Genomic DNA, 576,716 nt, shown 5'->3' on the forward strand with positions numbered 1-576,716 from the left:
GAGAATTCATTTCATGAAAGAAATGTCATATGGCATTTAGTTTGTCTATAGTTTAAAGTTCAACTGATTTTCCTTTAGCGTTTTGCATTACAAAATGATGCTTTTTAGTGTTTTATAACTGTCACTGGGGGGAAAAAAGCAGATTTTAGTAATACAAAGTACTTCAGCTCCAAGTTTTTTATTTTCTTTGTCAATAAAAACTATTGTTGTTCATCACAGAAGCAGGATAAATATTCTGGATTTATGTCAGGTGATAAAGCAGCAAGTCTCATAACACGCTCCAATAATCTACCTGCTCTAATTACAACAGCAATCATAAAATGTCAGAATGAAAAGCAATATAAACAAAGCATAACATTCAAGATGACAATATTGCACTGATTAATATAGCAGTGATGATGTTTGAAGTCATTTCTGTATTTAATGTAGATACCCCAGAGTAAAAAACAATGTCAAAACTTTCAAAGGTGATTTTACTTCTTGTGTCAGTTTGTATACAATTTTGCCTGGAATAAGATATTTTGTTAATGACAACAAACAAAAAGTGACAAAGTGCTTAATTAAGACAATGGAACAGATAGTGTCTGATCACAAAAGGAGGAGACAGATATTTTTGTGAGCAGATAGGTTGTTATCTGACAGTCTGGCTGATAAGATCACAGTGAAAGCCTTAAGAAATAATATGTTTTAGGTAGGGTGAATCAAGATCAGCATTAATGTGATCTGTGCCATATGCCAGTATGAATCTAATAGACTGATAATCTTGTGTCTCACTGCTGGCGGAACCAATCTGTGTGCGATAAGCAGCTCACATTTGGGGCTGATCGGCTGCATCGTCACATCGGACCCGAACGTGAAAATATCTGCCATTAAGATCTGAAAACAACAGGGAGAAGCCGGCAAACCGAGGAGAACACGCCGGAGATGTACAGATACACTGCGAGGAGAGATAACATCTACGTCTGCTTTGAGCTGTTAAGTCACCTTATTCATGTCTAACTGACAACACAGTGTTTTTCCCAGCTTAAATTCCCCCCAAAAAAGAAATATTAAATAGTGTATAAAAGTCTCATCATTTCCCAGTAGTGTAATGCTGTGCTCCAATTTAACCTCTTTAAAAACACATAAATCAAATGTGTAGATTTAGTAAACAGTTCTCAGTTGTCTTTCACATTTGGTATGTTTACATTGCTGACCCTTATTTGACATTTTCTTTGATATGATCGAACAGAGCAGTTTCCCCTCTCCCGCTCTCCTTCTCCATTATGGAAAAATTATTAACATCTGCTACACAGACATCAGGAGAAGTCATGCATGCCTTAATGGCCCCTTGTTTAGTCATTTATGGGTAAGCATGTCATTATTTCAGGATTTATGATCAACCAGATAGAGAATGCATTCTCCCGGAGTTTCACCTAGCAATTATTTATTTTGATTTTTATGGCAACAAAGTTTCCTATCCTCCCTCACTATCCAATTAATGCTAATGATCAAGCATGTCTTAGTGCTTTAGCTGTTTTAGCATTTGTTTTTATCTGCGTTTATGTCCTTTGCTGGAATGTAAAACACTGTGATGAGCCTGTTTTGGAAAAAGCTGTGTATTAGTGAAATAACTTTGGAGTGAAATGTACACTACAACCAAGGACAACCAAAGAATTTAAAGTAAGTAAGTAAATTAAAATGCTCTATTTAAAGAGCTCACCCAAATCAATAAAAGGCTTCTTACTCTTAGATGTGTTTATCTATGCACATGGTTTGTTTGGCTTTATGATATCTGCCTCTTAAACTTTATTTATTTCTAATGAAAACTATTTACATCAAGGTCTGTGGATTATTTATGGTAACCAGATTATAAGAAAGATATGTCATTTTTCAGTGCTTTGACCGCCACAGTGCTATCTACATAAATGCTGATAGGCCCTGAGTAAGAACATGCAGTCTTTACCTTAGGTATTTCAACATTCATGCACTCATTTGCTATACAGCTTATCCTCTGAGGGCCACAGGAGGCTGGAACCAATCCCAGCTGACATGGGGCGAGACTAACAACCATTCACGCTCACTCTCAGTTTAGGGGTTCTCACATACATATTCCGTCAAACGTAGTCATCATTTCATTTAATATTTTGTGGAAAATCAGTCACAGTGAATGATTACCTGAAGTTTCTGACCCATAAACATCAATAGATGCTTTGTATCCTCCCTGGCGATGCTGCAGTCACTGCAGCCACCTTCAGTTCTTGCTTGTTTCTCTCTGCTTTTACTCTGGTCTTCAGTAAGTGGAATGCAGCTCTATTGAATTGAGATCAGGCGACTGACTCAGTCAGTTGAGGATATTCCACCTCTTCACCCTAAAAAGCTCTTTGTTTTTTTGGTTTATTTTTTTGGGCCAAAGCGATGTTTTGTCTTGCTGAACATTGAAACGTCGTCCAATGAGTTTTGATGTATTTGGCTGAGTCTGAGTAAACAGTATGCTCCTGTAGACCTCTGCATTCATCCTGTTACTTCTGTCAGTGGTGAAACTATCAATAAATGCCAGTGTTCCAGCTCCAGTGGCAGCCATACATGCTCAGACCATAACAGAACCACTTCACATTTTCCTATTTCCATCATTTTCAGGTTGGTTTGAATTCTGTAGAACTTTGTTCCAGAGCTCTACTGGTTTTCTTTTTGTCTTTGTATTGTTGTGAACTCAAACCTGGCCTCTGTGTTTTTGAGGCTCACCAGAGGTTTGCATCTTGTGGTGAATCTGAAGTTACGGTCATGAAGTCTTCTCTTGAGCGTTGATAAGGAAACATGTCTGCCTACATCCTGGACAGCATTCTTGACTCCCTGTGCAGTTATAAAGCGAGTTTATCTTCACCATGCAAATATTTTTTAGCTCATACACAAGATTTGCTCTCCACAGTCTACGAGTGCATTTAACGTTTTCCTGACCCCTTAAATCTGTGCTGGGTAAGATTCTTATGTATAGTTAACCACTAACTTAACATAAGGGACTCCAATAGAGAGGGATGTCTCATCTCACTTAAATGTGACCCTGTGGATTTAACCTATTAGTCCAAATGAACTTCTGGTGCCTGGTATGTTTCTTATTGTAGCAGGAAAGAAAGACTGCCACAGCAGAGACCAAGTGCTCTGTCAAGAAAAGGTAGAGTGTACTAATGTGTTTGCTTCCTCTTCTCCTTTGGTATCCTACAACCACAAGTGGTGTCCCATTTCCACATTACATACTAACTCCAAGCAGGTCTTGAGTATGCCATGCATTCATGCTGTCATGGTGACAAAATTAAGTACACTCACTAAAAGTCAGTATGCATACAAAACATGCTTGATTTTTGAGTGTGTTGTTGATAAACACTGCACAAAGGAATCAGAGTAGCTCCTGAGCTCACAGCTGCAAAAAAAATTAAATAAAAATTAATTGTGAATGATGTTAAGACAGCCCCAGAAGACCTTGGAAAACTGAATACATGTGATTTAAAAAAAAGACATTTGGCTTATTTGGGAAGTTTAATATAGCCACAGTTTTAATTGAAGTCTGATAGTGGTACATTATTACTAACAATGTATACTAACTAAATATTGCTGTATAGTGAGTATAATTAGTAGTATTAATAGTGTGGACTTGTGTTGACTTGTTCATGTTCTGTCCAGCTGAACATCAAATCAAAGCATTTGTGTGTTTTGTTCTGCCAATTTGCCGGCACTGATGTTCTGAGGTGCCAAGTGTATCTTTAGAAATGACTAAATATGCAGCACGAGGACAGGCCCACAAGTATGAGCAAGTAAAAGCCATGCAGCAAAGGTTATTAATATGTACCTTTCCCCTGACACACCCGTACACCCACTCACACTCGCACACATTCCTGCAGTAACGATGTCTTGCACAAACCTTTCCTGACGTTCTGTCCCTCTGCCCCGGAGCAGCCTCGAGGTGGCTGCCTCAGATCAAGGTCATCACATCACTCAGTCCCTGAAACTGCAGCGAGAGCAGTCGATGCATGTTGTAAGGCCTGAAAACAGCCCTTACTTCTACAGATGACAGGTTTCACTCCAAAACGAGACCTGACATGAAGTACACCTGCTGCTTCAAAATGATTGATAGCACAAACGCTGCAACAAATGACTCCCCCGACGATCTCAGTTGACAAAATAAAACCATTCACACATATTCTGTCTGCCAATTCTGTGGGCACGAAACAGTAAGGTGGTGATTTCTGATTCCAAAATTAATGAATTCCTCAAATCATCTTTGGCAAGTTGATGAGCACAGACGAGGCCTCTCCCTGACTTGAACTGAAATGAGGATGCACAGAGGGTGTGTGGGGGGGTTTCATCGCAAAAGCCACCATCTGGTGTCAGCGCGTGGTGTTGCTCACCATGACCAATTGTGTCATTAGATTATTGAATAATTAGAGGAGGGATCATGTCTACCCAGAGAGCATGCCTTTCAAGTATATTAGCGTGTGTGACTGAGGTCTTGATCACAAAGAGCTACATGATATCTGCAGAAATATGTCTGGGAAATTACAACTCTGTGCAAAGTTTGAGACAAACAAACTCATGTAGCTTTTCATTAACTCAAAATGACAATGAAACATTTTTGTTAGAGTAGGTGTCAGGCTTTTTTAAAACACTATTTAATTTTGAAGTAAAACTCTTAATATGAGTCTAAATCCCAGTTTCCCTGTGTAGTCACCGTATCTCCCTGTGAGTAGAGTGTCCCTGTTGAGCTGAGGGAGGACTTTAAATGAGTCTTACATTGCTCTGGGGGGTGAGGAATCTTTTATTAATGAAGGTTGCACTTTGTCTCAGGTGAAACCGTCTCTAAAACATCAAGGGACTGCCTTTGAAGCCACCCACTGCTACAACACCGAGCTAAGTGGGTTTTCTCCTACTTCAGATCACACATTTACTGTTTAACTGAAGGAAACTGCGGTTTAGGAACTTTCTTTGCGGCCAGGTGGGACAGCAGAATGAAAATAAGGATATATATGAAATCCCAGACTCTTATAAAGGAAATGAGATTAGTGTGGGGAGGTGGATCTCAGATTTAAGTCTGAGTCAGCCACAAGTCTCAGATGAGAGAGAATGATCCCAGAATGAGATATCCACCATTTGAAAAGATTGACACCTACAGTACTCCTACAAAATAGTTGTTGGCATGAAAATAAAGCACATTACTGTCTACTATTGAAGTTACAAGTCATCTTGAGACAACTAATTTCCACGTGGCTTGATTTCTGAGAACTCCAGCCTTTTAAAAAATTGATGCAAATGGTTCTGAATTAAACGGCACTGGAACATCTGGCCTGGAAACATCTGTCACAAGGACATATCACAACTGGACATGAGGCACTGGTAGATACTATACTGAGGTCTATCTCTGAGAAGAATTACCACAATACACCATGAACTGGAATGCAATGCTTTGGCAAGTGAACAAACTTCACTAAGACTTAGTATCTCACCTAAACATCACTTATTTAATTGTGCAAATTACAGGATAAAGAGACAAAACTGCCCCCTAACTTAATTAAGAGAGTGTAAACATCAATACTGTGTCAGTGTACAGTGTCTAATCCCATCAGAGATCATTCAACACAGTTCACACTGGGTTTTAATACATTGTGAGTCCAGGTAAAGCTGTAATGACATAGATGCATTGATCCTAAGTAAATTCAAAGTGAGCACAGTGATTTTGCCGAAATAAATAATGGTTGGTTTCTCTCAATCTTAAGCCATAATAAATATGAAATTAATTGAATCAAATCAGTAATTTAAAAACGTGATATTTATTACAAATACAGCTAAACTGTCATGGGCTCTCCTTGGTCGCTCGTTCTGTGATTATATTTCATGAATGAATTTTTAAAAAATAAAATTAAAAAATGAAGGCTCTTATTTTCCGGGCCACCCTACCGGAAGTGACGAAGTTTGTTTCCTTAACAACATGGCGGACGGAGAGAAGTCGCGGGAGGTCTGTAGTGCTCCCGGGGACCAGGGACTGAAATACAAGATACAGCAACATTTTAGCTTATCGAAGAAAAACAAATAGGACAGGTAGATTTTAGTGGTAGTAAAGGTCAAATACAGCGTGTAAAGTGCGCAAAATCACATTTACACAATCTATAATCGAATTATTTACATTTATTTTTAACCAAAACACCTGCTAAAGTGACAAGACAGACGTTAGCGTACAGTCTTTAATGCTAAAACTATTTCCCGATGTCTGTCTGAAGATTACAAGTACAACCGTATGGCGTAGTAGAAGATTTTGTGCTGTGACACGCTGAAAGAAAACTATCTAGAGTCGTCAGTTTTGCCCTGACAAGTACATCCTAAAAAGATATGAAGATATGAAGAGGAGGCTAACAGTCCCACTGTGAAGCTAACTGGTTGGCTACATGGAGAAGAGATGAGAGAGGTAAATGACCAAAACAGTTCACTTCTTAATTACGTAGATACATTCAAAATAATATATATAATGTTATTGGATCATAATTACTGATGCATTCATGTGTACATTTACACGTACACGTAAATGTTGCATTTACTACTGTTATTTACTTTACATACTGCTAAGGTAGCTTGTGAATATTCACCTCTGAGATGTAGTGGAGTAGAAGTATAAAGTAGCAGAAAATGGAAATACTCAAAGTAGAGGTAACTAAAAATTGTATTTTGTTATTTTCCACCACTGTTATCTCACAATTCGTAGAATAAGACAATATATATAATGTTAAAGGCAGAATACTGTGTTTATTTATGATTCTAAAATATAGGTATCAGCTACTGGATTGAAATGTGGCTATAAAACAGAAATGTAATTGAATCAAAAAGGGGGGGGGAAACCTAATTGCCACTCTGCATTGTGAGTTGTTGATTTAACACAAACAGTTCACACCTCTGTCCCATCACAGTACAGATGTGATGGTGCACTATGCTGGTTTGAAACTCACAGCAATAAGTGCCTACGTTCTTTTCTCACGTTTGGCAGTTTGTGGTTTATGTTGTGATCATTGATGTCTTGTTGCACCTGCAAATCAGGAAATAATGCAGACAGTGCAGTGACCTTTTCATTCATTTTTGATGTGGTTTTGGCAAAAGCAGCGTATGTGACCCTGTTTGTACTATGCCCCAGTGCTAGTTGATCATCTACCTCCATCTTCCCTGTGCGTTCCATTATACATGAGGTCCTGCCCTTTACTATGTGAGTCATTTAAGCTCTGTTTGAAAAGCACAATAATCACTGAAGAAAAAATAAAACAAAAACATTCAAGTTTGAGTTTACGTTGTGGGGTCTCATTCATGTCATGTCTTAATCTCTGTATAGTGACATTCTGGTCATGTGCTCAGCTTGTTTTTTTTTTGTTTGTTTTTTTAAGTCCCACCAGTTTATTTAGAATAGTGAATTAAAGTGGCAGGTCTAATGTCTGTTATCTTGTCATCCACGCTGCCCTGAGATGGGTTTGACAGGCTCTCTGACTCCTAGTCACACGGGTTTTATGGCATTTCAAGCCTCTCGTTGAAATGATTTATGTGGTTGGCACAGATGTTGCTCAGATCCTGATTTTTCATTCAATTACTGAATCTATCTTGCTGTTTTAATTATGGCTATGAAAAGTCCCATATCCCTCCTCTTCAGCTGCACTCCACAGCCCATATTAAGGCCCTGAGATAATGTGGCCCTCCATGCTGCTGTCAGGTACTCCTTCCTCGTTCCCTTTCTTCTTTCTGTTTGTTACTGTAGTTTGGCGGTTGTGCCGTAGCCCGACAAAACCACTAAGAAATTTCTGAGAAGACATACAATGACAGGGAGGATCAGCGTGTAATACATAGTGTAAGCTACTGCCTTTCATACAGACATCATACCGCTGCTTTGAATGTAATCGAGGTCCTGATGTCTCTGTGTGTCAGCTTGTTTCATAAAATTTGGAACGTTTCAGTGCTGCACAAATGTAATTATGACTTTAATTTGCTTAAATGAGGAAAAAAGAAAAGTAATGTCCACTTACTACAGCAGTGCTGCTCTCAAAAAGTTTTCTTAAAAAAAGTGACAGTGACAGTTTATTCAGTTTCTGGTTCATGTTCAGCTCCCGTGCTGAGTATTTTATAAGTAAGTCAACCCTTTTCAAATTTCCCTATAATTAAAGAACCAAATCAGTGCTGTTATTAACAACAGAGGAGTGACTGTACAGTACATGTAAAACAGTAATGATATTTGAAATGCTTGGATATGTTGGAGTTATTGAAATACTGTAGTACCACTCTTTATGCAGGATCCAGGTTGCTATTCATTAATCATATCAGATTAATTTTGTTTTCTATTTGCCTCGTTGTATGTTTAACACATAAGAAGTTTGTTATGTGCTAAACTGGAAAAGTGTATGTATAAATTATAATGTATATACTGTACTCATATGAGTAGCAATATAATTATCCAGTTGAACTCCCATTTACTTGTCCTTCAGTACCTTTAAATATGTGCACAAATATAATGAAAGCAGCTCTGACAATTCAGAAATCTGAATCCAGTTTGTAGTGTGGAGGTTTTAGTTTTTTTTGTCCAGCTAAAACTTATTGTATCAGCCTTTTCCCTGAACTTTATAAAGTGCTAGAATTTTTCTGTCACACATTTTGTTTCAATTAAGGGTGTCACTTTCTTCAAACAGGGGCTAACTTGTTTAGAGTCAAATCTTATTTATTTTGTTCCAAAGTTTGTAACACTGCACCCTGTTCATCATTCTTACTTTGGCCTCGCTGAAATGATATTCAAATATCCGCAGAGCATTACTCTTGACAGTCAAATGCCAGCTTGTGTGGCATAACAAGATGACACATCTTAAGTTGATAAGATAGATAACAAGATGCACATCCTCAGTTCTCGGAAGCGCACACCAGCAGCCGTAGTGGCGCTGCACTCATCTGAAGCTCTCTCCTCAGTCCTTGGAGGATCAGCTTGGCGACACACTCTACCTGTTTTTTTTCTGTCTCTCTGAGGTTTTGTTTTTCCTACTTAAGTGGCTGAGCTCTTCTCCACGGTTCCAGCAGACCTCATGCATTTTTATTGCCATCTGGAGAATACCAACAGGTCTTAACAAGGGGGCTCTCGCTTTTAAAAACTGCTTACCGTGGAGACGGGCTCAGAGTCAACTCGACTCGTTTGACTGGCCGTGACCTAGTGTGTGTTTGCATGTCAGTCATCTGTACACATTCATGTGTGAGTGTGTATTTTGTTTGAGGGTAATATACATAAATATATATGTAGACATGGAGGAGCAGAAAGAGGGCTTGCTCGCATACGCATCAATACATTTTGTCTATGTTTGCATAACAAACAAGCACAAATAATTCTTCTTGTCTCATGCCCCCTCCCTCCTCTCCTTCCCCCCACTGTTTCCCAGGAGCACCAGAGTTTGATGGGCCATCCCAGACGCCAGTTGACACTTTGTCCCCAGTCCGACCGGATGTCACATAAAAAATTCACTCATGCGAGAAGCCAGGAGGAATACCCAGCCCCCCCCCGCCCTTCACCACCACCACCAGCAGTGTGTGCCTCTCAGTGGGGAGTGCAAGGTGAGCAGAACTTGAGCTTGTCATGGCTGCACGCCTCTGACAAACAGAAGTAGATGCTAATGGCAAAATCGTGACAGAGCAGAGTCCCACCACCATATGGCTAATTGCCACAACAATATCCTCTGTGTTATTAATCACGTTTTCATAGTGTGCCATGATAATTGGAATAATTAGGAGGGGAACAGGCACTGGGATGCCTCTGCAACATCCCTTGCTTGGAAAAAAAGAAAATACAAGCCTTGCACAAAATGTGTCACTTTCCCTTCCTTATCTCCCATATTTGGTCCTCCTCTCTGCCCAATGGCATTTTCATTCACCTTTTACCCCTTTCTTCTGCCTCATGCTCCCTTTTTTCTACCTCTGCCCTTACTTTCTCATTCCTTCAGCCTCCTTTCCCTCGCTAATCACTCTCTAGCTCCCCATTTCCCCATCTTGTTTACAGTTTCACGGTGAAAAATGGAGTTGATAATTAATGAATACAGTGACTTGCCTGTCATGGGGACCTTGGCTGTGAGTAGTTTTTGGGGCGTGGTGGGGGCATTTCAGGTAGCTGAATGAGGCCACATGCCCCACTGAGTCTGAACAATGAGTGTTAACCCTTTGTGGGGCCAGGCTCTTGCTTTCTCAGCAGTTTTCGTACAGTAGTAGTGGTGGCTGTAAATTCGTGAACCGGTTTGCTGTAGTGTAGAGGCAGAATTGTTGCTTTTATCTGTGGGAAAAGAGTGGTCAACGAGTCAGAGCTGCTAAAGATGTGGAGATTTACTGATTCTGCAGACGTATGCATAAATACAGTGACAGAATATAACCAGGAGTTTTCATCTTACAAAAAAATAATAGCCTACTGATGTTGATTGTTGATTTTCCAGCCTTGGCTATATTATGTCATGTTATGTCACATTACAACATTGCTTTCTTGCGTGTAATTGTGAGATAACATTAGGCTAATGTTACTTTTAGATACTGGGAGATATGGTGGAGGGAGGCAGAGATCACCAGCAAAAATCTGCAGCAAAGAAATTCAGTACTTTGGTAATACAACAAATTAAAGAAATCATGTTAGCCATTTTCACCCTGAGCTAATGTCTGCAACCATACAGTGTACAGTGGGCCCAGCTAATTCACCAAGAATTGAAGAGGGGTTGTCAACATTGTTGTCCAGCTCTGAGAGAATGAAGAAAACCACCCAATCTGTTGTAGCCTATTCAGTTTTAGAGAACCCCGGGATTTGCCACCTGCTAAAGACCCTGGAGCCACAGTATAATCTCCCGTCCTATTTTATAGAAACAGTTATACCTGCACTCTACAGCAAAACCAAAGCTCAGATAATGGAGTCAGAGAATTGTTATGCAGAGGAATTGTCAACAGTTAAATCATAATTGAACTGAGGCCAATGAAGATTCACACCTCTGATAATAACAGCTGCACGCTTGTTTTCTGTACTCATAACAATCAGCTGGAACTGAGATTAAAAAAAGGATTATAATTTATAAAATCATAGATCTGTATTACAGTTAGGGATATCAGACCTTCGAGATTTAATGAGAACTCCTCAACCACTCCTCTTTATAGCGTCCTGTGGCCTGTGATTTACCATTCAGCAATTTGCTCCGCTGTTTGGCCCATAAATCTCCCTGTTTATCCAGGAGCAACCTTAACATCTCAGTGATAGCCCAGGCATTTTGAAAACCCAACTTTATTGATTCTGACAGCGAGTCAATCAATAGGACATCTGTAGCATTAGAGGGCTATTCCGGTCGTCTGGGCTCCCTCTGCCAAAACAGTCCTAGAGAGAGATCCAACTTTTCTGGGCAAGTCCTAATGAAGATGTCTTTCCTTGAGCTGCGTGACCTCCATCTGAAAAATAATGAGCTGACCGAGGAGATACAGAAATGGAGATTATCAGTGGGATAGCAAAGAGTAATCATAGATAGGCAAAGGGAATAAATAAGGTTTAAGTGTGCTGTGGTGTGTTACTGCATCAGTGGTCATGGCATTGATCTATGATGAAAATAAGCTCCTGTTTCGACCACTGTTCTCTGTTGAATAGAAAAGCAGTGCTCAGATACTTGAAGCTGTATTACCCTTCATTTTCATTCTAATTTCTTTTAATTGCTCCAAAATTCTTATTCTTACACGTTGAAAAATTAACTTATCAATCAATCTGTTAATAGACTAGAGAAAGTAGGGCAAAAAATCCATAAATATACCTGTTAATAGTATATGGTAGTTATTTTTTATTCGTAGTATTCATTTATTATATTTCTGCACATAGGATTCAGTTTTATGTCGCCTCACTTGTCAGAGTCTTCTCTGGTTTTCCAGTGTAAATAAATTGTATTAAAGGTGAATTTCAAAATGAAAGTCCTTCGCCTGTTCCCTTGGTATTTGTATTACCTTACTTGTTTATAAATACTTATTTTTTCCGAGTGCTGTTGAGCAGAGTCTTGAAGTATTTTTTTAAAGTTGGATGAGGTCGGCAGAATCACTATTATCATTTCACTGTTTTCTCTAATCACTCCGAGGGTCTCCATAATGACTAGACTCTCCATTTAAGCAATTAGCCTCTCTAGGGTACCCTGTTAACACCATTCACACCTCCCTCAGTATCGCTTATCAACACTTCAGATGACACAGCCAAAGACCACGCTATTTTTTCACTCCCCCACTTCCCACTCATTCAGTTCTCTTTTTCACAACTCGCTCTCTTTTCCTATCATTCTCTCACTCTGTCATACACAGGCACATAGCCTACATGTATGCAAAGACACTTACACACATGCACATTTGAGCACAGAAGCCCACACACCTCACCAGTCTCAGAGTTTGAATCTTTGTACAAACATCTCTCTGGAGCGAGTTGAGTTAAATATAAACATGTGGAGCTAGGAAAAAAGTGTTTTTTTAAATTATTTTTTTAAGAATGCAGCTGTTCCAAGGTCAGTACGGCTTCGTAATGTTCTTACCATGGCCAATTTAGGACAGTAATCAACCAAGTTTTACTGAGCGAATAACTCATTTGTCTTTTTGTTGATTTGGGCTAGGTCTTTTACTTCTGGTCTTAGTACAGATTTTTGGCATTGGACATAGTTTTGCTTTTCCCTTTCTTTCCTGTTGCTTCCTTCTCTGGACTTAAGTCTGTTAGAAAAATTATGGTTCCTCAGCTCTGCCCACTCAGGTTAACTGAACCATCCTAATTATTTGGGTCTCCTCAGCATCTGCCTGCAAGAAATGTTTATAGCCTGCCTGCAACTCCAATCTGTCACACAGACATCAAATACCTTGTGATGTTATCTGTTTATAGTTGTCTTACTAACGTGTGTGTGATATATGCTGAATAGGCAGAAAAGAATTATGGTTCTTGTATAGGATCAGGAGGAGGGGCACAGGATGCTCCTCTACCCCCCACGTTGTCATTTCAGACAGTTATGGACCCAGAAATGGCAAAAAGCAGCTGCTCCTCTGACCATAAAGCCCTGAGCCGAGCCCTTAATTGTTCCTGTATAGAGAGGGAATTATTTCCTCCCAGGCCCACCCTGGGGACCAGGAGATGAGGAAAGAAGAGCAGGCAGGAAGAGGAGGGGCAGGAGGGGATGTGTGGATGGACAAAATGGCAGGATGGATGGCAAGGTGTGGGCAGATTTTGGCACAGCCACCTGAGGGAGTGGGCGGCAGGTTGAGAAGTCTCCCTCATTCACAGCTCCTCTGAAAGCCAAAGACTTGAGACTGAAACTGGGTCATGACTGAAATCAGGGTGCTCTGTATGGATTTTGAATGTTGTATGTAGGCTGGTACTTTGCAGGTTTATTCTATAGTTTATATTTTAAAACCATAGTTTATTCAGGATAGTGCTATTCAGATTTAGATTAACCTCATGAGACTAGAATAGTTCCATGTATTGGCCATGGGAAAATGCTAGCCTTTGATTGGTTGGCAGGTTGTATAACACAACACCTTAAACAGTAAACTCTGAAACCGACCTCACCACTGGTTAAAGAACAGGTTTGGATTTATTCAAGTTTGTTTAAATACAGTTCACATTGAGTCGCTGTTATAATTTCTCTTTTATGCACTGGCGGTGAGGTGATACTTTTTTGGTTGACTACAATCAGGAGAAAAGTTTATCCCTACAACTGATTATAATCAAGGTGGTGTGTTCTTAATAGATTGAAAGCCTAAAACAATGTATAGACATAAAGAGCAAATAATTTGAAGCAGAAGTCTGACAAATATTTCTTGAGTTATGTTGAGTTATGACCTTTTTTGCTACATAAGGTGAATGTTAGGACATGACCCTGGGCTCATGACTGCCAGTCATTGCCCAACCCAAGTGGTAATTTAATATGATATACTATTATATACTGTGCAGTAGTGTAACCTTTAAAAATCTAGATGAGCAGTCTGTCTTGTTACGTGGAAAATCTGCATTCTGTCAGAGGAGTGCCTGTTTACTTAAATTTACTCACTTCTCACCTGTCCCACAAACACACACAATACTTTTATTTTATCCTAAAACTCGAGGTTCTGATACTTCCATTAACATTTTAGCTAATGTTACTGGAATTTCTACTAGTGATAGTGATGGCGTTACTATTACCACTGACAGTGTTGCTGCCTTAACTGCTACTGCACTTTCAAAGCTGCAACAACCACTGTTCCCTTATCTTTTACAACTTTGTTGAAGCCCTTTCAATCAAAAGGCCCCCTTCAGACGCTGTGTTTTAGTTTGTGTGTGTCTGTGTGTTTCCCCTCTCGCTCTCTCTCTCCCCCTCATCTCTAGAGGTGAGCTCTAGGTTGCTCCCCATATTAGTTTGCTTTCCACTTAATGAGGCGGCAGAGCATGAAGGTCCAAGCACTCCTAAACGCCGCGTTCATTAAACCAATGGTGCTTAATGATGACGGCAAAGGCACCCGCGACCCACCAGCTCCTACTGAGGACGACCATTAGCGTTAGAGCCAAGCAGCTGGGGGGAGACAGTAGCACGCAGGGAGGGAGCTGTCAACTGTCAACAACACTGTCACAAGGACGCTTAGCCCCTGGTAAATGCCTACAGCAGAGCCTTTGAAAGATAAAAAACACGAACAACTTTTTATATGATATGATAAGTTGTAAAAAGCAAAGTATGAGCCAACATGTCCTGATGGACATGTCAAAAATAATGATTCCATTAAAAATGTAATAATTGTAGAGCTGCAATTAATGACTATTTTCATCTTCAGTTAATATTTTAATTATTATCTGGATTTATCAATTAATGCGTTAATCTATAAAATGTCAGAAAACAGGGGAGAGAATCCATCATTAATTCCCAGAGCTCAAGGCACCATCCTTAGATGATTGTGTTTTGTCTGATTAACAGCGCAAAACCCAAATATATGACACTGATGTAAAGCAGAGAAATGCAGCAAATCATTTGAGAAGATGGAACCAGCAAATGTTTAATAAGTGAAGTTTGACAACTTATTATCAAAATTTCTTGTTGATGACTTAACTGGTGATAGACTAGAAGAGAATTTTGATTTCAGCAGCTTCATTAAGGCTTTCAGTCAACACATGTGGAGTAAAATAAAAGGGGCAGCGTCATGCACCTGGTCAGTTTTTTAAAAAATATCTAAACCTTTTTTGGTGAATGCCTACGACACAACCTTTCACCCCTTTGTTCATCATTATTCCAGGACTGAGAATGCAGCAACAGGGCAGTCACTTTGGATATGTGGACTGAGTTTGCATTTAACCAACAAGTGGGAATGGGACATAAGATAACCTTAGACCAGTCGCCAAGCAAACCCTGCATAAATACAATCTGTATGAGTTTTAAAGTGAGTGACTGTGTAACCTGTGTTTAATAAATGTATGTGTATGGGGTCGGGTCCAGATTTGATTGAGGGATAATGCAGGTAAGAGGTTGGTTCCAGTACTGAGTTTTGTGGTTTTTTTGGATCCGTGCAGGACTCTGGTCTGGGGACGTGTTTTCCTTGATTGACTGGGCTTTTAAGCTCATTATTGAAAAGACTAAATAACCACTTTCTTTGACTAACATGGACAGTTTTTATTGTCTAATATTTTGCCTACCCATGCATCAGGAACACCTGCTTTGAGTTTCATTACTGTCAGATACAAGTAGCTCTCCCTCCCTTGTTTTCATAGACAATTAGTCAGAAAGGAGAACATAATGAGTGACAAGACAATTTTCTATTAAAATATAGTGAGTATAGCTGAATTTCTAGACAATCTTAAAAAAAAAAGGAAATGAGAAACAGTTTACATCCACTACTGTTATGCAGATATTACAAGTTTATTGTGATGATATTGTGATGCTAATTCTCCAGTCAGGAGACATTGAACCATCCCAGAAGAAGAGGGCACACAGATAGATAGATAGATAGATAGATAGATAGCTTGCTTTATTGTCACAGTACAAGTACAATGACATATCGTTTTCACAACACCTATAAGCAATAAGTTGAAAATATAATAATAACAAATATAGCAAAATAAATACTGTATCTACACGCACAATAATGAATAGTGTCCAGTGCTAGGCAGCTAGCGAAGCCAGTAGCAGATCATGCAGATATTACACAGAACAGGTTATTGTAGCTTCATATACTGTATGTCTTTCATTCATTATGTCTGTCTCCATTACAGTTTGTAGTGTTTTGCTGTTTTCCACCTCAGTCAAGTGTATTTTGAGTTTCATTTTCTGCATTTTCGTCTCAATACGTAAATTAAAAATGTGCATTAAAAACATGTAGGTGAAGACACGTTTACTGAGCGAATGCGGTGGTGCTTTGTGCTTTTCTTAGGTCGATATTAACACCAGCTCTGTTATCCTTGTTATGTTGCTAATACTGCGGGTATTTCTTTCTGGACAGGCCAGTGTTTTGGGAGCCCAGTTTTCACAAGAGTAATAACAATCAAATTGGGGGGTAATTAAGGTTATACCAAGAGTTTACGGTCATAGATGTAAAAATTTAGCATGTAAAGGTGATCGGGATTAGGAAAGGTTACACTGAAAATGCCAGGGAGTTATCTGTGGTTCGGCCGTTTGTCTAGTGTTGAATATGTGGCCATAATTCTACAGGATTTTCTGTAATGGCCAGTCATAACACAGGCCAAAGAGTGAAACAAATAATCGTTTGGTACAACCTTGTCAACTAACCACTGTGTTACAGATCCATTAGAAGCCTATAACTCAAACATAATGCTTGATTTTTATTTTGTATTTAAACATTGTTACCAAGACAGGTCATAGCTAAAGATATCCCATCACTGAGACCCAGAGTTCATTTATTGACATTTACAGGATGTATTTTAGAAGTGCAGCCAAAAGGATTGAAAATCTTTTGCACTAAATCGTTCCTGCTTGGTGAAGATCATTCCAGGATAGTTTTCATGTCAAAAGCATTGAGCCTTTGTGTTTATATTTATTTTTCATGAACATGTTGGGACTATAATAAGCCACATACTCTCAGTTTCTGCTTCTTTACATTCAGGATCTGACTCCCTTTTTTACCTCTGCAGACAGAAGTTTAATGCTGAAGTACTCCATCAAAGGTACTTCATGAGGTATTTAACAAAAGCCTTCTGGAAAAGAGAAGTCCACTCTTCAGCTCAATGCTCTGTTCTGTCTTTTTGCTTAAAACTGTGTGTGGCCACTTCATTGCATAAATGAAGCACGCATGCACGCACAGAGACACACAGATGAGTGCATGCACACACACATACACACACAGACTGCCTGTGATTTCCATGCAGCCCTCAGAGGACACACTAATGTATCCAAATATATTTACAACAGATGTTGCATTTTATTTTTCATGATAAAAACCCATTTCAGAAAATTTACTTCATAATGGGCAAAGCAAGTTTTTCTCCTCTCTCTCTCTCTTTTTTGTCTTCTCCTGAGGTCTCTCCCATGTACAGTGAGAGAAGTGCACCACCTAATGGTTGCACATGTCTCAAACTTTCACTTTGTAGTGTGCATTTACAGTCGTTAGAGAGTATTCTCTAAAATAGATAGTTGGCAGTTGGACCATATTATTCATATAATAATAATAAGCCTATCTGCCCACAGACTTCTGCAGTGTGTGCATGCTTTGTATACTGAAAGCTGGGGTGAAGTTGTCACAGAGCAGAAAACTAAACATTACAGCTGCAACTAATATTTGGAATATGAAAAATGTTAATCACAAGTATTGATATCTCAAGTTGACATCCTCAGATGTTTTTTTAATTTAAGCAACAGTGCAAATCCCCAATTTAAAATGAATATTAAACAGACAAAAGCTGCAAATCTTCCTATATGAGAAGCTGTGACCTGACACCATTTGAAATGATCAATCGATTATTAATTTTCTCATATTAATGTTGCTACTGTTACTCTCAGAATTGTGTTTCTTCATTAAATAGCTCAACATTTCCAATTTTATATTTTCGTATAGCAGTTGTAGAATTGACAATATTATAAGACCACAAGTTAATATGGATTGATGATACTGTAAGTTAAACACTGAAACAGTTCATTTTCCTGATTTTATTTTAACAACTGTATTTCCTACATAAATGAAGTTATTTGATTATGTTTGATTAAAAGTTTTTTTACTTTTTTGGAAGTTTCCCCCTGAAATATTTTGTTAATCTTTCCAATTAAAGTGAAATGAAGAATTATAAAATAGCCCTCTTACTCACTGTCAACTATGCTGCTTTATAGTTTTGCATCTCTCTGTCATCCGAGTGGGAGGGCGATGAGAGGAGAAGGTGGAGACCTGGAGGGGAAAGAAATAGATGTAACTGTGGAGGAAAGCTAGGGAAAAAACCTGAGAGGGCTTGAGCAGAAGAAAGGAGGGGGGGCAAAGATGAGGAGGATTAGGTGAGGAAGAGGACAAGAGGCACTCTCCCTCTCAGCCAGCCGGATGGGGAGAAAAAGAGTGACGGGAGAGAAAGCAAGAGGAGGAGGGGAGGGCGTAGCAGAAGAGCTGGAGTGACTGTGAGTGTGTGTGAGGGCTAAGTGAGGCCTTTATAAATGAAAGCAGATGCCTGGCATTATGAACTTGTCGGGTCGCAGATGGGGATGGCGGTGATGGAGCACTTGACTCCCCGGATGGTTATCACTCACTCTCCTCCTCTTGCCTCTCAACTGCCTTCCCCAGTGCTCAGAGGGTGAGAGGGAGAAAGAGGGAGAAACAGAATGGGATATAAAGAAAAAAGAGACAGAGAGAATATCCATAGAGTGTAAGACATAAGAGGAGAAAAAGGGTGGACTTTTCAGTGAGTGATTAGTAGCCCTATTTAAATAAAGACCATGAATACAGTATAAAGAGAAAAGCTTCAAGTCTTTTTCTTCCTTCCTTTTCCCCCTTTGATTGATCTCAGCGTCGGTGTGTGGTGATTGATTGGATTGCCTGCGGAACATCATCCCGCTAACTAGTCGCTCCGAGAAGGGTGTTTGTCACTGCCATTGATCTTCTTGTAAATGAAATGTTCCATTTCCAGTGCATTTTATTGTTAAATGCAGTTCATTAGCTACTCTGAGATTTATGGCCGTGTCTCCTCTCTTGGGCTGGAAAAAGAAGAGAGAGGGAAAGGCTTGAAAGATACAAGGGGTGGGGTGGGGTGGGTTGGTGGTGGTGGTGGTGGGGGAGAGAGAGGATGAGATAGAGTAGAATGGGAGCAGGGCAGAGACAAGTGTTGATGGTAAAGAGCTGCTGCAGACTTGATAGATGTGGCCCAAGTTTGCCAAGAGATGAGAGATAATGATGGTGAAGAGGAACTGACACAGAGCTTCCTGATATACTGTAGCTACTCTTCTTATCATCACTGTAGGAACTTCTGCACCACCCTTTATAAATACTCTTAGTTCTAACCTAGAAATTCTGGTGAATATATCCTGGAAATGTGCTAATATTTCCGTCTTTTATGACTGGAATGGATAAAAGAAAGACGGAACGATAGAAAGTGGACATTGTGTTTTTGAAATGAAGTTGCTTTATGGTGGCCAAAATATCTGTGCAGGAATAAATATGTGGTGAATTCTAATTGTTTTAATTCACATAGTAGTGGAGGTGAATATTGTTAGTCTGACCATGTTTCAGAGGGTCTCATCTAAGCTGAAAAATGTTTTGTCATCCGTGTTACCCCACCAGATGACAAAGTGGGGCCTTGTGTGTGGTCTGCACTGAGGATTGCTTTCAGTATTTGGAGTGTGTGTTTATACGCAATAACTGTGATGAACAAGAGAGGTTATTTCTTGATATATAGCAGACTGTGTTTACACCAGTGTTTTTCTAAGCGGACCCAAAAATTATGAAGCTCAAGGAAAATTACAACCCAACTCTCCAAGTTCAGCAGTAATGAGCATTTACAGTATATCAAGTTTATGAAGAATAATAATCTGTCCATATGCCCCTTAATGCTGCCAGGATTCTGTTCTGTCCTTTAAGCCACTGTTAGAAACTCAGCACAGCCCTTTTTCTCTTGAATAGCCCTGAAGATATGTGATCAGTAGCCCGCTGGTTCTGATCCCCTGACCAGCAGCGAAGATCTGAGCGGGGAAAGTAAATGAGCAACTCTCTGCTCTCCCTCAGCAATTATCGCACATGTGCCCTCGATCAAGGCACTTACACGAAGGCTCAAGGCTCCAGTTATTTCAGTGGAGCTGCTGAGTGGCCAGCAGCAGAGGACTGTGTTTGTACTGGGCAGCTCCCAGGTGTGAAGCAGGGCATCTCTGAAAAAGAGCAGGCATACTTAGGTAATCTTTGCTGGTCAGAAAAGGTTAAACAACTTGCTTAAGGCAAGATTTCTTCATAAATAATCCACCAGTTTTATCTGTGTAAGTCAGATAATTGGATATAACTGAGAGCTCAATGTCATTCTCATTTTTTTCAACTAAAGGAAATTTTATCTTTAAGCAACAGATCAGAACTTAAAGCTACATTATGTAGCTATTTTACCTTAAAATAACAGCTGCAAAATCATTTTGATGGTACATTGACATTTAATAGGGAGAATGGTGCCTTAGTCATTCCTGCTCCGTCCCCCATACACCTGTTCTTGCACTGTGTAACTTAAGTGAATGGGTACGATCTCCCTCTAACTGAGTGATAGTCAGTGGCTTAAACTGCCACAGTCAGGCCCAGCAAGTTCAAGAGTGATGCTGAACTGTAGATCAGGTAAAAAGATGCAGAAGTCATAAAAAACAGTGTTCATCTCTGATATCCAACTAGTTGTTAGTGGCATAGAATGAAGCTTGAATCTACGACTGCAAGGCCTATTTTTTTGCATCAGATTTTTCCAGAAAGGCAAAAGTAAGAACTGGAAATCATCCACTGAACAGCCTCCATCAACTAGCCTGTTAAGCCTTGTGCAAACTACAATGAGAGAAGCAAGAATTTTGTCTGGCATTAACCTCTCTCTGTTGCTCAGTTGGTCATTTTCTCTACCCTACCTATCTGTTATCCTCCTTGGCAAAATAAAAGAAAGGTTTTTGTGCTTTGCTCTTGACAGTGAGTTTGCGGTTTGTCACAGCTTTGCCTCTGGTTAATCACTGCTTGTTAAGGAGTTTCTGGCACATTGAAGAGCCAGACCACAGCACTGTTTGCCTGTCAAACAGTCTGCAAGAGCAGGGCAATTACAAGAGCAAAGTTTGCTCACACTCCTCTGTCTTAATGAAAAGGGAGGTGAGTGTGTGCATGTGTGCACTTGTCTGTTTGTTCATATCTATACACTTGTGCACGTCCCGCTGACCAACATGAGTGGAGGAGTCTTATTCTGACAGTGAAATCTGATCCAGTCTCCATGTTGCCGCTAGTTTTTTTTTTTTTTCTCCATCATCACACACATTTCTGAACTTATTTGAACTGGACCTGTGTTGAAAATTGTAGGTAACTGACTGCTAGCATCTGACTTTCCCTAACATGCTGGTTGAACCTCCTGCCTGTGAAGCACCGCACAGGAAACACGCTGCAGGTTGACAGATAGGTCATTATACTTTGTACGTTCATTAACATTCCAGCCGCTACTCAACACATCATTTTCTAATACCAGTGCATGCTGTGACAGTTGGTGTTCCCAATACATGTGACATACAAATATGTTTCTTTACAATGCAACACATGTTGCACAGGATCCCTCAGCTGTTACCTAACTGTTGTGTTGCACTGAGAATAAACCCTCAAACCCAACAGCATGTAGACTACGCACATGTGCCAGTTCATATAAGGCTTTCATTTGATTTAATGCAGCCATTGTCTGCCATATTGGACAACAGAGCCTGTTAATAGAGCACTGACGGAAAACTAAAGCTTCCAGGTTGTGGTTCAGTCGACCTCCTTTAAAATCACTTTGGCATTTGTAATGCAAATATCTAAAAATACAGCGTCAGAGCATAGCCTTATTCATTATTATGTTGTGTTGCTATATAATGACAGTAATTACAAAAAAATATATAAAATTGTTCATTTAATATTTCAGTTTTTAGCTGTCTTTCCCAGTTCAGCTTGTCACGTTAACCACAATTACATTGCCCCAGAAAAAATTGCAATAAATTATATTATTGTGATTTAAGACCTTTTTATGTCACTAATATAATAATATATATAACAATGCAAGTACGTCCTCGCAAAGAGCAATGAACTTTTCATTCTTAATTCTTCAGTAGACACTGGAATTGTCTTAAATAAATCATACGTAAATAAATTAAAAATACACAACCAATAAATGAAATGGACTCTAGGTCTCTGTTAAGAAAAATTGCACTTAAATAAATATTAAACAGAAAGTCATTCACTCCTTAATTGGCAATATACTGGCAAATCTGTTAACAAAAAGTGCAAAGCAACAACAAGAAGTAGAAGAAAAGTAACATGTTGTGACCATAACAAAGTCAGTTTAGGACTCCTCGTTTGATTGTCTTTGGAAATAACAGATGAGCTTTTAGGTTAGTTGTATTGTCATTTTTCATTTCTATTGTTTGTTAACAAAGTCAGCACACCAGCTCATTCACGTTAACAGGCTCTCCTCTCTCATTTGACTACAACCCTAAATGTTCCCACATCAGTACTGTGGAGTGCGGCTTTAAAACTTAGTCCATTTGAATTCCTCCAAACTTTCTGGCTCGAATTATGTAATCGTCAGAACCAGTACACAAGTAACACGTTCTCTTCACCTCGGTTGAATCACTGTGGTTCACTGAAACTCCAACACAGAGAGAATGATATGGACAGTAAGCCCCAGGAACACACTTGATCACTGATCATGATTTAAAAGGCAAAAGTAAAAGGCCTGGAGCAGCAGTGGTTACTAACTTAGCCATCTTGTTGCTTTACCATGATGCCTTTCTGTAAATACAACTGATTTGTTTAGTAGCTAACAATTTTACAGGTAGTATAGCATGGTATTGGTCACAGCAGGCTGCAATTTTTCCTAAAAGTAGTGCCCTAATGAAGACTTTATATAGTCATAGTTTGACATAGTCACAGAAACACCTAGAATTTACTGAATTTATTGCAAATGCCTGGCTACTTTCAGCAGCATCACCTGTACAGGACTCGAAACAGAGGGTTGTTTTTGTCTTTTTAAGAGCTGGTATTAGGCTCAGTGGAGCAGTTTCTCACTGCAAGCTGACACCACTAAGGTTACCCTGGCATTTTCACCAGGTATGATGCTTTTTGTGGGTTGTTGAGAGAACCTGGCGGAGCAATGGATCAGCCAAAGTGGCAGCCATTTCTCAGTAATGATAAGAACAGACTGTGTCTAACTGAGTTGTAACTCAATCGAAACAAATTACATACTGTATATGTGATACTCATAGTGCAGATTTGTATATATACAGTACATATGACTGTCTCTAGGGTGCAAACTTAGTAGGATAAGTCAGAGAAGTCAGTGAAGCTGCAGGGGAAACTGATTTGGACACTGCAGTGAAACCCAGGGGACATTATGGAATATATCTTTACATTTCCTGAAGCAGAATTGCTAACAAGCTCTTGAAATAAAGCAAATGCTGTTGTTCAAGTACAAACACAAGTGAGCAGCATCAGCCTTAGTTCAGTAAGAAATGTGTCTGTCTTGCTGCAGAGGTGCACAGTGTGTACTCATGTTCTCCAGTAATCTCTAATACTGTTTTTATTTTACCTAGGAACAAAGACCAAACTAGCCACATCTGCTGGTGAATAAGTTTTATTCCACCTATCCTTTCTATCCTGCTTATAATTAACACCTGTTGGGACTGTGTTCTTTATTCATTTTCTCCAAAACACAGAGAACAGTGAATATTAGAAAAAAAATATTGTTATTAACACCTTTTGTTAATAATTTCAAAGTGGTAATTCTCACGATTCATGTTTTGTCTCTGGCTTATACGGTGACATGTTAAGTGCTAGGTGTTGATTGCTGTTGTGTTTCCACACCATGCTTCCCTGAGAGATCACTTGTCAATCAAACTGTGAGGTATACTGTTTGACTGACGTGCTGGTTTAGCTGTGACGTTGATTTTCTTTTGATTAAGTTAGGAAAAGACTACAAAGAATGTTAAAAACTGGAACAGACAAATCTGTCATGAACTGGTTAAAGCTTGAAGCAGCAGAAAGTAACAATATGTATAAAAATACAGCAGGTTATATGCTTAAATTAACAATTATTTGGGTTAAAGGATAACTCTGGTATTTTGAACCTGTGCCTCAGTTTCCCATGTTATTGAGAGTAAATGATGGAACAAAATCTTTGGAATTAGTGCAGTTCTGACATTGTGCCCACTAACTGTGATTAGTTACTGCAGTATAATCCAGCAGGCATTTGTCCATGTCAAAGTACGTCCTATAAAAGTGCTTGTTTTGCCACTGACAGGCTCAGATTGTTGTTATAGTGTCTGACAACATTATGGACAGGATTCCTACAGAGATAGACCTTTTTATTAAAGAGTAAGATCCTTTTTGTTTAAGCCAGAAACAGTTGTTTTACTGCTCTGTTCAAAGCCACCAGACTCCATTGACAAAAACAAGTCATTTTACTGAGCAGAACACAGGAGTTGCTTAGTGTGTTTGCGTTATTGAGTGGTATTTTTACTCATGTAAAGGATCTGAATACTTCTTCTACCACTGACCGTCAGACAATAACACAAACAAAGAAACTCAGTGCTGAGTAAAATTACTGTTTTTGCCAATGGAGTCTGGTAGCAATATATAGCAATGTTTCTGATTTAACAAGAATGATCTTGGTCTTTAATAAAAAGGTGTGTCTCTGTCTCTGTAGGAATCCTATCCATAATGTTGTCAGACACTTAAAACTGCATTCTGAGCCTGTCAGTGGCAAAAACAAGGACACAACCTCCATGCAACTTGTATTTCAACACTAAATTTAAAGTGTTGTCATGACTGTAATTAAACATCGTTCACCTGAGACTGCTGTCACAATTTTGGAATCATGGTAACTTGGCACATAGTACAGCTGAAAGAAAGTCAAATGTTGGAGTCAATGAGGTGTTTAGTTTACAAAACTGAAATTAAAACTGAGAGATTTAATGTCTTTTAATCTCTGCAGTCACAAAGCTTTTTGACATTACTATCAAGTTACCCCGTAAAACAAAAATCTGAAATACATATGAGTAATTGTCCAATAAAAGAAGATACAAACTCCAATTCATGCAAATTTTTTTAAGAATGCTTCTTTTTTTTGGTGATCCTCTTGTCCGGAGCAGCCTGTACTGAGAACTACTATGGCAGAGAAACATGAGGGTCAGAGCCACTGAATCAGTTTTATCTTCATTACAGAAAATCTTTGTCAGTTTTGCAGTGCTGGTGTCTACAGCTCCACTTCCTCACTGATAACAAATGAGCGCACACCGTCACAGTCTAAACCTGCTACCGGTGGCGACGCCAGGACCCCGAGTTGTTTCTCATCCATATTCAATCCCTCTGAATTGGGGACGGTGACATATGGTTGGTACTCACGCTACATCTCCCCCTCCTCTGCAAGAGAGATACAAATTCAGAATTGGATTTAACACTTCAATTCCCCACTGACCAACAAGGCTGACACAATTACTATGCTGAAGATGCCACACACATGCGCACACACATACACAAACACACACGTAACTGGTGTAATCCAATTAGAACACAGCCACTGTTTATGCTGGTGTGTGTGAGGCTAGATGTGTGTTTTAGAGAGTTTACCAGAAATTCACAATGCAAAAGTTTTCATCATAAAATAAAAATTAAATTAGACTCAAACATAAGTGTTAAACTGAAATAGAGAAAGCAGTAGATTTAAACCCTTTTTTTGACAGCCCTCTGTCCCTGAGCAAGATACCGAATCCCTGTCACCCCCAGGGTCATTGATCGGTAGCCAAAACCTGACCTCTGACCTTTTTCTCATTCTATTCAGTGCGAATATCTGAGGAAAAGTATCAAAAGCTGTGACAGATCAATAACTTTATATGTTTAGAAGCTGAGATGAGAATTTGCTGGCATTTATTTAGTCCAGTCTTTGTAGATCATGCTTTGTTGATCTGCTAAAATCATTAAAGTTTTAGCAGATTTCTCTGCTGTAGCACAAGTTATCAATAAAAAATTCTCCTCCATGAGAACAAGTGCAAGTCCTGAATGCTAACATGATATATGAGCTACTTTTACACATGAAACAACAACATTCATGTCTTAACTATTAATTATGAATAGAGTCTGTATAGTTTCTGCATTATATTTCTCTTTATTTCCCCAAGTATCGCACTGAAAACGGCTGGAAGTGTCCTCAAGTGTCCCAAGATGATCAATGAGAAACACCAGGAGGTGTGAGGATCGATGTTGTCTTTGAATCGATCAATCTTTGGAAGTTGGTCCACGAGGCAGCAGCTAACAGGGATCCAAATAAACACAGAATGTGCTGATTTAGGGAACTTTACTGCCTGTGCTGTTTATAGTCACTTCAGTTCATCTTCTGTTAATCCCCATGGTGGCAATTGTTTTACAGGAGAATAGAGCACCAAATCTACCAGCAAAGTGCATTTTGACAAACTTCCCATTGCACACACAGTTTAATAGCCCACGCTGTATGATCTATGGCCAGTATGCAGCGCGTCCAACTTCAAAGTTCAGTTCCCCGCTGAGTGATAAAAATCACACTTAATTCCTGTCTTAAAAGTCACTGTGGAGCATCAGCGAGGACGCCGTTTAGAAAATCTGCCACCGAGGCATCAGCTTAGGTTTCACAACATTACATCACCTGTCTAATTGATCCGCTTGTTTGGGCTCATTTCATACTTGCATGGAAGTGCTGATGAAGGGGGTCTGGTTTTTCCTCCCCGGCTGTGTGTGTGTGCGTGCGGGGAGGCAGGTATTAGCCCTGACAGATCGCACTGTTAATTGCTAATTGTGTTTCTCATTAGGCGCAGGGGTGACAGGTGTTGTTAGAGTGTTGTGAGTTCGGTGCTCTCCCGTGAATTGCGTTCGCTCCCTGCGCGCCACATTGCTGATCCGCTCACTAATGGTTCCCCCGAGAACTCCCATCAGCCCCTGGGCTCGGTGCAGCGAGGGGTCGGCTTTAGATACTGTGTAGCAGCAACAGCCGCATTGGGAGGTCTCGAAACAGAGAGCTTTGTCAACTCACACCTCCTTTTATCACAGTCAGTATAGCACTGTGTATGTATATTATGTAAAGTATATTTGTTATGGGTTTTAATAAGGTTCTAAATGAAGTACAGTCACAGGAAGTAACTCAAATAAGGGAAAATGTCACAGATGTTACTGTGAGCACCTGACACTATCTTTGTTTCATGGTTTTGGGTGTGGCCTCGAATCTAGAAAAGTGAGATAAGTCCGTTGAAAGCTGTAATGTTGAGAATTAAAAGATCACAGCTCACAAAATATCCTGACACAATGTTTGCTAACATGTTTATATATGAACCGAGGTTCCTAGACGTTCAGAAGACACCAAAATATGAAATAATACATGAAATAAATGGATTATGATGAAGGAAAGAAGCCTCCAATCTTCAAATGTACTGAACAATAGAATATTAACAGACATTTCATTCAGGATGAATGTCATAGTAAAAAAAAAAAACATCATATCAAGTCAGTCCTTTAAAATTTACTTGGCGACACAAGTTTTTCTTGTCAGAATGTGGAGAAATGAGATTAGAAGATTCAAACAGCTTTTGTGGGATTAAAACACACTTGGAAAAAAAAGACTCGGGGTCAGTTCCCTATCCTGTCTACTTTAGTTTGAAACATGTTTGATGTCCTTAAGACCACATTTACTTCCACATTACAAGACAGAGAGGATTCTAATGTAATGCACGTAAGACGTGTGGCATTCATATTTAAAGCTACACTCAGCCAGTTGAGCATAGCAGGTCAGTAATTCCTCAGCTCATTCTTGTACACACTGGGGACAATGAAATATGAAAATGTGTGCTGCTTTATTGGATGTGGTAATTACATCTTAGACCATCAGTGAGGACACAAATTGTGTCTTGGTAAAGGCCTGATATGTATTTTGAGGAAGGATAATGGGCTTCTACCTCATTTTTGTTAGATTACTGTTAAAACATTTGCAGTTGCCATGCACTCATTTGTGCTGTCATAGCTGGAAAAAAAAAGCTATTTGGTGCAAAATGAACAAACAGTGAGCTGGTTAGACGCCTCATTTCTTTGTAAATTCTGACTAAGGAACTTCCGTAAGTTGCTTTTCTTTATTTTGTCAATTTTTGTTAGATTATTGAATTATTTTATTATTTTTTCACTGTTGGTTTTCTTATATCAGGTGTCATTTTAGCAACACAAGGTTCACTGCCACAATGACTGTAACCACAAACATAAACAATCTATCTTACTTCTCATATTACACTCTGTTATTTGGATTTATGTGCCCATTTCTCATTTCTGCATTGTACCTTTTCATCCTATTACCTATTTAAGCCCTTGTAAAGCAAAGACAACACACAGATTGCAGTATATTTGTTGGATTTGGGTGCTGATATAGCAAATGGCAAAACCCCTCATACCAAAATTACAATCATCTTGAGCTGCTTCTTTTTAATATATCTAAATATAATGAACATATTTAGAATATAAGGAGTCCAACAGCATGTAATAACAGAAGTTATCTGTATGAAGCTTATAATGTGTGATGTTTTACTGAGACTGTCAGTGAGGTGTTGATAAAGTGATAATTTTGAAGTCGATGATAATTATTTGCAGGCTGTTGTTCATAGTGTTGCATTATTGGATTTAATTATATAATAACACCTACCCTTTGGTAGTATACCTTATACTCCTGTTTTGTTCACTTAAAGGATCAGACAGGTAATGTTGCATACTTTATTTATTGTCAACAAATCATATTGAAAGACCAAAAGCAACAATGGGTTAGTGTGCCTTCAGTGCTTTTGACTTTACCTCCTCTGTCTGTAGCACTCAGCACCTAGCTTATTGGTTCCTAATGAAGACTGTTTGTAAGTTTTTGCTATCGCTACACAGCCAATGTTAGCATTAACAGGTGTTTACTTACCAGTCTAGAAGAAACGGTGCCAGTTAAGCATCAAATAACATTTGTTTTCTCACCAAGAGCTGTTCCCAGTAGTGGAAAGAAACAGCAATGTTTCGCTTCTAGTTCTGTTACTTCTTTTCTTTCAGTGAAGTTAGCATGATATCCAACTAGCCCCGGCCTGTCTTGTCATTTTGCCTGAAGTGGCATGAATTCTAACTTCTTGTGTTGTAAACACAACGATGGCTGCAGCGCTTAGCAGACAACTATCACCACCACCTTCTCCCAGCGAGAAACCACAGAGAAAATGTACAAATAGCCCCTTTAAAAAAACATGGAAATAGTTTATTTGTTGGGGACTATTTTTAGCCGTGGATTAATAACATTTGGTGTGCCTGGGAAATATTTACAGCAGCAGAACAGTGTTTGTAATGTGCTGTGTAATGAAGGTACTTGTCACTCAGTGTAGTGTTTTGGCTCATTTGTGTTTTTAGTCATTTTCAGACGACAAAAGAACTCAAATAAGATATATCAGGCTTTGGCTACGTAGATGACACTCATTAGTTGGTTCTATCCATTGTTGGTTTTAGTCTGTTCACAAAATTTGGTAATGATAATAACAAAAAACATATCATCATAAACGTCACGTACAGTTAACTTAACATCTATTTGACATTGTCCCTCCAAAAATGATTGTATAAAGTGGTTTTAGTCCTATTATTAATATACTGGGTTGTATTAAATTGTGCGGTTTGTATATCATTGCAGTTTGAAAGTTTTGTGCTGATTTTAGTTGTCGAACTGGTTGGTTGTCACCATCTGTTAAGTCTACTCAAAAACTTACACAGCCTGTATGTAATAGAATATTCAGCAAAGGGGGTTGATTGTTTTGGTGACTGGTAATTATTATTATTGTACAGACCCTTGTGTACCTGCCTGGCATGCTGCTTTTCCTCTGTTGTCACTGGCTACTAATTACAGTCTGAAGACAAGGCCTCTGGACGGCCAAGTTTGAGTGAGAAGCGTCCCCACGGTGTCGGTTGCCTGTCCCTCACTGCTGCTATTAGCTCAGTGTCAGCTCCACTTCACAGCCATTATTAGCCTGGGTATTAACATCTAGCTGACTCACTCTGATACCTAGATGAGTGCCTGTCACAGCACCCATGTGGATCTTCATTGTTCTGGAGACCTCATGGGGACGTGCTGCAGCTCAGAGTGCTAATAATTATAATTACCCCTCAGAAGACGGTTGGGTCCCTGTTCGTGCAGTCATGTTTACAGTCAACTTCGTCTGGGTCCCTGAACGCTGATAAGTTGTTGCCTCTTTCATTCCCACCCCAAGGCCCAGCAAGCTCAAGAGTAAAGCCGAACTGTAGATCAGTTTAAAAAACTTAGAAGTCATTAAAAACTAGTGTTAATCTCTGATTTCTAGAGAGGAAACATTTAAAATATCAAGAATTATAAACAGAGTTTGGTGCATTTGTTACAGTGACAGCACTTCTGGCTCTGGAAGCTGGGGATCATGGGTAATATACACTATTCGGCCATGTTTCAGTTCAGTGAGTGGGACTACACAGTCGTTGCTGCTGCTGCTCAGCAAAAGTCACATCTTGCTGCTTTAACCTTCACCTTCCCCTTTGACCTTTGCTAATGTGTCTTCCTTTTCGCCTGTCTTCCGCTACATTAGCAACTACACCACTGAGAACACACATCCACCCAACACACACACACACCGCCCCCTCCGCCTTCCCCCACAGGAGGTGAATTCAGGTCTCTGGGGAACTTTTTATTTTCCAGCACACACAGCAGATCCGTCCAGTGCCAATTAGCTCATTATCTACGCTAACAACTTCACCAACAACCTATGCAGTGGATGACTGACTGACTGACGTGCAGCCGAGCTTTTGTTTTTGCACTTAATCCAAGCGGAGGATGCAAGAAATCTCACAGGGGAGTAACTGACTTCTGCAGTATATGGCTTTATTAATGATAACCTGTCAACGTTCAGTCTTGTACACTTACATCAGCCAACATAAAGTCTCTCACCCTTGATTCAAATAGCTTGATTTTGTTCATCTGGGTGTACGTCCTGCCTTTGTTCAGTGAATACCCTGTTCCCAGTATGCTTGCCTTCATTGTTTTGTAATCTCTGCTTCCCTAAATAATAATAAAAATAACCAGACAGTTGAGTTGGTAATGAATCAGAAACAGTTTTAATTTTTTCGGGCCCTTTAAATGATGCAGGATAGAAGTTCACCATGCAGAGCTTGTAGCCGTGACGCTGACACTGATCCCAACACGAGCACCACTGAGCCCCGTATGAGGTTCGCCACCCACTTAGTGAGCCGTCCTACAGCGGCGGCTGGTGTGAATGCACCGCTCCGATGATGGGATGTGACAGCAGATCCCTGAGCAAGGCTGAAGTGTCCACACACATCTTTGTCCCTGTCATACACACAAGAGCGCAGTCAGACTGCACAACCAATCAGCTCGGCTTGGATTTTTGCTTTTGTGCAGGCTTGTGTGCATCTGTGTGTGTGTGTGTGTCTACATGTGCGTCTGCCTTACTAAATGCTTAACGTTTTATGAATTAAATGAAGTTGACATGCATATTATGCACACTAATACCACCATAATCCTAAACAGTTGACAAGGCAACTTGCCCTGTCAACAGCCTGTTAGTCATTTAGTCGATTGATAGAACATTAATTGGCAACAATTTTTGATAACTGATTGATGGTTTAAGTCATTTAGGAAGCAAAATGCTGACGTTTTGCTCGTTCCAGCTTCGCAATTTTTTTGGATTTGATTCTTTTCTGTGTTTTATATGATTGTATATCATCAATGTAAATATCTTTTTTGAACTGTGTCAAACAAAACAATTGATTTGAAGATGATGCGTCTAGAATTGTTTTTTTTGTTTAATAGTTGTGGCCGGACGCTTTATGTTTTCAGGATTTCTGTTCATCCATCCCCTTGTGGTGAACGCAATATCTCAGGAATGCCTCTTCAAATTTAGCACAAATGTCCACCTGGACTCAAAAAGGAACTGATTAGAGTTTGGTTGTCACAAATCAGGGATCAGTCAAAGGATTTGACTTGTGATTGATTTAAATTCACCCTCTCTACTTCATCACTGCAGATGACAACCTGGACAGGGTGCTTTCTGTTGTTGTAGTCTGCCACAAGCTCCCTGCTTTTGCTGATATTGAGCCTCAGGTGATCATGGCTGTACCATGTGACAAAGCTCTCTGTCAGTCCTCTGTACTCCACTGTAAAAATAGTATATAAGTGAGGACAACATGTTTCTCAGTGTAAATTATTTACTGGACTCTTACTGGAATGACGGGCCAGCAGTATTGATAGACATGGCATAATCAGATCAGTATATATGTATTGGATTATTAAGAATGGTTGATCATTATTGACTAGTCATTAACTCATAAATGCTGATATCAAATCACTGATCAGTAGTACTGATAATAAACATAACAAGACAGCAACAATAACTTGGACCCAGTTAAGGACACATTGGACAGCACATTAGATGGTAAGAAGGACTGTTGCACATAGTTTTAATTGTGCTTGTAACATACACTGTAGAAAACATGGATGTAGCATCTGTGATGTCCCAAATGATCTTGGAGGTTTTGAAGTCTGGATTTGGGATCACTGCTTGCTGCCATCTTGGCAGCTACTGAAGCCAAAAAAAATACATTTTGGCAAAAACGGGGGAGCTGTGATAGAGCTGAGGAAGGATGAGCAACTGGCAACCACATAGCTGAGTGTGATAGGCTAAGAGACCTGTCAATCAACCATAATCTCTTAAATAAACCTCTCTTTGACGAAAATATGTGTTGAATATGAAACTTAGGTTTAGATAGCCAACTAACACAACTAGAAGGCTAGAACTGAAATTTAGGACTAAAACTAACAATTGTTTTTACTATTGATTAATTTATTTTGATTGTTTCAGTCATTTTTAAGGAAAAATTCACTTGTAAAACACTCTCAAATGTGAATATTTTCCAGTGTTCTATGATAGTAAACTCAGCATTTTATTAATTTTTGACTATTGCTAAGACAACACAAGGCATTTTACTACTGAATATTAATGAATAATTGTCATATGAATTGATAATGATGATAATTGTTGGTCGTAGCCTTATAGTTCCCCAATGATGGACCTTTTCCAGTTTTTCCACATTGGCAGTGGATCCTGTGGGTCCTGTAGGTTGCAGGGATGGGGCCTTCATTGATCTGGTTTGTTCTGGTGCATCCCACAGATGCTGGATCAGATTGGGATCTGGGGAGTTGGGAGACTGTGAAGCATTAAAACAAGTCTGTGCTTTGAAAAACAAAATTACCTATAAAGTGATAGTTTAGTGATGGTTTAGAGTAGAACCAGTTTCTTGTGTCTGTTTTTACCTGACTTCATGTACCATTCATCATATCAGTCTTCAGCTGAGCTGAGGTCTGCCTCCTCTCCCCACCATCAAAAAATAGTCCATCTAGATTCCACCCTCTCTCCTCCCAGCAAACACTGTTTAAACAACCCGGTAAACATGTCTGTCTTCATTCATTACCCTGCTTCTCATCATGATCAAGCCTCCCGATTTAATGAGGCAAATAGATATTTCTGCGGTGATTGTCTCGCTCTCCCACAAAGTATTAAGACTATTAAATGGACACATCTGTTTTTAATTAGGAGCTAAAGTCACCTCGGCGCTGCCTTCCATGTTAATGGACTCTGATTCCATCAAGGCTCCCTCAGCCTGACAAACAATGCAGCGCAGTGTGGTTTGCAGTAAACAAAGGGCCGAGAATGTGATAAGTGAGGAGGATGGGGGACATCGATACTCAGTCAAGACAGAGATAATCCACATCACCTTAGAAGTCCTTATAAATATCTATACATCATGTTTATCACAAAGGGTTGATAATGAGGATTGAAATTGCTTATTCAAGTATTGATTGTTGCAGTAGCCTAAAGAAATAAGGTTATAAGAGACCCAAGATTTAGCAGATTTGACATTCATGAAATCAGTGAAATCTTCAGTGAAAGTGTCCAATCAGAGTCGAGGGTTGTGGCCCTTTTAAACTCTTTCCATAAATATACTTTACAGCTGAATTACATTATCTGGCCAAGCTGATGATCCAAGCTGTGTGACTGAAAAGATGTACATCAACAAATCCCTCCCCTGTGGATAAAGACTCAAAGAAGGCAAACATCTCATATTTTCTGCTTTAGTCAAATAAATTATAATTACATCAAGCTTTAATGAATTTCAGGTTGTAGCTATAGAATCTCTTTCAGGGGAGTGATGGTTGAAGAGTTTCACGTTTGTTACCGTCACAGTAAAAAGTTTCAAGTCCCAGTTTGCGCCTGTTTGCATATGAAAACAAGCTGCACTGTTATCCTCAAAGGCAAAGTTTGAAACGTTAAAAAAGGTGTCGCCTGATGCCCCCAACGACTTCTACATCCTTCACTCCCCATGAGCCTCAGCGCCTGTCAGCATTTACATACAGCACTTCATAGTAAAGGTTCATTTCTGACTTATTTTGTTGTTTGTTTGTTTGTTTTTTTAAAGAAAGTGCCATATGCTCACAGCACCAGTACAGTGTTTCCTCACAGAGGGGAGCTGCAGTGCATTGTGGGAGCAGGTTACTGCATTCCCCTGGCATGGAGACGAAAAGGAAGTGGGCAGGTGTGATACTCCGGGAGGCAGCTCCCAGCAGAATAAGACATGATTAGATGGAAAAATCTTGAGCAGATTCAGGGGGAAAGAGACGGAGGTGGGTGAGTCTCTGAGCTCGACCTGCCATCTAGTGGAAATCATATTTATGTGCACATTTAGATTCAAATTACAGATTATTTTCTGCTCTGTATTACAAATATTTTCACAATACTGTGTAAATATGAGTAGTAGCAGCGTTGTGTTGGCTCCCTGTGATCTTTGATGTTCATGAAGAATCAGTTTCAGGGCAAACTTTTATAAGATGCAAGATTTACACCAAAACAATTCAGATTGCATTAGAACTAAACATGGTATTAAAAGAGACTACCTTTGCTGCAGACATTTGGCAGCATCTGAAATGTGCTGACAAAGGTCCTTGCTCACCTGCAAAACAGCAAACATTAAACATTAAAACAGGTCATGGCTTTATTTAGAATGGGAAGTGCTGTGTGGACAAGGTGCAGTTGATGTGTGCAGCTGCGCATAAGTGTATGACTCCCCTGTGACTGCACTATATTTACATTACTCCTGCCCAACCACCAGGTGGCAGCAGATGACTACTTTTAAATACATATTTCCCCAGATAACATTCACTCCTCATGTATTAATCCCTGTGTCAGGGGGTGACTTTTCAGGCAATTCTTTATTACAGCTTAAAATAATTATATAATAATATTAATATCTGTGAGAAAATGTGAGCATTAGTTTAAGGGACTGCTCAACTTTTAGGATTGTAACAGCATAAACAAATACACTTGATGCTCTTATCACAGTTCACTTGCTTTATGTCTGACATTCTCAAATTAAAGGATGTGAATGCAAAGCTCAAAGCTGTAATAACCCTGTGATTCTTGAGGAAAGTCAGGAAACCCAATAAAGCCTGGTAAAGTCCTTTAGAAACACTGTCTGAATGGATGTTTCAGATAAAACAACACACAGCTGAAGAAAATTCAGTTAGGAATCCAGTCACTTATGAAAGACCTTGGCAAGGACAGTTGTCAGTGTTCAACCACAGGAGCTCTCAGGTATGATGAGCGCTGACAATTTTCACTAGAGGGGAGACAACAATATTTATCAAAGTATAAAAGGGGACATTTAGTTGTTGAGATAATAGCTAATGGGCCTGCACACTCAGCCACACTGTTTATGTCCGTTGTGCAAACGCAGTTTTGTGGACTTCCTCTTTTTCCTCTCTCTTAACAAATGGTTATTGTACCTTACTGTTTCCCCTCTATTTCTGATTCACCCTCTTTGGTTTTTCCCATGAAACAATGGATCATAACTCAGACAGGAACCAGCTGCTTCAGCAATTACATTAATATCTGTCCCAGAGTTTATTGGTTCGCCGACCACTCTAATCAAGTCAAAGGAAACAAGGCTATCCCTCTTCGTAACGGATAGCTCACCCTCAATCTGCTTTGATTGAGAATGGATGTCATTCCTCCGCCATTAGTGCTGTAGTGTACAATGTTCTTAAACATTACATCCTGGCAAGGCGAGCATGAGTTATGGTGTCAGGCACACAGGCGGCTCCGAGCAGTGGAGTAGAAATCAGCAGCCCAGGCCCTGCCAACGTGCCTCTGAGCAAGCCAGGCGAGATGAATGGCCTTAGTGACCGCAGAGTTACATCAGCCGCTGTCACTTCATGTACTTTAGTGACTGCATTGTACGAGAAGAAGGCGCCATTATGTGGCAGAGAGAGGCAGAGTATAGTCTAGAGTTTGTTTGGGGAGCTGGCAAAATCCTGACAGTGCAGTTATGGCACCAGTCCAAACAGAGCCACAATGTTCAATGGCAAGAACAAGTCGTTATTGTGTCATACACTGAGAAATACTGTGGGCTGCAGTGTGACATTGTCTGCAACAACAGGTCATTCAACACCACTTCCTTCCTGAAACCTCTGCCAGCTCAACATTCTCACTTTTTAAGGAGCAGCGCTGATCAGATGCATGATGATTATTCCAAAACAACAATAACCCAAGAATGGAGTTTGTAGGATTTATTTTTGGACAGATGATGCTATAGGTTCATTTGTTAACATAATAGTTTGACTTTTTTTATTTATTTATTTTTTTATTTATTTTAAGAAATATGTTTAATTTCAGAGCTGGAGATGAGGGACTGTTGGCATAGCTTAGCATAAGGACCGGAAGCAGGGGTAAAAAGCTGGACTGGCTGTGTCCAAAGTACTTTGAATTGGGTTTTTTCAATTCTTACACAAACAGAAATTAAAATTACAGTTTGTGGGTTTACAGGGACGTATGTTCTATAACTATTTGTTGACAATTAGATTAAGAAATATCAGAAACATATACTGGGGTCAGGATCTCAAATATTAGAATTTGCTGCTTTTTATTGCATTTAACATCATTGTTATTTTACTGTCTTTGAATTCTTTAAATGAAAAAAAATGACATCTTTAAATGAAAATATCCATCAGTAGCTTGTTAATACTTTGGATTTAAACTTTTTTCTTAAGTTTATCTAAAATTCTTGAAATTTTAGTTTGATCTCTGAATCTGTATCTACCATAGCTATCACCAAACAGTATTAACCATAAAACATTGGTAGATTACTGCAACCAACTGATGATTTAGTTTTCATAGTGTGAAACTGGTTGGTCAGACCGAACCTGTTCAATGTCCCTATGACAACATAAAAAATAAAACCCTTTGCTTGAGGACATAAATCACTTAATGGTTTAACAAGGCAACTTGTAAAACAGAGCGCCCTGATGGCTATTGGTGATATAAATTTTCCTTCCATTAAGTATCTCTTGAGATAAGCATGCCAGACAATATCTCATCCTTCCAGCTGAAGGAAACAGTGTTATTGGCTGTTGTGTTATCCACGGCAGCTGCCCAATTTGTAGGACATTCCTCGCTGCCTTTGAAAGAAAAGGCCCTAAGATGAGCACTGTGAGCATGTCTGCATTTAGTGAAGCTCCTCTGAAACTTGCTTGTATATGTCTCATCAGTCTCTCCTTTAACTGTGCCTTGGGGCTCATGACTCGGTCATGATCATGGCAACGCTCAATCTGCAGCAAAGGCACTAAGTGCTGCTGAAGAGCAACCACTTGCTTCCCACAAAGGGGAAAGAAGGCGCTCTGGGACAGGCAGTTTAGTGACTAGCAGAGCATGAAATATTTACTAAGAGAAGATATGAAGGGTAGAAAAGGTAACTCTGCTACAGTGTGTTTGTTGTTGATGGGCGCCAGCCCGGGATGCCTCAAGGCAAAGAGATTTTTGAAGAGAGGGCACAGAAGCAAGTACAGATGTAGATAGAAAAACTGAGCAACTTTTGTTTGTGTTCCTTCGCTGATTTGGCACACTGACCCTTTTCAAAGACATGTCGTCATCATTATTGGTGCTTTATTTAATTCTCAGGAGAACACTGAGGGTAAACTTAGCTACGCTTAAAATAATAGGACGCACATATATTGTCAGATTATCTTCTACAATAAGTTGCTTGTCAGTTGTTGCCAGTTTATTACTAAAGTGATTCTGGTCTGTGCTTCTAATTAAACACTAACTGACCTCCTTTTCTTTTCCTTTCTTCTTAGGTAAGTGCAGACTTTCCCGGCCAACAGTGACGAACAAGTGTCCGCCTCATCTGTGACTCAAGCCCCATTTGGACATTAAGGATTAACGGGTGCAGTTGATGTGGCCACATCAAGATATTGTGGGGGTTTTAGTCTTTCTTAGAATCTTGATTCAGTCATGTAGCTTTTAGGTTTTCTTCACTGCAATGGAGCTAGTTTGAAAATATGGTCACACATATATAGACTGTGATTACTACTGCCCAAAAAATCCATTCAGAATAAGTAAAGTCTCAACACAATCTGGTAGAAATACTATGAAAACACATTGATTTATATTATTAAGTGTTAAATTAAGATTAAAAGTAAGATTTTTTTGTTGCTGGAAAATGTCTTTGTATTACACAAAATGAATGTGTGGAGTTTTCATTTTATTTAAGAAACTGTAACGGAAGTTCTGTAGTCTTTTTGTAGTTTTGCTGGTGATTGATCCCTGTGTGCTTTAATGGTATTTGTAGACTTTATATAAAATGTATAATCTTTAGTTACATAATCATACAGCTGTTCTCTGAGCGCTTCTCAGTCTGCACTTTTTCCATTGGTTAGAATCATAGACTGTGTATAAAGAGGTTAGGACTGGTTGAACCCTCGAACAACTTCCGCCATTGCAGTTATTTCGACCAATCAGAAACGGTTGCTAGGCGGCCCAGCCGACCAATCGGCGCTAGCCGAATCGGCTGACCAATCACTCTGTCGATGGTGGATAGCGTGCTGAACGTGGCTGGCGTGTGACGTCATTGGACTGGTCCACGGTGGGGAGAGCGGAACGACAGAGAAACAAAGCCTGAAAAACGAGTGAAAATACGGAAAAAAAACAACGTTTGAGTCGTTGCTTCGGTTTGTTACAACAATGGGAAACTTCACATCTGAAGACATCTGAACTAAAGCAAGCTTTTAAGCTTTTTTTGTCGAACACGAGTGAGGCTGGACGCTGCTAGGCGCTAGGGTAAGGCTAACAAGCTAACCAACTAGCGAAGTTAGCATTAGCATTAGCCTCGTCTTCTAATGATCTCCTCTGGCCGGATTTCCAGCTGTAGTTGTTTTTATTGCTTGTGTTTGTGTTTCTGTGACTAAGGCGTCGTTATGTGCCTTTTGAAGTCATTTGAATTGTTTATTATTGTGGTCGACGTGAGTGTGACCTGTGTCGTCAACGTTTGCGGCAGCTTGCGGCGCAAAGGTTGTGCTAAGGGATTACTGATTAGCTGCTAGCATTATCCTCAGCATTATTTTGTAAAGATACGTTTTGCCATTATTTTCGTTTTCAGTCGTTTGTATTGTGAGTGAATGTGTTTCTATGACTGACGCTTCTTCCACATGAGTTCTGGGTCTAACGTGAACAGATGATAACACCTCTTGATAGTATGTTTACAAGCATTTCATGGTTGTTTTGTGTCTCTGAGGTCATTTGGCATCATCTCGGGTCTCATTTTTTTGTCTCTATTATATGTTTGTAGGTAGTTTTGTGTTTTTGTGGTAATTTGCACAATTTTACGTCTGTGTCTTGCTATTTTACATCTATTATTGGTCAGCTTCTTGTCTCCTTGTGGTTTTTTTGCAGTTTTACCATTACTGGTCATTTTGTGCCTTCTTGTGGTCAGATTGTTTCTGGTAAATATTACAGGTGAATGTTGTGACTATTAATCACAAGTAATTTGTTTAAAGTGACTGGGATACATGATTGAGCACAGTGTTGTGTTAAATACAGGCTTGAAAACTAGGTGTTAACTCTGTGCCCCTCCACAGTGAATGAGTTGAGATTACTGCTAGAAGTCATAACAGTAAAACTAAAATGTTAACAGTTGAATTTAATCTTTGAAAATGAAAATTATGGTTTAAAAATGTAATTTAATTTTCTCTGAGGTCAGCTAAGGTCTTATTTTAAAAAAATAATTAATTTATACATCCAAAACTCCAGGGGTGATTGGAAAGGTTTTCATGTTTCAGTGTCACATTCTTCTACATTGATAAAGTTTTGGTGGTGAAAAGCTTGTGTTACTTGTTTTTTTATTAGTTAGTTAATTTGTGTTGCACTTTTGTTTTCCAGGTCTGCTCTTTCAGCTGCCGCCACCTAGATGGAAATACCAGCTCTCTCCCTACAGATCAAAGAGGTATGTGTCCTAAAGATTTACCCAGTGTAAAAAAGATGTGTTGATGAGCTGAATTACTGATGTCAGAAACAGAGTTACTGCTTAAATCCCAGGTCAAACCTTGGTTTTTAATGACTGTAGTATTTAATATAAAAATAACTGATGAATCATATCTATAGAATGGCAGAAAAGAAGGTGACGTCTTCAGATGTCTTGTTTTGTCCAATCAGCAGTGTTTCATTTACAATCATATGACAAAACTATTACATTTTCACATTTTAGAAGCTTTGGATTGAAGCAAATATTTGGTATTTGGAGTTATTTTTAAATATTAGCCAAGGTAGGATTGAAAAAATATCTTTACCTCAGTTTGATTGTACATTATCAAAAATCCTGGACAAAGTTTTGGTTCTTCATTAGTAAAATATAAAATATAGCAACTGTAGTCTTTTTAACTGTCAGAATACGATGTTAAAATATCATTGCGGTATAAAACAACCAGGCTTACAGTAATTAACTGCTGTTAAAACCTATGTTAACCTTTGTGTATGTGTGTTCATTCTGAGTCCAGAGTGATTCAGGAATGCAGCACAACCTTATTATTGCCTCAAGTGTTTAATTATGGTTTGTTGCTCTCTTTAGGCTTTAAAAGGCCGTGTCTGTAGACTGGGCTCCTACAGTTAACCTCTGTTATTAGAGAGGCCAGCCCATGTTTCCTGGCATCACGTCAGCAAGAGGAGACGATGAAGTCCAGAGACGATCGGCAAAGACAGACAGAAGGTGCAGAGGCCTTTCTTGATCTCCATGAGTCAGCTGAGAACCCAGAGCCAGAGGACATGGCTGAGATGTGCATTGATTGACAAGGTAAATGAATTGTCTTAATAAGTATACCCACAGTGTCTCAGACTACAGCTGGATAAGGCAGACAACAAATAATGTATGTAAACTTTGAATTAGGCTGACACAGTAAGTTCTCAGCTGTGATAGAAGAAGAATCTAGTTCATTGAGAGTCCTGCATAAAAATCCTACTTCAGTAAAAGTACTGGTTCGGTCCCTTTAACTTTTGTCAGTAATTATTGTGATGGTTTGCAATACATGGCTTTGTTACTTTTACCTTGAAATGACAAATCAGCCATGACCTCTTCCCAGGTCATGTTCCTCTAGTTCATGTAACTTCTTACTCCAGACAGATACATTTGAGAAGACACAGAAAATAACTCCAGTGTGTGAGCCAGTGACTTGCCTGGTTTTGTTGCCATGTGTTCGATGGACGTGGCCTTGATTTGCAGAATTTCCCTCTGACTAATCCTATAATCTTTTCAACATGAGTACACACATTAACTATTTTTCTAGTTTACTGTCTTTTCCTTCAGTGAATGCAGGTATTTGTAGTGAAAAACAGTAGAATCCTTCACTGTACCCAGCATTAAGCCAATGGCCTTAATTGTGTACAAATCTAATTTGATTCTTGAGCTTGTTCAGTCCCATCTGATAAGTCCAGTCCACACACTGGTTTCTTTGTGGACTTTGTCTCTTATTTTTCCATCTTTTGATAGTTGGAATTTCAATACTCTACTATGTGTGCTTTTATTTTTTGATGGTTTAAACAGTTGCAGCTTTACATTAATGTTTGTTGTCTCTGATTTTTTCCACAGGACTCAACCTCAGCCAGCAGATCAGAGAGAGAAGAGACAGACATGAGGATTTACAGGTCAGTGTTTATGTCTTTTCAGTCTGCCTCTGTCATTATCTCTGCTGCATTTTGACCATTTAAAAACTTTTGTCTGGAACAAATATCACTAAATTAAAGTTAACTATTAATCAGTTTCTATTGTAGTTGCAAAAATACAAAACCTTTTAATCTGGCTGTATTCCCCAGTTTGTATAAAATAGATTAATTTAGGACAATTTGTCATTTAATCTACATTTGCCTTTTTGTTCAAGTCAATTTAATGTAAAATGCTTCCAATAACAATCATTTAATCTTGTCAATTAAAAAAAAAAATTGGTTAATAATAATCTTAATATGTTGGCTAAAATAATGTAAAATCTAGGGTAGAATATATTGTACATGTCAAATTATTCCAGTAGCAAGCATGCAGCATATTCAGATAATATCTGGCATTTTTGCTTGATAAAATTAGTTTATTAGTTTAGTTCTACAAATTATAATTCATGTGCAAATAAAGAAAAAAGTTTAGTAAGACACTTTTATTGATTTTTGTTCCAGACATTTAACAAACCACAGCAGAGATAATGACAGACGTTTGACCACTAGGGGGTGCTTTGTTTTATTCACTCATTCCTAATACGGTGTAATGTAGCTGTCCTCACGCTCACAGCTAGTCACTTTAGCTTAGCTTGTTTAGATATAAAGGACTGTGGCTCTCATTGGTGACTGGGAATCTTTAACATGTTAAAACAGTCATGATTTTCCTCACAAAGATGGAAGCTCAGCTTTTACCTTAAGAAATAATTCTTGAACCAAAGTTTTAAACTTAAGACACAGATTTTTCTTTTTTTTAAGAATTTAGTGTCGTTTACTTTTCAATCTTTCGGCAGTTTGAACTTCAATACCCAGAAACCCTCTCTGCTTGTAGTTTGCGGATTTAAAAGTTCCACATTTTTATTGTTTGATTTTCTCATCCACAGGATTCGATCAACCAGCAAGTCTCTTTGGGATTTGCTGGTTGATTGAGTCCTGTGGATGAGAAAATCAAACAATAAAAATGTGGAACTTTTAAATCCGCAAACTACAAGCAGAGAGGGTTTCTGGGTATTGAAGTTCAAACTGTCGAAAGATAGAAAAGTAAACGACACTAAATTCTTAAAAAAGAAAAATCTGTGTCTTAAGTTTAAAACTTTGGTTCAAGAATTATTTCTTAAGGTAAAAGCTGAGCTTCCATCTTTGTGAGGAAAATCATGATTGTTTTAACATGTTAAAGATTCACAGTCACCAATGAGAGCCACAGTCCTTTATATCTGTACAAGCTAAGCTAACAGAACTAGTTGTCGGCTTGAGGACCGCTACATTACACTGTCTTAGAAATGAGTGAATAAAACAAAGTGCCTCCTAGTGGAGGGGAGGGTGGTTGGTGGGGGGGGGGGGGGGGGGGGGGGGGGGGAGGGAGGGGAGGGAAGGGAGGGTGGTGGTGGGGGGGTGTGGGTGGAGAGACAGTACACACACACACACAGCTTCATCACGCTGTTGTTTTCTTTCCGCCACTTCAGGTCCAGAACTTCCAGTCCAGAACCTGCTGCTGTTGCCCTTGCCACCTCCTCCTCCTCCTCCTCCTCCTGCAGAGACAGAACACATGTTAATCACTGAACCTGATCAATAAATCTACTGCTCCAGTTCTAAACTGTCCTTATCTCCTTTTAGAACAAATCTGAATCATTGTAATCCGTAATGTTTTAGTAGGAGTGCTGCTACTACTATGTTCTAAATTCAGCAAAACTTTTTAATTAATTACTTTTCTAAACTATTTACATGTCTACAAGTTATCACAGTAGAGACCATGGTTGTGTAACTGTCTTAAGTTTAAAAACAGATCAAGGAACAAAATACTCCTGAAACTTCATATAAACTATTGTAATGTAAAGAGTAATAATTACAGTAAAACAAGACAGAAAATTAATGCTGTAATGATTATCCTGCCATCATGCGATTACCTTAATTAGTATGAATAAAATTAGAGATAATTAAACTTTTTTCCCTAATTCAGTAAATAGTTTTCTTTAAGTGAAGTTTCAGGACTATTTTGTTTCCTGATCTGTTTTTAAACTTAAGACAGTTACACAACCATGGTCTCTACTGTGATAACTTGTAGACATGTAAATAGTTTAGAAAAGTAATTAATTAAAAAGTTTTGCTGAATTTAGAACGTAGTAGTGGTAGCACTCCTACTAAAACATCAGTGATTACACTGATTCAGATTTGTTCTAAAAAGGAATAAGGACAGTCTAGAAGTGGAAGAAGAAGAAATAAAAATATTTTCCTACCTTCACTGGATCCAGTGGTTTCTGTGAATTCACCTGGAAAAACAAAAAGACCAACGTTTAGTAGAAATCCAGAATACATGAAATGAATTAAAAATGACTATTCAAAGCAAGGCATAACTGGTCTTTATCTTTCCTATACTTAACAGGAACATTTTAACCTTAAGATCTTGGAGAAAATTAAACATGAGCTGAGAGAGAACATTACAGATACACTGGTTCTTTCATTTTAGCTGAGGTGTGTAATTCTTTTGACTTTAGACATGATGAATAGCGATTTAAATAAACTTTATTAATGAGTTCAGTCTGGTTTTTGTCAGTAATGCCTCAGATGGACAGTGAATGTAATGCCATTTCTGAATTACCTGATTAAAGTGGTCCTGGAGCCCTCTCCTTGTCTGGTCTCGCCTGGTCTGTGGTCTCTTGACTCATGGAGACACCTGGAGGAAATAAAAGAAATATATTATCAATACATTATTACCAACTCATCATCAACATTATGGGGGTGTTTCAAAAAATGGGCACAACCCTTGACCTTTCAAATATTTATTAATGTACAGGATTTTAACGCTACATGATGCCACTATTGTTTGTGGGAAAAAAAAGTCTGCAGTCTGGATATGTCAATAATTAACAACATTGATTTTGATACATTTTTTGTGTTGTGTCAAATATAAAAGCAAAAATCACAATGAGGACGAAAATGTCAGTGTCAAACACACTAGTCTACAGTCTGCTGTAATTCATGTACAGACATGTTGTGCACTTAAGAGGTAAAATAAATTCTATTGTTTGAAAGCCTGTGCATGTGTGATCTACAGTATAACATAATCTCTGTCTCTAACTGCACACATACGCGCTATTTTTTTAGTTTTAAAGAAGTTTTTTTTAAAGTTTTAAATATTAAAATTAATACTGAGACTTTCTTGTAGTCTTGTATTATGAAGAAAGTGAATTAAAAGCTGTAAGACCTGCAGATGCTGTTGACACAAACTACAAACTATTCAGACTTAACTTCAGTTAATATGTACAACTGTATATACATGGTATCTGTGTGCTAATGTCAGTGCTCTCTGGTGGACAGTTGATGTAATGCTGTTTCTGAATTACCTGATTAAAGTGGCCCTGGATACCTCGGTCTCTTGTTTTCTCTTCTGGTCTGTGGTCTCTGCTCTCGTGGACAAAGTGCTGACACCTGGAGGAAATAAAAGAGAAATACAGAGTGGAAAATCATCAATGCACTATTGCCTATTCCTCAGCAGCAATTTAATCCAAAAACATACATAAATATTACATATGCCCAAGAGCGTCAAAAAGAAATGCTAATTTTTAGCATGAAACTGCTTCATTCTGTGGTCTTACTGATTTTAAACATTTAATCCGTTTGTTTTGAAGAGGAGACGACCTCTGTGGTTGATTCGGCTCACAATAAAAACACCAAAACGATGAACACTGAAGGAACCTTAACCTAAAAAGCTGAGAAACTAGAGACAAGCTAAGCTAACGATAGGGGCAGCTTTGCTAACCCTGCTAACCTGCAGCTGTTCCCTCCTGAACGATGAACACTGACAGAATCTAAACCTACAGATGAAACGCAATGAGTTGTTTGAAACCGTGAAAACAATAACGCCAATCAGAATAAATAAACTACTACCCTCCATAAACGTGGTTAAAATTAAAGCAGGCCATGCTGTCAGACAGGAAATATCTACCAGAATAACCTAAAAGGAAAAATCTACCTCTTCCTAACACATATTTTCTTAAAGAGAGGCAAAATAATCAGGAAGGGACACAAACGAAGAAAGATACACAAGAGCGATCACAAAACAATGCAAAAATACAGCAAAGACACAAACAACTACAATCAGGCCACAAAGAGACAACGAAGCTACAAGATAACACTAAGAGAGAAGGCTAGTGTTAGCTAATTTGTTAGCCTTACCTTCGCGTCGCCATTAAGGCTGCTGGGCGTCCAGCCCCACTCCTACCCAACAAAAACAGCTCTAAAACTTGTTCTAGCATCCAGGCTTATTGAGTGATTAACTTCTTCACCGTACTATCAAACCAAAGGACGACTCAAAGGTTGGCTGCTCTGTTTTTCCGGTTTCTGTCCCACAAGTCATGACCAATAACGCCTCACGTCACAGCAATGATAACAGCCTATGATCACAAAATATGACTCAAAATACAGCAAACTGATCACAAAGACGCAAATTGACCAGGAACTGACACAAACCAAGAAAGACAAACACAAACTGCCGCAAAATGACCCAAATGCACAACAAACGGGCCACTTAAGAAATGCAAAATGACATAAAACAACCATAAATGCACGAACTACCACAAACCAACCACAAAGAGACATCTGCAAAGTCACATAAACACAAATACTCGCACAAATGACCGCAAAGAGAAACAAGAAAAGCCACAGAAAGTTACAAACAGTACCACTGTGTTATCATCCGACCGACGTTCGAAGGATATCATCAATATATAAAGCTAAAGCTAATGCTATGGCTATGGCTATGGCTAAGTAGGCTAAGCTAAGCTAAGGCTAAGGCTAACTTATCACTTAGCTAGCTCGTTAGCCTTACCGTCACGATGCAGGTGTATTCAGCGTCCAGCTTGTATTCGACAAAAACAGGTCCAAAGCTTGTTTTAGCAGCCACGCGTCTTTGGTGATCAAGTTTCTCAGTGCTAACAAACCGAAGCAAGGGTTTAAATGTCGATTTTACTCCCTAGTTTCACTCGTTTTTCTGAGCGTGTTTCTCCGCCATTCTCCTCTCCACGGCAAACACTAGGCCCATGACGTCACTCGCAAGCCACCAGCGTCACGCCATCCACTATCTGCAGACTGATTGGTCGGTTGGTTAGCCTAGTGCTGATTGGTCGGCTTATCCGCTGAGCAACCGCCTCTGATTGGTCGAAATATCTGAAGTCAGAGGAAGTTATTAGAGGGTCTCTTGATAAAAATAAATATGAAATAAATATTTAAATATTAAATATTCTGCCTCAGATTAACACATTAAGCTCTCTGTGTCCCCAGCTTATTTGGAGGAGGTGGTGAATGTTCCCTTTGATGAGCAGGATAATAATCTCCCCAACTGTGGTGAACTTGTGTGCCTCTATAGTTTTAATCAGGCTCTTGAATGGTTACAGAAGGTTATGCCCATTAAGGCACCGAACCTGGAAGCTAAAGACTACCAAAGTCAAACCGCAGCAAATAAAAGGGGAACTGTGTAGCTACATGTTTAGATACAGCTATGGGTAGTGGTAAAGACAACAGTCCACATCACAGTTTGACCTTTGTTCTTTGTATTAATGGAAAACTTTCCAACCATGATGAACTCCTAGATATCACACGTAAGGATCTGTCTCTTTATACCCATAATACCTTGTGTTTTTGTGGTTAACAGAGATAAGAAATAAATAAACAACAATGGACAATAGACCACTGGTACTGTTACAATATCAGTGTTGGGGCAACAGTTTCCACCAGTGTCAGCCAAACCCCCAGCTGTATTTTTTAAATAATTCTGATAATTGGTTAATCTGTTGAGACATTTTTCAAGTAGCAACACCAAACACTCTCTGATATCAGCTTCTTAATTGTGAAGAGGTGTATACAAAAAGATTCCACATTGTTTTTTGAAGTGAAAAGAAGTAAATGCAACCCCTGCAGCAAACAGACATTAAAAATGAGGTTCTTCAACTGTAAATATACTGGAAACATTATAATAATTACAGTAAATGGCATTCATTGTGGTATGTGCAAAAGTCTGGGCACCCTACTACACTATGAGCTGTATGGTTTGCTTTAGATCATCGTCCTGCTGAAGGAACCAGTCTCTTTTCAGTTAGTTTCTTGATGGACTGCGGGACATCCATATCCAGGATTTGCTGATCTTTACTGGGGTCTATTCCTATTCTTCCCCTCATCTGTGAAATGCTTCCTGTGCTACTGCTGAACAACCCCAAAGCAGAATGTTTCCTCCCCCATGCTTAACAGTTGGCAAGGTGTTCCTCATCAAATGCTTCTCCTTTTAAACACTTGTTTCCAAAATTACTCTGACTGATCCAGATGTTGCTTCGCAGGCTTCAGATGTTGACTTCTGTGATGAGGTTGCCGGCAAGGTTTCCTTCTGACGACTCTTCCACTGAGACTGTGTTTGTGCATCAAGGCTGCACCACACCACTCCTCTGTCAGCTAAACCTCCCCACAGCTCCTTTGTAGTCATACAGGGTTCTGCTTTGCCTCTCTGCCCAGCAGACGCGTAGTTTTGTCTGAAAGTTTTCTTGGTCTACCAGATCCCGTCTTCACTTTCACAGTTTGACATTTCAGACAGTGAAAATCTCAACCTGGAAGCGCTTTGATATTCCTTTTACAGCCTCTTCAGTCAGTCAGTATCTGCATGATTGATAGGCTTTGTCTTCTGCTCATGAAAATCGATAAACCGCTCGGACTCGGTTAGTGAGAACTCGTGGCTGTAGAGGGCGCTGTTGCTCAGCAAAGGTACATGTTGAAGTTTTAAGGCCTGAAGACTTAATGAAGCTGTCAGTGTTTACAAGCTGATGGGTGACCAAACATTTACATGTGCCACAGTAACTGTTTAAGTTCATGAAATAAAAAGTGACAGACCTTTAACATTTTTTTAAACTTATGTTGCAGGAGTTGTGATCACTTCTTTTCACTTCAAAAATATCTTGGTTTGGGACTAAAACAAGCAAATGCAGCCTTTGGTTCTAACAAACAAAATGGAGAAACCTAAAAAACAGTCAGAAATTAAAGACTCCATATCAGCCAGAACCTTTTACCATTTGTTTTGGTGATATACCCTACACACTCGCCTCACAGGTCACAGACAGCACTGTACACTCACATGGTCTCCCAGCTGGGCTTAAATGTCACTCCACTCCCGGCTGATGAGGCCACATAAGAGGCTATGGATCTGAGACGGGAACGGAGCTCTCAGTGGAAGGCTCGCAAGATGGATCGATAACCTGAAGGAAGAAGGAAGAAACAGGGTGTTAGAGAGAGGGAGGGAGGGAAGGATGCAGGTTGAGTGTGATGCATTCACTGACCTTTACTCCATTTGGGACCTCATCTGTAAAAGGTATCTGGAGGCTGTCACAGCGTGCCAAACCCCGTTTGGCTGCGGCGAACTCTGCAGACGACCGGCAGCAGCGACACAAACTGTTCTGCCAGCGGCGGTGGAGCCACCACAGGACACAAAGACATCTAACTCAGATCATCTAAACAGAAAGCGTCTTCACTGAGAGCACGAGCTGCACGGCCCTTTGTTTTACACCTTGTCCAAACATTTCCCGCACAGCTCATCTGAGTGCCACCACTCTGCTGTAAACACTCAGGCCATGATTTAAGACTGGGACACAGACGCTTGGGACCAGACACATCCATCCATCCATCCATTCATCTTCACTGTGCTGCTGCTGCTGCTGCTGACTTCTGGGAATGTGTGAGTCCTTAAAGTGGCGGCGAGGCCTTGTCTGCCTGTCTGTGATGCTGCTGATTCATTCCAGGTGATGTCTACTAAACCCTCCACAATGACTCTCATATTGTTCACAAGCCCCAGCTCAAGAACTTAAAGTTTGAATACCCTAGTTTGACACATCAAGGTGTATGTTTTGACATCAAACAGCCTCTTATTATTACATTTCAAGAGATGTGGCTGCTGAACAAAGCACATGTCTCACTTTATGTTTGCTTAAACTAAACCTGCACTTTTGCCATTTCCCCAAGAAGCAGTGTTTGGATAAATCAAGTTTTAAAGCTGCACGAAATTATCTGTTGACAAGCAGCTCAACGGAGAGATATAGTTTGTTTTAAAAAACTCTGTAACAGACAAAAACCTGCTGCAGACATTACAGAACAATGTTTAATGAGTCCCAACGGGAACAGTCTGTGGCTTCAAAAGTGCAAACAGAAACCCTCGATTCTAACTCTCCTATGGCTAATAAAATCCATTTGACTTTATCAACATTCTGTTACACATTAACGCTCATCAAAAAGCTCCTTAAAGGGTGCATTAGTGGGCCATTGTGGTGAGTTTACATGTTCCTCACGCACATTTAGCTGATTGCTGGGCCGTCTGTTGAGGCAGGAGAGCAGCAGGAACAGTCCTGTGTACGAATGTTTGCACGGCTTATCGGTCAGTGATACAACAGGTAGGGCTTTTAACCTGAGATAAGACAGATCATAAAGGTTAACTCCCATTTAAAAAAATAAAAAAATACAGAATCTAAACTGGCTGGCAGCTGATTTTGGTGGTTGTTTTTAAAGCAATAAACTGGGGCAGTTGCAGCTTATATGATTTTTTAAAAATTCTTTTATGTACAAATTCATAATCTCAGATCCACAGGCAAATCTCTTGGCTGTTCCCAGGTCTGGATTAAAGTCGAATGAACATGGGGAGCATTTGCAGTCAGGGGCCCTAAAAGTAATGCTCAACAGTAACTACACAGCTGGCGTGAGTTTGTAAAACGGCGCCTGCTTTTGTATGTTACCTCGGCAAGTGTGTGTGTGTGTGTGTGTGTGTGCTGGAGGCAGATCTATCTGAAGCGAGCTGAAGCTTTATTTCCTCCGGCTCTCTCTGCTCCACTCAATGCACAGGGAGCTAATCGATACTGATGCATGTGCCTCCTCCAGCTTTGGAAAAACAGCTGGGAGAGTCAGGACTAGGTGTCCCTGTCCTTGAAAATAAATAATCCCCGTTCACGTGTGGCCGCGCTGGTACTTAATGGTTTAATTCTTGGAATAAGACTGAGTTTTAACTGCTGGATTAGACGCCAATATTCAGGCCTGCGAGAGTCAAGAGCCACAGAGAAGGGAGGAAAAACAGAGAATATTCCTTTGACCTGAGAGTGACATTTTACACAAGAGTGATTTTCTCATTCTCTCAGTAAGAACAAGTGAAAAGGAAACAGAGTGACTCAGTGAGATGCTGGGATGTGAATTACTTAACATACAATGAGGAAACTGGGGGAGTAACGGCGGTGCTGACCGGAGCGGGAAGGTCAGTCCAACATAGTGCAGCCTGAGGGGAGGGGAGGAGAGGGGAGGAGGGGGCCGAGCGAGGCATCGACTGGGTTCGCTGCAGAGGGGGAGGAAGAGAGGAGGATGATGGGATTTTATAGGTGTAACTATGGCCTGGGAATAAGCTGCTGGTGTGACTGGTGCATGAAAAACAACATTTCTTATTCAGATAGTTGAAATACACAGCACATCACACACACAATCTATCCAACATTGTTTATTTAGAGGGTTTTTGTTGGGGGGGGGCGGGGGTGACAGATAGAGATGAGACTGGCGATACAGTTGTTTTTCATCCTCTCAACAACAATTATAAATACGTTGACCTGGCACAGCACTGAAATTCAGAGACAATGTTTGTTTGTTTGTGGTGGGTCATGTGATCGGCAGGTGATGTGGACAGTATAAACCGAGGGGTGCGACATTGTGAGCACTAGGGGGGTAAAAGAGACAAAAATTACAAAATGCTTAATGCTTCATATAACAGTCCGACTGCCTGGTGACCTGCACAGAAGTATAATAAGAGCGAATCTGCATGTGCAACTGCAAAGGAGGATAACTGAGGTTTCTGCCTGTGATCTTCTCTTTGTTGGAAGTTTATAGCTTCTCTGTAGCTCTGAGCAGTTAATTGTTATCTTATCAAAATAACAGTTACAAAGAGAACAGGTTTCCAGCTGCAAGAGCGCCCATTTTAATTATGACTAACATAACTAACACTGCTTTAACAAGCTGAAACAGAGCAAAGGCGACTGTTGATTTCAGCTGTGATGATGAGTGTGAATGCCTGACAGGAGAACCAGCTCCTCCTTTGAGGCAATGACATTAACATTAGCTCAGGCAGCTAAAAAGAACAGCTGTGAACACAGTGCTCACTAAAGTAGCTGCAGTGTTGGTCAGTAAAAATTGCTGTAAAGATAATTTCCTCAAATTGTTCAACCCCATTTTTGCAAGATTAGTCAATTAATGAATCACAAGACCAGTGATAAGCAACTATTTAAATTTTAAATTTAATTTAATCATTAAGATTATTTTCAGCGAGAATGTGATGCTTTGCCAAGTTTTGCATTTTAGTGAATTCAATATTTTTGGCTTGTCGGTGAGACGAATGCAGCTGCCTGTGCTCTGTGGTGTTGTGATTCATTACCTCCACCAAAGAGATTATGATTTTACCCATGTCTGTTTGTTTGTTTGTTTGTTTGTCAGCACAATTACACAAAAAGTACAGAACCGATTTGCAGTGAACTTGGTGGAAGGATGATGCGAGGGCCAGAGAAGAACCCGATAAATTTTGGTGTGGACCCAGGAATTTTTACCACTTTATTTAGCATTGTGAAACAGGGCTTTGTCGACATTTTCATCAGTCTCTCAGGAAATAATGTCTGGATCGTGATGTAAAAAAAATCAGACACATATATGATCTGTGAGTTTGGTGCAGATACGAGATAAACAGCTGTTTTATAGGCCGAGCAATTAATTGATAAAATATCTGACTCTTTACTTGACAATGAAAACAATCATTAGTTGCAACTTAATCATTTTCAAGTGTCTTTATCCAGTAATAAGAAATCAGGTAAATAGTTTTCTAGAATGAAATTTTAATTAAAGACACAGTAACGGACTGTTAAATGAATATCAAGCTGCAGCACTGTTGAAGCAACATGTGGGAGGAAATGGCATGTTTAAAGACAAAACGTTTTTTTCTCACTTCATACTTGATACAGTAGGTTTTAGTCAGCAGTAATGAGGCACAATCAAATCACAGGGTAAATTGTGAATCAAATACTACTCAGTCACCAGGAATGGTTACGAAGCTATTATTACTCTGAAGTTCAAATCTTCTCGGCCATCTCACCACACCTGAGTTTAAAATTCTTAACAAAGTGTTGAGACTCGTTTGACTCAGACATGATCTGAAAACGCTGTGGGTGGACAGCAGGATGAAACACAAAGCCCAGGAGTACTGGACAGCGAAACATATTTATACGATTAATAGCTTCAGACTGCACAGTTAAAATGAAACCATAGTCTTTGTTTTTGTACATGACCTCCCATTCAAAGTCTGTTCAGACTTATAAAGCTGGTTTTCCTGAGAGATAATATTCAATCATTCTGCTCAGGAAGATAACTGAACCAAATGATTACAGACAAACAAACAAGGGAATGAGTTTTCATCTCATTTCTCGTTGGGGGTATTTTAAATTACCGTGGAAATGGTTGGGAGCACAGCTGGAAAAATAAAAAGACGAAAAATATCTGGCACTTTCAATAACTTAAAAATAAAAGTGAAATGACTTTTTTTTTTTTTGGTAAAAAATACTCGGAGCATGAAGTTGAATGTTCTTTTAGCGCCCTGAAATGGGAGGACCATGCCTTAAAGATAAAGGCCTAACGTACATATTTCCAAATGAAAAATGCTAAAATACGAAAACTTTGTCCAACACTTTCTGAGTGTGAGTTATGAACATCCAGTCAGGGTTTCTTGTCATGCAGTTGCTGGTTGTGATTTTTGAGACTTTGCTGTTGTTTGCACCAAATAAAAGGTATGAATACATTCTCTTATTTGTCTTCCTGTCTCGACGCGTAGGAGCTAAACTCCGAGGTCACTTTATTTTTCTAAAGTGACAACCCTCTAAATCATATCTACAGACAAATAAAATTTGTTGTTTTTCCACAGACATGTTCATATATCTTTTATAAAATAAATCTTATATTTCCAAGTATACAATAATAAAATGATGCACTCTGCAGAAAAAAGGTAACAGGAAACTCCATATATACACATAGTATATTATACTATTTTGGCAGACAAGAACATGGACAAGTTCAGTATTGTAAACAACTCTTTACTCTCATTCATCACGTTTCCTTCTTCTGTTTCCTTCTCGCTCCTTCTGTCCTCTTACATTCATAGCTCCAGAAAATTGTGCTTTAAGAAATCTCTTACAACAATCCAAGGGCTCTTTTTCCTTTCCTTTTTTTTTTTTTCGTTTTGTTTTGTCTCTTCGGGTAACGCTGCTGTCCGCTGAATAGAAGTGTCTCTGAACAGTAGTAATGTCTTTATCGGTCACGTGGCTGGTAGTTTGCTCGGCCCTCCCAGCTCACCCAGGAAATGAGGGACAGGAAAAAGATGGAGGACGAGAAGCCTCTGCAGATGGACAGATTTGAGTTTTAAGACTGGGGGAAGTTATCAGGGTGATTTATCTGGATTAAATTATCTGCCTTTTGCACTTTTCCTAAAGGTTATCTTTGCTTGACTCTGTGAGATAGATTTAGCATTTATGTGACTTGTGGCTCGGCAGCATCAGATGTGCAGCAAATGTTTAAAAGAAAAAAAAAAACAAGACACTTGTCGCACACTTTTTCCAGCCTGAACATTTTAAGACTTTGAAATAATGACAGGAATTTTCCGAAAACTTAAGCTGAGACCTTTCTGTGCTCTGAACTTGAGAGGGATTTGTGTCCTGGAGTAGCGGTGGCATTTTATTGATGATTACAAGGCAGACGTCTGTAAGAGGTTACAGCTGTGCTTGGGGATACAGGAATGTACTTGATGGAATGTGGAAAAACACTGGTGGGTGTAGAGCGGTGATGCCAGGGTGAGGACACAGAGAGAGAGGGAGGTTTGGGTTTTTGAGCTCAGGAGGCAGGAACAGAGTCGAGGTCTGGATGGGGTGCCAGGAGAGCACCAGAGCAGGACTGTGGGTCTTCAGTTGTCCTCGTCAGTGAGCTCCTCCTCCCCGGTGGCCTTCTCGGGAATGGCCTCGAGGCTGCGTCTGCTCTTGGACTCGGAGCCGGAGGAGCCACCCACCGCTCCGCCTTTACTCAGGTTGCAGGTGAGCGCAGCATAGTGGATCTGCTTGAGGTTCTCCTGGACTTCACTCCTGGCATGCTTCAGTAGGTCTGCCTGGCCCTGAGGGGGTGAAGAGAGATCAAAGCGTCAGAGCAATGGAGGTTAGAGGAACGGCAGCAGGATAATACAGGAGACATAAAGGCGAGCCGGGGTTTCTGCAGTGTTCACCAAATTATACCATAACTCTGGTGATGACTGACAGGGATAAAAATCTTTGGAATCGGTGCAGTATTGAGCAAGAATGGTGCACCTGGCAACTGCAAACAGCTGCTGCAGTGTAATTCAATGGGCACTGCCCACATCAAAGTACGTCCACTAAACTGCTTGTTTTTGCCACTGACAGGCTCAGATTGTTATTAATGTTATGAGTTATTAAGAGGAACATAACCAGAAACATTGCTATATATTACTACCAAACTCCACTGACCAAAACAGTGATTTTACCAAGCAGAACACAGGAGCTGCTGCAGTACTAGCTGCCTTAAACGGTTAGTTTGTTTGTGTTATTGTGTGACTTTGACAAGTGGAAGAAGTATTCAGTACTACACAATAGCACAAGCAAACCGATCGATTAAGGCAGCAGTACTGCAGCAGCTCCTGTGTTCCGCTCGGTAGAATTAAGTTTTTTGTCAATGGAGTCTGGTAGTGATGTATAGTGATGTTTCTAGTTTAAAAAAGAGGATTTTACTCTTTAATTAAAAGCTCTATCTCTGTAGGAGTCCTGTCCATAATGTTGTCAGACACTTATAACAAATCTGAGCCTGTCAGTGGCAAAACCAAACATGGGCAATCGTCCACTGAATTGAATTACACTGCAGCATCTATTCACAGTTGCATGATACACTGTTCTTGCTCCATACTGCACCAATTCATAGGATTTTTGTCTCTATCAATCATTTATACTCAGAAATCCCAGAGATATCTTTAAATTCAAGACTTTTTAATATCATATAGAACACTTTGCTCTTCAAGCCTGAACACTTTACCTCTTTTTTCACTCCATAATCTTCTTGATGATCAAAGGCCACAGACCGTGGGTGCTGACTGTGACCAATCAACAGAGCGGAGACGTCAGACGTCAACTGTCTCCACCTCCAAATTCTCAAGGGTCAATCTGACGAGCCAGCGAAGAGTTGTTGCGTGTTGTTGAGTTTTAAGTTGAGTGAGTTAAATCAGATATGGTTTTTCTTTGTTATGGTGCCGTCTCCAACTTGCCTCTAAATTTAGATATAGCATAGTATTTTATCCCTGATCTCTCAGTGGAGGCACATGAGGATCTTTTAAAGGTTGGTATGAGGTGGAGGAATGATTACAGTCATCAAAACCTGTTTCGATGTTTATATAGGCACCTGACTTTTGTTTTAAGACTGGATTGAAAAAATGAGAATCCTCCCTTTATTAAAATGAGGAACTGAGGTGAGTCTATTAAAACTATTTTAACCACATGCCACAATAATTACCAGACCAGCTATCCTTCTTATATTTTCACTTTTCATTTGCAACTGCACAAGTGAAACTATGAATGAAGCATCTTGTCATTCTATGCCTGTGCACTCTCAGATATTAAAAAACAGGCAGTAATTCTGAATCTAAAAGATGATGAGAATTTATCAGGAGGTCCATTAGAGAAGCATCACTCACAGTGATGTTAATTAAAGCTGAAGGGGAAATAAGTTTTAATAACCGTCACTGATGCATCTTTGATATAATTTCTCTCCAACTCTGTTCGGTCTCTCACACCAGGCATCGTGGCTGTTCCTGAATAAAGCAGCAAGCCACGTTATCAGGTAAATGAACGCAGCGATATAATGTATTCCACCTCTGACAAGGGCTTTGGAGAAGTTTTGGTACAGAGCTTAGAGCCTTGTTGGATAGCAGCCATTTTTAATCTTCAAGAGCTTAAGTTGATAACTTGATGTACTTTTAATGACCATCAAAAATCTCAAGTCTGTTTAAGTAGTCAGCCTGCCAACAGTACGATCCATATAAGTGAAGCCCCAGATTAAACACAGGCAGAAACACAATGAATCACACACGCGCTCGCCTGGCTCTACTCAATCGCCTGGGGACAAAGTATAAATTATAACCGAGCTACTCGTGAAGTAATCTTAATTAACACATGCAAATACCACAAATAAAGGACATTCATCAATAATTATCCCTTGTGCTGGCAGTGGAGGTTGAAATGAAAGGTGTGGTGAATACATGAGGTTTGAAGTAGATGAGTGACGAGAAAAATGTTCAACTAGCTGTAATATAACCTCAACCAAACAAACATCTTTGTCATCAGACTCAGTTTAACGTGTTACACAGGAGCTCAGTCAAACTTATATGTCTTCATTTATACAAATTTAACTCAGTGTATTTTAAGACATCATCAGTATTGATTCCCTGGTGATTACAGTAGCTAGGCCTGGACGATACATGTATTTTTGTGATATTTTGTGGACTTGTTCTACAAAACTTCCTATTTGAAATCAACGACTCAAAGTAGAGCTGCAACAATTAGTCAATAAACCAGTTAAAAGATCAACAGAAAATTAATCTGCAGCTATTTTGATGATTGAGTAATCATTTTGAATAATTTTTTAAGCAAAAATGTTGAACATTTGCTGGTTCCAGTTCCAAAGTTTTCATTTTTTTTTTTTTATTGTAAATCATAATAAGGTCAATATCTTTGGATTTTGGACTGTTTTAGTCAAACAAAATAAGACATTTGACAGAATTAATGACGTTTTGGTGTGTGAAAAGGTTTAGTCTATGTAATTAATAATATTAAATAAGAATTTGATTACTTTGATTTAGATCGATAGATAGATAGTTTATTGTATATATCATAAAGTAAATAGTCGTCTTAAAATAAAATAAATAACTGTTAACAGAGTAGAAAAAATATATCATAAAGAGTTATCATTCAGTCAGTCAGTATTACATGAGACTGTCACTGCCAACGAAGAAAATTTTTTGTCTGTTTGTGCGCTCGAATAGTAGATTTTATTATTAGTATTAGTTTTATGTTGAAATCAAAATACTGCAACTGTATATGACTCTCATGTTGAGCGTAGGACGTAAAGAAATGCTCCTCATGAGGATGCTTACGATACTTTGTGCACACGTATCATGTGTCTACGCCTGTTTTTTTATGTGCACAGGTTTTGAGACTAATTAAACGCCACACTCTGCACGCACATCGGTCACACGCCGTGCTACACATGACTACAAGTAAGTGTGTCACATATCAGAGTGGTCACTAACGTCCTGCCTGATGTGACTGAGAATCTCACCTTCAGTATGGTGATGTTCCACGTGAAGCTCTCCACCGCCTTGTGCAACTTCCTGCCCTTCAGCCCCTCCTTCATGGCCAAGTCGTGGAGGTTCTCATGAAATTCCATCGCTGAGAGAGAAAGAGACACAAGAACAAGGGTCGAGTCAGTCTTTATGGTTGGAGTTGGTATGTGAAACAGAAGGGGCAGCTGTGAGGTGACTAGGGAGATGTGACTGGATGTCAGGCCTGCTGTTACTGTGAGGAAACACATTAGAGAAAAGACCCTGGCATGCACTGTCAACAATTCATAGTCTCCTGCTGCAGCTGAGGGGCTGAGTATGTGGAAGTACAGAGACTCTCCGGCTATGGAGGAGGATTCCTCTCGCCTTACTGTACATCTGCAGCGTGACAGAGGATCACAGAAGCTATTGTTGTAGAAATCAGGTGCAAATTTCTTAACAAATTTCAGCTAAGATGTGAAGAAGTGTAGCAGCATCTGCCATCAAACTGTTAATATTTCTCACTATTTTATGGAAAGCAGATTTAGCTTTAGCTTTAATAGTAGAGAAAATGTGACAAAATTGAGCATGTTTTTTTCAGCATGTGTTGGTTATTTAATGGCTAAGAAAGGGAGATGCATCCTGTTTCTCTTGTGTCCCCTATAGAGCGGCAACAAACACTCAGTTAATTACAACAATTATAAAACAATCAATCATTTAAATCATTTTTCAAGCAAAAAATTCCAAATATTTGCTGGTTGAAGCTGTTCCAATGTGGTGATTTGCTGCCTCTCTTTGTCACAACTGACCACAAACTGAATATGTTTGCATTTGAAACTGTTTGATGAATAAAACAAGCAAGCTGAATAAGTCATCATGGACTTAAAGGTACCGGATATAACTTCCCATTTTCTGACAAACTCATTAATCAAGAAATAATCAGCTTTTACGGTCTTAACAGAGTTACATTAATTTTCATTTTGTTGTCTGTCCTTGTCAGCCAGTTACAGTCTGCTGAGCATGTGCTCCCTCCTACAGCAACGCCTTGCTTCATTTTATAAATATGAAATCTATATCCTGGAGTGAAGCGTTTGCGAGTGGAAGGTAAAGCACGGTGAAACATCCCAACGAGTTGTTGATGGGATGTCAAGAGACAGGAGAAGGCAGAACCTGGTGAACTTGTTAAGAAAAAAAGAGAGGGAGGAAGCAAAGAGGAAAGATAAGTCAAAGGAAGATAAGAAAACAAAAAGCAGAGCTGAAGGAAGCAGTGAGGCAGGATGAGAGGGAACAGAAAAAAGCCCCGGAAACAGAGAGAAAGGCAGAGGAGAGTCGCAGTGTAGGCAGACAGACATGACGTTCTTTCACTGTGGATTAGCATCAAGGCATCGAACAGAGAAGGGATTTGTCTCCTGAGGAGGTTTCCCACCTCCTCTCTTCCTCCCTTTTTTTCTCCCTTTGCATGACTGAGTCTGAGTAAGGACATGTTTAATGTTGAGTGTGCTTTAGAGTGCAGCACTGACACTGCAGCAACAGGCAAACCCCCGGCCTGTGAGGTAAATAAAACGAAGAAGAGATAGAGCAGAGTTCCTGCTACTACGCACAAAGCCCATAAACTGCATCCCGCACTGATGCACCGGGAACTACCGAGAACACACACTTTTCCGCTTGGAGCTTTGATAATAGCTAGAGTCGGTCCTGGCCCCTGTTGGTCCTGTTGCCATGGAAACATGGTGTGCACGAGAGAGCGAGGAAGAAAGAGAGAGAGAGAGACCCCCTTCGTGTGAAATCACCATAATAGGTGTGGGGCTAGGCTGTTTTAGAGCCTCTAAGCAGAGGAAACTGTCAAGAGACCTCAGGCAAGACTGTAACCTCAGACAGAATTTACAGACGACCTGACACATTCATCATCTGTGAACCGGAGATCGCACCACTGCATTGAAATCACGCGTACACTTTTATCGTTTCCATTTCCTGAGTTTCAACCGACATGTAAAAACGATTCTCTCTTCAATTTCAGGTCCCCCCCATTCTGCAACTACAGGGCTGCTGCCGCCGAGCATGTGAACCATGACTGTGCTAAAGACGGTGCACAGCTTCCTCTATCTCTCTCTCTCACACACACACTCACACACACAAACACCCAGTTAACCCACACTGGAGGTTGCCTAGCAACATTTCATGGAGTCTGGCAGGCAAGAAACAGGGAAGCTCATTCTTACCAAGGCATTTCAGACTCTGATCTCTGTGAGGTAATGCTGCAAGACGGCAGCTGTACAGTAAAGGCTGATGCTCTCTCGTCTCGCAGCATGAAACAGATACAGTATGGAGTGTCAGATCAGAGGAGCATGACCTGAATTATTCAGTGGATTGATGAGTGATCATTCTGTCAACAAGAGATGATCGTATCTACCCATACCACCGCATTCGAGCACTTTATCAGACAGAATACTTATGGAATTGCTAGAAATCATGACTGATTAACAAACAGGACCGCATTTATCAATTGATCTGATGATTTGTTTTCTCGAAAAAACATTTTCTCAGTATTATATATGACACTGAAAAGCAGGTAATCGTCACATTTGAGATGCTGCAATGAGACGAGGCAAATGTTTTGTTAAAAAAATCTAGTGTTTCACAAAACTGATTTTAGAAAGTAGAAGTAAGTAGAAAAAAAGTTAAGCCAAAAACAAGAGAAAAATGAAAGGTAAAATGTTTTAGGGTTATTTTTTTGACTGGTATCAAACATCAAAAATAAAAAAGCAGCAACAATTTGTTGTTTGTGAGATAATTAATCAGAAGCTATTGATTGAAAGTACACATTTGATGGTTTCAGATTCTCAAATGAGACAATTTGCTTCTTTTCTTTGTCTCACATCACCATAAGATGAATATTTTATGGGTTTGGACTGTTGGTTGGACAAGCCAAGACACTAATGATGTTACCTTGTGCTTTCGGATACAGTGGTTAGTCTATAAAACACCAGAAAAAAGCCACATGATTAATTAAGAAAATACTCATTACTTGCAGCAGTAAAAATATATTAATGTATAATAATGCACTGCCCTACATACTGTATGAACAAAGCCAAAGAACAAAGATCTCGTTAGTCTGTTTGATCTCAGCGAATCCACTTTAAAAAGTATTTTAACATACAACACAAACATTGTCTCTTTGCTTTGTATTTTGTATCTCTGTGCACTGAAGAACACCGTAATTCTACACTTGGCATATAAGAACATCTTGTGCACTGATCTTGTTAGTCTGCAGCAGGTTCAGCCATCGAGCTGCCCTGAATGCTAATTGGAACCTAAGTGAGTGTTGGGTAAGGGAAGTGACATCCCTGTTTGAGCCACAAACACCTGGCTGTGTTCACTGACACTGCCTTTGTGTGGGTTTCTTTTTTTCCTTCTTCTTTGGGGGTGGGGGTTGCTGTCTGAGCTGATGTGATGGATTATTCACAACTTTAATAGCTGTTGCTGCTGGAACGTTCCGCCTGCTGTAAAGGGGGAATTGGGTTTGTACTGACCCAGTTTCTACACAACAGACAAGTGCACGAATCCACATTGCATGCACACATTGAGATACTAACGTACATGAGTGCACCCACATGCACGGATACACACTCACACACACTCACCGCTGGGATGAAATTATGTCAGTTCAGGATGGAAAATAAATCAATGTTCAAGTTCATCAGTTTGCCATCTGTTGTGTCCTACTTTGCAATTGTTGGCTGTTGAATTTTCTCCAGCTGATTTTAGATAATCATATATAATGGTGCTTTGAGACCCAAAAGCCTCACAAAGCTTCTTTGGAAGCTTTTGAAAAAAAAAAAAAAAAGGTTTGGTCTACTTGAACAATTCACTGCTGTTATACATATATCTATTGTTTCATTTAAAGGAATGATTCACTCTAACGAGGGCAGTTATCAATTGCTTGCTGTGCAGCACAAAAAGATGGTTACATCAGATCCTGTTGTGTTCCTAAAGGCATAACTCATGAAATGTCATGAGTGTCATCTGCCCTAGAGCAGAACCTTTCTGATAATGAAATGTCATTTTGCAGAGATGACTAGATAATGGGGTAGAAAAAGATCTAATAATGTCACCTCCTTCAGGCCTAAATACTTTAAATTATGTCAAAAGAGTGATTTATGCCTCAGGGAAGGTGAGCAACAGGTAGAACCCGAGGCACACTTGCACATATGCTCTCTAAATAAAACAAAGTGAAATATTAATGTGTTGAGCCAACATATTTGCAAACTGTATGTACATAGGGTAAATAATTTCACTGTAGATCTGTGAACTGCTAGCAAAACAGCCGGTGGCCCTGAAAATAGAATAAGAAGCTGAGGCTGTACAGATGAAACGGGGTCACTGCAACGAAAGAACGCAGACGCAACTCACTCATGTCACACAGCAGCCATTTTAAATTGCACTTGCTATCCCACTAAGGTCAAGCACGTCTTTATCTCACTAGCTGGTAACTGTTGAGGCCTGGAAGGTGTTCGACCAAAAAACAGGAAAAAAGAAAAACACAGCACCAAGTCTTTGATTAAAAGACACAGTCCTCCTCTTCTCTGATGTGCCAAGACAATAGACAATGAATATTTTATAAGTCATCCATCTGGAAACCAATAAAGCTGAGCCATGGTAATGATGGTCCATCTTTGCTCCCTTCCACTCTCACTTAGCGCTTCCAGCCGCCTCACTCAGTGATAAATTAGCTTTCTATGCTGCTTAGATGGAATTCATTGCCAGAAAGTGCTGCATTATGAAGCACATTAATGTCAAAACTGAATTTCTTCTCATTAACAGCTTTTTATCCATATGTCTGGCAGACTACAATGTGTTTCATAAAACAAGAATTGCCGCAGAATAAAGACTGACCTCTTAAAAACAGGAGCACTAGTAACACTGACCACTGAGATTTGTGCGTCCAATATTTTCCCTCCTGTGTGTATTCTTGAATCCAGCCTTCACTGATGAGCTGCCAATCAAACTATGCTTCACATTAAGTCAACATGTTACAGTAGGTGAGACAGCCAGGGCTGGATAAACACATTAAATGCACATATGAAGGTGTAGCTGGTGTAGTGTGTGTCTGTGGAGAGGGTCTATAGATGGTCTGCCATCTGTTAGCTTTGATGTTGCCTTTCTCCAGCTCATTCATCTCTCTGCACCTTAAACCAAACCTTGTGATTAGAATACAGCACAGAGGCTGTTACTGGTGTGAATTAAACACCTCTGTCTGAACCGCAGCTTTTCAAAGCTGGATCACATACTTGAACATGAATCAAATGGTAATTCCACTTGTAGGTATAATCATATCTATTTCATATTGATTAGTCTGTGTTTTGTGGCTTCAGAGGGACAGTGGAGGCCGCAGGCAGACAAATCGGGGCTGGCTAATAAGTGTCAGGAAACATAACCCTCCGTTGGGTTTTCTCTCACCTGCTTTTTGGGTTTGAAGAATCCTCTCATACACCCCCTCAGAGTTCTCCAGGAGAGTCTTGCTGGTCTGGATTACCTGAAAGGAGACAAACATATTGTTCACATTTGCATTCATTTTCCACATCAGCAAAACAGGCATTCCACATAAAGCGGAGAGCAGTCTCCGTCTGGTGGCTGGATGTTTCTATCCAGGAAAGGCTCTGAAAAACAAGCTGTTATTACAGGATACCAGTGGGCGAGGTTGCTTAATTGCATTTTTGAAAGCCAAAATTAGAAGGTAGGAGACACAAGCAATTAGGCTGTTTAATAAAAGTTACTTTTTTCCTAAATAGTAATAGTGTCTTATCTCCAGGAGAAAAATAAAGATGTCAACCTTGATGCTTGGTTTTTAAAGCATCTCTTAAAGAGAAAAGCCAGATAATTAAGGTCATTTGATTATGATGGGAGTAACACGTAAACATGTCATTTTGAAGCACACCACTACCGTGTTATCTGTGAAAGTGCAGCTGTGAACGATGCTAAGTTTAGCCTCTCTGGTGTTATGCTCAGCCTTAATTGAGTGCACAAACTCTGCTGACCTGCAGTCTGTTAAAACTCTCATGGTGGCCGTTAAGGCAGACTCATAGGCTTTGGGAAACCATTTGCATATTAAATGCAGACACTGCATCCTCTCCATGCCGCCCCTCTGAAAAAATAGTTTTGGTTTCCTAACAGAAGGACAACAGCACAGTGGTGTTTCAGGAGGTTAATGATGCATATGTAGGCTGTCACAGACAGAGGTAAATAAGCACTGAGTGAACAGGGTGTCTCATAGACCATCTGGATCTTTCTGTCTGATTATCTTAGTAATTGTTTCATCTAAAGGAGACTATATATACACAAAAGTTGCTCTGCCTTTGAATTCAATTAGTGCCTGTTGGATACTGGGGCCTTTGTGTAATGCAGCATTGTTGTAATTGACTTGTACATTCACTTGTACACTCCCTAAGTGCTTTAAGTGCACCGCAAGGTCGTGTCACACAGCCAGGCTGCCCTGCTCAGCTGCCAAGACGGAAAGGAAGGAAAGAAAAACACCATTTTATTCAAGCTTGGTGTAACAAAGCCACCTTGTGAAAAAGAGCAGCGACTAACATCGTGCCCCCCGGGATCGATCTCTGGAGCATAACACCTCTGTGGACCACCATCAAGAAAAGAGACGGAGCAGGGAGCGGCATGGAGGCAAATGTGAAAAATGGAAACTTCTTATAGAAATAAAAAACAACATTTCAATTCGTAATATCAACCTCATATTACTCCTGTAGACAATTTAGTTTTATTGAAGAATAAGTCTGGTGATATTCTATATTTTTCTTTTTGTCCACAAATCCCATAAAAAGACCAAAACCAACAATGTATTGATCAGACAAGTACTGCCTGTGCATCCAGGGCTTGAAACCTTTATTTTTTCTCAGTGACTAGTAATAATTTTTTCCAATTTTATTTATCTTTTATTTTGTGTGTGTGCTGATGTGGTTTTTAGTGTTTGTTGTTTTTGTTGAGATGATTTTATAATATGGATCCATTTATATCTATGCTGGTGTTAAGCACCTTGAATTGCCGTTGTGTATAAAATGTGCACTACAAATAAATGGACTTGACTTGATATATTTCATTAATCTGTGCTACTGACCTCAACTGGGTCATGTTTGCACGTTACTATGAACCAAACACTGTGGTTTATTTTGAGTCAAACCCACATCCACTGTCCTGTTACTGGAAATTCACCAGAGCACCAAATGTTCACATGCACTAGTTATTTCTGTTTGAGTACTGTTTGCTAAAAGCTGCAGTGTATAAATTTCTGTGGCTTTTGGTGAGTTGTTTTTCAAGATTAATGTCATCAATAAGAACCATATGGTTTGTGCCGCAGACAGGTTCAAGAGGGCAGACGAACACATGATTGCTTTTGGTCCTTCCTTTAAAAATACACCAGACTCATCATTTAAGAGTGATATGGGAGGAAAACAGGCTGAGCAACATGTCAGTTGTTTGAAAAATTGCTAGATTTTAACTATTTCAGTTTCACACGCTTGACCCACACTTGAAGTCATATGAAGTTTTAGATTTAAATCTGTGAATTTAAACCTGACTGGAAGCTAGATTAGTAAGATAACTCTGTTATTTTCACTGACAGTAGCTGTTTCCTTGCAGCGTCACAGTTCAGTCATGGAAGTGAAATGATTTTCTAAAAACAGCATTTAAAGCATGATTACATAGAGTCCATCTCCTGATGTTGTGTACTTTACGTGGGACAGATACAGTCTCACAAATCCATGTAGTGAATCACCATGTTATGCCACAAGCAGTCATGACTAAGTGATTGTGGCTGTTTGTGTCATTCCGCAGCTGCAGTGGCAGCACTTAGAGCTGTCGCACAGGCGGTGATTACTTCCCTGATGGGTGAAGAAATTATTGTCTTGGTGGCAGACACTGCATCTTAAATGTATTTAAAGGCATATTCTAAGGTAAGTGGGTGGACTGTGCCCCATTTGCACACTAAAGACTACTTCCTGTAAGTGGTATGTTTAGTTCTATTATTATTACCCACATTTAACCAAGACACAAATGCTCATGTATTTTTAAGGTTATGTTACTTTAGTGATACCATCCTAAAGCTAAAAAACTACTACTAAAAACTAAAGGCAAATGTATTTTTAAAGATAAAAGACCTTTACTGTGGATTCAAATCTATTGAAAACACGGAGATGAATACGACTGATGTACATCTATAATTCAGATATTTTCAAATACCACAGGATTTGGAAAATATTGGGTTACTGCCAAGCAAAGAAATGACTAACACATGGGTTTTGAAGTTCCCTTGGATCAGCATTTCAGAGATTTCGTATTTTTGTATTTTCTCTATCTACCAACTGTGCCCTGAGTTCATCTGTTGTGAACAAAAACAGAAATCAGACCATATTATCTAAGACCATAAGCTGGCATCATGCTGATTCTCTCCACCTTTTTTTCTCCAGCACATAAATGAGCAAGAATTGAGACCCAGATTCTATTTTTGCCAATTAGGAAGCAAAAGCCTGGTCACTCCCAGTGGTGGAGATTTTGACACAGTGCCTGAATTTCTGATTCTACTGTTCCATACATTATTTACAGCTCTTTAAGTTTGCCTCTCCTCATTTCATTTATGCCTCTGTGCTTGTCAGCTCTTCAGCTCTGCACCCTCCCGCTCTCCGTCTCCTCTGGCACTCTGCTGATGATCAAGGCCTGTAGCTTCGCACCACTTAAGCCCTTGCTCTTAATTTATTCGACTTTGGTCCCCAAACACCCGTCATTTTCTCCTTTCTTCCCCTCCAACTCAATTTTCCTGGCGCTCTTTCCGTCAGGGCCAATTACCTGGTCCTCTACTCCCCAGTCTGAATAGAGAAGAGGGGTCACCTTAATCTGTTTGTGTCTGAGTCTTTTCAGCATCGTGCCCCTTTTCAGATGTTCATCTTTCAGTCTCAAGGGATGAAGTGCGTCATAAAAATAACACAGTTGGGGGCAGATAGCATTTAATTGTGCTGTTGTTTCCCTTCATACTATTTCTCCAAGCACTGTTTGTCTAACAAGTTACATTACATGTTAAATTTAGATTAACTCTTGGCAGTGCCACTTATATTGTCAGGCTATATTAAAAATGTATCAAACAAAATATTTAATACGATGCTACTAACACCACCCACGTATTCCCTCACTAATATTTTACCATACCATGTGTTCTCCCTCTGTGCTAACTGTAAATGTGTAACACCAAAACAGCTGGGCTAAGACACTGTGGCTAAACAGTGAATATCTTACTGCGTTTAATAAATATTCTAGGGGACACTGTGCTACAGCCAAACGGATGGAGACATCTGATAAAACAAACTCTAATTACTGGATGCAAAATTATTCAAAGTAGTTCACTTGTGGCTCTATTTATACCAGTTGATTTTTGCAGGGGAATTTCTGCCCTCAGCTTGAAATAATGGTGGAAAAGTTGACTTGCTCATGAAGTGCTGAGAATCAATGTAAGAGAACCGGATGTGTTAAGGATAATGGCATTGTCTGGGAATAGCCTCAATGGCATGTTGCATAACATTGATTTCATTATTTAACAGAGCTAGCCCCATTACCTAACGATCTCTGTGTGTCCCCATGAAGACCAGTGAAGCCAAGGTATTGATTTGATTGGAGTCAAAGCTTAGACATATACATAGATGGATAGATAGCACCACTGCCAAATCCCCAGTAAACTACAGTTCATATACTGACAAAGTTTAATGTCTATGTGCACTGTTGCCTGCACAGATCAGTTATTTGTCTCTTTCCTGTATCTGCTTGTATCACTTTAGTTTCAAGTGTTATTACTGTGCAAATAAAGCGAACAACTCCTCCTGACCACGACTCACCATGTCATACGTGGTGACAACTTTCTTGAGGACCTCTGGTAGCAGGCCTTGGGGCTCCAAGTTGGGGTACTGGTCGGTGAGGTTGAACACCACGAGGGGGTTGTTGTCGGGTCCAGTAAGCCGAGGGGAGAGGGCCAAGATGCACTGCTTCAGGTTAGCCACCGCTGAAAGGCCGCACAGCTCTTTAAAGGACACTATGGCATTCTGCAGAGAGAGGAGAGAAATTACAGCTGGGCTTGCATGCAGCTATGCTGGTTTATACTGACATGCCAAGCAAAACAAATGTCTGATGGCATAACCATCAGCAAAAGTCTGACGACAGAGGAACTTAATATTCCATGTTGCTTAAGTCTGGCATTGATCAACGTAAAATATAAAACCACAAGCCCAAAGAGTAACACCCTGTCAAAGGAAGTGGCTGGAAGCTCAGTTATTACCTGTGTGAACTTTCATTTTGGCATTTGTGAGCCACTCACAAATACTCAATCCTTTTGGACTGACACCACATTACATGCAAAGGGAACAAACACACACACACACACACACACACACACACACACACACACACACACACACACACACACACACACACAAATCCTAACCTTCCTGTGAAAGGCCAAATTTAAACCCTACATAAACAACCGGAGGGACAAACTGTGACAGGACGGCCGAGATGTGTTACAGTCTCAAGGCCAGTGGCTTGTTATCACACAATGACTACAAAATAAACAGGGCTACCAAAATAAATTCTGATACAATGCCTGAAGAGAAACAACAAGAGACCAACCACAGAGTGTTGTGACACTCCAGTGCAGCATTTCCTATAAAATTTCATATGTTTCTCTACAGAGACTTACAATGAGGATAGAAGACCACAAGCATGTGATAAATGTGCACATAATAAAAGGCTAAATTGCACTGTTTTCATGATAGCGGACAAAGTTGCTCAATATCAGAAATATCAGAAAAGAAAAACAATTATATTCGTTAGCACTTCCATTCCACTGTAACCTCTTCCAATTTACACATTAGAGGTCATGAGTATCTAATTCATGGATCTACCATTCAAATGGGGCCCTCGTCATAATCTTCCTCATCTTGACTCTGCATCTGTTTTGACTATTGCACAACACATAAGGATTAGATCAAATCTGATGCAGTCAAGCCTGGTGGTTTTGTGTTTCTCTTTCCAGAGAGGGAGCCTTTTTTTTGATACAGAAGATTCTTTGTAGTAAGTCTGGTTATAATCTTATGTTATATATACTTGACTTGGGGGTACATTTTCTTCAGCCTTTCAGAGAAAAACATTCTCATACTGGAAGATGGAAGAAAAAGTCATGCAGTTACCACATATATCACTGATATTGTCGGCTCAACGATGAGGAGACAAGCAAATCAAATCAAAAGTCTTTAATGTAGTTTAACTTGAACGTCTTACCTGCATGTTTTCTCTGAGGTCTGTTGCCTCCCTCAGTGGCAGCATGGCTGTTTTGAAGACATCATCCACAGCCTTGATCAATAGCACTCTCATGCTGGCATACTCTCTACTCCTCTTGCCCTTTCGTACAGACAGTCCCCTTTTGTGTGGTTTTCCGCCTCCTCTTCGATTGGTTATGGCCACATGAACAAACAATAAGGTATGTGGCAGTACCTCTCCTGTCAGAGACTGCAGTGGTATATGGCGGAAGCCTGGCTGGAGACACTCAAAGGGGATTGTGTATTGGCCGATAAACTCATCCCCGATGTAGTCATCGTCTAGCACCACAAAGCGCACCATTGCGAGCTCTGGGAGATTTATCTGAAACTCAAAGCTCTCATCAAACAGAGGGTTGTCCCCATTCTGGTTGACTGTTTTAGTCCTTTGTTCAGCACAGTCAGCAGGAATGCCGTGTATTTCTATGTACACGTAGGGGTCGACTACATCTCCTTTGGCACCTGAGCCTTTGGGTTTGGGGAAGTTTTGTCCACTGATGATCTTAATGTGTAAGAGCTGTGGAGAAACACCAGGCACTGAATCTTTAGTGTTGGCACTAAAATATGAAACTTGCTCCCTCATGATCGCTGGACGCAGCACATAGCCGCAGCTCCCATTCTGACGGAACCAGCCAATGTTTAAATCCATCATCAGTCCTGGAGTCTGGTAGTTCATTGCCACAATCTGGCAACCGCACTTCCAGAAATCTTGTGGATTCATGTTGCTGGAGTCAATCCGCATGGGGCTGGGGTAAACCCGTGCCAGGAACTTCTTGTTATAGTTAACAAAGTCACCTGGGAAGTCGCTGGCACAGCGGCTGGCAAAGACCTCGTTGAAAGAGCAGAGCTCCCAGTGCTTCTGGCTCTGGAAAGATGTCGGGAAGTCTCTGAACTCTACAGACTTACACAAGGTCACCAGATCAGAGAGGTCCTTTGACAGCTGGAATTTTTTGGGTGCGATAGTCTGGTGTTCTGCAGACTCAATGCTCATCCTTTGAGACATCTCTGCCCCCTCGTCCTCGTCTGTCACCTCACCTTCTGAAGCAGTGCAGTTCGTGCTCAGTTTCTTACCCTTCAGCAGGACCTTTCCTTTCAGTTCAGAGGGAGAGGGGAGGTAGCAGTCCTCAGGTTTAGGAGGATCTAGGTACATCTTGTCTCCAAGTATCTTCTTTAGGTGCTGAAACATGACTCTCTGCTGCTTTAAGGAGCAATGGTTTTCTAAACAGAGTATCAGTGGAAACTCAGATGCAACAAAGGCGTACTTGTTGATGACGTCAATGACACTGCGAAAGACTATCTGTGATGTCATTGTGTGGCCAGTGTAAATGACAGGTTCATTATCAGGCCCGTCCCACACGTCCAGCTCTACACTGCGGCAGCCCATCTTGAGGGCACGGATATACCCTGTCACATCTGAGGGACCTCTGAACTGATCTTCTATCAGGTATGTGTTGTGGGACGCATTGATGTAATAGTGGGACAAGGGCTGGTTCATGTCTTGGCATACTGTTTTTTGCTCAGGGTCAAATATATGGCACTCTGGCGACATAATATAGTTGGTGAAGCCATCGAGAGAAAGCCAGCCCTTGAACTGACCCTCTTTAGATGGTTCATACTTCTGAATGACCTCTAAGCTGGTGTCTTCACTTACTTGTGCCATCCCCTGCTCTGCCTCCAGAAATATCATTAAGTCCTTGGTATCCAGAAATTCTTTGTTGCTGGAGAACTGAACAAAGAGAAAATAAATTTCTGGTCTGGTGCAAAGATCATGAAAGACCTCAATGAACTCCTCTTTTGTCACTTCAGAACCTGCTTTGTCTTTAGCTTTGTGAAGCTCCTTGAACTTCAGTTCTATTTTCACATTTTTAAGTCCTGGGTTCAGCTTTTTGACTAGCTGCACAGCAGCACATATCGTTATTTGTTTGCTGTTGGTACTGTCTGCCTCATCAAAAAGTTCACCTAGCCACGATGAGCGCATGTTGTTCTGACTGCTCTCTATCATATTTAATGTATGTTTCCCATAGGATATCAGGTACCTCAGCCCTGTCACCCATATGTTGGCTACATCTGCAGTGTTTGCCACCAAGTCCAGGGACTCATAGTTCTCCCCAAAGATGACTGAGAAAGCACAGTCCTCTGATATCTGATCATAGGTTCCATTAGTTCTAAAAGTGTCTGTATTTTTCCCTGTTCGAACCTCCTTGATGGACTTCACATCAATTTTGGCCTTTTCTGATTCCTTCTTTGAAGGCTCCCATCGCAATGACTGCATGTCAGCATCAAGGAGAAAGTAGCGGTGGTAAATACGCGAGTTGGATCGCACTTTCTTCAGTTCAGTGCCATCCACCATTGCACTGATACAGTCACTTGCACTGCTTATTTTCTTCTCAGTGGGCATGCTGCTGAATGACACAGTCTTCTTTCTTTCTTTGCGCTGTCTTGAGCCATCCTGCACAGAAACAGAAGAAAAATTTCCATAAATAAAACACTGAATGATAACACTGAAGTAATATGATTTATCAGACTAACCCGACTGAAAATCTTTCATGTTTTTCTTTGTTTTTATATATTTATTTAAAGCAATATAAATGCATATCTGTTCAGCTGTATAGATAAGTGAGAAAACAAGACCAACTTGGCTAAAAAAGAAAAATACAGTTCTTTGTGCACACACACATAGGGAAACCTGGTATTGTTCATACAGAAGCAAACCAGTGTCCTTGTTTGACCTATTGACAATAGGTCAAACAAGGACACTTGTTTGTTTTAATCATTGTCTCATCTTTTCCCTGAATCATTCTCTTACACTAACCTCTAGCCAGGTTACTTCTGCAGTAAATTAAATTAAAGTAAATGTAATCAAATAGTCAAGTATTTCCTTCCTTTTTTGGTATTTTAACTCTGACAAATGTCTTTCACAACAGAATTCAGGATTAAACATTCTGTCTTGAAGTTGTCACCACAGAAAGACCAAATTCAGGTAAATGCCTACCCTCCAGAACAATACAACTGAACGCAACATGCTGCCTGCTTTGATACACGGTTTGCATGTTAAGTCTTTCCTTCCCAGTCCCCTTGTTCCCTCTGAGCAGAATCACGGCAGCAACTTTGTTGGGTGACTTAAGGTACCTGTCACTGTATATTATGGAAATACAACAGGGAATCTCCCTCAGGAAGTATCGCCTACACAAATCCAGTCAACTACAGCAGCCATATTTCTGACATTTTCAATGAACCCTGCTCTTTCCACTGCGGCAGGTTCCCTCCACACAAGGACACCATTTTATATTTTGGATTATTCAAAACTCATTTCACAAATTTTGAACCAGCCAAACCCAAACCCTTGTTAATCATCATGTGGCAGCTTAATGGTACCACTTAATCAAAAAGAATGTATCATTTTGTCAACAATATGGTGCTGCCAAGTAAAGAATTCCTTATGCTGCACTCCAGTAGGAAGCCTTGATCTTTATTTTCCTTTGGGGTTTAATGAAATGCTTAAAGGCTTCACAGCCTCTTATGTAATCCAAGTCAAATGTGAATACCTCGCATTCTGGAAAATGGAATGAAAAAAAAAAGTACTCATAAACATCAGTGTGTTAGGGAAAATGATTGCATGAGTTTGGTTTTCCATGTGTTAGTGTCTACATGTCTGTACATGCATATAGGAGCTTTCACACATCCTCTCTGACATTTACATCTTCTGCCTTTTACTTCACCTATTCAGTGATGAAGACCAGCCCTCTCTGCTGACAGTATTTATAAAAATAAATTTGACTACACCAATTGAGATAGATGACAGTGACAGTGTCATTTTTATCAGGATCAGCTTGTTTGTAATTTTTGAAGCTGTTTCATGATAATCACTCACTCCTCTCCCTATGTCTGTCTGCTTACTGTCTCCTCTAAGGCCTAACAGATTACCACGGCACACAGGGATTGGCTGCGCTGTTCTACGTCATATTTGTTTGCAATGGGACAAGACGGAGCAAAAGCAGTGGTTACTGACCACAGTGGAGCCTGCTGCTGACGGCATAGGCTCAGTCAGACTCTTTGTTTATTTGCACAATTAAGACGTCACAGTAGATGACATACAATAATAAAACTAAATGGATATGTACAGAGGAGGATGGAAGCCAAAGAGACTCAAACAAAGTCCTCCCCAACATGAGAAACATCTCAAATACAAATCAAGAACAATAATAAACATCTTATCAAACAGATCCAGGGAGGCCTGTCAGTTTTAAATTCAGAAATTAAACCCAGCCAAATAATATTATGAAATGTTTTTTCAAAATTAATTAATCATTATAAATCCCATCTGTGTGTTGGAGTATTGCAAAAAGCACGGACTGTGAAATGTTTACTCTGATTGGAGGAATTTTACACCTCCCTGTGAACCATGGACGGGCCATGTCAAGTAAAATGGAAACATAATAATCACATTCTTTTACACTTTCTGCAGCTTAACGGGAATCATTATATAAAAGGAGAGCTTAAAACCTAAATGCATGACTGCAGATAATCCTTATGATCTGGGAAAGAATGTAGACTTGTCTTCATGTTAACCTTGTGTTACGGTCACAGCCTGCTGGTATGGTATGTGTTGGGTTCCTGCTGTATGGCCAGAGCTGCAATGCTGGGCATTCACCTCAGGATTTCCCTCTGCTTCCTCTACCAAAACTAGTAAACAATACTGCGCACACACACACCTCTGTTTTAGCATATGTTATTATTTCCTGAGGGGACTAATTCTTATGTAACAGTCCCTTTTCTGCCTCTGATGGAAGTCAGGTGGCCTAGGGTGTTTACTTTTGCAATAAGTACAGTTTTATTAGTCCTTAAATGGTACTTAAAAGACGAGAAGGCCATTATCAGATTCTCTATTTATAGTTATATCAGATACTTGCTGTTTTACAGGGTACATATTCTCCTAGACTTAAATATCACCTATCATCTCTGTTGATCTTTGTTTCTTGGTGTCCAATATTAAACACAAAGTGAACCATGATCAAGTTTTTATGTTGGCCAGGCCAAAGTACATCATCAAAACAAGTCATAAAATGGAAATACCTGAGATGTTCAAGTAATGTCAACACACACAGCCTCAATTAAGACCTTGATCTCTCCCACAAAGATCAGGGTTGCTGTGTTTGAGCACAAAATAGGACAGATTAAAGGATTTATGGACCTTTACTGGTCACACAGGGTCAACAGTTTACCTGCATAATTTGTCCGCAGGGCAGTATGTTTCTTATAAAGCATGAGATGGAAAGTACATTTCATAAGCCAGAAATTACAGCACGAGCAACTACATCCTGACTCACTGGTATTGATCAACAAGCTTATTCACAATCCTAACTGTCACTAAAGAGAACAGTGCTTTTTCAGGGGGAAGGTAAACAAAACACACTGCCATACCATCACTTCTTTGAAATCTGTGAGACAGTATTTCTTTTGTACAATGTCAGGGAAAATAAAAGGTCAAAGTCTGTGTTTCATTGTTGAGAAAATATTATGCATAGCTGTTGCTTAACGGTGCACATTATCCATCACCATCCAAGTTCGTTTTCCTTTTTAGTTCTGTTCAGAGAAGAAATGCCCTAGAACTTTTTGAAAGCAAATCAGTGGAATATAAAAAAGGATATTAGTTTCCATGATGTTTCATAATAACAAGGCTAATCCCGGTAGGCTCACCTTGATAAGGGAAATTACTTTTATGCCTTTACATACTGTTTCAATATGTTTGGTGTGTTTTAGAGTGTGTGTGAGAGTGAAGGAGACAGAGAATGAGTCAGAGGGAGAAGCAAACACAGGAAGAGACGATGAGAAAGCAAGATGGAGAGAGAGTGAGTGACTAAGTAAGACAGAGTATATCCAACTGCTCACAGATCCCATAGGAATCTGAATCCCCTAATGGGCTGAATCCTGCATTTTTTTCTGGCTCAGTGAGCAGTTATGAACTGTCTGTACAACTGAGGACATCACAGGGGACCCATTACTCTCTGCTCTACTGTTCTACCTACATCCCCGGCAACAAGCAATGTGAATCACCTGAATCACACTGCAGCACAAATGGACTTCCAGCTCTGGACCAGGGACTGGTTTCAGCTCACAATAATGTTAATTCAATAGAGAGGAATTTAATCTTAATATAAATGTAACACTGCAACCCAACTGGTGCAAACGTGGACTTTTTGTTAGCCTAAAATACATCTCTGTGGTTTTCATTGTACAGTCAGACACTAGTGATGTTTATGAGCTGACTTATTTAATGGTCAGTTGGTCTTATTCATCACTGCATGCAATATAAACACTATAAACCCACAAGATTCATTTTGATGTGCTGCAAACTTTCTTCTGGTAAGTGGAAACAATCTCTCATTCATGTGGATGCAGTCAATCTCTGATATCCTTTGGTCAACAAACATTTCACCCATGCAGCTGTTTTTAATTCCCTTTTAATTAATTATTATTTTGATTAATTGCACTTATATCTGTTTGTTTTTAAAGTGTGGTTATCTTTGGCAATGTTTGCTCACTCGACAAAGTTGTAAATAAGGACAAACTCAGCAAACCTCTCAAGTACAAATAAAGGTTTGAATGGGGAAAAAAAGAAAAAGATGCTGAATCATTTTCTAACTCTGGATTAGAGCCATGACTGCAATAAAGTCTCCTCCACCACCTACCAAGCAAGCTGAGACAAAAGAATGGTTACCTAAGAAGCTCTTACATATCTCACAGCTGGGGTGGGACACAGACTTTTTTTGGACTCAATAGTCCAACCCAAAAATACATTCTAAGCTGGTTGCCTCTTAGACATCAATTAGCAAAATTACTTCAGAATAAATTATAAATGTATCATGATTTTAATCTCCATAATTAAGTTTCTCTCTGTTGAGATGTGATTTAAAATTTGCTCTGTGTGAATAACTGCAGCTCTTGTCATTCATTTTAAATGGTGGAGGTGCATTTACACAGTGAGGGTGGTATCATGGAGTATAAAGTGTAAAGTATAAAGTGGGCTAATGCAAGGCTGTATGATGTCCCACTGACTGATTATTATTATTTATTCCAGACAAGAACATTTATTCATAGACAGTGACAGTTTTGAGCATCACATGACGCAGTCACGTTACCAGCACTGGCACTGGGACAGGAACACAACAACGCTGACCACATGACAGGCTTTACAAGTTACAACAACACTGGCAAGATGTGGAAAAAGTCAAGCCTCTGGAATAATTTCCAAATTTGAGAAGATGATCCCCAAAAAGTCAACTGCTAGATATGTCAGATATTCCAAGGAAAACTGGCAAAAACATTTGGCAAGTTTGGCAAATCACCTGAAAACTGTGAGTAACATCTGAGGCATCTTGAAACTGCTAAAATGATTTTTTTTTTTTTTTTTTCTGTTATGGCTGACAAACTTTAACACTGAAGTCTGATTGTGGCTCTAAAGTTATGGTGGAAGCGTTGAATATTCACGGATAATTCTCACTGAAGCTTTGAAGGCCCAAAAGGGATTGGGGAAAGCACTACAACATATCCAGTATTGTTCCATCCATAAAACTATGCAGACATAAAGGAGCATTATGGCAAGGCTAAATCACTTTGACTATATTATGCTTAAATCCCATGTTCTCTAAATTAGACTGAGTATTATGGATGTATGATTTACTGTATTCATTTTGAATGATATACTATACCTACCAATGTGCAATCCAATTTGTTGTATAATTCAAGATTTCTGTTACATAATAATTAGTGGGGAGATCTCTTGCATTAAACCAAACACTGTGAATTTCTTTCCAAGCTGCATCATTAAATGTTAAACTGTGTTAACGCCACCTGATAAGTTCAACAGGCAGAGGAGGCTGAGATGAAAACAAATCTAAATGTGTGAAAGAGAAATGGGAGTAACACAGTGACAGAAAAAGCTTTGGAGGAACAACAAAAAACTAGAACAAGATGAGTCACAAGGAAACCTCAGTGGTGACAGCAAGGAAGAGGAAATAAAATGTATCGAAAGGCAGCTCTGATGAGAATGTCGCGCTGGTAAAGTCTGTTGTGTAATCTCTTCAAAAAAGGTGATGACATTCACTTTGCATACACTGCAACCATTTTAAGACCACTAATTCATGCAACCACAATAAATACCACAAAATACAATATAATGAAGCTGTCAAGGCCAAGAAAAACACCATTACATCCCATTCATCTGCACAGTCTGATGTGTTTTAGGCTGGAGGAGGAAAAAAATAGTTTTTAATCTACACTGAAAGTATATTTACACTTTAGATTTGTTTGTTAAATGCACTGTTATGTGTTTTTTAATTTGATCACCTAATTGTGAATATATTATTTTTTCTTATCAAGACAATAAGACATTACAGCTGCTCTATGTGTTCAACATTTTATAACAGATAAACAATCTTGTGGTAAAGAGCTTGTTGTTTGATTACAACAGTGTATGGAGACTTTTTGTTCTCCAGTTGCACTGCAGTCAAATCCCACAGGAGTTTAAACCTGGTGAAGGCCCAGCTGCTGCTGCTGCTGTTCTGTACCATATGATATCAGATGTTGGTCAAATGAAGTGTGAAGAAGGTGACTGCCCTGGGAGTAAACTTTTGAAGCTCTACCATTTCCTGAGCAAACATAGATGAGAGTAGCATGTCTATTTCTGGAACATTGTGGTTGTGACAAAAAGTTATCAGTCACTAGAGCTCAACACATGCAGAAACTAAAAAAGGGACCGGGAATGATAAGATGCACACAGCTCACTTTGTGATTTTATATTGTTTTAGTTTGTTACCTGGTCTTTTATCATTTTATTTTTGACCTTTTTTATTCCTTTGTTCATTATCATCTGGTATACTAAACCTGAGGGTTTTTGGCTGATGTAATGTAACTTGCTGAGCCAAATGAAAAGCACTCTTCAGTCACTGGATTGTCTGACCTCTTAAGAACTATTGCATAACAGTGATGGGTGGATATACACAAGTGACAAGAGCAGGCAACAAAATTAGCATGAGCAGTTAAAAGAGACCAGGAAACTTTGAAATGTACATCAGAAAAGTCTTCCCAAGGCTAGGAACCAAAGACTTGCTGACACCAGAAAATATGCCCTCGAAATTTATACTCAAACGTGCCTCTCTGTGGCAGTTCTGAAAAAAGAAAAATATATTATTAACCAGAGAATAAAGAAATCGCCTTAGGTGTTCTGAGTTAATTGTTCACCGCTATTTTTCTCCAAACTGTTCTTTATGGAGCAGTTCCAGTTTCTACATCATCGGCTCTTAGTTTCTTGGCTCTAGGCTTTGAGAGAAAGCCTCTCATGTCCTTAAATATTGATTGAGCCATTTAGCACAGCTGCAATAAATTCATTTGTTAATTCAGTAAAATTAATAAGTACCTTTACACAGTTATGATGCTTTATTAAGGTGCACACTATGCTCCATGCCTATAGGAGCACACTGAATATATTCTCTGACAACAAAGCCGTCCTTCTCATTTCATGAATTCGTTTGATGTGAAGTTTTCACAAAAAAGGCTAATCTGTTAGGTTTCTTCTAAATACTGTGTGTAGAGGAGGGAAAAACAAGAGTCCATAGTAAGAGTAATTAGCCCATAGCCTCTGGAAAGAATGACTGGTGGTTTCCAATAAGCTACTGATGAAATATTAGCCTGTGAATGCAATCTCTGATCTCCCACCTGCAGATATTAGCTGTATGAAAAGAAAAATAATTGATCTCCTCCTTTATCGCTGTGTGCCGCTAGTTTATTTTATCCTGCAAGCCAGCCTTAACTATGACCATATAACCTTCTATAACTGGTTCCCCTAACATTTTTATGGCTAGTGTGAATTAAATATCTCATAGTGCCTTGAGAGAAATGTCAACCAGCAAGCCAAGCAAAATGGCATTCTGAATCATCACCTGTAGTATTTCTCATTTCACAGCCAGCACACCATTTCCCAATCATGCCTACGATGCAAACACCCACATATAATCTTCCCCAGGACCAGTCTGGGATTATGAACCACTGGCCCACACTGCGAAAGCAAAGCCAATGTGATATTGGAGATGATCACAGTGGAGGCAAATGGGTTTTTAAACCCTTTAAACAGTCAATGTTTTCACTATGTTTGTGGAAAATTTAGGTGCACATACTTGGTGGGGTTAAGACAGGAAAATGTATGTTTTTGAACCATTATTATTACCGTGTCTGTGTACAAGAATTTGGAAAAGCTAGAGCAGATAATATATAAACAACACCCAAAACACTTCAAGACAAAACTTGCTAAAGAAGCTCACAGGGAACCAACCCATGGGATCAGGGAAAAGTCATTTAGTTAGTTTTGATGCTCTCCACAATGACTTCATTCAACTTAGGTGGTGCCCAGAATGGCTTGGGTGCTGCACCTAAGCCTTATATTGGTAGGGAAAACCCTGACAGTATAATTTACCTTTTATTCATTTCTCCATATAACTGTATCATAACAAAATTCTTACGTCTGTGGTTCACAGTTTTTGGGTTCTGTGGGTTTCTTTCTGTGAAAATCTTAAAGAAGTCAAAACAAATACTTTTTGGGAATTGACTGCCAGAATTCATCTGCTATATCACTGAGAGGAAGAAAAGACCAACCTAACAGAAAGTTAGCAAGCATGTAATTGCAATTCAGTTTTGCAGTCAACCTTTAAGTGTTAAGCCTGGATGTCAGAACCTCCCTGTTCCCCTTCTGGGTTCAACCACTACAAATAAACCTCAACGTGTGACAAATACTACTTTAGTGTTGTCAGTGTGGAACTAATGTGGGGACTCTTATTAGAGTGTGGGTGAGCCTTGCACTTTCAAAACACAGAATCAAGGTACGAAACAGCTTTTTATGTGTTGTAGTTCCCCCCTGTAGTTTCATGTTGAGCAAGTAAAACCCAGAGATATCAAACTGCTACACCTGAGAATGCCAGTATGGTTAATACTGATTACTAATGTAAAAGTACTGAAACAAGGGGAAAATGCCTTAAACCGCTTGCTTTCACATTTTTAAAAGTACATGAAGACCATATACAGAGACCTGAGCTGAAAATAGTTAAGACTGACATTTTCCTGAAGATACAATGTTTGCAAATTTTTCCCTTTTAGACCTTTAAACTGTGTAAGCACATTAAAACGGAAATGAAAACATTATCTTGATCAAATTGAGCTTTCACAAACATAACTAGAAAATGCTGAGCCCATTTATTGATAATCAGTGTAACATAACAGTGCACAGTACACTTTTTCAGTCAGGTCAGACTTCAAAGCATTATTCAAGTCAGGTCAAAACACCGCAATTGCTGAAAATGATCTCATTCTGATTCTGATCAGACCTCAGCCAGAGAACGATCAAGCAAAACTGTCATGTCACAGTTCAAATTAAAAAAAGAGAGAGCGCGGCATCAGCACAACTCCGCATCTGATAAGGCCTCCATGATGAGACAGTTTCAGAACACTGGCAGGCTTCAAACACTTTGCCTGCACTCCGAGTTAAATTAACAGTCTATTAGCTGCCAATTTCATAAGATTTCCACAGCCAACATTGTCATTACTGCAACAACAGCTTAACTGATTCATCTATGAAGCCTCCAAAGGCTGAACAGCAATGCAAAACAGTGTTAAGGCTCAGAGAATAACAAATACCTGGTCAATTTAATTCAAATCAAATCAACACAGAATGTTTCTGCAAGGATTAACATTGAAATACGTCATCATCAGCTTTGTTCAGTGTGTCAACCGCTGATTATATGGTTCCAACTACAGATGTAAAGTGCCTATAGAATAGCTGTTACGTGTTAACACGTTCCTTGCAAACAAAAGTAGACTTTGGCAGGATTTCAATTTGTGATTTCCTCAAACAGAGCTTTCCGGTTCATTAAGTCAACAAGAACAAGTTTGTCAATGTGATCAAATTACAATGAGAGAGGATTCACTGTAAACAGTGTTAGAAAAAATATAAACACTAAAATTTTCTCATGGTTGACAATTACATGGATAGTCTTATTAAATATTTGAATATTTAGTGTGCGAGAAATGACGGTTGTTATCCAAACCATTCAGATTTTAGCACTCGTCAAGAGCCTGTCTGTAGTACGGCTGCAACTAGCAATTATTTTCCCAACTGAATAATCAGACGTTTTTGTTTTTTTTTTCATTGAATTGATAAAAAATGTGATCTAAAAATATGAAAACAATGAAAAACACCCATCACAAGTCCTAGAATGATTACTAATGTCACCACACATCTTATTTTGGCCACCCAACAGTCTAAAACAAAGGATATACAGCTTATTACTATGTTAAGACAAGGAAACGCAGCAATTTGTCAAACCTTCTACCAGAGCAGAATTTCTTGAAGGCTCATCCCTCCTAAAAGCACCTCGTCTAACACCCTAACATGCCTAACTAGCACCTACTATGCTCTTCCGGTGCAGAGATTTAGTACTTGATTCTTACTTCAAGGTCTCCTACTGAACTGAAGCTTTACTGTTGTTCCTCATTTAAAAGTTCCTTTGGATAAAAGCATCGGCCAAGTGAATTTTTGCTTGAAAAATGCCTCAAACAATTGAGTGCTGCAGCTCTAGTCTACAGCAGTTACCACTGAAGTAGGCAATATCAAATGACACTTTATGGTCTCGGTTATATTAATTATGCATCCACGCTTTAGAACAGCTAAACCCTGTTAAATCCCTAAACATACATTTTAGGAGTGACAGTCAGCCTTGGGTCTCAAGAGAGAGATTATTAAATGTCTTATTGACATCTGAGTCACAGCCTCGGTTCAGTTTTTTAAATATATGACAGTTGTGTGGAAACATAATTATTTATAATTAAACTCCATGTTTAATGTTTAAATATATATCCTCCTTTCTGTGCTTCGTAGATTATTACTGTAAAATATTAATGCAACTTATCACAAGGGCGTAGAGCCACTTCTGCCATTAAAGTGGCAGAACAGTAATCACTGCCAAGTCATTTGAGCTACCCTTGAAATAACTGGGTGAGGCAGGCAGCACTTGTGTAAATCAGTGACACCTGAGCTGATGAATGAATAGGCAATGATTCAACTAAGTGACTGAGAGCTGCTGTGAGTCGCCTTGAACACACACAGCCATGAAAAGTGAATGCCAGACAGCAGCAGAACCCTGTATCAAGGGTGGCTGTCAAAAGATCTTTAATAAATTGCCCCATCAACTGCCTGTGGCATTGGTTTGGGCAACTGGATTTCACACAAGCATGCAAGCTACATTGCTCAAACATATTATTCAGCAAGCCCCTCTGTGAAGTAAAAACACAAGTTCAGTTTGGGTTAAACAACAATCTGTTCTTGGTAGATTTAGGCTAAATGATGGTGGGGAAGTCAGTCATAACACTTAAGCAGTGGTTTCTCGAAGTATATCATGAATAATTAATTTGACAATGTTCTGCAATATCCACAACATTTGCATCACCACATTGTTAATGGAAAATGATATACCACCCACCTCAGTAAAACACACTGTGCAGCTGACATTTCTTCTATCTTTTTTTTTTTTTTTAATCAAGGGGAATTTAGTGAGCATGGATGTTCAGTGTGAATATTACAAAGTTAGCTTTCTCGCCTAAGGCCACATCAACAGTCATTTAAAGAAAAATGATGTTTCCCCCAATTCATTTTCCTTGCTTCAGTTCGCTCCTTGGTCATACTAAATAGGACGAGCAATGTCTGTAAATTTACACATTCTCGAGAAGGCACTCACATGAACAAATGTATTGTAGCATATGCAACAGTAATCATCTACCACATTCAATTAGACTGCAGAATGGAAACACTTGTGAAGACATTAGCATTAACCATGCAGAGCATAAAATATTTGATATACAGTGCAGATACAGCAGTGCCCTTTTACTTAAAGTGACAGTATAATATTTTATTACAGCAACACTCTGGCTTAAGGAAAGCACTCCTAAAACACTTGCATATTAATAAACACTCACTGAGCATTTTATTAGGAACACAATATGCTATGCTTATTCATGCTATTATCTAGTCAAAAATCATGAAGCTACAGATCAGGAGCTTCAATTAATGATCACATTAAACACCAAGCAAGCAAACAAGCAAGCAAGATGGTCTGAGTGACTCTGACCATGGCAGGACTGTTGGTGCCAGATGGGCTGGTTTGAGTGTTTCTGAAACTCCTGGGGTTTTCATGTACAACAGTCTCTAGAGTTTTTACTCAGAATGGTGCCAAAAACATCCTGTGAGTCAACGCCTTGTTGATGAGAGCAGTCAGAGGCGAATGACCAGAGTGGTTGGAGCTGACAGGAAGGCTACAGTAACTCACAACAACTGTGGTGAGCAGAAAAGCATCCCTGAACACAAAACACATCAAACCTTGAGGCAGATGGGCTACAACACCAGAAGACCACATTGGGTTCCACTCCTGTCAGCCGAGAGCAGAAATCTGAGGCTGCAGTGGGCACAGGCTCACCAAAACTGGACAGTTGAAAACTGGTAAAATGTAGCCTGGTCTGATGAATCTGAATTTCTGCTGAGGCACGCAGATGGCTGGGTCAGAATTTGGCATCAACAACAACCGACCAGCCTTGTGTCATCAGTCCAGGCTGGTGGTGGTGGTGTAATGGTGCTGGGAATGTTTTCTTGGCACAGTGTGGACCTCTTAATGCCAATTAATCATTGTTTGAATCCCACAGTCTGAGTATTGTAGCTGACTATGTGCATCCCTTTACAGCCACAATTTACCATCCCCTAATGGCTACTTCCAGCATGATAATGCACCATGTCGCAAAGCAAAAGTCGTTTCAAACTGGTTTCATGAACATGACAATGAGCTCAGAGTACCTCAGTAGCCTTCCCAGTCACCAGATCTGAATCTAATACGAGACCTTTGGGATGCGGCAGAAAAGGAGATTTGCAGCATGAATGTGCAGCTGACACATCTGCAGAAATGATGTGATGCAATCATGTCAACATGGACCACAATCTCAAAGGAGTATTTCCAACATCTTGTGGAATCCATGCGACAAAGAAGTGAAGCTGTTTTGAGAGCAAAGGGAAACCATACACACCATACACTTTATTAGGAACACCATACAAGTATGGTGTTCCTAATAAAGTGCTCGGTAAGTGCACATATAAGTGAAGGCACAACTTAACAGTGATTTACCTCAGCCAATTCTTAAAGCTATGAGAAATCTGATCTAAACCCATCACTGTCAAATGTAAATATAAGTATGCACGATGTAGAGGGCAAAGATCCACTGTCTGTCATCTGACACTGTTTTTATGGTCGCCCTTTAGCACAAAAAGCAAAAGCTGAACAGGAAGAGTAGGAAAGCACATTAAAGGGAAGATGATGATGATAAGAGTATATAACAACACTACTGACACAACCAACAACTACAATTTATAGTAAATACAAATAAAAGATGCTGAATTTGAAGTTTCTCTCTTCATCACTAGTGCAAGAGTTCACCTTTAAATCATGTGAATTCAAAGGAGAATCTGTCCAAGTCAGACTAATGCAGACTGTACTGATACCTTGTCTGACTGAATAATATGACACAATACCATGATGCCCATGGAGAAACTTGTTTGGACTCACAGCACTGCTGGTCCACCATAATTAATGGCATATTGTTTTCCCTTTCAATGGGGTTATATCACAAGTGAAGACTGTTTTCTTCTCCTACCAGAGCTGTGAAATAAGTGTTATTTACAAGGCAGTGGAAACACCCTCCTTATTCAAGACAATCTGAGGTGAGAAGTGAGGTGGGAAGAAAAGCATAGCTATGGGTTCATTAATTCTCCTGCCACTGGCCACCCACATGCAACATGGTCACAATTTACTGGTGAAGACTTGGTTTAAAATGGACTAATAAACACCTAAGCCATTACTTATACTAAGTACTTCAGTACCACACAGTTGCTATGTAACCTAAACATACAATGCTGCAGTTAAACTAACTCATAAGACCATGAAAAGTTATAATTTAAACTACACTTCAAGTGTTCATACATCTGGCAAGGCGGCACAAATCTGTAAGTTTCGTGTGTTGATATTAGAACAAAGGTAATATACATTTATGGAGTACGTAATCTGATTCAGCAGTTGTAGACTGTGGGTATAAGCCTGCCACCCGGCACCGATTTCAAGCAGCATTATTCTCTTGCTACAAACAATCTTCAAGCTAGCAAACAACAGTGTTCACCTCCCCACATGTAAGTGTTCCACTAAAACAATTTCTGGTAATAAAAGAGGTCATTTTAAAGTGCTACTCCACCTAAAATCTCTCAACTATCAAACCCTGTGTAGGTGGCTGTCAAACGCTGGTAGTTTCATCCTTCATGGAGAGGATGTGGTCATATGTTGTGGTTTGCCTGAAACAATGTCAGTTAAAATGGTTTCCAAAGAATCATAACATCCATAAATAATTCTCTAACCACTGCGGCAGCATAATACTCTTTTCCATTGTATAGTAATTCATATGCTCAGCATGCCCAAAAGACAGCGCCTGTGTTTCATTGGGGGTGACATGGAGGCAATGTATTTGGCAGTATTTATACAAAAACAACAGTGAGTACATGATTTGACAGTTGGATATACTGGTGCTTGAAAATGTGCCCTCATTGCGAAGATGAGTGGGAGGGTAAATGTAGATTTTGGGTTGGGTGTCAATTCAAGTTCAGCGTTTAGCAACGACTAAATTAAAAGCTCTGCAAAGGTGTTACTTTGTGAAGCAACAACTGTGGGTTTCTCTTTTTTCATGCAGTGCACATGCAATTTTGTAAGAAAGGTCTCACGATGCCAGTTTAGGTGTGCCATTAGCTTATGTGCCCTCTCACCACATATATGCATAAACACGCACACCGCCAAATACATTCAACTGAAACCTTTCTAGAAGTGCTGTTAAGCACAGAGTATTACAGCTGTTACTATGAGAATGCGGTTGGTGTTGTCCCAACCACATCCTCCCGTCACTTGAGAAGCTGTATAACAAGAACTGAGGACTCTGACTGACAGAGTGAAACATGCTGCCTTGTTAACACTGGTCCAACCCTTCACAACAACCCACCATCTCAGAGCAATATTCGATCAGTCATAGCTGTCAGAGGCAAAAACAACTGCCTTCACGAAAATACTGGCATGCAGACAAGGGCACAGCTTGCTGAATATTTGATTTGCTTGATGGCTCTCAGATCGGAAATTCTGAGTTTTTCCGACATTGTGAGATTACAACATTATATTTTCACTTTCTCTATCCAAATACTACTTACAATTTTCACGAGTCCAATGTAAAAGTAATATATGTTCACTGTCTCCGTGTTATTAATTGTGTTGTGTAATATGGTTTTATATCAGTGAAGTCCAAATGACTTCCAAGTCAGTAGATTCAGAATATAAACTCTCTTTTTTGGAGGAGCAATAATTCATGACTAGATCTGGCAACATCCCTGTACAAAAAAAAAAGTTTCAAGCTATGAATATCTTTTTTCAGTCTTGATTTAGACCTCCACTTCCTGCATCAACCCGCACCTTGGTAAGAGTCCAATGCTCTCTTAATGCTAACCTAATATGACATTCATTTTGGCTCAAACTTATCGGAAGTCATCATCTCTGCTGTGACTCATTGGATGTTTATTCATCTGTGTGCTGTGTTGCTAAGCAAATGCCACAAAATCATTTCAAACTGACCCGTTGTGCATGTCATATTTCTGGTCATGAAGGCTTTCATTATGTTGTCTGATATGGCATTAGATGAACTTAGGTCACTGAGCATTTCAGAATGATTTCCTGTATGCCTGGATACCCTGGCACTGGACCACCACGTGGAAACCTCTGAACCGGCTCACTAAAAACTAACGTTACATAACATGACACTTCTTTGACAACAGGTTTTGAGTTGAAGCCAAAGTGTCTTTAAAAAAAACAAGTAAAAGAAAATCTATTGATGTTCAAGTTTGCCTCTGCGTGTTTCAACAGACCCTATAGCTCACAGGAGTGGACAACCCACTGAAATAAATCGCGCTCAAATGGCCTGGGAACTGAGACAGATCCTTGTGTAGCAAGAGATTACTTGGAACTTTACATGGCAGAAATGTCAATATTACCCCCATCAATCTCCAGGCAGAGGGCACATCAAAGTTCAACGCCAACAATGTGCCAAGAATGTGTTGCCTGTAAAACCTGCCAGCGAAAAGGTGAGCTGTTGGACTTTGTCCACTGCTGGAGAAAGTATCTAATGCAGAGGAATCTCGCTGAGACATCAAATCATAGACATAATTATAGTATTGATTTCTGCACATGATAATAAATGATTAAGCCACAAAATTCACTCAAACACACCAGACGCTGCCACATCTGAAAAGTGCCTCTCTACAAATTCCTTACAGTAGCTCATGCATTTTAAATCTAGCTGGCCCTGGAGGGAATTAAATCCCTGACTCTGACTATTGATTTACTAATCTCTAAAAGCTAAATGTAAACATCAAAACAAGAGGCACACATTTATGACATCTCTTTCAGGAACCAATTGGATCTAGGATATGATAATGTTCTGTAGGCGTAGAGTACAGTTAATATTAACAATAATGACATTGTAAAGAATAATGATTCCTTTGTTTAGCCATGAAACTCCCCTTTATCATCTTCAAACTTGTTCCTTAACAGTCTTATGACTGACATTATGACAGCTACAGCAACAGAGCCAAGACTTGCATTAAAAAGTTGCTGACATGAGCTACAGAAAATGACTTGCAGGCTTTCAACATACAGTAAATTGATGCAATGTGATGAAGTGTCATGATCTGTGGTGCCCCTTAAGCAATACTTCCAACGCCCATGCTGAGATGACTATTAAAATGCACTGTTTTAGGCTGAAAGTCACAATCACAGTAATTATGAGACCAAACAGCCAAAAGATATTAAGTTAAAGGTATGTTTGTTATTTGAATATCCCTCTGAAACATGTACACGTGTTGTAAGAGCATCTAGGCTCGGCATCTGGAGCATGATGAGACTGAGGGATTTTCTATGACCATCAGGACCATCATAGTGTTTGTTTTCCAGCAATACAAGATATTTCTGTTTCTCACTACTACACCTATTCTAAGTGTAACAATGTACAACACCTTAACAATTTTAAGGCAGACTCTCATTAGTCTGTGCATGTGAGACCAACATACAAAACAATTAGTGGCCCTGCATGCTATATAATTACCACTATCATTCTACATTATCTGCTGTTGTGCTGAACTGACTCAACTCTAATGCTATTCACTTAATGGACACGGTCTCATTCCCATTCATGTGCAATGCTTTATTTCATTCCATTTGCTGCTCTCTATAAAGATATCCCAATCACCTCCATCCACTTTGACCCATGTGCAATCTTTATTTGACATTTTTCAAATCTCTGATGTTACACCAGATACGTTAGCTTCTAAATCAGAATAATGAGCTTAGTACTTTCAACCACATGCTTCTTGCATAAGAGTTTTGTTTGTGTTGTCTCCTTGACATATGATATGTCACAGCTTTGTTCTAGTACTTCTCTGCTCTTGTAACACTTTATTTTCCCCCTGTGAGAACAATGAAGATCTTCTCACCCTGCCTCTACATGCATATACACATTACAGCCAGATTACTGACGTTCAAGAATAAGGAGAAGCTCTGCTATACAAATTCATATGCAGAATATTCAGACCAAGTACAGGATGTGCTTCTGGAGATCCATTTACTGGCCTGTATTGTGACAACCACCTATTTCACTCAAAATGTTAAGTGCACATGTTATAGGCGGGGTTACTGAAAAAAAAAATACAATGAGGGTAGGGTTTTGCATTGTAACTTCCAACACTCTAATGCTCACCAGAATGAATGGCATAAACACGGAGACTTTAACTTTAAGGCTTACCTTGATAATGCTGCTCCTGCGTGGTATTTCATTTTTGGCATCCGATACGACAGAGGTGTTGGCGGATTCCACCCCGGCTTGGCTGCCAGGTGCGACGTGGGATCCTGAACCGACCATATTTTCTGATATCCCACAGTCTCCATTCAAGACCGACACTTCGCAATGCGTCTTGCCAGCTGCCTCGTCGCTGGGCACGGCCGTATCCCCAAGATTCAATGGAGGCAGGCGGCTGCCGTCCTCCCCAAACTCCGCCATAGGCACTTCGAGCACACACACTCTCTCACACACACAAGCCGCTGGGTAGCAAAGCCTTATGTTTCAGCTTTACTCCAATTTCCTGACTGGCCTATTGCCTCGCTGCAACATTTGCCCGAAATTCTGCCATATCATCTCTCGGTGCACATATCTGTCAGGCTCCTACAGACAGAGGGGCTTGCTCCGTGCATTGTGCTCTGTGAATAGAGAGACCACAGCGATTAGCATAATTAGGCAACATGACATTACGTTACAACAGCAGTAACGTTAACAGCAGCAGCCACGTGAAAGAGGAGAAAAAGAAAAAAGAGGAAAGCATGAGGCTGGGGCGTTTAAGTACTCACATTTCGTGTGCACGGAAAGCGGATGTTAACTTACAATCAGTGAAGACTATCACCGTTTATGCAGCATGATGAGAGGCACACAACCGACATGCTTCCCCTATGTATACTGATTTTTTTTCCCTGTCTTATTTTTATTACATTTTTCAGCACATTTCCATCCGTTTTCATCCCACAAACCGCTTCACTATGTTGCATTTTAACATCAATACCAACCCACCCTCCTCAGCTTAGCTGTGATCTGTAACGTTAACTTAATGTTTTTTTGTTTTGTTTTTTTTAAAAAGCATGTTAAGTTTTCGCTTTATGGTTGGTTTAATAGAGGCTTTATTTACTTGCCTTTTGAAGTACCGTTTCTCTCCATGGGAAGGATGGTCTTCCTTTCAAGTTGCAGCTGAAGGGAGCCAGACTACCGTTTGACCGTTTGGTGTCTGGGCTGAGCTGAGCAGAGCTAGTTAGCTAGCAAGCTAACCTCCTCACTCGCTGCTAGCTAGCTGAGTGAAGTTAGTTTTAACAGCCACCTCAAAAGTCCAGCCAACACAAACTTCTGTCGCTCAGCCCGGTCAGCAAACAAAGGGAGGAATTTCCCTAAACCCGCCGCTCAGATTCGACAGTCAGACAGTTAAACTGTTTTAAGTTTTAAATAAAAACCCGTAAACCGTGATTTGCAGTTAGGTGTCTGTCATGAAGTTCTACTTCTTGACACACCGTCGCGCGGAGAAGTCGTTTCCAAGGAACAAACTTGTGTCTGTGTCGTGAACGCGCGACAAGCAAAACAGGCTGTGTTGTCAATCAAACCTAATTATTTTTTCACCGACAGCGAGTCCCGCCTCCTTTTCACGTCTCTACAAAACAAACAAACCTGCGTGCTGCACACAGTTCACAGTCCACCACTCAGAACACCTTTTAGATTACAGTTTATCTTTATATCTCGCTATTTTAAATTCTATAGAGATGTGCATGTACATTTAAAGTTAATTTGCAAAGCCTAGGACGTCTAAAATACACAAAAGTCAACAAGAACACAAAATTCAGCAAAAAAATACATACAAAACACCTCAAATTCAACTAGAAAATACATGAGAACAACACAAAAAACTAAATTTAGACAGAAAATAAATGCAAAACAGCACTAAAGTCAACAGCAAGCAATATGCAAAACAGCAAAACCACAAAACAAAACATGAAAATGCATGCAAAACAGCAGAAACAAAACTCAACGACAAATAAAACAGTAAAAACAATTATTATTTACATGAGTCTTTATTTTTAAATATCTCTGTACATGTTCCACAAATAGGTGTTAAATATAATTGTTAAAAGCTGCAAACTACAGTTCCACATGTAGTAATAAATCTAGGAAACTTAAGGTAGCCTTGAAGATACAAAAGGCTGATCACAGAAAAGAAGACATTCCTCAGGGACTCTTTGGCAGAGCGAGGAGTAAAGTTAAATAAAAATCTTTTATTTAGCAAGGGATTCTGGTTTAAAACGGCAACCTTCACAAGGTCTTCATCAGGGTGGTAGTAGTAGTTTTACACCAACATGCCTGATTATACAAAGGCTTTGAATATAACCTTTCTCCTTCTCTGCCTATGAGTACTTGAAAAACATCATTCTGTGTTCAGCCTTTGTATTCCTCTTCTTCTGTATTATTAACATTGCAGCGTTTGTTGTCAGCTTTATTCAGAAGCTGCATATGACATCTCTCAAGGATAGCACTTATCTTCCAGAGAGGCTCACATGACAATTGTTTGTCTGTTTAGAGTCACATTGTGTGTCCCATCTTCCTCTTTATGAGGACCGTCCATCAAGGCGATGGACTAATCTCAGTGGTGAAGTAACAGCCCTAACAGCCTCTTGCGTTGCGTCAGGTTTCTTGTGAAAATAAACCCTCACAGTATCTTACGTGACCAAACAAAGTCATCACAAGTCATCAATTATTGGATGTGGGCAAATATCAGTCATATGTGGTTCAACACATACCTTACATGTACATCATAAAGCTAAAAATTATAGGCTCTTGCATAAGAGACACAGAGAGTGAGTGATGAGACACATTATTCTACATGATTTAATGTGTTTTATTCATAGGCCAGTGGTTCAGATGAAGGCAGAGAAGGTAAATATTGTGGGGTATAGAAGCAGGTATGGTGAGTTGTACAACAGAGCCATCTGCTGGTATACAAAGGTTATGGATTTGTCTTTATTATGCAGTGAGGATTTGCTTATTCTCCTGAAAATACACTGCTACTCAAAGCTTTAATACCTAGGCCAGTGTTTCCCAGCCTTTCTGACCCATTATAACAAAGCAGTGTCTACCTGTGATCACCCATTACCAGCTGTGTATGTCTCCTGGCTGTGAAAATGCAAACCACACAGTAGTTTTCTACATATGTATTTCATGTTGGAGGGTCTGAAGAGTTTAAATTACCCAAATTCAAGAGGACAAACATAAACACGTTTCTCTGTAGCAGATATCTGCCTGTGTTTTGTTTAGTTTTTTGGTGGTATTACATTTATTTTGTGACCTTGTGACCTGCTAACTACTGATCCAGAGTCAGTGACACACAGTGACATGGCATTGCTGTACAATGATTCAAAGATGATGAGTTTAAGAGATATGTGTTACTTTGCAGTCTTAACAGGAAATAATGCAAACTGATAAAGATGCCAGTGCTGTGATGATGTTGACCCTACTTGCACTCATGCATCATTAACGCCCTTTACATCAGTATGTACAAACATAGCTGTATATGTAGCTCTATGTTGATGGATATACTGTAGGCTATATCACCCTGAGAGAAAACATTAGGGGTCTTTATCGTTTATTAAATTTTACTTGCTACCAGCAGGAAGACTAAGCAGTCCAAGCTTAAAAATGTAGGCTGATGATCAAACATCTCTTATCCTTTCACTTGAAGATGGGACATGGTGGTGTGGTGGTGAGTGTGTGTGCACTCAGGACTTCAGAAAGACTTGGCTCTGCTCTGGTTGTTATAGAGGAGTTGGCACAAGACTTTTGCTGGCAACTGTTATGCAAGTCACTGCACTAAAGCAGTTTCCGATCTAAATCTGTAAGCTGGAGGATGATTTAACATTAGAAAAGGTTGCAACTGTTCTGTGCTTTGTGCTTTGTCATCTTTGCTGGAATATGACTTGAGCAACTTCACCATAAACCACAGATGTCTGTTAGCTGCTGCTCTAGTCAATAAACAGTCATTACCACAGCACTGGTAGTCCTAACTGCTCACCCTGGTTAAGCTGCTGTTGTTCAGGTGATAGTTTGATGGTCATGTTTACAAATAATTGCCTAATTAACATACAAACATCAGCATTCATTTGCAGTCTAAGCTCACTGCCTGAGAAAAATAGCCATCACTTTAGCTGCTAAATGCTCCACTATGTGCCCTTCACCAGTACCTAACTCTGTCCCTCTGCCTGTAGATCAGGTCTATCAGAGCTTGTCGTTGCTGGAGATGAGGTTAAGGGGAGTGGTGACAGAACCAAACCAGTAAATTTTGCAGGCTTTTAAACCAAAGGAATGAGCTGAAAGACATTAACTAGATAGATCTATGGAACTGAGATAAAGGGAAGCAGAGTCAAGTGATCATTCCCTGAGGGTTTGTCAGTGCAAGCAATTCCTTTCACATTACACATAGTCATCTGGCCCGTTGTTAATGTAAAAATATTGATTGGTGCAGCTGTAACACTGGGCATGTTGATAGTCACTCAAAGCAGAAATAGGAATCTTCATCTGGTTCATCTGGTGTTTGAAGCTCATTTATCTTGTTGCCTTCGGTATATAAACACCTTTCTTTACTTTCGACTGACAATCACAGTCAGGTGCAATTTGACAATCCTGGTTTCCCAATATCAGAGTATGGACTCCATGGTAAATGCAGTTTGTTTTTTTTCTTCCATATACTTCACCACACAGATGCTTATAACAGTTTTAGCTTGAAGTTTTAAAGTAGGAAATCTATCTGACTCTATGTATGTATGTTTCATTCATATGGCCAGTGGACATTGCTAAATATCTAAATATTTTAGATGTTTCACTCTTTGGAGTCCAAAATACATTCAAAATCATCCATATTTATGAATTTAAAATCAACCACAGTCAAAATACAGCCACTTTCTTTTTAATGCAGCCTTCACTGTATGATAATGTGTAAAGTTTATATTTGAACAACATTATATGCATGAAACACTGCAAGTATTTTCTCTAGTGAAATGTCCTGAAGGGTTTTGATTAGAGATGCACAGTTTAAAACACTGTCAACACCCTTCCATTATCATAAGACAATTATTTTAAATCTGTTTTTTTTCCAGACATTTGTTTTTTGTATATGCCATTCTTAAAAGCTTACATGCAATCAGGTTATTTCACAGACTGAGAACCATATTGGTTGTACACAGTGTGAAGTACAGCAGGTTCTTTAGCCTATAGGGATGATTTGATTGGTGCATTTGCATGAAGCAGGACACCAGGCGTACACCAGCTCATTGCTGCATCCAATCATGACACTCAAGTTTGGACAGTTGATGAAGCTGTTTATGTAAGGACAAGGGTTGGCTGCAGTGAAAAACAGACAGAGCAATTAGGGGTTAGTCCACTGTCTATTTTCTACCTCAGTAAACAATATTCCTTGTAGTATAACATCCTGTTTGTCATACAGTGTGTGTATTTGTCACATTATCTGTCACTTACTGCAGAGTTTGTCTTCACAGGCATTAGGACAGGAAGCACATGTGGGTCCAGCCTTATAAGGTGGCCATCTCCTGAAGTTTCCTCTGTTACATAAATGACAAGTATGTCAGTTTTTTACGCCCATTATTACCAGATGTACAAGTGTAAAACAAAGTCATAGGGTTTCAAGTGTGTGTGGGGGGGTCACGTACGCTCGATAATAGTGGCAGCCATAGAAATAGATGTTGTTAGGGCACAGTGTCATTCCACAGCCAACTCTGTAGGAGCTGTTCCACACCACCTGACAGCAAAAACAAGAAGTTGTTGTTTTCAGATTAATTTGGAATCTTCTTAACAGTTATGCATATTGACTGTTCAAACACCATCATAACTTATTCAAGCTTTGCTCTGTTTTTAAATATCTCATTTTTCAAACAGGCAATATATTCTCTTGTGCATGTTTATTTGTCAAAAAATCAAAAATGTTCATTTGTTTCCTGCAAAAGACTTAACAGTGTCTCCTCAATAACAATAATGGCTGTTTATGATGGTACAATAACTGCTTTTTGAAAATTGCAATCTCTCCAAAGTTTTGAGAGGGATATGAATTGGCCACGCTCATTTTGTGTGAACAAGACGTCTTGTACAGACAATTCACCATGAAATTGTTATTTAAGAATTCAAAACATTCATTCAGCAGCTACAGAAAGCTATATTACACTTTTATGAACCAGTGGTAAAGCTTGGGGGAGAATACTGGTCCTTCATCTACTGAACTTGCAATAACCTTTCTTGCCATTTGACTGTAGCATGGACAAACAACACTGACACTGACATATCATCTTTTAAGTTGTTAGCTACAGTTGCATATTTATACATCCAGCAGACAGAGCAACATTAACTTTTGTTTTGAGTAATTTTACCTCTGCTTTTGGTCTCCAAAAAGTCCAGAGGGAACAATCTATTATTCTCAGTGGCTAGTGTACAGGTGGCTAGTTTTTGTAGGGCTTTACAGCTGAAAATTGCTGCAAGCTGTGGCTGAAAACAGTGTTATGAGATCAGCAAACCAAAGTAATAATGAGCTGAAAAACACTAACCACTCTATAAGCAACTTCTTTCACATACAAGTAGTCATTTGACCTATTATTATTATAGCTGCTATGTAATAGGGACTATTTATACGTTCTCTCTGCTGCCATACGTAGTTTCTTTCCAGGAGTGGGTGGTGGTGATGGTTGCTTGCCAAGAGCTTCAGCTGTTGTTGCATTTACAGTCAGAGGTTAGAATATGCCTTCTGAGCAGCACCTCTTCTTCATGGTAGTCTACAGTGAGTCACTATCAGTTAGACTAGTTGGTTAGTATGCTAACTTAACCTTCAGTTAAAAAAAATCATTTAGTGTTAAAGCAGCAATGTCAACACATTACTCTCACCCTGACATTAGTGTTACCTGTGTGTAGTGACCGATAGCTTGACTGTTGGTGGATCCATTGGGATACAGGTAGTGTGACACCTCACTGTGCCAGGCATTGATGACGTCCGTCCATGAGTAAGGTGAGGATGAATAGAACAGGTTCTCACCTAATTCATATCCTGCTCGATGGTGAGAAAAACATGGCAGCACTGATTAGTGGGTGTCTGCAAATACACAGTTCTTGTTTTTATGTCCTAGTAGATTACATTATTTATATAAAACAGAGTTCATTAAGATGCCTATTGATAATAATCTCCTTGATGATAACATATCCTACTCCATGTAACTTCCTATTAAAAGAAGGTATTAAGACTGGAGATAAGATAATGTTCACTGCGACTCTGACCGTCAGCCACAAGGTCAGTCAGTTCACAGGGAACCTTTATGTCTCTTAGGTAATATTTAAGGTTATGGCATATGTGGAGCAAGGTGAAAGGGAGACAAAGAGAGAGGAGGAACAAAGGAAGGAGAAATATACCATTGAGCTTGCGGGTGCTGGGTGCTCCATGAGCCAGAATGCATTTGTCAACCCAGGCCTGAGCACTGGCTGCTACCTCCTCGCTGTAGCTCTGTAAAGGGAAAAAAAAAAAATAATATCATAACAAATCACGAGTTTCATTTCAAACTGACATCCATGATGTAGAGAAAGATCCATTCTCTTGCAAGATATTGGTTTTGAAAGCTGGATCATCTGTGATTTGAAAGACTGATGAAATTTCAAAATAGGTTCCACTCCAAACCTTAAAATATGGAAAGGTTTTGACTCAAGTAGCCTTCGGCTTTGAGACCAGCTGGTGTCCTGTCATACAGCCCAAAGCCCAAAACTGAATTCCAATATAAACTTTATTTTTCTTTTTGCTCTTCTACAGAAAGCAAAGACCTCCAGACATCCAGCTCTGTTAGAAAGGAAATGAAATGTCTTTTACTTCTGTTAAATAACAGATTTTCAGCTGTGTACAGATCATTTGCATTTGGTCTCAGTAACCAACATTTTAGAGTCACTATTGTTTTATGACAGACCACGGTCAAAAATGTATTTTCACATTTCAAATGCCATTCATAAATCATTTGCAACATCCTCACGGGCTAAGGTGTTGACATGCTTGAAAAAATAAAGGAGGTTCACTGCATCAGAACAATTAAGGTTGAGTCAGCTCTTAATCATCAAACAAAAAGCTGCTTATGATTTATTTTTTCTATTATTATTTTAAGACCTCACCCGCTTTATTGTTTTTTTCCTTCCCACAAACAAAGGAAAACAAATGCTGAAGATTACTGTCAGATAATATCTTACGGCCAAACTAACCATTTTCAGCATGTTAGAAGCCGTCGGCTGAACTGCTCTCCTGAAGGCATTGTGCACGTCAACGATCTCAGCCTGAACCGTTGTGTTTTCTGGGCAAACATCTGCACACACACACACACACACACACACGCACACAGAGAGACAGGTGCACACACACAGACATGTGTAAACACCAGACTAACGACACAATAAAGAGTGATATTTACTTTGGTGGCTTAAAGTCCATGATATGACTCACAAACATATCCTGGTTTAATTACTCTGAAATTACTTGACATAACAAAAGAACATACAGAGAGGATTGTGGGAAATCCCATAATCTTATTGAGAGACTTTCTGGCATGGTCTCTGAGTTGATGCTGGAAAATAAAACACCTCTGTGAAGTTGGGTTTAACTTTGTGCTTACCTTGCTGTGGACACACCACGGCACGCAGCAAAGCACATTTGAAAATGAGAAGAAATTCAAGTTAAGGTCTCATCAGTGACACATAAAAGTGAAAATGACTCATGTCATCAATAATGTACTAAAAGTACTTGAACATTAGTAGTTTAGAGAGTATTTACAACAAAAAGACTCATTGTACAGAGAGGTTCTTACATAGTGTTACATCAGTCATTGTGGGGCTGGGCAATATATGATATTAATATGTATTTTTTGGAAATTTTAAAATGTAGTATGCAGTAATTTGGTAAAATCTCACAAAACTGAAATACTTAAATGCAATATTAGTTCCTCAAAACTGTTCTCCAGTATTGCACTTGAACAAACACAGTTTCCAGCCCATGAAAAACACCTCAAATGCAAAAAATACATTAAATTGTATAACAATTTTGTAAAATATTAAAAACTTGTTGACCCTCCTACTCACCACAACACAGGCGGAGTGCACTTGGTGCAGCGTCAAGACGCAAATCAGGAGTGCGAACATTTTCTACCTACAGCATGATGAAAACAAGACAAAAATGAAGAATCACTGTAAAATTTTATATACAATATATATAAAATATTTTGACATATCATTCTGACTCCACATCAGTTCAGAAACAAAAAGCATTTTATATGTATCTCATCTTCCCATCTGAAATTTAATGCCCAGCAAACAAAGCAATTAGTGAAAAAATAAATAAAAAAATAAAGTCTTTGGTCTGCTAGACCAAATAAAGTTGCATAAAGAAAATGTTGCTGCCAAGGGACTGAATTTTCCCCCTCGACTGCTAGATATTTCCTTCCATTAATTTTTGAAAGTATTATCAAAGGATTAAAAAAAAACACTTAAAATGAATTTCAGGAAATATATCAGATAGGAGACATACCTGCACCTGGGTCTTCAGGAGGTGGAGGTGAGTTGGCACTTCCCTCTCCTTCCTTTTATAGACCCACTGCTGCTCACTGTAGTCAAAGGATACATCACACCCCCCTCCGGCTGTTTGTGAAGCAGCAGTATCCAGGGCTTTACACAACGGATACTGGGCAAAAACAAGTCCATCAAGCAGCACTGAAGAGGCTATTTCTTAGAAAAAGTACAACTGACAGGGAGTAAACATGGAATTGTTAAGCCCTAGGGTGTAGTGGCTACCTGATGTATTGGCTCGAGTTTATACAGCATAAAATGGAAGGGCCTCTGAGGTCAAGGTAAATAAAAGGAAAGGAGCACTGTTAGATTACAAGATCGAACTGTATGGTCCTGTATGTAAATGGATTAAAGTCATGCAGCTCATGTAAGATGAAGACACGCCCATCACTTGCTATGGCAGAAAAAGCAACACATCATGAATGTGACTCTAATTAACGCGTAGGAGTAAGTAATGAAAAATGTGGTATAGAATTTGTCCAATTTTTGTATTTATAAGTGTATGATTGTGAACAATCAGTGTTGTAGGCTGTGTTTGTGACTATTTGCTTAAATAAAACACAGAAAGATGCAGAACAATTGATCTTTGAAATAGCAGCACAAGCTTAGAGGTGAAATATGAGATAACGTATCTTAAACGTTATATAATCAAAAAATGAAATGTAGGACTTGATGTAAACTTTGGAGGGGTTATAGTGAAGGTCATAATAACAACATTTCAATGTGAAGGTAGGTTATGAAAACTTTTAAATTGTTGCTCTTCCTGGGATAAATCTTACAGGAAATGAGGTTTTTAAAACTACACAGTTATCACTGGTCTCTCACAAAGTTAGCAACTAGCTGGTGAAGTAAGATCTGGCTGCTAATCACGCTATGGTGGAGATCAAAACAGAGCTGAAAGGAGAGTGAATATTAGACTTACATTCATCAGACAAATCAAACAAGATGGAGTCTTAATGTTGCTCTCAGTCTGCTGGATGTGTAAATACACCTAAGCCACAGCTAAGCATGGGCCAGTTACTGGTTTCAAGGTATACTGTGGTTTGAAAAAGTCAAGGGTTCAAAACCACTAATATTTTGCGTCATACTGTTCCTAGGCTGCAGAGCTCAGGATTGTGATGGCAACAACGCAATGCATTATGGGCTCTTTGTTCACGCCAGAGTAGAATAAATCTACTTCACCTCTGAATGACCGTTATTTTCAAAATTCACAGTACAATTTAGTGCAACAACATGCATGCAACTGTGTGAACAACAACATGGCAGCAGCTATTCCAAATGCAATGCAATTTCCTTCTCTAGCCTCTCTAAAAGCCCCCCCACCAATTTCTGAGTATTTTATACCAATTTTTGCCCATTAGCCTGTTTGTAATATTTGTTTTATTTGTAAGTCTAAGTCCAGTATGGTACATGCAGTACTATTATTTATATTTCATTTAATCCAAGCAGTATGAAGAACCGTGTGAAGTAAAGGAACAACTTGCTATTTTAGCTGACACTGTAAGAAGCTTTGTGTGAACTAAGCAGAATTTTATCTTCAAGCGAACTTGCATGGTCTAGACACAGCACATTCCTCTCTGTTGATTCTTGATTATGTGTCTTAATGTACAATAAATTGTGCTGCTATCGCCTCTTTGCTTAATGCACTATTGTGCTATTTGTTATACAGCACAATGGGTAGTTGGAGTCAAACAGTCTTGCAGTCTTGCTGGTCAAAGATAAGTTCTACTTGAGCTGCATGAAGTATGCATAGTCTTGTTTTTCCATGATTTTAATTCTTATGCACTATATTTATTGATTCTTTTGAAAAACATTCTTTTATGTTACAACATCAGAGAAATATAATTTTTTTACACATGCTTTAATGGTCCTTATGGTGAAGAACATTGTCTGACTTCTGCTACAGAAAACCAATTAACAGTTGAATTTTCCCCCTGACAGACAGATGTACCTTGCCACCTCCAGAGCTACACCGCTAGCACAGCTAAAAATTAAGATATCAAGTTTGATGCAAGTCCAGAAAGTGACGTAGCATAATTTTAAATTGTGAGATATCTGATAAAGCTATGATGATGTGTGAATCCGGCTCCATGAACAGTAAACTAGCAGTACAATATGAAGTGCAACCCATGGTTGGTTTGTCCTCCCGTCAACAGTAATAAATGTTCTATGAGGTGATGGATATCATGGGTGTAGTGCTTTATGTACCCATGGCGTTGTATACATTCAGATATGCTTTTCTCAGAACAAAAACTCTTCCCATGTGAATAAAGGCACACACCATTTAAAGTATTAGTAGCCATTACAGAGGAGAATTCCAAACAGCCCTGAGTGCAGCGACAGACTAACACCCCCAGGCAGAAAACTGACAACCTAATGCAACATGGCTCTGTGAAAATTATGTGAAAGGTTAAAGCCTTTTGTTGAGAATCTTTTTCTTGCTCACCCCTGTTGCTGAATTCAGGCAGCTCTAATCATTGGGAAAAAAGAAAAATACCACTGAATACATGCATGCTGCTCAGGAGCTTATACAGCTGACAGATTCTGATTGTGAGGTATATTCATAAATTGACACTAAAATTATGAAGTCAAGTCAATTTTATTTCTATAGCGCCAGGGGTAAGAGAAAGACAACATTGCAGATACACAGACTAAGTCAAAATGTAAATAGTAGTAGTAATAATAATAATAGCTCTTAGGGCATCATGCTGTCATCATATCTAAACAAACTCTGTGTTACAGACAAACTCAGACATAAGCACATACCACAAGCACAGGAATAAGGACTGAATCTCACTGTAGCTTAATTACTCCAGTCTTGTTAAAAGATCTCTTATGCTAGTGCTAATGCTAGTCGTTAGTATTTTTGCACTGAATGCTAATCTGCCTGAGCTTTGTCCAGAACCACTTTCTCATATATTCATCGCATAATTTTCTCTATAGTGAGCAGTAAATACAGATTTCAGACATGCACATATGCATTAATGTCATTTAGTGTCATTACTGTCAGCGTCACATGACTATAATTTCCACATCCTATCAAAGCCAAAGCACTTCATCATGTAGCAATCCTTTTAAGCATAAAGTAGAGTACATGCTATGGACATTTGTCACTGCATTGTGGGATTTCTTTAGCACTTGAATAAAATGGAAGAAAGTAAAATACACTGTAGTGCACTAGGGAGTGATTTAAGACACACACAGCCTTTCTTGAAATCCCTGTTTCATCAGTGTTTTGTATTTGATGTGATTCACCACTTGAGCTTAATCAAAAACCAAAAGAAAGAAAAATCACTTTGGACTGAAAAAGATTTTATGAGATAATTTTACATATTCTCCAGGAAATAGAAACTTCAAATATGAGTTATTATGTATATCATAAAATAAGATGCATAAAAATAAAGATATACAGTAAATCACTCTGGCAATATAAAAACAAGACAGCAGAGACTGTAAGAGATGTTTATAGGCTTACATACTTCACTTCCCATATTAAACACTGGGGGGCACTGTCACATCTCTAGACACAGAGGAGCTGAGGTTCAATGACAAAACACAACTGTGACTCTATGTATGAAACCTAGGGACCCAGTGATTGGACAATGTCATTATTTTACAGCAGAATGAGGAGACTCATTTAGGGTTCCCTCAGTGATGTGTTTCGTTCCACTCGCTCTCTCGTCCTATCAGCTGTCTGCCTGAGTCCTCAGCCACTCATGTAAGACTGATGCTTCCACAAACACCAGCTTGCGCAAACACTATGCTTGGCTGCCCATCTTTATAACTCTCCACACATTGTTACCCGTTTCAGCTGTTCCACAGTTCTCCACCGTGCCCTCTGTGGCCGTTTTAGCAGAAAGGTCAAGTTTCCACCGAGTTACGGGACGTTAAACACCACTAATTTGCGACTAAACAATAAGCCCACTGAGGTGAGGATTTGAAGATGACTTCATGGAAATGTCATGTTGCCCAATACAAATGTTTTTCACTTTTTGGTTTGTTTTTTTTTTAGCTATGACCCAGAGCTAAAGCATGTTGGCAATTACACTGTGGGTGATCATTAGTGTCATTCAGGCCTCAGAGCCAGTCAGGACGGCTTCAGCATTTTGGCATCTGTTTGATTTCATTCAGTTTAAAGGGCTGGAAACCAGTCAAGCATCCACACAGCATTAACAATTTCACTTTCTTTTGTTCTTTTATTCCAACTTCAGGTCTCTCCATGGGTATTTCAAAGATATGACTCCTTTCCCTACAGATTGACTCTTTTCCCTTCCAGCACTGAACGTTTTTCATGTCAAGGTGGTCTAGTGAGAAAAACATCCGTCCAAAAATTGGACGTGCGTTGCCCAGATCTAGATATGTGTTGGCAGTCTCCATTTGTTCTTTCAGGAAGGGTGATTAAAGTCTAATGGGGCTCCTGATGTGACAGCAAACAGGCAGGAAATCTCCATCTTTAAAGTAGACATCATTAATTTGCGGCCTGGAGTTAGATTCTGGTTGCCATGTCTGAGCAACACAATGAGGACTGTCCTTGAAAAGGCTGCTACAACCCTGGCAAATGAGCAGGTGAATCCCCTATTAGGCTAAAAATGACTTTGAGAAGAGCCCAATGTCATGATCACATTGTGTAGGACTGGTAAGCCTAATCCCAGTACGTGGAGCTCTTCACTAATAATTGCAGTTATCAATTTAAATAAGTACTTGCTTGTTTGCTTATAAATGAAAGAAATGAATAAATACATTGCATCATTGTCTTTGTGTTATGATGCAGATTAAGAAGACTAACATGCTAACATGTTTAGCAGGTACAACATGTTCTCATATTTATTTAGCCTGTTAGAATGCAAACATATGCTAAACACAAAGCAGCTAAGGCTGATGGGAATGTTTTGAAAAATATTTGGTCATAAACCAAAAATACAGGACAAAATAAAAAACTGGCCTGATGGTGGCACAAGATGAAAAGTCTTTGGTCTGCTAGACCAAAGCTGTGGTCTGACAGATAGATGATGCTAAACCCTAATATATTCAGTGTAACAGCTGTGCTGTCTAAACACCACCTATTCTCCATCCTTCAGAAACAAATGCCGAGCTCTGTTAAAATAGTCAGCATTGCAAAATACATTTTAAAAAGAAATCCTCATTCTGAATCAGTCGGCCTTGTCATGCTGGAATGGAACCAAATAGTCACAAATGTCACACTGTTGTTTCCAAGGTCGAGAATAAACCTCCATGTTCAATAAAAATACTGTTTTTTACAAGTGAGGATAAAAGCATTTTACAAATAAGAGAGCAGAAAAATTTAGATGAGTTTCTTTCATTCACTGGTTTTGTTCATCCATCTGAAGATGTAACTGAGCCACCGCCAAACTCATTTCACCCACCAGGATCCAGTCCAACACTCGTGCCTCTCTCCAGACACAAGGGTCAGTGGGTCATGTTCTCTCTTTGTAATATAAAAGCATGAAACAACAACAAACCAACCATGCCTACTGAAATATTGTCACCATCTTACCATAGCTGAAAACAATGACATATTATTACCTTTTCTGATGAATGCAAGTCCAATTCTAACTTTCCTTTCAGCTCTGTTTTTGGTCTCTACCAACTCTTGAGAGAAAAATCTGGCTCTTTAGCTGCTAAACACTCCAGTGTGATCACCAGCTAGTCATAAACTTTGTCTGTTGCCTGTTGTACCCAAAAATGATTCTATGAGAAAGACGTAAAAACACTCTATAGAGCTGAGGGGAACTACAGAGTTCGGTGAATGACCCCTCAACAGCTGTTTTAAGTCATTTTAAAATCCAAAACAGTCAACAAATCCTTTACAACACAGTCAGCACAAAACTTTTTCTGTTGACCCAAACAGAATCCAACCACACAGTCCTTTACTGTAACCATCAATGCATTTCAAGTGTTGCAGAGAGTTAATGGTGCAGACAGACAGTGATGGAAACTTCTTCCCTGATGTCAGCAGTGTTGCAGAGTTGTGTTCACCTCCAACAAGGATACTACGTACTGACATGAATCTCTGCTGCTGTTGAGGTAGCAGCAGTAGTAGTAGTAGTAAATGTTGTGGCAGTTGAAAGCACAGTTTATGTATCAGATTCTCCAGAGTGGTGGTCCCTCATACAAACTGGCGTAAATAATAAATACAGAGCTATAAGCGGTCCTGACCTGGATGTATTAAATATGCATAGACACCACAGAGAAGCAAAGTACTGAGGATCACACACACAATCACACACATTCAAAACAAAACAACCATCACACCTTTTTATCATTTTTTAGTCAAAGTTATCACCAGCTCACAAAAACACTACAGTGTGTGCATGTGTATTGACTGTATGGCACAGTATTCTGCTGCTTTCTGTCGACTTCCTTCTCTCATAAAAACTATTGATTACTATTTCTGTCCTCCCATCTTTCTTTAGTGCTTCATTCCCCAAACAACACCCCCCACCCTTCCTCCTCCTCCTCCTCCTTCTCCTCCCTCTCTTTCTCTTTAACTCTGGTATTTCCCAGCGAAGCCCCCTCCCCACCTCCCCTTCTATCAACCCCCCCCCTCCCTCCCTGTTCCTCTTTTCTCCCCCCACCCTCCTCTCCTCAGATGGATTCTTCAGTCAGTCGAGTGGAACTGGTGCGGCTGCCGGAGAGATAGACAGTGAGGCGGAGAGGCTGTGCTGAACAGACGCTGGGTCAGAGCGCTCAGTTGCTTCAGACAATCACAGGGGAGCGAGAGAAAGACACAGGAAAAAGACACAGAAAGAGAGAGAACACCACACACACAGAGACTGAAAACAGAGAAAAGGGAGGGAGAGATAGGGGAGGGAGGTAAATATGTGACAGGATGTGGTTTCCCTGAGCTTGCAGAACATCAGTATACAGGCATACTTTGAGCATGACCTAAACACACCAAGCGTACAAGTGTGTTTGAGGTCCGTTAGGTGGCGAGGGGGAAGACGAAGCAAACCGCTGGAACTGCTGCTGCTGCTGCTGCTGTGCCTGTAGAGCCGACAGACACTCTGGTTTCTCTGCTGCCTGCTGGAGGATTGTGTTTCCTTTGAGACAGCCAGCTCCACAGCAACCTCAGTCAGCTTGTCGGACAGGATCTGAACCCGTCCTCCATCCCCCCCTTTTTTTGTTCTGGTCTCCTTCCAAGTAGAATGCGATTCTCTGCTGGAAGCTCTGGTCCAGTTGCTGCCTTTGCATCCGAGCAGTGAACTTCTCAACTAAGATTGTGAAACAGGTATGTTGTTTGCTTTCTCAGCATGTGTGTGAATTTGAACTTCCAAACAGATGTGTTTGCTGCTCTCACGCCTGGTTCTCTGGGCAGCAGTCACTGTAAACTTGGACTGCGTGGTGGCGATTGTTTACCACAGAGAGTTGATCGATGCCACAAGCCACAAGTTCGGCTTCTGAGCAGCGTGTTCGACAACAAGCTCTAAATCCACTGCTACCACACACACATGTTCGCACATTCATTAACACACTCACACCCACTCTGGCCATTCATCACGCACATCAATAAGTCTGGTTGTTTTGAAGTCACATGTGTGATGGATGGTACCGAGTGGGGCTGAGAATGCCAAAAATGTCAACCTGGATCCAATCTCAGACTGAACCCTGACAGTGTTTCAAGATGTGCTTGGCGTACAGTATCACACCACTCCCACTAGTGAGGAGAAAGACGGTGGAGTGTGTGATTTGCGAGCTACTGTACTGTACTTTTTTTGTGCGGCATGCGTGCTGATATGTCCGTGTCTGTCTGTACAAGTGAATGTTTACATGCTTTAGACTATGTGCTCTGGTGCATGAGTTCACCCAAGCATGCGTGAGTGTATGAGATACAAGAGGAGGAGGTTTAAAGGGAAAAACAAGTTGAGGGATGGCAGGAGGTGAAGGAAGGGCGGGGAGGTGGGGGGTGAGGATGTCAGGGAGGAGGAAGACGAGGGCATGAGAGAAAGGAAAAGCCAAGGGGGGAGGAGGACGAAGAGAAGAGTGTGTATGTGTGTGTGTGAGAGAGAGAGAGAGAAAGTGAGTGAGAGAGCTCAATCTGACTGAACTGTTGTTAATTAGTTTCAGCTGGTGAGATGTGGAGCGTCGAGGCTGCGTTAAGTCTGCATTGTTGGTGGGTCAGGAGTTCTCTCTGTCTCAGTCTGTCTGTCTGGCATGTGCACACACACACACACACACACACACACCACACACACACACACACACACACATATGCATGAAAAACATACGCAGATAAACACACATGCAGAGACATCACCAAAAAAAAATAAAAAATCACCCATGAGGCATAGCGCATGTGGGCTCTAACACTAACACTGAAATATGACACACAGGTACACACAAAGGCAAACACAAACATAAAAGATGACAGGTGCAAAACAAATTGCATACACTTACATATTCACTGACAAAAGCACGCTGTAAATACACACTACACACAAACGCACACATGCAGAGAGGGAAAAAAAACAGCCATGTGCTCTATGTCAAGTGTCTATATCAAAGGGTAAATGTACTGAATGCGTAGGACATGCAGTGAACACATGTGAGCATGCATACATGCTGCGCATACACATGACATGAGCACATAAACATAGCTGCACACACAAACACACACACAGAGGACACACTTCTCCATAGAAATCCCATATGGATGCATTATACAATGGCCACTCCAGAGCTCGGCTGTTGGAAATGTGGAAGTGATTGTGGTTTGGACGTCATTAAGCTATAATATAACATGGAAAATTGAGTCATTACTGAGGGCAAAAGGTGGAGAAACCATTAACTCAAATAGTTAACTCATGCAAATAACCAAAAAAACAACATATTTTACTTATCTCTTCGCAGTATATAGCTATGCAGATAGTTTTGTTTTTATTTATCCAGGTTTTATTTTGAGATAAACATCTCTGAGATTTTTGACTCAGCTCCCAAAACAATGGTAATGAATGACATTTCATTTGTGGTACTCACAGCATTGAAAAATTAGGTACCATTTTCCAATAAGACACACATTGTGTAACTAATGGCTTCATTAACGGTTGATAAATAATTCAGTAATGCTTTATAAATCAGATATAAGACATTAATAGGAGCAGAGTGTGGGTTGCCAGGTTGGTATTTACCCTCTCGCATGATATTTGCTGCAGTTTTGCTCCAATGGACTGAAGTTAAGAAAGAAAAGATTCAGAGTTTTCTTAATATGATACTTCCGTGCCTATCTGCAATCATTCCCCCTATCCAGACTGTGAAGTGATGCCTTTATGTTGAAGGTAATATGAGGCCTCAACAGTCTGAGTTAGACAAATCAAGTTGGTCTTTTTTAGCATGAAATTCCAACTTTTTGCTCCCCTGACAGCATTAGCTTGCTGAGCTGCAGCGGAGAGACAGTAACACAAAGAGGGAATTCTGCACTGTAAAGACTGTAGGACTGTTTGAAAGATGCCCACTTGATCTGGATCGTACACACAGCTGAAGTGCTTCATTTCCATCCTTTGTAGTCAGGCTAAGAATGAATCAATTCATGGCCACTATGGACAGGAGGAATGATTTTAGCATCCAGTAACTTTTAAAATGTTTTTATGTGAGGCCAGTTATTGTATAAAAGCACCAACACTTGATGAATTGTTGTAAAAACCTTTTAGTAATGATTTATTAACGTCCAGAGTTGCAAATCACTCACTAACCTTTGGCAACGGCTTATTAGAAAGTGAACAACTCGCAACTCTTTATTAATGACTTTATTAACATTTGCTCTGCAGAAGTGATGGTTCTTTAGAAAGTTAGATCCATTAACCTTTATTGATGACTTACTAACATTTATGCCTTTGTCAATGACTTATTAGCATTTAACTGAATAAACCTCAAAGCTAAATATGAGAAAATATGTTCCATGTAATGTGGGTAAACAGCCCTTTATAATCAGTCCAGGATGTTTTCTTGTCTGTGCAGCAGTGACACACATAAACCTATCCATTACAACATACAGTAACACTCATTGTGGTTCAGAGTTTTTCGTCTGTTACTCATTGACTGTCTGAATCCTTTCTATCAGCAGTCAGTCTGTGTATTTTCTGAGCCTCTGTTGATTTTCTTTCGCTCCAGTCTTTTAGCAAACATGTATTTTAATCAACTTATGTTTGCTATCTGATCCGGGCACAGTGAATCCCCCTGTGTGGTGTGAAATTTGATTAAGGTAATTGGCAAGCGTTGGCTGGTGTAAACCATTAATGTGTACTCCCCTCCACACAGTATGTATAGACAAACCACCCACAGACAGACACAACACAGTGCTAGAACATTATATATTAGGGTACATCCAACTGAAAGGAAGTTATTTTTAAGCAGTCTTAATTTTATTCTACTCTCATTTCATTCTGGTGGTTGTTGCCAGACAGAAACTCAGAGAAGCTCCAGATTTGGGACATGGTGAAATATAAAATATCCATATTTTAGACGTACAGTGCTAATTCCAGCTATTTTTTGTCATGGTTTGGTGCATTTTGGATACAAACTGGTGTCATTTGTTGAACAGAAATCAGATGTGGCATCGTCATTGGCAGTAATATAAAGTTTGGGCAGCAACATGGCTGAATGACGTGCTGGCAGATAAGGTGTGAGTTTTGCAGCTCTCGTGACAGGGTGTCATCTTGATTTCAGCCTCTGCTGCAAGTCTCACATCTTTTTCCCTCAGAAATGTTTGGTTACAAGATCTCGGGCAAAGATTATTTTCCCTCGTTCCCCTGCGAGGTGACAGTGATCATGCTTTTGAAGTTATTCAAGCCTCTGGCACTGCCCTAGACCTGAAACGGCATATTAGGACAGATCCTCAAGGCGAGACAGAAAACACAAGAGCCAATATTCAGCCAGTTGTTTAATAGCTTAGCCTTGAACTGAAGAAATGGAGAGAAAAAAAAACATCCCCCTTGATATTTCTATAAGGCAAATTGACTCCTGTTGTAATGGGTGGTCAAGAAAATTGCAGCAGTATTGATTGGGTAATGTTGAACACGGACATGTCGATAGGGTGTCTGAAAACCTAAGAACTTGGCTTCGGCTGGCTTTAATAAAAAATGACCTGCCTGGAGCAAGTTCACAGAAAGCAATGAGTCACTCACGGGAAATCTCGTCAAACCCCCTCTGCGTTTTGGAGAAAAATAGCAAAGGGGGCAACCAAAGAATTTTCTATTTTTAACCAAGTATCTTTCTGTCCTTCGTTCCTGAAATGACAAACTATCCGTCTTTAACCGTGTTTCTTTGACTGCAGCTTGAAAACTACTGACAGTGTTATAGCATTTGTGCAGGTTGTGCTGAAATAATGTTTTGCTTTTCACTTGTGAGAACTGTACAAATCCCAGCGTGGATAGATTATGCATAACAAATCAAACTCATGACTGTCAAAGACATGCAGAGAAGAGAGGAGGAGGAACAGGAGGACAGGGGGTGTTTGCTCCTGCATATGGAGAAGAGGAAAGAGGAGGAGGAGGAGAAGGAGAGGAAAAGGGAGGAAGATGAACAGGGGTGGGAGCTTATAGCGACCAGAGAAAGAGAAAAAAGAGAGAAACTGACAATGAAAGAGAGAGAGGTTGAGAAAGATTGGTGCCTATTATTCTCCCGAGAAGGGAATAGTCATAGAGGGGTTGGTTCCCATGGCAATAGCTCCCTCAATGAGCGTGTGTGTGTGGTGTGTGTGTGTGTGTGTGTGTGTGGACGGACTGTAACTGGGCCTTGAGACTGTACGGAGACGAGGTTGGCCGAGGCCGTAGGGAGCCAAGGAGCCACCCAAAGCCTTGAAACGGCGGAAAATCTCAGACAGACACTATTGTTTACTCGCCTGTTCTCTCTGCCTCACTCATCACCTCTCATCTTCCCTTTTTTTTCCTCCTGTGAGCTCGCCATTATGTATCATCCTTGGGCATTCAAAGCAAATATAACAAATTCAGTGAGTTGAAAAAGCAATTCCACCTTTGGCACCCATGGCCTCCTCATTGGGAGTGCATAAGGGTTTCAAATATCCAAAATATCTAAAATTTAAACCTTTTTACAGCATTTTCAATGTAGAAATGTTCCATGGTGCACTCCTTTTATAATGTGCAGGCTCTCAAAACTTCAAGCTTTCTTTGTTTCCTTTTTACAGTAAAATATCCATTTAATTTAATTTTCACCAATAGAGAGCCGAAGCAATGACATTATATCTGTGTTAGCGTCTGCTTCACTAACTTCTGTAACTCGGTGAAATCTCTTATCTCTTAAATGTCAACAATACAACATCGTGGGTACTTAGTTTTGACTGTATCCCCTGGACTTGTTATTGCTCAAGTAATTTTTTCCAACTTCTTAGCTGTAATCCCTGCTGTCTGAAACTTCGTCTCTGTCCTGCTGTTATTAGAAACATGTCTGAACTAACCATGACCCACCCTGTGGACTTCATCTGTTGAGCCGTGACATTTTACCAGCAAACGGTTTAGTGTTTATGAGAACAGGATTGACTTCCTCCTTTAACATTCCTAGAGGATACAATGAAACTTTCCTTTCAACTGAAGACCCTAAAAGCAATTGCCTATTCAGATTGGTGGTGTTACAGACGTAAAACTAGCATGAAATTGTAGTGCAGCAAAGAATGTGGTGCATTTTGATCTTTATAATTAACAGAAATGGACTGATTGTTTTGCATGTGTTTTCTCAGTCTGCATTCGTCTGTGAGCAACAGGCAGTACACGCTTGTTTACTGCAGGAGCCCATCAAAAGTGCAACAGGCTCCAGTTGTAAATTCTGGCCATCTGTCCAGGGCCTCGCTACTGTTGTCACACAGAGCACAGAGGGAAACTTCTGCGGGAGATGACGCTCAGTTTAAATTGATTCCAACAGCGACCCAGTTTCATGGAGAAAATACTGTAAATATTTAAGTGTCAGTAGAAACTTCTTTTCTGTCCATTTAGTTGCCTGTTGTGGCCCGAAAAGTCTTTTTTTTTTTTTTTTTTTTTTTTTTAGCCAAAGAAGTGAGCTAGATAGGTGAGCTTTTTATGTCTTGTCATGATATGATGACAGGTATAGAGTGGGTAAAAAGCTGACTGGTAAGCTAACTTTCTATTGCAGTGGATTGAGTCTGAATAAAAGGGTCCTGTAAATCACATGTAGCTCCCTCTCTTAAAAGGACTGTCTAATCACTAAAGGTTACAGCATTAACATCCTGCCTCAGGGTCCATTGTTTTTTTCCTCTCTTTCTCTCTGCATGGTCCCTCTTTTTTCCATCCTCTCTGTTTTCCAACTTAGCTAAAGATTCAAGGTGATACGTAAGCAAGGAAGGAAGGAGGGAGGAGTGGGGGGTTTCCAGCTGTAGTGCGTTAACATTTTCAAGCATTTAACTGAGGCCATCACCTGAAGCGGCAGAGACTGAGGCAGAGGCTCAAAGAGTTAGTGAAGGACATTTTCACTATTCGAGGTTATAGCCTATTAGACACACTTGTTGTGTGTCCTGTGGCCTTTCCTCCAAATGGGTTGTTTGTAAGTGCCTGTTCCAGAAAAGGTCTGGTAAAAAACAAACAAACCAAAAAATGCTTTCACACCTATTTGCTTCAATTCACGCTCTGCGAGTTTGCTTGTTTAGTTCATTCAGATGATGTTAGTTGAAATCTGGTGCAGACTGAGCACCCGTCTGAAAAGGAAGGGTCTTGCTATGGTTTCAAGTGAACTCTGGTGTGTGTTTGACATGTTTGTGGTCTGAAAGCAAAGCATACCGACCACATGATTTTATGACAGTAGATATTTTATTTTAGCCTGATTTCAGATGCTCAACTACCTTACAAATCCATCTGCTGAACTGTTATACTGTAGGCTACAAACTATATTTATGCAAAGTAATTTGGAAACAATGGCAACACCTACACTTAAGCACACGAGTGCAGGGATATTCCCTGATGCATCAAAAAGAAAAATGATTTAAGTCAGAAGTGTGTTGAGCGTGTGTCCTACTTGCCTGTTTTAGCAGTTCCCCAATAAAAAATGAGTGAAATGTAGCAACCACACAGTAAAGTTTTAATATTACAGTATAAATGTGCATAAAGAAAGAGTTCTTCTCTATTCATCGTTATACACGACATAACATAAGGTCCAGTTACAGTCTCGACAAACAGTACTCATGATCCGTTATTTCTGCATGAGCTCATCAGATGAGAGATGTGCAGCATGACTTGCTCTTCAGTCTCCAGAAGTTTTGATTTCCCCACGCGGGCCCATATAGGATGGATGACAGCTGGCACAACTGTTCAATAAATGAGTTACAACAAACAAAAACTGTATTTTTTTTTCCTCAGTCTGGAGCTGCAGATGTTAAAGGACCCTAAAACATCATGATTAAGCTCAGAGAACGATCGCCTTCATGTATACAAGAAACCAGTGATAACTGTGGGTAGGAAACAGAATGTGAACCACACAGTCTTCTGAGTTTAGTCGCACTGATCCACAGTGATTCCCTCCCTTCACTACTTCCAACTTTATTTCTGGACTTGCAAAGAATAACCAGTTCTGACATTTTTCTCAAGAGGACATGACCACAGTTGGTTGTCAACAACGCAAACAAGGGTCAAATGAAGCATTACAGCCAACAACCAGCACCGCTGTTGTTTTCCACTCTGTGAGGTCAGTCTCTCTCACCACTTTTCCTTGGAGAGCCCCTTGACACTACTCCTCACAATAAACTATAGATGATGCTGGACCCTCAGTACCCACCCACCAAATGCAGCCCAGTGCTCCAATTTACTTGTCAGATTAAAAAGATCAAAAGTCTGGAAAAAAAGGCAGGCAAAGAGACAGTGTGAGGGAGAGAGAGCGGGCTTAAAAGGGAGACTACATGGAGAGGAACACAAGAACACAGTGTCCTAATTAATGTCTTCCTCCATTAATCCACTCTGAAGCTTCCCATGCTGCTGGGTTTGATCTCAGCATCGCTGCTATCAAAGCCTTGTAACGTGGTCTTGTAATATGGAGAAGATCTCAGTCAGACGACATTAAGGAAAACCATTCAGTGCAGTCGCTGCCCTGATATGTGTGTATGATCATCTACCACACTGATGCACCATGAGAGGAAAGACTGTAACGCTCTGATTTCTCATTAGAACAACGGCACAGTTTAAAGCTCCACTAGTCAGTATTTCAATCTGCACAGTGGACTGCTCAATTTTTGGTTTTACGAGTTTTTGCTCTCACCATAAAAACGTTTTGATAAATTAGCTGGACGCTACCTACTGTACACCAAATACCAGACAGACAAGGCTGGTGTCTAACTTTAGCAGTTAAGGATCCAGATATTTTACTCAGAACAACCCTCTCTTAGCATAGTTTTCGGTAACAAGAAGTTAGCAGCTAGTGAGTGGACCTACTGGAGCTTTTAGCATCTAAAGCCAAAACCAAACTAAAAAGAGAATTACTATTGGACCTGTATTAGTTACGATGATTGCTAATGTGTAAGTAAGCAACTGTTTAGCCATAATTACTTTATAAGGTGATAATATGTCAGGGCCTTGTGTTTTTCAGCTTTCAGCAGAGTTCTTCTGCCCCTGAGTGATGGTACAATCAATTATTTTGGCTTTAATAATGTGTCAAATCTCTTGAGAAGCAACAGGCAATGACCCCGGTGATCAATTTGAGCAGAGAAAACAGAGCAAACCTTGAACTGACAAACTGTTGAGTGACGACAAAACGCAGCAGTGGAGACAAGCACGTCTCAGATGTTGTCTCTCACATTCAGCACAATACAAAGTGCTGTGGGATGTTTTGGGCATGAGGGCCAAAGCTAAGTGCATCCCAGCTACAACAAAGCATCTGAACGTCAATCCCGGCTTACGAGGAGGGAATCTTATCGAATAAACCCTCTTATCGAATAAAACCTCAAAATGCCATTAGCAAGAGACAAAAGATAGAACAAAATGGCAAGAGGATCGTTGCTAATTCAGCAAAAGGGAAATCAATGGCCCTCTTCCTGTTTTTTTTTTTCCATAGCTACCCAGTGTCTGTCTACCCCGTCAAGCATCCCTGACTCCCTTCTTGTCAATCTCAGAAAAAAAAAAACCACGATAGATGAGGTGAGGTGGGGCATGGGGGGGGGGGGCTGCAACTGCCCGGAGCTCCTGCCACAGAGGGAAGGTTTGAGGCAAGAAACTGACTCAAAAAAAAAATTATAAATCATAAACATCTCACAATTTCTCTGTCAGTTCAGCTCTAAAAATACTCGCCTTCGCCTCCTATCTGGTCTCAAGGAGCTATGCAAATACAAGCCCCTCCATTTTTTGCTCATCCACTTTGTTTTTCTTCCCCACCCCTCCCTCAACCTCCCCCCTATCCTATTGTTCTGACTACCTCTTCTCCATCTCTTGTAGACTACATGACAGAGCTTCGCCTTCCCTCTTGTTGTTCCTTCTCTCTCCGGGGTAGGCAGAGAAATGATAAAAGCTATTTACAAGTAACTGTAGGCAACAATGAAAATCTAAGACTTGGAAAAATTCAAGCTGTTTTTTTTTAACCCTGTTTTTCTTTGATGCCAGAGTCATTTGTGATGCTGCGTGGTGAACTGCAGCGCAGTGCAACGCAGTCCTGAGTGACAATTTAAGAGGGGACTGAAGCGCTTTTAGGGTCTTTGACTAAACCAGCTCCTGCAGATTGTGTTTGGCTTTTTTGTTCTTGAAAACAGAAGCAAGACATTAGTCCTGCTTGGCACGTGCTGGGAGGCAAAAGACACAACTCCTCAGCACATCTTTGACACGTACAAACCATTTATAAGGCCTTTGAAACATTAAACACACAAACTGAGAGGCCTGCAGCGAGCGGGACTCAGTGTGTTCTATTAGTAATCACAAGTCCATCAGCCCGCGGTCCATTTCAGGGAGCTGTTATGAAGCTTGCAGAGATATGATTGTGGTGCATGTTGAGATTCACAAAGCCAAACAAAGACATTCATGTACGTGACACTGGAAATACTGGCTTTCGTGACAACCGTAATGAATCTCTCGCTTCATCTCTCACTCTCTTTCTCCTTGCTCCCTTGTCATATGTTGATCACTCCCATTTCTATTCAACGGACTCTAATTGCAAGCTTTTTTCCCTCTCCAGACTCTACTTGCCATGCATTACCCACTGCCCCCACCCCTTCCCCCCCACCCCCCCTTTTTCCGACGAACAATCTCCAACCCGGCCACCCCCATTTCCTCTTTCTCCCTTGATTGATTCTCACCTTTTCCATTCTTGCCACTCACCTCATTAACGAAGCACCCGTCTGCTCGTTTCCTACTTTGCCTCCCACTCCTTCCTACATCGCAGCCCTCCGCCCCTCCTCACTTCCTGTCCTGTCGTCTCTGAAGCGACAGCCTGCTCGGATTCGTCGTCTCCGGCCAAGGCCCCGCAACGTACTGTAATTAGAAGGGAGCATAATAGAGAGGGTTCCTCATCAGTCGAGTTGGAAAGGGAGGGGAGGGCACCCCCCGCCATCCATCCATCCATCCAACCATCCATCCTTGAGTTTAATCAGCGGGACACAATAGGATGTCACCTGCTCCCAAACGCAGCCACTGGAGAGAGACAGCGATGCTGTCACAAACCATTTGGGGTGAGGTGGCGTCCATAGCGCCGGCTCTTTAAGGCCTCCTCTTTCTCTATGGTTGTCTCTGTTAATTTGGTCTCCCTGGGAACGAGGGAGAGGGAACCCGTGAAAAATCAAGCTCATTTAGTCGCGTTTATTTATTTATTTACAGACGCTTATCCAGCATGTTCTCCTTTATTGGTTTTCCCTCTGAAATCCCAAAGGAATCACGGAATATCTGAGAGTATGAATGTTTGCTTTCATACATGTGAGTGTTTACATGTCTGTGTGAGTACAGTATGTCACAGTGAGGTTAAACTGACCCTCAACCAGTGATACTCACGGCGAGGAAAGTGTTTTTTGATTTTATGCTACTTTACTCCACTACATATCACTATTTTACTGCATTTATTTGACACCTGCAGGCATTCTTTATATTAAAAATTAAGATTTTACACAAAGGATACATCATCAGTTTCTGAAATGTGATGCATTATGACAGATTACATGGCAAGCTAATGCATCTGTAATGTTAATTAATATACATAATAATTAACATTCTGTGGCCATTCTATATGATGACTGCTTTCGCTTAAGTATAATTTTCTAACACATATTTGTACATATTAAGTGTATGTACTCACTTGTAGTCACTTAACACTCACTAGATTATTTTCGATATACATCAAATCACGATTTCTGTCAAACTTAGAGGTTCCTTTTTACCCCTGAGATGTGAAGATACCGTAAGGTCAGTTTTTGATGCCTCAGTTGGAAAGACCCTGATTCAACTCACAGAATGTCAGTGGACAAATTGTTACACTTTTTTTTTTTTTTTTTAGCTGCCTCACAGTTCACACAGAGCACTGCAGGAGCAACAGAGCAACAGGCTGTAAACTTTACAACCACATCTTACCTTTAAATGACCAAACCACAAAACTAACTGTGGGGTTAGATACTTGATGAAAACGGAGGGCAGAGCGACAGCGCGGCGGAGGCAGTGTGAGTCGCTCTGATTCTCGGCAGTAGCCAAAACATTAGCACATGCGCTAATCCTCTGTTACGCCTGCGCTCTGTGCGTCAACCTAACCTGACGTGTCTGTGTTCCAGCCACATGATTGGTTCAGCGCGGCGCTATTCTCATTATCATTGGCTTTTCATATTTCCGGTCAGAACGCTGGTGGAATGAGTTCTATCGACGTTATTATCAAGCATGTGTTATATGTCTATGAGGAGCGGTTTTATCGCGATTTTTATATATATACACTCTGTAATTTATGTATATATATATACTCTGTACAGAAACATTTTTAAAAGATCAGCAAAAATGCTGAAGAGCTAAAACTTGCCAAACTTGCAACTTACTCACATGCCACACACAGAGTGAATGGAACACTGTCTCAGTCTGTTTTGTCTGGCTGGCAGGATCTGTGCACAGAGTGACTGACAAACTGTGGAGCCATGGGCTGCGGGCTGCGCAAGATGAAACCGACCTCGGAGGAGAACAGTCCAGGGAAGATTTACTCCACCCTGAAGAGACCACAGGTGGAGACCAAGGTGGGCGTGGCCTACACCTACCGCTACCTGGACTTTCTGATCGGCAAAGACGGTAAGGATTTCTACTGTTCTGCTTTTAAGTGACACCAACAAAACTGTGACTGTGACTTTATTGTGAGCCTTCAAGCACAAAGACAAGCCATGTCTCCATCTATAGGTTTCTATCACAATCCCCAAGCCAGAAATCTCATCCTTGCAATTGTTGTTATTGATCAATAATTCCCACAGCCCCCTTTTGCAGATATGTTATAGTCCTTTTGTGCTGTGGGGTCGTAAAATATAAAATATTGCCCCTTCCACAGGCACAGTAGAAATTATATGAATAGCTCAAGGCATTTGCCATTTTGCTGCATCATACCTCTGCATAATAAGACAACAATGTGCCTCACAAGTTTTGCAAGAGCCTGAGCTGCACTGCAATCTACAACTCTATGCTGTGTGTGGTATTTTACAGAATAATGCTACCTTCAGTGTGATTAATCTGTCTACACCCCCTCTGAAAATGCCATTATACCTGCATATCCCCAGCAGAAAAACATTAAGCATTCAGATGCAGAAGAAATATATCACTCATGTTTATGGAATAACCTACACTGGCTGTAATTTTCATCAGGATTTTCTTGAAATGATGGAGCGTTAATTAGCGCTTGTTCCCTATATAGCAGCAGCCATTGTAATTTCTTTTCTCACAATTAGTCAGTCATGCTTTCACATTGTGCTAATGATATAGAATTTTCCTGCCCAATCCATGCCAAATATCCTGCTGGTGGTCATCAATTATGTATGGCACCAAGTCCTAACTGCTAATAGGGGATGCAAACAAAGTAAAGGGTGGCCCGCTGGGTGGAGAGACTGTGTTGTTCAAGGTCACAGAACCATGTTTTGGCTATAGTTTCAGTGCGCTTTCAGTAGGTGAGACGCCGACCTGACTGGGCTCTGTGCTGCAAACCAGTCTGGTGAGCAGTAAACAAGTTAAAGATGTTGCTGACAGTCTAACAGAATCTGCGGCTCCCTGTGCTGTGCATGAAAATATGGAAATGAATCAGTTCCCTTTGCGAAGATAGCATCCCTCCACTGATGCACACACACAGATGCAGAGCAAACACACACATACACAAAGAGAAAAGGCCGGTAGAACCCCCTTCTCTTCTTCCTCTACTCAGGCTGAGGTGTTTATGAGATGGAAGGTGGGCGTTATTTCCTGAGATGCCTAGACCTAAACTAACAGCTCGGGGGCTTCTTTGTCTGTTGATGTGTATAGGAAAGTATGCATGTTTGTGCCGTTGTGTCTGAAACTTAAAAGGACGTAATTTTCCAACAAAAACTGACAGTTTGCCTGAAGAGTTTTGGGGTTTAAGATAAACTTTAAAATTTAGAACAGTTTTAGGGTGGGTACGATATTAGATCAGGTTAGGTTAAATCAGGTTAAATGAAATAAAAATCATTTATCACACAGATTTAGGCAACTTTTTTCAGTCAAATTCTAGAGACTGTGAAAACAAAGTGGGAGAGCTCGCTTGTAGGGATGAATCTACAAAGAATAATCACCTGAATTCTGCAGCTCCACTCAGTTTTAAGGAGCTTCATGGTGAGTTTCAGCTCGCTAAAACTTTACTGCTGTGGTTCACTGTCCCCCCTCTTATAGCGTCACTTTCACCCACAGCAAACAGATGTTTGCACTGATAAACCTCACTGTTCAGCACCAAACATACTAAACATGAACATGGGAGCTGGTAGAGACCAAAACCAGAGCTAAAAGAGAGCGAATATTGGACCTAAATTAATCGGCTGGACAGAAACACGACTTAAAAGGTGATGATATGTCAGTGTTTATCGTCTGAACCAACTTTCAGAAACAAAGTTTATGTATTGACTCCCATTCATTAGCATGGCTGCACGCTGATACGGACACACTCAGTATGTTTACAGGCACTAAAGTTGGTTCTTTACCTGGGATGTACACATTAATGAATTCACAGAGCCTTTCAAACAACCAGTATTACCTTGATGCAGTTCATTTTAACATTTTGTTAATGCATCAGAAAGTAAAGCCCTTTCCTCTTCTTCCACAGCCATTCATTTTTCAGACACAGTGCTTTGCCTCCACTTCACTCCCATGACATTTTGGCTGCAACAGAAACAGAACAAAGAAAGAAAGCAGACTAAAGCCAGAGTTATTTAGGAATAATCTAACTCCATTATTAGACTATTAGTAAAATAACCATGTGTTTAAATGACAGTTGCAATAATCAGAAGTATTGTGCTTGTGCTGATTATAATCAAATTACCAGACTGCCTGTAAACACACTGAGCTCCGTCCTTCCACCAGGGGCAAGAAGCTGTCAAATATATTGATTTACAAAGTAGAGTGCCATGTCATCTGCCAACTTTTAGACTTAAGCAGCTGATAGCTGCTTGAAGACAGACAACAGCACTGGGGTTAAGGTTAAGGTTAGTTTAAGATTAGGTGTAGAACTAGGATTAAATTAAGGTTAAATATATAATAGGGGTCATTAAGGTGAAGGTGAGTGAATGGAAAATTAATGTGCTCAGGGAAGACATTATGTGTGTTTGTGTATGTGTGTGCACCAGGTCAGGGAGGAGTCGGGGAGCTATATATAGCTATCACTCTGTTATTTCTGCTCATGACAGTTATAGCTGAAATGATGGTGGGAGGGGAGTTTGGTGGCGGCACTGGGAGTGGTGGTGGTGGGGGGTTGGAGAAAGGAGGGGGGATGGTACGGGAAGCCGGGAGATGTAGTGTGCACTGTGTTCAGCCTGACAGTTGATTAGTCTCCATTAGTTTGTCAGGCTGACTGGACTGGATGGATGAAGGAGCCGGGGGAACGTGGGTGTCTGCGGGCCAGGCGGGCTTTTCCATCCTCCCTCGTACGGGACCTGACACAAAGGCTGGGGGGGGGGCGAGACTGGTGCCTGCCTTTTGCTGAACTGTGTGTTAGTGTGTGTTTCTTTGGCTTGTGGCCACATTATTATCTACGAGTATGTTCTGTAATGGTGGGGGTTTGTCCTTACTGTAATCAGTTTCCTCTTTCTCTGTCACTCTGTCACTGTCAGTACGCCTTTGTCTGACGTTTTACTGTTGTTCATCCCTTAAAGTATGTGTGTGCATGCGTATGTGTGTGTCTGCCTGTTCTCCATCAGAGCACATCAAGTTTGAATCTGTGGCTGTGGCCCCAGTGGCTGTATCATTTCACTGCATCAGCAGATTTTCAGGTTGAAAGGTTAGTGTCTTACTCATGGCTATAATTACCTTGTACCAGGTGTGTAAGTGTAGGTAATGATTCATGTGTCTGGCCGTATTCTGCAGGAAGCCTTTAAAATATTTAAGACAGATTATGAATATGAAAATAGTCTCTGGCAGAGCTGTAGGGCTCGCACATAAATACAGATTGAGGTGTGAGTTGCAACAAAAATTGGCAATCATTTTTTACTCCATAATTTGAGTCATTACTCATAACTTTTCTCAAAAACAGTCAGCTGTGTGAGTGAGAATTACATTTCTTCTAATAATAATTCTAAAAACATATTCTTGTAACATATGTCAACATTGTCTTACATTCTTATTGCATGCGACTGCAATTGAATGTGGCTTTCACACAATACTGCTGATAAAAGGGAGGAAGACACAGTTTCTCCTCCTCCTTCCTCCTTTCCACAGCATTATGTTAGAGAGAAAAACCAGAAAACAAGATGTAAAATAAAACTGTGAATTTACAGTTCCATAGAACGGTTTGTTTTCAGTTTGTTGTCTTGCAACTAATCCTCTTAAGATAAAAAAAAAAAAAAATAGCAGCAGAAAAGGCTGTTTTTATTTTGTCTGTTTTACAACACATTTAATGTGTGAAAAAGATACAATAACGTAAATCTTCAGTGCTGCAAAAGCGGGGAAGCGAGTTCACATACCAAAAAGCTGTAGCCTAGTTCTCAAACAGTTGTTAAAGTTCCCAGACATTTAAGTAGGTATATATATATTACTGAATATAGGATAATTGGCCAAAACTATAGTACACAACATGCATGCTGTGAATTGGCTGGTCTCAACTTGGTGGGTTGTTTGTTAGCTAGACCTGCTTAGCAAGATAGCTACTATGCTAACAGGCTCATATGTCATCAACTAGCATTTTGGCTAAGTTGTTAGCTTGCTAGGCAGGCAATTTGACCAGCAAGCCTTCAACTAAATATAACTACTTTAGCTGAAAAAAGTAATCTATTGATTTTAAGAATGAAACTGTATTCTGATTTCTACATATTTAACTAAATACAGTTACTCATATTTTGTATTATAGATACATAGCGCTGTTCCTGTATTCTGTTACTCTCCAGCACTGTTGAGTTATAATAAGCATGTTGAACACATTTCCATTTCCAGTTAGCAGCATCAAAAATAATTACATTGTCATATGCAAAACAGGAGCCACTGTGAAAGGATTTTTTCTTTTTCTTTTTTTCTTTTTCTTTTTTGCTAACTTCTAATTCAGGAACCATTATCACTGTCTTTTATAACAAAATTTTGCATAATGAGCAGAAAACCTTTCTTAATAAAATAATGTAGCCACCAGAAACAGCAGAAGCAGCAGGGATGTGTTCTGCACCAGCATGTATAAGATGGGGACAAAATTAAGGCTCACTTTTTGCTTCCCCTTCACCTCTCTCCTCCTGGGAAATACAGTACGTCCTAGTGTTGTTGAGCTCTCTTCACTCTGACTACTGCACTGTGAATAATGTTTGTAATAATTTCTTGCTACAGTGTTAGATCATAGCTCTCTGCAATTGCCACCACAATGGCCCTGCAGGCTACTAACCAGCCACCAAATGTACAAAAATAACACCTTTCACTGCAGAAACAGTGATGAAAGGAAGAGTAAATCGGTGGAAAGCTGTAGGTAATAAACCTCCTCTGCACTAAATATCAGCATTAGCCCACCAATGAGTTGTAGCTTCGTGTTGCCGTATCATTTTTGGAGCGCGCGCTCAGCTTCATGGTCACTCTGGCTCCATTCATTCACCTCTGAAAGAGCTGCAGAAAAACAAAAACGGAGAGTCTGTTTGATATTGAGATCATGACCCCACAGGGAACTGAGAAAGCGCCTCGCTGTTGCTGTGTTACATGGTGTGGAAAGAGGCCATTTCATTCGTAAACACAGGCGCAACAGACTCAGGGGTGTGTGGCGTGAATCTTATTTCCCAAAATGTGATTTTAAAATGTTTAAAATGTCAGGAGGAATGAAAAATTGAAAACATGCTCAATACGTTGCATCCTCATCAGGCATGTTGGGAATGCTGGAAATATAAAGTTGTCGCCCTTGACATCAAAGCCTGGGAACAGACATGTGAGGCCTGCACACACACACACAGGCCCAGACACACACCGCTTGATATCATCTTGGAAACTAGACACATCATTTATATGCAAAACCCCCAGAGCCCCAAGTCCCCTTGTTAATATGAGCTGTAGCAGTGGCGGCAGGTGAGTGACACACAGGAGCAGCCTCCCCCTCCCCCTCCCACCCCCACATCACTTCACTCAGATATAAGGCTGAGCTGCAGGAGAGGTCAGCAGGAACGCTACGCGCCGGAGTGGCTTTCCGAGGGGAGATTAGTCCTTGGATGGCGGGGGAGCCGGGATTTATCCCCTGGCCTCCTCAGCTTGAGAGGTGGAATTGAATCGCAGTCATTGAAGGGGAGAATGACATTGAAGACTGAATTCACGGTCATCTGGTTTTTACATTATATTTCCATTATATTCCTGCTGCCCAGGGTGTGGCTGCGCAGCTCAAATCAAAACATGATTGTAAATTAGATGCAGGCTGAAGTGAGTTGAATGGGGAATGTGTTTCTGATGCTCTGAGAAATCAAAACGGGCAAGCGGTGATTATGTATTGGAAAATACAGAATTAATAACCTGGACCTCCTTCGGAACGGGGCCTGTCACCGCACACTGAGCGCTCCTGATGAAGGTACTCAGTGTGATTACTGCTAAATTGTGGAATCTTCCAGAAATGTGCATGAAATATGCATCAGCCGCCGTCCGAGCTGACAGTACAAATTCAGACTCGTGTCGCTGCCTCTTGTTTCTGCCTCCATCCATAGTTAGTGGCATACTAAGTAGGTGCTACTTGCATTGTTTCGAGCCACTCAGGCAGCAAAATGCCAAGCCATCGTTTGCTGAGACAAAGATGTCAGAGCAGCATTTTAGGCGTGTGACAGAGCCAGAGCTCAGCAGGTTCCATTCGTTAAGCTTCAAACGGCTGCATCTGCTGACAAAGTTTTCAGCAACAGGAAACGCAGATTTCTGCTCGGTTCCTTCCTCTTTCTCCCTCCCTCTCTCCCTCCCTCTCAGCAGTATGTTTAAGATTAGCTTTCCTTGTAATGTTTCGTATTCTGAGCAGACTATTTCCTGTGTCTGAAGGCTTTGTTATTGCAGTTAACTGAACTCAGTTTCCAGTCTGTGTATGCTGTTGCAGTAAATGCAATTTCCCTCGCTCAGAGAAAAATATTCTCCTCATGATTTGATTCAGGTTGTTCAGGCCTGCACAATGAGAGTGTTACAGGTTTCTCAGCTGGTTGCCAGTTCTTATTGTGTGAGATGAGAGGTGATGAGTAAGAGGATGGAGGGTCAGAAGGCCAGCCAATAACAGAAAAATAAAAAAGGAAAGCAGTAAGACTCAGAGAGACATTTTAAAGTTTGGCAAATCTTCAGGGAAATTTGGATTTTAATCTAAAATCCCTGGAGATTTCTGAGATTCCAGTCATGACTCCACTTTAATCGACCTTGTTATCAACCATCCCAGTGCTTCTGGCAAAATAACACATCCTCAGGCTCTGGATTTTATTTTTGAGATATGAATTCTGCATGTGGGAGGAGAAACTGTGTGCGTCATTAGATGAGTAAGTGAGTATGAGTGTCTTGAAGAGAGAGGAAATGAGGGGAGAAAGATAGAAACCAAGATAGAGACTGTGTGTGGTGTGTATGTCTGGTATGTGTGTATGTACACATGTAGTTTGGTGACATGTCTTTTTAGTCTCAGAACCTCCTTGTCTGGGTCTGTGCTGGTTTATCTTGTGTTTAGATGTGTTTGTACACTGCTGTGTTTTTATCCAGCCTGTCTGCTTATTGCCTCTTCTAACGTGGCCTCCGCTGTTTTCCAGCCCGCCTGACAGACAATACGCCTGAGCGCCCCCTCAAAGCTTTATTGGCTCTTATTGCCCTCTCACTCAGATCCAATATGCCAGTATTGATTGTGTTGAAATGCAATCAGGGTCTCCACAGCAGAGGAGCAAACAATCTAAATTTAACAAAACACCTCCGCCGGCCTTCAGCCAGGCCCCCGATAGCACCTCCCAAAGAGGAACAAATGTATTTATGTGTGCGGAGAGAAACAGGGGATCTTTCACGCGGTCACAGCTATTGTTAGACACTCGCCCTAAGAAGCCTGTGAGGCTGCACAAGCAGAGTGTGCAGGAAGTGACCTCAGTCTTGACCTCACTTCCTGCCAAGCACGGTGGCTACAGCATGTTGTCAAAGCAAAAAGATGTTTTTGGGTTCCTCATCAAACCACAGATGTCAGTTAGTGGAAAAACTTTTAGACCATGAAGTATCTAAAATGTAATTCATGTGTGCAATGGTGACCTGAAATATAAACAGGCCTGATTTTAGCTTTAGGCAAATGCATACTTGACATTCCTTCAGGGGGCTGTGTAATGACTTTATGAACTCAAGAGGTCGGATAATTTTCTCAGCTCATAAAAGGAACCATGTGATCACTCAGCTGAACTGAAAAACAAACAATCATCAAAATCTGAGTTATGAGTTTTCTTCCTAACGGCGAGTATTTGCACAATGACATTACAAAGCACACCCTCAGCATTTCCAGTCTTTTTCATGAGAGGAAGAAAATGTTGTGATTTGTCAGCTTTATAATGAAATCCTCAGCTGCTTCCCCACTGTTCAAAGTTATAAACTGTTCCTCCTGTAAAACTCTGTGTCCTTTCCAAATCAATTTACATGCAAGTAGAGAAAGAGGCTGCATTTTTAAATAAAGTGTTAGACATTTGTTTAAAAATGTCATGAATTCATTTTGGGAAACTTGCTGCCACTTGAAATTCAGCAGTTCCCTCCAAAAAATAATATCTTTTTGTTCTCAAAAACACAACAGCTTCGTAAGCAAAGATGACTCATGCCATTAATATTTTTCCTTTTTATGAGGTGCCACCAATCATTTTGTTAGAATAGGTGTCATTTTTCAGTAGCAGTTATTTACAAGTTAAATGAAATTCATTTTTCTAAAGTAATTACCAGTGACAACAAAACAAAGGTTTGCTTAGATGAGGCTTAGAGCACGCACAGGTTTTTTATTATGAATGGAGACAACACAGCACAGCTTATGTGTGGTTTTGGCTGTGCATGTTGTGTCCTCAGTGAGGACAACAACATAATTAACAGGCTTTAGGTTCAGACACTACATCTCCAAAATAGACACGAGATGATAAATCCTGCCAATAAATTATTCTTGCATCGATCAGAAATAGCAGAATCCTCATCTTGATTTTCCTCTTACACCGTAGCTCAGTCTGTTTCTGTGAGTTTTCGATCTCATGCATAGATGAGACACACTGATTTAGAGATATCCAAACTGTCCTTTTGCAGACAGTTGTGGTTGTCTTTTCTCCTTGTGCCAGAACTATTCCCACTCCCATTAACCAGCTCCAGCTGAGACTTCCGAAGCCTCTGAAGTTGTTTGAACCCTTCTCTGTGGACATGTTAGGAGTTGGAAGCCGGACATTTTTTTCAAAAGCATATTTGAAGTTTCCTCTCATTAGAATGAATTGGCAGAAGCAGTGTGCCGCTTTCTGCTGCACCGCCCCTCACTAGACCGTCTTCCCCCAGCTCTCCAGCGAGAGGCCTACAGGACTCACAGCATCAATAAGTGAAAAACACAGCTGTTTTATTTAAGTGTATTTGACAAACGGGGTGAGAAATTCATGGAAAATGTTTGCTGAGCAAAGCCGAATTGACTCTTTGAGAGGAGCATCTTTAGACAGCTCTGTGAGTCATGCTTCAACTAGCTGTGTATACAGTGGCCTCGCAGACCTTTAATGCGATTTTATTCTTGCAACTGTGGACTAACAATTTGCCCGCAGCCATTGTCAAACACTGATGGAGACGCTTCAAACCTGCTTGTGTTTTCAAGCCATCACATCAAGGGGTGGCATTCAAAAATAGGATGCTGATTGGGGTCGATTTGCGTGCACGTTACACTTTGATTGCACTTACACCCACATGAGATGCAGAGAGCAATTTGTTGGCATGATGAATTTGCAGTCATGGAAGAGAGGCGAGGGAGAAGCAATCAGTTCACCGTCCTCAACTGCAACGTGGACGTATAATTCTCTGTTCATCTGTGACGACAGGCGATGGCACCCTGATTAGGCAGAGTTTATACTGCATGATGATATGTGTAAACACACTGTGCAGAAGCTATCACCTGCTGTGGGATTAAAGTGCAGTGGTCACCTATATGCAGTTGTATCAGGAGTGTGTTTCAGGCATTTCTACAGCTTTTCACCATAAGATGATAAAAGGATTTTACATTTTTATCTGGGTTTTATGTCTGAATGCACCCAAAAATAATGTTTCTTGCCACAAAAGAAATAAGCAAAATCACCATAGTTTACAACAATTTGCACTAAACACAACTGAGATAATCTTCTCAGATGAAATGAAAATGAGCTTCTAATTATGCCCCTCAGACTCCTGGAATTTAAAAGAGTTCTAAGTATGCTTTACAAGCCGGTGTTCACCCATTTGCAGGTGCTGTTTTGTTTCTGTCCCACACGTACATGATGACTTGAACTTTCTGAACTATGAAAATGCGAGGCAGCCATTTGTGTGCATCTCTTTTGTTGGTCTATTGTTATAATCACAGACAAAAGACAGAGACAGGTGTCACAGAGGCACAGTAGGTGGTTAATTATGAAATAGATATCGCACACGTACACTCACTCTGTCATAATTACACATCCGTCTCATATTTCACTCGGGGTGTCTGGCTCTTTGGGTCCACCATTGTTTCCGAGGATTCAAATGACAGTGGTGGGATGCAGGTTTGTATGAGGAGAGGCCACCTGTTGCTCAGCAGGGTCCCCATCTGGAGGGAGATTACGGTGCGGGTGCAGGGGGGTGTCTATAATTTAACTTAATTACTTCTGAAGAGACTGGGTGATGGATTAGCACTGTGTTTCTATTAGCATACGCTCGGTCTCTGGTTCCCCGTGGCCCTCCAGTGCAGCCCAGTGAAACTCTCAATTGTCGAAAACCATCCATCCATATTCTTCCAGCACAAAGTCTGAGTTAGGGTTAGATGATATATTGTTTTGTCAGTATTTAGCCATGCTATAGGGGTAGTTTACTCAGTTTGGTTTACACATAAACATCTCAACAACTACCAGATGAATAGGCATGAAATTTTTCCTCTGGACGTTTGAGGTTTTTAAATTTTATTTTCAACCTAATGCTACATTCACACTACCTGATTTTAACCCTGATTTTCCACTCACTAACAGTTTTGGAGGCTGCAGAGAAAAGTCCCAGATCAGAGGCAAATCAGTGCTTGATCGCAATTTGTGACACGATCTGAGAGCCTCACAGACGCCCAAACGATATCTTAACAGGCTGAATATCTGGACCTGGGGGAGTCTAAATACAGTTGTGTTGTGACCTGGTTGTGACTGACGATGAGTGCAGAGACAACCTGCAGCCAATGAGAATGTAAGACACAGAGTGAGGGAAAAACCCTGGGGGGATTCCTGTGTCCCTTCACATGTCTGTTTTCATGACAAAACATAGTTTGGGGACCAGACAGACTTGTTGGGGGTTTGTCCTGGTGAAAAATCTTGCTGTTTGTGACCCCCTCTGTCACTGATAGATCATGGAGTGTGGAAACCACAACGATTTTGAAGTTTTGTAGGGTGAACAGTTCAGCAATCTGACGACTGTGAAAGTCATGCAGTGTGTACATGACATTAAAAGAATTTCAAATGGAGGAGATTTAGCTTAATTTTAAGGTTAAAACAAGACTAAAAGGACAAATAACACATATAATCTTCCTTCCTGGAGCCTTACATGGTCATGTAGGTTATGGTTCTGACTTTGAAAGGACTTTATTCACTCTGAGGTCACGTTAGCACCTGATCAGAGTCCTGTGTACAATGTAAATTTGGTTTCAGATGGACAGACCTGAAATCCTCTGCATCTTTGTGTTTCAGTTGCAATTTGAATACACTATGTGACAGGTGGTGCATTTGTCTGTGCAGTAAACGTCTGGACATATATTCTGGAAATATATTGATGGATTAGGCGTGAAGGTGAAGTCTGAATAACAAGAGACACACCAGATACTTCACAGTCAGACCTTATTCTGAGAACTGGCAGATGTGGAATAAAAAGGATAATCCTGAGTTCAGTCTTGGGATTGTGCTCAGAGACTCCAGGCAGAACAGGCCCAGATACCAACTTTAAACTGCTATGCTCTGCAACAAACAGGTCACCAGAGCCCTTGTACAGTTTCACAGTCAAGAGCAATTTGCAAGCCTGGAACCATTTCACACTTTGTTGTTATTTTTAGGCTGACTCCTCATCTTGTAAGTGTGGAACAGACTAACGGATGGCAGAGTCTTTAAAGGAGAAACATAACTCAGTGTTACACTGAGGGTTAGGGGAAACTTTGATCTGGTTTTTGTTGGCATTTTTTTTTCTTTTTTGCCCTTTTCAGTAAACACTCTGCACCCTGTCCCCAAGCAGCTCAGCCTCGGCGCTCTGATTGCTGAGGTTTTTTACATTATAGGTTTAATTTCTTATTGATGCTATCGTTTATAGCTACCATCCCATGTGGTAAAAGTCAGAGTTAGATGTTAGAGGAAAAGTGAGGGGAATGAGACAAGTACAAGTTCCCAGATGTTTCCTTGAATCTAGATCACAACACATCCAGCAGTGAAACTGTGATGTCCCAGAGCTACCTTTGACACTCACCGATCACACCCACGCTCACCTCCACTCTGCACTGTCACTGAACTTCTCCCAGCCACGTATTTTGGACAAGCTTTCTGCTTACAGAGTATCTGAAGTGACATGTCAGGTTCTTCTCCAGTCAGGACTGTGGTAGTAATTGAGTAGGCACAGCTCAGCTCTCACGGGGGGTGGGGGTGGGGGGGGGCCCAGAGGAATGTCAAGGACTTCAGGCTGAGTGTAAGAGTGTTTTAAAGTAAGTGTGTGTGTGTCCAAGTGTGCATTGCTTGTTTTTTCAGTCCTTTTTCCCTTTGTTGACTTTAAGCACACATCAGATGAGACTAAATCTGTTTATCCAAGTATTTCAGAGTTATGATACTCTTTACTTGTACTCTACTACATTTATTTGCCAGCTGTAGTTACTATTACTTTACAGATGAAGTATTAATCTAAAAAACATATAAATACAGCAAAAAAGCAAATGACAATGATACACAGTAATCATCAGAAATAATCCGGTTACAGTGCTTACAAATCCACCACACAACACTAAGACTCCTGCACAATTCAGGACCGGAAAACCAGACAGGACTGATAACAGACAGTGAAACGTTGCTGTGACAGCCCCCATTGTTTCCAAAGTGAACAAACACAATGGCACCCTCTCCACCATGGTGGGCGGCAGCGTCACGGAGCGGGAGGGTGGCTGCCGCTCTCGTGAACAAGCATGATGCAGCTACTGATTTTGCTGGTTTCGGAGTTTGTACAGCTCTTTAATATATCAGTTAATAAAATCTGGGAAACAGTCTGGTTCAGTGGTTTCTGATGTTGGTTAGGTAGCTTCCAATTTAAATTGCATCATATTACAAAACATTTCCACAATTTTAGCTACAACTTGCTCTATTTGGCTTCATAATGAGACCAGAGTAAGATAGCAGCAACCTGTGGTGCATGCCCATTTAATACAGAACACAGTAAGTGCTCGCTGTCTAAAAGCACTGTCACATTTTACATTGTGGTTTTGCTACTGAAGTAACCACCCTGCAAACATGTACACCTGCCTTAACAGCCGCCACTTCATATAGTCATCTGTGGCATTCGAGTATAAACCGAATGTTTCAGACTCTTTCTGAATTTATAACAACACTCACTAACTAACTTGTGATTTTCTTCCTCTCCAACACTCAACTCAGTTTTTTGCCTGAAAGGTGTCAGTAACAATAACACTGGTTGTTTGCCTTGGTTGTAGTCTTCAGAGTATATAGAGCAAATTATGCACCACAATCAACAGCACAAAGCATCTAATGGCAGACCCACGGTGCCACCAAAACATCCCAGGCCCGTCAGAGAGCTTAATCATCGCAGAACCCCATGTTTTAAAATTCAAATTTGCACTCTTTTGCAATGCTAATGGGAAGAACCCCCCCCCCAATCAAACCAACACGTCTCAGCAGAAAGTGCTTCAAATGTGATTTTCGACGTAAGGCTAATGTCAGGGTGTACTGTACGGAAAAAGCCCGCTCCTTGTACTTAGCGGAGAACAGGAAGTGAGAGTGGTGCGCGGCGCCTGAGTGCCACACCGTTGAAAACGCAGCAGTGGAGCCATCGTGGGCTTTGATCAACAACCTGCTCATTTACCACAGCTTGTCTCTCAAGCGGCGTCTCCAGGCAACTGAAGGCTGTCAGCGGAGGAGGTGGCGTCGAGCGGACAAAACGCACTCTGGAGGCCTCCTGTCAGCCTGAAGACTGGTGATGGAGGCATACTTTAATATCTGAGAGAAAGGGAGAGAGAGAACGACACAGAAGGAAAAGATACAGACCTTTTTCTTTCTATATATAAACCTTTTTACTGGCTGAACAAATTACAGGTAGTTTTCCCCCATCAAGACATCTGGCGCCTTTTCATTTAGCCGTGCGCCTTCAAAATACAGTGTTCTAGTCATTTAGCGAGGGGAACAGTAGATGACTTTGACTTGCTTTTCTCCCCATCTCCAGTAAAAGCTTCCGCAGGAGCTCTGGACACAGATTGAGAGATGCATATGCATTTAGAAATTTTCCAAAGCAGCCTTAAATGCTCTGTCTAGACAAAGAGAAAGCAATTGCATTAGCATTTAGCTGGCCATCAGGGCTATTTGTTTTTATCTTTATATACCCAGAAAAGCTCTGCTGTGTGTTCTCATTCAGCAACGCCCTTCACACTCCCTCAGCTACGGACATGAAAACCTAGGAGCTGCCCAGTCCAGCCGCAGTCTGGTGCCAGTCAGCAGCTCCATCAAAGCAGTCGGCCGTTAAGCACCTTGCTCAAGGGCATCTTAACAGGAGTTGTTGAAGGCGCAGAAAAAGGCATTTCATTCGCCTCCCATGTCCAGATTTTCCTCACTCCTCCGGTCACAGGTTTGCCTTTTGAATTTTTGCCACAGGGCAGATGCTCCACCAGTTGTCTAGTTACCGTTTTCCTCCTGTTTTTTCCTCCCAGTACCTTTTGGTGCCCATTACCCTAATGACAAGATTTCCTGAGCTAGAAATGTGAACGTTTGCGATGTCAACACCACAAACTGCAGCAGTAAAGATCTGTGGACATCCTTCATTTGTGAAGGAGAGTTTTTGTCACTTTTCACACTTCAGAAAATATATATCCAACTCAAATATCAATACTTCAGATCAAACAAGTGTGTTCATGAAAACAAAGGTCATGAGAAAGCTGCCAAACTCACACATCTTAATCTGGCAATGATTTTGATAGAACAGGTGTCCATTTCTCATGAACTACTACTCTGAAAACATGATTCAGTTTAGTTTAATTTTTTTAGTTTAATGTTCATGGTCGAGCTGGTTTAAATAGAGCCCTTCATGGCGGGCGCTGGGATTCAACGCCTGGCAGCGGCTCGGTCCTACATTGATGGCACAGCAAGTGTCATCATGTCCACTCGCAGCATCTGGGAAGTGAACAGGAGCAGACTGTTCTGCTCTACATGCAGGTGTGATCCCATCGCTCTGAGTGTTACTGTGAGAATATGAGGCGGGAGAGCGCAGGAGGTGTGAAGGCACAGGGAGAGAGGGTGTCTCTTGAGTCTGTGCGTGTGCAAGAAATCATGCTCTGTAAGATAATTTCATCTCAATAACTGCACTTTTGTTACCTCTAACCCTCTCTGTGAGCTGTTATTAACATCTATTTACATTAATTTTGACAACTTTATGTTCATAAAATAGTGATTCTCTTGATTTAATATGAGCAGCAGTGCAGGATATATCGTCTGCCTGGTCTATGAGTTGTGATCAAATCACTTTTAATGCTTTTTCCATGTCTGACAACAGAAGAAGAAACATATGTATACGAGGGCGACTACTACCTTGTGAATTGTCTGTATTCAAACAGTTAAAGCGATCACAGAGAGCATGAGGGGATAGAACAAAGGTTTGTTCAGCTGAGCCACAGCTGAGTATCTGGGCAGCGTTTGTCCAGCTCTTTACCATATGTTGGCTGCGATGCAAAGGTTTGTCGTGTGCCAAACGAAAGAGGAAAATATTCTGCTGTTTAGTTTTGCTACAGTAGCTGTTCAGGCGTTTCGGTGTGGATGGAGATCTTTATGAAAACTACCTGGAAAAAAAAGTGCGGACGTGTCATTTTCACACCTAAAAAGCTTTGTCAGATTTAACTGGCTGAGCCGTGCATGAAGTCTGAGGGACTGAACAAGCAACTGAGTGAGTGAATAAATAAATGTGTGTATGTGTGTGTGTAGATCAGGGAGGGAGTGAGCAGGCGGGTGAGTAAGTGAGTGAGTGAGCGAGTGAGTACAACTGCAGTCATTAGGTGGATGTAGCAAGTGCAAGTGTGTGAACGTGTGTGTGCGCGCGCCATTGAGTGAATGAGTGATTAAGCATAGAAGTCAAAGGGGAATGAAGTGAATATACAGTACGTGTGTGTGTGGTGTGTGTGAGAGAGAGAGAGGGGAAGGCACCAGCAGGCCCAGTGACTTTCCCAGTGACTCATTAGGTGGGTAATTAAGGCACAAAGCTTTGGCCCCAGGGCTCCAGCGAGCTGCACTCTGAGCCCTGACTGCTAATGACGCCATCCTGGACCTCAGAGAGAGAGAGAGAGAGGGAGAGAGAGAAACCAAGATAGAGACCAGAGAGACATAGATTGGTTCACACAGTAGGTGCCCCGAATGCGTCTCGCACAGAGAGGTGAAAAGACGGAGGGGTCGATACGTACTGTTCACACCCTGCAGGGAGATAATGGACAGTAAACCCACCTAAACTCTGTTTTTATCCACAGAATACTGTAGAGTTTACTCACCTTTGGAACCTAAACAATGAAATGTAACAAAGTCTTCACGACATGTAATCTACCCAAAAGAATCATGTAGGCTGTGGTATATCTTGAAGAACTTTACAACCTAATCTCCGTCTTCTTCTTGCTCTAATCGACACCCGGTTAATCTTAAGCTGGAATTTCATCCTTATATCCAAAATATCGAACACTTAGAGGAAAAATTACTGTTGTAGTTACAGCAGTGCAGGGCAATAAATCATATCACAAGCTAAGATTTAATATTGTGTGGGATTTGGTTACTGTGATATCAAAATCATTCTTAATCTGTAGAGTAGTCGTATTTCAGTGCTACTCCAAATGGTACTCATAGAATATCCATATAATGTACTATATCACAATAGATATCACCATCATGATATAAAATTACATATACCACAGTAAATCTCCATGCTGCAGTGGCACAGCCTGGGATTTTAGCCACACTAGCATCTGTTGGTCGCCATTTGAAATCTCAGCAACTATCTGATGAACTGCCATGACACTAGGATGTAAAATGATGATTTCATCTCCTGACTTTTCCCTCTCGCTCCATCATCAAGTCAAAAATTCAAAACTTTGAATTATGACCAAATACTTAGTGATAAGCAGAAACGGTTAGCATGCTAACAAGCTAAACCAAGATGAGCATGAGCACCTCAGCATGTGAGCATGCTGACATTTGCACTTTGCTCAAAGCAGCTGTGTATGTAAGTACAGCCCTGAATGCATGATTGCTCTACAACACAAGAGACACTATTATTGTAGAATATGGTTTTGTTCATACTGGTCAACTGTCGAGCAACTGAAGCTCTTGGTTTGCTCGTTTTTTTTTCTTCTTTTTTTCATTTCACCATCACAACACTGCTGCCTTGGCCTGGCTTGCTCTGCTGTCTTGACACAGAGGAGAAGAGATGAGAGAAAAATAGAGAAAATAGACTCTCACGTGTAGAGGCAGAGAAAGAGGTTAAGAGCAGAGAGGACCCTTCAAAGATTTTGCACTTCTCGACGCAGTGTAGGGAATGGATGGAGGGTGGGGGTTGGGGGCTGCAGCAGCAAAAAGCAGTAGAGAAGAGTTGAAGACAGTGGAGCAGATTCCCTGCAGAGAGCGGAGGCAAAAAAAAAAGGGGGGGGAAAGAAAAAGAGAAATAGGTTAAATGTGCAGAGGAGCCAAGCAGAGAAACTTTCCCCTCCTGTGACAGAGGGGTGTGAGAAATTGGAGCTGAGGGAGAGGAGAGGAAAAAAATAAAGGAGGTGGCTGTGGGGAGGACAGAGGAGTTAGTGGCATTTCCATTTTGAGCCTGTATGAAGGCTAATGACTCAAGGCAGGCTGCTGAGACCGAGCGAGGGTTCTGCAGGTGGTCCTCGCAGGAGTGGAGAGCTCCTGAGGAGACTAAGGCCATTTTAATTGGACACTGAATAACGATATTACTACTTCACAGAGAGAATAGTGGGGTGGTGCTTTCTGCTCCAAAAGGCCAATTACAGTATATTCATGTTGTATTGCTTTTATGCAGGTGCACAGATTTGTAACAGGTTGATTCTTGTAGGATTTTATTTCTAATTCCGCTGAGGAAATATACTAACAACTGAAGGGAGTTTAAAATTATGAATAGCCAGCAATGACTGGTTTTGGATTACTAGTGGGCCTTTGGAGCAATGGTTTCTTGTGCTCTACTAGCAGGTGCACGAGGATATACATGTACAAAAAAAGCAGAGAATTATTACTCCACTCTGCAGTTCAGTGTTTTAGCATCTTTCAGCTCCTTGTTTTGATTTGTCAGTAACATAAAGTGGGACTATTTAAACCTGCACAGCTGATTTTCTGGCCACAGTGTTGTTCAGTTTGCTTCTATTACCCCTGGACACACGATCTTCTTTTTATCAAACAGCTCCCGTATTTAACACATCTAACAGAAATGGAGCAGCGTTATCATCTTTCTGGCCAGCTCATGAATGTAAATCCAAAATTCTTAGCTGCGTTTTGGTCTCTACCAACTTCTATGGGAAAGAGCTGGCTACTTTGCTGCTTATCGCTCCACTGTGTACACCAGCTAATCGCTAAAGTGGATCACAACGGTCACCATGTCAGATTAGGCCACAAATTAAGTTTCACCCCGACTAATCATCATTCATGTCCCTGTGTTTCATCAGGGAGGAGGATCAAGAAAATAAAACATGCACTCAAGAGCCAAACCTGAAGGCAGCGATATAACCAAAACATCCTGACATGCTACACTTTCTGGCTAAATTTGTGTAGTTTGAACTGGGGTTTAAGAGTTTTTTCACTGGGAACAACTGCCTGCTGTGGCCTGAAGACATTATAAAGCTGAATGAACCTGCAGAGTCCCGGCAGAGTTTGATAATTCTCTGTGGGTTCATTACTACTGCTCTTACATACAAGTTCTCATGTGATCCACTGTTAATAAAGTGCTAATTATAGCCAGTGGCAACACTGATGTACCTCAAAATTATGTTCAACACCAGAGTAAATCCACTTGTTTCATTCCTGTGTGTTGTCCTTATAAAGGTACTGAAAGTTCTGCCTGTGTCGCACCAGAAATAAATACTTCCTGTCCCCAGTGGCACAGCAGCACTTTCTCAACTTCTTCTCCTCTGAAAGACAATAAAACACTTTGTCCTCTAAAGATGCTGTGCACTAGTATGAACACATCAGCTGCTAATTGAGCCATTACTATTAGAAGAAACAAACAATTCTCTAATCTAATGATGAGACGGAGGCAATATCACAGAGTGAGAGATGTGGCTGATAGGAGCAGCAGGATCAAAAAAATCAGTTGCAGCGGGAGGATAATATATGCTGGGCTATTTTCTCCCCCCATGCTAATGTGGTCGAACCATTTCTCCCAGAGGTGGTGCACGGCGCGTGTGTGCAGAGCCTCTGCGCTCCAATCTTTCAGCTTATTAATTTCATATTTATTCATTTATTTTTAAATGTGTTGAGTGATGGAAATGCAGCAGGCTGCAGCTCAGAGGTGCTTACATGGCAGATGGATTTAAAAAAGGGGAAGTGAGCCAGTGTCAGAGGCAGGATTTCAATTCAAAGTTGAGGGATATTTTTTCTTTTATTATTCATGGAAAGTGAGAAGTTGAGTGAGCATACATGGCGTCTCACTGCGCCGCCTATTCAGTACAAAAGCTACATTTGTCCCGTTTGGGGCTTAAATGCCCTGCTCAAGGGCACACTTTTTTTTTTTTTTAAGAGACAGCAACTAATGTTTCAAATGTATGTCTTTTTCCAGGCATTTTTGAAGGACTCACACTGGCGGCTTTGCAGTGACAAAACCTTTATCTTGCCTGCACGTATTTCATTCACAGCCATTCACAGTGTAAATGCAGCCAAGGAGCATTAGAGGCAGTCTGAGAGCTCAAACGACAGGTGGTGGTTTTGAGATGCATTCGAGCCAGATGTTGAAATGATGTAAACGAATCTCTCTCTTTCTATGTCACATATATGATTCTCCTCCCAGGGGCAGCAATGCCAGTGAGTGGTGTGTAGAAGTGGGCACTTGCAGAGTAAAGGCCTGCCAATAAATTCAGTAGGTGTACCCAGATTTGCATCTAGTGAGGGTAAACTAATGTACACTTGGCTTCCAATCTAAGACACAAATTGACCAAGTGTGAGGCCACAACATGTCATCTGGCAAGGTGGTGCAGAAGCCAGTTAAACACATGTAAACCAGTGGTTTAGCTGTTGCATATGCAGGGAATGCAGCTGCATCAGGGCCTGCAACTCTTCAGGGCATTCATTTCATTTTCTCATGCCATTCATCATCTCAGCAGAGGTTGTGCATTTCTGGCTCAGAGTCTACAGTGTACATGGAGCAGATACACTTTAAAAATGTTATGTAGTAAGTAAGATTCGTGAGCCGAGTCATCTGCTCCATGGTGTCCTTGATATCATTCATTCACCAATCAATTAACAAACAGTTTTACATATATACAAGCAGTTTGTTGAGTCATACCTCAGTTTCACATGTCTAAATTAAGTTATGGATTCATGGATGATTTGAAGTTCAAAAATGTGCAGATGTGCCCAAACATTGATGCAGCATGATGGGAAAGACCCGCTTTGACCATCATGCATTGGGGCTCAGCGCTGACTCATTACACCACTGTTATATTTCAACCATTTATCTCTTGATTGCAGCCACAAAAAGTGAAATAACTTCCCAGAGTTGTTTAAAAAAAAAAAAAAAAAAAAAAAAAAAACTTGTCTCGTATTTTAACCACTTTGCAGTGTTTTAGTGTCTGATAAGTTTTCAGTGTTTCTAACAGGATTGTATTTTCTGTATTTTCAGCCAGCTGTGTGCATTGTTTTAATGTAAAGCAGTTTTAGGTCTGAATCGAGAAGTTTTGAGTTTTAAGATATATGTACAAACACGTCAGTGCCATCATCAACCAGACCACTTACTAAAATACTCATGGTGTAATGTGCTGTTGTATGTAGTGTTCATCTCATCCCTGATCAGGGCAACTACCATGTGTCCACATGGAAACCAGCTCATTCACTGTCCAGTTATGTGAGTTATTGTTGTGGGAGAGTTAAACAGTTTTAGCACAAGTCAGCAAGAAATTTTGCCTTCTGTCCAACTTCTCCTGTTTCTCCATTTTTTAAATCCTCCTTCTGTTACTTCTACTCCTTCTAGTCTTCTTCTTTCTTATGCTTTCTCTCCTCTTCCTCTCATATATTTTCCTCTTTCCTTTTTTGTGTGATTGGACAGACAGCTGTAATTGCGTTTCCACCACCTGGACTAACAGTTTTGGGGTCTAACTATTCTGCAGGGCAGGGAGACACAGACGGATGCAATCAGATTTGTTGGTAAATATAGGTCCATTAAATCATGTCTGGATTTCTTCCAGAAATGAGACACGTGAAATGAGGACCACTGCTAATTCCAAGTGATGAGTCAGTTAAATATGGGTGGCCATGTGTGGAAGGTCAGCATCACAGAAATAAATGGGACGGGTGTTTATTATATATTCTGCTCCTTAGATGAACTCTCTCATGCTTGCATATTTAAAACTGCATGTTTACATCCTCACCGTGAACTGAATGTAGAGACAGAAATGTTCACACACACACACACACACACTCTCTCGTCTCCTCGTCTCCCTCTTTGAACAAACACACACTGCTAAACTGTTTCCCTGCAGTATTTGAGGGCAATATTGTAACTTTATTCCTCTGACATTTGTCATCCTGCTTTTATGGAAACGCTCCATGTTTACACTTACTCAACATTCTTATCCCATCTTCATCTTCTGGCATTTGGATAAGCAAGTGGTTTATGTGAGAGTGTGTTAAGAAAACACAATCACAATCACGGGGTGCATTTAGCAGCTGTTCTGGAGCTTTCGATCATATCCCATGGAGCAGATGGAGTTCAGCAAGTTGTCGTGGAGTTGTAGATGTTCAAATATCCATCTTTTTCTGAGAATTTTTAGGACTTCTCATCCAAAGCTGACCTTGTGGTGAGATTATCTTCTCAACTGCTGCTTCCAACATCAAGAAGGAATCTTAAACCTCAGTCTGAATGTTGATTTGATAAATAAATCCATGAAGGAAGACACTGTGGATGTATCTGAGGCAGAAAAAGACGACAAATATCTCAGACTGTATCAACAGAGAATCCAGAGGACAAAAAAGACATCGCTCCATTTGATCTACCTGACATCTGTGGGAACTGCTTTTTCTACTTTTTCTATTTTGTGTTATACACATTAAATGTCACTAGTGTTTGTCTGTACTGTTCAGGCGGATCACTGTAAATCAGCAGGGCTTTGATATAAACAGCTCATACAACACAGAAGTTACCGTGACCCGTGACATCCACCACAAACACTGAGCAACTGATCATGCATCTTTCTGTTAGCATGAAGACACAGCCATCATTCCCCTCTTCATACATTCAGACAAACATACACATTGCCCCCACTTTGGCTTCCTCCTCTGTGTTTAATGGCAGTGTCTGTTTGATGGCTGTGCGCTAACACAATTTTCCAGAAAACCAATTTGTTGGTTGTCAGCCAGAAGCCCCCTTTTTTCTCATTATTTGTCACGAAGCGATTTGTTCCTGTGAGTTTAGGGCTCTTCTCTGTTGATATGTGCGAGAATTTTCTTCCAGGGTAAACAAAAAGACAAAGTGGAGTAATTGGCTGCCAGTTTGCCATGTAGGGTTTACCAGATTGCCTGTCTGATCGACCACAGACTCCTTCAAAGGCCCAAAGATTTGCAGTATAAAACATCAACACTGACACTCACATACAGCAGTTATACAGCAGCTAATTTGCTCTCATCTACGCAAACAAAGCGATTCTCCTTGGATAACACGATTTTAGGGCAGAGTAAACATCTTTACAACAGCAAGAGATTCAGAGAAACTTAGCACTGGGCATCACTTTGCTCTGGGGGCAGCATGATAAATAAAATCTGGTCTGATAAATAAATGTAGTGCCTGTGTATTTAAAGGCCTCTGGATGAGATTATTAGCAGCTCACACAGCGATTAAAGCCAACTTAAGTCGCCAGCGGCTGTGTTCCCTCTGCCTAATTGAAACCATTCCTTATTTACTCATCTCAACTAAAGGGGATGAGAGAGCAAGCAAAGACGGTTTCATTTTCCACTTAATATCTACCGCGTCGTGAACCGTGCGCACACGCAACAGCATCCTTCTGGGGGAAGGACAGGGTGTTCATGTTGCACCAAAACGAAGAGGGAAGGAAAGAAAAAACAAAAAAAATCACAGATCACAGAAGGATTAATTCCATTTCTAAAGGCAGTCACCGGTGGAGGGAGAGGAGGGGAGGGAGGGAGGGAGGAGCAGAGAGAGGCGGGTGGGGAGGGTGAATACATTTTACCAGTTTGCAATGGCGACCTATTTCTTTGTGTTAATTCCTCCACGCCTTTTAACTTCTAAAGCTCCTGCATTGTGGCAGAGTAGGACAGAGTGTGATTGAGAAATTTGGAGGAGTATTTTTAGCCAAAGCACTCACTTGCCCTGGGGGGGACAGCATATGATCCCCCCCCCTCCCTCCTCCCCTTTTCCTTCTACTCCTTCTTCTTCTGCTTCTTTAGTGGTTTCACAATGAACCTCTGGATTTGTGCCTGGAAGGAAGAGTTAGGATCCAAACTGAATCAGCGCTATATCTGCATCTCAGGAGCTGCTTCCTGATTGGCGCTAACCAGACTAGTTCCAGAAATCCCCTTCTCCTCTGTTACAGTCCTGATGATGCAGTGTAAGCTGAAAGCACGCCACACCATTGTGTTACAACCGGCGCAAAATGACTGAACAATGTCACACATATGAGCTTTAGCTGAATTTTCCTGACAGAGGAAGAGAAACAGTCTAATTCCTAAAGAACTATCATTTGATCAGTTACAGATTTTGAAAAGGACACAAATCAGATTAGCCTTTTTCAGCAGCTCAAAGACATTTAAATGGTGTATTTACCTTGTTTTGTTTGCGCTAATTTGTCAGTTGTTTGTTCCCATGTATGGACCATGCAGCCATAGATATCTAGAAATATACACACTAACAGGTTATATGCAGAGTTGTCCTGCTGTGTTTGTGTAACACCTCAGCCTCAGATCTCAAAACTTCCCCAGGAACCCCATATTTTGTTATTTCCCTCCAGACCCCTCTTGCTTTTCTTCTTATCTCTGAATGTTCATGGAGTTGTTGAGCCTCGAGAGAATTGGAAGTTGAAACATTTTCAACGGATGCGTCATCTGTCTGCGTCCACTTGCATGTAAAAATAAAAACACAACAACAACAACAACAACACAGTCCTCCAGCCTGAACGATCACAGAGGTTGTGTGTCCCTAACCTCTGATACAACCCATATGAGCATCTCCTGAAATAGCAGCCCCAGCAGTGGCAGGCATACTGGACCTTGGTTGTCATGGTTACAGTAATAAACATCACAGTTTATGCTCATGGTTTGATTAGGTTTAGACACAAAAACGACTTGGTTTGGGATAAAATAAGCACCTCCTTAATATTTGAGGACCTTTGTTGTCATGGTTACAATAATATAAATGTGATTAAGGTTGTAGAACGTATGATGAAGTATGAAGCTTAAATTATTTCCAGTAGCAATTTCAATTTGTATTTGTCATGTCCATTTATACCAAGTACAAGTGCAACAGATAAACTGCTTTGATGGATTCTTCTCAGTTGATTGCTTAAATTTATGAAATATGAAGACACAATATAAAAGTAGCAGATGCCACTGTGACTAAAGACATCCAGATCAATCAACAGCTTGTAAGATATATACTATGGCAGCAATAGATTTGTATTAAGAACAACAGATCCATGTTATTATCACAGGAGCTCGTCTGCCAAAAATCTCTGTTTGTACTGGCCACATGTGATAAATTACACAGATGTAATGCAGAACAGCTTTGCAAGTGTGGACACATTAACAAGACTTCGACATTAAACAAACAACAACACTGTGTGTGTGAGAGTTGTTGAGTTGCGTGCCAGTGAGTTTAAATGTGGGACAACTGACTGACTTGACTTCGGCTGCTGATAACCTCATGTTGCACCGTGGGAAAAAAAGGACTTGAAAGTAACTTTTCCAGCCTCATTATGGACTATAAAGCTATTATATTAGCGTTCCTGATGCTACCTCAGACCAAACACACACACACACACACACAAAACAGTGCCATCGTCTTGCCAGTCAGCTCTGCCCACACTCGCCTTCTGTCTGACCTCCCATTGAACTTCTATACTTTGACTTTTCCCATGGATCTGGACCTTTCGTTCTGTAAAGTCTCATTGACTCTAATTAGCCGTAGCTGCATTTCCCACGTCTTGTGACAGCTCATACAGACAGCCAGACCTCCCTTCCCTCTGTCCTCCCCCCTCCCTCTCCTCTCCTCTCCTCTCCTCTCTCCGGTCTCTCGTTCTGCACCCAGCTCTTTGTCTTGGCGCTCTCCCACGCGCCCCAGCTGTTTGGCCTGTAGTAAATGTCGCCTCGTACAGTGTGCTGCTGGGATCCCAGCCGTCATGCATCCGGGGCCAAGCGGCATCTCGATCGTAGCCTCTCTAACTTTCCCTTTCCTCCTCTCTGCTTTGACCTCTTTCTGGCCTCTTCCTCCATCTTTTCCTGTCCATCCTCCTCTCGTCTTCTTCCCGCCATCTTCCTAATCTAATTGCTCCCATTCCTGAACCTGAACCATTCTCCTTTTCTGCTCTCATTGCCATACATCCCGATTGGCTGATGTTGCCTGACAGAAGCTGTGTGTGACTTGTTGTAACACAGCTGGTTGCTCCCTGAACAAGGCCGTCACCAGCAGCTGTCTGCAGCAGGTTTTATCCCCTGAGGTGGGAAAGCTGGGTGAAAATAATGCAGAGAAAAGAGCTCTGCACACTAACTTCCCTACCTAATGTTCCTTTTTTAAAAAACAGCTGGTCACTCACTGATTGCTGCTCATTAATGTCAAGCCCTTGTCCGCTCTACTTGGACAGTTAGGTTGAGCAGAGAGGGAATCAAAGTAAGTGTCAGAATATAGAGAGCTGCTGTGATACAGAGCCTAAGCAATCAACTCTGATTGGATTTTGATCCACTCTTATTAACTCCCAGATTGAGGGGATGGAGTGAAAAGCGTGATGCTAATTGCCAAAACAAACCGGGAGTGACTCTAAAAAATCAGTGTTCGTATCTAAATTGCAAATCGTCACATGGTGCCCCCCAGCAATTTTCTTTGTCCACCAGTTTGGTACCTATTTATCTCTTGTTGTGCTTTTTCGTTAAACAAGAAATGCGCAAAGTTAGGAAGGTCTAGCTGTACCAGAACCTCTCTACAATAATCAAGACCTCAAACATGAATTGAATAGAAGAAATCAAAAAGAGGCTAAGTGCTGTGAAAAAGAACTGTGATTTGCGTCATTTGCACAGTGTGACAGAAACAGTGCAGATAGAAAGAGCTGCAGTGGAAATTATTTCTCATGTGGTTTCTTTATGTCAGTTTACTTTAGAATCACCTGAAACGGTATGCACTGGATATTTCCTGCTGCTCTGTTCAATGAGCTGCAGGAAGACTGCGCCAACTAAATCTGTGCCGAACTATTCTCCCTAACATTTTGTGTAGACTATAAACGCCACATTTTAGTTGCACAGGGGAAAAACAAAATGTAAACAGAGGCAGAAAAGATAGAATTAAAGGGACTTCAAGAGGAGTTCAACATTCAGCAACCAGACAACAGCAGAGTGGCTGGTATATATATAAGCTGGGGTCAAATCAGTGAACAAGGGGCAGGTGTGAGCCAACGAGGTGATGAGGGTCAGGTGTGCAGAGAGGGCTGGAAAATGAAAAGATTGTGATGCTGAATTTCATGCCACTAAACACGAAATTTCCTGTTTTAACAGAAGTTACTGCTTTGGAGACTCAGCAGTGATTTGTTCAGAATAAACAGAAGAATCAGGGCATTATCCATATGAACACCCACCACCACCATGGCTGACAGACGGGCAATACAGAAAACAATAATTTCAAACACAGAGATCCAAACTAATTGTTCTGCTTCATCTGTTTGACAAGAAAATGGTGCTGTAAACTTTCATCAGAACTTTTTCCAGAAGGTTCAGGGCAAAAATGACACATCCATTTGCGCTGAGCAGCAAAACTGTGTCCAAATAAACCCCACAAAATAAGAAGAAATATGAATTCTCAGATTATTATTTAAGTCTCATACACGTTCCCTCCCTGTTTGGTGTCTCTCAGGTGGGACGTCCACGCTGCGTCTCTCGTCGGTGCGGGAGCTGCCAGGTCAGCTGCAGGAACTCTACCAGCAGGGCTTCGTTCTGGCAGCCGTTCACCCGTTCATCCACCCCTGCGGACCGGAGTCCAACAGCCCACAGCACCAGCTCTACCGGGCCATACTGGTCCGACTCAACGATGGGTAAGAGCCAGAGTACATAAATGCTTAACAGGTACCTGGTTTTATAAAAGGAGCAGATACGTTTATTTTTAAACACATTTTGCTCGCAAATGTTCCCCAAACAGTAAAGTCACACATTTTTCAGCATTTTAATGCAAAAACACATTAATAAATATATGCATTTTGACCAGTTTTCCAAGTCGACAAGTCAACACAAAGGTGTTTTTGACAAATAAGCCTCAGAGTCACCAGTGATGCAAAGGCCATGACAATTAAAGGAAGAAGCATTAAAATAAATGTATTTTACTAAACAAAGGTAGGGGGCCCTGAGGCAATCATCGTCCAGGGGCCTCAGACGTCTTAGTTAGACCTCTGGGAAAATCACTAAGTGAAGTAGCCATTATAGTCACTTAAGAAAACATGTTGAGATTACTAATGTACCATAATTGGTGTCATTATGCAGAAAAACACTTGGTGGGAATCAGATCTTGCTTTATTTTCATGTGTTTAATGGTACAAAAATGATATACTGGCTGTCGGTAGGTGACATTAGAGTGTCTGGAATAATAATACATGTTTACAGCCATTACACACACACACACACCACACATATATATAATGCAGAACAGTTTGTACCATGACAACCATCTAAGAAACACAGTGGAGGTTCATGTAGCATTTCATATCAGTGGTTCAACCTTTTAGTGTTGCTTCAGAGCATCACAACATCTGCTTGTGGCTCAGCAAGCTGTCATGTGGGCAGCTGCATTGGATGTGAGTCAGCAGTAACCTCAATCCTCCATCTCCAGCCCTTTTAACGCTCCGGCCAAAACCGGCTGTATGGCCCAAAGTCAACCCCCACCACCACCCCTACATCTGCCCTCCAGCCCTGTGCCCGAGCCCCCCACCCCGACTGTGTCCTGGGAACTGTGGGGGTGGGTGTGCACTTCAGTGAGGGCAGGACGCCAGGGAGCCGCTCCAAGGGTGGTTGAAGGGCATGGAGGAGCAGTGATGGACAGTGGAGGGTGGAGGTTTCGTTTTGTCTCTGAAAAATCACTTTCTCTGGACTTAAGCAGAAAAGCTACTGCAGCTTTTGGAAAAATTCAGAATGCCTTTGATAGCCCCAGGGGTCATGAAACCGGATCAGCTTATTCAGGACCACATACTGTAAAGTCAGTTCCATGACAATCAAAAAGATTGAAGCAACGAGGAGAAGGGTATTTTTCTCTCTTTTTTCCCTGGTAGCAGTGACATGCAGACAGGTGGAGTCGAGCAGCTGAAGCCCCAGTGGCTGCTCTGTCTGGCTCTGAAGCCCAGCGAACATCCAGGCCTGTTTACCAAAACACTGTTCCCTGGCTGCAGGGCACGGGTGTGTGTGTCTGCTGAATGTGTGAGTGTCTCGCCCATTCCTGAAGAGATCCAGCACTTAAAACTTTCACTTCCCCTTTAGAGTTTTTTTTATAAGCTAACTTTTGTTGTGTTTTAATTCGACTTTGTGGGTTTAGTAGGTGGCTTTCTGTGGCTTTTGTGGGTGCTCCTAGACTCTGGTGGAGCCCAGGCAGTACAGTAAAAAAATGAATTTGGTCAGTTGTGCTTGATCAAATGTTAGCGATTCATTAAAAATTAAGACACAACACAAGGAGCAACATGTAAATATGTAACCCAGAGAAATGTTGCAGTGTTTCCCACAGGTTACTTGTGATGGTACGTGGTGCAGCATATGACCGATGCAGTTTAGAGGGGGAGAGTGTCCATCCATCCATCAGCTATACCACTTATCTTTTGAGGGTCATGGGGGGCACTGGAGCCACCCAGAGAGTGTGATTTTCTATAGCTGCAATTTACAGATGTCCTCTAAACGCCTTGCATACAGACAGTAGAGGGTATGTTTTACAGATGTTCCTAAATGCCTCACTAGGAGAGTATCGCTGGATGTCAGCTACAGCACACATCATCTGGAGCTCCACTTGGGGGAATTTTGGAGCAGCGGTGGTGCCCTATATAACCGTATAGTGCCTTTATGGGAGGTTTAAGGAGGTTTAAAGGGTTTAAATCGGCTAATATGAGGGACCATTACCTGATTGTGAGCCCTTGTGTAAAGTGACATTGCTCTGGATAAGTCTCCCAACTTGCTGCTGTTCCTGAGCAGATTTTACCCTCATATTCTTCACACCTTTAAAAAAAAAAACACATAACACATTTCTCAATGCTGACAAACCGTTTCTGTAATTTCTTCACCACTGAGCATAAACACAGCACCACTGTTACTAATCTACACTGACATTTCAGTCATTTAGCTAACGCTCTCACCAACAGCGACAGTACAATAACAAAAAACCAATACCCGATATTACAAGCGACCGAGAGTAAGGAGTGTAATAATCAGAGCCGCTGTGCCCTGACAGCTCTGTTGCAACCAAAGAGTGATCATGTATGAAAAACAACACAGAAGACGTAAAACAGAAACTAAAGACAGACATACTGTAGGGGGGTTTTGTTGTTGCTGTTGTTGTTTTCAGAAAACATAATGAAAGGACGATCAGGGATGTGATTCAGAAGGGAGAAGGACGATGACCAGAGGGAATTCTGATGAATTTAAGATGAAATAAAATAAGATGAAACTTTCTGGATCCTCATGGGAGAGTGCTAAGGGATAATGTAAGGTTTCAAAGTAAAAAGAAGATAGATATAATACAAGCAAAGTGAGCAAAAACAAAAACATAACAAAAGATATGAGCGGTAAAAATACAACAGTCAAAAAGTAATAAATTGGAGAGGAGGCAATTAATTGGTTTGTGCAAATGTATGCTGATGATAATTTAAATTCTTATGGGGAGCGCAGAAATTATGTCCTGAGGAAAAAATTGTTTTCAGGTTAGTGCCAACTGTCGTAACGTGTCACTTTCTTTTCCCTCATTCCTGCTGGTGTTTGTTGGAGATATCAGAGCCTGTTTTCTTCCCTTCAGAAGAAACCGTCCGCTGCTTTTCTTGTCTTACAGTATGAGAAACAACCTCCACAGCGTGAGATAATTCATCACAGCAAACATGACAACTTAATTTGGGTTTGTCAAATTTTCTGTTTTATCATTATTTACTGTAATTTTGCCAGGGTTGAGCGGTGCAAGGCGTTTCGATATGCCCTGCTTACTGTCAATCACCTGACAGCGGTGGGAGGAAATGGAAGACTCTGACGGGACGAAAATAAATCTCTTAAAAACTTGTTGCTGTACAGTCTTACTCCTCACATCCAGGTACTCTCATCTGAGACATCTTTGTTCACCAGGACAGAATTCATTTCAAGCTGACATTCATAATTTAAAACATGAATATCAGTGCTGTCCACAAGGACGTCTAGTCATTAGAAATAAGAGTTTGAGTGTCACTTCTATGGTTAGGGTCTAGTTTAAAGATAACTATTTAAACCAGCGGTGATTGTTATAACAACATCACACTGCCTCCACTTCTGAATGACAAGCCATTACTGGTACACCCACAGGAGGTTGCTTGTCAGGAAAACATAACCATAGGCTGTTAGAGTGTTGGAACAAAAGACCAAAGCTATCTTTTCTGGATGGAGACCAGACTCTTCCATTTAAATGATGGGCAAGTTTTGAGTGAATGCCTAAAACTTGGGTAGAATAAAAATGCAAATCAGTGCATGTTTTCATCAGCTGCCTTTATGCAAGTGTATTCAAGACAGTAGCTAGAGGATATGACAACATTACATAATAAATCAAGCACCAATAACCCTGATACATCGCAGCATTTCATTGATGTGCATTCAGCTGTTTTTCAATGAATGATTTTATCTATTCTGATCCACGTGGATGCTGTGGTGTTTTTATCAGCTGCTATGGTGATAGAAATAGAGAGTGACATGCAACAATGGCCATCGTCTAGACTTCCTTGCCGGCTTCATTCTTTATTTTTTTTAAGCTTTCCGGTGAAGCAGAGGCATTTAATTGTGAGTGACGGCATGCCATGAATATTTTGTCTACAGTAAAAGAAACACCAGGAGGCACAGCAGGTACCACGACGTCTAGGTGCATTAAAAGAAATCTGCTATTTTTCCCTTTTCTTTTTAATTTAACTGTAACTATACTGCAGGTTTTGAACAGTTTTTTACTGAAACATTCAGCGGGAGTTGTACTTATCTTCTCTCCGTGCATTTTTATATACACAGGCCTGTGCCTTTGACTCCTTACCAGATATTCTCTGACTCAGTTGCTACTTTTTTATACTGATAATTCATTTTATCCCCAAGTAAGCTTTGAAACTGCTGCTCACTTACAATTGCCTATGCAGAAAATGAACATGACTTTTACTTCCTGAATGCTGGTTTGCCTAAAATAACTCCTGACTTTGCAGCTTTATTGTAAATACACATAAAAACCGGTGACTGGAACGCACCTATTGAGACCTTGGAAAAACAAGTCAGGCAGCCATGTTTTAGAAGGTCATATAGTTGAAATGCAGGGCACCTTATCTGCCCTCCCCTCCTGCAGATTGTGTCCATTAGTAATCACCTCCCATGCTGTTGTGTAGAACACCTCAGGTTCACTTTCAGCATGTACAGACATTCGTACAAACAGCACAAACCCTCCTTAGCTCTTTGCTCCTGCAACACCGGACAACAGAAATATTGATTCTGTATGAAAAGGGTACAGCTGAATGGACTACATATCTCTCCCTCTCTCTCGCTCCCTTTTTTTAAAGACATGCTTGCCTTGCTTCAGAAAAAAAAGACACCATGAGGGGGAGGGAGAGAGGCAGAAAAGAAAATCACAGCTGGGTAAAGAGAGCTATGAAGACAGAAGGAGGTTGAATGGTATATTTTTTTTTTTTAAAAAAGGAGCGAGGGAGAGATATTGAGTGAAAAGGGCAGAGGAGTCTACCATCCTTTGATGGCCCCGGCCGAAAGCGGAGGCCCAGGCTTTATCTCCAGCGTCTGTCACCGTCTCTGTGGAGACAGCTGCTCACATCAGCACCAGCCCAGGGGAATCCAAAATCTCCTTCAGGGAAAAATGAGGGAAGAGAAACCAAAAAGCAGAGCATCGCCCCTCCCGTTCCCCTTTGCTGTCAGACCCCGGAATCAAAAGAGGAAGACGAGGAGGAGGTTGAGGGCGGGAGGGGTTACAGTGAATGGCACTGAAAGCATGACAGTGAGCTAACATTCATCCGTCCCTCTGAAACAAACTGTTTCTCACAACTGTACAGAAAACAAAAGTCAAGGTAGAGGAGTTTCTTTACTTAACATGCACAGCATGCCTGGACACAGTCCCAGTATAGTCTCTATAGTATTAGCCTCAGAGTAAAAGGCTCAGCCAACAAGACACTTTACATGGCGGGGGTGACGCTGCAGGAGTCGGGAACTACACAGAGGTTGTGTACATACAGCGCAGTGTCATCTGTAAATGTTAAGACACTGTCACCTGACTGACATATCTAGTTAAGTGGGTTATAACTTTAGAAACCTTAGCTGGCAATTTGTCAGTGGTGGCAGCTGCCTCCCTGTTACAGCCCGCTGCGGGAAAGAAGAGGTAAAAAAAAAAAAAAAAAATACAATGCAGACAGAATGGATTGGACCGTTTGAAAATTTAAAATGTCAACTGTCAAATTTCCTAGTGTTCAATTTGGTTGCGATGGAATAGGGTTACAGTTCAGCAGGCAATGTCTGATGGGATATATTCATCATTATTGGGTAATTGCAAGGAGCCCCCGTGAGCGCAGGCAGGGAAAGAGAGGGACTGGAAGTGAGAGATGGGTTGAGAGGGAGGAGAAGAGAGAGAGAGATGGGAGAAGGAGGAAAATAAAGAGGTACAGGCTAAAAACCATTAGAGGGGATTCGCTCCAGGTGAAATTATTCACGAATGTGTGAAAATGTGACATTAGAGGAGGTGTACTATGTTATTAAAGCTCCACGGTGACAGAGTGCTAAACACGGGTTCAGATGCTCCCTGGCTGTGTCGTCATAGCAATGGATGAGCAGTGTGAGATGAAGGTGGGTGAGAGGTCTGACACGACTTCGTTTCTGATGCAAAAGGAACCTGAGCGAATAAACATGTTTCACTGATACTCACCGACTACACCGTAATAATAGTTTTATTCAGCCCTGACTTTGTCTTGGAAAAGAGAAAAGCTTTTATTGAATACATTAAGTGCAATTCAATCCTCTCAAGCAATTTCCTAAAACAGGTGACATTAAAGTAATGATTTAAAACATTTTACTGAGTGCATACTTTGTTACTCTCAAGCAGCGATTACTTTAAACAATATATAACCTGATCTGACTTGTTGTTTCAGGCACGTCTTTCCTGTGAGATATGGTCCTGTGCATAATGCAGCCATGCAACCAGAACATAAACAGTATAAGAGGGAATGGGTCAGTTGTAGAGAGAGTCTCTGGGGGCAAGTCCAAGTAAAAGCACAAGTTCTTGTGAGCAAATCGACAGTTAATCAGGTCTCTGAATATTGATGTAAATGACATGACATTTGAACATTTTCAAGGCTGAGTTAATTGAGCTTCAGCCATGCGAGTGATGTGGCTCTATAAATATGTACGTGGTCTAGACAGAAATGTCTCAACAACCACAGAATGGCTTGTCAGGAATTTTTGTACAGATGTTCATGGTCTGTAAAGGAGACCTGACTTTGATGATACCCTGGTTTTTTATCTTGCACCATTGTGAGGTTGACGTTTTTTTGTGTGTGTGTTAAATACCCTTGACAATTGATGGATAGATTGGTGTAAAAAGTTTTGACAGATTCTCAGAGTCCCTACAGGATAAATTCAAAGATTGCGGTGATGCCCTGACAAGTTTTCACTTATTCAGTGAAATCATTTAATGTCTACCAGATGAATTGGTGCAAAATTGTGTAGAGACATTCTTGATTCTCAGAGGATGTACCTCAATGAGTTTCACGATCTACAGACTCATTTCCAGAAACACCAAAGTGTTTATTTCCACAAACTGACAACTAATAATAAGGAAAGAACGTGACCACTAGCTATTTAAGTTTCTTTTACAAATTAAAATTGAGATGCGGTAAGCTTAAATATTAAGATTAAACAAAGACTAAACTGGTTTTTTTTTTTTTTGCAGTTTGCTGGTTTACACTGAAAAATAGTAATATGACACCACAATCCCTTTTCATACCTCAGTGAACATGATGCACTTGGAAACACGTTTACAGATTATGTAGCCACCGCACGGCTAAAACAAATCCCAAAGCAAGCCATTAACAGGTAATACGCAATTAGTTACCATGTGAACGTTCAGCTCCAGCGGGAGTGATTAGCCCAACACAAGATGTTCAACAGCGAAACAAAGCATGTGACCCATCTGTGGGCAGACGATGGGGGAGGGGGAGTTTAGCAGGTGTACTCACCCAGGGGGGAGCTCCAGGTAGGTGGGCAGGCAGGCAGGCAGGCAGGCAGGCATTTGACACCCGTCTAACCACACGAGGCCTCGGCAGTTGACAGCCGGCGCTGCACACTGCATGAAAAGTCACCGTTTCACACAGAGAAGATGGACTGCAGGTGATGCAGCTGCTATTTTTAACCCAAGGCCCTCCCTCCAGGACTGAGTGCACGGTTTGAATTGTTGTTCTCCGCCACGTCTCTCCTCACTTCCCCCTGACGCTCTGCCTGCAGAAACCACCCTCCATTCATTCCAAAAAGAGCTATTCTCCATTTGAAAAGAAGTGACACCTTCTCTGTGCAAAATATTTGATAGCACAAAATGAAATCAAATTACAGTGCTTAAGTGCCAGCTCTTGATTTAAAGAAATCTCTCAGAAGGCCTGAATCATTTTTATTATATTGGTAGAATCAGAATTATGAACTGGTGTTTCAATTTCTCTTCAAAATGAATTTCTTTCATTGGGAAAAAAAAGGCCTTTTTATTTTATTATTCTTTGAAACCGCCTCTTAATTTGCAGCACACAGTAGCACCTGCAGACCACTCAGGACAGTATCACCAAAATATGCTGCATAAGATCCACAGCGCCAGTGTAATAATTTATAATGTAAGAAAGCAAAAGACAACAAATGGTTTGCACTTTACTGGCTGTCTGTAGCTCTCTCTCTTGTGCCTGGAGCACAACCAAACAGAGAAAGAGGTTGTGATTTATGTCACAACCAATGGGGGATACATGCACCTTTTTGACAGTGCCACCAGGCTTCTGCCATCCTGCCTTTGAATGTTATGACGCTGCAAAAAAAAAAAAAAAAAAAAAAAAAAAAGAGCGCCTGCTCTCAGCTCGTCGTAATGAATGTTTCACAGAGCGTGTGAAGTTTGTACTTACCGAGTCAGTCGGCCCAGTTTCTGTTCTGCTGTGTGCTGCGACATTGATATACCCAAAGCGACGGGTGTCAGTGACAGTCGAGTCGAAGTGTGGTGACTGTGGGGTTTTTTTTTTCCTCTATGGATGGAATGATATGAGTCAGGGCCTCACTCTGCTCTCAGTAGAGAGCAGTAGAATCGTCTTTTGTACTTTCAAACTCAAGTGGTTTGGGCAAACGTTAAAGGGGCTCTCCAAGGGCTTGGAGACTGCATTTTTTAAGTGAAAGCCCATGTGACAAATGAGGGGCTTAAAATTTGAAAGATGGGTGTTTACCAGGCAGGGACGACCTAATGAAAGAGGCTATTGAGTTGCATCATGGGAAGTGCATCTGACTCATTCTAAGGACTAAAAGTCAGGATAGCTCAGTCCCCATGGCACCAATTTGAATCATTTCAGTTTTAAATCTGTCTGTTGTGAGTTGGCTAACTTTACAGAAATCCTGAACAGCTGGAGAGTCACTGTAATCAGCATTTTTCATGTGAACAACAGTTACTCATATAACGGTAAAAGGAGACAAGTTTTCTTTTCCAATAACATAAAATGAGTCGTTTGACATGAGGAAATACATTTATTCATTTTGTTGCCAAGAGTTCAGTTCAGACAATATAAAATACACTAACTGAGCTTAGTGTAAAGACAGAAAAAATGGAGGGGAAACTTATGACCGCAGGTTGAAATATAAATAAATCCAACTACCTCCAAAGCTCATTGACGTGTTTCATTTAATCTGTACAAAAACTAAAATGTAAAGAGAATAAAAAAGTTATTTCTCAGAGCAGGACAGTAAACAAGCAGGTTTCCCAAAAACTACACCTTTAAACTGTTTGTTTTCTTACTAATCTCTCAAATGTTTTTCATAGTTGATACATATATTGTTCAGCCTGTATCCAGTGACAGGAAAATCAGTGTGATAATGCATGAGAAATACACACACACACACGCACAGTGAGGTGGGGATATGCACGTGTACTCTGGGGGAGTCCTTGCGTGAACTGGAAAGCTGCAAGAGCAGTCTTTAATACACACACCAGCATGCACACATGCATCTTTTGCCCTGTCGCACATCAGGTGTTCGTGTAAAGTCAGGGCTCACGCAGAGCGCACACACACACACACACACACACACACACACGTGTACTGTAGATGCACCCAGACTCTGTTGCACACTGAGGAAAAGGGTGTGTGGAGCTTCTTCGCCTTGTCAACAGGATGAGAAGCAGGGAGATGGAAGCTGGGGCATTAGTCTCCTCGGGGCTAGCTCTGGGATTTCCTCCAGAGGACAGAATAGGAAAATACAACACCATATAAATAGATTCTCCCCGCTCAAAATACTGATGGCCTCAGCGGGGAGGAGTGAGGAGGGAAGGGGGGGGGGGCACACAAGACGAGATTTGCATTGAATTTCCTGCTTTCCGTGCTCCCCATGTGTTTGCTTTCATCCATGTGGATCTTTGTCTCACTTAAGTGTTTTATTGTATTTTTCTCCTGCCTCCCACCGGGACACAATAACATTAACAAAGCTTCTTGATGCAGTGTAATTTGTTGATAGGGGGTTATTTTTGCATTATAGATTTTAATGCCTGGGTCTGTGTTTGTGGATGTTTTATGATTGTAATTTTATAATTTGAGGCTGTTTGTGAATGTGTGTTTTGTGTGTGAATGCACGGGTACCCTCGTGTATCCTGAGTGTCTGTCCAGCAGGCTGGCTGGGCTGAAAGGCTGAAACTCATTGTCCTCTCTCCCCCCACTGTGGTGCACGCAGGGTGGAACGGAGCCAGCCAGTCTGCCCACCGTTCAAACTACAGCTGGAAGAGTGTCTGTCTGCCGAGCAGGTGCCCACCCCAGAGCTCATCCAGGGCTACGTCAAGAAGGTAGGGCTGCTTTACAAATGCCAAGCTGAAGGCTTTGTCAGTTTGTGCCCAGCTGGAAGGAAGGGTGCAGGAGGGAAGGAGGCGGGAGGAGATAGAGGGGGTGAATGAAACTCTCATGGCTTTTATTCCGACTTAATGGACAGATACATATTCTAACATCGAATACTGAGTCAGACATAAAGGAGCATGTCACATCTGCCTCGTTTGGTCCACACCTTCTGACTTATCCGTTTGATACGAATCAAAATAGCAGGTGTAAAAGGTGCCTCAGACTAAAATTTGGGCCAACCAAAAAAGGTTTTCTTGGCCCAGGAAGGTCTCGGTTCGTTAGTGGTGCGAAAACACAGACTGTCAGGCCAATTACAGGAAGCTGAAACAGGCTCCTCACCCATTAAACGATAGAAAAAGAAATATAACTGGAGGGAAAAGGGGCCAGCAGCACAATTCAACTTGAAATAAATGTATAAAAATGCCAAAATTTGTAAGTTATTTTCTGAGAGGATGAGTTGAATTGACAACATGCCGACACGCCCATCTATAAACCAATGTCAAAGTGTCAAATGTAGGAAGACGCAGCAGGTGATGATGACAGAGTCCTTTAGTGTGCTTCCAATTGTGCAATGTGAAACCACAACTAACTGGATCAAATGTATATAATACAACAAAAACCTTGGTTCAGTCTTTCAGGCGTGAAAAACACCATTATTCTGCCATTAAACTGAAATCACTTTGTTCAGCTGTGTGTCACCCTGTCTGTATGTTCAGAGAACACAGTGTTTGTTTAAAACTCTATTTTGGTGAATCAACCACATGGCTAAACCTGCTGGCACACTGCTGTCAGGCTGAAGGCTTTTAATAGCAGCTTGTCACAGAATACTTGCAGCACAGTTGTCAGTGAAGTGCAGTATGTTGGAGGAGTGACAATAAAAGTAATGTAATTGCAACTTTAAAAACCTAATAAAGAAAATATAGGGGTGGTGACAAAGTGTGTGTATTTCAGGAGATGTCAGGTATAAATTAGTGGTAACTTTACAACCTTGATTTTGTTGCTACTCCTCTACTATGAGCCATGTTGACAGGCTCCTACTGCTACATTTTCTGATCACTTTCCCATAGAGATTTCACGCTCTTATTTGCTCGAGGCAAAGCAACCAACAGAGTGTCAACTTAGCTGAAAACGTAAATAAATCAGAGTTTTGTCATGCCAGAGATCCTAAATTTGTCAGATTTACCGGCAGCAGTTTATCATTAATTGCATTAATTACATCAAATTGAGACAGGGCTGCAGGAGGCAGTGGAAGGATCAGCAATGGAAAAAGTGTTCAGATTAAAAGTCTTCACCAGATCTGAGACAGACCCGTGGAAAATCATTTTTAAAAGGGAAAGATAGAGTCAGACCAGACTGACATGACCGACTCTGCAGACCCAAACAGAGAGAGAGCAACACTGGCAGCAGCATGTAATTTTTACCTGCACTTCACATCTCACCTCTAAAGAACACATCCTCCCCCTGCTGTAATTATAACACACTGTGAGCAGGTCCACTTGGATCCCTTTGATTATTATACATATTAACACAGAGACATCAGACCCTCAGCAATACAACGGGACCCTATCCGACACGATTACACTAAATGTAAATCTGGCTTCGCTCACTCCTGGGTCAGGTCTCGGGTATTAGGAACTGAGTTGATCTGTGAAGACCTCTAATTCAGAACCTTTATTACAAAGATACATAAAGTAGCAGCGTTAAAATATTCTATAATGAGAAGGTGTGTTGAAGGTATTAGCAGCAAAATGCTAGTAAATAGTAAAATACTAAAAAGAATGGCCTGTTTGTATTCAGGATTTTTAATGTTGCTGATTCAGCTTAAACTAAATCCAGATATTGTACATAGGTTTGGGTATAATAAAAAGTCAGGTTTTACATTTAAAAATGTCAACTTAGACTGATTTGCAGCAGCTAAATAAATGTAGTTGAATAAAAAGTAGATAAAGAAGAAGTATAAAGTTGCACAAAATCAAAGTGAAGTACCTGAAAAAGTGCACTATTAGAAAAAATACACATTTTCCACCCCTTAGTTGAACCAAACTAGGTAATTTATATAATTATGATTTTTGTTTTTAGTCCTGTAATCCAAAAATCTCCTTCAAATCCATAGTAGGTCTCAAAATCTGTCTCACTGTATGGATGAATGTACTTCTGGGTTCATATAGATTTAATATTTGCATGATTTCACATTTTAAAATACGGCATATTGCTCATTTGCAATGCTTCCAAGTACCAGAATGGATGTATGTAATCTGCTAAAAGCTGCATTTCTTTAATGGGTCAAGGCTAATGTTAATTAGCAAACCAAATAACTCAACATTTCTATATTTTTCATAGAGGAGATGAAAGCAGCAAACAGAGGCCAGAGATGTGAAATCACATTCCCTGATCTGATAATGAATTGGCTGTGTAGTGTGTGTCACTGCTATGAATGCATGGCTGTAGAGAGCCTGTTTGAAATGGCACACACAGATGAAATATACCAACACGTCTTCCTCTCTGCGCTGGTTATGCTGCGTCATCATGATTCAAGCCTCCTGCCTAATCTGTATATTACGGGCCGTTGTGTTGGCCTTTGAAGCCTTGCTCCTGGACCTTCCTGTACATTTTGCCCTTCGATTAGTCATGCAACCACAGTCCTGTAGGACCTCATTACTGTTGGTTATCATTTTAATCTACTGAGCTGCTACGGGCCTGCTAGAGGAGGAGGAGGAGGCCATGCTAGAAATCTATTAAAAGGGAAGTGGACATGGATGAGTGGCGGAGGAGTGAGCAGAGAAGTCCATTCCCCTCAGCCCCTCTCTTGGTTTCTGTTTTTCTCTCTCTTCAGTCTCCTTTTTATTCTCATTTTCTTTTCTCTCTCCTCCTCACTGTCTCAATCTCTGTCGTTATCCCTCTGCCTCTCCTTCTGTCGTCTCTTTCCTCCCTCTTTCTCTCTGCCTCGTTCAGTCTCTCTCTCTCCGGGGTTTTCATCTTGACCTTCAGACACCTTCTCCTGGTGCCACTTTAATAACTTGCGGGGGGAAATAGGAAATGTGGTCTCAAGTCAAAATTGAAATGGGTTTTTCACTGCAGGCTGTTGATATTCTGGTGGCAGAATGAGGGAAGCAGCTTCCAGAATATTTTTCATCAAGTCTGTGCTCTGCATCATTTCGGTTAATGAAGAGAAATGATGTGATGCAAAGTTTCCTCTTTGACCTCAAAACCTCATTTTCTTGACCCGAGGTGGTTCCTTCTGAGGCAGAGCAACTTGTGTAAAGCTATTCATTTAGATTGAGGAGTTCAGAAGAATGCTAATTTTTGATTTTATCCTCCATTTATTCTGTTATTCCCAGTTGTGTATATGGGAAAAGAATTATTCTCATTTTCAGTCAGCCCTCCAACATCCACTTTTCCTCTTTAGAGTCCTGTTAGCTAGTAGCTTTATCTTATTCCACACTGTCTTACAGTATATGTACTGTACCATCTTGTTCCAGCTTTAACTGAATCTATATAATGCAGGAAAACTCTCTGTATACTATGTTTTTATGCCTGAATTAACCCATAAAATAGACATATACCAGATGTCTTATGCATCATTCGACACACTAGCAATGTGGCTCTGGGGATGGCCACGTCTGTCCACCACTGTGGTCCAGACTGAAATATCTCAACAACAATTAGATGGATTGCCATGATATTTTCTACAGACATTTGTGTTTCCCAGAGGATGAATTCCTAATGATGTGAGTGCGCTCCTGATTTTTCCTCTAATGTCACAATGAGATTGACATTTTTGTTTTTTTTAGTGGAAATGTCTCAACAGCTATTGGAATGGTTGCTTTGAAATTTGGTGCACACATTTATGTCCCCCTGAGGATGAACTTTATCAGCTTCGATGATCCCTGGATTTTTTCATCTAATACCAGAATCAGGATAAACAATTTAATGTGTCCAATACATTTGTTTATAACCACATAACCTGCAGAACTAATGACATTGAGTGCTAATTAGCAAATGCTAGCATGCTAATCTAAAACCGTTAACTGCTACACATCAGCAGACTTAAATTTATACTTAATCATTTAAATATAAGGATAATGACGCACAGTTTCGGACTTTCCTGGAAATCATTCATAGTGCTGCACTCAGTTGTTCACATGAAAAATGACAGTTGTGTATGAGAATGACAAAAAGAGAAGTCCCTGCTTCCTTTCTCACAGCTTCTCAACCACCGTGTGAATCCCAACATGGCAGAGGTCACAGGGAAAGAGAGTTTCTGATAAAGTACGTTAGAGCCTCTTACTCTGGGCTTCCTCAAACTTCAGCCTTTTCACACCTGTGAAATCTAATGCAATCCAACACAACAGCTCAGCCATTAATTTTACCTTTACAAAGATAATGATGTTCAGTTTTGAGCTGTCACTGTCAGAGAGGTATCACCTCTCTCTGTTTGTTTATCCTTGAGGTTGTAGGCTGCAGCAGTGTGGAAATGAACTAGTTTTTACTGATAGATGTTTCTAATGTCCAGTATAATGCAGGCCAGTACAACACCATCACTGAACAACCTCAGTAGTAAGGATATATTAATTACATTTTGTTAGCTTGTTTTTGAAGCTTGATAAAGGGAGAATATGTGGCAGAGCTGTTTTACTTTATTGCATTGAATTATATAGGCACGCCTAATTAAGTGGCCAGGGAGTGTATTTGGCAGCTTAATATATTCAATTTACACTGATTAATAAATAATTAATCAACAAACTCTTTCCGCACTAGACTCTTGTATTTCACCAGCTACTAACCTATTCACATAGAACCCATCTGAAAGAGAGATTAAATTATTTGCGATTATTGACCATACTGTTGTTTCTACACACACATTTGTGATTTCCCTTTTTTCACATCATGAAGCTGGTGTGTTACAAGAAAAGAAATCAACTTTGTCGTACAAGGGGTTTAATAAAATAATGATGATAATAATAATAATGGCACTAAAAATAAATTCAGTCATTACAGCCCACTGTTTGAATCTCCTGTGCTATCAACTGCACCAACATTAGACAGTCAAAGCCATTCATCTCTCTCTCTCTCTGACTGCCTGCATTACCATTAAATGAGATACAACAGTTTCTTTCTTTTATCTCCGCAATTCCATTTCAGCATATTGGTATGGGGAATATGATGTGGAAGCACCCAGAGAGCGTTCACTGATATTAAACAATATGGCTGGAAACAATGTGACTGTTTTCCAATTTAATTTCATAGTGAATAACCTGCAATTTGATTTGATTTTTATTCTCTTCCCTCACTGTGGTTCGAGATAGAGACGACGGGTGCCGCCTTGCCTTGTAGGGGGTGGGTGGGGGGTGGAGGGGGCAGAAATGGAGGATGGCATCATTAACATTCTCTGACAGTTAACGTTTCAATCTCGCTCCGTGGCAGAATCCCAATATTGACATAAAATGCCGGATGAAAATAAGACGGAGAAAAACAAAAAAGAAAAAAGAAGAAGCCGAGCGCTGGATTTGGGATGCGGCCCAGGCCTGACTGGGGTTGTGGCCGCTCCAATCTAATCAACAGTTGTGTGATTGGAGAAGCTGCTGGGAAGGAACGAAGAGAAACTGAGAAGAAAACTAAACACCAAGATCCAACAGATTGATGTTAAACCAATTCTGAAAGTTTGGTTTCAGTTTGAGATCTCATGGGAAATACTTGTTATGTTCTTGTTGTGTATGTTCTGCTTCACGGGTTCTTATTTTTCACTCTGAATCTAAATTTTCCTGATGCTCTACACCCAAACTACAGAGTGCAACAGCAGCTTCACATCCAAGATATCCAACAGTATATGCAACAGTTATATCTTTTTCTTGATTCGTGGACTTATTGTTTAGTCTGTGAAATGTAAAGCACAAAGTGACATCTTTAAAGAGCGTGTGTGGCCCAAAACTCCAAAAACAAAGCAGCAAATTCCCACATTGGAGAAGCTGGAAACAGAGAATATTTGTCAATTTCCTGACTAAGCACTGTAGCTCAAATTAAATCAAAACTTGTCGGTTTTAATTTATTTATCTTTCTTGCTCCCAACAGCAGATCCAGGATGCTGCTGACCAGGGAGTGATGTTTGTGGGATTTGTCCAGGAACCCTATGGGGCCCCATGCACCACAATCAGAGAACCAGACACCCCCTCCCTTTCCCTGCACTCCAGCCCCAGCTCTGTGCTCGGATCCCTGGGTAGCTGCAGCCCCTCGAACCCCTCCAGCCCCAAAAACCAGGCAGCCGAAGCTGAGGCCAGGGAAGGAGCACCGAGTGGGGAGAACACCGGGAAGCATCCGGGGAGCGGGATGGAGGGCGGTCAGGAGGATGAGGTCTCGCCTGCGACGTCTCCGATATCAGAGCTGGATCTGGAGCACAGTGAGGAGCTGACGGAAGAGAAGTCGCCGTGTCACAATAACAACAAAGACAGCGGCACAGAGACAAAGGAGAGGCCGAGATACCGGCTGCGGAGAGGCGATGGTGAGTGGTCTCCATGGTTACCATCATAAACTCAAACTAGGATGAAAATGATGTGTGAAGCAAAAACATGGAAATTAAGACTGCAAATCTATTCCACACTGCCACAGAAGAATGAATAATAAGTGAAGTATATTTGTTATTTCTTATTAACACTGATGTTTTAGATTCTGCTGGCCCACATTTTATAAAACCTGTAAAGAGGGATTACACATATAGATACTTTAAAGGGCCAGTTCACCCAAAATACAGCCAAAAAAAAAATAAATATATTGCTGGTCTCAAGCCATGCTGATAGTGTTTTCTTTGTCCATTTTTTTAAACATCTGTCTCTCTGCCACCCACATACAACTGAGGGGCAACATTTTCTTTCCAGACACAGATCTGCCAGCCCCTATAGCTAATCCACAAAGCATACTGTCAGGAGTTTTCATTCTGTAATCCCAGTGATCAGGTCATATGGATTTTTGATGACTCCACCACCATTGTGTTGTGCTGGAGGCAGAAATCTCCGAACCTAATTTGATTTTTGTTTTTGGGTTTTTTTTGTAAAGTGGGTTGAAGTGAACCTTTAAAGGAAAACCACACTAATTGGCCCAGTGGGTGGGCTGTAATTAAAGGTCAAAATTTCTAACTTTAAAACTTGACAAGACTCTTAAATCCAAATGACACGAGACCTGCCACTGGTACACAAATCCAGCTATGCCTACAAATTACACAGAAAGGCCTAACGAGGGATGATAATTAAGATAATTAAAGGTCAAAGCTTCAAACTGTGAAAGGCTGTAGCTGCTGCACCACTCAGTGGAACTCAGGCCGGCGCACAGGTCCCTGCACCGTTTACAAACACTGGATTAATATTGTTAAAGCATGTATCAGTTTCAAACAAAGGGGCTGAAAATATGTGCCCTTTGTGCTGCGTGTTTGGAGATATTCACATCTGTGAGCTCCTCCATCAAACCACAATCACCTGCTGGTCCCAGAGCAGTTAACGCAGTCGGGAGTCGAGTCCTGCAGTCAGAAGCGTCCCGTGAACTCCTGCTTCTTGTGTGACATATTCACATGGATTCAAACTGACAGCTTCTAATCTTTAGCCAGTATCTGTCTACATATCTGTGTGACTTTGTTTTTTGGTTTCATTTGAAGCCATACCTTTTGGCTGTTTAACTAAAGAACAGCGTGGCGCCGTAGATCCCTCTTGAAACACTTGGCAACTGCGTAGGTGTCATTTCCTGCTATTGCCTCAATGTTACACAACAATGTGCTGCCTTGGGATATAATCCTCTCTATCCGTTACACAAAAAGAATCATCTTATAGCTGTGGTGCATACAAATTCACACTCACACTTAGCTGATGAAGCGGGGCGTCTGTGAAATTCACCACAACAGTTTTTCGGAAGCTGCACATTTCATGGCTCACTTTCCGTCTTCCCAGAAAGTGAGCCGTTCGTAGCTACACCTCTATGACTTATTCATGATAGCCCTCTTTTCTGTGGGAATGGCGTTGAAATTAGCACAGACATTTATAGTTTCAGCTTTATTTGAGCATTTCGGATTAACAGATGGAGACACCCACCGCCCTCACCCTCCCTCCCACAGTCTCTCGTAGAACCTATTTGTGACATGTTTCAGTGCAGTGTGCAAACTGTGCATTAGAGACACGTCCCAGAGGGAGTGTTAGCGTCTGTGTGTTTGTGTGTGTATACTGTACGAACAGTATGCAATGCGATTAGGTTCAAAGCACCTAATACTAGGTGTTGCATAATGAATGCACTCTCCGGTGTGCATGCTTTGTGGTTTTGTTTGTATGTGTCTCAATGTATATGTGTGTGCAGTAACACACACTTGGCATCACAGCAGACCACAGCCCACTGGTCCATCTGGGCCTCCCTACAGTGCATTTTGCAGCGAGATAATCCCCCACTGCCTCGTCCTCTACCTCCTTCAGCTTCACAGCTCTCGCTCAACCCCCACCTTCACCCCCCCCCGAATCTCTCCGACAATGCCAACAGCGCCAAAGCAGCAGCCAGCCGGGGTGGTAAGGGAGCCTGCCAAGCTCCCATGTCCCTCTCTACTAATGCCCAGTCTGCCGAGGAGGCCCAAGAGTCTCGGCTACTGCTGGCTTGTCCACGCTAATCCTCAGATCTAGAGGTGAACGCTGTGCAAACGCTGGCAGCAGAGCTGGTGAAAGTCTGCAGCTTACAGTTGATAGAGGAACATCATCCCTGAGACTGGAGCTCTGGATAGAAACTGAGCCCTTAAGTTTGGAGACTCAAATGCTTGGATGGTTTGTGGAGAAGGGATTCTGTTGGTGGTGCAAATGAAATGTGACAGCTGTACAAGCACGTCTGGATAAGACTACTCTGCCTCCTAAAAGTTACTTTCAGATACAACTCATTTGCATGAGCAAAGATGTTTTGTAGGAAATTAAATCCCAACTAGATTATATTTAACAGTTAGGGAGAGATCAAACTAAATCACTATCTTTCCCCTAACTATGATTAAGTGTTTTAGCAGCCTAAAACTAACATACCCAGTCATCCAGCCTTTCCTCTTCCTTTCCTCCTCCCAACAGCTTCTTCCCAGTCACCTTTCCAGGATTTGGAGACAATATTATCTATTATGCAAATCAGTTGCAGGAAATTAAGTTGGGAGTAGACGTTGTGCAGAGGATGTCATGAAACCGAGGTGAAAATACACGAGAAGCTCACCCTAAAACACTGAAAATAGAGGATGTAGATGGGCAACTAGCATTTAACAGTTTTAAGTTTTAAGTTTAAGTTTTAAGTGTTTAATGGCCTGAGATATCTGTGCTGTTGTCATGATATAAATTTACCTTCGCTACAAACACATACACCATTCAGCCACAGCATTAAAACTGGTAGCTGGCTTTAATGTTAATGTTAGTAAAGACTTATCCTGTGTGTGTAATCCTGACGCATATCAGCCTGAAATCTGAGCCACTCTGCAGAGGGAGTCTTTTCAACTACTTGGTTTTATCTTTGAGAATCTGTTGTGTTATCTCTGCTCTGATGGGATCAGCGTCCAGCTTCTTAGATTATAGAAACAGACGTCGTCAAGATGATGGCATGTCACGCTAGAGAGCCATGCCACTAAGATCAGGGTTACTGCCTCCGACCTCGTCATTTGGACAGCTGAGCTGCCATCAGATAAGCCTTTGAAGCGAGATGCTTTCAAGGTCCTAACGACACTCATGCGCTCATTTTCTTGTTAGCCGGCCTCGCCAGCGGCACGAGAGTCAGGTTAGCTGCTTGGACTTTGTGCTGAGAGGCTTAGCAGTCCTCTGTTGATGTAATGAATTCATGTGATCAGGCTTAAAGGACTAGATAAGATTTTACTTCCTTAGGCACAAAAATGACCATAATAACTCTGAGACATTCATAAAGTTATTGATCGAGACCAATTACTTTGCCCTAAGGTGACATTTATGGCTTTCATATTTTACTCTTGTTATTAAGCCAAAAAGTGCAGTATTATTACCACTTTTTATTGGTGAAATATCACCTCTACACCAGCTCTTGGCTCTGAAAACATTAAGTTAACATATTTCTCTAAAATGTTTGCTTATGTCATTTAGTCCAGGAGAACAGGGGGAGTGGTGAGCTTGAGCAAGAGGCTTATTTTAGAGATTTATGTAGGTTATTAATGGAGTTTGTTAAAGACTTACAGTACTATTACTTAACCTTGTGTTCTTCCTCGCAATAAAGTATCTGCTCCTCTGCAGTTAACACCAGTTTTCTCACAGGAATTATAAGATGTAGCATCTCAAGCTTGTCATGGTCATAGTGACCCTGTAACTGCTGGGTCACTGGTTTCACACAGGGAGGAAATGATGAGACATGCAACCTATTTGTCATCTTCCACTGAATTATATCATTTTATTTAAGTATGATGCACCGTTTTGTTGTGTAAATTAATGCCACAAAATCAAGGACTAATCCCACGTGCAGGCATCTGATTCACATGACAGGCTGCAAGTCAAAGTAACAACCATCACTGACTCCCATTTGAGATTTATGTGGCGTGGCCTTGCAGTTTTTGTTTTTTTCCCTTTATGATGCACTGCACAGCCCACCCTGAAACAAAACATGTTTTTTGAAATTCAAGTGAAATTCAGTGATGCTTTGACTTGTGCTTTACAGAGCTTTTCTCTGAAATTCGTGAGAGTGTCAGATGAAAGCGTGGCTCCAGTTTGAATTCCTGTTATTTTACAGCCCGGTGTGGCGGACATCAGCCGGACAGATTTTTTTTTATTTTATTTTTTATGCCTAAACATTAATTTCAGAAGGCAGTCCTCTTATTTTATATTGGTAATTTCCCTCCCTGCTTTGCCCTGTTGAAGTTGCCCTTAGGCAAGGCACTTAATCCTCTGTGGCCTCTGTGCAGCATATATCTCCAGTGAACAGTGCGATGCTGGAGAGATGTTTGCAGACAAATAAAAGGTTAGAAAATGAGCAACCTACCCTCTGCCTGAATTACAGTCTCCCTGGTGCCATAATCACAGCATAATTAGACTGTAATGAAATATAATGCATGGAAACCCTCAGCTATTACACAGAAAACAGCTAATATTGTGAGAAAATAGAGGTTGGGCAGCATGTCTCTTGCTAGTGGCTGTTATTTTATGACAAGCTGTTGTAAATCTGACCACTGTCTATAAAAGCCACATCAGTAGAGCAGGAATAATCTGTGTTGAATATGGTTTAATGCTGTTACTTATCTAATTACACCGTGATTACAGAAATTTGGAGCTGTAACCCAAAGCTTTTCTGCATTTCTAAATCAGTTAGTCGACATGACTCAATTTTTCAAAGGCATGCCTTCCTCATGACCTGCCTGCAGCTCACTGAGATACAGAGAGGATTCATCGGACAAACTCTAGTCATATATCATCTCAGACTTGTGCACATAAACTGTAAACCAGTTTAATATGATACAAGGAGCTACAGAAACACTCACAGTGACGAAGTGTGTTGTTTTGGCATGTTGAATGCAGTCATTCTGTTGTCATGTGCTGTCCAAGATTTGTTTACCATATTGTCCTCGTTGTAACATGGGTAACATAGGGAGGGTGAGGGTGAGGGGAGGGTGTGTGAATATTCTGCTGTGATTTGACTTTTCTCAAGAGTGACAAATGACAAGATTTAGGGAATTTGGTGGCCAGCTGTCACATCAGTCAGACGAGCCAGACAAGAAATGGTTATAAATGATTCATTCTTCCTGGGTGTCTGCCGGACGGATGGACGGATGGGAGAACCAAAGCGACTGAGCCATGACTCCCTCACTACCACCTCCACCACCCCACGTCAAAGTGTGTGTGTGTGTGTGTGTGTGTGTGGGTGGACGGGCGAGCGGGTGGCGGTGCTGCACATTCTGCTCATCCATCTGGTTCATTTGGGGAATGACAGTTCGACATTTGCATTCGAAAGAAAGGGGAAAATGTTACCAGGCTCGATTTGAATCGCTTTGTGCCCGGCTCGAACCTCGCTCCCGTCTCACGTTTTGTGTTTTTTTTGTCGTAGCCAAGCATTGCAAATATTTCACTCACTCGCTCACATCATAACAAATAAAACTCTTTCCACTTTGATTTAGTATGATATGAGCGCAGTGAGGTGACATACGTACTGTGGGCAGATTTCCAAGCCCATTCCCTTTCTCCAGAGGCCCACTGCATTATGTATATTTCTGCTTGATGTAAACAACAGTTAGCTGGAGAGCTTTTAATGCATTATTCAAGGTTACACTATTAATTAACTCGGTTACAATGAAATGATCTCTTTTAAGTTCTGCATCAGCAGAGTTACATCACTTCTGAAAAACACTAAAAGCAAGATGAGGATGACTTGTAGCATGAATATGATCAAATTGCTTTTGATTCATGGCACGTTTGTTGTTGAAAAAGAACCAATTGAAAAAAAAAAAAAAAAAAAAAAAAAAAAAGAGACAGCATCCTTGGAAAAGATTTCCAGTGAATTTGTGAGTCCAGCTCGGGGCAACACAAATCTCATCTTGTATTACTTTTTCATTTCTCGTCTATTTTACACCTGCCAGGTGAGAACTTTTGTTCATGATATGATAATGATGCTGAAGGTTTTATTATAGCATCTTGCATACAAATCCGTCCTGCCTGCGTCGACTTACAAGACACCAGAAATCAGTGTAAAACAGATGCAGAATGCAATACATTTTCAATTGCTTCTATAAAACAGATGGAAAAATAAACAACACCAGTGCCCTCAAAGTCACATAGTAAGATTCCTATAAACTAAATGCCCAATGCAAAAATAACACATTTATTGCTGCTTTTTTATATTTTTGCTTTGAGTGCGTCCAATCTCAGTACACTAACTATGTCAATGCTGCACTATTTTTCTACAAGCCATTTCTTGAGCTCAGTTTTTGTAACTGTTCCCAAGGACCCATGCAAACCGTCCTCCTTACCAGGCTGTTTTTTTTTATATATATTACCCATGTTTAAATGGAGACATTTCATCTCTTACAGAAGCAGTTTTTCACAGGAAAAGAAAAATAAACTGATCAGAAAACAAGAAAACACACAAATTGTTATTTGCCTTGATGGCTGATGATTACGAGGAGTGTGGCCAACTTTTCTTGGCCAAGAAGCTTGTTGTTGACTGTCCACACATTGGCTGAGTTTCCCTATTTGCTTATCTCACAGAAAATAAATGTACTTCCAACTGATAATTACCACGTTTTCTCACAGTGTTCGTGTGTGGTTAGTGGTGGAAAGTCACAGACAAATAACTTCTCCAAAAGTAAGAAGTGCTTAAAGAGGATTTGCAGTATTTAAGTTGCATAATATTGCGATTTAAATGCTTTTTGCATTGTAACAAAAGAAATATATTTCAAACAAAAGCTGTCTCTCAGCCAAACGTTTACTGAGCCATTTTTTATAACTTCTGGCAGCTGACAGGAGAAGAGAAGTGCTCCTGCAGATGGAGCCAAATTACACTTTGGACTGTGGCCAATGTACAGCAGTAGTTCAATAATCATGCATTAAAAAGTAGGACTTCCACCAAGGCTACATCTGTATTGTCACAACCTTAAACTGAGTTAAATCAGTAACAATGTTTTTGTTTTTCCGCTGTGTCTTTTCAGGGGTGGAACTGCTTGCTTTGTACAACCATCCACCCGTCAGAGAGGGCCAGGTGAAGTACTACACTGTCAAGGTGCCGCTCCGGGTTCAGAACTGTGACGAGGGCGTGAAAGGCGTGGAGGCCAACTGGCTGGATCACATGACCCAGCACTTCAACAACGGAGCTTCGCTGGTCGATGGATACTTCCACCTTGGCAACGTGAACGGTAAGTCAGCGACGAAGTGTCTCATAAGGAAAAAACCTCACTGCATTTTTAATATCCGACTGTTTATAGGTTACATCTCACACACAGTCAGGAAACATTAGAGTGAGAGGTTTGAAATGTACAAACAATTAAAATAGCTTTCACCTTTGTTCTAGCCTTCTTCTGTAGGTATCCTCATAGCTCAGACTATTACAGTCAAAAAGGTTCCCAAATAGCCTTTTCTTCCCTCTCAGAGTTACCACCACAACTGTCAGCATCAGGTGTATGCAAAATTCACATCAGCCTCTATAAAGTAAAGAGCCCGTGGCAGGTACTGATGCACCTTGCCCTGTGTGGCATTAATAATGCATTAGCTGGCATTCATTCTCCACCAGAAAACAATCAGAGCGTATTTGAATAACACTTACATATGACTGTGATGAGGGTTCCTCTGTCAGTGTCAGGAGGAATTCTGCAGGATGTTTTATTACAAACATACACTAGAAAACTGCAGAAGTTGTAACTATCATGTGTTTAAAATTTCAAGTTATATTAAGCGATTTCTTTTTCCATTACCTTTGAATCAAATTATGTGAGAGGGTTCGATCATGCTGCCAGCAGAGAATCAATACCCAACCCTGCAGCTTTTAACCTCTTTTATCTCATTGTTTTGGTTCTCTTATCGACACAGACTTTAAAATTGGGTCTTACAACACCTGCCAACACCACACAGAAAACTGTGGGCAGCCATTTCCAACAAACAAGAGTGCACCAACTGCCCATCAGAAAAGTAAAATTAGAGAATGAAGTGTATGAGTGAACGGTGACAAAAGTTGAGCATCACCTTACAACCCAGATATTTCTCTCGGGAGTTTGTGAATCAAACTAGAGGCAGAAATCAAGTGGAGAGTGGATGGAAATTCATTAGTTGGTGTGTCTGTCTTTTTAAATTAGCCATCAGTGATGCTATGAGTAGTGCTTTACAGAGCTGAAATCCATGAGTGCCAGATGAAAGCGTGGCTCCAGCTTGACTTCTTTATTTGGTCGTATTTCCCCTAGTGGTTAAAAATGCTTTGTGCAGCTTTCAGTGTTTTAGCCCTAGTAGCAGAATGGCTCTGGCAGTGTTTGTCCATCAGTCCACCACTTTGAGTCAGGCTGAAACATTACAGCAACAGCTGGATTGATTGCTATGAAATGAAATTTTCTACATACACAGTCTGCAGACGATGAATGTTAATGACTGTGGTGATTCCCTGACAAGATGGATCGGTTTTTGAGCCACACTGAGTTTGACATTTGTGGTTCTGAGTGAAATATCTCAACTAGGTCTGGAAGGATTGCCATGAAATGTGGTTTATGAGAAAATACCTGCAACGCTAGTTCCAATCAGCCTCAACTATACCTTGTTTTTAGCAAATGCTAACACACTCCACCACTCCCACAGGTTGGTATTTACACCCATCAAATCATTTCATTGCAGAAGTGAGTGACAGTGGCTTCATGCCGTGTCCACTGTAGACAGAGGCTGTTTAGCAAAATGTCAGAAAATTGCCAGAAGTGTCGTGGAAAACTGAAACACTGCATCTTTTACGAACGACAGAAGAATGGACTCTGTTCCACCGGTGTTGCTGTGTGGCTGACTTGACGATTCTCTGCTTGTCAGGGATTGCTGCAGAAGTTCAAGGAGCTTGTTTGGTTTCCTCCTTTAAACTATTTCCTGTTTGGGTTTTCCTCTTCCATCAGACCCCGGCGGCTCTGTACTTCACTCTGACACTGAAGAAATAAGCCAACCAGAGTCAATAAGAGTCATAATTCATTAATCTAGGAAAGTGAACGCCTCAGCAACTCTGAAACACAGATAATTAACCTGATAACAAATTAGTCCCTCCTTGCATATTTTATGTCCTGAGAATGGAGTAATGAAGTGTATTATTATGATTAAATTTTTTTCTGCCTATTAGAGTCCTCTAACATATTTTGCATTTTTCATGCACTGCTAAGATATGCGTCTCTTGAACAGTGAAATCACTGGGTAGGATGGAAAGCAGATCAGCTGCATTATGAAACTGTCTCGCCTTTCACTGACTTATAGGACTGAATTCAGTGCACAGCTTAAGCTCAGCCACTTTAGAAAACAGACAACTTTACAGAGGTGAATGCTGCACTTTGTGGATTTTGGTCTCTCGAGAGCAGCTGGCAGTATGACATCAAAGCGGCATCCCGTTTGTTGTTAGCTGCTAATTACATCAAACAGCCGTGCAGCTCAGGGCTTTAGAATCAGTATCCATTCCTGCTGTCTCCATATTTAGCAACTTCTTTTGAGACGAGTTTCTGAATTCATGATGAGACGCTCAACACGATGCAAGAGACCATCTCAACCCTATAAACATCAAGGGCATATCTGACAGCAAAACAACACACTAAAAGGACACGAGCTGACAGAGACAGACGCATGCAGTTGGATGGGAGATGGCGGTGACAGTGACAGCCTTGTTTGGAGATCCAGCGTGCTTCAGCTTGTCATGTACTGACAGATACATGTGTGGTCTAATGAGTGTAATTGTGCTTTTTTGCAAGACTGACCTTCCTGGGCTCTATTTATCTTCCTTATCCTGTTCTATTGTTTTTACACTGTTTATCACTTAAAGGAGATGTTGCAGAGCCTGTCTGCTTTTTATTGTTGATGCTGATGTCAGTCGCCCACTTTGATCAAAATGAAATATCTCCACAACACTTGGATGGATTGTCAGAAAATTTGGTGCAGATACATGGAGCCAAGTGGATGGTGTCTTATGGTAATCCCCTGACCTTCCCACAGCAGCATCACCATACTTTTATGTGAAATTTCTCCCCAACTATTGGATGAATTGCCATGAAATTCAGTACAAATATTCATGTTGCCCTTGAGAGGAATTGTAAAATGTTTCGTAGCCGCTTCGCTCCTCATCTAGTGCCATCATCAGGTCAAAATTGAAATTCGTCCCATGGCCAAATACTCAAAACTAATATTCCCAGCAGCCTCAGGACCTCAGCTGGTCCTGGTTTGACCCCCCAAGACTCAGCTCAAAAATCCTGCAAACCTGCCTGATTGGGAAGTTTAGTGTAGTTGTAATGCTGCATAATCTGAGACTGAGTATAAAATCCAGTCTGGCATCTTTGAGAATACAACAGATTACTCATCAGTCCCAAATACAATAAAGATGTATTTCCATGACGACGCTGCTCCGCTGTGACTCAACAGTAACCACTGCAGGTAAACCATTGATTGGCAATTATTCATAATCACACTATTGTTATGCAGAGACCATAATTTAGTAATTGATTGAAATTAATTATCCATGCAGTTCTGAGCTTTTGAAGCCTAATATAGTTTATAATCAAGTGGAAAGCCCTCAAAGAAATGCAGCTTTAATATAAAGCACTTCAGTGTCATGAATTGTGTGCTGCATCTTTATGATCACCCTGCTTACATTTATGTAAAGTTTACTAGAAATAATTAGCATAAATAATAATTTATCTGCTTTTTAAACCTTTTTAAAAACTATTAAACCTGAAATCCATTTTAAGTAGGGGTGTAACAATTCTCCAACGGGTCGAAACAGCGATACAGACGTCCACAATCAAGTGTCGTGATACAGGAAGATGGAGCCACGACACCAGGTGCTGTGATTCTGCCGTTTCCCTAAATGTGCTACCTTTCTTTTGTCTCTGACAGTCAGCTGAGGGATGCACATTTACACACACGCAAAAACACACCCTGTCCTCGTGCTCCTTCTAAAGATGGGTTTCCATGGTGAAGCTGGATGAGAAAGCATTAGGGTGCATTGTTTGCATACGCATGTGTGTGTGTGTGTGTGTGTGATCACTCAGACTGTAAGTCCTGTCTCGTGTGGCGGGCAGTGTTTGCAGTGAGTGGAGACCTCGCCTGTGCCACAGGGTCGGATATTATAGCAATATTGAATTTACAGATCCTAAGCTGCACGGAGGCCCCCACTCATAAGACACACATTAAAGATTCATACACACTGTGGCACTGCCAGCAAACACACACACACACACACAAACAGGCCTATATACAAAGTATCCGTATATATTTACTAAGACCCATTTACACACACATGCATCCACAAAACATTCACTTTACCTTCCATTTGGGAACAGTGTAGGGGGCTGAGTTTGTTTACCAAAGAAGTGACAGTAATGGTGGTGACGGGGAGTTTGCCTTTGTTACTTGTATAGCTTAAGCTATCTCTAGAGCCACAATGAGGATTTGTATCCCGGTTGTGAGACATTGAGCCATTCATATGCATGACAGCCAGCCCTCACTGGTTTCTAAATTTGGGCAAAGCCAGTAGAGGGAGAAAAGAGGGAGAGAGAGAGAGAGAGAGATACAGGGAATATGAAATTCCAATAAGGTGTTTTTTTTGTTCAGGGAAGGGAAGCGATGTGCGAGTGTTTCTCTGAGACAGAAGTTGTCGAGAGGTGGAGGTAGAACTCAGGGCCCTGTGATGTCTGTGCACACCTGTGAGCATGTCTACAGGATGAATGCATGTGTATAGGATTTGACAGCACAGCATGAGAGACAGTCACAAGACAGTTTGAGAGTGTGTTCACTTAATGCTGTTAGTTTTTCAGTGTATTTAGACATATAAGTGTGTATACTCAGGTATACACAAATTCACCCAGGTGGTTGAAATGAAACCTCTCAAAACTCAGCTAAACACCCAAACTTGTAGACTGAAAATAGAGCATGTTCACAGTCGTGGAGTTCAGGTGAATGGCCTGAAAACAACGTTAAAGATGACCCACATATTGTACTGATGGAGGGAGTTTTTGGAGGCACCTGTGGCTCTGGAGGTTTGATCCTCTGCTCCTCCATTCCCAGCGTCAATGTGTCCCTGAGCAATACACTGAAAAGTACTCCCACTGTTTGGACACTGAGTCAGCTGCTCTACTCGCCCACTGATATTACCAAATGGCGTATGAACATCGCTGGTCACCCCTTCTATTTCTCTCTAACCCTGACCCAAAGCAAAATTAAATGACACACGCAAATCCTAAAAATACGTAGACGTGACACATGAAATGTCCTTGAAAGTGTGTGCCATTTGAAACACAATGCCATGAGATCTTGCATGGTCCCACTGCCATCCATGTGTATGAATATATTTATCCTGAACTTTTACCTTCTTAAAGGCTGGATGACAGATAAATCCCTTCTACAGCTGCAAGAGAGCAAGTATCTCATTGTCTTTATCTCTGTGTTAACTTCAAAGTGCACTGAATGCATCAATGAACACCTCCTGGTTCACTCTGGCCTGTCACATGACTGAGCTCATGTAGTATAAGAATATATCAACTGTAACTTAGCAGGAAATGGAAATAAATGAATATGAATAAAGATTAAAAATGCATATTTTGAAGATAAAGATATATGTGTTAATAAAACAGGTGCACCAGTATTTACATGCTCGCCCACTTGGAGATTTCAAACCTGTATCTTCTGAATTCAGACCAAAGCAAATTGACTGTACATTTGCAAACACCCCCCTGGTATCCAATTACCATGCTGTCCATCCTCTGCTCTTTCACTTCCATCTGAAGTCTGCCCGGAAACCCACAGGTACCAGCCTGCAGCTGCCAAATCTCTGGCTCTGCTGGGAAGAGCCACATTCGATCCACACACATTAGACACTCCCATCTCTCTCTCTCTGTCTCTCTGTCCCCCTCTCTGGATGTCCGCTCGTCCTGTTTGAAATATAGATAAGCTGTCAGCAGCCTGTCTCCAGCTCTCTGAGGCAGTTCCTGGCACGCATGTTTAAATCATGTCAGCAGACATGACCTGGGGCAGGGTCACTTTCCAGCTCGGCAGCGGTCAGCTGGACTTGAACACGTAGACGCTGATCTGTGCAAGTGCAACGGACTCGTGGGCACAATCTGCACTTTGTAAATGTTTAAGTGATTCAGTGAGATTAAATTATAGTATACACATTAAAGTAGTAATCCACAGTATTTTAATGATAAGAAATATCTCGTTTATTGCTCCTTTTTCTTGTAGTGTGCTCCTTTGGGGAGGACAGCAGCTTGAACAGATTCACAGCAGTTGCTATGGAGTCCAGCAAAAAACTTCACACCACTCCTGCTGTATAATCCACTTCTCTGCATGTCCAACATGTTCCAAACAATACTGACTTTAACAATAAAATCACTAAATACACTACTTTGTTTTGAATGTTTGGTACTCGAAAAGATGGATTTTTTCATTGCATGTCAGCCATCAGACCCAAAAGACTTAGCACCAGCCAAAATATAAGATTAGAAATAATGCCACTACAGAGGCTCAGCGTAGCTTGAGGGCATTTAAGGACAGAGAGAATCACCTCTGCCTCTCGCCCCAGCTGCCTGTGAGATAAGTGAATCTGCAGACTGAGCTGATTTCTCTTTGTTGTTTGGATAGACCTGCCACCTACATCTTTACATGGTAGACTCAGGCAAATGGCTGGTGACGTTCACTGTCTTTGATTTAAATCCGAAACAGGAACCATCAGCTCTGAATGTGGCAGTAAATGTATGTCACAGTCGTGTGATTCTGTACCTGTCAACAATGATGCAAACGTCAGAAATCCAAATTTAGCACTCAGTGATGTGTTTAGGGTTTATTATATCAGGAGTAGTGAATGAGTGAACAAGCAAGTGATTTCAGACAAACAATATTAGATTTTGTGGATATATATTTTTCCTACTATTGCTTTCTATTCAGTTCTGGAGTTGGGAGAAGTTAAAACAAACTTTCCGATCGAGGCAGCAACTCCCATTTTCTGCTCAGTAAAATTACCATTTTTGTCAGTGGAGTTTGGTAGTGATATATAGCAATGTTTCTGATTAAACAAGAAGGTCTGTCTCTGTAGGAATATAACAACAATCTGAGCCTGTCAGTGGCAAAAACAAGCACTTTAGTGGACAAATGCCAGATGTCAGATTTCACTGCAGCAGCTGTTTCTTTAGGCTGGATTCACCATTCTTGATCAATTCTGGACCACCATCAATCATTTACAGCCCAAAACATGGGAAAATAAAGCCCAGGTCCAAAATACTGGAGAAATCCTCAAAGATAATACTTTCATGAAGGAGGTACCAGTCTTATTTTCTACCAAGGGGCCACAGCTTGGAGGTGATGTAAGCCTGTAAAATTTATCTGGATAGCAACAACCTCTGAAGCCAGACAGACTTTGCAGCAATAGGTGATGAGCAGTTGCAGACAGCTTCATGGGAACAACATCCTGTGTACTTTCTCTGCTGTTTGCTCATTCAAACGCTGTATGTTAGAGATCGATGTACAACAGCAGGCCTGCGAACATGTCCATGAATATTATGAACAAACTGCTTCCAAGCTGAGTTGATATGTGGAGCCAGAGACCTCACACAACCCAACACTTTTAAGTTTCAGACGGTGTGTGTCACTCCCTGGTTGTCTGTTGTTGATCCTCTCCCTCTGTCATTTGGGTGCTGATTTCAACTGCTGCGTGTCACCCGGTGTCACTTGCTGTCACCCTGCCACTCCAGATATCTGCCTCTCCCCCTCCATTTGCCTCTGTGTCTTTCAGTCCCAGTGCTGTCACTCCCTGTTTTTAGTGCGACTGTATTTGCATGCCTCGCCCCGCGACCTTGAGTATGTGAGTCACGGAGGGATGGAGAACAATTTTACTGAGGGCGCACGGTGGTTTTTGCAAGTGTAAACAACTTATTCTCAGTCGGCCCGCTGGCTGCTCAGCTCAGCTCTCAGTCAATAGGCGCAAGATAATGTTTATTCGTGCACGCAACCGGTGCATTCCCCAGACGGACTCGACGCCCCCAGCAACAAACTCCTTCTCCTCCACTTCTCCCTCCTTCATTCTCCTCTGCTCAGCGTCTGTCTGCATTATCACCAGAGACAGGCTTCCCCCTGTGGAGCAGCGACGCAACCCCGTGTCGATCTCACCTGAGTGATCTCTGTTGCGCTGGCAGGGAACCGATGGTGGGCCTCAGCGCCTCACATTCTCTAAAAAGACTTCTTTCCAATTATACGCCAAGCGTGGACGGCTGACGAATGAGGTGGTGGAGCGTTGGACTTGGGGGGGTTGGTGGAGGGAGCTGAGGAGGAGAAAAGGCAAAGGGGCGGGATGGCGGTGAACAACGACAATGTCTGTATTTGAGAGCCAGTAGATGTCTGAGAGATGTCTTCAATTGAGCGTGCATGGGGCCTAAATGGGTTTTCAGGGAGGGGGAAATAAAAGAGCCTGTCATCCCTCCACTCAGTCTCTCACTCTGTCTTGCTCACTCCCTCCTTCTCTTTCTATCTTCCTCTCCCTCCCTCTCTCCGCAGGCTCTCCAGCCGCCTCTCATCCCCCTATTATTAGGGCCCAGTAATGAAATGTGGAGTGTCTCGTATTGGTGCCTGGACCCCAGCAAACTGTATTAGTGTGTAAATGGTGTGGGAGTAATGAGAAAGCACTAAGGCCAGTCGGGAAGACTGGACTGTGGGGTGTGTTTTGCGTCCCTGTGTGTGTGCGCCTGCATGTAATGTGCATGTGCATCAAAGGAATAACAAGAGACACTGGGTGGAAAGGGGTCCCGGCTCATGGGGGCCAGATGCCAATCCTGCGATTGTTAGCCTCCAACAAAATAGGGGCTTAGAAAATCTATTTGGTCAGCAGCACACAATCTCACTAGTGGCCTAAAGCATCAACGTCAATGTCTTTATGTGGCTCACTTAATTCAAGTCTTTTTAAGGTGAATTATGCAGGCTTAGCAAAAGGATTTATGCTTTAATGCCTCACGGACTGACTTCATTAAATCAGCGGCTACATTTTGCCATCACTAAAATCTGTCCATCTTTTCTAAAGCACTGGTTCTCAGTCCCGATCCTCAGGACACAGAGAACTGCCGGTGTTAAATGCTACCAGCCATTGCATTCACCTTGCTTCCCAGCTGTAATTAGCCTCTGTTTAGCTGTCGAGCATGAAAACCAGCAGGGCTCTGGGTCCTGAAAACCACTGATGTACCGCATAATGTCTCTTCCCCTTTTTTAACATCCCAGAAGGGGAATACCTGCTCCCTACTTTTACACTGTCTCCCTGCATAATGAATAAAGTGCACATTGCTCATACAAATGGCCCACACCACTGGCTATGTAATAAAGGGTTGTGTGTGAATGTGGCTGACTGATATCATTCCATTTCCTCTGGCCTGGAGGGCCTAACGCAGCAGCAGAGACAAGACAGACACACTCCATCCAGTGAATACTCTTTTTCACGGCTGGATTTTTTTTTTCCTCCTTCTCTGCAGATTTGCTGCCTAAGTCGGTGGAAAGTGTCTTCATCTTCCAGGAGGCGAGCGAGGGCGAGCCGAACGTGACCACCCCGACATACGACGCCATCGTGGTGGAGCAGTGGACCATCATTGATGTGAGTGGGGGGAGAGAAAAATCTGAGGATCTGTGTTTTTGTCGAAAAGGTTGCATAATTTTTTTCTTCCCCAACTTGAGTGATGATTGGTCAGGGATACGCTTGTAGCGTTGCCAGTCTTGCACCCAGGACATGGCAAAGATTTCTGGCACTGTGGTTGCTTAATCTGACACGGTGGCCATTGTGAAAGACAAAAAGAAAAATTGTGTAGTTCCAGTTTTAGAGAATCTAACCCAAGTAGCACTGAAGCTGCTCTGAAGGTTCATAGTGGGCAAACATTTTACCAAGACTCTTAATGTTGATTCTTTCTTTAACTTGTCTCACCCATCAGTAATGCTCATATCAATACAACAAAAAACTTTTAATCTACATCGCCCAGCCCCATTTAGAGGACAAATCCACTTTAGGAGTCTGGTCCTCTTGTATTGAAGTCAGTTGTCAATCAGATATTGTGCCTTTCCACCCCCTCCTCACTCTTCAGCCAACCATTTTCCCCAACAACCCCAAAGGCAAATCTGGCAAATCTCAATTTATGGGACATGTGTTGCGGTTGCTTGTCTTATCAGGAGCAAACAAGCCCTTATCTGGCTGCCGATTAGTGTCTCTCCTCGGCACAAGTTCCAAGTTGGAAATTGATTTCTGTCTAGAGTTGAAGGGTTTACAGCCATTTCATTGCCTTTCATCTGTACGTATGTGTGTGTGCGTCTACGTGTATACGTTTGTGCATGCAGCTGTATGTGCATGTGTTTGTGTCCACTAAGTGTGTGTGGGTTTGAGTTGAGTTTTGTATGCGTTTGCCGATGCTATCTCAGTAATTGAATTTAGACTTTTTGCGGCCCGTGGCTGTCCAAGTGTGAAAGGAGACTTTTGTCCCCTAAATGTGGTTCTCTGATCGTCCAGCCTGGCGCTGATGGCCACATGTACAACAAAAAAAAAAAAAAAACCCTCCTGCAGCTGTCTGGTGGCAGCAGTAGAACCTCCCCTCCTCTGAGATGAATGGTAATACTGTTACAGTTTAATGGATTTCAAGGCTTCCTCAGAAACGGCAACAGAGAACACCGTACCGGCACCCAGTGTTCCAGGAGATCCAATCAACCGTTCCACTGGGACTTTATCAAAAACGGTTTCACCCGAGCGATCTGCGCCATGCCAAATCAGATTGACAACACTCTCTTTCACAAAGGGCGATCAGGGTCTCACATCATCCCCCATTCATTGTGATAACTGCCGAAAATTGATATGCAAAGTATCCTCACAGCTCATTATTGTTTCAGTGCTGGGATAATTACAATGAAAAATAAGGCTGAATATTGATTGCAGGGTTTTTTTTCTCCCTTCTTCTGTATACATCATCTTCTTTTCTCTCTAATGCTTTACAGTTTTATTTATCCAAAAGTCTGACAGGTGGTTGGATGTATGAAGCTCACAGAAGAAGAGCAAAACAAGCTGTTTCACCGAGGGCATGCAATCATTTACACTGTTGTTGAGTGGGAGTCTATCATCTCGGGGACGGTGTCTGTTCATCACTGAAGGAGAAGAAAGGGGGAGGTTAATTGTTTTATTTATAAGTGTGTTGCACGTGAAAAGTGCAGAGGTTCGAATGGCGTCTGATCTACAGGTGTTTGCAGAGCAGAAGTCACATCAGCACATAGTGAATAGAGAATACTGTCCAACCCAGTCTCACGGCAGTCTGTGTCCATGTGCATGAAACGTAATCTACTGATTTCATGTGCGAGAACACGAATTGACCATTTTCTTCGTGACAGCCAGCACAACCTGCAGGTTGTCAGATAGCCACCGCATTTAATGTGTCGACTCAACTGGCCACATGGACACGAACTGTCCACTTCTTTCGTGCCAGTAAAATACAGTTTGGTGAAAGATTGTGGTCTGGTTTTTTAACAGGAAAAGTCCACAGTGACTTCTTGAGTTAAATTTTACCGAAACCCCCAAACAGCTGCTAGCTAATCCTAAAAAGAGGGGGGACTCTGGATTAGGACAGTTGTGCGTTTTGTAACCCCACCTCTATCCACCCCAAACTACCTCCACCACCACTTCATTCATAGACTATGTTTCCAGTTGAAATACATGAGTTTGAAAGTCGTGCTCAGTTTCACGGGAAAAAAAATGGCAAATGCAGTTCGTTCATGTTCATGTTCATGTTCATCTCTTGACACTGGTCACAAACTGCCATGAGAGTGGGTTGTACTGTCACAAACTAGCTTGAAAAATGGGACAAGGAGGTGGCCCACCTGAGAGTTATATGCAAAAGAAACAGGGTTTATCAAAACCAAAGCTGATGCAAATGAACACTGGGGTGTTTATCAGCAATATATGGATGCGTTTTGTTGTGCTGAGGACAGAGAAACAAAAGGAGATGCTTCAGAGTGAATGTCAAGGTGGAGAGAGACAAGAGTGAGTGCATGGGCCAGCTTTTATAGCCAGAAAGAGCCAGGTGAACATCATCAGCTAACGACCCTGCGTGTCAGCCAATCTCCTGCCGAGGTCGGCCAGGACAGCCTCTGAGAGAGGAGTCACATAAAGTTTAAATCTTTAGAGAAAGGTTTACGCTGGGTTTATCAAACCAAAGCTCAGCTCAGCCCAGCTCAAAACCTTCTCTTATTCTAAGAGCTTTATTACTGGAGAGCCTGCAAGATGTTGCTTTTGTGTTCAGTCAAATTGCTTATAAATTAGGAGACAAGTCACAGGTGTGATATAGTGGATCCAGATCATGTGACTGCAGTTACAATAGGTATTTCACTTTGGATAAAAATACATGTAACCCAAGATCCTACCATATAGAATTATCAAAACAAAAAGTCTTTTATTTATAACCAGATGATAGTTTTGGTTTAATTTAGTTGTACTGTGACAAGCCACAGAAATGTTTTTAAATAATGAAGTACAAAGATAAAACCAGACTGTTGTTACATGTCAGACAAACAAAAGCTCATGGGTCGCAACAATTCTGACTTCAAAACAAATCATATCATAGGAGGAAATTTAGGAGGAAGACAAGCAACAAAAACAAATGTCAAACTGACAAACTAAGATGCAAATGTTATGGAGACTGTTTCTACTAAATGACAGCAGAACACAGCTGGGAGAAAAACAGCAAAATGCATAAAGATTACAAGGAGAGGAAATAAATTAAAAAGCATACATACATACATATATACATACAGGGTGTTCAGCAATTAGAAGGCTGTGTATATTCTGCACAAAAACACCATCAATGCCAGAGATCTCATGCAGATATTTCTTGTAGCTTTTGTTTCTCACAACAACCCAGATTTTGGACAGTTGTCCTAAATACATATGAAGACACCAGCAGTTGCCTGAACATGACTTTTTTTTTTCTTTTCTTTTTTTTTTTCCTGAGCAATGACCTGAATAGGAGCCATATGGATGGTAGTGAAGTGCCTGAAAATGAATAACTCATCAAGGGTCTCTGCTATGAAACTCCAATTAGGACCGGCTTCTCATCTCTTGTGTCCTGTGGGAAAATCAATACAGGAGCTGCCTTGGAACTAATGTACTGAAAGCCCTCTTTCCTATCACTGGGTTTCACAGGAGCAATAAACAAACAAGCATGTTTCTCTTCAGACCTCAGCTAGAGTTGGTCTTAATATGCTTCACACTGAGCTGTTGCAGGAGAATTTATTTATCAAGAGGGACAAAGTGCATTAGCAGGAAGGTGTTGTGTTTCAGTCTCCTCTGTATCAAGATAAAACAGTAAAGGTTCACCAGACAAAAACATCCATGTATGTGTGTTTTATTAAAAGATGAGCTGATATTCACCATAGCCCAGCTGGTGTGTATGAGGAGTCTGATGTTTTTAAGATGCTTTTCAGCTCCTCTTTCATAGCTTCTTAAAATACTGTCTATAGCACCATTATCCACTTCAACTCTGCCAGACACGGCAGTAGGTCCATTATGATGCATCCAGCGCATGTTGTGCAACCTACTCAGCCGTGTTTTAAATTCTCAAGATCATACAAAGATTTTGGCAAACATATCTGACCCATCGTGCTAAGGGGGAAATGTTTACTAGATGGTGTACAAACATATCTGATCTGATGACGCAGCCACAATGTAAGCATTGCAAAGCTTCATAGAACTGAACATAAAAAATATTTGTCAGCTGGATAGATGGATAAAATCTGTGAACAGGAACTGCACATGTGAAGAAAGTTTTATAAAGTCTTTCCGGCTCTGGCGAGAGCTGCATGAGAGGATTGTGAGTTTACCACGTCTCTGCTAGCAGGTCAAGGCTACATTAGTTAATACAACCAAATTTCTGACCTGGCTGTTGTCAGTTGAGTTGCATTGTGGGTAACGTTGGCCTGAGGATTTAAAGAGGCAGTTTAGTAATGTTGGTATTGCACATTTATAGTTGGGGGACTTAAAAAAGATTAAAGTCAGATTTCCTCAACTTTTAGTCCTTTGTATGGATCGAGCTTCAGAAACACTGAATCCTTTATTTCCCAGGATGCAACCAAATTGTTTTAAACCCAAATTGAAAAGGTTCAATATTTACTGTGAAAGATCATCCTATAAAGGTCATTTCACCCAAATCACAATCGAGCATATTTTCCCGCTTTCCCCCCAGTGGTATCCAGCCATGCACATAATCTTGGTTTTATGTACCATGTGTGATGTGCCACCACCCCTATACAAAGAAGGTGAATTGGAATTTGAGCAGCACAAACAAAAGTCCATTCACCTCCATTTTGGGGTGCCAGCACAAATCTCTAAATCCCCAAACCTCAACACATAAAACTGAAATTATGCAGCATGGTCACATATAGTGACTGATACCAGGGGCAATAATACTGCCATGCACATTTGTTACTCTAATTAGGTACAGCAGAGATGCAGCATGGCTCTACTACTGAAATTAAAAAAAAACAAAAAAGATAAATACCTTCAGTAATAACTTCCTTGTTGTCGTTACCAGCGCTTTATACATAACTTAGAAAAATGGTCAGAGCAGAAAACAAGACAGATTGCAAAATAGCTCCCTGGTTACCCCCCAAAAAAGATTGTTTATGGGTTTTATTAGCATTTTTAAAACGGAAATAACTGTAGTTTTATGAGCTTGGTCTTTGCAAAATGATTTAAAGTTAAAAAACAGTTTTCTCTCTCTCTCTGACTTTAAATGGATGCAGATTTAGTAAATGCTTAGGGCTTTATTTTCTCAAGATGTACAGGTTTTTTAGCATATGCTGTCTGCGCAGTGTTTTTGATATTACTCGTGAAGACTATGGATATCATAGCATGATTGTCAGTGAGTAAAATGTTCCCTACACCACTTCAAAAACAGCAGTTTGATGATGTCGCACTCGCTCCTTGATCTTGACAACTCGTAACCCACAAGACAAACCAGAAAAACTGCAGGAGGAGTTTAGAGAAAGTGTCTACTCCTGCAGAAAGACACCCTGAAAGTTAATATCATTGGAGTTCAAATTTAAGGAAATGGCAGTCCAAAGTCAAAGCAAGTGAAAGGAGCTTAACAGAGCTGACATTGTTGTCACTGGGTCCCAGAATTCACAAGCATCCCCGGCTTTGAAGAGCAGCACTTCACAGCCTTCAGAAACTAAATTATGTCTAAAATGGGATTAAGGCCCCACATCACAGCATCAGTATGGCAGGGAGAAATCTTTGAAGAAATAGTTTTAAGACATAGAAAAGGACACCTCAGATCCACACAGGAAGATATCGCGTGTGAGTCAATCGTGTCTTTTTCGAATCAGGTTCACACCAAAGCCTCGTGGTGCAGACTGTCTTTCTCTGGGTTGTTGATGCAACAAACACAGGATGCAGATTTGTAGCTTTTCTTCTAACGTCAGCTCTCATCCATCACATGCAGTACATGTTGTATTGTGGGCTCTGTGTCTGCAGCCTGCATGTTGTGCAGCGAGCAGATCGTTAACGTGTATTGCCTGTCCATGATATCTCTGTCCTCTCTGATGGAGGTGAGAGAAGAGGTGACCTAGATAGAAGGAGAGTAATTTGCACTGTCCGTGCAAGTGAGAGATCACGCCCGCTCTGTCAGACAACGTGACGATGATGCTGATAGCTGTAGGACGGAGGGGCAGGTTTTGGTTTCCAGGGTGCTGTTGTTTAGAAGGTGTAGTAAGATATAAGAAACAAGCAATAACATGCACCTAACAGAATAGACCTAACAGTTTTGTTGTGAATGTTGAAGCCAGAGAGGTGGAACTTTTCAGACTGAAATGTTATAGTTTTTACACTAAAAAAATATGATAAGCTTCTTAAATACATTGCATTCTTGAAGATTTTATTTTTGGTTCTCACACCTCTAGCTGAGGCTTCTTGTCATGTTTCAGATGTCTATAAAATGATAGCAGCTCCACTGAGGTGTGATTTCCCTTTTAGACGTCTACGGTGGTTTCATTAAAATACCTGAGACCAAAGAAGTAAAATCACACAATATTTCACAGAAAACAAAAGCTATGGAAAAGAATTTAGTTTTTCTCAAAATCTGGGAGGATCTAGACCACTGTGCCGCCCATGTAATAATGTGATATATGAAATATATCAGGCACACAGAGCCTTCTCCTGCAGACCTAGTGCTTTTACCGTGAATTATTTGAGTGCATTTTGCTGATAATACTTGCATACTTTAACTAATGGTGTATTTGTACGTTGTTGTACTTAAGCGAAGGATGTGAATACTTCTTTCACCACTGCCTAGATACCATATAATGGAGGTCCAAAGTAAATGGCTAAATATAGGTCCATGATAAACGAACATCTGGAAAGAACCATTGTGGCGTGCTTGCAGTTTACATTATGAGCAAAAGTGAATAGTCAGATCAGGTGGAGTTGAGTCTAAACTGAGGTTAACATGACAAAGAAACTGGCTCTTCCTCTTCTCCAAAGTAGGTTGTGGTTAAAAGAGTCAGCTCGGTTAACCTAAAAAAACATCTGGTTCTTAGCTAACTACCCGGGAGGCTAATTTTAAAAAGCAGTAAACAGACACACAGAGAGGAACCCAGGGCCCCCCCTGTCAAAATTTTGCTCTTGGCCCTCTCCTTTATTTGAATAAAATAATTAGGGCTTCTGCTTTAAAGTTGATGACTTGTCGGATGATCTGTGTCAGAACCCCCCATTTGAACTGTCAGTTTCAAACATCAAATGCTCACATTTTTATTCTCCCTGAAAAGAGCATAATAAAAGCCTTCACTGACACATGATGAACAGTAACAACTCTGTGCACAGGCTGATCCTTTGTTTTCTTAACTACCTCATCATGTGTTATCAGGCTACATAGTTTGGTCTTGACTCAAAAGTAGGCTAATGCCTCATAAAAGTCATAAAAGTTGGATGTACTTTGTTTGCCTTCTATTAAGGTTTATTATTGTTGCAGTTTAAGCCAGGAAAATGTCCTTAGACGGTGCGTAGGTGTCCTTGGGAGGGAAGGAAAACCAAAGTAAATTAAATTTTTGACCTGACTATGATGCTAGATGAAAGGTAAGGGGATCAAAGTTAGAATAATTCATTGTGTGGGAACATCCAGACTTTAGTCTGCACCACATTTTATGGGAAGGGTTGTTGAGATGTTTCACACAAAATGTGTGCAAAAATTCATGGTAATTCATCCAGTAGTTGTTGAGATATTTCAATCTGGACCAACAGACTGACACTGCGATTCCCAGAGCAACTCCACAAGCATGGCTAAAATATAAGTAAACTAACAACATGAATGAAGTTCTGGGACTGTTACTAAATAGACCTTGTGGTGATTCACGTCTGTTTCTGAACTTTCAGTCTCAAATTCAGGCCAACATGGACAGAAATAGCCAGAAAATGTACATTTAAACATCTACAGTTACATGACAAACATATGATTCGACAGAAAGATCCAGGATGTTACTAAATGGACCTTGCACTGAGGGTTTTTTTGTCAGGCTGGTGAGAGGTTTTGGAACATCCATGCTAAGCAATAAACTGATTTCATCTAAACACAAAAGTGAGCACATGTGACAGCGAGGGATGCATCTAAAAATAGCACAAATATCAAATATTTATTCTTAATGTTTTTGAAAGAACCAATTACATTTGGAAATGGTTGTTGTGATGCTTTCATACATAGTGGATGCTGAATTTTCTGTTGCTGTGACAACGCTCCAGGTTGAGCGAGCCTATCAGGAGCAGTATCTGAATGCCCTTTTTTAAAAGTATTTGCTTCATCATTACTGGACTGTGTCTGCAAACCAGCTGACCCCACTAGTCTACAAAAATACAGCTATATTCAGAGCTGGCGAAAAACAGAATTATGGTTTGTTATGGCTATGTTGCAAAGTTGGTGAAGAGGAGAGGGGGGTTTAAAGAAAAACAATAAACCTGTGTTTTTGTTGAGCCAACTCTCAGCGTGCACTGTGAACTTTAAGTTGACCTGCAGCTGCACCCTGCTTTGTCATAAGCCTGAAAATAAACTTTGTCTTAGGTTTGTGTTTCCAAATACTGGATAATATATCTCCATACACATTTTCTTAAAATGAGAGAGAGGAAGTTTAGCAGCAAAAACTTTAACATTTAGATTTGTATTACTCTTGTTTGGCTGTCAACATCAGGTGGGAAAATTGTGAGAGTGAATAACAGATTTTCCCTTCCTGCTGAGATGCCTTTTAGCAGTGTGCTTGCACCAAAGTAAAACAGTGTTTAACTGCATGAAGACATGATCTCAGGAAAAACCCGGACTTACTTTAAAGTAGCTTTGACCCAGGTGGTTAAAATACAGCTCCTCCTCATCTTCTAACCGTGTGGTCCTTCTTTGTAGTCTCACAGATAACATCGCAGACAAAGACAGCGATGTGATTACTTTGTTTTTTAGGCTCGCAGGTTGGTGCCGGAGTGCTGATGCAGCAAGGTGGCCCCGCATAATAAGTCAGGGAGAGTGGGGAACCACACTCCGGGGACTGTGATTAACTCTCACCTACTCCAAAGCACAGCAAGCCATTACGGAAAAATTATTTCTCAATTTACTTTCTGGGAAGGCTCTGAAGAGAGCATGTTTCTGGGAGTGGTTCCAACATAAACCCCCGAAAAATGCAGATGCGTCGCTCCCTGTAGGAACTTAGAAAGTAATGCTTGTGTAAATAATGTCTGGAGCAGTGTCTTGTGTTCTAATGATTAGCTCTGCACAACCTACAGCTTAATGTGTGACTGCTTTAGGTCTGTGTGCGCCTGTTCTGTCATCTTGCTCAATAAAAATCTGTGGAAGAAAAATGAGGCGTTGTGTGGTGGAGTGGTTTTAAGTGTTTTGACTCGAAGTCTGTCTCATGGCACCGCATGCTGATCAGTGTCTTTCTTTCCCAGAAATGTTCTCACTTTGCAATTCTCTCTGTATGACTGAGTTAGACGTGGGGATGATAGTACGAAAGTACTGTAGTTGTAGTAGTAATAATACCTGCAGCAGAGGCTACAATAGAGATAGAAAGTAACTGGAGGGTTAGTAGTAGTGTAGTAGTTGTCTAGATGCTGTAGTAGTACTGTAGTATTGTTGTACTGATAGTAGCGGTTGTAATAAAGTAAAATAGAAGTTAGTTATAAGAAAATTTAGTATAGTCAATGGATAAATAGTTGCTTGGGGATAATTTCCCAGCAGTAGTTTTAATAGTGGTGGAAATAAAACTTGCAGTAGTACAGTAGAAGTGTAGCTGGTGGTTGTTTATCCCACAGTAATTTACCTCCCTTCTCCAAAATGTGTCATTATTATCATCTTAAGAGCGTGTGATTTGAGTGAACTGACCCTTTAAAATGTTATTTACAGTAGCATCAGTACCATAAAAATACAGAAAAACTGTCTTAAAGTAAATGTTTAGTTCTTTGCAGGGGTTAGCAGAGCATTTTTGTGTGTTTTAAAGCATTATATGTGACATAGAAAACTGGTAAGAGCAAAAATTGCCAATGAACCTCCAGATTACCAGAGCTAAAGCTTTCATTACATAGCTTACACTGAACAAGTTGAACAACTGTGTATGTTTTCAGCTCCATAACTGTCTATTAACCTGGCTGGTTTGTGATACTTTAAGCAGAAGGATGTCAGAAGAAAAGAGAGGAGACCAAAGGGGATGGCTCTGTCTTAGTTTTATATTTGACTATTATCTATGGTGGTTCCCTCAGGGACAAAGTTACTCTTGTCTAACGCAGCCTCTCTGTGACAGAGGCAGATGAAGGCTGGTGTACAGTATATCCACATTACACCTTTGGCTGGTGCAGCTTTAATTAGAGAGGATTTTCACACTTTGCAGTACAGCAAAGGCTAATGTGGCGTGTGTAGGTGTGATGTATTCTCAAGTTTCTGTTCTTGAACAGTTGATCAGTGCTCTATGAATAGGCTCTGTGAAGTTCTGCAGTGTTACTTCGCTCATGTTCGCTGCCTTCTTGACTCATATCGGTACTCATACTGCACCGCCGAGCGTAACAGTCTGGAGTTTATGTAAAAAAGGGTACTCACTCAAATCCTGAGACTTTTATTTCACTCTTGTCTTTTCAGATGATTTTCATTTTTGCATGGTCCACACCTTCAGACCAGACAAGCCATTCTTTGAGGTTTCTTTGAGTGTGTGTGTCGGTTTCATGTGTGTGTGTGTGCATGCGAATGCAAATGTCGTAGGTGCGAGCAAAATCCAACTGACACGTGTTGCGGCTTTTTATTTTTCGGCAGTTGTCTAACATGGCAAGAATGGCAAACCACACACACACACACTTCCTCTGAGAAGAGTGTGTTTTTTGTGTGTGTGTGTGTGTCTGTCCTCTGAAAGTACATTACGTGATGATACTTTAAAAGCACAAAGAGCATTAAAATGTTTACCTCAAAGTGAGCAGCTTCACATGAGCAGTCTTATTTACTCAAGGAGTTACTTATCTGACAAATACATGTCATGAATGCAGACGGTTGCCATGTTGACTCATGGCAACCTGGGAGTTTCTGTAGCAGTTGATTTATGTCTCGGTTTTTATTCTTTGCAGTGTACATTGCTGTTGAAAATAACCTCTCAGACAGTGCACGTACATTGCATAAATCTTCTCTCTCATATCTAAGAGATCTGGTTTTTTTTATCTGAGATTTGAGTGATGTTGACAGCTCTTGATTATTTCTCATACTTTGATGCTTCACAGCTGTAATCACAGAAGTGAATGCACTCTGCTACATAACATGCGTGTATACTGGTTCACAGTGCTGCAGGATGAGGGTGGGGGGACAGGTTTAGAGCTGAGTTGATTGTAGGTTGTAACAGACGTCTTGTTTTCATCACAGGGTCTGCAGGTGAAGGCTGATTACGTTCCTCTGCTACAGTCCCTCGCCACATATGGATGGAGACTCACCTGTGTGCTGCCAACTCCTATAATCAAGACGAACAGGTAATCACCCTCAATTGGCTATTAAAGGGGCATTAAGTAATCTATGACCTCCAACGACCTCTGTTGGCAGCAAGCAGGAATTGCAACAACAGCAGCTGTGTTTCTTTTTACTGATTTATGAGTGTCTATAAAAACTATTCACAGCACAAAGTGATCTCTCTTTAACTATTTATGTGAGTTCTAAAACTAATTAGCAGCACTAGTGTTGATTTAAGAGTGTCCTGTTTCCTAAGGAGTCAATACTTACGCACACATTTTTCTGTTTTGCCACAGTGGTGCTAAATCTTAAGCTTACGTCAAGGTCTAACATCAGCCTCAATTCATACCTAACAAGTTGTCTCTGTTGTGTAAAAATATACTAAAACTATGTGAAAATTACAGTTCAGATACATGGATGGATTAGATCAGTCTTTATGAGCTGAGGATTTAATCAAAACATGAAAAACGTCACATCCTCTGATCCTTTACCCTACATTTATTAACATATTATCAGCAAAGATGCACCTAAATTGAAGTGGAAATATGAAGTACTGTAAAGTGAAAACTCAAGGCAAGGCAAGTTATTATACAACACCTTGCATCGACAAGACTTTTTGTGATATACGCAATTGCAAGGCCAATATTATAAGACTCATTTAAATAGGATTAGAGTACAAAACAGAAGGAAAAAAAATACTTGAATAGAGTAAAACTGAAGATAAACAAGAATAAAAAGTCACACTTTTCAACCTGTAACCTGAGGTAACAGCTCTGTATCTGCAATGTTTACAGAGACTACACAGCATATCGATTTTTTTTTTAATTCAAAGTTCTGTGAATAAAAATGAAAATGGAAAATGTCACTGATAACATTTTCAAGTGTAGTTGTGGGGAGGCAACTCTTAAGCTCACACAAGACCTTTAAAGTAGAAAAAAAGAACTGTATATGCTACAGTTTTTCTGTGAAAACTGGAACCTGGTATAATTTATAACACAACTGACCCAAATCTGTGGCAATTTAGGCTGAGCTTTGAGCTGAGCAGCGGCAGCGGCAGCAGCTGCGAAAGTTTAAAAGCAGCAGCTCTGACTGAAGGTGGAAAATCTCCTCACAGAAATGTTATGGTGCCTCAACTAAGCTCATGCTGACTCATCACTCATGGCTGCTATATGAGTGTACATCCGCTTATATGGTTGAAGGCCTCGCATGTTCTCAGTCACACTGAACAGCTTCACTTCAGAACAGAATTTGTCCCTCAACATGCTGATAATGTGCTGTACCAGTCAGATATTTCACTCCAGTACAGCTCTCTGTGACACGTCAAAGAAACCTAAGAAACCACTCATGAAGAGTGTACTAATGAAATAAAACACAATCAAATATAGTCAGAGGCCTTCATGATCAAACAGACCAGAAAACTGCAGTCAGTCAATGCTTCACAATCTGAAGACAGCAGTTGGGCTTTGAAATCTTTACTTAAAGAAATCATGAAACTTCAGTAAAATCTGTAAAAGATGAGACTCCACAAACAAGAGAACAAATACTGTAAATACTGGCACAGTCACAAGGAAACTTCAGTACAGACTAGCTGTCAAATTAGTTCATTGTCCCTCATACCTGGAGGAAACGAAGAATCACTGCATAATATTAACTCCCCTTTTAAAGAGTTTACTGCCTTTAAACAAAACCAAAAATCCTCCACACATCTCATCTTTTGTATGTAACACATGCAAAGAGAGAAAACAAGAAAGGCAGCTCTACAGTTTGGAGGGATTTTCTCTTTGATAGGTTCATGTCTGCCTTAAAACAATACCCACATTCCCAGATGTAAGTTGAAAGTGCTTTTGGTTTCTGTAATTGCCCCTGCTGCCCATACAGGCCACAGAGAGATCCCTTGTAAAAGCAGTCTCAGTGCCTGTGGTGTACTGACTAATCTGTGCAAAAATGGCTGCTAATACGGAGGAACGGGAATAGGTGGAACTAATATTAGAGAAATGAAGTGCAAATCTTCCAAATTTATGGTCATTTTAGTACCAAATTCTCACTTTCTGTCCTTCTGTTGCAGCTCAGAAGGGGAATATTGTCCATGGAGGCACAAAAGGGAATTTCATACTAAAAAAGACTGTGGAGTATCCCCACATGATTTGTCAAAGTCAGACTGCTTAAATCGCTTAAGGGAACTCTTTGTGGCTAGTATGAGCAGGAGGAATGATTATAGCCACCAATAACTCTTTCAGTGTACATACAACAATGTAAATATTGCTTTGAGATAGACTTGAAAAATGTGGAGCTGTCTTTTAATAATATGTTGCGATGTGTCACACTGATGAAGTGTGCATGTAGTATTTCTTTGCTCTGCTCCCACCTCAGCTGGTCATGTTGCTCCTTCAGAACATAGCTGATTAATTACCTCTCTATTTTCATCCTTTGTTTTTTCTAGCATCCTTCCCTCTCTCCTCTCTTTCAAAATGCCACAACGCAACAGCACAACATGGCTAATTAATCAGAGTCGGCCTAGATACAGTACAAGACGGAGCTCATTTCTCTCCCTGCCTGGAAAACATTTTGCGCGCCGAAATAATGGTTGATGATCTATTTCAGATTAGCAATACTCATTACACTTGTTTTTGTGGTGTTGACTCCTCCATTTTTAAACAGCAAATTTGCAAATGCACGCTTTTTGTAGTCTGAGGGCTTACAGGCTGCACTTCATCTGGAGGGGTCGGATGAGTGTCAGTGATCTCAGCGGCGTCTGAAATTAATGCTAACTGGTGCTCAGCGGCTTCTCCACACAACATTAATTCATGTAGTTGTCTCAGAGCATGCATTCATGCTCGGCGCATTCAATTAATGTAGATGGTAATTACATTTTGGAGCCATTTACTACAGTAAATGTGAGTTTCTCTGCATTAACTGTGACACAAGTGAACATACAACAAGGAAGCAAGAAGCTTTAGAAAAATTAGTTAATTATTTCAGGTATCTCACTTTATCGGATACTAAATAGTGATCAGCATAGACATTTCAGAGTCTTAAAAGAAAGATTGAAATTTGGTTGCAGCATTTCATATGTCAGTTATTTTTTATTTCAAGTGGCAGTTTGCAGCAGAGGTGTGTGGATAGGCTTTTTCCCTACAGATGAAGCTGCCAACAGGTACAATCACCCATAAATAGACACAGGTTATTGCCGTTCTATATGGCTTCAAGTTATAATAGTGTGGCTGATACTGACAGCCGAGAGCAGGTCCAGTAAAGGCCTGTAATTTTCTAAGCCATCCACTCCTTTCTAGCTTAATGGGCTGGGGCTTTTGCCGGGAACTCAGGCTAGTTTTCAGCTTTGATTCACCAGGAAGGCGTCCAGCATTCTTGACAGCCCTAGAAAATAGCTCATGGATAAATGGTGGAAGGAAGGAGGTAATGGAGAAAAGAAGTTGTGGTGGGCTTTGGATGGTTTAGATAGTAAGCCTTGTGCTGGATGAGTCTCAAGTCCATTTGATGTTGAGAAAGGGAAGATTTGTAGAAGGCTTTTAGGGTTCTGCAGTGATCATAAACCTGCCATCTTTCCTCATGTGCAAGGTTGAGTGGGCAGCTTAACTTTAGCCAACATGTAACCTTTGTGTGTGTGTGCACAAGTGCATGTGTTGTTGGACTTGTGTCAGATAGCAGCACAGGACAACATATCTCTTTTTAAGCTATGTCCAATAATAGCAAAAGAGAAATAGAAGGAATAAAGCAGAAACAAACAATAAAACTGCCACATATCGGGCTGTCACAAGAGATAAAAGCGGAGAGGTAAAACTCAGCAGGCAGCTAGTTAGTGAGAGCACACTGAGCTAAAAAAAAAAAGGGGGGGGGGTCTGTTTATGACAAAGAGTGAGAGTAAGCGTGAGAGACAGGAAGCCCACTCAGAAATGAATCTGCATTTCGTGCCACGATTAATCTGTCAACGCGAGTACTTGTACAGATTATCCTGCTCAGAACACAGGGGTGTGACATGTGCATGGGTTGAAGGATTATTTTTGGGGAATTTGGGGGGAAAAAAGGAAGAAATGCATGTTCTGAGAAGTAGAGAATGTACACAGACATTCAGGAAAACTTCAAAATCTGACTCTTAGCATGTGAATCATCTGTTTCCCTGAAAGATTCAAAGGACAGGGGTAAAAATGACGCTGACAGATGACAGCAGATGTGAGCCTATATCCTTAAACTGTCAGATAAGAGTGTGAAGCATGAGCAGTGGCCAAGAATCATTTGACTATCTTGATGGAAGGTCAATAAGAGTGTGGATCACTTTGTGTTATCCCAGGATTTAACTCAAATCAGTTTTACACATTTATCTTGGAGTTCTGCAGTATTTTTCAAGCACAAAAAACAACAATAAATTATGAAAAATCTGTGTTTTTTTTAAATAATTTCTAAATGTTTAAAACTTGAAAAGCAAGTGGGAAAAATGTATTTTCATCTCCAATTTAAATCATTTCTAAATAAGTTAGTACCAAAGAAGTGCTTGATTTAAGAAATAAAATAATTTCAGAGTGTTGTTGAATTTCCAAAATTTTCAGCTGATGTTCTCTTCTCTTTGCTTTTCTCTTTCTGTCCTCATCTTTTAGTGATGGAAGTCTGTCCACCAAACAGATTGTTTTCCTGCAAAGACCTGTGTTGGGCCGAAAGAGGAGGGAATCCAAGGTACACGACCTCACATTCCTCTCTGTATTTCTTGGCTAATGTGAGGTCTCCCACCAGTCGTTCTGTCACCTGCTTGCCATATATCCAAAGCTAACATCACCTTTTGCCACCTCCAACTCCACAGCTGTTTTTGTTCTAGGTAGACAAACACACACAGCGCTGGACAAGAGTGAAGAAACTCTTCTCTGTTTGAGATATCGGGAATTCCTCAGCAACAGACAAATGTGTTGTTTGGGGAAGTGTGGTTGTAATGCTTTCTTGGTGACCCTCAATAGTGGTGATAACCTCTAAAGCTAACCTTTGTCCACAGTGGAATGAATCCATGTTGATGCTTTCTGTGACCCGAATTTAAACTGCCATCACAACAACAAATTTAATAGGCCCTAAGACTCAGGGAATTGCTAGCGTTAACAAGATTTCCGTGCCCGTTCCTTTGCAGTTTATCTCAGTATTCCTGCAGTGTGTAGAATGCTGCAGAAGTTGTTCAAGTAATTGAGGACATATTGCATTAAATTTTTGCCCGTTTGTTTGGTCAGACTGAAGGCCTTGAGGGCACCAATATCTCCCCTCAGAATGGCCTCAATTTCCTTCTCTGCATCAATGAAGCTCATTTGAATTAGCTAGTTATCCCAGCACAATATTAGATCCACTGTGATCCATTCTTAATTAAGTCTGCGTGCAATGCTTTTTGCCCAAAAGCATGTTTCAAGAGTTAAAATGTATTCCACTAACATGCTAATGTAAATGTTTCAGAAACTGATCTTCAAGCCCCGAAGCAAGTCCAACAAGAGCTGTATCAAAGACACCGCAAAGAACAAGAAGAAGAAAAAAACAAAAATGGAGAAGGATGCAGAAGATCCCAAGATTCTTGATGATAGAGAAAAAGTTGAGAAAGAGGAAGACAAGAGTAGGGATGAAAGGGCGAACACAACAGATGTAGAGGCAGTGAGAGAAAGTGAGACGCTGGAAGAAAGGGAATCGAGGTGTGAGGAAGATAGAAAGATTAATGATGGGATTGAAATCAGCATAGAGACTGTCAAAAAGGAAGATGGAGGAGCAGAGACAAAAGACAAAGGAGCAGAAAATGGCTCAGAGGAAGGAGGAGAAGAGGAAAAAATAACATTGGATGGAGAGCCTTTAGAGAACGGAGAAATCCAGGAAGTGGTAGAAACCGTTGCGACTGTTGAAACAGAGAACAAGACCAAAGAAAAGGAGGACAAGGGTGTGGCAGAAGTTGTGATCGAAAATGGCGTCGAGACAGATGAGGAAAAAGATGAGGGTGAAGAGAGTGCAATCAAATGCAAGACAGAGGAACCAGCAGGCGTGGAGGTCATTGCCAAGGAGATTGTGGCGGATTCACAGGCCACGCCGACCAATCAAAACCCAGAGGAGCCTAAAGAGTAGCCCCAAGTCACGGTTTTTCCCCACCCTACCTCTGAAAATTCCCCATCTGAAGAACTGGTTCACAGTGTTGTCCCTAATCCAAATTAACGGGGCTTCGGTCCCCATCGCTGCAGCATTGTCCAAACCTGCCATCTTTCATAAACGATTCCCCCCAAACTGCCACAGTGTAGCTACAGAATGATTTCATGTAATTGCAGACATCAGTCCTACTGTATAACCACACATACTGAATGTATATATCCAAAACAGGTGGTGCTGGTGCGTGAAAGTCAAAGTGGAGTCACTGGAATTACTGGATGAGGACCAACAGGGGGGTGAATATTTATAATGTTGCTCCAGGATGACTCTTTGTTTTACTTGAGAGGAATGAGCAACAATTTAAAGACCCGGTCACATCAGCACTTAAAACATTTTGCAGTGAAATCAGTTAATTAAAATGGAACCAGCATAACTTGTGATTAGTTCTTGCAAAGTAATTCTGCGTGCATCACACCCAAGTTTGTGCAACAACACATTAGATTTAATTTAACCCCTTCTGTCAGAATATAGACAAAAGAGGAATAGTCAGCTGATGGTTATGAGTCCAGAGTCAATGGTACAAATATGACTCTTGAACTGTGTGAGCTTATTGTCTCTTCAACAACCAAGCTGGTCAGTAACAAGCTCGCTAGGTCTAAGAGCTTTTTTTCAGTAATTCTTTATTGAATGAAATGGTGTAAAATAATGCTAGCATGTTAGCTGTTAGCTCACCAGACACAGTAGTTTACCAGCTATCCATGTAAAGAGTTTTTGTGTCGCCAAGCATCCAGAACCACAAATTCTGCAGAGATACCCGGATGAATTACATTCTGCCACTCTGGTGTGACCAGGCCTTTAAGAGGGGTGAGGAGCAACATTTTGATGTCAACCTGTCTAATTAGGGTTAATTAGAAGAACAGCAGTGATGTTCCTGAAAGGTCATCGCTTGGCCCCCCCAGCTCTTATCTTGTCTGAGAGTCCCAACCAGATATAGCATCTGCTACAAGAGGTACTTTCACCTGACAGTTCAACAGTCTGAGCTGCTCTTCTCGGTTTCTGAAGCTGTGGAAAAGCAAGTCAAATCCAAGAGACAGAATCCTGACAAGGCACAAGCCTGCCTCAACCACACGACTGACGATACAAAAGGCAGACAGGCTCAGAAAAGTGTCCTATGTGATCACAGACTAGACTGTATCACCATTTCCTGTTCCTTCTCTCTGTGCACCATAGTAAGTTGTGATGTGGAGGAAACTTGGAGGAGAATGCCGGTAGAGGTGATGGGAAAGGCGTTTGTTGCGACAGGCAATCCAAAGTAGGGTGAAGAGATAATTGTTTACGCTGAGCTCTAAGCCGTCAAGTGCTTCAAAAAGAGCCGATAATCACTCTTTGGTGTGGTGTGCTAAGCTCACCTTGCATACAGAATGTTCCATATTCAAAGCCAAGTCAGATAAGGATGTGAAATTCAGCTGAATGTTTGCATCTCAAGGGCAAAACTCATATTTAGATCCACCTAGTTAGTTTTTACATACAGGAGTGAGGATTATTTCTACGCAGAGTTGCATTTTTAATTACATTTCCAGTCAAAGGCCACAAACACAAGCACTTCTCAGTGTGGAGACAAGGTTAAGCTGCGTGGTCAGGGCAGAGGCTTGTTGTTTACTCAGACCCAAAACTAAAGATTGAGAGCTGAAGATTGAGACAATGAACGAGGTTGAGAGGAAAAAAGAGAGACCACAGAGCATAAGAGAGTCAAATAAAAGAAATGAATAGGCTCATTTAAAGTAACGGCCGTTTGCGTCCCACATTCCCCGTTGAGATTTCCTTCATTATTTTACCTCCAGCTCTTTAAGCACCTCTTACCCAGACATCATTTCTGACAATAACCAAGTCATAATGTGCTGTTTCATTGCATCGTGTAGCTCTCCATTTGAGAAAGGGGAACGGGAGGGAGGAAGGAGGCAACGCTCACGGTGTAGAGCTCTCATTAGCTCGCTAATGGATTTTGTCAGTGGGATATCTGTCAGGAATCATGCATTTCTAATGGGGGTCACTTTTTGGGGGGGAGCTATTGACAGCAAAACACCTCAACACGTCAAGAAAATAGCCTTCAGATTTAACGGCGATGTCATTTGCACTGAGGAGAAAGACTTTGTCTTAAAAATGCTTCATCACAAAATATGTCAGAAGACCTATTTATTGAAATGTTAGAATTCACTTAATGAGGAACTTAAAACTACCTGCTGTCTTGCTTTATGTAGACTATAATTTGTCATAATTTGGATCTTTTGTTTTATGAGAATAGATGATACCTTGGTCATGAAAAATGTCTCCTTTTGGAGATGAAAACTCTTCAGTTACACACAAGTAAGATCGATTATGCTGAATAAGTGCTCTCCTTTTGGGGGATTAATCCACCTGCCGCTGAGATTTTTTTCAATGTAAAATGGCAAATGTTTTTGTGTAGAGTAGGATATAAAAACTGTGACCAGTTTAGCCTTATTACTATACTGTAAATGGCCCACAACCTGCTATTAGAAATGTCTTTTAGAGGCACAATGGTGATTTCAGTGTTATATGTTTGTTATAGTCAAACAGGAAAGTTTTGCTACAGTCAGTGTTGGTATTTTGAAGCTGTTGTTCCCTGTTTTATTACTGGAATTCACAGTGAGGGGATAAAAGATTTGAAGTGTTTGTCTATATGAAGGTAATATGTTTTTGATTTATTTTCAAGATGTTTTGAACATGTTTTTTTATTATTATTATTATTGTGAATGTTCTGCTTCTGAGTCGAGAGATTTTTATTGTGGGCTTTGTGTTGCCTCTGCTGTTCCACTAAAGCTTGCTAAAATGTATTTCTGACTGACGCTTCGAGCTACCTCCCGAGGGCTGTTGTTGGTTTTAAACTGAGGGGTCACAGCGTGTACGACCCCCACACCCACCCAAAAAACATATGCTCCTTGTCCTCTCGGCCTCCACTATGACGGAGCCCAGACCTGCGAGTGTGAGTTCATCACTAATGGCAGACGAGGTCGAGGGTCACGTTTGAACCAGAATGGATTTTTCACAGCTGTACACAGGAGTTTGCACGAGCACATGACAAATAACCACTCTGATATTGAATTAAGATATGAAGTCATATCATAATATTCTCTGTGGTATTTTATTTTCTTTTTTAGCTTTCGGCTGTCTGAGCTTTAATAAGCACTTATTGTATTCAAGAAATATTTAATGCTGCCGGGGAGCAAATAAGACTCAGCTGTCACTTTCACGCTTTTGTCAGATGTGACAAATATGAATTATGAAAGGCAACACCAAAATACGCCTTTTGATAGCTGCCGAGATCACTATGAATATTTGAGAAATTTCCCTGATGATTCCTGGTCAGCTTATTTAAATCAGATTTAATCAATTTCTCCATCCTCCCCAGCGTCAAGATAAACATTTTAACTGTCATCTATCTGTTTTATGAATATGAATTTATTTCAGTATTCCCACCTTTCTCCCTTTTTTATTTTTAAATGTGAAACTGTGACATTTATTCCCTGTCGGCATCCTGTGAAAACAGACAGATCATATTCCACTTTATCAAGAAGAGCAGAGTTTGGAACATCATTTAAGCGACAAGGTGATGTCATGTGACATGACTGCGTTTTTCCGACTCCCACTACATTCCGGTTGGATGTCCACAAACATGGATGATTGTAACCTTGACGGAAGTTACATCCGGCCCTGTGTCCGCCCGTCCTACCTGAGGCGGTGGCCTTCATGGCTCTAACACTCCCTGATAAGGGCTGATTGGTTGCAGTGCAGTCTAACCTCTGACATGAGTACACTCCAGGGACTGTGGGTAATTGTGTTTTTTTTTTTTTTTTTCCATGTCTGGTATTACTAAAAAAAAAAAAGAAAAACACAGACAGGGAGAGAAAAGCGAGGCAGGATCTGACACTTCATCAGTTAAATGATGCTGAACCATGTTAACTTATCCATCCGTGAGAAGAAGGAGACCTTTGTCTAATGTTAGACTTAAATATACATTTGCAGCCCTCTACTCATTTGTGTTTTAAAAAAAAAGAAAAGAAAAGAAAAAAAGGTAATATACAGTTTCCTGTCTTTTATCAGCATAATTGTCTCTGAGCCTCAATAGTGGCGCTGGTGCAATCGTTCTTGGTAATGCTGTAAAAAAAAAATAAAATGTTATGGTTCATTTCCTGTGTGCTACTATGACGTGAAATGGGCAGAGTAGAAATGACAGAACATGATACAATAGGATGCCGTCATTTTTTTTCTGTGTTGTCACTTTAGCTTGCTCACAGCCTCTGGAAAGTATTCTTAGGTTTTTGTTTTTTTGGTCTCTGATGTTAGTTTTTTATCACCTCGGCTGCCATCCTGAATGTTGAGTATCTTTGATCATGTGCTGTTGTCACTTGCATAGCAGTGTTTGCTATCGAGGAGGAAAAAGTATTCTTTATCTTTGCTATCCTGAGTATGTCCACATTCCTATTGTTCATGACATCTGTACAATTTGTATATTATAAAATGATTTATATTTAACGTGTACACGTGTCTTTGCTTCTTTTGTGTCAAAGGAAAAACAGTTTCTGTTTGTTGAGACAGCCACTTGATCTCAAGCACAAAAGCTTTTTCTGGAATTATCCTTTAGCTCTCATGAATTGACTAAAGGTTTGCAATTTATCAAGTCTGTACACTGAAACAGTTTTTGCTTGGTATAATCATTCCTCTTATTTTATACAGACCATTAAGAGATTGCTTCCTAATGTTCTTTCCTAATGGAAAGATGGGGGACAACTCAGACTGCTGAAGCCTCATATTAACTTCAGTTGAACTTTGGAATATATTTTTGCGAGGACTAGTAATTACTTTGATCATTGATTAATCTCCTGATTAAAAAAATTGCAGCCTCAATTTCTAGTGGGGATATTTTCAAATCTAAAGTAATATCTCCTATAATTGCTTTTTTTCCTTTTTACCTCTGCCAAGGAGCTTTTGTTTTCATCCATGCCTGTTGATTTGTTTGTCAGCAGGATTATGCAAAAAGTACTGAACTAGTTTGTACCAGACTTGGTGGAGGGAAGGGGCATGGGCTGCCAGGGAACAACCCATTGAATGTTGGTCTGGATCTGGCAGATCCAGGAATTTTTTAATCACTTTCCGTAACACTGCGCAATAGGGCATGTTTATATGCTTTATTTTTCTATTATAAGAGTTAAAAGGACATGTGTAGGATTGTTTGGCCTTGGTGGAGTTATGCACTTTACTGCATGCCTTTCTTTTATTTTTCATTTTTTAAACTGTCCAACCCCAAAGATTTTCAGTCTACAGTGATATTATTCAAGGAAAAGCAAGTAAGCAGTAGAAGTATTAAAACAATACATACATGAGTATTGTTTTAAGATAGACCTTTCTGACTGGAGAAGAAAAATGTACACAGACAAGCAGCAGCACCTGCAGTTAAGTCCACTGAGTCAAGTCTGAAACAAGTCCGTGTCTGAGCAGATCAGGGCCGGTCGCGTCAAAAAAACACTGATCCACGTTTCATACTGACGTCCTAGTTTTGTTCATGGTGAGACACAACTGTGATATAACTTCAAAGACTCAGTAGAACAGTGGTTTGGATTTAGAAATGTCTGAAATGTGGAATTGGAAAAAAAACATAAGGAACAAAAGTATAAGGAACAATTTTATTTGCTAAAATTGTTCACAGTTTTACAAGCTAACAAGTGAAAGTATCATCATATCATCACATTCAAAAGGTAAAAACACCTCTGAAATGAGGATGCTTCGTTACTACATAGCAAAATCTCACTGTGGAACTCACAGAACCATTACCTGCACTTGTGAATAACATTTAAGGATTTATACTCATTTGGCATCTCTAAGGGGAACTACAGCAATCTGCAAAACACTTTGGAGACAGTAAATAAGTCAAGATGAGGGAGAAAAAAAATCATCTCCAGACCAAGGTTCATCTACTACAGCCTTACGTGCAGCCTTGGGAATCGGAGGACACAATGGTCGTCTCTCTTTGGGTGCTTCAGGTAGCTCTGTGTCATTAACCAGCAAAAACAAGTTCTTAGAAATGAGTTCTAGCCCAGTATAAGGACTCTCCTTGCTGCCCTTGGAGGAACTTATAAAGTAACTGAAAGATGAAATGACAACTTCAGTCCACTGAACACAGTGAAAATCTAAAAACGAGGAGAGTGCAGCAGGGAAATGAGACTCACGGACCCAAATCACTTTTTTTTTTTTTTTAACAAATCTGCTCCATCTGGTTATTACCTTCATTACTGTGGGAACCTTAGAATACATCAACTTTATAGTTATTACACCACAACACCACTATTCATTTCGCCCCTTACATCAAAACAATGCCATTCAGCCCCAAAACTGTCCCTCATGCATCAATATTTCACATAAAAACCCAGGCAGGCACACATCATAATAACCCCACAGAATTTATGAACTGAACTATATTTACAGTTGAGTCAACACAGCTGGTGTGATCTATAAGTCATGAGCTCGGAGACCAGGGGAGCATAAGGTCATTAAGAAGAGGGCTTTGCCTTCAACCAAGACCACTAACACCATATCCATTCTGTTCGCTACAGGAGGTGTTAATGGCTCTTGAGGTAGAATGGGGGCTGCTAAGCTGGTCAGAAACACATTGAGCCTGTGGTTTGGATATTAAACTTACGACCTGGGGCGTTACATCCCAGAGGTTCCACTCCAGGACTCAGAGGTAAAGCTACACAACAACTTTGCTGAGGGCAGCGTGTTTTGAATAATGAACTTCCTTTGTTTTCATTATTGCAGCACAGGATGCTGTAACAGCGTTCAGGTCGGGGGTTGAGCTTGATTCAATGCAGATTTTTAGGCCTTTGTGCCCAGAAGGCTTCTTTGGTGCAGTGAGAGGTGGAGCTGCACGGCCGTGCCAGCTGTTGAACATTGCTGAACTGATTGATCTAGGATTCATTGCACTCATAAAATCAGTGTAAGATGTTTAAAGTGGATGTGCCGTGCCATAAATGTCACAGGTTCTGGTGAGATGTGGCTTTTAGCGCCACTTGACACAGCACTGCCATCTAGTGGATGTTCAAGGCTTCTTGTGCAGAGTGCCAGACTTAAAAACACGCAGGACTCCTCTATTGTTCCCGTTGTCAGCTTATAGAGTATTTGATCATTGCTCACATACAATTTCAAGGTTCTTGTATCGCATTTAAGAGGGAAATACTGAATACTATTATTTACCCCTCAGCTGAAGCCTAAAGTAACTCAAGCAGGTGGGAGTGAATCATAACAGCAAAGCTGTGAGCTGAACGGCTGAACAATGAGCTGAAACTCTGAGATACAAAGCTATGAAAAGCTGTGGGGAGCTGCAGAATCATAGAATAACTCTCTCTGCGAGTGACCCCTCTCACATTGTAACAGTGTTTACATATTTGTTCAATATTTGCATTACATGGAAATATAGGACTCAGCATGTTTAAAGCCTGATCCCTACTGAAAGTCAGGATATATATACACATCACACGTCCCCGAACTTTATGGAAGTAGAATAAGGTTGTTAAAAATAATCTTATTCCACACTCTCTGGCAGTGTCATATATATTATGTATCAGTTTGTATCAACTCCTCATTGAGGCTAAATGATGTTTTCACAGAGCGCTGTGTTAGACTGTCCAGGGTATACCCCACCTTCCACCCAGTATTAGCTAGACTTAAACATTTAAAGGATCGGCTGTATAGCTAATGGGAGGATGGATGGAAATATTCAAGACATAGATGTCTTGTGCATTGTTTTTGACACATTTCATGAAGATTTGACTTCAAACTTCTGGAAACTTTAAGAAAATTTAACTGGTTTGGAGAATGTTTGGCTGTACAACATGTGTTGTTCAGACAAAATAAGTACTTTGAAAATGAGCATTTGCCCGCACTTTTTGGACAAAAATAAAAGATGAATAGAGCTGTGTTTACACTGGTACTTTGAAATGAGCTCCCTCCTCTCGCAGCAGTTTTCCTTATTAATCCCTCTCTCCTGCTGTTATTAGTATATCCATATTCCAAGCAGAACAAGAAATTGGAGCATCTAACTCCAATAAGCACACTTTGAACTTAGATATGAGGTCAACGTGAGTGTGTTTATTACCATAGCAGAGAGGAGCTCTGTAGCTGTGTTAAAGACTGTAATCACTTTGCCTTGACTTGCAAAATCTTCTGAAAACCATTACAGCAGTGTTTGATAACGTCCTCGAGTTCCCTCCCCAACCCGCCGCATACACTCTGTGTTTGCAGATTAACTACTCACCGATTAATTAACACAATTACCTCTGTGTGTGCCAATCGGTGTCTTATCAACCTTTGTCAGGCCTTAAACTGTAAATTAATTAATACCCCCTCTCTTGTCATTTCTTAATTACCTTAGTTCCAACAGGAATTCTGGGAAATGCCTGTGTCAGCGGCTCCGTTCTGTGCTCACACTTATTATGACTTAGCTGTGAGCTCATTGGTTCATTAGACAGGATATGAAAACATGCTGCTCTCACGCTGATGAGAGGTGAGGAGAGGATGACATGATGTAGAAAAGTGGCTCTTCAGACGAGGACTTGATTTTGAAGCAGTGCTCTTTAATGTTTTTGTGTTTGCCGCCGAGGGTGACACTCAACTTTGTTTTGAAAGCTCAGTGTTTTGGCAAATAACCGTCAGTTAGTTGTGGGCTGCTGTAAACTCTCATCTTAATGCATGTTTGCGTTATCATAAAAGGAAGGAAGTGAAGCTATATAAGACACTTGAGGCTCTGGGAAAGAATGACAGAGAAAGGAGAAATTCAAATGTGCACTTTTTAATTTTTGCCATCTTTGAGTTCAGGGTGTCAGAGAGGGACTGGACCAAGCTTCTCACTCGCCAGTTACTGTCAATAAAAACATAAGCAGAAATTCACTGACAGAAAAGAACAGTCTCATGTAACCGTGCTATATATACACATTACACATCGTATCTGTTATATTTAAATAATGCCACACACCAACATCCACAAGACGTCCTTAAAGTGCTCAGAAAAAAGGAAATCTGGACTTCTATATTTCCATTAAAGCTTGGCAAACTCCATCTGATGATGAAGATCATGTAACATGGCTGAAAGCTCCAGAACCAAATGGATATTGAGGTGAAAGCGTTTGGTCAACTGCTGATTCCCAGATCATCAGGGCACAATTTTCTGGCCCAGTTTCTCTTTGGGTAAGGTTTTCATTCTATATTCAGAAAGAACTAGATAAACTAAATAAAAACAGAAAATAAAAACTCTGATGGGATTTGATTTCTGTGTTGAAGAGGACCCACTGTGGTTCAGACTTAGAGACTGCAGTCAAACCTGTAATTCATTTTCTTTGATCAGAACCACAGTAAAAAATAAAATAAAAAATCAGTTTTGTTGTATTTTTGGATTTGATTTGGCTTCATAACAAACTGGGGCTTGGAAACAAAAGTCTGAAGTAGCTCCATCATTGGAGAGTGCTTTAATAATCTGTCATCTCTGAGATTTTGTACATAAACTAATGTGATTCCAGTCTAAGTGACTATGATTAAACACTGACTTGACTGTGCTCTCTGCCATAATTCGCCTCTGTTATCAGTTATGAACATACAGCAGGTCGCACTGGCAAGTCAGCCAGGTAAATCTGAAGAGGTGTTACAAAATCTATTTGGAAATGTTATTATTAGCATTCATGACCTCAGGCATGAGTGAATCATGTTTCTAAAACCTGATATTCAGGTCATATTCTCACATTTTAATCACCAGGATGTCTCATAATCTGCTTCTGTGCCTCCTGTCTATCTTTAAAACAGTGATTTGTGAGAGACACCAGAACATTTTCAAACACGAGGAGCAGCTGGTGGTTAGGTTCCTCAAGTAGCCAGGCCCCCATCTTATATCATCTGGGAACATCTGGAGAAAATCTCCAAACATCATCAAAAAAAAAAAATCTCAAGAGAATGAGAAATCCTCGAGCACAGCCATTCAGTCAATCTTACATTCAACCCTTTTGTCAGCGGCAAGTTTACCTGATACTAGTGGAGAAAAGTAACTAATTACATTCATTAAAGTATAGGCCATAGCTGGTAATACTTCACTTTTGAATTAAGGGCTTCTACTTGTAGTGGAGCATTTTTTTTACTGTTGTATTTGTACCCCTTCCACTACTCCTTGTTGGTTTTTCATGTGTCTTCCTGCAGGTTAGAAGTAGGGTAAGAGTTTAGAGTTACAGTTTTGTACCTCCAACACTTTCAGGCAATTTTGTTGCGGCTTGGGGCCCACGCAGTCTGGAATAAAATGATTCTCACTTATTCAAATAAACCAAAATAAAGCCGTTCAGAGTAGACTTGGACTTGGTGTGAGTCAGTTATTTCTGGGTTTTGGTTCCCATCATTGAACCCTTCATGTTACCTGCAGAGGCTTGTTGCAGCAATGGAAGCGGACGTCATTGAGGGTGGAATCATCCAGGCCATACTGGTACTCCTCCATCTTGGTCTCGATGCCACAGATTCCTCCGTCACGACATTCCTGGCTCCAGGAGCCGTACTCTCCCCAGTTCATGCCGGGCGCCTCCAGCATCGGGTTACTGCTGCAGCGGAACTTTATGTTGTTGATGGCCGTGTCGTCACCAAACAGACCCTGATGAGGCTCCACGCGAATCTGGAAAGAGGTGAGCATGCCACTGGGGCAGTACTGAGGCTGGGACCAGTCACCAAAGCTGGACAGGAGAGGAGGATATACAGGAGTGTGAAGGGGAGAAAAAAAATTTTAAAAATCAGGAACAGATCCAAGATCTGGGTTGGAAACACTGGAGGGAAGTCAAGACATTCAACATCTGAACACCTAATTTGCAATCCTGGCAGAAACAGTGTTTTCATTTCCCCTCTGAACATGATGGGGAAGTGTCTGTCTCCAGCTTCCTGCTGATTTCAAAGTACCTCATTTTTTTAAATATCTAATTCTTATTTAACCTTTATAGTGCTGCCAGGTTAGTCCCACTGAGATTGATCACAAGATAGATCTGGCCACAGCAACAAACAGCTGCATATTTAACGACAGCAGTAAAAACATTTCAGTGTAAGTGGCAGACATGCTGAAAGAGGGTGAGGGAAAGTATTTCTACTGATACGTCCATTACGGACCAACATTAGATTTCCTGCTAGCTAAACACCGGCTCACTACAATACAATGGTTGTATTTTCAAATAAAACTCTCCTGTAGAGGAGACAAACAACATGCAGATGTGGCAGGGCATTTTACCCCATTTACTGCTACAAATGAAAAACAAATGAAAAGTAAGAAGATCCAAGCACATTTACATCTGTGTAATATTACATTTTATACATTTCAGAATTGCTTCCCCCTTATTAAAAGACTATGTCAATTGGTTTTATTTAAAGGAGTACAGGTCTCTAATAAAGAACCCATTATTAAGTATTTATGAGTCGTTATAGCGGCTTTATTAATGATTAAGAAGTTATAGACCACTTATAAAGCACTGGACATATGGTGCCAGTGTGAACACTTTTGACTGAGTTAGACATTGAACTTCTCTAAGGATCAGTAAGATCTTTTTAATCACTCATTTTTTTTTTTTTTAATCATTATGTCAGAACTGTTTTATTTTTTTATTGTACTGTTTTTTCATTTTGTTTTCATCAGTATTTTTTTACTTTATTACTGTTTTATATATAGATTTTTGATTTTGTGCTTTTTCTATGTAAACACTCACATATGTCTGGATCTCTTTTCATAAGTGCAGACTTAATTACTTGTTGTATTGTAGTGATAAACCCATGAGAATTAATCAAAGGGTCACCAACAAGTTTAACAATTGCCAATTGGTCTTATTAGAGAGTGGAACTATTGCAGGCTACTTACTAGCCAGTGTGGGACTCAACAGAGTACAGGAAGCTTCGGTTCCCGTCTTTGGCACAGATGAGGCGGATCCCGTTCAGGGCAGTGTCGTCTGCCCCATACTGGTTCGACTCCACCTGAGGAAACAGAAAACAGTTCCCAGGCGTATTAATAGCTCCGATCACCCCAGTGTTTTATCTCATTTGTAAAACAGCTGGCAAACTTGTGTGTGAAGGTTCATATCTGGTTGAAGAGCAGATTGTTTAGAGGAGTTTGTTGTAGTCTCTTCAGAGAAGTGTGGGTTAGTCTCTGAAACAACAAGGAGGTATTTATCTATTCAGTGTGCATCCCTGTTGCTATTGTTCTGCATGCAGGTAAACAAAGATAGATTTTTTTTTTCACATTAAACAAAATACAAGATGGAAAACTGAGTAACTGCAACTTGTTTTAATCTGATATTTGCCCTCTCTGAGACACCTTCAAGGATTTTATAACACTTATCTTAAAACAATATGTGCCTTATGTATATTGAAAGAGTTTCTGGTCACTGTAATTGTTCTACATTGGCTGTAAAGGTCCTGCATCCAAACAGAACTTCAGTATAAACGTGGGAGATAAAATCCATAGTCCTTACTCCATGGAAAATGCTAATGCTAAACTTCAGTTGTCTGAGCAGGTTTCTTTCAAAGGCTTCAAAGTTTAGAACAAATTCCCTCTTTTGTCTCCCTGGACAGTTTTTCCTTGCTGAGCCAGAGGAACAGTAAAACAAAGAGGGGATTTTTGAAATCTAAAGACTGCAACTTTAGAAGATACCCATTTGATTTGACTAATTCAGACTGCTGAGGCCTTATTAGCTCATACACAGAATGTGAATTTCATTCCCCACTTCTTACATTTGAATCACATAAGGAAGGGATCTTTTCACAGTCAGTATAAGAGGGAGGAAAAACTATCACCCACAGGCAAGTGAACAAATGTGAACTTCAACGCAAAGAGTTCTGTGTCTTCATTTTCAAAACCTTTTAACTAAATAAAGCTACGTGGAAAAAGGAAAGCTGTACACTCATAATTCAGATATATTTATGTTTAAACCTTGGCAAATAGCTCTCATCATCTGTTTCCCATTTCATCCTCAGGATAAGAGCAACTGTCATGTGGCCGGCATTTATACTAACCAGGACAGGTGTTACAAATCAGGGCAATCAACCTGAGGCCAACTGAAGGCTCATCACATGTCCACATTAGAGGAAAAGGCACAACCCATGGAGAAACATGACATAAGCCTAAAAAGAAAAACATCCCACATTCAAGCCAGGGAGCAAATTCATGTAACACAAATGTATTCTTACACAAAAAAAGCTGCAATCCTATGTTAAAGATCAAATGAAGAAATATATTTTAAACAAGTCAATGTGAAACAAAAATGAATAAATTACAATATCAAAATTGATTTGATGATGCAAAAACAGTATTAAAATATCACCTACATCATTCTCCCTCTGGACATGTGATGGGCCTCGATTTGGCCTCAGGTTGATTGCGTTGATTTGTAACACCTGCCCAGGTTAGTATAAATACCAGCCACATGACTGCTGCTCTTATCCTGAGGAAAGCTGCTTGCCAATGTGACAGTCATTATAAGTCAAAATAAAAGCTCATTAAAGTTTTTTTAAAAACCTGAAAACTTAACATTGTTAAAAACAGATAAGAGAGATTTTTTTGCCTTGCCTTAGGAGGTTTATATTGAATAAAATATTAGTAAGACATGAAAGAGTTGGTGTCTTTACCCTGACACTGAAGCCAACAGCAAAGAACTTGTCGGGACACATCTCTGGCCAGGTCCAGTTTCCAAACTTCTCTCCGTTGTCAACAGTGAGCAGAGATCTGTACTGTCTGCTGTTAAAGGCCACACCAGCTCTCTGCAGAAAGGTTTTCTCCTCACATAACCCGCTGGAAAACACAGCCAGCAAGGCCACAGCGGCGAACAGACTTGCCATATTGACAGCAGCGAGTCAGTGTTTCACTCTGAAATGCCAACTAACAAGTACCGGGGGTTCAGACTCAAAGCTCTTATAGTCTCCCTGTTGATTCCAAAATAGACCACTCATATCAGCATGAATCATTTACAGAGTCACAGAGTGGCGTGGGAAATTAACAGCTGGTGTTGGAAAAAGAAAAGGTTTTACCTCACTAGCACAGGGTTTCTGCTATGCTGCTCAAACCCTTCATCTTTTACATCAACATGCAGTGGATCTGACATTTCTACATCACCAGAGAGCAGAGAATCCATGTGTCACTTTACATATGAAATTCACTGGACATGTTTGGCAGCAACAGAGCCTTTACAGTTATAACATCTTGTAATCAATGTTGCAGGGATTACTATTGTCTTGTAATACTATATAGATTGAAAAGTGCTGGGCCAATAAAGAGATTAGGAGGAATATTGGAATCAGTTAATTTGTTTTGCCTGGATATGCTCAGACATCACATGCCTGCACTGCTGTCAGATTAAAAACTGAGCGTCACTTTTTACAGAATTAAGGAGGAGAACAGCCTTATCCCCAGATAAGGTTGTCAGTGATTCATGCATTCAGATACATACATTAACAGCTGCCGAGAGCTCTCCCCTCGGCAACTGTGAAACGAGCTTCCTCAGGGTCTGCAGCATCTATCTCCCTGTAAGACTAGCACTCGGAACAGAGCTGAAAGTCTTGTCTGTTTCAGATCCAGCCTTGTTTTCAGATAATCTGAGAGCCTGCTAATCTTCTTGATGTTATAGCCAGGTGTATGGGGAGGTTCTCCTGTGGCTTGTGTTGCACTCAGATCTTTGCTTGTGCATTTCCCTACATGTTAACATTAGTCAACAGTAGTGATATAAATGTAAGTGTAAGCTCAGTCTACTATTGTACCAGAGTCTAACCATAGTTTAACAGATTTCCTTCATGCAGTTAATTCCTTGGTGCTGAGAAGCACCCCCCATAGCACAAAGTAGACTTTTGATCAAAAATTAATTTTGTATTGGATTACTGTGTTTCAAAACACACACAGATGTAATCATGTAAAGAATCTTTTATTCCAAGCTGGGAACCATTGCAAGTGGCAGGTCTGACATTTTAATCTTACAAAATGATCATAACCCAGTGAACAATTTATGGCATACTTGGTTGACAAAAATGATGAAGGAGGAGCTCTGCTATGTGGGGAGTTCCATGGTAAAACAGCTTGTCTCCTTCCCACCATGCTGTTTATCTCCTCCCACTGTAGGTCAGGAAAAGCAGACAGAGGGACTTTTTTTGTTTGTTTGTTTGTTTGTTTGTGGGCTAAAGGGTTTTTGAAGATGGAGGGTTTTTGTGCTGTAGAAAGCTGAGGGGTCACCTGTAATACTTACAACACTATCCAAGTCTTCAGCAGAGCTCAGTGGTTTTTATTTTTATTATTCATATAATCACAGCTGCCCTCTGTTAAAAGAAAAAAAACTAAAACTCGCAAATACATGGAGATGTTTGTCCTTGTCTGCCAACTGGACTGAAGTCAAACCTGAAATGAAAAGAAAGTGTTACTAAAAAAAAAAAACAGATGACCTGTTTCTTTCATAACACCTACTCTCTGCCTGGTCTCTGTCACCATCTCTTCTCTTACAGAACAATGAACAATGCACAAAAGAAACGTGAATAGTTTATATCAACAGTGATGCCAACACACCTCTGTTTCCACCAGTAGTAAACTGATCCGCCAGCAGCTACAGCGAAGCCAATAAATAACATGCTGATCCCCACCGCCATCTTCAGATATTTAACATCCAGAGAAAAGGTGTCTAAGAAAAAAATATTGACAGTGAAATCTTAATCTGCTCACAGATCCTATAATAGATCAGCACGCTTAACTCTTCTCTAGGCAAAAATCAAATTTTGTCAGGTGACATGAAGATAAAGTTAATGCTTTTAATAATCTCTCATTGCTATCAGTATACACACAATTCTCAATATAGATCAATGGTGCTGAGGTAATGCTTAGATGAATGGATTTACTTTATCTTAGGTATGGAATAAGTAAAATCTGTTCCTTTTGCTTGGTGACACTTGCCAACATTTTAATTGTTTTTCTAAAACAGACATCTTCAGACCTTCTCTCTCTTAATCTGCTGGTGAATTTCACCACTGTCAAAGCTTTGCACGTTCACAAATTTCACGTGTCAGTACAGCTGACAAACCAAGAGGTTTGGACCCAGAGGCAGAGCAGGCAAGGTAAAGCGAGAGGCAGTCAATTGGGAAAGACAAGCATATTCTAAATAGGCAGATGAAAAAAAAAACTGGCTGGAAAAGGCTGGAAACATGAAAAGGTAGGCATACAAACAAGAACAGCTGGCTACAGGGGCACAATGGGCAACCTGGCAGGGAGAAGGTGCTGGGTGGCTGGTATCAGGATTAATGAGGGAATGAGAAGCAGGTGAGCAGGTGGGAGAGGAGGTCAGGTAATGTGGAAGCATAGGAACACACCAGGGATAAATGCTAGTCAGGGTGAGAACAACAGGCTAGAAAAATCCATCAAAATGCAGCTAGCATTGGATTCTGATGCTCAGGGGGTAGATTCTGTGGGAAGTAAAATCTGTTTCTCCATCTGTGTTCTCCCTAACCTTAAATTGAACCTAATCTTCACCCCAACCCAACCCAGTGATGTCTTGTGATCCATAACCTTATCCTAACCCTAAGCAGTTATCTCTACCCACTCTCAAGCATTGAAATCTAATGTTTACAATAAAAATGCAGGGGCCTGGGGGTATCGACAGCGTCTGAAGCTGAAGAGAGAATGACTTCATGAGTATTTTTGCACCCCACCACCTCTGTAATCACAGTCTTTTTGGTGTCAGATGACATGACAAATGCTTACCCCAGTCCACCTCCAGGCTCTCCTTCAGACTGCTGTGGTCCACCCTGCAGGTCACCCTCTCCCCTCTCTTAAGTATCAGCTCCAGGTAAGAGTGAAGCTGGAAACTCCAGTCCCCGTTGGCCAGGACATCTGTGGACGACACGTCGGTGGTGACCTCCACACCGTCTCTCAGCCAGCTCACCCTCACTTCTTGAGGAAAAAACCCCACAACGCTGCACTCAAGCATGGACCGTTCCCCGTAGTCAGCTGGCTTGGTCTGACGGACCCTGACAATCGGAGGCACTGGAGTGTAGAAATGATTAGTGCAAAAAGAAAAAAATAGCTAAATGACCTGCTGGAAGGAGAGCTTTCTTTAAGGAGTGCAGTAGTGAGAGTCATGGACTAAACAGTTTTTTTCAAGCCATTTAATTAAAGAATTGGTAGAGAATGACTGTTTCCTTTTTTCAGTGAAACAAATTAAGCCAATGGAGTGGCACTGTTAGGCATGTAATAACCTGCTTCCAAGAGTAGAAATTACAGAACCTAACTTACCTTTTCTATCCAGTGTGCTCCTTCTGAACAGTCTTGCGTTGTATCTGCAAAGAGTCTCCACTTGAGCTTTTCTTAAGGCCATTTTCCAAGCCTGACTGTTAAAGTGGTCTGCATTTTTCATGCCATATTCTCCAAAGCCAACATACCTCCCAACCCGAGAGTCATATAGATTGTTAAGTTTCTGGTTAAATATGTTTTTAACAAAGAAGACCATGTCTGTGATGTTGTCACCGTACTCACAGTCATATATCATCTGATACACATAGCCACCTGTAACGATAAGACAAATGTGACAACAAAACCAATCACTTTTATTGCACATTCACTTTAACAAAGCAGCCCTTTGTTCTGTTTCAAATAGAAGGTATTTGGCCAACAAATTTAACTCTCAAACCTACACTTCCATCCTGGTCTCTGTGAATGTTAAACTAACTAATGAGATATATCACATTCAGAGGATGAGCAAAACCTGCCAATAAAATGATGGTTCTGCTGTAGTTATTAATGAGACTGTTGTGTTTTTGGTAAATGTAAATACATTCCATTTAAAAACACAACTCTCCAGACTGAACTACAACATTTTATGAGCAAAAATACAATACTACACACATGCAAACATGATCTGTATAGACAAATGCTCCACCTTCCACACATCAGTAATTGGCTGATTAGCACCAGGTGTGGAGCACCAATTACAATATTTAAGCCTACCATACATACAGAACTGTAGACAGTGCAGACAACACCAACATAAATTATCACATATATTCTACAGGTTATCAGAAACATGAAAACAGGCTGTTGTTGGTTTATCTTTTTTCTGTTTGTTTTTTTTGTTTTTGTTTTTTTAAATATTAATGGGTTTTCTTTGCCAAATGCCCCATTCTAGAAGAATCCATTTATAGTACTTAGGCTATGTTTGGCACATGTTGTTATCATTTTAGAGAGTGTTCCCCTTGTCGCATTTTTAAATGTTTCTAACTGATGCACTGGTACTTCAGGCAGCAACTATAACAGACAATTATGGAAGCTACACATGTGAATCATGAGGTTGAAACACAGTTACTTCATGTGAATAATTTTATACAGACCTAGCAAATTAAATGATTATTTTCATAACTGAGTGTTGCAGTGAGGCCACAGGCTATAACTTTTACTGTGTAATATAATAAGATAGTGACGAATGGTAAAAATGTAGTATACTGTAACAGTGACATAACTAGAACTAACAAAGTCACATAAGTGATTAAAAACTGTACACAACAAAATCTGAAATCTAACATTAGCTAAACTACCCACCATAAGCTACTGGTCATATAAGACCAAGTAAGACTCTTGCAGCAAAATTCCAAAGTGTATTGAATTGAGCAAAGGTGCATAACAATATGTTATGTCATTATATGGATGTTCAAGTCTTGTTTTACTTGGCAACATAGGGTAATTTACAGAGACACAGATTATTGCTACAGGTCACAAACACAAAATCATGTGGCAATGCAAGAGGTAAAGTCAGTTTTACAGAGTGCAAGGTGTTCCTGTTTTATCAACCTTGCACAACTCATTAAAGGATTAAAAATCATATCATACTCTGCATAAATAAAAGCTAAAATAGGAGAACTTGAAGAAACCTACCTGTTGGTGTAGTGCAGAACAGAACAGCAGAAATTGTGAGACTGCACAGAAAACAAAGTCCAATCATCATCATCCACACGCTGAAAACTACACCGTGAGTTTCGTCACTTGCTGCAAGCAAAAGATTCCAGAGTCAATCACACTCCTAAAATCTCTCACACTCAAAAACTAAACTGCATCCTGGTTATAGAAATGAGAGCACTGAGACCAACAGGTCTTGCAGGTTTCATCAAAGCTCTTTTGTTTTCATGCTTAAAATTATTTAAAGGGGAAGGAATTCACATGTGTGCTACTGCATATCAAGTGAACAAAACAAAGGTGCGGTCAGTCTTCTTTCTCTCTTCCCATGCAATGGCTCACATTACTGAAGTACTCAAAGCACTGCCACTTTTGTAAACTGATGTTATTCAGTATCAGTTCTCTCTATTTTGTAATTTGAGCCCATTGCCATGTTACTGCTACAGATGAATCCATATGAATTATTTCCACACCACTAAATATACAGTATACCATTATTGGAAAATCAAGGCTGCAGTATTTTGGATTTTCAGTGTTTGAGATCTAAAATAAATCCCTCAGAAGCTAAACACACTTCCATATTAAAATGTGGCAGCTATCTCATCCATCACTGCGAAAATAATTAGATTCAGGCCCAGGCCAAATAAATCGGCAGAGAACAGAGGCAGTTTGGAGCATCTGCATTCTGTGCCAGTATTAAAACACAAGCAAGCAGACATGACAAACACTATTTACAGATCATTCATGTCAGGCAGTCACTGCAGGAGTAGCAATTTGCCCAAAAGCTTAGTCGGTGCAGTGATAATTGATGGTGACTTTGTGAACGTGCCAGTGTTCACACGGGCTGCTCTGATGAAGAGTTAATAAAAACACAAGCAAAAATGTCATGGATTTGTTCTCTTTATTTCAGTGTCTTTCGTGTGTACTTTCACATGTGGTATAAAAAACAGAAACAGACATTTTCAACTTCCCTCCTCCATCCTTTATGTGCACATGACAAACAAGCCCAATGCTGTGCTACAATATTGCAATAGATGGGTAACGCCTCTAAATTTTCATTTTTTTTATGTTGCACATCTGACATCGAATTTCAGGTGTTTGTCTTGATGTGTTAAACCCAGTGGTACTTGTTGGCTTTCATGATGAACCAGAGTCCTGTGACAACTCCAATCAGCCCCAGGATTACACCACAAACACACACTGCTGTCGCTACAGTCTGGTGGTCTGTGTGTACTTCAACCTCTATGAAAAAAAGAAATATACACACACAGGTGGATAGAATAAGAGTTTTGGTGATATGAGTTTTTGAAAGGTAATACTACCTGAAGTTAACACCAATTTAATATTCAACAAAAGTCTATTCATCAATTTCTATTTATCATATGAATCTAGTCAACATCATCGAAATCAAAATATAATTTGAATTTTTTGTTTTTTTTATTTTGATGTTATGATCTTAAATATGGGCAGAAACCAGAGGACCTGGAGTAAACCCATGCCAACACGGGAAACATTTAACTCCACACAACAAAGGTCAAGGCTGGGAATCCAACCTGATCAATGAACCTGATCATTGCTGCAAGGCTACAGTTTAAACACTGAGCCACCAGCAGACATGTATGCTGTTATGGGTCAAAATGTCTACTGTGTAGAAGTCTGTTAGTAGATTTTATCTTGAGGAAAACAAGTTTTGCAGGTTCCAGTTCCAACAGTGGAAATCTTTGCCACCATTACTGTCTATTTTATCTGACTTACTACAGGTCAGGTGAGGTGAAAGGCGTGATGGTTTGTGAACCTATCAAATTGTTTCCTTCAAGATGAATGTAGTATGCTCCAAGATGTTGAAAGAAGCTGAGGAGATAAGGTAACTTAGTATCAATCTACTGTTTTTTTACACATTATCTTTTATTAAATAAGCAAGGGGTGTGCTTGCAGGATGGGAAATGACATGTGTAAGAATCACTTGTCTCCAGAAAGCATAAATCATGACCTGAACTATTTAGCTTGCCTGTTTCAAATTAAAAACATCTATTAACCAAATCATAGCTGGGACTAATTATGAATGACCTACCCCAGAATCTGGTGAGAGGCGCCTGCAGGCTGATGTGGCCCACACTGCAGGAGTAGATGTCGTTCTCCTGCGGCGTGAAATTCAAGTATGATGATGTCCGGAAGCTGAAGTCGCTGTTGGAGTAGTACTGAGTTTGGCTGACTTCACTCTGGTCCACAAACTGCCCATTTCTGGTCCAGGTGATGTCAACTACAGGCGGATGGAAGTCGTTGACAAAGCAGATAAGGGTGTTGGGAACTCCAATCTCCATGTCCTGTTTTGGGTAGATCAGGGAGGTAGGAATAACTGTGGACAGTTGATAGACACAGATAGTTACACTACATGGCCGACGTACAATACTGTACAGTATAAAGTATCTTTGTACGTTATTATGCTATCATGTACTACTGGAACAGCTACAGTGCACCTTGGCATAGATTTTATAATTCTCTTAAGTCTACTGGAAAGATGAAACACCATTCTTCCAAAACATTTTGGCTTTCTGATGATGACGATGGAGTTCAACTGGGTCAAGATCTGGTGACCACAAATGCCATGGTATATGATTCACGTCATTTTCATACTCATCAAACTCGTCACATGGCTATTCAAAACCACAACTTTCAAATGAACTGAAATAATAGATAACATCATTTTAGTGATTAGATTTCCAGAGACACTCACATGTCCCAGTAACATGGAATGCATGCTAATTAATAGAAACTCCCCAGTGGAGAGCTACACAATAAACAGTGACAGATGCCTTAACCTGCACTCACAATACAACCATGATTATACACCCAGAGAGGTTAATTGCAGCTCACAGCTCACTTTCCTCGTACTACCTCTTCTTCTCTTAGAAACACACACCAGAACACTCTAATCATTAACTTGTGTTTAATAACACAGCTTACTGTCGCTCCTATTACACTGTAGTAGTTTGACTGACTTTTGTACTTGGGAGTAGGCTGTAATCTAGTTTAAGGTTTGGAAATATACAGTGAGCAGCAATATTCTTGGTTGGTTACTAGGGGTGTAATGAAACTGAAACCAGTCCTGTATCGTGAAACGGGAAGACGGAACTGTGGACTTCCCCAGGCACATTCAGATCAATGGAGTGAGAACATCTTGGTCATCTCAATCCCCCTCACATGCTGGATTTGTATGTTGGACTTGAAATTGGGTATTTTTACACTGCTGTATCACTTAAATAAAAGATCTGAGTAATTATTCCTCCACTGACTTAAGTTGATTTAAATAGTTGTAAAAGTAAACAGCTCTAACTCTCACAGATTCAGCCACATAAATAGAAGTTCAAAAAAGACACTCAGTGTTTTAACTACTTTACCTATGGCCTCTGGAGGACTATTTTCTCCTTTTATGGCACGTGGGATATTGTACTTGCAGGTACCCAGGGACACATATGTGTCTTTGGCCAGTCCAGGGTCTGGGATCCACTGCTCTGCAAACTCGGGGAGGCGTGGAACTGCCCGATAGGTGATAGGATCAACATAGAGGAGCTGATCACTATCATATTCAATGTCATACTGGCCATCACCCGCCACATCCTTTTGACAAAAGGTCAAAAAGCGAAGCAAATGTTTACCTGCAGGAAAAACATTTTGCATGACATTCTGGTGTGTGTAATATGCAACGTTGTTAAGTCACATTTCTGTCTGTGTTCAAGTTAAATATGGCCTGATAACTCAAATAATGTGGAGAACTAAGACCAGACACCATCCAAGTTCTGCCAGAATTTTGGCAGGGTTGTTTTTGCCTTCATCAGCCACAGTGGCGGGAAACCAACTACCATGACTTCTATTGTAAAAATGTAGCTGGCTGAACAAATAGTTAGATGGAATATTGACATTTGAGAATCATGAACCAATTCAATTCAATTTTATTTATATAGCGCTGGATCACAAAAAAAGTTATCTCAAGACACTTTTCATACAGAGCAGGTCTAGACCCTACTCTTTACATTAAGATACAGAAAGAAATAAGGTAAAATATTTACCACAAAGAAAAGAAAAATATCTCCTCATATACTCTATCCCTCTGGTGGTATGTTGACGACACCACCCACTTCTTCATAACTTACTGCATCATCACTGTCGTCATGAATCTAGTTTTCTTCATATTTTATATAATTTTGATCTGATTAATGTATATCTGAAAACACAACCTCTAAATGCCTCCTGACAGTCATGAACAATGTACTTTTGCAATAATTTACCTTGAATGCATTTTGGAAGACAAATAAGCAGCAGTACCAGGAACAGGTCCCTCGTCATGTTGCATTTCAGGTACGACAAACACCAAACTGGGAAGGTTTCACTGCCTGCAGCTCATCTCTACCAAATCACTACATGATTCATATTCCAAGGGGACTTCCGTACAACACAAAGCAATCAAGGCGTGTAACTCAGTGACTACATTCCCACCTTGAAAACACCAACGGAATGTGTAACTCAGATTTTAACGTGACTATCTGCTGCCACTCAATGGACAAAGGTAATAATCACAAGTTGGACACTGTGGCTGTCTTTTTATTGAAAATAACAAGGCTGCAGTTGAACAGTCAAAAAACACCTCTTTGCCAAATTACTTTTCCTTGACCTTGATGGAAAATGTTATGAGGTCAAGGAAAGGTGTGAAGCAGAGAAGGAGATGTGGTTCTTAGAGAATTCAGCTGAATGAATGAATAACTAATTTTTATTTCGGTTATATACATCTTGAAAAACAATTTCCCACAAATTTTAAAAGCCAAAAAAGGAATAGGCTGAAGTCATTGGCTTATTTTATCCAACCCTATACACTCCAAGAAAAATAATAAAATAAAATAAATAACCCAGAACCCAAATTCAAATCCCCAGTAATTTTACATATGAATCAATTAACATTGTAACACCTTAATTATATTAAATTGTAAAGCTTTGTTAGAGCTAAACAGAGGCCTACACAATTTAAATTCATCATCAAGATAATTCCACCATCTGACTCCCAAAACTGAAACACACCTACACTTCATATTTGTTCTCACTTTACATATGAACCCTTAAATGATATTTTCTTACTTTATTTTTGAAAATATTATAAGATCGACTGTCCTAAGATACTACAATGTAATCTCTAATCCTTTTTTAAAAATAACATGTACAATTCATCAAGGGACTTAGTCCACAGCATCAAAATAAAATACAAATAAAATTTTGAATTTTTATTTTTTATTTATTTATTTTTGTTTGTTTTTTGTTTGTTTGTTTTGTTTTGTTTTTTTGATATTATGATTTTAAATGTGGGAAGAAACCGGGGGACCCGGAGTAAACCCTGTTAAGATGGTTTTTGTTTTTTTTTTTAAATGTGGGAAGAAACCGGAGGACCCGGAGTAAACCCTGTTAAGATGTTTTTTGTTTTTTTTTTAAATGTGGGAAGAAACCGGAGGACCCGGAGTAAACCCTGCCAACACTGGAAGCATTTAAACTCAAACCAGCAAAGACCAAGGTTGGGAATCCAACCCTGATCATTGCAAGGCCAGAGTTTCAGGGGCCACCGTGCAGGCATAGAAAATAGGGGGAGATTGGGGGGGGTAATTTAGTTGTTGCGCCGCCTGAAGGGATTGGTTATGGCTCTTCCCACTGCTGAGAAAAACCTGGCAGCTGCAGATTGCCTTGGAGTATGGAGGGCATCAAGGTGAATTTTTAAATACCTTAAAACTGCATCCTCAAAATGTGTATTTTGTGGTGCTATTGCAGCCTCCAGTAATTTTTGTGGCGATCCAAATTCTTTATGAAGGTCTTTAACTATGGCCTTATTGATTTTTTTTATGTCTTTTGTTTGTCTGCTGACAACAAAGCCACAGATATTGAGCTCATCTTGCGCCAAGGCTGACAGGCGCTTAACAATGTGGTCAATATCAAAAGATTCTAGAGATCCCCTGATTTTCCATGGGACTTTTATGATGAGCCTCAGCAGGAGAGCAGTGATGAGGTAATTTGTCATCCTATCTGAGGAGCTATCCATTGAGTCCTCTGGGTCTTTAGAGGTCGCCACACTGGCGCGACATTGTTTAGGACTTTCGCAAAGTTGTTCAGGACTATGGCAACGTCCTTTAGGTGTGGGCTGACGTTCTTTAGTAGGGCCATGTGTCCTAGGACTGGGTTTGTCCTCATTAGGACTGGTGCTAGGGGATGACTTAGGCTCAGGGCATGTTTCAATAGATTTGACTCTAAAAGGAATCTTGCGTGAAATTAATTCACGACTATCAACATGAATCCTGAAATTTAAATGATTACAGGGGGATTCAAATTCTACAGTCTCACTCTGAGGCAATGCAGGACCTGAACTAAAGTGGGTTGTAGTCTGCATGATGCTGGCTTCAGGGGACTCTGGCATGATGCTGGCTTCAGGTGACTCTTCAGGGGGCTCTGGCATGATGCTGGCTTCAGGGGATTCTGGCATGATGCTGGGTCCAGGGGACTCTGGCATGATGCTGGCTTCGGGGGACTCTGGCTCAATGACATTCTTTTCTTTTTTTGGGTTCAGCTGTTTTGTGAATAGGTCTTCTATGTCGGCTAGTGCACCAGATATTCTCTCACTGTGAGGTGTTGATGGTTCTCTCTCCATCCAGACTAGCACCTGCTGCAAGAACTTTCCCACTGCATCCTCTGTCATGACATACAGAACTTCAGGAGAACAGTGGAACTGGGTGGCGTCCACCTTACTCCTGAGTTCAGATATGACAGAGTCAGACAGACATCTATTGCTTGAAACCAGGGGCTTTTGATATGTCTGACCAGTCATCAAATGATCGTATATTTTATCCACTAGTTCCTTTGAAAACTTCTGTATTTCACCACTGAAGTTTTCCAATTTTTTTCTTGCATGTGCTGCAGGTTCCTCTGGCTGGTTTAGCTTGTCAAACAAGCTGTCAATATCACTTCTGATGGTCACAAATCTATCTGAGTTGTTACTCTTTTTCATGCTGATAATTTCACATGAATGTTTGGTGGTTGGTTCAGCTTCTGGCATGTAGCGTGGCTCACTAGCTTCCATGAGTCTCGGCTGAGAGGACTGTGAAGCCTGTTTCAGACTTACCAGGAATTTGGTGTTGTTTCCCTTAAACGCCGTCCTCAGATCTGCCATAATTTTTTCTAATTGGTTTTTAGCAAACCTTGAGAAACTGTTTTTGCGATCTTCTTCCTTTGTGGCGTCATCTGCAGGCCGCGACATTGATGCAAAAAAGTCTCTAACTTTGTTATGTATTAACCCCATATTAAAATGAGGTTTCAGTGGGATGCTTTTGTCACTGCATCCAGCAACACATTCAAAATTAGAATACGGCCTCAAATCTGACGCAATTTCAAACGCTGTTAGATCAGCGCAAAGAGCAATGCTTTCCTGCACAGGAGAATTTTCCTCATCCTCTTCAATGTCCTGTGCATTGTCAGACCAGTCCAGAAGAATATTAGTCACAGCTTTTGTGACTGATGGAACCGAGAGCTTTGATTTGGAGCTCTGGGATGATTTAGAGCGCTCTACTTCCACAATCCAAGGCATTGGTTCATTGCCTCTGAAAGGGACGCAAAGACTGTTGAGGCTACCCAAATGTTTTTTCAAACACTGTGTAGCACGAGACACCATTTGGCGAAGAACTGTTATGCTGGACATTTTACTGCTAACAAAAACCGCAGGCTGTGATGGCAAAACTGGGCTGTTGATGGCAACCGATGCAAGGGAGTTTACCCTTTTATCAACCTCCCTTTCTATGAGCTGTGTTAGCTCTTCAGCACTCTCATGTTTTTCGCTTGGGAGGCGAAGAGCAGCAGCTAAACTATCGGAGACAGAGTCCTCCAAAAATGTATGGATCACTCGTCTCTCAGTCTGGGATGCCGACAGGATCATTTGCAGAACATCTGCAGAGAGTGACTGCACGATGTCGATGCACATGTCCACTAACACAGCTACTGTGGTGGAGTCCTCTGTCCCTGCAGCTAACATGCTCCACTGTGCTGCAGAGATTTTTTCAAGGTACTTGTTTATTATAGGCAAAAGAGCCTGTTGTGAGATCACAACTGTGTTGCTCATTTGTGATACTGACTTTTCCATTTTGTAGAATTCTTGTTTTTTTCTGGATGTATATCTGGTTACTGGTGCGTTCTGTGTATCCTTGCTGTGGTCTTGAAGTCTCTTTTCTGAGATGAATCCAACGTTCCTATCTCCTTAACTCCCAAATCAATCATCTGTAGGTCTATATACAATCTTGCATGCGACGTCATAACGTGACGTCGCATGCAAGGGGAGTGTGTCACAAAGGAATGATCATCAAAGGGATTGCCTAGCGCTCACGCACGCACACACACACATAGACAAACACAAATGCGTGTGTTTGCGCGTGTGTGTGTGTTTGTCTGAGTGCACTCACAGACAAACGTGTGTGTGTGTGTGTGTTTGTCTGAGTGCACTCACAGACCAACACATGCACACACATTTTGGCAGATAGATCCAGCAATAATACAAATAGTTACAGATAATTTATACTTTCCTCTTTAAAATCTGGATTTATTCGATTTATTTTTAATGTGAGAAAGTCATCTCTGTGTGTAAAAGATGGAGATATCTAATATTTTGATCATTCAAAAGCCAAACTGAAAATTATGCTTCTGTATCATATGCAACTGAATTGTTATGATTTATTTTTAAAAGAGACCCCGAAATGTGCTTTCATTCCAATAACATGTATGTTGAGTAGATACATTTAAAGGATGCTTAATAATGAAAATATCCTCTGTGGCTGTTACAAGTGTTTGGCAGGAGTGAGTTTAACAGTAAGTACGAATATTTAGATTTTTAATTTTCAGTTCTTAGTAAAAAAAAAATCACAGAAACTCCTTGTGAGGCAACAAAGAACTTTTGAAATTATTGATTTATTTTTTATTGATTGTTTTGACATATATAACTTCATAAAACAGTTTAAAATTACAGAAATGTCACCTGAGGCACTTTGGTGATATAATTAGTGCGTTAGTTCAGTCACAAGACACACTGATGACTCGTGTTGCCAGCCCTTTCTGCTCGTTACCTTATAAAATTAAAAGATGTCCTATTTTTATGTAAACAAACAAAATTTGTCTTGTCTGTCATCATTTTAGGTTTCATCAGAGAGCTAAGAGCCTCATAATAAGACGGTAAGTTTTTGTTTTAAATGTGGCCTATGTTGTTTAGTTAGATATTCCAGCTGTTGTCCGATAATTATACAATATAAATACATAACACAGAGGAATGTGTAGCTGGAACTGAAATTCTGTTCAGATTTTAGTTCATTGCAAAAAATTCCTTATTTCTTTACACAGTCATTGCCATAAGCTCAGAGAGGTTAACTTTAAGTCATTTTATTTTATGGTATAAGAACGTGTAGCAGGTGGAGAATCGGTTCGTGTGCTGCCACGCCAGGATCACCGAGGCTGCACAGTACAACACAAACCACCATAAAGTCCACCCGTGATGAGACTCACTGTAGAGGCATCCTAATGACATCAAGGACCACCACAACAACCTGTCTAATCCGCAGGCTAGTTGGTCAGCAGCGACTCAACTTTGAAAATCAAATACTTACATGTATCACCTTTAACCATTTCTTGTTATTCACCATCTGGCCATATTCTATCTCTGTTACAGGAGCAGAGTGTGACTGCGCCATTTGCCTTGTTCAGCGGGTGCAGTTTGACAACAGCTGTGGCCACATGGCGGCGTTGCCTCTGCCTTATCGTCTGTAATGCTGGTAACATTTTGCTCACAGACAAACGTGTGCACGCACGCATATGTTTATGAGTGCACTCACAGATGGAGAACTGATAAGGTCAAAGTCAAAGTCAGCTTTATTGTCAATTCTACCATATGTACGCACGTACAGAGGATTGGAACTGCATTGCTCTTAGAGCCACAGTGCAGCACGGTAAACATAAATATAGACAAATGTATACACAAATGAAAATATATTCAAAGTATATATTAAAATAATAATAAGAATGATAAACATAAAAATAGCATACACAAAGTTAAACAATATTTTTAAAAAATATTAAAAAAAAAACATCTATAACACAGGAACAGGTCAATAAGTCCTAACGCACATAATAGGTTAAAGTAGCGAAATGTAATGCAAACAGCAGTACAATAGCAGTCCAGGCTGTAGTTTGTCTCATCTCCGCTGCTGATGAGACCCACAATTGCTGTACTGCTGGTTGGACTCAAACTCTCACCCCTGGTCATGTCTGGAGCAGCTCCTGGTATGTCTCCCCCTGTAGCTTCCCTGAAGGCTGCTTGAGACTCACCAGAAACTTGGCAAACCTGGAGAAACTGTGTTTGTAAACCCTAATCAACTTGTCTGCTGTAACGTTGCCAGTGCAGGTCTTGATGTAAAAAAGTGTCCCTTGTGATGTCGGTGTGACAAGCGAATCCAATGTCCAGCAACTTCGCTTGGGTATATGATATTTTTGTGCCATTCACTCTGTCGTACACAAACATCCACACCACAAACAATCACAAACTGCACAAACAAAAAGCACCGAAGTAGAGAGCTCAGAGCCTCCGCGTACTTGTGTGCCACCATCTTGATATCACAAGATGTATCATGTGATGCTGTTGCAGCCTTCAGTAATTTTCTTGGAGAGACAGACGCTTAACAATGCTGTCCATGTCAACTGTTTGTAGGGATCCACTGGTCTTTTGTGGGACTTGAATGATGAGCCTCATGAGCTGCAGATTGCCTTGGAGTTTGATTATGGAGAGCACCAAGATGAATTTTAGATACTTTACAACAGCATCATCAAAAGATGTATTATGTGGTGCTCTTACAGCCCCCAGTAATTCTCTAGGAGAGCCAAACTCCTTTCAAAGGTCTTTGATTATGGCCTTGTTGATTTTTTATTTTTTTTTAATGTCTTGTTCTTCTAACATGATAGTGACTCGTCTCACTGGGGCAACATTCTTCAGTGTGTGGGGAATGGGGTTACGTTCTTCAGGACTGGTGCAGCTTTGATTTTGAACTTTGGGATGACTTGCAATGCTCTGCATTGTCTATTTCCACAACCCATGGCATTGATTCAGTACCTCTGAGAGGGAATTTTCATTTTGGCACGTCAATCATGGGCCAGGAAAGCGTGCTCCACTCGTTCATCAGCAGTCTTATGGTATTACACACTGCTTGTGTCAACTTTCAACTATCCTCCTCCCCAGAAAATGGCTCAGACTACTGAACATCACGTTTTCAGTTTCTAATGCAGTTTCATTTTTACATTTTTTTTTTCCTCTTGCTACTACAGGACATTTGATTTTCCTTTGACGTAAATAACTTTTGGCTGTTTGCCTGTAGTTTTCACTTGAAATTACTCTGGAAAAACTGCAGATAGAGCCATAAGAAATTAATTAAACTGGTTTCATTTCCTTTATTGTTATTTATTTATTATTTATTGTTTTTATTTCATAATTAATGTTGTTTTATAGGCAATAATCTATAGGCCTTCTTAGTTCCAGGTTCAATATGTGCAAAAAGGTTGTTTCACTAAGTTTTCAATAAACGTTGAATGTTATATGTGTTATATATTATTATTGTTGTATTGTTTTGTATTGTATCGCGAAAACACTGTCTTCACGTCTTTAATGTTAACAATTTCATTTTCTGTTTTTTGTGCTTCACTCATACTGTTGTATTAATATGTGTTCGTCCAAACTCTGTGCTTGTGTCTACAGTAATGATTTATTTGGATAATGTTCAATAATATATGAACTTGTAGGAACAATAAAGACATTTATTCTGAGATGTGCTGAAATGTATTTCTCTTTTTTTAAATGACACATTAGGTGATCTATTGTTAAACAGAAAGGGATGTGTTTGCTGGAGATGGAGGGAAATCACATCACTTATCACCAGAAAACACCGTCACTCTCACTCTTTAGTTTGCCCGTTTCAGACTGAAAACATATTTGACCAGCACACAGCTGAGACTCGTATTATGACTGACCTGCCCCGGGACGTGGTGAGAGGCGCCTGCAGGATGGTGTGGTCCCTGCTGCAGGTGTTCGCCTGCGGAGTGAAGTTCAGGTAGGATGAGCTGTGAAACCTGAAGTTGCGGGTGTTCACTGCTCTGTCGTTTCAGGGAGTCATGGGCCTGATAGGTGATAATATCATACTGACAATCAATAACAATCCACAACCACGTTTCCTGTAATGGAACATGTAACTGAGATTTTAACATGGCTATTTGCTCCCATCTACTGGACAAAGATGATAATTACAAGAAGTTGGACACTGGCTGTCTTCCCGCTGAAAATACCAAGTAATTAATTTCTGCTTTTAACCTACTTATACAATTATACATGTATATAGTCAGAAAAATTAAAAACAATTTGTCTTCCTTATACACATTAAGGCTTGTTTGTTTCAATTAGTTTTTTTCTATAGTCTACAATATCTACTAAGTCTAAAAATGACTTGTCCAAACAAAAGACAAAAACCTATAAAATATTCAGATTACAGAGATGTTATAAGGATAAAAGCCATATCTGAGAGGTTGGAACCAGAAGATCTTTGCCATTTTTAGTTGATATATCTTAAGAATTAATCTAGGGCTGCATTTATACTTATTTTCATTAACAATTAACCTACTGATTTTTTTCTGATATTGAAAAATACCTTTTATAGCTTCCAAAAGACCAAGGATGTCCTTTTTTTGTCTGGCCTACAGTCCAAAATCCAGAGTTACTGTTTACAAAGAAAACAAATCAAATCCTCAGTGCAGATGCTTCAAACAACAAAGGTTATTTTTGCTTAAATGACTAAGATGCTTTTTCGGTGATCAGATATTTTCTGATTAATCTGTTTTACCTCTGCTCAATTAATTGATTAGTCACTGCAGCTCTACTCCGGTCGGCCGAGCCAGTAAAACCTCTGACAGGTGAAGTGAATAACGTTGATTATCTCGTTACAGTGGCACCTGTGAAGGGGTGGGATGTGTTGTGTCGATGTGTTGGAAGCAGGAAAAATGTGCAAGCGTGGGGAAACCTTGGCATAACTCCCACTGTGATCCCAGACAGCCAGACAAAGCTCAAGCTCTTTCTACAGAAGAGAATATTTTAATAAACACAGTTTTCAAATGAAATGTTTGCTTGTGTTCTGAGGCGGCAACCTGCTTGGCCAGAGGCAGCAATGCCGGTGTGAATGCTCTTCAGAAAACAACTGAGACAGTTAACTGGAATGAAAAATAGCATGTAAAAAAGGGGAAACAATGAAACTGAAAAAGAAAGGGGAAAAGAGACTGAACAGCAGAAATACAATAGTTTGTGCAACAGCAAATACAGTTTAAGTATATACAAGCATATCTTCTTTCACTGAACATTCAACAACAGCTGTGACTATGCATGGACTATGAGGACTTTACGGTTTCTTTATGCAAAACTTATTCATCTTCAGTTTATTCAGTCAACTCCATTTGTTCCAGTTAAGCGCTGAGCAGCCAAAAGATTTCTCTTAAGAAACCATCACTGAGTAATCAAGTGCTACAGATGTCTCTGAGATACACTAATGCAATACTTCACGTTAAGGAGATTAATGTGGGGATTAGAAACCTGCGCTGTAATCTGGTAACATTCAACACCCTGTGTTCAGCCTGTTTAAGTAACTGTTTTGATGTGATGAGGAGAAACAATATCAACGCTGAACTGTAACAACAGATTTCAAAATACTGAAGACAGACAGTACTTCAATTAGTGTCATGTTTATAAGACTAGTCAGTCTTAAAATGGCTGGTGGGCTTCTGCAGGTATAGTGCAGCCATTAAATGAATTTTAAAAATATGTAACTTAACTGCAAACTTTGTAATTACAGTATGTCTAACCATTTCTATACTCTACTGTACTATAAACACACATTGTTTTCAGAAAAAACTACAGGCTGTAAAACTGGCTGCAGACTGAAGCTTGATGTTAAACTGAGGAGAACAATGCAAGTAAACAACTCAAGTTGTAACCAACTTTAAATTTTCACCTGAATGTGTCAGAAACCCTTGATTTGTGTAAATTTACTGCTCAATAGCTCTTAGACTTGAACATGAGAAGAAATCTCAGAGCTCCTTAACAACACTGTGTTTTTCTAAATAATCTTAACGGTTATTAACAATCTGGATCATTAAGGCTGAGTCGGGGGGGGGGGTCAGTCTAAAATGAAGAAGGCCGGATGTTAGAAAAGCAAGGCTTGTGACCAAAACGTTGCTGGTTCAAATTCCAGTAACATCTGAGGAAATGTGGGTGAGGAAAACAAATAAATAAAGACTTTTCCATTCCCTCACCACCAGAGGACACAGCATAAGGCCAGCCAAAGCAGATCTGGAGTAAAGGCCGTCTTCCCACATCCTGTTTTTTTTTTTTTTTATTACTCCGTTTCCCTCTTTGGGGGATCACAATAAAATTCTTCTTTATAAAAGAAACATAAATTTGTACAAGTATTTACAAAGGGGAGGAGGGGGGGGGGCCAAGGCATTTAGTGTTTGGGTTCTACGATTATCCACAGAGACATTGTTTCACATCCCTCAGTCCCACATTCAAAACATTTTAGGAGTCCACTTTACATGTTTTTGTTTTTGTTGGTTTTTTGCCATGGTGTCTAATATCTCAGCCAACTACTGTTTCAGGGTGTGTTGTGTCCTGGGCCAGCCCAAGTCCCTGAGTTATTAGTGTTTTCTCTCCTAGCCAGTGCTAAGGATTTCAACCAGAGTCTGAGTCGCTGGTGTCTGAGGATGAGGACGACGAAGACGAGGAAGAAGAGTCGGAGCTGGAGCTGCTGCCGCTGAGGCGTGAGGGCTGGGTTTGAGTCTCTGCAGCACTGGGCTTCTCCACTGAGGAGAGAGGAGCAGGTTAGAGTAAATAAATAACATCTCTGCAGCTGCACCAGGTACAGATGAAAAGGACTATTAATGCAGCAGGTAAAATATTTAATGAAAGTAAAGGTGTGAGAAGACGTACAGACAATGAGGATGTGTGAACTCACCTTTAGGTTTCGTAGGTTTCTTGACAGAATTAAGTTGTCCACTGACATCTTGCAGCCTCCTCTCCAGCTCCCTCCTCTTCTCCAGAGTCAGCTCCTCTTTAGACTTGCCAACACTGCCTTTCTTTGCTGCTGCAAGTGAAAAGATGACGAGGCCGTTACACACCTGACAACCAACTCATGACTCTTACTCATCTGTTGATTATTTTCTTGAGTCATCTATTAACTGTTTGGCCATTAAAATTTTAAATGACTTGTTTTATCAACGAACAGTCTGAGGTATCCAGTTTCCTGACACATAATACAAAGAAAAGCAACAAGTTCTCATATTAAAACATTGGAACTGGGTAAATTTAGTCTTTTTTCAAGCAAAAAATCAAATTAACAAATCATCATTTTCAAATTAGTTTTCTGTGTACAGATTCATCATTTCAGCTCTACTCTCTCCACATTACTTCCTTTAAGCTGAGACCAACAGAGCTGAGGTATAAGTTGCACCTTCATTCTGCAGCTTAGCTTCCTGAGTAGATGACTTGGCTCTTTATAATACAGTGAAGCAAAGATGTTTTTTTCTTCAGGTGCAAAAACAGAAATGATTGCTCATCATATTATAGCTAGCTGGTAGCAGCATTAAATAAACTCACAGAACATTAGTGAGGATAGTAACTGTCATCAGTGTGCGAAACTTAGCTTCCTCACATGACCCAACTACACAAACTCCCACGACATGTCATTGATTAATTGCTTTATGCCACAGACACAGTGCTGTAGCACAACGCACACTGACACAGCAAATTCATAACTCAAAACTTTCCACACTGCTGTATTGATCTGGAGGAGCTTATCCAGCAGTGTTTACCGGGGAGGGAAACCTGGCCCTTCATTCACTCACACCCAGAGATGAATAAGAGATGTGGGAGCAGGAGCAAAGTCATTAACTGGCTGAGAAACAACATTACATGCCTGTCAGTTTGGTGTAATAGTATGGTCACATTTTTCATTTTTAAGCAGTCCAGTCAGATATCAAAGTGTAGAACTGTTCCTCTGTATATAATCTTGAAATGTGATTAAAAAGCAGACAGACTTGCCATCATACACAGTCACTGCATGACTGCCTTGTCATGCTGCTTCATATCTGGCCTGTCTTCCCTGTGTTATAATTTTACATGCAGTTTATTTTATTGTTTCAATGCCTAATTCAGCATCTGTCCAGAGGAAAACTTATCTTTTGGGAACCACTGTCAAAAAAAAGTCTAAATGGTAGCTAGAACTGCCACCTCGCAGCTGTATGCTTCCACCATCCAGTCAAGTTGGAGGAAAAATATTCAAGTGCAAACCACTGCTGACTTATTTGAAACAAAGCAAAACAAAAATAACACACTTCATTTACTGAAATGCATTAAAAAGTTCAGTTGCTCTAAGATGTGTTGCTGCTTGAAGGTGGCAGTGGCAGCTGAGTACTTGTAGTTTGGTGTGTTTTTACTTTAATGTATGTGCTTGCCTCAAACCTCAAACTAAATACGTTTTGATCTACCTTGCTCGGCGTACGGTTTACGGGGCTTCTTCCTCAGGCAGGTCATGACGTAGCGCTCCAGCTCTTTCAGTGTCGATGGCTTGAGTGTTTCAAAGTCGATCTCGATCTCCTCTGGGTTGGTGTCCCTCAGTGAGGGCTCCCTGGACTGGATGATGTGGACCACGCGACCCAGCTTTTCCCCCGGTAACTTGTTGATGTCGAGGCTCAGCTGTCGCTTTTCGTCATACGACATGGGCACGATCTCCTCCTCTTCCTCCGAGTCGTAGTGAGGCAGCATGGAAGGGGCCACTGTTGGGTAGAACGGCTTCTTTGCCGTCCTGAAAAATAGAAAAGAGATGACATCAGGACGGGTAATATTATCAGATACATATTATCATCCAAATTAATGTGAAGATGAAATAAAACTATTTGGTAAGTGCAGGGAATATTATTTTACTACTAACTTGTTGTTCTTGTTACTCTTCTTCCCCTGGCCTTTCTTCGGCTGGGAGCCACCTGCTCTGGCAGATTTGCTCTTCAGGATCTTTCCGGGCATCTTCCATTCCTCAGAGCCAGCTCTGCTTCTGCCACCTCGACTTCTCTTCTCCAGCTTCTTCTTTTTCTTCTTCTCCTTTTTGTCCTTCTTCTCTTTCTTCTTCTTGGGCTTGACGATGGGGCCTTGAGAGAGGGCAGCCAGCTGCTCGTGCATGGCTCGGAGCTGTGAACAAATTACATTTGAAGAAATGATCACTGTGAAAAAACAATTTTGTTTCCACATGAAGTTTGTTGTAATTAAGACACCTGGCTAAATAAAAAGTACTGGACGTCTTACTTGTGTGCACACCTGGTCCTGTAACTCAGCCAAGCGATGTGCTCGCTCTTCCTCGCTGTCTGAACTGGGGCTGCTCTCACTCTCTTCGCTCTCACTGCTGGGCTCACTCTCAGAGGTGGAGGAAGATGAGGACGAGGAGGAGGACGAAGAAGACGAAGAGGATGTTGGGTGGCCACTCATTGACAGGGTTGTGTGATCCATATGTGGTTCGTCTGGCATCTTGGCAAAACGGAACTCAAACACATCCTGGGGCACAAAAAGATGAAAGGAGAATACAATTTAGCAATTAAGAGACTTTCCTTGCAGTTTTTTCTGCATTTTTATTCACTGAATGTTTTGAAAAGCAGAATCAGACAGCTAAACTCACCTGCAGCTTCCGTGCCATGCCCACCACATCATGGTCAGGTGGGTTGTACTTATAGCAGTTGGAGAACATGAGTCTGACATCGCTAGCAAACTGCTGAGCATCCCTGTATTCACGACAGTCCATCTTCCTCTGATGATAAATTGGAAAAGGACAATTTTAGAGCTTTTTTCCATTTTTATCAGTGTTTTTTAAATATATTTATTAATAATCAATGACTTGTATTTTACAGTATATTGAAGGTTTTTAGCCCCAACACCAGCATCTGTGTTTGTCAGGAAGTTGAAAGAGCATCACTTTACTCTGCAATCAGGAGCAACATTCATTGTCTATTACTCTTTCCAAGAGTTAAAAGTATGTAAGTCACCTTGATGGTGCTGAGGTCCATGGGACACTTGATGATATCATGATAGTCATGAAGTCCCAGTGCAGCTGCGTCCACAGGTGTGTAGAAAGGCCAGGCATATGCAGCATGTTTCTTTGATAACATGTCCTTCAGCAGCCCGCTGCAGTACCTCAGCTGAGGGCTGAGTTTGCCCTTCTTCGAGGGCTGAGGCTGGACAGAATCAGGCAAGTCCTTTTTGGGGGGTTTGATGGGCCGTCCGCTGCCGACTCTGCGTCCAGTGCTGGCCATCATGGGCTGGAGCAGGACAGGACCTCCGGGGCTTCTGACCAAGCCCATCCCAGGTGGAGTGTCTAAGCTCATGCTCCCCATGGAGGAGACAGTGTGCATGGAGGTGTCGTGGACTTGACCCCCGTGTCCTCCTTTCCCTAAACCTACCATGTGTGTTGCTCCAGACATGCCCACACCTGACATGCCCACAGTCAAGCCCATGGTGGACGGGGTGGTGGTGTCTGCCTTTCGTTTTACACCTTTCTTCTACACAAAGAAATAAAGGGGTTGGAAATCACTGTAATCACAATATTGTGGCTTTACTGCACTCATTACATTTTTTTTTTCTTAAAACAAAAGCACTGAACATACCAAATATTTTTAAGGTTTCCTGACAAACAGCACTCAAACCTGTGTTGCTTCTGTTTTGTTAAGGCACTTAAATGTTTCACAATTCAAATTTTTATGCACAAATTATGATTATCAGTATCATGTTGTATGTACCTTGGTTGTGGGCTGTGTAGGTGGCAGGCCCATGATGTTGGCTGGAGGCAGGCTTTTGGTCAGCACAGTCTGGGGAGAGTTGGCTAGCATGGATTCCCCAGTGTCCGAGGACGAGGGGGAGTAGGCCGACTGCGACACTGCCGGCACCTGCTGAGCCCTCGATGCTGAGAGGTACAGTAAAGTCGACTTTAGAAACAGAAGCTGAGTTCATAAACTCAGTCTGTAGGTGAGTTCATAAACTCAGCTACAGACTGAGACAAAAGGGAACAGCAAATCATTTGGAAGAAGCCTACTGCCAATGGAGACAATTCAGTAGCAATATATAAAACTGAAAATGTGTCCAGCTGTCACCAACTCACCGTTAGATTTGCGACCTCTTCCCCTGCTGTTTTTGTTCCGAGGAGCTGGAGGAGGAAGCTCAACTTCCTCCTGGGGCATCTGGGCCACCTTCTGGAGAAAGATCTTCTCTAGGGACTGGGCCATCAGCACAATGTCATCTGTGGGCTAACCAAGGAACCAATTTACAAACACGTACGATACAAAGAAGTCCTAAAGAGTTTTTAAAAACATGATTATGAAAATATTCTTTTACTGTTGTTGTAATCATTAGCTGATTAATCGACATGTTAACTGATGAAATCACCATTACATTATCATTCAGTTTTTACTGAATAAAAATATCAAACAAATTCACAAATGCTCGCAACAGATTACTTCTGAAAAAAGTGATTAATGGATAAAATTGATGATGAAAATGACCTTTAGTTGCACTCCCAGTTGGTATCACTGATTTCAACACCTATCAGCTATATTCTGTTGGCTAAGACTCTTGGCACTGCACACTGTTTCTCAACAGCTGGATGCTGTAGTCACTTGTTCCCTCATTAACTTGACATTTTAACTGTCCCCTCTTGCCTCACAGGTTATTCTTAAAGCACATGTACAACATATGCAGGTCAGCACTTGTTCAGTTATTACATAGGTCAGGAGAGTATCCCAGACAAGTTTCTGTTTACAAAGTGTCAGATGAACATCTTCTCATGGGAAATAGATGAAGGGTTTAAAAATTGCTGTCTCTCACAATGTTAGGACCAGGGCCCGTATCATCAGCAAGGAATAAAGCTTTTGTTAAGTCAGTTCAAAGCTGGTGCAAAACTACATTTGCAGACATGCTGTAGTTTGGGAGAAAACCAAACCTCCAACACATATCTTCAAGGTAAACATAGCTGTTTCCTGTGCTGTTCCAATTGCCTTGAGCTTTATATAACCCTGTGTTATCCCCGCTGTGTAAGGTCAACCTGATATTAAATGTAAACATGAGAGTGTGGCATTTTATCAGGAAAGAAGACATTTAAAAAGAAAACAAAAACATGACGGATAAAGACCTGTTTTTTACCTTTTAACCTACCTTGTTGTAAATGTAGCAGTTGGTGAACATTGTGTTGAAGTCCTGTATGCACTCACTTGCACTGCGGTAGAAGTTGTTCTCCAGACGCTTTTTTATGGTCCCCATGTCCATGGGTTGTTTGATTATTTTATGGTAATCCTGAAAAAGAGAGACAAAGTTTTTTCTTTTTTTTTAATGTATGAATTTAGCAAAAACAAACAGTTTTCGAAGGATAACACATTTAAGGGTGAATACTTTTTTCTAACATCTGAGGGAACATCCTATAGGGGGCATTTCCAACAACATCTTAGCCTTGGCACTAACATGAGTTACAAAAACATGCATAGAAATCAAAATAAAAGTGAATGTGGAAAGAGAAAGTCAGCTTGTTTGCGTTATTGTTTAACATTCAAGGAGGTGGAAGAAGTATTCAGATGCTTTACATAAATAAATGTACCACACAATACCACAAACAAACAAAGGCAGCAGTATTTGTACCACTCCTGTGCTCTGCTTGGTAAAATTGCTGTTTTTAAATCAGTGGAGTCTGGTTAGTGACATATATATCTAACCCACCGGTAGATTAAGTCTGTAGGCATCCACAGGCTCTTGGAAAGGCCAGGCAAAGTGGTGCCTCCACAGAGACTTCATCAGGGTCTTCTGGAGGTACTGCAGCTGGTTGGTCATGCGGCCTGCCCGGCTGAGATCCTTGACTGGGGGCTGTGGTGGGGCAGGGGGACCCTGGGGCATAGTGTGGGGCAGAGAGGGGCTCTCAAAGTCCTCATACAGCAGGGAGGGCTTGCGAATGCGTTTGCCTGAGCTGTTGTGTTGGTCCATCCCGCCACTAGACAACCCGACCAGGGAGCTGAAGTCAAGGAGACAGAAAGATCAGAGGATGGGCAAAAAATAACAAGAGATTTGATTTTTTTCCTGTTTGAGTGATAAAGGAAGAGCTCTGCACTCAAACTACAGGAAGAGACATGCTAGAGTTCATTCATGCAAGGATGAAAGTTCAAACAACACACCACTCATTTACATTATATGATAAAAGATTAATGAAAAAGGAGAACAGTGGTCACAGTTTTGTGTGGGAATACAAAGACACACAACGTTCACACACAGAGAGAAAGAGATGCCTGCTAATGACAGAAATGGTCATTTTATGTTCACTGTGCTGCATGACTTTTTCCACCTTCATTGATTCAACCATCGATTTCTCTAATCTGCCATCCACTCACATCAACACACGCACTCATGGAAAATCTGCTGATGTCAAAGCTCCAGCCTATACATGCTTTAGTCACGTAACGCATACGACCAGTGAAACCATGGCTCTGCCTCCTGGTCTGCTAAAAGTCATCTAGGAAACCAGGATTCTATCAACAGGCTGCTACTTTTAGCACAGGCATGAGAACCACCATCACATGGGTCCTCACCAGCTAAAAAACAAACAATAACTTACAGAAAGGCCTGCAAAAGCTAAATAAATGTGATAGATTATCACATGCAACTCACATTTAACAGCTTTATTTTTAATCTATGGCTCATAAATATATCATGAATCATGGGAAAAACAGGCATAGATGTAGCACTAATTCCATACCTTTTACAGGAAGTTAAACTGAATGTGTCATATGCAATAAAGCTGCAATGATTAGTCATTTTAATCTTAGCAGTAAATTTTGTAGCCACTTTTTAATGAAAAACTGATGCAGTTGCAATAATTCTGAATATCTATGAGCCTACACAAGGCCATTGTGCTACCACAACAAAACAGTCAAGTTTCACAGTAAAAGGCCAGTATATTAAGAATGTCTGAAACTTTTGTGTGCTTCAAATGACATATTTCAGTGTCAAAACACAATTACTCACTGGAAAGAAATGTTACAAACACATAAATAAACCAAACAATTACACAAAAGAGAAACATTTTTTTAATTGTTTAAAAATAAAATAATAGGGCCTAATAAAATTTAAACGCTGCACTTTTCTGTGTAAAAACAGTGTGCTCTGGTCTCTTTCCGTACATAAATACGTACAAAAATTTGTCCTATGAAGGACAAATTTAGGATTTAAGAGAGTGAAGTCAAAGACAAAAGAAAGACTTTACAGATCTCAAAGTGCTCTACAATTTTCAGCCTCGTCTGTGGCCGACAACAGTACAAAGACCATGTTCTATATAACAGACGTCTGAGTCCACGTAGTCAAAGGAAGTCCCTCTAAGCAGAGCACATGAACCAGATTTAGAAGAAGTTAAATCTCACCCCCACAGTTCAGGACGCACTCCTGCCCCACTGACACACAATCTGTGGCAAAGCCTGTGAGCTGATTTTCTACATCAATCAGGCTCCAAACAACACAAACAGCTAAACCACATTTGTGTTGAGAAAAACATGAGCTATTGTGTAGTGAATACATCACAACATAAAGTTCCAGACCAGCACCAAATATTATATCTTTTTTATCAAGTAAAATAACTGAAATAGTTGGTGAAAGTGTCTTCAAATGTTTTGTGAATATTCATTTTACTGGAAGGGCACAGTTTATATTTGCCTTTGAAATCATAGACCTTGCCTTGTGCACCTGTGTCCAACAAAATACTGACTTAGGATCTGCTAAATACAAAGTTTTTATATGCTGAACAAAATGCCAGTTCAGCACTGAGAAAATATAAGCGTTGCTTTCTCTGGAGAATCACAGCAAATGAAAGATTTGTTGTAAACATCTGCAGCAATTATGCAACACTACGTTAATCTATGGTCTAGTTATTTAGTAGAAATAAGCTCTTGCTTAGCTCCATGACTCTGACTAATGTTTTGCTATTTAAATCTACATTGAATCAGCTTCTGCTTCCACTAAAATGCACCATTACTCAGACAGCAGAGCCTGCAAACCGTCTTTATTATTTAATCTGTGCGGTGACAGAAAAACCAAGCCCTCACATTTACAATCCAACAGCTGAAGATCGCGTGGTTTGGACGCCCCGCCCTCACTGTTTGTAAACACTGCCTCACAATGACAGAAAAGAAATGACGGACAGCGATTTTCTGCCAAAAAATGAAAATCACGAAGCCTTTAATAAACAGTGCTGCTTTATAAAAAGGTCACAACGTTAACCTGTCCGTCGATTTCGGTCAGTTTGCCACAGCATACACATATTTGTACAACGTCGGCTAGCAAACCGCTAGCTCTGCAACAATACCTGATAAATCAATCTGAGCACTGCCACCTCTTAGTTTATCAAATCCCGCGTGTAGGAGCATACTGGACACAGTGTTTACTACCAGTCGTCCGATGTGATCGTCTCACGAGCTGCGGGATTAGCGTTAGCAGGATGTCCGAGCAATGAATGACTGAGAGCCGGCGGGGAGCAGCCGATCGGGCTGACCCAGCCGGTGGGGCTGCAGCTGTCATTTACCTTCTCTGTGCCAGCTCACTTGTGAAGCTACAAGCTAAAACAGAGGCGAGTCTACACATTTAGGAGCAATTAATTTGTCGTTCATTAAGTCACGGTGAGATGCTCTGCTGTAAAGCTAGCTAAATCAGTTTTAGACAAGCTAGCGTTGTTGTCGAGAGGCTAACGGTAACAGTAACGTAGCAAGGTAACATTACGTTACGACCGTTGGAAAGCCAAACAAACCCCCTGAGTTTGAGGCAAAATACTGCCGACCTTACCTGTCGTGAGGCGGGTTGACGGCCGCTTCCATCGGGCTGTAGGCGGAGTGTTATTATGATCCAATTTTTCCACCGCTGTTGACGCTGCACTTCCACCGAAACACCACTGAGCTCCTCCGCAATGAAATGGCGCCTCTACGCTTCCGTTTGACCCTATATAAACCCACCACGTGGCAGTGTCCCGTATTTCCTGTCACGTTCGGGCCGATTCTGCTTTCCGATTGGCTGTAAGCAGACGTCCGTCAAACTAAACGCACGCCCCTTATTCCCCGGTTGGTACATCTTGTTCTCTGTCATATTTTTATGAATACAAGGCGTCGCACTGCGTTAAACTGCTTATTTTTTAGGTTTACGCTTAAAATTATCCACACATACGGCTTTATTTCTTACAGGCTAACGTCTTTCTGTCTGCAGGGAATGGTGTTATGATGTGTTTATGTTATCTGCAGTATCTGGGTTGCTGATGCAGGTCCTCTCTGCCTATTGAAATACCCCCGGATTACCTGGATTACATAGAAAATATAAAGCGAAGTGGTATTATTTCATCACAGGAGAACTGAGAGGCAGCTAACAGTTAATAATAAACTGACCCTCACATGTGGACTGCTCATTTAAGTGCAAGTAAAATCAAAACGTTGTGTGACTGCCCAAAATTACTTCTGCCAGGGTAGGCATGCTTGAAAAAAAAATCCAATAGAAGCAGAAAGTAGCAACTCTCATCTGCAACAAGTTGTGTGCAAAAATTATTATCTTTCCATAACACGAAAGTGGAAGAGCAGCCATGACTAGAAGTTTTTCTCTTGTAAAGATGATGCTCAAAAAGTGGCAGACAAGAAAAGTTAAATGACTAATTCATTAATTCAAAAGATTTATTGTTGCAACTGCAGGCTGGAAAACAAAGTACAAACAGATTAAATTACAGATGAAGTCCCTTCATGCTATTCAGAAAAATGAGAGTTAGGAATGAGCAAAATAATCACATCATAAAAACTATTGTGGTGGAGTGAGGATGAATTCAGTAGTTTGGTGGAGTCCAGGATGAAGATGTGTGATGACTAATGTCCAGGTTCTCAATCAGTATGGGGAAAAGTACGGAAAAGACAAAACATCTGACAAATACTGTAAAAAAAATAGATACAGCCATGACATTAAAAAACACTCATCTTAAATAGTGCAATATGAAATATCTCTAGCTGCTTCATCTCTTCCACATCTACATTTGCAACACGTATGAAGCAATGGAGCGCACAATTATCATAAATTATCTTCTACACAGTACGTAAAGCTCCTCATGTCAGCATGTCGGAGCCTCCTTGGACAGGAGGAAACCCCAAATATCAAAGGTTAGACCAGCACCTTGTATGGTAGCTCCCTACCATAAGTGCGTGGATGAAAGGCAAACTCTGTTGCTGATATGATGATATATTCAGTGGAACAATTACAATTTTGCCATACCATTTAAAACATGGTAGCTATCCCTTTCATACTGTATCCTCAGTTACATCAGACCATTGTGGGAAATATTGCAAATCAATGCGTAGAACTGCTTTGTGGCTATACTGACTCTATAATTTGTGCACCATGTGTTTAATTGCTGAATTCGTCAGAAACAGACATTCCTGTCTGACGTCTGTTACTGTGTTGTGATATATATCCATATCACAATATAAAGTCAAATGTACTGTGGATGTGTTGAGGATTTTATCCATATCTTGCCTTGTCCAGGTAGGCCTGTTCGTCCTGGAGCAGGTGGGGGTTTGACGCCTTGCTCAGGGGCTGCTGATTCAAGGGCACTTCTATTTTTAAAGTCTGGAATTCTAAAGTAGGAATTTCTGAAACAGTTTCGCCTACTTCCAAGGAGCATGGAAAAGGGAAATGACCTTAAAGGGTCAAAACTCTACCAATACATGTGGTTTAAAGTGTAGTCTCACAGTAAAGTTGTTATAGTAACAATGTGGCAGGAGTTTTGACACTTTAAGTCCAGACTTTTAACCCGCAACCCTACTGTAACTCGACTTCTCCAGCTCGAGAGAAGCCACCGGACATATCACAGTGCATCATTTCCCTCCTCTTCTTTACGACAGAAGCCCATGTTCTGCTTTTTCACCAGTTCAGCATAAAGGCCTTCTTTCTTCAGCAACTCGTCGTGACTGCCCTCCTCCTTTACCATCCCCTCACTGAGGACAATTATATGGTTGGCCTTTTCTATGGCACTCATCTTGTTGGATATGAGCAGCACGGAGCAGTTGTTGGTCTGGTTCAGCAAAGCTTGGTGGACCTGTGAAGTGCAATTGTGACTTGGTGTTACATGTAGAAAATATGAGTAAAATCATGAGCAAAAAACTGAGAAACAAGACTTTTTCCTACCTGGTATTCATTCTCTGTGTCCAAGTCACTGGTGGCATTGTCCAGTATCAGGATTTTGGGACATCTGATTAAAGCTCTAGCGATGGCGATGCGCTGCTTTTGGCCACCAGATACCTGCCCTCCCTTCTCCCCAGCATCTAAGCAACAAAACATACTGTTATTGTACAGTACGTACTGGGAGAAGAGTAACTGTCTTTTGCATTAGACAAGACCACAAAGCCAAAGTGCTGTTGGTTTCAAAAGCACTTAATTAAATTCATCAGCCCCTCCACTACTGTTGGTTTCTGCAGGGTTCACAAAGTTATTAAGACTTTCTTAATACCACATAGAATGCAACTGAGTTACCAGCGGGGACAGTATAGCTCAGAATGATTTACTATTGTACTTGTCAGTAGTATATAACAATTATGTGGGCCTGGGGCGAACCTTTGGGACAACCCTGGCAGAAAACTGATGGATTAACCAATTAAAACTCATTATAGCATTTTATTTTATAGAGTTTTTGCTAAAACTAGTTACAGTAGTTAGCAATAGAGACCGTGCTTGCTGTAGCTGTGTAAGTGCAGACTTAAACCTCCTGTGAACACAATCCACTGTCACAAGCATCCCACTTGTATTTTTGTTTCTAACATCTGCTGACAGCCTGTAGTCTGATACAAAAACATTTTATAACTAATATTACTCTCTCTGCAAGGCAAGAGAAAATATTTAAGACTTTTGTAAATTAAATTCAAGACTAAGTTCTGTACTTTTTAAAACTTTTAAAGACCTGTAGATACCCGACTAAAATTAAATTCTTCCAGAAAGTTAAAAGACCAACCTGTGTCGTATTGATTCGGCAGTTCCAAGATGAACTCGTGGGCACTGGCCAGCTTGGCAGCCCTGAACATCTCCTCATCAGAGGCATCCTTGCAGCCGTACTTGATGTTCTCACGCACAGAGCGAGCAAACAGCACACAATCCTGGCTCACCACGGCAATCTATAAACCAACAGGATGAAGAGGAAGAGACGTCAGCAGCTGCGTAACTGTCACAGCTGACTCTGAGAATGGTTTACAGTGAGAGAGTGGAACATTTCAGTGAACTGTGATTCACCTTCCCTATATTTTCATTCCTCTACAGCTCTGGGCTACTTTAATTTCATTTTCATGTCCTGGCCCCAGCTGCACAATTCACTTACATATTTGCCATTACTCTTGGATTTAAGTCAATTTTTGCAGTGTGACAGTTTAATAAACCCCTCAGGGTGTCTGCACCTCATCCACTCTGGCTGTGGCTTATTATGTCTTTTTTCATCTGTATGTTCAAATAAAGAGAACAGTAGTTAAAGTAGCTAATTCCCAGCTCAGAAAGGTTTGAGAGTGGAATACTGCAAACCATCCTCAGCATCCCAAAGGAAATGTCCTTGTTGTCTTTACTGTTGTTGTTGTTTTCTTGGTAATAAAGGAATTTTTAAAAATAGATCTCTCCTGTGTTATAAATGACACATGTTCAGACATTAACTTGATCACTAGAGAATGAGGAGAGCAGAACCTGCAAAACGTCCTACTATTCTGCTCAGTTTGAGTCAAATTACATGTCAGTGTCAGCTCTTTCCCCATGCAACATGCAAAAATGATCAGTTACACATTGCCAGTGTTAACCACCCACCTTGTCATGCAGGTACTGGTCTTTGTAGTCATTCAGTGGTTTCCCATCCAGTAGGATCTCCCCTGCTAGGGGCTGGTAAAATCTCTCCAGCAGCTTGACACAGGTGGACTTCCCTGATCTGTTAAGCCCCACAAGGGCTGTGATTTGGCCTGGCTTCACCTCCAGAGACACATCCTGGTGGAAGCGAGGAATGTCTTAATGTGATTGAAATCATTTTAATCAGAAATATAATAAATGCACAGGAGATTAACATAAATACATACATACCTTAAGCACAAGACTGTTTTCATCCGTCTTGCCAGAATAGGAAAATCTAACGTTTTTGAACTGAATGTGTCCCTTAAGATTTTCAGGGGCCAAAGTGCCATCTGGGGGTATTTGAGGTTTCCGATCCAAATACTCAAAGATCTTCTCAGAGGCACCGATTGCCTTCTTCACTTCTGGGTAATAGCGCATGACAGCCTGGAAGAGAAGCAGTAGCCTAGTGAAGGTCGAGTAAAACTAGACACTTAATCATTGATATGACTGTGAGATACTGTGAAGGAAACAGCTAGCTGCTTCTTGGCCTGCGGCTCACCTCAACTGCAGAGGCAAACTGCAGCTCATAGAGGACGAATGACACCAGGTCTCCACTGCTAACGGCCCCTCTGGTCACAAGAGTCCCTCCGTAGTACAGAATACACACCTTCAGGGCCAGAGTGGTCATCTGGGGGAACACACAAAGTAGCTTATAGAACATCATACGCCTTATTGTGTTAAAGTACAGACTAGAGAGCACTCTGTATGTTACACAGCTAGCATGCTACCCATATCAGTTTAAGAAATTAATGGACTTGCATACGTACACAGAGCATAAGAGTCTCAAAGGCAAATTTCATCTATACAATGTAGTCAGCAATCTCTAGGTGACACTGCAGACACTACATGCAATTATTCCTTGGCTTAACTCCCACTGTGAAATACAGTGAAAATATAGTAACTGCAGATACTTTATGACACAGCTTAGTATTCAACTCACACTGCTGGCCCAGGTAGAGGCTGCATAGGCTACTGCTTCCTTTTTGTTAAGGGCGTAAGTGTCCTCCAGCCGCCGTCTGTACCTCTCTGTCTCACCGTCCTCGTTGGCAAAACTCCTCACCGTCTTCATGCAGGAGAAGGTCTCTGTTGCCACTTGGTTTGCCTTGGCCAGTGACTCCTGAACCTTTGCAGCCATTGTCTGAAACAGGGATATAATAATATAAGATCTCTCCTTGAAAAATATGGGAAACTTTGGGGGAACCCATCTTTACCTGGTGGAAGTGTCCGGTGAGTTCAGGTATGACCCAGATGATGGGCAGTCCCATGCAAGTGAGCAGGGTCATTTTCCACGACTGGCTCACCATGAAGAACAAGAGGAAGCCAAAACGTGCTGTGTACCACATGACGAGACTTAGTTTCTCGCTCAGCGCCTCGCTCATATCGTTGGTATCCGTGGTAATGCGGGACACCAGTTCACCTGAGGTAAGAGTTGTGCATTAGTCTCCTCAGAGGAATTACAGCTTATGTTCAACATCTGGATAATTAATCTGTGTTTCTTTTTTTATCTGTAACTGCAAGGAAAAATAGGTTTAGGATTTATTCACGGTGACCTATTTTATACGACATGTGTACATGATTTACCTGTTGAAGTGGCATCAAAGAAAGCAATCTCCTGTTTCAGCACAGCCTGGAAAACTTCCCCCTGCACTGAGGTGTGTATGAGGCTCATAGTGACGTTGTATGTGAGGTCACATATAAACTCAAGCACAGCACTGAAACATACAACAGAGGACATATTACAGTGTAAACCTCAGAGAATATCAGTACAAGGATATTACTACACTGCTACCTCCTACTTCAGCTTTTCAAATGGAGAATAGTTTTCATTGAAAGTTATCATTAAAGAGAAACATGTCTACATTTTCTCTCTAAACCCAGAGTTGAGTGATTTGTACGTGTTATTATCTGCAAAACTGAAAATCCATGTGAAAAAAACAAACAAAATATGGCAAAAAGCTCAGTTACTTTTAGGGTTTAAAACTACAAACTGCACCACTAAAGCTGAAGATTACAATATCATTTTACTGTAGGTAAACTTGATCTGAATGCAGTATAAAATACACTTATTAAAACCTTCACCTGAAACAGTAAAAGAAAGGAGCTCAAGATCAGAGACACTGTAATATTTGAAGACTTTAAACATAACAAAAATCTAGTGTCTGCATACAGGTGCAGATAAACATACATCCAAATGTATTTAATTACATTTATTTATTTTTAATTTGCTTACTCGCTTGGGTGTATGTATATGAGTATAGAACCATGAAGGTGGATGTGAGAATTCATGAGTATTGGTGTTTGTTTAATTAATTCATTTGGTTTTCTTTTTGTCTTTGGTATGATGACAGAGACCAGTAGCATGATGACAACATTTATAACCTGTTCTTAAAATAAAAAGTTTAATTAGGAAAAAAACCTTAACAAAAATCTGTATTTTACAATTATATTTCTGATATTTCTTAGAACCAGTGATGCTGGAAGTATTTTGTCACAAAGGCTACATTACCTGCCGATGGTCATTAGCGTCATGACTGTGATGGCCTCTGTGAATGCATCAGGTGCTTCTTCATTTATGATCCAGTCAGCCACACGGCCAGTGTACTGAGGAATCGCCATCTCACCTGAGATCAGAGGATTACATTATCACAATATTGATCTCTGGTGAAGAAAGACTGTTAGTATAATTACTGTTGCATTGACCTAAAGAGTCAGCAGAGTGAGAGGAGTGCAGATATAACTGGATGTTAATAGCCTACAGCTGATGCTCACTCACCATAAGAAGAGAGAACCACGAGAGACAGCACAGCGACAAAACGCCAGACGTAGGGCAGCATGTATCCCATCAGTCTCTTCAGAGAGGCACCGGTGTCCTCTTTGGGCTTCTCAGAGGGCATCGTCCTCGTGAACAGGGATGAGATGTATCGACCCCAGGAGAGCAACAGAGATGACACATAAGCGGCTCCAGTAGAGCCAGGCCACTGCCGTCACAATATAACCCTGCAGCACCTGCAAAACAAGCAGCAGGTTTAATACAGGAATACAGAAAAAACACACACTGCTTCAGACAACTCTGACAAATGTTAGGATTAATAGAAGATGCATTAAAATAACTAATAGCTTTCTGTTTCCAGACACTGGTTTGTGTGTCCACAAAGTACACAACATTTCTCAAACAGGGGATTCCTTGTGCTCTTCAGTACTCGTTTGGTTTTGGTTTCAGTCTTGCTCCTGTCCCAGATTCGGTGCCAATTAAATCTTAACCATAATAAGTAATGTGATCCTCCTGTGCCTGGCTGTAAAATCTTGTTTCACAAAAAACAATGAGACAAATACACAAATCAAGTAACTTAATATCACTTCTCTCTAGAACAAATAACACTGGAGGAAGTCACAGTAGCTTAATACATCTGGATTCACACTAAACATAAGAAACTGAAAAAATGCAAACACGTTATAGCAGATTAACCACGTGTGGAATAATTTTCCAATACTTTTAGTCACTGTTTCACAAATGCAAACATCAGATTCTCTGTTTCATGTCCTATCTAACTGAATACTTCCAGGCTTTGACTACTGACTAGATTAAATAAGAAATCATTGAAGAACACTCACAAGGCATCAATCATTATCTTTTAATGAGATCTACAGATCTAAAAGTGGAAAAGTGGAAAAAGTGAATGTGGAATTAAAAGTGGAATGTAAATGTTACAAGTAAAAGTACTTTAAGTTCAAAATCATACTTTTTGCTTCCTCTTTTGCCTCATCACAGGTTTTTATATGTAAATCTTAATATGCAAAGTAGCTAATAACAGTAGTTGCCTGATAAACATAGAGCAGCAAAAATACAATACTTCTCTCTAAACTGAGTGAGTTAATGTACTTAGCTACTCTCCACCATCTACAGTGCCCACCCACCATCTCTGTTCTTTCACATCATTATCTTTAAGGATATCCATGTTTGTTTATCATTCCTCTCGTTCTTTTGCAGCTGAACAGGAAGTCTAGCATCTCTGACTTTTACGCCAGAGCCACAAAGCATCATGGGCCGCTAACATACCTAAAAACGTGTGTCTTCTACCGTGTTAGTGTGAATTATCCTGCAACAAATTGTGGTTTAAAACACAACCAGCATAAAAACACAGCAACCTACCCTTTCCCATGAGTGCCAGCCCCACACCTGCTCCACTGTGGACTGCCCCAGGACCCAGAGGAGAGTGGTGTACACCGGGAAGTGGAAGCAAAGGACCCCCAAGCTCTGGAGCCCCTCGAAGCTGCTCATCCACGGCACACTTCCGGGGTAGGTGAAGGTGAGGAAGGCGAGGAGGCAGGCCCGGATCAACCCTCCTCCCCACAGGGTGAGGAAGGGATGGGAGAGGAGCAGGGGTGAGAAGTGGGCCAGGCGGATGGCGTGCACCACACACACATCCATGCACATGAAGAGCAGGGGGAAGAAGTAGCTCATTTTCTGCATAGTGCACAGGTTCTGCAGACACAGGTGACAGTCAGGGTCAGAGTCAAATCAACACAGGAGGTCAGGGTTTACATAAGCTCTCAAAACATAACTGTAGAATACAAAGCTACATATTTTCTCCTCTCTATTACTGTAAATATATAAACCAGGCTTATAGTTTGCATTTATATGCCCTTGGTTGTCTCATACTTTCTGTTTGCTGCAGATGGTATTCTGCAATTACTTTCATTTTCGCCTGCACTGCTGATTTCTTTGAAACGGTGTGACTGTAACCCTACCACAATAACACACACACAAACACACACATACACGAAAGAAATAGCGAAACACTCAAAACTACAACATTACTATTCCTAATATAAAGAAACAGTCTATGCTAATTTAGTTAGCTAGCCAAGTTTAACGTCTATCGTTACAGCCGTTTAAATCCAACTTACGTTTCCTCTCGACGCACCAAGTTTGTAACAGCAGATGTTTTATATTCGCCTAGAGCTTGTAAAGACTCCGATATTATCCCTTACTAATTGAATTAACAATTTAGTAACCTAACTCCTGACACCGGCAGCCTGACCAGGCGTCAACCGAGCCTAGACTGAAACCGAAAGTACGTTAACTAATTATATTCGTTTACAACGGACGGAAAGTCCCCTAAATTTCGCCACAATGGCGGCCGAAGAAGAACGAGGGATTTGCTGGAAGTAACGTCGTGTTTATTTAAATCCTGCTTGCATAAACTTATTTTAAAAACACCGATAATGTAAAGTATGTTGCATATAATATAGTACAATGGTAATATGATCTGTGTAGTGACGGTGACCCAAACAGTCCAACAGCGACATCGTGTGGCGAGAAGCTGGAACTGCTACTATCACATGAAACACTACTACTACTACTACTACTACTACTACTAATAATAATAATAATAATAATAATAATCATCATCATCATCATCATCATCATCATGTATGAAGTAAAAATCCGTGGGGGCTTATTATAAAACTTCCACTTTACAATTTATCCTAATACTATGAATATTTTTCTCCTTAACATAACAATTTAGACTGCCAAATAAATAGTAATACTGGCCATACAAATAGTAATAATGGTCATGTTGCAATACATACTCCATTACAAGTTAAAGTCCTGTATTCAGGGCAGTTAGTATGCAAGCATTATGTCATCTTTTGTGTTTTTATGTTGTCATATGGGTTTTACTATATTTTATGAGCTAATATTTGTTCACTTTTAAGATTTATTAACCCTAATAAAGTAATTTGCTAAAGTAATTTTTCTTTTGTTATTTGAATTGCATGTTAAATAAAATTATATCTGTCTGTTTGTCTGGAGGTCTCTGTTTTCTGTATATTATACAAACATTGCTCAAGTTGCAAGTTACTATCAACTGGTAAAATAATAATTAGTGTTCAAATTAAAAAAAACTGACATGCAATATAGATAACTCTACAGGAAAGTTACTGTATTGTAATCACCACCTGAGTACAGGAAATTGGGCTCTGGTGAACTGAATTGAACAGAATCACTCAATAAATAAGTCAGTCCTGCAGAAAATTAATCTGCAATTATTTTGACAATCAAATCATCATTTAAATGTTTTCTTGCAGAAATAGAACAAACGTTTTGTTGTTGTTGTTGTTGTTTTTCTCTGTTTTAAACTGAATATGTTTGGGTTTGGAACTGCTGGTCTGACCAAATGAGAAATTTGGCCATCTTAACTGGTATTTGTTTTAGTATGTTATGACATTAAATAATGAATACATTCATCAATAATGAGGCCCCCAACAGACACTTTGAACTCCATGAAAGCTTCCTTCCTCTCCCCTGCTTTCATGTTCAAAGAATGGGATGAGCACAGCTATAAATGTTCTGACTATTTTAAGCAACCACCATAAATCACTAATACTTAGAACATGTTTTGAAAATTCAATCCGTTGTGAAAGATATCTTTATTCATTAAATGGAAGATTACAATTTTGAGGTCCTTATACTTTACTTGAGTGATAGATCTAAGATTAATACAACAGGTAAAGATTAAACCAGAGAGTCTCTTTAAAAAAAATGAGCCACTTGTCCCATTTCAGATGTCTTATTATTATTATTATTATTATCAGTGGTGGTAGTAGTATTTCTAAATGATTAACCGTAAACTGATTTATACCTCGGTCTCCAGTGCGCATGCTCCGACATGGCAGCTGCCTGTGAGTCTCCCCAGCTCCGACACTTAAAAAAATATTTCTGAAAATAAAAAAGCTGAGGAGCTGAAAACTGAGCTGACAAGATGCCGGGCTTCAGTGCCAGAGCCGTGATGGAGTAAACAACCGGCAGCGGGTAAAACTTGTGATCTGGTCTGGATGGAACCGACGGGTCTACGAGACGTTTTCAAATGTATAACACTATGTAAGCAAACACCTCAAATACTACGTGTCATTTTAAAGGGCTTGTCGTAGTTCAGCCTGCATGAAGAGTGACTAGGAATTAGCCACATATAATGTTAGAGAAATGTCTATGACGACCACCATTGCCGCCTGACCTACCTTTTCGATGAATGCCAGGCCCTGCAACGCCTACTTCTACGTAAGCGACAAAAACATCTGGATTTGGACACATGGTTTTGTTGCCTACTGTTAAAAAGGGATGAACAGTGTGTTTCGCTTCGGTTGAGGGTCTAAATACGAGCCTGAAGTCAGCTAACGATTCAGCATCTATACAGCAAACTCAAATAGCCAAAGTAAGAGAGCAATTCTTATTTGATCCACTGTTGTGAAAGGTGTTAGACATCTTATTCAAAACCTTCACACATCTTATTCAAAAACTTCAACTTTATTTGCGAAAGCTGGAAAAAAAAAGTGTTAATTTTACCTTCTTCCACATCTAGACCACATCAGACCAGTTTTTCCAGATCAAAAACCACTAGATTTACCTGTCAGATCTAGTCTAGATTATCCCAGAGAAGGTAAATGAAAATGAAAAACGAAGATTTCCCTGTGTTTTCCCCCCATTTAGACCACTTCTAGATCAAAAACCACTTATTTAGACTTGTCAAATCTGGACTAGATTAACAGGAAGAGTCTTCAGATCATTTAAACCACTGTTTGTGAAACCTATATTTTGTTTGTGAAAGCAGGAAAAGAGTCATTTTGGTGATTTTTTCTCAGTTTTTCTCAGACCAGGTCTAGACAAAAACCAGTGAGACTGGTCACATCTGGACTAGATAACCATATAGACTCTAAAGACAATTTTTTTGATTTTTTAAAGTTTTACACAATGTTGTAAACATTCTTCTTGCTAATTTAGTTCAGATTTGATAAGTCTAAGCACAGTGGTTTTTAATCTAGACCTGGTCCAGTGTTGTCTGGTTTCTCCAGAACTGTTGAAGCTAACTTTAGCATTATAATCTAAAGAGCCAAACAGCCTGAATGCTAACCATGAATGAAAAGCATACTTGTATTTTACCTGATGCACAAAACATCAATGACCTCTTTCTCATGTTTAGCCATTGCAGCAATGGAGGATATTGGTCTCCATCCCAAACCCGGCAATGACCCCCCTGTCCACAGACCCACAGTCACTGAGACTTTTGGGCTGCACCACATCCCACCAGGTGGGTATGAGCTCAGGGTTTAACTGTTGGGATCTGGGTGCCTGGGGAAATAATGAATCTGCCATGTATAGCTTGAGGGCAATAGGGGACAGGAACCATAATGGTTCACCCTGGGGTATCATCAGGAGGTTAATGTGACCGTGCATAACAAGATGTACTGTATGTGTGCTACTCTGTCTAGATCACCTACATGTCTCTGATGCAAGCAGAAAATCTGACATGGATAAAGATGGACCGTCCAAAAAAAGGTCGCACTCGGTGATCAGAGCAGAGCCGCAGATGTTTTCCCAGTTTCCTTTACAGAGCCCGGTGCCTCTGGGTGCTGACACCAGTAAGTAACAGCGTGGTGAGGGCCTGGTTTTATTGTGACATGTACAAGTAGGGTTAGACTGGATGATTTGAGGAAAAGAATCTGCTCAGAAACTGCTAACTAAAGTTAGCAAATAAATGTACATAGTTACTTCCCACCAGTGCATAAAACTGTAACCATGTGCAGCTTGTAAATTCTAACTCATATCCTGCTCTGGACAGTTTTTTATTTTTAGATGCGTAAATATAAATTCATAATGCATAAATTCAAGCATGAATATCTAATATTAATCCAGTACTCCTTCTATCATTATTTTTGAAAAGCATATAAAAATCAGAATGTGGTTCCTGTTTCCCTCACTTTCTTCCTATTTTATCATGTTTAATATTCACCTAGATTATATACAGTATATATTTAAAAAACAAACTTAACTTTGCTGTAAGTTTATCAAGGTTCAGGCAAAATCAGAGGGTTGTGTTTGTGTAGGAGGTGGCATGTGTCATTAGAGCTGGAAATAACATTGCTCAATCTTCCTCAGAAATGAATCCTGACATTACTGAAATATTCTGTACAAATCAGTTTGCATAACTGCCTCAATTACTCATTTGAAAATGTTGAATTTGTGACGGAGCCTTTGTATTCCAGATCAATAATTAATCCAGCTGTTTCTTGTGTTTTTTGCAGCACTTTTTAATACAGCTGCTAAAAATGGAAGCACTACTTTGGATAAGACAGGGGCCTCCAGAAAAACACCCAAAGCCAAAATCACAGATCCATCAAAGTGGAAGCAAAACAAGCAGAAACAGCTGAGGATGGAGGGAAAGGCATACGTGAGCAAACGAAAAAAAGACGGCGAGATTGTGACAAAGCAGCCGAGAACAATGGGATCAAGGTGCACTTCGAACGCATGCAAAAAGGCATCCAACAGGCTTTGCAATGAGATCGATGAGGAGGCCAGGACGAAGGTGTTTGACTGAGTTCTGGCAGCACATGAACTGGGCTCAGAGGAAACTCTATGTAGCAGGACAAGTTGACCGTGACCCTGTGGAAAGATCTCGAGCGGTGGGATCACAGTCGAGGAGATCGGTTTCACTCCGGTATCACCTGATGGTGGAGGGCAAAAGGAAACAAGTCTGTAAGAACATGTTCTTGTCCACTCTGGGGATAGGAGAGTGGTCTGTGCTCAACTGGGTGCAGAGAGGAGTAACAAAAAAGACTGAATCAAGTGAAAACAAATTAGAAAAGAGGCTGGCTGTCCCTCAGTGCCCACAGCAGAATCCTACTCCCTCTGCAGTCAGTAATACTGTGGAAGTCAATCAGGGTGAGTGTTTTTTCTTTAGTCTTTTTCAGCTTCAGATATTTGAACTCCCTATTTATGACATTTCCCTGTTTTTTGCAGAACAAGTAAATTCCAATGACAAAGACAAAAACAGAGCACCAGAACCGGAGGGGCCAGCCAGAAAGAAATCCAGAGTTGCCAAGCCCCTAACATGGAAGCAAAATCGACAGAAGCAACTGAGGATGGAGGGCAAACCTTACGTTAGCAAACGTAAGAAAGATGGTATGACCATAACCAAAGCTCAGAGGACAATGGGACAGAGATGCACGTCCAGTGCTTGCAAAAGGGCCTCTAACCGCTTCTGTGCTGACTTCAGTGAGGAAACGAGGAGCGACCTGTTCACTAGTTTCTGGCAGTGCATGAACTGGGCTCAGAGGAAGATCTATGTGGCCGGACTAGTCGACTGTGACCCAGTGGAAAGAACCCGAGCGCCGTGGACACAGTCGAGAAGATCTGTCTCGATGCGATACCATTTGATAGCCGACGGGGACAGAAAACAAGTTTGCAAAAAGATGTTCCTGTCCACTTTGGGGATCGGAGAGTGGTCAGTGCTTAACTGGGCACAAAATTCAACCCAGAATGGGAATTCAGAGGAAAACACTAAGAAGCAAACGCAGAGGAAGTCTCGTAAAGCCTTGGAGCATGTTGTCCTGAAGGAGTTTCTGGAGAGTTTACCCAAAGTGCCCTCTTACTGCTGCGGGACGTCCATCTCCAAGTTGTATCTGGAGCCAGTCTTCTCAAACATGTCTGAGGTGTATAGGCACTACTACAACCACTGCTTAGAGAGGAAGACTACACCGCTCTCTCGGCAGGTTTTCTGTGCTGTATTTAAAAAGATGGATTTGGGATTGTGTGACCCCAAAAAGGATCAAGGTTGTACTTTTGGTGCGACGGGAAACTTGTTTAATGAGCTTTGGGAGGAATACTGCATGGAAAGAGGAGCTCCAGGGCCAGAGAAAATGGGTAACCAGTAGGAAAGGATCTATGTTGGAGTTCACCGCTGTGTTAATATGAGTTGTGTATTCCTCCATTACCTTCAATATGATCACATACACGTTGTGGAAAGTTTGATGCCAAGACTTTGCCAAAACTGTACTTAATGATCTTGATAATCTCACACTGTCTGAAGCAATCAAGATGTCTTTATGCAGCTTAACAGTTGTTTCACTTAAGTGGAATTATTTAAGCACTACATACAGGGGTCTTCTTAGGTGATGATCCACCGATGGTCAGCGAAGAGTCCGAATAAGTTGTCTTGTACATCACCTTTTTATCTGGTCTTAGCCAGCTCTCTATCCCTCCCTCTCTGACTTCTTTCACCAAACCATTTTTGGTAGTGCCAGTTCTGGCTATGCTGTGTTACAATCCCTCCGGTCTGGCGATGTCATGTTGCAATCCCTTTTTGGCTTTAAATACTTACCAATAGTGACCGCATCCATCCTCCATACCGCTTCTTACAATCATTCTTATCCTTAGTTACCATTGATACAATTAATCATTACTTTTAGTAATATTATTAGTACAATTATTCTTTAACTTTTATACTTTGAGTCACAATCAACTGTTTAAATCACATTTGATGATTTTCATACTCTCGTGCAAATCTTACAGTGTGCCACCAAACTTCCCTTTTTCTAAGGCTGGCACGGCTCTCTGGTACTTTACAGTCATGTCATAGTCTTACCGTTTTTGCTTAGTCACAGTGTCATATGATTTTTCATGTATTACATTCACACACACACATAGTACAATGATTATAGTGCTCACATTATACTGATTTCTAAATAATTCATTAAAACTGTGCATCTTACATCCTTTCTTTTGGCGCCGGGAGTGGGTAGATCTAAACCTTTCTTGACAAGTCCTATCATAGGAATTCACAGTCAAGTTTTCTGGACTCAGCAGCTGGACAAAACAGATGTGTGTGCACGTGCTTCTACACTTGTTTGAAAAGGTCAAATTCAAACTACACTGTCCCCTCACACACTGAAGCTTTCTGCACACCACAAAGTAACGGCTCTTCCAACAGTTCACAGTAAGAGCCACAAAAGCGCACACACACAGACACACGTACATAGGGTTATCGCCCTCCTATTCTTCTCCACACAGTGGCAGGAAGTTGTCCAGATATCCGCAGGGCCTCTGAAAAAAAAAAAGAAAAACGCGAGTGTACAAAGTAGGCTGGGTGGTGTTAGAAGGTGTTGGTGGTGGCGGTGATGGACTTGGGCGACTTCACTCAGAGTTAACTGTTCGCTGTGAGCAGCAGGGAATCAGACAGTGTGAAAACGCTGTGAGTCACAGCCTGAGCTCCTGCAGATCAGAGGCAGGTTTACCCAAACAGCCGGACTGGACTGCTGAGTGAGAGAAGAAATAAGGCCCCACAGCTGGTGACCTGAACAGCCTGAAGATGTGGGCTCTGAGGATGTTTCTTCTGCTGGGACTGAGCTGGACAAGTCGAGGTGAGTCAGCCACTCTGTTCTCAACAGATTTATTTCTCTTTCACCCACATCATCAAACCGAATCTTACAACCGGTTTGAAAAAAGTGACGTGTTAATGTGGTTTACATTATAAAATTACTTGTTCACACTGACGCCAAGTATTTTCACTGAACAATATGATGCCGAATAATTAATTTCTTGAAAATAACTAACAATATTTTGGAATAGACTTGTTTTTTTATCATAGCGTATGTCTTTTTTATTGTCCTTTTTACTTAACAGTTTATATTAACAGCTTAATTTCCTTACTTACGTTGTTTTAATATTTCTATCTCATACATTTGTATTTATGTAAGTATAAGGATTTATATTTTCATTCCCTCCGCACCAGGAAGTCCCTCTTTGCTGATCAAGTGAAACGAATGTGTAAAACACTTAACATGTCTAATTTCAGCTCTATTGTCCACGCTTTTTTTTCTGCTCTGATTTTATGTTCTCGCACACACCTGCCAACCCCATTGTCCAACTCCATCACATTCCTCATCGCCACGGTGACGACCTTCGACCTTTATCAAGTCCCCAGCCCACTCCATTTCCTGTTGCTATTCGCTTCTCCTGGAAACTTCCTGTTTATGTCAGCCCCGTTTCCTGTTCCCTTTAACGGGCCGTATCAGGACCCACCTTTCATGGCTTGACCTGCATTGTTATGAATAGTTGCTAATGCTCTGAAACAATGAGTGGTTTCAATATGTGGGTGAGCTGGTCTTGCGATAAAACACTTGTGAAAACAGTTTACATGGTCAGTTTAATTACTGTATAATATCAGGCTCAAGGAGTTTGAAAAAAAAACCCACAAGCGCTGCTGAAATAATGCACAGTTTTCTTTATTGGTGTGAAACAACACTTAAATTTGCTTTAATTTAGTTTTTTAGTTTTTGACACCACAAACAAATAATTTATATCACTACATTCAGCAGAGTCTCTAGTCTCTCACAGTATAAAAATTCAGGCAGTAGGAGTTACGGTCTTTGACTGGCAAACCAGTGTCTGGATCCAGGTACACTTGACCCCAAAGTCTCAAGTGAAGGTGGTCTCAAGTACAGTACATGTGTTTTTGTGTACAGTCCACAACAGGTGTGAAAACTTCTGTACCAAAATCTGCCCTTTTTTGCATCGATCTGTGTTTGTCTCCACAGCTGCATCTGGTGATCCGTGGGGTCAGTGTCCAGTCAGCAGAAATTGTAAGGACAAGTTCGGAGACGGGTCTTGTAACACAGAATGTGTGGAGCCTGAGTGTCTCAGAGACGGCTTCGATTGCCTTAAGGACAGGGGCCACTGCAAGTAAAACACCTTTGTTGTCATCTCCATAGGACTAACAAGGAGACTTTAAGTCAAGATTGTTTTGTCTAATAATTTTGTCTTTCTTTATATCCTTCCATCCCTCCCCATCATGACTTTCAGTCCGGACCACATCAAGTACTGTCGCGATCACTACGCCGACTCCCACTGCGGCCAAGGATGCAACAGTGCCCCCTGTGGATGGGACGGCAGCGACTGCTTCACACGCCAGAGCCCTCAATGGGCTAAAGGCACCCTGATCCTTCACACTAACATCCCACTGGAACGTGGCACCTTCTCCAACAGCTCCTTGCTCTGGGCGCTCAGCGTCCTCCTCCAGTCACCACTCAAGCTGAGAGGATCCACCCCCCTCGCCACCAACAGGAAACTGTTTGATTTTGACCCTCAGCAGCTTGCCGACCTGCTGGCTCAGGCAACACCATCTGACTCAAATGGGTACGTGCTGAGTGAAATGGGATTATAATTAGGAGTGTCACAAATACTGAGTGTAGGTGTATCAGAGTTAATTGAGCTGAGATTGTAGTTTATGTTTATAGTTTATATCATTGCACAGTAAAAACCTAAATAATTTATGTAACGTCAAAGTAAAAGTAGGCCAAACACAGCACCCTGGGGAACTCCATTAAGTACAGCAAGCAAGTCTGAATTGAACCCAATAACTAGTAGGTTTTTATTGATTTTTAGAACTTTTTGCTAATGGCAAATGTTTTAATAGGTCTTTTCACATTAGTGCATGTTTCATATTTTAGAAAGATTTTAATTGGCAAGCATCTGACCTCAAAAATGATGTACTTCCTCTTCCATCCTGTTTCCTCCTCTATTGCTTTCCAAGCTCCCTCCTTTTCCTCCAAGTGGACAACAGGCCGTGTTCCCATTCATCCACTACCTGTTTCCCCTACGCCACCATGGCAGCCAGTTTCCTACGTGCTGTAATGTTACTGAAGCCCACCTCGTTCCCCGCACTCCCAGAGCTGAAGGCCGTCATCAGTATTAGAGGTGTCCGAGAGGAAATAGGAAGCAGAGACGAGGAAACGCCGTTAGAGGAAATCAAAGGTAGGCTCACATGTCCTGTCTCCCGTATGGATGCTGAACACACACACATACACACACACACACATCCAGCTTTGAATTTCATCCAAACAAAACACTATAAAACACCTTTCCTTTTCCAGTGTGTGCATGTGTTCGTCACTGCTGCAGTGTCTCGCATTTGTTCACACAATTTATCTCTCAGATGTAGAGAGGAACTGTATGTACAAACCAAAAATGGCAAATAATACATCAATCAGCAAACAGGGATTTAGATGCTGAGAACACAAAGCAACAATATATTTCTAATATGAAATTTGTATATTTGTTCAAAGCTGCACTCATCTGTATTATTTATTTTAGCAATTAGTTTAATCACACAACTCTGAAGTTCCCACATTTCTGTAGAGCTTCTTTCATTCCTCAATTTTACTGTATTGGTTCACTCTCAACTTGCTCATCAGCTTTGTTTCCAGCTGTGCCGGGCAGCTGTTTCCAGTTCAAACTGCTCCAATAAATCCACTGTGTGCTACCTGTCCGACACTAAACCACAGACTGACAACATTAGCTAGTGAACGTCAACACTGAGATATTTCCTTCAGGAGTTTGTGGAAATGAAAACAGAAAATATTGAACTTATATTGCACGACTCCAAATAAATACTAATGTTGCTTTATGCTCCAGTTCAATCACTTCTTTTCTTCTACTGAAGTTAGACCAACAGTGACTCACTGTAGAGTCGATACAATAACATCTTGTACTGTAAACACAACAATGGCTGTATCTCTTGGCAGGCAAGCATCACCACCACCTGCTCCCAGCAAGACACCACATTTGGTGGCAGAGCAAACTTACAGATCCCAAAACAGACGTACAAGAAGATGAATCTCACAGAAATCTATCACAGCATTACAACATAAATAGTTACAATAGTATTTTTTGTAAAAGAATTAGAATTTAGAATTTATATTAACTAAAAAGGAAGTGAGGAAAATGACTTTGTTTCAGATAAATTATGTTTTATTTTATCCATAAAATGTAGCCAAAACAAAAATTATTCAACGTTCTTTTTTTTCTGTCAAAGAGCCGAACCCTGTGTGGTTATGGGCCGTTGTTGCACTAGCAATCAGCCTGCTGCTGCTGCTGCCCCTGGTCGTGTTCCTGGTGGTGAGGAGGGTGAGGCAGCGGCGGGCGGAGAGGGAGAGCAACGGCAGGGTGAGACACCGGCCTACAGTCACTGAGAACGACGGCAAAGCCAAGTCCTGGGCACCACATGCGGCCCACCAAGAACAGCGGGTCAGATCCAGCAGGGAGAAAGACAAGATCAGCCTGAGGAAAAAGAAGAAAGCCAAGGAAGCGGAGAAGAAGAGGAGGAGGGAACCACTGGGCGAGGACGCCATTCGAATGCGGTGAGGGGAGACGGCTTGAGAGGATGTTTTGTCTGCTGGGGGAATGATGTCATGCAGACGAATATGGTTTATTCTAAAACAAGTGAGAGTTCATTCTGTGTAGTTTTTACAACATATGAATATCGCTATTTGTCCTTGAACTCTCCTCTCCAGTTTCACAGCAGCAGGGGAACAGAAGCTGCTGAAAAGTGAAATTATTCATAAACTGTCTTACAACATACAAACAAAAGGCCAAGTCTCAACCCTTTTGTCCATGGCATGTATGATTTAATGTTAATCTTCCTGTCATGGTGAACATTCATGATTTAGTGATTCATTTTGATTCATTACTTAAATGAAAATTCAGCAACAACAGTTGTGGTTATTCATTTATCTTTTGTAAGTCGAGGACACGTATCCTGTAACTGCAACTCCCAGTCTGATTGCAGCAGGAAACCTTTGTTGCATGTCACCACCCTCCTCTTTCTCTACTTGTTTCCTGTCTCTATATACAATGGCATAAACATCTTTTAGGAGATATAACATTTTTGAACCATCTAACTCATTGCTGAAGCAGTAAATATCCCTGGCATGATTCTTAAAGACAAAAAATATTGTTTGGGTATGCTGCACAGCTCTTTGGAGGCTCATAAGTCAAAATAAAAAAGACAGGAAAAGACCACAGGGCCACAGCAGAATCTTAATATGCAACATAAAAAACTGTGCTTCTGTTTTCAGGCCTCTCAAAAGAGACCAGGATATAGGAAGTGACACAGACTTTACCCAGAGTTCAATGGAGGACATCAGTGCGAGATGTTCCAGACGTCAGGAAGACGCCACCATCTGTGACCACAGGACCCAGGAGCAAAAACACTACCGAAATGGACCCCCACCGTCCCGCAGACCCATACAGCGTAAGGGTTTTCAGTCATTAAGTCATCCACTCACTCACTCGCTCACCCCTAACTCCTACAACAACAGATTAATCACCTCAGTTTGAAAGATTTGGTTACACACACGGTGTAAGATACTGTGAGTTACAGTCTGAGACTTGAACGACTGCATGGAAACTGTACATATCCCTCCATACGTAGTATTTGTGCATGTTCATCTTTAAAATGATTTTTGGTCTCCCTTAGCTCCACCTAGAGGATGGGAGAGAAACGCCATGCCTCCTCCTCTGCTCAGTCCTCCTCAGCAGGTCTGTCCTCTCTTCTGATTTTATTTCATCCCTGTTGTGAAGCAGTCAGTGTTACGGAGGACTTATAAATACCATTGATGCTGTATCTATTTTATTTCTCTCCCATGTCTTTATGTAAATTAGGACATGTTCATGTTCTTAGAATTTAGGAACATTTATCTGACTGAGCTGTTTCAGTGTCTGTCCTGATTTTTTTGTTGTTGTTTTCTTGCTTTTGCTTGTTTTAGTTACCTCCATTAGTCTCAAGTCCTGTGTTTGTTAACTGTTTTTGTTTGTATAGACTGTATAATATACATGTATATATATCATAGGAGGTTTACATTCATCATGCATTGATTGTCTTTGCAGTCGGCAGAGTGGTGTGGCCCAGATGGATCAGTGGTTCTGATCCGAGCCGTGCGTAGCGGGCTGGACAGAGTGGTTTTGGAGCTGCTGCGAGCAGGAGTACCAGTTAACAACACTGATCACACTGGTAATGCATCCCTGTCAAAGTTACTCATAAGTAGTTTGATACCTGAAAGTCGGACTCAACCACAAACCTCGAGCAAATAGTATTTGCATGTAATTCTTGGTGCCAAGAACTGTAGTCAATGATATTTAAACTATAGTTCACAACAAGGAATTATGTGCAAATGCAGTTCCATCATTGCCTGTGCAGTTCACAATAAGATCCAACCATTTTCCTGCAAATATTACGTCATCACTGAGGTCAGGAGCAGAGACTGACAAATTCTGCTTTAGCCCCTTCATGCATGAACTGGTTGTAAATGTTCAAATCTACATTCAGTTAATGGCTCTGTGAAGCTACATTAAGCTAAGTGCCAACAGCAACATGCTGATGTTTTAGCTCTCAGAGTATTTGGTCAAAAAATATTGGACCAATTAAAATCTTGACCTGATGATGGCGCTAGAGGAAAGGCTAAGGGATCAGCAAGGTTGCTACAGTTCACCCTGATGGGGACATGAATGTCTGGACTGTATTTCATTATAATCCATCCAAGATTTTTTGAGACAGGTTGCTGAAAACAACAACATAAAAAGTTAGACAAAAAGTTAGATTACCAGAGTTACTGGGCGTCATTTTCATGGCAGTTCATCCAGTTAGTTGCACTGCCATCCGTCGAGCCGCAGCCCCAGCGCTGCTGATGAAAATGACTTAATTTTACCTGCCATGTTTGAATGCCATGCATGAATGGGTTAACGCTCACCTTGGAGAAAAATAACACGTACAGACATTATTTTCTGACACCTGTACACTGAGGGGTTGAGTAACTGGTGTAACTTACCCCGTCTCTCTCACGTCCTCTTTTTGTGTCCCTCCACTCCCGTCCTATCCTCTCCTCTCCTCTCCATGGCTTCCATCTCTGCCTCTCTTTCTCCTTCTCCAGCTCCCCTGCTGCCCTCCTCTGACTCAGAACAAAGTTAATGTGCTGTAGAGCTCAAACTCTGGTCGATGGACATATTAACTTTGTGGCTCATCCCTCTCCTTCTTGCTTTTGCCGTCTCTTAAACCTCTGTCCCTCTAAACCTCCTGTGTTTTCTGCGTTTATGTCCCCTCTCTTCGGCTGAAGCGGTTCATCTCCACTTCCCTTCCCTTCATTCTTCCCTCTCTTCACCACCTGGGCTCGACTCTGTTGTGTAATGGTTGTTCATTGGCTGACTTACTCCCTCCCTTCTTCCCCCTCACCTCCACTCACACTGTCTCTCTCAGGGAGATCAGCCCTGCACTGGGCATGCTCAGTAAACCACCTCTCCTTAACAAGGACCCTCATACGCTATGGGGCCGCTGTGGACCTGCAAGACAACAAGGTGAGCTCTCAAAGTCAGAAGTTGGATTAAATATCCTTAAAACATCTCTGTCGTATGCCATATTTATGATTACCTCTCTGCTAGGGCGAGACACCGCTCTTCCTTTCCGCCCTCCACGGTTGCTATGACACCGCCAGACTTCTCCTCCTTCACGGTGCCAACCTCGAGCTGCACGACCGCAGGGGGCGTCGGCCGATCGACGTGGCCAGAGAGGGCATGCGTCACCAGGTCCTGGAGCTCCTGCTGGCTCACCAGATTCAGAGAGGGCCTGTTCCCGTCGACACGGCCAACGACATGCTGTGGGAGGAGCGCGCTCTGATGTACTCGCCATGGGTCGGATCACAAGGCCTGCCTGGAAGAAGTGCCTCCTTCTCCGGGATCGATAGGGCATCGAGATATGACCCCACCACCACAGAAGTAAGGTTTCACATGTGATAATACTTTATAGTAAGGTCCTTATAATTCAGAAACATTTTGAAGATTTCAGTCTAATATCATGATGACTTTCTTCTCTTGCCAGCGATTGGTCGATGAACAGAGTGCAGTACCCCTCCCCTCAGAACTGGCGGCCGCAGCTCAACCAATCAGCAACAGCGCTGGTCCCTCCAAGAGTTATGGGCCGCTCCCCTCGGCCAATCAGCACCTTACAGGAGGTGACCTCAGAAGACGAGGACCGCGACAGGCATCAGGAAGTCCCCAGAGCTGCGACACCTCACTTCCTGTCGCCCCAGCCGGCCCCTCGGCAGCGTTCCTTCTCCTGCACCCAGCATGCACTGCAGCGCCGCTCCAGCGCTCACCAGCCGGAGCCCAATTATCTTATCGTGACAGACAGAACAGCCAATGAGCCCATAGAAAGAGTCGTTGTTTCACCTCCCACAGATGCCACGGCCCAATCAGATCGCCAGCAAGTTGCTAACGGCGACAATCCCAGCAGAGCCGAACAAGCGGCGATGAGTTTGACGAATACAGAGCAGAAATCTAGAGGTGAGAGGTCAAACAACACTACTGACGCCACACAAACAGCCTTGTAGAGAAGAGGAACGAGGAATGAAATTTCAGCTGCCTCTCCATTCAGCCTGTAAAAGGTAGCACTGAAGAGGATGTGACTATGATGATGGTTTAATAAAGCTGCGCTGACAGAGGGGCACTGAGTTTTAGTTTGGCAACAGACTTATTGTATAAATCTCAATGCAGAGCAGAAGGCTTTGGCCCTCAGCTGGAAGGAGTCCAACCTTGATTTAGTGAAATTCTGGAGATGTCCAGTTTGCATCTGTTGGTCGTCACCTGACCCGTCAGATTACTTACTGTTACATCCACTGTCCAATGAATGCACAGTAGCAGCAAACGGAGATGTTCCAGCCCAAAGCACCCACACACAGTTTTCACTCAGCCTTGCCTAAATTATTCTATTTTTTACTACGGAGGGGGATGATGTTATAACTGTAAATCTTTGTTACATGGCACAGTCAGTAGAACATGTTTGACGTGAATGCCAGTCAAACGAGATGAATGTGGAGACTGAACTACACTGTATTCACGTGGTCTCGTCGTGTAACAGGTTGCATTCTGATTATTGCAGAAATATTGAAGGAGAAATCCTGAGAAGAATCCTGTCGATGCATGCAATAAAGTGACTTTTCATGCAACCAATACAGATTTTTAATTTGTTTTTAAATCTTTTTACATCCTAGTCAACATGAGTGTTAACCCAGTTTACCCTCCGTTATAAATCAGAATGCTGATAGTTACAATTTCATTATATACCAGCTTCTTTTTACCACTATACAAGGATCAAACATCACATCTTAAATACAACAAAATACCTGATAAACTTGACAACTAAATAAAACAAGGGTAAAAAAAAAGACATGACATTTTCAGTTAGGTCTTGGTGAGCTTCACTGGGAGGCAGGGAAGTTTCCAGCAGAGCTTTCATCCACACTGGCGCGTGCAGGTGGGTTTCAGGCACGCGCCAGCGTGGATCAAAGGGTTTCCTGGGTTTATCATTTAGCACCTCAGAATCAAATGTTCGTCTGTTATGACAAAATACAAGTTGCTGTAGGAGAAACGAAGCTGAAAGAAACATTCTGCTCCTTTGCTTTTCAGAAGCGAAAGTATTACTATTTTACTTCAAGAACAATTTGAGCTAAATAGAGAAAAGTAACCAAGCAGCTGGAACAAACAAAATCATTTTCAGCATCATCACATATGCTTCTATAGCTCGGCTGAAATTCAGTCTGTGTTCTTCCTTTAAATTTCACACGCTAAATTTCCTGCCTCAGATAAGGACACGCACTGTTTCGGGGGGAGGTTTCCAATTCTTTCTCGTGGGAAAAGGGGAAATGGTTCTGCATTTACAGCTTTACTACCTGTTAAAACTCATACATCAGTGGAAAGGCTGACGCAGAGGGGGGAGACACTTCCCACGTTCCCACGCGCATTCACCTGCGATTGAGGTGCAAATGAGATAGAGACTGAGAGGAAAGTTCCGCGGTCTGAACAGCTCTTTAAACGGATGCAGTTTAATTATCGGAGAACGTGCAGCGCTTAGTTTTAATTTTTCTGCAGTAAACAGCGACTTTGTCCATAACTGCAATTTCTTATTCTCAAAATAAACCTCTTTTTAAAACGGGTAAAACATTTTATCACTTAGTGCTGATGTCAAAGCAGGACGATGACATTACGCACAAGAATGGCACTTTTTACGCACGGCTTTAAATCTATCTATAATTCTGTTTTTTGACAGTCAGCTACGTGTGTGTGTGTGTGTGTGTGTGTTCAGTTTTGTTGAATGTTTTGGCCACCTGGATGTATGTTATAGTTTCTCAGGATTAGCTTGTGTCAGACTGTGTGAAATGTCACCACCTGGCGCCTTTCATCCTCACGTGTGGCAGCACTTACAGTCCACACTTAACGCTCCTACAGACACGTGCCAGCAAACAATTAATGAACACATACGCTTTGTTTAGTGAATTTTTCCTTATGTTTATTTACAAAATGACAAATAGAATAAATTAAGGTGCAAAAAAATACTTCTTAAATGACACAACTATCACGATTTGGCCTGTAGAGACAGTAGCAGCACATGATGTGATCATAATAAATTTACAGTATCTACAAATGCATCAGAATTTACAGAAAGCAGGAGGCCTGTGATCAATACATTGCACTGAAAATGTCCTTGTAGGAAGACAACGAACAACACACGCTGTTGTATGAATATTAACCAGCGTGTTAGAGTCAGTAAAAGTTCAGTTTCCTGGTGGTGAAACTGTAGAGATCAGGGCCACGGCCTCCACAAAGACTGGCTGAGCGGGTGGCTCTGGGACGGGCTCTGTTTGCTGGCTCTGCTCGCCACTTTGTGGGGCTGTGGGGGAGTTGTGGTGATGTGGTGTTGTGGATGTGATCCTCCTCGGGTCTGAACACAGCGGGACACGTTTAAGGCAGGCGTGCACAGTTTGTGTCCGGACCGGTGTATCAGCATCCGAAGAATAGATCTGGACGACTTCCTGAGAAGCAGAGAGCTGGAGGAGGAACTGGCGGAGTCAGAGTCTGAACGGGCAAAGCGAGAAGCGAGAGACGCGTCCAGCGCTGCTCCGAGCCACAGGCCTTTCCCCTCAGGTCCCAGGAACTGAGCGGCTCTCTGCAGGCAGGTGGAGAAGCCGTCTTGGAAGGAGTGTTTCTGGCCTCCGCCGCCACCTCCAGCTCTCGTCTCGTCTCCTTTGGCAGTGTTCTGGAGGAAGAGGACTGTGTGTTCCAGTATCTCAGCTTTCTCCACTCTGCGCTGAGTCTCCTCCTATAGGACACAAGCAGAGAGTTAGTAAACCGTTTTCACAGTCCCTACTAAGACGCATTTACTCTTGAAAGATGGACCAACTGACCACCAGAGAGCCATGCGGCCTTTACCTGTCGCTGTAGCAGAAGAGTCTTGAGGCTCTCCAGGCTGCGGTTCATTCTCTCTCTTCGACGTCTCTCCACCTGAGGTTTGAGACTCTGCAGGGAAACAGAAACGAGACAATGAGATTAATGAATTTGATCAAACTACAGGTTAAATTTGCTGCAGAGCGGTGTGCATCTCAGGGTAGACAGTGCAGTTACACGTACCTTTCTTTGGGCTTTTGCGTCCTCGGAGTCCTGAAGCAGTTTCATGATTGTAGTCCAAACACGATCCAGCGGTGACTGCAGCTGCACGGGTCTGTCAGTGAGGGCTGAATGTGACCACACAAGCTTCTGTGAGGCGTTTTAAGCCGGAGGTGGGCGTAACTTTAGGCTCCTCCCCCCACCCTGACCGCACACTTCGTTTCACTCCAGTCACTCAACTCAATTTCACAAAGTTGTTAATGTTTGTAAAACATTCAGTGCTGCAAGTGAACCCCCTCCCTGCTGTTAGACTTCTTCTCCTGTAGTTTGACCGTCTTACACAGTTTAAGTTTGGACACATCAGTGGAAAATGTTATTATAATGTTTTAAAATATTATAATAAAATTGTATTGAATTGAATGTAAACAAATAGATTGATTTTCCACTTAAATTTGTTTTTCTTAGTTAATTTAAACACAAATTTGACAGGGATCTGAACATGAATGCAGACTGAATGGCGCGCCAATAGGACCCTTCACTAATCCTGCAGCCGCACGTGCAGCTCCCCCTGAGTATGAGCGGCACGCGCCTGTGTCAAAGGTGTTACCAGCTCGTGTGACGGTCATTAACATATGTGAGGGAAAGCAACAAACATCCGCCAAAACAGCGTGAGGCTCGGACAAAACGACAGTGGGTGACTCGCGCCATCATGTCGGGGTTCAGGCTGCCTCGAGGCGTGTGGAGCAGAAAAAAACAATCAAGAGAAGTCGAAAACATTTTGAATAGATGCTCATTCAGTGATTCACTGATGACTGAGACTCATACATTCTGTAAAATCTGCAAGAAAGGAAATGCTCGGCGTGCGTAAAATCCTCTCTTTTATGCGAAGCTCTGTAAATGGGTTTCTCTTAATTTGTGGATGAAAAACACAACCAACTAGAAAACGACTGCGCTTAAGCCTGAACGATACTTTCACTCAAAGTGTGTCTCTTAATCTACAAAGAATCTGCAGAGTCTGATGAAAATAACAACTATGTGTCGTGCGTAAAATTCCCTTTTACGCACGGCTCTGCAGATACCTGTGAATTAATGATATTTAAACCAAATGGCGACAGTGTGTGTGTGTGTGTGTGTGTGTGTGTGTGTGTGTAAGATGTCGTTTTGAGAGGCCAGGCGCGTGGGAATCCGAGATCCACCTCTCCTCCAAACACTTTGTTAATGATGTATCGATTCTAACAGGTAATAAAGTGTGAACAGAACTGCCTGCTCCGCGTTCCCATGAGAGAGAGCTGGAGGAGCCACTCCAACGTTTGCCTAAACTAGTGCTGAAGGTTTGATCCCAATACGCATCTCACACCCGTTAAACCAATCTGGATCAACCTGTGCTGGGCTCAGATATTCTCTCTCTTTATACTGCCCATTTTCAAGCAGCAAAAAAAACAAAACAGCGTTTAAATGTCAAATGAAAGACGCGCGTAAAATCTACCTTTTACACGTGACTCTTCAAATGAGCGTCTCATTCAGTCTCATTATTAAAACAAAACTTTACCAACTCTCGCCACAACCTGGACCCATTATTCTGAATATCTTGTGTGCGCGTGGGAACCCGAGAGCCACCCCTCGCCCAACAAGCACGCTTTGTAAACGAAGTATCGGTTTTAACAGGTAATAAAGTGAGGATGAAGCCTCCTGCTCCACGTCCCCGCGATGAGAAAGAGCTGGAGGACACTGTCCCACTGTCACACTTACACACGACATTTGTCTGCACGTTGCTGCGTCAGACGGCAAATGTGAGTCCACTAAACCCCACCATTAATTTATTGCCAATCAGTTTGGAAACGCGTGACCATTTGCCTCACGCCCCACAGTAACATCAAAGCTGTCGATGTTCGTGTATGCTTTCTCATGTAACCATTTTGCGATGGGGGGGAAGAAACACTCAGATCATTCTCTTACAGGTAAAAGTACCAAAATAAAAAGCTAAAAATATAACAAATAAAGTCCTGCATTCAAAACACCGCTCACTGGGACAGGTTTACAGTTTTCTATGAACACTGACAGGGTTTGATCCTGTAATTCTTTCCTAAAGCACATTCACTGTCTTCACTTGTGAGGTTTAACATGAGGCTACAGCATGTCTGAGCTAGATACATTAATGGATATAAGTGAAACTGTAAATATAATATAAAAAGTACAGTGTAGACCTGCTCTATATGAGAAGTGCCTTGAGATAACCTTTGATTTGGCCCTGTATAAATAAAACTGAATTGAATTACTACCAGATTCCCTGTTGTTGCTGCAGCTCTGCAGAGAGATGCACTTGGACCATTTGATTGATTAACTCGGACCTGAGGCTTTGATGACTACTGGTCTAAGTTACATTCAATAAACTGTGAGCCTATTTTTTAAGTAAAAGCACATAAGTATTTTGAGCTAAGTAAAGTACTGCAGAAAATTGTCACATATTTTGCTGATATTTCTACATTTTTTAACACAAATACAAACAGCTTTTTACTGTTGTAACTAGTCTTACATACAGCTCAGTTAGGTGGTTCCCAACCTAGGGGTCAGGACCCTCCAAAGTGTCATAAGGAAATTCTAAGGGATTACAAGAGGAAATAATTCGTTTTTTACTCTTTAATGGATTTAAATACTTTCCTCTGATATTTGACTGAACAGTTGTTTAAATTGAACTGTCTGAGAAGTTTAAAGGGGAAATGTCTCTTTGCTGAAACTGCCAACAGCTCAGATAATGTAACATGACAATGGTCCCCAACTAAACACCAAAGGGTCACATGGTTGGGAGACGCTGGTTTAATCTTAATCTTTTTATTTAAATTCTTAATCTGCAAACTAACTGGTAATTTAACCAACAAATGTAGTGGATGGAAAAAGTTCAAACATCTCTGATATGTAGTGAAGTACACAAATATAAACATACAAGTACTTCACATCTCACTGGCAGTTCTTAGTTACTTTCCACCACTTTCTTTCCAAACGTTATTTGTTCATTGTGTGACAGAGAAATCATCACTGCATGCTCTGTGTTCCCCTTACGATCGCTGTAGATTAGATTATGATTTATCCAGATAATGGCTGCTGTCTGTTCACACACTGAGTGCGGGTGGAGACAGACTCTCCGTGTTATCTGACTCTCTTTGATCTCCTCCACAGACACGCGCAGCAGCTCCAGCAGCACGCGACCACTTCACACCTTATTTAAGAAAAGCTTAACAACTGACTGACTTCACCACAACACACAAGTTATGATGGACGTAGAGTGTTTTGAACTAGTTTTATACATTAAAAGAACTCTTACTTGTCCTTTCCGGCGGCAGACTGAGTCAGGAGGCTGCTGGGTTGAAGATGAGCGTTTTTCCTGCACATTTATTGACGAAGAGCTCCTGGACCATAATCATTCCGGCATGCGCCACCTTAGCCTGGATTTAGGAAGACATGACACAAATATTTCAGGAAAAAAAAAAAAAACTTAGAAAAAAATCACTGAAATAAGTCAAAAAATCCAAGAGTAAGAAAACAAACAAATGTTATGTTCACTTACAGCCTGCAGTGGTTCTCAGGGCTCAGACTCCTGCCGAGTTTCATGCTAATCATTTAATCATTTAACACCTGGGCGCCAATTACGCACATTAAACAAACCTGGTGGAGAAATAAAACCACAGCGTTCACAAGAAACCACACAAAAAAACAGCGGAAATCTCAAACCAGCGCGTTCAGAACACAAACATTGCGATGGGACAATAAAGGAAACATTTAGTAGGGGATTTTTCACTAAAACAGTGAGATGAATCTGAGGTAGAGTCCTGATGAGCTCTGCTGCGTAATTTGCACTTGAATAACAAGTGTGTGTAGCTAGTGTGTGTGTGGGAACCTGAAAGCCCACAGTCCTCCACACACACACTTCTTTTCACGATGTACTAATTCTAACAGATAATAAAAGGAGTCTCGCTTTCCTTGTTCCCACGAGAAAGAGCCAGAAAACTGTCTCCCATGATGCTTCACCACAGTTTCACCCACTAATATAAAACCACGAAGGAGAAGAAAAAGTCCAGATATATTAATAAAGTGCAGCCTCCTTTGGTTTAACATCTGAGAGCTACTTTATCCTAACAGAGCAGATAAACTCATAATCTGACTACATCATTTATTCATCATGTTATTTATTGGCTTTTAAAATGAGTATCTCTATTCCAGTTTCACATAATCCGAATATTGTTTTGTTTCTCCTTCAGAAAACTATCAATAATCAAACTTCTATGACAGAACAAATGACTGGACAGTCCAGACAAAACGCAGCATCTGACAGAGGAACTTCAAAGCGCCACAGGAGGTGTTAAAGACACGTTTTGTTTCCTGTAAACTGACACCGGACACGCGTAGAAAACAAATGGCCTGCGAGCAGCTGGAGGCGACGACGGCGAGAGAATGAATACTAATCATAATGAAAACAGAGGCGGACAGGAGCTCGGCTGGTTGTCAGAAAATTCAACTTTTGATGCATCTCTAATGAGAACACATTTCTTCGTTTGACAGAGACTCCGTAGTTGCATATGATTACAGAAGATGGGCTGATAAAGTGAGGAATCAGGCTGCATTCACAGTAATAAGATACTTTTGGTAACTCTGTAAGACCACCATAGGTTAAAGGAGACATGGTGTACCAGAGCTACACTCTGACACTAATTATGGCTCCTGAAATGGTTAAAACAGTTTGTAATTTAACATTTTTTTGCACTGAATCTTCTGCACAGGCTGCTCTGGGCTGTATTATCTCTTTTCCTCCTTTGGTTTAATCTGAAAAGGCTTTCAACCTAAGTGAATAATGTGTGAACAGGGCTATCTTTGATGTCTTTTGAAGTGAGGACTGCCACTGAACTCTTTCACCTCATGGCCAGACTTCACACCTGGAGGATGTAGCTCTGCAGGAAGCCGTGCTTCACACCTCTGACTCCCAACTAAAAAGAGCTGTCAAAGGCAGCTCATACAAAAGACCAGCAGAGTGCATGTAACTTTAAAAAGACTCACTGACACCAGTGTGTTTCCATTTTAAGAAATGTTTTTATTTTTTTTTATAAAAAAGAATACTGCTCACCATAGGGAGTCAGCCAGAATAAATTAGTGTGCAAAATAGACAAGATATATATTCAAAGAGAATACAAGTTATATTGTACACAGAGCCACAGATGTCATTCATGCCAGCAGACATCATGGCACTCAGGTGAACGTGAGGGGCTGCGTGGGGCTCTCCCAGCCTCGAACCCTGAGGTCCCACACCTGGAAATGTGATGGATGGACACTCAATCATTATCCACTTCAGTATCACACTCTGGAATCATGATAGTGGGTGTACCAGAGGGTTTTTCTTAGCAGTATATGAAGGAGGAGGCAGACTCTTCAGCTCCATAATACTCACCTCTAAACTCGCTCTCCAGCACAGCAGCAGTCCCGGGCCGAACGGCTCGGCTCAGCCGCATGGTCCAGCTCCAGTCTGTCCCAGTCTGGGAGAGTCCCTGTGCCTGTCAGCAGAATAGATGGCTGCCCCACTGACTGCGCTCATTCAGAGGCATTAAACAAGAGTAGTGAGTCAACCCTGTCACACATACAGCACATGTACAAATGAGATTTTTACATTATTTACAGGCTTGGAGGTTGTGGGTGAATACCAACACTGTTATGAGTTATCAAAGACCATTGTTCGCAAGACTACAATGCAGATAGGGAACAATACAGGTGGCACCAGTGAATTTTAATCAGTTGTTAGAGTCATTAAAAGTTCAGGTTCAGAGGTCGCTGCCTGACGATCAGGGCCAGGGCCTCCACAAAGTCTGGCTGACCGGGCAGCTCTGGGTCGGGCTCTGTTTGCTTGCTCGACTCGCCACCCTGATCTCAAGCTGACTCTGTTTCTGAGGCTTTCGGGGAACTCTGGGGAACCCTTGCTGGACTGGCTGTCGGTAAGGGTGAGCAAAACCGTTCACGCCGAAGGCTCGCGTATGCAGTCTGTGCTTAGACTTCTGCCTGAGCATCTGAAGAATGGACTTTGTCTGTGGCAGAGAGCTGGAGGAGGAACTGGCCTCGGTTCTCCTTTGGATGCTGGCGGAGTCAGAGTCTGAACGGGCAAAGCGAGAAGCAAAAGATGCGTCCAGCGCTGCTCCGAGCCACAGGCCTTTCCCCTCAGGTCCCAGGAACTGAGCGGCTCTCTGCAGGCAGGTGGAGAAGCCGTCTTGGAAGGAGTGTTTCTGGCCTCCGCCGCCACCTCCAGCTCTCGTTTTGTCTCCTTTGGCAGTGTTCTGGAGGAAGAGGACTGTGTGTTCCAGTATCTCAGCTTTCTCCACTCTTTGCTGAGTCCCACCCTGCAAGAAAGATTCAATATGAGTTCATGGAGTCTCCTGCAGTAAAAGGGATTTTTAATCATATGCATATCCTTAAATGTCATCAGAGTTCTTATATTTGATACCATGCTCCCTCAGTAGGTCAGTATTCTTAATTTCCTCACAAAACAACATAGTAGTCGGTACTTGAGATGTGAGACAGCTCAGGTTTGTACTGCATAAAATCTTCTCAATGTCTACAAATGCACTCAAAGTTTTTTTTTGTTTGTTTTTACCAGTTGTGGTGGTTCCTGCAGCAACATGGATCTGAGACGCTCCAGACTGCGGTTCATCCTCTCCCTTCGACGTTTCTCCACCTGAGATTTTATGAACTAGAAGGAAAAGAAAGAAAACAATGTTAGGATGACCCAAATGTAATTCAGTTTTATTTACTCTGATTAAAAAGTTTCTCTTCCAACACTGAGGTCAATTGATTTTTGGGACATTTAGTGTAGAATGGCTCCTACTTTCATCTCTAAAACAGTGTAATTTCAAAAAAATAATTTTAACAGTTGTGCCTGAGTAAAAACAGCAGTTGTTGTATAATCGTATTTTACCTTTCTGTCGTTTGTTGCATCCTCAGTTTCCTGTAACAGTTTCATAGTAGCTGATGGTCCAATGTTGTCTGTCCTCATCCAGTGGTCAGAGAAGCTCCTTCACAGTTCGCAGCTGATCAGGTAATGAAGGCTCAAGTCCCAGAGTGCTTCTTTTACCTCCTCCCGGCGAGCCCCCCCAGGCTCCTCCTACTGCACCTCCCAGATTTTACGATCCGTCCCCCATCCACCCCAGCCACGCACCAACCCCCTCCTCACTCCCACCGTTTGTTACATCCAGTGCAGTACATTTAAAAATAAATTAAATATATTCATCATCCAATGTATTTATCTGAAGCCTCGTTGTGCTTAAGACACGCAAAAAGACAGAAGTTTATGAAATGAATATTACGCGCAAACCCGTGCGTAAAAACGCGTGCGTAAAATTACAGGAAAGTACAGGGTTTAAAATGTTACCATTTAATCTAGAAAATTTTAGTTTGAATTTGTTTCCTTTTGAATGAAATCAGTCGTACTTAATGTGAAAATGCTGGAAAGTGGTAACCTCTCTAATGAATGAATTTGAACCATCTTTTCCTCTGATACCAGATTAAATTGCAGTTTTACAGACAAAGTGCTCTGTAGTTTAACCTGCATGACTTTACAGGAGATTTATGGGAATTCAGGTATTACTTTTTGTAGTATAAAACTTAATTCTTCACGAATCTTGTCATGGTTAGTTGTCATAGTTAACACGGACCAATTGAAAACTAATTCAGAGTCATAATAATTTTAGTTTGGGGATTTCCTGATGTGCTTTTATTTTTATTTTATTTTATCACGTTAGAGATTTTCAGGTTTTCTGATTGTATGTTTTCAGCAGCCTGGTAAAAGACTGGACAACACAGAGATTTGGATGAGGTGAAATCATGACAAGCTGCACCACTGGGAGCACATGGACCATTTGTGTTGCTGCACCATTTGAGGTGCGAGTTACTGTATGAGTTGACACTTCAATCCATCTGTTTATTAATCCAACAAAACCTGTGACATATCTCCTCCACGGCAAAACCTTCAGAGTTAAAGCCTGCCTACTTCTTACTGCGTCCATCTCATGTGTTAGACTTCGGCCTTTTCTTTTTCTTTTTTTTTCTCTTAAATGCTCCGTCTTTATTTTCTCTCGTTTCTATTAATATAAATCGTGCGCTCACTTACGGCGAGTGCCGACACCTCGCCGTTCACACTTGGCGCCTTTGCATTTGCTAGTCGGTCCGCAGGGTGGAGGTGTAACAGTGGTTAACATTTTGCATTAACACCTCCGTGTCACAATAGGCCACGCGTGCCATTTGGACCGCTGCCTCGTGCTGGCGCCCCGTTTAGTGCCGCAGTTCGTCTGCATTTGCGTGTGAAAACCCTTTGATGCTTGCTGGCGACCGTGGGAAAGACGGGTGACAAGTGACGACGCACACGTGACAATTTTTTTTTTGTTTCAGCATTTGAAGCCAGTTGCGGTTCTCAAACTGGAGACCGCGGACCTTCGGGGGTCCTAAACTGATGCTGATTAATTAACAGTCCTTAATTACATTATGGCAGGAGCACATGGTTTTAATCCTATTGTGTTTAACTCCACGGGTCACAGCAATTTATCTCAGCTTCACCGTTTGGTTTAAGGAGCAACATGTGCGTAAAACAGCCCCATGTAATAAAAAACCAACTCCCTGTAGAGCAAAGAAACATACAAATAAACAAATTTCAAGGAGTTGGTTGTATTTGGTCAAAATGAGTTTGTTTCAATATTTATATTTTCCAGTTATTTGCATTCTGTGCCTGAACAGATGGATGAAAACAGGCTAATATCAGGTGATTAATCCATGTTTGTAACGGTCTGTTTGCAATGACCTCCTCCATACAGACCAATGAGGATCTGCAAGGTCTGGCAATTCAGTTTCAGAATGATTTACAGTACTAAAAAAATGTAGGCACTAAAAGTGAAGTGAGAATGATTCAATGATAGTGCCATGAATACTTTTTATCCATGAGTTCACCTCATACAATCAGTATCTGCCCATTCTCTCTACACCTGCACATAATTTTTCAAGATACCTGACAGGTAGGTTGTTGTTAACATCTTGGAGAAACTGCCACATTTTCCATGGAAAGACTGACTGCATGATGCTGACATCAGGGCTCTGTGGAGACTGTAGCATCTGTTCTTGTCTCTGAAGATAGTAAACCGTCCATTATTATCTGGAAAGACACATTTCTGTTCATTTCAGTACTGCAAAATAAATTCCATTCACCTCCATAGCATTGGGGTGAAGAAAGGAAAAGCATCAAAACCATTCAACAGCTTTTAGGGATTTAACAATTCTGAAACAGAGACCAAAACCTCAACACAAACCTCCACAATCTTGTATCATGATACAGGAAAACAGAACTGAGATCATCACGATGAAGTGATCAAACCTGCGGTAAAAGAAGATTCACATTCAAGTCAGCAATTTTGGAACATTTAAAAGAAGCTGAGGTATGAGCCAAACCCCTAATGACAAACTACCGTTAGTGAAGTGAAATCTTTGGAGTCCCCAGACTCAACATAAACCTGGACTGATCACCAGCTGGTTGTGAATACAGAGAGTCTTTATTGTAAAAGAGGTAGAGAGAATACAGGTGTTTCACTGTACAGAAAAAAGACAGCACTGTTGATATACTCATTCAAACCATTAATATGGACTCAAGCACACCTCATTCATTTTACAGGACATAAGCCCGGTAGAAAAAAAAACAAACAAACAAAACAGAGAAACAAACACACAAAATCTTTGGATTTTTCTCTATTGCCCTCTCATTCACTAAATGCATTCTCTCTTTCTGAGCTGTTAAAATGAAAACAGTTGTAGCACTAATAATAAAACAGCAATAATATTAATCATAATGATATAGTGTGCTAAAAACAATGATAATGCAGTCCCACCCCTCCCCGTCCCCTTCCCAACCACAAACACACCTCTGTAACATGTCAAAAGTAGTGGAAAACAAACCCTACAACCCCAATAATAAAACCACACTTGCATGCACACAACACACACACATTTTCACTCTACCATCCGTGCACTCAGCGAATCATTCAAACATAATAATGACTGACGCTGAGCGATAAGAAAAGAAAAAAACAAACAAACAAAAAAAACAACATCCATTTAAAAATAATCAAACCAAACAAACATACAAAAATAACTGCAGCCAAGTGGGAAGTGTGATATCATTCTTTCTGTCTTTTCCGTCGTCAATCTTTCCGTCGCTGTCGTTCTGTGCCAGTGGGCGGGGCAATCAGTCAGAGTTTTCCGAGTGGTCGCTATGGGGCGAGGTGCCGGGTGGGGGCGAGTTTCGACCCTGCCAGTTCCCGTTCGCCTGAAAGTTCAAAAGAAATACAAATAAATAAACACAAAGGGTGTCAGAGGGCAACGTGTGAAGGATATCTGCAGTAAAACACCTACAATTTCAGCCCCTTGACCAAGAATGGTGGAAAACTCCCAACTATTCTACACAACCTCAAGATGTTTTGGATTAATTTAATGATTTTTGCACAGCCACCAGTGACAGTGATAGATCAACTTGAACAGACATGAAACTAAAGCTACCTCCTCATGAATATGTTTTCATTTAAAACTCTGGGCATGCATACGCTGGAGTTAACAGGAAGCAGATCGTCTTCTCTGCAGCTGTTTGCAAAAAAATCTGTAATGAAGAAGTGACTGATAAGATCCAGTCAGGAAGCGAACATGCTTGTCTGCATCGTCGTTTCCAAAAGTCTGTTTCTGCTCGTCCAGACTGAAACACAACCCCGGAGTTTCCAAACTAAAACGCGGCCAGCAGCGTCACCAAAAGTCTCAATTTTAGGGCCTCAAAAACTGTGGAGTAGTGAGGACACCAGATGTAAACAGTATCTAACCCATCAGATTAGGCTTCATTTTGCCAAACTTATATTACATTTAAAGATAATACCATTGACAGCAACTCGTCTTTGTAGGTGTTCTTTGGAAATTTTAAAACCCACGACCTTGACTTTGGGTTCTGACAAGCAAAATTAGGTTGTTTTGTTTTTGGATCAACAAGTAGCTGTTAAGCAGCTGGGTGTCAAATTCCCGGATGTCTGATTTTCGCGACAGTACTTTAACACATCTACACCAACAGAAAGCTGACGGTCTCTAATTAACAGCTGCATTACAGTGTGATGACAATGCTGAGTTTGACAAACTGTAACAATGACCTCTTTGACACAGGTTTCAAATCTCTCAAGAGTTGATTTTCATAGCTGACTCAAATAAATGGAAACTAAAGCCTGTCTGGAACAAAGCTGATAATATTACAGGACAATAGCTAACAGTAAAAAACAATGTCAGACTAATGCACACAAGATAAAACACATAAGGTGGGTATAAAACAATTAAACATGAATGCAATAACTTAAATAAATAAAAATAACCATGACATGTTTCTGACTCCCCTAGTGAGAGGGAGGCTGCAGAGTGAGGGGGACTCGTTCAGCTAACGACCCCACATTCAGCACCTGCAGCGCCCAGGTGGAGGGGCTGTCACACTACCTCATAACTAAATTACCTGCATGCCCATTTGGTAGGCGGACTGCTCGCCATTCACAGGAGGAACCCCAAGGAACAGGTCAGCTGACCCAGACAGAGAGAAGGACCCAGACCCTGAAGAAAAAAACAAAAAGGCAACATCAGTACTCAGACGTTTCATGCAAAACATTTATAATCCTGTTTTTGTAGCAGTTGGGAGTAATAATGCAGCAGACCTGTTCAAAAACACATCAACATTTAGACGAATATTCTGACACTGTTTCCTCGTCGTCTGCGGCGGCTTTATGAACGCCAGTTACGTCAGCCTCAAGTTATACATTGAGTTCAGAAGGGCAGCTCATCGAGTCTATCAACAAGTGCTGGGTGGAGATGAGCTGAATCAGAGGGTGGAAAATAACAACGTATTTCGCTGCCTCAGGGCATACTGCAGCTTTCGTTCTCTTGTAGTACCTGTGGAGTTGGGAGTGTGCGGGGAATCATCGCCCTGTCTGGCCCCCAAGGCTGTCTTCATCGCATAGAGGTTGGCCTCTTCTTGGAATTTGCCAATGTTTTTCTTGTAGCGGATTCTCTTGTTGCCAAACCAGTTGGAGACCTGGTAGAAAAAAAGGGGGATACTCAATATATAGCCTTGGTTTCTCTTTAAGACTGACTAATACCAGATACTGATTGTTCAATTACACAAAAACCCAATTACACACTCACAACTTCTTGTTCCTACAAGTACAGGTGATTTACCTGAGAGACAGTGATTCCACACTGTTTGGCGAGTTCCTCTTTGGCTTCTTCACTGGGGTAGGGGTTGGACAGGTGGGAGTAGAAATACTCATTCAGCACCTCTGTGGCCTGTTTGCTGAAGTTACGCCTCTTGCGTCTGATGAGAGGAAAAAAAGCAGGTGATGAATGTTGGAAAAAAAACAACAGTGATTTTATTTTGTTAGTGATAATGTTTTTGTCATAGTTGGTATTTGGTTCCCACACCCTTTATGTCCACTCACACATACAGATTTAAATGGCTGTTATGTAAAGAGAATATGCTTCACAAAAATAAATATACATTTCACCTGGAAGTATGTGCGAATGATAAGATGTAAGATGCATTAATATAGCATCATAATTTCACAGTTAACCCACACTAGTTATATACACTGTTAATATTTGGTTGAAACACAAATAGCACTTGTCAAATTAGGAAACGTATCATCATTTTGAATCATTCATCAGTGAGAATCCAAGCTTACTACTTCAAAGACAGACTTTCAGTACAGCATTTCTTTAAGCAAAGAAAACAAAAAAAATCCAACCACACACACCCACCTGGCATCGAGGAAGCGGGACCTCAGGATCATGACTGCCTCACAAGTGCTCTGCTTCAGCTGAGTCTGGATCGAGCTGAACTTGCGGTGGATGATGGCCACCATGCGTTCTATCTCCCGCGGGGTCACGGGCCGCGTACGCGACTGCTCCCTCAGCAGGTTCATCACATGGGTGGTGAACTCAGTGCACGCCTGGGCAGGGCGAGCATAAGAGGACAGGCAGTGAAGGAGTGAAACGTGCAAAGCAAGCGAAGCTATGCATATTATTTTAAATTGGTTTACCATGATTTGGTTTTTATGCGGCATAGTTTTGTTGAAAATTGCTGATGTTATTGTTCTGGTTAATAAGTTAATACACTCTGTAGCCACTTTATTAGGTACAATTATACAACCTAATGTGATTCAATACAACAGCTCCACCAAAAATATAAGTTTATGACGTTCAAGCTTTGTTGATATTGGTACTGTGTAAATTAAATTATAGGTTTATCACTGGGATCGTAGTTAAGGGAGAGGTTGTTAAGGTTTGAACTTATCTGTGCAAAGGGGTAGAATATTAGAAACACCTCTAAATATACAGTATAAACGTGTATAAGCATAATTACTGAAGTGCTTTGCATATTTTGTTTGTCCCACTTGTAAATTCAGCACCTAAAGGCACCATAAAGCACCTTACCCCTATACAACTCTACAGAGGAAGGGTCACTGTTAACACTTGTATTATAATGATACTTGGAAAATGTATAATACAATGCATTTTCCAAGTCTCATTATAATGGAGGATTTCTGGACTGATTTGAGTATTTTGAATAACAGCACACATTAGACCTTTAGAGTAGGCTGAAATTTGTGTTGCTTCTAAAAATGCCTTCTCTCATAACAGATATGGAACTGGTGTGATTTCCTTGGAAAAGAAAAATAATGTGCTGTGAACTCCAGACCTAACATGCCAATGGATTACGCTTCTGGCGAGCGGCTTTAGTGGAAGCAAGCGTGCACAGGCAATGTCAGCGCTCATCTCCTGTTGCGACACGATACCTGCTCATACTTCTCCAGCTCAGTGTGGTAGATACTGCGAATCTGGCTCAACTTGCTTTTGTAGTCAGAGTGCTCGAGCGAGCTGTCAGGTGACATCCCTCCCGAGCTGGTGGCCGCAGACACGGCAGCAGCAGCACCGCCGCCTTTCTCTGGCCCCGCCACACCCTCCGCCAACAACATGTTGTCCAATCGCACCAGCTGAGGGTCCTGAGGCTCCTCCTCCTGGGCGTTCCTCATTGACAGGCCTGTAAAGAAGACAAATGTCAGTGTCTACTGGCTTTGTTTGAGAAATGCTGACAGAAAAATGTAACTATGTAAAGGTACACAATACACTTCCATCCAAATAAATGAAAGTACTAAAAGTACTTAAAGCCTGTAACACTAACAGATTCAACCATACATTCCCTGTGTCAGTGCACCTCCTGGTTCACTTTTTAAACTTTCAACAGAGACACTGATGTGCTGTGTTTATGAGAGGTCGTTAATCTATCTGACATCAGCTTGTTTATTGATACGCTCTCATACACTGTTTACAGCTTGTAATTTCTTTGCTCAATATTTATTTACTACCCATGTCAGAACATCCTGTTTTGCAGCTGAGTGAGGGGCCACTGTGTTGAAGTGAAAGTGACAGCATCTTGTAACAGCATTTCTAGTGGAGTTTTAAAACTTTGAATCAGTTTTAAAGAACGGCTTGACACTGTCTTTTCTAGCATGAATGAAATCCAGGCTTCAGCAGGGTTCACCAAGTTAAATTTTAGATATTTTACAGACCTTTTCAATGATTATATGACCTATAATGAGTTACTTTTTCAAAATGTTTTTTCAGTACTTCCCAGGAGCATATGGGAATAATCTCTCTCTGTCTAGACATGGAAAACCAGAGGAAAATCAATGGATGGATCAATCAAAGGAATTAAGTTAATTTAAGTTTTTGCTGCATTCGACAATTACCCATGAGCCTTGAACTCCCTAATTAGTAACAGTGTTTGCTACAGGTCTGATGGTGCTGACTGAAACTCATTTTAAAAAAAAACTCATAAAAAAGAACTGAGCAACCTCCTGCAGCAAAACCTGTAGTGGAAATTTCACTTTCTTACTTTTTATAAGTGTGTAATGTCTCCGCAAAGCCCACCATATACACAAAAACTAACATTACTGCTTATATTAGGCTTGTGGTCATCTAAAACATTCAATACCTTATAAGGCCTTTACTTATACTAGACCTGTAGAAACCCTGAAAATAATGAACCAACCAGCAACCTGTAATGTGTATTGTATTGCCCTGTAGGCATAGCATGTCTGTTTATGCAGCTGCTGTCTTTTGTCTCTAATTTTATGCCGAATTGAAGCAGTCTAGTGATGTTTATCTTTCTGTCAGTTTGTTTTTGACATTGCAAGTAAGAACATTGAGAGTTACTGACAAACAGAGTTGTTATATATATGTATGTGTATGTGTATGTGTGTATGTGTGTGCGCGCTTGGCCAGTGAACTTGTTTATGATATTATCGGCTACTGATGACACACTGTCAACACAGTCTAATAAAACTGTAATATTCTAGGAGCCCGCTGCACATCAAAACAAAATTAAATGCACGATGACTAACAGTGAGAACATAACAAAACTCGTATTAAATAACATTAACATACCAGTTTTTTCCTTGATCTCGCACAAAACGCTGAACAACGCAGGTTTCATTCGATGACAGTTGAGTGCATGTTTCCTGTACATTAAGAACGAAAAAAGACACAACAGACTGAGTGTAAGCGGCGAAAGAGAGGAAACATTCAAATCGACCAAAACAAAAACACAAATTGAGTGACAGACCAACTACCGTTAGCATGGCTAAGTTAGCAAACGTTAGCTTGTGGCTAGCTATGAGCTAAGCACCTGCTCACTCGTAAGCTGTCTATAAACGGTACTCAGCATGATATGTCATATTGACATTTGTTTGCTATAGATTTAAACCTTAAAATGTGTACGAAAAGTCGTTTTGACGTTTACATGAGCGCTAGCTACTTGTTAGCTACCTATTGTAGCCTTAGCTAGTTAGCCTTGTTAGCGCAGCTTAGCAGGCTAACAATGGCTACGTTTCAAACCAACGCTGCTAAAAGAAATACGTGTTTGTAAATGTGAGAGCAAAGAGACAATAAGCATTGGCTAATATCATATTAATCCGAAGTGGCTGTGACAAAAGCAACTTTGTTTTCGTTAGCAACCGCGAGCTAATTAGTTAGCCGCAGGCTAAATAATCTAAACAATAGATTGAAGTTCAGGAAACTTTGCCTCTACCAGCCGGAGTCGACAAAGCGGCAAAACAAAAAACAGCCGCAGCGTCATTAACCTTAAAAATAAAAATAATAAAATCAAAGTTGTCACTAACTTTGCTTGTGCCTCGTCCAAACTTTGGTCGGTGATGGTCATTATTTGCTGCAGTATGTCACCAATATCTCTGCGGGTTTCATGTCCGTTTTCCGTGCCCTCGAGGCCCGAGTCGCCCCCGTCGGACCGGTGCTGGGAAGGTTGATGAACCGAGTTGAGCGCATGCATCCCGGGGTGGCCGCTCATGCCGAGTCCCCGGCCGTTGGAGGGCCCATTGCCTGTCAGAGGCTGCTGCTGCAACATCTTCAGCGACGCACAGTGGCGACGACTGCTGCCCAACTGTGCTCACAGACACACACCACGACCAGATCCGATGCATCGCACAAAGCAGGGTCCCCTAGCGATTGACAGGAAAAGGTACAAGCCATGTAAACACACAGGCTGCAGCGCGTGATAGACAACGCTTATGTGTGGCGGCAGAGGAGTAAACATTGCAAGGTTGACTGTAACCACAACAACAAAACATCTGCATGCCCTGCATTTTCAGAAAGCTGAAAAGTGTGTGTGTGTGTGTGTGTGTGTGTGTGTCTGCGCGCGCGCTTGTGTCTGTGTATGTGTGTGTGAATGTGTGCATAACATAAGAAATAAGGTCTAACTAAATAACATGTAGATAATGTGCTCTGTTGCCATCCTGCTTGTGCTATAAGCCTGGTTACAAGCACACAGATAGATGAAGATATATTTTAATATATTTTAATTTCTCGGGTTTAAAGTAATAATGTCACTTAGCTTCTCTCACTTGCTGGAGTCTACTTCTCCTTTTAGCTGCAAGTCAACAGGATGTGAGCCAAAACCACAGCCTTGTCAGAAAAACTGTGCGCCTGTTTCAACATGTTGCAGTTGGGTCTGACATAATCAAATGAGCAGCACTTAAAGCAGCAGCTGCTTTGACAGCTTTAACTTAATCTCAAATGCTAAAAAAAAACCTTTGCTTGGGACTAGTGCTTACCCAGACTAACCAAGTGCACAGTGGGGGTTCCTTCTGCTTTTGACAGTAATGTTTCACAATAGGATGACTTGTCAGATGTGGGCCAAGTAAATAGGGGTGGGTTGTGGTAAGAGGAACAGGAAGAGAGTAGTCGAGAGAGAGAAGGTAGAAAGACAGACAGAAAGGGTGAGAGCTTGTCACGTCGGCATGTGAAACTCTTCATAGCAGGTTTTTTTTTCTTCATAAAGATATTGAGAAGACAAGAGTCAAGCCAAAAATGCCGTGCTCAGTCTGTGGCAGCTTCAAGAGATGATGCTTTGAAGGGACAAATAAAAAAAAAAATAAGGTAAGAATTACTTTTATGATTTTACATTATGGTACATAGGGTAACGTTTTTGGGGGTCAAAACAACGAGAGAATATAACTATCAACAAGAATAAGAGGGAAACTCATGGCAATATATACAGGAATCATTAATTAGCATCAAGAATCTCCAATCACGTTGGCACACACTGTTGTTGTCAACAGGAATATATTACTTACGCTTGGATTTTTGGCTTTCATCTGTAGCAAACATGCTAGAACCTGCCAAACTGGTTTCTCATACATTACTTCACAAGCGAAAGACCCAGCTGCTCTGTAGCAGACTTCATGCTTCAGAGTTTCTGTGTGTGGTGTTTGCTGACTATTAACAATGGGGATCTCAAAGTCTTTGACCCTAAGATCTTTGACCTAACCCCTGGCTCTGTGTATCTTCTTGTTAGGGTTTGACAGCGAGATTAATGGACTGTACAGAGATCAAAGTTGAAATGGCTGAAGAGGGGCCACTGGAGCCTCTTGTCATCACTGAAGAGGGAGACATAAATGAGGGTGTCGCTGAAAGAAGAGCAGTGAGCAGTTTGACTGTAATCTTACAGAGCTCCAGGGGAGAGTCGGCTCTGAAAAAGGAAAAGGAGAAGAGCACAGGGGAGGACAAGAATGAAGAAGATATAGTGAGTAAAATGTGCTTAGAAGAGCAGAACCGGGAAAAACTACAAAGCAGCACAGAGGACGACCAGACAGAGGACAAACAGGAGGGTGATAAACCAGAGAAAAATGAGAATGCAAATGATGGACAGAACAGAAGCAAAGAGCAGACAGAGGAGGAGATGAGGATTAATGAAAAACCTGAGAAACCCAGTGACACAGAGGATGATAAGGTCACACAAAATGAGCCTCACGTGGACACAGAGAGGTTAAATTCATCTGAGCAACAACCTGAAGGGACAGAGAGCCAAGCGGAGGATCCAAAAAAGGTTTGTAACGTGTTTTTATTTCATTTTAACCTCGTGCCCTGAGATTACCTCTGTTAGCAACTCAATCGGCAGGTCATGCAGTGAACAAAGTGTTTTTAATGTTGTTGATTTTACCAACCAGTCACCATATACTCTAGGAGAAAAACAATCTCATGATGGAAAAACAGCAGGTATCATTTTGTTACTGAGCATGTGGGAGTACGTAGGAGTCAAGTGAATTCTTTTGCTGTGCCAACAAACAGTCTGTGCCACTCACCAAAAAACCTTTCCTCCCTCCCATATTTTTTTCTCTCTGCCACCTACCCACATTTTCTCAGGCTCACCGGTTAACCCCTGACTTCCCAGAGTCCCTGTACGAGCTGCTCTGCACCCTTCAGGAGGGCAGGCGGCTCAACGACCAGCGCTGCTCCTTCAGGATGGAGAGTGGGATCAGGAGACGGAGGTGCCACTCTGAGCCCAACACAACCAAACCAGCCCACAGAGGTGAGAGCGCTTTGAGAGGCTATAATCTGTTTTTTTAAAGTAGTAAACTGATGAAACTGATGCAGCTGTTGCATTTGCTTCTAGTGCTGCTGACTCATGTTGATCAAGCTGAAACAACATGAAACTACCAGTTCTCTGTGTGACTCAAGAATGTTTTGAAATGTGTGCAACTAGCTCGTTTCCACGGCTTTGCCTGACCACTGACCGCTCAAAGTCTCCTGAGATCCGACCATCAAAGCTCCTTTTGTCCCTCTCGTTTCTCCACAGTCATCTTTTCCTCCATGACTTCACTGCAGAAAGAGGAGTTTTTCGAGCTGGTGGCCACCGCTCAGGCCCGCCGGCTCGATGACCAGAGGGCGCAGCTAGAAAGGTCACCCCCGCCAAAACCAAAAACCAGGAGTTTCAGGGGCAGCATAAAGCAACTCTCATTTGTGAAAAAGCCGCCTGCTCCAGTTCCTGTGCCTAAAGAGGATCTGTATAATATGATTCTCACGACACAAGTAAGCAACCTAAACTAGTTTGTTTAGATTCTTTTATCATGGTATAAGGCAGTTTAGCTTTGTTTCTCAGAAAACATCAAGTTAAGTACAGCTGTAATCAACTTCATACATAACTCCAGACTTTCACATCCACACTTCCCCTTCCACCCACAGGCGCAGGGCAGGCTGGAGGACCAGCGCAGCAGGGCTCCTGGTCCCATGGATGATGAGGACTTCTTCTCCCTGCTCTTGAGGGTCCAGGGGGGACGCATGGACGAGCAGAGGACTGAACTACCGCGCATGCTGGAAACCTGAGATGGGAGATGAGAAACTGGGGGGCTACTGCGGAACCCATCCCAGTTACTGTGGCCTTTTTTTTTTTTAGTCTGATGTCAAGTTAACAGAGGGGTTCTTTGTTGAGCCTTATGATGCTTTGTTTCAGGGAGTTGTTTTCCCTTCTTGATGGTGTTGGTCGGTGTTAAAGCTCTCAAGATTGTAGCAGAAAACGCTAATGTTTGGGCAACAGAGCTTTTAACATGACTTGAGCAACGTTTCTGATGAGATTGTGAAGTTTACTTACTTCTTCCTAGTAAATAGGATCAGTAGATATGCTTTCTTATTGCCAAATTCAGCATGTTATTGAATGTCTGCAGTGGGTGGTTGAATGGTTTTGTGTGTGTTCCTGTTCTTAATGTAGCTGAGGCAGACTACTGATCTCTGTTTTTCTCCTTTTTTGTACAGTAGACATTAAACTCACCAGAGATGGTGTTGAGGACATAACAGCTCCGAGGCCTCACAGTGCTTGACTGTATATGGATAATCCTCCTAGAAAAAATAAACAAAATGTGCATCTGAGCCATTTGCATTTATCCATTTATTCAATTTGTCCAAAATGTTGTCAGGGAGGAAAAAAGATGTGTAACACACTCTCTAATGAGGATATCATTAGAGCATGTATTCCTTCATTTTTATTTTATTTTTGCATATCAAACACAGTGGAGTGTGAGTGCAAGTGGTGACGCTAACAAGGACGTATAAAACCTGTTATTTTCATTGTTAAGCATCACTCCCTCACTAAGTCACATTCCCACAAGCTTGATCGTATCTAATCTCTCTAAAACATCCTGTTGCACTTGAATGAAGACATTCACACAGAAGGAGAAGGAGCTTGTTATATACTGTTTTACAGTGGGGAACAAATAAGGCAAAGGCGTTAATTTTTTACAGAATGTCGGTGTTATATCAAAGTTCCTGAATTTTGTTTTGAAGGTCATGTCAACACAAAGGCTAACAGTGGTTATTTATTCAACAGCACTATATGTACACACAATTTACAACTAGATTTTCACGTGACAGAACAGACAGCTATTTATGCATCTAAAATTAATTGTTAAACGTATTTGAAGTAAAATATTTCATGTTTTGTGTATTTTTATGAATATTAATACAGATAAGAGAACTTAATCAAGCCTGTGTTGACATATAAATGTGAAAGTTCAGTGCCAACAACTATTTGCCGCTAAACAGACCCCATTAAAACCCATGATGAATTACTTGTTTCAAAAGGTTTAATATACTTCACACACACACACACACACACACACACACGCACAATAATAGGGGCCAGTTTATGTCACCAGCCAGACTGGGGCCTCTCCTGCAGGCCTGTGACCTCCTCTGGTCTGGTGGTGGTGTGTTTAGCCGGCTCAGCTCAGAGGAAAACTTTCTGAGGAAGTCCTGGTCGCTCTGCATAAGGGAGGTTAGAGGTGACAAAAGGACACTGTGTCACTTCCTCAAACCGAGCAGAATTATGTGATATGTGTTAGCAACACTTTAACCAACACTGCGTGTTAGAGAGCCACATTAAAAAGAGAAAACACGATGTAAGTCAAAGGTGATTCAATTATAAAGAATTCAGGGAGATCAATTAACTTAAATCATTCATTGTCATCATTATTCTGTCACATGACCTGCTTTTGAATGTCGCTGCTCCAAACTATCAAGTGATATAAAGACATAAACATTTCAAACAAAGAAGAGGAACAGAGCAGAGGAGGAGAAGAAGAAAACAAAAGAGAACACAAAAGAGAAACCACACTTTTTAACTAAAATTGTGAAAGACTCAAACAGGAACAAACAACAGCATGGCAACTATTAAGATTCAAGTTCCACTTTTAAGATGGGCATGTACAGGAAGTGTATACCAGGGTTGGGTCAGTATACTGAGTTTGCTGGTATGGCATTTTAAAGGCCACATATCAACCAGGTCAACATGTGTTTGCCAGTATTATTTTTATACTTGAGATGGCTAATTCTAGTGTGGTGTTGGAGAATTTAAATCAAACAGATTTGCGACCGTAAAACCTTCAGTTAAACCTGCACACTAACTGTACTCAGGAGGTTTTACTTGATAGAGTTGCAGAGGCTTTTCCACACTGCCAGGGCTATATTTAGGCAAATGCTGCGCACGTTTCATTTTGAGGGTTACATCCTGTTTTGTTTTGGTGTTTCCTGTTTATAGCCCTGGCTTGATCAGTTGATTGACAAGCACCTTTGCTGCCATGAAGGTTGGGCTTTGTCTCTCTCTCTCTCTCTCTCTCTCCCTGCTGCAGCACCACCTTCAGAGTGCCTGGTATATGCTTTTCATTTATTTATTCATCTAAACCTCAAGCATGGTTCTGTAACAAAGGGATGAAAATTCATCAGATACTTTTATATATATATATGTATTCCTGATTAATATTGCTGACCTGCCCCTTTAAATGAACATTAAATAATAATAATAACTTAAATTTATAAGATGGTTACTTCTTTTTAAAAGGCTAATGAAAGTAGAGTTGCCAAAATTAGCCGATTAAACGATTAGTAAAAACATTAACTGGTCAAGATTTTGATCAGTTTTAGTTTACCAAGAGCTCCAAACATTTGAAACATTCACTAGTTAACACTTCACACATGTGCTGATTTGCTGCTTTTCTTTGTCACATTTAATTTTAACCAGAATATTTTGTTTTTTTAAAGTAATTACATTTTTTAATCAATTAATTGATTAATCCATCAATCGTGAAAATAATCGACAGCTTAATGATAAAGCCAATAGTTGCAGCCCTAGAAGACAGCATTGTGATTATCTTAAGCCAATTAATATCACTCTACAGTCAAGACTCTGATATTATATTATATTATATTATATTATATTAATGTTTTTAATTTATTTAGCGAAGCTTTTTCTGTGCAGCCCCTTTCACCGGATGACGTCACCGACCACCTGACTGAAACCTAGGACTTTTAAACAAGGTAAAGACAGGCGCGAGGAAGTTACGGGGCATTTAAAAACGAGTTTAAGCATACATTTCCACAGTCGTTGTTTCACACATTAATTACTTTTATAGTAAAAACTACTTAGCTTATGTTTATTATGTGTTTTTATTTGTAATTGTCGTTGTTTACCCGGTTTGTGAGACGTTCCCTGCCGTTGTTAGCTAGCGGGCACCGGTTTTGTAACGTCACTGTCTCATCCCGCTCGTGTAGTCCCAGGCCAAAACAAGGATGTAGCTAAAGATGAAACTTGTTCGGGGTGCAGTTTGCGCACTACAGTAGATCTTCATGCTGGAAAGCAAGATAACAATCTGTTGAGAACATAAATGAGGACAAAGACGCTCTGTCAGAGGTGGGTATAAGCGCATAAATGAAACTTGACCTGTGCTACGGTTGACTTAATTTTCCCATTGTGGTTTTAACAGTTAGTAAACAAGCTAAACGGCTGCGACTACTGTGATTTATCTGGTTAATGTCACTTACAGTTATATTTTGCGAGTATGTTTCGTTTCTTTTATTCATTTTTCGTGAATGTCACAAGGGTTTTAATGTTTCTATGTTCACCGTTGAGAATGGACTGGTAGAATTACAATTACTCAAGTACTGTGTTTAAGTACATATCTGAGGTACTTTGACTTAACTTGAGCACTTTGTGCTACCTTATAATTGTTCTACTCCACTGCACTTCAGAGGGGTATACTGTACTTTACTTTTACGTTACTTCAGTTACTACTTATTCTGCACATCACTAATACTAATAATACTAATACTAATTGATTATATGTGTGTAAAATCCTGAAATGGGTCACTCTGCATAATGAGTACTTATAATTTTGATACTTTAAAACCCTCTATTTTACATTTACTGGCAGTGAAAACAACATTATAGTGTAGAACAGATATAAGAATATTTTAAGGATTATTCTAATTATTACATTTCTTGTGAAGATATATCTTATGTTTTTATTTTTACTATATTGTCAGTCATTATCTGTTTATACAATAGCCTCCACTTGCAGGTGCCAGAGTTAATTTTAAGCTTGTTGGAGACAAATCAAGCGAGTGCTTTCCAAAGTTACAGTCTTTTTACTACCCAGTTCCCTCTTTTTGCCACTGCAAAAAGCAACACTGTCCTCAGAAACCCAAAGAGGCAGTTTGTTGTGAAGGGATCCCTCTGCAGCCAGTATGAGCTCAGAGAGACAGTTACAGGTGACTAAAACCCCTTTCAGTATACAATACTGTATGTGCATGCCAGTGCTGTTTTAAGATATAGATAGGGAAAAATGTGAACATATCCTTTAATTTTCCAATGTCCTGAATACCCTTGTAACTGTAAACCATTAATTTAAGTCTGTCTCCTGTTGCTAGATGGTTCTGTTCCTTTTCCTGCTGATCTCATTGGTGCCACTAGGGGGCAGCACCTCACCAATCACCTGCTACAATGACAATGGAGATGCAGTTGATTGGTAATTCATTAATAAAAGTCCTGGATAAAACAAGCTTTTACAGATATGTTTTATGGTTTTTTTTATATATATATAGTTTTTTTAAGGTGTCATAAGTCCTTTAAAGTCCTATAAAGCTGAAATAGTGATTGCACCGTCTTCCTCTCTCTGTCTCTCTCTGAGCTAGGTTCTATATGTACAAACTGCCTAAAGAACATAGCGGAAGATCTTCCACAGAGGGTGAAATGTACTTACTTTTGGACAAAGGGAGTGAAGGATGGACTGAGGGGAAGGGGACAGTGAACGACACCGCGGGAGCCTTGGGCAGGACAGTCGGACAGCTGTACTCGCAAGGACAGGTCTGCTTCTGCTGTGTGTCTTTTTGTCTGTAACTGGTTCAACAGATTCAGTTTTATTTTGCTGGGAGTTTGAGTTCATTTACTAGGAAATGTGATGCTTGCTGAAATTATTAGGCTGTTTTCAGATCCTTATTTTTCATGTATTGTACTTGGATTGAGGGATGAACTGATTAGAATGTGGTGGTGAAAGGTCAAAGGTGAAGGTCCCTGTGTCCTTGCAAAAAATGTTTTTGCTGTAACTCAAGAATTCATGCATTAATTATGTCAAAATTTCATACAAATGTCTAATAGGATAGAATTATGACATTTTATATGCAAAAGGTCAGAGGTCAACTTCACTGTGATTTCATAATATTCTGCAAAAACACTTTTATTCATCTATTATTCAGCGCCATAACTCAGGAACAGAAGGGGAGATTGTGACCTGTGTCCTGCAGTATGACATAAAGTCCACAAAGATAGGATGGTTTTTAGTAGTATTATTAGTTTATTTATTTTATTTTTAATTTCCATTAGCTTTAGCCACAGAGTGGTGTTTACCTAAGCAACAGCAACAGTAAATACTACAGCTCAAGTAGAATAACAAAAGCAGATGCGATTTATTTTTGCCTGCTTCTGCTTTTTCACTGCAGTCATAAGACTTCTCATTTTGTTGACTGTCTTATTAAATGCAGACACAAGCTTTTTTCCCCCTCTATTAATACGAGTTGTCATTAGATTAGCATAAGAAACTGAGAATGAGAACTGAGAACTTGTTTATTTGTTGCCAGTTTATCTGTCCATCTCACAGCAGCTGAGGAATCCTAACACAACAGTTTCAGTCACAGGATCGTACAAAACATGTGAAACAAATACGACTTGTGCTTGTGTTCTTTGTGTCCAAGTATGATGGTTTTTAATTTCAGCTAAGAAAAACCTCCTCGTTCACAGAACACAGAGGTAGCATACATCCTCTACAATGACCAGAGGCCACCCGAGGACTTTGGTGACAGATGGTTCAACGACAGTGGAAGCAGAGGGGGGCACACGAAAGGTGAACACCAGAACAGTTCTGCTTTAATACTCCCAAAGCTGAGACAGGCTGCAAAAGATTTGACTTGACACTCAATAGCAAAAAATGTCAGTCTGTTGCAGTACTGTATAAAATTAAGTATGTCTTAATCAGGTTTCACTACATACCTATACACTCAGTTGCCAGTTTTTTAGCTTCACCTCACTAAAGTTTAAGACAACAGTCCTGACTTAAACCTCACCTTGATGAAGGTTAATATGTTCAGTTTATGTTAAAACTTTTTCAGAGATTTTGATTCAACTGTGTGGTCATTTACATATAGATATTACATATTAAACAATGTTTTTTCTCCTTCAAAAGAATGCCCTAAGATAACAGTTTGAGATTTTACAGCATAAATCTCACAAATTTGGTATGTATGAGGCAAAAAAGGAAAAGTATCTAAAAGTTATAAAATGATTCAAGAGGAATATGCATGATAAGAAAAGAAAGAATCAGGATGACTAATGTAAAAAAAATCACTGTATATCTGGGGTGTATATAGGGAATAGTTGTGGTAGTGCATTTATCAAGTTCATGAATATAAAATGAATGATCAGAGTGACATGTTGACATTGGCATGGAGGGGATAGTGTAAAATATTGTCTGCTACTTTTTGTGTTTTAATCAACTGGAGCTTCACCCTCCTCTCGCCAGTTTATAGAAAGTTGTGTGTGCTGTGTCGACTGTACAGTTTTGTTGGGAGTAATTACCATTTCCTGTTGTCTGTTTTTTTTTTCTTTCATCCCAAATTGTTTGCGTACTAATTTACAGACTGGAATAACTTTTGATTCTTCTGTAGCAGAGTACTTGACATGAATTTGCCAACATGTTTAACATCTCTGCTCCTCAGGTGTTGTGCTGCTGGATAAGAATCAGGGCTTCTGGTTGGTCCACAGCACCCCTCACTTCCCGCCTGTACAACAGGCAGGAGAGTATTATTACCCCAGCAGCGGTGTGACCAATGGACAAAACTTCATCTGTGTCACCTACCCGCTCGACCGCTTCCAGACCATCGGTAAGACTGGAGTCCTGCCATGTGGCCCGTTTAGCCCGATACGGAGTTGTTCTAAAAATGCAGTCAGCACCTTATGAGGATGTTAGAATGGATAGTGTTATCACATTACAGTTAAGTGAGTCGGGAAGAGAAGGATCAGGCAGCTAATGAAGATTCATACTCTGCCTTGTGTCTGCTATTACATTATATTGCTCAGACTCAGTATGCTTTAATTAAGAGGGAACTGAAGAGTTCATTTTCAAATTCCTATCAATAGTGTTGGGAAAATAGGTCATTTATTGTTCAGTATATTAAAACTTGCAATTGTTACAGCCTCAAGAACGCTGCTGTTTCCTCTATATGATTATAAATAAGAATAAGCAGAATCATCATGCAACCTCCTCCCACACTGCCTCTAAAACCTCTAATAATATGTTGTACATCTTCAGAGTTCCCCTGCTGTTGATTGGTGCATTACTCAACATATTTAAGGAGAGTTTTAGTTTCCCATGCTGTTTCTAAGACGGTTAGATAATTTCTGGAGCTTTCTTGCTTCGAGAGGGATTTCCTCAGTCATTATTGTCTTGTTGTCACCCTGCGCTTAATAATCCAGTCAGGTATTGACACAACAACAACAATCCCTATCCAAGATAATCAGCATAAACAGGTGTCATCACCATGTCACTATGCTGCCTCTGCAGTTCCCTGGCAGATCCCAGCAGTTGGCACAGTTGCTATGGCAGTGCCTGGGGTAATGTAATTAGATTGAGGTTTGTAACCATAGAGATATTGGCCCCTCACACTGTGGCAGGCATTCGCTCCATAAGATTCTCGCCTCTCCAGCTGGGATGTAGAGAGTGTGACAGTGTCCGCCAGGGTGACGTGGATATGTTGTGTCAAACAACAGAAGGTGATCGCAGCTTCGTCACGTTTCATTTCAGAGCACCTTGCAGCGTGAATTAATGAGGCGAAACTGACATTTAACACTACTGAGTTCATAAATACTGCCCCTCATTTATGTGAAGACTAGTATGATGTCACAGTGTTTAATTAACCTTGTTGTGGATTTGATTAGCATAATTATTTGTTTTGTGCATAGAGTTAGTACTGAAACAATACGCTGATTAATTTGGTGGCTCTAAAAGCTCAACACATTGCAACTTTAGACACAAACATACACAGAAATGCAGCACAATGTTTGTCCAAAGTGCTGGAGTCAAAGGCAACTGGACTTCTTTTAGCCTCCTTAAAGATGTTTCATCTCTCATCCAAAAGGCTTCTTCAGTTGTAAAGACTGATGGGTGAGTCCCAGGTATTTCACCTTTAGTGGGGTTGTTACCTTGGAGGTGGTCCTGAGAGTCGTTGACCCACGCTGCCATCATGTGAGTCGTTAGAGTCACATGAGCCAAGGTGTGACTCCTTTGTGAGTCGTTTTCCCAGATATTATTGCAGATATTTGCTGCCCACCTTGTGTTAGCCTTTTCCTGAAAGAAAACTGCTTTTAATTTCTTGCATTATTTCTATTTGCATATGTTTTAAGTCGCAGTGTGTTGAGCCCTCAAGGCCGCCATAGATTAACTGATCAGTCAACCAACATAAGCTTAAGTAACAACAATTTTGGTGGTTGATTCAAAGTCATTTGAGAGGCATAATGAAAAGTAGAGGAATAAAAATGTTATGATAATTTATCCCAAGTGCAACAAGTGACTGTGTGAACCAAGTTTCATGGTTCATGGAGTCAGGAAGGTAGAAGTTAGGTCATCACCAAATTCAGCAGGACCTTTGCCTGAATCATGAATGTTTGTACAACATTTCATTTGCAATGCATCCAGTTATCATGTCTAAAAATGACAAATGGTGGCTCCAGCTTCTTACCGCTTGCTGCTTTTCTCTGTTTTATATAATTTTAAATTAAATATATTTGAGGTTTGGATTGTCTATCACAAAAAGAGCTGTTTGAAGACATTACCTCAGGCTCTGAGAAGCTGCAGTGGGCATTTTTTCCTCTAATAACTAACATTTTATAGAATAAATGATGAGTCAATTCATTAGAAAGCAATGGACTGCTAAATAAATAAGGAAGGTAATCAGTTGCCGCCATAATGGAGCTCATGTAAGTAAGCAGCTGAAGTGTATAATGTGTTGAGGTTACAATTAAGTGTTACACTGTTGTTACTGACAATAGAAAATTGTGTATTGGTTTGTTTTTTGTCCAAAAGAAAAACTGACCAAATGTAGAAACATGGCACTGGCATGAGTTACTCTATAACATGAATATAAAACATCAGGCCATGGTGTTTGTCTCTCAGCTTCTTTCTAGCTCTGCTGTTCTACACTTTGAGAAGAGGCAGAGTGAACACATTTTTTTCCACTTACACGCACTCAGCCAAGACAGGATTCTGAGAAATGTAGGAAATTACCACCTGAAGAAACTGTAGATAAGAAAAAGGTCATAAGATGGGAAGGAAAATTACACATAAGAAAATAACTCCAAAGACACATAGATGGATTTTTAGTTATTTTATCTGTCTGTCATCTGTTGCTGTGCAAGTTGTTCACATGCCTCTAAACCAATGTCACCAAGACTGTGCTATTCATTTACAGTACTTGACAAACTCTGATTCTGGAGTGCCGTTAGCAGCGTTCGCCTTAAATCTAATTTGTTTTGCACCACAGGAGAGCAGCTGCAGATCAATCAGCCTAATGTGTACGACTGCGATGTCCCTGAGTCCTTGGCGACCCTGGTGCCTGCGCTGGCTGCTGTCTGTAAGAAAAAACATCTGTCCGGTCACATCTTTCCACATGCCAAACCTGTATCCAATCGCAGCGTGACTTTGACCTCAAAGGACGGAACCAACTTTATCAGTTTTGCCAAAGGAGCCTCTTTTGACAATGGTATGACTTTGAGGAAATTAAAGTAGTTTAAAGTTTGTTCTGACCATAGTTCACCTTATTCCAGCTTCGCCTTTGTTCTCATTCGTCCTGCCTCTCTTGCTTCATCAGACCTCTACCACTCCTGGGTGGCCCCGACCCTCCAGTCAGATCTCCTGGTCCAGTTCTGGATTCGCTCCACAGGCATCCTCCCCTCCGACTGCTCGCTGGGCTGGAAGGTCCTGGACATCACACTCATCCACCCGGGGCAGGCGTTCACTTTCAAGGCCAGCCAGGACCACTCCAAGTGGGCCGTCAGCCCCAAGGCGGCCAGAGAGGGGCTCGCTGGAGGAGGAGGAGGCTGGGTGTGTGTAGGAGACATAAACCGGAACGAGGCGGAGGAGAAGCGAGGGGGAGGCACGGTGTGTCTGCAGGATCCGGTGGTGTGGAAGGCTTACCGGACGGCAGCGTTAGAGTGTGAGGCTTGTGGAGGAGGAACCATCCAGTGCTAATGACCTGCTGGAACCAGACAGGTCAGTTGGGCTAGGACCAGTATGGTGCATCTCATGTGGGTTTTTAAGAGGAATATTTAACATTTTGGATGATGTTTATATTTCTTTTAATGTCTAGTGAAATCTAATTGAAATGATCCAGTTAACATTTTAAAATTCAGATGATCTTCTCTACAACTATGTACTTCCATGATTGTTTTCAATGACGCATTGATTTCCTTTATACGTGTGGAGAGCTGAAGTCGTGACATTACGTCTGGGCTAGCTTCTGTAACTCAGTGCAATCTCTCATTCAACATTTCTTTAATCGGTACTTGTGAAAAATGAAGCTTATTTCTGGGATTTTCTCCACTACAGCAGCTGCTATGAGAAAATAAAACCTTTGTGACTGTAAGTAAGTTAAACGATTAAACTACAAGCGCAGCAGCACCGCTACTTACATCGTAATCATCATCATTGTCAGTTGGTTTCTATATTCAACACTCTCTTAGAATATTATGTTTCAGTTTTATAATTGTAATCTCTACTGTCTAAAAACTCCTACAGACATGTCATAACTAACCTCGATCCCTTGACTTGCTGATGGACTCATGGATAGCTCAGGGAAATGGTGTCCTTTAAAGGCAGCTAAAAATATAAATATCGATCAATGATATAAAATCATAGTAAATGATGACACCATTCTAATTTAAACACACATGAAGTGAAGGCTGGATTTTTAGTTGTGAGTATAATTACAAATATCATTAGGATTTTAAATCTGGAAGTTACCGTTTCTCTTCAGCTCTCTGTAACACTGCATTTTGCACAATATACTGTAAGAGCAAATGCTGTTTGAATTAAGATTACTCATTTCTCAATAACATTAAGATTACTATTAAGAGTTACACACTTAAATACTGCTTCAGCAGGGCTGTGTGTGTGTGGTTTGATTAGATTTGATTGACAATAACAACATCTAACTGACTGGTGTCCAGAGGTTTGTAGCAACACCTTTCTCCTGCCCACTTCAAACCTGTGGGAAGAGCACAGAGATAAACACAAAAGTCTCATGTAAAATAACCAAAACTAATCCAACTTCAGCAGAAGATAGCGTGTTCGTGTCGGACCCCATTACTCACAATAAAAAGCTGATTGAGAAAATATGTTTTCAGGGCTTTAAGGCACAAAAAACCATTTTACTTGTTGAGAATGATTTTTGGCTGTTATAAAGGGGCTGCTACATCCTCCCCTGAATTTAATGCATACAGAACAATGCTGGAGGAGGACAAGTAGTCAGATATAATGGAAAGCAGAGGAGCTTGTGGGAAATATGATGTTCATCTTGGAAAAAAACACAAAAACCTCAAAGTGCCTCGTTAAATGAAAGCATTGGTTCAAGTGTCTTTACAGCCGCTGGGTACTGTTTTAACTGAAACTGAGGAGACAATGTTGCAGAGTGAATGAGTGCTGCTTCACTGACTCTGACTTTTTCTGTTTAAATCAACATTAGCTGGTTTGTGGGTTCGTTCTCAGGGGGAGCATTAAGCTTTGCTTGTTGAAACCGTATGAAAATGGATTTTATGGGATTTTAAATTTTATGAACAATGTGGGATGAATTGCACTAACATTGAGCACATGCACACATTTCACTGACAATGTCAAATCACAAACACTGACAACATCCAGGTGTGAGGAATGCTTTAATACTTTGTGTTTAATGAATGTTTGTATTATTAACTGGGTTGGTACGAGCATCTTCGTGTTTCAGATGTGCTTTTTCTGACATATCCAGAAATATTTTTTGTTATATCCCTTAGATTTCATACTTGTAACACATTTTCACGTACATTCATTCTGATCTTGATTTTGCTTGAAGATAAAGATGCTGGCTGTCTTGAATCTGAATAAAAAGACTAAAACAGAGGTGTATTATTTTGTCGCTGATGTATAGTCACCTTGCTTTGTTTTCCTTCTCCATGAGAAAAATAGAAATGTCAGTATTTGACATGTGGAGAAAGTTTTAATTCTTTTCATAAGATACTCAGCAGCATGGAAAGTATGTCTGCATTGAACCTGGAATATGTTACAGCACATCAGTCGAAAGCAATGAAATTCATATAAAAGTAAATTTATTACCACAAAAATAGGACATCCTGTATGTAGTGCATAAATAGTTTTGATGTGAGACTACACAGCACTGGAGGTGACTGCATTTCCTCCATGTATACTGTATACATTCTAATGCAAACATGGGAAAGGTGAGCACCCTTTAGAGAAAGGCACTAAAACAATCAGTAGCATAGCATTATGCTAGCACACGTCATCTATTGTTACCCAGAATCCTCTCCCTGGTCCAGCCGTGCTCGTGCCTCGGCCGATAAAGAGACCTCACCAGCACTAAGCAGGCGAATATGACAACCAGAGGTCACAAGACTTGATGTCAAAGTCGAGGTTGTGTGTTTCAAACCTACTCTGAAGTTGATTCAAGACATGAAATCAGAGCTGTGTCTTTGTACTGTAAGTAAACAGCAGTGAAGATGTATCCTGCTGAGCTGCTGGAAAATCTGCATAAATTAAGTTTAGCTTATGCACTGTTGAAAAAAATCAGACCTGGAAAACCTTAACCAAACTGGTGGCATATATATGTATATTATTTGATTTTCCTTGTCGTTGTCATAAGGTTTGAAAGAGCTAAGTTATTTTTAAAGCTGCAATAATCACTTTTTGACCACTAGGTGGCAGAGATACACCAAGCTGTGTTCCAGTTTTTCTGCCATATAAAGTTTTTTTTGGCTAACAGCTGCTTACACACACCAGCTGAAGTAGTATTTTATTTATCTGCAGTTGTGTTTCTGTCCAATCTGTCCATCTAATGAAAGAAGTTCATATCACTTAATTCTAGTTTGGTCCTCAGCAACTTTCTAAGAAAATATCTGACTCTTAAGCTGCAACATGTTTGACTTTTTTCACTGTTTGTTTGCTAGATAGCAGCTTTTTTTCCCCACTGAAAACAGCTGCAGCAGGAAACGTACATTTTAGAGCTGTAAAACCAAAACAATTACTCAAACTAAAAATCTCACTAGAGTTGCAGTTGGTGATATTCAGTTCAAAGCTAATAGAAAAATATAGATTAATGCAGCTTTAAGTTTAAGCCAAAGTTAATATCTGCTTGCATTATATTTGAATTTACCAGTCACTGTAGACAAGTGTTGGCCTGTTTAAAGTGGAAACTTTGCAGGTGTTTGATGCATTTTTCCTTGATGAATTAGTTACTTGACAATTCCAACACATGGACATAGAGCTCCTTGCCAGTGTAAACACAATGTTCACATCGCACAGATGTACAAATATATAAATATATACAAAACATATATATGTCTCATATGACAAGCTCAGTGTTTTGCTACAATTATGCACTTTTGCTGCATCTTCTTCTATCCATGTGTCTTCCTGGCGTGTGGTGTTTATTACTAGAACCAGATCTGACGAGCTGTGTATATGAAGATTTCATTATGCTTCTTCCCCTCCAAAAAACAGTCTCAAATACTTTGATGGCCTCAAACACGTTCTGACCAATTAAATCTTCTTTTTGCATTTGGAAACGTCACTCACAGCTGAGGCACACAACAACAAAGGATTTCTTGGTTGTAATTAAAACAGATCTTATTCATTGAGTTGGAATGAAGAAAGAAAATGCATCAAGTGCTACCTGACGGGGACTCGAGAGCCAGCACCAAAAGCACTCAGTTAAAGGCTTCCATTGCTCTTCCTCTGGGTGTGAAATATTAATGCATATTGTTTGGAAAAAGAGGAAAACTGACACTGTTCTTCAGCAGCAGACGGCTCTGGTGAACGCAGAGGGGCAGCAGGAGGTCTGAATGTCTGACAGACTTGGTCTTGGGTGTTTTGGTAGATCAACCTTTGCAGGAGTGTGGGATAAAGGCATATGCAGATTTTTGTTTTGCACAGAGAAGGCCACATTTACTGTCTGTGAGAGATCACGCTGCGTCCACGTCAGAGCTACGAAAAAAATGTCACACTGTGGACAAAGTTGAAGAAAATGTGATGTCAAAATAGAGTCCTGACCAGTCTCCTCCCCTTGGCTTTGATTCGAGGAAACGTGGCGCTTGTCTCTGTGCTGATCGGCTGTGAGCCAAGAGGAGTGTTCCCGCCTTTCCTTCTCAACAGGAAGTCAACACTAGAAGATGTCATGGCGTAGAAGACGTTTCCTGTAGCAGGGATGACCAGTTCTGTGTCAAGAGAAGCAGAGAGACAAAGAAACGCGTGCAATTCAGTAGAGCTTCTCAAAGGCTGCAGTACCAGCAACATCAGGACTCTAAAGCCTCTTTCACACTGGACAAAAAACCCACTAACATCTGGATTTTGTCTTCAGCTGGAAAGGGTACAATTGCCATTCAGTCCCGGGTCAAATGACTCCGTAATAGTTACGGGTATTTATTGGCTCCAGCTCTGATCAGCAGTGATGGAAACATGACTCCCGGGTGAACATGCTAATTTTCCTTCTCCTAGCACAATGCTATGACGTTCATCGCAGTGCCGGACATTGGCGCGTAAAAAACTAGAGGCATTCACTTGTTTTTACAGTCTGTGGGAACAACGGGCAACAGCAGTTTGTAGGCAAATCTGTGATGCAATGTTGGCTTCTCCTGATTTGAGGGGAAGAGGAGTCACCGACCTCCACTGACCCTGTTTTCCGGCATGTTTGGGAAGTCGAAGGTGATACTCCAGAAGCAAAAAAGAGAGGCAATATTGTCTACTGGGAATGGGAAGGGAGTCAGTTGCCTTTTTAGTGGGTTTATCCGCATTTTAAATGACAGCGACAATGCATGGAGGAGCCCTGGTGGCCAAGAGGTTAAGGCTACAGACTACAAACAAATAGCTATGTGTATCAAATCAGAGAAACTTCACCTGATGTTAACAACCTAAATACTGACACCTGATGTTAATCACAATTTCAGATCAAAACCTTGAGATCACCTGAGTTTTTTTCTCCATTTGGATAACATAAACACACCAACAAATGCTAAAACTGGTTCAAAAACACAATGTACATTTCTGGCAGGTATTTTTTTCTTTTTTTATCAGTGTTGAGTGAAGAGTGGATTATTTTTTCTTCTGCTACACTGGAAATACTATTACCTTTTCCTTCAGGCAGAAGTTGGATCAGCTCATATTTGGACGCCTGTTTGGGATCCTGATTGTGCTTTTCTAAGGCAGAGCTGATCACAGTGGGGGTCTTATCATTGCTCGTAACCTGAGAGGAGAGAGGAGAATAACAATGACACTAGGACAGCTTGATTTGCACTAATGATATCCTGGGTCCATTGTATCCCGAGGATCTCATTCTGATGACTATCATTATGGGATCCTTGCAGATAAGAGGAATGGCTCTAAGTGCAGCATGTCACAGATAATTTGGGACAGAGCATTTTCTACAATGTCAAGGCTGCTGCTGTAAATTAGAATAAAATAATCTGAATTTCTACCAGTATGCTTCGGTATAGGTTTCCATCCTGCAGGTCCATCCGTAACCTGATGATTCGCATGTCGGGCCCAGACCCCTGGATGTTATTGGGGGGGTTGTTGCCGCAGGAGGCCGATCGGCGGTGTGATTTTGTGGGAGTGGTTGGAGTCAGTGTGGCAGGGGTGGAGTCATTGGTAGGAGGGGATGTGTCAACATCCAGACAGGACACAGATGGAGATCTCATATGCTGCAATAGAATAAAAGTAACATTGCTGATGAAGGGGATGATTGTTTTTCTGGAATAAGACAACACTGATTTAGACAAAAACAAAAAGGAGTCACCTCTGCAGACGGCGTCTTTGATACAAGCTGATTTAAATGCACAGTTAGCCCTAAACGTATTAGTGATAGTATATTACCTTTGTGAGTTTTGATAGCAGGTTGTTGACAGGTGAGGGGAAGTCAAAGAGGCTGTCACTGTCACCAGCCAGGCTGGTCCGGGAGGTGCTCAGGCTGTCGACACATGAAAAACAAACACATTCAAAATAAGGCTGCAAATAGTTGTCCTGCTTGTGACATATATATTAAATTTCATCTGGGCTGTTTATGGTAATATTATATGATTCATAGTATTTACTCTGTGTGTTTATGTGTGTGTGTGCACTCAGCATAGCTTACTCTGGGCACTGTGTGATGATGACTGTTGGAGTAAGGCCACGGGGGCTCGGCTCACTGGGCGCTTCAATTTCATTGGACAGTCTGTAACTGTGATAGAGATCATCACCATATACATTTTTTTTAATGACAGCAACAAATTAAAAGAATGAATGCACTCAACATGTTTTTGTGATCAGTAACTGAACCAGACGTATATATGTTTACCTTTCCTCCTCTGTTAGCGTAGGTACACTGTGATACCACTGCATGAAGGACTCGTCAGTGCTGAAGACACAGTTTTTGCAGGAAGACTGCAGGAGCCGGATTTGAGCTAAAACCTCAAATTCCTGTTAACAAAGAGCCGTAAGTTTCATAATAAAAAAAAGCACCCATGTAGGCTGATCTAGTATTCCTGTGCAACTTCTTTTTTTCTCTCATCTTGCTCCTCACAGCACCTTCTACTTAAATCATTTCCTCCCTCAGATATTCTGTTACCTCTGCTTGCTCTAATACGCTCTTATCTTGAGAACTCTCCTTCCTATCTCTCTTCTTACTGTAGCACCTATTTTCTCAGGGTCACAGGAATTCTTACTGTCAGACTCCTTTCTACTTACAGCTTGTTAAAGCTGTTAATGGTGCAGAAAGTGAAGCTTGCTTCACTTGTTGAAAACTGTTCATTATCAGAGTAACAGCTTCGCCTAGCAGTGTTAAAACAGATAATGTAATCAACTTCTAACCTTTTAGCTTTCAAAATATTGCAACACTCACCCTTCTCCTTTTGTCAAAGTTGATGTAGCCATTCTGCAAAGGAAGTGACAGGATGTAAGTTTGATAATTGTAAAACACTGAGCAGCTTCCAGGGGTTGTGACTGGGTTTCCCCCAGATAGAGATGAGATGAACTTACATCCAGCCTGTCTTTGACCGCTGTGTCCAGCATGGTGAGGTCTGTGAGGAAGATACCCAGGTAGGGCACGGTGCCCTGGGCATTGGACTGTGTTAAAAAAAAAAGAAAAAGTGTTTCATCAGTTCCCCAGAGATTTCTATCCACATTGTAAAAAGCCCTCACAGCGAGGGATTTCAGAGCAGCCGCCTGCAGCTATTTTTCAAACGATGGCTCAGGATTCAGCACATCACACACACACACACACACACACAAACACACACACACGACAGCTCTCTGTTCCACATCGCTGCTGCATGCTGGTCGATCCCTCTTACACCTCGCCATCAAACCACTGATACACCCCCCGCTTAGCACAAGTATCACTGCTTGAGTGTAGTGTTTTGTAGTAAAACACATTTTCAAGTAGTTTGAGGATGTAATCCATTATTAATCCTGCTGCAAAACCATAGAGCTTTTTATTAATGTGCTTATTCCACTCACATGTGAATGACATATTAAAACCATGCACAGCAGAGAGAGTACTGTATATATATATAAAATCAGATAAGACTCATGGCCTATATATTCAGATAATTTTCGAAAGACATTACACCATACCTCTGTCCCCTAACTTTTACAATACTAATGACACTTTTGCAGGGTCTTACATCATTCCTAAATTTTCCAAGGTCTCCCACAAAGGCCTGTGGGTGTGTACAATCCTTCAGGCTAAAATGTTTGGTATTCACACCAAACGTGGGCTGTTAAGTTCATGAATTGTTCTTTTTTTTCCATGTGCTTGAAGATCTGAGGTTTTGCCTCAGCGGCTAATGCTGAGGTCGTTTCAAGTTGCTCCTCTGTGACTGAAACTATCTGAAGTGTCTTGGTGATGTAACCCCTCGCCTTGACACTCCAGTGAGAATAATTTACAAATGTTAAACTGCGCAAGTAGCATGTCTGAGCCTTACAAGAGTCTTATTTGTACAATTAAAGCCATTGATACCTGAGTGCTGACCTGTACAACAGCAGTCTTTGGTTTGTTAGGGGACTTCACACCTTCCCTCTACAAACAACCTCACTGAAAGCTAGACCTCCATTCTAAGTCCTGCATCCCCTCTCTCCTTACCTTATTAAGATGTCTGTTGTTGAGCTTGTTGTCAATGTTGGCAAACTTTGACGTGCCTTCCTGCAAGACAAAAGCATAGGAATGTCTGTGCTTCAAAGTTCATTCTTGACCTTGAAAACAGCAGTTGAGAAAACAATCTCACATGACTGTATCACGATGATCCTCACCATCAGGTGGAGTTTACCAATTGTTCGCCGATTTTGGACACACACAGTGATCAGTTAAACATCTACAATTCCATCACAACTGAGCAGACTCTGCTGCAGCTGACTATCAGACAATCAGAAGAGCTGCTAAATGAACCTCTCTATGGGAAATTCTTCTTGATCAGTAAAGACGTCTGTCTGCATTTTATGTCAAATCTCTAACTGTTAGCCATGCTCATTGTTGCTTGCCACAGAGTGTGTTTTAATACTTCCACTAAACCTGCAATAGCTGGTTAGACGCAGTGGAAACAAGATGCAAACACAATGACATACTACCATGTTGATATGGTAAACGTGTTTGCTACCATTTGCTTATTTACACATGACACGGATCATGCAAGTCATGTTTCTGGTCACCTGATGACATTCACCTTTATTAAACTCTGATCTGGTTTCCACCAGCTCCTGAGGTAAAAATATCTGGATCCTACACTAAGTCCACCAGCTGGTCACTAACAGGTAGTGGACAGTGGGTTTATCACAGAGCAGGGACACTGAACCAAAACAGTACAGTTGAGCTGAAAAACATTAAAATGCTCCAAAGAGCAGAGGGCAACATCAGAGTTGGGTGATAGTCATGTGACCCATTATTGACGTAAAGGTCACTTAGTTAGTAATGCCACTTTCCAGGCAAGTTTTTTTTATTTATTTGTAGCTTTTAGAGCCATTTCACTGGGACAAAGAATATTCACTTATGAATATGTGACACGTAACATTTATAGACAAAGCTAACTGATGCTTCACTTTAAATGGGCTTTTATTTTGTAAAAATATTCAAGGTGATAACTAGATAAAACACTATTACGTCATGACAACTATGTTATATGGACATTATTATTCTTTATTATTTTAACTGCATTAATAATATTAACCTTGCTTAACACTGCTCAGTCTTGAGAACATGGCATTAGCCAAAAACACAGCCTGTTGTAAACATGCTAGTGTTATTACACTGTCAAATGCTCCAGTGACAGAACGGTGACTAATTTCTTTTCTTCTATCTTTTATTAGTTTTTCATTAGTCTGAATCATTCATCTTACACACTGTCTGCTAGTCGTAGTCATTTTTAGACAGGCAGTGAGATGAAGGGAAGCGAGTACTTGTGCTGAAAAAAAATCAAAGGGCAGGCAGAAGGCAATGGTGTTTTTCTGGCATCAAAGTCAGGAGTGAAGCTTTCAAAATGAAAGCAACTGTTTGGATGAATTCCTTTGGGGGTATCATGGGTAAAATCGCTGCTAATGCAAAGGTATTGATGCTTGCAAAGCACCATTACAACAAATCAAATCACAGCTAATCCTGCCAATTTCCCAACTCTCTGACACAGTGAAAACTAAATATAATGTACTTCTTCAGATGGGTGTCTCACACTGAAGTGAAAGTGTTGACAGAATAAGGGCATTTCTACTCAACCAGATTAGACTGGTTTATGGTCTTTATAAAGAAGTCCTAAATCTCTAGCAGAGAATGTTGTTTTCTGCAGAGGATAAGGCTTGACAGTCTGTGAAGCCACAAATGTGGTCCAGTAGTGGCACATGACAGTCACATTAATAAATGTTCAGTCAAAGTGCAGAGGGGTCACATGGTTTTTCATAGCTGCAGCCTGAGGCTTAACAGCTATCTCTAGGATAGCGGTATGTTGCTTTTAAAACTGTTAGCAGCGTAGCTCTGGATGGAAATGTCAGTCTGTCAGTTGGCCCCAGTTGGTCCACCATTTTGGTCCTGACTGTTGACATTTGTGGTTTTGAGCAAAATGTCTCAATTATTGGATGGATTTTGTGAAATCATTGTATATTAATTTATGACTAAATATATGCAACATTTCCACGCATGACTTATCTCAGCAACATATAGATATAGTTATTGTGAGCAGGCTGATGTTAGATTTTTCTCAAAGCAGTGCTGTGCCTCACAGAGCTGCTATAGCTGCTGTAGACTCTTGTAATGACCAAATACCTGCAAAACTAAAGACATTTCCATCAGCTGCTGCTAATTAGCAAACGTTAGCATGTTGTTAGGCTGTTTGTGTTCCTGGTGCTCTGTTTGTCACTTCTCTCCTGTCCTCTCTGTGGCTCCGCCCAGGTGGTACCTGATCAGTTATCAATGAGCGGCACCTGGTTATGAATGAGGTGTTTGAAAACTCCTGTCCCAGCATGAGAAGGAAGAGGCTTCCAGTGTGGGGACTGCTGGTCTTGCTGCCTCTCAGCCTGGGCTTGTTTTTTATTTTGTGCTGCTGCTGTGTTTTACTTAGTGTCTTTTGTAGCTTTGCTTGTTTTGGTATGCCTTTCTGTTAATAAAGCCTATGGGTTTAGTTTTTTTAAAGGTGATTTCTATGGTTGATGTGGGGCAGTGGTGGAGTGTTGTGTGCTCCATAGCGCCTCCTATGGTTGAGGCGTAGCACATGCTAACACACTGATCTAAGATGGTTAACCTGGCAAGCTTTATACCTTGTAAGAATCAGCACATTAGCATTGGCACTGCGAGTTAGCACGTTAGCATTTAGCTCAAAGCCCCACAGTGCATAAAACAGCCTCACAGAGCTGCTAGCATGGCTGTAGACTGTTCAGCAATACACTGTTTAATTCCCATGAGGCTGCAACAACCATAGACAATAGAGGCTGGGAGAGTATTTGACTTTTGGTTTTCCTCATGGATTAGCTCATACGGTAAACAGTAATTTTCAAACTCAGTCCCAAAACTATGTTGATAATGGTTTTAAAACTAAGACCTATTGGCGCACAATAATAAGTGTATGACACCAATTTTTAAGGAGTTTAAAATATGTATCCACTGTGCACTGCTATAGAGGGGATAGGTGGGAAAAGAGAAGGAAAAAAAATGCATCTTTGAACATTTTTAACACGGTGGTAACAACACAAGCTGTAAAAGAATCTAACAGCAGCCAAGAGCAACATGGATCTAAGGAAAAATAGGAACAAGTCCAAGACATCAGAAAAGTGCTGAAGTCTGACTTCAAACCAACACTACAACCCTGTGAGTGAGGGTTCAAACTGGCAACTTTCCAGCATAAGAAACTCCCTCTCCAGCCCTTAGGCCACTGGTTAGCTTTATCATTAACCCACACACCAGTGGTCAAATGACAAGTTATCTGGAAAACACGTCACTCAGTTCACTTTTAAGTTTAAAAAACAAAAGTGGTGACATGCTGTGTCATGATCCAAGGAGAAACCGTGTGCGTGCCATAAATAACGGATAGGGTTTCTTACTGAACCTGCTCTGTTCACACAGTATTATTTCATCCAGAGTCTGATGTCTTGTTTTTACCTCAGCTAATTTTGAAAAGGGGCAGAAAATTTCCACCATGTCAATTATGTCCTTTATCCCGAGAACAACTTACCTCCTTCAGGAGTTCTCTACTCTGTGAGTAGTTGTCCTTCTCTGAGAATATTTCCGACAGTTCCTCGTATCTCCTCATTGCCTCCCTGTAAAGTAACAAAATCAATGAGTTGATTTACAGTAAATGCTAATTTCTAATTCATTTTTTTGGAGCTAATGAAATAGAATGAACATATTTTGTAAAAGTGAGGCACTTGGCTTGGATTTATGTTATGGGAGGACAACACTACTGATGTTTTCTAATTTTAATTAAAGGAAAGAAACATTTACTTCTGCTTCTTTATGAGGTAGACAATTATTTGGTCAATAAACAAAGTGTCCTGAGGGTAACGCCTGTTTCCTGTAATGATGTTTGAAAGTGTGAAGAAACACTCTTTCTGGTCCTAACCACACATCATGTTTACATTAATAAAATGCTTTATGTTCTGTTACAGCTTTTAAAATGTTAAATTTTTAAGATATAATGAAATATATAATAGGTTCTAAGCATCTGAAAAGTATTATATCATATAATTCCCTTCCTATAAGGCCTTAGGTCAACTTCTTTTCTATGCACTTTAGAATAAATCTCTGCTCTCATTACCTGTCTTTTATATACCTTTTTCTCAGGAGATGTTTTGACTTGTCATGGCATGAAAAGCACTGGTGAAACTGATAACATTAACAAAGGCTCTGTTTCAATTATAACAGGTGTTAGCCAACATACACAATAACACACTCTTAGTTTAATCAAGTAATTACACCGTGAGAAAGGTCTTTCCTTGTGAAATTTAGACATCCTTGTTCTTGTTTCAGTTTCAAGCCAATATAACCTGAGAGACAACACAGCTGCAATTCCCTAGCAACCAGCAGAGGTCGATAAAAGTCCTTCGATCAGGTAATACAACAATACCTACTGTACTGCACGTCCAAATGTACTGTACAAAATCTTTCAACTATTTCACACCTGAGTAAAGGTACAGATCTGTACAACTGTTGCACATCAGACTTCACCAGCTGAACAACAGCTGCACAACAGACGTTTTGACAGTTTCTATATTTACTTACATCTATACTTGTCTAATTACTTGTTTCCTCTGTGGTGTCATTTACCATCATCTCACCTTCTTCTTCTTCTTTTTTTTTTTTTTTTAACCCTTTTAAGTATTTATAGAAGGAAGACTAAGAATATTTTTCTTCCAGTCTCATTCTGTATTCTTTTATTTTATCACTTTTATTTGTTTTTACTGTAAAGCTTTTTGTAACTATTATTGTTATTATTATAAGCATATTCAGTGTATAGTTAATTGTGTTTGACATTCAATGCCTTTGCAGCTTTTAGAAAGATCTACTTGGCTTGTACATTATATTACAATATATTATTTTATTTGTACAGTGTATATTCAGGACCTACATAGTTTAGTTACATATTTGTCTCTAGTCTCAGGTTTTTATTTTATTACTTTTTAAATGTTAATATTTTTAGATTAGGAAAACATACAAGACCAAGAAAGTACAAGGGAAAGAAAAAACAACACATGTAGTGATTGCGTATAATTTGGCATTTTAATTGTACTTGTTTATTGTCTACCTCTTTTCTTTTTGTGATTTATGTGAAGTTACTGCTGTAAACCAACTGTGATTCATTTTCTCCCTGTATAACAATAACTCTTTGAATCTTAATACCCCTTTAAAAAGCGAGAGCTGTTCAGCCACAGACCTGTCAGTGTCCTGCCACGTCTTCCTCAGCCGGTGGATGGGGTTACTCTGCAGCGCAGACACGATGGCGTACAGCGAGGAGAAGTTCTTTCGAGCTCGGCACTCCTTGAAAGCACATACACAGATGAATGCAGTCATCTACACATCTACATACACACACACACACACTCTGTAACTGAGAACACCTGTGGGTGTGGGTCTGGCTGACATTAAGTTACAGTGTCAGCCTGACATGCTGAATAATGTATACTGCTAAAGAGGTTTGTCCCAAAAGAAACCTGGGTTAAGCCTGGGACAGCATGTTGGCAGAAAACTAGTGATACCTCACTTTGCCAGAGAGGATGTTGGAGTGTGTGTTTTGTGTGTATGTGATGATAAATGCAGTTTCATAATGGAATAAGTGAATGAAGCTGTGTGTATTCACAGTGAAAGGGGCTCAGAAAGAAATAAAACCACTCATGTGACCATAACATCGGAGCACAGGAGCAGATCCAGTCTTTGCTGTGAGCTCCTCAGTATTTAAAAAGAGGGCTGGTTATTGTGCACAATAACCATGACACTGTTTCAGACCTCAGTTAATCCACATTTACTCTTGTATAATACTGTTGTTTTGTAAGCAGATTTAAAATTTTACTGTTTGCCTTGAGGTCATACATCCGATTTTTTGACTCAGCGCATTACTGGTATATACTGTTCATACAGAGTACATTTCCTCTTCATTTTCCTAAAGGCGTACTGGGACTGTAAGTGCACTTCCATCCTTAAAAAATGCTGATTTTGAACAATCTCTCCTTTAATCTTGTGCCAAACTTGGTCGACCACCAAATGCACTCAAACAGAGAGAGTACTGTTTTGTTATTTGCTGCTGCACCATCCAGAAAGGAACCATAAATCAAAACTTCAGTCATTTGTTGTGCATTCAGCTATTGATTAGAGTGAAATTACTAGTTCAGTCACAGCAGAGGCCAAGCAGACTGTGGGTTTGTGATACTATGTGCACAGTCAGAGCTGAGAATAGGATTATGGTTAGGGGATTATAGGGGTTTATTATAGGAAAATACACAGTGGTGGCTTTTGGAAGACTTGAAACCCCATCTGACATACTGTTTTTAATCCTGTATGAACCCTGTTTTTCATTTCTAGACTGTCAATCCTGCATTTTTAGTGCTGTGACCTTGTGATTTTGTCACCACTGACCTCTGCCACACTGATCCATTTCTCCAGCAGTCGAACCCTCTGCTGGCTGCGCAGCTTTGTGGGGCAAAGGCATGATGCTAACACCGCGTTGGCCAACCTGTTGAACTGACGTACAGTGGCCCTGACAGACCAACAAACGCCTTCCCTCCCTTTCTTGTCCCTTTGAGACCACAGTGAGCCAAGGCAGTGGTATGGGACCAGACGCACAAACAGCTCCTGAGAAGTGACAGCATACACATCTATATATAACAGGGTATTTCCTAAAATCACTGAACAAAGAAAGTCAACTGCACTGTGTTGTCAGCCTGCTTGAATTTCCTGTTGACAGAGTTTTAGTTTCTGTGGGTTCTGTTTCTTCTGTAGCTATGATTACTCATCTTATTTCTTTGTATTTTAAACAAACTGCTGTTGCTGGTTTTAACAGCAAAATATGAGTGTTCATATGAAAGATCACTGTGACATATAAGACCATATGTATGTTTTTGCTATCGCTACTTAGCCAGCAGTAGCATTAATGGCTGTTTACTTGCCAGTCTGGAAGAAATGTTGTAAGTTCAGCATCAAACTTCATTAATTTTCAAGACGAGAGGTTAGAATACACCCTCTGAGCAGTGCTACTTCTTCATCCTATAATTTTGGACTGAGGACAGACTGGACACAACAGTGACTCACTATCGCAAAGTGGTATTATGAGCTGATTTGCAAGCTGACTTCAGCAGAAGAATAGTGATAGAAATAGAAGCAAAACAAGAGTTAACACTGGCGTTGTTGTCCACTGCTTGGTGAGTAAAGAAATGAAGTTTGATGCTGAACTTGCAATTTTTCTTCTAGACGGGTTTGTAAACAGCTTTTAATGCTAATATTGGCTACGTAACAATAGCACAGAACAGAGTCTGACTTGACAGGAGGTACAGTAGCATGCAAACATATACTGTCAGTCAAAATAAACCAAATGATAACACATTTAATTGCACTATAATCTAATAAATTTTACTATTACTGGTCAGTATCTTTCCTTCATGCCACCATAAAACGACATTCAGGCTTAGAAATGAGCTCACCGTCTCTATCTTGGTGAGCTGCTCAGCAATTAGTGCTGCAGGGAATCCCAGGATGCTGGTGGGTTCAAACTTGGAGGGGTCAGCAGGAGGGCTGGTGAAACTGCTCTGATCTGCAAAGAGTGAAGTTATTCAGTTTTAACACTAGGTTCAGATTATTAAAAAAATACTTTTGTTTGTAAGCAGCTGTAGTTTCCAGAATATTTCAACATCAAAAACCTTGAGTTCAGAAGAACATTAAAAAACAGTCTGAGAAAGAATCAATCTCAAAGGAAGCTACAATCAGTCCAGGTCATATTTTTTGCCTTTTGTAGCATCCGTTTGTGATTTAAAGTGATAAAACAAGTACATTTCGACATGAAACCTCATCTACTGAGGCCTTAACGGTGTCATTTAAATCCCAGTTAAAATACAGACCTTTACGGGCATCAGGGAGCAGGGCTTTCTCGCTAAGCTCTTCGGCTATCCTGAGGAGGCGAGTGCGGAGGTCGGCTGCAGAGGAGGAGTCCTGAGGGAGCAGGGGAGCCAGGCGCAGCAGGCGAGAGGGCTCCCCCAAACTCTTGAAGTCTTCAGGATACTCAGAGAGCCATGTGCTGAACACTGTGCACACCGCTCTGCAGGGACAGAGAGGTAATGAAAAAATTACAAATTTGAAATTATTCTGATTCACTATTTTTAGGGCCTTGGGCGATGGCACTCCAATTTTTATGGACCACAACATCAAAGACCTGATAATCTTTTGTTTTTTGCCTTTAACCCCACACAGATCAGACCTCTGAGGACAAAAAAGTTCCTGACAGTGCTGTAGGGGTAATCAGGTACCATCTTATACCTTGTAGGTTAAAATAATTATTTTCAATCAATTTTGATGGAGGCCAGTGAAGCGAGATGTAACATGGAACCTGCATCTGTTTCTGGTTTAAATCCTGGTTGTAGCTGTACTGTTAGAAGCAGATAAACAAGCTATTGCAGACTGGAATCGAATGAATATATTGATATTTTTCCAAGACATATATAAGGTTGCCAAGAAATAATGCTTTCAAGGGGTTCAAACAAGAAAAGCAGCTTAGAGATGCATCTATAATTTAGAGGAGGCAAGGGATCAAGATTGTATTCTTTTAACAGAGGTTGAATGCCTGCATACAAGAAGTGATAAAAAAAATTCACATCAGCAAGTAAGTCTGGGATAGTTGCACCAAGAACCTCTTTAAAGAAAGACTGAGTACAGCATGCAAAGCATAGATGACATCTACTCATGTAGATGTCATCTATGCCAGTTCATGGTTTTAGCAGCTTTTCTGTTTTGATTCAGTCTCAGTGCTCTCATCAGCTTCATTCAAACAAAAAACTTACTAAAACAAACAACTAAACAACACTTGACATTCTCTGAAGTCGTGTCTGCATTTACAGAGCTATCTACTAAACCTAGCCTGCTAACCAGCTAGACCTGACCCAATATCATGTTGTCATCCTGTAATATTACTTTGAACAGTAAACGCAACGTTTTAACGAATTAGCTAACTTTCTGACGACATATTTAGCTAACATTGGTAGCATGCTAGCTGTATAACTTATGCAGAGAACAAGAATAGTGGTTTATACGACATTTAACATAATATTTTATAAAACTGGCAAAACACCTGCCAGATCAATTTACTCACACGAATAAAACAGACGGAATTAATATTTAATTTGTGTCTCTACCCGTTCGTAAAGACACGCATTTCCTCGCGTTGAACACTAGGGGGTGCACTCCGCATATTATACCGAATTACGAACACAAAGTAAAACTGAGGAAATGAAACGTGAAGTTCTTGGTCTTGGTAAGCGACCTGTATCACCACCGGCGTCAAAGAAAAGCGGTGTCAGAAAACAAGAAAAAGAAGGGTTAACATTGGCGTTACTTTCCATTGCTGGAGACAGACAGAAAGTAAAGGAGTTAAGCTTGATGTTGAACTCGCAACGTCTCTTCTAGACTGGTGAGTAAACGGCTAATGCTAATGTGACAATGTAGCAATAACCTCATCTTTAACTTCAGTTAGGTGATATTTGGATTGGTTAGCAATGTTTATCTTAAAGCCTAATCAAAATCAAAGAAACAGCTTGTTGAGATGTTCTACATTTCCTGTTGCTGGTGTTTTCTGTTGATGTTCACTTTCATTTTGTTTCCTCGCTAACATTTCTCATCATAATAAAACATTTATCACAGCTTGGTAAATAATAATATTCCCCCCATGACAGAGGCAGGAGGCGAAACAGTTTTTAGAAGATGTACTTATGGCATACAGCTCCTATTTAAGTACAAGTACACACAAACACAGTAAAAGTTCCACAAAGATGTCAGATAACATTTACAAAAACTCACTTGTTGAAAGATTGTCTCATCTGGCTCCTCTCGCTGTCCCCAGGTGGATGCGCCAATCTGTGGACAAAAAAGAAAAAGTTAGTGGAGGAGAGAATAGAAAAACCAAAACACCGGCTTCAAAGTATCATTCAGCTTCAAATATGTGCATCTGCTGTGTCGTAAATAATTCTTACGCTTTGTGAGAAATGCATTTATGGCTTGTTTTTCTAAAGATGCTTTTTTGGAGGTGCTGTCCTAATGTTTACTGAGCACGATGCGAGGAAGTAAGTTCATGAAACCGACTCTCTTTTGTGCCGCATCTTTGAAAAACTTTCCAAACAGGTGTTTCATACAAATACCTCCATTATTTAATAAAGGCTTTATAACAGAACCAGGAGCTTTCACAAGCAAGTTTTTTGCTGAGTTGCTGCTAAGTAAAACACTTTGCTGCAGTTATTTAAAATCTCCACGAAAGGTGCACCTTGCAGTGTGAGGTGTCTCTAAATTAAGTTTGGCCATTAATCTAGAAACAGCTGTTTGAATTAGAAAACAAATTACAAAGCTATACTAGCACCTGTTCTTGTGAAAAGGTAAACATTTAACTGTCTTTAGTATTTTTAGCCATTCTAGCGGTGTGGCTCCAACAAAAGTAAGTTCACTGCTTAGGTGCAGACGGAAATATCTCAACAACTATTTGATAGATGGCCATGAAATTTGGTAGAGATATGAATACTGCCAACAGGATGAACCTGGATGACTTTGGTGATTCCCTGACTTTCCATATAGTGCCACCAGATTGTGAAAGTTTTCATCTAATGAAATATCTACAAGATGAATTGGCACAAAATCTGGTAAAAGACATTTATATCCCCAGATAAGATAATGTGTTGTAATGACTTTGGTGATCACTATAAGTTTTATATTTGTGGTTTAAGTATAATACACTAAAGTCAGAGAGTGAAAATGTTAAACATTGTACCTGTTGGACATCAGCATGGTGGTATTGTCAATGTGAGCATGTTAGCATGCTGATATTAGCATTTAGTTCAAAACACAGCCTAATAGTGCATTTCAGTTTATTTGCTAACATTCAATTTGTAATATGGTTTTAGGTTTTAACTGTTTGTTGCTGTCCATGTAGAGTGACATTGATTAGTTAACAAGTTATTTATTGTCAGTAAACATGTTAAGTTCCTTTACTCTTTGTTGTCACACAGATACTGGAAACAGTTATCAACATGTTGTATAAATACTCTGAGCAATAAAATACAACATATTTTCCTCATAGCATCATTGTTGTTTCCGCACAGACTTAAAAGCATGTGAACAAACACCAAAGTTGGAAGAGCATGTGAATGCAACATTATTACAGCCTCGCAAAGCTGTTAGCATGGCTGTAGACTCATCGTCTTGCTGTATGAGACTTGTTCCTCCACGGTCTCTCTAAAAATATCCATTCACTTTTTGTCTTCCTCCACCCAAACTCCCACAAGACAGGAAGTCTGAGGTTTCACTGATTCAAACTGCACAAACTTAGCCAGACAGGATACTGACAGCTGCTGTGGCTGCTGTGCATCACTGCACCTGGCACTGCTACCACACCAGCTGTTCAAGCTGTTATCTTGGGAGGACTTTTTAAAAGTCCCTCAGAAAACCAAATTCCCTCACCAGATGAAAAACTGCAAATGCAAATATTATACTGATAGGACGTGAAACTCTACCTGTCTGTGAGGATGTCCAGCACTCTCCCTGTAGAGGTGAAGGAGCGATAGGTGGAGAGGAAGATGGTGATGAAGGAGGAGTCTCCCATAGAAAAGGAGTGGAGGAGGTGGAGCACCAGCTTCTCTTCTGTCCCGGCTTTAACACACTGGGAGCGGGAAACTGACGACTGGATGGAGGCAGGAAAGAAAAAGAAAGGAAGCTAATGTTTATGCATATATCAGGATTTTTCAGTCTGCATCCAGTCGGTCACATAGTGTTAGTCTTACTGGACTGGTTGGGCCTCCAGGGTGCTGTCTGACCACCACAGTGTAGATCACTCCATCCTCCTCTTCCTCCACCACTGTGGACTGTAAAGTAGAAAACCCAAGTCAAGACAATTTGTGCTGATTCTTGACATTAGGAGGCATGAAAGATCATTTTGCAGTTTTACTGCTGATAAGAATTCCAAGCACTAAATTTAGAGCAGATATACACTTGACAGTTTCATTAAAATAATGATTGAGATATAATCTGTTTTACTAGAGACACCCAATATCCATATATGCGTTTAAAGAGCCATAAAATCAAGCTGCTTTGAACTCGTTTCTCACATGCTACATGGAGCTCAAATGATCCGGTTTTAGCCTCGAGGAAAGTCCCTGACACAGTTACCCTATTTTCTACTGGTACTGGTTCACACAGGCTCAGTATCACGTGCATCTTGCAATGTGCAACATAGTCTGCCTTACCAGATCCAGAGGACAGTACCAGGTAGTCTTCATAGGTGAGGGCTCTGCCTGAGGAAGAGAGAGACACAAACAAGAATAAATAATGTACCTTGTGTTATCGGAAAAAGGCATTATATCAAATAAGTTAATCAGCAGTAAAGCAAAACATCACATTGTCATTATGAAGGCAAATCCTGACCCACCATTATAGACTCCAGATGCACTTATATCAGGAGTTGCACAGTGAGACAGTGCAACAAATACAAAAAACAAGTGTAATAGGGTTGGTTAATCAGAGTTTAAAATCATAATCAAACAATTTTAGATTGTTGCTCAACTTGGTTTAGTCCTTAAGGATGCAATCCAGCATATAATGTGCATAATTAACCCATAAAACACAGCAGATTAAGAGGAAAGATGGACATTAGACTATAACATACACTCATACATGCTACTGTCCTTGTTTGATATTAGGTTTCGTTGCAGACTAAAAAATCAATGTTTAAGCATTTGTCTTGGCAGCATTTGTGCAGAGTGCTACCAGCAACAACATATTGACACACACACAGTTCTTGAATAGCAGTGTCCCGCAGCCCAAGTCACGTTACAGGCAGCAGATGATGACTCATAGCACTTTAACAGAGAGAGGCAGAGAGCACAGTGACATACAGCAGTGCTCCAGACACATTTGAATACTGTCAAAACAGCCACAGAGAGCTGCTACAGAACTGCTAATATTATAAGACATTTTCAGCGTGTCTTATGATAAGCTTATAAACCAGTGGTTCCACCATTTCTTGGCTTTTGACTTGTTGAAAACAGGCAGCAAGCAACCACTAGTCTACTACTACTAATCTAACATATTATACACTGTATAAAGTAGTTGAAATGAGCTCCATATTGGCCAGCTACAATAGTAAAATGCTGCTTTACACATTGATACATCAGTGTTAACAAAATATATTTGTCACAGAGGCTATTTGTCTGCAGAATGACTACTTGAATGCAGAGCTTTTACTTGTAATTGAGCATTTTCACATTGTAGTATTTGGTACTTTTACTGAAGTAAAGATCTGAGTCCCATTTTAAGGCCCACATTGTTTTGATAAAATAAGTGTATTCCCATTCACACCTGTAGAGTTGATGCAGGCATGTTTCACAGATGAAATGAAATCTTTAACAGCATTAAAAAACATTAATAATGTAGATCTAATTGCTGTCTAATGTTAGTTCTTACAACAAATTTGCTGTCAACCACTTTGAGAATGACAGTTGCTTCCAGTCTTGTGCTATGAATTACTGTTGGTGGGTGGGGCAGCCCTTTTGTTTACATCTACATCACAGATTGAGCATTAAACTATTACACCGATCAATATCACTTTACACTTCGCTTGATACTGACGCTTTCGCAACTCTGACTTTTCCACCATTAAAAATGCATGAGGAAAAACACAGAGTGGAGTCATCTGGGGTGTCTGGTGAATTCTCCAGACCATTTTAGATGGTTCATACTCGTGAGTCAACAGTTTTGATCGTGAGCAACACCTTGGGAACACACTCATAACAAGCACACCGAAACACAACATCCTCTAAACCCTTTTGACTATTAATAAGCTTCACCTAAAAAAATAATAATGAACTAAGGATCTCTGCCTTTCATTTTCATTCATTTTGCATGTACAGACTTGTGAGTTCTCTCACATGCAAATTCAAAGTCACAGTATGAGACATGAAACATATTCACTCGGACAGCAGAGGTGAAGTGAATAGTAGCCAATGCTGCCTGGGGTCTGCTACTCTCCCACTTCAACCTGTGGTGTAATTAGTTGTAATAACCATATGTTAGCCTCTGTTAGCCTCATTCAAATTACCTTGACTTGACTTGATCGAAGGTCAACGCTCCAAGGCAGGTGCTCCTTGCATTCACAAAGGATCCTACTGCACTGAATAATGCTGTCTGTGTATCAAACCTGTTATTCTGCTTACCTGTCTTATCTCTGCTGTTTCTACGCAAATTTGAGAGCGATTCTGACTTTCCTGTAAAATTATCCACTACACATACACACACAGGCAAAAAACACGGTCACAACAGTTACCTTTCCCACAGCAAGTCCAGACAGGTAGCAATCCTTAAGCTTCCTGGAAATTCTCAGGATAAAGGCAGAAATAGCTCTTTCATTTTCCCCATTTTCTCTCATCTGTTGTTCCCTCCTTCGTTCCTTTCTTTCTTGACTTTGCCTCTTATGGCGCTATCAGTTGACCTAGATCTGTATATTTATGTCTTCACTGTTTGCCTCTTCACGTCTTGTGGCTGTATATCACAAAGACACACCTGAAGCAGGAGCTAAGTCCGGCCCCTGCGAGCCTGCATCACCTTGACACACCCATTGTACACAGACACACACACACACAGACACTGCAAACACAGATATGGGGATATGTTGGTGTTGATGGGACAACACTCGCTTATTACACAGTCACTCATTTACACACATAAAATATGCGCATGAAACTCTCACATACAGACACACACACTCAAATGAAGGCCCTCATCAGTGGACACGTGCATGGGCACTGCCTGCACACACACACACACACACAGACACACACACACTGGGAGACAAAGCCCTGAAGCTATTTCCAGAACAATACCCCCTCTCTTTCAATCTCTCCTCTCTCCTGCTCTCTCTTGCTCTGTGGATAACCTTCCCATGCAGATAAACCAGTTTGGCTGAGTATCCTGTTTAATGCAACGTTAAGCAAAACAACATTCAGGTGCGAAGGCTGCAGTCTAAGAACAGGCAGAAGCTGGACAGCCTTCATACTATCTTTTATTCAATAGCCTGACCTGGTGTTTGAGCGCAATGATTCCTGCAGTCTTGTAACAAGTGGTAATAAATGTTCAGACAGCCACTAAACCAGGAAGCAAGCTGTGTTTATTTAAGGGGCTAATGACATCACAGAGTGAAGCCATGTTAACTAGGTGGGGACTTTCACAGCTGTGTGAATGTGTGTGGAGAGCAGTTTGCTTATTAGTCAGCTAACACACAGCCCAGACTGTAGGACAATTTTTAAAGCAGTGTTAATAGATTTTTTTAGCTGCTCAGTAGCAGTGGAACAGGCTGTAAACACAATATTTATCATATCACCTTATGCAACTTGTGATGGTAAATATTTACCTGTTCATAAACTCGGCAGAGACAGATCAACATTAGCCTGAGCATTATCATTAGCATTCATTTGGAGTCATGTTTCTGACCATCTTGTGAATGTAAATCCAATATTCACTCTCCTTTTAGATCTGTTTTTGGTCTCCACCACCTCCTAAAAAAGTGGCAAATTAGCTGCTAACCACTCCAGTACTCTCACCAGCTATTCAATACCTTTGTCTGTCTGTAGGTAGATAATAACTCCATTAATCAGCGCTTTTGTTTGCGCTGCAAAGATGGGTGACACTGACATTGTGGACTGTAACCAGAGCTACACCAAGAAGTCCACATGAATAGATACCGAAAGAGTGCAAAATGAGTCCAAATTCTACATACCAAGTGTGCCATATTATGAACTGGAGTATTGTGAGCAGTCTGTCTCTTATGTGCAAGGAGTATTAGACATCCTAAAAAGCCAGACTCCACACTCAGTAAACTGTATTTACTCTGACTAGATCTATTTGTAAGTCTGACATCACCTGTTTTTAGGCCCTGCTAGAATCAACTTGTAAAAGCTTTGTTTATTTAAGCCCTTACCTTAAACTCTTTATTCATATAATCCATAATTTATGTTCTAAACTCATATTTAGCTGTCAAAAAATGTTGCATCAAAATGTATGTTGTTTTATATTTATGTTATTCTTTGTTTGCACATTAATATTATTATTATAAAGAAGAGGCCTGCAAACCAATACCTGCAAAAACTGTCCTGTAAACCAACAGTTAGGCAAGGAGTTGAAATGAAATGATGCAAGTCTTAATGCAATAAGAGAACAAATAATAGCACAACAACTAAAACCTAAATTGGAGTATTTCATTGTTTCATTTTGCAAAATCCAACTCGGTCTGAAAAGAGAGTGAACATGAAGAAAACATGATAAAATAGAAAAATTAGACGTGTGTCATCTTAGCATGTGCAGGCTAACGAGTCTCTGAGATAAAAGTGTAAATGGGTAAAAAGTGTAAAAACTGTAAATTAGGTTTCAAACATAGCTAGTTTATATATAAGATTTCCCCACAAGGCACAGTCATACTGCGTAGTTATAAAAGAGTGAAAGTGATTTAAAGCTCTTGCTGATCACTAATGGCCCTCAGTACGTTAGTGATCCCGTGGGCCTTTATCACAGACAGAAAGGAAGCTAGCCCTTTGCCCTGTGTCCTTATTCCAGACAGAGCTGATATATTGAGATACCTGAGATAAAAGTATATTCATAAGAGCATCAATTGAGTTTGCCATCTGAAACCAGAATGAAACTGGGTCAGAGGAACCAGCCTTTTCTGTGGAGAAACTTTTCTAAGTGTGTATAATTTGGAGTTCAGCTGCCTTAAAGGCTGGATGGATAAGGATCATGATTATAGGCCACAGTGGTGGGTGGTTTAATAAAAAAGGACTCTGCAGCTGTTATTCATGAATCTCATGTGATTTTTTTTATATCAAAACCAGAGGTGATTTCTCCCATATGTATCTTCTTGTTGCCATATGTAAGACTTTATTTATGTTCTTTGCAAGGTTTTTCAGGACCCTGAGCTCTCCCTTTTCTTAACGTCCCTCCACCCCCCAGCTACATGCAGGAAGTACATAATAAGTAGAGACAAACACGGGAAGCAGGACGTGCTGTCGTGTTGCGAAGTTATTTTTCTTCCCCTCTCCTTCCATCTCAAGTTGAGGCTGAGTCAAGCTCTCCTCCTAAACAACTATATCAGCCATTGGAGGGCACCAGAAGAGGCAGGCAGGAAGCTGACTCTCCATTTTGACCCCCTGGTCTCAAAAAACAACCAGTTCCAACCTTTTTCCTTAAATAAATCCATGCAGTCAGTGCTTCCGCTGTGCCAAAAAGCTTTGACTTTGAACAAATACACACCAGTGACGCCCTTATTTACAACTCAACACAAGTCTTTCACCAAACAGGGGGTCATAAATACATCTTCTGAAGCTTTATTTAAAGATAACCATTGTTTTTTTGAGTAGTCCACAACCCCGACCCCTTCCTTCCTATCTTTCTCTCTGCTCCTCTTCTCACGCTTTGATCTATGTATCCCTTGGTGCCCGTTATCTGCACCCTTTCAAGTAAAACTCTGTGGCATTCAGGTCAAAACTGTTCTGTTTCCCTTAAAGGAAAAAAAAATCCTCCCTTGGATTGCTCTGTTAGATATCATCAGTCTGTAACTTTCTGCAAGTTAGTTTATAGGGGATAGTTGGCTTTGGTGGTGTGCACACTTTGGCCAGATAACAGGCATTAACTTGTTCCCTTTCAGTCAGAGGTGGACTAATGGGTGTAGTAACTAACTAGCCGCTGAGGAAATGTTAAAAGTATGCAGACACCCAAACTTTACACCCCTTTGAGACTGCTGAGCATCTCATTTGAAAACTGTGGACATTAATATTCTGCCAAAGCAGCTTCCACTTTTCTGGGAGGGTTTTCTATCAGCTGTTGGAACATGGCTGCAGGGATTTGCTCCCATTCATCCACAACAACATTAGTGAGGTCAGCCACTGATGCTGGGTGATAATGTGCGCCTATAAACTCTGTCTGAAATGTTTGTCGGAAGATCTTTCTGACATCACAGTTGGTGGATCTGTGTCCAACAACTTTCCGCAAACCAACAATTCAACAGTCACAGCCACTAAGCAAGAGCTGAGCTTGTCTCTCAGGCACTCTCTCTTTTCATGTGAACAACCAAGTGTAGCTCTATGAGCTCCTTCGAGGAGAGAGTGTCTTAAAATATGCACCTTTATTCCCGTGTTTAAACAACATTGCATCTCCCTCCATCTCTGTGAAAACTGCCTTTTCACTCGGCCTTTGAGTGAGAACAGCTTTACTTTCCAGTGTCACAACTCATGCACTCTGACCTCAGAAATTTTTCACTTCTGTGTAGTGGAAACCACATTGAAGGAACCGTTTTATAACATCTGGTCTACTTATTAGCCCTATCTGGTCTTTTGAGTACTGTACCTTGAGTACTGCGTTTCTGCCTGCTCTAGGATGAGTTTATTGCTGTTGAACATTAATAGAAAATGTTGAGCACTAAAGGAAAACCTTCCTCTTTGATTCTGAAGAGCTGGGACCAAAACCTGATAAAAAAAACAACAACAACAATTTTTTCTGCTACCAAATCTATTATAGCTGTACTTGATATGTTTTGATGTAAAACATCTCCTACATTTGGCCAGTTATTGTCTTGAAACTAAACTACACCACCAAACAAGAGAGCAGAGCCAGAAATGCAAAGTACATTGCCAAAAGCTGTTGTTTTTTTTGGCCTGATTTTCATCCCAATCAATAAAACCCATCCTGAAAACACATTTGTTTCTGTCATCTTAAAGCTTCATTCTTCACTTGAGACTGTCACTTCATGACTCACACATCCAAGTTTGCCTCATTAAAGAATGAGCAAGTGGCCATATTGGATTCCACTTGACAGACCATCCTTGGAGACGGCCTGTGATACTGGATACTGTTTATATGGAGAGCAGGTGTACGCTGCATCGACCAGCCAAACCACCACATACATTATTTACTGCGAGGTCCAGCAGCCGTGATGTGCTATCACCACAGAGGAAGACTGCTCATTCTGAGAGAGTCAATGTAACTTCTTTTTTTAGAGGAGTTTCTTGAGGCTTGGTGTGAAGTTAAAAAAAAGAGCCACGTGCAGGTCATGTGTGTGAGAAGTGGTCAGTAGAGCAAAATGACTCAGTGAAAATATTGTGTTATGAATGTGGCTTTTTTTTAACACATGCAAGAGAGAAGATATTAATCTTGTCCTCAGCTCAACAAAACGCTGCAGTAAAAAGCTTCAACGCTCTATAAAGAGCAGCTCAAAACAGACCAAATTTTATGTGAAGCTCCCACAACAAGCACCTGAAAAGGATCTGATAAGGCTCAACAAACCTCACTGACAAGTCACTAAACATTAACAGAGGTGAAAGATCATGAGAAATTCACCTGCACCATGAACCTTTTAACTTCCTCTATTTTAGTTCAACTTCAAGTCCATATTACTCATGTCATCCTTGAATCAGTGACAAACTGCATACAAGCTGAGAAACTTACTGGACAAAAAAAACAGATTTATACAGAGGAGCTGTGCGAAAATGTAAATATAGCTACATGACATTTAAACAAGACTGAGTCTACAGCTATGCCAGTGGCTGTATAAGGCACACATCAACAGTAGCATGCTAATGTGCTCACAGCGACAATGCTAACATGCAGATACTAAGCAGGTATTATGTTTAGCTTGTTAGCATGCTAACATTTGCTATTTAAATGAAATTTTTGACCTATTGACCCTACAGGAAATGTCAGGGAAAAAAAAACTAAATATCAACATCATGGTGGCGGTAGACGAGAAGTCAGAGGATCACCAAAGCCAGAGCCATTTAAGTTTAAAATACTTCTCTTTAACCTTGAATCCTACCTTGAAAATTGGTTTTATTTTTATTTATGCAACTGGTTGAATTAAGTTTATGGAAAATTTTAGCATTTGGGTCCCTGTGTTGGAAAAGCAGAAAACACATTCAAAAAACACCATATTCATCTCTTTCTTTCTGTCTGAATCAGACTGCCTTAATCCCTCACGGCGTTCTGAAAACCAGCCGACCGCATCTGCTGTTTATTCGAGGAACCAGTAGCTGAACACAGCTCGTACAGTTTTCATGCTCTAAATGCTGTTAGCTGTGATGGCCGGGGGAGCCATGACAAATGGAAAATTCTCCTAATTACCTCTCAGCTCCACTCTATTGTGTGAACACAAGAAAAACTAACAACTCTCAAACTACTAAAACAATACAACCGAGATCTTGACAGAGCAAAGCTGTAAGAAATACTACAGCTACATCGCACTCTCTGCAACACCAGAGTCACATCTGTAAACCCAAGTGACAAAATGATGGATGTGTTTCTCAGAGGTGAAAGGAAAAGAAACACTCACCTGTGAAGTTTCCAATTCATCGCTGCCGCTCCCCCTCCCTGATTGGTGGCTCGGGGTGCCGCTGTCAGGTGGTAAAGGCCGGTAGCCAATGAGAGGCACGTTGCTTGACTCCACCCCCGGCAGGTCACAGCCACCTGTTCGCATGTTACGGGGGAGCATGGTGCCAGCTGCCACAGACAGGAAGAACAGAGGAAAATCAGTGTTTAATAGTCTCTTAAGCAGCAGTTCAAGCAAAACATCTTGAGAGTTTATTTTAATATTCTACTGATGGTTTATAAACCACTGAATTGTTAAGGGCTAAAATACATTTCTGATCTGCTATTTGTGGTTATTAATCATCCAGATGTCTTTGATCATCCTCAGGGTCAAAACTAAACATGGAAAAGCACACCACATATCTGGAAGAAACTCCTTTTTCAAAATCTTTATCATGGTGCCTTAAGTTTCTTTTATACAAGCATCTTGTCTGTATGTTTTATATAAAGCACTTTTAATTGCCTCATTGTTGAAAGGCACAAACTTGCATTCTCTAAGAAGACAAATATCTAAACTCTGACACACATTACAGCCCAAAGGGCACAGAAATACATAGAAATAATTAATTAATCTGCCAGTTACTTTCTTGATTAATTGTTTGGACTTCATGACACCAGAACTCACAATGTCTTAGAGCCCATAAATGTCATAAAATTCTGATTTTTTTGCACTTAAAAATGACTTAAACAATAAATCAATTATCAAAATAGCTCCTGAGTAATTTTCTGTCAGTCAACCAGTTAATTAATTGACTAATCAATGCAGCTTCACATTGTACAGCCTCATTAATTTTATTGTTTCAGTGCCTGTTTATAACAGGTAACTACTCTGAACCTGCCAAAGATCAGCTTTACTTTGGAGGTTATTGCTAAAACACAACTTTTAAAAGACATTTTAAATGAAAAGAGACACACTATAATAAGTTAATGGTAACACAGAGCCCATTTCATAGTTGATTTGTTTAACACGTTCATTGTGCCCCACAGCAGGTCAGGATTTGCATAGCAACCCCCCTCCTTCCATTTCCCTTTCCCCTCTTTGGCATTTGGATTGCCATGAAGATAGTCATCTAGTAAACACACTGCTTCAGGAAGAGAAGTAGGAGGGAGAGAGATGGAGAGGTTGATGCGTGAGAAGCCTTATGAACTTGTAAACTCTCACACAGTGAAGCCAGTTTGACTTTGTGAGCAAAATGTGCAGAATGGTTGTCGGGTAGCTGCTGTAAGTAAAAACTCACAGAGTCAATCAATATAACAGCCTCATTCTGACTTCAGTCCAGGTGAAAATGACCTTTGAGCAAGGCCCTGGACCTCTGTCTGCTCTCACAGCTCTGGATGAGAGAGAGAGCAGCAGCTTAAGAGCCTAAAGTGTGATATGAAAATGTGCTGGCACTTCCAACTTTCCATTGTGGGTCTCCTGCAGCTCTGAAGCATTTGTGCTACGTTTACTTTATCTTACATAATCATTTATCTCTGCTGCAGGTTTGTACTTTTGCTCATTATGATGTTCCTGCTCAACATGAGAGGATGAGCGAGGAAAATTCACACGCAGGCCTGCAGCGCAAAACAAGTCATAAACTCTGCATTTTTATCCCCTGACCAACGGCTGTGCAGAGGTCTGAATGCCTGCTATTCAGTGACTCTGACCAGAGCAAACAACCCACATATGACTGAGGTGTACACACACATACAGCTGTAACTAGGTTACAGTTAAGTCACACCCCATAATGCTCCTTTTCTGCTCAATAAATGCAGCCATAGGGTGGTGCTACAGTTATGCTCAGTGCTAATGATCTGTCAGTGTAGGCTGAAGGATGAGAATAAAGCCTGACAGTATGAGGGCTGTAAAAGTTTGTACGTGTTGACACTCCTATTAAAACACACTAGCGTGACAGATGATGACATTTGCTTCCTACTGAGTCACTCAATGACATGTAGGCCTTTGAAATTTACAAAATAAACGACTTAAAATGGACCAAATAGAGGAAGAGAAATGAAGGAAGCAGCAGTTTAACTTACTGAGAGCCAAGTGTCATTCGCAGGGATGTGGGGCTATGCAACTGTGGGCAGCCGGATTCATGCAGCACTGGGTGACCGCTGGAGCTGCTGGAACGGTGGCCGGCTCAGCTGTGGAGAGTCGCACCCATCTGTGCCACCGTCACCGACGACAACGACGAGGGAGTCTCCGTCCTCTGCCTCGCTCCCCCCCCACACCCCTCCACCCCTCTCTCTCCCCTCTATCAGTGCCCCCACGCCGCTCGTCTGTCCAGCCGTCAGCAGCTGATAGCGCACTTTGGTCTGACTGCAAACTCTCTCCCTCCCTCCCTCCCTCTCCTCTCTCTCACCCTCTCTCCTCTCTCTGACGTCGCAGTTCCTGTATGTTGTGCTCTCAGCGCTTTGGCAACAGCCCGTCTCTCTGGCTGGCGGATACTATATACATCAGACCGGCCACAATGCACCGCTCCTCCGGGGGAAATTTCACTTGGGTATCAGCGGGGAGACAGCCCGTCCGCGCTCACAAACGCATTTAGGCACGGCCGGCTCGCGCGCACACTGCACACACGCGCGCGCGCGCGCACACACGCGCTTTTCTGTTGACGGTGATGGTGTAACCTTCTCAGTCGTGACCGTAACCCTGAGTCCAGATCAGCTCTTAAAACAACTTAAAATGTATTTTTAATTTGATAAACTTGTTAATGTTAATGCATACCAAAGGTAAAGCTTTTACTGGCCATAACTTCATACCTAACCCTATCCTAAACTAATCCTAAAACCAAATCCTAAACTAATCTTAACCTAAAACTACTTTAACTTTAGCATATCTAAAGATATGTGATCTTAAGGAAGACTCTGACCTGTCTATCCTTAACTTTGTCCAGCATATTGTCCTTTTTTCTCTGCCTTGAATCTTAATTGTAACCCTAACTTTAATCTCGAGCTAAACTGATCCTAATCCTAATTTTTACTTGTACCAAACTTAATCTCCAGTCAACAGCATTTAGGTGATGCATGTCCATGAAGTCAGGGCATTCATAAGAGATTAAAAAGAAGGTTTTTAAAAGGCCAAGGAAGCAGCAGAGGTCAAAATTTTATGTCCCTAGTCTGGGTCAAGCTCCAGAAATACTGGATCCTACATTTCCCAGAATGCAATTTAATGGCATCTTTCAAATACCCAGTTATCTTGAATTCACATGCAGTTAATAATGCAAGCTGATATAACCCTGATGACGCCCGTAGAGTTATTTTACAACGCTGGAAAGCTCCTGGTAGACTAACAGAAGACATTACACAACTGTTTTCACAAGCTGTACTTTTCAAGATCAGTAAATGGAATTTTTTGGGCTATGGTGATGAAGTACATCCAAAATGATGAGTTATGAGAACATAACCATTCTGTGAGGTACAGACAGGTGACAAATTAGAAAATTAAATGAAAAAAAAAAAACTGAAATAAATATATTTAGGAACATGCAGATGCTTCCATACAGGCCACTGGATAGTTTGATGACTGATGAAATAATTTATATGATTTGATTTGTGTTTGTCTGTACAGTACCTTCTCCAAATAGAGAGAAAAAATATATTTTTCTGTCAGTAGTTCAGGTTAAAAATATGGGATTAAGCAAGTAGTGGTTACTGTTAGTGTAAGTGTGCAGGAAATAATGCAAATCTGTGTAATGTCCTCAACAGCGACCAAGATCAATGTGTGTGTGTGATTTTGTTTCCTCTTTAGGATCTTTTCCTTTATAAACACTGACCATGTCTGAACCAGTAGTCATCATGGGGACCAAAGACTGATCCTAATAAGGCAAAACTTCATTTCTGAGGTCCTGGTTAAGATTAGTGGTAAAAATGTGAATTGAGGTTAGGTTAAGGTTCAGGGTTTTGGGTTAGGGTTTCCACAATGAATGGAAGCCTATATAATGTCTCAGCTAGGATAGTTGTGCAAACTTGTGTGTGTGTGTGTGTGTGTGTGTGTGTGTGTGTGTGTGTGTGTGTGTGCTCCAGAGTCTCATGACATCTCATGACACTGATCTGAACTCTGTCGTGCTTAACTCTCGTAACAATCTTTGATTAATTAGCGGATGCTCTTATCAGTGAGAGGCTGCTGTGCCAGAGGATTGACTGACATGTTGCTGTAGCTGCCTGCCTCCCTAATGTTTTTAACCATAGGGCCTTCCTCTCTCTCACAGATTACTGCAGCCATCATGTCACTGTGATGACCAAGACCATTACACACAGGCTACTTGTCTACAGCACAGGTATAAACAAGAAGCATATCATATCATATCATGTCATGTCATCACTTCTGTGGCTCCTGTCAAGCTTCAGTCTTGTTGTGATGATCCTAATCATCCCTCAGACCTGACAGGTTGATTGCGGCACAGCGCTGTAGTCCTTGTATTTGTTTGCCACCTAGTGGTCGCGGTTGGAAATTGGCACTTTACCACTTTTTAATCTGCCAGGGGCCATTTTGAACCGCACGGCGCTGTTACCACACGGTTGACTGGTGTGAGTAATGTGCAAGACATAAATAAACAAGAAAAGACACAAACAGGGAAAAATAAACAAGCAGAACCTTGAATCGGTTTGGACACATGCACCTGTCGCCAAAACAACCAAACGTGTTATTCTTCTAAAGCAATTCAAGTGTGAGTATAATCTAAATATTCTTAATTTATCATTTACATAATCTAATAATGTCTCCCTGACTCTTTTAAAGCAGTTTTTGCCTGATGTTTCTCTCTGTTTAAAGCAGTAAATGTGTTTTCTGTAACTTGATATGGATTCTAAAATGTGCATTTTTGGTTTATGACTGTGTCTGTATTTGTTGAGACTGTGTTGGTCTGTTTGTGGCAAACATATGTATGACTAAAGTTGTTGTAATCAGAGCCATGCTTCTTTTGTGTGAGCAATATTCTCCATCACACATTAAAATCACATCCCGGATGTCCTGTGAGGAGAGATGACCCTCTGTAGATGTCACATCTGTCCTGCAGATGTGGTATTTGTCCACTTTTGGCTTCCAGTGTTTTCTGCAAAAAGCAATCTGCAATTTTTAGGATTTGTTCAATAAAAAATGATGGACTTGCTCTGATTTTTATCAGTAAAAAACATCTTGCAAGATTTTTGATGCACAATAGTGTGTAATGTGCTGCCATATTTTTATAGTGTCAGTCTAATGTTGGCTCATTTTCATTTTATGGTTAAAAAGCAAACACAACAACGAGAAAAACCAGTTAAGTTTGCACAGGCATCTCAGTTTTCAAACTTTTCTCCACGGGTTTCCTAAACTTGGCTGGTCCCTCTTGTTACAGACCAATTAATGAGGCGGCTAAACTCACTAATTGGCCGCTTAATTGGCCCCTGTAGCTGCGCGCGCTGCTTCCGCTGGCTTTTAGCGCGCCGCCATCCCTCCCCTCCCGCTCTCAGACATCACAATCCCACCTTGTCACAACGATTTAGGGTCACTTCCTCAGACGGGAAGGTGCTCCTCGCCGTGGACCCAGCCACCCAACCCCCGCCACCTCTGGATCCCCCCCCCTCTATCACTATCTCCCTCCCACTCTATCTCGGTGTTTTATGTCTGCGTCACAACAAGTCGGTCGAGAGCGAGAGGCAGGGATGATGGCGTCTCTGGCGGCTTGATTCCGGTGCTGCTCTGACAAACCCCGCGTTAATAGCATCAATAGGTGGTGGCGGAGAGGAGGAGGAGGAGGGGGGGCAGAGAGCAAAAGCGACGGGAACATGACGAAACGGCATCGCGGAGGACGGACAAACTAGGTTGAGAGACGGACGGACAGTCAGTCGCCCCCCCCCCAACACACACACTCACTCCTCCTCCCCCTCCTCCTCGCTGACGGCTTGACTGACACACACAGGCGCTTGGCACAGACAGGGACATACATGCACATCATCCACTTTTTGCAAACACGCAGGCTGCGCATCCGAGCGGGCAGTAATTGGGCAGCGGAGATCCACAGCAGATGAGGGCATTTCATGTCCAGCCTGCCCAGGAATCACTGTGACCCCGACGGAAAGGAGTTCGACTTGACAGGTACCCTTCACCGGCCAGCTTACTGTACAATTTGCCTGATTTCCTTTTGATTCACAAAGGGGCTACACACACTGTTATGCATCCTGCGTCTGTCTTGACTTGAGTGCATGTACTGGAACAAATGCTCAACGTGCAGAGATAATGCCTGCACAGTCATTTCATGCGTCTATTCAAGTTTTTAAGATGTTGGGAGAGAAGAAGACAGCAGCAAAGTGCATGGCAGATGCCTCAAGTAGCTGCACAGTGATCTTTGTTCATTCAATCAAACTGTATTGCAGCAGTCATCATGCAGTGTTGTGAGTGTGTGTGTGTGTTTCATGTGTGCAGTAATCATTTGTCTTGCTCTCTGGTTGTGTACTCACTCTCATCTTTCACAGTGGTGGATACAGGCTGTCGCTATGCTCTGGTCTAAAAGGAGGGAGGGGGGTTGGGGGTGTGGAGGGGTGGTAGAAAAGAGGAGGGGGGTGTGGGGGGGTGTTGAGATTTTAACCCCTTTGCACCGAAGCCCGCCTGTCTGAGAGCCAGCCGAAACGCCGGGGCCATAAACCCCTCTGTCAGCAATGGCAGCAAAGTATTCATCGAATAAATCGGATTTCCATTTCACATGAGCCCTGCTCTCGCTCTCCTTCCTCTCTCTCCTCTCTGTCTCTCTCCTCCTCAGGATGGGGGGAGTAAGTGAAGGAGATGATGTGTTGGCTCGATGGAGTGATGGACTACTGTACCTCGGCAATGTGAAAAGAGTAAGTGCATGTGGGAGCGGGTGTATGTGTGTGTGTGTTTGTGTGTGTATGACAGAGAGACTTGTCAGTGTGTGTGTGTGTGTCTGTGTGTGTGTATGCGTGTGCAGTGTGCGAGCCAGTGAGTGTGTTCACCTGGATTTGAAAAGACTTCCATTTAGTTTTGTCAATCACTCCGTTCATCTGCTATCTCCCTCTCAGGTAGATGGAGTCAAGCAATGCTGTCTGGTGAGATTTGAGGACAACTCGGAGTTCTGGGTACTGAGAAAGGACATTCACTCGTGTAAGAGGAACTCTTTTTTCATCCTTCCCTCTCCACTCAGCTTGAAGAGTAAATCGCTTCCTGTTGGGGGCACTTTGTATTTCTTGGGATTAAAAAATGCACCTGGTTTGAGGTTTCTGAAAGCATGGATGCTCAGCTTAACTCACACTAAAGGTGTTCGTTTCCACTCTGACACTTTGCCTGAGGAGTTTCAGGAACACTTTTCTGATTCTTTCCCCTGATGAGCTTAAAACTTTTAATTTCTCTGCACCTTTTGACTCAGGATCTCGAGATTACGTTCACGTTCAAGGTTATGATGCTGAGTGCTCTTGAGTATTCTGATGGAGGCATGTTGGGATGTAATTAGTATATTAGCGTCTATTTACAAATTTATTAGACTAATGACTCCTCAGGGAAATGGCGCCCCCTCTCCAGCTAACATCAAGCGAAGGGGGAAGTTGGACGCTTGTTAGGACCATGCTGAATATCCACCCGTCAAATGAAGTGAAATCTGAAAGGGTGCAGGAGACATTGAAATCAATGAGGTGGCAAGGATGTGAATCAATATACATAAATTAATGCCGCTGACTGCTCTTTCTCTCTCTCTCTCTCTGTCTTCCTCTCTCACATTTACTTCCTCCCCTCCCCTGCCTGTCTCTGTCTTTCTGTGTTTGCCTCAGTCGCTGCTGGAGTGGAAGAAGTTTGCTGTATTTGTGACGCTCCGCCTCTTAAAGAACCCCTCATAAATTGTCTTAAATGTCGCCACGGTAAGGAAGCACGCCTCATCATACCGCTGTCAAACGGTGGGTCTCCACCGGCTCCTGCACTGACCTTGAAGATTTGACATAGTATGGTAAATAACAGTGTTGCTCTTTTTAGAAAAAACCAACACAGAAAATCACATATCATAAATGATAGATACGGGTTGTTGCACCTGTATCCTGACTAGAATGAAAATGTATGAGATGCAGATATCCATGGAACTTTATTCATAGACTTTAATGCCCCAAATGTTTCTACTTGGGCTTGTTACTAATTTAAAGATCCCCTGCAGACATGTTTTAAGATATCCAAAAAAAAAACCTTTTAGATTTTTACAATAATAATAATTTTTGTTTGATAGAATTTCTCCACAAAAAAAGTTGAATTATCCAGTTAAAAATTGTTTAAATTACATCTGCTCCTTGTCCCTCTGGTGTTGTAGTCTAGTCACTAAGCGTTGAGTCTTAAGTCCAACTCATCAAAGAGTCAGAGCTGAGTCTGGGTCAAAGCTGGTGAACACATGTACCTGCCCAAATAATGAATAATGCTACAGAATTAATATAGCTATCAATATCTTATGTCAAAATAAAAAAGTCTGAGTCCTCGTCTCGTCTCTGAGTCCAAATGCAGTCGAGTCACAAGTCCTGAAAAACAGAACTTGAGTTGGAGCCCTGGGCTACAGCACTGTCTCCCTAATGGAAGAAGTTTAACTGTAAGACACAAGATGTCTCCTACTGCACCGTCCACTCTCAGTGTATGTGTGCTGGCTTCCAGACGGGTTGATCATGCTGTTATGCTCACACCTTAAACTCAGATTGCACAGAGAAAACTTTCCCTCCTCAGCAGGTAAATTTGAAAACAGCTTTCTGCACCTACATCGCTCTGCACGGTGATAGTTAAACATCCAAGTGAAGTAACAATAAGCAGTGTGGGTGGGGGCTTTAAAACTAATCCTCAATTATGATGAAATTTAATACTGAAGTGCAAGTGAGGAAGTTTTAGAAACACGCTCTGCACCAGGATGCACGAGCAGGAAATGGCAGCACATTTTTTACCGTTATGTCTTCACAGCTCTGTCAGGCGGACGGGGGTTGCTGACAGTTTGTTTTGAGGAAAAAGCCGACAAACATACTTCCTGCTCCCTAGATGCAAATAGTATCATAAAGTGTTTTGCATGCTGCTGAAACAAACCAGCAGAGCGCTAAACATGGAGCTGCTTTGCCATTATTGTCACTCTGGCTGTCTGTCTCGTAAACCCGAATTAAACGCTCTGCCTCCTCCTCCCATTACAGGTTATCATCCAGAGTGCCACACGCCAACCATCGAACCGGAAGCTGACAGCGATTCGTGGATATGTCGGCAATGTGTCTTTGCAGTCGCAACCAAGGTCAGACTGCTAATCTCTTCGTCTCACACTCTTGAGGGGGGGGACATTCAATGTGTAATATGGGAGAAATCCAGTCAAATATATCAAGTTCTGTTGCCACTACTCTGTTGTTTATGGCAGGTAATGGGTTTATCTGAGGCAAAAGCACACTAATTCCCTCAGTATTGACTTCAATATTAGATGTTCTACATTGTGTCCGAGAAATCATGAACAATCAATAGTTATGAAGCTGAAAAACTACGCAGAAGTTGAGAGAAGTACATTTAAAGTCAATCAATCACATGTGCTCCAGTTCTGTAGATATGAGATGAGAGAGCACCCAGTTAATTGTCAATCGGTCAATGTCCATATCTCATTGTCCAGACTTCCACTGCCTCTGACACTATCTCTCACAGTTGACCTACAATAAAATGAGACGAACTGCCTTCTCCCCAACGAATATGATCCGTCTCCCTCGCCGCTCCTGACATGACAGTGATTTGAGGGGTCACCGGCCAATCAGTCCTATCCTAAAATTGTGTTTTTCAGAGAGGTGGGGCCCTCAAACGGGGACGCTTCGCCCGGCTCATGCAGTTTATGAAACTCCGGCTCCCTTACCAGCTGTCATCTTTAGACTGGGACCCGCAGCATCTGACCAATCAGCAACAGTGTTACTGCTACTGTGCCGGACCTGGAGAGTGAGTGACACTGCAGAGGCCAGTTTAAGTTTGAATGTACTGTTCAGTTCGTGTGTGCTCTTTAGCTGTAGACATTTTCTCTCAAGGCTTGATCTCATCTGTGTCAGTGTCATCTCGTGGATTATTTCTAAATTGCATGCAGCATATCAGATGTGTCAAACAGAATCAGCAGGATTTCTTAGAGTTTGTTTTGACTTTCATGTACTGATGTATGAGTGATGTTTGCTACATCAATTCACTGTCAGGTAAGTTGTTTGTCAAAAAAGTGCAGCAAACTATCTTGTTTTTCTTTGCATATTGTGCGCTTTTCTGCTAATGTGGCAAACTCCACTCACCTGGCATCTAAAGCAGAGTAAAACAAAGCCTGAACTGCCGCATCTTTTTGAGTCGAAGGACCCAGTGGGAGAAGGCACATTTCAGCTTATGACATGTGAACTGTCAGCTGTGCTCGTCAGCCCCTCAGCCCTCCTTAATTATGCATAAATGCAGACTTGTCAGGTGACAGATGTTAGACACGTTCATCCATTCATGTGTTTAAAGCGTGTTGGTGTTTTTTCTTGTTTTGATCGCAGGTGGAACCTAAAGATGTTACAGTGTGGAAGCTGTGGTCAGTGGTTCCACGAGGCCTGCACACAGTGTCTAACCAAGCCATTGCTGTATGGGGACAGGTGCGTTACTGAGTGTCACTGTACAAACTGTGGATTCTTTATACTCAAAATTACAATTCTGTCATTTAATCATAGTGATAAATGTAAATGTCTGGTTGGTTTTTACCAAAACTTGATTTATCTTGGAGTTTAAGACAATATTTGGTAAAGCCAAACTGATATTTTTGAAGTAGATATTGATTCATTCATTTGACATAAACAGTGAATAAATTATGCTAATTATATATTGGCTGTAATATATAAGTGAACTTAAATATTAAGATTTTTTTTGCTTTTCTAAGCATTGAATTACCAAAGTAAATGCAATTAATACTGCTTAAATATAAGATGTCAGTCACCTTTAAATCATTGATTCATTTTAGCTAGAATGGCACTGAGTGGAGCTCATACCTTTGCTAAGGCCTAACAATCCTATATATCTTTCCTTAAAATGGAAAAATAAAAGGAAAAGGAAGTGGCAATAAATGTCCCATCTCACAATATTAAGGAAAGAAATTTAACCTCCTTTAACTGGATCCACACCAAAATTTATTGGGTTATTCTCTGGCCCCAACAAGTTTGGTGCAACCCCCTAGGTGGAGGTAATGTTACCATTACAAAGAGGTCATTGAAAAATAATTTAAATGAAATGAATTAAGCAAACCCCCCCCCCCCCAAAAAAAAAAAAAAAAAAAAAAAATGAAATGCAGCCTGTAAAACTATTTTTGCTGCACTTTCTGTTTGCATGTCTGTCAATACAAACACCTATACTGGTGTATCTGTGAGCAGCCCATAATATCATGACAACGTATCAGTCAGTATCTAATATTTGGATTGTTATTTCATGTGAGATGTGTGACTCTTCTGTTGACCTGGTTTACATTGATCAGTTTTTTTATTGGTCTACCACTCGCCACATGTTGTTTATGTCTTCGTTGGGGTGCAATATCCAGGACAGACTGAGCAAAAACCCAGTTGTGCAACTGGGTTATATACACTCTAATTTCAAATTATAATAGGCTGGCAATTTATTTTATATTTATTTGATTAACTGGTAAATTATTTGGGTTATAAAGTGTCAGAGTCAGAGGTAGCATCTTCATATGACTTCTTTTATCCAACAGGTATTTCAAACACAAATATATTCAGGTTACAGTCATATAAAACAGCTAATTTAAGAAGCTGGATTCAATGAATGTTTGACATTTTTACTTGATGAATAAACTATTAATTGATTATCAAAACTGTTGCTAATAAATTTTCTGTATAGATTAATGGTCTCAGCGGCAGACCTCACTCTGATTAAGATAATCAGCTCTGACAGCTTCACTTGTCACAGAACTGCTTTAATTGGCTTAAGACTAAATTAATAGTGTGCATGTTAATGTACTCACTGACTCGTGCTACAAGGACAAGAGCTCCTCTCATACTTGGAGCAAAGGGACAGTGACAGACAGTGGAGCAGACACATCACCTCTCTGGTACCGTCGTAGTTCAAATATGATGCTGGGTGGATATGCAAGCTGCTGATCTCAGTGCTGTGTGATCGGCTGCATGCGTGTAATAAAATGTATCCATCCATTAAGTTATTATTGTCATTAACCATCTGTGTTAGCCGACTTGGGTTTTACACCCACCTTGACACCATGTTAGTGCCAAACCTGTCTGAAAGCGTGGGTTAAAAAAAAGGAGGGATTAGATTTAGATTGACAGTCAGGGAGAGTGAGGCCGGATTGGTACAACATCTGCTGAGCAGGTGATGGAGGAAGAGTGAAGACTGAGTTCACAGTTGGAATAGTAAGCATGTGCTGCTGTCATACTGTGTCTGCGCTTCATCTTTCCCAATGACCTTCTGGGAAGACACGCATATAGAAGGACAGATGCACACAATATCGCTGTGATATGAGCTGAGTTTCAGGGTCACCCAGAAAAGAATGTTATTATAGTGGAACAGACACACCTGTCCATTTATTTTCAGCTCAGTTTAATTTTTATGGATAAAATATCTAGACGATAAGAGAGGTTAGGTTGTAATTGTAAATATGTAAAGCTTCTCTAAAGGAAACAAAGAAAGAAATCAACGTACGTGAATGACCTGGACGACATGATGAGAGGTCTGCAGGGTGGAAAATATACTTGTTTTGGTCAGAAATGGCAAAAAAAAAAAAGGCATAATTTAAGATGACCAGCTGTTCTGGAGACTAAATGACAAACAGGTTCATCAAGCTTTTCTTCAGGGTTACACGATACCTGTCTGATTTTCTGTCTTTTTTTCCCCCCATGTATCTGTTTTAGGTTTTATCAGTTCCAGTGCTCTGTATGTACAAAAGGACCAGAGACCATCCAAAGACTACCCATGACCTGGTGATGTTAACAGTGATACCTTTACTGACATGTTTGTAACAAAAAAAAATTACAGTAGTTTTTTGCTGCTGGGATTTTCTTATTTTTCTCCTTTAGATTCTTAAAAAGATCATTTTTTTAGGACATTTCCATGTATAGTTTGAGAGAAAACCTAAAGAATAACACTTTCGAACCTGAGCCTTATTTTTCTTGTTTTTGGGTGTAAATGATAGTTATGGACTAAAATCTTTGCTATCAGTGCAGTATTGAGCAAGAGTGATGTACCACAAACAGCTGCTGCAGTGTAATCCAATGGGCAATTGTGTGCGTCAAAGTGACGCTGACAGGCTCAGATTGTTATTTTGTGTCTGACAATATTATGGATAGGATTCCTGCAGAGATTGACCTTTTTATTAAAGAGTAAGATCCTTTTTGTTTAACCAGAAGCATCATTATATATCACTACCAGATAAAAACTGTAATTTTACTGAGCAGAAAACAGCAGCTGCTGGAATACTGCTGCCTTAATCAAAGTAAGGTCCAGGTTCAGAGCTACCAGAGTTATCCTTTATTTGTATTAGTGATGCTAACTCACATAACACAGCACAGACTGAATGAATGAATAATGAATGAATGAATGTGTATGTATATGAAATGTATTATATGTTACCTGTTTCTAATTATCTAATTCTTCCACTTTTTTAAAATGCAGGGTGGATTTGGCTCATTTAGTGCTCTACCATCTCTCGCTGTGCTGCAAGAGGAAATACTTTGATTTTGACCATGAAATCCTGTCCTTCACCAATGAGAATTGGGACTCGTTGCTCCTAGGCGCTGGTATTGATATTTCCCCGTTTAAGCACCATGATGAAATGATGTGAAATGCTGCCAGCCTTTTTGCATTTGAGACATAAAGCCTATTAACCATTATTAAAGTAAAATTTAAAGTTAAAAAAAAGTTATGACCTCTACGTAAGCTTAAAGGGGAACACCAGAGTTAAAGAATTAGATGATTTTAATCATCTGGGACAGTGTTTGCCGACCTTTTTTTTTCAGCTGATGTGCTTCTGCAGCCTTATCAGATGAGCTCAAGTAACCTCACTACCTGTTATCTTCCAAATGTGTTCATTTCAATTGATTTTACTCACTAACTTATATATAATATTGTGATTAATAGCTTATAAATTTCAGCTTCTGCACTGAAAATGGTACTGTAGTAGTAGGAATGCAAAGGCTAATACTGGCCTTATCACTCTTCAGACCAGACTCAAAGTTGTGATACCATCTGGTTTAAAGTCTGAAGTTGTCCCACAGAGAATAAACAGACAGATAACAGTAGAGATGACAGATATCAGAGGGAAGCTGTTTTTAAAAGACACACTGTTCACCCTGTCTTCACATGTCAGCACACAGAGTTCTTCAGCCATGTAGCCGCAACAAGTAGTTTTCCATATCAACATTTTTGCTGTCAGTGACTGTAATAGAAAATTATTGTATGCATTAAAGGTTTTCTGCGTGATGGCTGCTCACTGTGTAAACACAGCTTTGATTTTTCCTGTCTGTCCTCCAGCTTTCTGACACGCCGAAGCAGGACCGCTGTCACAATCTCCTCAACGCTCTGAACTCCCACAAGGACAGGTAAGTCATCGCATGTGATGAGAAGAATAAACACTGACCACACATGACTGGATTGATGAGTAGCCCTCCATGAATAGAGGGGTCTTCTTAGTGCTTCATGACTTATAATGTTGGACATGCAGGTTGAAATGAGCGAGGTGAAAAATGTGTGACTCTGAATAAAGAGCGAGTTGAATGTAACTGCCAATTAGACCAGATGAAATTTAACACTTTTTGGTGCTTTGTCTTGTTAGACGAGGACACAAGTCTAAGTATTTAATCACAATAACCAGTCTAAAAGTGTAATTGCTTTTAGTTGGTCTTCATTGAAAATTTGCAAAAAAAAAAAAAAAAAAAAACCTTGCAGTTACAAAACCACAAATTTCTCCAGGCAAAGTCTGCTCTAATTACGTATGCTGAATTACACAGTGGCTGCCTTTGAAATGTTCCTGAGTCTACTTTCTTCATTAGGAGAATAAGTACATTTTGTTACACAACTTTATATTCTTTATTAGCATCAAAGAGAAGTAATGAAAAAAACACACTCATGAGGTGATGATAATTTTTATGAAATAACACCACACCAGACTCACCGCCTCTGCTCCGCACCCTGTGTCTCTGATGTCGACCAGGTTCGTCTCGGGGAAGGAGATCAAGAAGAAGAAGTGTCTATTTGGGCTTCAGGTCCGAGCCCCACCTCCGCTGACGTCTGATTCGTCTCCCCTCATCACCGACCCACCTATCAACATCACACACCGGAGAAGGTCAGAGTAAGGACAGCGTCTCCCTTTTCAGCTCTTATCTCAATAAGAGCTTTGGGTTCCCACAGGGCATATAGTCATTACGCATGAACAATTAACTTCAGAATCAAAGGGCTGCAATTTTCTTATGCCAGCAAAAGTATCTGTATCCTAATATTCCCCCTAAAAGAGCATAAACCCCCCCCCCCGTGTGGGTATGTGTATGCATCTGCAAGTGTGTTTGCACATGTGTGCGCACGTGTCCTGTAGTTTGCAGATTTCATAACCACACTTTTCATTTTGAGTCATTTTTAGCATTTAGCTGGAGCTTATTCAGACTGCATTACAATGAAATAATTTGCAGCAGAGCGGTCTTAAACGGAAGAGGTGCGTGGGTGGGTGTGTGGTGGTGGGGCTGGGTGCTTTTATGAAAACAATTTAAACATATTTTCAGTCATTTATCCTCCAATGCCCTTTGCTCAACTAAATAGCTGCAAGCTGCAAGTTTCCAGTAACCAGCAAGAGACAGTGATCAGCTGACGGGAGTGAATTCGGTTTTTCACTTCAACACATGGACAGGGTTTGGGTTATGTTCAAACTACAAACATCCAGTGTCATGTCATTATGTGCCTTTTATTCAGTAAAACATACTTGAAACGATTAAACATTAAGCACTTTACCAAACAGAGAATAGAAAAAGTGCTTTATAACATGCAAACAAGAGAAAAATATTTTTAAAAATCAGCTTGAAAAACAATACAAAAAGCTGTAATACATCAAAAATCAATATAGAGGATATACAAGAGTCACACTGGATAGATTCCTGAGCCAATAGTGGTGATAAGATAAAGTAATTACGGCAGAAAAGGATTTGCTTCCATTGACATCAGTGTTGGTTGGAGACCAATCAATTTGTTACGATGTTTGTTCAGCTATTGGCAAGGTTTCTGTGTAATTTGGTGCTGATATTCATCAATGTCAGAGGATGATTCCTTATGATTTAGAGACCCTGTGTCCATTAATTTAGCATGATTTGAACATTTCCCCTCAGCCAACACTGTGGTCCAAGACAAGGACTAAACTAACTTCTGAAACAAATAGCTTGATCCTCTTTGGATGTAAATGGAGTACAGAATCTTATAACCTTTCTCTTACACCAACAATTGGTGGAACTGCCACTGTTACTTATTGTAATACTTAAATATCAGATTTTCATTCACTGTGCTATCGGAAATCCTAATGTCTTTGATCGTGTAGTGCCGCCATCAGGCCAAAATTACCACACAGAGAATTGCATAAAAAATATCACAATCTAATGGGAAAATTGTGTTAACATTCACCGAGCACATTAATTTTCCTTTGGAGTAGAAACCTAGTTTATATCAGACACTACACAAGCTTTCCTTTTGTGTCACCCTGAGGCCACAATGTCAACATTGTACACAAGATATTTCATAATGAAGTGGCAGTGCAGAGTGCTGTGCAATTTACTGAAAACATTCATGTCAGTGGGAGGGGAAATCCTTTAGATCTTAATGACTCCATGGTCTTTTCTTTAGCATCGCCCTCAAAATTATTATAGCATTATAATGAATATGTTGTCTATTCCATTCAGCATTGTCTAATAGTTGGTTGTAATGGACATATCAGCCTCTAGGGGGGTTTTTAGGGTGCTCCCATTTTCATAAACAAGTCAGGAGACAAGTTTCCAGTAGAACATGATGACAGGGAATGAAGGGAATTGGAGAATGTATAGAGAAGAAGTGTTTTATGTTCATGTTATCTTTTTATACATTTCATATTTTTCCCTGTTGATGATGTTTGGGCTCATACACCGAAAGATTTTCTAATACACCACAATCCTTCAGTATATCATCTCACTGTGCTCATCTTCTTGTATTTTACGCCTCTCAGTAGACCTCCACAGAGACACACTAATAAACTAAACATTGCACTTTGGGACTGTACAGGGTGTGTGTGTTTCTGTATTAATTTATTTGTGTTGTTGTTCACTTCAGCCCGCTGTCACTACCCTGCCAGAGGAGAGTGGGGGGACCCGAGTCACGTAAATCAAAGCGTCGCATCATAGAGACACAGGTCAGTGCCTCTGTCTCCAACTCAGGGGAGGGGGTAGGTCTTGGCCACAAAACCTCTCTGATTATTTTTTTTCATGCAGTCAGGTAAACAGCTCTCTGTGATCCAAATAACCTGTCAGTCAGACTTTGTGATGAAGGTTCATTTCGCAGTCTAAATCAGTCTTCGTGTCTTTTAACACCCAGTGCAGCTCAGTGCCTCAGTATTTTTCCTCTCTGTCTCTCTTCCGCTGTATGTTTTAATGCCTGTCGATGCTTCAGAGTCTACAGTTAGGGTAAAGGTAGCGTGTGAGGGATGAGGTGTCGTGCGTTTAGTTGAGTTAAAATGTATAATTCAAATACAAACTTGGCTGCACGAAAACCTGCTCGAGTATTTCATCAACATCTGCGGCTCAGCGGCGCATTTATCATGATCATCAAACCCAATTCCCAGCGGATCACATTTGAAACAGGCAACATCACATGTGGTGGTTACTATTTTTACACAGCATTCTTAACCGTGAATGCTTATTGTACTGTGTCCTCCTACACATCACTCTGATCCGTGTATGTGCACATACAGTAATCCTGGAACAATACGCTCCACAGAGCACTCGTTTTCATTCTGGCACATCCAGGCCCCATTGTGCCCCCCTGATTGATGCTAATCTCCGTCCTTCTTGGAGGAGCAGGTTCGTTGTAGTGGGGGAAAGTGAGATGGGAAGGAATGCTGATATGCGTAGCCTGGGATCACTTCCAAATGCACTTTGCAGTCGATTACAGTTTGGCCAGGTGGCGCTGGCACCTTGACAGTGCAGCATTGACAGAGCGCATCCATTTAAAGGCACAGACGCCTGCTAAGGCCACTGAATTATAATCTCCCATCCTAATAGTATTGCAAGAGAAGGGAATGATAATGGCCCAAGTGTAATTCCACATGTCAGAGTCCAGCGATGAGGAATGTGGAAAAATTTAAGTGACGTCCCCTCTACGTGGCGTCTCGAGTGATTGATGGCTCTGATGACGCTCTGATGTTTTTACTTTTCATGGGTCGTGAGTCGTGGCAGGAGAACTGCCTCACTAACCAGTCAGCTCCATGAAATGTGCTTTGGAGGTGATACATTTAAGCAGGACATCCCACGGCTGTGTCTGATGAGCCTCAGGATGATGTGACTCCATCCATTAATGCTATTAGTGTGGATTTATAGACGTATCTGCCCATTTCTGCCCACATGCAACACAGGGACATGGAATTCAGGCTCTTGGGAATCTTTTAATAAGACTAAAAAATTAACAAAATGTATAGCAACTCCGATTTTCAATGTGCAAACCTGTATGTAAATGTATTTATTGGAAAACTAGACCTTCCATATGCAGAATGAACTTCACGCATGCGTGAGCGCGGAGGTATCAGAGCTTGATTGACTCCTGTGATGATGTTGGCATCCAGACACAAGCTGATCTGTGTGTGTGTCTCCTGTGCCCAGGCTTGTCCACCTCCAGTTGCTGCCAACCCCATTGAACTACTGCCATGTTGCCATGGTTACATGGGAGGGGCCAGCCTGTACAACTCCAGGAAGTCAGAGGAGGAGCTTAACTTGAGGTAATGGGGTGTTGTGCCATTTTAGTTTCTGTGGTTATTATTAAGGAGGCTATGTTTTCAGGTTTGTTTATTTGTCAGCAGGATTAGACAAAAAGCACTGAACTGATCTGTGCCAAATTCGGTGGAGGGATGGGGTGTGGGCTAGGGAATAACCCATTAAATTTTGGTGCAGATCCAAGATTTTTTACCTTTCTGTAATATCTATTTATATATTTTTTATATATATATATTTTTTTACATTTTAGCCTTGGCAGAGGAATGCGCTCTGCTGAGTCTAGTTGAAGGGTATGAGAAGAGTTCATGAGTCAGTCCACCTGTATTACAAGTAATGCAAGGATACAGAAACATGTTGTGAGTGGGGGACACCGCACTCTTGAATGAACGGCTGACTGTTGGTTGAAAACTGTTTTTGAATTTTTGTATGTGGTGATTCTGGAGACGTCTGTCGACGTTTCTGCTGCAAAAGATCAACACGAGCAAAATACTATAGAACACTATACAAAATATTTTAGAAAACCATTAGGAAAACTTGTGATGTTTGTGACAAAATGTTTTCCATAGCCACGAGAAGGCGAGAAGCATCTCTATTTCCTGTGCTAGGAAGCAACATGATGCCGACAGAACTGTTCTAAGTTCAGAGGTTTGAGTTTTCCACTTCTGCCGCCATCCCAGGACAATGGAGGTGGTATTATTTCCTTGGTAGAAATTATTTCCAATGAAAACTTTTGACAGCAGAGACTTTTTCAAATGTCATTTTTTAATGATGTGACAAACTTTTTCCGCCTCCATTGTATTGGTGTGACAGCAGAAGTCTCTGCAGCAGATGTCTCAAAACTTACATAAATAAACTCAAACTAAACATTCTGCAAGGCTAGACACCTGAAGGGAGTAAGTTGGAGAACTGAACCTTGAAACAACTTTTTTCTGCTGTTTTTAAAACTCAGCTGGATGAAAATGTGATTTCGATAAAAGCTATCGTTGACTTCAACCCCTGTGCATCCCGTCCACAGCTCTCCTCCCAAACGGATGTACGCCCTGTACCACACCACTTACAATGGAAACACTGCGCTCTCCAGGAGTCTCCATCACTACAACAGGTTTTCCACATCTATCTTTATTTCCAGCAACTTTACTAGATTTATATATAGTGACATACAAGGCAGCAACAATAAGATATTGATTATGAAATCCTAGAAATTTGGATATTGGATTTACTTTTTTAATTTAGCTTCTCAACTCAGCCTCTAGTTGGCGCCTTTGAGCCTGAGGTCTTGAGAACGTTGTACACCATGTACAAAATAAGAACTCTACTGAGGATGCTGTAGCTCACCTACATGTTGCTTCAGTTTTTATTTTTTCCACATTAGCTAAAGTGTCCTTGGTTGTAAAAATGAGTAGTGTTTTTTTAAGGAGAGTTAAACACATCTGAGTGTTGAGCCGAATATTTGCGAGCACTAAATCACAGTACATGAAGCGGCATTTGTCAAGTTGCTGCACACTGTATACAAGATAAGATAAGATAAGATAATCCTTTATTAGTCACAGAAAAGTAGATATAAACAAGACAATATCTAAAAAATTATAAACACTATGAACAATATAAACTGGATTATATGGACACTAACCCTGTATATTGTTTGTTGTCCCTGTTGATGAATTTCTACTTGAGATCATGTTCATCGATCAGAATATTTTATCAGAATGTTTCATAACTGCTTTTCCTCACACATTAGATGATTTAGGAGTTTTCCCTGCTGACTTTGGTCCCTTTGAGTTGTCTGCTGATGCAGTCCCATCTTGAAAAGCTGATAACAGATCTCTTTCATGGTTGTCAGATGCTGCTAACTGGCATTCAGGAATATATCTCACATTGGGAGTAGTCTTTATAATCATGATTGAGTTACTTCAGTTTACACCTGCAGTAATGTTGTTTTTTGGGGGGGCATAAACACAACACTGACATGCATTATTATCACCTTATAAAGTTGATATGGGGAACATGTTAGCAAACAGGTGCTAGTTTACACAGCCAGCAGACAGGGAGCAACACTGGCTTTAATTTGGAGTTGTGTTTCTGGCAACTGGACAAACTCAAGTCCAACATTCACTCTCCTTTTAGCTCCGTCCTGGATCTTAAGCTGCTAAATCATCCGTTGTACTCACAAAGTATCCACCAAGCACTAACCATGTCTGTTTAGTGCTTGGTGGATAGAATATAGTGATTTTTTTAGAGCTTTTCTCTGAAAACAGATGTAAATTAGGTTGATGAGAACAGTGAGCGTGATCCGAAATGCTAAAATTGGAGCCGTAAAACCAAAACAATGACCCAAAAGATGCTAAAATGCTCTGTAGTGCTGAGAGGCACTGTACAGTTTATGAATATATTTGGTCCATTGCTCGTTGAAAAAATATTAATCTGCTTTTTCTGCTCTTTGTATTTGGTCTTCTTTATGTTGTTAGTGATGACAAATAGTTACAGCTTTACATGTTTTAAGGAGAGTTTTTAAATCTATGTATATGGTACACTGAGATGAGTTATTGCCTGTTCATGACTCCCGTGTCTCTTTTCATAGCATGGAGGACACCTGCAGGTTACCACCACCGTGCTTCCCATACCCCCTCAACTCCAATGGCAGCCATCACCACCACCACCTCCACCAGCACCATCACACCCACCAACACAACCACCAACACAATCACCAACACAGTCACCAACACAACCACCAACACAACCACCAACACAATCACCAACACAACCACCAACACCAGCCGGGGCAGAAGCAGCTGGAACCGCTCATCCTACGTGATCTGCCCCCTTACCAGGCCAGCGTGGGCGGAGGGGGTGGCATAGGTGGAGGAGGAGGAGGAGGATGCGGCGGAGGGGGAGGAGTTGGCGGCGGTGGAGGAGGAGGAGGAGGAGGTGGAGGAGGAGGGGGTATAGGAGTTGGAGGAGGCGGCGGGACAGTGGCCAGGAGCTGGGGCGGAGGGGAGGCGGTGAGGATCTTGGCGAGACGCGTCACACCAGACGGGAAGGTTCAGTACCTGGTGGAGTGGGAGAACGTGAGTTTGTACTGAGACGAAGAGAGTAAACACGAGACGCAATGACTGTTTTTGCAGTTGCCACAGGAATACTGTGTATGTAATATGTGGCAGTGTTTAAAGTACAAACAAAACAAAAAGAAAAAAAAAATCCCTACACGTTGCAAAATCCAGGTTGCTCTCATAGTATCACCTCTATTCTACATCATTATAACCTCACTACTCGTTACTAAATGTCCCTCTTTGCTAGTGTTTCTCTGATATTTGTACTGTTAACTTTGGAATATGCCTTTGCATTTATCATGTTTTACAGTGATGAGAGAAAGTATTTAAACCTCCTCCTGATTTGTTAAAGGGAAGAACATGTCTCTAACTGTACTCATATCTTAACAGACAGCACTGAAGATGAGCAACAGTATTGTTAAAAAAAAAAGACAAGGTGACTGCTTTTTCATCGGTTGATTTATAATTATTTAATTTTAGTTGTCACAAATAAAACTGTAAACTTCAACATGTTTGTAATTTAAAGGAATAATTTCATATTTTGAGAAATATTAGGTGCTTTCTAAGAAGCATATGATGCCACTCTCATGTTTAAAGATAGAGCCAAGAGACAGTTAGCTTAGCATGAAGACTCATACACATACAGGGGAAACAAGAAGCCTGTCTCTGTCCAAGGTAAAAAAAAAATCTGCCTACCACTGCCTCTAAAGTTGTTTCTTTAATTTGTACAAAGAACAAAATTATGGTTTTATAAGGCGTTCTGTGCCGGAAAAAACTCTAGAAACGTCACTGTGGCTGTTTCCCTCCTGATTCCAGTCTTTATGCTAAGCTAACTGTCTCCTGATCATAGCTTTATATTTAATGCAGTGGTTACAGTGATTATCTGTAACCCAGGTGTACCAAAAACGTCACTTTTCACACTAAATTTAGTCCAATTACAGTCTAGACTTCCAGACACCTAAATGATTCAGATCACCAAATTAGTGCTTTGTGGGTACTTTAAATAAAGAGTTTAAAATTTAACTTGTTCTTTTTATAAAGCCAACAAAATCATTTATATTGAAAAACAAAAGCCTTTTACAGCATTTGGTTTTGGTATCCAAGGGATGAGCAAGCTAAACAACCGGTAGCCAACACCAACACCAACAACATCAGCCAATACTTCCATCAGCCTCTGCTTCCATAACTGCTCATTCATCAACTGACAGTTAGCATTCACGTGGAGTTCAGAGAGAAAATTAGCTCCTGAAAATTAGCAGTGATGAATGGTCCGTCATCAGTGAGAGGCACGATGACAGCTGGGTGGCGGCTACTGGCTGCTCATGAAAAAGCAGTAACCTTTTATCGGCTGGGAAAGGACAAGAGCAGAGATGCCAGCCTGTTATATTTTTGGCCACTCAGACGGTAGTTTATGCCTTGCTTAAGGACTCTGTAACAGTGGCAGTTTATGGATTTCACCTAGATTCTCCCCAGGCCTTTCATCTGCCAGTTTATCTTACTTTGGCTCCATAAACAACAAATTCTCTGGAGGTTTTTATATTTTTTCTCATCGCAGTATGTTAATAAAAGATTGTATACATGTTATTACGAGGTTACTGATTTGTTATGTTAGATTTTGTCATACATAATTTACATTTAGACTATTATATGTATTAGAAATAGGAGCCACAAGAGGGCTTTTGTTTTATAGATAGAATTATATATTCACAATATATTGCTATGATCGAATAACTTCATTTTATTTTTTTGACGTGGTTGCATAGTGCCTATATGGGGTGTGTACCTGCCGATTGGTCAATCAGACGACAGATGAACGAGGCCATATTGCTACTAAACAAGAGGATGGCTCTTTATCAGTAAACAGATACAACCACGTGGGTAAATGATGACCAGTTATAATGTCGACTAGAGTTTTTAATCAGAACAGGACTGTGATCTAACTGTACATTCCAGCTTAACAACAACAACAAAAAAAAGAAATATATATGTTACTGTTTGAGGTCATCAGAATGGGAAATACTTTTGAAAGGATGATTTTGTTTGTTTATTTGTTTTTGATGAGTGTTAAATGTCAGAACGGTCAGCTGAAGGTCCGGCCACTCTGCTGCTGCTGCTGTTCAGTTTCATGTCGCAGGGTTGCGTTCAAAAGTTACAATACAGGCCTGACTGATCATATCCCTTCTTCTCAGATGTGTTTTCAGAGGCAGGTCTCGGGGCGCTGAAGTTGGATTTTAACTTTGTGCAAACAGGTTACATAAATCTTAGAATACTGTGGTGCAAGTTTCAGAGTTTATATTTTATACAGAGGTTTATTTCAACAATCTGTTCGATAAAACTTACACGACGTATACAGTGCATTTGTCAGTTTTATCTTTTAAAGAAAGACTGTATTACAGGTTTAGTTTGAAAAAAAAAAAGACAAATACAGCATTTATACTGTTATAATCAAACCAATGCAAAACTCTCAGATTTTATTTCAATACAGACCTCTCTGTTGAATTATCTCCTGCATTTCAGGCCAGTGAAACGACGCTGCGTTCCAATTTTCATCATCCTCCTCAGTGACTATTTGACTGTAGTTTATTAGGAAGGGGTGTGTTGAACCTTTCTAGGCGATGGTGATGAATGTATCTGTGTGTTTTCTATGGTATGTCTATACCCGTCAAGTGCTTGTTATAGGTTGTACTCTAGGTGGATCTCAACCAGATTAGTTCAAAACAAAAATAGGAGGAAATAAAGACGTCAACATTGAGGAACAAACTTTATTTTGGAGAGAGGTAGTCTTCTTTTTCTGATTAGTAGTCAAGTCCAAGTTCAGTTTGATGTATTTTTGGAGAATTTACGTTTGTACATGTATACTCTGCATTGACACACCTAATATGTAACATGGATAATAAAAAAAAGTTTCACCTCATACAACGTGCTTTTTTTTAATCTATTACTGTACAAAGATAATCCATATGTTATGATTTACTCTCCTGTTTTGTCCCATAAGTAAGCAGCAAGCTCTTCCAAAACCATTTAATCATCTAACAGGCAGTTAGTGCAGCACTGACAAAAGGTGGTTGATGTTTGCTGCATTTTGAGCCAAGCACATCCCATGATCTCAGCAACTCAACTGGAAATAGTGGCAGTTTTATTTTCTAAACATGATGAGATGAGGATCAGAAGAAGACAAAAACACGCTGCTTCATGCAAATAATTTAACTGAATGAAGAAAGACTGAAGCAGCTGCTTCAGTTGAGGCCAAATAGAACAAGTTAAGTCATGAACATGGATGTATATTCTTACATTTGGCATCAAAATAACATATCCACTTACAACCTTTTTCAGAGCTTTCAACTGCATCTCATAGTCTTCATCAGTGAGTGGTACAGGCTCAGGTTCCACTTGTTTTCACCTGGCACAACCCTTCACTGATGAAGATGATGAAATGCAGTCAAAACTAGAGCAGAGAGGATGTGTGCTGTTGGTACATTATACACACTACAGAAATCATAGAAGCAGGAGATTTAGTACCACATTAACAAGTAAAAACAATGAAGATGCCTGGAAAGTTATTGAAAACCCTAGTCTAGTATTCATATTGATTTTCATATCATACCAAAACGTGTGTCAGAAAGTGTGTGTTTATGTCTGGGCTCTGCCTCTGGAGCTCCACCCAAATGTAAGAGCAGTTGTAAAAAATTCAATAACTCATAAGTTTGTGAACAGGAGATAAAGTGAAGGATTTGTCTCTTTATCTTCCACTGAAGTCAAAAATTTCATTTTTAGGAGACTGATAAATATGGGCCCAGCTCGTTAGTCTGCACTATGAAAGGCACTTTCTGAAACACACGTTACAGATTCTATTTTCATACCATAATCATGTAAATCTATAGCACACAATTATATAAAATCAATCACCTGTGAAGACTGGGTGAGCTTTTTACTTCTAAGTAAAAAGCAGGGTTAGTCATTTCTCTTTTGTCATTGATCACTCCCACTGTAGGTGGTAATCAAACAATGTTGCTGAGAATCCCTCTAAATTAGTCTGATGGGGATGATAAATTACATCTCAGCCAGATATGTCCTGTAGGAGGGATTAATGACTTTTTCTTCTTTTTCTTTTTTTTTCTTCTTTTTGGCAGAAAATTTACTACTGCTGCCAACATGAAAGACAGATGTTTATTTTGTATTCGTTCCAGTTAAAATGAGTTTTCAAGATGAATGGAGATGCCAAATAACGACTCAAAAGACTAATACCACATATCTGTCTCTAGGTCCTGCGACACATTTTGTTTCTTTATTTGGATTTGAAAAGTATTACTGTATGTTGCATCTGTTCAGTCAGAATTGTGCTTAATACATGGCTGATGAAAGCTTTTTGCATTTTTGTTAGTATCTTGGGAAACACTTGCTCTTGGTCACATGGTATGCTTCAAGTCTAAGGAAAAACACAGGTGTAAACGCTAAAATTAGGCTGAATTCCATTGAACTACTTTGGTTTCAGGGTCTTTGTCAGACATGGACAGTTCAATAATACAGAACAATTATTAAACACCTGTGCATTTCCTGATGTGTGCTCACTGAAAAAGGCCTATTACTGCACAAGTGTGTCACATTAAGAATTTAACTGAAGCTAAGAGGATGGCAAACTAGTAAAACGTGTACAATTTTATTTATTACTGATGATGTGTTGTCCCTAAACTTCATAAAATATACCTTTCCCTGTCAAATATGTTTCTAATTCTTTACTGAATTACACAGACATTTAACACTTGTGTATTCAGAACTGATTTCCCAGGCTGCACCTGCAGCTCCTGGTTTTGACCACACGGTGGCAGCCACACCTCAACATTTAAACCGAAGGAAGGCGCTGCTCTGTGTGCTGCTTTCAAATGTTCTTCTGAGCCTGTGGAGCTGAGCTGAAGTGATGGTAACTTAAAAATGTGTAGCACTGTTTTGGTTGGAACAGCGCAGCAGCAGAGCAACATGCGTGACAGACGTTAGTACATGTAAATTAGCTAAAATTAGCCAAAATGAGCCCCATAAGTCGCTGTGAAAGTTAGCCTAAGTGCCCCTTTTTCCTTTTTAATAAGCTGAGACAGGGTGTCTGCAGGTCTTAAAATGTGCTGAATCCAGTTTTAGTCGAGTTAATAATTTTTCTGCTACTTATTATTGTTGAATTATAATTTAGAAAGCGAGGAGTACTGACAAAAAAAGTCCGTAACACCCGTAACTAGTTTTCCTTCATAGCTACTTTAGCTAGTATAATAGTGAAAGAGCTATTAAATTAAATTAAATTCCATACGACATTAAAAAGGACTTTTAATATCTTGATTTTAATATGATGAGCCCTGCAGAAACCCAGGGTATGCTTAATATTTACAGCTGCAGCTAGTACAGCTCCATGTTTTCTGATTTTGGTCCCTAAATATCACACTCGACAACTTAAAAATGTCACGTAAACGCTAGCATATACATATCTACTTTTACCAGACAGGTTAATAACGTTAGGTTCCTATTTTATTCAAGCTTAACTTGTAGTTTTTATTTTTCCAATATCACCCAAAGGCAACATACGCCAGCTCATGGCGCCATTTTGGCTCCACAGCTTCTCTCCTTGATGCAGTTCCTGTATTTGGTCATGTGCTTAAATGCAGCGTCGGTCGCGTGATTTTTTTCTTTTAAGGTGCTGAGGAAGTGAGGGGTAGTTGTTGTCTGGTAGAGTCCAACTTTAATGTCAGTGTTTATTTTCGGCTGCCAAGTTGCCGCAGAATGATTAGCTTGTAGTAATTAGCTTGTTTTCAACAGGTCTGTAAGAATTTGAAGAGTCAAAACATTACAGATTTATGGCGACTAACCTCTAGGTCCACTCACCTGTTGTAATTAGTACATGGTAAGTTACAATATGCTACCACTGACACGTGAATCAATGTTCCTCCTGATTCTTAACGGCCTCATTAGCCTGGCTGTGTAAAAACAACTTGCAGGCTCTTTTGTTTCAAAAGTTTGCGTTAAAATAAGGATAAGGGTGTAACGATTCTCTAAATTCACGGTTCGGTTCAGACCTCGATTTTCTCACCACACCGCTGACCTGAATGTGCCCTGATTGTTTGTAGATTCAGTGGTATTCATCTTGAGCTAATTAAGATAGCTTAACTTGTACTGCAGGTGTGATTACTCGATCATGATTGGACCAGAATAGTCACGTGACACACGCAGATGCAAAATAGTTGTATTGTGTAATATTTACTAAATATACTGCTTGCCCTAACTTTAATTAGAGTAATACTCTTCAGCTTTACATGAATACAGTGTTACTTGTGATATTTTTTTGTTACATTAGCAACATTAAAGGGGACAGGGGTGGATGTTTGCTGGTATTTGTATTGTGATTTCACAATCGATACACCCCTACTTTTTTCCTCAATAGTAAGTAAAGTAGTGTAGCCAGTGTGAAAATCAGAGGGTAGCTTTTGGCCAACTGGGCAAAGCAGGAAACTGCCCAGAGGCCCCAAAAGCCCCAGGTTTACACTATATTTGGGTCTACGTAATCTGATTAATCGCACATTTGACATTAGACATTTGCAGACCCTCACTGTTCATATTGAGATCATTTGTTGTTGTGTTTTAGCAGATTTCAGCAAAATTTGCTGTTATCTTCATCATCAATATGTCTGACAATTATTGTCTTTACTGATTCATTGTTCAGTGTATGAAAAATGATAATTTCCCTTAAGTCCAAGTTAACATATTCATATTGTTATCACCTGTCAACAATGCAAAGATGTGAATCAGCAAATATTCACATTTTAGAGGCTGGTGTTTGTGATTTTCTTTTTTTTTTTTTTTTTGGCATTTTTGCTTAAAAATGACTTTTACAATTGATCATTTATCACAATTGCAGCTAATTTATTTTCTGTCTATCGACTAATTGATTAATCAACTGGTCATTTCAGCTGTAGAGTGTTAGTTGGTGTCTGGGGAAAATGTATTGTGGTGGTCATTGGGGCCCCCAACAGCAAATTTGTGCCCCTGTGGAAGTTAATCCGGCCTTGGCATCACTCACTACACACACACACACACACACACACACACACACACACACAGAGAGAGAGAGAGAGTACTGTAGCCTGAAGCAGTACAGTGAATTTACGCTCACTGCAACATTATTAAAATATCTTTTTTTCCGAGCACAAAATGTAAAATGCACAGGCTAAAGATAGGATATAGGTATTGGGAAATGTGCGCACCCACACACACACAGACGCACACACGGAAACACGCACACGCGCGCGTGCCCAGTCCTCCACCCCCTTCTCTCTCTCTCTCTCTCTCTCTCTCTCTCTCTCTCTCTCTCTCTCTCTCTCTCTCACTCACACACACTCACTCACTCACTCGTGTTTCACCCTCACACCTCAACAGCAGCGTGCAAATAAACACACACACACATACACACACGCACACACACTCACAACACACACATACACACATTTCTGCATCCTGTATTTTTTTATGCACCGGGAACCGGGCGCTTTATAAGCGGTCGTGGATTATGATGCCAGTTTTTATAACAGCGGAATATTGGCCTCTCCTTCGGCTCCAACTGTGAACAGCAGTAAAATCGCGTGTTTTTTTAATTTTTATTTTTCAGATTTATTTCTAATTTGGTTCCCTGATACTTCTGAGCGCCGAGAGACCGCCGAGACGCAAAGCCTACGTTCAATGCCGTTGGAACATGTCCTATGTTCCCTTTCAAGGTAAGACACGGCAGATATTTTATATTTTTTCTCATCCACTGCATCTTTCTTTTCTGTCCTCCTCCCCCGTTCCTCACCATCCTCTCTCTCTCTCTCGCTCTCTCTCTCTCCTTCTCTCTCCCTATCTCTCTCTGTCCCTCTCTTCTCCCTCTGTCTCTCTGGCACTATCATATTCAATAGGCATATCTAAACGCACCATAGCCGACAGGTGCATAGACATAGCCCTAGAGTGCCTTCTAGATAGATGCCCACACATGCACACACACACGCACGCACTAACATACTCGGCTCCAGCGCAGCGTGCGTCCGTATGGACCTGTGCATGCGGCAATTATAGTATTGTAATAAGGTATGCATGTGTACTGGTGTCACGGTCTACTCAACGCAAGTGCATTCCTCCGTTTGAGAGCGGCCACACAGCGGCGATGGAGAAAATGCCATAATATTCCTGAAATATTCCTTTAATAATCCTGTGGTGTCACAGCATACATGTGGTACTCATAAGGAGTTTATAGCGACAAGATGATACTTGTCTACTGTTAATACGCTATGGAGTTTATACTGTCCTTATCATACTTAATGGTTTATTGTGTTCTTTGGTGTAATGCTCCTATAATATCCTTTCAGGCACTCTCGGTGGTGTATAAGGAGTTTAGAGGGTCCTTTTATTACTTAATTATGGTTTTTATCTCCTATGCTAGTCATGAAATATTCCTCTAGGGACTTGTAGTTTTTCTGTACTGTAGTATCTTATGGAATGTGTTTAGGATTTTATCTTCAATGGACTGTATCCTGCTTCCTGTGTGTGAAAACTTTGGCCCCACTAAAAAAAAAAAAGAAAATATGCAGATGACCAAAAATGAGAGGCTACTTCATTTCTTGCTGGTCTTTTTATCGCCCCATACTGGAGTGTGAGTGGGTGAAAGGCGCTTCAGTGTACGGTAAAGGCAGATTCCCCTCAGTATCATTGCACTGCAACTGTGACTAATGCTATATGTGAGCAGGCGTGCTGCAGTGAGCTGCCTCACATCCATCCAGTCGAAACGTTCAATTTGCAGCGTGTGTGTGTGTGTGTGTGTGTGAGTGATTGGGGGGGGAGGCAAGCAAACTCCTCAAATGTGATGGCCAGAGTCAGACTGGAGTGAGATGGAACGCCAAAGTTCGGAGGAACTGTGAAGGATTTAGGGTGTCGTGGTTTGTGTGAGTACCTGTTACCAAGGAGGGGTAAGGACGCCAAAAAACTGTAGGGATTGGGGAGGAAGTGGAAGTGTGTGAGCAGATGTGAGTGTGTGTGACAGAGAGAGAGAAGAAGCGAGTGGTGTGTAGTCAGTGTGTGGGTTCAGGAGAGAGTGGAGGTGTGTTGCACGTGACTTCAGGTGAGAGCGGGTGATGGTGGTATGTGTGTGGATGCAAGCACACACTCACACACTAACCCCCCCAACCACATGTAGAACAATGTGTGTGTCTCCAAAATGGAGACGAATCTTGACCTGAAAAAACTGGACTTCACTATGACCCTGGAGTCAACATCTGAGCCGCACATGAAAAGAGACACCAAATTTAACTGTGACGGCCCGCTCGGCTCCTTTTTACTCTGCTTTTTATTCCCTCAGAGCAGAGCAGATAATGGCCAAAATACCCTCTTGTGCAAGTGCAGCTATAGAAGTTGGTTGCATAATGTTGGTGAGATGCTCTGCCACTGTGTGTGTGAGTGAGTGAGTGTGCGTGTGTGCAAGCCCACTCTGGTAGTCATTGCCAGGAAATTGTGAGCACAGTGCTGCACCTTCAAAACCTGCCAGCGATGGCACTGAGTACTCTCTCTCTCTGATCGCACAGTGGTGTTTCATTTTAGACATTGTTTTTGGAGCTGAGCAGTGTTTAGTCTTATACAATTTGGTACAACTGCTGAGGGTTTAACCGTAAGATGGATTATGAAGCGTATCAATGTGGAAATACACCAGTCGACAGTGAGGTTAATAATTGCACCATTAATGTTTGATGACACCTGTAAACCTGTCTATTTTCAAGCATTGTGTACCACACTGTATATTATTTATCTGGTAAAATCCAAAAGTCCTCATATGTCCCCTTAAGAACATGTTTAGTGATAGAAAAATAACTGGCAGCTATTTTGTTAATCAATCAATCATTTTGCATAATTTTTTAGAAAATATGTCAAAATTCTCTCATTTCAGTTTCTCAAATGTGAATATTTTGTGGTTTTTGTAGTTTTCTATGGCTATAAACTCAGTATGTTGTGGTTATATTGATATATATATATATATAAATTGGTAAAACTATTAGAAATTTACCAACTAATGTTTTTTTTTTATCAGTGATTAAATCACACCCCTTGGAAATCATGGAAATATTTTAGCAAGTCGAAACATTCCCTGCTTTTCCCTGTTTTCTATCACTGTTAACTGACTGAACTGTCTTCTAGGGGTTTTGGATTGTGTTTGGGCAAAATGAGCGATTTTGAATGAAGACTACATGTTGAGATTTTGGGAAACTGTTGTGCATTTCTCGCTGTTCTCTGATATTTTATAGACCAAGCAGTTAATCGGAAAAAATAATCAATAGTGAAAATAATCTTTGCGTCAGTATGTTTTTTGGCCAACCAGCTCAGTACACTCAGATACTCCATCTATCTCCCCTGTCTACCTATACATTAGAAGCTCCATGGTTACTCAAAGTGATTATGTAACACTGTGTGATATTTATTGCTGCACAGTGACTCAACATCTAGAGATAAAATATGTGATAAGACGGCTGATATTAGTGTGACATTGATTTGTGATGAGATATAGATCCATGTAACAGGAGAAAGGAGGGAGGGGGGCAAAAAAAAAAAACCTTGACGATCTTGCAGATGTATTTGAGCCCACATTGACGAGTGTGTTAAGCTAATGTACCAGGCAAGCCATTTGCAGTCATGCCAAGTACCGGCTCACATGAACAGGCAGTTAGTGGGAGGCAGGCAGCAGCAGCAGAGATGGGCCTTCCTATCTTGGCTAAATCTTTTTCCTCCCTCATTCGCTCCCTTAAACTCACACCTCCTTTCAGTCTATCTCTTTCTCCTTCTTTTTCTTTCTCTCTCTCCTCCACCGTGGTCGACCCCCCTCATGCTGAACCACCCACCCACACACACAAACACATACATGTACTACACACACGCACACATGCTCCTCTACCCCCACACTGTCTCTTCGCTCTCTCCCTCTTTTCCCTTCTCCACAATGGCTGTATCCATGAGTGCAGATGGACACTATATGGAAGCGAGCAGCCAGCTGCTGAGCTAACCCTGGCCTTGTCGATTTTACAGTAGTTTGATACAGCAGCTCCTGTCAAGAATGGCCATAGTTAAAGAGACAGCACACCACCACCAATGCACTGCAGCACTCCTCTTTTCCCTCCTTCTCTTTCCCTCTCTTTCTCCCATGTGACATAAGGGACTGTCTTACACCCCTCCACTACTCAGGCTGTGCCAAGAACCATCATCTGTTAGGCTATTACTGTACTGCATGCGCGAAATTCATCTAGCCCTGTGCACTAGATGATCTGTCAAAAGAGAGAGCCCATTCATTCTCCAGTGGGGCGCTGAGTGTATTGGAGATGCGTTTGCGGCGGCTTTTTCAAGTGTTGTGTCGAATTAGCTGCGGAGTCGACCAGCGATGAGCATGCGGGAGAAGTGATTTGCTTTTAATCACGCGTGTAGGGCTGAATTCTCCAGCCGGAGAGCTTCTCTGCTGGTGTTGACAGATCTTTATGATCTGATGTTTCGCGAATCAAAGGACCCCCTGTCCAAGTTCAGGGACGTTTTAAATTTGCTGGCCGAATCCCCTCTAGATGTGGGAAGTCAGCACTTCTAAATGTCAAATCAGACTGTGCCTTCAAGCTTTTTCAAGTCTCCCCAAAGCTCTTCCAGTGAAAGACATGCAATGATGTCAAGATATTTGAAGAAATAGAACTCGTGTTATTGTTCTGGCCTGCAGATAGGAAGTCAATCAGAGTTCAGCAGGCTTTAATTTGACTGTATAATATTTTACACATTCATCAGTGTGTGCAAGGGCCCAGTGAATAATCACACAGGGTGGTGCATAGCAGCTGCTTTCCAAGCTTGTTCAAACACATATAATCTGGCATTTCAAGGTCTTTGATACCCTGGAGGTCAATCAATAGCTGACTTCGGCAACATAAAATATGTCTGTACTACAGGGACTGTGACCCATGATTCTGATCTGGAGATCTGGACATGATTTGAATTTGTAGTCTGGTCCTCAAAAATATAGTTTGAGGTAGACCTCAGGCTATAACAATATTAGAAAATATAATGTAATTTGCTCATGGAAGGCTCCATATGGTTTATTTTTGGCAAAGAATAGATGAATCCTCAGTCCAGTTGTGTCTTCACCGTCTTTTTATTCAGTATCAACAGACTGAGTTCAGTCTTCAGCTGATCTGTTGTCCAATGCTAAACTAGCTTCAGTTAAAGAATGTCTGTGCCCTTATCCTCTAAGAGCTTCTAAGAGATCCTCTTGAGTGCTTTAGTGATATTGGGGGAATCTACATGGGGGCTGCTGGAACTGAGTCGCTGGAACTCGGGAGGAGTGGCTTTTTAGATTCAGCTACACTTTGGGTGGGTGGGTAATTCAATTCTGCTGCAAAGCCTGAGTGGAATGACTCAATGGGTTTGTGCAGAGAGAGAGAGAGAGAGAGAGCGTGAGAGATAGAGAGAGAAAATGCCTTGGCTTTTGATTGATCTTGTCAGGATTCACTCACAGCAAAAAGGTCAGGATGAGCTGCCTCCTCTCCCTCCTGAGCCAATCAGAGGGCTGCCAATCCGGGATAATGATCTCCCTCTGGATATGGTTGGCTCATAAGGTTTGCAGGCATGATGTCACCCAATCCCATGGATGCCCTGTGATTCAGAACTGTGAGGTTTAAGCCAAATACCCTAGGCAGTGTGAGAAGTTACTGTACATATGTCAGTAGTATGACTCATTGGGTGACCAGTGGATATGGACTATTTTTTAAAGATGAATTCATGGCATGAAGGCATTTTGTGTAGTGAGTGTTGAGGTTTGCATTACATTATACCTGCAGATGCCTAGTTAGATTATGTAATTATAAGATATTGAATATCTTTGGATGTTTTTTTATACAGATGTATTTCCCACCTTTGCCATTTAAGAAAATGAGACACCTACTGCTCATATGAAAGTAAAAGTTTCAAACTGAGATTACGTCATTAAGTGAAGTTTCTGTCATTAACATAACATTTTAATGAAAAATAATATGGAACCCATATTTTTTATATATATATATATATTATTATATCCTATGTTAAATAATATTATGCATAATTAAAATCTGTACAGTACACTAGGGGGACTTTATCATTTCCTTTGACATGCACACTCAAAGTAGAACATTTCAAGTACCTTTTAATATTCTCCCTGAAGCAGCTTGAGGGCCAGAAAAATAAGGGGCCACTACCACAGGCTGTAAAATAATGGCCTCTGAAATTAATAGGAAAAAACATCTCTGTGCATTGAAGCCTGAAGCTGGATTAAACATCAGTGTCAGGCTATCAGTCTCTGAGTGAGGAATACAGTGCTCTGCTCAGTCTGGTATTCAGCATGCTACACCACACTGAACAAGACTATACTGCACTGTTGAGTTGTTTAATCAGGCACCTGTAGAGCCGTTCATTTCAGGCATTTTTCTATTTTTACCTCTTTTTGTTTGTGTGCGTATGCGTGTATATATTTGCTTGTATTAGTTTTGTGTTTGTGTGTTTTTTCTGTGCATGTCTGGTTGTATGTTTGATGCTGGGATGCTGCAGTCTGCCTCAGTTCAGTGGAGAGAGGCAGTCATATCAGGTCACAAAAATTATTGTACCAGCTCAGCTGAACCAAACATCCATTCAGCTCTGGAATAAGTATGAATCACATGACCTTCACTAAACAATGTTCATGATACAGTACATTTAATGCTTCAAATGAGGTATATTTTATTTTTATAGAATTGGCCGTAGTTGTGCAAGTAAGAAAGTTATCAGCTCTCCTCAACACTGTCACTAACAGCATGTTACATCACCTCTGTCTCCTTAAACATTTCAATTTTTCACTACAAATACACAGATTTGATGAGCCCTTAACTAAAATTACAGCATTTTTTTGTGCAGTGAAGAGGCAATTTTGGGCACAGTGCCATGGCAACGTGTAAAAAATCTGGAATGACTGGTAAAATATCAATGAATATTGTATTTTTACTCGGTAATAATTAGAATGAAAGCATTTCCATGACAAAGCTGTTGAGAATAACCTGAAAATAAAAGGTTTGCCATTTTCAGGAAATGTCACAGTTTTGTGTGCAGGCATGTCCTGTAGAGCTCCAGCAGGAACTTTATTTTTGTGAGATGGGCCTTTTTTGCTCACAAGTTGAAATTTATACTTAGGGTGCTAAATGTAAGTATTTACTATCTCTACACAGCTACATTAGCATTAACAGCTGTTTACATACCAGGCAGAAACATCGCAAGAAAGCAGCGGAAAGCAACGCTAATGTTAACTCTTGTTTTACTTCAATTTCTGTCACTTCTTTTCTTTGCCACCAAATGTGGTTTCTGGCTGGGAGTAGGTGGCCGTGGCTGTGATTTTTGAATTGTCGCTTGCCAAGAGCTGCAGCCATCGTTGTGTTTACTGTTCCAATGCCTGACTAACATGATTGACAAGGGATTTGAGTATGTTCTTTATGCTGCTCTGCTTCTTCATCCTCTCATGTTGCACTGAGAGCAGACTGGACACTCACTATCACCTTTTGAGGTACAAAGTGGTATGACATGATGGGACAGGCCAGGGCTAGCTGGTTAGCATGCTAACTTCAGTAGCTATTTCTGTAACAGTGTATAGGCACCTTTGACATAATGTCCTAAGTGTTATTTCCTCATGTTTTGTTGATAGGTTTAATTAGTCTTTGAATGTTTGAAACTAAAATATGTACATATAGCACACAAGGAGTACACAGAGTATTTATCACTAAAATCTGACACAGTTGGTCAACTAATCAATTAGTTTACTCGACTGACAGGAAACTATTCTTCAGCTACTTTGAAAATCATGTAATTAAATCATTTCAGGCAGAACTTTTGCTCAATGCTGAACATTTGCTGCTTCTACCTCCTTAAATATGAGGATTTGCAGCCTTTCTCAGTTTTATATCACTGTAAATAATGAACATCTTTGGGTTTTGGCCTGACAGAACCAGACAGTTCTCAGTTGGGATCTGGGAAAGTGTGATGAGCATCAGAATTTTTCTGAAAGAAACAGTTAATCAAGAAAATAATTAGTGATTAAACTAAAACTAAAATTGCTTGTGTGAAGTTACTATGTGTAGTGGCAGGTTCATTCCTAAGCCAACATATATTGAATTGGTCATTGTAAAGTCTTACTCATGTTCAGAGCTGTATTCTGCTGCACTTGATGTCATGAAGGTAACCTCACAGGTTTGGTAGCTTAGTGGTTTACACCATCGCCTCACAGCAAGAAGACCCAGGTTTGATCCTTGGCTCTTCCTGTGCGCAGTTTGCACGTTTGTGTGGGTTTTCTCTGGTTCCCTCCCACATTGCAAAGATGTGCAAGTCAGGCAGAGTGGAGACTCTAAATTGCCCGTAGGTATGAATGTGAGCGTGAGTGGATGTCTGCCTATCTGTGTTCAACCTGTGATGGACTGGCGACCTGCCCAGTGTCCTGCCATCCACCCAGTGCATGCTGGGATAGGCTGTAGCCCCAGGTGTGCCAGAAAAGGATTAGGTGGGCAGAGCAATTGAATGAATAAATGATAAACCTGAAGCATCTTGCTTTGCATTAGAATATCAAATAGAGTAGATGGAAAAAAGTAGAATATTTTAGATGTTAACAGTGTGTGAGTTTTTGTGATTCTCTTTTCACTTTCACTTTTCAGACATTTAAGGGTTCAAATCATTTTAGAACCAATGCAATAACTTGATTAACAGGAAATTAACTATTTTTATAATCCCCAGAAAAATGCCAAATATTCCCTTTCAAACATGAGGATTTGCTCCTTGTCTTTGTCCTGTGTGACATTAAACTAAGTTTCGAGTTAAGAGTATCAATCACAGAAGATGATAAAGTACAGTTCAACATTGTGGCAGACAGTACATGGTCAACTGGCTGCTTCTTCATTATCAGCGGTGGCTTTATGGATGCCAGCTGCCTCAGCATCAGGCTCGATTCCATTTTAATGTGCATAACTCATTAAAATAAGTGAAAAGTGTTGGGGTGGGGCCCCTTGATGGGAAGCAGGCAGTTTGATATTAATTTAAAAAGTCACCATTATATGCTCTGTGACTCTGTTTTCATGGTGGCTTTTGGTTGTTTGTAACTTGTGCAGCAACTTTTGGCGTATTTATTTCCAAATGTCTTGTATGGTTATTATGCTGCCCACATCAGTCCTGAAAGAATCACATCTCCAGTAGCTATGATATCTACTGTGGAAAATCAAGTAGCATCATGATTTTTCAATTTTGGCATCAACTGCATCAACATCCCCAACCATTACATGCTTACATCAGAAGGAAGTAACTATAGTGTGTCCAACAGGGACTTTGCTTTTCCTTTGTCCATCATTAGGCACCATACCTGCTTTATTTATTTTACAATTAATACTTTTGTGAGTGTAGATATCATCTTTTTCAGGTGCTGGATATTTGACTTAGGAATCAAACTCTTCTTATGCTGTACTATGAGCAGACCTCACATTTCAAAGTACTGTATTACCATTTGAAAGGTTTTACAACCAGATATGTTTCTTTAATAGATAATGTGGGTTGTGCCTTGATTTCAGATGTAGATTAGAGCAATTTGTTGTTATATTCACTATATTGCATGCATGCCTCTGTGTGTGTGTGTGTGTGTGTGTGTGTGCGTTTGTGTCTCTCTGTGTGTATTCATGTCATTGTGTGTAATATGTGTGTAGTAGAGTTTTACCTCCACTCAAAGGACCTCATAAAGGTTAGCAGGCTCACTCAATAGCTGATGGTAAATTTAGCCTCCTTTTCACACAGTCCCACACACGATTTGAGTATTTTTCTACTGTATCAGACCACATCCAGGCATGTTACTGCACTGAAGAGATGTGCCATTATTTGAAGGTATTAATTATCAGAATGAGGAGTAGTTTTAATGACTGTTTTTTGCAAAAGAATTCCAATTTTATATGTAAGGAAGAAATGTTAATTTTTAATATTGGACGTCGTGTGTGTATATGCTTCATCCAGTCAGAGCAGTGATTGATTGGATTTAATGTAATAGAACAAGAGCATAAGACTCTGTTGTTTTTGATTAACAGCACTGTCAAACAGGTAGGAATGGATGGTGATGAGAAGGGCTTGCAGGATGCCAAAACCACACTTTTAATTTTGTGCTCTCACTTCACTCTCACGTTTAAATTTGGAAATTGCAAGGACTGTGCAAGAGCATCTAATATTTACTAGTGTCATTTAAGAACATAAGGAAACCAATGCTCCTATCCAAAGAGCACTGCATGACAGAAGCCATTTTGGGCAATCTTATATTTTTATGTCATTCAGAAGAGGATTGTTAACCCAGTGTTCCTATTGTTAAACTGTTCAGGGGTGTTAAGATTGCTGTCTTTAAAGACAGAAGAAGTCCTCTCACCTCCTGCTCCTCTTTTGCAAGAGGTCTGAAGTTACATCAAATGATCTCCTCTGGTAAATTTTCCTTGCAGTATTTGCACACACGGTTTTGTGCAAACCACATCACTGACATTTTCTAACTGCTCTCAGCTCTGGCACACGCTGCCATTATTTCTGGGTGAAAGGTTGCTTCGCAGATGCTACAATCCAAGTGGTTTGCCACCACGCCATGACCCCCAGGTCCTGAAGCCTGTCTTTATGTAACACATGCAATTGGACGGAAAATGAACATGTAACACAAGTGCCGTATGCTGAGTTGTTTTCTCTCATGGGTTATAATATGTTTGTACTCAGAAGGGTAGAAGAAAACTGTAAGTGGCAAGTACTGGACTGACAATTTGCATACTGCTGGTGTAAAAGGAGGATATTAGAATTCAGGTATAAATAAGTCATAGATGTTGTAGCGTGTCAAACGGTGGTGGTTTCTGTTCAGTCAGCATTTTCTACCAGGGTTAACACTGCTACAGCCTCATGTGAGGTTTTGTTAATTACCCCTTTTCTTCAAGGTCTGAGAGAGGTCTAATCCACATGACTAGAATTAAAATATGTTAAATTTTGAATGTGGCTGCCCAGGAGGAATTTTAAAAATAACTGCAGGATAAACTGTGGATCTTACCACAGACACCATAAACAGAGGAAAACAAAGGTTTGGTCCACATTGATCTTGGACAGCAAGTATTCCTGGGATGTCAGTTTGTGTCCAGCTCTCGTTCGCCTGTCTGCTCTCATCAGTAGTGTCTGCAGGCCACTGTCACTTTAGCTCGTAGAATCTATCACTGAGGACAAACATCTGATATGATAACAGGACTCTATTATTGGACTGGTTTAATTGAGGAAGGGGTTTCTGATCTTTCAAGTGATGTCATCACCTCACCCGGCAGATAAACTCACGGAGGGAGAAGAGACATGGAGTTGATGTACTGTAGGGAAACAGGAAGAGCTGACTTGCATAAAATAAATGCCAAGCTGTCCCCCCAAAGACAGAGCATGCACTTCATACAAATGCAGCAATCTTTCAGCATATGCTCAGTCTTGGACTGTACCTCTGTTGTAATGCAAAAGAAAGAAGGAAAAGACAAAACAATGTGAGCCAATGAATACATTTTATGGAGTTTCTGACTCAGGGGTTTGGCTCGATCGTTTATGTCTCACAACTGAACTATTTATTTTTTTTAAACCTGTATTTATCCAGGGTAGGTTTGCTGAGCATGACCCGCCTCTCCCTATTAAGCCCCTCATTCTTATAGTTACACATTCAGGCACTATGGAGATGCAACTGCAGTTTTCCTCAGGTGATAACTGAGCAGCCCTGCTGGAGTTTAGCTGCCTTGCCCAGTTGATAATTGTTGAGAGACAGGAGAGCATCTGTCATTTCCGGTACCCAACAAGATGTCTTCTAGCAGGCTCACAGATTTAAATCGGCAAAAGTCTGAGTCACAAGCGCACTTCTCAGACCCTCCAGGGAGGGAAGAGTGTTACACGTTCACTTAACTTGCCATGAATTCGGAGTGAAGATGTGAGGTAATGGCATGTGGCAGGAATGGCTGCTGCGCACTGGAAGCCCGCTGCTTATATCTTGCTTGTAAGGAAGGCGGATGTGCTTCCATTGGAGGTATATGTCTGTTCATATTAGTGGCTGAGCAGAGCGGTTGGAGAGGCCTGAGGTGAGCACTCGGGGAGCTGACAGTGACATCATTTAACGGCGTCTGACATCATCAGTAACAGTAATGGGAGTGAGTGAATGAGTACACAGTGACGCGTCTTTGTGTCCACATAAACAAACTTGTACAGGCTGGACAGCTGATGTCTTACACACACTGGCTAGAACAGTTATGCACGCACATGCTCTTAAGGACATACAGCACATCTCCGAATGAACTTATTTACACTTTTAAGCAGCCAAAATCAATATTTTTTTAAATAAAGAAACAAAAAACAATGTGAAAATACGACATTTTGAAAGGAGCTGCTCATAATCTGCAGCTCCCCTCAGCTTTATGAGGCTTCAGAGCAAATTTCAGCTCAGTGTGTAGCTGTCCAAACCACTACTTTACTGTTCGGTTCACTCTCCCCGCTCTCATAGTGTTGTTTTCTGCTGCAGCAGATAAAAAAAGCTCTAAAAATCCACTGTACGCTCCCTGCTCAGCACCAGACAATAAAAAGACACAGTTAGCAACAAGCTGGTGAATATTGTGGAGCATTTAGCAGCTAATGAGCCAGATGCTCCCCTCAGGAGTTGGTGGAGGCCAAAAACAGAGCTGAAACAGAGTGAATATTGGATCTACTTGCCTGCTGGTTGTTCTGTTTGCTAAGACGTTCACCATATCAACTTAAAAGCTGATTATATGTCAGTGTTCCCAACTTGTTTCTGCTGCTCAACAAGGTGCCACATAAGTCATACTGCAGGTTGAATCACTTTTAATTTAGGTACAGCAACATCTGGACTAAAATGATCAGATGAGAAATTTGATCATATATATTTAATAATATTTTATGTGATTTATTGATTGTCATTTTACGAAGCCATCCAAAACATGTAGATAGATGAAAGCAGTTTAGATATTATCATACTGTTTTTGCAAAATTTGTTTGTCCAAATAGATGGTAAGGATAATTACTTGTTTTACGGTTTTGTTTTACAATGTACAAAGAGTTTTGTGTTACACATAACAGCGGAGCAGAGGTCACTGAACATCATACATTTGCTGTATTGGGATACAAAGGGCTAATAATCTTTCTAATATGATGATATTTATTCCAACCATTCTTTGTGCCCAGTGCTCCTTACTCTGAGAGGGGATTTTTTTGTTTCCTACTGTAACCTGACAGTAACTGGACAAATATATATACACACACACACACACACACACACACACACACAGAAAGACGTGCAAAGAATCTCTTTAATCCTTGGGGCACACACAAACAGACTACTGAAAGGAACAACCGGAAATAAGTACTTTGAGAGTGTGATGAAACAAACACGGGGCTCTTTTTGCAGTGAATATTTCCTCAGATGATACAAATCACCCTCACACTATTTCACTAATTAAAAATAAAAAGTTGTGAATTACTGTACTTATGTAAAGGTGGCTGCAGAGGACCTTCTCTCTTCAGCTTCAGCATTTCTTACGAGCTCAACGTTGTGTTCCGGCAGCTGAACTACTGCTCTTTACCCATTCATGTGACTGTGGACACCTGAGCGTTTGCAAATGTCAGAGTATCTCGTGGTTGTGTGCCTGTGAATGTGTTCTCATGTGTGTTTTCTCCCCTGGTTGTGTGGGAGTGTAAAAAATAGGAACACCTGCTCTTCCTGTACAGTAGACGTACCAGATGAATCATGTGATCCCTTATTAATTTCATCTGCTACAACAAATCTATCTCAACCGTGACAGAGCGTGGATGTGGATGAAGGCGAGGAGACAGGATAAGGAGGTTGAGGCTCGGAATCGGGAAGGTGTTCCTAATATTTCGCATTCTTGGTGTATGTAGTGGCCTTGTGTGTGTGTGTGTGTGTGTACGTGTGTGTGTGTGGGGGGGGGGGTTCACGCACCATGTACTTGCTGAAAAGTGAGCTGTGAAGAATGAGGGAAGGTGTTATTCCTGCTGGCAGATGTGTGCAAGAAAACATATTTTTGTCTCATACACCAATGGGTCTCTGTCGTTAATGGAGTTTGCAAGTGTGTGCGCTGATGAACTTTTATGGGAAGTGACAGTACAGTGATGCTACACCATGTAGTCATGAATATCTAAGAACTGTGGAGTGGAAACTGTCTAAACAGCTGGGTTAATATCTCAGGGAAGTGGCTGAAGTGGCTGCCTTCCTATGATGCCTTCCTGCCCCTTCCTACAAGCTTTGGTGCACCGCAATGGGGACTTAACATCAACACCAGGAACTCCACAAGGCTGCTAGATGGATTAGTCAAACTAGATGGTTCCTCCATGAATGTCTTAACAATTCTGAGATCTATTTATATATATATATATATATATGAAGATATTTTGACCTTTGCTGGTTCCATTTGGATCCTGGATCCCTTGATTAATTTTCTTTTGGTTGTTATTTTGATAGCTGATTGTTGTTGAAGTAATTTTTCCAGCAACATTGCCAAATGTTTCATAGTTTCAGTATCTCAATTGTGAGGATTGTGGTGTTTTTTCTTCATATTATTATTCTTTTCTTTTCCAAATGCCACACAAAGGCAACTGGACGTTCTTGAAGACATTTCATCTTTCATATGAAAAGGTTTCTTCAGGTTTTTAGGTGATAGAATAGATTACATTCTTGCCCACTGAGGCACAATATGCTACAAGAACCCCAAACTCCAGCAAGTAAAATATGAAAGGAATTATGCCTGCCTAAATTGATATCATTATCATTTTCACAGAATAAAGCTGGTCAGATTTATTTAAAAAAATAAATTACAACGCCCGGCAAGCTCTCAGCGCAGCCAGCCAGTCCACCCATAATAATAAGTCCGGACACACTTTATTCAGAATGCTCCCAATAGGTAAATTTAATCAAGTCCATTGATGTTTCAGCTCATGGAATCAAAATGATAGTGAAATGAATGTAATCTACAGTATCTGTCTAAGAAGAGCATGCTGAACACAGTGTGCAGCTCTTATCTGAAGCATCCTGCCAGTGAAGAAATACTGGCTGCTCATTCAGCTGAGAGATGGGCCAGGTGGAACGAACCATGTCGGTCCTGTGGTCTTCAGCTCACCAGGCCAAACAAATGATACTGTAGATATGGGTTTCTGAAAGATGATACTCATATTTTTAGACTGAGGCTGCAGATAAGTGATCGTTTTTTCTACCAATATTCGCTTTTTTGCCCCCCAAAAATCGTAACCTTTCAAGGCCAGATTTGTCTTTCATTCAATCCTTGGCTCACAACCTGTGTTGGGTTAAAGTCTGATTTACTAAGACAGCAGCTAATTATGCAATCAGACTCAGACTGACTTCTAGGCAGACTGTTAGAGTGAAGGAGAGCTTTAAAGGTGCAGTTCAGACGTCTGCAGGCTCAGAATAGAATCAAAATGTAGTTATTTTAATGAAAATACAAATGACTAGTTGACAAATGACAAGACATATTGAAGTACTCACATCTGGGACTTGAGACACAGCAGCTGTATGTAGTCCTGGGGCTCCAAGTGAAACAACTGACTCTGTCAACTCCACAACTTCCTGTCTGCACTTTGTTTGGTTTTCTGCAGCTGTTGCAAAGGCATTTATTACTGCCCCCTTTTGTTTATTTCTTATAAGCTGTTATTTTTTGTTTTTTAACTAATTCGATGCAGCTCCTCTGAACACTTTTTGTGTGCTCACAGTTTGTGTGCTGACATCGAGATTTATATAGTATACAGGTTGAAACTGACAATCTAGGCCGGTTCACCTGTTTGATAAAGAACTTTTTTTCTTTTTTTTTTGGCAGCAGAATATGTTTGAAATTAGATACAAAAGATTTAGTAAATCTGGGCCCCAGTGTTTCTTGCAAAATGATATTCTAAAGGCTAAAACAGCACTTAGACTTGGGGTTGTAATACTCCACTGAACCCAGACTAATGAAATTCTTTTTTTTGTACGTTGGCACTACCTCAAGGCAGAGTGACCCACCTTAGCTTTTCAGATGTAGAACAAATTTTACTTACATACAGTACTACTGTGCAGAGTTAAATTGATTAAGAGGAAATTTACAAGACAAATAGGCCAATTAAATCAGTAAATAAAATAACATCATAGTGATGGCTATCATTACCTGTTGGTTTATCTGCAAACAAATCTATTGGTCTGACCTCAGAGGACACACAATTTTATGAGTTGTCAGACAGCTTTGACTCAAGACAAATGGCAAGTGGATGATGCAAGCATTTTTCTCGAGACATGACACTTGGCTAATGGAACTTTTTCTTCCTCTACTACTTCTCCAGAGTTCTACTACAGTTACTGAGGTCTTCATCATAAAGGTTTCTGAACACCTCCCTGTACTTCATCTTGTACCCTTGAGTTTCTTTGTCTGCCCATCAGCTGTTTGTCAGACGGTGCTGAGGCAACATGAGTTAAGGTGTGTTATGAGTGAGAAGTTTCAGCGACAACCCTTTGGGTAATAAGACAATGACACAGTTCCTAGTCTATCTCTGGATTGAGGACAGATGACTATAATTGCTCTTTATCTCTTAGGGACAGCTTGGCTCGACCCGCTTTCAATCAGCATGGTGACACCAAAGAGAGAAACAAAAACACACAGGGGTCAGGGCACGAGGAGCATGACTTGCAAGTGATGTTACACTAACACAGTTGTGGTTCAGCTCAGTCCAGCTTTGTGTCCTGCTTCAAAAAATGTGCACTACTAGAAAATATAGTATCGGACATGTATCACAGAGATTTATCAGGCAGTGTATACAGTAAGGAATACAACAGGTGTGGGGAAGTGTACTCATAACCTATGAGCACACAGTGACAGTACATGCACAAACACCCAAAAAGAGAATGATATTTGCATGCTTGTAAGGTCAGCAGTCCTGCTTCCTGGCTTCTTTTGATATATTAATAGATAGTATGGGCAATTATGATTCTTCAGTTTGGAAGTTCAGTCATAGAACAGGTAAGAGGACCTCAATAAAATTATTGGGGTCTGTTTTTATGAATGACACAAAGTGATGAAAAGGAAGGCACACATAGAAAGGCAAGTTTTGTTGATTTTTAAGGCCAGAGGCGTGTGTTGCATCTGTGCAGAGGGATTAGAATAAAAACAGTATAACTGGGGGATTAAAATGCATATGTTCTCACTAGCTGTGTAGTTGCAGACATAAGTACGCAAACACACAGGTGCACAAACATTGCTAAAAATCCTTAACTCCCGCTGCAGGTATTTTTCTTGGGAAATGGGAGCACATTTTGGCAAGAACTCCTGTGTAATACCAGGATCTTAACTCCCGGCATTCAACTGGAAAAATTACATGTCTAGATTGCACTTTACGTGTAACAACTATCCCGGGCATCATTATATTAGTTTCTTCCTCTTCTTCATCTTCCTTTCACACTTAAATTGTCCTCCAGTGCAGGACTGTTGCAGAGAAATGGTGATGAACATGCATGGTTGTGTGTTCCTGTGGTGTTACTGCTACAACTACTTTAAATGAGCCATCAGACAGTTGCAGCCTTTTTGTGCTGCCACTGAACATAAAACGGGTGCAAAAGAACTTAGGGTCTTACAGAGCAACCTGGGGAGTTTCCTGTGTAGCCTGTCAAACTGTTTAGAGCAAAATGCAGGAGAGATTGAATGTCAGAGACAGATAAAACATGGTGGACTAGGGGGTTGGGGGGGCATGAGAGTGCGGGAGTGTGAAGCAGAAATCACAGGGTGTCAGATGGAGCAGGTGTATTAGGGACAGACTGGGTTTCAGTGCAACCAGCGTCTGTGAATTGCAACACGCCAAACTGTACCAAAATGTCTTTATGGAAAAAGTTTTTTCCTACTGTTGAAACATAATTTCAACAGATTTCAAAGTTTTTTCCTGTGGAAGTTAAAGATAAAAAGTGAATGATGGCTTGATTACGACATAAACTTGGCATGAGCAACCCACAATGTGTTGTTCAGTGTAGGCGTACAACAGCACAAAAGCAGCCTGGACACTCTAAAGTCTTTCACATACCTGCTCACCATGACCTCACAGGAATATCTGATGCTTCTCCCATGAATGAGGTGCTTATTTTATTTATTTTTATCTTTATTATTTTTTATGACCATTAGGTCTTATATTATTGTATTACATATCATGTATTTTTTCTTCTCGAGTCTGTCATTGGCAGAGACAAATAGATTCCTAAAAAGAATAATTTTTTTCTCATATTTATCGACAGGCAGGAAATACAAGATGTGCTTCAGCCTACATACCCGATGGAAATACACACAAGTCACATTTTATATCTGTGACATTTTAAAAAGTTTGCAAGAAAAGATTTAAGTGACATTTTGATAGAGGTGTTGCTAAAATGAACAAGTTAGAGTTAAAAGACATTAGGTAAGTGAAGGAGAGATGCGAACAGAGAACGAGGGAGAGAGTGCAAGTGAAAGAGAGAGGCAAAGAGAGTTGTGGGAGTGAGTGTAAGCGAGTGGGAGACTGAGAGCGAGAGAGCAGTGGAGATGGAGATTGTGAGAGAAGGCTACTGTACAGCTAAAACAGGCAAATCCAACTTTGCTATTGGCCAAAGCCTGAATGGCCTCAAGCTGTTCCTGTCATTCATCTGTATTTACTTGCAAGTTGACTGTGAGTCCGTCCCATTCACAATCTTGGGGGAGATCCTGACCACGTTGAAGTGTAGAGGAGAAACAGCCTCTTTTAAATTGACTTTTACATTGATTTTATCAATAAGATCAAATATTTGGATGTCTTGTTTTCTTTATTTAAGCGTGTGGCATACCCTTGTCACATGGAATACGGTCAAGATTTTCCTCAAAGGTTTTGAACAAGTTGAAATAACTTATGCAAGTTAATGCAAATGAATGGCACGGACATCTTGAGGCCATTTGCGCTACTACTGGCCACAGTTTTCATGCCACACAAGTGATGAAAATGGAAGAACACCAAAGTACCAAACACAAAACTTGAACAGATGGAGTCATTTGTATTTATTGTGCATTGTATGGTTATTATTAGAAATCTTTTAATCCCTACATGTGTGCCTACATGTGTTTGAGTAAATTAATGCCAATTTGAGTTGAATATTTCAGCAAGAATTTAAATTTGGCAGTGAGATCAAAATGTGTGTTTAGAGAAAGAAGGTAAAGGCCACAAATAAGAAAAGGAGAGTCAGGTAGATACATTTGAATTTAGATTTGGAGAGGCAGAGAAAACATCACAGAGATCTAGAAATAAAAATAGACTAACTGAGTGTGAGAGAAGATGGAGGAGTGAGAGGGAATGGGAGAGAGGTGAATGGTAAAAATGTGATTCTAGGACAGATAATTAAGTTTTTTTAAATCCCAGATAGAGGAATATTGAGGATGAAAAGGTGGAAGAGTGACAGTGTTGAATACAAACGGGGGGGGTAAAGGGATAAAAGATTTACAGGAGGGTAGACACGACAAGGCTGCATCCAGGAAAAGAGATGCCAGAGAGAGGGAGCCAGAGAGCGAAGGGTTGGGGGGCGCTGAGAAACAGATGGGCAGGAGAAGGAGGCAAGAGATGGATGGGGGAAAGGCGAGAGAGGTTGGGGGAGAGGAGGTTGAGAAGAGGCTGGCAGGAGTTAGTGCAGAAAGTTGAACTTCATTGGGATTCATGGCGGGATGATGGCCACATCGATCCCTCCCTCCCCTTTTAGATATATTGCATTTTGGTTTTTATCTCCGAGGTCAGCTCATGCATGGAGCTGACATCGACAGTATATCTGTTCAACCACGGTTTCCCTTCATTGTAAAAGGACAGGTTCGCTTTTTTTTGGCTCATGTACGTTGAAAGAGTTATTGACTGCTGTTATATTTCCTCCTGCAGCTCCACTTAATAAGATTCAGGACAAGACATAATCCCCTTCAAATGTTAAATACAACAATGCATTATAAGGTTCAGCCAAAGCTAAAATGAGGGTTCAACAGTCTGGATTAGCCAAATCAAGTGGATATTCTCCAAAGTTATCGTCTTTTTTAGTATGAAATTCCTTTTTTGTTTCTCCCTGGAGAGTATTTCCTTGCTTAGTAGTGGTGGAGGGATACATCCTTGTAGTTGCATGGAGATTTGGTGCTATGTTATGGAAATTTTCTGACTTGGTAATAAACTCACGACAACACTGGTGTTATTGATTACACCGGACATTTTTCAAGAAAAAGACTTATGTCGGCTCGGTATGTGTGTGTGTGTGTGTGTAGATTAGACATGCTACCTCCAGATGCTGTCACGTTCATCAGACAAAGTTTGCAGATTGCCTCAACGTTATCTCTTTCCCTTTTGGCACTGGGTTTTTAATCAATAATATTGCCAAAAAAGTGCTTTTGCTGTTCACTTTGGCACCAAATCCTCTGCTTGTCTTGTTGGTCAACTTTCCTCTCTCAGGGGATAAGACTCCACTTCTCTGTGACTTTGCTCTGCTGCTGCACAGAGCAGACACTTTCAGTTTATGATTGTAACAACTACTAAATATTGATAACTACTATTTTACAAAATAGAGGTTTTTCATGTGGTGAAAGTAAACGCTACTGCTGATACGTGAAAAATGAACCAAATGGGTTTTATAATAATGAAAAAAGATGGTGGGCAAGTTACGCAATCAGTGTGCACATGAACACCATTTAACACCAGTAACACCTACTGCCACAGCAACCCAAACCAACCAGTCATTTTCTGCAATGTTTAACCTTAACCCTAATTTATGCTAACATCAACTGGTTATTTCTGCAGTGCCTAACCATAACCAAACCCAAGCCCCAACCCCAAAGGGAAGAACTAATTGTCAGGCAACAAACTTTAACACAAGACCAGGACATAGCACTGGTAATAAATCTACACATGGCTACCAGGACAAAGATTAACTCTTAATTTGGATGCAGTTGATTTGATTGATGCAGATTTGATCCCACGTTTCTAGAGGCGTCATTACCCCAACTTTTGTAACTTTCAGACACCGCCAGTGCGAGAATCACACCCACTTGGCCAGGTGCGCGGAGGTGAGGAAGAATGCTGGAATTTAACTCGTTTCATTCTTTTTACTGTTACTTCCATCGCTTTTTGTGCAAACAACCAAGTGCCACACTGTGAAGTCCTTTGAGGATACACTCTCTGAAAGTGTGCACAGTTGTACCCGTTTCATCTCGCCCTCTGTGACAGCAGGCTTTTTGCCCCCAGCTTTGAGGGGTTAAGTGGTCAGACGACATGATGTACGAACTCATTTGTTTCCGGCATATCCCTGTCTTTACAGTGTAGTTGTGCAAGGAAGATATAATTTCGCAGCCAATATGGAGAGGAGGAGTGATTACAATGACCAATAACTCTCTCAACTTACATATGGCATGTGAGTACTGTATTAAGACAGACTCCAAGATACGGCTACTGTGAGTGTAAAAATACAGATTAAGTCTTGCAAAGCGATACACTGATGGTAAATTTGGTACCTTTTGATGTGTTTGACAATGTTGCAGAGCTTGGATTACTGCATACATACTCAGTGCCAACTTACGCTCACGGTGTGTGTGTATATATAGTTAGAGATGGAAAGAGAAAAGGAGAGGGGGAGGGATGGAGAGACAGAAACGGAGAGTAAGAGAGTGAGAGGGAGGTACAAGTCAGTATTTCATGGATGGCTGTGTTGCTATGGGAACAAGATGTGGGCTCCCTATTCCCAAAAAAGTGTCCTCCTTCCTTCCTCCCTTCCTTCCTTCTTTCCCTCTCTCTGTCTCTCATCACTTCATTTCTCTCTCTTCTTCTTCACGGCATCCACAGCATCTACACCTCTCTCTCCTCTTCCCTTTCCCCCCGATCACATCCCACCACATGCCTCCTCTCTCTCTCTACCTTCTCTCTCTCTCTCTCTCTCTCTCTCTCTCTCAATCTCTCAGCCTCTCCTCTGTCATCCATCCTTTCCCCGCCCACTCATTCACCTCTCTCTCTGTCCATTCTCTCCTTCTCTTCTTCTTCACTCTTCCCCATTTTTTCCTCTCTGTCCCTCTCTCTCCTCTGTCTCTCTTCTCTCCATCCCTCTTCTTCCCTGTCTCTCTGATCCCTCTGTCTCTTTAACACTCACTTATATTCTATTCTTTTCTCGGTTGTCATGGCAATAGGCTGGGGGCGTGAGGGAGCGAGCGCGAGCAAGCGAGCGGGAGTGGGTGTTTCGGAAGTGACATCTCTTGGGCAGTAACCTTGTTTCCTGTGTGGTGAAGTTGGGGGCGGATTCAAGGCGCTAGCAGCGCAGCAACAGTGACGCCGTGTGGACGCTTTGGGTGAGCAATGGGGAACCCGGGACGCGCCGCGCGAGGGCTGGGTGAATGATCTGATAGGTGAGAATACTCTCTCTCCATCTCTCCCACTACCCCCCACCCCGTCTCACACACACACACATCTACATACAATATACACACATACTTTTTTTACCCCCTTCCTCCCGTTTTGCCGTCTGACATCTCTCCTTCATGGCTGAAGTGGATTCTTTGCAGTAGGTGAAATTAAAAAGGGATTAAAGCTTTTGCCTGGGTTCACACAGCAGGTTGACTGTTTGGGAAAAACATATTTAATTTGCACTCAGTCTGACACCTTGCGAACACACTTACTTACGGGCACACACACACATATATATACGTACACAAACACGTTGCCTTACATTACCATGCGTTGTACCGTAAATCTACAGTAATTCTACCTTGTGTGCTTAAGAGTACAGTGATTAGGAAAGAGATTTTAGAAGCCTGATGTTTCAGCTCTGTAATAGCCCCTAAAGCAAGGGTATGGGACTCAGAGAAGTGGTGGTATGGAGAGGAGGGAGCCGCATTTTTCAGGGAAGGAGGAAAAGAAGCAGGAAATGCACTGTAACTCCAATGTGCAGAATGTTAAAGTTGTAATCTGCGTAATCTGTTGATCAGTTGATGGTTTCAGCCACTTGGGGGCAGACGAACTGTGCAATGAGCTGAAAAACATTCACCTCAGATAAATAGTTTCACCTTATCATGTTTCTGTACACATACAGCCGACACGGAGTGACATTAGCATTCATTTGGAGTTGTGTCTCCAGCCACCCGAGGAATGTGTAAGTCCAATGTTCACTCTCCTTTTTGCTCTGTTTTGGTCTCAAAGTACTCCTGAGAAAAATACACTATGTTCACCAGCTAGTTACTAACTTTGTCCGTCTGACATTTGGTGCTGGGCAGGCAGTTTTTTTTTTTTCTTCCTGAAAACAGCTGCCTGCTGCTGCTGGAAACAAGATTAATGAGAGGGAACTTGCAGACTGTAAAACCAAAACAATGAGGCTAAAAAGTAGAGATGCAATGATCCAAATTTAGATCGGTATCAGGTCCTGTGCTGACCTTTTTAAATGGATCGGCTGTGACATCTTTACGAATGTCATCATAAAATTCAGCATTTCGTCTCTCGCTCACATTCATGGTTTGCCATCAGCTCGATTTTTAGTGCCACAGCAACCCTGTCCTCATGTGACCTTATACAGAAATGATGATGAGTGAGTTTTAGGCACTGAAATATACAGGTTCTATATTTAGAAAAAAGACAGCACAGGTATGGGCAGATACCCAGAGCTGAGGTATTAGAACTGGGATCAGGAGAGGAAAAGTTGGATGGGTGCATCCCCACTAATAACCTAGCAAAGCTGCAGAGTCAGGTGATAATTCTGTACTGGATTGTCCTTTTGGGTATTAAATGGCCAGGGTAAGAGGTGGATTTAACCTGTATACTTTGGGACACCTATAAGTTAACAGCCTCTCTGTGGTTCAAAGTTGACAAATTCTTACTTAAAGATAAGAAGTGTGTGGCAGGGAAAGTTTAGATCACGCAACACAGCTTCATAAATGTACATCAGAAGGCTAATTCAAATCAAAGACAAATTCAGAAAAGTCACATGAGGTGACACTTAATCTAAACCTTACCAAAAATGTCAGTTTCATATTAGGTGCATTTTAAACCAACACAGTGTAACTTCTGTTGAGCAGCAGCACCCTCTGAAGCTACAAGTGGTAATTAATTCTGTTGGGCATTAAGCCCGAGTTGTTAAAAGGTTTTCGTGAACAAAAACAAAGCCGTCAGTCGCTTGACCACAACAGTGTATTTTCTTCATTATTAGAAGTGCTGTCCCTGGAACAAACACACCAAACTCCATTTAGAATTTGTGATATTTTAAAAGTTTCCACACTAGATATCAGAGATGAATGGTGGTTTTAATGCCCTCTAAGTCTTTTTAAATGATCTATATTTCGGCATTATTCTTGAATTTGCTGTTTTTGATTCTGGCGGTTTAAGCTGCTGACGATCTCTCAGTTACGAACCTCTTTGGAGAGATTGTACTTGATCAACCCAAGTCACATATTCCAAGAACAGGCCTTTGGGGCGCGGGTGGGGTTGAAAGAGGCACCATTATCCTGTTACAAGTCAGCGTACCATCAAAATGATTCTGAAACTGTTATCTTAAGATAAAATGGTTGCATAATGTTACTTTATAACGTTGCATTGCCACAACAGTACACACACAGGACTGTATAATAGTGTCAGTGGACAGACTGCCTATCTAAATGCATTGTTGCTCCTAGTCATAAGTTTGTTCTCGCAGCATGATTGAAAAAGATGTGAAGATGTATCTACCCTCAGGCTTGGATAAAATGAAAAATCGCAGTGTCATTATGTCCCTGCTTTGGATCATCCCGCTCTAATGTCAAGTTAAAGCAGGGGAAGCAATGTTTTTCTGTTTGGGACATCAACAATTTGTACATTTGTGCTTTACCAGATGCATTTGTCTTTTAGTAATTTCGCTCAAGTTCATTGTGGATTCTGGTTTGCTGTTGTGTCATAACACAGGCAGGCTAAACTGTAGAAACTGGTGTGTAAGCATCAAAGTAATCGGTCAAAGTCCACATACACTCAGTATAATGACAAAAAACACAAACTAGCCTTTATAATGTGATCATTAAAATGACATTAAGTAATCTGCTGTAACTGCAACAACACAGGTACAACTTATCTCCTGCTCAAGTCTGACACTGCCTCCAACTCTACCAGTACCCCTGAGTGATGGTAGCCTGTAATTGGCACAAATAAAGTCACATTTTCACAACAGAGGTACCTAATTAAAGTGGAGATCCATCAGAAATGCTGAGGTAGTGTCATGATGCATAATGTTGTAACAACACTGTTGCTGTCATTTTCTTAGCTGAAAAAAATCGGTTGATTGCTTCATCTTAGAGACGCCGGGGGGGTGGGGGGTGGGGGGCAGTTGTGGTGGGGGAGGTGGTGTGATTGTGAGTGCTTCAAATTGCACGGGCTAGATATTGAATTTTGAAAGCCAGAGGTCTCACCACCCTGTGAGGTAATCATTGAGTAATTGGTATTGATCAACGAACCTATCAACCCCCCACAGATATATTTAGGTAATTTTGTGCTATGGAGCAGAAAAATTATACTGATTACCTTTTAATGAAGCAAAGCCGGATTTCTGACGGTAGATTATTGTTATTATTTATCGTGCTGCATGCTCATGCCAATCCACCACCATGGCCAAAACTGATGTAAGTCTAATGAGCTGGAGTTTCTCCTTCGCAGCATATCGCAGGAATTGAGGGCACGAGCAATGTGCTTGTTCAGCGAGAAGCCTCGTACCTCTGGGGCTCTTTGACCCCGTTGCTGACACTTGACATCCCCTCTTGACTCAGCACTGACAGCAGCCTACTGTACTGCACATATGCACCACTCTGACTCACAGCTTGTCAAAGCACAGCACTGCATCTATTCTCACTACCATCTATGTATTCGTTCTCGGGGAAAAATCGCATCTGTATTCCGTCGGAACATTTTCCAGTGATCGGTTCGAAGGCAATAATATGTGGTTCGGTGCAGCTGAGGTCACAGTAATGACATGTGCACTGTGTGGTGCCTTCCTGCCTAGAAAGTAAGATGCTTTGGTTCGCCATGCTTGCAGGAGTACATTATCTGCCCTGGGCGGCCTGGGGATATTGCAAGCTTTATTTTTAGCACTGTTTTGGAGCTCAGCGATGTGTATAAATCAACATTAGGCCTGTCGGGTTCCAGTAATGACAACGTTGACTAAGGCTGACCAGTCATCCGATTGGTGCATGGCCCTCTTCTTTGTAAAGTGCTAAGGATGGCAGAAAAAGGAAAAGAGCCCTCAGAGAGGGAAGGAGAGAGAGGAACAAAGGCAGAGCAAGGAAAATACAGAGGCCGTAGAGAGCGAATGAAAGACAGAGTGAGGTAGAGGAAGATGAGTGGAGAAAAGAAGCATCTCAGCATTTCTGCTTGTGCCAAATCGTTACAGTATATTCATGCAACGTGGAGCCGGGCCTGTGCACCCTGTACGTACGAACGGACAGACAGAAGAATGAGTCTGCTCATTGAAATTCTGTCCACTGCGCTTCACAGGCCCTTAATAGGCAGCCTCGGGGGTGGAGAGGTAGGCCTACAGTAGAGTAGCGCAGATTGGGCTGTGGATGACTCACGCTGCTATCCCCTAGTGAATATCTCAGCATCATGACTTTGCTCTGCACAGTTGCAAAGTTTGGATTCAAGGGCTTAGGTGCTTTTTTGGAGAAAGGGAGAGCGTGCCACATGGTGCTGTATCTCTCTGAAGACGTGTGATAATGATCAATGGTTCATAGTGCATCTACTCAGCATCTATCATATCTGCTTTTACAGTTTGGCTTTAAATCGACACACCCGTCCAGAATAAAAAACAATTCACAAAAAGAGAGGAATACGGCAGTGATAGATCAGCATAACTGCCTCTTCCCTCGTATTCATAAAATATATAGGAAGTGCTAACATCTAGAAAATGATAGCTTTGTTTTATGCTCGCAGTAACATTTTTACAATTTCCCTTTGCAACAAAAATATTTTTGCCACGTAGTCTTTGAAGATAAGATATCCAATAAACCTGCTGTGCAACATAACAGCTCAAAGCATATTAATAGAGTGTAAAACCTTCATCCTTAAATGTTTTTTCAGCTACTAATCCATGAAAATGTTCTGATGAGACCCATCCACCCCAATCATAATCTTGAAAATACATCACATAATAGTCTACAGTTGTTAATTCTTGAATTTTCTCATCATATATTATAGATGGTATTTCAAGCACTTGGATTTTTAGAGGAAATAAAGAAACATTTATGTGTCTGAGAAACACAAATCTGTTATGAAAAAAGTTTGTATTTATTTGTTTATATTGAAAGGGTAAAACTGACATCTATGTAAAATATTGTGGAGTTTAAAGCAGTAATCCGTTAAAAAAAAGACGTGAGAGCAGGTGGGAACAGTAATATAAATTGAATGGTCCCAGGTTCTCAAATGTGAGAATTTTACATTCTAGTAAACTGAATATTTTTTAGTTTTGGCCCATTGGTTAAACAAAACAAGACGTCTGATGATATCATCTTGTGCCCTAGGATATTGCAATGGATATTTTTCACTGTTTTCTGATGTTTTATAGACCAAACAGTTATGTCTCTACTCCTCATGTTGGTTGCGTTTGGTAAAATTGTGCAGACACAAAGGCTTAACAGAGGCTATCAAGAACCTTTAAAGCAGCTCCATTGTATTGGGCCATATTGCTAGCTTCGAGTTTCTGTCCACCCAAATTATTTACATTACATCCTATTATTTTCTTTGCTGCTCTGTGTGTGTGTGTGTGTGTGTCCAACTTTGTAGGGCTGAACAAAGCTGGTAATGGAGCTTTCAACATCAAAAAGGGCCCAGATTTTATTACATTACATCATCCATACTTCTGATTGACATGCCCTTAAGCAAGACCCCAAACCTCTTCCATGCATTGGTGTGATAAAGATTATGTGATCCCTCGGTTTTCATGCTTTTTCACAATCCACTCTCCTTGCTCCATTCCTTCCCATTCCTTGAATCGTCCATATTAATTAGCTGTGCTTGTTTAGGAGCTCATCTATATTTCAGCAGCTCGATTCATAATTCAAACAGGAACCAGAAAGATCAACCGAGTTGTTATTTTGCCACGATTAGATGATTGCCTGTTGTGCTTTTCCAGTTTGACGGAGGATGGAGAAGCACTGTCTGTCTGGAACTGTCTGGCATCAATAGAGGGGGAGAATCTGAGAGAAGTGATGATGCAGTAAAATAATCGGTTATGACATGCTGTAGTGTTGCATTGTGGGATGCAGGTGGCTCTTTCTGGCTCGCTTTCCAAAGGTGAGAGGGCCGAGCCTCAGCCCGACACCTGCATGGTCTATTTCCTTCGTCAAGTATTTGTATGATAAAAAAAGAAGTGTTAAGCAAAGGGTCAGTGGTGACTGCCAGGGAGTGAAGTGTGAACTGGAGGCCACAACTTGGATCTGCTGTTGCAGTGTGTGTTGGATCAGATAAACAACAGTTTTCTCTCTTCTTGTCCTCCTTGAAAATGTGTGTGTGTGTGCTGGCCTTGTTGTACAGCCTGAAGATGTTGTAAGTGTGAACATGGCTTTTCCTCGGTGCAGGAGGAGTAAGCTACTTGGGGAGTCTGTCTTAACTTGTTTACCCCAGGATTTAGTTCGCAATTAGTGCATAACTTAAAAAAATAATGTATCAGCTGACGAGGTCCTTAACTGGACAAGGATATAGGATGTAATCTTGATGCTAGAGGAGAGGTGATTTGCCTCATAGGGAGATACTGTCATCTATTTATTTTGAATATCAAGCAAAGTTTTAAACAAATACAATTGATTCAGCCTGTTGGCAATGTGCGAAGACAGTACATTATGGCTAACTTGTTCCCAGCCATGGTTCACTTGACTATTTCTAAAAGGAGGAGAGAGTCTTTGAATTCCAGCATCAGGCGGGATAAAGTGAGAGAACTGCCTCAAGACGTTTGCTTTTGTATCCGTAGCTGAAAACTATAAAATGCTCAGTGCAGTGGTGTAATCTGAGGGATGTGAGAGATGCTGCTGTTGCCTCTTGCTTCATGGGAAAGAAATAAAAATGTCTGAAGATTAGACAAAGATAATAAAATATGGAGTCCTTAAAGGAAGGAGAAGAAATGTAAGGTCGATACTAAAACAACAGATCCATCAGGAGAGGCCCTTTATAGATGCAGAAAATGAGTGGAGTGAAGTTACAGAGAAAGAGATGAGCATATAAAGATGGAAAAATCTTTGTAATGTATTTTTATTCTATATTACAGAGTATTGTAACTTATAGAAATCTGCACAAAAACTCTGTTTAAATGAGTTAAAGTCTATGAAAAAAACTGATGAAAGCTTTGACAGATTGGAGTTATATTAACGAAGCATGGATACAATATTATTCTGTGCCTATGGTGTTATTTCCCCAAGTTAAAACATAAGTTAAAACAGTGCAATAAGGCTAGAGAACTTAGACAGCAGCAAAGAATGAAAAGACAAAGTGCTTCATTTACCAAAGGTCCTTAGCTGCACATTTTTCACTCAGGACGAAGTCAAACAGCTACCTGGGAAAAATCCATATTAATGTCTCCAATACTGCGTGATCAATTTCTTTAATTATCTGAAGCACAGAGCCCTCAGATATCATTTTCATTTTTTCCCCCCACATCTTCTTAAATGATCCTCGGAATCAGGGATAACGTCAGAGATAATTCGTACCCCCACTGAGGAGATTATAGTTTAGTTTCTCTGTCTGTCTGTCAGCAGGATATCTCAGGAACCTCGGAACAGATTTCTGTTCAATTTGGTGGACAGGACAGCCTCGGGCAGAGGAACAGATGATTAGATTTTGGTGGTGAGCAGGATCTAGGACTTCTTCAATTAGACAATTATCATTTTTAGCTGTGACGTTAAAACTAACAGAGATAGAGACTCTGAAATCCAAAGAGTGTGTTTGCAGAGTCACGATGGAGTGTCTTCTACTCATAAATGAATTTCAAAGAGTGAAGTTTTTGTGTAATGGGAACTGTACCTTCTGTTTTATTCCATTCTGGAGTGGGTCCAAATACCTTTTTTGCTTCACTCAACCTTATTTCACTTTTCATTTGCCTCAGGATCCAAGTTTTAGTCCTTTTCCTTGTCTTGTTTGTGTGAAGGAGATTGAGTTTTGGAAAACAAGGGCAAGGGAAGAACAAGGACATTTTCCTCTGGACCAGTGAATTATAGAAAACTATGAAACATGCACTAGTTTGAGGTATTTTACACTTTCTAGGTGCAGATGACAAAGAAATAAAATGGCTTTGAGTTGGACTAGAGCATTGCTGTAAGTCCAACTCTTATTTGTGACTCATTTCCAGCCCTATTTGACTGATTGCTTCAACCGATGCTTCGTTTTCTTCCTGAGTTTTTCAGCTAACCGTAACTAGCTGTTTAGATTTTTGGGGATTAGCTTGTTTCTGCTGTGCTATATATATATATATATGTGTGTGTGTGTGTGTGCACGTGGGGAAAAGCAAATGCAAAAGCAAAAGGTAAAGTTGGTATTTGTGAATGCAAGACCTTGTCGTTGAACTCACTCATTTTGATTTTGGAATTTTGGGAAATGTGTTTATTTACTTTCTTGCAGAGTTAGATAAAATACTTTCATATCAGTCTCGTATCTGTCAGTTAAATATGAGGCTATGGCCAGAAGGTGGTTAGCTTGGCATAAAGACTGGAGACGGGGGAAACAGCTAGGCTGCCCACTGTCCAAAGGTAAGAAAACCTCTAAATTCACTAACTGAGATGTTACATCTCGTCTTTGGATAAAGCAAGTCTTGCAATTTCCCCATGTTTCTAGGCTTTATGCTAAGAAAAAGCTAACTGTCTTATGGATGCAGCTTTCAGTGTAATAGACAAATATGAGAGTGATATAGATCTTCAAATCAGTAACACTTAAGCCCCCATTTACCATTTTCAAGCTTTATTTTAAACACTTACTAAATGGTTTATAACATGCTCCAATGTATTTCTAAGCAGATACAAGGTCATTTTAAAGTTTGTATTAATGTACAGAAATTGTCAACATTTGTAACATCTCCTATGAAGACATATTTTCTTTTATTGCAAATATGTGTATCTCTATGTATATCTGTTCATACACCAGCCTAATTAACACTTAGATCTTCTTACAACTAGAATATACTATGTTATATCCCATTCATCAACAATATACTGAATACCTGCTTATAAATACAGAATAAGAGGGGTTAAAATATGGTGTTACTTGTCACCTTCCTGCATCTTGAAAGCATCTTGATTGACTAATAGAATCCTTCTCCTTCTTCTTATTGTTATCATTTAACAGGCTGTATTCTTTCTAGCGTTCTCTGCTCATTGGCATTGAGTTTCATCATAAGTAATGTTTGATGACTTCATTCCAAGCAGACCTATCAAACACCCTGTAATGACACCTGACACTGATATTATGGGGACAGTCGTGTCCCAGCATGTCGGCCCTCCTACTGATGATCCTAACTGACCTTCTCTTTCCTCCCTCTCTCCCCTCCTCCCCCTTTCACCCATCTCTCCTCTTTCTCTCCTGTCCAGATGCAAGGTGTGCCGTCCCCCCCTCCTATCATCATCACCATCATCGCACCCACGCCCACTCCTTCCACGCTCCCTCCTACGACCGTCCCGTTCACGAACGTCCCACCTACGATCGCCCCTCCTTCGATCGCCCTTTCTTCGATCGCCCCTCCTTCGACCGTCCCTCCTTCGATCGTCCCTCCTACAACCGCCCCTTGCACGAGCGCCCCATCTACGACCGACCCTCACACGACCGTCCACCCCACGACCGCTGGAACCCCCATCTCCGTGTGAGCTCCGGAAATCAGCTCTACATGTTGGACCAGGAGGAGGTACTGTACCCCACACAGCAGGATTACATTGATACTTTTGCAGGAGATATTGCTGGTTACATGAAATGTGGCGTGAGTATTAGAGTACCACATAAGCATCACAAAACAAGATAAAAGTTACAAGTTTCACCTATTTTGACATTTAATGATATTTTAGTTATGGGTAGGTGAGATGTTTAAAACATAGAAAGTGAAGGAGATTAGTTGTAGACGTTGCAGATTTACTCTCTTTGCAATACGTCGTGCTTTAAGGAAACACAATGTAATGTGTCACAGCTGGGACACTTTGAGCTGCAGGTGCTATATGATTAAAACCCAAATTTAGTTGTTTTCAACAAGCTGTAAACTGGCCACTGATATTCACACACTGAAGTCCAATATTCACTACTAGTCAAGCTCTGTTTTGGTCTCTGCCACCTGAGAAAAATATCCGGCTCATTACCTGTTCAGTGCTCAACTATGCTCACCTGCTAGTCTGCACGAATTCAAAAGAATTCGATCGATATGTGAGGTGTATCCACGCTCAGGCGTGTGAACAAGACATAGGCATGCAAGCGTTTCACAAAGTACTTCCTTGTGTCTTTCTAAGTAAAGCATAGGTTGACAGTTTTCTTAGCACGGCCTGTCAAAAGATAGTTTCACACACTCTTTGTGCTACTTAGAGAATCCTACTTTTCAGCTAATATCTGTTAAAAGGAGGTCAGAGAGAGAGGATGTATCCGAAGTCTATCCCAGACGCTCGAGTTTCCCTGGATCACTGTTGCCCCAGGCTCGCTTTTGGGGGTTCAGTTTCAAGGGCAGTTGTTAATTCTGTGGGAAGCTGTCTGTGCTCGGAAACTTTTGTTAATTCTCTGCGTTGTTGTAACTGCATTGTAACTGGTAACCTCAGAGGAAAAAAACAACTCTTAAACTGTGGGATGTTGGATTATTTTGGAACTCTCTCAACCTGCATGATCCACTCCTACTTGAATATTTTTTTTTTTACGTTATCTCGAGTCCCTGTCAACAACCATCCACAGAGATTGACATAAGCTTAGTTTTTCATGTCAGTGATGTGATAATTTTGTTGTGCGTTGTGCGAGTTCTGCTCCACATCACATCCCCCTGTTTAGCAGCTATGAGCAGCATAGAAACATGTTATAAATGGTTTACAATGCATTTAAAATAGCTGTAAGCAGATATAAGTGTTTATTAATGTATCTGTTGATAACTACACCTCCTCCTGGATCACCCATGACTAAGGCCGGTGTATAAACAGATTGTGAATGACAAAATAAATAAAACACAGTAATAATATAAAAATACGTCTTCATAGGAGAAATGGTTGTCATACATTTATTAAACACTTAAAATGTATTTATATCTGCTTACATCTGCATTATAGAGTATTATAAACCATTTAATGCGCCGTATCTTAATACTAAATAGTAGGACTTACAGTGTTAATGTGTATAGAAGCTACTGTTGGAGAAACTGAGAAATACCTACCATATGAACAAACTCAGAGTAACCTGAGATCAACCTGAGTTTTAGATTTTCAGTTTCATGTTATGTTTGATGAGAAGAAAAACAAACAAGAAGAATAAGAATTGAACCTGTTAATAAGAATTGTCTGTGTGTGTATCCATAACCTTATATATATTATTCCTCTGTGCCTCATAGACCTCCATTAAAAACACATCAATGAGCCACAGCATTGCACTAGGTGACGTGTTCCTTCATTACAATGACCATGGGTATTATAGGTTGTAGTTTATGCTTTGTCTTAGTGCCATAAATACCCACCTGACCACCCAATGTGTGAAAATAGTTCCCAACAATTTGCGCCTTTCCCTCCTCTCTGCTCATAATGTTTGCTAAAAATTACTGTGCCCATCTGTTTTAGGAATGTACAGACCTTTTTTTTTATTTTTTATAAATGAAAGCTTATATACAATATGTGAACCACTTTGTAAGATTTATGTCTTTAGTGGGAACAAATGGGCTTGGTGCTGAGTTCCACAGAACGGGTGGGGGAGTTGAAAACTACTGGGAGACAGACTTACGTTGTTGTTTTTTTTCTTTTTATGGGATATTTTTTTTTGGCAATGAGAAAAAGGTAGAATAACACCAGCCTCATTGTTTAATGGTGCAAAAGCTGAAATCCAAACCTTTTTCCATTCCAGTTCCCTGGCTTAGTTCTGAACACACTTCATTGCCATTGTCAACCAAAACTGCTGTGACCCACTTTTAGTATTGGGAGCATCGCCTACATGGGTAAATGTGACGGTTCTGTGTTGTACGATACTCCACCATGTGGATGAATATGTTAATTAATTAGTTAATTAAAAAAAAATATTATGGATAGCAGGTTTAAAGTGCTTCAGAGCGGATTTTTCCTGTTTCATTTTATAAATATAACTTAACGTTAACATGCCAGTTAAGTGTGACATGTAGCTGGAAATGATGATGGAAATGGAAGCAGAAACTGTAATCATCTGCTGTTAAACCAGCAGGATACAATTGTTGAAGAGGGAGAGAGACTTTTTTTTTCTCTCCTTCTTCAACAGTTGTATCCCCAATTGATTTCCAGATTACTTAAAATAAACATAGCAGTACGTTAGTGGTGATTAATGTGACTGTGATGTACACAGACACAGACAGTGCTTCACTAAACCTGCTGCTGGTTGGGAATGAAATCTCATCTTGCTCTTCATGCCAGGAGAGGGTACTGTTCTTCAACTTTTTTACCTCTGCTTTGTAACTGAAGAATTTCTACACACAAAATTACACAGTAGTTAAGCCAAGACTTCAGATTTATAATACCACTTATAACACCACCCTTAATGGAGCAGAGCCTGGTTAAAATCCATAGGTCACCTCCCCAAACTTTGCAGTCTGTTATTAGACCATATATATGCTTGTATAATTTTTAATTTGCTTTAAAGCCCTTATCTCTGAAACATCAGTACTTTACAGAAGTACAGTGGGTTAGCTGCTTGTGTGGGCATGAGGAAATACATTTGTTTTAATATTTTTTTATTATTAATCTTATTTTTGTGTATTTTATAGTCATCCGCTTCACTGTTTGTGATGATTTATGCAGTCTGTGTATTATACAGTAAGTATTAGTGTATGGCATATGATTTAAGCCCTGTACTGAGGCAGATTTCTATGTTCATCTATGCTGGCATGTCAATAAAGTAATGAATCCTTATGTGGCCAGTCAAAGCGTACGGGTGGCGACTTAACTGTAGTGTGTGTGCACGGTTGCCAATAGTATTTCAACATGTCATCACTCAGAGGAATAGAGCGCACTGTGATCCCGATAAGAGACCTGTACTGCACTGGAGGGATTGAATGGAGAGCCCAGTTCAATTAATCAGAGCCCTATCCCTGTCTAATTGTGCCAATAAGGCAGCAGCTGTGAATGGATTGGAGGCAGGACTGACGTGCTGATAGCCGTCACCTCGGCGACGGCGAGAGGCGTTAAATATTCATGCCTGTCACTCACCTCATGCAGAGCGGGTGTCTCTCTCTTGCTCTCTGTTTTACACACACACACACACTCACCCTTCAATTTATTTCCATTCGTTTTAGATGCCTCTTCAGTGGCTCGGCAAAAAAAGCAATCATACTGTACGTTACCGTAGAGGAGATAGAGAGGATCAGTGGAGGACATCGCTCTTTTTCCTCTCCAGTGTTGCTGCTACCTGCACATTTTCATATCAGCCCATCTTAAATACACACCTCTCACCTCTCTGTTTTTCTGTTTGCTTATATGCTTGGCATCTGAGCTCAGCATCACCTGTCCAATCCCTGTTCTCTCTCTCTCTCATGTATCTCTGCCTCCTCCAGGCTCATTCCTCGTTTTAATTCCCTCCATCGATCATTCACTCTCACCTTTCCTCCTGTTCTCTCCCTCTGTTCCCTCCTATCTCTCACCTCTCTTTATCTAATCCGTCTGTTGTTCCATCTCTTTTCTCCCCCCTCCTACCATGCCCAATCTCTCACTCTCTGCTCTCACTCTCATCCCTCCCTCCGTCTGTCTCCATATTCATCGCTACCACTCTTCCCCTCTCCCTTCTTCCCTCTCCGTCTCCCTTGCCCTCCTTCACAGTTTCTCCCTCTTTTCCGCCCTCACCCTTTCACCTCATCCACTCACCCACTCTGTCCTCCTCCTCCCTCTCTCTCCCTCCCTCCCTCTCCCTCCCTCTCTCTTCCTCTCTCTGGGGTGACTGGCAGGCATCTTTGGCTCTCCTACAGGCCACCTGTTTCTGTGCTCCTCACAGCTCCATTCACTTGCTGCTCTGTTTTCTTTTTCTTTTTCTTTTTTTTTTTTGTTTTGTTGTTGTTTTATGAATGACGGCCATCAGAAAGATGCAAGGGAGAGCTCCTGGAGAGCCGAGGTGTCGCTTTGGGGAACAAGACTGCTCTGTTGTGTCTAAAATGTGTCACTATGGAAATTTGTGCTAATCATGTGCCTGTGTAGCTCTCGACTCCTGGCGTGTTGGGTTCATTGAACTGTTTCCTAGTGATGGAGTGCAGACACTTCATAGGGCTAGAATGGGATTACACTTTAACTGACATGTCAACACCCTTGGCTCATTTTAATTGCCAAGGATAATAGATATGCTGACAAGATGTGTTGTCTGAGTGGCACATTGTGACACTGTGTACCCAGGGCAAAATACTCTTTAAAAGTTTAAAAAACACCTGTAAAATTAAAAATGACGAGGCAAAACATGCCGCTTATAATTACACTACCCTCTTTTGCCGTGTTCTTTTTTCTCAAATTGTCATTCAGTTCTCACATGAGTGAATGTGACTTCTATACTATCTCCCTTGAGCTTCTGTGTGTGATTGGTAGATAATTCTCTCCGGCACAGTCTAAGTAAGAAAAATGGAGCTGTGTTACTTAGAAAACAAGCGGGCATGCAGCCTGAAGCAGCAGAAAATGTCACTTAGTGTTACCCTGTCTCTGTGATCATATATTAGGATTAGAAGAAAAACTTTTTTTTGGTGGTAGAAATGGATGCAGTCCAATATGTCAGAAATTACCACAGAGTTGATTCAACACCTCTGTGATGCAGTTGCAACAGAAATGTAATATTAAAGACTTAAGTTACTCATTAGCATGCATACATCATGCATTAGATTGCATAATATTATGCAGTTGCAAATTAATATTCTGTAAACTGCATTATTCATTCTTTTTTTGCCAGTCTCAGTGCTACAAATGGCACACTGTGTTCAGGTGTCAAAGCATATTTCCATTTACTATTCAGCACTCTTTTGCTACATGTGTTTGAGCATCTTGTTCGCAGCAGAAGGAAGGAGGGGAAGTTTTAACCTGAGCTGAAATAGATATTAGCTTGATTATTACTGATTGATTGAAAATTTATCTGCAGCTTTTTTGGTCGATTATTGCATGAAACAGCAAAAATTCAAAACAGAACTCTTCTGTGAGGATTTTCTGCTTTTCTTTGTCTTATATAAAAGTAAATCTGAATATCTTTAGGTTTCTGACAAAATTAGGAATTTGAAGATGTCACCTTTTAGCTTTATGAAACTATAATAATAAATTGCAATTCACTGGTTTCTGACATTTCGCAGGCCAGAGGTTAAACCATTAATTGAGAGACTAATCATCTGTAATGAAAAATTTAAACAAGTCTTAGATCTAAATAAAATCCATCTGCAGGTGTTTTAATAATCAATTCATCGTCTTAACTGTCACTCCCCCATCAGCTCCAGCTTCTCATATGTAAGGAGCTTCTGCATTTCTTTATCAGTTATTAAAGTAAGGCTTTGGGTTTGAGACTGTTTGGTGGACAAAACAGGTCATTTGAAAATGTCACTTTGGGCTCTGGGCAAATGCGATAAGCACTTTTGTGACTGTTATTGACTAAATGATTAAACAATAAATCAAGAAAAGATTAATTGACAATGACATGAATTGTTAGTTGCAGCCATAGTAGTTTGACTTCGGACCTCTAATGTAATAACTGGATCATCCTTTGATGTGTTTTGCAGTAGTTTAAGAATTTGTAATTTGCTTATGAAGCAGGCTGCTTATAGGTCTCCTCATTAACTGGATCACTTGGTGGTAAAAATCAATACTGAGTTATCTGGGCCAGTATTTTTTTGACTTTTTTAATAATCTGTGAGATCTTGATCTGTGAGTATTGGCTCCCATTTTCCTCACTGCTGAATCTCTGCGCCGGCTGCTCTGCCTCCTTCTGTCCTTTAGGGGGAGTGAGAGGGTTGGCAGTGATGGCTGCCAGACATCCTCTCCTCCTCCTCCTCCTCCTCCTCTCATCTCACATTAATCTGAGGTGACAGAGTTTCATATACTGCCACCACGCACCAGTGCCCTGTCCCCCAAGTCATGTGTCCGGGCCGCTTCCCCAACCGTGCCAGTATTATGCAAGAAAAACCGTCGGGGGTCACAAGCCTTGTTTAGCCTGCAAGTGTTAGAAGGAGCTGGAAAATATCAACACTAAAAAACACAGAGAACTAGATGTAGTACTGTAATAATTTAAAATAAATAGACTGTTGAGTAAATTTTCCCTTTTGGTTAAAGTGTTGTCTTCCTTTGCATGATGTTGGTGGTCCCATTTACAGCTTTGATACTGAATTTGAAAGCATTAATGCATGAACTGGTCTGCAAACAAGCCACAGCACCTCTGTGGCTTTAGCCTGTAGCTGCTGTTGTCACAGTGCATGAATAGTGTCTCAGAGGGGGACAGCATGTTTGCTTATGACCCTGGAGAACACATTGAGGTGGCTGTCGTGTGGGAGTTGGAGGGATTAATTATGTAATAAATGTAGGTGGGCAGACTCTCGCAGAAGAGAGAGGTTGATTGTTTGAGTAAGATGGCTGACCTGAACCCCTGAGGCGATGTTAACAAAAAAGTCTTTGGTATTTGAGTAACTATTACATGCCATTTAAATAAAAATTGTCCCTCACTCAGAAATAAAACATTTTTCAAAAGGTCATCCTGTACATACAAGGGTTTAAATGGCTTTTATCTCAGCATTTTGATTAATCTGCCTATCCCTGTGGATAGTGTACAGATTTTTTTTTCCTCCGGCACCTAGAGAAAGAGGAAAACTAGGCCTAATTTGTCTCCTGCCAACTTACCAGGAGCAACTGCCAGATCCCGATGACCTTAAAAGCAATCCTCTGCCATTTATCATTTTTATTAAGAAGAATTGTACTTGGCCAGGTATCTGGTATCTCTCTGTGGGATGTGGACACTTACGGGTGGTTTTCTGTGCACTTAGCGTTGACAAGCACATGAAACCAACGCAACTATCATTTTATAATTTAAGTATTTATTTGAGCAGCAGCTTACAGTTAGCAGAACAGTACAAAAACTTACTTTGCATGCAACCAGCTAGATGTTTGTTTCTGTTACTTCTCTCTCACTTCTCACTGTTCAACATTTTTCAAACTGTAACCAAGTGACACTTAATCTTGCTCACTGTGCATTTTGCCTGCACAATGTTTTTTTTACAAACAACGCACACTCAGTGTAATGTGAGTTTCCTGCTTCTTTACATCATTTGAGCTGTTCTGATGTTACGCTTAACCCTGCTCTTCACATATCGTGTGTGCAGTACAGTTACAGCTACATTCTCCAAAGGGCTGATATTCAGATAATAGGAAATTATCATTGGTTCTGGGTGTGCAAGACCAAAAGGAGTCAAAATGATCTATTTACTGTGTGTTTGTTTGTGTGTGTGTGTGTGTAATTCTGTGGGTAGGATCACTGTGCGTTTTATGAACACTGTAGCTCAGGGGGAGGAGGAACATCTGTCCGTGAAAGGACTTTACTGATGGTCTGAAGGACAAATCGTGCTTTTGGCCAGCTCAACCGCCTATCACGATGCACGGGACTGTGTGTGTATGTATTTCTGTGTTTGTGTGTGTTCACGCTGAGGTTAAATTTATTTCTGTCTTTGTGCAGGTGCATCATCAAATTTTTGTTATTGCCTGCATGTGTCCTAATGTAGGTTCATGTGTTTTTTTTTTGTGTGTTTTTTGTGTTTTGTGTTTTTTGAGTGTGTGTGTGCACGCACACCTGTGTGTGTGTGTGTGTGAGAGAGAGAGAGAGAGAGAGAGAGAGATTTTGTGTGTTTGATCCAGAGTCAGACAGCCAGCAGTGTTTGATTACTGCCCTGTTAAGAAATAATGGATTGCACAGTTTTCACGCATTACACACTCTATTTCATGCAGTCTCTCTCATACTCACTCACACACACACACAAACACACTCACTCACTTCTCTCACTTTTCTTTCTTTTTCACACAGATATGTACTTTCACTTTCTCTCTTTCTTACACACACACACACACATAATCATTCACAGCGTCCCACCATATTCCCCAGCTCCTCACCGCTGGGCCTGAGGAAACAGTAGTGACATATGGACTAGCCAGCCTGCAGCATCGCTCAACTCAACCTGCCAAGCTGAACAAAAACACCCTCCTCCTCCCTCCTCAGATCAATGGCACTCCCTTCTCTCCTTCTCCCTTCCTTCCCCTACCACCAGCTCTTCCTCCAACACCACCATCCCTTCTATGCAGCCCTTTCTCTCCATGCCAGGACTGTTTTCTGTCTTGTACGATGTGACACAGTTGTTGGGCTCTGACTGAAATCTGACAAGCATGTTCATTTTTAATTGTCAAATTCTCATCAAAAATGTATTAATTTCAGTCCTGCCTATTATAACAGTTGTCACGGATGCTTAAATCCACCAGGCATACAATTTCCATTTCAAATTGGATGAAATTATTTGCTGCACGAAGAGTGTCAACAGTGCCCAAACGTGGTCCAGAACCTTAAATGAAATGTCTAACTTAAGATATTCTCATACTTGTGTTGGACCTATTTTGTGATTAAGTACTGTAATTCCCTGTTAAAGAATGCAGTTTGACAAACTCAAGGCAAGAACTGGTTCTTTAAAGTGAAACTCTGCTGTAGCTGCTGTAAACATAACATGAGATGTAATGTCTGCTACATGTCAGTCAAACTCCAAACTTGATAATAGTTGAATTTTGGTGTCAAGATAATAAGTCCCATTTTAGTAAGTCCCTCACCTTTCATTCCACATTAGTTCAAGTCAAGTTATCTTTGTTGAAGGTGTTAGTCCCCAGGACTGCAGTACTGAGTTAAGTACCCAGTGTCAATGGGTTGTTTTAGAAATTAAAATATGGTTATTTTCACTCAGTGTCAGCCACAACCTGCTCAAGTTTTACCTTAAAATATATTATTAATTGTATAAAACAATGTGCATGTAACATCCCAAATAACAGATATATCCGTACCAATCAGGAACAAATGGTGAAATGTAAGTTTAAAAAGAGCTAGATAAGCAACTATAACAGATTTTAGGTTGGGTTGGCTGCTGATAAGACTGTACATGCACCAGTGTCCTTCAAATAAAGTGCTTTTTTGGTTGTTGGACACACTTCCAAAACACCTTTATTCTCTAACATTCCAACAAGTTCACCCACTTCATGTAGAAAATGGCCACGTGTGTGAAGTTGTTTCTTCGTTCCTCACACAGCTACTTACATCCATCATTGTGAGTTCAACTGAGTGAAAGACAGTGAATGTCTTTGAGGAGATATTGTCCAAAAGCGTCCAAAAGTGTGTTGTTATTGCATTTCTAGAAAATTGTTGTCTCTTGCTCCTCATTGAAGGCTTTTTGCCTGCCTTCAATGTTGCCTTTTTGAACTGGAAAAACAAAATAGTCCATACATGGTTTGTTCTGTCTAGTGGGGTTTAATGGACATTGCAACTTGTAGGTGGCACCTCACCAGGCCTTTTGACAGTAGTTTATTTTAGCAGTGGTATATTGTGCTTTAAATCAAATAGTTCCCCTAGATTTGTATGTGAGGTGTAAGTGCACCATCTGAAGTGGTTAAAAGTCACTGAGCTGGCCTAATGCTGCCTCTCTGTGGATGCTGAGTGCCAGCCTGCCAGCTTCCTGTGCCCACTCATGGCAACCCCCGAGCTGGTGTTATGTCACGTTTCCAGCTGCAGACCCCGTTGACATCTGGCCAATCAAATCCTGCCACACGCAGAGTAAAAATAGCCTCCAGGTGTCTCCCCCCTCCCCCCGACTGGAAGCAGTGGTGGGAAGCTCAATGGTGAACTGACATCTCAGGGTGGGGAAGAAAGGTATTCTGGGTCTTTTCCATGAGTCAAGTTGTCAGTGATGAATTGCACTGGGCAGGGCAGCAGTAGGGGAGAGAATGAGTGGGCTTGTTCTTGTTCAAGTAGATGTGATTGAGGAAAATTACCATATTTAGTTCCGTGTAATTGGGTAGTGTTGACATCAAGATGGCTAGTCAAGAATTTAACTTTTAAGACTCATGGATTTAAGATAATTTTAGCTGTTTGTGCACTTACTCATGTTGTGAAATACATGTTTGCACCCTCTTATTATGAGTATGTAAAAAGAAAGAGTTTAAGGTGTTTATCTGCACAGAAAAGACACAAACCTATGCCTCAGCTTGCCAAACATGTATTTTGTAACCTTCTCACAACGCGTACTGTAGATAGAAGTAAATGCAGCCCATTTGTCTCCTCTGGATTCCATGGCAACAGCTGAAAATCTGGACAGAGAGAGGCATCACTTTAACCCTGCAGAAAATCACTACTATCCCTTCAATAACTGCAAAACCATTCAGTGATATTACCAAGGGTCTGAGTTTGCTACTCCTCCACGCTCCCCTCCTGATTCCTCTGTCGTGGAGTCAGAGCTGGTGCAGCGCTCAGTCAGGCATTATGAAACCACTTTGCTTATAACGTAAATTTAGAAACACTATAAAGCAACACGGTTGCAATAAAGCTACAGTATGAAACTGAGTTTATTTCGCATTTCCGATCAATGAGGAGCTGGTACAATGTGAGGTTAATTCAGGTTTACTGTTACTCATTGCCAGTAAAGCATATTCAATTAGTTGAACAGAGTGCACGGCCATTCTGCTGCCGTTTCTTACATTAATCTGGCAGAGAGAATTAAAAGAGGGTTAGAGAAAAACTGTGCACTGACAAGACTTGGATTTAAATTGAAGCAGGATGGACTAAGAAAGCTTGAATTTAAAATTGAAGCTAGGTGTCTCTTTTTGTTTTTTTTTCTGTGTTCTAATTAAGTCATTCTGGTTATGATGAATATTCTCAGTGCAGCTTTGCAATATGGTGATATAAATATTGTGAGACCATGTTTATATCATTTATACCATGGTTGCTATCTCAAGAAACCGTAAGCAGTGTTGCAAATTAATCAATAGGGCTTCTTTGTGACACTGAATCTTTATATGAACAGTTTTTTAAATTTTACATTAATCCTGTATTTGTATTACATCTGCTGGATTAGCCAAAACAGACTGAGACTCCCACTGAGTGATTTTATCCACTAACAGTTTCTCAGAAGATATTTTTGTATCACTATTTTGTGCAAGAATTCTTTTTTTGTGCAATTAAAAGTACAGAGTGGATGAAGATATTCTATCTATCATACTTCACCTCACAGTGTCTCCATATTTGCAGTGCCATCTTGTTGTTTAGTTCGCCAACATGTTATTTTTGGTGTTGTTGTTTTCTTTAAATCCCTCATTGTGCCCTTGAAGCTGAAATCTATATGGTAACTTTATGCACGTTGTCACAGCCCCCTGTGGCAGTCAGAAGCAGTAGACCAGTCTCACAGCAGACATTTTGACTTGTCATAGCAGAGAAGGCACCGGGGAAATTAATAACATTAACGATGGCTCCGTTCCATCAACTGTCATAGTAGGTTACTCCAATGAGACAGCGTGTAGAATAACAGGAATGCAGCCATTATTAATGTTAATAAGTGCGGTACACATGTGCTGTGCCATGACTTGTCAAAATGTCTGCTGTGAACAAGACGGTTAGACGTCAGATGGTTAGAACTGTCACAGCATGTTTTGCTATTTTTAAAACATTAGTTTTAGAGTTATGTACTGGTTGATGAATTCAAGTGTTAACTTTTAAAGTTAAGCTAAATTTCACTGCATGATATTTTACCCTCAACACTGACTTCTCATTGAGCCCCAGCAGAAGGAGAAGTCAGTAAATGAACATACTATACTCATAAAGAATAGATGCTGCTTAATATATTTTTCATCAAGGAGGTTGTACTGTAATTTAATCACAACAAGCAATATGTTGGTCCCAAGAAAGCACAGCATTACAATGTAGTTTTGTGCACTTTGGTTGCACAAGCAGCAAAGTAGAGAGTAATCACATAGGCTGTTGATTTATGATTCTCGCCCCTGATTAAGTTGGATAAAGAGACTCACATAAACAGGGTTCTGATTCTGTGATGTGAGGCGTCTTCTGCTTGGCTGGTCTAACTAGATTATTGCAGAAGACATGTGCATTTATGGTCTGTGTGTGTGTGTGTGTGTGTGTGTGTGTGTGTGTGTGTGTGTGTGTGTGTGTGTGTGTGTGTGTTCATGTGCCTGATGTGATACAGCTGTAGTGTGGTAGTGGAGAACAGTAGTAGCTTGAAGTGGAGCAATGTCTGCGTTAAATTTTTATGTGCCCTCGCTTTGATGGACACACACGTGCACATACCAAATAGTAGTTTTTATACTCAGTAACAGATTCAGATTCAGGCAACACACACACACACACCAGCCCACCCTGACATTCTTTCATCTTAGCAGAGCTCCTTTAGAGTGAGTGGCACACGGCTGTCTTGTGGGACATATGACTCAGTGTGACCTGCCAGTGTCCTTCACTGTTGTTGGCTTTTCCCCAAAGCCCCCCAGGCTCCACTATCCTGCAGTGCTCTCTGCAGTTAGTACCACCTCCTGACACTACCTCTCTGTGTTCACACTCGATCTTTTATGTCCCAACGTTGCATTTCTGTCAGACGCTAGTCTCAATAGGACACACTCAAAAGCACAACAGAACAACAAACAAGGCTGCGACCATTTCCACAGACTTCTTGATTTAATGTCAGTAAGGATACATAGAGGACACTGTCTGGAATTTACTTTCAAAGGACTGTACCTGCTGTTTGCTTAGTTAGAAACGATCACTTTTAAATTCATAATTTAACATTTCTTGGCCACTTTGATGCAAAGGAACACCTTAACAAGCTCAGAAACACATCTATTACATACACACTGTAAAATCTAATGCAATCCAGTACAATGCTTCAGCCATAGATTACTTTTCCATAAGTTATTTAGCTATATGTTCATTATTGAGATTGTTGTCTGCAGTGGTGTTAAACATTACTACTTGTATTGAGGGTGTTTCTAAAATATTATCAAGGGAAACCCAACAGTTCTCACCATGAACAAGCACTTGGCAACAATGTAGAGAAAAAATCCCTTTTAATAGGAAGAAGCCTTCAACAGATCCGGACTCAGGGTGGGCGGCCGTCTGCCTTGACCAGGGGAGAGAAATGGGGGAGAGAGAAAAAAAAGGGGGCAGAGAGAGAGAGGGGAGAGAGAGACCAGGTACAGCCGTATATACTGTTGTATTCAAGCACTATAAGACTGGTTGTTGTAATGATAATAACAATAGTGATGCTTATAGGTGTATAATAAAAGCAGCAATGATAGCAGCACCAACTGATAACGAATAATGATGATGATGATGAGTGTTGAGTGGCAGATCCAGATCCTGCAGCTCCAGAGTCAGAGATACCTGCAGAATGAGGACATGGAGAGGGAGAACAGATTAGGGGAGAGAGACACAAAGTTAATGACACACAGCAGTGATATGTATAATGAGGTCCAGTACAATACCACCACTAAGTATGACCTCAGTAATAATTAACACCTCTTGGAAAGCTCTAACAAAAAATTGTTAAGGTGCAATGTGGCAGAGCTGCTGTACTAGATTGCATTAGATTTATAATTGGACCTAATAAAGTTGCCAGGGAATGTATTATCACTTTAATTGTTGTTACAGGTAGTGTATTAACATATAACTGACTGTTTACACATCCAGCAGACGTGGAGCAACATCTGCAAGTCATGTTTCTGTCCCGACAAATCCAATATTCACTCTCCTTTTAGCTCTGTTTTTGTCTCCACCAAATCCTGAGAAAAACATCTGGATTTTTACTGAGAGACTCTCTTCATTATCTTGTCTGCTGTGGGTTTATCTGAGCTTGTTCGCTGAAAGCATGGCTGATAAGAGTGACGCTTGAAGGCCATAAAACCAAAAAATGAGCGAAAAGAGACAAACAGTATCCATAGAGCCAAGCAGATCTGCATTTGGGTGATAATTCTCTGTGGGTTTATCACATTTGAACCATTGTTTATATACAAATCTTAGTAGAGCTATAAATATATGTTGGAATCAGTGGAAAATGTACAGATGTCAAACTATCTATGCATCACATAAGTCATATTGAAGTGAAACTCATTGTGTATTTCTTCAGTGACTTTTTATTTCTTTGTGTATTTCTTGGAGTACTGGGGCCCAGTACCAACAAAGTACTAGCTTTGGTGATCAGTCAAGATTTATAGGTCTGTACTTTACACTATATGCTGTATTTTCTGAGTGTAACTGTGATGTTTCAAAAGGAGCAGTGTTTCTGATTAGTGTGGTACATTCGCCCATTTATTTTCCCTCAAGTCTCACTTTTATGAATTCAGGGACTGTGGGGCCCAAATGTGGTGGAGCTGTAGTTTATTTTTTTCTCTATATATATTTTTTTGTCTTTTCTTTCTGTTTTCAATTCTTCTACATCAGATACAATGAACTGCTGTGGAGGATGATAGAATGTTTTTGAATTCTGGCTTTGTCTCACCAGATTAACCATTCTTGCTTTTACTTTTGTCGAACTATGTGCTAAGAGTTTAAAGAATATGACGTAACTGGTAACTGCCTGTGGGTTGAATCTCACCCCACATTAACCTTACATATATTTCTTAGATGAATATTATCTACTTGGTTGCTGGTGGTACTTGCTTTCACCAGATATTGATGTCATTTCTCAAACAGTTTTCTGTCCATAAAACACTAACATCAATTTAACCACAGCTGTTTTCTACAACTGTTAGTTCAGTTGTTTTGCAGTTATTTGTCAGGTACACAGTGGTTCCTCGAATGCAGCAAAGACAAGGACAAAGAGTGCACTGTTGCACCCGTGTGTTCATAATCTGTAGAGAACTTCAGCATGCAGAACTTCAGGAGTTTGTGTTCTGACTTTGTGCTCTTTCTCTCTCTCTCTCTGCAGGTACACCCTTTGCTGATGCGCGAGAGGCGCTCAGAGTCTCACAGGAACAAGCTACTGCGGCGGACAGTCAGCGTTCCTGTTGAGGGAAGGCACCATCCTGAAATGGGTGAGCAGACAGACCTTTAATGTCAAGCTTTAATGCCAAAATGCTCTAACTGGGGTCTGAATCAAGGTCCAAGCAATGGTCTTTTTTTTTTAATGGAATCAAAAGGAATCAATTCCAGTTACTGTAAATATCCCAAAGGGTAGGCTCACATTTTTTCCAATGACTCCATGTATATTGAAAGAGTTATTGCTCTCTTTTCTACTGGCCATGGAGAGATCCATTCCTGAAGTGATTTCAGTGTACATGATGAGGATAAAATCCACATTCTGTGTAAGAATTCTTTCCAAAGTTTTGTTTACCCAGATATGTTTCCCTGCTAAACTGCAGTTGAGAGATGGTAACACAAAGAGGGAATTATGTACTAAATAGACCGTAAATTCAGATAATATCCACTTGATATGACTAACTTAGACTGCTGAAGTCTTGTATAAGCTTCAAATGAACTCTAAAATACATTTAAATGCAGGCGTAACCTCTCTCAGCATTCACGTGGGCATTTGAGTATCTTTTTCCCCATAGACTTGAACAAATGTGAACGTTAAGGACACATTTGGAACATGTCAGTGTTACTAGTCTGACTTTTTGGGTGATGCCCTGAATGCGTCTCAACTTTATTCAGCTTCTCTTCTACTTGTCCATTTTGATTTCCGGAGACATTATCACCTGCATCACTTTAGGTTAGCTTGCTCATAGTAACGGGATAGTTGCATAGCAACGACAATGATGTAAAGCTCTTTGCATTCTTTGAGCCATTACTCTCTGTGTTACTAGCAACGCTCACAGCAGCACTCTGCATCTGAGCGGAGATAAAAGCATCACATCTGATCAGAGCTTGAGGCAGCTGTTTTCTTTCTACCTGATTTTGACTAACTTTTCTTTTGTCAGGTTGAGTGATTTATCAGTTCTCTTACTTTGAAAAGTAATTTATGCATTGGTACCCTAATAATCGGGCATATATTTTTAGTTGTCTGTCCTCAGTGTTTTCAGAAGTTTTATTTTTACACTCATTTCCTTCGCTTCGTTTTTAAAATTTTCCACAGCTTTCTCCACTCTGCTTTTATACTGTTGTATTGTTTGTTGGACTCTGTGAAGCTGACCCTCTGTGTGCTGCCTGACTCAGTCTCTCCGGGCATTTTACAAATGTCCCGCTCAGTTTCTCCCTCTTCCTTCACCCTCCACCTCTCCGTCTCACTCAGCTATTTTAAGGGCCTCCCTTGTGACGTCCTCTGTCTATGATTCTGCATTGTTGCCACCTCTTTGCTCCCAAACAGTTGTGCTGATTCAACTGGATTTCCCTTGGTTTTCATATGAGTGGCTGTCTGACCTCTAGGCGGTCAAGCACTGACACATCAGTTGGCATGGTCCTGCCACGCTTTGACATACAGTTTGCTGACATAGCAATGTCAGTTCATAATGCCCATGTGTGAGCATATTGTAAACACAGTCACATATGTTAGCTTGCAACGCTACAGGACATAACGCACTGACACCATTATGTTCCATCTGTAGTGTCCACGCCCCAAAGAACCAGAAGAAATTAATGGTCCCCAGGCAATTAGTAATTATTAGATCAACAAAAAACCAAATGGAGGTTGTCATAAGGCCACAGTTAGAGACTGCGTCCGCAGGGAGCCGCATGACCTATTTTATAAAGTCCCTGACACATAACACTGAGCTGATGAAGGTTCAGTAATGGTAGTAAGTCACTGGGAATACTTAGTGCACCAGGATTGTTGAGTCATTATAAGAGAATGTATGGCTCAATCTGTTTGCTTTAACTGGAATGGTACAAATTTTTAACTTTGTCACACATTGAAGGTTTAATTGGTAAAGTAAATCAATTAATACATTTCACAATCTCTATGTCTTGTCCCAGTGTACAATTTGGGCTCAGCTGAGATTGATTGATTTTAATTTAAAGGAATTCTTCAACATTTTGTGAAATACCCTAATTTCCTTTATTGTCAACAATTAGATGAGGAGACAGAGACCATTCTCATTTCTATACATGAAAGGTAAAGCTGTTTCCAGCAGCTGATTAGCTTAGTTTAGCTCAGAGACTGGAAAGAGGGGGAAACAGGTTGCCTTGATCTGTTCTAATGTATCAAAATCTGCATGCTTTATGTTGAAGCTATATCTCATCTTTCCAAATCCTGTAATAAAATCCACCGATCAACACCTCTAAAGCTCACTAGTTAACATGTTTTATCTCATTTGTTAAATCATACATAGTGTAAAATTGTCACATAGTGGTTTTTACTTGGGACTATGTGTCGGACCACAGTGGCTGGGCACGGTGACTTCCTGAAGTGAGAGTGACCACACACGCCTTTGTGCTAAGCTAAGCTAACTAGCTGCTAGTGGGAGCTTCATATTTACATGGGAGTGATGTTGATCTTTCCATCTAACTCTCAGGAAAAAAACAGATAACATTTATTTCCCAAAATGTTGAGCTATTCCTGTAATTAACGAACATTTCTGTGGTTTGTGAGGGCAACATTTAGGGTGTCATCTCTGTAATGGTATGACAGACAGGATGGTCGTATACAAAGCATCTGACAATAACAAAATTCCATACATTTCCATCATGGTTGGCCTTATTTTGAAATAAACCCTTAATGATGTCAGTGGCAGTGTTGGCAGTATTATTAGTAGAGCCATGTTGTCACCACTGAGCAACACAGGACCACAGTTGCTATTTATATCAGCTCAAGGGTGTAAACAGGACCCAAACAAAACCTAGGTCAAGTGACATGGAGGGGGTAAGGTGAGGTAGAGTGTCAGACTGCTTTATCTGCCTGCCTTTATATGGGTAATTCAATCCAGTATGTATTTTAGGATGCTATGCATCTACCTCTGTAAGGTGCTGTGCTTACATTGAGCACATAATTAGGACCATTCATGTCCTTCCAAAAAAAAAAAAAAAAAAAAATGAATGAATTGCATCTTTCACAAAATTGAAAGACATGACCTTGCTATCATCAAAGCAGCATTCAAAAAGGACAGATGGTTCAGAATATCTCCATGTGCGGAGCGAAGACTAAAACTGCAGATACTGCAGCTGCTGCCGCCGCCAAACACCCATCAATGTATTTGTGAATTGTGATAACACTAATACGTCAACCTTGATTCATTATTCATCACAGGGGTAAAAGCCTGCATTTTTCACATGATATTGATGAATGGAGACATTTGACAACAATCCCAGCTGGATGCCTGATGTAGTGACACACTCAGATGGAAGATATTGGGCTCCACAGTCGATCTGCGATTAGTCAAACACACAATGCCTCAGTAGGTTTTTTGGCTGCTCTTTTGCTGTCACAACATATCAAGCGATGCAGATGCATCAATTTTCCCTTTTCATTCACTTCCGTGTACCTTTTAAGGTTCCGGAAAACATTTTAAAGTTGAGGAGGTAATTAACGTATAATGAAGACATTAATTTTCCTGGATAATTACAGCACAGCATAAGCATTTTATGCAAATATGGAGTTTAATTAACATTTCATGACTGTGACAGGGGAAAATGACTTCTGTTAACCAGACAAAAAATATTTCTGTCTCTTGTGTTTGTTTTATATTTGGACAAAAACAGCTCACTAATAATTCTATTACTGTATAAAAGGAGAGGTATTAGTACTTCTTTTGTGTGTGCTTATTGTACTTTTGACAGCTCAGTAGATGCTGGATTATTGAGGCTTAATTTAATATTAATTTGATAATGACATCTTCAGTAATTCTCACATGTATTAGCATGAAGACCTAATGTAAACAAAGCTTTTAGCAGGGATCTATCAAAATGTTGGTGACAAAAATGTATTCTACAGTTCAACAACAGATCTCAAAAAAGACATTTGTTGATTTGTAAGAAGGCCAACAGTAAGGGTCGGGACAGCCAGATGTGATTTGAGGACACTGTCTAGTTAATATCCATGGCATTATGAGATTTACAATCCTCCATGCTTTATTCTATGTTGTTGCCACAGCAGGCAAACAAAAATAAAACATTCACTTTCTCCCCCTCTCTCTCATTAACCTCTACAGAATGTGATGCGATAATCCCCATTAATGAATTTGGCCTTTAATGTTTTGTGTTCAAATTGTAAATTGACTTCATCTAAGTCTGCTCGGTTATTGAGAGAAACCTTATTATCTGAATGACTTAGCCGCAGGGAGAAAAAAAAAATTGTGGCTCTAGAAAACTGATTGGTTAACTTCGGCTGAATAGTTTTTCAGCAACAGAGGTCCAAACATACGGCGACTTCTCCTCGGTTTGTCCTTGTAGATCTCACTTTTTTCTTCAGCCATCTCAGTTTAGCAGACCATTGTGATAAAGCAGGCTCAGCTGAGCAATTGTTCCAGTGCTCTTTGCAATCTGTGACCTTCATACAATATCTTAACAGTGTATTTGCTGCATTCTAGGCATACTGCATCTTTTTTTCAAATGTCTGCTCAAACATTTTTCAAGATTTAGATATAAATAATACAGCATCAGTATCGGCATGGATAGCAAGATTTTGAACTTACTCCTACCCTCTACTGTCATTCTCCCCATCCTGCATTTTCTATTCTGTCTCACCACACTAGCCTTTACCCCGTTCACTACCTGCTCCACCATCCCACTCCACTCACCCACTCAACAAGGCCCTCAGGCTATGTGTTCCCTCCCCAAAAAGAAGAGGATGAAACAATGACACCATAAATTAAACACAGAAAACACAAATCGCTTAAGAAAAAAAATAGGTGTTAGACTTTCCACTGTTGTTAGTGTTGAGACAGGCATCATGAGTCATTCCAATCTGTCATGTTAAGGAGACTCAAACAAAAGGATATAGATGGTGTTTCTGTATTTTTTAGTGTCTGAGCTTTAAGGCAAACTTTTCTCTTCTTAAAGTAAACACAACATCTGAGTTTTGTGCACTATTTTGGGTGATTCCACAGACGGAGAATGATTTAATAAGTAAAAAACATTCTCTGCTTATACATAGTTTCACTCCTCTGTTCCTCAGTTGGTATGTAGGCATGGGTCTGAATTTAAATCTATGTTTTAGCACAATGTGTAAAATACCTCAATCATGACAGCCTGCACAAAAAGGTTAAGGTTTAGTTTAAGGTTGCTTTATTGACTATTCAGTCAAAAAATAATGTCTCAACAGTGCTGTAAGCCAATAAATCCAAACTAATAGTCAATATTTGCATGATACATGCACTTGCTGCAGTTTATAGGGCTGCTGGGACTTCAGATCTCTTATAAAAGTTAAAATCTTATAAACATGGTCACATCTACAAAAGGAATAGACTGAATACAATACAAGCTCTGGTTTGTTCCCCTGCCTGCTGAGTAGCTAATGCTAGGTAGTCAGTTGTACAAATATCAGGCTGATGAAAAGAAGCACAAACAGGAAAGGCAGATTAATTAGTTTGTTGACTTGACAGTATATTATAATGATATTGCATAACCTGTACACCTTAAATAACCACAATGATGACAGCTTTGTCCGTGGTGCAGGTCTTTTGTTCTTCTTGCTGTCTTGCATATTAAGATCAAAAATAATAGAATGTTTCCACCATGTTGTAGTCTTCAGGAATTATTACAGAGCTTGGTAAAGAATCAAGCTGTTAATTTTTGTCCATATCCCCCGGCTCTAGTCTGACCACAACATGTGAACACACTGTGCAGTGTTGGTTCTTGATAAGATATTGCATGCAGGGGCTCCATGAGTTGCACCCCACATCTAATCACGCCTAAAACTCACTACTTCTGTCTGAGCTTTGGAGCTTTAAGGAGGGCTATAAAGCTGAAAAGAAGTAATGTTATTGAGCAGATTTTGAAGAACTGTGGACTGTTTGGAGCTGTTTGGATGGATGGCCAGCAGCTAAATGGATTTTGTTGGTTCCTGAGGTTTGCACAGCTGGATCTATGGATGTTTTGGTATGGTTTATTCCTCTTTGATATACTTCATACTTCTTCATTGGAATTCATTGAAAAAGAAAACCACAAACATTTTTGCAAGCCTGCAGAGGGTGAATGTTTGATACTCTAAACATTTTTGAGTATGGGTGTTATGTGTTTGTGTGGTGTGGGAGTGGAAGAAAGGGGTACCATGAAAGTGAAATAACATCAGAATGAAGAGGTGTCACAGTTAAAAAATACAAATAAAAACAGGGACCTCTGTTTTATCTACAACTTGCCTTTCATCATATGTGTTGCTTCTCTTGTGGTTTAATTTACTAGCAAAAATTAGCCCTAAAGAAAAGATGGAGATGACAACCTTCCTACCTACAGAATAAAACAAATGAAACATCAAAGCAGGCATGAAACTTAAAATGCCACTGATCCTGTATCCCATCCGTCAGTGCTCCCAACTCTACTCTGCTAACCTGACAGAAGTCACAGTGCCATATTCTGACTATGAATTTACCCGCACGACATTTCTGCTTTCATAAGATTACATGAGTGAGCCTTGCATGCATGTAGACTCAACTTTGACGTCAGGCGCTTTGCCACAGTTGACCTTTAAATCTGGAACCTTAATGTGCAGTAAAATTACCCCAACCAGCAACCTGCACACTTTCTCTCTTCTTCCATCAACACTGGAAAAAGCTGCCAAACTGAATAGTGCTGGCTGCCGTGGATTTGTGGGCTGACAATCTGTCAGGCTCTCAGTTTAGTTATTGCATTTTTACTCTGATTTTGAACTGAAAAACCTGATTGATTTATTAAGAAGGTCTGAGAAAAGTCACAAAGGGACATTTCGAAAGATATTTTACAGCTTAAATCTGCCTTTTTAAGTGTTAAAGTGTATGATGGGGGAAAAGCTGGATTTAGAAGTGAATTTACAGTCTAGTGCAGTATAATATAGGCCAGCATAATTAGCTGCTTCAGTGTTTCACTCAGTGATAAGAGTTCATTTAGAGTGTTATGACAATAGAAGCGTTCTGCGTCAGTGTGAGCTGGAGTTGGAGAGTTAGTGAGCAGGGTGACAGGGTATAAACCTTGTGATTCAGTCACTGGGAAAAAGTAAAAATTCCCCCCACCCCACCCCTCAAGAAGCCCAGGCTTGTGTTTGTGGAGAGATTTGCTGAATCATCTGGCTGTCTTGCCTTTGGAACTGCGAATGAATACAGATGGTTTGCCACATTGTTGCGTTCGGCTTTTGATGGACATGAACACAGAGGCCTCCTGAAAATGAGTGCAGCACTTTATGAAACTGCATGTCTGCTCGGTTGAATCAGTACACCGTCTGTGTACTGCTACACTTCGCTAAACTGTTTTATATGTATTGAATATTTTACTGAGTTGCATATTTTAGCTTATGCAAACAGCAAGTCATTATCATACTGGAGGTCACGGAGAGTTGGTTCTTGGAAGCTGTTAGAATTTATCCCCAGACTGGAAGTATTTAACCAGGGCTAACTTGAGTTAAATGGAAATGAGTCATCAGGTCTTTGAGACAATGACATTTGAACCTCACAGTACCTTTGTATTGTACAGTTTTTGGTCTTTGCCTGTTGTCAAACTTTGTTCCTCCTTGTCACTACTGACTCGCTTCAGTTAAATGAGAGCAGAAGTTACAAACAGGCTGTTTACATGTGATATGAATCTACCCCTAAGAATTGGCATGCTGTGTTTGTGTTTGTGTATGGCAAAGTGCAAAACAAATTAAAAGTTTGATTTTGGTACTACATTGCAAGTTCAGCATCAAACTTCATTCCTTTACTCACCAAGAGCTGTCTCCAGTAATGGAAAGCAACAGCAGTATTTTGCATCTAGTTCTATCATTTCTTTTTGTCTACTGAAGTTAGCATGCTAACCAGCTAGCCCTGGCCCAGCTGGCCCATCTCGTCCTTTTCTGTCTCACTGTAGCGTCCAGGCTGCCCTGAAGAAGTAGCCCTGCTCTGGGGGCGTATTCTAACCTCTTGTCTTATGAAATGGCTCATCGCCACCGCCCACTCCTGGTAAGCAACCACTTTTGGTGGCAGAGAAAATTTACAAATTGCCCCTTAAGGTGAAATGGATGACACTGAATGGATTGCTGTGAGATTTGGTACACTCATTCATCTTCCACCTCAGTATGAATTGCAGTAACTTTGGTTATCTGCTGTCTTTTCTTTTACACCAAACTTTGGTTCATGACCAAGACCTGCAAAAATAATAATATTCCCATCAGCCTCAGCTGTACTTTGTGCTTAGTGCAAGTTTTTGCATGCTAAAACACACAGCACTTAGCTCAAAGCATATCTGTGCTTAAGCTGACACTTAAACTCAGGTTATTCTAACTACAAACACCTGCAGCTTTGTAGAGTAACTTATCAACTAGCTCAATGTGACCAGGAGTGACTTAATGACTGAAACCACGGATAACCTTTTCTAGGTCTGCGGAGGATAAAAATGATTTACTTTAGATATATTTCTTAGTTGTGGAAAACATGACTGAACAGTTTTAGTCACCAGGGTGTCAAAGCTTAAAACTCAGAACCAGATACAGTTAAACAAGACTGCGAGGGCAGAGCTTTACGTTCCAACATCCAAGGTCTTTCTGAGTTGAGACGAGAGTCAGGTGGACCAGAGGAATCAATCCTCCTCCGGTGTTTGGGTGGGTGGCTACAGTCAGTCAGATGGAGCGATATCAAGTTAGTCTGACATTATTAGAAAACAGGAAAAGAGGAAGTCTGATATTGCCGACTAAACCTTCTCGCCACTTGGCTCACAATCAGCTCTCCTTCACTTCTTTCTTTGAGATAATATGGCTGGGGCACGCTGAACAACACCCTGCGTTAAGATTTTTATGCAAAACGATATGTAAATGGAATGATTATATAACATGAAATGTCTTTCTGAGTGATATACCCCGTGGGCTGGTGTGATATAACGGACAGCTATATTATCATACCTTAACAACATGCGCAAAGGGAAAAAAAGGGAGAGAAAGCCAGTGAGCCCGGCCCCGGTTTGAGTGACAGCTGGCCACCAGCTCAGCATACACAAGGGTCTTCAGCTCTCCAACACTGCAGCTCTTAGTCAGCTTCAGGTGTGGTAGTCAGCTTACGAACACACAGACAGGGCTCCTGTTGGCTCTGTAGTCCATGAGGACTGTCTTTAGCTGCCATGCAGCGATGAGAGGATTTTAAGCTTCTGTGAAAGGTTCTTTCACCACATGTTACTTCCCTTCAGAGTGTTTGAAACTGATGATTTCCAAACCAGTCAACTTGTCTTCCCCAAGTGTTTGATATCTTCAGGCTGGAAACATCATTAGAGTAAAGCATTCATCCATCTATATATTATCATATGTATCATGTGTCATAGGTATTCATTAGTTTTCTATAAATGCCACATGAATACGTTGTGGCATCTTTGGTGCTGAGAGAGTCTGACAGTTTCATTGCAAGACTTCAGCCGTTTATCTTCACAGGAGCTCATTGATCTGAAAGCTCGGTGATCATTGAAAGGCTGATAATCTGCACCAGTGATTCCCAACTAGGGGTACCTGTCACCCATGGGATGCTTCTGCAGATGCCAGGGGGTACATAGAAAACTGTGTGAAAAATTATGGTTTGGTAAAAAACAATACATCAATTAGTGTATGTCGAGGACGGAAATAAACACGAGTAGGATTACAAATTGGAGCGAGCCTGATTTTTAGTATATTTATCATCACAATAACAAATTTACTACCTTCTACGACAGCACACACAGCTCCCACCAACCTGAGTCAGCTGTAACACCTGAACACCACATGCTGCAGCTGAGAGTTTGTGAAAACTAGTTACCAATAATAAATGTAATGGATAAAAAGAAGAAATGTCTTCCACTGCAAGTGATAGCAGCATGAATGATTTTATATGATTAATAGTATTGAATAACATGCTGTAAGGTGGGTTGGGGGATCTTCACTATCTATACTAGACTAATAAACATCTTAAAATGCCCCTCATGCCGACTCATCTACCCACATTACTCAATTCATCTTCTCAGAAAAGAACAACAAAACTGTTTTCTGCAGCAGACATTTTACTCAGCAATGCAGCACTCACTCACAAGTTTGCACTGTCACTGTTTATCTGTGTATGTTTTTCTTTCTCCGCTGTTATGCGCCCCTACAGTGCATTGACACTTCTACCCTTTGCCTATATTGTCTGGCAGCAGCTGGCTCTGCAATACATGCATATACAAATACAACCACAGGAAGGAAATCAGATATTGTGGGGAAAAAAATGTGGTGATAAATTCATATTTTTGACGTTAAATAGTCAGTTTTATTCGTTTCAGCATTGTGGTAAGGCCCAGGATATTTAGCATATTGTGTGCAGGCCTTGACAAGGTCTTGAAATAACTTCAGTAATAATAGGTTTAAAGGGTCTTGATCTTTTGCTTGAGGATGACCAATCTGGTCAACTGTGACCTGTAAAACCAATGGACAGGGCACCATGAATTTCAATGCACAAATTATATTTCACTCTTATAAATATATTGAAATGTCTTACAGACCCTGTTTTCACAATCAGCCTTTTATTATAACCTCAGGTCCAATATGATGCCAATCAGATGACAGGTAGTTTGTCAGTTTAAATCTGATCACCCACACAGTCTAGATGAGGTAGATTAGCTGAGTTTATCAACACTAAATAAATGCTAAGAATTATGTTCCTTAATTTTAAATTTCATTATTGCTTATTTAGTCATGCATGTTTAATGTTATTAAGAAAGACTGAGGATCTGCCATCAAGTTTTAAGGATCTTTAAAGAGCAACTTAACACCAGGCAGTGTTTCACTGCTTTCTCTGGTTGAAAGTAGGGCTGCAACTAACAATTATTTTCATTATCAATTAATCTGCTGATTATTATTTTTTGATTAATTATATCCCAGAGCTCAAGGTTGCTTTGTTGAATGTCTTATCAAGTCTGACAGTTCAAAATATTTAGTCTGATATAATGTTCTCACATTTGAGAACATGGAGCCATCAAATGTTTGGCATCTCTCCTTTAAAAATTACATAAATGAGTATATGATCATCAAAATAATTAATCAATGAATTAATTGATCAAAACAGCTTTTGCTTAAAGTTTTAAGAGTTTAAATTTGCTTCAGCTATAATCACATCCAGTGGTACACTTACATAATCACAGCAACAAGGTGAAAAGTTAAACCACTGGAAGTCAGCAAACACATGGTGTGGGTGTGTTAAATTGTTTTTGAAATATAATTCAAGTTCATCACAACTTTGTTCTTATCTCCATAATTTCATTCCAAAGAAACAAGTAGGTTAAACAGACCAATTTGAAAAATTATTATATTACTATTTTTCTGTGCAATGCAGAATTATTAGACACTTTGAGGACACTCACTTTCAATTTTACTTTAGTAGTTACTTAAGTAGTTTTAAAAAATCTGGCTAAATTGATCATTTACAATCTATTTGATTGTCTGATTGCTCATATTTCTTGACCTGCTGCACTTCGATGTAGTTATGTTCCTAGATCACAGCAGCTACTAAAATTAATTACCAAGACCACAAAAATAAGATCCACTTAACTAGATTCAATTCAATTCACATGTAGATGTAGACAAATCAGTCCTTGTTTTCATTTTCACCATTTGGTTTGGTAATACTTTCCAGTTGTCATCAAAACCACCTTAATGTTTTCATGACACATGCAGTCACGTCGATGGAGATATACATCAAAACAGACACAGACAGACAGACGGTCATCCCTGCACATACGCCACATCAAACCACATCAACACATCAAGTCATTTGACAATTTCCCCTGGGGTGCTATTACAGAGACTTGGCACATCTGCATATATTCATCTGGGAAATAAACTGCTTCATACAGCTGTTTAATACATTCAAACTCCCCCAGGACTCAAACTAGTCAGCATCAAACACTCACCAGCATCACCTCCAGACAAGATGGCAGTCATTTTCTCACTGCAGTCCTCATCTTTTTTCAGTTTTCGTGTTCAGTGAGACCCTGCTTCACACTGAGTTACACACATTCACACCTGGCAGGTGCCCAGTACAACCAGTCTTTTACTGTCGGCACTTCACAGCTCTTCAGGGTTTTGGGGTGAAGTGTTACGTTCAGGCTCGTCTCAACAGTAGCTGCATGTGGGAGTGTTTTTCAGCCACTGCCCTACATTTTACCCAAGATTTCTAGCTTTTCCGCACATTTAAATCTACAGAGTGTGTGTTATCTTATTCTGAGTGAGAGATTTAAGTGCACTACATAAAAAGTATGCGAATAGATGTAAAATATATACATGTAATATTGTAGAGCCTCTCAATTGACGCTGGAGATCACTCCAGCCTGCAAATTTTGCAAACATTGGAAGCCATTAGTTTCTAGTACAGTTTTTTTCTGTCATACAGTAACATTTTGTATGGCATCTGCTGTCAACTAATGTCCATCAACACTTCTCTGTGTTTGAAACATTAGTCCAATTGAACAAAATAAAGTTTGAAACCTGCCACAGTTTCTCAGATTTTGATAAAATGCAGCCAAATAAGCTCTGATGCCAGGCTGTTTTGACATGTTGTATGTTTGGAAAGCAATGGAGAACAAAAGAAAGTGTTTTCTGCTGCTTGACCTTAGATATTGTTGGAACAGAAGATACTTTTGGAACTGCAAGCGTGTTTTCATCCCACAAGAGGAAGGCTCTGTGTTAGTTTAATACCTTGTCATTAGCACTACAAAAAACAAAACAAGATCAACTAATTGAATGATTTTTGACAAATTAAACTTATGTGAAGAAATTATTTCTGTGAACAGAAACAACCAGCTTGGTGGCCTATGTAAGAAGTAGTTAGCTGGGAACCATAACTCTGAGCACCACAGGATACCTCCATCCAAGAGTTGTTATTAGTTAAGATATTTTACTGAAAGCTTAAGATGTCTACCCTAAAGGCAACTCTGCAGGAAAGGTTAGGTGATCACCAAAGTTAGTAGTGGTCATCCTCTGAGGACCATGAAGGTCAATCCATCAGGTAGATGTTGAAGATATTTCACTGGACAAGTGAGAACTTTGACCTGCTGATGGGTAGGGATAAAAGAAGGAGGAACATCAAAGTCAGCAGTATTTGTCCTCTGGGGACCATGAATGTTTGTGCAAAATTTCATGGCGATATATCCAGTTGTTGTTGAAGTATTTGACTCTGGACCACAATAGTAGATCAACTGACCGACTGGCTGGAAATGAGGGAAGCTTGCCCTCATTTTTAGCTGTATCTGAGCAAAACCACCTGATGTAGTAAACTGAGCTCTTGGGGAGACACTTGTTCATCAAAACATCAGTTTCAGTCTGCAGTTGATCCAAGTGGTCCATTATGCAGGCAGATCAAACAGACAAGCACTGGAGACTCATCAAGAAAAGATGGCTGTAAAACATGGTTTTTAATTTGCAAACTTTCTGTCCTCCAGTTTCCACACAAACCAGCAAGCCTCCACAGACAAACCCAAAGCACTGCTGTAACCTTTAGCTACCTGCCAGCTCCCAGCGATGCATCAGCCACCCAGGTGTGAATCATGAATAGCTTGCTAACAGCTGCAATGTTAGCACTGCGGTGGTACAATGAAGTAGATGCAGAGATACACAAGTAAACCAAGGTTCAGCCACCTTGACAGAGATGCTGGCGAGTTTGCAATACATCTGCCTTGACAAAAGAGTAAAAATAGACTTGGGGAAGCAGTGGAAAAGTGGCAAGGACAAGGTGGTCGGCACGACAACAGCAGTTACAGTATGGCTATAGAGAGTTTGTGAATGGAGACATCAGTGCCTCCTCTGTGACAGAAAGATACTGTATAAAAGGGTATTTATTTTCACAGCCAAGCGACACAGCAGTCTGGGGATAAGTGGAATCTCTCTCTTTTTCTCATTTGTTACATTAATGGTGATTTAATGTGAAGTCCTCTGTGCCATTGTTAATGTCACCTCTAAAACGGAGATTATTTACTAATACTCATGATTTAAAATTTCTTAACAGATAGTGAGCAACATCTCCAACATTCCCTTGCATTGAAAACCAGGTCTAACTTTAATTATTTGTTTATTTTTGGCAGATATTGAAATTTGTTATGTCAGTCTGTCACCAAAGGAAACTTTGTTGTTTTAATTACAATGCAATAAAGGGATGTAGATGAAATAATTGCACGGCTCAAAACTTCACCGAGGGATTCTGATGAGGGAATTTTAAATATAGTAAGCTGTTGTTCAAAAGACAGACAGTGACGTGGGAGGTTACTGGAATTTAAAATAAAAGCACACTCAAACACACAACATATCTGCACATGTACTGTATCCTGTGGAGGGCAGAAGGGCTGATTCATACTAAAACTTTTTTGTTAGTCAAATACAAAACTGCCAAAACTGACCAGTATTTAGGAAGTGACTTTATTAGAACATCCTCTTTTCTTGTTTGATCATTTCTAACTATCATACCAGTTTTAAGACATATTATAAACTGTGAGACACTAATCAGTCGCATCATCAATCATGCCCTATGGTGATAGCAAATTTGGAAGTGATAAGTTATGAATTAAAAAAGCGAATAGGACACAGGGAGGCAAAAGTTGTATCGCATATTAGCTCTGCTAGGATTTAATATTTTCCTTGCGGGCAAATCAACTCCTCAAATGAATTATTCTTTATCAAAACAGATGTTTGCAGCCTACAGAGATGGAACCAAACAGCAGGACATAGTAAAGAAAAGTTTACTTCTCACAGAATAGATTTTTTTTTCTCCTGATGATTAGCTATAAATGACTACACATGCATAAGACTTATTGAGCTGTTCTGGTAGCTCATCCTGCAGAATTCTACTTCATTATTCTTCTTTATGCACAACTAAGCCAAAACATTTTGAAGCATAAAAACATGCATATGAGAGAAGAGTATTGCGGCTTGATTTTCATTTATTTCAATGGACCTCCATTGCTTTTATGTACTCACAGGTCTGCATCTTGCTAATAGTGTGCACATTGAATTCAGAATTTATTGATCAGCTACTTTATCAAACCCCATCAGATGAATATTATGATAATTGTAGAGCAGAAAAAGGTTCTTTTCATGTTTTACTTAACACTAAGTAGCACCTTCAAACTAATCACTCTGGGCTTTTGTGAGCTAAACTATCCCTGTGAAGTATTTCAACCAAAATCCCTGAGATCAAAAAGGAGGCGGCTGTTAGGTAACACCTGCCTTTTGCTGCCCTATAGACAATTGACTAACATATAATTCTCAGTCTGCCAGAGAGATAAGTAAACTACCGGTTCTGAAGTAGAGAAATGCATCTTCAGTTTGGTAGTTAAAGGAGGCTGTAGGCTGAGCTGAGAAAGGCGTCTTTAGACGTTTATACTGAAATTGTCTCTGCAAGCTTGTTTAGCGGCGTAGGCACTGCAGGAGAAGGAACTGCCCCTTCTTATTTTCTTCAGATTACTGGGGAAAACAAAGCCATGCACCCTAAAAAGAGAGAATGTTAGGGTTTGCAAGATTAAGCAGTAAATTAAACTGTGATAAATATGATCTCAAGCTTGCCTCCAGATTTTTAAAGGAAAAAAAGATCTTTGATTTCATCCCTGACTCAGCCTAACTCAGGATATATTAAACACTACATTTCGACAACAATATGTCGCTGCCATTTATTCTTTGATTGATTTAAAAATAGTTTTGACATTTATCACAGAGAATTCATCTGAGAGGAAACAAAGAGAGTAAAGTAAAACAGACCATTTGCAAGTGGCATTCTGTGTGTTCACCAAAGAGCAAATTAAAACACCCTGTGGGATGAAAAAATCTGCAGCCATGTACAGTGCTTGCATAAATCCAATTGTATCTCAATGACAAATATCTCAAGATCTCCTCATCCCTTTGCACCTACTGGTGTGTGATATTAGTCTGCATCTCCTTTTCACTCCCTTCCCTGGTGATCTGTGTGTAAGTGTGTGTATTTATGTATGTGTGGTACCATTAGGCTTTTCAGTTTGTACTCAACAGCCTTTTAATTGAATATCTGCACACAGCAGTGTAATGCAGCCTGTGAAGAGAGAGCGAGGCGGTGGAGAGAGGGAGGGCGGAGCTCGAGGAAGAAGAAAAGGAGAAATTAAGGGAGAGAGAGAAAGAGGGACGGAGTATTGTTAGACAGAAAGTGAGGAGGGAGAGTGGAGGCTGGTGTTGTCAGGCCAACACCAGCTCTGTGTCTCGCTGTCACCTCAAGGCTCTGTGCTGTTCTATGCTGATGCACACAGTCTTCTTCACCCTGGAGTAAGATGTGGCTGTGTGTGTGTGTATGTGTATGTGGGTGTGTGTGTTTGCTCAGCCTCAGTCCTTAACACAGGAGTCCAAGTTTAGTGCTCATGCCTGCAAGGATCTTTGCTTCTAGTGTGTCAGCCCCATGTATGTACCTGCCTGATATGCAGTATTTCCCAATGCATCACCTGATTGTGTGTTTGTTTTCTTACCTGGCGTCAGTGTTGTGGTATCAGTGAAATTCTTGTGGCAAAATTGAGAAGGCAACACACAGTTAGTCTGTACCGTACAGCACAGTGTACAGTATGCAGCACGGTATTCCTACAAGTGGTTCTTTTCCTATATGTGAGTAGGTGGATGTGACAAAGCCAGCAATATGCTCACGTTGTCATGCGGATTTAACATATGTGAGTGTGTGTGTTTGTGTGTGTCTTTAGGAAATCTCAAATCCAAGAATGTCTTGTTGTTTGACGCCTCACACCTCACAATGAATCTTCTTTGCAAGTTCTCATGTAGAGAATAAACTTTGTTAGAATCTCAGCATCCTTACTCTTTAAAATTGACTGTGTGGTTGTTTCATTTTGCCATCTGTTTGCATACAGAACAAAAGATTTTGATGCAACATTTCCAAAATTAATTAATTAATCTGTAGTCCTCCTGTTAATTCTCAGCTTCGCTCAATGACCATAAGTTTGGTCGCATTTTCAAAATAAAGGAAAGTCATTGCAGGCTGCATCAAAGATGACTTATCCAACAAAAATGCTCAAGAAGTTGTCAGCATCACATAATGTCCAAACTGCACAGCTGTGTATCTGAACTGATTATGCCTATAATGTCTGATTAACAGTTAATCTCTGACTGTAGAATTACATCACTTCTTTGAGAAGATCATTCTCTCTCACTTTAGGAGATTGCTTCCCACAAGGATGTACCAAAGAATCGACTTGGCATTGCTGGATATGATGGTCACCTCTTCAAATCCTTCCACATCCTCTTGAACAGCAGCAGCTCGCAAGGAATTGATGATTAAAAAATGACTTTGCAATGACTAGCTAGCAGAAAACAAGAGCTGCAGAGATGTGTTTGTGTGGGTGGTCAGTGCACCATTGGCAGGTGGCTGTATTTTAAAGGTTATAAATGTGGGCTTTTATTTGGAAATGCTCTGATTTGAATCTGCAGAATGGCAGGAGAAAAATAAGAAATTCAGGGCAAAATAAGGAAAAACAGTGACTATTGTTGATGTGATCTGGAGGGTGGCATCTAAACCTTAAACTGATTTAGAAATGCAGAAATTTGAAACAGTATGTTGCTTTAAAAATGCACACAAGCTTAATTGTTAGCAGGGATGCACCAATCCATCATAAAGCTGACACCAATCACTGATGTAATATCATTAGAATCAGCTGATGTGATCCTGATCATGAGTGAGTTCCTGTTCCTGTTGCATCTACATAAACACCAACATACTGCATGAGTTTCTTCCCTTGCCCTTCTTTTTGAATAATGGCAGAGCCGCATGAAAGAATGAAAGGTCAAATTATAATAAAAACAGCCATGTTAACGTAAACTGAAAAACAGGAAATGATATTGCAGTCACTACTGATGCCACTGGACTTAATGGTTTTGTGACAGTAACGCAGCTGCACACTTGTTGAATCTTGAGTCTCCTGTTTTTGCAGCTGCAAAACAGGATAGGAAGCTGAAACAAAACACTGCTGTTATGAACTTCAGAGACTTGTTTCCATTTAGAAATAAGACTCACATCTTAGTTTAGTGTGTTAGCATGCTCACATGTACTGCTTAGCACTAAAGAGAAAGTGCATTTGAAACTGATGGGATAATATGTAATACATTTTAAAGACAAAAAGTATTTGACAAATTAAGATTGTGACATGTTGATGGCGCTAGATGAAAGTCAGGAGATCACCAAAAGTTTTACAACTGATCCTGAGGGGATACAAATGTTGGTACCAAAATCCATCCAATATTTCTGAAACATCTCATTCAGAACCACAAATTTCAAACTCATGGCAGAGGAGAATTTAGGGGACCAAAGCCGAGTTGTGGCAGCCATGATGGATTGTGCATTGAAAACGCGCTAAATTACATTTATTCATTTGACTTAAACTTCTGATCAGCAAATTTTATAACAAATGTTCAAGTCATTCGTTTAAATGCTGTCCAGCATCCATTGTCCTCTTATCAGTCAGGGCCACTACTACTGGCTAGATAAAAGTACCTGTGTGAATATGCCAGCCCGTCCCACACAGGCCTACTCATCACATCGTCATCCTGCCTTGGCATTAGGCCCAGCCAGGTGGCCGTGCACACATGTCTAGTTCTGTCCTCCTTGTTCAACCATCCATCATCCAGTCACAAAATACAAGACTTTCTCTGTGGCGCCTCTTACAATGCAACACCCGGCCCCCTCCCAATCTTTCCATTTTCTCCTCCAGCTCTTCAGGGGTCTGGCTGTCACAGTGTGTTTCCTGTTACAACTCTTCTGGTTCCTTCCTGTGCTGTCAGCCCCAAACCTCCCGTTATCTATCCGTCTGAAACATGGATCCTGACACAAGCTGGTGTCTGCTTGCCAGTGGTTCCACTTGAATTGGAGCTGATGGCACTTGGTCAGGTTTGGACTGGCAGGGAGGAGGAGGTGGGGGAGGTCTGGTAGACACGGCAGCGTGGGATCGTTTCCATCACAAGCCATATGACCTGTGGTGAAAGCACTGGTTCCAGGGGAGTTGGGCTCTGGGTTGACTGAGATGACTAATAATGTTTGAAAGAATATACAGTATGTCTTTTCTTGTAAAATGGACTATATGCAGCCATTGTTTTTTCTAAAAACTAAATGAGCTAAATAATTTCACAAATGAGAGTAAAACTCAGCCCATGGCATCACAGCATTCATTAATGCACCAGGGAGTCATAACATGAGAAAGTATGATTTTGTTCTTCAGTAGCAGAGAGTAAAAAGAGCAAGAGACCTCGGGAATCTCGCGCCAAAACAACAAAATGACAGTCTCTTATAATGCTGTCGTTTCTGATATTTCAATTTAAATGCACAAAATAACACAGTTAAATCCTGCTGTTACTGATTTCCACTGGTCTAAATGATGTGATATTTTCATTGGGAAGAAGAAAGCACCCTGCAGCTGTGATTCTACAGGGGGAGAACGGACTCACAGTCTATACAAGAGAATCATATTAACAAGATACTAAACCTTTGAACGTTGTCATAATATAATACGTAATTGAATTTTGGGTTTGAGTGCAGGGTCAGGTTCAGCTAAGCTCATACAGTTTGAATTCAGTTGGAAAATGGGAGAAGTCAACAGCTCTGTAAGTGTTTTTACCACTGTGAATTCCCATTTGAAAGTTTTCTTTTCATAAAAGTCTCAGTGGCCCCTTTACATAGGCACTCTGGAGTCTCCTGGATAATTTAACATTACAACTCAATTTGTAATTTTTTGACCAAAATGCCAGAATTATCAGCAATTGCCTGTGAGTGGGGGTGGGGAATATCATCTAAGAAAGTAAACTAAATATCCTCAGATTTTGGACCAACACAACTGACAAAATCAAGAAACTTCTCGGCAGATTAAGCAGTACTGAAAATAATTTCTAGTTGCAGCCCTAAACAATACTATTGGTTTATATTATAGCCATTAGTTTGAATTATTTCAACTTTGTCTCTGGGGAATCGTGTTTTTCTTCCATGGCACATGGCTCTAAATACTTAGATACCCAGGAGCCCCAGCCATCATTGCCAAGTAGAAGAAGTTAGTCTTGGGCACAAATCAGATCTGTGGCAAAACTTTTTAATTGCAACTGAGAACAAAATGTGGAACAAAAGGCAGCTAACTAGTAGGTAGGTAACTAATAAGCATCATACCTTGTTTGTTTATGTGCTATATATAAGTTTTTGCTATCACTACGTAGCCAACATTAGTAATATCAGCTGTGCTTACCAGTCTAGATAAAATGTTGTGAGTTAGCAAGTGACCAGTAGAGCAATAGCAGATCATATTTACTGACATTAAAGTGGTATTAATCTTCTCATCTAATTTCTGGCAAGAATGCAAATAAGCATTTTTCCTAAAATGTCAAATTGTTCCTTTGAGTTCTTATGTACACAGTTTCATGCCTTTGACTTTGGTATTTTCTAACACAGTTGCTCATCATTTATACTGATGATTCATGCCCAGCAAAGGCTTGGAAGCGTTCCAACTGTCACCTCACATTGTCTATATGCAAAAATCTGAGGGACTTTTATTTCCCGAATCCTGGGGCACAAAAGCAACTTGTAAGCACTGCTTACACACATATCGCAAATGGCAGCGCCACATTTCACATAAGACCGCCGCTCGCAAATAGCAGCTTATCCATGGGACGCAAGTGAGGTGTTTGTTTGGATTAGGCAAACGTGTAAAAATGAACATGAGAGGAAATAATCCCATGTTGCAAATCACAGTTGGCTTGTTTCAAACGGGCCACTGGATACCCAAAATAATCCCTTCCATTTTACTACCATACGTCTTTCTCAAGAACACTTAGGTTGAGTGGATCCTTGAGGGACAGGCTGTTTACTTATTGATACGGAATAAAATAAAGCATTGTGAGGCAGGCTTGAACCCACAACTTACAGCCTACACGTCAATCTACAAGCCTCTTGTACTGGTTTACCATGCACATTGATAATTACAGCAGTATAACATGATAAGATTAATGCTGTATGGGACAAGTTGACTGCCTGACTTGCTTAGATATGGATTACATGGATATGAATTTGCGCATGTTCTGGAGTCGTATAAGCTTCCAAATTAAATGTTGGTTTTAAGCAGATTGCACATGTAGCAACTGAAAAGTGCTGGAAAGGAGTGTTTGAGAGAAGGCTGCAGAGACTCACGTAGCAACGCGGCATAAGAAGAAGAAGAAGCAACGGATGAGAGGAGAGGACAGAGGGAGCAGGCGGAGGAGAGGAAAAGATTACTACCATAGTACATCAGGCTTAGCTTCACATCCTTAATGGTAACCATGGAAATAATTATAGAGCAGACAGACAGACTGTGTTACAGAGAGAGTGAGAGCTACAGAGAAAGAGAGAAAGGGAGGGAGAGAAAAAGACAACAGGGAGAGAAGGAGAGAAAGAAGACTGTGGGGGGTAAAGTAGCTGAAATGTTTGCTGGAATCCCTAAACCCTGTCTCTGCAGTCTCTGATGATTGGGAACTATTTGAAGGTGGCATGAGCAGGGATGTGGCGCAGGTTAAACCCACGTAAAGTCGGTTTAACCACCTTCTTACAGCAGCTGCGGAACAATTTATCATCTTTTCCAGACTGATATGAATCTTCTCTTTGATAAGCTACACAAAGATAGGGTATCTGAGGTGGTGGGGGGAAAAAAGCATGAATGAAGATATCCACCACCTACATTGAGGTCAAATTATTTTTATCCACTTTTATATCTTAGCAGCAGTAAGGGACTGTGGTGCGGTGAGTACAGCAACAGTACAGTGTCATAATACAACAGTGGTTAAAAAAGTTGCTTCAAACCCACAGTTGTCATGGAAACAGATCTAAGATACCCTTTACCCCTCTGGAAGTGCTGATTGCTTGTCACTGCTGAAAGCCCAATCAATGATGATGTCTTTAAGACTAAGATTAAAAAGTACTTGATGTCACTTTGCATCACTTACTGTATCTGGAGTCAGAATCAGCCTACACCGAGACATAGGCGTTTGGTAGATTTACATAATTGGATGTATTGGCTCGGCTCACTGATTATTATATGGATTTCTGAGCAGTGTTTATATATTTCTAAGGAGCAGCATATGAGCTCATGGGAAATTAGCAGGGTTCATGTAAGGCTTTGCTATAGAAATTAATGTTGCAATTTGTAATTTTGATTGGTCATGGTTTGCCTGTGGGTGTGTAACTGTGCATGGGCAGGTGGTGCACTCAGGGCTTTGTGGAGATACTGTATATGCGTGCACGCTTCCCACACGTTTGCCCCTGGCTCTGAAGTTGACACTGTGCTGCGTGTGCATGTGTGCGTGTCAGCGAAAGGTGAGCGGGATACAGAAAAGAATGAGAGTCAAAGGGGGAAAGTAAGAGAGGAGAATGGGGGTGGGGGGTGATTAGGGCTTCTTGCAGGGTTTAAAAATCACTCCAGGTCCCAGTAGGGATCCAGCCAGCCCCACCCCTTCTAAACATCACTCTCTCTTCCTCTCCCTCTCTCGCTCTTCCTCCCTCTCTTTTTCAGTCTCTATCTCTCTACTATTGGAAATACAGAGAGAGGGAGAGGGAGATTGAAGCGCAGGGCATCAGCGCACTGCTGCTCCCTCCCGAAACTGTACTGCTGTCCACCTGTGCGGGATAATCTCCGTCCAAGCAGCAGACAGGAGACACTACAACATCCATCGCTTGCCATGCGGATTACTTGAGGATGAACCGCCGGTTGTGGGAAGAAAGACGAGGGACTAAAGTTGCCGCTATCGCCTCGGTTCTTTTTTTCCCTCTTGTGCTGCCTGTCAGCTGCTGGCACCCGTTCAGTTTTTAGGCATTGCAGTTTTTAGACTACTTTATTCTGTGGCGTTTGCTTGTTTCTTGGCCACTCCGCCGTCTTACTTTGTGTTTTTTTTCTCTCTCTTTCCACGACGGTCTGTGGTTTTTGGTGCTTGCCCACATATCTCCGCCTTCACTGGAAATTAAGGCTTCCGTTTTAATTTCTCCTGCTCGCTCGCTGGCTGCCCTGTCGGAGGGGTCCGAGCAGAAAAAGAAGGCGCAGCCGACAGCAGAGCGGAGCGCGTCTCCTCCGCCTGTACATTAGCGCACATAGAGACCTATTGCGCACCGCATCGCTCCTTCACGCACACACGGGCACGAACATGCACGCCCGAACGCACGTGCACACACATGGATGCACATCTTGGCACGCAGCTCTTTTCCCACTGCGAGCATACTTATCTCTAGATTGCAATTAAACGCCAGAGTTTTCTCCTGAGTCCAAAGCAGTAACGCGCTTACCTTTCACCCATCCATCCTTGGCAAGTTCATTTTTGACATGCACAAGGCGGACATCCACTAAGGAGACAATCGCAGAAACATTCCCATCTAAAAGATGAGAGAAATTGGCCTCAGCGGATCTTCCGTCGGTCACCGGAATTGCGAGTGCAGGGTCGGGGCGGAGGGCACCGGGGAGAGAGGACAGGGAGAGGCCGGGGAGGAGGAGCTCTCAGCTGGACTGCCCGCCGCGGAACCGCCGGTGCTCAACAAGCAGGCTGCTGCTGCCGGGGGGAGGCGGGGGGAGGATGAACAGTGCCTCAGTGTGAAATTATAACACTCAGCTGGCTTTGGGAGTGTTTGTTTTTCTGTCGTTTTACCTCTCACTAATTAGTCTGAAGATGCGATATAACGAACAGTGGCCTACTTAATAACTGTCATCCTGTACTCATATCAGTGTGGCACTTTTGGGTCACCTTAAAGGTAAATTAAGCACTTTGGAGAATTAAAAGCCTGCAGTTGCGATTTTTACCTGTGCAGAACCTTTTAAAAGGACATCCTCCCACCTACAGGCCACCAGTTTAACTTTGTGTAGTAATGATTTTTATCTTATTAGCCTGAAGTGTTTGTAGTTGATGAGATTAACCCAAGATAAAAATCCTAATAATATTCCTATAATCTTTATATAGGGAGTTTTAGTCTGTCTGTGGTGCTCAGTAGTGAGTTTATGGTCACCATATTGCACTTGATGGTATTTTTTATCTCATAAATATCTCATAGGCTATGATATTTCTTTAGAATATTATATATAAATATATAGTTTATAGTTTTAAGTGATATTTGTATTATATTGTACTTAAATTTATTATAAGATCACTATAGTTCTTTTTTCCATTCACATACTAAGATATATCCAGATACATTGAAGGAGCCCTGTTTCCAGGTGCCTTGGAAATGGAGGCAGGTGATTTATCATTTATTCATATACCTATTTGTCTATGAAATATTTAAAGGTCATGGATTGATTTATGGCCAACTTTCATCCATTTTGCAACATGGAAGTGTTTTGCTGTATTGGGCTTGTGTAGTCGAGTTGTTTTCAATGGCTTTGCTTTAGTTTGAGTCCTCTTGACTCCCTTTTTTTCTAGGCTGATTTGAGCGCTGACTATATTTGAGCAATACTTCTCTGTCTGGAACTTGAACACGGCCTTATAAACCCACTAGAGGATGGTCATCTGCTTATCAGACAGTCAGACAAACGCGCGTATGCCATGACATTTGTTGGCAGGTGCCCCAACCCGCTCAGTTATTTATAGACACTAATATCACTGTGTGCTTTTGGAGTATCGATTCAGAACAAGCATCGATGCCCGTCGGAATGTAACACCAACTACGGAGCTGCTGCAGTTTCAAACACACACACAGACTCAGTGGAGTACAGGCGGAGGTCTGTGAACGCATCTCCAGTCTCCAGTGCTGGCATCAGCTTACTGTGGGGTCAGATAGACTGGAAACCCAAAGACACTGTTTCTAGAAGTCTGGACACAAAGCACAACAAGCCCCACCTGATCTAGGTAGGACATATATGTCGTCTTCTTTCACTTCTGTTCTTCACAAAAATCCATGTGAATCCAACTCATTATATCATCTGATGCAGGTTGATGTTTTATTCAAAAAAGCCCCATTTCTTCAAAAAAGAAATGCATATCATTATGTCCTCTAAAACTGCAGTTTTTAATTACAAGATTGAAAATAGATTAAATAGACATTGATAATGTTTAACAGTGAGTGTGTCTTTCATACCAGCATTCATGTTTTCTGAGTGGGTGTATCAATTTTAGCAATGCCTGACATCTAATTTTGGGAATCAAATCTTCAAATTACTTTAAAATAAGACATAAATTGGATGACCGAGTATGCTGTAAATGCAGAGCTAATCTTCACCCGGCTTGCACTCATCTCTTGTACAATGACATCACTTTTTTTCTGTGTGTTTCTGTGGGTTTTGTTGTCGAGCACAAATAGTCCACTGCTTCCCATCTGCTGTCTCCTCACAGGCAATGTAATACTGAAGCAAGAGCTCTGCATAGAACAGTATTTTTGTTGATCCTTTAATGCTGGACGGTTCAGTCGATAACACTGAGCATTAAACAACTCTTTCCCAAAGGTACAGGCTCAATAAAGGAATTCATAAATTCCATATCTTTGAGTACTGCTGAGCAGGTTGAAGACGTGAGAGAGCACTGTTTGGTTTGAGGTGTTGATGTCCTGATGTCCTTGTGTTGCACTGTGGGGAAAAGCACATGTACAGTAAATAATGTGTACCAAGCATTAGCCTGGTAAATCAGATCAGACTGTACTCCCTTCTCTTTGCCCTAAAAATCAAATAAATCCCAATGTGAAAACAGAAGCTCGATCCAAAATTAGACCTTTCATTTCTTTGCGTTAAAGCTGCAGTATATGTGTGCGTGGTATTTGAAGAGGCAGAATGACGCTCGCTCTCCCCTCCCTCCACTTCCCACTGAAGCAAAAGCAATCGACAGGCGGTTGATTGACAGCTCTGAATGAAGCTCTCCTGCTCAAAAGTTTACCTCGGATGCCCAAGATACAACATTAAGGATGACAGCAAATAGCAGAGAAATGGCACTATCAATATTACCAAGATTCTGACATTATCTTACTCATTTCTTTTAACCTGGAATCACAATTACTTTTGCCTGACTCAAACAAAATGTCAGTTTATAAAATCTAACTATGACATCTTTAAATAATAGTAGCAATAAAATTTGTTGAGCTGCAGAAACAGGAAAGACAGAAAAATATCTTGTTTTTCTACTAGTGGCTTGTGGATTCTGAAACTCAAAAACCATTTTGCCAGGCAAATCAGCTTTGAGAATACAAAGGATTGTCCAGAATTCTGGTTATCAGCCAACTTGGCTCATACTGTTCATGTAGAGAAGAGGAACTTGTGATCAGCAGTCAAAATGTATCATGATTGAACTGCTGGCTGGTGCTTTCTTTCTCAATCTGTGTCATTTTTTTTTAGTTCTCAGTTACAGTAACAGATTTTTGAAAGCCTCATCATTTAACTGTACATTTGAGTATTTGATTTTGTACTTTCTAGCTGTTGTGTAACATTCACACTGGAGATGATTTGACTTATTTATGTAACAGTGAGTTTATTTCTATTTTAGACTAGTGATATGGTTTTCAGTCAGGGCTAGGTAGTATAAATTCTACTGTAACCCTATAGGTTATAATTATAAATATATAGTGTTAAAGTAGTTATTTGATCAACAGAAAGTTGATTATAAGCTACAACTGATTAATAATTGAAAGACATATTCCACCAATTTAGTATTGCACTTCCTTGTGGGGTTGTGAGAGACATATTTAAAAAAGATTGCTCAAAATTGAAGCAGTAGAAGAAGACATATCCTGACTTTTAGTCCTTAGTATAGAGAGCAGAAGTCATGTCCTCACGTAGTTAAGCAGACTAGCCTTTTCTCTAATTTAGGGTTTCTTTCTTTTATCAGTCTTTCTGAAAAACTTCTGGATGTTTTACTTTCCATACAGGTAGACAAATTCAAGCCTTCATGATTTTGACAAAGTCAAACAAGGATTACTTTGTGAGCATACAAAAGATCTACAGCTCCCACAGAACTTTCCCAGTGTGGGAACTTGTGTCATTGTGACTTGGTTTTGTCCATATCCATAAAATCCACTCTTTTTACTCTTTTTTAGAGTGTTTTTTTTTAACTTTGTACTTGTAAACTCAGCTGTCTGAAAACTTCTACAGCACTCTCTGTCATCTGAGTTAATTGCAGCCTTTCAGCTCACCCATGAATCACCTCTTCTGTCAAGCAGTGACGTTTCAGCTGCAATGGCCAGTTGCTCAAGAGAAATTATGTAAATTCCAATAAAACAGGAGCATTAAATTAACTTTAAAAAAGAATACCATCTTTAACCAGACATTTGGAATGAACCATACAACATACTGTTTAGAAAGATTCTATTCCAAAGCTGAATTTGTAATTATTAGTATTCAGTCTCAAGCAGAAACAGATTATTTTTTCAGCAGGCAATCGACCATTTTCTGTCAGAGAACCATGGCCTCAGAGTTTGGGGAGCTGATTCTCATCTCAGCTGCTTCACGCTCAGCTGCAGACTACCCCAGCGCATGCTGTAGGTTATGGTCCAGTGACACTAAGAGAACCACATCATCTGCAAAAAACAGAGAGGTGAAGACCTTGGCCCCCAAAAAGGACGCTCTCTTCGTCCCAGCTGCACAAACAGGATAGGTGACAAATGATAAACCTGGCAGAGGCCAACACCAACGTGCTTGACTTCCTGCAGAGAATATAGACACAACGGTCTGGTGTCCCAAACTCCCACAGTGCAGTGGCCCTGCAGTGTCAATCACCACTCAGTTTCAGGTTAGACAGGCCTATCCTCCCAATAACCCCCCCTCCAGGTTACCCATGAGCATTGAAGTCTCCCAAGAGGACTCTGGAGTACCCAGGTGGTGCCCTTTCCAGGACCACACCCAGAGTCTCCAAAAAGGCTGGATACTCTGAACTGCTGTTCGGTGCATGAGCACAAAAAAAAAACAATCAGAGCCTTCCTCTCAGCAACTTAGTGTCATTGCGGCGACCAGCCAGGCCTCATGGGTCAAAGCCCGGCCACCAGATGCTCATCACTGAGCTCTGGTCCCAGGTCTGGCTGTAGTTGGAGCCCCTGTTTTCCCTATTACAGGTGAGGTGACACGACAAAAAACACATCCATCAGGATTGTATGAATTGCTCTCAGTTTGGCCCCTCCTCTGGGACTAATTTGTCTTGGATGACACTACCAGGGGCTGTTGCTCAAGACAATACAGCTCTCAGGGTCACCAGAACACACAAACCCCTCCACCATGTTAAGGTGGTAATTTTCAGAGGAGAATCATTCATCATTATCAAGCAAATTTGCCAAATATTCCAGCTTCTAAAATGTGAGGATTTTGCAGTTTTTCAGTTTTACATGATTGTAGATTGCAGATCTTTTAGTTGTGGACTGTTGGTCGCATAAAATTATCAATCTGAAGATGTCAATGTATTTTATCAACTAAATGATGACACAAAAAAAAAAATAACTGACGGATAAATCAATAATAAAAGTAATCGTCAGCTGCAGCTTTATTTACATGCATCACCATCAAAAGCCTGGCACATTAAGTAATATGGCAGCTCAGTAAATGGATCCTGACGCAGCCAACTTGTAGAGTCTTCAAATCACATATATCATTCATGGCAACGTACTGTAGCTGTTTGTACACTGTCCATTAGCAGTTTGTTTAGTGAGCAGAATGGACACTGACAGAGAGGCAGGTCGAGGTTTGCGAAGAAATGCTGCTGCACTGCTGCTACTTGATGAAAGACTGAAACCTTGCACTTCATCTGTGTTTAACATCAGCTCTCTGCCAGTGTTTATCCACATTAAGCACACATTTAGCTCTTTTAAATCGGATTGAATATGCAGTCATAAGCTCAGCTAGTGACCAAGACCAAGAAGATAAATGTTTCCAAAAATGTTACTGCTGAAGAATGTTCTGTGGACTTAGCTACTGCAGGGAATGTAACCACAAACGCCTTGCAGCACTAGTGCCTTGCTTTAAATGCTGGGCATACTGTACATACATAAGATTATGTAATGAGGGTGCCAGATGTAGCTGCTGCATTGTACTTTAAACACAGGAGAGACTGCCTTGCATTTGTAGTCACAGTTCATGGATCAAAAGCAAACAGGGAGCCAACCAGCGTTCTATCATAACAAAGGCAAACATACAAAAAGCCCTGAGCGTTTCAGCGCTATTAAGACACCCACTCCCTCTCCAGCCTCCATCTCTGCCTCTTGTGCTCCCTCCCTCTTTCCATCCAACTCCCCCATCCTCAGTGCAACTCCCCCTCTCCCTCCCTCTCTTGTTACCACTCCCCCAGATGCATTTCCTCCATTTCACTCTCTTCCTTTTTTTCCTCCATCCAGCTCTCTCTTTCTGTCATCCTGACTTCACTCCATATAGTCTTGCTCTTGCTCTGTCCCTCATACTCCTACGCAAACACTTACCCACCAACATCGCGCCCCATACACACATACACACACATTCTGTTCCTTTTCTGCTTTTTTTTTAACCAACCTCTTACTCATGTGTGTCTACATCCCTCCCTCCCACTCTTTTAACTCTGTCTCTCTCTCTCAGTTCTCTCAGAGGGTCTAAGCTGGAAGCGATTGCCACCCACACGTTCTCTCTTCAGCTTTCAGCTTGACATCAGATTTACATTCACAATGAACAAGCGCAGCATTTCTCATGTCACCCAGCACATGGCCATATACACAAACATGTGAACACACAAATTAATTGTTAAACACGTGAGTGCATGTGCCTGTACTGTACTGGATGTAAGATGTGGGGTTTTGTTCTCCTCGTATGCATGCTGATCTAGTGCAGAAATTATTACACCGAGTATTCGAGTGACAGAAAAGTAACTGACAATTAACAGTTTTGTTTGTCATTTATCAAACAAAAATGCAAAACAGCCGCTGGGCAGTTGCTGCTCTTCTCTGTTTTGTGTGACCGTAGATTGAATATTTGTTATTTTTGTTTCTTTTCCTGTCAAATTGATAAAAAAAGATGAAAAAATTAATCAAAAATGATATTAATCAATAGCTGGAGCGTACACACTGACTCTGTGTATTTCTGATTTTACTTTCTGACTTTCCTGTTATACCTGCATTACAGAAAGAGTTTCATATTTTTGGTAAATATGCTTATTTGCTCAATTTAGATCCAGAGATCAGTACATGTGTAGCATCTGCACAGCACCTATGAAGGTGGAGCAGGGAGGCAGTTAGCTTAGCTTAGCCTAGCTTAGTATAAAGACTGGAAGCAGGGTGAGGAACCAAGACTGTCCAAGATTCAAAAATCTCCCTACAAATACCTTTAGAGGTGACAAAATGACAACCTGTGGTTTCAGAGTGACTTACATGCTGCACCTAACTTCACTGTGACGACTCTGGGAAGTCACTGTATTGTTAATTAATGAGCTTTTGAGAAGTTGGTTGGCTCATTTTTGAATCTTTAGACAACTAGGCTAGCTGTTCCCCCCTGCCGCTAGTCTTTATGCTAAGCTAAGCTAATTGATAGTGATGTAAATTTTTTTGACTGAAGTAAGTGAATGAGTGTATTTCTCAAAATTCCCCAAATTATTTCCTCAACATAGATCTGGATCTGTATCCAGGTGTAAATGTATGCAGGACTGGAGTGTTAGCCTGGATTGTGATCAGATTTTAATCTGGCAATCTTCTTCTTCTTCTTGTTAAATCTATTTAACAAGTTTAAACATCACTCACCTTCTTCAGGTTGCGCTCACGCCACGTTCATGTCATATCAGAGTTTTTGGAATTGCAAGTTTCCGACTTGTAAATAGTACAGCTGGGTAAGAAATATTTGAAGGCGGCAGCATTAACAACTTGGCACTTAATAATACGGAAGTGCCTTAACACCAAACAAACATGCTATCCAGAATTCACAGCTCAATAAAATTAAACCAAAATTTAATGAATCTGAAATTACTCCCTGGCTCACTCATTCATTTGCAGCTATATAATGGACGCTCAATAATTTACACTGGAGTGAGGAGTAAATTGAAATTTTTTATGCTTATGAACCATTGTCATTTTGTGTCATCACTATCAGGTGTAGAGTAATTACACAACTGTCTTTTTTTATCTGTAAAATGTGACACACTGCAGTGTTATCTGACAGTCGAGTACATGCCATGAACGTGAGTTTTTCTCACAATTATGGGAACTTTTACGGGTGCTGTGTAGTACAATTCTCACACTCAAAACTATAGTAATTTTGATTTTTGATACAGACATTATTTAGATACACATCACGTCTCATTTCAGTTGACAGTGATCTGACTCGTGGTTTATTTCACAAGATTTGGCAAGATTTCTTTTTTCCTTTTTCATCATGGACTACAATTTTAATTGGCAAGCACCTGGTCATCTCTCCAAAAGCCAGAATAACATTTCAACACAGTGATAGTAAGAATGAACAATTTGAACGATGTTATTTCAGCACATGGGTGATTTATTAACCAGCTAAATAAAAGAGACAAGCATGTCTACCTTCAGCATGACCCCAGCCAGACTGTATCACAACCTCCGATGATATGACGATGCCTCAGGTTGGCTTTTTCAAGTCTGCTTTTCAAGCCTTTACATCATCTCTAAACAATTGTTACATAATTGGATTTTAAAATAGATACAACAAGTGAGTCAAAACAGGTCTCCAGATGTCTTCACACTTTGCATTTCGACGCTGCTCATAATCAAACTCATTAGCACATCATGTCAGTCATCAGCAGTGATCTCCAGACTAATGTGTAACACATTCTTTTGCTTGGTGTGTGTGTGTGTGTGTGTGTGTGTGTGTGTGTGTGTGTGTGTGTGTGTGTGTGTGTGTGTGTGTGTGTGTGTGTGTGGGGATGGATGCATGGCTATAGCCGATACAGTAGCCCAAAGTGTGCAAAAATTCCCAATCATCCTCTCTATTCTGAGCTTTGTTGTATGGTGTTGTATGTTTGAGACTAAAATGTAAGGTACTTCAGGAAAAAAAAAAAAACATGTTTCCATGGCAACGGAACACAGAGCCTGGGTTGGGATCAGAAAAAGAGAGTGAGTGAGAAATAGATTTAAATGGACCTATCCAGACTTTTTTGTTCCAGACTGATGCTTTTGTTAACACTTTAATAAAAAAGGAATGCTTAATGGCTCAGATTAATTTAGACAGCCATTAAAGTGAGAACACAGGTGTTGAAATAAAAAAAAAAAAAGGACAATGACCATGCTACCTCTCTTGGTTTTAATTTGTCACTGCTCAATACCCCCAGCTAACCCCACCCGTCTCACATCCTTCTATAAAGACTGTGGAATCGGATGATTTATACACTGATTCTGAATGAGTCTTTGCACACGCTGCCGCCCACATTTCTCCACTCTGTGCATGTTAAGTGAAAAAGGGGCAGGTACTGTGTATTATGTTTTAGAAGTGAATTTTGGTCTGTATTCAGGTTGAAGAGTACCATTTTCCAAAATGAGAAATCTGCTCTCGGCGCCTACTCTTACCAAATGATAGATAATGCAGCATGTGGAGTTAACCCAGGTGCATGTTAAATATATAGGAGGCATCCAAACCATGAGTTCTGGGTTCAGATCTTGTCTTAAGGCTTTGTGCAAGTCACCCTCTCATCTATTTCTAACAATCCTGTCAGGGCAAAAGGTGACTATAGACAATTTGCTGTGATTTAAGCCACTTTCTTTCTGGAGTATTTTATTGCTGAAGAAGAGAAAAGGTCAGGAGGTTTAACCAGCAGATAATTCATCATGAAAAAAGGGTGATGGACAGTCCAGCTGTCAAGGAGGAAGTAATGACAGTGTGGTGGCTAAAAGGATTAATGTTTTAATATAGCATAACGTTGACACAAATGTGGTGGAAAGAAACAGGAACTTAACTTTATGTGATTAAAGGTAACAAGATCCATAATTAAAGCAGTGGAGTCAAGTATAAAGGCGCATTCTGACTGGGGTAGATCAGGTTTCTAGATCATCATTATGCAGCTACAGGTGGATTAGTTGGTCGCTTAGCTGTTACTTTACTCCCATAGTAAAATGGCATTTTGAGAGCATCATAGTTCCTTAAAGTTCCTTATCTTATCCTCTGAAGTTTTGATTTATTTCCAGTTGAAGTTGTTACAAATTTGATCTCGAGTAAGCTGTCATATTAAATAGTCTATCTTTACCATTAATATTCCCTGACAACTTTTATCCAGGGACTACAGATGAAGCCAAACATGCATTGTATTAGTTCAAGATACATGGTTAAAAGGATGAATGAGCAGGACATTTACACTCTCTATAAGCCACTGTGTTGCAGGCCTCAGTGCCTTTAAATGGTTATCGTTTATAGAAAGTACACTGTAAGTCAACAGTAATCTGCCCTCTGTGGCCAGTCCTATGAATTACAATAAAGGGATTAGTATACTCCATTCAGATTTCTTCCCCATGTGTGGGGAGCTCCAGAAAAATCAGAATAAAAGCAGACAGTGTGTTTGCGCTGTGGAAGTCTAGAAATACCATGTTTTGGAGGTCAAACTGCATTTAAATCCCAACACTGCTGCAGAGTCTCTTTGGAGATTAACAAAGTAAATGCTTACATGGCGCAGGGGATTCTTGCTCAGCGATTTCTGAATGAAATATAATGTGAACACAAACTGCTGCAAGTGGCTCTCTATAAACATAATGCTTAGTAAGATGGTTGTGAAGAGTTCCGCTTTACTGGTTACAGATCACTTGATCATTTTTACAATATACTGTAATTTTGTTTAACAGTAGTTGAATTGCAGAGTATTTTGTCAGGTGCTTGTAGTTCCTATTTTTTCTTAGTTTTTATAAATACTCAAGATTATTGTTGACATTTTTTGCTTAAGTACAGCTTACCCGTGATAATAAGAAATACATTATGCATGGCTGCACAGTTACATTACAGACCACACACCTGCAGAACAGCCGAGGCTCTAAACTTGTCATCATCTGTGAACTGAAAAATCTGGTTTCCATAGTTTTTTTTTTTTTTTGCGTGGCTGCTGACAGCAAGAGAGTCAGTCATACTGCAGCAGAGGCAGTGAAGCTAGCGTATGGTTCAAAAGTTTCTTAGCTGACTTCACTAATATTCAGCATCGTTACTGAGAGCAAAGAGTCATGCTGCTCTGCATCACACTGCCCTCTGTTTCTGTCATCCCTCTATGTCCTCTGTACAATCAGCTTTGTAGTTTGTAGACTGGATTTTGAGACAAGACTACAGTAGGTGTGTTAATGCTTGCTGTTACCCTGCATTGCTCTGTGGATAATGACAATGACAAAATGACACAGCTAAAAGAAAATGTTCAACTCTGAGGCTTCTCAATTGACTATTCATATAATTTATATTCATAGTTTTGGTCATATCACATTACATCACATAAACGTTCAAATAAAGAAAAGTAAGTGTTTTCATAGTACACACATTCTGTACTTTTGAGGAAAAACAACAACAGCTGCACCTACCTAAAGCAGACAAAGACTCCTGCCTTAATGAATCCCTCCATTGGAGGATGTAATAACACATGCTCTCCCTGAATCTTACAACTCCAAATTGGCATAAAAGGACCAAGGCTACGTTTTTTTTAAATCACCCCAAGGGTTAGGATAGTATACCAGCTCACAGACTGCCTGTTTTTTTATCTCACTGTCTATAGCTAAACCCACAAAAATGGCCCAAACTTTGGTTTTCTTACCATAACACTAATGTCATTTGAATCCTAAATCACCCTTCTCTCCTTGGCACAATCTGCTCCTCCAGGGGGGACAACTAATTAGTTTGGGAAACAATAAATTCTGAAATGGCTCTTGATATCACTGTTCTGATGATTTTTAATTGAGATGGCTGCAGTTATGATGCATACATAATGATGCAATAACCTCCAGCCGTATAGGGCATCACCCATGACAATTGCCGTCAATTAGCACTTCTTGCAGAGTAACAAAAACACCTAAGACACTGTGAACACTGCTGTGAACCAGTGATTATACCCAGATAAGATGAGTGAGGAATATTTGGGGATATCTCTCTGAAAACCTCACTGAGTATCTCTAATCTAAAGATCAATTCCTCAATGTTCAATCAGTAATTTAAAAGTCATGAAAATATAGCAGCTACGAAACTCTTTAATTTTGTGTCAGTCATTCTGTAAGCGTAGGTTTCAATTTTTTGCAAATGTAAAACTTTTCCATTATGCAACTCTCTTACAAAACACAGTTTTGAAGAGATTGAAATTAACTGACTTTTCATACAATTACAGTCAGCTGTCAAACATGCTCTTGACACCTTTTATTGAAACTAGATGTTGAGTTTCCACCTCTCCTGCGATTTGTCAGCAACCTTTTCATGTAAGATCCCTGCTTTCTCAGATTTAATTTAGAAGACTCCTCCACCAGTCAGTCATCCAGCCTAGAGAGTTTCATCTGATAGTTTTGAAGCTGTGAATTTGGGCAAAGAGACTGGCATAGTTTGATGTCTTTGCTGGGTGACAGCACCGCCGTGGTCATCTTTTTTTTTTTTCCTCCTTGCATGATTTGGAGAAAATGTTAGAATTGCAGACAGAAAGATGGGCAGGCTCGCAGTGATTGCCATTTGGACAGGTAAATGAAACAGAGTGGAAGGAGAGGGGCGATGAAGATAAAAGAGGAATACAGATAGAGGTAAGTATGGAGAAAATGGAGGGTTCTAGATGCCACACATATCTGAAGGGGAGGGAACGAGAGACAAGAGGAGGGTGCAAGGAGGAGAAAGAAAATGAGAGAGAGAGAGGAGAGAGATCAGGGGCTGAAGGGAGGTAGAGGGATAAATGCACTATTTGAATTATGTAAAATAGCTGCGTGGGAGAGAGGAGGTGTGTGTCTGTGTGTGTCTGAGTATTAGTGTGACTGTGTGACAGAAGAGGCTGAGAGAGGGAGAGAGCAAAGGAAAAGAGCAGAGATAGATAGCATGATCAACATGAAGAGTCAGAGTGAGGTAGGATGAATACTGGGGAAAAAATAGACAAGAAATAAGAGCAAGCAAACAAATGTAACCAACTTATTCTTTGCGTCAGGGTTATCATGTTGACTATTTTTCTTTGAGAAGGCCATGCATTGAAAGAAAAGGGTAAAAAAGAAGATGAGGGCATGAAAAGAAAACAACAAAGGCACTGAGATGTAAAGTAGGCGTGGGTAACATCCTGCTGTAGTTTGGAGACAATAAAAATGATCATCTAAGCAGGGCATCTACATAGGTGGTCATTCTGGCTTTATTAGAGAAGAGACTGCTTTGTCCTTGCCTGGTGGAAATGTGCGACATGTTGCTGGCTCCTCATAACTCTACATATTCAGTGTGGGTGAAGCTGTCCAGGCAAAAACTAAAGTTGTAGTCCTTTTTTAGCCATGCTAGTGGCATCCAGACTGAAATATTGCCATGACATTTTGTACAAACAACCAGGCTCTGCACAGGCTGAACCCTGGTGATCCACTGACTTTTCCTCTCACACCACTATGAGGTTGACATTTGTGGCTCCGAGTTAAATATCTTAGCGAGTATTGGATGGATTGCAGTAAAATTCACGTTCCCCTGAGAATTAATCTAATCATTCTGGTGATTCCTAACTTCTCAGCTAGGTCATCATCAGGTCAGAATTTTTATTTGTCCTATTCTTTGTTTTTACAACCAAATCAATGTAAAACTAACCACATTTTGATCAGCTTCAACTGTATGTACTGTTTAGTGCTAGTTAGTAAATCTTAGCATGCTAACACGCTAAACTAAAACTACACCTACTAAACATCAGCATGTTTGCACAGTCAGATTTGGTTCTTGTGGTGAGAGGTCATCATTTTGCTGTGTTTTTCACAAAACTTGGACAAAGAAGGATATTAAAAAAAAAAAAAAAAAAAGCAGCAGAAACCGTTTCTCAACCGTTGTGTGATATGACACCTCTTGCTCAAACCCATACAATTACTTCAGTTTTAAAGCCCCCATCCTCAACACTCAACAACAAAATATTATTGAGAAATTGCACAAATAAATAAAATGTGTGAATAAGATGTGATTGCAGGTTTTGCTAACCTAATTGCAGGTTTGTGTTTCCATGGAGCTTCGGTCAGAGAACGGTGTCCATCATTAATGTGCTGAAGTGGGCTGGACATCTGATATTTGATGAAAAGCCAATATGTGAAGCCAATATAGAAAGAAGACCTCTGCAGTCTGCTCCTCCTCTCTGCTTGAGGCCAGTGATTCAAAGTCATATTATCTGCTACTCGCAAAACACACCCAAATCTCTGACCTGCTGTGTTGCATTGTTGGTAATGTAGCAGCCAAATTTTGATAAGAAGAATGTGTGAAATAAATACGACAAACTCTCCCTCTGTTGTTAAATCAGTGAAGTACTCTTTTACTGTAAGCCTACCTTAAAGGTGGTCAGAGTTAGACACGCCTTAGATCCTCTGCTAATTTGCTTCATAAGTGAGTCAAGTGGTATGTAAATAAAGTATCAGTAATCTATGATCTTAGTCAAGGAATCACACACCAGTCAGTTGATCTGAGAGGTCTCACAGTTTCTGTATCGTAGAAGCAAGTCAGAGTTGTGTCTTGTGGCCAAACCGTTTATTGATTTATAGACCTTCAGTGAGATTTGTAACTCTATCCTGTGAAACATGAAGGCATTTCGTGGCCATTTTTTCCTCTGTCGCACAAGTCTGTTTCATAACACAATGCATGTGCAGGAATTTGCCTCAAGGACACTGGTGCAGAGACAGGCATACAAGCGCTGACATTTTCTTGAGTTTCTCGACACTCTGATTTTTTGATGTAAATTGTTGGTGCTGCAGTGGATAGACAGGCCAACCAGGTCAACCAGGCCCCCTGCGTTTTGTTTCCTGTTTTTTAACTGTACATTCACACTCTCTTCGTCATCCATCAAGGGTAGGACAGGAGTTTATTCCCTTACTGACCAATTCAGTGCATTAGGCAGCGACTCGCCGGCAGAAGTCAATAAGTACTTTGTTTGTTTAATGCTCACTCCTCTCTATCCATGCATCTCCCAGTCCCTCCCCTCTCCCTTCCCCTCAACATGCAGACTGTTAACATTCGCCTCATCTGACGTCCAGGCAGAAAGTCTATCTCTTCAATAGTCTCTCGCCCACTTTGTCAATCCCCTCCCCTCCAGGGATGAAGGTGTGTTTGAGTTTTTTGTGTGTGTGTAGCAGAAGAAGCAGTGGCAGTGCCAGTGGATGGGTGTGAACCCGCATGGTTTTATTTCTGCCTTGCTCACCTTTGACCTCTATCTAGCTTTCATATTCTTTCATTCCTCTCTTTCATTCCTTCAGGCCCACTGTCAATAACAGCTCTCCTGTAGCTGTTTATTTCCACAATGGCCCCGTCTTTCTCTCTCCACATCCCCTCGCTCTACCTGTGTCAACGGTTGCAGTTTTTGGTCCTGTCCTCATTTTACCCTTAATGTTTCTGTTCCACTGGATGTGTAACAGCGTCTTACCTGTCGACTTCCTCTCTTTCTCTCGCCTAGATCATCGCGCCCGGCGGAAGAGCATAGCCACCGGGAAGCAGCCCAGCATGGAGGTCCCTCCCACTGCCCCCCTTCAACCCTTCCGACAATCCGTGAGTAACCCTCCCTGTTCCCGACCTCGCTCGCTGCCTCCGTCCCTCTCGCTGTCCCTCTTCCCTCCTCCTGCCCTGGGCCCGCCACACACCTGTGGCCGCCGGGCCAGCGGCACCCCGCCTCACCCTTTCCCCCTCTCCCTGGCTGTCTCCCCTTCCTTCACCTTGTGCCAGCAGCAGCACCAGCAGCAGCAAAAGGGCTCCAAGAAAGGGCCCGGCACGCCCCCCTTGCCCCGCTCGCTGCCCCTCTCCCCCTCCCTGTCCTTCACCCTGCCCCACTCGCCTGCCGCCTCCTCCTCCCCCCCCTTCTCATACTGGGGTGGAGACTGGAGGGCTGCCGGTTCGAGTCGAGTGGCGGGAGGAACGTTTATTGCACCACTGCCCCCTGTTGAGGTATGTGACACAAACATAGTTGAAGCAGAGACACTGGCTACGTTTACATGTGCCGCAAATATTCATATAACCAGGTTTTGGTTCCAGGTGTAAACAGACTTACCAGAGTGAAGAGGCCTTTATATTACCATAGTATGGAAACATGGGAATATCTCACATCTTTCTCTTTTGGTCTCTGAAGTCTGTATGCTACATCTTTAAGGGCCAAACCAGTGTGTTTGCAAGTTTTAGCTCCCTAACGACAATTGTCTGCTGGATTATTTTTCCTGCCTTTTAAGGCAATCATCTGTCTCCATTTATTTCCCAACAGTATGAAAATCAATTAGAGGACTCTTGAAATGTACTTGAGCTGTATAATGGAACACATTAATCTGCATGAATGTTTGCCATTGTGTGATAACACAGTTTAAGTGCAGATTTATTTCAAAATGCAGCACTGCGTTTTGCTAATTTGTTTGTTTGCAGAATTAAAATATCATCATATAGCCCTCAAAAGTGTAAAGAGTGTAAACATAAAGTAGACAAGACAAAACAAAAAAATCAGAGCAGAAATCAGAAAAGTTTAATATACAAACACAGACAAAAAAAGCAAAACAGAAATATATAAATAAAAGGCCAAAATGAAGAATGATGCCTGTTATGTATTATTGTTATGCTAAAAAAACACACTTTTAAAATAGTTTTTCAGTCAATTATTTATTATTTTATGGCTTTGAAAAGCACCTTTTTCTTTTGAAAAGTGCCATTCACAATAAATGAAGTTTATTATTATTATTATCATGATTATTGTTATTATTATGTAATGCAAGAAAGAAACAAAAGTTAATGACTTCTTGTTCACTGTGATGAAACACACAACTCAACCAAGTTTCAAGAGTCTGATAATGGAGTTTCAGAAATGAAAAACAGAAATGAATTAAAACTAATGGACGCCTGGTAGGAAAAATATGTTCAAGTTGGTAAAACAGGAGCACGACTAATGGTTAACTGAAGTGTAAATGTAAATGTGACTTGTGGTAAATGGCCCAAAACACTTTTAACGCATGGTATCATTCTTTAATGTCAACAAACGACAAGCAATACTAAAAAAAAAGTGCTGTCACTTCTGGGATCCTGCCTCTTTTTAAAAGTGGAAATAACCTTAGTCAAAGAGTTAGAGAAGAGCTGGCAGTGAAACACGTTCCGTCTGTGGACAAAAATAATCTGTTTAGTGTTTTATTCATGGTGACTCAATCACAAAGTATCAAACATGCACATAAAAGGGCTTAAAGGATAGGCTGGTGTCTTATTAAGTTTGTGCCAGTGGTCTATGTTGGCCATCTCCTTCCCATTATTTCTGCTGGTGTTTGCACACAGTCACTGCAGCTGGAAATGCAGCATAGCAGGACTTGTTTTCCTCTCTTCACTATTTGCTGCCCATTCACTGTCACAATATGAAAAACAGCATCCACAGTCTTGAAAATTAGGAAGCCAGATAATCCATTAGAGTAATCATGAAGCCTCAATTTGGCTTGGTCGAAGTTTTTGTATTTCATCATTATTTCATAGTGGCTGAGATGAGTGTTTTCATATCAATATTTCAGGTTTTCTGATAGAATGAGTCTGATGCAGGAGGGCGGAGGGTCACAGTGTAAACAGAGACTGCAGACAAACCAGGTTTTGTGGTTTCCTAACAACAAACTGTCAAACACCTGACACATATCGGAAGAAATTGAAAATTTAAGCAAGAATCCCTGAAAAACACAGCAGCCATCACACAGAGATGTATACACACCTGTAGGGAGGGGGATTTACTGCATTCCTCCCAAAAAATAGCTGCAAATACTACTTTCCAATTAAGACTGCAGCCAATCATGTTATAGTCTTTTCATGTGAGCTGCGGTGATAGAGAATTTTGATCCATTTTGCTAGGAAACAAAAGTATTCCTGTAAAATGATTCCAAGCCTGAGGAGAGGGACTTTCTTACACACTTGGGGAACAAATGTCTCCTCACTTGCTGTTGTTTCATAAACTGCAAGCTACTTAAGAAAAAATATGTAAGTAGAATATTATTAGCCAAATGCACTTAAATGATCAAAAATAACCGAATCTGTAATGCAGGAAAATGGTCCTTGAGAGTGTTACACTTATAAGCTGTATTTATAGGCTGTATTATCAGTTAATGGTTTTGTCTATAAATGCCAGGAAATACAGAAAAGATCCAGTTTACTTTCACACAGTCTAAGATGATGTCTTCAAATGTCTTGTTTTGTCCAAGCAACAGACAAAAAGTCAAAGATATTCAGTTTACTTTAATGTTTGACAAAAGAAAAGCATCAAATCTTCGCATTTAAGAAGCTGAAACCAGCAAATGATTCAAGTCATTTTTGGTGAAAAACATAAAGGTAACAGGTTAAAGGTACAATGTGTTCCTCTAAATTATAGTGGAGTAAAAGTATGAAGTAGTCTGAAATACTTAAGCAAAGTACTCTACAAGTACCTGAGTAAATGTATTTTATTACATTCCACCACAGTGTTGATCAGTGCTGCCCAGGAGAAGCCACAGTACACCCACCTAGCACCACACCCCTACACCACTGCTTATTTTGAGCTTCTTTATTAGCCCAGACAGCTGTTCATTTTAAGCCAAGTTTGACAATTAGTGTTTTAAAAATTAATATCTAATTATATACAGCTACTAAATGTGGACAGCAGCAAATGAGACGAAACACTAAATGACAGCAGTAATCTCCTTTAACCTGAAATGAACCCAAAGCCAAGCAGCAGCAGAGTGATTCTGTGCATGCAAACGTAGCCACTGGAGATGAAGTTGATGTTCCCCTCCCTTTATCACCGTTACCTCACTTCCCTGTGCTTTATTGTGATTCAGGCTTTTTTCCCTCTCTCTCTCACTCTCTCCTTGTATTGAATACTTTTACTTTTTGAGACTTAAAGTGTCAGACGGAGCGGCTAATCAAATCAGATTTAGTCATGCAGGCTATTAGCTTGGAACCAGCAGATGGAGCCAAGTCTTTAGTCATATCCTCAAGACAGGCTTCAAAGCCATTTGACTCATGCCAGATGACGAGGTGTCATTTCCCTCCAGTCATTCTCCCACTGAATAATGCTGTTATGCTATAGGTACATAAACGATATTACTGTGAGTCTTCAGGATGCAAATGAAAGCTGAATGGGTAAAGCCTCTTGAGGGCAGAGTGGTAGATAAGAAAGGAGAAACATAAAGTGATATTTCATGCATGTTTCGAGACATTTAAAGTTACTTTCACAGCTAACATTGTAAAGTTTAGTGTGAAAACAGATTTGAAATATTACATTCATGCTTTTCAAATGTAACAGCGCCACTGTTTTAAGTTTTAAAATGCTTAGGTGGGAAATTTCTAGGGCAACTAACAGTTATTTCCATTAGTAATTAATCAGCAGATTATATAGTTGATTATTTGATTAATCGATTGGTCTATAAAATGTCAATAACTGTGAAAAATGCAAGGCACAGTTTCCCTTTACTTTTTTGCATGACCAGCAGGTCAAATGACTGTAATGAATAGTTGCTGATTATTTTCTCTGTAGAATGACTAATCTATTAATCAACTATCATTTCATTTACAGAATCATCACATATATTTAGTTCACTTTATTCCAAGATTTTAGCACAAAGTAAAATATATTTCTTTAAAGAAGTGGAACAAGTGAAAATATCCCACCATTTCTTACTCGTCTTAACACAAATGTCTTTTTTCACCCGGTCCCCCTTTGAATAAGTCGGTTTGCAGAGCGCTGTAGTAATCACAGTTGAGGTAGGTGTGATGGTCCTGCAAACCAAAGGTCTGTCTCAGTACCCACACTTGCACGTTCATGCACAGAAAGGTAATAGATGACTGTGTCCCAGGTCTGTAAAATGTACACACAGGACACTTGACCTGCATTTTTTTCATGTGACTGTAGCTGTAATAGTGTATGGTTGATCCTACTTATTTATTCCAACAAATCATCTGAGCTGGAGCACAAGTGTGGGTATTGGGATGGACTGTGTGTCATGTTCTCCCTTGTCAGTGAACAGTTTCCTGGTCCAGTGTCTTAGATTGTGTGATTTTTGTCCATGTAAGGAAGCTTGTGTAGGACAAACTGTACCGCTGTGTGAGACTTGTACTGCTGCTCTTGTCTTTGGACTGTGTGGCACACCACTGCCCACCACAGGATCTGTTAGGACACTGCAGTCCCCTGTTGGCAAGTGGACATGTGTGGGTGTCATGATTTCTTGTTGATAATAAATTTACCTTGTGCTCTCCCCCATCACGCATCATGTATTTCATTTGTGTGTGTCTTCATCTGATTTTTGGTGGTACTCAAATGCACCTGACACAAACATTCATGGGACTCACCTGTGTTTATTTTCTAATCATACTCAATCTTTCCCTTCAAACCACACCTGACTCTTCTGTCCTCTCGTCACCATTCATCTTTTCTGACTCATGCCGACCACTTGTCCGTCTCTGTAACTCCGCGTCATGCACGTCCTCCTTCTACTTTTCCATCTGTTTGCCCTTGTTGCTGCTCTCCTCCTCCACCCGCTCCAGAGTTTCCTCAGTAGAAGGTTGAAGGGCTCGATCAAGAGGGCTAAGAGTCAGCCCAAACTGGACCGAACCAGCAGTTTCCGCCACATGATCCTCCCCCGCTTCCGCAGTGCCGACCAAGACAGGTCAGTGACTGACTGTGTGTGAGTGATTCCGAGCATTCATATGTGGATTAATCTGCTCTGTCTGGCTGTGTTTGTGTAGCTGCATTTATGTATGAAATCTGTTTTTGCCTGTTCCTCCCAGTCTGTTTGTGTAAATGTTATGACATCTCAAACAATTCACTTTCCCTTCTACTTATACAATCTAAAGCATCTTTCTGATTGAAACAGTATGTTGGGATGGAGTGTAACACAGTTAGTGGTCATTAGAAAGATAGAATCAGTATCAGTTACCAAAAATGCAAGTTTTATTAGATGAGGGGACGGCTGCACAGAAATTTGTTATTGTATTATTGAGTTAGCACCAGGAGTGTGTTTATTGGTACAAGCATTTTACAGTTGACTGTTATATCATGGCCAAGGTCCTATCTATCTATCTATCTATCTATCTATCTCTCTCTCTCTCTCTCTCTCTCTCTCTCTCTCCATGTCTATATGTGTCTAGCTCTGTCTGTCTCTCGCTCTGTATGTGGGCAGGAGGAGGAAGGGCTGATGTGAAACTCTCGATAAAAGTTGAGGTCTGTGGATTTCAGTTTTGACCTGGATGGTTTCCAGTTGGTCTGAGGTTATGGCCCGTGCTGTTCTCTGTCAGACATTTGGACATCTGTATGTAAAAATATGTATTATGCTTTTGCACAGTGCATATAGAGGTAAAATTCATTAAAATTCTGTCTTCATCTGTCTGTCTCTATCTCTCTACCTCTCTATCTCTCTATCTATCTATCTATCTATCTATCTATCTATCTATCTATCTATCTATCTCTATTATAAATTGTTGTTTATTTTACACATTCATGTCCCACTGCAGTGTCACTTACAATTAAAATACTCATCGCCATCGCAGTTTCTCTGCTGGGCGATGAAAAAACATCCCCGCTCTCTCCATGGCAACCAGCAGACAGCCATATGGCGGCTGTACAGACCATAATGAGTCAGTGGGAGATTTGCTTAATTATACCTCCTCTGTATCATGTACATAGTTGTAGCAGCACTGGCATTCTTCAGGCACAGCATAACAAGAAGTATGCAGCAAATTTTTAAGGGAAGTTGCTGGAATACCACTGCCTCGATCATTTACTTTCTGTGTTACTGTGTGGTACTTCTGCTTATGTAAAATATCTGAATACTTCTCCTAACACAGTCACAGTCACACAATAACACAAACAAACTGACTGATCAAGGCAGTGGTGTTCCAGCAGCTTGTGTGTTCTGTTCTGTAAAATTACTGTTTTTGTCAGTGGAGTCTGGTAGTGATGTATAGTCATGTCTCTGGTTAAACAAAAAGGATCTTACTCTTTAATTAAAAGCTCTATCTCTGTAGGAATCCTGTCCATAATGTTGTCAGACACTCATATTAACAATCTGAGCCTGTCAGTGGCAAAAGCACTTTAGTGAACGTACTTTGACGTGGACAAATGCCTATTGGATTACATTGTAGCAGCTGTCCAGTCAATCATTTACATGCAAAAACATGGGGAAATTAGGGTTAAAAAATACCAGAATTATCCCATAAGATGAAGAAAAGCAGCAAATCATCTCAATTAAGAAACTAGAACAAAAGAATGTATTCAGAATATTTGTCTGAAAATTAAAATGCCAAAATAGCTGCTGATTAATTATCTGTCAGTCGATTCATTGGCCAGTAGTTTCAGCTGTAAATTGTCCTTTCAGTTTATTTAGAATCTCTTACTGTAGAGTTGCAGTCAAGACTAACTCAGACTTCAAATGTGAACAAGGTCATGTTGATAATCTAAACACAGGGCAAAAGTGCACTCAGAGGAAGGCTGAAACCTTTTTTCTGAGCCAGATGTCTGCCAAGGAGCGTTTCCACATGATTTATTCATTTGGGAAGGTTGAGGATGTCTATTATCCCCGGTTGGTCTGAGGAGACGCAGAACGGACAAAAAAGTCAAGAGTCTTGTGAAGTTGAGGTTGTTTGCCAAGGCCCTCGTGGCTCATATCCATTCTCACAGCTCCTGGTTTTCTCTGGATATTTTCTGTCAGGGATGTCGGTGAACATCTGCAGCTTTGTTCATTATTATTCTCTTTTTTTATCTTCAGTTATCCAGGGAGGGTTTGTTGAGAGCACATGCCCTTTTTCAGCTTGGATTGAAATTCATGCAGCCATAAAACATGCCTCTGAGCTCCCAAACAGGCTCTAAAACCTGTAATGATATATATTTTTACACATTGTTTTTCAATAAATACTTTTAACGCTTCCCATTCCAGACAATATTGTAGGCCACTCTGTCATACAGCTAGTATATCCTAGCCTGTTTCAGTGTCCTGTGATGATCTTAATGCAATTTCTGTTCCGCAAAGTGCAACATTCTTTATATTTTCATCATTGATGAATAATTTAATTACTTTTTAAATTAATCAATTAATTAGTAAGCCCTGAAAATGTCACAAAATAGTGAAAAAAGCCTGTCACAGTTTCTCAAAGCCCAAGGTGTTTTTTGTCCTGGAATGACCTAAATGCAGTTTTAGAGGGTTGTTTGTCCTACAAAGGATAACCTGTTCAGTGCTTTTTTAACTGATTAATTGTTTAGTCTAAAAAATGCCACAAAATAATGAGAAAGGTCTGTCACAATTTCCCACAGCCAGAGGTGGTGTCTTTAGTAATGATCAATCATTTATCATCAATGTCAAAAAACTGGAGAAAAAAGTCCAAAAAAGTTCTAAAAAGCCCAAAGTGACTTCTTCAGATCCCTCACTTTGTCCAACAGCCCAAAAATCAAAGATATTCCATTTAAAATGATTTAAAACAGAGAGAAGCAGACAGTTCTCATCTTTTAAAAGCTGAAAGCAGCAAATGTTTGACATTTTTGCTCTATGAAATTGCTTCAAAAATTGTTGCCTAATTAATTTTTTCTGTTGATTGTCTGATCCATTAATTGACCTATCATTTCAGCTCGTCTCAGACAGTTGTTTAATCTAGTACCATTTCTTTGGGTAGTGTTTGTTGTCAGACCTGTTCACTGCCATGAAGCACAAAACATGTTCTCAATATCACCACATTTGTTTGGAAGTTTTGTATCTGCTAAATCAGTTCTTGTTTCTTGTCTGTCATCTCTGCAGCTGAGGTCGTTTTCTCAGATGTGAGGTTCATCAGTCGTGACACGTTAAATATAATTTGTACAATGTGTGTGTGTGTTGCTTTTTCATATCTCCACTGAGACCTTGCATAGACCTTCTTTTACCTCCAGCACTCTCTTCTCAATCCCCTCATCCACTCCGACCTATTCACATCCTTCCTTCCTTCCTCCCTCTAATCCGTGCTCTCACTCTCTGCCTCTCCAAAGGATGCACTGTTTACATAATCAATGTGATTTCCTCTGAGAGGTCTTCTCCCTCGATCCTCCGCTCCTCACCTCTTTCTTTATCAGTCTTTCCCTCTCTCACATCCTCTCATGACCTCCTCCACTCTCTCTCTCTTCTTCTCTGTGTTACCCTCAATCTGACTCATTCCTTTGGGTCTATTTTTATCTCTCCCTCTCTCTCTATGTCGCCCCCCCCCCCCGGTCCCCTACATGTAATCAGCACTCTGTTGATGAACGTTATGATTGAACATAGACAAAAGCAGTGCGAGCGTAGGGGAGAAGCTGAGAGTCGGGCGCAGCACAGAGGATAAGCAGTATTTTTTTTTCTATAGCATCTTTCCTCCTTTTCCTCCTTTCTGTCCCCCCTTTTCTTCCCTGGGGGGCTTCATCACACCTGACCATCCCTCCTCGCTCTCTGGTTAGACTAACTGTGTCATCATACGTCTGTCTCAGTGACTCTCTGCTCAGCTGGTCTGTAATTTTACGTACTTCGTGCATGCATGTGTCTGTGGGAGTACGTGTGTAGGTGAACATGATGGATGGGCTTTAATGGAAACCCTGTTCACTTGTTAGAGTCTTTTGCATGTGTGTGCCAAGATTAATGACATTATTAAGATTATTTTAAAATATTGTGTGTAGAGTTTAAAATGTGGAGGTTGATATATCTGCTAAGATATCTGCTTGAGACGTGCTACATTTTGCCACCAGTCCTCTCAAATTTTTGTTTCCAAACTGGCAAAAATAGACAAATCTGTAACGCATTGTGAAAAAAAAAATCCTTTTGATGTTGTATAATTGCAGACATGATACAAGCAATCATTTACATTTCAAGCAAGGTTATAATGAGCTTTTCAGAATAAGTGCACAGCATCAGAGTCACTTTGCTGTCCACTCAATCTACTGGATTTTCTCTCAAATTCAACTAATGAACCTTGTGGCTACAGAGGCTTGATCTGTCTGTTCATCCCACAACTGTCTGTTAAATAATTTGTTCTGGACAGTTCAGAAGGTTTTCTTAATTTTTCAGTGGCTGAAGTGTTTTTCTTCCTTCTCTCTATTTGCCTCTTAAAGATACACGGTCAATATCTTTGACTAATTATTAATTACTTGCTGTCAAAAGCAAAAACAGCTAAAATGTTTTAAAATCAATGAAGGCAACATCTTACGGTTTGTCTTAAAAGAAATATTTATTTTTATATTGCATTTTTCAATTGAAATCAGATTTTTTACTGATTAATACTGCCTCTTGTTGTGTACTACAATATGAATAGTGGATGATTCATTCTTGTTCCAGTATTTTGTGTAATTTCCTGAAAAACACATACTGTCTTACCACTTAAATATATTTTTCCCAGAACTAGATATTCATAACATTTACTGAAGATGTGTTGATGTTGTAGTTCAACACATTGTATATGGCTGGTTGTCAGCACACAAGGATAAACATGAAAAGATCCCTTGTTTTGCTAAATCAGCTTCCATAAATGCAGCTGGGAACCAACATGGAATCACCATATTTGGACAAAAAAACACTTCTTTTATATTCTTGTGCACAGAACTGAAGCATAATGACATCTTAAATAAAAGAGCGCCTCTCTTTCTCCACATCTAACCACAACTGTCACTCCTCCCAGGACCCGTTTGATGCAGAGCTTCAAAGAGTCCCACTCCCATGAGTCCTTGCTGTCTCCCAGCAGCGCTGCCGAGGCGCTGGACCTCACCCTGGACGAGGACGCCATCATCAAACCTGTCCACTCCAGCATCCTGGGACAAGAGTACTGCTTTGAGGTGAGAACTGAGCTGCACAGTGTGGACAAACAACACCACACTCACACTCATGGTGAAGAAGTGTACAGAGCAGTAAATAGCAACAAAACTGTTGTTCCATCCTGACAAGTGACAGTGATGTGAAATGAAAATATTATTTTTTCTTACATTTTAAAAGAAGGAAGAAACAAGGACACTGAAAATGAGCCCTAGTCCCTACATGATTTGCTGCAGGAGTGTGTCAGCTTTTCCATCACATTTCCATTAGTGGAACATGACATGAGGTTGAGAGTGAATGCAAGACATTGTTTTGGCGCCTTAGTTGCAGTCTCCATAGTTACTAATGGCTGTGGTTGTTGAATTTACCATTGGCTATAACCTCAGGTGACTACGGCATCGGGAACCAAGTGCTTTGCGTGTCGCTCAGCTGCAGAGAGAGACAAATGGATCGAGAACCTGCAGAGAGCTGTCAAGCCCAACAAGGTGAGGGGAGAGAAAGGGATGCGGTAGAGGAAGAAAAAAAGGATGATCCCTCTGTCTGTGTGTCTCTCTCTCTCCTCCCCGTCTCCCGTTGTTGTCTGTTTTCAATAAGAGCGCACCGCTTCATTTCTCTGTGTGAACTCCATCCTCGTGTCTGTGTGTGTCTGTGTTGAACAATTTAGTTCGCTTCTCCAAGCAAATATTAAAGCTACACGAGGTAATGTTGCAGGGAGCAGGATCCAAATTGCTGTTTTGAAAAACTTTGATATCCACAAATCAGGTAATGTGATGTCAGTAAATTGCACACAGCAGGTTCGTGTTTACCAGCCCAGCACGTCTGAGATACATGACACTAAGGGATACTGCAGGGAGAAGATGTAAAAGATCTAACAATGTGAGTCCAGGTCCTCTCTCAGACTCATGCAAGAGCTACACACCATAAAATTCACAAGTGGTCATACAAGTCATGTACAGATTTCTAAATTTAAATATGCCTAGCAAAAATAAAATATATATCTAAGTAAATTATCATCATTATGTCTTACCAATTTACTGAGAGGTTTTCTAGATTTTTACTGCCATATTTTGGCACAGTAACTTCCTCTCAGTGTGACATCTGCCTCTGGGTCTTTATTCAGGTCGCTGTCCAGGATCATTGTTCACTGCACCGTACACCTACTGTAGGCTACAATATTCTCTCATCTAATATCTCGGTGACTGTCATATCCATTTGACCACATCTCATTTTAGACGTGGAATTTTTTAGAAAAGTTTTTTTAGCATCTAACTTTATGCCAAACCCTGTCTTCTTTAACAGCATTACATTTAATATTTTCTAATTGTTTCAGGTCCTATTGTGGGAGTTAGAGGTGCATTGATTATATTTATGATCAAATCGCACAAGTGTGCATCTTCTCAGGAAAAGGTGCCTCTCATCAAGCTGAAACACGCAATTTATCACAAGTTTGTCCAGTTATGTGACTGAACAAACCTCACAGGAGGCAGGACATGAAAATGTGCTTGCATGAAGCCTAATGTTCATGTGTGTGCGTATTCAACACGAGATTATAGTTAATTAGAGCACAGATGAGATTCTCTCTCTTTTGCAGCTTCACTGTGTCCTTTAACAAGATAAGACATATTTTCACATGAAATCTTTCCCAGTGCAGCTTTAAGCTGTGATTTTATTTCCATCCTCACGGCTTTAAAAAAAATCTCAGCCCTTTATATCAGCTCAGAGTAAAACCAATATCCTAATTTTCACCTAGATTTCATAGTTCTCTGAAATCATCTCCCCTCTCTGTTATTAAAAAAATGAACAGGCATGCAAGACATGCAGCTTTGATGGCAACCAGGGACTAAAGACTTATTAAGCCAGACTGAGATGAAACATCACCCGAGCTGAATGCCTCGTCCAGATGCTCGGGCTGCGGGGGTCCTGGCTGAGTCATGGTGCTCCAAGGACTCCGTGTGGGGGATCTCTCCAAACCACCCTCCCCCTCCCCAAAACAACTCACACTATGCATATCAGACCAGATGCGTTGACAGAGATAGGACTTACTGCCAAGACAAGGAGTCCTTGTGAGCCTTTTAAATCCCTCTTTGAGCTTTGATTGTTTGTTTTTTCAAAAGCAGAGCAGCCACTCTACCCTGCTTTAGTGTTTTATTAGTTTTTTGATAGTGAAATTGAGATAAGACAGAGACTAGGGAAGATGTAACATGATGTCAAGGCAGAGCACTCGAGCCCATGCTGATGCTGCTGCACTGTATGTGCACTAGCAAACTGAGCCACCAGATGCCCAGCACATTCAAACTCAGAGGTTTGGAATTAATTATGTCTTGTGTGTTTGGCGCTGGTTATCAAAGAGCATACAAATGGAGATCTTAAGAACTGCGGATCTCGCTCGTATTGAGCTGTCTAAATTAGGACTTAAATAGTCTGAAGCAAACAGGGGGCTAACAACAATGGCATTTGAGCCCAGTTGAAATGACTCAGCCCCCATTCGCTGAAACATCACTCTGCAATCAGCACGGCACTCTCTCCTCCCATGGGGGATGTCAAATATAGCTTGGGCTTTGTGATCATGATTAGGAAGTGTAGCTGTCTACAGAAACATTACCACCATTGTTTGTCCCCCGTCTTTGTAGCACATGTGCATTGTGTCATTTGTCTGTACATCTAAGTGGATTATTTTTTTCACCCAGTTAGACCACTCTCCTACTCTTATCCTTCATGTTTTCTTATCTTTCTTTTATGTGTCTCTGTCATGCTGTCTTCTCTTTCTGTGTTCAAGTCCAGAACTGACAGCAATTTATCAAGCACAGCCTAAAATCCACAGTAGATCAACCACCATGTCACCAGCCATTTCTTTCCTGTCATTTACTCTGTTCTCCTGCAGGCTGACCTGCTGTTGCCCTTTATTCACAAACACCATCTCTGCTTCCGGATCTTTTTCCTTTGCTGTTTGTCATGTTTTCCCCTGCATTGCATCCTCTTCTCTCTGTAAAGTTTTTTAATGACTCTATTATTAAATGCACTTGACCTTATTTGACCTGACTTCATCTCCACGCAGGACAACAGCCGGAGGGTGGACAATGTGCTCAAACTGTGGATCATCGAGGCCCGCGAGCTTCCAGCCAAGAAACGCTACTACTGCGAACTTTGTCTGGATGACATGCTGTACGCACGTACCACCAGCAAGCCCCGCACCGACACCGTTTTCTGGGGCGAGCACTTTGAATTCAACAACCTGCCAGCCGTCCGCAACCTACGCCTTCATCTATACAAGGAGACGGACAAGAAGAGACGCAAGGTGACTAAAAGATCTGAGTATCTACTTTGTTATAAATACATAAAGACAGAAGCAGTGTAGTAATATTTTGCTTATTTTAGCTTCCTGTTCCTTAAAGTACTATGACTTTATGGGAATAAAATTATTCACTCAAATATACCTAAAAGAGAAGTGGCTATAAGCTCTCCTTAAGCTCTAAAAATCCATCTTGTACCACCTCTGCAGTGGACAGACGTAGCTTAGAACTAGCTAGTGAACATTTAGCAGCTAAAGATTCAGTACTCAAATACTCCTTAAAGATGGGAGTGTTGTCAAACTGAAGTGAGTCTGTTCAAAATGAAGTGCAGGAAAAAAGGAAGAAACAATCGTAATAATTGATGAAGCAATCACTGAGTTGTGCCAGAGATCAACAACCCTATAAACCTCCTGGAGATTTTTACTTTGGCCATTTTGTGTTATTTGGCAGTAAAATTCTTATTTTTGCCCCTTTAAGTTTTGTCAGTTTTAAAAATTATATGTTTTAGAAGCAAGAATGTGAATAGTGAGACACCAATATGATCTTAATACAAGAGTAGCACTAAAAACAACTAATTTCCAGCTTCAAACAGCACTCCAGGGATCCAGTATTAGTCTTGCTACTCATTATTAATTCAGTGCTAAAGCTTTAAATGAACTTTCTAAGACATTTCAGACTTTAAGATTATTTTTGTAAAATAATTTTTTTTGACTCATGCTTATCACGACAAATATCTTATGTATTTTTCCTCCAAGGAAAAGAGCACATACTTAGGACTTGTAAGCATCCCCATCTCAAGCATCACTGGACGTCAGTTTGTGGAGCAGTGGTACCCGGTCATCCAGCCCAGCGTCCTCACCAAGGGAGCTGGTGTCGGAGGGGGGAAGATCATCAACGCATCCCTACGCCTCAAATCCCGCTTCCAGACCATGAACATCCTGCCTATGGAGCTGTACAAGGAGTTTGCAGAGTATGTCACCAATAACTACCGCACCCTGTGTGCTGTGCTGGAGCCCGTGCTGAGTGTCAAGAGCAAAGAGGAAGTGGCCTGTGCACTGGTGCATATACTACAGAGCACGGGAAAAGCTAAGGTACAGGACGCTGATTCCTCTATTTGACTTTTTGGTATGTGCAAATATGTCAAACTGATCTAAAACAAAGCTTTTCCTATCCTTGTCATCCAAAAATCTAGAGCAGTAATTGAGTTTGTCTTTTCCCCAGGATTTCCTTTCAGACATGGCGATGTGTGAGGTAGACAGATTCATCGACCGAGAACACCTTATCTTCAGAGAGAACACTCTGGCCACCAAAGCCATAGAAGAGTACCTCAAACTGATTGGACATAAGTACCTCAAGGATGCTATAGGTGAGCCAGAACAGTGGATTTATTGCTGTATAAACTAAAGCAGCTGCACAATATTCACATTAGTTCAAATTAATTTCGAAGTCAGGAGATGAACTTTTGGAAGTTTTGGAATGAGAAAACTTATAATTAAAGGGAAAAAAATCCTCCATAAGATACTGTTACCCACTTTCCCTCTGCCTGCCTCATTGTTTTTTGCTTGAAGAGATAGTTTCGTTTGTTTGGGAATTTTATTATTTTCCAACTTGCCCAGAGACAGACGTGTCTGTTTTATTTTCCTATGTGGAGTTTGAATTATGTGATTATCCTTGCTCAGCACAAGTGACTAATGGATATGAAAATAAGAAGCAGCTCTCAAAGGTAGAGGAAAGAAAAGGGCTCAATATTTTGGTATTTGGTACATATAAAATCCTGTCAGTTACATTATAGGGACTACTATTTCCTGCATAATACAATGTCTGCAGATACTTCCAGAACTGGAAAGGAATTAAGATACTCTCATTTCACTGTACAAGTGAAAAGATTTAGTAAATAAATACTTTAACGATTGTTTTACTTTCTAAAATGACTTTCTACCAACTTAGAAATTTGTATGAGTACAAATATAACAGTGAGTGTTTTAGCTGATAAATAAATCATACTACACTGGCTAGAAGGTTTGCTTTGTTGGTTATCGTTGTTGTTCCTTCCTGTATTAACAGCACTGAACTGGTCTTTGTGATACTTTCTGCTGTTTTGCTGTCACTAATGAAATGTCATTTGTAGGGGAGTTCATAAGGGCCTTGTATGAGTCAGAGGAAAATTGCGAAGTGGACCCCATGAGAACACCACCCTCTGTACTCCCAGACCACCAAGCCAATCTCCGAATGTGCTGTGAACTGGCACTCTGCAAAATCGTTAACTCCCATTGGTGAGTCAAAATTTTTTAAAAACCTTTGTATTGAGTGTGTTTATTCCTCTCTGCTATATTAAAGATACATGAGGCTTCAGATTGTTTTTTTTTCTACTGGCAAGTAGAAAAAGTCTGAATCTCCAGTTTGAGTCTCATCCTAACATATTCCCCTTTACAGTGTTTTCCCTCGAGAGCTAAAGGAGGTTTTTGCCTCCTGGAGAGTGCGCTGTGCTGAGAGGGGCCGGGAAGACATCGCCGACCGCCTCATCAGTGGTTCCCTCTTTCTACGCTTCCTGTGTCCAGCCATCATGTCCCCATCGCTCTTCAACCTCACCCAGGAGTATCCCGATGAGCAGACATCACGCACGCTCACCCTCATCGCTAAAGTAGTGCAAAACCTGGCTAACTTCTCCAAGTCAGTTTTATTTCATTTTATTTACAGCCCCAACACTAGCCAGTCACTAACCAGTACACCACCCTATATACATTATCAAATATGCTTAAACGCAGAAACATCAGCCAGCCCCGACAGTCTTCCTTCTCTGCAGTCAGAATGTTTATAATAATATCTGGAGTCATTCTGAAATACATAAACAACATAAGCTTTGTTTATGTCTATTCAAAACTATATTTAGATCACAATAATACATTTTTAAAAAGGTCAAATAGACGCAAGCTTGAAGTACAACAACAATATGGATGGACACAACAATAAATGACCGTGTCATCTGTATATAAACAAAATATTAACCACTTTTGCATTCAGGTATATTCGTGAAAATCATGGCACTTGGCAGTTGGAATGAGGGACATTTTTGTGGGAGAAACAGAGCCTCCTTTCAACTGTTATCATAGATAATGATTTCAGTTGACATTTAATGTGTTTCTCAGTTGTTTTTTGGCTTTTTCTCTGTCACTTTTCCTTCTCTTTCACACCCCCCACCTGCTTCCTCTCCTTCCTGGCCTTGCTCTCCTTCCTGCCTGCAGGTTTGGCAGCAAAGAGGAGTACATGTGTTTCATGAATGAGTTCTTAGAGATGGAGTGGGGCTCCATGCAGCAGTTCCTGTACGAGATCTCCAACCTGGACAGTGTCAGCAATGCAGGCGGCTTTGAGGGATACATCGACCTGGGCAGGGAGCTGTCTATACTGCACAGTCTTCTATGGGAGGTCATGGCTCAGCTCAGCAAGGTAAACCCAAACATGACACACAATATATGCCATTATAAACTGCAACCATTGTGCAGTATTGGTTATACTTTATAATTAAAGAAGTTGACTATATACTGATGGCTTTCTGACAACTAAAGTCATACTTCTTTCAAAGCTGTTGCATTGAATAGCAGTGTATTATATTGTACAGGTGTTCATGTTATTGTGTCCACCCCCTGAGTTGGTCACCTCAGGCTTTATTCTCCTGCTGTCAAATCAAATGCAGACTGGATATATCAGCTAAACATGAATTTCAACAATTCAGTCTCAAAAATGGCTCCGTGTCCCCTCATCTGAAACTTTTTGCTAAATGAGGCTGCAAGTCATTAATCAAACTTGAGCTGTCATTAACTTACAAGCACCATGTGAGCGGAGGTGGCATTTTAATGAAACCGTTGCATTAGATAACAAAAATAAATAAATAGAAAATTTCTGCAGCAAATTTCATTTTTCCCTTTCAACCACAGGATGCCATCATCAAACTGGGTCCTTTGCCTCGCCTCCTGAATGACATCAGTATGGCCTTGCGTAACCCACACCTACAGAGGCAGCCCAGCCATCAGACAGACAGGGTCCAGGAGAGACAGACAGAGAGGCTGCTTTCACGGCCGAGCTTCAACAGGGGCATCTCATCCGAGTTTCAAAATCTCATGATGAGGGACCTTAATAGGTAGGCCACATCTGTCTAATAATTATAATAGCTCCAAGCAGCATTTGGGATTTTACTGTCATTTTATCACCAACCATCCTTTGTTTCAAATAACTTTGATGTCAAAATCTGAAACTTTTATGCAATGGTGGAAAGTAACATTTGAGGTTCTTGTACTTTACTTGAGTATTTCCATTTTATGTTACCTTGTAGTGTAGGACCACATAACCTCATGGTACCTATCTGCAGTTTGTTGCAGTTAATATTCGCCTTACTCACTGCTGTTCTACAGCTCTATAGATATCACTCGCTTGCCTTCCCCTACCTCCACCGGAGGGGTCATGCCATCCCGCTCCCAGATGAGTTTTCAGGACCGAGACCACCCTCATCGAGCATCCTCCAAAGACATGTTTTATGTTTCACGCCCTCCCCTGGCCCGATCCAGCCCAGCCTACTGCACGAGCAGCTCGGACATCACCGAACCAGATCCTAAGGTGAGTTTTATCACACTGACTTGGGGAATCATCATCCCATCCACTAGGTCTATCTTTACCAAAGTGAGGTTAGTATGGCGTGCATGTTAGTCATACTTAATAGAATCTGCCATCGTGTGATCGAGGCTGTAGTATATCATGACATCTGCTTTTTTTCCACTGATTCACCACGCAACTCATCCTAGCGGTATTTCCTGGGAAATACTTTGAGGCATTCCGATATCCAGGCCTCGCGGTAAAAACACCCGCACCACCCTCACCCATATCATCCGTGGCCACCTAACATAACAAAATAACATGGGGCACACTAGCCTCTCATATCCCTTATTATCTAGGTGCTCAGTGTCAATAAAAGCGTATCTATGATGGACCTCCAGGATTCCCGAATGAACAGCGTGTCTAACCTGCAGTCGGTGGACATGCTCAACTCCTCCCAGGCCTCCATCGCCGGTATGGGCAGCTTCGGAGGGCTGAGCAGCGGAGGCGGTGGCGGCCTGGGGTCGGGCCTGAGCAGCCAGCTGCGGGCCGGTGGGAGGTTGTCAGCTGGCTCTGGCGGCTCCAGCATGTCCGGCGGCCTTCGGCTGAGCCAGCTGAGCCAGATGGGCACCACCACCGACTCGCTATCCCAGCAGCAGCAACAGCAGGCCGCCGCCATGCGCTACCCGCTTTCCTTCCAGAATCCCCTCTTTCATCTGGCGACTGCTGATGGGCCCCAACAGCAACAGCTCCATCACCAGCACAGCCGGGCTCAACCCCCAGCACCCCTGCTCCTGGCTCCAGAGCCTGAGCCCTCTCACCAGACCTACATCCCACAGTTCGCCCATGGGGGGTTCTCTCGCAGTGAGGACCTGTCCACCCTCAGGACCAGGGACAGTCACCTGGGCCAACCCAGCATCATCCACTCACACAGCTACAGCGACGACTACAGCAGGGCTGACTATGGACGCAGGCAGATGTCCATGCATGTGCAGGTAAATGCATGTTCACTGTATTCTGATGTCTCTGTGTAGATTTTCTGATGACATAAACGTTAGGACTTCAACTAAAGATTGTTTTCATTTATTAATATAGTAACATACTCTTCTTGTTTTCTTTTTAAGGATAACCTCCAACAGCAGCAACAAATGATGGGCATGACCTCCCAGACAGGAACCTCCCACTCCTCCCTGGCCACCACGCCCCCCTCCACAGTCCAACCTGTGCGCCAGAGTTCTGTTGCCCCGCCTCCCACCCAGCGCGTCAAATCCCAGACCTCCCATCAGCTGTCTGTCAGTGCAGCTGCCGCTCCCACTGCTCCGGCTAAAACGCGACCGCAGAGCGGGAATCTCCTCCAGTCACCAGAGTCCGGCTACGGCGGCAGGCAGCACGGGCCCCGGCAGCTGTCCGTCAAAGACAACACTGCCCCGGGCCTGCCCCACCAGCAGAGCTCTGTCAGGGAAAGCCAGAGTCCACAGGGAACCACCAGTCAGAGCACTCAACAGTCACCACAGCAACAGTCTCAGCAACAGCAACAGCACCTTCTCAAACCCACCATGAGCAAACAGGTAACATCTGCACGCTACAGATTTGTTTTTCTCTCTTTATTCCTCTCTTCAGTGCTCCGGTTTTTTCTATCAGCAGCTGTGCTCATGGCTATTTCTCAACAATGTCTCATCAAAGATTTCAGTTACTGTATATGGCTTTTAACTGTGTGAAAGTGTGTGTGTGTAGCTCACTGAGTAGAGCATGGCACTAACACTGTCAGGATTAAGGGCTTGAGTCCCACCAGGGGCCAGCCACGCTCAGAATGTATGAGCTCATGCAACTCTGAGGCACTTTGGATAAAAGCCTGCACAAAAATCACTTGTTCTGAAAGTGACTTTCATACACTTAAGAACTCATGTTCTCATATTCAGTGTGCTGACCTTTCTTCCTAGGGGTCCCAGTCTCCATCCACCCTCAATCCCCCAACCCCAGCCAATGAGCGAACAGTGGCCTGGGTCTCCAACATGCCTCATCTGTCGGCTGACATTGAAAGTTCGCGGATTGACCGTGAAGATTTCAAACTGAAGGAGTACTCAAAGAGCATGGATGAGTCGCGCATGGACAGGGTATGTATCATTTTTTCAGTTTCACAACCCTGCCCTTAAAAAACCTTTTATTAATGTTTAGTAAAATGCAGGAATGTTGAGTCATGTCTGTCACTGCTCAGCAGATGGCACTCAGATCTGGTCTTAACACAGAAGTCCACAGGTCTCAAATAGTGTGGGAAACAACAACCATCAGCCAAATGTTCATAAATCCTTTGCAATGTTCGGTATATTCACTGCTCCTACTTTTATAGTTTGTATGAATATTCATAAAAACAAATCCAGCAGACACTGTAGCCACTAATCCCACTGAGAAATCAAGGCTTAGAAAAACTTACCCTGTTTCTCTTTATCTCTGCCTCAGGTACGGGAGTACGAGGAGGAGATCAACTCCCTGAAGGAGCGCCTGATGATGTCCCACAAAAAGCTGGAGGAGTACGAGCGGAGGCTCCTCACGCAGGAGCAGCAGACCAATAAGATCCTCCTACAGTACCAGAATCGACTCGAGGACAGCGAGCGGAGGCTACGGCAACAGCAACTGGAGAAAGACTCCCAAATTAAAGGAATAATTAGCAGGTAAATGGAGGCTGTTGTTGGGATGGAGGGCAAAAGACAGCTAAGACATGTGGTCTTTTATAAGGGGGCCATGGGCGGGCCACATGACTTTATTTTTGTTTTAATATGATGCCTTTGGTGAATAGACTATATGAGGTTTCTTCCTAAATATGTGGAAAAAGTGACATTTTCTCTCAGATTAAGATTGCTAGCATTCATTAAAATGAATTATCATACTTCTGAGGAGTAAGTGGAAGCAGAGGTCTTTGGTTGACGCAGTACAACTTTAGCATATTGGATTCTATTTAACAAGATTGAAACATGGAGTTGAAACAGTTCTTTCCAAAAATACATATATTGCATATTGGAATAGGACTCTATTTACCAGAGGTTGTTATCTGGCAAAGAATATTGCAGGGTAGGAGGTTGGTTTCACTTTCATTAAGTACTACAGCCCTGGGAGCATGGCAGGGAGCTGTATATTGAAAGCCAAAGTTGCAGACATGTAATGAGTGACAAATTAAATGAGAGACTATAATACAGAGGACAGAGATCTATATCTTCTTTGATAAGCATGCAGGGCATGTTCCCTTGGCGGTCGGTTCTTTTCAACTGAGTTAAGCTGGACAAAGGAGTCTTTGATTGTCCTCTGAGCTCTTGTTGTAGCAAATCTGCTATCGTAACCTCACAACATGATTTACTTGTTATTCAAGAGCATCATATTCGAATGACCGTGGAGAACTCCAGCTGAGTCGTAATTTATCGAGTGCTTGTGTGAAATTTTAATGGTGCAGTTTTCGAGTGCAGTCTTTAGTTTATATTGATCGACCACAAAATTAAGTAGTTGATGGGAAAAGAGTGGAATATTGATTGTATCTCAGTTGTATTCGGGAACGAAAACCAAATGTTTGCTGTGTTGTGAGGATTTCTTGAGGATTTTAAGTTTGACTGCACATTAGCAGTGCTGCCCAAATTTAGCTTTTTTTTCTTTATTGTTGGAAGAGTTCAGTTAAAAGACTCTGTGAGAGAAAAGAGTACAATATTGTCTTGTTTACATCTTGTATTAGTCTGTGGTCTTCAACTGAAGGGTGGATATCTGTGACAGAGAATATTGCCACTTCTAATCCACTCCAGGAAAGAAGACATGGAATGAAGACAGAGACAGTCCTGCTCGTCTTTTATGGGAAAACATCTTTATCGTCCTAACCTTGTATATAAAACCATCATTAAACACCTTCCCATGTCCTTGTGCTGTTGCACTTATCATCAGCCATTTTTATGAACACAGCTCTTGCTTTTAACTGGATCTCGGGGTCATTTGAGCTGATTCCACTTAGCTTAATTTTCAGTTGACTCTCACGAGATTGCACTGTAAAAGCACAAGAGGATTGAAAATTTGATAACTTCAGAAACATGTCTGCACTTTTTAAAGCAACACAAAGCATTGTCTTGGACCTTCAGGCACAGGACTACGGAAGAACCATGGTTTAATAATAGCTCTTCCATTTTAAATCAAGGTAAACCATGATCACTAATGGACTGCTGATGTATCTTTCTACATAGTGAACATGGGGACCGATACTGCTCTCCCTTTTTTACACTCATACAATGCTATGGTGTAATATGAAGAGGAGAGAAAGTCACAGACACAATCAGTCTGTGAATGATGAAGATTGAAGCATAAAGGCATAGAAGAAATATGCCACCTAATAGAGAAACTTTATCAGAGCACTTAACCTTTGATTTTTACTCCACTGGAGTATGAGCTTAAAGCAAATACAGCAAATCTGCATCACACATAAGGCATCTTTTGTGGGAAACTGATATTTCCAAGGCTTACACTTGTAACTTGTGTGACTTTTATCATTTGACCACACAAAGGTGAATTAAGTAGCAGATCTGGATGCTTCCGAGTCAGTTTTACTCACAGTTCACTGAGCCAGACCATGTCATCAAACGCATTGCAAGATTTGTGCATCGTCTGGACACATTTTACTTTTAATGCACATATAAGAACGATGCAGAGCAGAGAGTGTGGATGCCAAGAGATGTGGTCTCAGGCCATCATATTGGATTGATTGGACTCCAAAATCTTAGTGAAATGGCAAGTGTAACCATAGCCTTATGTTTTTTTTGTCATCATCGATTGACTTTTATTTTAAATTTTCACATTCAGATCCATTATTTGGATGCAAATGCAAGCTCAGGTTCTGCAAAAAGGAGCGATCTTGAATTCACGGCTCCTGTGTAGGCTTGAAAAAATCTCTTTATCTGCAGAACTAAAACACTTAGCGTTGTGTTTCAAGTTTCAGAGATTTTCTTTCAGAGAAGCCTTAATGTTCTGTGCATAAACTTTACTTTAACTCAGAGCAAATCCAATATCTGTCATTAGACCAGATACACTTTTTGTTCTCAACAATCTAATTTAAACCAAAGCCAAATATTAAGTTTTAGGTCATGCTAGGTTAAATCCACTGAAAACACTGAGTCCACTTTACCTGTAGCACTTTTATCTATATTTTTTCTTTTGCATAGAGATCCCATTAGTTGGCTACAGGCTCTCCTATTTTTTTGTCAAAATATTTTAATTCATTTTGGTAATTATAAATATGAATGAAACTATTTATCTTCCCCGAGCTGTTTGCTGTGAACTGAACAACAGATTTACGTTGGAGAGATGCAGCGACTTTTCAGACGGGGGAAAAAAATCTATGGTCTTAACTGTACCTGTCATAGTAATAATCTATTTTTAACTATAATCCATAGCATATTAGAGTATGTGATGCAAGAGCCATAACAATAATAATATATTAAATATATATGAATTCTATTGAGAGTGAGATTATAACTATTTTAACCTTGCAATAGCTACTTTCTAGCAGGAGAAGCGCAATAATAGATACAATATGTTCACATGTGCTGTTTGTGTAAGTGCACATGCAGGATCCTGATGAGGTATATTGTATGCATTTTGTGTACATAAAGAAACAGTAACTTCCTGCCAAAATCCTTTACCAGGTGCCATCCACAGTATCTAAACAGAGAAAATAAAGACCTGGAATACTGTAATGTGCAAAATACCACAGAGACAACATGACAACAATGACGTGACTCTTTGACATCGGTATGTTCTGAAGTGTGTTCTTAAGTTCTTTACTTGTTTTTGGCTTATCTGTATGGTGTTTGTGAATTTATCTGCATTTTAAATGAGACTGCAATGGATATTATTATTTATTAATTAAAGCGCAAAAGATTTTTTTCTTATATCTGTATGATTTTGCTGTAAATGCTTGGTATGACCTTGACCCGCAGTCTGTCATTGGTGGTGTCCAGTGACATGGTGATCAGAATAGTTGTTTAAGAAAGTTAGACAGTCCTGTCATTTAACTTATGCAGTTACAGTATGATTTAAATATTATTATTAAAAGGGCAACCATATTATAATTTTCTTTTTCCCTCTCCAGAGATATAGATAATATTCTGGTGTCAGTATATCTGCCTCTCTTTTGTAGCAAGAATATATTGATAGGCTGTGTAGATTGTACTACGGCAAAACTTATGTTTAAATCTTGCAAATGAATTCATAGTGGTGATGAGTTTTGGCTTGATGTGTGTGTGAATGGCTTGTAGCAACAGCCAAGGGTTTATATTCACTTTATACAGACCTGTGTCAAATGGTTGCAAATAATTCTTAGTTTGTTTTGACCAGATGGGTGGGGGTCGCCTGCATCAACACCAATCAGATGTTGAGAGGTAAGTTTCCAATCAATGACGTGTCCGACGTTGGCAAAAAAAGAAAACAGAAAGTATTTGCAGCTGCTGTTTGATCCAGGTCTGTTGTTTCTTTTCTGTTCTGACTTTACATTAACTTTACATCCTATTTGACACCTTTGTCTCTTGCCTTTTTTCTCTGTAGCAAAATATTCAGACATTGTGACCTCATGTTGGTAGATACACACATTGTTTTTGACTACATGTACGACTTGACCTCAAAAGCACACTACTTGAAGAACAACTGGATATAAACAGCTTAACTTTTTTTTGTAACATATCACCCACATGAATCATTGTCTGCCTTTTGAAGTCATGTCAGAATCTTAATGCTGTATACCCATGTTACATTCCATTGTTTTTTGGGACAGTGCTAATATTTCTGTCTGTGCTTATGATTGATTCTTTTCTTTTCCTATTCTCTTCTTTTGTAAAATAACTCTCAACACTGTACATTATTTATGGAATAAAACATCCAAACACTTATGTTTGAAACTTCACCTGTGGATTTTCGTTCTTTATTGTTGAACATGTGCCTCTCTGTGTTCTGAATAAAATGTGAATGTGCTGAAAAATAGCCTTGAATGACACAGTATGACTTGATTGGTGGTTTATTTATTCTGCTTTGAAACATGGTGGCAATTAAAATGTTCTTGTCAACTATTTGATTGGCTTAGTGGCTTAATGAACACACAAGTGACAACCTCGTTGGTCACTTTACTAAGACAAATTGACGTGAAGTTGGAAAGTTCCTCCTTTGTGCGCGATTATAAAGGCATAATATTCCAGCAAACTTATTTTTGTGTCAGCAAATTGCAAGGATGTTTATTCTGCTGCGGTAAAATGTCAACTGAAAACCTTGTAAAACAGATGGAAAGTCAAGAAAGCAATGCAACAAAATCTATCATGTTTTTTTTTTTTTTTTTTTAAACTCACACTAACTTCTATTTGGCATTTATCACCACCACTACAATACTCACAGCTTAGCCAGTTGGCGGTGTAACTGCAAGATAACCCTGTGTGAGAAATATCCTTGAATGACCCTATCTGGAGTAAATCCCTGGCACTTGGATAATCATGAGAGCTGGGAAACCTGCACTGTCCGCTGGCTCATGAAAACTGCAGCAGTAAGCTCGCTCATATCTGCGAGCGGAGTCTTTGAAATGATTAGTCAAAGGATTTTCCACCAGTGCCTTGGTCAGTCCATGTTACATAAGATGGGCAATTCCCTGGGGATGATTGGGATCTGTTACTGAACTCGTTCACTTCAGATAACCGAGCGTAATTGTCCTGTTGGCCGTAATTGCGCTTTGAAAACACCTTAAATTGGGGAAAAGATGCTTTGATGAATCCCATTGGGGCGAGAAGAAAAAGGGTTCCTCCAGTGAAAATTGGCAGTGCCTCATAGAGCATGGTTTGGGTTAGTGCTGCTCAACATTTGCATGGGCTTAAAAGATTTGAGCTGCCCATCAGATTTGGGATTCAGATTTGAGACACAGGTAACCAGCATCTCATCTCTGTGAGCTGTTGAGCCAGATGTTGGAGATGCATCTGCTCAACTTCTTGTTAAGTATCATCTTGAATTCATAATACTCCCTCTCTTTCTGTCACCCCCCTCTCCCCCTCTCCCTCTCTCTCTCTCTTTCTGCTTCCAAGACTCATGGCTGTGGAGGATGAGTTAAGGGGAGGACCCGTGATTGAGCCAAAAACCAGGATTTTCGCTGATCAGGTCTGTGAGACTGTTTCTTCTCTCGTCGAGTCCGTACAGTGGCCCGTGCTATCTTCTCTCCCCCCTCCTCTGCCTCTCTTTTTTATCCCCCGCTACTGTTATGATTTTGTCTGCTGTGTGTATGTGGTCCCTCTAATTGTCTTGCCCTGTCCCTGACCTGTCTCTGTTTTTGGGTTTGACTGCCATCTGTCCGCCAACATACCTGGGAGCTTTGGAGATCAGAGTGTTGTTGTTTGCATTCCTCAGCTCAAGCTATCAAGATGTCTGACTCTAGCTGGGTTTGTGAGCATATCCGGGCCTGTGATGATGTTGCCAGTTCTGTAGTTGTTTCTGTCAAATGTTTCTGCCGAGCATGTCGGGGTTAAAAGTCCTTAAACCTGGTCCACACATTATGTAGAACCAGACTTACACTCAGGTTATTGAACAGCTGAGCCCCAGATCTTACTGTACTGTATGCTGTGTGGTGGTGATGGTGCTGTGTCTTCAGGAGCTTCTTTTCCTCGGTGCGCTTCATTTCACGCTCTCATCCTGCCCCCTTTCTCCCCTTCTTATCCTGTCAAATTAAACTAGCCCACCTTCAAGCATGAGTCATGCTGTAAATATAGTGTGTGTGTGTGTGTGTGTGTACATGAATGCTAAGAATGAAAGAAATTATGAGAGCAACTACTCTGCTCACATCAGTTTATTTTAATTACAACCCTCTCATATTCTAACTGAAGTAATCCTCTTTTTGTTGATGATTATCACCAGCAATGGTTCCATCTAACACACATGTGCATGGTGGAACCACTGCTGGTGATAATCATGGGAAAACATCCCTTAATGTATATATCGCTTTGGTCATTTTAATTACTTTAAATACTATTGAGTAGCTTTTGAATATCCCCCTAGGGATGAATTAAATCTTACTGTGACCAATAATGTCAAACAATTATATCATAATAATCATAATTTATTTGCTAATAATTCATTGTTAATCTGATTCTGCAAAATAACAAGAAATGAAGTTATCAAATAATGTTGTGGAGTAAAAAGTACAATATTTCCCCCTGAACTGTAAGTGGATTGGAAGTATAAAGTAGTGGAAAATAAAAGTGAAACACAAGGAGATTAAAATTGTACAGTACTTGAGTAAATGTGCTCAGCTACTTTCCACCACTGGTCACCAGAGTTTCCAGATTTCAAATTCACCCAATCATCCATTAGTCCAGTTTTTTGTTTCAGATTTTAGATGGAGTTCTTTTCCATCAGATATATCTATAGGCTAATTACATAGAGTCCTCTACCCTAATATAACTTAACAGGTGGAGTTACATTCATTACAGTTACTGCTCCTTTTTGATAATGTAAACAGGAAGTATAGTTGTCACTAATTCAGTGAGATCTGCTGGAACCCAAGTTTTTATTTGGTGTATATTTGTTTACATTTTGGCAAATTAAAAGTATGCAGATTTGTGGTCTAAACATAAAGGTTTAGCTGCTGCTAATGCTGTATGATTAGAACCAAAAAACATATTTTGTATTTTCAGCTTTTTCAAATCTAAATGCATTCTATATTGAATGAAACAAACAGGAATTCTCCCTTTCTGAACACATGTGGAGTTTTCTAATAAATCGTTTGCTGTGAGTTCATTTGACATTTTTAATGCTAATTCTAGGCTTCAAAAAGCTCATTTCTTTGTCAAAAAGCTCAAACAGTAGCATCTTCAGACGTTCCCTCGTACATTTGGTCATACTTCCTCAATTAATTACATGAAAATCAAAGAAAAGCTAGATTTCAAGTTACCTGTCAGAAGCATAAGGGAAAGGAAAAAATAATGAAACATGTCAAGAGGGGAGAGCTGACAGAGGCTTGACAGCATCACACTGATGTTCATTATTACAACTAATGTTACAATGATAAATTCTGAGAAAGCCCCTCGGGGCTATACTTAGAAACTGATGTGTATCTAGTATTATTTAGTATTTAGCAACACTGGCTTCTGTCCAGATTAGCAATGTAACTTGAGATTTAGCGCTGCAACTCATTATGTTCATGATCGATTCATCTTTCAGTTTTTTTTTTCAATTGGTTGGTTGGTCAGGAAACCATTAAAAATACTTTGGTCTGACCAGGAGTTTCAGTTTATTATAATGTAGGACAAGGAAAATCAGCAATTTGTCAAATTTGAGAAAAAAATTATCAGAAATTTGTCATTTTTGCTTTTAATCCATTCTCAAATCCACCTATTTCAAAATAATATAATTTTATCTCAATCAACTAATCAATTGATCAACAAATTCTAGCAACTCAAGTGTGTGTTTTCAAGTTGGGTGCCAGGTGGATAAAGTTCACACTTTGCAGCGTAGGATGAAGAAGTAAATGGCATTAAAGTGTAGGCAAGGTGCAGTTTTAGTTAATGCAAGTTATTACAAAAACAAACAAATAAAACTCACATTTAAAGAAGGATTCAGGACTTTTAGATGCCCAGTGAATCATGTTGACTCATGATCATTGTCAGCAAATATCACCAGATCTGAACCCAACTGAACTCCTGAAGGAGATTTAAGATCAGCGTTAGATGGAGCATCCCTCCAGTAGAGTTCAGACACTTGTAGAATCAGTGCTAAGGTACATTGAAGCTGTTCTGTTGGTACACAACAGCCCAACTTACTAAAACACTTAATGTTGGTTTTTCCTTAAATTTGTCACCCATCTATAATTCTGCATCACAAAAATAATGTTTGGGATAATGCTGTAGGTCAGTATTGCACTACTGGTACATTACAGGACATTGCAGTTTTGGAATGAGTATTTCCTGTTGCCAGTTGTTGGTTGTTGTGTTTCCCAAAATGCAGCATGCATACCTTAGTTGCAATGGATGTAGTAAACATGATACATTCAATGTTCTGTTTAAGTGGAAGCCAAGATCAGTAGCTGTCATTTAGGCTGATTTAGAGCTTTTATATATGTGTATTCACAACATATCAGGTGGCATCTTTGTCATATCCCCCTCCTTGCTAACAGGTGCTCTACTAAAGATTTGCTTTAGTAAGTGTGAAGGTTTCACTTCACACTTTAACTTTTTTCTTTCTTTTGTTTTGGAAGCACGTTGATGCTTCATTTTATTACACACCAACACCGAAATGCTGTTTTATATTTAAGCACTGTCCTGTGGTACTAAGTCGTGACTTAAGCTGATGGATAAGGTTGTGTCGACTTACATGTCTTAACACTTGGCAGTGCATCTATGATTGAATTAAAGTGAATAATTACAGTGAATTACTGTTATTTAACTCTATACTTCTTCAATTAACAAGTAAAATAATCTACTGGAGTTGAAGACAAGTTCATTAATCTTAGTTTGTATGAAAAAGAAGAGATGTTCTGTTTTTAGAGCCCAAAAAAATAGACTGTTAAACAAGCTTGTAAGTCTGTGAATAATTCTTCAGAAGACTGTTACCAGTCTACCAATGATACCAATTTAAACTCCAATACTGCCTTGACGAAAATGTTTATTGGATTACAGGAGAGCAAGCAGCAACCTGCTTAACATTCACACTGTGCTGGAGGTGATGTGCAAGCTGCAGGGCACCTTCAGTGTGGTGTTTGAAAGAGGAGAGTACAACTCCTAAGTCCTTAATTCCCACAGATCAAACTACAGAAAATGAAATCAGAAGCTTAATCACCACCAGGAGAAGGTTTTATCAAATTATATGCTTTATGTGCTTCCGGCTTGTAAATTATTTTCCTGGACCTAGATATCTGTACCATATTCATATTATATTTAATGTATTTAAGTATCGTATTCTTCTCTTTAAAGAAAGAAATCTCATTCTCATGATAAAGCAGCTGAAAAAATTAGTAACAAATCTTTCAAGTGTTATTTTCAGGATATATAAAATCTTCAACAGAGCACAAAAAGAAACAAAAGTCATTCGTTAAAAAAAGTGAGATCAAAGTTTAAACAAAGACGACCTGAGTGGAAAAATCTCTGGGGTCGAATTTAAAGTACAAACCAGTGTGAGATGCAGTGGGTGGATACACACCTGTACAACATAACGCAGTCTGGCACAAACATGACTGTACTTTGGCACAGTGGTGGTTTGAGTTAAATGCTAATGCCAGCATGCTAACAAGTTCACTAGGAATACACTAACATGCTGATGTTTAGCAGTATCTTAGCATGTTAGCATACTCAACATGCAAGTACATATCATTAGTTTTGCTGGTATTTTGTCCTTAAAGCAACATTATGTAACAATTTCACCTTAAATAACAGCTTTAAAATCATTTTGATGGTACACTGACTTGTAATAACTAAGAATAGGGCTGTTTTCATTCTCACTCGATGCCCTGAACACCTGTAACTTTGAGTGATAGTCAGCGGCTTAAACTGGCTGAATCAGGTCCAGCATGTTCAACTATAATGCCAAACAGTAGATAAATTAATAAAAGACTTAGATATCATTAAAAACCAGTATTCATCTCTGATATTTAGTGAGGAAATAAAAAAGGGTAATAAAATATTAAAAATTCTAAATGGAGTTTGGTGTGTTTGTTACAGCGGCAGCACTTAAGGTTCCAAAAGCCAGAGATCATGAGGAATAAACATCGTTTGAACGTGTTTGAGTTCAGTGAATTGATAGGCTTTGTTTTCTGCAGTGTTTTAAACCGCTTCACCTCAGAGCGCAACACAATAAGTTACCACTCGTGGCTGCAGAGGGCGCTATTGCTCAGCAAAAGTTACACTGTGTTGCTTTAACTAAGTATTCGTCAAATTAAAATTCTGACCTGATGACAGACCTCGAAAAGATGTTATGGGATAGCACAGATAAAAGCTAGACATTTGATTTTACAAGTCTTTGTGTCGTGTTGGGGTATAAACAAATACACAGGAATAAATGTAATGAGACAATAAAAACACTTTTATGCTGAAATGCTCCTTTAATCTACAGTCAGCTCATTGTGCTTGAAGCCAAGGTAGTTGGTGGTTTGAGTAAGAATTTATATGGTGCTCTTTTGTCAGGAATTACTGGTCAGTTTTGTATTCTATCTCCAGGCTCTTGTTTCATCACCACCACACCTAAGATGAGCAGACAGTTCAGTCCAGTGTGATGACACTCAACTTTAATGGGTGAGGATGGTGCTCACGCAGCAGCTGAGAGAAGGAAAAGTAAATTAATAGGGAGTGAGAGGGGAGAGGCATGATGCCATTGTTTCCTGGGGGCACTGCTACCAACTTCCAAAACAACACCCCCTTAATTAGGCCTCACATAATAACACAGGTGCAGGATGCCATAATCCTTCCCACAGCAGTATCCTCACACCTACAAAATAAACAGAAAGTAACTGACCTCCATCCTCATATTTTGAGATTTCAGAACAGCTATTTAGTTACAGCTTTTGTATAAGTAAATAAACGTCAGCGACTGATAGTACTTGAAATAACTGCCACATGTAATGTAACAGGGTATCTGCTGTCTGTTTTGTCCATCCCATTAATATCAATGAAGGTAGGCTAAATAACAGGAACACCTCCCTGAATAATGCAGAGCAGTTCCACCACACCACAAACTATAGCTTCCAGAGACACCAGTTGAATCGATATCTCTCTAAAATAGTTTCACCAAAAACTGAGCATTAAAACCTTCATGAAGGTTGTCTTTATTTCAGCTAGGTGTACCTAATAAACTGGCACCTTAGTGTATATTACTAGGAATTATTGCTATATACAGCTGGGAAATACTGACAAAAAAAATTAATATAAATGTCAGTGACTTCTTATACATAATAATTAAGTCTAGGCCATTTTGTCCCCACTGCTTTTCCATCATCCTTCAACTGATATGACTGTGAGTAAGTATTAAATTACACTCTAAGGCCTTTAAAAGTTAACTTAAATTTAATTTGGTGAACACTGCAGAAACAATGTGTAAAAATTAGGTAGCAAAATGTCCTGGAAAATGGGGTGAAAATATGAAAGAAAAAAACATGTTAATCCAATAAATGACATCAAATTATTACAGTGACAAATTAAGTATTTCTAAATGGTTGTAATGTACTTTTATTTGATGCAATAACCTTGACGAACAATTAACAAAATTCTGTTAATATTGAAGAGCCTTTTTTAAGTAATCAGTGCCAGTTTATTTATTTTATTTTATTTCTAAAGACATTTAAGTGAACTTTTCACAGTGTCTGGCAGTTACTGCACATTATCTGTCGTAAAAATCTGAATCTTTTGAAGCATTTAAGTGTTGAACTGATCATTTTTAGAGCCTTTACCCATAAGATGTTACTGTATTTTTTGAACTTGCATCTATCAGTACGGTGTATTGAATGGTGAAAAGGTTTCTTGAGCTTTTAGTTGCATTAATCATATCAATGTTTCATTCATTTAAGATTTAATCACATTCTTTTATCTGTGCGCATTGTTGCAACTTTTTGAATCTCGGTGGTTTTTGAGTGTGTGTGTGTGTGTGTGTGTTTAAATAGAAAAATTCTAATCTTTGTTGTTTTCCTGTGTCTTTTTGGATAAACTGTGTTGATGTGAATATGATTCCGGGTTTTCCAAGCGTGTATATATTTATCTCTCTAGAGTAGACGATTGCATGTTTGATATAAGCATGTCCTTTACGCTGTCTTTTTACCTCTCTTGAAGCAGGAAACGTGCAAGATTCGGCTTTTCCAAAGTCTGTTGGATTAATTAATCAGCTGCTTTCAGATGCAGATGTCGTTTGGAGTGCACGATTTAACGCCCTTTTCTTTCTTGTCCTCTGAGCATGATATCTGTTAATGATACACAGCATGGCACGCTGCTTTAATGCTTTCAGGCTGTTGGGTTGTCTGATAATGTTGTGTGTGTATGGTTGCCATAATGTACATGTATGTAAATGTGCGTTACTAAGCATTTTTACGTATATTTATGTTCTTATTTTCTGTTCACTTTTTTGTTGTGCATTGTGTATGTACTGTTGTTGGGTGGCTGTTGTTTTCCTCAACCCCCACTGCCCTTCTGAATCCTGCCCACTGCACACAAGCCGTCCCTCCTCCTTTTGCTGTCAGCTTCCTCCTCCTGCCTCCTGCTCTCAACCCTCCTCTCCTCTCCTCTCCTCTCCTCTCCTCCTATGTTGATGAGATACGGTGATTTCTCTTAGGGGAGGCGTCAGTCCATCCTAGTGCAGCCCCGTCTCGCACCTGTCCCACCCCGAGTACCCAGGTAATAAACAAACCGGCAAACTCTCACTCTCCATCCATAACCTGCTGCCTCTTTTTCCACTTCTACTGTTCTCTATGTGCGTCCCTGTCCATATGCAGCACCCTGTGAACTCACTGCAAGCCAACACACTGACAGGCCCACTTTACTTTTCCATTAATCTTTCAGAAAAAAGAGGTCTGTCACTGAATGTTTGGTCCGAGGTTACTCGTGGTTGTGAGGGCCGTACCTCCGTGTTGATGGAGTGACAACAAAACATTTCAGTGATTTAGAGCTGCACTAAACAGCTTGGCAGCAAGAAGTGTTCATCTGAAATATGTCTCAACTGTGGTGCCCATAAATCATGTAATGCGATATCAGAAAACTCTGCCAGGCACCAGGTCGACCTGTGATCACTTTTTACCCAAGGATAGAAATGTACAAGACAGATAAATATTTCCTGTAGGTGAATAAAAGTTTGGATTGAACATTCGTTCCAGATAGAGGGCATTATCACTTGGCAAAAACACAGGAGAGGCTGAGTTTAATTAATTCAAGACAGACTAAAGTAAATCAGGGCTCTCTCTGTCTCTCCCTGACCTAGCTACAGTTTCAGTGAAGACCCACTAAAGATGGTGGCATGAGGAGAAGTGGAAGAATATCAGAAGTAGTCCCATTAATTTTCCCATAGACAATTACATAACTGACAGTAAGACCTTGGGTGGGCATGAAACTCTCTCAGCTGAGTCATCACAGAAGACAAACAACTGTTAGAAAATATATGGCTACAAGGTACAAGACTCAAAGGTACATAAAGTTAACTATTTCCACAAAAAGCATCCAATCACAGAGCTTAAAATAATGCTATGTGCGTCACTAGTAGGCAGAAGCTAAGATTACACTGTTGAGGAAAACTGCAGCTTGAATCAGTTTCCCTTTGGACTGGGTTAATTTTGAATGACTTCAACAAATTTTGTTACATGTTTTCTTCACAATTTCAGTGACAGTGCATTTTAAATTTGCTGCAGCAACAGTGACTCCATTGTACAAACATATTCACACCCATTCACCATGCCAAACAACAAACATTCACTCTGACTCAACTGATAAGAATTTGGCTTATAAAACACAATTTTTGCACACTAATTACCTGCTACCAGATTGACTGGCGGAGGTACACAACCAAAGTGTTGTAGTTTCTCATGTATTTATCATTTTCTCAAGATGAAGAGGCCTTTAACTAAAGATCTGTTGTGATAACATGGAGAAAAATAGGTGAATATGAAGAGAAATACAATGGTATCCAAGGTAACTTAGCTTGGTGGCAAACTTTGCTCACAGCTAGTTAGCAAACAAAGCCTGATTGTCATCATTTACCTGTTTCTGCTCATTCTGCATAATAAAATCAGTCTTAGAAAAGACAGAGATTTGAGAAACATGTTCAATTTGTGTGTATGTACATTTTATATTTTAGTTAGTAGGGATTAGGTGTTTTTCTCTGTTGCAGCTCTATTTTCTGATTCTGAAAAGATGTTTGTATTTTAACGAAGTCTATTTATAATGTGCTTTTAAGTCTCTCCCTCTCTGACAAATGACAAAAATGTGTAATTTATGCACAGTGCCATGATTGGCATTGTGTGAAGTAAGCTTCCTTCTCCTCCACCACACAAAAAAATGACATTTTCTTTGTTTTGTCAGGCAGGAAGAGGTGGTAACCTGCTATGGTTTTATTGTCACTCTCACAACACAAAAGCGTGTCTTCCTGTATCCACTGGTAACTCTGGAAATATTCTGTGACAGACTTCAAATAGGGAGTTTATTTGAATGATTTTTTTCTATTCTACCTTCTCACTTCATGTTGACAAGTTGAGCATATTACATGTCTTGGCAGAAATATACATAAGCACTGCAGTAGCTTAGAGTGTTTTAATGTCTTTTCCAAATCTTTGTGTGTGACTGTTGCAGCTCTCTACTGATGAAAATACCATTGTTTGTTCACACACACAATGCAATCATAACCAGTACAGACATATGCCAACAATATTATTTGCAAATAATTTTCAAGTCATATACGGAGACCTTCCTGTAACTCTTTGCAATCGGTAAATCTCTGAAAAGCAGAGAAATACAAATAAATCAATGGATTTTTGTTGTTGTTGTTTTTTTCTTTTGTTTTCAGATCAGATGTTGGCATTTGCAAATGTTAGAATTCAAGTAAAGTCAGGAATTATGCAATTAAGAAACAGACACTAGAACTTGTTTTTAAACAATTTTGAATGCAAAATTGTTATTTTCTGCCAAGCAACTAAGCAAAAAAATCCAAATTAAAAGAGAATACTCACAATCACATTTTATATTTCCACAGACGTCACTCAGATTTGTGAGCAAGAAATAACATGTTAAATGTCACATTTTGGGCATGTTTCCTGGTTGAAAAAAAGCCCAAACTTTACATTTTTAAGACATTACCCTTCTTGGTGATAAATCTGTCTGAAAGTCTGCAGAGTATTGTGCGAATTCTCTTTTATTGTAGATTTTTTTCCCCCTCAAATACACCATATTTTTTTACCGCTGTGTTTTCCTACACACGTGAACTTACATTTCCATTCAGTTCATCCCTCCCGGCACGCCCTCAGATAAACAACAGGAATTATGGGAAATCTCCGTATCTGACCCAGTCCTTCCCCGAAGAACACTGATTAATGTGCACATGTTTTTTGTGTGTTTTCTGTGTCTTTCAATGAGTCTGTGTCTCTGATATTTATCTGTTTGTGTATGTGTTTGGCACCTGGGTGAATTATTTGGTTGAATGGTGGCGTAGGCCAGTTGTTATTGTGCGTCCGATGATGTGTGACATGCGTACCATGTTGATTTTTTTGTTTTTGCGTTACAAGTTAGGAGCTCCTCACCTGGCGAGATTAGTTGTTTTAAGTCTTACAGGGGTGTTTTTTTGTTTTGTTTTTTTAAACATTTTTAAGTAGAAATACTGATCAAACTAACACTTACAGCAGGTTTTTATTTCAAATGTGGACATGAGAAAGATATCAAAACTGATTGGAGATTGGAGGAGATGGGTAAGAACCTGTGTGTATGGTACTCTATCTGCATCATTTACTATACACCTAACATTTCAGTACTCCACCGAGTGTTTTGTGTTCCTGTCTCCAGTACTGCAGTTTCCATTAGCATAAACAACACTCTCATACCAAGTTGTAATTGAATGCACCAAGTAATCAAACACTACAGCCCTCAGTGAGTGAATCAAGTTTGGTAAGTTAAAAAAGGATGTCAGTAAACATTTTGCCATGTCTTTGTTCAGCTGCCTGATTTCTGAGTTTAATAGACATGTGTTTTGGTCTACACATGGATATTAAATGACACTGTTGGTTGTGTTTGAGAGTAATAAAACAAGTGTTATTGGAGTCATGTTACTGGCATCCTGTAACTGTCTGTACCATAGTAGATAGCTGTTCATAGCACCAGTTAGCAACTGAAAATGTTTTCATTCATTTTGGTTCTGATTGAGAAGAGAAAAGGCCTGCTAATTCACATCAAATTTTGGGGTAACTTTTTTTTCCTTTCTTCTTTTCACTTTTTCTTTAAGTGAAGTGGAAACACCTTCCACTCACAGTGGACACACCCATCAGATACAGTTTATCCAGTGATAATTTGCTTTTGATTCATTTTCTCTACTGGATGCAGACCAAACTATCTCTCCTCCTTCCTGTCTTTCCCCTCTACAGCACTTCATCCCATTCATGTTGCAGTGTCCCATACTTCATATATGTAAGCATTAAAGTGGTATCTAATAGCATACATATTTTCTAATGTTTGGGTAAAGAACAAACCTCAGTTAAATTACTGCACATACTTCCAGTGTGTTTTAGATGGCTCTGCACTCGTTTTACAGTTTCAGTAAAACAGAGTCTCTGTAATTATGTCTAGACACCACACAGCAAATGTGCCAGGCAAGATAAATCAAGTGCAATTATTTCAGGAGGTTTCAACCCAGGTCTGATGGTAAAACTGTGAATTCAGCTTTCAAAATGCTTCTATATTCAAATCATCTTGCAGTAGCTCTTGGATACATTAAGCACCATTATGAATAGAGTCCTCATAGCTGTCTATTGGCACAATAACCCAATTGTTTTCTCTTCCCACTGCTCCTACACAGACGTCAGTGAACAAGACTGGGAGTGAAGGCTTGCAAACAGACCTTGATTTATACTAATAATGAAACTAGTATTTGCATTGCTGTTATTCTGCGCCAATGTAGGTAAGAAAAGATGGCAAAACCAAACTTTAACTTAATCACTGATCAAAAGCTCCAACCCAGGATGTACACCCATGCAGCAGCTCATTGCTACACGATCGATGGGTTTGGGTTAGACTTTTTGGTTGGTGAATTGGACAGAGGTTTGGATTTCCTGCCTGTAGAATGCACCTTTATCTTGCTTTTTTGAATTTGGCGCTGAGCTCTATGTGGCTTGACTTTTTTGCATGTTTTTAATCACAAGCTGATGCTACAGTATGTGCTGTTAAGATGTTTTTGAAGCCATAAATGTAGAGTTCTTCTTCATCTTTAATTCAGGATATTTTCAGCTACGCAAGCACGCACACTGACATAGAAACTTAGTCGTTATTGAACATGATTTGTACTCATTGGCAAAGAATGACTTACTTGACTTCCTGAGTTTTCCTGCCATCTGCCACATGACAAACACCCCTTGCTTCTCATCCCGAGAGGATCAGGACCCTTTGACCTCAAGAGTTTTAATTCCTCCTTCATCCCTTCTTTCCCTGTGTCCCCTTTCCTGTGCGGCCATTTTTATTGGTGTACGTCATGCATCAACTTCGTAACTCATTTGGCTCTCTCTCTCCTCTCTGTCTCTCTCTTTCTTTCCGTGTGGTTCTTCCAATCCCTTATCACTTGTCTTTTATTTTCTAATTCTCCTCCTTACTTTGCTTCTGCCATTGCTTTTACATGTTCTCATTCCAACCGGTTCTTCCTATTTTTCAATGTTGATACTTTCCACTTCAATTCAATCACATCCTTTTCTGGTGATTTTCCTCCTTGTCTTCTCCTCCTCATCTTTATCTCACTATTCTTACTTCCTCCCACACTGTCACACCTCCTCAACATGTGATTTTTTTCCTTCTACATGTCACGTTACCTGCCTTGATTGGACACCTCCTTACAACTCCTCACATCCCTCCCATCGCTCATTGAATGGCCTCTCTTCTACGACCATCTCTCCCTGCTCCCACTCCTCTTTCCCCTCCCCTCTCTCTCTATCTCGCTAGGAGGACCAGCTTTCCTCCCTGGGTTCTGCAGACCCCGGTGTGAAAACTGAAAATGGAGGGGGAGGTGGAGGAGGAGGACAAGGAGGAGGAGGAGCGGTAACCAACGATCAAGGCCTCAGAGTCTCTTCCTCGGGCATTTCCTCTGACAGCTCGCCCCACAATGGAGTCCTCCCTCAAACCGTAGACCCTCCCTCTCTACCCACTCCTCATCTACATCCTAGTCAGAATGGAGAGCTCCGTGGCAACCAAACATCCTCCCCCATGACAACGTCACAGGCAACTGGAACCACGGCAACAGCAACTACAGGCATAGCAGAAGAAGGGGGAGTAGGTCAAACACAACACTGAGCCAAATCAGAGAGAGATGACACAAAGGAAAGGAAAACACTGTCCCCGTCTTTTCCTATTTAGCAAGACAATGCTTTGAAAAGAAATCGCCATTGATATTCTTATTCCCCGGGCAAGAGAGAGAAGAAAAGTGTGCGGGAGACAAGTAGTAATCATACAGCTACTGTACAGTGCATAACACATGAACACACAATACAAAGGGCTCTTCAATGGACACTTGTTCTCTTGATGCTCACATGGAGCTTCAGTTTGTATCAGTCTTGCAGGACAAGATAATGATACCTTATCACATACTGTTTGAATCAGTCAAACAAAGCATTTGACAAACATACCAAGCCAATATGTGAACATCTGCTCTGTGCACTCATTGCCTGTCTGTGGCTCCATGAGAAATAAATACACGTGAGGAACAAGCATTATAGAATGTCTTGCACCCCAAAGACTTCATAGTAGCCATCAGCAAAGAAGTGCTATAAACTAGCTTATAGTAACTCTTGACTCCCATGGATGTAGGAGCATTAAATATGCCTATCCTGAACACGCCAGGCTGCAAATGTGTTAGGTAGAGATGTGGCGATGTAGTCTGGCTTTCTTAGTGCCTTTGAGTGTTTTACAACAGGGTTTTCCAATAGAGATAACAGGTGGAGATCCATGTTAGCTTTGCTAGTAAGAGAAAGGATCTGTGGGCTGAAAACAGGGATTCAAAGACACAAGATCAAGCATCGTAGAGGTTTGAGTGACGGAAGAAGTTTTTGGGAACTTTCTTTTTCTTTTTTCAATCTAAGGGACTTCTTGTTTTTGGACTGAGCTCGTGCAATTTTTCTCTTCTCAATCTCAGAACCGATATGTGATAAACTGGTGCTAAACAGAAACAAAATGGTGCCATTTTCCAAGTCAAATGTCTGTGTCTGCCATAGCACTGCCTCTTTCATGAATCACTCACTGTCTTTTCTCTTTCTCTCTCTCTTAGTGGTTTGTCTTTGACAAGACTTTTTTCCCCCCAATATGTTCTGTATTTGTCTCTGTCTTTGTTCTTTGTGCATCCTGTTGTGTTCTTATGTCTGATGGGGCTGTTTGAGTTTCCATGTCTGTGTTTTAGAAGCGCCCTCCTCCAATCTCTGGTTTTATTTACAGTCAATAAAAGCAGCTCTCCAGCTCAAAATTGATGGATCAGCTATTGAACGGGTTTTTGTGGAGACCAAGCCCTTAAGTGCTATTTTCAGTTTACACAGAGCACTACTAATTTTAAGATTGAATGAAGATAGTTTGAATGAAATGGATGAATGGAGTTTATTCCAAGTCTGTTCTCCTTCAGTTAAGAAGAGTAAGTTGTGTTCAGATACAGAAGATAAGTAATGCCATTATTAATACTTTTTATTAAGAAGTACTTTTTATTTTCTCTTACAACATACACAAAAATTTATCTAAGTGCATATAAATACTAACGACAGATGTGTGTGTTTTACCGTGTTTTATTTGCTAGGATCATTTTTCATTCTCAACCACTCAACCATTTAGGTTTGCGAAGCTTGCCATTAAGTGCCTGGGATAAATATATCAAGCATCCTTTGGCCAGTAGACTAGCTAGTCATCAACCAAATGCACCTTAAAAAGCCTTGCTTAAGACATGAGAATATATTATACCCCTGATGCTTAAAAAAATTTAAGAACGTCATACTTTTTTTGGTAGTTTTTATAATTTGAAATTTCATTTCAAAATGAAAAAGTGGCATCTATATCTGAAAAAAGTTTAATAGCATTAAACCAAATTTACAATACATTTAGAGTAAACCATTAGAAATATCGTTTGATGTATTTTGGAAATTAACTCTCCAGTTTCTCATGTGTCAAATGCTGAAGTCTTTGAAATGTTTGTAACGTGTATCCATAATTCTTCATTTTGTGTATGAACTGTCTGTTGTAAGGTTTGTCTGAATGTGAATCTGTTTATGTCTCTGTAGCTTCACACACTGGTGTCGCTCTGCAACAACTCAGCTTGTTTAAACGTGAAGGTTGAAGAGTTTCACTTCAGCTTTGTGTCAGCCATTTTTCTCTTTAGAGAGAACAAATTACTTACTTTGCAGTGTCAAAGGTCAAAATGGCCAAAGCTAGTACTTCATAGGCCAGTGCTAGTAGATTAGTTTAGATTAGATTTATATTTACAGTGAATGTTTAATTGTTGAACCACCAAATGTTAATAATGCTAGCGGTCTTACACAAGAAAAGATTGTCTTCTATTTAGGGCTACTTTTTTCTTGTGAAATTACTTGTGTGACGAATGTTGGATTTAAAGCAGGGCTAGGTTTGAAACATCAGTGTCTTCTCAGAGATGTGAGATAATCCGTGATTGAGAAATTAAAATTATTGCTGTGAAAATACCTCAGTGACTCAGGTAAACAAGCAGTTGCCTCAGAGCTGAACACAAAAACTATAGAAAAGAGATGAGTCCAGCTTTGGAAAGACTGCCACCATGCAGATACTCGGTCAATAGCTATGCTTCAATAGCACCTGATCAAGCACCCTCCCCCGTTTCTTCTCTCTCTCTGTTTCCCTTTTTTTCTCCCCCTAGCCACTCTCAAAGCTTCATGGAGGACAATGTGGAACCTAATTGGCTGATGCACCATCGGCAGTCCACAGGGTGGCATGGCCAAATGTCCAGAGCCCTCTCTCGTGACGCGATTGGCTGACAAAGGGAGAACTTGGGGCATTGGTCCCATTCTCTTTGCTCAAAGGATGGTGCAGAGCCCCAGCGGACCATGTAAGGAAATGCTGGGTTTTTTTGTTTTTTTGTTTTTTTTAATCTTTACCTGGGCCCTCTCTCTCTGATTTGATAACAGGATTTTTTTAAAAGTGTGTTTGACGCCTTGTGATCGGATCTACATTTTACTTTTAAAAGGTAGGCTGGACATATATTGGCATCTGGTGGCCTGCCAAAGCATGCAAAGAACAGCTATGCAGTCTGATCAATCAGCAGAATGGAGGAACACAAAGGCCAAGGAAGGCGTGATGCTCAAAATGAGAGAGAGGGGAGGTGTATTGTGGGGTAAGATGTATTTCAAAGGTGCTTGACTTCTCTTAAAATTTCAGTCAAAGCTGATTTACTTTCAAAGCATTTATTTCCCTCTCTCTCGCTTTCTCTCGTAGTCTTTTCAAATTACCCTTTGACTCCTTTTCATCTATTCACTCTTTATCTATCTAGGATTCTCAAAGCATTATTTATCCACTTCCTTCTTACTCCATTTTAAACACACTTGATCTGTTTCTCGATTTATAGTTTTAGCTCTTCCGTTTGAATCTCTTTCAGACTTTGATTTTAAAGGAAACTAAATATGCACAGCCTAATACAACAAGTGAAACTGCTTCAGAACAAAACTCTTGCTTCAATGAAGACTTTGAAAAACCGGACAGAATGTTATTATTTATATTTCTATGATACTGCTTATTCTTACAATAGTATAAAAAAACTCTTCATCAGAAATCTTCCGGAGCAGATATTTATTTCTTGATATAGATAGATGCCTCTATCTAATGGAAGTTCATAAATAATCCATTTTATATGAACCAAGTTTTCTTACCAAGACAATCTTGTGGAGAGAATCGTTGCCCTAAAGGACTGACAAAAGGGACAAACTTGTGTTTTACCTACTCCCCTTACAACAGTTTGCACGTTGCTGTGACCTGTACCCTCCTTCCTCTTGGTTATAATCATTCAAAAACAAAAAAGAGAAAGTGGACGGATGTTTCCCGCCCAACAATCGCCATGGAGCTCTCCATTTACGGACGATGCGAAAGCCGTTGGATAAGGACATTCTTAACAGCTATTTTGTGTTCCACTTCGACTATCTGTCTGTAGGGTTTTAAACGAGCAGCGGATGAACTCTTGGTTTCAGTGTAGCCACATTTCTGCAGTCAAATTGCTGTAAAACACCCCCATTTATTTCTATAGATGGACTCCACTGACACCAATCTGAGTTGAAATCCCTGCAATTTCCACTTAAGACTGAAACAAGGACAGAGAGAGATATGTTAGAGGTTCTGCTGAAACGAGTGAATGTGTTTGTATATAAGTGTGTGTACTGGCTAAATCTTTGTGTATATACTGGATAAATGTGTATATATGGTATGTCTATGTGTATATACAGTTTGTTTGTATATGCAGAGTGTACAGTTATTTTTTCCTCTAATGTTTCTCTCTCTTTCTATGAATAGGTCTTCTCAAGTTACCAATACTGAGGCATGGAAAGGTTTTTAAATGTACTGACAGCTATCAGAGGCACTTTCTGTGCAGACTTAGAATATCAGCAAGGTCTGTCACTTAATAGCTGCATTCTTGAAGCTCTCATACAAGATGTAACTCACATAATCTTAAGCTTGCACTCATTTTCTGACCAACTAAAAAGCTTTTCTAAGTAGATTTGGGTGACCAAGCAATGTTTGTACATATATAGACTTATGACAATTTTTTTTCCAGAAACCTCCATCTGCATTTCTTTGAAAATTCTCGACCTGTTTTGAGTTATTGCGTATCTGACTTTCACTTTAGGTTCCTATGGTATATGTTTGCAACGGTTGTCATTCAGAGTTATATATTTATTCCGACAACCCTTATATATTTCTTGAAATTTTGTTCCCCAAATTCTGCCTCTCATGGAGCCTTCTAGCCTTTGCTAAGATGGGGTTAGACTGGCAAATCCTTCCATGAAAGTATACTGTCATTACTTAACATTGCTTGTTTTTGTATAGGTCCTTACTAAATAAGTGTGCCTCCCCCCCCTTATACTCTTACTAACCTTAGTACCATTAACTGCGCTGGTCACTCATCTTCATACCCCTTGACAAGCCATAGCCCCCCTCCCCCAAAACTCCTCTATTGTTGTTTTGACAGGACAGACATTTGGGGATTTTGTGTATATTAATGGAAGAGTGGTGTTGAAGAGTGTATTGCAGTTGTATATGGATTTGTTATGAATGTGGATATTCTGATCATTGAATTATTATTGTAATAATGATAATAATTATTGCCACTTTGATTTTGTTGATTAATTCCTTTGATGCGGTTGATGAAGATGCCATTGTTCCTCTTTTTTTTTTTTTTTTTTTTTTTTTGGAATACACCGGAATTTATATTTTTCGGGTGGGTGAATCTGGAGATAGAAATACGTAAATAAATTAATAAATAAACAAATAATTAAATTCTTAACTTGCCATGGAGATGTGTGTTCTGTTTCTGCACTGATTCGGGCAGCTCTCAAAGGATCCGTCCATCTATTTTAGATTAAAGCGTTAGTGTGGTGATAGTCTCTAGTCAACAAATCCCATGAAAACACTAAAACCAACACTGAATTTAACTTATTCCTCTTTGTTGTTGTCCACATTGTTGCTTGGTAGACATGTTCCTTCATCTGGATGGATTTGACGTCTGTAGTTTATCTTGAGTCACTCCTAGATACACTGTCCTGCTGCTGCAAATACTCATTAGTGCAGCAAATATGTGTAAATTTGCAGCAAAAAATATTCCCCAAAAAATATATAAAACTACATTGAGCAGCTGCAGCCACAGAAAGGTTTGGTAAGTCAGAAAGTATTCAGACGTGGACAATTCCCTGCTGGCTTGGGCCTTTTCATGGGATTTGTTGACAATAACACAAATATAGAATAATGAGAGCCTTACCCTTTAAAGTAGGAAACATGGCTTACTTATTGTCTGAAACTAATGTTTGCAATCTTATAAATCTCCATAAACTAACATTTATTTTCATCATTTATTATTCTGTCAGTTATCTTCCAACTTAGCTGATTAACTGTTTAATTCATGAAATGTCAGAAAATAGTGAAAGATGCCTTGTACAATTTTCCTGGAGCCCCAAGTGACATCTTTAAATTGCTGATGTTGTCCAACAAATAGTCCAAAACCCCAAAATATTTATTTTACAATCAGTTAAGACAGAAAGAAGCAGAGACTTCACATGATGTTGGGGCATTTACTTGATAAATACCTTAGATGATCAAAAATTGTTATAAACTAAGCTTTAGTCGATCAATTAACTGATTAATTGACTCATTGTGAGAGCATTGTGCTTCATGTATAGGGCTCACAGTATGCATCATGAACTGTACAAGAAAACAAATGATCTATCAAGTCAAAAATTCTGAACATTATAGTCGAATACTTACTGAAAACAAACACTGTATCCTGTATGGATAGAAACTTAGTGCAGTAGTAGTTGTATCTTTCCTCCAATGTTTCATTCATTCTCTAGACCTACAAGCTCATTCACACTAATATTTGCTCACAGGTAAGTATGCATGCCTGGGGGTTGCATCAGTGCCTGCTCATCTGGTTGTCCACACATTTTTTGCATGTCAGGACTGTAATTCTTGTCTTGGTGAGCAGAGCAGATCATTTCCTCACACTCTCCCCAGCTGAGGTGCTGAGAGTGAGGACGGCAGGCAGGATCTGGGAGTCAGGGACTCAACTGAATATAGCAAGCTTGTAATTATCCTCATCCTCCTACACTTAATCGCCTGCAGTTCCTTAGTGGGTTGGCAACTTCTGAGTTTGGACAGAGCAGAAAAAAAATTAGCACAATGGAGGCATGATAGATGGTTCATGCTGTGTAAACAGAACAGAGCTGAGATTTCCAGCTCAACCTGCTCCACACCTGAGCACCAAATAAACTCATAAGTATTCTACCAGACTATACTTAATGTCACAATGAAATTAACGATAATGTTCTAATTTGCTATATCAAACCATGTAGCTGTGTAACATGCCAAAATGTGCATTTTTCTAATGTATTTCTATCAAAATGAAATTATTTTTACATCCAGGAAAACATCATCACAAGCTAATACAATTCCAGGCAAAAAAATATATAAATAAATAAATTACATGGTGAACCAGCACCTTAATAAAACTTACGTTTTCCTCCCTAAATCACACCCCATGGACTTACAAATTTCAGTGATCCTCAACATCATTATCTGTCATGACAATATCCTGTTTCCACAGTCAGGAGATGCATAAATATACATAAAACTAAGGAGGCAAGCATCTTTCAAAATGCCATTTCTCTGTTACTTTAAAGCATCATTTACAGGGATATTAAATCATCTACAATCTTTATTGACCTCTACTGGCAAATAGGAGGAATCACAACAACAAAGTTTAGATAGTGACCATGGTCATTGTGTATTGGGGGCACATTATTAGTAAACAGTTCTGCCATCATCAGCAATCATCAGCCTCATGCCATGCAAGGAGGGCATGCAAATTATGTAAGCACCTAAAAGCGTAGTGGAGTCTGGACTTGCCCACACAGTGATAAAACGAATAGATCTAAATAGACAAAATAATAGAAAACAAAAATCTGAGTGGGTGGTCCATAGTGTACATGGGCGTTAAGAGACTTGTAGGCTATGAAATGATTTCTTGAAACTATAATGTGATCTGTAATAACTCTATGATGTGATTAATAGCTGCAGGGTAATTATAAACCAAAGGTATGTTCAAATACTGTGTTACACATAGAAAGTTAGTGGTGGAAGATTATAATTTGGGAGGGAATATATAGGTTACGCACACTGTAAATACATGAGTAAAGCTTCCATATGGAGAAAGAAACCCTCACACAAAGTGAAGATTTCTCCCTCTATCAAAACATCACCTGGACGCATTAAATTTGGTGCAACTGACACTATTGACATGAAACAATTTATTGTGCTTTTAAATATATTTCAGCGCTTGGTGTTTGACTGTGGTCCGTTTTCTATTATTTTTCTTTTTTAAATTGCGGGATCAAGGTGCGTTTCTATGGAGATTCTCGTAAATGAGGGATTTGCAGGCTACCTGGCAACCAGAGCTGTAATCTCGTGAATGTGTTCTATAGTCTCGCGATACTCAGGCGGTCACTGCCTGATAGGAATAATGGCCGCCTTCGTAGCAATGGTTGGAACGGGGAACAACACAAGAAGCATATCAGAGCGTTTTAGCTGACCAGGAAGAGCGTAAGTTACCGGGCACCCCCTCCTACCCGGGTTTCAGAACGGATGGGTAGAGGGGGTCTTGCCAAAGGACACAAGAAACGAAAGAGACTCGGTGGGAAGGGGAGGAAAGCTAACGCTACCTTGATAGCTAGCGCTAGCTGGCTATCAACACGGTTGTCACTGCCGGGGAACAAACCCGAGTAGCCGTGACAACTGTGTCTTGGGAGGGTTGGAGGATAACGGCGACTAAACGCTGGAGCGTGTGATCAAACAACCGGATTGTCGCTAATATGAGTGGACCGGGGCAGGACAGCGAGCCAGAGGCGAAAGTCCTTCTCATCAAGCGGCTTTACAGGTAAGTTGGTGAGGCCGTTTTGTCGAAGCTAACCAAGGTGCTAATTGAACGTTACTGTGCTAGCTAACTTAGCGCTTTAACAAAAACAAACCACTTATTCTTCCATTCACTGACCTATCAGGGCAGTGATGAGTACTCAGACATACCTGCAAACTTGTCAGTGTAACATTGTGTAATTAGCTGAATTAGCTTCATTTGTCACCACTGTCTTTGATGCTAAAGAAATGAAACAGAAAGGATTTTGGTTGCTAGCGCCTGACGTCCCTTATCGACCTGTAAATGTTTAGCCTTGTCATAATGCTAATGCTGTCCATTGTCACCCAGAGCTGTGGTAGAGTCTGTACACAAGCTGGATGTCATCATCGGCAGCAAAGCATCTTACAGAGAGGTCTTCAAGCCGGAGAACATCAGCCTTCGCAACAAGTATGTCCAGCAGTCCTAGCAGTGTGTGTGATAGGAGGACACCGCTCCGATTTGTGTCCCTCATGTGCATTCAATGATAATTTCAATGATAATTTCAGAATCCCAAAAGACTTTTTTACTCAGCTACATGATTAGATCTCTGTTTGGTTTGGAAACAGAGGTGTCACTTCAGAAACCAGAAGAGTTTTTTGGGGGGATTCTAGAGATACCTTCAGAACAACTCTCAAGTACTCCTAAACAGCCTTCTGGGTTTTTCAGACATCACTGGTTAATTATTTTTTTGAGAAACTGATGGTTACCTCCTGTGATTTTGCTGATTTATGCACAGTCATACAACTTTAGAGCAGAATTGTGGTGCTCATTTGCTAGATACAACAAACAAAGCACAAAAAGAGAGAAGTAGGAAGTAAATGTGAGACACAGACATGATACATGTCTACATAGACAGAGAGAGAGAAAGAGATGTTATCTCACTTTGTTCATTGGCTGTATTTGGACTTCGGTTAAACCACAAACACTCTAAAAAGTTGATGGGGTGGTCCTTCAGTGTGGTCAGGGCTGCAGAACTTAGACAATAAGATGATTAATCAATAAAACAGAAAATTAATCAGTAACTACTTTGGTAATTGATAAATTGTGTCATTTTAAATTAAAGTCACCTATGGACGTTTTTCACTATTTTCTGACATTTTTAGACCAAGGGATTATTCGATTAAGCAAGAAAATAATTGTCAGATTAATAGATAATGAGAATAATTGTTTCTTTGGTTTGTATTTAGAACCTAGCAGAAGCATCTTTAAAAGAAGAGATCATGAGAAATACTGCATGCATTTGCCTAACTTTATTAATTTAACACTGTCATTGGCTGCACTCATGAAGTGAGGACTGAGATTTCACAATATTCTGGAAAAACAACTCTGACTTATGAATCAGTTCACACAGACCATGTGAGTCATAGAACGGAAAGGCAAGCTTATTAGCAATGCCACAAATGTTTCTTTTTGTCCAATGGTACCAGAATTATCAGTTGTCACTGATGTCTTACAAAGCTGTGGTGCAGCTGATGATTATTTTTATTATTGATCAATCTGCGTTGTCCTTGAAATGTCAAACAAAATACCCATTGCAGTTTCTTACAGTTCATGATGTTGTGTTAAACTGTTTAATTTCCGACTAACAGTCCTAAACCCAAACATACACTCAGTTGCCAGTTAATTAGGAACAAGTAGCTAAGACTGAGTCACTCTAATGCTAAAGGCCTACAATAAATCTCACATTCATGAAGGTTTTGTTGTTTTGCTATAGAGAGGTGTTGATTTCACTCAGTTGTTATTTTGGAGGTTGTAGATTGTGGCGATATAAATATATTGATGTAAATGAGGTGGATAAAATAATGGAAATACACTTCTCTAAGACAGTTGCAACAAAAAGTGGTCATTATTATCTTTGTGAAGGTAGGATTTATTGCGTAAGTGGTGTATTAAACTGCATTGGTTTTGGCAAAATGTACCTAATAAACTGGCGACTGGGTATGTGTTTGGTCCATTGTCATATACAGTGTGACACAGGAAAGCAGCAAATCCTCACACACAAGAAGCAGTAATCAGCAAAGACTGACATTGATCCATGAAAAAAGGCTGAAATTATTAATCAATTACCAAAGTAGTTTGATAAATCCTCAATAAAATCAACTACTTGTTCCGACTCTGTTGTAAAGGCAGCTAAATACATTAAAGCTGGAATAGTTATGCAATGAGACAAAGCAATCAATAGGTTTGTATCCTGCTAGATGTTTCTGTTCCTGTGTAGCCCCACTTGTTCATGTGAAACTAGGTTGACTCATTGGTCCACCTGTCAAACCGGCGACCCAGCTACTTCCTTAACTTGCATGTGTACATCTGTTTTTCTTTCTGTGTGTTTTCAGGCTGAGGGAGCTTTGTGTGAAGCTGATGTTTCTCCACCCGGTCGACTATGGCCGGAAGGCTGAGGAGCTGCTCTGGAGGAAGGTTTACTATGAGGTCATCCAGGTTATCAAGACCAACAAGAAGGTAACTGGCCCTGCAGCTCTGGAAAATGACTCTCTGCGTGTGTTAGCAAACCACTTTTCCACCAGTTAGCTGGCTTGACATCCTGGCTTCCCCTTAAAGGTCAACTCTAACATGACATCTGCTGTTTTGTGGTCACTGGCCCATAAAGTACCTCACAGACTACCAAGAGCGTATACATGTTATGCATGGGTTGTCCCAGTGGAAATCAAACCTATTTCCATTATCAAATGTTGCAAGGATCATTTCTCAGCTGATTTGTTGCTCTAAAAATGTACACAGTTTGTGCCAGACATAGGAAATAATGTACTAAGAATGATGCTTGTAAACAAAAAGTAGCTGAAATCAATATTTTTATAACAAGAATGTGTCAAATTACAATGTGAAAACAGTGTGTGTGAAAGAGATCATTTGTAGGGATGAACTTACAGAGAATAGCTTTATACCATCCCACAACTTAACCGTTCTAGTTCACACTCACTGCTCTCATAGCATCGTTTTCAGCTGTAGCAGGCAGCTTTTTTGGCAACTATCTGCTCAGTACAAAATGCAGATACAGTTAGTGACTCGCTAGTGAACATAGTGAAGCATTTAGCAGCTAAAGAGCCAGATGTTGGTGTTGGCAAAGCTAAAAGAGAGTGAATATTGGACTTACATTCATCAAGTGGACATAAATATGACTCCAAATGAATGCTAATGTTGCCTCATAACTGCTGAATGTGTAAGTAAGCAACTGTTTGCAAAGTGGCACAGTGCCACTGCCAAAGTGCTGTATAGATAATGTTTATTATTGTTATTGTGGCCATACCTCTAATGTCTAAGTTGTTGTATTTTCTTTCTCTCTCCTCCACTGTAGCACATCCACAGTCGCAGCGCTCTGGAGTGTGCCTACCGCACACACCTGATCGCTGGAGTGGGTTTCTATCAACACCTGCTGCTCTACATCCAGTCCCATTACCAGCTGGAGCTGCAAGACTGCATTGACTGGACCCACGTCACAGACCCGCTGATAGGTCAGATGTGCAAAACACAGATTCATGCACAGACACAAATACAGACACACAACGTTAAAACACACAAGCAGCATTTAATCTCTTACTTTGTTTGTGACATTCACATACATGAAACAGGCTGTCAACTTGTCCATATGTTTAAAAGGTTTGTCCCTCAGATGAAGTTAAAAATGTTGATCACATAATAAGCTTTTGTCTCAACGACTTTTGACCTCTCACACCAGAGAAAGCATGGGTGTGGATAATATAAGTAACGATGCTGAATCTCATTTGGTGGCTTCAGTATTGTGCATGCTTCACTGACATAGCTTACTGAACATTAGAATATAACACAACCATCGTTATCCAGGCCTTTTCTACGATGTCAAGTCAAAATGCTTTGCGTGACAAAGGCCTATTAGTTTGTTTTCAGCTTTTAATACACCATTCAGGTTTTTTTTTCCTCATGAAATGCTTTACAAATCACATTCAACACGGTATTAGTGTTTTGAAACTTGTGGATTTAATATTTAAACTGCACAAAGTCTCTAAAGCATCCACGGGTTAAAGTTTGACCTAATTTGCTGCTGGTATTAAAATGCACTCCATGTTTCAGCATTACCACACCTTTGCATTTACACTAGAGGTTTATGTGTCCATTGTTTGTGGCCAGGATCAGATGTCAGTGTTCCACAATGCACTATGTAAAGTTGGAGTGGTGCATAGTCAGTCTATTGTGAGCAAAGAGGCAGGTGTAGGGTCACCCAAAGTGGTGATGCATTACAGTCTCTACTCAGACATTGCCTGGCAGGGTCTTGTCTTCTACTCTTATTTTTCCAGTCAAACTGCACAGATTTCAGTTGCACAAACAGGAGATTTTATTGGAGCCACAATGCCACTGGATATCTGAGTTTTTAGAGATACCAAGCAGTAAATCCAGTGTGAAGTATAATTTTTTCTTATCAAAAAAATATGATATACATGGTTATTTCTTGGTCACATGAAACAAAAGCACCTTTGGACATTTATACCTGATGGACAGAGAAGTAATATCATAGCTGGAGTCTGAACATTCAGACTCTTCTCTGATTCCAAACTGTTGCTTTGCTGGAATTCAAGCTTGTCCTGTCATTGCATAACTGCAAGTCATTCTGGATAAGTGCATCAATTAAATCCTTGAAATTTAGGGGGAAAAAAAACGCATTGTGTAATTGTTCCCCGCAGGCCGAAAGAAACCAGTGTCAGCCACCCCCAAGGAGATGGAGTGGGCACAGATGGCCTGTCATCGCTGTCTGGTCTACCTTGGAGATCTAGGTAAAAACATGATCATAGAATATGCCATTAATTCATCTCATTCGCCAGCTTGTAGAGGTGTGAGACAGCATGTGCGTGTCATTCAGCGTGGGAAATTTTGGCTCAGCCTTAGAGTTTAACTGGCAGGGCGCTGTTCAGTTGGTTTAGCCTTATGTGATACAGAGATATTGGTCTTTTGATTGTACATTATTAAACTGAATATTGCAGAAGTACGTGGGAATTGTGTCTGCTATCTGCAGTTGAGTGTAAGACATTTCAGAAGTAATTGAGACCCAATATTTTCATCATTATTCACCTTTGTAATTTTCTTTCCTCTCTAGCCCGTTACCAGAATGAACTTGCTGGAGTGGAGGCTGAACAGCTGGCAGAAAGGTTTTACCACCAGGCCCTGTCAGTCATGCCACATGTGGGTGAGTGACTGTAATGTAAAACTTCTTGGCACAATGCTCTACTATTCCCATTGTTCAGGAGATCCAAGTAAAGTTTGTGTTTTCTGAGCTGGAAGAATGGCAGAAATATTTAGTTTCACAAATAACAAAAGCAAATTGCAAATACATTATACTACCTAAAGGAATAGTTTGACATTTTGGGAAATACACATATTCATGGTTTTGTAAAGAGTTTGATGAGCAGATCTCTCATGTCTGTAAATAAATATAAGTAAATATGAAGCTATAGTTAGAAGTTGATTAGCTTAGCATAAAGACTGGAAACGATGGGAGTGTGGTTCTGGAGAGAGCTAGCCTGTCCGAATTTTTCCCAAAAGCTTCAACTGTTCTGTGATGCATAGTTTATTAAATGGCCCGTACCATACTTATTGCTTCTATGCTCCTGAAGTAGCATAGAAGATCATCAAAAATGAATGACACAACCAGGGGTAGAGGTCAAATATTTGATGCCAGTAGTTGATGCTTATGATAGTCTCTGCTTCAAAATACTATAAGCTTTCTGCTCCCCTTCTTCTTAATACTTGCTCATAATAAGTATGCACAAAGGCCGTACAAGGTACGGATTAATTCCAATTCTAATCATAACAAGTAGAAAGGTAGCATTACTACTGTTCTGCTAAAGTTGTTTGTGGTCCTGGTTTTTATCACTTTTTACAGACTGAGCATCGAACATTACTTTAATGATTCTCAGTCCAGGTCAGGCAGTTCTAAAAATAAATGTTAACTTGTTTACCCATTTCTTCACTCACCTGTCTGCAGGAATGCCCTTTAACCAACTTGGCACACTGGCAGGGAGTAAGTTCTACAATGTTGAAGCAACCTACTACTACCTACGCTGGTGAGGAATGTTCATGTGCCATCACAAGTTATATTAGAAATTGAACCGAATTTGATAAGTTATGTCTTAACAGATGTTTTTTTCTGTGTTATAATAGCATCCAATCAGAATCCCCCTTTGAGGGCGCCTATGGCAACCTGAAGCGCCTGTTTGACAAAGCTGCCAAGATGTACCACCAAGTAAAGAAGCAGGAAATGAAGAAGCTGTCTCCATCTCGGCAAAGGTGAGGAGGATTCACAGGATTTCTGGCCAGCTCAGAAATCTGGCAAAACAATTGTTGATCAGTCTCAGTTCATATTTTATGACAAGCCATTTATAGATCACTTTAGGCTCTAGCGTGTATTCTTAAGAGTGTGATATTTTGTTATTTTTGCCTTTTTTGTTTTTTGTGTGGCTTCTGTCTATTTTGGTTCACAGGCCAATTCAACCCAAGTCTTTTTGATATAAATGAAATTCGATTTCCAGACTAATGTGCACTCACATCCACAAGGTGCTCTGAGGCATCCTTAAATCATGAGCCCTCTCTGGACAGCAGTGGTATCACTAATGGTTTTCACTGGCTGATCAGTCTGAAATAAACTGAATATTTTGACTTCACTGTACTGACACCCCAGAGTAATTTTAATCTAGTCCCAGTCGATATCTGGGGCTTTGCGTAATTACCGGCTTCTGTTCTCTCCTTTTGAATCACAAAAGCACTCTAGCTATTGTTGGGATAAAGCAGCATCTCACTACAGATGGGATTAGATGATTGATGATCCCTGGGGGGAAATTAGTCTGTTTAAGCAACAAAAGTAACAGGATTCAGCAGGAGTAAAAGACAAATAAACTAAAATAACCATTTCAGGAGATGATGCATGTTGCGTCTGGAAGTATAGGTGACTTTTTCTTATGTGGATTTTCCATGATGGTGTCCAGAATATTTCATAGACAGTTTACTAGGTTTATTTGTTAAACAGCACTGTGACTAATGTTTGGTCGTACGTTTGCACAGTTATTTTACTGTCAGGATTATTTAGATTAGCATTGTGCATGGAGCAAATAAGATTAACAAATTCTTTTGTTCATTGTGAGGAATATAATGCAGTCCAGTACAACTCTGCCACAAACTATGACCCTAATGCTAAACAGGCTTACACTAGACTGTGCAGGTGCACCTAATAAAGTGGACACTGAGTGTATTTACCATACAGACATGACAGTGATTTCTCTCTTCTCATCTAACTCTCAATAAGAAACCGAAGGATACATTTCTCAAAATGTTACATTTCCTTTAAATGCTTGCACAGAATGTCATTATTAACAATATTCACAAAATAGTACAGATATTTCTCTATTCTGGTCAAGAAAAAAGCTGAGTTTGACTGAAATAATTGTCTGTAATCTATAATTTTCAATGTCTTTCTGCAGATCAAAAGACATTAAGCGCCTCCTGGTGAGCTTCATGTACCTTCAGAGCCTGCTGCAGCCCAAAAACAGGTGAGTGCTTGTGCTGTCACTCGTTTCCTCCTGACTAGTATCACGCTGATCGTCCACTGTATTAGATCATAGATTAAAGTCCACAGTGGAAACGAACCTTTGACTTAACCATTTTATTGGTATGCTAAGACTGGATGCACCAGTGAGATCAAAGACAAATATTTGAATTTGTTAAGTATGAACAGAGATCCAGCAGACACAACACAACACAGTGATTCCAGGCAAAGTGTTTACTCTTGGTAAAAGCAGTTTATGAGCAGATGTGAAGGCCATCAGAAATAAGCACATAATGCAACCTGGCTAACATGTATCGTCCACTGAACCACAGTATTGTTATCCTTGGATTATTATTGTGTTTACCTTGTCTTTTTTTCAGTGCCCTTTCAATTCATGTTCGTTGTGTTGTTTCCCCTCCTCTGTCTCTGTGCAGTCTGATGGAAACAGAGCTGACGTCACTCTGCCAGTCGGTGCTGGAGGACTTCAACCTGGTGCTGTTCTACCTGCCGCCTCCAACGCACAGTGGTGCTCACCACTCCCCCAGCGAGGAAGAGGAGGAGCAGCAGCAGCAGCAGCAACAGCAGCATGGCGACAGCTCCTGCCCTGTGCTGCCAGACACCCTCGTCTTCAAGATGGTGGTCACTTGTCTGATGGTGGTGCACAGCCTGAAGAGGGGAGGTTGGTGTTAGTGTGATGTTAAAGCTGTCCAAATTGTGGTTGTTGCATAATGGAGTTCAAAAGCTGCAATTCCATTTCTCTATGTAGAGGGGCTGTATATTTAGATCAAACACTGATTGAAATAATTAGTAGAAAAGGAAGAGGATGTGAGCCAGACTTAATTTTAAGGAGCACTGCAGATAGCTAACACACAACTCTGTTCAAAACACCCACAGAAGTTGTCCCTGTTTCCTGCCATCGTAAGAGGATCTGTGATGGATTGACTCCTAAATTGAAATTTGGATACAAACTTGGAACTTTAGAAATGTAAATCTGAAGAAATATATTTTGAGTTTTTGATAGTAACTAGCTGTTTTTAGCTGTTGATGATTTATACCACTCTGGGAAATGCTCTCTTGTCTTGTGAAAATGATTATCATCTGGAACTCTCAAATTATTTTTTTGTGATAACAGTTGTTGATGTGCTTTGTTTTTAGGATCGAAGCAGTACAGTGCATCCATTGCTTTTACTCTGGCCCTTTTCTCCCACCTGGTGAACCACGTGAACATTCGGCTGCAGGCTGAACTGGAGGAAACGGAGAGCCAGGTGCCCCCACTTCAAACTGATGCCACAGGTGAGAGAGGAAAACACTGTCTCCATATGTATAGAAGAAAATGTACGTAGTTGCAACTCGAAGTTAGTTCTGAAAAAATCCTAATAAGTCAGCACAGCACAGGAAGTTTCCCAGCCTGTGCCTGCTACGCAGATCAATGCATCAATCCCAGTTTAGTCTCATCAGCAACATCTTTTAGGATTAAGGTGCTGCTCTTTGTGGTCTAAAATCTTTTGAGAGAACTACATCAGTACCTTACTACAGTGTATTTACCCACTCACATCTTGGCTTGGCTGGCTGCCAAGAGCAATTTCAAGTTGAATACATTTATTCACTCTGTCTGACAAGCTTTTTTAGGAGTAACCCAATGGAGAACATTTTATTTGTTATGTGAAATATCTTGTAAATGTAAAACATTTCAGAGACATGTCTTTACAATCAACCTGAATAAAAATAACATTTAAAAAATGATTTTTTTCTTCTCTTATCTAGATGACCTGGAGATGAGGGATTTGTCTGCTCCACAGACAGATCACTCAGACGAGAGGCCTCTGCAGAATGGCTCCTTTGAGCAAGAAGATGACGAGGAGGAGGAGGCAAAGGATGAGGATGGCTGTGAAAGGGTTGGTGTCAAAAAGCATAGCAGTGTGGAAGAGCAGCGCAAGCTGGAGGAGGACAAACAGAGGCAGAAGAAGAAGTATACCCGCCTCTCACGACTCCGCCGACGCCGCTGTGCCCGCAAGGATGGTCGAGGTGAGGACGAGAGCGACTTAAGCGAAGGCTTTGAGAGCGAAGAAGATGAAGATGATGATGAAGAGAAGAGGGGCCGTGCTGATTCAACAGGTGCCACCACAACAGGAACCTCCCTCAATCCTTCCTCGATCAGGAAGGAGACTAAGAGAGACCCACTGGGTGAGGAGGGCAGCTGGGGGAGTGGCTCAGAGGAAGAGGAGGAGGAAGGAGGAACGGCGTTTGATGTAGAGACAGACTCAGACATGAACAGCCAGGAGTCTCGCTCAGATTTGGAAGATATGGAGGACACAGAGAACTCCGACAACTTGGAGGGTCAGGCCCGGGAGCACCAGGAGGAAGAGGAAGATGAAGACCAACCCAAAGAAGAAGGAGGTGACAGGGACGGTGATACCCCTCCCACCACCAATGGGCCCCTCATGCCCAACGACTCAAGCATCAGCAGTAACCTCCAGGCCATGTCCTCTCAACTCTTCCAGGCCAAGCGCTGCTTCCGTCTGGCACCGACCTTCAGTAACATGCTGTTGAGGCCTCAAGCCTCATCTTCCTCGGGTATTCCCACCCCTACTGACACTTCTGCTCCCCCCTCCCAAGAGACTCCTCCTCCTCCTCCTGGGGACTCACCTTGTGACATGAACCCTGGTACTGCCAACGGAACCAATGAACATGGTAATGTGCTTTTTGCTTTAATTTTACATCTAATCTGAATTTTCTGCTCTTTTCCCCAAATCTTTTTTTAGGAAGATGTAAAATCTAAGTTTTCTTTTTGCTCAGTTTTCGTGTCACCTTTTTCTCTAGACTTGGACTCTGATTCAGAAGGCAGCCAACACAGCACTCAGTCAGTGCATAGTGAGAAAACCCTCTTAGAGAAGCTGGAGATCCTGACCAATCAGGGGTTGATCCAAGTGGTGAAGGTCTTTGTTGACTGGCTAAGGACCAACACTGATATTATCCTCATGTGCGCTCAGGTAAGGATGCAGCATCTCCTGCTTTGACTATGAAACACTGACATTTTAGGAGTATATTTAGCTAACTGTAATCCACTGCTCTCTCTGCAGAGTTCTCAAAGTCTGTGGAACCGACTGTCTGTGCTGCTCAACCTGCTACCAGATGGCAGCAAGATGCTCGAGGCTGGTGAGTTACTGCTGCACAGTATCGAGATTTATACTTGTCACGACAGCAGACAAGGTTTGAAGTTTTATTCCCTCTGGGTCCATAAATACTGAAATGTTTGCTTTCCTGATACTTGAAGGCAATGAATGCAAACATTGAGCTTCATGCAAGAATATTTTCTTATTCTTATCCTAAATCTCTCTTACTTTTTTCTGTGAGGCTTGCCTCTGTAGTCAGATTCGGCATAACTTCATAACCACACACAGCCGTCGTAAATCTCTTTTTATGACCCAGTGAATACCACATTTTCATGTGGAGGGGCTTGTCCTCATGTTGGAAGCAGTCAGTCAAAAACATAACAAATTTAGCAGCGTTAGAAGTGGATTTAGGGCTACCTAAAAAAAAAATTGATTATTACTGTGTAAGTGGTGGTCTGTGATGAAATAGGAGATGGCAAAGGGGATGTAACAGCCATATAATAAATGAGAATACGTTACACGTGATGCATCTGTTTTCCTTGGACAGCAGCTGGCATAAATTCAAGACCATGTGGCAGATGTAGGAGTGAGAAAAGTGTGCTTAAAACTAGCAACGAATGAACTGTAAAAGTCGTGATTCCAAAATATTCATGCCAGTAAAAAAAACAAATTGAACAGCCTTGATTTACTGCACTGAGCAACAGTTTTAGGCCCTAAAAGTAAAGTGAGGATGCTTACAAAGATAATGCAATGAATTTTTATTTTTCAGTTAACTTCATATAAAGTGCACTAAACAGAAAAGAAACTTGAATCAATATTTGGTGTGGCCACTCTTTGCCTTTAAAAGAAAACTTAATTCTTCAAGGACACTTGATGACAATTTGTCATGGTACTGGCCAGTAGGTTGTTCCAAGCATCTTGGATTTAGGCTCTCAGTTCCCTCTATCTCTTCAAGTAATCCCAGACTGGCAGGATGATGTCAGCGGGGGCCAAACCATCTGTTGCATTACTCCTTGTTCTTGTTGTTGCTGAAGATAACTCTTTACATGGGGTCGTTGTCATGCTGCAGAATTCACTAGAGACTGATCAGATGCCTCCCTGATGATGGATGAGAGTCTAAACCTCTAAAGTGCCTAAAACTTTTGCATGGTGTTGTACATCACATTGATAGATGAGAAGAATATTATTTTTACATTAAGGTTTATGTTTTTTGTTTAATCTCCAAATTCTTAAAGTGCAATTCAAATGAGCATTTTTTTCCTTGTGGAGAAAGACGAACCACTCACAAAATGTTGTTTTGTTAAGAAAATTCAAAGTATTACATTTAATAAATGGTCAAAGAAAAGTTATGTCATTTTCTAATTATAAGAAATCAGTATTATTATTTGGTCCATTTCACTAGAATGATTTAATTAATAAAACATTATACATATTTGTGTATAGTTTACTACTAATTAAAATCTTGTGCAAACGAGACCAGAAACAAATTAGGGTATATTATTTGTCAGTGCAGTTTAGTGTAATGATGTGATTTCTGTATGTTAGAAGATATTTTTTTATATCTATCATTTCTTATTTGTTTTTTATATAAGTTTTTAGGTTTTGTCCACATCTCCAAGCTCTGATCTCATCCCTGCACTGTTGACTCACTTTACAAACAGTGCTAATACTCTCACACTGAATATTTGTCTCCCCTTTTTTTTTTTACACGCTAATGACTGTGCTCTGAATCTTCAGCTCATTTATGTATTTATCTGTGTGTGTATTGCAGAACTTGGTCTGAACGCAGAAGTGACAGAGCTGTTAAATGAGTGTGAGCAGCCTGGTTTGGTCCAGAGTCTGCTGCTACCTGAGGACTTGGCTCTGCGACACCTGCCTGCTCTCAGCGTAGCTCACCGCCGCCTTGATTTTACTCACCGCAACCCCTCCCTCAGCCCCCTACAGGAGGTAAACTAATGCAAACACGCACACCCAGGATTCAGCTTTTATAGATGTTCAGTGTGGGTTTAGAACACAAAAAACACAAATGGCATTGACGAGATGACAAAAATGTTTCTAAGACTGCCAGCATTTTAAAACATGTATAACAGATTTAATCAAATCTGCCCAGTAATTCAGCCTGGAGCTGAAATTGTTAGTCGGTTAACAGATAATTGACTTCTGTTTTATCATAAATTAATTGTTTAAGCTGCTTTTATTTGTCTTATGTGATGGTGAACTAAATATTTTTAGGGTGTTGTCTGTTGGTCAAGAAAACAATCTGCAGATAAATTAGAACAATGAAAATTGTTGTTATCTGAAGCGTAATTCAGACCAAATCCTCTTAACCAGGACACAAATGTTTCTGTTCCTACCTTTGCTGACAAATCACACTGTTCTTCACCATCTGCAGTGCTAAAATGTGTACTAACCAGCATATCACCAAGTCCAGTCCACAAGCATGTGAGAAAGAGAGGTGCTGTCTTGAGTTTGCCATCAGTAATGATAGTAATGAAAACCAAAACTGTCCTTAAATCTGAATTCATATATTTTTTTGCCACTCAGCGATAGGCCAGCAAACTTTAAACACAACACTGACACTTTATCACATTAAACAGTTGCTGTGGCTAACATGTTAGTACACAGTTGCTTATTTACACACCCAGCAGACACAGAGCAACAATAGCATTCATGTTTCTGGTCAACTGATGAATGGAATTCAGTATACACCCTACTTTAGCTCTGTGTTTGGTCTCTGTCAACCCCTGAGGGAAATATTTGGCTCTTAGCTGCTAAATGTTAAACTGTGTTCACCAGGTAGAAGCTAACAGTGTCTCTCTGTTGTAGAATATTCTATTTATGTGTTTAGCTTTTTGGCTGAAAATTGTTGCCTGTCTGATGAGAGCAGTTAGAATGAACCAAAACTGTAAAGCTGCAGGATGTGAAACCAAAACAGTGAGCTGAAAGGTGCTACAAAATTACAAAGAGTTGAAGGGAACTGCAGAATTGGATGATAGGTCTGTGTGGGTTCATTACCATGAGCAAGTCCTCTCTCATTTGACCCATTGTCAATCTAAAAATATTGATCAGGGCAGCATTAAACCATTGGAATATGTATTATATGTTTAACATACATAGATATATTTGTTAATATCCCATCCCTGTGTCTTAGCATATTGTATTTAGGCACTGAGACATGTTTAGACATGTACATGCGCACTTAAAAGTTGTAGGTTGATTTATCCAACACGTGGTGTCTCGATATCTTAAATCAATCAGGCATTATATAAATGCTTTAAGTCTCCAAAACATTTTCCTCTGTCTCTTTCCTCCAGTGTGTGGTACGAGTGTGTTGCATTCGCAGTTTTGGCCACTTCCTAACAAAGCTCCAGGGCAATGTGCTGCACTTCAACCCGGAGGCGGGCATCTTCACCAGCATCAGCCAGTCCGAACAGGACAATCTGTTGCAGCAGGCCAAGGCCCAGTTCCGAATGGTGAGTGACATCTGAACAAGGCAATGACCAGAACAACCTCAGGGGGCCTGCATTCAGTCAAGTCTCATTCCTCGGTGGGGGAGTTTAGACGTTTTTAAAAAATGGCGTTGTTGTGTAACTGCTGGCCGGATTAACTGTGAAAAATATTTAATTAATGACCTGGAACCAAAGTGGTTTTTACTTATGTGCAAAGCAACTTTCCCATTTGATGTTGACTTTATTTTCTTTATTTGTCCAGGCTGAGGAGGAGGCTCGTCGAAATCGCTTAATGAGGGATATGGCCCAGCTTCGACTGCAGGTTTTTACATTATCACTCTGTCCTCTGACTGCTTACCCTGTCTGTGTTTCCCTTTGAAATCTGAGCAGTAATACAGCATAGACACAGCTGTGTGCTGATGTCTGTCACTACATTCACCACTGCCAAGAGCCCATTTCCATCTCCGAGGGATGGAAAATCTTGTGAAACTTTTATTTATTGTGTTTGTGTATGGAAACTGCTTGGAAATCTGATATAGCTGCCTTTTTAAATTGAATTTTAGATCCACTCATTTGTTATTTGCTAATGTTCAGAATAATGTTTGCTAGAAGTGATATTTTTAGCTGAAAGTATCTTAAACTAGCCAACATCTATCTAAATGTCACTAGTACTCAGCTGATAGAGGTAGTGGGAACAGTATACGAGCTCTGAGATAGTCATGTTTCCATGACCATAAAAGTCACATTTATCCTGCATAAATCACACACATCATCAGCTGTTGGGTTTCTTTATCTGTCTGATCCTTGCAGTTGGAGGTGTCGCAGCTAGAGGGCAGCCTCCAGCAGCCCAAGGCCCAGTCGTCCATGTCTCCCTACCTGGTGCCAGACACAGCTGCTCTCTGCCAGCATCTGAACCTCATCCGACAGCTGGCTGGCAGCGGCTGCTTCATCATCATCATCCCACGGACAGGTCAGTGCACTACTTCCTCCTCTGTCTGTCCTGAGTAGCGAGAGAGGGTGAGGTGCCCCTGTGTGTAACATTTACCCACTGATGTGGCCTTGAACAAGGGAGGTGGTGGTGGTGGTGGGGATTTAGTGACTTGCAGGAAAAAGTGCAATTGTAGGCACGGTGGATTGTGTGCATAGGGACAGTTCAGTCCTTTTTTATTGAGTTTCACTCAGCACCATCCAACCTGCAGAAGACACTGTCCGCTATAGTGGCTAAGAGGCTCATCAGGTGTCGGCTTTAGCAAAAATTTGAATGAACTTGCATGAATTAATCATTTTGCAGTTGGTTAGTCCACTCATTGTCTGCCACATGTCCTAGTTCAAGTTGTGTTAATTGAATTAATGATATCATTAGGAATTACTGCTACATGCTGCAGAGATTAACTGAAAAAAATATTATATAACAGTGACTAATTCTAGACAGTTTCAGCCCTAATGGTTTTCCATCATACTTGAATACTTTGGCCGGTGTGATTATGAAACCGGTATTAAATTTCATTCTCTGTGGTATTAAAAAGGTCTTTAAAAAGTCATAAATTCATCTTGGTGAGTCCTTTAGAAAGCCTGAGAAACACAGACACGTGTCTAGCCACAAGTTTTACAGCAGATAAGGGTAATTATTCTTAGCAGTTATCCTTAGATTGTATTATTACAGAATGCTCTGCTTCAAAATCCAGTATTCATTTTTGATTTATTTATGTCCATCTCACTCACCTTGTCTTGTCACAGATGGATCCCTGCTTTCTATTTCTGGTGCAGAATATTTGACTTTTCTGTGCATATGAAAAGTTTAGTTTTGTTGTTGATTTTTGTTCATAAAACTATAAAAATTATTGAGCACACGTCTGGTGCTGAAACAATTTATTTCAGAAAAATTAATCCTCAGTCATTTTATAAATCAATTAATTATGTTTAAGCCGTTTATCAATCAAAGCAACATAACAAATATTTCTTGGTGTCAGCCTCTCAAATGTGAGGATTGTTGATACTGTTATTTTATATTATCTTTGGGCCGTTTTTGAACACAGGACGCTACTTGAAAATGTCACATTTTCCACTATTCTGTATTTTGATATTTTATAGACAAAAAGATTGATAGAAAAATTGTAGATTAATTCATAATTGATTAGCTGCAGCCCTGAACATGTTACTAGTGGTTTGATAGCTCACATGATATGCATAACATATAGAGCTGCTGACCCTCCAGCTTTAAAAGTAATGCTCTGTTCAGAAAGTCAGTCTCTTTCTCATATTCAAACTGTCAGTCTGAGTCAGCCTGTTTGTTCAGGTACTTAATCCAGACCACTTCTGTGTTGTAGTTATCGATGGACTTGACAGATTGAAGAAGGAAAATGCCGGTGCGAGGGATGGCATCCGTTTCCTGGAGTCTGAATTTCGCAAAGGCAACAGGTGTGTATCTGGTTACTGATGAAGCTCTTCACAGCTTACCTTCTCAGAGGCTTGTTCAAGTTTGTTGACATATGTTGACCCCAAAAACTGCCTTAATTTAGAGGCTTTCTGAAATGATGTTGTTTATCGCATCCTTCTGTAGGTACATACGCTGCCAGAAGGAGTCGGGACGAAGTTTTGAGAGAGATAAACTGAAAAGGCAGGACATCGAAGCCTGGTAAAGCCTCGCTTCCCTTCTGTTTGTTTTTTAACACACTCATTAAATGACTTAGACTTTGACTGGAACTCCTCTATGTTTCTAGGCATCTATACAAGATGGTGGATAGTTGTCGTCAGTTAACAGTCTCCCAGAACAACGGAGACGAAGATACAGCCGGCATGGTGACCATTCTTACGGGTCATCAAGTGGAAGAGCTTTGCACTCGGTCAGCAGCAATGAAGGTCGGTCGCTCACTCTATTTTGTCACATTACTGATACCAACGAACACTCAGGGAGTTCACATTTACCACCAAACCTGGCAAAGTTTAATGGACTTCGGTTTCCTCTCTGTTTCTGCCGGAGTGCTGTCTTCACTGGACCGTGTTCGTCACTGCTCTGTCCCTGTGAAAGATCAAGTTTTGTCATGGTTTATAGTTCTACAGGAAATCTTAGTTTTACATGAGTCTTGATTTTTAAAAAAATACAGATTCCACAGACCTGAGCCACTTGTCAAAACTGACATTTAGGTGCTTTCATTAGGACAAAACTCTATTTTTTACAATTTACTTTCAGAGTGTGTGTTGTTTTTAAAACATTATGCTAATTTCCCTCATGAGGATGCTAGAATTAAAGGTCAAATTTTCACATTTCAATCTGTTTAACATGGATGAAACTCGGGGATGATGCACTTTACTGATTACTGACATGTTTACTTGTCAGTTGCTGATGGCGGAAATTAGAGCTTAACTGATAAACCGGCTGGGCCTATATCACTGGTCATGTTAGCTTATCACAGACATATCGGCATACATCTGAGCTGATAAGTGATGAGAAATATCTGCATTGAGGTGCCAAAGATATCTTTAATATCATTTAGAAACTGACTCTTCATTACAGCTTGTAACCAGATGCAAAAATTGACAAGTTTATTTTTCAATAGTAAAATGTTTGAATGACCAAATTTAAGATATTTTTATTAAATATAAAAAAGACTTCATCCAGATTTTAATTTAAATATTATACAACAAATAGTTTATGAGTGTCAGGCCTTTAGTATGCTTCAAGTAACACTGTTTGTGGGTCATGTTTTGTGAACAAATCATTGCCAATATTTTACAAAAGGCCACACTTCAAGGCAGTGTAAAAAGCCTGATGGATGAGAGGCAGTAAATCCTCTAAATGGAAATAGCAGTGCGCACTTTTATTCTCTCCTCGAGGGCGTTCATTGTGTTCCACTCAGTTGTTCCCATGAAAAATGATGGAAGAAGTTGTGGGTAAAAAAAGAGAAAGGATGAAAGTTTAAATCCTGTGTACTTTTTCACCTCCACACACCTGACTTTTATCATTCGATTGTTGGTTTTATAAAGTAACTAAAACTATCGCAGGCAACATCAAACAATTCCATGGAGCTGCAACACTTAGTCAATCAACAGATAATTAACTAGTACTACTCTGATAATCGTTTAATAATTTGTTATTTTTCAAGCAAATGTCCAATGTGAAGGGGGCAGGATTTATGACCCTGCAGGCAGCCACCAGAGGGCGACTCAGATGTTTTGGCTTCACTTTTGAGGACCTGTCATTACAAATGACTGAAAAAATGTACTGTGTAAATATTCAGAGCAGGTTTTGTACTTCAGCTGTATTTATTTCCACGTCATTCATTTATTCCAGGCGGCGATGCAGGCGGCAAGCTCGGCGGGCATGGAGCTGAAGAACATTGTGGAGTTCTACCGGCAGTGGAAGGAGATCGGCTGAGAGGTCAAAAGGGGGGCAGCTGTCGGTGCTGCGAACAGCTGATCGATCACAACACTCGCTCCCTCTCTCTCTCTCCCACTCTTTTGCTCTGTGTGTATCTGCGTCTCCAAAGGCAAAAAAACAACTCAAAAGAAAGCTGGATCGAAGGAAAGGAGTTAAAGCTTAGAGGGCTGGAAAAGTAAATACAGTGGAGTAAAAAAATAAAAATAAAGAGAAATGTGGGCGAAATGGCGCTATAAGAAACAGCAGATCTCCCCCTCCCAATCCTAAACATAAAGAGTGACCCCTAGTGGTCAGGGTGAGGAAATGTTGGGGGGGACGCTACACAACTTTTAAGTGCCCCTGGTTCACACCCTAACCAGGAATACACTGTATATGTTAGCAAACGAGTACATACGTGTCGAGAGAGAAACCGCGCACACACACACATAAATACACTCACGCTCAGATGAATCCATATAGATATTTAGAGCAGTGGATTTCTGTTCCCTCCTCCCCTTTCCCCTTCAGTCTGTATTTGAGAAACAGGGTCAAGAATGTGCGAGTCTGGTAGGGCTGCGTTTTGTAAAGTCGAGGGTGTATGAAGACAGCTTTGAGATAGAGAAAACTCTCTGTCCACCTGACACCCGAGACTTCCAGCCTTCAGAAACAAACCAGGGGTCTCGTAGCTCACTGGCCTCTAGGAAAGGTTGAGGAAGACACATGTACACTTCTTCGGGATCGGTTTCTTTCCTATGTGGCTTTTGTTTTGTTTTCATTATTTGCGGTGTACTTTTGTGACCAGTGACTTATGTATTGTGCTATCTCTGTATGAGAACAGAAAAGGAAAAAAAAACATGACAGGTGTTGCCCTGTTAAAAGTTTTAATTTGGATTTTATTTTTGTACCCAAATCATGTTGTTTATTTTGCTTTTTGTAAGCTAAATCTGAATGATATATGCAAGAATGTTTAAGGGAAAGGGAAAGGGAAAGGGTTGCTGTCGTCTGTTCTGAGGAAGGAAAAAACAACTGAATTTATTTAACAAGGTGTCATGTTAGAGGGAAGAGAGAGGGAGAAGCTGATTAGCTTCATCTTGTAGCTAGTAATTAACGAGTCAGAAGAGAGAGGGGTGGCTGGCTTTCCCTGAGGAATGTGGGTTGTGTTTGGACCCCTGTAAACTCCTAAAACGTATCCCATCTACATCACCATTTCCATAGTGACTGTCCCATCATGCACAGTGCAAAAAAAAACCAGTATATGTGTGTGGCCATGCATTGAACAATAAAAAGAAACTCATAAGACACCGACCCTCCTCCTTCTTATCGCTCCTCTGTGCTGCTTGACCTCCAGTCGTCTCTGGTGGAGGGAGCTGCATTTGTGTGGAGAGTTGTTTAGATGAGACATGAAATATTATCCAGAAAGTTCAGTTTAAGTAACAGATCTGAGAATGTGAAAGTTTCTAAGGCGCTCCCAACACTTCACAGAGGATTATAATACTCTCGGACAGGTATTTACGACTGGAAAGTTTTCACGGCAGCAACTATTTTATCTTTAGTTGACTTTGAGATAAACAAATACTCAGTTCACACAATTAAGTAATCTTCTAGGAATGTGCACCTGCATTTGATTAGCCAATACAATGTCTTGCTGGATGACTTTGCCAGATGACTGAACTACGATGTCACTACTGGCCTTATTCAAAAGAATGAGAGGGCTGCATTTGTTTTTGCAGGTCTCAAATTAGTCTGAAGATGGCCGAAAGTTATCACACCATGTTTCTGTTCAATGAAAATTCTCCGCCCTTGGCCCTGTAAAAGGACGTGATGTCATATTTCTGATGAAGGTGATAAATATTGGACAGAGCATAAACAAACTAAACAGTGTTTGAGTGATGCTACAGTTAAAGATGTATTACACCATTGGAGCAGCTGGAGATCACAGCACGTGTTTGAGTTTGTCTGTTGTGCATCTTTAATAGAAGTGAAAGTGAAACAGAGCAAATATTGTATACCAGGAAATGTAACGTGATGATACATTATGTCCAGAAAATGACCCTGATGACCTCACCTGGGAAACTACACTTAAAAAAAAAAAAAATACAAATCTTGATTTTCCAGATGTCTCAGTGGAGTTTGACAGATGAGTGTTTATCGGGCATGGAGACTCTATGACCCATATTGGACAAGATACCGTGATCTCAGATGCACTGATTTGATTTTGACCCTTTTTTTTTTTTTTTTTTAAAGAGTCTGAAAAAGTCTCCCAATTTTGCTTTGTGGGCTGATTGATTGGCTGATTGATTAGCTTACAAAACAGTAGACAAAAACAACTGTTCTCTTGTCTTAGCTAACATTTATTATATATCATAAATTTTTGTTTTGCCAAAACAAAAATATCAAAAGGGCCGACTCAACATATTACCATTAGACAAATCAGGCTTCTTCAACTGTACATCACAGCAGTGAGAAACAAAGTAACTTATATGTCATTTATCTCGATTTTGTTTCAGCTTCTCTAATGAGCACATTTTATGCTTTTCTGTGTTTTGTGTGGTTATAACTTGAACATCTTTGTGTTTGGGCCTGAAGATGAAGATGTCACATTGGGCTCTGAGAAACCGAGTGGATGTTTCTCACAATCTTCTGAAAAAATAAGTGATGATGAGAAGAACAGTTAGGTGCAGCCTCAATATTAATCCTGAATCTAAAACCCTTACAGTGAACCTGAGCGACCTAAATCCTCTCAACTCCTCAAGTCTTTTGAGATACCCTGTTGCTGCCTCTTCTCTGTAACTAGGTCTCCATGTGCCATTCTTCCTCTTCTTTTTTTTCTTCCATCTCTTGTGTTCCTGCCTGTCCCGGGCCTCATGCCCACCACTGGCTGAGCACACAGAATAGCCAATCCCCTGGCAGCAGGGTCAGTGCCACCCTAACAGGAGGCGACTGGCACTGGTGCTGGCCCATTTTTTTTTTTTTTTTTTTTTTTTTTTTGCTGGGTAAGGGGGTTAGGAAACCTCGCTGACCCGAGGCAATCCTCTTTCTGGGAGCCCATGAAGCTGAGGGGCTGCAGGGACCTCGGTGTGGACAGATAGGGCTGCTGGGACAGAATGAGAGGTTTAAACATACAAAAATCCCATTAGTTAAATTTAAAACTCAGTTAAAAGTGCCTGTGATCTATCTGAGAAATGTCCATGCAGGGGTCTGTGCTCGCAGTGGGGAAATGCCTCGCCTGCTTGGAGTTTATGCGTAAGTAACCTCTGTGATTTGTCTTTTTTGGGGCATGTTTGGACTTCACATGTGCGCCTTATTAGTCATTTTGTTGTGTAAAATCTCTTAGAAAATGCGTAAATGCGTTTCGTTCAGAACTAATGCCTTCCATGTTTGCTCTCATGTTAATGATGCTGGAGCTCTTGTCCTCTCTGCCTCGTCTCCCCAATCGTGGAAAACAAGCTTTCTTTCTTTGCCGCATCCAATAGAAAAAAGTCTCAGCCCCGAGGGTGGGATTTCGACATCGGAGGATCCAGTAGTGTTTTTATTCGGTTACTGCAGGAATGTGCAGAGGGAGAGGAAGAGAGAGGGGGGTGTATGGTACAACAGGGACAGGCCAGACTGGGGAGTGAGGATGGAATCATAAGTTTTCTACTCCCAGGGAGAGAAAAAATCCTCTTTTTTTCCTCTCCACGCTCCGGAACCGCTTCATCTGTCTGCAATGATCCAATCGGACTCTGAAAACTGAAAGGTCAGACCAGGTTTCTGTGTTTGTCCTGCTGTGACTTGGTGTTAGTTTGGCAGCAGTTTTCCATCATAGCAGCGCAGTCACACCGACCGTGACCGTCTGTTTCTCTTTCTAGGAACTGTCTAATGTTTCAGTAAACCCACTCCCCTTCCTCCCGTAAAGAGACCCCCAGAGCTTTAACTCGTAAGTCACTCCCATTTATGAGAACTGAATGTGCCTTTGCCAAAAAATACTTCCGAGATACTTGGGAACATTACCTCCATGTTCTCTTACTTCTGGATGATAAACACGGGTGTTGGACCTCTCATGTGCTGTGGCGCAATTTGTGTGCGCATGTTTTCGGTGTTTGCGCGGAGCATCCTGCGTCGGGCTTTGTTTACGCATGTCTATGTCTGCATCCACATAAAAAACATAATAATAATAATAATAATTATAAGAATTGCTTTTTACTTTTCTTGGTATTCTGTTTTTCAGAAACGTTTAAAATCTTTTTTACTCTTTACTCTTCTTCCTTTTATTTTATTTGTTGTGATTTCAGTTGTGCACAGTGATAAAAAGTATTTTTCTCTACTTTCTCTATGTTTTGCTCCTCTCCTTTACTTCATTAGAATCCAGAGAGAAAAATAATAATGATCATTTTATCTCCCCTCCATTTTGAGAGTTAGAGTTAGGCTTCTAGTTATTTTTACAAATTGAGATTTTACCTTCACACCTCACAGGCAACTCATAAAATATGATGCACTGCTCTAAGTTAAACTACCCTCTGGTATATAAAGTAGTCCAACCATGACATTAAAATGCTGCAAATGTATCAGTGATGCAAATCAAATATTATTATTATTTTAGTAAAAGATTCGAGTGCAGGAACTTGCAGAGGAATATTTTTATACTGACTGCTGGAGTGCTACTGGAATAAAGATAATTCAGATAAAACTCAGTAAGCTAAAGTGATAAAATCATTAATTAAAAGCATATCACTGAAAATCCTAATAAGAGACGGTGTTTGCTCCTCTCTTGAATTATGGGAGCTGTGTTTGTATCTAAATCTTGACAGTAAGAACACAAACATGTTGATCTCAAGGAGGGAGGAGGGATGAGAAAATGCTCTTTCTGGCTCCAAGTATAATCACTAAAACTTTGCAACACCAACAGAGAGCCAGCACATGGATGACTTAACCTGTGAACTATGTCTTGCACAAACCAAGAAAATTAACTTTTTTTTTTTTTTTAAACTGATGTCACACAAAGAGAGGCGGTGTCAGGTCCATGGAATTTTCCCACTGGAACAATAAATTATTTTCTATTGGATGCAGCCTGCTATTTTAAGAGTCCAGACTAATATGTTATACAGATGGATCTGGTCAGGAAATTATTAGGGTGTGTCATTTGTGTGTTTCAATTAGCTTTTTTTAAAGCTTATTTTTGCAAACTGCAACTGTAACTGCAGGGTCCAGCACCTCTGCCCTCTGGAATTGTGTGAAGAAGTAGGAGGAAGGGTGGAGGTCACTGAACCTCATGCAGATAGTTTGGAGAAGTGGTGTTGTCAGGGCTTGTACTGAATGTGTGGCACTAAAATATGTTTTGCGTCAAACTACTTTTGGTTTGGATGAACTTGAACAGGACCTTTGAAGACATATGATGGGGTAGAAAGTTGTGTTGACATAAACCTGGATGTTTCTCCTGTGCAGAGTAAAACAGGATGTCCGCTCTGGTTTGGACAAAGGAGCGTCCCCACAGGTTCATGTGAAAGTCATGTGATAATAGAAGTAAGTCAAAGGCAACTGGACTTCCTGTAACCTCAGGGACTTCGTCAGCTCTGTAGAATGATGTGGAGTAACTTCCTAAATTTAACTATTGTGGGTGACTGACATCACTTCCTGGTACACTGAACTCATCACTGTCATGAGACAGGCAGGTCAGTCCTTGCAGATGTTTCAGCCACACAAGTGTGGGGACAGTGATATCACAGACATTCACAGTGCCTAGAAAATGAGTCCTGGTGACTTTGATGATTCCCTGACTTTTTCTGTTGTGTGTTGGTTTCTTTGCACTGACATTCATTCTTATGACTTTGGTGACCCCCCCATACATGCACATCCTCCCTCTAAATTAATTCTAGTAACTTTTTTGTAAACTTTTCATCTAGTGCCACCATCAGTTCAAAATTTCACTTAGTCCAGTTCTTTGTTTTATGACTAAATACCCACAAAACTAATTACATTCCCAACTGTAATTTCAAATCCAAAAAGGCATGAAATTTTTATCTGTTAGGAGCGGGCTTATTCATCACTAAAGTATGAATACCACAGATTCAAAGTCGTCTAAGTAACATAATCAGATTAGATGACATTCTGGACACATGAATGCTTTTCTTAGTGCTGAAACATTTGCGTCCCTGCTGCATGTGCACATACTGAATGTTTTTATTTACCATTAACAGCTGTCTTGTGCTTAAACATTCATGTGATAGGCTATTAACAATGCATTTGCCTCATAAATCACAACATATTACGCTTGTTTACACGATTAGCTGCTTTTAACAGTAGAAAGTATTGATTTCAGTGTTGATATCAGTAATTCTGGCCCTGGTGTTACATGGTATTGGAACAAAACCCAAATTCTATTACACGGTTTAGCTAATCAGCTTTAAAGCTTTAACCCCCTTGTCTCAACTTCATCCTTATTAAAGTTTATCTTAAAGCAATAATCGGGTACCTAGAGGAACATTAAAAACAGGTGTTGCTGTTCTCATCCCCCTTTTCATGGTACTCATTAAGAGATCCCTTCCAAATCCAGTTTTATGGTAAGCAAGGGTGAATAAAATCCACAGTTCAGTCTGTGCAAAAATGCATTTTAAAGTTTATCTGAAACTATGAGGCTTCAGCAGTGTAAGTTAGTGGAGTCATGTGAGCATCTTCCAAATTCTTTTCTGTGCAGAAAATTACATTCTTTTTCTACAGACAGTGTTTCCTTGTTGAGCTGTAATGGAAGAATAGTAGCATAAAGGGGGGAATTTCACATTAAAAAGACTATAACTTTGAAACATGTCCACTTGATTGTGAAGTCAGACAGCTGCAGTCTCATACTGGCCTCAGATAAACTTTGGAGTTCATTTCTTGCACAGAACCAGGCCTGCAGATTTGGTCCCCCAATACTCATACTACCCAGCCTGTTTTAATGTTCCCATGGGCATCAAACCTTGAAGTTACTGCGCTGTTTCTCTGCAGGGCAGGACTGTAAAAATATTTCAGTCTGAAACAAAGTGGTGGACAGACTGACTAGTCTTCCACGTGGTCCGAATTACACTCAGTCTGCATCAGGTCGGGCAGTGCCAGTTTAAACCCCGAGTGGATCCGAATAGACCCGAGTAGAGTGCGTCATAAACGTGGCGTAAATCGGTGCGTAGGGAGCGTGCGTAGCGAGACAGAGCGAAATGTGTGGCAGCGTCCGGAGCAGGCAGGTGTCGGCGAGCGGTTAAACATGCGGTGAATGTGTGGGTTTTAAGCCACAGTTTGTCATTAAAGTAAGCGCTGCAGCTCCACAAGAGCCAGGCCAAGTTCCTGTGTTTTGTTTGCCAACTGCTGAGAAACTAAATGGGGGTGAACCTGGAAGCTTTAGGAGACAAGCAAACTAACAGCCCCAGGAGCAGAAAACACTCTCAGCTGTGCTCCCCAACCACGGTCTGGAGGATGAAGCAGGAGCAGTTAACACAGGGTATGTCACAATAACTGCCAAACCAGCTTTATATCAAACATGCATCGTATTAAAAGACAAGTATTTTTAAGTTAGATTCACGGATTCAACAGGTTAGAAAAACGTATGTCCCTTACTCCTCTTTATAGGACCCCAAGTCTAAAGCAGATACAAAATGACTCGTAGCTGTTTGTATTAATTTATTTGTTTTGGTTGTTTTGAGTCTCTCTCAGCGTTTTTGAGTTTGTTTGGTCATTTAGTGTCTTTTAGGTTTTTCATTTGTTGGTCATTTTTTACGTCCTTTTTTGGTATCTTTAGGGCTTTTTAGCCCCTGTTTGTTAATTTTGTGCTTTTTTAGTCTCTTTTCTGGTAAGGTTGTGCCTCTTTGTGGTCATTTTACCTCTTTTTGTCTTTACCTCTTTTTTTGGTCTCTTATGGGTTATTATGTGCTTGTTTGTGGTTGTTGTGCATGCATCTTTTTGGTAATTTTGCAGCACTTTGTGGTCATCTTACCTTTTTTCTATAGTTTTGTATCTTTTTATAGGTCTGTTAATTGTGTGACTGGTTGCGTGTCTGTTGTAATTATTTGTATTTCTTGGTTGCTTTCGTCTCTTTTTGTTAATTCACGTTCTTAACATTCGTGTTGTCCTTTTGCATCTCTTTTTTTGGGTTATTTTGTGTCTTTAAACTGAGCTCTGTGACATTCAAACAACAAATATTAATGTCACTCGGAAATCCATCCATGATCAAATGCCTTAACATGTTTGAAGGCATCTTGTGCAGGGGTTCATGGGAGAATTTGTCATGAATAGCTATTTTTTGTATATTAAACCAATAAACATGACAAAATCCAGAAAATCAAAAAATATCGTGTTTAAATCCCCGGTTCGGTTCGTCGATTAATCGTTGTCACATATCGATCATATTACCAGCAGCGCGCGAACAGAGGGGTTGGACAACACATGGCTCGTGTTGTTGTTGCTTCCAGTGATCCACGTGAGCACCGAGCAGCGCTTCTTATTGGCTCGCCCGGGAGAACAGAAAAAGAGGCTGACTGTTTGTAGACCTGACACTCAATTACAAACACCAGAGACGGGAGAGAGAGAGAGAGAGAGAGAGAAGACACCCAGCCCTGGTAGTTAGACCACAAAAATAAGCTTTTAGCGTCTTTCCGGAGACAGACGGAAAGGAATCCTCTAACCTCCGCATGCCCGAGGGTCGCGGTAAGTCGACAAAGTAGAAGTATTCGCGCGACAAAGACGCGGAGATGTCTTTCTCGCTCCTCTTTGTTGAGGTGAAGTTTTGCAGCTTTGACTCCGCTCGGTAGAAGCTGTTGTGTGTCTCCTCGTCTTGAGCTGCAGCTGTAAACCTTGTGTTTTTCAGCTGGTGTTGTAGGAATTCATGGAAAGTTTAGTGGGTAATGGGAGGAAGAAGGAAACACACATGGGTCTGAAGAACTGAGACAGAAAACCCATGTCATTCTGAGAATTAGCTGCATGTGACTGCAGTGTTTTCCTAAATGGTTGCTCAGGAGAAATATCCAGGCAAAATACGCTTGGACTGTTTTTTTTCCAGCATGGAGATGTTTGGATTTTTCCGTATTGTAAGCAGTCGCCACATGGAATTAAACTCATTCCCAGCTCACACAGAGCATGCGTGAGGGAATGTGGCGTTTCTGTTTCTCATGTTTCTCATGTTTCTCCTCCTTCCACAATTGCAGTGACACTTTTTTTTTAAATTACTGTAGCTAGTCAGTAATGATTATTGTCATCATTGATTCATCTGTCACTTATTTTCTAGATTTTCTTGATTATTTTCTAGATAAATTGCCAGAAAATAGAAATAAATACTCGTTAGAATTCACAACAGCCTAATGTAACATCTTTGAATCTTTCCAACCTACAGTCTGACACCAAATCCCCGAATAGAGAATATTCAGTATACTATCTACTAGAAATGCAACAAATTTTCTTCTGAACAACTAATCGATTGATTAATTGTTCCAGTTTAAATTACAGACATCAGGCAAAATAGTTTAGACTTGCAATGATTAGTTAATTGATTTGTCAGCTGACCATAAATAAATTAGTAACTGTGATGCAGCGTTAATAGTCATTTTCAAGTTAAAGATTTTTTTAAATCCAGCATCTCCAGTGTGGGAATTTGCTGTTTTATACTCAAAAAACTGAATGTTTCTGCATTTTGGAGAGATGCTCAGACAAGCCAAGGAGCTTTAACATGCCACCCTGGACATTTTTCACTATTTTCTTACATTTTATAGATTATTTGTGTGACTGAGGAAATAACCAGTAGATTAATTGATAACAATAATATCATTAGTTGCAACCCAGTGTCCGTTTATAACCAAACCGCTGGGTTTTGTTGATTTCTTTGACTGCAAGTGATCATAAAAGTGTAATTTTGAGTGTAATAGGAGGAGGACAGGGAAAACAGGAAATTCTTGTGTATGAAGAGGGATAAACTATGTTGATGTTCATGTGCAGGTACTGTAGCAGAGGAATGAAGGATAACAAATATGCTGTGGAGTGGGGGGAGGGGTGTAGACTGCATGTCTCACAAGAGTCTTTTGTGTCATGTTTAAGCTTCATTCTTGATTAGCAATGAGTTAAAACTGGTTTCTATTTGACATTGTGTTCCCTTTATTTGTCCAAGGGTGCAGACAGTCACATGTTATCCAGAGGAGCATGCTGACTCTTTGACTGGACTGTCTGTCAGTGTTCAGAGATCCAAGTGTTGTTCTTGGTTGAATAATACAATAAAAAATTAAGATATTTAGATATCAGTTGACTTTCTTGATCTGGTGGGTGAAGTGATGGTGACCTTTTGGTTCTTGGGGTTCTTCGTTGTCATTTGTAAGAATACTTAGGAGAGGTGTTACATAACCTTGAGCTGTTGCTTTCATGTGAAATGTAGACACTTACCAGGAAGAGGGGTGGCCAAGGAGGAACACCTTAAGAAAAGCATTCCAGCATGGCCTCAGACTTGAAGCAAAAAGAGGGAAGTTCTAAAACAAGTCAAATGACAGTGTTCAGTTTGTTCCTTTGTACAGGGTTACCTCACAAAATGTCAAATATTTCATTTGAGGGGATGTAAGATGCAAACGCAAGGATTTTAATTTGTCAGCTATATCTGAAAGTGGTGAAAAATGCCCAAAGTGACAGTCCTTCAGCTCTGTGAGACAAATTAAAAACAAATACAATTTAATTTAACTCCAAAATCTACATATTCAAGTAATATTTATATGAAATTGAGAAAACAGAAAAGTTTGAACAACCTATTAATTGTTAAACAAATTTTTAAGGTGGAATACCAAAAATCCACTGGTTACAGCATCTCAAATATGATTTTCCAAAAATTATCCATGAAAGAAAACCTTAACAAGTATTTTTGTGTAGTTTCTGACTTTTCTTCCTCCCCCTTTCAGGCCAGATGTTTAGCTTCTCCAACTGTGAAAATAATGGGAAAATTAATTGGTAATGAAAATAATCATTATCATTAATCACACCCCATAAAATCTTGACATCTGAGAGGCTGCAGATGCAGATGATCAGCATTTTTGCTTGATAAAATGACTTGAAATAATTAATCTGATCAAAATGGTTGGGTATTAATTTTACGTTGACCAACTTGAATGCAGTCACAGGAAAAATACAACCCAAACATATGTGCTCTTTGTTGAGATTAAAATTTTTGGGCTTAGTTAGATGTTTGAAGCTGAGTGAGTAATAACAACACGCCATGAAATTACTCTTGAATTCACAAAAATATACTTGTAAAAATACAGAACATAAGATTTTTCTCAGTGCAACAACCAGCGGTGGACCATCCAGTTAGATGTTTATGTTTTTTTGAGTTGTTCTCTCCTGAGCTGAACATGTTTCAGCAGGACAGTGGAATGTTCTATAGCTTAAGCAGAAGAATGAGCGGAGTACAGGGCATGTGTGCCCATCTGTGTGGGCAACATGCTCAGTGCATAGCCATCTTATTGTCAAGCCTCGAGCCAATAAAGACGTCCATTGAGAAAGGTCACATGACGACATCACAAGCGAGGGCAAAGAATTTCAGAGACCAGGAGAAGAACAAAAACAGGAAGGAAGTGTTGCTTGAGTAAATCCAGAATTGACACAGGGCTTACAGGTGACAACAGCAGTCTGGAGGTGAAAGCGAGGTGCACATGACTTTGTGGTCCCTGTTGATCATATGAGTAGATTAAATATCATGAATGTCATTAGACTTGAATTCCTCCTCATGTTTACTGTGTAAACACCCTTGAGCACCACTCTGTACACACAAAGAAAATGAGAAATGGCACTTGTGGCTGCACTGCAGTCAGAGACTATCAGGACAATGATTTATATTATTATTTTTCTGCCTCTGTTCTACCTCACTTCATTTTAAATAAAACAATGAGTATGAAAGTGAAGTGTTGACCTTCACCTTTTAAAGAAAAGTTTGACATTTTGGGAAGTACTTATTTGTGTTCTTGCCATTAGAAAATATATACCACTCCCATCTCTGTGTGCTAAATAAGGAGCCACCACCCACAGCCAGCTAACTTAGCTTTTCAGCAAGACTGGAATCCATGGATGTATTACGTGAGCTGGACACGGTGCCGCTGCTCAGTATCGTAGCCAATTTGTCCCAGTGGTTATTAGTGGTATTGAATTACCTGAGGCCCTGAAAGTGGGAGTTGATGGTCCTGTGGCAGAAACACCTATGTGTATGTGCAGTGGGAGCCAGAGAGTTTTATTAGCTCATGCGCCTATCGAACAGTTTTCGTCTAAGTTATTTAGTGCCTGTTTGAGTCCAGCATCCAGTTCCTATAGTACATCCATACTGGAAAAAAAGGGAAAAGATTACAGAATTCATCTACCAACACCTCTAAAGTTTTCTAATTAACACAGTTTATCTCATTTGTTAAAAATTGTCTAAAAATGACAATAATCTGTTTTCATACTTAGTGTACTTTTCCTTTAAGAGTGATCCTCAGTTCATATTGGTCTAGTATTATGGGACATATAGCGCTTTTTATGCATGGCCCACCAATTTTAGAACAATAATAACAAACAAACTGGAGCCAACACAACAAAAAGTCTGTCAGTACCTTCTGACTGCACCCTACTGTCTCTTCAGACTGCGTCTTTAGTTATTGTTTAATGTGTTTTGGGGATGGACATTTTCAGTTTCTGTTTCTTATCTTGTTTTGAAGCTGACAAGCTGTTTGGTAAAGCCACGGTGTCATAGAGAGGTTAGAGTAGTTTGAAGAATCAACAATGTCTGTGGTGTTAAAAATGAAGCTGAAATCATGTTTAATGAAGACACTGTGGTCTGACCATTTTTGCAAAGATATTACAGCGAGTTACATGCCCAGCGCAAACAGTTCTTTAATAATTTCTATAAATAAATGCCTCAAAACACCTCCTCTATCACCTCACCAAGGCTTCCTCAGCTAGGACAGAAGGAGCCACATAATTCTTGTCAAAATCTCCAGGAAACCACAGTCAGCTTCTAATGGTGGATGTTATCTTTTGAGGGAGGATGCTTGCAAGATTTAATAAACCGCATAGACAAAAAGCCCTTGTCTGAGCCAAGTTATAGAGGCTCTGCAAAGGGACAGCAAATCTTCAACATTAGATTTTTAACCCAGTCTTATGCGTCTGTAGCTTCAGTGGGTGTCAGGCCTAACTCTGCATAGTCTTCCTCCTGGTCTCAGGAGAAGAAGTGACTCACTTATTCCATAAAAGGTGGGGTGAAGAGGAGTATGTTTTGGGGCTTTGCATCATGATTATATGAAGCTACACGTAAACTCTGTAACATCATCGGTTCGAGGATCCATGGGAAGTTATTTTTGAAAAGTCCAAGGTGTCTGTTATTTCATATACAGTGTGTTTTTGTCTTGTGAGAGTTAAATCTTAAAGCATGTTATCAGACTAGAGTGTTTTTTTTCCACTAATTTAGTTGTGTTCTCTGGTTCAGAGCTGTAAAAAGACTGCTCTTGCTTATCAGTTTCTTCGCTGTCTTCTTGTTTATCGAAGGATAAGCAAAGTTGTGCTGATGTTTTGGCTTTGGTCCCATGCTTCTGACTCTGAAAGCTGTGTTTATATCTTGAAGTTAAAGTTCATGTATGGGAGTTGGGTTTGCATTCAAATGCAGAGCATGTACAAGTTTGTCACACAATGTTTTGTCATGGACAGCATGACCGTACACGCTGACATACTTCCTGAGTCGCCAAGCTCTGTGGAGCTACACTATATAAATGTCTCCTGATGTCATTGCTGAGTAGAGTCAACATCCTAAAGAGTATGTGGACATTACATTGAGACAACAATATTCCTGAATTATTTGGCTCCTTATTTGGCTGTCTGGTTTCATAAAATCCCCCTCTGTCATCTCTCTCCAGCCAGTTATAATCTCATATAATGAGAGAGAAACAGAGAGGAGATTTTGCATGCATAGAAGTAACATTCAAATCAGTCACACACTGGCAAAAACACATCCAAATCTCTAATTGACTATTCAAATCATTGAGGCCACATGATGCTAATGATCTGAATTCAAATGAGCTTTTTTCACTCTGCAGTGAACCCAGTGGCTTTTAGTAGCCATTGTCATTGACACAAACTGTGGTCTTGTGTGTGTTGTTGTCATTGGTGTGCTGCTATGTTTCCTAGCTGTGATGAAAGCAGGATTTGTACCAATGTGCACGCATGTTAGCGTACAGAGAGCTTGTGCATGTTCTTCATGGTGTGAGTGTTTGTGTGTGTCTGAGTGTGAGATGGCTCATTTCCATCCAGTGCAGCGTGTAACAGTCATCCATTGGCCCCTGTACTCTCAAGGCTTTAGTCTCCACAAAGCTCACTTTGTCACAGTTAACAGGCCAGGGCCTGCAGCTGGGTTGGAGTAAGTGGTGGTCGCCTCTTGTTGTTCCCACACTGCCAGGGAGGAGCCCCTCAAGGTATGAGCTGTAATGACAGGAGAGACGCCAGGAAATGTTTTATCCTGTCGGGTCTGGGGAGAGAAGCACAAACTCTGAGATACAGGCGCGCCAATGAAAATGTCAGGGTTATGGTCCAGTGGCAGTTTTGGTTTTCCATTTAAACATTCTGAATAGGGTAAACAGGTTGAATTTAAAAATCCATGCCCCTGTGATCTGAGGTCACATTAACAGCAGTATCCACTTGCGTAAAGCCAAGTATATGTTTCCTTGGCCTAGTTCATGTCACAAATATAATTACAGCAAATCAAAAATGTCCCTACACTTCATGCTGATAGTCATGGTGTGCTAATGACATTAAGGCAGAACAGTTTCTATGTGTGTGTTGATGTATGTGTGAGTGGAGCCTGACCTCACAGAAAGTTTTATACTGTAAGACTTTTTATGAGTATATAACTTATTAAGCTAATTTAATTTATCAAGGGTTTATGTTATTTTTATAATGCACATTTTGAGGCTGATGCTATCAGTATGTTCTGAGCAGGTCATTTTACAGTCATACAAACATGGAAGCGTTCTTCAGTGGATAAAATATGTTGTGGTCACACTGTGTCCAAATGACCCATGGCATTTCTTTTCTATTTTCCCTTGTTCCAAGCCTTAAATCTTAGCTTTAATCACCACATTCTTCCAAGTACATTGTTTGTGCACTTTAATATGCTGACAGAATGAATCGGGCAGTATAAAGAGATCCATACATAACTATTAAAGTTTGTCCAGCTTGGATTCTGTCATTTTACATGAACAAACATTCCTTCATACTGTATCTTTGGAATTCCTCTACTTCATTTTCCTGTTACCTATCGGCCAACAGATTAGCTGTTACCATTATCTGCGATGAGCTAAAATCAGTTGATATTATGGACCATTATGCTGATGTCTCCATTAGGTTGTAGTGCTTTATCACACTGGGAATATTTATTAGAGAGGGAAGAGTGGAGTTGTGTGGACATAACAAAAATTATTTTTAGAAAATCAAGCATTTCTTTTATATTTTGTTTATTTAAACTTGTATAAATACCAAACAAAATAAGAATAAAATGTTGCACAATACTGACAGGAATTAAGTTCTACAAGAACTGTTGGTTTGCTACTGGTTCAGCTGCACATGTCCAGACTTGGTGAGTAATTATGTTAAGGTACAGTTTGTCTGTAAAGTTGAAAACATTTTGTAGTGAGAGGGAATGCTGTGTGTAATGTTGGCCCTCATGAACATGTTGTGTTATTATCATGCTTGCTCTGTCACTGGCAACTGCAGCGTGACAATGCCAGGCATTCTTCAAATTGATGTCTGGATGTATCTCAAGAGCTGCCACAATAAGAGATTGTTCTCAGTGTCAGCTCCAGTCAGCAGACATCACTTTCGAGGACTCTGTCATATAAACTTTTTAATGTTGATATATTGTATTTGCTCTGTGATCATCATCCCAAAGATGAACCCGGAAGAACAGTGTGTGGAAATCCAATATGTTACAGCTGTGTCAGTGGCCTTTGTTGACTTGAGTATGTCAAATTGAAGACCAAAGCAAGCCTGATGATGTCCACTTCATTGTCATGAGGACTGAAAGGAAATAAGAGTGCAGACTTTTCTTATGAGCGTACTAGAAAAAAGGTTCCTCACCTCCTTTAAATAACCTGTGTTAGCACAATTAGTCATTACTTAAAGTCACTGATTTTGTATTATGACACTGAAAATATTTAGAAATATTCAAAATGCTCTGTAAAACAATTAAAAGATGCAGTAAATCCAGATCACAAAGCAGAGGACAAAAAGGATGAATTGCAGGAATTACTGGATACATTGTCCTCCAGTTACATAAGTATTTATTTACTTTGCTGTCACATCACTTGAACCTGCGATAGACAAAATTCCTTGCATAGCATGTAAAAATACAAAGCATGTATGACATGTTAGTTTGTGCTGATAACTGTCTCATCTTTTTTGTTGCCAGCAGTTTAACTGACACCACATCAAAAACCGTTATTATTTTCATACATATAAGGTTATGTGTGTTAAGTGTTATTGCTTCACAATAAGAAGAAATAAGTAAAAATTCCACAATTTGTTGAACAAGACAAGACTTTTAAATGTGCTAACTTGCATTTTCCACTGTTTTATGACTGACTGTGAGTTTTTGCTGTGTGTCCTTGCAGTGTTTCCAGTGTGGCGGGGCATCGGGGCCGCTAGCGGCGTCGGAGGTGGCTGGAGCCAGGGCTGGGGACGCTGCTTGCGATGGGAGCCTGACAGTCAGGGACAAGGGCCCCGGATCCCAGTGTTTGACTACCCTGTCTGGTTAGTCCTCTGTCGTGGGGGACGTGCCAGGCTCAGGGAGGTTTGTCAGAGAGGGAGGGGTGCCATCAGACTGCCCACAGACATGCTCAGCATCAAGCTTCCTCAGCTCTTTGACATCCACCAGGTCCCCAAGGTAATAAGGCCTTCTCTATAAGATCAGCTGCCCACGAAAGTTATTGCTGACAGCTGCTGTATCTCTGAACTCTCTGATCGCACCTTATATATACGTGCATAACAGACAAGCCTTATCATTTTTAACATTCACACCTCAGTAGGAAAGGTATGTGGTAGCTGACAGGCAGGAGAGCCCTGCAGTTCAAGCCTTGGTGTTGGCAGGCATCCACTCTGCTGTAGAGACCTTATCTTAGGTGCTAAGTGGTTAACGTAGCAGGTTTACATCATATTTCCACTGGACACTTTCAGTGTCAAGCACTAAAAATATGTGTTCTTGATTGTCCCTCCGTAGAGTTTGAAGATTTGAGTTTCTGTAGATTAGTTTTTTGTCTTTTGTCTGTCAGAGATACATCAGTTCCTGAGCACTAGAGACCAACTGCACCATTAAGCAAATGTAAAAGCTTATCTAAGGTCAATATAGTTTAGAATAACACATTTGATGCACCAGTCAGTGATAAACTGGGAACACAGATATTTATTTTAGACAGATACTTTGCATGCCATACCTGTAGAAATTCGACTTTTAACAGTAGATCTCAGCTTAATCACTTTCATGTTTAACACACGCTGACAGATCCCATTAACTTGAAAATGTTTTTGAGGAATAACTTCAGTGATTGAAATGCTCTGGTATACTCTGTTTGAACTGGCGAGTTGACTTCGGATCTCTCCAGCTTGGGGAAATATTTACACTGTTGTTGTCATCTTTGTTTATCTTCACGTCCTCCTTTGCACATCCAACCTGAGGCTTTATGGCCCAAGGAAAACTGTTCTCTACTCTTCCTCCACACACTGTATATGTCGGTGTATGAGAATGAGTAAGATGGACTGAAAAGAACGGAAGCTGTGGATCTCAGATCTCAAAATCTTTTGATAAAGATGTGCTTCACAATAAAAAAAAAATTTAAAAAACTTTTTAAACTCAGATTTTCACTCGTAAAATGTTGCAAAGTTTTGCCTCTTGTGGTTTGTTCTAACTTCTTATAATTCAAATTAAACAATAAATACCCATAAGACATATCAGGTCAAAATGCAGTTAAATTATTTATCCACTAAAACACTGACAAGTTTGTTTTTCAACTGAAAACTGTAAAATTTTAGGGGTTTAATGCACAAATATTGATCTTGATGTTGGCCTCACATGTCCCAGTGTTGGCAGGGCTATAGTTACTCTGAAGAAATGAAGAAATGGAATTTGTTTCTTTTGTTCACAATGGTGAGAGGTGATAAATAATGATGGTATGGTTCTGCATGCTCTTTGTGAGCTCCTGATCTTTCTTGGGAAGCAGGTGGGGGCTGAATTTCTCCCCACAGGGATCAACATAGCTTTGCACAGAGTCATTGTTCACCTGGACTGTGTGGTTGGTCCTCAGGTGTTCAGGGAGGACAGCATCATCTCTGGATACCGTCACCCTCGGAGCTCAGCGCTGGACTGTGTCCTCAGCAGCTTCCAGATGAACAACGAGACCATCAACATCTGGACCCACTTCTTGCCAACATGGTGTGTGCAAAAACGTCATTAAAATGTTCTATAAATCTGAGCCAAAGCATTCATTTATCTCAATCACATGGTCATTTGATGTGTCTTCTATTCACAAACTATTTCATATTAAATTTTGGCTACATGTATGGTTACTCATACATAGGACACATTCAACCACTGGTCATCATCTTTTTCCTTATCAGAAGAAATGGAGGAAAAAATCTTGGTATTTCAGAGCAAAACAGATGAGTGTTATCTTTCCAGCTGTAAAAACATGAAGGGGTTGTCTAAGGACCAGTAGAAGTAGAAGGATATTTGTTAAGTATCTGAGATGTAATCCTGTAAATTCTTCATAGTGCTGGAGAACAAAACCAACATGTAGATAAAACATACTTTTAACTTACTTTTAGATAGGTGGGAAAAAGTTGAGGCAGGATCCCCCCAAAATTAGATAATCCTGAATCAAAATACACATGAGACAAGTCCAGGATGTTAGAAAAGTCCAAGTACAACAGCCTTGAAGAGCGTGGGACAGTAGGAGTGAGAGAGAAGCAGGTTTGAGCTTGAATTGATTATTTTAAAGGAATAAGACAAAGACGTTTTTGTGTCCCAGGTATTTCCTGTGGCGTTTCTTCGTCCTCTGCTCCACCCTGAACTTCCTGACTGACAGCTACACCTGGCCCCTGCTGGTGTACATGCTGCTCATCTGCATTTACCCCTTCACCTCCAGCTGCGCACACACCTTCAGCACCATGTCTCCAGAGTCCCGCCACATCTGCTACTTCTTTGACTACGGAGCGCTCAGCCTCTACAGCCTGGGTAAGACTTCATCTCACATCTTGAACTCCGAGAGGTGAATGAGGCATTGTCTGAGCTCCTAAAACGACTGGTGTTGAGAAAAGAAAGAAAAGAGAAAAGAAAAGAAAAGAACACCTATAATATGACATGTAGAATAAACTCAGCTCTTCCTTATACAGGAACTTTTGTTTGAAACTATAGCAAAGTAAAGCAGTTTGTTTCACACAAAACAGCACTAACAGGCCAACTGACCAGAAAGCACCTTAATAGCGCAATATCTGATATAACTATTTGAGAAGCAGCAGGTTGGAGTCAGATTCAAGCTGGTTTATTGTTTACCTGACATTTTGCAGGAACGCCAAGAGATTAAATCTGTATTTTTTTTACCCTCTTGTAACATGTTTGTCTGGCAAATGACATAGCAGAACATTCAAAGCACTGTTGCATCTATTTGCCTCGTTATCATTGCTGTAAGTGTCAGCTGGATGTGGTCACGGCATGTCTGATTTCCATATCATCTCTGACCATGTGTAATAATATCTCTCCTTCCTGCCTCCCTCCTGAAAAATGATTTGTTTCACGGCTTATCAGTGCCCCAGACAGTGTTTGTTTGGCCTCACAAGCATTTCTTCCATGAATAATATTTCCTTGTCACTGGGTGCCAGCTTTTACAAAGACATTTTGAAAAAGGATGAACAAAAAAAACACATCAGTCTTAGAAGATTTCAGAGCTTGAGACACAAGTGGTCATTTAAAAAACTTGTTTTCCTGGAGCACGTACTGTCTGTCTGTCTGCGTTCAGGCAAGTACATACAGTACATGCATGACAGATTTATTTTCTCAGCACTTGACCTTCAGGTTAACCAAACCATATGTAGTGCTGTACCTATCCGTGTATATGTTCACAGAGGTGTGTGTGCATTTCAGATTATAGTGTATTGTGTATACTATCATGGGAGTGGTTATGGTTCCCACATCGTGGTTTTAAGATCCCACCTGTAGACAAACATTACCAAACCTGAACTCTTCAAAATGAAGTGGCTCCTGGTGGTTTGATCCGTAATCTATCACAAACCTTCCCAGTGCCAAGATTTATTAGATTTCCAGTTTAAAGTGTTCAAAAGTCTGTCTCAGGTTTAAAAGCTACAGGAGAGTTTTCTCCCTGCAGGACAAAAAATTATTACAAACTTTGTAGTCAGAGGCTGAGCTTTGAAGAGGGCATTCTTTTGAAACACAGTCCAGCAGCTGCTCCTTAGGGGAGATGATAACATCTACACCGGTGCTTCTTCTGAATGCAAGTCCTCAGATTGTTCCAGTACACAGAAAAGCTTTCAAGTGGGCTGACCCTTGCTTGTAATTAAAAACAAACTTTAAAATTGTGCATACTGCTTATATTAAATTATCTTAAAGACTTAGAAATTTAAATGCTTCAATGTGTTGAATTTTAAATTTTCCTACTTTGGCGACTCCCAGTGGTTGAACAAGAAAAGACACTGTAGGAGTCAGACAGCATTTTTCTTATGGACTGTCTCACTACCACCAGACTAAAAATCTGCAACTTTTGTGGCTTTAAATACTCAAAAAAAAGTATAATTTTATTTTAATTTGGTGTGTTTTAAAATGCCTATTATGCGCATATAAACTTTCCCCTTAGATCTCAGGAGACCATCCTGCTTTCATTTTCTGCAAATGTTTTAAAACAGCTCTCAGTTTTTAAATTGTATTTATGCATTACAATTATAATAAGAGATATATGCACTCAAATATGTTTACATATACAGACAGGTGACAAATGAAAGGAAAAACCAAAATAAAGCGTCTTAGCAAGGTGTTGGCCACCCTGTGCTTCTACTCTACTAGAGAGATGATTCATATGCAGTGACTGTGAAGCCCATAGCATATGATTCACATCATTTTCATACTCATCAAACCATCTAGTGGCACCTTGTGCCTTATGAACTATCAACCTGTTTCACCCTTTTTTTTTTTTAATTCTTTTTTCTTTAATTTGTCATCTGTCCATACACAAGCACTCGTTTATTCACATATATTAAATATACCTGTATATCTAACGTAAACAAAAGCTTGTGTATGAGGGGTAGGAGGCTAAAAGCTTAAACTAAGACCTCTCCTTACAGCTCAAGGCAGGACAGACAGAATGACATTAACCTCTCAGGTCAAATCACTTGACATGTTTATATTATTATGTGTTTGTTTTCAGGTTGTGCCATCAGCTATGGATACTATGTCATGCCAGACTCATGGGTGAATAGTTTCCTCCATCAGCATTTTGTCCCCATCGCCGTTGGAAACACATTGTTCTGCACCAGCCTGTCCTGCTATTCCAGGTAAGAAGGTGCTTCCCCCAGGCCTGCACAAAAAAATTCAATATTTAAGTTTTGCATTTGTGGGAATCTTACTTCAGGAGTTAAGGTAAATATGCAGTGGCTCCAGGACATCATGAGACTCTCTTACTTTTTATATAAAATTGCAATTTTTGCTCATAAATATACACAGAGCAACCTATAATGATAAAATTTCAATTCATTTTTTCACTTTCTATGACTTACTGAGTGTAGATTTATTTGCAAAAAAATCTGTTTTAACAATTTGAAATTAAGTTTATAGCATAATAAAATGCACATGTGAGGAGGACTGATATATGTTTTCAAGGAAGTTCAACATAAATCTCCCTTTTAACTTGAGGCTTGCAGGTTCAAAGGACTGAAAGTAGCATTAGGTTTATGTAATGTGATTTCTTTATGCCAGGAAAATACAAGGTTTTAGTGCTTCCCTCAGACTCCTGTTCTTGCAGACTGTTCTTGCCAGGATGGAAAAGTCTCTGAACAGCATTTACACCATCATGTGACACTTAAACCCTCCACTGAAACCCAGACAAATTAAATTCCTTTAGTCTCAGCAGCTCTTAAAGACACTGTGACCCACTACAACCACTCAGTGACAGGAGACGTTGTGGACTATGTTACTGACTGCAAATGAAGTCCATAACATACTCTAATGATAAGTCCTGTTGTAGTTTTCTTAAGTGACGGTGAGCAGTCAATGACAGTATGCCTTGTATGACAATCAAAGCATACACTGTTGGACTTAGAATCAGCTCTGCCTGTACCCACTGACAGGTCCAACACTCAGGTGAAAGGGTCTTGAGCTTGCATAACAACAGTGCAGGCTGAAACACAAAAACTAACTAATGTAGTGTAAGAAGTGAAGCCCGACCAAGACGGGATTTTTAATGATGTTGATACAAATAAATCACCTTGAACTTAAGTTGGTGTGTCTGTACTGTTGTTACTCATCTGCCAACATCACCAGTACCAGTATACTCTCTCTATTACTGAAACCCAGTGAATTAACACATTTCTGGTGGTGAGGGATTCATCTCAGAGTAACTATTATTTTTGTATGTCTCTGTATGTATATTTTTTGCTGTGCATAGATGCAAATGTATTTATAAAACCCAGTTGATTATATATCTCTCTTAAGAAAGTTACTGTCCTTTGTCTCCACAGGTTCTTGGAGTTGCAGTTCCCACAGAGAAGTAAAGCTCTAAGGACTGGAGCATTTGTCGTCCCATTTATGTTTGACACTGTCCCTCTGTTTTACAGGGTGAGTGTTTGTACTGGTATCTACGTTATTAAAACCATATGTACACATGGTGGTTGCTTCTCTGATTGAATTTGAGACCTTTACTTCCTCCATCAACCAATGAATTTAGTAAAAGCCGTAGGATTTATTGGTTCTGTGTTTGTATTGTTATTACGTAAAAGCACAGAGCTGATTAATGACAGGTTTTAATACCTCTGGCTCTCTAACTCAGAGGCTGATTTCCTTTCCTAATCTAATACAAATGTATTGCTGTCGTTAATTAATTCCCCTAATCACTGTTATGATGCGATTATGCAATACACAAGTCACTTATTGGAGTTTTTGTCAGTGGTGATAAAAGTAATATCCATCTTGAATTTTTCAATCAGTATTTTACCATCTCTGTTGTGTTCTTTAAGATAAATCTGTTGATCAGTAGTGTTTTCTGAATATCTTAAATTTTGTCTTTTTCTTTGTGTAGGTCCTTCTGTGCTGTGGGGGAAGCTGCAGCCCAACTGATGCCTTGTCCAGTCACTGTTACCACCTCCTCTTTGCCTTCCTCACCTGTTTCCTGTTTACCGCCCACCTCCCGGAGAGGTTGGCCCCAGGGCGATTTGACTACTTTGGTATGTCCTTCATGGATGCTTCTATAGGTTGTAAATGACTGGTTTGGCTTAAAGCAGCATGCACTGAGCAATAATTAAAATTCTGACACCAGTATATAGGAAATATAGGTAGAATGACTGCGAATCTGTGTGAGAGAGCAACAATGGAGATACATATTTTAGCTGCAGTTGCTGCAATGCAGCTGTAGACGAGCACATTTTCACTAGGCAGCTCCCAGGTGTGATCAAGTGTAACTTGATCAGTCAAAAGTTTGACAAAGAACATTGGCAGTGTTCAACTTGTTTACTGAACAGCATGTTCTATTAAAAATGACTTTAACAGAGGAGTATAATTAGTAAGCTTTCACCCTCCACATGGGGCTGGAACTTTTATTTTTGCCGTCTTTTGTCTTTGCCTGTTCTTGAACGTTCTCCCTGCTGGCCACTGGACAATTGACACAGAACAGCAGCACCTGTATCAAACAAGCTTTTGATTTCATAGCGTGTAAACTTACATAAACCCTTCAGCCTGTTTCTTTGGGTATTGTATTGTTTTGTTTATTTTTGGTGAGATTTCACGTAAGTTTCATTGTCTACCATCGTCTGAACAAAGGTTCACACACTTCTAAATGCAGAGGAAGAGCTGCATTGTGCAAAAGAAAAGAGTGAGCTCAATAACAGAAGCTTCCATAGTTAAAAAATAGTAAATGTCAAAATGACAGTCTGTTTGATGAAGAACCATCTCAGGTTCACTGAAAATTTTGAAACTTGCGTCTATCCCCCAGATTAAATATTTTATATACAGATCTGTTTCACACATTATTCACTGATTCGTCCCTTAAAAAGAATCTGTGTTTCTGAACCTCAGTAACAAGGTGGTCTTCAAAACACCCAATTTGATCACTGGAATATTACACTAACAATTAAATTAATTATCAACCAAATTTTAAAAAAATATATAGTTTGTATGCAAATGTTAAAATACTATGGATTAATTTGTTAGTGATATTTTAATTTTCCTACTGTTGCTTTTTTTAAGATCTAATAATCTGTCCTACTTGTCTGTTGTCTGTAATGTTTGCCATTTGTGCTTGAAAATTTACAATAATTATTAGTCTACCATCACAATAGTTGCTAGTATGTATTTTCTGTTGATTAACTAGTTGATTAAGCCGTGTGCACATTTCATTTTAGCTCACATGTTGACTCTTGCCTCGTCTTCCTCCACACAGGCCACAGCCACCAGCTCTTCCACGTCAGCGCCGTGGTGGGGACCCACTTCCAGATGGAGGGCGTGATAGCAGACATGATGTCGCGGCGGGCGTGGCTCGTGGCGCACGGAGCGATGCCCTCCTTCCTGGGGACCATCGGGGCGCTGGTCGTCAGCCTCATCCTCAACCTGAGCATCATCGGTATTTTCAGCGCCCCGCTACTGTGGAAACCCTGCCGCAGCTCCAGTCAGCCGCACACGTCATCCTGCGAGTGCAAGGAGCAGTGAGGGTGTATTTTCCACCGACAGCCACAAAATGGCTGATTTCACTTTCCAAAGGAAAGGTTTGAGCTGTTTGTCTCAGCAGTGTGTGTTTGAGATGACTATTAACAGTTCACAGTAGTGCTTGTTCAACACCAATAGTTTTATCATTCAGAGATAAAGGTTTTGATTCATCATGTTAAATGCTGAAGAGTTTTTCTAACAATGTTACACAACTGAAGTATTCGCTCGTGTGTTTACTCAGAAGCTGAAGACCCAGTCATATTTATAAAGCCTTTTTCTGATGATGATGACATTAATCTTGAATGTGAGAGGCTGAAAACACATCTGTTTAATTTATTGTCAGTGATCTCTAATGTGCATTTTAAAAAAGGCTCTGGGTTGAAGGAAGCATGCTGTAATAACACGACACATAAGTGCCTTATTATGTAGACCTGCACTTCATTTACAGTGTTTACAGTAGATCACTACAAATGCACGTTTAAATCTCAAACTGGAAACAGTATAGGTCACAGTTTGCAGGGATTATATTTTGAGTTAATGATCCTTTTTTGCATATTCTAGTAAGACTCTCCTTTACTTCATTAAGGATTTATTGAAAATATTCTTTGTAACTGGACTGCTTGGTTAGTGTGGTTGTTCTGTGTGTAAACCAGTATAGATGACCCTCATTCAACTCATAATATAATGCAGATTGGATTGCCAGCTCTTTATATATCCACCTATTGATTCCACTCTGCACTGACTGGAATTGATTTGCAGGCCAGTGTGGTTCTTTTTCTGATTGCCTACCTTATTATGAACCCCACAATCTGCCCTCAACAGGGAGAAAAAAAACTTGCAGTGTGGTGGTGATTAAAAGACAGGTACCATTTTTATGACGGTGTGTTTCCATGGCAGCGCCATAGTGGCCTCATGCCCCCTGAAGGTCTTCAGCAATTTTTATGTTCAGAACAAATGGCACCATTTTCTCTTGTTCTTTCATCATGTACTGTAAGATCCATTCTGAACATCTATCATATATAATTACACTTGAAAAAAAGAAAAAAAAATCATTGGCTTTAACTTGATTTTACAAGAATTTGCATATTTCCAGTCAAGCCTAATTTCCAGCACTTGTGGTTTATAACAGTTACCTGTGGATTTAAGAGAAATTGTGAGAAAATAAGTATATTTAGTTACAGTTTGGGGTTGTATTAATCTGGGAGCCTTGTGGTGTTGCAGTACTTTGGTGCCTATGTAGTATAAAAGACCAGTAACACTCCTTATATTCTGTTATCTTCTTGTCCCATGGGAGACTGTTTACATTTACCACTGAAATAATAATTGTCTTCTATTTATAGAATTTTACTATATTTATTGCATATTTTACTTGCAGAAATAGGAATGAGGATGAGTGTTTTTTTTCTTTTTGTGGGCCATCTGAAATATATAGATGAGGTAACTATAATTCTTAATACATTAATGATTCATATTGAAGCAAAGTTCATCTTATCAAGTTATTTCTGACCATTATTAAGCAGTAAAATAAATGTAAAAGCATTAAAAGAAATTAACAATATTGTATAATATTTTTTGGACAATAGTTTTTCTGTGTTTAGCACCATTATTTTGGCCTTTTGGTTGGACTAAACTCTGGAAAATTATAATGGCCATTTTTCCCAGATGAACAGTTAAACCAGAAAAATAACTGTTGATGAAAATAATCATTAGTTAGATAACAGTCAAGATATTATCTCTGATGTCATTTCTTTTTTTCTTGTTTTTAAGTAAGTAAGCTTTCAAGGGCTAATTTAATGGACACAAGTATCTTGATAAGATGCATAAATGAGATAAATTTATCAATAATTATTGTCATAACAGCCATAGCAGTATACACACACTATGATCTAGAAAGTAGTGCTTAATGGGTTTTGAAAGGAAACTGGGTGTCAAACATTACTAAACATCTCTGTTGAAGCACTAATATACAGTAGGTACAGATTTCAGTAATGCACATGTTACTTGACAAACAGCTTGGAAGGCTTTTATGTATAAACATGTTGTAAAGCATTTAGTGGCACAAATAAACACGTAATTCCATCAGTAACACCAGTAGTTCTTAGACACAACCTGCAGGACACATGTCTAACACACACACACACACACTCACACAAGCCTGTTTTATCTGCGTCAGTAGAGAGTTTAATAAGAGGGGAAATGTATGTGATATTATGGGAATGAGGTGCGTTACAGGTCCATGTTGGATACTGGAGTAGAAATGTCGCAGGGTGAAATGTGTAGAATCACAAAGAACACACACACAGACACACACACTTCTGTATTAGGGCATTGTTTAAGATGTTTTCAAGGTTAGTGTGCAGAGTATAAAAGTCATGTTGGCCTTTTATGTTGCAGACAAAACAGAGCAGTATTAGCCCTCAGTGTGGTTTCCACAGACTCTTGTGTTTTATCGCCACTCCTCCAATCGATTTTTATTTTCTCCACAGTCATCATCTTACAGTTTGACCGTGTTGATTCTTGGAATTGCGTCATTTCTGGCCTCTGATTAATTCTGTTCCTATCGACCCATGTTAGTTTGGAACTCCTTTATTTCTGACCTGCTGTTGTTTTTTGTTTTGTCATCTCACTCATTCTCATCTGATCAGTATCAGTCATGATATTGCTTTTTTGAATTGCAGTTACACATTTATTTTTGACCAAATTATTAAATACAAATCCAGAAATTCTCCAGACCAGATCACTGTTATTTTAAAGGATTTTTGTACTTTAAACCTTGTTGTGTGTAATTATCAGGAAAACTGGGCACTTTTCTTAAATACAGTGTATTGAAGGATGTTTGATAACGTGAAACAGAGAGCGAAAACGAGTGCAGGATAAACCATTTGATACAACAATAATGTTACTGTGTCAAAAAAAAGGAAAAACTGGGTTTGAAAGGGTTACTGGTGCCTTTTTAAAAATGTTTTATGCAACTTTTCTTTTGATATAATGCTCCGTTTATTCCTTAGCTATGTAAAAAGAAATTACAACAACATGCTCTTAAAATGTGTAAATACTTATTTGTTCTTTGTTGTGTATAATGTGTAATTTGCTACTTTGTTTCATTATCTGTGCCTGTGTAATAAATTAAGCCTTTTATAAATGAAGTAAGAGTCACTGGAATAATTTGAAGTGTTTGGGTGCAATTTTATGTTCATACCGCTTGATCAACACCAATTTATATATACTGTATACTACTGTCAAAGAACAGTAAATAACTGGCAGCATGGCTGCTACTATGTTATTATAAAATTAACAGTATCTTGCTGAAATTTACGTTTGCATTATGTGAAAGAAAGTGACAGAATGAATGACCGCAATCTAATGTTTGTCGATGGCTGGGTTCACTGAATTATATAAAGTCCCACTCTATGTCATTAGTTTCTCTGGTAGATTTGGACAGGTATATATATTTCACCTTTGTAAGTGACAGAAAAGCACCGGCACTAGCTTGACTGTTTTTCAATATGCAACTTCCCCATTGGTTAGAACCTTCCAACAAGCGCTGCAGAATAGTTATTTCGTCCAATCAGATGAGGTTGGTAGGCGTACCAGCTAACCAATCAGGGCTAGTCGACTCAGCCGACCAATCAGCGTCTGTCTGCCGTTGTTGGCTGGAATGTGTCGTAAATCGCGCCACACGAGACGAGAGCAGAATGGTGAGAGACAGTCCGACAAACAAGCAAAAATACAGTGTAAAACCAATGTTTAAGTCTTCGTCTCTTGGCCTCAGTTTCTTAGGACTGTGTGAAAGTTCAATATTGAGAAGTATGGACGCTAAAACAAACGGTGGAGCTGTTTTTTGTCGAATACAAGCGAGGACGCTGAACACACCTGCAGCGTGAAGGTAAGGCTAACGAGCTAACTAATTACCGAGCATTAGCGTTAGCATTGGCATTAGCGTTAGCATTGGCATTAGCGTTAGCATTGGCATTAACATCAACATTCTCTTTTAATGATATTCTTTAGTCGTATTTGCATGTTTTAGTCGTTTTTGTTGCATGAGTTTGTGTTTCAATGGTTAAAGCATCCCTGACATGAGATATGAGTTCCTAACGTGGATGGATAATAACATAATGGTAGTCTGTTTCCAACTCCCTGTAGCTTTTTTGTGTCTCTTTGCAGTCACTTTTCGTGTCCTTGTAATTCAGAGCATTTGCAGATATGTTTTGTCTCTTTGTGTTAGTTTTGCATTGTTTTGCGTCTCTTAATAGTCAGCTTTCTGTTCTTATACGGTCTTGTATCGTTTTGTGGTCATTTTTGTGCGTGATTGTTTCCGTTCCTGGTCATTTTGCATATTTTTGATGGCGGTTTAGCATCTTGTTGGTATCGTTTTGTGTTTCGTTTTGGTCGTTTTGCATTTTGTGATAATGTTGTGTCTTTTCGGTCGCTTTGCATCATTTTGTTTCATCGTGGCAATTTAGCATCTCTTTGTCATGCGTCTCCATTTTGTAAATATTTTTTTATTTAACAATGTAAGACAAAACAACAAAAATACAGAGAAAATTACTAACTAAATGTGTGTAAAGAAGAAGAATGCTTTGGTATCCTAAACATAAAAAGACTAAGATATAAATGAAGATACCTTCAAGATATCTTTCAAATTATCAGTTGTATTGTTTATGTGTCAGTTATGTTTCTGTATGTAACTGACTGTGGTGGAAGAACTGTAGTTGTAACAATACCACAGTGTACAAATACTGCTACAAGTTAAAATCCTGTATTCAAATATTTATTAAAATGAAAGTGATAATTATGGACTTCACAGTAGTTTATATGATTGCCTTGGTGACTAGATAATACACAGAAAATTAGGATGGAAATTTAAGGTGGAGCAAGTTTTGTTTGTTTTTATTTTCTTTTAATTGTTGGTCCCAGCCTTTTAAGGATGTGACCATTTTCTGTAATGTTGTGGTTTAATTACAATGCTGATGTTGGATTAAACTGTTGACAAGGAATAGGTAATAGTCTATTCATAATTTTCTTGTATATTTCTCTTATTTCTTCCAGGTATCACCACTTTATCCCTGAGTGCAGAGACTAAACCAGAGGAGACAGAGCGCAGACTCCAGGACCACTTTTACCAGGTAATTCAGAAATGGCATTACACCAGCTGTCCACCAGAGAGTGCTGACATTAGCACTTAGGCAAGACATAGAAAGTATCAGATGTAACTCTAATCTTAAACACTTTTAAAACCAAGAAATTAGTGTGTGTATATTTGTGCATACTAGGGATGGGCATTTTTATTACTTTTTGAAGTCGATGAATCAAGCCAATTTAAGACGATTAATCATGACGTCATAATTAACACGTGCTCTCCACCCACACCAAAATAATGTAGTCATGTCGAGTCATGTTTTTTTGCACTGTAGTGTACAGATGCACTAACTTTACATCCCAAGCTCCATCAACAACGCACCTCAGACTAGTTCTCAGCAGTGTGTCTCATCTGTGCTGAGAGACAGAACAGAAAGCACAGAACCCAAAATCTTAAAGTCACAGCAGGTGACAGTGATATAAAACTCAGACGTGAGAGCTGCCAATGCATCAGCTTGCTACTTTCTTGGCTTCCATCAGCTTCCTTTTCAGAGCTGTAGCTGCATATTGCCTGAAATTATTTAAATCACCAAAGTTATTTGTTATTTGTTCCTGTCGATAGCTGTCACATGAGCATTTAAGTACAATAAAGTGTTTTCCGTACATTTCTGTACAACATTTTCACCCGACTACTTTCATAATGTTTCTTCTTAAAGTCACATCACAGTCACTTTATATATTCTTGTAATGCTAATCTTAAACCAGATGAGGATTTTTGTCATCAGATGTCAGGATCTCCAGTTATCAGAGAAACAAGATGAGCAAGCGGTTTTTTTTTTTTTTTTAAATATGAAACTGCTTTACTCAATGAGGCCTCAGTGAATAATTCAGCTCCCAGTAAAATCTCCTGAATGATGAACAGTGAAGGGATCCTAACCTAAAAACAAGCTGAGCATCTGGAAACAACGTGCGCTAATTTTAGCAGCAGCTCGGTTATCAGCCCGCAGGCCCTTATTAAACAGATTTTGAATGTGAAACTACTAAAACACTAACTTCTGCCAAGACCATCAAGCACCCCCCCCCCAATCCCAAATGCCATAATTCGCTTCTTTTTATTGTCAATGCCTTTGTAGGGTGTACTTGTGTCTCAACATGCAAGTGTGTGCAATTGCATGTCCACATGAGCCAAGAACAAGTGCTTCTTAGGCAACATTTTTAGTGTCCAAGAAAAAATTTCCCCATGGCATTTAGTGTATGGAAAATTATTCATTAAAAGATTGTCATGTAAACAAACTAGATTTTAACTTCTGTACATTACTGAATATTTGGTCGTTATGATCAAGGCTGATGATGGTTCGAAAAATCACACTCAGTGAAAGTCAAAAATAATATATAATATTTTCATTACAGTTTGTTTGACACTGACATTTTTGTTCTCAGTGTATGATAATAATGCATCAGAAGCAGTATTGATGTTAATCATTGGGCATATCCCAGACTGTAATAATCAAAAAAACATTTTCCCCTCAACAGCTAGTGCATGGAAAACAATAATTGTTTTGTTCCTTTCTTTCCCTATAAAAACATCAAGAACATTATGTAAACTAACTGGAATTTAAAGATCTAAACCCCTGTAATTGAAGGGGCAATTGTGAATTGTGAGCGTTAATGATAGAGAGTACAGTCTAGACCTGCTCTATATGTACAGTGCCTCGAGATAACTTCTGTTGTGAATTGGCACTATATAAATAAAATTGACTTAATGATGGTTAAATAAAATGACTCAATGTTAATATATAATGCTTTTTATTGCAGTTTTTTTTTTTTACCCTCAAATCTTTTTTATTTTTCAAAATGGTAGTAGAGTTAAGGATGTGGCCATTTCCTTAGACACACTGATAATGTTGTGGTTTAGCTATAGTGTAGAATTTTTATGAAGGTGTTGGGTTAAATTGTTGATGAGGAATAAGTAATAGTGAGTTGATCATTTTCTTCTGCATATTTGTTTATTTCCTCCAGGCACCACCACTTGGTCCATGAGTCCAGAGAACAGAGACTAGACCACAGAGGCCTCCAAGTAGTTCAGAAACATCTACTGTCCACCAGAGACATTCGCAGTAAGATATTACATTGTATATATTAATTTTCAATAATCGATTTGTTTGAAATGTTCATATAGTAATAGTATTCTCTTTTTGATGTTTAAATTCTTCCAGTTCTTTAAATTGTATTTATTTCTTCAAAATGTAAGGTTAAAAATGACTGACTGTATAATATTGAAAAGATAATGACCAGTTAAGCATTGTCAGAAGTAGTCATTTTTAGTTAATTTGTGTTCTGGATTTTAAATAAATGTTTTTTGTTTTTGTTTTTCTTTCAGGTGAATTCCCAGAAACCACTGGATCCAGTGAAGGTAGGAAAATATTTTTATTTCTTCTTCTTCCACTTCTAGACTGTCCTTATTCCTTTTTAGAACAAATTTGAATGATTGTGATCAGTGATGTTTTAGTAGGAGTGCTACCACTACTACGTTCTAAATTCAGCAAAACTTTTTAATTAACTACTTTTCTAAACTATTTACATGTCTACAAGTTATCACAGTAGAGACCATGGTTGTGTAACTGTCTCAAGTTTAAAAACAGATCAGGGAACAAAATAGTCCTGAAACTTTATATAAAGAAAACTACTTATTGTAATATGAGTAGAATTACAAATTTTACAGAGAAACAAAAACCCATTATGACAGAAGTAATAATTACAGTAAAAGTATTTCTGTAGAGATTTATGTTAAAACCAAATTATTTTCTACTAATGTAATAATGGTTTTACCTTCAAAATTTCTTAATTAATTTATTTGTTAAAAGAATACATTTTTCTCACAATGTGGTTATAATAGAAAATAAAATCCAGTGTTTTTATTAATACAAATTACTATTACATTATTATATACTGTAACTCTAATCACATAATGACTTAGAGAAATTAAGGTCTTACTTTATATGTAAAACATGTAAATTATCAATTGACATTGTCAAGGTAAATGAAAAGTAATTATAATTGAAAATAATTCATTCTAATAATTTAATAATGGATTTTAACTTAAATTACAACAAAACTACTTTTCTGTAATTATTACTTCTATTATGTGGGTTTTTGTTTCTTTGAAAAATTTGACGATTGAACTTATTTAAAAATTGTATTTATATTTTAATAGTTCAAAGTTTCAGGAGTATTTTGTTCCTTGATCTGTCTTTAAACTTCAGACAGGGACACACTCATAGTCACAACTGTGATAATTTGTAGACATGTAAATAGTTTAGAAAAGTAATTAATTACAAAGTTTTGTTGAATATAGAACATAGTAGCAGCAGCACTCCTACTAAAACATTACGGATTACAATGATTCAGATTTGTTCTAAAAGGAGATAAGGACAGTTTAGAACTGGAGCAGTAGCTTTATTGATCAGGTTCAGTGATTAACATGTGTTCTGTCTCTGCAGGAGGAGGAGGAGGAGGAGGAGGAGGCGGCGGCGGCGAGAGCAGCAGGTGAAGTTCTGGACCTGAAGTGGAGGAAAGAAAACAACAGAGTGATGACATTAATTAGAGGGGGACACTGTCTCTCCACCCCTCACCCACCTCCCCACCCTCCCCCCTCCCCCTCCCCCCCTCACCCACCTCCCCCCTCCCCCTCCCCCCCTCCACTAGGAGGCACTTTGTTTTATTCACTCATTTCTAAGACAGTGTAATGTAGCGTTCCTCAAGCCGACAACTAGTTCTGTTAGCTTAGCTTGTATAGATATAAAGGACTGTGGCTCTCATTGGTGACTGAATCTTTAACATGTTAAAACAATCATGATTTTCCTCACAAAGATGGAAGCTCAGCTTTTACCTTAAGAAATAATTCTTGAACCAAAGTTTTAAACTTAAGACACAGATTTTTCTTTTTTTAAGAATTTAGTGTCGTTTACTTTTCAATCTTTCGGCAGTTTGAACTTCAATCCCCAGAATCCCTCTGCTTATAGTTTGATGATTTAAAACTTGCCAATATTTCGTCACAGGACTCAATCAACCAGCAAATCCCAAAGAGACTTGCTGGTTGATCGAATCCTGTGGATGAGAAAATCAAACAATAAAAATGTGGAACTTTTAAATCCACAAACTACAAGCAGAGAGGGTTTCTGGGTATTGAAGTTCAAACTGTCAAAAGATGGCAAACAAAGACACTAAACTCACAAAGAAACCAATGTGTCTGAAGTTTAAAACTTTGGCTCAAGAACTACATCTTGAGGTAAAAGCGGAGCTTCTATCTTTGAGGAAAGATGACTGTTTTAACATGTTAAAGATTCCCAGTCACCAATGAGAGCCACAGTCCTTTATATCTAAACAAGCTAAGCTAAAGTGACTAGCTGTGAGCGTGAGGACAGCTACATTACACCGTATTAGGAATGAGTGAATAAAACAAAGCACCCCCTAGTGGTCAAACGTCTGTCATTATCTCTGCTGTGGTTTGTTAAATGTCTGGAACAAAAATCAATAAAAGCGTCTTACTAAACTTTTGAGTTGAGTTTCTTTATTTGCACATGAATTATAATTTGTAAAACTAAACTAATTTTATCAAGCAAAAATGCCAAATATTATCTGAATACTGAATGCTGGAAGAATTTGAGAATTTGGCATGTACTAAATAAGATAAAAGTCCTACCCAATGTTTCACACTACCTTTTATTTTGCAGTTACACACATTTAAAAGGTTTTACATTATTTTATTAATTTATTATTAATACTTGCGTCATTAAGAAAATTAACCTTTTTTTTAATTGACAAGATTAAATGATTGTTATTGGAAGCATTTTACATTAAATTGACTTGAACAAAAGGGCAAATGTAGATTAAATGACAAATTGTCCTAAATTAATCTATTTTATACAAACTGGGGAATAAAGCCAGATTAAAAGGTTTTGTATTTTTGCAGCTACAATAGAAACTGATTAATAGTTAACTTTAATTTAGTGATATTTGTTCCAGACAACAGGTTTTAAATGGTCAAAATGCAGCAGAGATAATGACAGAGGCAGACTGAAAAGACATAAACACTGACCTGTAAATCCTCATGTCTGTCTCTTCTCTCTCTGATCTGCTGGCTGAGGTTGAGTCCTGTGGAAAAAATCAGAGACAACAAACATTAATGTAAAGCTGCAACTGTTTAAACCATCAAAAAATAAAAGCACACAGAGTATTGAAATTCCAACTGTCAAAAGATGGAAAAATAAAAGACAAAGTCCACAAAGAAACCAGTGTGTGGACTGGACTTATCAGATGGGACTGAACAAGCTCAAGAATCAAATTAGATTTGTACACAATTAAAGCCATTGGCTTAATGCTGGGTACAGTGAAGGATTCTACTGTGTTTCACTACAAATACCTGCATTCACTGAAGGAAAAGACAGTAAACTAGAAAAATAGTTAATGTGTGTACTCATGTTGAAAAGATTATAGGATTAGTCAGAGGGAAATGCTAGATTCTGCAAATCAAGGCCACGTCCATCGAACACATGGCAACAAAACCAGGCGAGTCACTGGCTCACACACTGGAGTTATTTTCTGTGTCTTCTCAAATGTATCTGTCTGGAGTAAGAAGTTACATGAACTAGAGGAACATGACCTGGGAAGAGGTCATGGCTGATTTGTCATTTCAAGGTAAAAGTAACAAAGCCATGTATTGCAAACCATCACAATAATTACTGACAAAAGTTAAAAGGGACCGAACCAGTACTTTTACTGAAGTAGGATTTTTATGCAGGACTCTCATTTAATATTGACTATTATTACATTAAAGTATTGGTAGTTTAACTGAACTAGATTATTCTCCTATCACAGCTGAGAACTTACTGTGTCAGCCTAATTCAAAATTTACATACATTATTTGTTGTCTGCCTTATCCAGCTGTAGTCTGAGACACTGTGGGTATACTTATTAATATAATTCATTTACCTTGTCAGTCATGTAATATCTCAGTGTTGTCCTCTGGCTCTGGGTCCTCCACACCTTGTGAGTTTTTGTTGTTGTTGTCTCTGGACTTCATCCTCTTCTCTCTCTCTCTGTGTGATGCCTCAGATGATTAACTGGAGGAGCCCAGTCCACTGACACTGTTGTTTAAAGCCTAAAGAGGAAAAAAAAAGGCTAGTGTGTAAATCAGCAACAACCCTTTGCTACTATATTTCATCAATAAAAAAAAACTTTGCTCTGAATTTCTGATATTTTTCAGTCCAACTTTGACTGATACATATAATAACAGAAGAAACAGAAACAGATTTTGATGTGAAGATGAGGGGGCCACAGGCAATTAATTCACAGGCAGTAAATTTTTAACTACTTTGATCCCTTTTTTTAGTACTGAATACACCAGTCAAAACTTTTTGAGTTAGAGCTTCTCAAATGTAACAGAATAGTTCTCTTTTTCTCATAATAATAAATTAAATGCTGTTAGTTGGACAAAACAGGACATCTAAAAACATCACCCTGAGCTATGGAAAATTATAACCAATTATAATCATTTTATCTGGTGCTCTTTTCTGACATTCAAACATGATTCATCAGTTAATAAATTCAATACCAAATTCATTAAATACCCAAGGTTTGCCCGGGGATTTAAACAGTAACACTGAATCAAAAGGCTGAAACAGTTGCTGACATTAATAATTCAGCTCATCAACACAATTTTTAGACTGGGTAAATCTTAAGGACACATACCTCTTTGATCTGTAGAGTGAGAGCTGGCTGTTCCATCCAGGCTACAGCAGCTGAATAAGCAGACCTGGAAAACACAAGTGCAACACTGAAAAACTAATAAACTACCTAATAAAAAACTGTAAGCTTCACCACCAAAACTTCAATAGTGTAAGGGAACATGAATGAAAACGAAACACTAGGTGAATAAATGAACTAATAAAATAAGACTTTAATGGCCTAAGATTTCTACCTGTAACGTCACCTCATACACTGTGACCTAATCTTGAGGCTCAGACTCGTAGAGGGGCACAAAATGAAAATCTAGTTTTCAAACTTATCTGTAACACAAAACTGTACACAATCAGCATGTACACAACAGAGGGTCAAAGTATGACATAAGTCATAAATCACTGCCACGCACAGGCCCAAAGGGCCAGTTGTAACTTTAAGAAATTTATCTATTCTCTCATATTACATAATTGCCTCTACAATAATTTATCATGAGTATAAACAACAACTTAATTAATAACTACGTTTGAAAGGTAAGTTATCAGGGGTGTGTAGCAGTTGCTTTTTTGCATTTTTTTTCCCTCTTTCACCAGTCAAACCAAGCCAGTTCTCTCACCACTCATGGCAGGCACGCCATCGGTAATAAGCCCCACCAACTTCTCCCAGGGTAATTTCATTTTACCTATAGACTACTCCACCACACTGAAAATGGACACATCCAAGAGCTCCACACTGACAGACGAGTCTGCCTTCATGCCTCTTAAAAAATGACTAGATGCAGTGTATCACTATTGTCAGTGCTTTCATCAATGGCTGATTAAAAACCCAGAGAACTGTGCACTTCTTCAGACAGATTTTCCTATTGTTCCCTTACTCTGTCTACCAGAGTGTTTCTTGACAAGCCAACATTGTTAAAAGCCTTTCTCTAGTCAGGGCACACCAGCTTACATACATGCGGCACACAGTATTTTAAAAATACACCTTTTGAAAAACACTTTTAAGTTCAGGCGATTTCTTCAGCCACAATAAGCTAGCTATCACCACTACATCGTTTTAAGATGAAACTTCTGCAAACATATTCTACAGAGACTGCAGGTTGCTTTTTAATTCTTGGACCTTCTGTTGCTTTTTTTGTGGCTAAGGTTAGCATGCTTGTGTATGTATTTGCTCTCCCATCTCCCATTAAATTGTCTTCCCTGTGCATCAACTTTTTTCCTGTTGGACGTTTCGGAGTTACTTTTATCCCCCAACCCCGTCACTGACTTAAAAAAAACCGCTGTAGGAAGTGGCTGATATTGAGAGACAAAATCGCGATGTGTTCACTGTACTTACACAAAGCGACACAGGACTGTATTTAATGATAATCATAATCTTTGAAAGCTCTCGGCCACATAAAAAGAAGTAGCGATCCGAATATGGCCCGTGGGCCTTAAGTTTAACATAACTACCATAAGCACGTGAGAGAGACGAAAAACTGTTTAGCAAAATGACCACCAAGAAACACAAAAAGATCACCACAGCACGCTAAATTGCTAAATAACTAAGAAATGCCCATTGCATTTACATCCATCCACGTTAGGGACCCACAACTCATTTCAGGAAGTCACAGAAACACAAATACGCTCTTACATACGCAATATAAACGACTGAAAATGTAAATAAGGCCAAACAATATTATTACAGGAGAGGGCTAATGCTAACGCTAGCTGCTAATTTGTTAGCTCGTTAGCCTTACCTTCAGGCCGCAGGTGTGCTCAGCGTCCAGATTCACTCGTGTTCGACGCAAACAGCTCTAAAGCTTGTTTTTGCCTCAAGGCGTCTTCAGTAATAAACTCTCTCAGAGTGCTAACAAACCAAAGTGACAAAGCAACGATTTAGATGTTGGTTTTAGGCGTTTTTCCGACATTACTTCTCCGCGGCCCTGCACTCCCATGCGTTTGCTTCTTTTTGCGTCAAGGCCTGTGACGACTGACGTCAAGGCCAATGACAACACACGTTAGCCAACGTCAACAGACAAAACGCTGATTGGTAGGTTGAGTCTGCTTCACCTAGCAACCACTCCCGATTGGTCAGATAGTGTTTTGTTGGTGGCTCAGTGCAGAACCTCAAAATTTAGTAGTAAACTGGCAGCAAAACTACAAAATTAGAGTAAAATATCCTGATTGAAAGTAGCCTGTAAAGTTTTTGCAGGCTGTTATTTTACACATGACTTGCATGTGACTTGACTTACATCAATTAATCTGTTGATTATTTTCTTGATTAATTGTTATAAAATATAATAATATATAAATATATAATATATAAAATCCAAGAAAAAGGAGAATGGTGATGTCTTCAAATTCCAATTTGATATTTTTACAAAATGAAAAATATTGTTTTGATTGTGAATTTGACAAAGAAAAGCATCACTTCCTGATGTTTAAAAGCAGGAACCAGCAAATGTTTGCCAGTATTGCCTAAAAGATTTATTCAATTATCAATTGCTGCTTAGATCATTGCTGTTGATTGACTAATCATTTAATTGTCATCATGGTGGCTATATTCAACAATGCAAAAATACTCAAATTTGTTGTGTTTGAAGCTCAAAATGTCATTTAAAGGTTGGCAGACAACTGCAGATCCTTCATTTTAACGCCTGTCTGAATCTGAGTAGTATGCATGAGTGACCAGCAGAGGGCAGAGCTGTACAACAAGATTGTGTCCTCCCCCACTCTTATCTGTTCATCAGCTTGCATTAAGGAAAAAAAAAAAAGAATTGGCTGCAGCTGCAGTGCTGCAACAGTTTGTGAATCCCCAAAGATTTATCTGCAGGAAAACCAACTGATAGGTGACTTTGGGTAGAAAAATCACACTGCAAGAAATGGTCATTCTAACAAGAAATTTAGTCAAATGTCCTTCAAGCCTCATTATTCTTAAACTGAGAGCCACTGGTGTAAGCTGGTTCCAAAAGCAGATGTTTTTACTTCAGGCATTGAGATGAGGGTCAAAACCTGAGATAAAAGCTCAAATTTATAAGGCATATCACCACAAGAAAAAACACCCATAAAAAACTGTATATTAAATAACATGTAAAATGTGTATTTTGTGAATGTGACTTATTAAAACATCTTTTGAATTTATATCCTTTGGGTAGCTTTCAAATCCAAACAGTTTTGATTAGATAACCACAGAACCTAACTAATTATCACTTTCTATTTTCTATAATATTTTATAGATTGGCCTGCTTTGGTTTGACTCCTGTAGCTTGAACACTGTGCAGGGGTTGTATTCCAACTCGATCATTCTCCTCAATGCTTTACAGGAGAGGTAGTAAAGCACACAGAATGATTTATTATTAGAAGTAGACACAGACCAAAATGAATCGGAAGAAAATAATTACCATAAGAAATCAATATCCTGTGCATTATACGACAAGGTGGAAGATTAAAAAGGAAAGTTTCCTGCTGCAAAGCTCTAATAGGAGTTCCACTTTTAAAATGGCCTCATTTCCAGCTCTTATTATAGTCATATTGCATATCTAACCAGGCTGGAGGCTCGAGTGCTAGAAGAAACAATAAGCCAGACACGAGTCCTCCAAGTGTTTTCATCCCCCTCCCCAGTACACCAGAGGAGGTAGAGAGAAAGAAAGAGACAGAGAAAGGGATGATAGCATTACTCACAATCCATTACCACTCCCTGGAGACGCTCTGCATACAGAGTGATGGAGGGAGGGTGGTGGTGGTGGTAGTGTGAGGTAGAGAGACAGAGAGGTTTGGTTTTGGAGGGTGTTTGTTTGCTGGAGGGCCGGCGGTAAGGCAATATGAAACTTGATTATTCCTTTTCAATAACCGTCTGCTGAGCATCCCGTGGAGACGTCGCAGGTTGCTGATTAGTTCGTCAAAATAATAGAAAGCTCTTGAATAGCCTTGTTAAGATGTCTAACTTTAAGTACAGACGGCATCCCAAATCATTGTTCGTTCTGAAGCATACGATAATGATGGATTGACTGATGGTGAGGGATGTTCCTGCGCAGGCTGCAGCCATATTTTTTTAATCAAGTTTGTTTATTTTTTAAGGGCAGAATACACAAAGTGCTGGAGTTACAATACATGAAGATATATATATATATATATATATTTTAGACATTAATACAGAGTATGTACATTCAGTATTTACACTTAAAGGCATCACAATGGTTTGTACACTCAGTCTTTCACCTTCTAAAAGCTCTTATTTGGTTGAATTTTTTTTTTTCTCCCCGTGCTGGTGGCCTCACCTCCAGTCTCTGTTTCAGTGCCATCTGTCCCTCTCCTCCTGGAGTTTCACTCACTTCAATCCATCTGTTACCTCTAAAACCATCTCAGTGTGTCACCTCCCCACCATTTTGTCCCCCATACTGAATTTCACTGCAGTAGTTCCAGTAGCATGTTTTAACATTTGTACAAAAGCCACTCCTGAGTCACTCTCACAGGCAGGCCACAGGGCGAACTTAAGTTTTTTTTTTTTTTTTTTTTTAGTATATTTTTTTCATATCATATTTGACAGAAAAACTAACAGCCTTAAATGTAAACACAGTAGTTAATATACCAGGAAACACTGCTAATATATGACATTTTGTTCTTGCTTTTGAAAAATATTCATATGATACACTGGAATTTGACACATGAGAAACAAACAAGCTCTCCAAGGTTTTGATTGTACAACATAGCTTATATGTACATTTACTGAAATCCTTTAAATAACCTCCCATATCAAAACATACCAAAATCAGTGACTATACTATACAAATGACTATCTGCTGTCCCCAAATCTGTAAATTGGTTTTCACTTTTGACTCATGATGTGAAGTGCCCTCTCTTGTAATCATCGGTTTCACTTCCTAATTGCCTTTCAACATAAGTGTCGGCTGTAGAGTGGCATAGAACGTACCACAGGTTAGCTGACAAACCTCTGCAGGGACTTCAGAGCCAAAATCATCATCCATCATCGTCTGAAATCGCATTCCCAGCAATGTAAAGCCCATATTCTGTTACTTCAACACTTAATCCATGCATGTCCCTCCATCACGCTGCCACCTCAGATAAACATTAAGCACTTTGGTAAACATTTGACAGGTTTCCAGAGAATGACGGGGCAGTAAACAGGGGTCGGGGTCGAGCCAGGGAGAGGACAAAATTGAGGGAGAAAGGTCGGTCCAAACTGTCTGTCTGTTGAGCATCAAGGCTGGAAAAGCAGCAGCTGGGAGAACTGGGGGAATTAACCTTCTTACTGGTCTTTCAACAGATAAAAGAAAAAGCAGACTTTTAAACATAAACCAAGGGGAACCTGATGGGATTCAAATAATTTTTAAGTCTGAAATCAAAGCTCCAACCTCCCCCAGCCTCTGATCTCCACTCCCTGGTTGCCTCTTGGCCCCTTCATCCCAGGATATCCAGGTAAACTGGTGGGTTTTTGACCAGGGCCAGCAGGCGGCTGTGGATGTCCTTGATGACCATCCTCTGCTGGGGCTCTCTCTGCCAGCAGCCCTGCATCAGCAGGTAAACCTCCTTGGGGCAGGTGCGCGGCCTTTCCAGTTCCCGTCCCTGCGTGATGCATTCGATGGCCTGTTGGGGTAGGAATTTCAAATTATGTTATACTGAAAGGATATAACGTGAGTCACAAGCAGATCTCGCAGTGTATTGTTTTAACTGTTAGTATATAAAAATATGAACATACTTAACCAGTTTATAATGACATAAAATTATACAATACACTTTTTCTTACAATTTAATACTATTTTTGCCTCCCAAGATTTTTTGGAGCTGTTTCACCACCACTTGCAATTTAAATTTGTAGTCACTTTTCTAGTGTGAAAGTCTGAACTAAATTTTAACTGTTGGAGTGACAGACATTACCATCCCTATTTCACACTGTACATAATGGAGACATTGCTTCTAAACCTCAAAATGTTATCTTTACCTTTAACTGCAGTTACAGTAACTCTGGTATCAAACTGTGTCAATAGTTTTGGTTTTATTTTTGAAGATTTTAAGATGTAGGCCTCTAAGATTTCTGTCAGTGGAGGTGGACAGAATTTCCTTTGTGGTGCTCACAACAGTGAAAAATTACATATAAAGAAAATTCTGAGGCAATATTATTGTCACTCTGGATAATCTACAGACTTAGGAACATCTTTTAACCAAAGAAAGTCTTTTTTTAAAAAGACAGTTTTTTCAAAGCTTTAAATAGAATTTGATTCACCTGCATTATATTGAGGTGGTGGCAGAATTCTGCTTTGTATTTGTTTTCTTTGTGAGGGACAATGTACTGTAACTTAATGCTTATTTCTATCTGTAGTCCTTTGACAGATACACACAGTGCTGAATGGGAGAAACAGGCCAAAATTCATTCAGAGAGACTTTTTGAATCACTAAAGTCTCTCTTCTGTGCATCAAGGATATTTTTTTAATAGGCAGACACTTTTTTGGCACAACAGCCTTAGTATCTATAGATCTACAGATATGTGTCCATTAGCTGAGACCTCGGAGACAAATGAGTGCAGACAAAAAAAAAAGAATAACCTCCAGCTTAGACGCTAATGGCTGCAATGACTGATTGAGTTCACACGCTCTCGCTGCTCAGTGAATAAATCACTGTCGAGGATGAGAGAGAGGATTTCCCTGCGCTCTCCATTTGAAGGGTAACTGACTCAATCTCTTCCCCATTGTTAACCCTGGCCTTATCCAACAGAGGAGGCCTGTCAGCTCTGAGAAGTCAGTCAGCCTCTCAGCTTAACAGAAAAGGCTCATAACGGCAGCCCCAAAATGGCCGCTGTCGCCACAGCATGCCACGTCAGTGTTTTGGGATGATTTATCTACGCTACTGCGTGTTTAGGCAACACGATAATTTCACCTGTCCCTCATTGGCCGAGACAGATTGGGTTAACAAGGTTACAGCTCATTGGCCTCGGACAAAAATGAGAACCAATGAGATTAGAATTGAGTGCAAGGGAAAAATGATCTACCCCTCTCTTGAAAGGAGAGAGGGTTTCGGGCTGTAATAGCACCGCTGTGGTTGCAATGGAGTCCCACTTCTTGGTGCTTGAGCTGAAAGGGCTAGACTGCACTGCCCTTAATTACTATGAATTTATTGATTAGTTTAAGAGTGCAGAGCACCGTTAAACTTCAGCAACATATGCTCTAAAGCATCGATGGCTACACTGAAAATGTGAAAGCATGCAGATCTTTTACATAAGTCAGTAGCACATATACCACACTGTAAAAATACTCCCTTACAAGTAAAAATAATGCAATCAGGAAAAAGTACTTAAAACTAAAAGCACAACATGGAGAAAAATATCCATGTGTATTATGCAGCATTTTACTGTTTTAATTGGTTGAGATGGAGCTAATTTTTAACGATTTCATATAGACCTGCAACCAATGGTAATTTTTATTATGGATTAATCTGTTGATTATACTCTAAACTGATCGACTGATTATTGAGTTTTACAAAGAGGCACCCTCACAGGGTCATTTTAATGATTGGGAAAAAAAGAGAATTAAAATAAAATTAATTAATTAAAATTAAAATAATTGACTTGAAAATCAGAAAATCATTATATTTGAGAAGCTGAAACCATTAAATGATTATCAAAACAATTTGAGTTACATCCCAGTACTGCCAAAGGCACCATAATATTTCAGGCTGCCATTTGAGATAGTTTCTGAAAGATAGTTTCAGTTTCATATGTTGAGGTTTTCAGATCAAATTCAATTACCCCATGCCAAAATAAGTTCTAATGTCTGACAGGGAATCTGATCACATAGTGTTGGGTTCAAAACTAAGCACTAGCACCTCTGTCGAGAGGAATCTCTGGATTTTTCTCTCCACTGGCCACGCAAATAAAAAGTTTACTTTATTAATGTCCTGCTTTAATCTCGCCTATTTGTGTACATTTTGGAAAGTTGGCACCATTAAAAGTATGCTGAATTAGCTTTAAGAAGTTCCTGTTTCTAATGTATCCATAGATGTACAGAAAACTAGAACTGGATTATTTTGATGCTGAGGAAAACTTAAAAATGCAATTCAAGCTCTGCCGTTATAAGGAACATCTTCGTTCTGTGATTTCTAAGCGTGTTTATGTGTATTTTGCAATGGAGGTAATTTCATCCTCAGAAAATGGAAGTGACACTGATTCTAAATATATGTCTGTGATGTCTGTGTGTTCAGGTTTGACTGAATTATGAAGTTGCAGCAGTTGAATATGTGAGCGGGTGAAGTTTTTACCTGGCCTTTATCACAGACTTTATTTGTAAATACTGACTGCAGCCCTGGCTTCCAATTTGAGACTTGGCCATTATTTGGGATGCCATGAGTATTTTAGTTCCAACAATGTTGAACTATTCCTTTTCCTACCTGGAACAACATTTTCTGAGTGGCTGCACAACACAAGAAGTAAGTGAGAAAATGTCTTATTTGTAATTTGTTTGAACCGACCCTGTACATGAGGTGATGGAGGCTGTTTGTCTGAATGTTTCTTTGATTGGTAGTAACAAGACTAATCAAACACAACAAAGAATGAATTATGTGCCAATAAAACAATACACCTTAGCTGTTGATTAACTTTCTGTCCCAACCCACCTCACTGTTGGACAGCTGGTACCAGGGCTGTTTGCCGTAGGTGAAGATCTCCCAGAGGACCACGCCGAAGCTCCAGATGTCGCTCTCCGTGGTGAATTTCCTGTACATGATGCTCTCCGGGGGCATCCAGCGGATTGGCAGCATGGTACGACCACCCACCTGAGGAGGAAGATGAGGCATTGTATAACTAACTTTACATCCAATACAAATAAACATGCAAGAGAATGTAAAGCATCATAAAGTCAAAAGGTTAAAAATGTAAACATTTTGTCTTTTTCTGGAATTAAGCAGACATGCCATCCTTGAGTAACATGGACATTTATTAAGCAAATCTCAAACAGATCTCAAACCGTATCATCCTTGAACTATCTATAAACAGCTTGAAATCAATGAGTCAGACATTCTGGACAAAAAAGAGCTTCAATTAACAGCAGTTTAATTCAATGTGCAAAAAGAAAATGAACTCACTGCCACCAAAATCATGTGAGATAGTCTCTTTGGTTTGTAATTTTTGCTAAATTTGTGAGTTCTCAAAGCAGTTGTTCATTGACATTGCCTTAATACCTGGAGTGGTTGAAAAACACTGTTTAAGTGACGTGAGGAGAGGAATTAATCTTTACTGGTACAAACCTTTTGAGAGCAAAATGCATGCTGTAACAGAGATGATCTCTGCAAAGTCAGAATCAGGCTCAAATCACAGAGGCTTTTCAAACTGAGAAAGGCAAGTAGGCACAGTGCTATAAGTCACTTTGGTTGAAAACAACTCATAAATCTAACAGAAATAATGTCAAACCTCACGGTGACAGCCTCACACAGTAATTACAACGATGTTGTGAAAAGAGGCTGAAATATGTCAAAAATTTAGATTGTACAAACTATGTGACACTTTCTTACTGATAACTTTAAGAACCACTACAGCATGGGTTTACTTGCCTATTCAATTATTTGTACAGACATGGCTATGGATGTATTAAAAGAGAGTGGAGCCAACGTACGTACGGGGTCTAAAAGGGTAATTTCAAAGCACCACATTCAATTTTCATTCACCTTCACTTGGGTAGCAGCAGAAATCTTAGAGGTGGAAGTCACAAAATGGTAAAACAGTCTTATCTGATCTTTTCCAGCCACTTACCCGATAGTAGTCTGTGCTGTAGATGTCTCGTGACATGCCAAAGTCTCCGATTTTGACCACCAGGCCCTCTCCCACCAGACAGTTGCGGGTTGCCAGGTCACGGTGAACAAAGTGCAGCGATGCCAGGTAGACCATGCCTGAGGCGATCTGGGCAGCGATGTGCAGCATCTGAGGCAGAGTGAGCTCGCCCAGTGGGGGCATCTTTGACTCCTCCAGGATACGAGCATCAGGGCCGTGAGCTCTGCAGAAATGACGGGACACGAGTGAGTGTTTCTGGATCAAAGTCTCTTGATCCACATTATTGTATAATGATATCTCTGCTTTATGAAACAGTTGTTATGGAACATGTGGGCCAGGCAGTGATGGAAGAAGTATTTAGACCCTTAAGAAAAAGTAATGCAAAGATTGTAAAAGTACTGCATTACATCCTATCCTATTTACACTGAAAGTATTTAAAGTAAACGTACTCTTTCTGCAGACAAAATTTTATATTCAGTTTTTTGTACTTTTCTTATCTTTGCTGTCAGTGAAACATGGGAATTTGATGTTATCATAAGACCTTAAACATTTATTTAAATGAAACCATCTGAGAAGGTGAGAGGGGAGATGTCTCTTTGGCAGAGCTGCTAACATTTCATAGGCATCTTAAACATGAGTAGACACCAGGGTTCACAGGACAAATGGTTTGGGGAGTCACTGGTTTTATCTTAAACAATAAATTGTACAAATTTATAAATGTATTGAACAGTTTTAATGTAAAATCTCAATCAAGAAGTATCATAGAAGTTGTTAAATAAATATAGTGGGGTAAAAAGTAAAACATTTCCCTCGGAAAAGTAGTGAATTAGTAATATAAACTCACAGATATTCAAACTACTCAAGTAAAATAACTAAAACTTGTACTAAAGTGCAGTGCTTTAGTCAGTGTCACTTTCCACCACTGGACCCAACAGCACATAAACTCAAGCTACTGATATTTAGAAATGCTGCAAAAAAGGCAAGGAAAGAAATTCATTATCTTTTGTTTTTATCATCACAGTTAAATAATCTTGTCAAACACTGCAAACTTGTTTCAAGGCAACAGGTCTGGATTTTCTTAAGTACGTTATTCAGTCTGTGTTTTAGTTTGAGCAGAGAAAGAACTCTGCAAATATTCTCTTTTTCTTTTGTTGAGTTGGTTAAAGGCAAAGTCATCACTGCAAAAAATGCACTGTTTAAGTAACTATCAAGTAAAAATAATGACACTGCTGGCTTCTAGAGAATTCCTGAAACCAAGTGAGCGAGCCCTTTCCAATGAGTACTGAGCTTTTATATAATGTACTTTGTGTAACTTCTGAAGTGTCATTGCTTTTTTCAAAACTACTTTTGAGGTCAGATGTCTTAGTAGATGCCAGGATATTTTTCATTGCAGTTCAGTGGGATTTTAATCATATACAGCTGAACTCCTGACCTCTGTGAAGTGTAAAGGGGACTGTATATATTTCCATATGTAAAGAACAGAATGCACTGGCCTCTACTATTCATCCATTTCTATTGGCTGTTCAGATTAATCAAGAAGGAGAGTTAGTTCCTCAGTATGCTGGTAACTATGGCATCAACCTTAGGTCACCTGCAGGACAATGAACCCAGCATGCAATCTGCAGATTGAACATTTCTGACATATATGGGCTCTTTAGAGCATTACAGACATGGTCGGAGTGACCAGCGTGAGCCTTTTAACAATGATGGTTGATAGAAAACATGAGGCTTGTAATACGCCTACAATTGATTTGCAATAATGCAATTCAGAGATGCAGAGCACATTGACTCTCAGTTGTTCTTGTGGATCATAAACACCCACTCTCACGTCTAACTCCAGCCTAAATGAGCAAATCACAGATGATGTGTCTCCATCCATCCTAATATCACTCCTCTCCACTTTGTCCCCTCCTTACAAAGGAAGTTGTCTATACAATCACTATTAGTTTAAGAGGCAGGTGGCAGGGTGGGAAAGCAGCTGCATTGTGGGGGCCCTCAGACATTTCACCCATTCTGTCTGCTGGAAATGCGATTTCCATCCATTGGTGAACATATATCTTGGGCAAAGTCTGTGTGCATGCCTGTGTGTGTGTGTTTTCATTCCCAATCTGTCTCCTGTGGAGGACACCTGGCAGACAGCATCCAACTGTGTCTGCTCTAATAGTTTTGTCAGATGGTTTCCCAGGTGCCAAGTGAGCTCTAATAGGTCAACACTGTCCCGGCCTCTCCAGAGGTTTCTAAACTTAGACGTTTTTAAATTACACTTTAAATGATTGAAAGGAGCTGTTTTAAAGCTCTTCCATCACCATGTCACACAACAATTCAAGTGTTATTATGAACTAATTTGCTACATAACCCCTTCTCAAGATATCACATTAGTTCAATATACAGTTCAAGGAAACTTGTCTATTTCTACTTCAGTGCAGAATCTGGTTATTTACTGTGTTCGTCAGTATTCAGATAGAATCCTGCCACATTTGAAATACACTTTATTTGCTATTATGATCTGAGGACATCTGGTAATTTATTTAGTTGCCCCGTGACATCTTCTGAATCACATGTGCACCAAAATATGAAAAACTTGCAACAAGATTCTGTCTGTAACAAAGCAAAATATTCTTCTACACAATTCACCACAGCCTCATTTTCTGTAACACTGGAATGACGTAAACTCTAGGGGGAAGAAAAGGGAGGATAAAACATGGAGTAAAGACAAGTAATTACAAAAATTAACAAGTTAACGAGTTGAATCAGTTTAACAAAAAAAATGGGCAATTCGTTTTATTTTGACTTGAAAACAAAGACATTTCCAGTGAATTTTAATTCACTGACTGTCTCTAGGTTCCCAGACACATAGGACACTTTCAAGGATAACTCTGGTATTATAGAACACAAGCCTTATTGGCCCATGTTTTTAGGTGTAAATGATTTATAGGGACAAAAATCTTTGGAATTGGTACTGAGCAAGAAAGGTGTACCTGGCCATCACGAGCAGCTGCTGCAATGTAATCAAACCGTATAATTATCTAGGTCAATACTGCTAACCCTGACTTTGAGTGTTGGAAAAAGGATTAAGATCCTTTACATGAGTAAAAGTAGCACACAGTAACACAAACAAAATCAAAATGGTCAAGACAGCAGTATTCCAGCAGCTCCCGTGTTCTGCTTGGTAAAATTTCTGTTTTTTGTCAATGGAGTCTGGTAGTGATACATGGTGATGTTTCTGGCTAAAACAAAAAGGATCATACTCTTTAATAAAGGTGTTGTCAGACACTCTGAGCCTGTCGGCAGTAAAAACAAGCAGTGGATTGCACTGCAGCAGCTTTTCGTGGTTGTCTGCTACACTGTTCTTGATCAATACTGCACCGATTCCAAAGATGTGTGTCCCTGTCAATCACTTACACCCCAAAACATGGAGGAAAAGGGCCCAAGTTCAAAAATACAAGTTATTCTCTACAGATGGAGAAAAAGCAGGAACATCAAAAATAGTCTGTACAGTCAAGTAGAGACACTTCCATTAATCTCTGTTTAAACACACAAAATCCACCTGCTATGTTGAGTGACCACTGGAACCACACGGTCCACTGAGGTCAGCTAAGTAGGTTTAACTTTTAAGCACAAAGAAGCTGCTGCGTACAGAAGCTTTGAGAAGTGTAGTCACCCATGTGATTGTCAGAGATTCTCACTTTCATCAGCTGTTTTAAGTATCAGCAATTAAAACACCCAGAGGGTTATCAATTATTTAAATTGTTACATATTATTTGATTAACTGAATTGATTAATTAACAAATCCTGAATTATATTTAACTGCTTCAGTTTCAGGGTCCTGGTATTGTGCGTGCTGGTCATGGCTGACTGGAGCATCAGAATAACACAGAACCATCATTGATATTTTTAGTAACACCTGCTAAGGAGAAGGACTATGATTGCTGTGATGCTGTGATAGGCAATTGAAAATAATCAGAGGAGAATATGTTCCCTTTAATGCACAGCTAAGCTACAGCTTTTCATATATAACTTTTACTGAGTTATTGAGATGAGGAACATAATCTAATGTTTGGAATTATGATATAACAAAATGTTGTAAAAACCACCTGCATGTAATTAAGATTCAACATTTTGTTCAGCTGGGATGGACAGTTGTAGAGAGCGTAACCCTAAGGTCCTAATGAGCAGGTTTACTACATACCGAAGGAAGCGGTTGAGGTCTCCATGCCTCATGTATTCGAACACCATGGCCAGCGGCTCCCCATCCGTACAGACGCCGTAGAATCGCACAATATGCTGATGCTGGAGCACAGTCAGCAGCTCCGCCTCCCTCTGGAAGTCCTGCCGGGTTGACTCGTTGGCGTCCTTCAGAGTCTGTAACCACACAAAGATCATACATTTACATAAACATGCTTTTCTCACACATGTACAACAGTATAAAACCATATAACAGAAATAGCAAAGGCCTCTTAGAGTTTGAGAAAGTTGCCAGTCTTACAAACATTTTTTGCAGCACATGTTGGTTATTGGTCTTGAAGTTGAAAAGTTAAACATCTTTAAATTAACAGCATTAAAAGCAACAAACAGTGACAGAGTAGGCAACAGGCAACTGTGTGGGTTTGTATGTTTCAAATGAGTTTTTTTGTTAACTAGGACCCAGAATCGCTTGTTACGCCCCTGCTTGTGAGTGATGATGTGTTGCAATAAAAGCATATGTCAGATTAATGGGATGATAAAGATTCATCATCTTGTTTTTATTCGCTGTGGTTTGCATTAACCTGTTGTAACATGAGCTGTGTATTAAACCACCTGACTGTCCTTTAACAGAGACATCTCACTCTGAAACCACAGGATGTTATTTCAGCATACAGAGGACTAAAGTATAAGTGCTGTGTACTTACTTTTACTCATCGTGATGCAGTAACAAGTTGCATTATTGAGGACTGCATGTTTTTAAGTATTAATTTATTGAGTATTTTTGCTTTTATAAGCAGACAGTGGAGAGCTGAGAGGAGGAATGAGAAACAACAAGCGACACAGGACTTCAAAATTTTGCTCCTTTTAAGTAAAATACTTTAAAATTTCAATCAATTCACACTGGAAAAGGAGCACCTGGGTGCTACTTAAATATGACTGCTATTTTGAAAGTTCAGGTTCCTCATTGTAGCTGTAACAATAAAATGTTATTTTCACCTATTCTTGAGAAGAAGTCTACAGTAACAGTATTCCTACTTAAAACTCTCCTTAATCTTGGACCGACATGGTTTCACTAATGCTGACAATCTTTAGAGGAAATGAACATACATACAGTGAGAGACTGCTTTAGAAACAGTGCAGTGGAAGTAATGGAAGAATTACTCGCCTTGATGGCGACCAGCATCTTGTCGCTGTCGGGGCTCAGGTTGGCACACTCTGCCAGATAGACTTTGCCAAACGCTCCTTCACCCAGCTCCCACTTCAACACAATGTCCTGCCGCTTAATGTGCTGGACACCTGATCAGAAAATACAGAGAGGGTTTGAAAATACGGGTGAAAACATCCGACAGGACAGTAAAAGTGTATCATACTTGTTCTAGATTTTACCACTTAAATGCAGTAGTGACCATAACAGCTGGGAAATTTGAAATATTACAGAAATTACTAAACAAATAACCACAAGAAATGGGACTCACACATGTCTTTATCCTTGATGATGCCGCAGAAGTACTGTGGATTCTCGACAAAGCTGGATAAACCAGAGTCTTCATCTGAGGAAGGCGGGCTGGTTCCGAAGTTCATGAAACGAAGCGACACAGCCAGGTCATCCTCTGTACCCAAAACTGATGAACCTAATGAAACAGGGGGCGGGGGGGATGCAAACAAGCAAAACTGAATGATATGTAACACCTAATCAGTCTCCAACCATTTGTGATTGCAGTGGCCTTCAAAAGAAGTAATTCAGAACCCATTTTTCTCCTTCGAAGAATCGACGCTCTCCACCATCAACTTAGTTGCACATTTGTTGGTACCATGGTGACAGATGATGACAAGCTCTAATAATCACCATCATCAACCATGTAGCAATCAGGCTACATTGAACTGAAAAAATGACCCTATAGGAAGCTTGAATGGGTAGCAACCCCGGACTACAGTGCGTATTAAAAGCCAAACAAGTGGGGCCCAAATTGTAAAACCCCACTCAGCAAGGCAAACCACAGAACCCCCAGAGTACAACACAGTAGAAAATGGAACAACAAAGAGAGAGCATAGAGGCAATGGAGAGAAGGAAACAGGGAGCAGGGTCCACTTAGGCAATCAGGCCCACTTAGGCACTTTGAGAGTAAAAAGGGTAGATGTATGTGTGTGTATGTGTTGGGGGGTGGGGTCAGAATGGAGCTATATCACGTCTAACTGTTCCTTCATTCATTCATCCATCCATCCATCCATCTTCTTTAATGGCCCTCACCACGTGGCAGTGGCCAAGGGAGGTTTCTGCTGCTGTTCTCATGCAGTAATTAAGGCACTTTAGCCCGGCCGACACAGCGGCTGCCTGTGTGCAAAGTTACAGCTCAGTGGAAATCCTATATTAGCCAGTCTCTCCTGTGCGTTGCCTTCTGAGATCCTGACAGAACCATCTGTGACTTGAAGTAGTAATTTGGCAGAACGTTTGATTATGGCTCATTCCTGTTCAGATGTGCTTGTTTTCAGATATGAGTCTGGTCTGAGACTGTGTCATCTACTGGGCTAAAGACACAAGTACAGCAACTGACAGATATGGAAGTTGAATTATATGCCAGATACTTGCATCAGCTGTCTGCAATAATGGCTTTCTCAAAAACTTATTTTGACTCCAAACCTGTCATGTCAAAGAAATCATAATGCTATAGATGAAACTTGTGGGAGTCTGTACAAGACTGACATGTTAAAGGAATAGTTTGACATTTTAGGAAATATTCTTATTTGTTTTCTTGTTGAGAGTTAGATGAGAGGGTTGATACCAATGTCATGTCTTAGCTTAGCATAAAGATTGAAAGCACAGGGAAACAGGAAGCCTGGCTCTGTCCAAAGTTAGAGAATTTGAAATAGTTTAGAAATAGTTACAGCATGTAACTCAAGCAAGTATTTTACAAGAAGAAACACAAATATGTGGCCCAGATATTTGCCTGAATAGTTTTTTATCTCATATAACTCTAATGTCTGTAGACAGCTTTCTGGGTATTTGATAAGATGATAGTTAAAAAGACTGGATATAAAGATTTTCAGGAGAAACATAAAAAATCTCAGACACAGAGTGGTAAGAATATTTCATAATAATTGCTAAACTATCCAATGTGTAAAAGTCCTCTTGTAGCTGTTTTGGACACTCAAGGACAAATTCTTTTAAGGAAGAGTTCACCATTTTGCAAATATGCATAAATACCACTCTCTTGTTTCTATGCTTAAAATGAACAACCAGTTAGTTTAGCTTTTCTTTGCCAGGTCACTGACTTCCTAAAACACCAACTTGTCATTTTTACAGTTAGGAGGACATGTTAATAATTGAGCTTTAGAAGTGAAAACCAACTTACGGTGAATACCAAACTTGGAATGCTGGCCACACCTGTTAATAACCAAAACCATGATAAGGAGAAAGGTGCAGGCAAACACAGCAAGACCCACAGCCACAGACACCTGTACAAAGACATGCAGATTTGTAGTTACACTCAGTAGCATTATTGATACAGTGGTTGTTACGGTTGCATTGGGAATGATGACTTACCACAAACACTCGACTCTCTGAGTTCTCTGTGACGTCCATGACTGATTTGTTTGTAGGAACTGAGGGGGTAGAAATATGTTTTTATTACAGACACATCTCACATCAGGCAGTTTTGAGGAGACACAGTGAGAAGTTTAGGAGAATCAAAATCAATCAGAGACTTACCTGGATTCACATTGTGGACTGGCATGAGGGAAGTGAGAGCACAAACAATTTTATGAACACACAGCGAGCAGTTCCCATGATGCAACCTGTGCTATTCAAGGTTGTGTTAAGCAACTTATTAAGAATTCAATATGAAACCCTGGGCAATGAAGACCAGCTGACTGCCTACCACTGGACTGTGGATATTCAGCCATTTAATCTTGTTTTCTACATTAGGTACTGCATGTTAATTTGGCTTCATAATCACACTGTTTCTTACCTATCTGGCGGGTTTTGTGATTTATGTAACTTGGTTGCCACAACAGTGTAATCTCCCTTTGGGATTAATAAAATACTCTCATCTATTTTGTGTCATCATTGTGTTACCTGTTATTCTTTTGATCAATCAAGCTTTAATGCTTCTGCTTAAGACTTAAGTCTCCTGAAATCTCTTTCATCGTGAGTTCACCAGCTCACAAGATTTCCATCATACCTTTCTGCTCTCAAGCATTATGTTAACGTCTGATTCAAAACAATTGTTTTGACTCAAAGCCTGTTGTCTCAAAGAAATCTTGATGCTGCCGGTTAAACTTTCACAGTTTTCCCAATTCAACTGACTTGCTGAAGAACTTTTATATTATAGCTGATTAATACTGAAAACTGGCACAGTTGTTATTATTCTCAGAGTCAACGCACTAAGTGATGTATTAAAGGAATAGTTCAAGGTTTTGAAAACTTGTTTAAAAAGCTAACAAACTATCACATTGGTTCACATGCTGTTTATTCAACTGATGTGTATGTGTATGTGTATGTGCACAGAATATGATGATTAAAATCGTGTTTGGGAATCCCACGGACTCTGGTTTGTTCTTAAGGAACTAATTTTCTAGTAAAAACGCATATGCTCCTTGTTAGTTTTGTAATGAAGGATCACTGGTACCTTCACAGTGTGATGCACCATTTTATTTGAGGGGACAAAATATAGAAGCTAATAATTAAGCAATTAGTAATTAGTGAGTAGTTATTAACTTTTTCCCACTCAGCAGCTGAATCAGATTTAATCAGGAATGACTCTGAAAAACAGACTTGATGCAGGTTGTAGTGGACCTTACAGTAAAGTGTTGCCATTTAAAACCAAGTGTTTCAACACTGGACCAAGCAGTACTAAAGTTATAAGATATTCAGATTAATTTCTCCTTCAGCTGCCCCCTAATGGCCTCCTCCTTTGTTATGGCACACACGGAAAAACATCCCAAAGCTACAAAACAATATCAGGAGCTTACCGGGAATGGCCCCGTCAGGATCGAGGGTCCCAAAAGGGTTGTCCATAAAATTCCCAATGGCGGTGGCCTGATCCCTTCCCAGTTTGTTCTGCACAATCAGAGTGTAGAGGCCATTGTTGAGGTGTGTGGGCTTGTTGAGGAAGAGGCATCCGTGTTTAACTGATCCGTCAGATGAGTCAGTGATGAACTGGGTGTATGTATAGACTGTCTCGTTCAGTAGTTTGCCATTGTGCAGCCAGGTGAAGCTTGGCTCAGGATTACCGTCCACAGCAAAGGGGAAACACCAGAAATGTTGCTGCACAGCGTCTCTCAGGAAAAGGATTTTGACTGGAACTGTTGGGAGATGACAGATTTGGGGGCGGTTAGAGAAGCAGCACACTGTAACTCTCTTTCCTCCTCGACACGCGGTGCCACAAGCTGGTAAACTGCTACAGACTTTGTATTTCCAAACTGAAAAGTCAGCTAAGCCTGCTTTTTCCTCCTGTTTTCAGTCTCTGTCCTAACATCTCTTCACATCTAACCCTAAGCTAGAGCTGCAACTGCAGTTCACAAATTCCAAATTTCTCTCTTTCCTGCTTCTCTAATGTAAGGATTAACTGGTTTTGTCCATTTCATATAATTGTTGATTAAATATATGTAGATTTGGGGGTTGGAATGACAAAAATAGGGTTTTTGAAGATGTTATTGTGGGCTATTTCTTTCATGATTTTTGAGATTGTGGAGACTAAACGATTAATCAACAAAACAAGAGAAAATCAGCAGATTAACTGATAATTGTTAGTTGCAGCCATACTCAAGGCAATAAAATGATAAAGCTTCAAAATGTTTAAGTATTGCATCATGTTATTGTAAATATGCAACTGCCAATGGTGGAAGAAGTATTCAATTAATTTCTTTAAGTTTAAATGCAATATGGGGTACTAGCAACAAAATGTACCAAAGTATCTAAAGTAAAAGTGCTTATTATGCAGAATCATATGTATATGTGAAATTATAATCTGAAAAGTAACTATGAACTGTAGCTGTCAGATACATGTAATAAAACTGAAGAATAAAGCAGCGTAAAATGGAAATACTCAAGGCTAATACTCAGTGCAAGTACCTTAAAGTTGTAAAGTTGTAAAGAATAGAAGAAGAATTGCCAAGAAGTAAAATAATAATTACAGAGATGCTGAAATAAATGCACATGCCTATATGTCATGATTTTATGCTGCATGTGCACCTTGATCATAGGTTCCATGTGAGTTTCCATTAATCAATGTTCTCCATCTGTACTGCAAACCTGTGCTGACCTGTTATGAATAATGAATCCTGGTCATCGTCGTGCCCCTGACCACAAAAGCTACCTGGAAGCTCAGCTGGACGTGAAGTTACAGGAAATGGCCTCATTTAGATCGAATATGACTCTCAAGTGCAGAGACCCCTCGTTCTGCCCGTGCTGTTCTGCTGCTCTTAACCCATGACCCAGCCTCAGAAAGTGCTGTGCTAAGGGGGATACTGAGGCATTTGTCTCTTTACTCAGGGCTAAAGTCTGTTATACGGAGTAAAAATTAGTGCTATTTATCACATTTAACTAATCATCCATTAGCGACCTCTACTAATCTTACACAAGCTATTTCACTGCGGGGGTTAAAAGAAAGGCTAGAATTATGGTTAATGAGTCTGCCAGGTCTCACACTTCATTGCAGCATTAGACAATTAACATTTTGAAAAAAATGTGGCAAATATACAAAATGATTCCTGACATCGTTCCAGGCCTTTGTGTGCAAAATATTAACTTTTGTGATGATGGATACTGATGAAGTGTGTTCTCTGAATTCACCTTTAGACTTTAAAGTTAAAAAATGACATTGCAAAAAAGCACAATTCAGAAAGGTTCTTTTATGAGAGGGAAGCTACATGAGTGCCATGAATCAATGGCACAGAGAGCCACTCAGCAGTAAACACCCACTGTTCTGGGAGGTAATTAAGAGTAATTAAAGGGCTAGCGGTTAACGAGTGTCCGTCCACCAGGGGGGCTGATGTTGATAGATTAGCTGCACTAACGCATTTACAGAATGCCAATCACTGTGGATGAAGCGGTTTTCCGGAGTAGGAGGGAAAAGTCCATTAGCACAGGCTCAAATCAGATATTCACACGGGTTATCAGCCCCATTTTCCTGATGTTCATTATCTGTCCCTTGATGCTCGTGCATTTGGCTTCAGCTGATCGGCGCCTTCGCTCTTTTTGGCTTTATTTTCTAATGAGTGTCACTGAGTTGGTGATATACGATATTGTTTGGCCAGTATTTTCAGTAATGTATCACTAATGCATCTGACTGTATTTTCTGTGGGACCACTGGGTGCTGTCATTCCTCAGTATTCCTCAACTTCCAGATGCACTAATGCATCTGAAAAGAGAAAACAACAGTAAACCTCCTGGGTCAAGCTGCAAGCGTAATTTAGAAGTACAGAGGTGAAGGAGTTCTTTAAGAGCAAGGAGAGGTAAGTTCACTTCCCTTTGTCCCCTCATTGTATCCCTGCATTAAATGGCAAGCCATACCTGCAGCACTTCACTCATATTATTTCAACACTTTTCACCAGTTGCCAGAGTGAGTGGCAGATGACAGAGAGCTCCATTAGAAGCATGGTGGGTACATACTCATATTTGTAGAAGGGGTATTTAGAAGAAATCAGTGCAGTGCATTTTTCTTTTCTCTGGCTGTCCACCCTGCCTGCACGAGAAAAATGGCCCCAGTGTGCTCTCGCCCTAACCTCCATTAAGCCTGACGACTTGTATTGAGCCTGTGAGCTCTCAGGAGTGTGGTTTTATTTTGCAGGCACTTACACTCAATGTCCAATTGCACCATCTCCTCCCTGGGCCCAGCTTGGTTCTCTGCCTCACAGGTGAGATTGCGCAGGTTGTCTTTGGAGGAAACGTTGCTGAGATGAAGGACCAGCTCTAATGTGGAGCCCCAGATTCTCTCCTGCAGCAGCCGACAGCGCACACAAAGAGCAGAGGAGGTTAATGCACCCGGGTCACAACTGCACAGCTACTGCTGGATCACTTAGAGGTATACAGGTAAGAGGGATGAAGTGGGATCCAATTTACTCTACTGTAGATCAATAGATTACAGAAGGCATCAATACTTTTGGACTTCCAAAGCCCATCTGTGGCTTTTAGCCCAAACTACTGTGAAGAACATGTCTTGAAAAATTAAGAGGTTAAGTGCTGTGGACTGAATAAAATAACTTGTAAATTGACACTTTGCTAAGCCTTGCTCCTTTGTTTCTAGGGTCAGAGCTACTATGGTGCTTTCACAGCACTCCCTCAAGAAATATTATCCAATTTTTGGAAAAATGAAAAAGCAATTTCAGAGAGAAGACAGAGGTGTCTACAGTATGTGTTTAAGGGATATATCCAGGATGCCAAACTATGTCAGCAGCAAAAACGTGTTAAAAAGATAAAGATAACGATGAAATGAACAACATACAAGACAGAACAGTGACAAAGAACACAGGAAAATCCTGATTAAGCAAAAGAAAATAGGAACATGGACAGATTGCTAAGAATGTAACTCCCTTATTTTGGTATTTGTATTTAATTGCATTAGTTGGTTCTACAATTATATAAAAGAAAAACTTTCAATAAAAACTAAAATGATGAAAAAAGATAAAGATAAAAGCTAAAGCCACAGGTCACAGTGTAAAAGTGAACCACAGCATCACCTGCAAATTAAAACAGAAGAGGTTTTTATTCTGTTAAAACTATTAAAAAGCAAAAGCATGTGTATACATTTGAGAGCTAGTGTAGCATAGAAGAGCCAGTAAATGATTAACATGCTTGAATATCCATGTTACACTTTCTCCAGACACAACATTCAACCATGATTAGCTCAAATTCCACAAAACCAGCCTGAAAATGAAGAAAATACCAAACAACTGAATGAGAGTTGCACACCAATATGGCTGTTGGACCCCGGTCGGAGGTGACTGATGTTAGACTGTGATTGGCCAGTCTTTGTCAATTCATTTCACTTAGTTGGGCCAAGGCTGCTGAGCCCCTAAGTTGTGACATTATCCTATAAAAATATATATGACTGTAACAACCAGGTGATGTGATGAAGCTTGATCCATTATTTGATAATATTGGATATTATGTTGGCTTCCCTATATATCATCGTTGGAAATGTTTTTACAAACTTGATCTTTTTATTGTCGATATCTGTACAACATATACAGCACATATACTGAAAAAAAAAAACTCATTACCTGGGTAAGGAATGGAGAGCTGAGCCCCTCAGTTTGCCATCTCACGCTGGGAGTAGGACTTCCTGTCACATGACACTCAAATGTCAGGTTGCCTCCTTCTTGAATCTTGTACTGAGAGTAGACAATAGACACCACAGGCAGACCTGAGAGCAACAGAAGAAGAAGCACAGGTCCCTAATGAGATGGTAAAACTGAGCTGAGCTTTTCTAGCAGTTCAGAGAAACAGCACAGGGCCAAAAACTCTCTCATATGTTTCCTGGCAACAAGATGTTCCTACTGTATGCGATTAAGGAAACAATGCTGAGCCAATTTCTTCCCTACATTTCACTGCACCTGCTTGTTGGGGGCATTAATAACACACGATAGAAACAACATTTTTGTTTTTCCTTTTCAAGCTAACTGGATGAAGCTGCATCATTTCAAATATTAATTACACAGCATGATAAAGACAAAAACATGTCGCAAACTTTATCATAAAATATTTGCAGATCCCCTCCAGACATGCTCTCCTCCCTCACAGAAAAAAAATCCACAATATATGAATATGCAAATTATTTTCATATGCATATTCTTCATATTCTCACTGTATGTACACTGGAGGGTTTGAGTTTTCACACCACACGTAAAGTGAAAACTGCCTTTCAGCATCACAGCCCTGTGCAAAAGTTTTAGGCACTTAGGATGTTTAGATTTTTATCCATCATGCAGTACCATCAGGTAAAGAAACACTCATAGAGAACTATCCTCAGAGACTGGAAGGATGGTCTGCCCCCCACAGAGCCCTGATGACAACATCATGGATTACATGAAGAGACAGAAAACACTGAGACAGCCTAAAGTTGTGGCGATTTCTCCAAGATGCTTAGAACGACCTACTGCAGCTGCCAAGTTCCTTGAAAAATTATGTTTTTTTTCTTTTTACTGCACTTTATATAAAGTTAACTGATAAATGAAAAAACATTTGAAATCATCCTCACTTTACCTTTAGTGTCTGAACCTTTCACACAGTGCTGTAAATTATTTTGACAGCGAGAAATAAATATATCTTTTAGTAGACTGGGCTTAAAACTTATTTATCTTCATGAGATTTGATTATCACTTACATCTTACAGTAAATATGCATTCCTAATAACAATATATGACTGATATCAAAACGAAACTCAAACTCACTGCAGTTATCTAACACCAAAGAGTTGAGGGGTATTTCCTCGTTGTCTGAGAAACAGGACAACATCTGGTTGTCCAGGTCACCGCGGTCATTACGCTGCCACTGCTGTAGCCAGTAGTGGTCACATGAGCAGATGAGAGGGTTGTCCCTCAAAACCCTGAGGAGAAAAAAAAAAAAGGAAAAGGCGAAAAAAGGAGGGGAAAAAAACAGGTCAGGTTTTTCTCTCTTTTATATCAATTTTTCTGATGAGAAAGCACAAGAAAGACAAGAATTTCTACATTAGAAGTAAAATTTCTGCGGAGAAACTCATGCATGAGTTTATTTATTATGAAACATACTCTCTTTATGTAAGAGGTTGAGCTTTCAAAAACTTTATGAACCATAGCCTATAAAAAAAGTGCACTGAAAAGAGCACTATCAATCAATCTGCAAAAATAATAATTTCTAAATAAGTTAACTTGTGAATTAACCTTGATTTAAGTGTGGTGAGGGCACAACAGCATGAGAGATACAAAGATATATTATGAAGCTGACCTTAAAAATATTTGTATTTCTACATCACTTCTTTTGTATTTTACCTGCAATCTTTGTACTTTAAAGAAGCAGCACATAATAACATCTGTTCAGAGCACAAAAACTTTTCTATTGGCAAAACAGAATCTCAAATAAATCCTTTATCCTTGTGTTAATTTTGACATGTTTCACTAATTAAAACCAATATGTATGTGAATATTAAGAATTGGGTGCTTAGTGGCTCTGATTCCCCATTGCAGAAGGATATACTTTTACTCACTTCTCTCACTTTTTTGTAAAAAATGTTTCTTTCTCTTTTTTATGCGCAAATTGAAAATGCACATAAAATCAGGTGGATGGAAACACACTTTGGATTTTTTAAGATGCATTTGATTCTTTATTATCGGTGGAACAAATACTGCTTGGATTTTTTATTATTTATTATACTTCTGTGTTTTGCATTGGGAACACTAGAAGACCAAATCACTGAGTAACATACTGTACAGAGTGCTGAGAACACAAATGGGACTAACCAGAAATGTCTGTAAAGGTTTATCTTGTGAGGCCTGCACTGATGGACACATTTTCTCAGAGTCGACAAGCTGCAGACCTCCTTCAACTTTGTCTGATGCTTATGACTTTTTTGCCTCCATTTCTCTTGATATAATCAGTAAGAGTATTCTCTCCCTTACAGTTGCCTAAAAGGAATCTACATGAATGAGACTATCCTCATCCTCAGTTTAAAGTGACTCACAGGTTGAGCAAAGGTAGAAAATGAAACACCCTCCAGGAGATGTGTTCGAGAGAGTTTGATGCCAGGTTTCTGTGAAACAGAGAGAGGACATATATTATCAACAACATGCACTTTGCTTCTCTGTCGCTATATGTAGCACAGCTTTAATTTCATTTATTTGGTACCTAGTTTGTGAAAGCTTTCACATGAGATACCTTTACTCTGGATTTTACAAACAGCACAAACATCAGTTTATACATGAGAGGAAATAACCACCTTAAAACACAAGATCTGTTGGAATCTGTTGATTTGCTACCACATATACACAACAAGGTAACAGTACCATGGCAGTGTAGGTGAAATGAGATTTGCAATCTTGCCATCTGCTCAAATGTTTCAGGGAAAAAAGCCTAAATAAAGGGAAAATTCTAGTAAAAATGTTCTTTTCATTTTTATAATCTAGTCCTGTTCTGCAGTTGAGTCATGCTGTGATGTGATTGCTTCACTTTAAAAACAATGCTTACCTGCTTTGAATTACTCTCAGTGGAAAACGTTAATGCATCCAAATGGGTTCTGATCAATTACCTTGGCAAGTATTTCACACCAGCCAGGAGCCACATTCACAAACACCTCCAGCACAACTCTCAGTGTTTGCTTAGTGTTCAGTACATTAGGTGATTAGTCCAGAGTCACAAACACTTCTCGGAGGAAGGACGCAGCTCATCTACACAGACTGAAATACTTCACAGAACTGCATTTCGGGGAAATAAAGATTGTCTTTTATTGTAGGTATGTAACTTTTTTTGATACAGTGCACTGATAAAACCACAGAGACACTACCTGCTGTGGGTTTTTAGTCAATTTAACAGCATGGGTCTAAGGGTGGAAATACATGTCAGTAAATTGATTACTTTTATTTAGACTAAAATATCTCAACAACTATTGGATGGATGGTCATGAAAATTTGCATGAACATTCATGGTCCCCTGCTGATGAACCCCCCCTGACTTTAACAATCCCCTAACAATTCCCATAGTGCCAACAGCAGATTGACATTCTCTGGCTTTCTGGTTTTTGGTAAAACATCTTGAAAGCCATTGGTTGTGTTGCAGTGTCATCACGTTAGGTACAGACAATCATGGTTTCATCAGGTCAAAATTTTGATTTATTTAATACTTTGGTTTATGACCATATACTTGCTGATGGCATTCCCATCAGACTCAGCTGCACTTTGTTCAAATTTGTTGAACTTTTACCTGAGGTGCACAGACCTCTGTGGGCTCAGCCAGTCGCAGTGGTGACTACTGTTTGATTTGAAATATGTCAAAAAACGAATTACCGGTGTTTCTAAATTTCCAGAATAAAAAATTCAACTCGTATTGAGACTGGACAAAAAATATTTTCACTTGGCACAATATCAGCACAAAGATGCAGCGACCAGGTTTGTTACAAAAAAGCAGTTTGAGTCTCTGACACATGATCTACTGCTAACGACATTATAATTGTAGCTAAGGTGGCACCATTCAATTCAGCACCACTGGTGACTTCAAAAGTGGAAAATACTGTGCCAACCAAGGCTGAAAATGCAGCATGAGACCATTTTCCCACTGTGATGTGAATATGCTTTTAGTTCTGCTTACTTCTCAACTACATTTCAAAGAATTTTAACACAAATACAGTGATTAAGCCTACATCCAAAATGATGTATGTCAGGCTATTGTAATAATGCTATGACAGATGACTGCTGCATATCCTTTTGTCAATCCTCTCAGGCCACTAAAATATCATCACAGTGGCTCTCAAATGATCCTCAGACAGCCAAGAAGCCAGGCTGTAAATAACCCTCCCTCAGAAGATGACAAAAAGCCACACTGGGGAGCATGCACATGGAAGCCAATACATATTCACTCAGGCAGGGCCAAGGGTTCAATTATTTGTTTTCCTTGCTCCCAAAAGTTCATGTCAGATGGGTTAGCCATTGGGGCTTATCCATTACCAGCTCAATTCCTCCCAAGTCCACAGGGGGAGAGCAGAGCCGGGAATAGCAGATCATTCTCCTTTAGCCATTCTAAACACCTGAATACATTTTTATGAAAGGTGATTGAGTTCCAGGAGGTTTGAGGATGAAGATGAGAGCACAAGGAGAGGAGAGGATGATGGTTTGGTTATAGTCAGTCCCTCTTAAGCTCAAATCATCTGTCACACAGAAGCCCCTATACTCCACTCAGCCCCAGCCCACCCTCTCCTTCCACAGTGAAATATTGATTAAGTGATAATGGACCCTTAGTGGAGTGTATTTATTATGCATCAGTTGTCGATAATCCGCCAAAGTGAGCGAGTAAAGGGTGGCTGGTGGATGTCTTCTCCAATTTCTCGAGCCCACCCCGCCTATCTCACCGCTGCCACCTCCTCATCTCTGGTCCTCGAAGCCCGCTTGTCTTTCAGATAAACAACATCAGACATGTCGCACACGCTCAGTAAAACGATGAGGACAAGATGGTGACGATAAGGGTCAGCTGCTGATGAATAGGCAGATTTGATGGTTCCAGTCGATAAGTCCTCATATTATTATTCATTGTTGGGCCTGGATCATGTCGCCAAAGTGTTCAGAGATGTAACAACTCAAAGAACTGACATGATGTAACTTTAGCAACAGAAGTGAAAAGGTTGCAATTTAACTACCAGGCTGCTTAGTAGTATGTTTTCTATATGGCTGAGGGTTGTTTCTTTGTCAGAATTAATTGACTTTAGGTTGGCGACTAAAGCTTATTTTCACCACTGATTAATCTGCAGGTTAGTTCATCCATTAATTGTTAGCCATTTAGTCTATTGGATGAGAGCAAATCCTTAGATCAGGCTGTATAGTACAATAATATACTCGTCTAAACCTCTTTGCATTTATCCTACATCAGACAGATGCTTGGAAGAATGTTATATTTTCAACAACTACACTCAAACAATCCAATCTATCTCATCCATCTAGCAAAATTATTACAAGTAGTTTCACTATCTTACTCACAAATTTCCCACATCTGTGGATGATTAACACACCTGTTTGAACAAGCGACTTAGTCACTGTGATTTTGAGAAATGTACCTCTCACCCCATGTGACACGTGCAGTGTTAAAGGGTCGGCTGAGCAATGACTGACAGCGACAAACAGGCAGACCAACACACGGGTCAAAACATGACATAGGGAAGACAATCCTCTCGTATCGACAAGGACACTTACACATACTGGAGCTTGAGGTTGAATTGGAAGGCGTTGGCAGAGATGAGCCTCAGCTTACATGATGTGACCGTGCTGGAGAGGGAGAGAGAGCACAATAAACACCAAAACAGAAACACAGATAAAAACAGATAAAACCTTTGGATATTTAGAAACACTGAAACTTGCATGAGAGATAAAAAGCAGAGGCTGAACTACTTTTTTACAGATTCATCTGCAGGTTATTAATGAGGTAACTGTTAACTGTAAGAGTCTAAAAGCCAAAATTCAATTTACTTTCATAGGAAGCGCTGAATTTATGGCATTTTTCCCTCCTCCAACCTAAATGATTATCTGCTATAACAATATTCACAGATTAGTTTTCTGTTAATCAACTAATCGATTATTTGGCTTAATGTTTCAGATAAAAGTTAAATATAAATCTAAGGAACTTTTATCATCTCCCATAAATTCAGTTTCTCTCTGCTGGTGTGCAACAGAGGTCATGAGAGTTGTTTAGTCCAACCACTCTCAGATACTTTTTGTGGTGAAAAGTATGTGCACACCCTATACACATACATTTTGTGGACTTTCAATTTAAGCAAGTCTTAATGCTACAGGATACAATGATAGTTTTGACAATAGTGTGCTTCCAGCTTTGTGGAATAACCTGTTCTCTATTATCTCTTAGTGTTTTTGTGTCGGAGAACTTGACTGGTCTGCACAGAGCCCAGATCTCAACCTCATCCAACAGTTTTTGGATGAACTGGAATGGCTACTGTTAGCCAGGCCTTATAACACAGCATCAGTGGCCGACCCCACTGATGTCTGTTGAGTATTAAATCTGTTGTCAAGGTTGACAAGCGTATGAAGCAGTAAGTAAAGGAGGGGGACTTGGTCAATGATCAATTGCATGGAATGACATTTTGCAACGTGCATCTTTGTCGTAAAGTAAATTGTGAGAAAAGCATTACTTACAGGTTCTTCAGCTCTCTGTAGTTAACAAGATCAAATTCTGTTATATTCTCCAGGCCTGTTTGGTTTTCTATGTAACTGGTAGATAAAAAAGGGAGAGAGACAGAGAGAGAGAGTTGGAAGGTAAATACATACATTTTATTGTGACCTTCAGTTGTTTGCTGAGTAACTACTTAAGCCCATTCTGAATGAAAATAACAGAAAACAGACAAAAAAAGATGCACTTGAAAATTACAAAAACTATTGAATAAAATTCTTGACCAAGGATGTAGGAGGTTTTTTCATCATTTTGGAAATTTAAACTGGGAGCTGATGACCAAAAAAATACTGATTTGCCATTTTAAAAAGGGCAGTTTTGAACCCAAAACATGACCACGCTAACAAAGAGAACAAAAGAAAAATGGTTCCATTTTTAGTAAAAGTAAAGTAGAGAAATGCCAGTCTATTAACAATGGCAATTCACACGGAATGCTGAAAGCAAAAGAAGAGGCTGAATTGAATTAGGGTCACCTGTGTGACCTTTGTGTCAATTCTCAGCAGCTAATTACTTACACCATTAACCCCTTTTTAAAGGCATAACTATTCAGAGTAGAGACAAATAACAGGAAAGAAAGATGATGGGAAGAAAGATATGCAGCCCTGAGAGCGAGTGGGACATAAAACTATAATGATGGAATAAAAGGAGGAGGTTAGCATCCAGATTCAACAACCACTGACATGTGCCTGACCTCCCTGACATCCACTGAACAAACAACAGATAACAAAACCAGCTGAGATGTTCAGGGACCCACAAACCACAAAGCTCATATCAGAACTTAATCTACTGCTCATGTGGAAAAAAAAATGCCTTGAGAGACGCCAGGTAGATGAGGCTGATGGGAAATTCTTCTCAATGAGTCATTTTCCACTTTTCCAGACATGGCCTACCTCAGAATATCTAGTGAGCTGGAGATCAATTCAGCACTCAGCGCAAGGACAGTTGGCTCTTTTCATGAGATGTTTGAACAGATGGCTGGATCGGACCTACCAAGGATCTCACTGGAGCAAACTGTTCACCCCATTCTCTGCCCTCCTCCACCTCTCACATCATCCCCTCCAGTCCTATATATGAATGTTGTCCATTTAGCTCAGGAGGACACTTGATTGAGCTTTTCTGAAAAGACTGGATTCACCAACCTCAAATATTGAGAGATTTCTTCCATGTGAATGTCCTCATCCCTCTCTATAACACAAATTATCCTTGAGAATGTATTTTTTTCCACATAAAATGGACCAAATAATTAAAATAAAAAAAGAAATAATGTTATTTTCAGTGGAGAGTGCCTTGAGGCAAACAGAAATTAAAAAATAATTATAAAATACGAATGCACAAGAACTTCATTTCACATATATTAAAAAATCTTATCATAACTTACTTAGAGATGAAACTGCAACAATTTCATAAAAGCACTAAACAAGTAAACAAACCCTATGTGAACAAAACAAAAAAAAAATCACATTTTTTTTCAAAATAAAAAATGTCGTCTTGCTTCTTCTTGCTTCTTGAGAATGCTTTTGAAAGTTTTGCTGCACTTTTACAACGATTTAACATTGCACTTCTATGACATTGTGATATATATGTATCAAAATTAACACAACAGAACCAGATATATCATCTTTTTTATTCCATGAATACTTTGTGGCACCTATGTACACACAATGTAACTCAACTACAGACAGATGGGTCGGAGATCCAGGTTTGTTTTGCTAGTAGCAGCCTATCTAGCCTTTCACTTCAGAGTCCATTTTCAAAGTATGAACACTGTAAGGTTTCAAGTTTCCACCTCACAGTTGCATATTGTGAACCTCAACTGACTTTCAAAATAGTTATGATGGGAAAAAAAACATCTTGTACAAACATATTGATTAAGAAATATTTGATGAAAGTACTTGGAGACATTTCAACTTCTGCAGATGGCTATGAAAACAGCCTTCAAACTCTGCACATGCATTGTTCTGCAAAGTGTGAGTCAAGCAACCAAGTGAAGCAACAATAAGCAAAACACAGTGGAGGTACATGTCATGTATTCAATTTAGTAGTTCAGCTTCTCCAGCTCCAGGCCCCAAGTGAACTAATGTGTCACTATGAAACAGCTATGTAACTACAAAGAGGGAATGATTACATGCATATATATACACTCAGCTGTCAGTTTATACAGTCTATGCAATTTATTAGGAACACCTAGGCAAAACTAATGCAGTCAAACACAACAGTGCTGCAATAAATTCACCTTCATGAAGGTTATAATGTTCAGTTGGCTGCAAAACAAGGTGTATGCATAAGAATAAAACATTTTAAGTTTATATTTACAGGCCCTCAAAACATATTTCCTCAATCAGCCTCTTACTCTGAGTGATGGAGTCCAACATGAACACTAAATAATCTGCCAAAGTTAGAACAGTTTTAGTTATTTCACAGAAGATACCTCTGTATTTTGTGTATTTTTTGTTTTCTTATCAGTTTGAAGAGGCTCAGACGAGTTTTTAACTATTAAACTATGTAACAAATGATGTTTTTATTCATATATAGTTATTAATCTAACGATCTAATCTTATGGAGGAAAACTTGAAAACTGAAAGTTTTCAGGGGTTTAAACAAACATTGGTGAGTCAACTATTTAATTGGTTAGTTGAAATTTGGTTTTGAAGTACATTTTGCTGAGACAAAATAGCACCACAGCACTTTTGGAGGGGAGTAGAAAGAAGACTCAGCTGATTTCCAGTAAACCATGTGGCTTATTAGGGAAGACATTTCTAGTAGTTGTGTCATGTTCTCTGGAAAAAGCATCAACTTCTTGCTAAGTAAGTAAGATGGCATTTCTGGTAAGAGAAAAATATAACCGTAATGTTTAACACTCAACCAGAATGAAGATAACTTCCTGGAAAGTACAGAAACACTTTAAGTATCAAAAAGTATCATTAGGAGTCAGAATGGCCCCATGTGATAACTGGAATGTTTTTTCTGATGCATTACAGCATTAAGCAGAATGGATTTTAATGTTGATCCTGAGCTGCTTTCACACATACGCTGCAACCCTGGACTTATCTGGACATTACCCAGAGGAGTTTTATGTGAGAATGCTAAAGTCCAAATCAGTTGGACCTGACTTTATCCCTCCAGCTTGCTTTACCGCATCATATATAGTAAATATCTGATTGAGCCAGTGTGTGAATAGATTTGAATTCAAAGTGGGCGAGTGGGTGTGACGATGACGTTTCTATCCTGCCTCCTGCACGCTCCACCCAGGCCCCACCCCTCGCCTAAACCAAACTGAGTATTTCCAGTAAGTGAAAACACATCTGGCACGGAAATTCTTTCTGTAATCTGCAAAATAACTAATAACTTTAGCTGTGTGATAGAGTGAAAAGTGACCTATTTCCCTCTGACATGTACTGAAATACAAAAACAAAGTAGGATAGATGGATCCATAAATAGACAGATTTTTTTTCCACAGTATTATAGTGTGTAAAGTATGTGCCAAAAAATACCTGCAGTAATTTCCACATGATGACAGCCACTCTCAATATGTGGCATTGTTTCAACCTCCCAGTTCTCTGTTTGTCAGCTGCAACACACACAAACCTTTTTATTCATGTCTGATTGACCCACACAGCAATAATGTGATTACAGGGCAGGTGGGCCCAGGATCACCCATCGCCCTTACTTATTGGATTGAGCCAAGTGGGCTGTATATCATCTATTGTTCCCGGGTGGGGGCATTGACTGGCAATTCACAAAATTGAATTTATAACTCAGCGTATGATGAATTTCAGCCCCTGTTCCACAGTTAATGGCCCCTTATTTGTTCCGCGCATTGGCTGTATTCCCTCGCACTGCCAATACGGTGAGTGTTGTTGTTTGCTGGCATGTAGAGCACCGCGGTAAACAGAAGCAGAGAAAGACCCGCTCACTTATTGATTGAACGGTTGAGAGAGAATGTCAAGCCTCACCCTGAGCTCTACGAAGCATGCTTAACTGCAGGTACAAGGAAATACCTCTGAGGTTAGACGGAGGGAAAGAGAGAGAGTGGCAGGGGGAGAAAAGAGAGTGGGGAAAAAGAGAGAGAGAGGGAAAGAGGAGGAGAG

At 40.4% G+C, this 576,716-nt stretch overlaps 20 protein-coding genes and 7 long non-coding RNA genes across 54 annotated transcripts in view; 10 read left to right on the top strand and 17 right to left on the bottom strand.

Moving 5' to 3' along the window:
* Positions 1-5,965: 5,965 nt before the first annotated feature.
* LOC108899396 (uncharacterized) lies at positions 5,966-43,851 on the top strand. 2 transcript variants are annotated; one of them, XR_001963541.2, is made up of 7 exons: positions 5,966-6,430; positions 9,411-9,582; positions 38,366-38,454; positions 40,446-40,509; positions 41,131-41,352; positions 42,145-42,200; positions 43,721-43,851. It is a non-coding gene; the product is annotated as an uncharacterized LOC108899396 (long non-coding RNA). The 2 variants fall into 2 exon arrangements; XR_007814679.1 differs by lacking the exons at positions 5,966-6,430; positions 9,411-9,582; positions 38,366-38,454 and adding an exon at positions 38,818-39,347.
* A 79-nt stretch (positions 43,852-43,930) lies between these two features.
* LOC108899397 (uncharacterized) lies at positions 43,931-47,448 on the bottom strand. 2 transcript variants are annotated; one of them, XR_001963543.2, is made up of 4 exons: positions 47,083-47,448; positions 45,599-45,683; positions 44,854-44,928; positions 43,931-44,524 (listed from the first exon to the last, which is right to left on the bottom strand). It is a non-coding gene; the product is annotated as an uncharacterized LOC108899397 (long non-coding RNA). The 2 variants fall into 2 exon arrangements; XR_001963542.2 differs by having other exon boundaries at positions 43,931-44,928; positions 47,083-47,446.
* A 5,377-nt stretch (positions 47,449-52,825) lies between these two features.
* Positions 52,826-90,424, bottom strand: LOC108899518 (inactive phospholipase C-like protein 2). 2 transcript variants are annotated; one of them, XM_018699999.2, is made up of 6 exons: positions 89,973-90,424; positions 69,979-72,462; positions 68,541-68,744; positions 64,111-64,186; positions 58,674-58,783; positions 52,826-55,449 (listed from the first exon to the last, which is right to left on the bottom strand). In XM_018699999.2, the coding sequence occupies exons 1-6, from the start codon at positions 90,225-90,227 to the stop codon at positions 55,246-55,248; spliced, it is 3,333 nt and encodes a 1,110-aa protein (XP_018555515.1). In that variant the 5' UTR covers positions 90,228-90,424; the 3' UTR covers positions 52,826-55,245. The 2 variants fall into 2 exon arrangements, with proteins under 2 accessions (XP_018555515.1, XP_018555516.1); XM_018700000.2 differs by lacking the exon at positions 52,826-55,449 and adding an exon at positions 55,456-56,503.
* A 4,272-nt stretch (positions 90,425-94,696) lies between these two features.
* LOC108899497 (cysteine-rich venom protein) lies at positions 94,697-99,510 on the bottom strand. The gene is made up of 8 exons (XM_051076087.1): positions 99,355-99,510; positions 98,906-98,976; positions 98,040-98,140; positions 97,212-97,302; positions 96,710-96,852; positions 95,474-95,562; positions 95,283-95,365; positions 94,697-95,147 (listed from the first exon to the last, which is right to left on the bottom strand). Exons 2-8 carry the CDS (start codon positions 98,967-98,969, stop codon positions 95,011-95,013), a joined length of 708 nt encoding a protein of 235 aa, XP_050932044.1. The 5' UTR covers positions 98,970-98,976; positions 99,355-99,510; the 3' UTR covers positions 94,697-95,010.
* A 6,494-nt stretch (positions 99,511-106,004) lies between these two features.
* LOC108899496 (raftlin) lies at positions 106,005-201,355 on the top strand. Of its 2 annotated transcripts, none has more exons than XM_018699970.2 (10): positions 106,005-106,641; positions 118,408-118,591; positions 145,637-145,814; positions 155,902-156,010; positions 162,129-162,555; positions 169,693-169,896; positions 179,200-179,318; positions 190,612-190,715; positions 195,303-195,378; positions 196,132-201,355. In XM_018699970.2, the coding sequence occupies exons 2-10, from the start codon at positions 118,444-118,446 to the stop codon at positions 196,780-196,782; spliced, it is 2,016 nt and encodes a 671-aa protein (XP_018555486.1). In that variant the 5' UTR covers positions 106,005-106,641; positions 118,408-118,443; the 3' UTR covers positions 196,783-201,355. The 2 variants fall into 2 exon arrangements, with proteins under 2 accessions (XP_018555486.1, XP_018555487.1); XM_018699971.2 differs by having other exon boundaries at positions 162,132-162,555.
* On the bottom strand, positions 112,400-118,389 carry LOC108899498 (uncharacterized). Its single transcript, XR_007814666.1, has 3 exons — positions 117,899-118,389; positions 116,660-116,812; positions 112,400-113,673 (listed from the first exon to the last, which is right to left on the bottom strand). It is a non-coding gene; the product is annotated as an uncharacterized LOC108899498 (long non-coding RNA).
* Positions 201,356-205,644: 4,289 nt separating the features above from the next.
* On the bottom strand, positions 205,645-210,766 carry LOC108899595 (vitelline membrane outer layer protein 1 homolog). Its single transcript, XM_018700117.2, has 4 exons — positions 210,496-210,766; positions 208,733-208,845; positions 207,263-207,569; positions 205,645-205,729 (listed from the first exon to the last, which is right to left on the bottom strand). Exons 1-4 carry the CDS (start codon positions 210,703-210,705, stop codon positions 205,727-205,729), a joined length of 633 nt encoding a protein of 210 aa, XP_018555633.1. The 5' UTR covers positions 210,706-210,766; the 3' UTR covers positions 205,645-205,726.
* A 999-nt stretch (positions 210,767-211,765) lies between these two features.
* Positions 211,766-216,071, bottom strand: LOC108899536 (H-2 class II histocompatibility antigen, E-S beta chain). Its single transcript, XM_018700022.2, has 5 exons — positions 215,762-216,071; positions 214,130-214,399; positions 213,599-213,880; positions 212,414-212,525; positions 211,766-212,248 (listed from the first exon to the last, which is right to left on the bottom strand). The coding sequence occupies exons 1-5, from the start codon at positions 215,832-215,834 to the stop codon at positions 212,188-212,190; spliced, it is 798 nt and encodes a 265-aa protein (XP_018555538.1). The 5' UTR covers positions 215,835-216,071; the 3' UTR covers positions 211,766-212,187.
* Positions 216,072-216,663: 592 nt separating this feature from the next.
* Positions 216,664-220,235, bottom strand: LOC108899537 (H-2 class II histocompatibility antigen, A-U alpha chain). 4 transcript variants are annotated; one of them, XM_051076236.1, is made up of 5 exons: positions 220,066-220,235; positions 219,178-219,435; positions 217,851-218,135; positions 217,535-217,630; positions 216,664-217,021 (listed from the first exon to the last, which is right to left on the bottom strand). In XM_051076236.1, exons 1-4 carry the CDS (start codon positions 220,121-220,123, stop codon positions 217,578-217,580), a joined length of 654 nt encoding a protein of 217 aa, XP_050932193.1. In that variant the 5' UTR covers positions 220,124-220,235; the 3' UTR covers positions 216,664-217,021; positions 217,535-217,577. The 4 variants fall into 4 exon arrangements, with proteins under 4 accessions (XP_050932193.1, XP_018555540.1, XP_018555544.1 ...); XM_018700024.2 differs by lacking the exon at positions 217,535-217,630 and having other exon boundaries at positions 220,066-220,234; XM_018700028.2 differs by lacking the exon at positions 217,535-217,630 and having other exon boundaries at positions 219,178-219,315; positions 220,066-220,232.
* A 5,448-nt stretch (positions 220,236-225,683) lies between these two features.
* Positions 225,684-228,656, bottom strand: LOC127143340 (uncharacterized). The gene is made up of 2 exons (XR_007814667.1): positions 228,523-228,656; positions 225,684-227,998 (listed from the first exon to the last, which is right to left on the bottom strand). It is a non-coding gene; the product is annotated as an uncharacterized LOC127143340 (long non-coding RNA).
* A 284-nt stretch (positions 228,657-228,940) lies between these two features.
* Positions 228,941-239,898, bottom strand: brd2b (bromodomain containing 2b). 2 transcript variants are annotated; one of them, XM_018700020.1, is made up of 12 exons: positions 239,757-239,898; positions 236,658-236,946; positions 236,103-236,240; positions 235,054-235,198; positions 234,695-234,858; positions 233,945-234,457; positions 233,581-233,709; positions 233,214-233,459; positions 232,846-233,099; positions 232,403-232,719; positions 230,872-230,997; positions 228,941-230,719 (listed from the first exon to the last, which is right to left on the bottom strand). In XM_018700020.1, the coding sequence occupies exons 1-12, from the start codon at positions 239,786-239,788 to the stop codon at positions 230,589-230,591; spliced, it is 2,484 nt and encodes an 827-aa protein (XP_018555536.1). In that variant the 5' UTR covers positions 239,789-239,898; the 3' UTR covers positions 228,941-230,588. The 2 variants fall into 2 exon arrangements, with proteins under 2 accessions (XP_018555536.1, XP_018555535.1); XM_018700019.1 differs by having other exon boundaries at positions 230,872-231,000.
* A 713-nt stretch (positions 239,899-240,611) lies between these two features.
* On the bottom strand, positions 240,612-248,928 carry tap1 (transporter 1, ATP-binding cassette, sub-family B (MDR/TAP)). The gene is given in 14 exon segments (XM_018700102.2): positions 240,612-242,034; positions 242,124-242,260; positions 242,944-243,103; positions 243,774-243,947; positions 244,041-244,235; positions 244,351-244,479; positions 244,792-244,989; positions 245,063-245,268; positions 245,433-245,563; positions 246,358-246,472; positions 246,625-246,805; positions 246,807-246,857; positions 248,002-248,334; positions 248,760-248,928. Coding segments are annotated over 13 exon segments (2,229 nt in total). The 5' UTR covers positions 248,323-248,334; positions 248,760-248,928; the 3' UTR covers positions 240,612-241,803.
* A 1,583-nt stretch (positions 248,929-250,511) lies between these two features.
* On the top strand, positions 250,512-264,465 carry notchl (notch receptor, like). The gene is made up of 15 exons (XM_018700074.2): positions 250,512-250,737; positions 251,834-251,941; positions 252,123-252,272; positions 252,936-253,572; positions 253,651-256,049; positions 257,226-257,370; positions 257,491-257,823; positions 258,221-258,441; positions 259,502-259,826; positions 260,544-260,719; positions 260,945-261,006; positions 261,355-261,478; positions 262,718-262,815; positions 262,900-263,232; positions 263,336-264,465. The coding sequence occupies exons 5-15, from the start codon at positions 255,998-256,000 to the stop codon at positions 263,657-263,659; spliced, it is 2,193 nt and encodes a 730-aa protein (XP_018555590.1). The 5' UTR covers positions 250,512-250,737; positions 251,834-251,941; positions 252,123-252,272; positions 252,936-253,572; positions 253,651-255,997; the 3' UTR covers positions 263,660-264,465.
* Positions 264,466-265,769: 1,304 nt separating this feature from the next.
* LOC108899456 (transcription factor HES-7) lies at positions 265,770-270,592 on the bottom strand. 2 transcript variants are annotated; one of them, XM_018699892.2, is made up of 5 exons: positions 270,458-270,592; positions 270,215-270,335; positions 266,920-267,010; positions 266,722-266,808; positions 265,770-266,611 (listed from the first exon to the last, which is right to left on the bottom strand). In XM_018699892.2, the coding sequence occupies exons 2-5, from the start codon at positions 270,280-270,282 to the stop codon at positions 266,096-266,098; spliced, it is 762 nt and encodes a 253-aa protein (XP_018555408.1). In that variant the 5' UTR covers positions 270,283-270,335; positions 270,458-270,592; the 3' UTR covers positions 265,770-266,095. The 2 variants fall into 2 exon arrangements, with proteins under 2 accessions (XP_018555408.1, XP_018555409.1); XM_018699893.2 differs by lacking the exon at positions 270,458-270,592 and having other exon boundaries at positions 266,920-267,023.
* A 1,078-nt stretch (positions 270,593-271,670) lies between these two features.
* LOC108899457 (transcription factor HES-2) lies at positions 271,671-276,310 on the bottom strand. Of its 3 annotated transcripts, XR_007814631.1 has the most exons (4): positions 273,842-276,310; positions 273,521-273,616; positions 272,330-273,266; positions 271,674-272,190 (listed from the first exon to the last, which is right to left on the bottom strand). XR_007814631.1 is itself a non-coding variant. In XM_051076083.1 (3 exons), exons 1-3 carry the CDS (start codon positions 273,917-273,919, stop codon positions 272,718-272,720), a joined length of 723 nt encoding a protein of 240 aa, XP_050932040.1. In that variant the 5' UTR covers positions 273,920-276,310; the 3' UTR covers positions 271,671-272,717. The 3 variants fall into 3 exon arrangements, 1 of the variants encoding a protein (XP_050932040.1); XM_051076083.1 differs by having other exon boundaries at positions 271,671-273,266; XR_007814632.1 differs by lacking the exon at positions 273,842-276,310 and having other exon boundaries at positions 271,673-272,190; positions 273,521-273,835.
* A 129-nt stretch (positions 276,311-276,439) lies between these two features.
* pbx2 (pre-B-cell leukemia homeobox 2) lies at positions 276,440-283,861 on the bottom strand. The gene is made up of 8 exons (XM_018699890.2): positions 283,155-283,861; positions 282,421-282,494; positions 280,770-281,014; positions 279,733-279,923; positions 279,154-279,289; positions 278,869-279,010; positions 278,438-278,532; positions 276,440-277,228 (listed from the first exon to the last, which is right to left on the bottom strand). Exons 1-8 carry the CDS (start codon positions 283,394-283,396, stop codon positions 277,148-277,150), a joined length of 1,206 nt encoding a protein of 401 aa, XP_018555406.1. The 5' UTR covers positions 283,397-283,861; the 3' UTR covers positions 276,440-277,147.
* Positions 283,862-284,045: 184 nt separating this feature from the next.
* On the top strand, positions 284,046-287,193 carry LOC108899455 (G-protein-signaling modulator 1). The gene is made up of 5 exons (XM_018699891.2): positions 284,046-284,427; positions 284,846-285,376; positions 285,694-285,859; positions 286,127-286,359; positions 286,513-287,193. The coding sequence occupies exons 2-5, from the start codon at positions 284,864-284,866 to the stop codon at positions 286,651-286,653; spliced, it is 1,053 nt and encodes a 350-aa protein (XP_018555407.1). The 5' UTR covers positions 284,046-284,427; positions 284,846-284,863; the 3' UTR covers positions 286,654-287,193.
* Positions 286,922-289,915, bottom strand: LOC127143321 (uncharacterized). Its single transcript, XR_007814633.1, has 2 exons — positions 289,789-289,915; positions 286,922-288,084 (listed from the first exon to the last, which is right to left on the bottom strand). It is a non-coding gene; the product is annotated as an uncharacterized LOC127143321 (long non-coding RNA).
* On the top strand, positions 289,867-298,796 carry dnase2 (deoxyribonuclease II, lysosomal). The gene is made up of 7 exons (XM_018699897.2): positions 289,867-290,008; positions 291,025-291,122; positions 291,289-291,460; positions 292,391-292,493; positions 293,365-293,529; positions 296,185-296,403; positions 296,512-298,796. Exons 2-7 carry the CDS (start codon positions 291,025-291,027, stop codon positions 296,889-296,891), a joined length of 1,137 nt encoding a protein of 378 aa, XP_018555413.1. The 5' UTR covers positions 289,867-290,008; the 3' UTR covers positions 296,892-298,796.
* Positions 298,557-327,798, bottom strand: rgl2 (ral guanine nucleotide dissociation stimulator-like 2). 2 transcript variants are annotated; one of them, XM_018699895.2, is made up of 20 exons: positions 327,508-327,798; positions 325,454-325,620; positions 317,334-317,381; positions 316,872-316,952; positions 316,605-316,771; positions 314,905-314,961; positions 312,957-313,153; positions 312,543-312,652; positions 311,482-311,697; positions 310,286-310,389; positions 308,588-308,672; positions 305,026-305,085; positions 303,921-304,007; positions 303,784-303,816; positions 303,241-303,362; positions 303,037-303,123; positions 302,778-302,871; positions 302,381-302,605; positions 302,034-302,148; positions 298,557-301,123 (listed from the first exon to the last, which is right to left on the bottom strand). In XM_018699895.2, the coding sequence occupies exons 2-20, from the start codon at positions 325,610-325,612 to the stop codon at positions 300,942-300,944; spliced, it is 2,229 nt and encodes a 742-aa protein (XP_018555411.1). In that variant the 5' UTR covers positions 325,613-325,620; positions 327,508-327,798; the 3' UTR covers positions 298,557-300,941. The 2 variants fall into 2 exon arrangements, with proteins under 2 accessions (XP_018555411.1, XP_018555412.1); XM_018699896.2 differs by lacking the exons at positions 325,454-325,620; positions 327,508-327,798 and adding an exon at positions 319,409-320,070.
* Positions 327,799-330,887: 3,089 nt separating this feature from the next.
* phf1 (PHD finger protein 1) lies at positions 330,888-347,774 on the top strand. Of its 2 annotated transcripts, none has more exons than XM_018700088.2 (15): positions 330,888-331,546; positions 332,208-332,286; positions 332,485-332,566; positions 333,226-333,312; positions 334,600-334,694; positions 335,223-335,371; positions 335,944-336,039; positions 338,314-338,382; positions 339,074-339,196; positions 339,931-339,999; positions 340,611-340,742; positions 342,737-342,848; positions 344,278-344,393; positions 345,404-345,490; positions 346,967-347,774. In XM_018700088.2, the coding sequence occupies exons 2-15, from the start codon at positions 332,209-332,211 to the stop codon at positions 347,466-347,468; spliced, it is 1,797 nt and encodes a 598-aa protein (XP_018555604.1). In that variant the 5' UTR covers positions 330,888-331,546; position 332,208; the 3' UTR covers positions 347,469-347,774. The 2 variants fall into 2 exon arrangements, with proteins under 2 accessions (XP_018555604.1, XP_018555606.1); XM_018700090.2 differs by having other exon boundaries at positions 330,892-331,546; positions 342,737-342,815.
* Positions 347,775-354,836: 7,062 nt separating this feature from the next.
* Positions 354,837-484,537, top strand: syngap1b (synaptic Ras GTPase activating protein 1b). 8 transcript variants are annotated; one of them, XM_051076016.1, is made up of 22 exons: positions 354,837-355,180; positions 386,075-386,385; positions 401,614-401,719; positions 440,173-440,264; positions 445,233-445,354; positions 450,348-450,501; positions 450,865-450,963; positions 453,534-453,773; positions 454,524-454,859; positions 454,990-455,134; positions 455,897-456,041; positions 456,202-456,438; positions 457,011-457,212; positions 457,701-457,903; positions 458,175-458,376; positions 458,754-459,347; positions 459,477-459,920; positions 460,293-460,466; positions 460,810-461,021; positions 466,428-466,500; positions 473,641-473,702; positions 481,900-484,537. In XM_051076016.1, the coding sequence occupies exons 1-22, from the start codon at positions 355,159-355,161 to the stop codon at positions 482,015-482,017; spliced, it is 4,293 nt and encodes a 1,430-aa protein (XP_050931973.1). In that variant the 5' UTR covers positions 354,837-355,158; the 3' UTR covers positions 482,018-484,537. The 8 variants fall into 8 exon arrangements, with proteins under 8 accessions (XP_050931973.1, XP_050931974.1, XP_050931977.1 ...); XM_051076017.1 differs by having other exon boundaries at positions 458,814-459,347; XM_051076020.1 differs by having other exon boundaries at positions 459,054-459,347.
* Positions 484,538-487,219: 2,682 nt separating this feature from the next.
* smg5 (SMG5 nonsense mediated mRNA decay factor) lies at positions 487,220-507,426 on the top strand. Its single transcript, XM_018699909.2, has 22 exons — positions 487,220-487,671; positions 487,996-488,094; positions 490,020-490,143; positions 490,997-491,153; positions 492,357-492,446; positions 492,767-492,856; positions 493,655-493,733; positions 493,831-493,956; positions 495,144-495,212; positions 495,643-495,887; positions 496,364-496,501; positions 496,973-497,899; positions 498,029-498,198; positions 498,289-498,364; positions 500,093-500,268; positions 501,636-501,794; positions 502,033-502,092; positions 502,581-502,740; positions 504,098-504,188; positions 504,331-504,405; positions 504,491-504,629; positions 506,062-507,426. Exons 1-22 carry the CDS (start codon positions 487,607-487,609, stop codon positions 506,143-506,145), a joined length of 3,399 nt encoding a protein of 1,132 aa, XP_018555425.1. The 5' UTR covers positions 487,220-487,606; the 3' UTR covers positions 506,146-507,426.
* A 1,676-nt stretch (positions 507,427-509,102) lies between these two features.
* On the top strand, positions 509,103-534,168 carry paqr6 (progestin and adipoQ receptor family member VI). 4 transcript variants are annotated; one of them, XM_018699915.2, is made up of 8 exons: positions 509,103-509,370; positions 522,723-522,994; positions 524,409-524,536; positions 525,132-525,337; positions 527,538-527,664; positions 528,847-528,943; positions 529,404-529,548; positions 530,760-534,168. In XM_018699915.2, exons 1-8 carry the CDS (start codon positions 509,310-509,312, stop codon positions 531,023-531,025), a joined length of 1,302 nt encoding a protein of 433 aa, XP_018555431.1. In that variant the 5' UTR covers positions 509,103-509,309; the 3' UTR covers positions 531,026-534,168. The 4 variants fall into 4 exon arrangements, with proteins under 4 accessions (XP_018555431.1, XP_050932177.1, XP_018555430.1 ...); XM_051076220.1 differs by lacking the exon at positions 509,103-509,370 and adding an exon at positions 509,411-509,863; XM_018699914.2 differs by lacking the exon at positions 509,103-509,370 and adding an exon at positions 513,260-513,574.
* Positions 534,169-534,692: 524 nt separating this feature from the next.
* Positions 534,693-538,568, top strand: LOC108899471 (uncharacterized). The gene is made up of 4 exons (XR_001963557.2): positions 534,693-534,908; positions 536,072-536,148; positions 538,121-538,218; positions 538,482-538,568. It is a non-coding gene; the product is annotated as an uncharacterized LOC108899471 (long non-coding RNA).
* Positions 538,569-539,528: 960 nt separating this feature from the next.
* Positions 539,529-544,795, bottom strand: LOC108899470 (uncharacterized). Its single transcript, XR_001963556.2, has 5 exons — positions 544,575-544,795; positions 542,852-542,915; positions 542,093-542,261; positions 541,200-541,255; positions 539,529-539,661 (listed from the first exon to the last, which is right to left on the bottom strand). It is a non-coding gene; the product is annotated as an uncharacterized LOC108899470 (long non-coding RNA).
* Positions 544,796-546,852: 2,057 nt separating this feature from the next.
* ntrk1 (neurotrophic tyrosine kinase, receptor, type 1) overlaps positions 546,853-576,716 on the bottom strand; it is a 57,768-nt gene continuing 27,904 nt past the window's right edge. For 4 of the 5 annotated variants that reach the window (XM_018699911.2, XM_051076218.1, XM_051076217.1 and 1 more), the window contains 16 exons: positions 572,595-572,669; positions 571,641-571,712; positions 568,430-568,498; positions 567,165-567,319; positions 565,995-566,137; positions 564,571-564,709; positions 561,744-562,076; positions 560,482-560,499; positions 560,317-560,375; positions 560,126-560,228; positions 558,251-558,406; positions 557,941-558,071; positions 556,780-556,952; positions 552,573-552,813; positions 551,441-551,599; positions 546,853-548,421 (listed from right to left, as the gene is read on the bottom strand). In XM_018699911.2, the coding sequence (XP_018555427.1) occupies positions 548,236-548,421; positions 551,441-551,599; positions 552,573-552,813; positions 556,780-556,952; positions 557,941-558,071; positions 558,251-558,406; positions 560,126-560,228; positions 560,317-560,375; positions 560,482-560,499; positions 561,744-562,076; positions 564,571-564,709; positions 565,995-566,137; positions 567,165-567,319; positions 568,430-568,498; positions 571,641-571,712; positions 572,595-572,669 (2,212 nt within the window). In that variant the 3' untranslated portion in view covers positions 546,853-548,235. The remainder of the gene's footprint in view (positions 548,422-551,440; positions 551,600-552,572; positions 552,814-556,779; positions 556,953-557,940; positions 558,072-558,250; positions 558,407-560,125; positions 560,229-560,316; positions 560,376-560,481; positions 560,500-561,743; positions 562,077-564,570; positions 564,710-565,994; positions 566,138-567,164; positions 567,320-568,429; positions 568,499-571,640; positions 571,713-572,594; positions 572,670-576,716) is intronic. The other variant, XM_051076219.1, reaches the window with a different exon arrangement.

This window comes from Lates calcarifer, linkage group LG15 (assembly GCF_001640805.2).
Source record: "Lates calcarifer isolate ASB-BC8 linkage group LG15, TLL_Latcal_v3, whole genome shotgun sequence".
Classification (NCBI taxonomy): domain Eukaryota; kingdom Metazoa; phylum Chordata; class Actinopteri; family Centropomidae; genus Lates; species Lates calcarifer.

Bases quoted from the DNA above. Each gene is read 5' to 3' on its own strand.
- LOC108899518 (XM_018699999.2), bottom strand. From the start codon at position 90,227: ATGGCGGAGTTTGGGGAGGACGGCAGCCGCCTGCCTCCATTGAATCTT. The intron at 72,463-89,972 runs GTAAGCCTTAAA...GTTTCTGTGCAG, and splicing joins GCAGGAGCAGCATTATCAAG to GATGGCTCAAGACAGCGCAA. The intron at 68,745-69,978 runs GTAAGACGTTCA...CTCTCTCTGCAG, and splicing joins ACCTCAGAGAAAACATGCAG to AATGCCATAGTGTCCTTTAA.
- LOC108899497 (XM_051076087.1), bottom strand. From the start codon at position 98,969: ATGTTCGCACTCCTGATTTGCGTCTTGACGCTGCACCAAGTGCACTCC. The intron at 97,303-98,039 runs GTTAGTTTGGCC...TTCCCTTTACAG, and splicing joins CTTCTAACATGCTGAAAATG to AGCTACAGCGAGGAGGTAGC. The intron at 95,563-96,709 runs GTAACACTAATG...TTTTGCTGTCAG, and splicing joins CTATCGGTCACTACACACAG to GTGGTGTGGAACAGCTCCTA.
- LOC108899496 (XM_018699970.2), top strand. From the start codon at position 118,444: ATGGGCTGCGGGCTGCGCAAGATGAAACCGACCTCGGAGGAGAACAGT. The intron at 179,319-190,611 runs GTGAGTGGGGGG...TTTTCATCACAG, and splicing joins AGCAGTGGACCATCATTGAT to GGTCTGCAGGTGAAGGCTGA. The intron at 190,716-195,302 runs GTAATCACCCTC...CTCATCTTTTAG, and splicing joins CCTATAATCAAGACGAACAG to TGATGGAAGTCTGTCCACCA.
- LOC108899595 (XM_018700117.2), bottom strand. From the start codon at position 210,705: ATGGCAAGTCTGTTCGCCGCTGTGGCCTTGCTGGCTGTGTTTTCCAGC. The intron at 208,846-210,495 runs GTAAAGACACCA...CTGTTTCCTCAG, and splicing joins CTGTTGGCTTCAGTGTCAGG to GTGGAGTCGAACCAGTATGG. The intron at 207,570-208,732 runs GTAAGTAGCCTG...TCTCCTGTCCAG, and splicing joins GTTGAGTCCCACACTGGCTA to CTTTGGTGACTGGTCCCAGC.
- LOC108899536 (XM_018700022.2), bottom strand. From the start codon at position 215,834: ATGATGATGATTGGACTTTGTTTTCTGTGCAGTCTCACAATTTCTGCT. The intron at 213,881-214,129 runs GTAAGTTAGGTT...TCTACACTCCAG, and splicing joins GAGCACACTGGATAGAAAAG to TGCCTCCGATTGTCAGGGTC. The intron at 212,526-213,598 runs GTAAGCATTTGT...TTTTTTTCTTAG, and splicing joins GAGCCTGGAGGTGGACTGGG to ACACCTTTTCTCTGGATGTT.
- LOC108899537 (XM_018700024.2), bottom strand. From the start codon at position 220,123: ATGACGAGGGACCTGTTCCTGGTACTGCTGCTTATTTGTCTTCCAAAA. The intron at 218,136-219,177 runs GTAAAGTAGTTA...AACTGTCCACAG, and splicing joins TAGTCCTCCAGAGGCCATAG to TTATTCCTACCTCCCTGATC. The intron at 217,022-217,850 runs GTAGGTCATTCA...TTTTTTTCATAG, and splicing joins GCCTCTCACCAGATTCTGGG to AGGTTGAAGTACACACAGAC.
- brd2b (XM_018700019.1), bottom strand. From the start codon at position 239,788: ATGGAAGCGGCCGTCAACCCGCCTCACGACAG. The intron at 232,720-232,845 runs GTTAGTAGTAAA...TCTATTTTTCAG, and splicing joins AAGAGTAACAAGAACAACAA to GACGGCAAAGAAGCCGTTCT. The intron at 230,720-230,871 runs GTGAGTTCACAC...CTCTCTCCTCAG, and splicing joins GAAACCTACGAAACCTAAAG to TGGAGAAGCCCAGTGCTGCA.
- notchl (XM_018700074.2), top strand. From the start codon at position 255,998: ATGTGGGCTCTGAGGATGTTTCTTCTGCTGGGACTGAGCTGGACAAGT. The intron at 259,827-260,543 runs GTGAGGGGAGAC...TTCTGTTTTCAG, and splicing joins GAGGACGCCATTCGAATGCG to GCCTCTCAAAAGAGACCAGG. The intron at 261,479-262,717 runs GTAATGCATCCC...TGTCTCTCTCAG, and splicing joins TAACAACACTGATCACACTG to GGAGATCAGCCCTGCACTGG.
- LOC108899456 (XM_018699892.2), bottom strand. From the start codon at position 270,282: ATGTGCAGGAAAAACGCTCATCTTCAACCCAGCAGCCTCCTGACTCAG. The intron at 267,011-270,214 runs GTAAGAGTTCTT...CCTCACTGACAG, and splicing joins TCTGCCGCCGGAAAGGACAA to ACCCGTGCAGCTGCAGTCAC. The intron at 266,612-266,721 runs GTAAAGGCCGCA...TGTGTCCTATAG, and splicing joins CTCTTCTGCTACAGCGACAG to GAGGAGACTCAGCGCAGAGT.
- LOC108899457 (XM_051076083.1), bottom strand. From the start codon at position 273,919: ATGAGGACAGACAACATTGGACCATCAGCTACTATGAAACTGTTACAG. The intron at 273,617-273,841 runs GTAAAATACGAT...TTTTCCTTCTAG, and splicing joins ATGCAACAAACGACAGAAAG to TTCATAAAATCTCAGGTGGA. The intron at 273,267-273,520 runs GTAAAAACAAAC...TCTTTCTTGCAG, and splicing joins TGCAGGAACCACCACAACTG to GGTGGGACTCAGCAAAGAGT.
- pbx2 (XM_018699890.2), bottom strand. From the start codon at position 283,396: ATGTTGCAGCAGCAGCCTCTGACAGGCAATGGGCCCTCCAACGGCCGG. The intron at 278,533-278,868 runs GTACTACAAGAG...TTTTTTCTTCAG, and splicing joins GCACACTCCCAACTCCACAG to GGTCTGGGTCCTTCTCTCTG. The intron at 277,229-278,437 runs GTAATTTAGTTA...TTGAACTTTCAG, and splicing joins CCTACCAAATGGGCATGCAG to GCGAACGGGAACTGGCAGGG.
- LOC108899455 (XM_018699891.2), top strand. From the start codon at position 284,864: ATGGACTGTACAGAGATCAAAGTTGAAATGGCTGAAGAGGGGCCACTG. The intron at 285,860-286,126 runs GTGAGAGCGCTT...GTTTCTCCACAG, and splicing joins AACCAAACCAGCCCACAGAG to TCATCTTTTCCTCCATGACT. The intron at 286,360-286,512 runs GTAAGCAACCTA...TTCCACCCACAG, and splicing joins ATATGATTCTCACGACACAA to GCGCAGGGCAGGCTGGAGGA.
- dnase2 (XM_018699897.2), top strand. From the start codon at position 291,025: ATGGTTCTGTTCCTTTTCCTGCTGATCTCATTGGTGCCACTAGGGGGC. The intron at 291,123-291,288 runs GTAATTCATTAA...TCTCTGAGCTAG, and splicing joins AATGGAGATGCAGTTGATTG to GTTCTATATGTACAAACTGC. The intron at 292,494-293,364 runs GTGAACACCAGA...TCTGCTCCTCAG, and splicing joins CAGAGGGGGGCACACGAAAG to GTGTTGTGCTGCTGGATAAG.
- rgl2 (XM_018699895.2), bottom strand. From the start codon at position 325,612: ATGCTCCCCCGTAACATGCGAACAGGTGGCTGTGACCTGCCGGGGGTG. The intron at 316,772-316,871 runs GTAAGACTAACA...GCCTCCATCCAG, and splicing joins CTGGAGGCCCAACCAGTCCA to TCGTCAGTTTCCCGCTCCCA. The intron at 312,653-312,956 runs GTCTGTATTTTA...CACTCTTTGCAG, and splicing joins GCTCCCTGATGCCCGTAAAG to ATCAGAGCAGTTTCACCAGC.
- phf1 (XM_018700088.2), top strand. From the start codon at position 332,209: ATGGGGGGAGTAAGTGAAGGAGATGATGTGTTGGCTCGATGGAGTGAT. The intron at 335,372-335,943 runs GTGAGTGACACT...TTTTGATCGCAG, and splicing joins TACTGTGCCGGACCTGGAGA to GTGGAACCTAAAGATGTTAC. The intron at 340,743-342,736 runs GTCAGAGTAAGG...TGTTCACTTCAG, and splicing joins AACATCACACACCGGAGAAG to CCCGCTGTCACTACCCTGCC.
- syngap1b (XM_018699947.2), top strand. From the start codon at position 355,159: ATGTCCTATGTTCCCTTTCAAG. The intron at 455,135-455,896 runs GTGAGCCAGAAC...TGTCATTTGTAG, and splicing joins GTACCTCAAGGATGCTATAG to GGGAGTTCATAAGGGCCTTG. The intron at 457,904-458,174 runs GTAGGCCACATC...GCTGTTCTACAG, and splicing joins ATGATGAGGGACCTTAATAG to CTCTATAGATATCACTCGCT.
- smg5 (XM_018699909.2), top strand. From the start codon at position 487,607: ATGAGTGGACCGGGGCAGGACAGCGAGCCAGAGGCGAAAGTCCTTCTC. The intron at 492,447-492,766 runs GTAAAAACATGA...TTTCCTCTCTAG, and splicing joins GGTCTACCTTGGAGATCTAG to CCCGTTACCAGAATGAACTT. The intron at 493,957-495,143 runs GTGAGGAGGATT...GTCTTTCTGCAG, and splicing joins CTGTCTCCATCTCGGCAAAG to ATCAAAAGACATTAAGCGCC.
- paqr6 (XM_018699914.2), top strand. From the start codon at position 513,454: ATGGGGGTGAACCTGGAAGCTTTAGGAGACAAGCAAACTAACAGCCCC. The intron at 525,338-527,537 runs GTAAGACTTCAT...GTTTGTTTTCAG, and splicing joins GCTCAGCCTCTACAGCCTGG to GTTGTGCCATCAGCTATGGA. The intron at 527,665-528,846 runs GTAAGAAGGTGC...TTGTCTCCACAG, and splicing joins AGCCTGTCCTGCTATTCCAG to GTTCTTGGAGTTGCAGTTCC.